The following is a 531,668-nucleotide window of genomic DNA, read 5'->3' as shown; positions in this document are numbered from 1 at the left end:
AGAAGAGAGGCTAAACAGTGCAAATCATGGAAGGGTCTGGATTGGAAGGGACATTAAAAATCATCTAATTCCACACCTTGCCACTGTCCCAGGGTGCTCCAAGCCCCAGTGTCCAGCTTGGGCACTGCCAGGGATCCAGGGGCAGCCACAGCTGCTCTGGCACCAGTGCCAGGGCCTCACCTCCCTCCCAGGGAAGGATTTTTCCCTAACTATTGCACTTTTATCTTCTTTTTCTGCTTTGGTCAGGGTCGGGATTAAATGCGTAGAGACGGTATTTCATGTTCAGACTCAGATGTTTATTAATTCTTATTTATATTGTAGTCTTATAAGTGATGAGATCTACAGCATTTCACCAACAAGTCACAAAATGGCCTCGTATTTATCTTTGTAAGGTCTTTTAAGGAAAAACTATCTAATTAAGAAATTAATTAGATAATTAATCTATCTAATTAAGAAATTAATTAGATAATTAAATTATTTTGACTTTTAACCTAATAACCAACCACCTGTGCTCCACAATGTAGATTTTTCTATCTAATTACAGAATACCACCCAAACCCATGGAGAAGGTGAAGGACCAGCCACCGCCATAAAACTTCCATCTTGCTTTAGATATATTACTATATTTTAAACCCTTAAACTCTAATTTTCCCACCCTGTGATGTTTCTATTCAAACTGCACACCCACAATCCCAGTTCTGTCATTCCATTTTGGGAGTTTTCTCCACGGCCTCAGGTCAGTGCAGTGTTCCCCTGGGGGTCAGAGCCTGTCAGCACAGAAAGTCTGAAATGCTCAGTTTCCTAAGATATGTATGGATGTACCATGGTTCCCAGGCCTGACCTCTTCTTGCTCCCTTTCCCTACTTTTTACCTGCAGGAGCTGCTTCCAACAACTCTCTTTCCTTTTCACCAGCCCTTTCCATGGCTTTGCCTTCATAAGGATAAAATAATTTTTCTTGGTGGGTTTTCATGCTGAAAACCACCCCAGATCTGCATTATTTATGCCTTACAGGCAGGGCTTCTTTCTCAGCACAGCAACTGATGCTGCAAAGGTTCTTAAATCCTGGAGCTGCTCAGCCCAGCCCAGCCGAGGTTGTGACCAAGGATTGCAGAAGTGGCTTAGCCTGGGGCTGCTCGTGGAGGAGAGCAGCTTTACCTCTCTTCCACCTAAACCCATGCCCAGAGCCCAGGACCACGTGGAGGAATGACCCAGGATCCCAAAGGCCATGTCCTGCAGCCAGAATTAAATTCACACACACCTCACCTTAAAAAAAAAGCAGGGGCTGAGCTGCTTTGGCACTTGGATTTCACTGAAATTGAATGTTCAGTCTCCCAGTCCTGTCTGCTATGTGAGCTTTTGCCTTCATTTCCTTGATTTTGGGACACTGCTGGTTGTTCTGTGACATGAAACTGGGATGAAATCAATGTGCTTCTAAAAATTCCTCCAAGAACTATGTTAATAACAGGGGGACATTTCCAACCTATACCCAAAATTGTCTGTGTTTACCACAACATTCCAGCCTATAGGAAGGATGCAATTTTGTATTAAAACTCTTAAAGTAGTTTTCTCTAAGGAATTAATCATCTGTAATTGTGGCTTTGTTTCTTGCTTAGAAGGAGAATAGGCTTGCAAAGAGCTGCAGAAAAGTAAATAAAGAAAAATAAACCTTTTTTTTCCCCTCTAAGTACCGGGGTGCAGTGACACATCTGAAGAATTATTTTGTATCTTACATCCTTTTTTATTTTGCAAATTCCAGGATGCACTGATATTTTCCACCAAAAAAATAAGAGGCAAAATACAGAAGATGAGATCTGACTGTCTTGGTATTTGTGGTTTAAAAATCAAACTAAATTCCAACAAATTTCCTCTTGTAGCCTTCTTTAAAGAAGAGAGAGGAATAGATGCATGGATTATCCTTTACTCATCCACTCTGCAGTTTGATTTCAAGCTTCACCTTTCCCTCTGAAATAGGTTAATTCTACATCACTTTAAACAGTTTAAATGTTTTAAAAGCTCTTTTTTTAAGTTGTATTTCAAGTTGCAGTGAGGGGCATACGGTAAAGTGCTTTAAGTCACTGATGGCATCAGCTTGGGATTGACAGAACTTTTATATAAAGATGATTTAACACTCTCTAAGTGGTTCCAGTTTGTCATTGATCTGTTCCTGGCGGTAACTCTGGGGCCTGGTTCTCCTCACTCGTATCAGCAAAATTCAGGAGGATGCAATGAAGTCAGAGATGAGTAAAAGGAGATGTAAAATTCCTTAACCTGTAGTAGGATTTGAAAGCATTCTGAGAACAACTCTGTGCCCTCGCACGCTTCTGCAGAGCGCTGTGGAAATTAGAAATCATTTCACGAATTATATTTTTGCTTCTCCCCGTGCTGGAGGATGGGGAGCAGCCAGAATGCAGGGCCAGGAGGAGCAGGAGGAGGGGATCACCCGACCAAACCCTGGGTGCTCCAAAGCAGCCCTTCAGCTGGGATTTTGGGTACCCCTGCACCCCATCCCCACGGAACACCTCCGAGCCCGTGGGGCCCCTGGCTGCTCGTGGAGTGTATAAATAGCCAAGTGCACAAGTTCTTTACATCTGATCTGTTGCTGAATTTATCTTCAGCTTCCTGTGCTCACAGAACATGCGTGAAACCCCGCCGGTGACACGGTTTTCAAAGAGCTCTGCTTGGAAAAGCAAGCAAAAGAATTTATTTTGAGACGCCGGGGAAGGTGTGAATTGCTTCCGAGTAATTAACTACTTCTAAACATGGTGCCCAAGCCTTTTTTTGAAAGCTAATAATCTCAGTTTGGGGAAGGAGAGCTACTTCATGTATGTGGTCCAAGGGTACTTGGCAAAACAGAGATTAGATTTTGTGCAGCCAGAGCAGCCCTGGTTCCCAGGGTGCCACAGCTGCAGGGGGATTTCCTGGGCAGGCTGCAGCGAGCTGCCAGAGCCGTGGGTGGGAGGTGGAACAGGAGCTCAAATTCCCAACTTTCCTGGCCAGGGGGATGAGTTCGCTCACTTTGCTCCAAGCTGGGGAGTGTGAAGGTGCTGCTGCCGTGTCCCAGCCCTGCAGCAGGCGTGTTCGTGTTGCTGCTTGCCTTCACTGTCTGCTTTTTCCCGTTGCCATCTCTCTGGTTCTTCATTGTTCTTACACCAAACCAACAGTTTTATTTTCATTTCCCCACCCCGGATTTCTCTGCTGAAAAATATCCCTTCTGCTGCCTTGCTGGGAAGCAGAAACTGGGTTTGTGTAGAGCTCTAGAGCAGTTGCAGTGGAGGAAGATGGTGATGGTGGCCAGCTCCAAACCCCACTTCTGGCTCCCCCTCCCCTGAACTCCAACTCCTTCCACCAGCACGTTTTTATTGTGCTTCAAGCAGATGAATAAAATACATCAAGACAAATCAATACTGCCCAGAAGCTCAAATGCATTTTCTTGAGCTCATCCACTTCCCAGCAGAGCCCTTTCCAGAAGGATGAGCTTGCTGCTGGCACAGCTCACAGGTACCCACTTGCTGCCTGGCTGCCTGCCAGCCACACCACTGGAGCTAGACGATGCTGACTCCCTGTCCACAGATATTTATGGATATATATGGATTTTTTTTTTCTGGGAGAGATATATATATATCCCAGAAAAAGCTTATGTGCAACAGCTGGGTTTCATAAGGGCAAGTTTAGCACTTACTGGAAGTGGAGTGTGCTGGTAAGGAGGCACAAAGCAGAGCAGTCACCTCAACCTGAGCAATAATTAAATATTTTCAGATTGGAAATGCCACGTTTGTCACCAAAATGATTCAATATTGATTATGTCCCTCTCTGTCCACACACCCCAGAGTTCGTGTAGCTGGTTGGGGCATTTCTCAGGTCATGCCCAGCACTGTCCAGGTTCCCTGTCCCATTCAGGGGGACACACGTGACACAGAACACGTAGCATTTCTAAAATCTTTAATGCCTGGACAAATTCCAAGGCTCACTCTGCTGCTGCTGTTTTCCTCATGTGCACTTTTGGAAATTACAATTCCTTACTCTGGGTTATAAAGCAGCAGTTTGAGGTGGGATTTACCATATTCCCCCTCCCTCTGCCATAAGGACATTGGCAATTAAGGTTGTGTTTCCAGGAAGGGTGTTGTTCATAATGGCACAGAGGGTTCAGAAATCCAGGCAGGATGGCAAAGAAGCTCCAAATCTGGAGGAAAGTGGAGTATTTTCCCATTAAGGATGAGCTGAGTGCCCCAGTTCAGCTGTGCTGGTTGAATGGAGTCAGCAGGACCACGTGGCTGCTGTGGGAAGGGAAAAAAGAAAGTGTCAGGGATCTTAGAGGAATGTGATGTTCTGGCTGGTCTCTGTCACCCTGGGTGGCCTTTAAATGGCCACATTAAGAGGAGAATTGTCACAGTGCACTTGAATATGGGTTTCAAACCTACTGAGAACATCCAGACTGCAACACAAAATCTGATGGAAATAGCTGAAGTTACTATTCCAGTCCACAAAACCTATGGAGGTGGGGAGCAGTGTAGGAATTTTCTCCCATCTCTCAGTTTTCCTCATTTCCTCTTATATTTCAGGCAGCTGTTTTAAAAGGCTGTGACATTTCCTTTAACTTAGCTGAGTTCAAGAGGTGAAGAAGGGAGAAATCCACAGTCAGAGAAGGAACTAAACAGACCCTGTTCCTCTGATAACTTTCAGATAAAACCACTGTGAGTTTTCCTTTAATGGGGCTGCACACAACTGCAGAAGCTTGGCACATTTACATCCAAAATTAATTAGGCTTCATTAGCAATAAACCTCTGGAAATTTGCATTTCCAGAGTCCCCGGGATCCATTTCAAACCAGGATGCAGCAAGGCTTTGGATGCAGGAGATGTGGATGTTCTGCACAGGGAGAAGATTTTGCTCAAGCAAACACATGACTTTTTTATCACTCTGGGAATGTGAGCACACGGAACACACCAAACCAGGAACAGCCTGTTGGAGCTTCTCACGTTGTCTCTGTGACTTGTGTCCATCTCATCCAGCACAGCCTGTGCTTCCATGGCAGAGGGATTGACTCCTCATCCACTTCCCTCTGGAAGAATCTGCTCCAACACTGTCACCTTTTTGTGTGTTATCATGCAGTCATGCTGTCCTTATTTTAAAAAAGACTCCCATCAAGGAAAACAGCTCTCCCTGTTCCAGTTAAACCACTGATGCTCACTGACCTCCCCTGCTCCTCTACCAGCCCTTTCCCTTTCTTTGCCACCACCAGACCAAACCTGCCTGTGCTGGTGCTGCCCTTGTTTGTGCAGCCCTCAACTCGTGGCCTTGAAGTTCCCACCACCCTCAGCCCCAGGCTGGTCCCAGCAGCAGGGATGAGACCCATGGATGGGGTCCTGGCTGCTGGGATGGGCTCCACAGCTCTGCTGGAATCAACACCTCGAACAGGAATCATTTGCTCTCTGCCAGTCTTATTTTCAGGCAGGAGGAATCTGAGGCTTGTGCAAATATTTAAACACGTGTCTGTCCTGAATTATCCCGTGTACTCTGCCTGCTCCTGGAGTTCATTCAAAGGGAGGGCAGTCGATAGAGCTCTGGCATTCACCATGGAGAGGAGGAGGCAGAGGGAGCACCAACAACACCCTGCCCTCTCCACCCCTCCTGCCCCACAGGCTGCAGCTCTGAGCTCCCTGGCACTGCTGTCCAGCACCTAATCTGAGCAAATTTGCCTTAATTTAAGGTGACCCTGTGTGGCACAGACTTGGGGACTGCTATGTCCTGAGCCATGGGTGAGGCTGCAGTGCCTGACTTCAGAAGATCCAGGGAAAACCCTGAGCAGCCTCGTATTTTTCTGCTCTAGTTGAAAGAGGCTTTTTCCAGTGGCAGATGCACATCCCTGTGCATCACAAACCCCAAAGTGCAGCTCTTGGCCCCTTGAAGTCAAAGGGGAACTTGAGATTTGAATTCTAACTTCGCCTATGAACTGAAGCACAGCTGGGAGCCAAAGCCCCTTGGAGCAGAGGGGTCTTTCCACTCCCAGAAAAATTAGAACATTTGCCCAAGATCAATTAAAGACCTTGTATAAGAGTATATTAATCCACATGTGGGTCTGTGCACCTCTCCTGCTTCTGTGAAATTTTATGAAGAGCAAATTATGTACCAAACTCTGCAATCTTGGCTTCCTCATCTGCCCAAATGCAGCAATTACAGCAGTAACTTTGATATCACAACACACTGGAACACTCAGCTCCTGCTGAGTACTTTTGTCCCTGATCAGCCATCAAATAAAGTCACAGTTTCCCTTGGTGAATCAAGCTAATGACAAAATGCAGGGTTTACATATAATCCAACAACTCAGCAAGCAGCTGTTTCCAATATGTGAGATAGAAGCAGAAATATCTTAAGGAGAAAGGAGAAGGGATTGTGTCACCCTCTGTTCACACACTGCTCCTGGGCACCGCTTTTCCCAATTCCAGGGAAAACCAGGACAGTACAGACAGACTTCAGCAGAGTTCATTCCACATTGTCCAACATCTCCAGGCTCACACTGAGGAATTAATCAGACATAAACACAAGCTGCTTTCTGGTATATCTAATATTTGCATGGGGACATTGCAAGTAGGCAGCTGGGTTTGTAAAGATGTTTAATCACGAAGGTCTGGGTTAAAGTTCAAGTGTCTGCACTAAGCTGGAGAAAATCTAAATAAGCAGCAATTAAAACAGTCTGACTCATACACGGCACTGCTGGACTTTGAAATGGCTGAGTGCTTGAAGCTCTGTTGGGAAGGATTCTTCTTATTTCAGTCCAACAGCAACAGAAGGTACATTTGGGGCGAAAAAAGGATATTTTGGGGAAAGGCAATATCTTCACCTGGTTCCAAGGGCTGCAGACAATGGATGCCTTTAATCCTGCTGCTGTCAGAAGGGCCAGATTGCTCCAAGCAGCAGCTCCCACCCTCAAAAGGCTGAGCTGAGGCTGGGAGCCAGGAGCAGAGCAGCCGTTCCAGTCTGCAGCCTCACAGCCCCAAGGAGACATCCCAGGAGCAGAAGTGCTCCTCTCCCCACGTGGAACGTGGGTGGGAAGGCAGCAGAGTCCAGATGGGAAAAGGGACTTTCTGATGCAAGAGCCTGAGAACCGCTGGGTAGGAACAGACCCGTCTGGAACGGCAGCTGAGACGCAGCACGAGAAACTGCCTTGCCTTGGGATCAATCCCAGGAATCACAGACAGCTTCAGCAGACAGAGGATGGATCTTGTTTCTGTACCACTGGAAGCAGGTTGTTTATGGCTTGCTTTAACACGCTGGTAGGAGGAAGTGCTCCAGTGGTAAAAGAGACTCTGAGAGTTGCATTTCTCATGTGCAGCAGTGTTTGGACAGCAAACCCACCAGTCTGTCCCATTCCCATATCAGTAGGAAGCTACAGGAAAAAGAGAGGGACTCTGCCACTGAGCTAGAGAGGGAGATAAATTCCAGTAAATCTGACTAGTGAGGTGCTGCCCCGAGGCACAGCCAGTGCTTCAGTTCCTGTGCCATGCCAGGCTGTGCTTGTTGTGACAGGAAATGAGGCACCAGTCACCAGGCGGGCTCCGTGCCCTGTTCAGCAGCCCCACACAAGTGTGCCATGCACAGCTCCACTGCACGACCCTACAAAGGGCACGGGTTGGTATTTAACCTCAAACCTGAGCCTTGGCTGGGCAGGTGAGCAACTGTACTCCTTGGATCCGATCCATAACAAACCTGGGATCTGCCTCTGAGCACTTATCTTGCTTCCGTGGGCAGGAAAGAACTTGATGGTTTCTGCAGGGAGTCACCACCACGCTATTTCCATCAGGAAGCACCTGAGCTGTCCCTGGGGCAGCACCATGAGCACCTGGCTGGATGCACCTGCCTTTCTCCCAGGAAAGGGGATGCACATTCCCTGAGCACCTGCTGCATTCTGAAATGGGTAAAAAGAGAGCCCTGGGCAGCTTTCAAACGCTCCCATGGCCAGGATCCCAGAGCTCCTCCTCTCTCCTGTCCATCCTGGAATGGGAGCATGGCACAGGAAGGAGGAGCACAGCAGTGCTGCTGTGGGACAGCCAGTACAGAGATGGCCACTGCTCCTTTTTGGGATAAGCACATTCCTGCCTGATGAAGAGACGCCTGTAACCTTTGGAAAGTGGAAGCTGAGGGTTGACTCTGCTCAGATTTTAACCCAGAATTTCAGCTCTTGGTAGCAGGATGGGTTTTTTTATTATTTGCAGTTTCTGGTGAGGCAGAGCCATCCTCCAGAAGCAGCCTCGAGCTTCTGTCACAGCACCAGTAAGAATTTCCCCCCTTTAAGTGACGCAGGCTGGCAAAATGTTCCATCAGGTCTGCACAGCCCTGACCCTGCCAGGCTGGCCCCAGAAACTTCCAGTGAGCAGCAAGGAAATGAAAAACCATCTTCTTACCGTCTCGGGGCTAATCCCTGTCCTCTCCCCTGAGCAACAGGGAAGCACAGGGCAAAGCCCTGCTGGACAAGAATTATCCAGCCCAGAAAGAAGAATTTCTAAACAGCACTGGGTCAATGACCACACTGAATGATAGGATGGAGAGTAAATAGTGACCTCTGGAAAGTGCTGCATCAGCCTCGGCAGCCTGAATGCCACCAGCTCCTCGGGGAAGGGCAGGAATCTGGAAAACGGGCACTGCACGGACATTTCTGCAGGGTTCCGGTTACTTTATGCAAAAATCTTGAGATTTCACACTCCCACCACAAGCCGGCCCGCGGGGCCCCTCTGCTGTCGTGTCCCAGCACTGCAGAGTTAACTCGGCACAAAGATCAGCACTGGCTCCCTGAAAACCACTTCATTTCCAGGGATTTTGATGACACTGCTGTAAAAATGACCCAGGAAATTCAGTCTCCCACTCACAGAGCAGAGAAGCTCCGAGGAAACCCTGTAAGGGATGTCCCCGATCCACCAGTAACTCACTGCCGGAAAGAACCCGTTTCCCAACACTAATTTCCACGTAGAGACCTCTGAGTTACTGTAACCAGCCAAGACTGTGGTATCCTAACAAAAAAATATTAAAAAGTATCTCAGAAGGGCTGCATTTTCTCCATTGCTACAGAATAATTTGTTCTGTTACCAAGTAACCCCACCGAGGGGCCTGTCTGTTATTTAATATCCACCAGGCTGCACAGGACCCTGCTTTGGGAACCATTTCTGAGCACTTCCAGAGCACAGCATTTCTGGAAGCCCCTCCCGAGACCAAACAGCCAATAACGAGGCAGAGTGTGTAATATTTTATTGAAACAAACCTTCATGCCGAGGGTTCCAGGTGAAACGAGCACACTCCAGCGGAGCAGTGGTGGCTCTGGTGGCCCCAGGGTGCCGTGAAGCTCAGATGGCTGCCATCCTTCAGTTATCACAGTACTGTACCTTTACAAGAGACAGCATCAGCACTGTGATAACTGAGCCAGGGCAGCCTGGCAGTCATTGGCCCCTCCGTGGCACCGCCGAGTCCTCGGTGTCCTCCTCCCTCAGTGTCCCAAAAACCCCGCCTCACCCCACGGGTGAAAGCCTCAGGAGGCCTTAACACAAGTGGCTTTGCAGCTGAGGTTCACTCCAGGAAATTATCCACATAATTAGCGTTAAATCTTAATGACCATGGTGGCTTCTGAGTGGTTTTAAGCAGCAGCTCCTTCTGGGCAAATCCACCCACGCTGGATTTAACGGAGAAAGAGTAACCACCCCTCCTAGAGGGGACAGCCCTTCCTCCCCCTTAAACCCAGCCAGCCAGCAGCACTTGGCTCATGCTGCCCGAGTGTTGGGTGTCAGGGAGCAGTGGGACAGTGGCAGCCAGCCAGGAAAGCTGCTGGAGCCACTCTGGGACAGCGGGATCACCGCGGGCACGGCCCCGACGGCGGCACCAACCCCAGGGGTGGCACCGGCACCGTGCCCTGAGCCCGCCGGGCTCCCGCTGCCTGGTTTTCCAGGAGCTGGGATTCCCCAGCCCATCCCACGCCTTCACTGGGCTCCTCTGGAGTTTGGCACGTGTGTCTCCAGAGCCAGCAGGGCTGATCCTTGCCGTGCCCTCCGAGGGGAGCAGCTCCCAGTGCCAGCTGTGCTCACAGGGAGCAGCCTCCAGGTGCCCCAGTTGGCATTTTTAGGTCATCAAATCCACCTAAAAACATTTGAAATACACAATCCCACTAATTAGTTGAATTACAAGCTTCCATCAACCTGTATTTACTCCCCACCGTTGTTTTTTTTTCTTCCTTAAAAACAGGCACTGCTGAAAAGATCATGGGACTATCTCCACCCCCCACACTTTGTTGTGTATTTCTACAACTTTACCCCCTCTTGGTTTTTTTCTTCCCTAAAACCAGGCATTCCTGAAAACATCCCAAAATTATTTCTACCACCCCCACGTTGCCTGAGGGAATTGGACACATCAAGTTCTGAAATGAGTTTAAAAAAAACACAACGGTTTCACGGTGCCAAAGTTAATGTGTTACTAAGTTTCCAATAAAAGTCCATTTATGACGCTGATGGAGCAGCACAGGAAGCAGGAATTCCAAAAATTGTTTTGTTTTTTTTTTTTTAAGACTCTAAATAACTCACCTGGCAAAGAGAAGGTGCTGAGATGTTCCAGAGGCTGTTTTTAAGAGAGAAACACAAAGCACTCGGCTGGATCCAGCCATGAAAACGCTGCCTTACAAGTCTGCAACTCCAGAGGGCAATGGAGAGGCAAACGTGGAATACCGGAGGAGCAGCACGCAGGGGAAAAAAAAAAAAAAAAAACATTTGCACATTTTCGAACAAACTCCAAACATACATTACATAAAAAGGGGACAGTCAACAGATTATGCAATGCTGACGTCAGGCAGCACAGATGACTTCAGCATGCATCCCCAAACTTGCAGATTTGCCACCGTTTGGGGATTAATCATTAAGGAATTGGCTGTTGCTAGGAAAGCACAACAAAAACTTGCTAAAAATATTAATGGATTCTGGCCGTGCAAGGGTGGGTTTTGAAAAGGAAAGGAGCTGCATGAGCAACGAGCCCTTGGCTCTCACTCCCAGGTGTTTTCACACCAGCATTGGTATTCCAGGTGAGGAATTCTACTGATTTCAGCATGGCTTAAGTGTGGGGTTGGGAATTCTACATCTCACAGGCTGAGGTGATGAGAGAAGAATCACTGCTTTGCAATTCAAGCATACTTTGATCACTCTATCAGGATTTTACTCGTGCTCCAGCAGTTCCTTATCAGGGTTTTAAAAGGAGAGGGTGAACAATTCCTCCCCAGCACCCTCTGGCACCGCAGAGTCACAGCCGTGTTCCAAGGGCTGATGCCATTTTCTCTGGAGGATCCAGCTCTTCCCCCAGTACAAATACAGTTTGTTGTCTTGCATCTCACACACACACACATACACTGATTTTTGCTTTGCTTCAGCCAGACTAAAGCTACACAGACCTAATGCAGAAATCTCAAGTAGGTTCTCCATTTATCTGGAAAAAAACACCTTTTTTATAGCAAAGTCCGCATTAGTTTTGGAGTCCAGCACACATTTTTGTTCTTGTTATTGCTAAGGTCCTGCAAATTTCCAAACACTTTTAAATAAAACCCTCCAGTTTCCAGTGTTTGCTGCCAGTTCTCACCTTCAAAACCCGTTTAAGTTGGCCTGGTCGGTTTTTAAACTCCAGTTCCACCTCCTGCCCCTTTGGGGCCGGTGGTATTTTTGCAGTTGTTTCATGGGAACCACAATTCCTTCAGCATCCCAGCGATGGCACTGGGGACGTTCCCTGCCCACAGCCCCGGGGCTTGTCCCTCCCCACCCCTGCACGGGCCGAGGATCCCGCGGCGCTGCGAGCTGCGCTCACCCCGCCCGGGCTCGTGAGGGGAACAAACCTCATCTCCATCTTCCCCAGCGCGCTTCGAACACAAATCCCGGCGAGCCTGAAGAGGGAAGAGCACAAACACCTGGTCACGGGCATGCAGCGGCGTGCCGGGCGGTGACACGGCCGCGCTGAGGGGCGGCGGAGCCCGGCGGGGCCCGGGCCGCCCCCGCCGCTCCCTCCCAACTTCGCTCCCAGGGCGCTCCCCGAGCTTACCTGGAACGGCGAGGGGGGAAAGCCGGGGAAGCACCCGCGGGATGGGACGGACGGGAGGGGACGGGACGGGACGGGCACCCCCCAATGCCCGCCGAGCGCCCCCCGCCCCGCTCGCCCCTCAGGAGCGCCGGGACCCGCCCGGGGCAGGGGGGGGGGGGGCGGCGGCCCCGCCCGCGCACCCCCCGAAAATGCGAGTGCGCCACGGGGTAGCGCCGCGCCCGGCGCCGCCGGCCCCGCGCCCCCCCGCCGCCCACCCCGCGGTGCCCGGGGCCGCGCCGGGCCGGACCCACCTGCGGGCGCGGCGGGGCCGGGGCGCGACATGACGCAGCACGGGCGGGCGGGCGGCGTGAGCGCCGCCATCTTGCCGTGTTTATGGCAGCGCCGCGCGCCCACGTGACCCGCGCCCGCTTCCGGGGGCGGCGCGGGGGCGCGCGCGCGGGCGGGCGGCGGGGGGGGCGGTTGGAAGAGCCGGGGAGCGGCGCGCGCCCCCGAGCGCGGGCACGGCGGCACCCGCGGGGGCGCGCGCCGGGCTCGGGCACGGGCACGGTGCGGAAACGGGGCCGTGACCGCCGGGACAGCGCGGGGAGTGACACGGACAGTGACACGGACAGTGACAGACGCGGTGGCACACGCACAGTGACAGACAGTGACACACAGTGACACACACAGTGACACACGCACAGTGACACACGCACAGTGACAGACAGTGACACACAGTGACAGACAGTGACACACAGTGACACACACAGTGACACACACACAGTGACAGACAGTGACACACAGTGACACACACAGTGACACACGCACAGTGACACACAGTGACACACAGTGACACACACAGTGACACACGCACAGTGACAGACAGTGACACACAGTGACACACACAGTGACACACGCACAGTGACACACAGTGACACACACAGTGACACACGCACAGTGACACACACAGAGTGGCAGACAGTGACACACAGTGACACACACAGTGATACACACACAGTGACACACAGTGACACACTCACAGTGACACACACACAGTGACACACGCACAGTGACACACACACAGTGACACAGTGACACAATGACACACGCACAGTGACAGTGACACACGCACAGTGACACAGACAGTGACACACACAGTGATACACGCACAGTGACACACGCACAGTGACAGACAGTGACACACAGTGACAGACAGTGACACACAGTGACACACACAGTGACACACACACAGTGACAGACAGTGACACACAGTGACACACACAGTGATACACACACAGTGACACACAGTGACACACTCACAGTGACACACACACAGTGATACACGCACAGTGACACACACACAGTGACACAGTGACACAATGACACACGCACAGTGACAGTGACACACGCACAGTGACACACACACAGTGACACACAGCGACACACGCACAGTGACACGCACAGTGACAGACAGTGACACACGCACAGTGACACACGCACAGTGACAGACAGTGACACACAGTGACACACGCACAGTGACACATGCACAGTGACAGTGACACACACACAGTGACACACGCACAGTGACACACGCACAGTGACACACACACAGTGACACAGTGACACAATGACACACGCACAGTGACAGTGACACACGCACAGTGACACTCACACACAGACAGAGAGGGAGTGACATATGCACCGAGGAAGGGACACACACACACACAGAACACACGCAGTGACACACGCACACACAAGGAGCGGCACCCGCAGAGCCACACACGCAGGGAGAGTCACACACAGACACACAGCGAGTGTCACGAACACACACGGTGACACAGACGCACAGCGAGTGACACAGACACCCGCCGCGGTGTCACCAGCGCCGAGCAGCCCCTGGGCACGGCGGGCTGAGCGGTGCCAGGCTGTTGGCAGGCTGTGCACACCTCCAGGCTCCGTGTGTGTGTGTGTGTGTGTGTGTGTGTGTGTGCCATCCACAGGCTGTACCTCCCCGGGCTGTGCTTTTCCAGCTGTGCATCCACAGGTTGTACATTCCCGGGCTGTGCTTTTCCAGCTGTGCATCCACAGCTCGCACCCTCGCGTTTTCCGCCCGTCCGCAGCGGGTTGTGCCCGCCGGCCGCAGCCGGTGGCCGCCCCGGTGGTCGCGGTGCCCCGCGGGTCCCCCCGGCTCCCAGCGGGCACGGCCGTGCGGGGCGTGCGGGACGTGCCCCGGGAGCCGCTTCCACGGGCGGCGCGGCTCGGGGAGCCGGGATGCAGCGAGCCGGGACGTGCCGGAGCGGGATGCGCCGGGCCGGGATGCAGCGAACCGGGACGCGCCGGGCCGGGGCGTGCGGAGCCGCGGGGGCCCCGTCGGGCCGGGGGGATGCGCGGGCGGCTCCGGGACTACAAATCCCAGGGTGCCGCGGCCCGAAGGGGCGGGCGGGCGGCGCGGGGGGAGCGGCCGCGGGGTCCCCCCGCCCTGCTGATGTGTCCGGGCGGTGCGGGGGGAGCGCGGCCGGGGCGGCTGACGCGTGTCCTGCCCCGCAGCGCTCCGGCGCCGGCAGCCGGCCATGGCCTCCAAGCTGCTGCGGGCCGTGGTGCTCGGCCCCCCCGGCTCGGGCAAGGGCACGGTGTGCGAGAGGATCGCCCGCAGCTTCGGGCTCCAGCACCTCTCCAGCGGGCAGTTCCTGCGGGAGAGCCTCGGCGGCGGCGGTGGTGAGTGCCCGCGGGGCCGCCCCGTCGGGACCGGGACCGGGAGCGGGAGCGGGAGCGGGGGGTCCCTGCCCGCGCATCTCCGGCGGGGCAGCGCCGGGACGGGGCGGGGAGGAGCACGGGGTGGGGATGCGGACGGAGATGGGGGTGGGATGGAGCTGGGGATGGATGGGGATCCGTCTCCGCGGCGGGTGCACCACAGGTTGTTTTCTTCGCGAGGATTTGGCACAGCTCATTCATCGCCTGCTCCTTCCTGCCGGAGCTCAGGGAGCCGCTGGGGAAAAGCGGGATCTGAAGCCGCGGGGTGCCGTGGATGTGCGGTGGGATTATTCTCGCTGTGCGGGGTGATCGCGGCTCCGGAGAGGGCGGTGTGAAGACCCCACCTGGCCCCGGCGCTGTCCGGGGGCTCGGGGCGTGCGCTGTCACCAATAACCGCATCCTGCCCCAGGGGGTGGCCGGGGATGGATGGCAGATGGCTGGAATGCTGCGGCATTCCCACGGCGGCAGGGATGGACTGGGAACGAGCATTTTTCCAGAGGGAAAACCTGCCGGGAATATCACCGGCTGCTCTGGCCGGGTCCCAGGAGCGGGGAGCGCGGCAGGGGATGGCTGTCAGCACCCACCTCGCACAGTCACCCCTGGAAACCCGGCTTTTAGGGCTGGCAGCCCCCAGGCAGGGCCGTGCTGCCTGTCCCGCGTCCGACATCCAAACCCAAACCCCTGGGAGCTGGGATGTGCCGTGCCTGTGTCCCTCGGCCGGCGAGGGGCTCCTGGTCCAGGCGAGGCTCGGCAGGATTGGGCAATCCCGGCGCGTTTCTTTTCCCAACACTTCCTTCTCTCCTCTGCTAATGTGTGAAAGACCGACCCGGGGGGGGGAAGCTGACTCACCGGGCAGGGGAACGGTGAAACGGCGTCGATGCAAAACAAGCCGAGAGGAATTGGAAGTGATTTCTATTTTAGAAGGATGGCAAAAATAGGGAGGAAAATTAGGGAAGGTAAAGTTTTGGAGAGGTGCGTGGTCCGACATGGGCGTTGCACATAGCTCTGCGCTGGTCACTCATGTGAAAATACCCAGATTTCCTTTTGTAAATAAAAAGGACAATAATGTTTTCTTTAGAGGGAGGCTGAAAATTCGGAAAATCTTGATGAGAGCTTTGGCTGAAGGACAGAAAGCAGGGCTGAAAAGCAAGCAGAGGTGCAGCGTGTGGAGAGGGGCAGCACAGTGCCCAGCCAGGAACTGCCACAGCCGAGCTCTGAACCACTGACTGTCCCAAACTTCACTTTTCAGTCCATGCTCTTGCCACAGAGCTCCTCTGGGGACACTGAGAAGCAAGAAGAGCTAGCTGAAGGTGTCTTGGGTACATTCAGAAGGAAACAACAAGGAGAAAGGCAGGGAAAATTACTCAGAAGGAAACCAGCCGTGGTTTGGTTCATCTGGCGTGACATTTGGGTCCCACCTTTGACTCAGCCTCTGTTAGAGCTCTCAGTGAACTCCAGTTATTTGGTTTTTTTGGTTTTTGTTTTTGCGGTTTGTTTTTGGTTTTTTTTTTTTTTTTTTTTTTGCTATTTGCCTTGGACAAGCTGTTACATGACTGTGCTCTGGGGGAAACGAGGTGGAAGCAGCTCCTCTTCCCAAGTTTATCGGCTGCGTCACCAGCTTTGTGCTTTAGGGGAGCTGGGGCTCTGCAGAACCAACAGACTCATTACAGACTCATCATCCCAAAGGCAACTCCGATCCCTGTGTTTTTACAGGGATCTTGGCCTGATGTGTCAGTGCTCCAGGGATTTTCCCGCTGGCCACTGCCAGGCATGAAGTGGCCACAGCTGAGGGTTCGGGCTCAGGGGCGTGGGGGGCTCCTGCTGCTGGAGGAAGGCTGAGTTCCCAGCATGGAGAGCATTCCAGGCCTCTGCTGGAGCTGGTAGTGGTGGTCTCAGGGAACAAAGACTCACTTTTGAGGCAGGTGAAGCAGCTGAATGCACGGCTGCTGCTGCAGGGCTTCGAGCTGTGCTCCAGCAACCCCCAAGCACATCCGCCCCCAGCCGTGTGCCTCCTAATTAGTGCCTGTCAACAAGTGGCTGCTCTGCTGTAGGGAAAGGCCTTTGTAACACCTTGGAAAACTTTACAGGCTGTGTTTTGGTGCCAGGCAGGGGTGCTGGAGGGTGGTGAGCCATTTTTTTGGCCAGCACTTGCCCCGGAGCCCAGGTGGTTGTCTCTGGTGTTGGCAGCAATCCCAGGTCTTAGCAGGACTCTGCAGTTCGTTTGTCAGACAAGTGAATTGCTTGTCCTGGCTTTGGCTGAGGGTCTGTGGGTCTTGTGTCTGTCCCACTGCTCCCTGTCAGGTGCTCTCTTGGAGCCAGAAGTGGCTCCTGTCCCCTCCTTGTGACGGGTTTCCTTTGTGAGCATCCACCGAAGCATGCACAAAACAAAGTTCCCATGGGGGTGTGGGCTGTGCACCTTTCCCACACCTTTCCCATGGACTGTGGCCTTTGCTGGCCACACTGGCTTGGTTGGTGGCCAAAGCTGAGCCCAGGGATGCAGCCAGACCCTCGCTTTTCCATAGGTCCCTGCTGTATCCCTGTGTGTCTACAGGGATCTCTCCCAGTCCTGGCTGCTGCCCTCCAGACATAATTCACAGAATCACAGAATTCACAGGATCACAGAATTCACAGAATCACAGAATTCACAGGATCCCTGGGTTGGAAGAGACCTTCAAGATCATGGAGTCCAGCCCAGCCCCAGCACCTCAGCTAAACCCTGGCACCCAGTGCCACATCCAGGCTGTTTAAACACACCCAGGGATGGTGACTGCACCACCTCCCCGGGCAGCCATTCCAGAACTTTATCACCTTTCTGGAAAAGCCTTTTCCTGATATCCAACCTGAATTTCCCTTGGCACAGCCTGAGCCTGTGTGCTCTGGCTCTGTCAGTGCTGCCTGGACATAGCACACCTGAGTGAGCACAGGCACCTTTCAGACCCCACTGTCCACCCTGCAAGCCTGACTTTGGGGCCACATCAGGCTCCTGCTCCCTAAAATGACCTCCTGGTGCTGAGGGCAGGGTGGATGCAGCACCTGTGTCGGGAAAAGGTCCCAGACCTGGGCTGACATCTGTTGTGGTTTCACTGTGGTGGTGCACTGGTGCCTTATTCACCCCCAGGGCTCCTCCTCTCTGTCAGCTCCAGATTGTGTTGCTGTAGCCTAAATAACGGGGAAAAAAAAACTCCTGGGAAAGGTTTTGGGTAGGGAGAAAGTCCAGGGTTGTGCTGCAGGCTCTGGAGGCTGCCCAGGGCTGTGTTTGGGAACAGCTTCTCCTCCAGCCTGGCCCTGCGTGGCTGCTGACTGGCCTTGGGGCTGGGACACGTCCCCTGGGGTTGGGACACGTCCCTTGGGGCTGGGACACGTCCCTTGGGGCTGGAACACGTCCCTTGGGGATGGAACACGTCCCTCAGGGCTGGGACATGTCCCTTACAAATACCTTACAAATACCACATCCCTTAAATACCCTTACAGATATAAAAAAATGCCACTCTATACCTACAAACCAAATCTATAATTACAATTAAAAAAACCTAAAAAAAACCCAGCAATGATGCATCCTTTTATTATTCAAAAACCCCATTACAATAAAAAAAAAAAAGAAACCTTATTATCTCAATAGAAAATAAAGCTAAAAATAAATTTTTAATAAAAACCACAAATACACTCACCGCTCTAAAACTAACTTAAAAAACAAACAATCCTATCTAAATAAACCAATAACCCCTAAAAAAAACCCTAAAAGATAATTTTTAAATTAATTAATTAACCCCTAAAATTAATTTTTATTAAAAATTAATTTTTATTATTTATTATTTATTATTAAAAATTAATTTTAAAATTAAAAAAACCCACCACATTAAACCAACAAATAATCCCTAAAATTCTCCAATATTTCTCATTCATTAAAAAAAACCCTCCAATTCTTAAAAATTACTTCAAAATCTTAAAAAAAAATTAATAAAATCATAAAAAAAAATATAACCACTACAACCTAAACCCCCTTCTCTTTCAATAATCCCAAAAAGATAACCTCTTCTCATCATCAGCTGTCCCTTGGGGCTGGGACGTGTCCCTTGGGGACAGCTCAAGGTCGCGTGGGGGGAGCCACAGGGAGCTGGGAGTGCCGTGAGTTCCAGGGCAGATTAAAGCCACAGATTCATGGGATTAAACCAGGAGTTGTACGGCTGGGTTTGAGCTCAGCACACTAAAAGCCCTTTGCTACCTGGAGTAACTGCAGAGTAAAGCCCGCAGCCCCGCTGTGACCCAGCCACAGCAACATTCGGTGCTACAGGGTGAGCCCCAGCTCCTCGTGGGGGGACCAGGATCTCCCTCCCTGCTCGGGAAGGACTCCCCACACTCCTTTGGAATGGAGGTTTTCCACGGGGCTGGGGGCTGGGAAGGGGACAGCAAATGTTAAATTTGGAGTTTAAACTGCCTGGAAGAAACCCCAAGGGCTGGGAGGTTGGGAGGGTGCTCTCAGCACATCCTGGGGGTCTGGAGAGCCCTGCGGGTCCTTCCTGCAAACCTCCTCGGAGAGAGGAGATGTGGCTCTGGAGGAGGGAGAAGCTCCAGGAGCTTCACACACGGAGGGGACAGGGAGCAGCAGGGATTGTCCGTGGCAGAGCCGTGGAGAGCTGTCCCTCTGTCCTGGGGCGTGGGAAAGCTGCAGCCCCGGGGCAGCAGGGCTGTGGGGCTCTGCTGTGTTCCCACACTCCGCTCCCAGCCCCGCCTGTGGCTCGGGGTGTTTCTGGCTTGCAGCTCCAGGCCTGGCTCCAGCAGCCCTGCTGAGCCACAGCTGCTCCCTGGGATGGCCATCTGTCCTCAGGTGACAGCCAGACCTTGTGTGGCCTCTCCAGGCTCCTGCGATGGCCATCTCTCCTTGGGGTGACAGCCAGGCCTTGTGTGGCAGCTCCTGGGATGGCCACGCCTGCTCAGGTGACAGCCAAATCTGGTGTGGCAACTCCTGGTCCCTTGAATGTCCATCCCTCCTTGGGGTAACAGCCAAATCTAGTGTGGCAGCTCTTGGTCCCCTGGATGTCCATCCCTCTTTGGGTGTCCATTCCTCCTCAGGTGACAGCTGGACCTTGTGTGGCTTCTCCCAGCTCCTGGGATGTCCATCCCTCCTCAGGTCCCCTGGATGTCCATCCCTCCTCGAGTCCCCTGGATGTCCATCCCTCTTTGGGTCCCCTAGATGTCCATCTCTCCTCAGATCCCCTGGATGTCTATCCCTCCTCGGGTGACAGCTGGACCTTGTGTGGCTTCTCCCAGCTCCTGGGATGTCCATCCCTCCTCAGGTCCCCTGGATGTCCATCCTTCCTCGGGTCCCCTGGGTGTCCATCCCTCCTCGGGGCCCCTGGGTGTCCCTCCCTCCTCGGGTGACAGCCAGACCTTGCCCAGCAGCTCCCGGCTCCTCCCCGGAGCAGCCCAGCCCTGCAGCGAGCTCCTTCCCTGTCAGCCTCTGGCACTGCACAGACCACGTCAATAAATATTAAAAAAACCCCAAAACCCCCCGGTTTTATCGTGCTGATGCCCTCAGGGCTCCGTGCTGTTTGCACAGTCCGCAGGGTGGTTTTTCCATGCCTGTGTCCTTGGCTTTTCCGGGCGGGAATGTGGTGACGCCTGGGCAGTGACAAAGAAGCTGTCATTGAGAAAAGGTGTTTTCTCTCGCTGCCAGCTGGAATTCCTGCCTGGATGGGAGGCGGTGGGATGCGATCCCGGTGACTCAGCCCTGAGTCAGCGCTGCCCCGCTCCCAGGCAGGTTGGATGCTGGATTCCAGCATCCTGCACTTCTGGCCCTGCTCCAAGGAGAAGGAGGCTGGACTTTTCTTCTGCTGTCAGGAGAAGGACTCCTCTCACACGGCAGGGAAAAATCTGAGCGTTTTCCAGGCAGATTCTTTGGATTCTGGGTTAAACCTGGGAGGGTGGCTGGTCTGGGAGCCCCACCTGCCCAGGTGCCCCATCCCCATGTTCCCAGGGGATGTGTTCACAGAATTCACAGAATCACAGAATCCCTGGGTTGGAAGAGACCTTCAAGATCATGGAGTCCAGCCCAGCCCCAGCACCTCAGCTAAACCCTGGCACCCAGTGCCACATGCAGGCTGTTTAAACACACCCAGGGATGGGGACTGCACCACCTCCCCGGGCAGCCATTCCAGAACTTTATCACCTTTCTGGAAAAGCTTTTTCCTGATATCCAACCTGTATTTCCCTTGGCACAGCCTGAGCCTGTGTGCTCTGGCTCTGTCAGTGCTGCCTGGAGACAGAGCCCAAGCCCAGCTGAGCACAGGCACCTTTCAGGAGCTGTGGAGAGAGCTGAGGTCAGCCTGAGTCTCCTTTTCTCCAGGCTGAGCACCCCCAGCTCCCTCAGTGATTCCTCACAGGGTTTGTGTCCCAGCCCCTCTCCAGCCTCGTTGTCCCTCTGGATGTGCTCCAGCATCTCAATGTCCTTCCCAAACTGAGGGACCAAGATCTGGACCCCTGCCCAGGCTGGTTCTTCCCTTAGAACAGATGAATCCTCTCCAAGAATTGTTTATCTTGCAAAAACCCCTCCTGCAGCTGAGGAATTCCTCCCCAGCCAGGTGCAGGTGCTGCCCACTTGGACACCTTGCTGCAGCCTGGAGAGCCGGAGCTGCCTCCAGTGCAGGATCCTGGGGGTTATTTTTAGAGAGGACTCACACTCGGAGAGGGCTGAAATGTGCTGTCCTCACCAGAAAGGGTGCAAAAAATAGATCAGGGAATTGTTCATTTCTGGTGACAAATGCTATTTCTGCTGCTGTGGGAAGACAGCAGAAGAGATGTCCATGGGGTCCAAGAAGAAAGGGGCTGGAGCTCTCCTGGGGCAGGAGCAGAACTTGTCCCACACAGGGATGAAGAATATTTCCATTTTCCAAATGTATTCTTTGTGTTTCTGAGGGGCTGAAAGAAAATCACAGCAAACATGCATCATGGAATGGTTTGGGTTGGAAAAGACCTTAAAGCTCATCCAGTTCCACCCCCTGGCATGTCAGGGACACCTCCCACTGTCCCAGTGTCCAGCCTGGCCTTGGGCACTGCCAGGGATCCAGGGGCAGCCACAGCTGCTCTGGGAATTCCATCCCAGCCCCTCCCCACATCCCAGGGAACAATTCCCAATGTCCCATCCATACCTGCCCTCTGGCACTGGGAGCCATTCCCTGTGTCCTGTCCCTCCCTGCCTTGTCCCCAGTCCCTCTGCAGCTTCCAGAAGCAGCTGAAGCTGAGGGCTGTGGGAGAGCCAGGCAGGAGCCCAGGAACGTGCACTCACCTTGCAATTACCACAGTTATGTTCTCAAGGATGTGATCTTGGGAATCATTTTCTTATCTGAGCTTATCTTACGTGGGGACTGTGAAATCTTCCAGCCCTGGGGATGGGAAGCAGGTGCAGGTGTTTGGGACAGTCCTCACCTGTGCCCACATGGGAGCCATCTCCTGAACCAAAGGAGCACGTCCAGGGCTTCTCTCTCTGTCAGCTGAGGGCTTGGCTGAGGCCCAGCATGTTCCTGCTCTCAGGTATCTCAGGAATTCCCACTCCTCCACCCCAAAATCACTGTGTGGCCTTTCCATCACGAGCAGAGCGACGCTGCCAAAAATCTCCCAGAGAGAGGAGGCCAGGCAGAATTTGAGGGGGAGTGATATTTTTCAAGTGGAAATGTCGTGATGTTATTTTTTTTTTTCTTTTCATCTATTTTTCTTTCTTGTCTTGAGCAGAAGCTGGAGCCTTGGCCCAGCAGTACCTCGAGAGAGGCCTCCTGGTGCCTGACCACGTCATCACGCGCGTGATGATGGCCGAGCTGGAGAAGCGGCGGGAGCAGCACTGGCTGCTCGATGGTGAGTCCAGAGGGGGAAATCCCAGCCCCTTTGGGACGTTCCCTTGCTCCCGGTGGTTTGGCAGCCCCAGGAGAGAGAAAAGGCAGGAGCTGGAGGTGGGAGGAGAGGCAGGAGCTGACCTGCTGGCAGGGACATTTCCCGCTGGCCTCGGCACGTGCGTGTCCAGCTGAGCCCTTGGCACGTGGCCGGGAAAGGGAAGGGCAGGGAGAGGAGCTGGGTGTTCCACAAAGCAGGGCAGGGCTGGAGACATGCCAGGAAAAACTTCTTCCCTCCTTCACGTGTGTGTGTGTGTGTGTGTGTGTGTGGAGCAGCTCCTCAATCTCAGCCCAAAAGCCACCTGAGGTGCAGGGATGGGAGATGCTGAGGGCAAACAGGCACGGCCTGGGGTCCCTGGCCATGGCTGGAAGGAGGATCAAAGAATCCCAGAGTGGTTTGGATTTGGTGAAACCTTAAAGGTCATCCAGTGCCACCCCTGCCATGGGCAGGGACACCTCCCACTGTCCCAGGCTGCTCCCACCTGGCCTTGGACACTTCCAGGAATGTGGCAGCCACAGCTGCTCTGGGCACCTGTGCCAGGGCCTGCCCACCCTCCCAGGGAACAATTCTTTCCCAAAATCCCATCCATCCCTGTCCTCTGGCAGTGGGAACCATTCCCTGTGTCCTGTCCCTCCATCCCTTGTAAAAGATCTCTCTCCATCTTTCTTGTGGGCTCCCCTGTGGTCTTTAAAGTCCCTTCCTATCCAAACCATCTGGGATTCTGGAATTCTCTGCTCCAGCTGCTCACTGGCTGTCCCAAGGAGGACAGGACCTTTTCACTGCAGTCTCCTTGATGCCCTCCACATCAACCAGCAGTTTGTCCCCAGTCTGTGCACAGCACTCTGTTCCCTTCACGTTTTCCCTGGTCATTCTGGCACTCGTCCCTGTTCTGCCATTGCCTGTGCCCTCCTGCCTGCCCCCAGCCCCCGTGCAGGGGCAGCAGCCACCACCCTGAGCCCCGGGTGTCACATTTCGGGAGCTGCTGCTGCTGCAGGAGCTATTTTTTTCTCGGAGCCATATGGTGGTGCCTGCCTTTCACACCGCTTGTGCCGCAGCGGGGCTGGGCCTGCAGCTCCGGAGCTGCCTGAGGGATGAGTTTGGCTCCATCCTCGCTGCTTGCCAGCCTCTCATGCCCATTCCTGTGCCCTGCCCGCCCAGGTTTCCCTCGGACGCTGGGGCAGGCCAAGGCTCTGGATGGGATCTGCGAGCTGGACCTGGTGATCAGCCTGAACATCCCCTTCGAGACGCTGAAGGATCGCCTGAGCGCCCGCTGGGTGCACCCCGCCAGCGGCAGGGTCTACAACATGGACTTCAACCCTCCCCACACCCAGGTGAGAGCCCCGGAGCCGCCTGGAGCCGCCCACAGAAGGGAAACTTGGGAAAAGTTTCTTTTCTCTGCAGGAGCTGGGAGCATGAAGGAGCTCTGGGCGTGCGATCCTGGGTGGAAGGGCTGAGCGCCGTGAGGAATTGCGCTAAATGTTCTGAGGGATTGTGCTGAACCTTCCTGAGGGACTGTGCTAAACCTTCTGAGGAATTGTGCTAAACTTTCTGAGGAACTGTGCTAAACTTTCCTGAGGGATTCTGCTAAACTTTCCTGAGGAATTGTGCTAAACTTTCCCAAGGAAAGCGGGATTGATGCAGACAGTGATGCCTTGTGTGGGCTGCCCTAGAGCAGAGGCTGGGCAGAGTCACAGAATAAAGCAGGGATTTATGGAAAGGATCTCCTCCATGGATCCACCTTGGGCAGCACCAGAGCCCAGCCAGGGCTGCAGCCAAGAGGAACCAAAATGGTCCCAAAATGCACGAGCGCTCCCGGGGGCTCTCACTGGGATCAGCTCTGCTCCATTTGCACCTTGCAGTTCATTGTCCCATTCCAGCTTTAGCCCAGGCACTCCCATCCTGCTTGTTTTTCTCTCTCCAGCCCACGCTGTTTGTGCTCCTGGGCCTGAGCTTTGGGTCATTTGTCCTTGGTGCCCAGCTGGAGCAGGAATTGTTTTGTGTCCCTGCTCTGTGCAGAGAGCTCAGCATCCCCTGATGTGAAGCCCAGACCCACACACTAAAGCAGCTCAGAATGGGAAAATATAAAAGCCAAAACCTGAGGCATCACCAGGTCGAGGCATTTGGCAGCTGCAGGGTGGGTGATGGGGTGGGTGACGTCCCTGTGTGCTTGGTGTCCCCTCAGGGTGTGGATGACCTGACGGGAGAGCCGCTGGTGCAGCGCGAGGACGACAGGCCCGAGGCCGTGGCTGCGCGCCTCAGGAAGTACAAAGACGCTGCCAAGCCCGTGATAGAGCTCTACAAGTGAGTTGGGCGTGAGCAGAAACCACAGCAGGGCTGTCAGAACAGCCACCAGGGCTCTTTGTCCCCTGCCCACATCCCAAAGAGCCCTGGCAGGTTTGTGGGGCCAAGCCCTGAGCCTGGATGGGGCCTCCCTTGGAGGAAGGAGGGTGATCCAGAGAAATTCCCAGCTCCTGTTGGTCCTGCTGGCATCATCACATGGGAGGGGTATTTTGGCCTAGATCCAGGGTGGGACATGCCATGAAAAATCCATCCAGGACCCGAGGGGTTTGGCTGAAGCACAGGGAGGTTGGCAAGGGGCAGGAGAAGGGAGCTCAGATGGATCTGCTGGGAGCCCAGGGGGGTTCCAGGGCTTGTTCCCCTTGTGGGGCTGCTCTTCCCTGAACTGTGGGGTGCTGTTCCTGGCCAATTTGGGAATGATGGATTGCTGCAGGGTGGTAAATCCACTGCTCAAAGGGAATAGAAGCCCAGGAGTGTTTTTAAGCACATGGGGGGGCCAAGGTTTCCCTTACAGGGGAAGGGGGAGAATTACAGAATCCCAAAACGGTTTGGGTTGGAAGGGACCTTAAAGCCCATCCCATTCCATCCCCTGCCATGGGCAGGGACACCTCCAGGGTGCTCCCAGCCCTGTCCAAGCTGCCTTGGTTGGGATGGGCTGCTCCTGACTTCTCCCACCTTTTTTTCCAGGAGCAGGGGCATCCTTCACTCCTTCTCTGGCACAGAGACCAACAAGATCTGGCCCTACGTGTACACCCTGCTGTCCAGCAGGATCCCACCCGTCCTCTCGGAGGAGGAGCACTAACCAGCTCGTGCCAAGCACCAGGATTTCATTCCATCCTGGATTTGGTTCCCAGTGCAGTGCCAGGGCTGTGCTGGGCTTGGGTGATCATGACTGGGTGACATTGGTGGGTACCAGTCACAGCCAGGATCAGATCTTTGTTTAGAAGGTCAAGTCTGCTGGAATTAGGGTTTTTTTTCCCCTCTTTTGGGGCTATGGAGTTTTCCTGCCTGTGGTCCATCCCGCACTGGTGATGCTGACCAGGGCATTGGTCATTCCAGGTTTACACAGCTTTGCCATGGTGTCCTTGCCATCCCTTTCCAGCCCCAACCCCTGGCTGAGCCCACATGTGCCATCCTGTTGCTCCACAGGACCATTTTCTGCTGAGGACTCTCTAGGCTGAGGCTTTTTTCTCTATAAATTATTTTCTATTAAATGTATTTCTCAGAGAAATAAAGCTCTAGAAAGCAACAACTTAGCCCAGTGGGAATTTTGGGAGCAACGTGGAAAACGTGTGTACTACAAAGCTGAGAGATGTGAGGATCACATTTCCAGCATGAATACACATAAAAGAGGCAAAAACTTGGAGAGGAACCTCTCCCTTGTACTCCTTCCATGGGGAGGGCTGAATTCCCTGTTGGAAAAAGCTGCTGTACAGGTTTTTATGGAGTGCTGTGACACTCAGCAGGACCCGGGCTGGGGATGAGTTGCACTCCTTTGTGCTTTCCTGGTTTATAGCTTTCAATACTACAAGATAGCAATGTCCTAAGAGTTTCTCCCAAAGATTTATCTCCACGTGTGCTTCAGTTTTGGGGAGAAATCAGCTCATTCCATCTTCTGTGCTGCCTTTGTCCCCGAGGTCCCCTGGCCAGGGGGTCCCTTCAGCTGCTCCTGCTGCGTCCCCCAGCAAAGTGACTCCCCCCCCATGAAATCCCAGAGATCTTTCCTTCCTTGGGATGCACCCAGGGCCATGGCCAGGTGTTTTCCCACAACTTACAGCATCCTTGGATTGTGTTGGGGCTGGGCTTTTCTCAACTGGAAGTGCTGTCACCCTCTTTTTGTAGGATGCAGTGCCCGAGCAATGGGGACAATTCTGGTCTCCTCGAGTTGCCTTATTTTATAGACTATATTTAAGGAAGAAATATAAAAGCAAGATGTGCTTTCGTAAAGGTTTAAAACAAACAAACAAAAAAAAAGGTGCTGAATTTTAGCATCACCTTTTGGGAACTGTGCATGGAGCTGCTGGATCTGCAGGGAATTCTGCTTCTGCCAGCAGGGCTCACAGGAGGGCAGGAACCTGGCACTGCTGGCACCTCTTGGATCAATCAGAGCACCTTTCTGCTGCTGGATGTCCCTGGGTTTATTTTTCCTTTCTTTTCCCTGTGGCCCACAGCAGGGAAAGAGGAATGACCAGATTTTTTAGGGATCTTTTCCACGTGTGAAACTTCAGCTCCTGCCTGGGTTTGTTCATCCCAGCTGAGCATGCTCGTGCTGACCAAGGATCCCCTAAAATTTGCTTCATCCTGGTGCTCTCCCCAGTGGAGCCAGAGCGGGATCACTGCCCACATCCCCCCTGCTCACCCCTGCCTGGGGAGAGGCCAAAGTGCTCCCACCCTGCTCCAGGTGGGAATTTCCCAGATGGGAGCAAAGGGATTGTCAGGTCTCACTGCTGTCCCAGGAGGCCTTTCCATGCCCTCGTGCTGGGAGGCTGCAAATCTTCCAGCTGGCAATGAAAGCCTATTTCAGAAAGATTTGGGATTTTCCCACAACCTTGGGATGAAGGTCTGGGCTGGTTTTAGACACAAATCCAGAAAGAGCCAAAACCTGTGTGCTGCTTTCTTTGGAACAGCTCTGGGCAGGAGGGGAGGAGGTTTTAGGGGTTTTTTTAAGGATATAAAAACAGCTGAGTGCCAGGCAGTGGGGCTGATCCCTGCTTTGCCTTGCCCTCTCCTTGTGTCCTCTCCCTCCCTCCTGCAAAATTCCTCCTGAAGAGAGAATTCCATGCAGCCCAGCACAGGACAGGCCTGCAGATGCCTTTTGCAGGCTTTGAGCCCTCTAATGGGTGTAGAAATCCCGTGGCTGTGCATGCATCCAGCCCTTGGGATTGAATTTTCTACCAGACCTGTTGCATTTTCCGAGACCAAATTCCAGCAGGGAATTTGTCCCTCGCTGTGCCCCTGCCGTGCTCCCCTTCGGTATTTTACTGTGAACCCCAAACCTTTTGTAAAGCCACAGCAATTTTGTACTGACCCGAGATACTGTGTGGAGGGAGGAGCCTCTCCCGCCTGGAATGTCACGCCGAGTTTTCTTCCCGGAGTTTTCTTCCCGGAGTTCCTTCCCGGTGAATCGCTGCAGCTGTGTTACTGCTCTCAAGATGTAAATAAAGATTTTCTCCTGCTGATCCCTGTGCTGGCAGAGTCTGTGTGGGTTACGCCTTGCCAAGGCAGCAGGGCAGTGTTGACCTGGAGTTCCTTTGTAGGAGCTGAGGAGGAGGAGGAGAGGGGAAGAAGAGGAATCAGAGCATCCCTGCCTGAAGGTGGGAAACCCCTCAGCCTTTGGGTTTGGACACGGTGCAGCTCTTTGGGTCCTTTATCTGATATAATCCAAAACATTGATTAAAAAGGCAGTTTAGATGCAGCCATTTGCTCCAGGCCCCCAATCCTTATCCTGGAATCCCAGAATTCCAGAATCACTGAATCCCAGAATCCCAGAATCCCAGAATCCCAGCCTGGGAGGGTCTTCAAAGCCCATCTCAGTCCACCCCCCTGCACATAATGTGGTTTAAATTTCCTTTTTAACTTCTCCCTGATAAAAATCCCGGGGAGCATTAGGACAGGGAGGCTCTGGCCGTGTCCTGTGCCCCGGCTAATCCATCACGAGTGCTTGGGATTGGGAATTGGGAACTGGGAATTGGGAACTGAGCTCCCGGAGCGGCAGTGCCTCCTCCCAGTGTCACCAGTTCGCTTGTTGCTGACATTCCCGAATAACAGCTCGGGGCACTCCCTGTTTGGAGTGAGCAGAGCCTCGGGAATGATGGGAGACTGGGAAAACAAGCTGATAAGCAGGGAAGCTGCAGCCGGGGAGGTGGGGGAGAGCCCCAGCCGGCGGGGGGAATGTCGCGATTCAGGGTCGTGACAATCCGGAGGCGGAGCAGGGATGTGCGGGCAGAGAAATCCGAGGAGGAAAAAATATCAACGTAAGCTGGAATATGAACTCAGTCTGAAAACAAAAGCTGGGAGGTCAAAAAGCAGAGGAATGTGAGCCAAAATCCAGCTGGGATCAAAGGCTTGGCTTTCCCCGAGTGCCACCCGGGGAGCTGGGAGGGCACAGGGGACACGTCCCCACCCTACAGCCTGACCTCAGCCCCGGCTGGAACGGAAAGCAAAAGGAAAAGGCCTCAAATTGCACCCGGGGAGGCTCAGGTTGGATATTTGGGAAAATTCCTTCATGGAAAGGGTTGTCCAGCCCTGGGTGGATGAGTCCCAGTCCCTGGAGGGATTTAAAATCCCTGTGGATGTGGCACTTGGGGACATGGGGCAGTGCTGGGCATGGCTGGGCTCGATGGTCATAGAGGACTTTTCCAGCCCAAATGATTCCATGATTCCAAATATTTGTTTACTGCATCACTGAACTGTTTGTCTGCCTGGTACCCGGGGAAGTGCCCCTGGTGTGCCTGGATCAGCCCCATTCCCGGGGCTGCAAATCTTGGACAAGTCACAGGCCCTGCTGAGTCCACCCAGCAACATTCAGCATTCTCCAGGGGGGAAAAAAAATCAAGGGGAAAAAAGCGAGGAAAAGAGGAAGAAATAAAAAAAGGGAAAAAAAAAAAAAAAAAAACCAAAACAACAAGGGGAAGAGAAAAAAAAAAAAAAGAGCAAGGGAAAGGAAAAAAAAAATATATAAAAAGAACTACCCAGTCAAGGGAAAGAAAAAAAATTAAGGAAAACAACAACAACAACAACAACAAAACCCTGCTGAGGTTTGCGCTGCAGACTCCAGATCCCACTCCAGGCCACATTTTAGACGGTGTGATATGTCTGCCTCCATCCCCATCCTTCCCTGAGTCTCTGTAATCCCAAAAATAACCCGGGAGCGGCACGCAGCTCGCAGGCAGCGGCGGCAGCAGCGCCCCAGCCGGGCCGGGAGCGGCCCCGCCGCCGATGCCGGGCGGAGAAGCGGCGTGCGGGACACGGCCGCGCTCGCCACCGCTCCCCGCAGCCCCCGGCAGCCGCAGGATGCACGGGCCCGAGCAGCAAGGTAAGGGAAAGCTCCCCGGAGCTCATGGAAAAGCGGGGAGAGGGAGAGCGAGAAAATTGGGGGGTGTTGTGTCGGGCCCGTTTGTGCTGAGTAATTGGGGAAGGCGCGCTCGCATCCCGGGATAAGGAGAGAATTCCCTGCTTTCCAGCCGGTTATGTAATAGGGCAGAGGGAAGGGATCGCACCCAAAACTGCTGGGCCGGGCAGGGAAGGCGAGGAGCTGGGATTTGGGGATGTGCACCTGGGCATGGAGTGTTGGATACCCCCGGGCTGCGCCGGCCCCGCGGTGCCCGACAGGAGCACGGACGCCTCTTCTCGCACCCCAAAATTGGGGGTTGCGCTTTTCGGGCTGCCTGGGAGCTCTGCGGCCGCATTGAATGAAATAAGGGGATTTTCCGGCTTAAAATAATAACTGTAGCTTCTCTGCGGCCGGAGCTGGACCTGCTGCGGGAGGGGGATTGGCGGCGATGTCAGCGCACAAGCGCTGCCATCCAATGCTGATCCCGGCCTTTCCCTGCCAATCCAGCGGGAAGCTGACCTTCAACCCCCCACTCTGCTGTGCCGAGGCAAACACAGGGCTGCATTCCCTTTAAAAAAAAAAACCTATTTCGGGCCAAAAAAAAATCTCAGATCTGTAGTTAAATGCGGACATCGCTGCCTCGGCTTCGGCGCTGCTGAGGCAGCCCCGGGCGGGCGCTCCGGGAGGGGACGGCGGTGCCGGGGTTCCCCACGGCTCCAGGTAGGTGTTTATCCCCCTCACGGCTGGAAAACAGCCCATAATTCCCGTCTGGCTGCTGTGTTTGTGCCCGTCATTATCATAGTCTTGTTTTGGATACTGCCAGGGAGAGGAGGAGGAAGGAGGAGAGGGAGAAAGAGGAGGAGGAGGAGGAGGAGGGTGAGGAATGTTTTGGGCAAACCCTCAGGTCTGCAAACTCCCGACTTTATTCTCCCTCCGCAGCTGGACTAGGGCCTCCATCTTCTGCTATCCCTCCAAATGTGGATTTCTCTTAGTCATAGCCTTCCCTGAGAGAAAAAAAAAAAAAAAAAAAAAATCCCATAAAGGCAGCGTACGGAGCGATTCCGGCGGCACAAGCGGCGTGACGGCAACACCGGTGCCTCTAAATTTAGCCAGCCGTGGCACAGCCGCCTTGTTTGCATCCCGGGAACGCTCCCGGCCGAGGGATGCAGCATTTTGGAGAGGCTGCAGCCCTTAAGGAGGCACCGGGTTTGTCCTTGAGCCGGGCTCTCGGCGGCAGCGGGAGCTCCAATGTTGAATTGCTGACCCGACTAATCCCCGGCGCAGCCTAATCCCGGAGCCTCCCGCCTCGGAGCCGCAGGTTTGGGGCAGGATCTGCTCCAATCCCTCCTGCTTCGCTGGGAAAAGGTGCTGGGCTGCGTGGGGAAGGGAGGTGATGGATTGTAGTGGGGAGAGCCTGGGAGCCGGAGGTTCAGGCAGGTTTTGGGGTGGGAGTTGGGATGTTGGGGCTCAGCCCCGCGGGGTTGTGTTTGGGCACATGCCCGGCCTCTCCTCAGGGGCTGGAATTCCCTTTGGGATGGGAATTGGGATTGTCAGCACAACAGGGATGTGGCAAAGGATGCAACTCATCCATGGCAAACATCCCGATCCAAAGGGGTGGCTGCTCCTCTCCCAGAATCCCAAAATCATCCAGGGGGGGAAAAGCCCTCTGAGATCATCGAGTCCAACCATTAATCCAGCTCTGCCCGAGCTCCAGGGATGTGAGGATGCTAAAAACCACTAGAGCTGCCCACAGCTCCCAGATTTTTGGGAACATGGCCTGGAAATTCCAGAATTCTGTGGATGTAGCAGGCAGAGATGCTGTAATTCCCATAAAAATCGGATTATAGATGCTTCTTCAGGGGTGCATAAAGCAGCCGTGGGAAACTCTCCAATTAAAATGCCATAAATAGGAATTTATTATTTATATGAAATTTTAAATAATTAATGGTTCCTACTAATAATTCTATGATGTTAATGTTTTTACAAGAGGTTTAGTATATGATTACAATTTTAAATAGTATTATACCAAACTGGAAACAGTATTTCATGAGCTCTTGCAGTCCCAAAAGTGGATGAGGCCCTGTTTGATGGACGCAAACAACATATGGATTTCTTTCTCTTGAATAACTCCTTGTCTTCAGCAGCCAGAAATCATAAGGATGGGAATTCTGATCCCTGAATTAAGGCTGGGAAAGGGAGAGATGGAGAAATTGGGGGTGCAGGGCAAAGTCAGGCAGGGAGACTGAGACCAGGGGCAGAATTTGCTCCAAATCCTCTGAAATGGGATTTCCGCCATGGAGGAAAATTTGAATTTATTCCCTTCGCCAGACCATGATTGGAAGCGAAAAAGAAATGATCCTAAAACCAATTTGAATTCCTTTTCCAAGCGAGAGTTTTCACGGAAAACTTTGCAGGAAGAGTAGGTTGCTCTCGGCCAGCTGAGGTTTCTCTGATGTCTGTGAAGGGTGGGGTGCACCAGGCTCTCCCTCCCATTCCCTGCTGGCATTCCTTCCCCAGCCTGCCAGCTTTGGGAGGGTTTTGAATCCCCACAGAGCTCCCGCTGAATGATTTCAGTGGCTCAGAGTTGAGTCTGCACTCTCCAGCTCTGTGCCCATGGGGTTTTCCATGGATCTGTGTCCTGGGGACATCCCAGGAGAGCATTCCCAGTGGAGTGACCCTGAGGAACCCACCCAGTGCTAAAGGGGGGTTTGTCACCTGTCCTGGTGGAAATGGACACCAAGAGAAGGGTGAGGGACAATCCCAGCCTGATCCCTGGGTGAGATGTCCCCAGGGATGTCCCCAAGCTCAATTTTCATCCAGAGCCAAGGAATTCTGGAATGGTTTGGGCTGGAAGGGCTCAAAGCCCACCCAGTGCAGCCCCTGCCACGGGCAGGGACACCTCCCCCTGTCCCAGGCTGCTCCAGCCTGGCCTTGGGCACTGCCAGGGATCCAGGGGCAGCCACAGCTGCTGCTCTGGGCACCTGTGCCAGCTGAAATCTATTCCCACACCAAACTGGGTGTTTGTGCCTTGAACAACATCCCAAAGCTCAGAGCAGCACATGGATTAAAACCAGGATGTGGGAGAGAGCAGCCCTGTGGGGTTTGTTGGAGGAACCCTTTGGAAATGATGCTCATTTATAACCCTGAACCCAAACTGCCTCATTCAGGACCTGTAAGTCACCACAAGCTGAGACAAATACAATTTTAGAATATTTTGTATCAGCCAGAGTAGTAAATCTTTAATAATATTTTTCCTGTTAATTTTAGGTAAAAACCTAAATTCTGGCAGAAGGTCCAACCACATCAATGGGGTTGTGTTGTTTCTGATCAACCTTCCTGTGCTACCAGACCCTTCTGTATCTTCCTGCCCTGGGCCTCTCTTAAATATCCACCCAGAAAAATCCATCCCAGTGAGGCCTGGAGTGAGAACACCTCATTCCCCCTCAGGAAACCCTCACCCCATCTATCCTGAGGGGAAGGGATGGCAGCCCCAGCTGTGATTTCCCTCTGTTTTCATGGAAAATCGGATTTCCCTGAGGGCTCAGAGCTACCTGAGAGCACGACCTGACCATTCCCATCGAGTTCTCTGCTGCTGGGGCCTGACCCTGAGCTCAGCAGCTGCAGCTGATGCAACCCCACAATGACACTTGGTTGTATAATTTTCCTCCCTGTTTTCCCCACCAGCCATTTTCCAGTGCAGACAACACCCAGTGCCCAGATTTTCCTCAGGATTTAACCACTTACCTCACAGTGAATGGGAAAATGATGAATAAACAGCAGTTAGGCCACAAAATATCTGATTTTTACCAAAATACCTGATGGTCAATGGCTGTGCAACCTCTGATTTTCCAACATTTTGCAGGCTGGGGACTTCCTGAGCCAGCATTTCCTATTTAATGGCCTCTTATAGATCCACTTCCCATCCCTTTCTCCTCTTCTTTGTGAACCATGGACATTTTTAGCAGCTACAACAGCCCTTGGCAGGCAGCTCTGCAGCTCAGTGTGGCTGAGGAGCCAGGCAAATCCTTGAACACTCCAAAACCAAGTCCTGGGCTGGGATGAGTAAATTGTGGATCATCCCTGGCAGCTTTTTAACAAGACTGAAAGGCAAGAAATAAAAGATGTGCTGACACAGCAGGGTAGTTAACGGGTGTGCTCTCAGAGGGATGAAAGGATGGGGAGAAAGATACGGAGAGTTGAATATTTGTCACAACCTGGGTCATCCTGAGTGTCCATCCTCAGAGGGAGCACTCCAGCTGCCAGCCAGGCCCTGAGAACTGGGCTGGCTTTCACTGCAGCAAAGGCTCAAGGCTTCCTCTGCTGAAGGTTAAATCGAGTTTAACACTTAAACCCAGCCCAAACAATCTCAGAACCTCGTTTGCTTTTTGTTAGAGATGAACGAAACAGGCAGAGCCACTTTGGAAGTTCCTGAACGTTGAGTGGGTTAAGAAGGGGTTGGATCATTTGATGCCCCTTTCTCCAGCTGGATCTCCACAAATATCCCAGATTTTCCCTGGAACATCACATTCCATCCTGGGAATGTGCTCTGCTGCCCAAGGAGCCGCTGCTCCAAGGCAGGTTGGGACAGCTCCTCGTTCAGGCAGGGACACCATTCCCTGATGCAGAGGGAGGACCCACGTGGCCATCCCTGACTCCAGGCCAAACCCCACTGATTTATCCCAGCACAAGTGTGGAAACTGCTTGGAGATGGAATTCCTGGCTCTGGAGCCACATCCTAGGGTTGTTCTGCTGCCACATTCCCAGAGCAGCGCAGGGGGATTGTCTTGGTTTGAACAGCCAGGTGTCTGCTAAGGAAGGCAGGAGCCTCCCCTGAAATGGAAAATTCAAACCCCCTCCCTCTGAATTGTTATAATTTTGAAATTAAGGGGCTCTCAGGCAAAGATGTGGGAATAGGAATAACAGTTCTTTACCAGGGAAATTAAAAATACAAACACAATAGTACAAAAAAGAAAACAAACCCTGCCAGAGTCAGAGATGCCCTGTCCCCCTGTGGGTCAGGGTGGTGGCAGCAGTGCCATTCCATGGGGGCTCAGCCCTCCTGCAGTGCCAGCTGTGCTTCTGCTGGAGCAGGGATCCTGGACAAGGCTGGAGTTTTCCTCTGGAGCTCCAGGGCTGGTGTGGATGGGCCTGGACTCCCTCTGGGAATGCAGTGGGGCAGAGAGCTGCTCCTCTGGGAATGCAGTGGGACAGAGAGCTGCTCCTCTGGGAATGCAGTGGGGCAGAAAGCTGCTCCTCTGGGAATGCAGTGGGGCAGAAAGCTGCTCCTCTGGGAATGCAGTGGGGCAGAAAGCTGCTCCTCTGGGAATGCAGTGGGGCAGAGAGCTGCTCCTCTGGGAATGCAGTGGGGCAGAAAGCTGCTCCTCTGGGAATGCAGTGGGGCAGAGAGCTGCTCCTCTGGGAATGCAGTGGGGCAGAAAGCTGCTCCTCTGGGGATGCAGTGGGGAAGAAAGCTGCTCCTCTGGGAATGCAGTGGGCAAAGGCTGCTGTGGTGTCCCAGAATCTCAGATTGTATCCAGGTAGGAATGCTTGGCTCCTCCCCCTGGAGCATCTCCCCATGGGATGATGGAATTTTCTCAGCAGTGCAGGGACACTCAGTGGCCACGAACAGGAGATAATTAATAATTAATGGCCCATGAACAGAAGAGATCTCCTGGAGGGAGGATGGGTTGTGGAAGAGATAAAGAAAACTGCCCCATGAACAGAAGATACCTGCCCCAGCTCTGACAGCCCCATTTCCAGCCTAAGACCGGGATGGATGCTCTGGGATGGATGGAGCCCAGGTGAGAGGACAGGGAAGGTGATCCCTGCTCTGCAGCTCACTGCTGGGGGTGTCCCTGCCCTGGGAGATGAACTCTGAGGGCCCTCCCAGCACAAGCCATTCCATGATCCTGTGATTCTGTGGCTCCACACCTGGGCCTGGCCACAACCCCCCTGTGTGCAGGAGTTCAGCATTCCCAGGTGAGAAACTCCAGAACAAATGTTTTGTACAGGGAGTTTTAAGGGTATTGCTCCAGGTATTCAATTAATTTTCAAAGTCTATTTGCAATTCTAACAGCACGTCTCAGTTTAATTGTGCTCCTGAAGAATTCAGGGTATAATATTTCACCTGAGCTGTTCAGCTGATGGGAGGAGAGGGGCAGAAAATGGAATTGCACCTCAGGACAGTTGGGGCTTGGTTACAGCTACAAAGAGAGACTTTACCCAGGAGAGGCTGCAAGCCAGACAGAGAAAAACAGCCAGAGGTTGGCAAATCAATTTTTCCCAAGGTCAGGAATGGGGAGAGTTTGTATCTTTTAAGGCTTGAGCAACACAAAATCCTCCTTAGTACGTCCTTAACACCTCCCCAGCCCTTGTGGCCCCTGCCAGCCTTGCCCCTCAGTCAGGGCACCTCAGATCTGTCACCAGCCACTGCTCAATAAATGAATATTCCTGAGGGGCTCGTTCCCTTCCTTTTCAGCTTTGAAAGTCATGTGCAATTCAAAGTTATTTGATTTTGGTTGGGTTTTTTTTTTTTTTGGTTGTTATAGCATTTTTTATACTGTAGTTCTCCAAAAACCAGAGAAACCACGTGGCCCTGCTTTAGCCCAACTTACAGGGAGAAGGGAAGGAGAGGGGAATATTATTTTATATATTCTTTTCAGCTAAACTTCTCACTGGAAGAGTGCAGCTTCACCTGAACCCCAAAGGATTTCTTAATCCTTCAATTCGTACAAGCAAGGGTGGGACTTTGAGGTTGTTTTCTTCTCCTCTTCTTCCCCAAGATCCCCTGGGGTGGCTGCTCTGTCCCTTTGTGCTCTGCAGAACCCCCTTCTTCCAGCTGGAGCTCCAGGCTGTGGTGGTGATTCCTCTGGGACCCCCCAAAACCTTGGACAAGGAAAGAAATTAATAGCAGATTCAACAAGGACAAGGAGGAGCAATTTTTGGTTTGTTTGTTTTTTTTTTTTTTTCCAAAAGAAAAAAGCTGAGGCAGACCGACCTTGGCTGCTCAGCAGTGAGGGAGGGGCTGCTGGATTATTGAGAATATGGAATTCTGTCCAAGCTGAGCCTCTGGAGCTGATGGGTGATGGTGGACACCTGCATGGTGATGGGTTTTAGGCTCTGCAGGGTTTGTGTCCTGCCAGGTTTCTCCTCCACCTGTTTTGATGTGTTTGGGCTTTACTTGAGCAAGCAAAACAAATGAAAATTCACCTCCACCCCCAGAAACTTCCCAGGAATTGTTTTATCCTAGACTGACCAGGAGAGGCTGACAGATGTGATTCCTAGTAAAGATCATGGAATTCTGGAATGGCTTGGGTTGGAAAGAACCTTCAAAACCACCTTGTTCAAACTCTGCCAAGGGCAGGGACACCTCCCACTAGCCCAGGTTGCTCAGAATACACAAAATGGCTCAGAAAATGTGTTTATTTTAGATTTTATTAACTTGCTGCTTGTGGGTGCCAAGAGGGAGGGGCCCTTCCCTGCTGGCCAGTGTTGCAATCCATGAATTGCTCCACACAGACCGAAGTATGGAGGGGGTGAAAAACACAACCCCAACCTTGAGTTCAAGTTGTTCCTGCTGCTGACAGGGAGCTGCTCATGTCAGGTCAGCTCATTTTTGGTTTGCTGCTTGTAAATCTGCCGGGGTTTTTCTGGGGAAATTCTGGGTCACAGATGTACCTTGTCTGCTCCGTGCCATGAAATCTCAGGGGTTGCATAAACAATAGCACATGACAAGGTAGGGCTGCACCAGATGTCTGCTGCCCCAGAGGAAATTTCAGCCAGGAAATTTCAGCCAGGTGCCAGTGATACCTCAAGGTTTGGGTGTTGCTACACAAGTGACTGGAATCAGAGAATCCCAGAATTATTTGGGTTGGGAGGGAACCTAAGGTTCATCCAGGCCCACCCCTTGCCATGGCAGGGACACCTTCCCCCATCCCAGGTGGCTCCAGGCCCTGTCCAGCCTGGCCTTGCTTATTGATGTCATTGCTTTAGAAACAAAGCTGGGCTAATTTCTGAGCAGAGAACTTCCCTTTCTGCCAGAGATCAAAGGCATGCTCATGCCTGTTTGCTAGGGCTTCCTTTTGCCTTTAGTTTTCCTTAAATTACAAAGAAATCCACTTAGAGTTTAATAGTGCTCATTTCCTTTGGAGCATCCCTGGGTTCCTCTGTTCTGTGCAAAATGAAATTACGATGTACAAGGCCTGGCTGAAAACTGCATCTGAGCAAGGCACAGCTCATCACTCGCTCAGGGCCACGCTCTGCTTGGTCCCGAGTCTGTTTTCATGGGAACAGCTAAAAATAGATGGGTGACAACAACTAAAATGGCTTTAGCAGTCGGTGGCCCTGCTGGGAGCCAGAGGCAGCGGTGGCACAAGCCAGAGTTTGGGATGCTGGTGCATCATCCCACCGGGATCAGCTGCTGGGGTCCCTCTGCTTCCCCGCCCACGCCCAGCTGTGCGTTCCTGCGGCCCAGGGGCGCTCCTCAGGATTTTGGGGCTCGCTGCAGAAGTGCTGTGCCACCCTTCCTCCTGCAGGCTGCAGAGCGGGCAGTGCCAGCCCCGAAGGCAGTGACCTTGCAAGGAACGCACCTTCCCGTGCCGTGCCACCGACACCTCGGCGTCACGGAGGCTGGCAGAGCCTCCCCGCGGCCGCGCACCCGGCCCTGCAGCGGCGGGATGAGGCGAGGGATCCCTGCCAGAAGGCAGGGCCAGCGGCCCGGAGGAGGAAGCGCTGTCGAGGCAGCGCTTTGGGCTCGCTGACGGCTAGCGGCAGCCGGCGCTGGGCGAGCGCGGAGCAGCGGCGGGACGCTCCCGCCGGCCGCCGCGTCCTCCCCGCCCGCTTCCGGCGGCTGCGGGGGGGGCGGCCGCGCTCCGGGCCCGCCCTTCCCCTCCCCTCGGGGCGGCCGGAGCGCTCGCCGTGCCCTCCCTCCGTCCCTCCATCCCTCCTCCATCCCTCCCTCCCTCCCGCCCGCGGCGCCGGAGCCGCTCGCCCGCCCGGCTCGCCCATGAGCCTGCTCGGGAGCTACCGGAAAAAGCCCGGCAGTGACGGCTATGAATCCTTGCAGCTCGTGGACAGCGGCGCTGAGCGCGGCGGGGCCGGCGCGGGGCCGGGCCGGAGCCCCGGGCGGCAGCAGCAGCAGCAGCAGCAGCCGCAGCCCCGCGCCGACGGCGGCGGCAGCACCATGGACAGCTCAGGTACGGCGGGGCGGGGGCCGGCGACTCGCCGGGAGGGCTCGGTGGCCGCGGGGACAATAGCGGCCCTTTGTCCGGGCGCGCTGGGATGGAGGGAGGCAGCGCCGCGGACTCCTCGGGGCTGGCTCCTGATCCCCCCCGCTCCGAGAGATGAAGCGTGTGAAGCATGAGGGAAAATGGATGGAGCGCTCTGGGATCTTCCCCCCCCCCGCCCTCCCCCGCGACGGACTGAATTCCCTGAAAATTTTCAGGACTGAAAATTGTCCTGAGTTTTTTTTTTTTTTTTTTCCCTCCCCCCACCCCTCTAAAAGGCACTCATCAAAGTGAGTTGGATTAATTCTGATAGATGATGTGCAGCGTGCACCATTTTTTTTTTTTAATCAGGGAGTAAGGGAGCAGATGGTCTTTATGGCTGGTAATGGGATAGAGAGCTCTTCACCTCGAAAGGTTCAAATTTGCCTGGCTAACCAGGAATGGGGAGAGTGGGCATGCTTTGAAGGGACCCCTCTGGTTCTGGTTCTTTACCTGTGCCCACCCCCAGGAGCATCCACAGCCTTTGCAGGAAGTTGTGGAGCTCAGAGTGGTGCAGGGAAACACCCCGGGTGTTTGGGAGGGACCCCCTTCATGGCCACCCGTAACAGGGTGATCTTGCAGCACAGAATCACAGAGTCATGGAATGGTTTGGGTTGGAAATCTCATCCCATTCCAAACCCCTGCCATGGGCAGGGACACCTCCCACCAGCCCAGGCTGCTCCCACCTGGCCTTGGGCACTGCCAGGGATCCAGGGGCAGCCACAGCTGCTCTGGGCACCTGTGCCAGGGCCTGCCCACCCTCCCAGGGAACAATTCCTTCTGCAAGTCTGACCCAAATTTCCCCTTTTTCAATCTGAACCCTTTATTCCTTGGCCCAGCACTGTAATTCCCAAGGAAAACACCTGCACTGTTCCATGAAGGACAGGGCTGGGCCAGAGGCACCCCACAAGCACTTCAGATACAGCATCTTTTCCTAACCTGGTAACCTCTTTTTGAGGGAAAAAAACCCTAATGAGCCATGGCTGGGCTTGGGCAGGGAGAGCCTTATCTTTGATTTTTCCCCCCCCATTTTTTCTGATGTAACAAGAATCATAAAATCCCAGAATGGTTTGGGTTAAAGGGACCTTAAAGTGCCACCCCTGCCATGGGCAGGGACACCTCCCACTGTCCCAGGTTGCTCCAGCCCTGTCCCACCTCCTTGAACACTTTCAGTCATGTTTTCCTCTTCCCCTTTGCCATCTGAATTTGATTCCAAGTCTTCTTTTAGGCTGGTGCTTGTTTTTCTATAACTTACTTTACTCCCAAACTTCAGAAACATCTCTGAATTTGCTGCTACAACATCTCTGCTGCAATTGCTCATAATCACAGGCTGTGCCAGCAGCTCCTTACTCACAGTGGGCTGCTGTGTTAGAGTGATTTGGGTCCTTGCAGCTGCTGGGATGGTGAGATGCTGCAGGCAGGTTAATATCTATCATCAAAGGCCATTACCTGGAAGAATTTCCTACCAGGGCAGGGACCAGAGGCAGAGGGGTAGTGGGAGGTGGTCGTGGCATCCAGGCAGGTGAGGGGCTCCTCTCCAGCCTCATCCTGGGCAGCTCATTTTGGTTCTCTGGTTTTGCTGAGCTAAAAAAAAAAAAAAAAAAAAAAAAAAGAAAAACAAAAACCTGCTCATGGACAGCCAAACAATGCCTTTATTTACAGGTTTTCTGCAATATTCAGCCATTTCCACTCTGCAGCTACTCTGATTCTAGCCTAGAGCATTGAATTGTATTAATGGCCTCTACCAGTTTCCAGGATGTTCTTCCCAAACACATGGGCTGGATCAAGGGCTGGCTCTGGGATTTGGGAGCTGAATTTTAAGGGATTTGTCTCAGCCAGAGTTTTCTTCTTTCAGTTCACTCTCACTGCCTCAATTTTGCAGGTGCTCTGAACAACACACCTGGCACTTGAGCAGCAAAAAACCTCACATCTTAATGTGGCCCTTGAATTCTATTTATAGGATAAATATTTTTTTAATAATCCTTTTATTTAATAAGGACTGTTTGGTGGTTGTTCCCAAACAAAATTTTAAAATTTCTGTGTTGAGTGTGATGCTCTGTTCCAAACCCAAACTCCACACTTGGATCTCTCTTGTTCATCTGAGCACTTCAGGCTGATAAATTCCTAATTTCTCCCAGCTCACTGCAAAGCCATTTTTCTTTGCCAACTATGAAATTGCAACAGCTTAAAGAACCAAATCCACCCCTCAGGTGTGCTTGTGATTCCGAGTGATTTGGTGATTGAAGCTGCTCCTGAATTGGGGGACATGATTTATCTTTCATGCAGGCTGCAGATGGAGAACTGGGGACAAGGATTAGGGACCAGTGTAAGACACAGACAGGAAAATGAGGTGCTTGGGATTTTGGCTTAACAGGAGCAAGAAAAAACCACCACCCACCTTCTGTACATGTTTTTTTTTTTTTTTTAGTAGAGAAAATATTGGTATTATAAATATTTCAGACTCCTCCCAGTGATGCCGAAGTTGAAATTCCCAAGGTGGGCAGTGGTTGAGAATAATTCAGTTGGGAAAAGAGACCTGGACTCCTCAGGAAGGAGAAGGGTGGGGTAAAATCCATCTCAGGGAAAAGAATGTGCTGCTGGGTTTTGGTGGCACAGGGGGATCTCTTGTCTGTGGAATTCAGTGTCAGACCCTGAAGAAATCCTTGAGGTGCCCTGGCCATATCCAAGCTCGTTATGTCCTTTTTTCTTTTTTTCCCCTGATTTTCAGTGATGGTTTCCTGTGGGGCAGAGCAGCTGCTGTTTGCAGTGGAGGAGGGGAACGGTCTGGGTGGAGAGCCCAGTGCCACCAGTGATGGGGGACACTGGGACACTGGTTTGTCTGTCTGGCAGGGTGATTGCAGCTGAACAGACAACCATGGAATCATTAGGTCTGGAAAAGTTCTCTCAGGTCATCGAGTCCAACCATGCCAAGGCCAGCACTGTCCCATGTCCCCAAGTGCCACATCCACAGGGATTTTAAATCCCTCCAGGAATGAGGACTCCAACCCTCCCTGGGCAGCTGTGCCAGGGATGGAAAACCCATTCTGGGAAGAAATTTTCCCAAAATGTCCAATCCAAACCTCTCCTGGCCCAGCCTGGGGCCGTTCCCTCTCCTCCTGTCCCTGTTCCCTGGAGCACAGCCCGACCCCCCCGGCTGTCCCCTCCTGTCAGGAGCTGTGCAGAGCCACAAGGGCCCCCTGAGCCTCCTTTTCTCCAGGCTGAGCCCCTTCCCAGCTCCCTCAGCCTCTCCTGGGGCTCCAGACCCTCTCTCACCCCTTTTCCCCACCCTGGACCTGCTCCAGCCCCTCCATGTCCTTGTCCTGAGAGGCCAAAAGTGACCCCAGGAGAGGGGGACTGGGACAGGCACTGCCCTGCTCCTGCTGCCACAGCTCTGGCTGCAGGTAAAGACCACTTCCAACGAAGTTAAAAAGGTGATCAATCAAACCTTTCTCTTCTTTCCCCTCATACTGGATTTCTTCTGCACCTGGGCATAGGAAAATGCCCTGTGCTCTGTGGAATATTTGTGTGTGGGTCACCAGTGAGCAATTCCACTTGTTGGATGGGTGAGGATTTGTGCTGAAGGCAAAGCACTGGCAGTTCTGGGGCCAGTTGCTGCTGGTTTCACTAACAGAGCTGTGTTTGCTGTCAACAACTCCCATGAGCTGAGGAACTGGGCTCCTGTTTGGTTTTTCTATTAATTTCCTTAGACTTATGCAAAGTATTAGATCTTCAGGCATCCTCTCTTAATGCAGATTTGCAGCCTCATAAACACCTTCTTGCAAGGAAAATAATCAGTGGCTGCAGCTTTGCTCCAACTCCCAAGTGCTTCTGATTATTGGCTTAATATTTTTTTTGGACTGGTGTTGCTCAGAGTGAAAAGAGAAAAGAAGCAAAAGCCAGGAAGCAGAAGTACAGGGTTGGTGCTGGAAGGCTCCTCATGGATGGCAGGGAGCTGGCACAGAGGGGTCAGCTGAGTCCTGAACAGAATCCTGGAATGGTTTGGGATGGAAAGGACCTTAAAGCTCATCCTGCCATGAGCAGGAACATCTCCCACCCTTCCAGGGTGCTCCAGCCTGGCCTTGGGCACTGCCAGGGATCCAGGGGCAGCCACAGCTGCTCTGGCAATTCCATCCCAGCCCCTGCCCATCCTCCCAGGGAACAATTCCCAATTCCCAATGTCCCATCCATCCCTGCCCTCTGGCACTGGGAGCCATTCCCTGTGTCCTGTCCCTCCCTGCCTTGTCCCCAGTCCCTCTGCAGCTCTCCTGGAGCCCCTTCAGGCACTGGAAAGGGCTCTGAGCTCTGCCTGGATCCTTCTCCTCTCCAGGTGAGCACCCCCAGCTCTCCCTGGATCCTTCTCCTCTCCAGGTGAGCACCCCCAGCTCTCCCTGGATCCTTCTCCTCTCCAGGTGAGCACCCCCAGCTCTCCCTGGATCCTTCTCCTCTCCAGGTGAGCACCCCCAGCTCTCCCAGCCTGGCTCCAGAGGGGCTCCAGCCCTGCAGCAGCCCTGGGACCTCCTTGGACCATCCCAAGCACAAGGATGGGAGATCTGTGTGCTGGGAAATTCTGTGGAATTATTTAGGATCACAGCACACAACTCCAGTGGGGTCTCTGTGCTCCTGTTGTTTCTCCAAATGCCCCAGACTTGGGATGGAGGTTTGGAAATGGATGAGGGGAGGTTTGGAGAGAGACCTGAGCTGAACCTCGCAGGACACAAAACACCACGAGTTCAAAAACCAGATTCCAAGAAAAGCATCTACCCAGGGCTGCTTCTGTCTCTCCCTTTTTAAGTTGCTGCAAGTGCTCTCAAGATGAGAACCAGGCAGAATTTTGAAGAAGCCAATTTATTTGGGTTTTTGCTGTGGCATTCAATTCTGCTTTCTTAGCAGCTGGCTGAGCATTGAAAGAAGAGCTTCTAGGAAATAAGATGCAAAAGTAACAGCAAGGATAGTTGTTATGAAAGGAAAAAAAAACCTTTCTGTGCTGTTCTGTGGTGTTTATAATTTAGATAAGATAGAAAAGAGCTTTTAAAGAGTTGGGGCATGGACTTGCTTGTGCTCTGTGCTGCATCAGGCAGAGTAACCATGAAGAAAAAGCCTCTGAAAGACACTGCAAGTGGTGAAATTGAGATTTCTTGAGCTGTTTTACACTTGCAAACATAATGTCTTGTGCTCTGGTGACTCCTTTTCTCTGAGTCAGAAGAGAGACATCTCCATGTCACTGGCACGGGGACAAAGGCCTGGCCTGACAATGTTGTCCTGTGTTCCCCGCTCGCTGCGTTTTCAAACAGGGAGGTTCTGTTTAATGGCTCCTTTGTTTGCTTGGTGTGTTTTGGACACTTGAACGATTGGGTGTTGGCAGGAGTCTTGTCTTTTTTCAGTTGTTTTGACAGGGGGGGAGAAGCAGAGAGAATGTCGATCAACTTCAAAGACAGATTTCATGCTCCGTGCTGGTGGCTCGCCGTCGAGCCTCGCTGAAGATGAATTTCATGAGGGGAAATTTTTAACAAATTAAGCAAATCTGGTGTGTACTGGGTGGTAATCCCCCCCTCCCCTCTCAATATTACTATTCTTTTAAAAAAACATGGAGTAAAACCCCCTCCTTGTGGAAATCCTTCATGTTTTTGGTGCAAGCTGCACTCCTCTGTTTCTATTTCTTGAGCAAAAGTGGAAATACCTCAATTCTTCAACTTTACATGAGCTTTACATTTAAGCAGCCTCAAATGAACCTTTGGATGAAAAGCTTTGGGCTCATGCAATGTTAGTTCTGGAATTTTATCCCAGCAAAGCACAAAAAGAGGTTCTTGAGTTCTTTACGCCAAAGTTTGCTGCCAGAGGCTCTGAGTGCTTCCCACAGGAGGTCTGGGACCCTTTGTTGTCCAACAGAAACACAGAATTATGGAATTTCTCAGGTTGGAAAAGCCCTCTCAGACCATCTTTTAAATGGTCTTTTAGCTCCTTCCAAGGATGTCTCCTGCCAGGGCTGGACAACACTTTTGGGGAAGAAATTTTCCCCAAATCCAACCTAAACCTCTCCTGTTTTGAGGCATTTTCCATCTCCTCCAGGCGAAAGGCCTGGATGGGGCAGTACCAGTAAACTGCTGGAAGGCTGCAGTAAAGAAACCCCAAACAACAACCTCATAAGCAACAACTCTCTGCTCAGCTGAATAAATTATTGGAGATATCTTGGTGCTGGGGATGCTTCTGTGCTTCATGGTTGTCTTAGGAGACAATTAGGATTGGCTTAGGAGAGAAATATTCTGGCTTTACCCTTTGGATGAAGGCCTGGAGTGACAGGAGAAGGGGGAATATCTGGAAAATCCCAGAGGGAAGGGTTGGATGGGATACTGGGAAGGAATTCCTGGCTGTGAGGGTGGGCAGGCCCTGGCACAGGGTGCCCAGAGCAGCTGTGGCTGCCCCTGGATCCCTGGAAATGTCCCAGGGTGGGGTTTGGAGCAGCCTGGCACAGTGGAAGTGTTAGGATGAGTGAAACCTGGGCTTGGGGGTCTCAGCACTGGTTTTATCAAATGAGCAGAGCCTCTTTGCTGCTGCAGTCCTGCAGTTCTGCTCTGCACATGCTTTGCTGCTTATTTTTATGGAATAACACACTAAGATATCTGTGCTCAGCCTCGTAGGGAACCTAACTCTACCAGGAATCTGGGACAGTGGAGGAGGAGGAGGGGACAGATAGGACTGGTAGCAAAAAATTAGATAAAAAAATAATCAGTGTTTAGGGTCTGTCTGAGTCCAAGGAACTTCCCAAGTAATTTCTACAGGTTTTCCCTGTGAATGCCCCTTTATCACTGTTTTAGTTGCTTCTGCTGGTGGTGATTTTTCTCCCAAACCATCAGCCAGTGACTGTTGAAAAGTTGATGCAATTCTGACACCTGGGCTGTGTCTGATCCAAGATAGGATGCAAGTGCCTATAACAGCATTGATGGTTTAGTCTTGGCTTAAATGTGGTAAAGCTCAGCTCTCCAGATGAAGAATATGTGCTGGAAGGAAGGTCTGGGTTTCAGGATGTGATTTTGTGCCCTTAAAACACAGTTAGAACCAGAGAAGCACAGGTGATTTGGGTTGGGAGGGAGTTTAAAGCCCATCTCAATCCAAGCCCACATTCCACCATCCCAGGTTGTTCCAAGCCCAGCTGGCAGGTGAAGCCCTCAGATCTCTGATATTGATTTTGATAATATCTCAGATATTGATTATCACTGGGTGCAGAGGAGCCACTGCCCAGAGATTTGCTTTTAGGAGCTCCTGCCACCCTTCCCCTGGTGAAAGGAAGGTGAAATTCCTCTTTGCAATCCTCTGGAAGATGGAATGTGGGGAACAGCAGGAGCTGGGAATGCTGAGGGTACCCAGGGATGTAGATTCTCTGCTCTGCACCCAACAGCCCTCCACCCATGAGAAACCCTTTAAAGGATGCTCCAACCCTGCTGTGGCAGGAATTTCTGCTCCAGGGCTGCTCCTCCTCCCCTGCAGACACTTCCAGGAGTGGAAAGCATGTCAGGGTGATGCTGGAGTTGTAGCAGCCTGGCTTTCCTCCTGCAGGCTGGTGGGAAAGCACGTCCCACACGAGGCAGGCTTTGCTGGGAGAGCTGGCTGGGGGAGGAACGTGAGCTCTTTTTTTTTTTGTTTTTTTTGCTGAGTGTTCCTTAAAAACAATCCAGGCTTTGTTGCTGAAGCCACAACAACAGTGGCTCGACTCCTTTCAGTGCAGGGAACTTTAAAAGGGCTGTTTCTGCCCAGGCACAGGGCAGCCTCCACCTTTATCTTAGGGGATAAAACAAGCAAAAACCCTTTCTTCCCCCCCCCCCCCCCCCAAAAAAAAATACTTTGTGGGGAGGAAGAAGGCTGCAACAAGCAGAAAAAAAAAAACATTTAGAAATGGGGAATTTGGGACACAAATACAGGAACAAACAAAATTTTCCCCATTGTAGTGCCAGGCTCTTGTACCATTGGAAGAGAATACAGAGGGGATTTAAAACTCCCAAACCTTTTTTTTTGGGAAGGTGGGAGATGAAGCTGTAATGGTTTCCTACGTGGAATGGGGAGATGGAATGAGATGGTCTTGCAGGTCCCAAACAATTCTGTGATTCCATGATGAGGAACAGGGAATATTTAGATCCTTCCTCACTCCATCCCTACCAAAATCACAGGCAGCAGCTCCCTGGGCAAAAAAAAAAAAAAAACCCTTCATTTGACATTGAAGATATTGTTACACAAAATCTGGGCAGACTGAGGGAAACCTGCTTCCTTTCCTATGGTTTCATGTCTGCTTTTTGTCTGTCCTTTCCAGGCAAAAAGGGTCTGTTCACTCCTGCTAAGTAACCTGGGAAAGGCAGCACTTCTCTGCTGAGCCTCAATTTCCAGGCGTCTTCCTTCCACCTCCCCTCTCTCAGGCTCAGAGTTGCTTCATCAGCATAAATACCCAGACTGACAGAGTCTGAAATGCCTGTTCAATGTCGGCTGCTTTCCCCCTGGGCTCTCAGGAGAGCTGGAATTCAGGCCTGTGCTTGGGAGGGCTCCTGCCTTGTCTGGGGGGGGCTGCTCAGGGACCTCCCCAGGCAGACAGGACTTCCAGCAGTGCAGATTTTGCAGGGAAAGATGCCAAATGTGGAATTCCAGCAGCGAGCACCTCCCTCAGCTGGTGGCAGGGTGTGACCCTCTGTTGCTGGTCACTTTGGGGCACCTCTGGCTGCAGGTGCCAAAATGTCCCCATCACTCGAGGTCACACCCCTTCCATTCCCCCATTTCTGCCTCCAAACCCCCACATTTAAAGCAGGATTGCTCTGAATGTGCTTTTTGAGAATAAGCACAAACACTGCTCCTGGCACTGCAGGGTACAGCAGGAGGGGATATTTCCTTTCTGGATTTGTGGTAGGAATGAGTTTCCTGGCCTGGCTAATCCAGACAATTATGGTTTTGCCACCCTCAGCTGCTCCAGTACTGAGCCCATCCCTCTGAGCTCCCCTGGATCACTGTTCTCTTCCCAAACTCTCTCTGCCCTGGGAGGAGAAGTTCTCCTGCACACCCCTCTCCTGATCCTCTGTAAAATTAGCACTTAAGTGCTTTAATTAGGATTTCCACACTCTCCATCTCCCATCCTGTCCATCACCATGCTGGTGCTGTCAGCAGGGGCTCCCTCAGCTGAACTCTCACTGCTGAGGGTGGACCCTGGCAGGAATGCTCCCACCTGACATATTTCAGTTTTGGAAGGAGGTTGTTGCTTTATTTGGTATTTCCTTATCACTCTGCACAGCTCCTGAAAGGTGGCTGTGCTCAGGTGGGGTTGGGCTCTGTCTCCAGGCAGCACTGACAGAAGCAGGGGACACAGTCGTAGCTGCACCGAGGGAAATTTAGGTTGGATGTTAGGAAGAAGTTTTTGACGGAAAGAGTGATAAAGTTCTGGAATGGTGTTTAAGAAAGCCTGGATGTGGCACTGGGTGGCAGGGTTTAGTTGAGGTGTTAGGGCTGGGTTGGACTCGTTATCTTGAAGGAAGAGACCTGAAGGTCTCTTCCAACCCAGTGATTCTGGGGTTCTGGGATTGGTGACTGCTGGAGGTTTATTCTCAACACAGAATGGTCCAGCCTGGCCCTGGACACTTCCAGGGATTCAGGGGCAGCCACAGCTGCTCTGAGAATTCTATTCCAGGGCCTTCCCACCCTCACAGGGAACAATTCCTTCCCAATATCCCATCCATCTCTGCCCTGTGGCAGTGGAAGCCATTTCTTGCTCAGCCATACTTTCTGATCCTCTGCTTTAGGGGACACAGGACACTTGGAATTGACTCCTGCTGCTTCTCTTAGAAATACAGTGAAAGCCTCCTTCTCTCTGTTTCTCCTCTTCTCTCCACTTTTTAAATCTTCACATTGATTTCTAAAGATTTTAAGTTTTCTATACTCTCAGAGCCCTTCTGTTGCTCTCCTACAGCATTTCCAGCTGTAAGAATTTTCCCAGTGCTGTTGAACCTCTGATCCTTTGTCCCCTTTTCCCTGTGCCAAGCTACCACTTTTCTGCCTTCCTTTCCTTTAAAAGCTGACCTGCAGAACTGAAAGCCCCTTTTGAACATCTCCTCCTTCCAGCCCTGGAGCCCTGGCTCTTCCAGCACAGAATAACATGAAAACAAACTTTTTGAGGGGAGATCAAACACAGATTCCATGCTTGGAAGCCAACAAGCTTCTTTGATTTTTTCCTTTCTCTTGTTTTTTTTTTTTTTTTTTTTTAGCGTACTCACAGGAAGTTTGGCAAAAGAAATATCCCTGTGCCTCGAGGAGCCATCCTCTGTTCTGAAGCCCAGTGTAGAGGAGAGGTGGCCTCTAATTTTACCAGTCCAGGACCTGGATCAGGTGCTGGGGATCAGAGTAGCATCACCTTCCCAATGGCATCTCCAGTTTCAGGATTTATGGATAGCTCACCATGGGTGAGGCTGCCTGAGAGTGGGGGGTGCTTTTGCAGTTAAATTATCATTTTATCACAGAATTGTAGAACAGTTTGGGTTGGACAGCCTTCAGTCAGCTGGGAGGGATGTCCCAGGGGATGGGAAGAGTCCTTTTCTCACTCCTGAGGAGGTGGCTCTTGGTTGTGGGGAGAAAATCAGTCAGGCTGGGTTGGGTTGGAGGTGAGGGAGCTTCAAACCATAGGATGGCTTTGGTTGGAAGGGACCTTGAAGATCACAGAATCCCAGAATAAATTAGGTTGGAAGAGCCCTCCCAGAGCATTGAGTCCAAGCTGTGCCCGATGCCCACCTTGTCACTCAGGAAGGCCTGGACACCTCCAGGGACAGGAACTCCAACCCTCCCTGGGCAGTTCCAAGGTCTGATCCCCTTTTCCATGGGGAAATTCCTGCTGATCTCCACCCTGAGCCTGTCCTGGCTCAGCCTGGGGCCGTTCCCTCTCCTCCTGTCCCTGTTCCCTGGAGCACAGCCCAACCCCCCCGGCTGTCCCCTCCTGTCAGGAGCTGTGCAGAGCCACAAGGGCTCCCTGAGCCTCCTTTTCTCCAGGCTGAGCCCCTTCCCAGCTCCCTCAGCCTCTCCTGGGGCTCCAGACCCTCTCCCAGCCCTTCTCCCTTCCCTGGACATGTTCCAGCCCTCAGGGTCAGTTTTGTTGTGAGGGGCCCAGAACTGGACACAGCCCTGGAGGTGTGCCCTCCCCAGAGCCCAGCACAGGGGGACAATCCCTGCCCTGCTCCTGCTGCCACCCAATTCCTGCCACAGCCCAGGTGCCATTGGCCTCTTGGCCACCTGGGTACACCTGGCTGATGCTCAGATCATCCAGTTCCAAGCCCCAGTTTAGATCTTTTACCCTGTTGTCCTCACTGTGCTGAGACTGAACGCTCAACCTACACGCAGTGCTGAGAGCTCTGAGCCCAGCTGGCAGGAAGGAGCCAGCTTGGAGCCAGCTTGGAGGAGGAAAACCACTTTTCCTCCTCATGCCCAACACACAGCAGCTCATGGGGACGTGTTTGGTGTGGACAGAGCAGAGGGGTTGCTGGGGTTTGTTCCAAACCAGTGACGTTGGCTTTGGTTTTGTTGTAATTGTTGGCTTTGTTGTGTGGTAATTGTTGGCTTTGTTGTGTTGTAATTGTTGGTTTTGTTGTGTGTTGAAGGTGCCTCGTCACCAGACATGGAGTCCAGCTATGGGGGAGGCTTGCTGGACATGGTGAAAGGAGGAGCAGGGAGGCTCTTCAGCAACCTGAAGGACAACCTGAAGGACACCCTGAAGGACACCTCCTCCAAGGTCATGCAGTCCGTGGCCAGGTACAGTGCACCTGAAGCAGGAAAAACCAGGAGCTGCTGGTCCCACTGAACGAGCACAGCTCGCAGGGATTGAGGAAGGAAGGGAAAATCCCAAATAATTTCTTTGGCTCTGTCTCCAATTGAGGTTTGGCCTCAAGAAAGTGGGGAAAACCCAAGTAAAACCATGTAAGCTTCATAGTGAGCATCAGCATCCTGAAATCTGGGAAATGCCTGTGAAAGTGGAGCACCTGGTCTCCAGTTCCTGGAGGATTCCCTGTGGGATCCTTCCAGTGAGCAACCACTTGAATATTTATTTTCTCGCTGGTGTTGATTGTTGATTTTATCTCTGCTGTGCTTGCTGATGTTCCCATCCCTAAATCCACCTTGGAATGGAAGAGAGGCTGAGGTGACTTTGCTTTGGGGACTCTCCTGGTGTTCTCCCATGTTGTCCCCCTCTAAGGGATCAGGGGCTACAAGAAATTAAGGAAATTTAATGCAAGACCTCGGAGGGTTTGAGGGATCTACAAAGTGCAAACTGCTGAAGATTTCTCCTGGAAACTGGCACTAAAAATTAATGACAAAAGGGAAAAGGGACCTTTCTTGCAGGTTTTGTATTCAGTTAATTGCATGTGGAGAGGGGGAGGCTGGGTCACTGTCTGCATCTCAAGCATTCATTTTAAGATGATTTTTCCTTGTGTGATAAGTAGCTTTTTCTGGGCAAACACTCCTAATGTGCAGCTGAAGTGCCTAAATTCTGTCCCTTGCTTTGTCTCTTAGTTACACCAAGGGAGAGCTGGATATTTCCTACATTACCTCAAGGATCATAGGTAAGCACTGCTCTGTGGAGAAACACAACCTGCAATACCCCAAACCCCAGAATTCCCTCCACCCCCACTGATCCTGGCCTCTCCTTGCTTTGCCAGTGATGTCTTTTCCTGCTGAGGGCGTGGAGCTGGGATTCAGGAACCACATTGAGGATGTCAGGACGTTCCTGGACTCCAGGCACCCCGACCACTACACCGTGTTCAACTTGTCACCCAAATATTATCGCAGTGCCAAGTTCCACAACAGGGTGAGTGCCTTCCACAGGGCCAAATTCCTCAGGGAAAGGGGCAGCAGCTTCTGTTGTATCCAGAATTTAAGGGGATTTAGGAATTAGAGGTGGTTTTAAGCTGCTGGGGTGGGTTTGGGAGTTTTAGCTGCGAGCACAGGGATGAAAGAGCTGGAAAGTTCAGGGATAATGTTCATGTGAGGAGCCTGGGGGAGTGAAAGGCATTGCATGGAGTGGCTGCAGAGAAATAAAGAATAAACCAGAGTTGTACAGCTGCTCCTACAGTGTTGGAGCTGCTGCAGGGAAAAAATAAAATGAAAAGCCTTTGGAAGAAATTACCAATAGAAGGAGGGAGATGATTTTCTTGCAGTTGGGCTTTAATCATGCAGGCAAAGCTCGGGATGGAAACGGGATCTGAGGGGCATTTTGGCTCTTGTGACTTTAAAAAGCCACCTGCACTGCCTGGCCCAGTTTCCCCCTCTAAAACCAGAGCAGCATCAGGGAGCACTGCGAGGCTCTGCTTCATTAATGGCTTTTAGAGGAAATCTCTATGAAATGCTGCTGCTGCAATGCAAGATTAGATTTAATCTTTCTGAAAACTTCCTGTTCTTTCCCTCTCCCACAAGGGAGTGCTGTGTTTTGGTGTTGGGGTTTTTTTTTAAATTTCTAACTTTTTGGTGCTATCAACCCAAAAGGCAGCAGCAGTTGCCAGGCTTAACTCTCAATCAGGGTAAATGAATCTAATCTAAGCCTAATTCAGTTTTAATTTGAGGTGTAGCTGAATTTATCTTCAGTAATTCTGATCACCAGAAACCACTCACTGACACTTGAAGCAAATTTCTCTGTGGCCATCAGTAACCAGACTTCAAATACGAGCAAATGAACAGGGAAGACTAATTAAGAGATATTAAGAGCTCAGAATCTTCACTCCTGATTGATTTTGGTGCATCACTGATGCTGTTTGTGGGTGGAGAAAAATTTATCTACTTCTGAAAGGCCAGCATTAAAGATCTATTGCTGTGTGAGCTGGCCATAATTCCTGAATCCCTGGAATTATCTGCCACCCTGCCCAACACCTCAACAAGTGACTTTTAATGTCACTCTCAAAGGACAGGTCGGTGCTTTGGAACCATTGCCTTGACACACACAGGAAGAAAATAAAATGATCTTTTAATAAAATATTGTGTTTTCAGTTTAGGGGCTTGAAAGTCCTGATTCCAAGTATTTTTCATGAAAAAGAAGTGTGAACAACACAATACATTAAATAATTACCAGACTGAGCTTCGTATATCTTGCAAAAAATATTAAAGGGCTCTCAAGGAGGTGAAACCCCAGTGAGTTTTCTGCTGGATATCAGCTGAGCTGCACTGAGATACACTTGTTCTTTGACAGGACAAGCTTTTCAGTTTTTAAAATTTTCTGCTCCTAAGATCAGAGTGGCTCACTGTGGCTGCGTGGTGGCACAGGAGGGAGGTGAATTCGTGTCCTGCTGGGCCATTTCCCTGCCTAGGAGTGGCTGAGTGGGTCAGCAAGCCCCAGGTGCCCAGCCTGCCGAGGAGGAGAGGGCACTGGGACAGTGGTGAGGCACTGGGAGAGGTTTTCCCCAAACCTGGAATTGTCCAAGGATAGAGCTGGGAGCACCCTGGGATAGTGGAAGGCAGCAGGGTGTGAACAAGATGATCTTTAAGGTCCCTTCCACCCCACCCGGAGCGAGGCTCTGAACAGAAACCTGGCTGTGCTCCATTGTCCCCTCTGTGTCCCCAAGAGGAGAGGAGAGGAGAGCAGTTTCAAACCACAGGACTCAAATCTAACGTGAAACAAGCCCAAACCTCAAAGCCCCTCGTGGGTCACATTCCTGGCAGTTGCTGCCCTGCTGCTAAAATCAAACAAGTGCTTATTCCCAGAGCTGGAGAATTCTAGCTGCTTTTCCCCAAGGTTGTCTGTGCTGAGTGCTGGTGAGGTTCTGTTTGATAGAAACACCAAGCACACATTTAATTTCCTAATTGCAAACTATCAGGCAGATGTGTAATTAGAGGCAATGTAAATATGTAATTATGGACTGGTGGGAGATGTGTATTATTTATTAGAGAAGTGATAATGGCTTTTCCAGATGCTTGGCAAGGAGGTCTGCTCTGAGGATTGTCAGTGGAAGGGTCACTGCAGGAATTCTAACAGGGAAAATCAAGGACATACAACAGAAGGAATGAAACAAACTCTGGAGACAGGAGAAGGTGAAGAGGATAAATTGGGAATGGTCACTCCCTGCTCTCCAAACTTTGAGCACTGCTTGACCTGTTCAGTGGCTTCTACAACACAAAGCCATATTTGCTCACAGCAGGATACTCTGGAGACCAAAACTTTCACAGATCTAAAAAGCAATCAGACAAATATCTAACTTGCTGTGAGACAAAAATGGAATTTGCCAGCTTGGTCTGGCCCTGCATCCCATGGGAGCCTTTGGGATCCTTGTTGGACATGGCACAGCCTGGCAGGGCTCTGGTTGGAATCTGGGTGCCTGTTTCTGCTCCAAGATGTTGTGCAGGTGTCAGACAGGACCCGAAGTGCAAGTTTTATAAAACCTGGAGCATTTCCTTCCTCTGAGAGATGAAACAGTTCTGAGGATCATGTGGCTGTTTAAGAACATCTGGGCAAATCATCTCCTTCCTTCCCTGTTCCCATTGAGCAGCAGCCAAATGTCAGCTGAGAGAGAGAGAACCAATTCTTCAGCTGAGGACAAGCCTCGGGACATTCCTCCTTTAAATTTCTTCTGGCCAGAAATGCCTTTTTAAAAAAAGATATTTCAATTAAAACCAGATAAAAGGGAGATGTCTGTCGAGGTCTATTTGATGTGCTGCTTGGGACTGCAAGGGCTGAGTCAGAACCAGCACAGAGGAGTAGGAACCAGACATACTTTAAGATTTGTGGGGTTTCAGTTCTAAGGAGCCATTCATTTTTCTGGCTCATATATTAACATACTCAGATAGGATTATTTTTTTTTTAACAGAACTTTCCCTTTCATCAGTTTAATATCTGTCACATAGGGCTTGGAAATGCTGTGCCAGAGAAGGATTCAGAACAACAGATGCTCAGTTCCCTGTGCAAATCAGAGCAGTTTTTAGGGACGCATTGTACAAAGGCTTTAGAAATCGAGGCGAGACTGGAGTGTTCTAAAAGAGCCCCTCCAGATAAGCTGGTGTGAAATGTAAATTTTGAAAAATGTGCAGTCAGGAACAACACATCAGCCCAATGTCATTTCATTGAGAAAGCTTTTTTGTCTGCCTCCTCATAACTCATGCGAGCCACGGCGCGGAGTTACGCACGAGGAGAGGTGGAGTAGGATTCCAGCACACAACTCGTGGTTGTAAAGGACAAGTAGGTGTCTTGGCAGGGAGAATTAGTAGAGCAGGGCTTGTTTGGTGCTCCCACAAAGCTGTTTTTGTGGTGGTGCCATCCCTGCAGGTGTCCGAGTGCAGCTGGCCCGTCCGGCAGGCGCCCAGCCTGCACAACCTCTACGCTGTCTGCAAGAACATGCACAACTGGCTGCAGCAGAACCCCAAAAACGTCTGTGTCATCCACTGCATGGTGAGTGCACCCCACAGCACCCTGCAACAGCTGCTCATGGAGTGTCTGGAGGCTGTGTGCCAGGATGGGGACAATTCCTGAAAGAGGAGGGATGGGATGGCATGGCATAGCATGGCATGGCATGGCATGGCATTGACCCAGAGGAAGGGACATCATCACCCAAAGCTCAGCTGGAAGAGGATCACTGAATGAGAAGCAGGAATGCAAAGCAAGAGAGGTCAAAATCATCCTCTAGGAGAAAGGTTTGAATTTCACCCAAGAGCTGTCAGCTTGCTGTGACTTACCCAGGTTGCCCAGAGAAGCTGTGGCTGCCCCTGGATCCCTGGAAGTGGCCAAGGCCAGGCTGAATGGGGCTTGGAGCAGCCTGGAACAGTGGAAGGTGTCCCTGCCTATAGCAGGGGGTGCACTGGATGGGCTTTAAGGTTCCTTCCAACACAGACCATTCTGTGATTCTGTGTTCTGGATTTTAATCTAAGTAGTCACAGGAGAAAATGCAGCCTTTGGATTAAAGGGGGCTGGAAATGGGGCAGAAAACACAGAGCTGGGAATTCTGTCGAGCTGTGAAAGGGGGACTGTTGAAGTCTCTTGCCAACAGGAGAGGTCAGGCCTTGCTGAAGGAAACCCCCAGAGGGATTATTCAGCACTGGGCAATGCTGTGCTGTGTAGAGTGGTGTGATCCTGGATCACTCCTAATTTACTCCATCCAACCTTTCCCATTGACAGCAATGCCCAAAAGCAGAGTTCTGCTTTGCTCCTGGAGCCTAAATTAAACCAGGAGGCTGTCAGCCCTGATCAGCAGAAACTGGGAGAAGTGGAGGAAATGACTGATCCCAAGTTGCACAGAGCTCCCATGTGAGCCTGGCATTTCTGCCTCTCACAGCACAGCCACAGCTCCAGGACGTAAATTCCCTTCAAACAGAGAAAAGGATGCACTTGATGCCTCCAATCCTGGAAATCCAACTCGAAAATCCAATTCCTTTTCTGTCCTTTGAGCAATGGATATCAGGATAATGTGATAAAGAACAGGGAGTCCTTTCCAACATTTTCTAACAAGGCTGCAGAAACCCACTTAGTTTATATGAACCTGAGAGATCTTGCCAGAAACAACTGACAGGGGCTGAACTTGAAAAAAGCAAACAGCCTGTTCATGTCAGCAGGTTCTTGGGGTCTGGATCGGCTCCAGTACAGAAAATCCTACAGAAAATGGCTGGAATGCCTAAAGGGGGCCTGAAAAAACCAATTGCAAGGAGCGAGAGTGGTGAGGCATTTGAGGAGTTGTGGATTCCCCATCCCTGGAAGTGTTCAAAGGGGTTTGGAGCAACTTGGGATAGTGGAAGGTGTATATCAGGAACCCAGGGCACTGGGAATACACTGATTTTCTCCTGCTCTTCCTACATTTTTGATCTATCAATGTGACTCAGCAAACTTTCCCCCAGAATCACCTTAAAAAATCCCATCAGGAGCAATCTGTAAGCTCAGAGCTGTGGAGGTGTTTGGGTGAGGGAGCCTGGGGCTGGATTTTTTGTTTGTTTATCCTTTTCCAGGATAAATTTCTATTAGAGGACTGCCTGCAGCTCTAGGATGGGTGCACTCTGACCCCTGTGGTCACTTCCAGGCCTATGTTTGAAATAATTATAGAATTACAGCTGGGGAGCAGCCACAAAACACCAACATTTGCAGCCAAAATGCTCTTGTGGGCTTTCCAAACATGTGTAAACCACCCTCAGCTTTGGCTGCTCCCTGGATTTTGTCTTAGCTTTGATTGTTCACTGAAGTCCTGGGTGTTGAACAAATGACACAGAACTCAAAATACCTCATCACCTTGTGGTCTCAACACTAGTCTTTCTGGATAAATTATATTTTGTGATTTCAGGAGGAGTGGAGAGCTGGAATTTAAGGGATCTCTCTGATACTCACAGTTTTTCTTCTCCGCCCCTTTCCTTTTCAGGACGGCCGTGCAGCCTCAGCAGTTCTGGTCAGTGCAATGTTCTGTTTCTGTCACCTCTTCTCCCATCCTGGCCCTGCTGTGCAGCTGCTGAACACAAAGAGACCTGGAATTATACTGTGGCCATCTCACAGGAGGTACAGTACCCTGGCTCAGCACTGTGAGCTCCATTCCTCCTGCTCAAAGCTGCCCAAAGACCTGGCACGTGTGCTTTGGCCCCTAGGCTCAGCCAGGGGTGAGATCCCACAGTGTTCCTCAGAACTGAGAGGGGATCAGGTGCTGGAAGAGCTTGCCCAGAGCAGCTGTGGGATTTCTTTCCTTGGAGATCCCTGGTGGGGTCTCACCCCCAGAACAAAACCAAGTTCTGAGATAGAGCTGTGAAGCTGCTCCTGCTCTGAGCAGAGAGCAGGTGACCTTCAGATCTTCCAACATGAATTATTCTGTTATTTGAGATGTCTCTGCTCATTGCAGAGGGTGGGATTAGATCACTGCTAAAGGTCCTTCCAACCCAACCACCCTATGCTGAACCTGTGGTTAACAGGGCCCTGGAGAATCCCTCTCCTGGGCCAGCTGCATCCTCACAGAAACAGCACTGCAAGTGCACGTTCTGTGCCAGCTGCATCCTCACAGAAACAGCACTGCAAGTGCACGTTCTGTGCCAGCTGCATCCTCACAGAAACAGCACTGCAAGTGCACGTTCTGTGCCAGCTGCATCCTCACAGAAACAGCACTGCAAGTGCACGTTCTGTGCCAGCTGCAGGGATGTTAGAGCATATGGAAACTCCAGTCCCAGGCCTCTGAAAAATGGCGCTGCCGCTGGATTTTGAGGCAGATTTTGAGCATGAAATGAAAGAAGTGGAGATTTCAGCCCTGATTTCTCTGCCTGCAGGTACATAGGGTACATTTGTGACCTAATAGCAGACAAACCTGTCATCCCCCACTGCAAACCACTCACGATCAAGTCAGTCACCCTCAGCCCCGTCCCCTGCTTCAACAAGCAGCGCAACGGCTGCCGGCCCTTCTGCGACATCCTCAGCGGAGAGACCAGGATCCTCACCACCTCCCAGGAGTATGAGAGGATGAAGTGAGTTCTGTGACCCCTGCCTCCCTCAGGAGCGGGATGCAGCCACTTCCACTTTGCTGGGGGAGATCTGAGCTGCAGTCATTGCCTGGCTGCTGCTAAATGAAGATATTCACTGAGAGTTAGTGCCTGGGGTTGAAATAAATGGCCAGAGGGAGTCTGGGGTTGGCAGGAATGGGATAACCACAGACATCAGGATCTGAGGTTGGCAGGAGTGGGATAACTGCACAGACATCGGGATCTGAGGTTGGCAGGGGTGGGATAACCACAGACATCAGGATCTGAGGTTGGCAGGAATGGGATAACCACAGACATCAGGATCTGGGGTTGGCAGGAGTGGGATAACTGCACAGACATCAGGATCTGAGGTTGGCAGGAAGTGGGATATCTTCCTAGAGATCATCCAGTGCTCTGTTGGTTTCCCCTGTGGAATATTTTTGTTCTAACCAAGCAGAACATTGAATGCTCCTCCTTGCTTGGCCTGAAGGAGGCGAGAGCTTTGATGTGGACACGTGGTGGAAGGGAGCTTAACCCTGGCTTTCCTCCTCTTCCCCTCCAAGAGAATACCGTGTGCAGGAAGGGAAGGTGCTGATCCCACTGGGAGCCACTGTCCATGGAGATGTTGTTGTCTCTGTCTACCACATGAGATCGACCATCGGGGGACGTCTCCAAGCCAAAGTAGGAGCTGGTTTCACTTCTCCTGTGTGGGAAACTAAGAGCTGGTTAAACATGGAATCAACATAGTTTCCTTGAGGACGTATTTAAAACTTGAATATTCAAGTTGCAGAGTGGGCAGTGAGTATTTTCCTCCTCTCCACTCATTGTTGGTGCCCTTTGCTGTGTAGATGATGTTTCCCTGAGGCCTCTACTCCAAGTGAAATGGTTTTATATTTTCTTGGGACACAAGCCTGTTGCTCCAATGTATTCAGTGGGAACAGCTTCATTTCACTGCAAAACTGAAAAGTAGACCCCAGAAATAAAGAGAAGCAGGGAAAGAAGACCTATTCCTGAAGGTTTTCTGCTGTATGGAGGCTGCAGCAGCAGGGTTGAAGGCAGATGGGAATACTGGGAATACTGAGAGGGAAATATTGCCTGTAGAACAAGCAGAATGAATTCAGTTATGCAGCAGCTAAGATTAGGGTAGACTTAACTAACTCCTGTATTTAGGCCCTTGTTCAATCTGGTTCTCTCTGTTTTTTTTTTTTTTTTTTTTCTTTTCAGATGACCAACACACAAATATTCCAAATTCAATTTCATACTGGATTCATAGCCCTGGGAACAACCACTCTCAAATTCACCAAGTGAGTGTTTGAAGCTGAACATTAATCAAACCTGATGCATAAAAGCCTGACGAAGGCTGAGGGAGAACAGAAGAAATGTGAAAAGTCTGAATGTACTGAAAGCCTTTTTATAGCTTTCCAGAAATATTCTTCCCTTTTCAACTGGACCATTCTTGTCCCCTTTAGGCCTGAGCTGGATGCCTGTGACTCTCCAGACAAATATCCTCAGCTCTTTCATGTTATACTGGACATAGAAATACAGTCTGCAGACAGACAAACTGAATTAACTCCCCCATGGGAGAACTTCACGACAAAAGACATCAATCCCTCCATTCTCTTCTCCTCCCACCAGGAGCACCAGGACACTCTTGCTTTGGCAGGTAAGGGCTGCATGGATGTGTTCCCTTCCCATGATTTCTTCATGCTGAGCTGGGTTTTGTTTCATTCCACCACTCTGGTGCTCTGTGCTGCAGGTAGAGGTGCCACGGATTCCCCCCAGGATAACATCAGGAACGTTGGGCAGAGTGCATTCTTCTCCTCCCTCAGCTGGCAAGGTAGGCAAGGCTTGGTCTTCAGAGTCAAATCAGCTCCAAAGAACACAAACAGCTCCTGTTCCCCTGGCTGGAGCTGGAGTGAGGCTGAGGGATCCCACTGTAGCATTGGATCACAGAGCTGGGCACACCCTGGTGTTGCCATGGAGTGGGAATTCCTTTCCTACAGCATCCTCTTCAAACTGTGCTCTGTGGGACCATTGCTGACACAGTTCTAGGGTGAACCTTCACCCGAGGCCTCCTTTGTGCTAAAACTTGAAATAAGCCTTGATGAGAAAATTTAGGTTAATCTTGGCAAAGGAATCATGGGATCGTTTAGGTTGGAAAAGACCTTTAAGGTCATCAAGTCCAACCATTTGCCAGCACTGCCAAGGCCACCATGTCCCCAAGTGCCACATCCTCCATGGATGGGGACCCCAGCTGTGCCAGGGCTGCAAAACCCTTTTGGGGAAGAAATTTGCCAGCTTTTATTTTAAAGAACAAAATTATTTTAGCCAAATGCTGCTGTGCTATTCTCAGCTTTCTGTTCTGCTTGTAAGCTGATTTTTACAGGACCTTTGTGATGACCAAACTAACAGCTGCCTAATTTTATTTTCAATCATCATTTAGATCAGAAATCTGACAAAAGTAGCTCTCACCCCACCTCAGAGGATCGAGCAGCGTTGGTGCATGAGGAAAGCGAACAGTCAGATGACGAACTCTTGTCCCTTTCCAGTCAGCACAGTAATGCCAGCGGTGACAAGCCCCACGGGACACCCAAACACAGCAAAAAGCAGCAAGAGCCTCCAGCAGCACCTCCCCCTGAAGACGTGGACCTGCTGGGCCTGGATGGCAGCCCCATGAGCAAGAGCTTTCCCTCGCAGCCCAGCGCTGCCCCCTCTAACTCTGACCTGCTGAATGATTTGTTTGGGGTCGGAGGGCCGAGCTCCCAGAGCCCTGCTGGAGCTGGAGCTGCTGCTGCTGCTGCTGAGGAGGTTTTCCACGTGGGGGCACCCGGATCTGTGCAGTCGACGCCGCGGCGCTCGGCAGCTTCGGCGTCCCCGTCCCCGTCCCCGAGGGTAGGAGAAGGTAATGGTGGCTTTACTAAAAAAATATAATAGCAATACTCTATCAATTATTCAGTAAATTCACATTATACAATCAATATATCAGCAATAAGTGTTTGAGGAAGTTAACACTTTTGAAACATTCATGTATCAAGGAAACAGAGCAAAAACTTTAAACGGTTTGATATTAATAACAATCATTATTTTTTGGTGTTACCTCTAGAAGACAAAAACAGCAGAGACTGTAATGAAGAACAGAACTTTTGATGAAATGGATGCTATAATGAACTGTATCCCCACCCAATTGAGGGGACTTGGAGGATCCCTCTGGGGGGTCTTGGCTACCTCCCTTTCATGTAGGGGATCCCAAGAGGCCCCAGCCAGCTCCTCTGCTCCAAGCTGGTCCTCACCAAACCAGTCCCTACTGGAGCACACCCTGGGGTTTGGAGGCTCCTCACACCAACAGCCACTGGAGAGCCTCAGTTTTGCTCTCATTATGCATCCAATAGTATTCATGAGTTTTACAAAAACTCCTCTGGGGGTTTGGGTAGACCTACAGCACTATGAATTGAATTTCTCTTTTAACTTAGGGAGTTTGGAGCTATGAGTGATCCTGGACTAGGAAATAGAGAATTTCTGTTTCTTCCAAGACCAGGCTTCAGGTGTGGTTGGGGAGAGGGATCTTTTGAAGGATGAAGCAGAGCAAGTGCAAAGAGAGAGGAGAAGAATCCAAGTTTCAGTGGAAGAAATTGGTCACTTGTACCTGGAGAAAGTTTCTCTTGCTGTGGCTGTTGCAGGCTCAGTCTGAGAGCTCTCACCCGTGCTGGTTTTGCAGACACATCACACAAGAGGTGCAGCAACAGATCAGGAAAAGATTTAGGGATTTAGGAGCTCTGCAGAGCCAGAATCACACAGCTCAATTGTCCCAAGCCAGGAAAACAAGGATAAGAGCTTGGGAAATTAGTGAAGAGTAGTGACTGAGTAACATAAGTAATGAGTAGCATCATTACCACAGTGCAGAACTTCTAAGGATTGTACCTTTCAGGATGCTTTTAACCTTAAATTTGTTGACAAGAATATGAGTGACTTCATAGGAGTTTCTTTTGGTTAAGTTTGTTGGGGTTTTACATGGAAGAGAGAAGACTGAACAAATTGATCAAAAATGGAGTTTGAGAAGAACTGGAGTTTTGTAATAAGTGATGTAGAAAAGATATCCATTATTTTCTAAAGCTGTTTCTAAAAGACCCTTTACCCCCAACATGGATAACTTTGCCAGCCTGGAATCATCTTGAGAGGAAGCAGGAATGGCAGGAATTGCACCAGGGCCATAACTCCAAGCTCCAGACTATCTTCCACCCTCCACTGGCAGTTAAAACTCCACCTGAAGTGCCTGAGTACTTTAACAGTCACTTTGCCTGGCTCTAAATTCAGCCCCTCTTAGGAAACGAGAAATGGGGTCAGTTTGTTGCCATGGCCAAGCTATGGGGCTCTTTAGGTGCCCAGAATTTGGGATATTGATGTTCTCCAGTTGCTCCCCCACAGTCCCAGGCTGTCTCCTCTTTGCTACCTGCAGGTATCAGATTTCCTCTCCCCACAGCTTTCCCTTACCCTGAAGCACATTCCTGCTGCAAGTTCATGATTTCGTTTCCTCAAATATGTTTTCGCAGCCACTGCCTTTGATCCTTTTGGAAGTAGCCCCAAACAAACTGGTCCAGACCTCCTGGGCTCCTTCCTTGGCTCATCAGCTGTCCCTGGGGATCCTTTCCTTCAAGCCACAAGAAGCCCTTCACCAACTGTGCACAGCGATCCCTTTCACATGGGTAAGAAAGGGGAGCCTCTTCCAGAGTGTTTAAAGAAATGTAAAATGTTGCTTTGAAGTAGAAATGGAACCATTAAGTACAAAGTGATGCTTCCCATAAAACCACTCTAAACCACAGAAACCCCACGAAACAGGAAAGAGCTTTTTGTCTCTGAACTTAAAGTATATTCAGCAGCTGAAGTGTGGTAGGATAAGCTGAGTTTTGCTCAGGTCTTAGACTTAATTAATAGGCTATTTATATAAATAAAAAAAGAGGCCATGAAGAATGTCTGCCCACATATTCCTGTGGTTATGAGGTCTCCTTTGAAGCAAACTACCATTAATTGCACTAAACACAGCCATATTTAGAGAAAACACACATCCTTTGGTGATTTTAGTTGCAGGCACCAGCTTTCTTTAGCTCCAGTACTAACCCTAACCAAATTCACAGCTGAATTTGACTGAAGAGAAGGAATTTTCTTCTCTTTGTTTAAAAGTTCCCTAATTTCCTCCTTCTCACCCCAAAATTTAATGCACAACCCTGTCTGAAACACATTCAGTGATGGATTTGTTTGTGCCTGATCATCTAACACGTGCTCCTTGGGAGCATCTCCCTGGAAAGTTGGAAGGGATCTTACAGATCCTCCAGTTCCAGCTCTGTGCCGTGGGCAGGGTCACCTCCCACGCGAGGTTCTGGGACTTTGTGGAGTCCCAGTGGCTCCTGGTGGGCACTGGGCTATGCTGGTTTTGCTGGACTGCTTTGGGATACTGATATCAGTCATTCTCTTTAGCTTCGAGCACTCCAACGGTTTCCATCCAGCCAGATGTTTCCAGTGGTTGGGACTGGCCCAACAAAGCAGGTATGTGTCATAAAATTCAGGGTGGTTAGCAAAGAAAAAAAAAACAAAACACCTTTAGGGAGCTCTGAGAGGGGAGAGGCAGAGGGAAAATGCTGCCAGTGACTGCAAAGAACAGATTCCCTCTAAAGATTTCCATATTAAAAGAAATCTGGGTTTGTTTCCTCAAGAGCCCAGAGCAGGACAGGTGAGGTGAGGCTGTCCAGGGGTTGTTTCATCCCGTGTAGAGCCATGGGAAAAACCTGGGGAGTGCTGTGCATTCCCAGAGTGCCACTAAATGATTGCATGGTTCTTTCTAATCTTGGGAGAGTGTGCATGGCCTCCCAAAGTTGCTTCCTGAAGGCTTCTAGTTCTTAAAATATATCTACATGTCACAATTCCTCTGGCAGACAGTCTGGGAACATTCCTGCTGCTGTTCCTAATTGGGAGTGGGAGTGCTACAAGTCTGAGGCTGCTGAGGAACCTGACAATGGTACACTCAATTTTAATAGCAGTCTTCTAATACGTGGCTGAGCACTGGGGAAGAGCTGCACTCATATCAAACAGGAGGAAAAATGTCAAACAGGAGGAAAAATGTTCTTTTAAAAATATATATATATATATTTCTTCTTCTTCTTTTTTTTTTTCCTTTCTTTTTAAGGTGGTCTAGGAATGGGAAGTAAGTCTGCTGCCACCAGTCCTACAGGATCCCTCCACAGCACTCCCACTCATCAGGCTAAACCCCAAACACTGGATCCATTTGCTGATCTGGGAAGTCTTGGAGCGAGTTTAGCAGGTTTGCATCCCATATTTAAAAAAGGAAAATAATAAATTACCAGCATTCTTTTAGAGAAATAGGCTGAGCAGCCTGGTATGTGTGGGGCCTCTCAACCCACCTGCATGCCAGTGCTGCTGCCAGGCTTTCCCTTCTGCCAGATTCTCTGTAAACTCTCACAAATCCGTGCTTTTCCTGATCCCTGGTCAAAAAATGTGCTGGCAACGTGCAGGGAGCTCAGCAGGCTCCATGGATTGCAAAGCACAACCTCTGATAAGTCCAAACATGCTCTGGCTGAGGATGCTCTGTGTTCAAGTGCTGCTACAGGCCTGGGAGGAGAATTTGGCTCTGCAAAGCTGCTGGGGTTCTTGAGGAATTGCTTCCTTGTAGATTTGACTTGTTTTTCTGCTTTGTGAGAAAAGCTGTGCAATTGATCTGCCTCTAATTTGCAGTATTATCTAAAGGTGGGGTATTTGCACCTTGCTACAAAGCTTGACTGCTTAGAAAAGCCTTTTCCCCTTGTTTTATGTCATAAAACAATCAGCAAACCCTCAATTCCAATGTTTAAAGGCAGTTCTGAGAAATTACTGAAGCTTTCCTTAAAGCCCAGCACTATCTGAGTGTGGTAAATAGATTTTTCTTGCCTTTGTTGCTGCCCTCAGCTCCTTGGAAGCCCTTGTGGTTTGGTGTGATGTTTGTTTTCCCCTTTGCGTCAGTCCCAGCATGGGTCTGGAATTCGGTTTCCCAGTTCCCTCTGCTGGATTTCAGGCTGCTCTGCAGGAGCAAAATAAAAAGGTTGCCAAGCCCCATGTCAGAGCCACCGAGGTCCTTTTAAAACACGCATTCTGTAGGAGAGTGGTGGGGTTTAAAAACAAATGGCTTGGCATCCCCAGGATATTTAAGCACATTTTTGGTGGTCCTGACTAAATCAAAAGCACTTCATCCAGTTTCCATGACACATTTCTGAGCTGGGAGCTGTGTGTGGATGTCAGTGTGAAAAATAAAACATTGACACTGGGTTCCTCCCACAAACACCACCAGAGCCAGAGCAGCATCCCCTAAAGCAATGAGGTGCTGGGACACATCTCTGTGGATGTTTTAATCAGCACAGCGTGAGGAGACACGATTCCAACAGCACCAGCTTGGTGTTGGCACTGGCACAGGCTGCCCAGAGAGCTTCTCCATCCCTGCAAGTGCTCCAGGCCAGGCTGGATGGGGCTCTGAGCAACCTGGGCTAGTGAAAAGTGCCATGGAACTGCATGAGCTTTAAGGTCCCTCCTCACTTTAATCATTCTGTCACTCTGTGTTGCCACCATCCCCACGGAGCTGTGGCTCCTTGTTAGTTGCCTCTAGCTTTCCCTGTTTCCTCAAGCCACCTCCAATTCCTCAGACCCCCAAAGCCAGCTGCTGTCCTATAAACAGTTCACAGAGCAATCTCAGCTAAAGTGATGCTGCAAACATTCATGGCTGAGCTGAAAACAGAAGCCTGGGGGACTTCGCTGGGATCAATTCTGCTTTGTGAGAAAAGCTGTGCAATTGATCTGCCTCTAATTTGCAGTATTATCTAAAGGTGGGGTATCTGCACCCGGCTACAAAGCTTGACTGCTTGGAAAAGCCTTTCCCCCTTGTTTTATCTCCTAAAACTACCAGCAGACTCTCGATTCCCATGTTGAAAAGGCAGCTCTGGTTTAATTCCCACCGTGACTCCCTCCCGTTGCTCTCCGCAGGTGGCCCCTCGTTCGCCAGCAAGCCGACCACGCCGACGGGCATGGGCGGGGGCTTCCCCCCGTCGCCGCAGAAGCCGCCGCCGCAGCCCATGGGTGGCAGCGGGTGGCAGCAGGGCACGGGCTACGGCTGGCAGGGGGCACAGCCCAAAGGCCAGCCCAGCGTGCCCCACGCCTCCCCCCAGAACAAGCCCAACTACAACGTGAGCTTCTCGGCCACGGGGGCGCAGGGCGAGCGGGGGAAAGGAGCTGCTAATGTTGGTAAGAGCCTTGGAATTCAGCGTCCAAAGGGTTGGCTCCCTTTGGGTATCCCTTGGTTTGTAGGTTAGGGCGAAGCAAGTCAGTCACGTGGATTATTTGGTGCTTTATCCTGTCCTGGATGCTGAACTGTGCTGTTTAGGAAGTCCTGCATTCCAAATGAGCTTCCAAAATAATCCTGGAAGTGTCCAAGGCCAGGCTGGATGGGGGTTGGAGCAACCTGGGATAGTGGAAGGCGTCCCTGCCCATAACAGGGATAAACTTTAAGGTCCCTTCCAAAACGAACCATTCTGGGATTCTATAACAATTACAACAACTTAAAAGTAACTTTAAGTAACATCTCTCATGAGAACCTGCATGTTCATTAGGAGATCGTTAACGTGATTAACTGAAGGATGTATCTTATGTAAAAAGCCAGGGTTAAATGCACCCATGTTATGATAGTAATTTCAAATCTTCTTGGTTTTCAAGATTCCAAGCCAAAAGTGTCTGCAGATTTCGAAGATTTATTATCTGGTCAAGGCTTTAATGCTCACAAGGACAAGAAGGGCCCCAAAACAATAGCTGAGATGAGAAAAGAAGAAATGGCAAAGGAGATGGACCCTGAAAAACTAAAAGTAAGCAAAATTCTTGGGGATGTCCTCCCAGTCATTCAATGTCCTCAACAGATTTAAAACTCCAAGGTTACATTTCTGTCCTCAACCAGACCACATCAACAATGGCTTGCTCAGTGTCACTGTCTGGGCTGCTGCTCTTCCACAGCACTCCAGCCCTGATTAGCAAGTGCAGCTAATTGAACTAATCCTCTGCCTCATTAATCCTGCTTGCTTTGGAATTCTCTCATCTCTCCTCAATAAACTGCCAAACTGCAGATCTCTTATGAAAGGGAAGGGAATTCAATCTGTCCTGTTCTGTATGTGAAATATGAGACCACAAATTGGAATTACAGAAGGAGAGAGAACTCAGAGGAAAAACTGCAGCAAAAGCCAAGCAAAGGTCTAGAAAACAGAACGATCCTCTTAAAATTTCCTGGGTTTAACCTTTGGGAAGTGACAGCAACCATGGTGAACACCACCATCAGCCACAACAGCTGGACAGAGGTCAGGCCATGGAGTGGGCAGGAGTTTTCCCAGCTCCCATTTTCATCCCCACAAAAGCTGTCGAGTCACTGAAGCTCCCAGCTGATTTAGCCTTCCCGATATGATTCTCTTTGCTCTGATGCCTTTTTATTTCATTGGGGCAGCTCAGCCTGGAACTGTAAAATCTATTTATGCTTTGGTTTTCACATTTACATTTTAACTTAGCTGACCTTAGTTTAGGTGTGCAATTAACCTTGCTAAAGACGGTTAAACACTTAATTTCTCTTTTGGCTATTCCATCAAGCATTACTAAGTCAGTGTTTTTAGCAGGGATGTTGCTCAAAGTCTATCTTAACTTTCAAGCAGTGATATAAAAATTAATGACAATTAGACAAAGGTTTGCTGAAGGTTTTCTAAAGCATGGAAAGAAATTTAAGATGCTTCTCAGGGTTACAGCTATTCAAATGAAGAAACTTTGTCCTGGTGGAATATCTAAAGCAAGGCATAAATAGAGACTTGCACTCCTTTCTGCAGGTCCTGGAGTGGATCGAAGGGAAGGAGAGGAATATCAGGGCTCTGCTGTCCACCATGCACACGGTGCTGTGGGCAGGGGAGACCAAGTGGAAGCCTGTGAGTATGGCAGACCTGGTGACTCCAGAGCAGGTGAAGAAGGTGTACAGGCGGGCTGTGCTCGTCGTTCACCCCGACAAGGTAAGGCTGGGCTGCCTCCACCTCGGGGGAAACCAAAATTGATTATAAAGTGTTGGATGGGATCGCCGATTCATTGCTGCTAACAGCTCTGTGGAAAGTGGGAGCTCAAGATTTCTGCTGGTTTCTGGAAGTTGAGAACTCTGAACTCATCCCTGGAAGTGTTCAAGGCCAGGCTGGAGCAACCTGGCATAGTGGAAGGTGTCCCTGCCCATGGAACCATTTAGGCTTTAAGGTCCCTCCCAGCCCAAAGCAGTCAGGGGTTTTGTGAAACCACTGCCAGCCCCAAGACTGTGCCTGGAACCTGCTGCTTCAAGCAGCAGAAATTCAGAGCTTTTGTCACCCCCACTTTGACTCTCAGCCGTTCTGCTGCTGGACAAGAGTTCCTGCTAAAGAGGATCCAAATCAATCTCCTGCAATGGAACCATCAGGTTGTTTGGCTGCCCAGCTTGTGGCTCGTGCTCTGGCTGCTGCCACTTGCTGACCAGGGAGCAACGAGTCCAGCTGGGACACCCCAGGGAGGAGGAAGCTTCCACTTGGCAGGGAATGGAGGTCCTGGGAGTCTCAAGGCTTGGGAGGATGTGGGCTGCCTGAGGCTTGCAGGAATTCTGATTCCATCCAGGAACTGTGTCAGGTGGCAGCTCTTCCCCTTCCATGCAGGTAAAATTCCTCTCCCAATGCCAAGGTTATATTTATTGTTTAGATGGTCACATTTATTATGCCCATGGGGCAGTGCTTTATCCCACTCTGGGGGGTGTCAGAGCTGAGGAGCAGCAAAGCCAAGAAATTCTTAAGGAAAGCAACCCTCCAGAGTAGCTGGTTTTTGTCAAGGAAAAAGTGAAAATTCATGGAACTGCTTGGTAATGCGCTCACGGGCCAGCTCTTGTGGTTGGGTTTGGGAGCTCTGATATCCCTCTTTTCTCCTTGTTTCTATTCCAGGCTACTGGGCAGCCATATGAACAATATGCAAAGATGATTTTTATGGAGCTGAACGATGCCTGGTCAGAATTTGAAAACCAAGGACAAAAACCCTTGTATTAGGTACTTTCTCAGCCTCCACTCCAGACCCGTGCTAGTGCTTATTTAGTCTCTTGTCACAAATGTCACAGATCAACCAAACTCTGGCTGGAAATTCAGAAGTTTCAGAAAACTAAGAGCCTAATACTTATCATGAAGAACATGAGAAAGGTTTCCTAACACTTGTCTCCAGAATCCTGAGCTCAGAGGAACTCTGGCCACCTGGCTCCCCCCACCAGAGCCACAGGGTTACAGTTTCTGGTAACTTTTCTATTTTATTTTGGGTTCCAGTGGGACAAGAGAGAACACATACTTGGAAAAGATGGAATTGGTCTGTCTCCAGCAAAGTGTCGCTGGTGAATTTCCTACCTTTTTTTTTGTGAGGTGTGATATGGCAGCACTTCAGTTGAGTTCAACAACTGCTGGTGAGGCCCAAAGTTCAATGTATGTTATTTTTTTTCCTGGGTTTGGATCGAATTATCCAATTGAAGTGCTCAGCTGTGGTTTAGGCACACTCCTAACAGTCACCATTTGCTGCTTAATTGCTCATCTAGTGTAGTCTGGCTGAACAGAGCCAAAGCTGAATCCTGGGCGGGGTCAGTGTGGCAGCTGCCCGCTGCTTTTGCATTAATGCTGTGCTCCACCCCACAGCCCCGCAGTGAAATGTGCAGGCAGAATTCCTCTAAATGCTTGAGCAACGAGTCCTTGGTTCAACAGCCCCTTGCTGGTTTGTTAAGCAGCAGTTCTGGGGGGAAGGGAGGGTGAATCCACCTCGTCCAAGTGAGGAATGAGCACGTGCTGCATTTCCCGTGGTTCTCATCAGCAGCTCGAAACCATCAAAGAAATGCCAACAGCTCCAAATTCTGCTGGAAAGGTTTAGAAATGTCCCAGTTTCCAGGTAGCACTTCCCCTCCTGAGGAGTCAGAACCTTTTCCAGCCCACTTGTATCACCTTTATGCCTTTATCAGCTCCAGAGCACTTGGCCAAGGCTCTTGGCAGGCTGAAACCTGTTGCAACTTCATTTTTCAGATCATGGTGTACGAGCTGTCCCACAGACATCCACAGACCAGGTCTGATCTCTGAGGTGACTCCAGTGCAAATTGATTAGCTTAAAAGTTTATATTGGACCAAAGCAATGACATCACAAGGGAATCTCTCTGTTGCTGAAGCAGCTTTCCTAGTCCAAAAGCGAGTTGAGATCCAAACTTCACCCCAAATTCTGGCGTTCTTTTGTAGAGTAACTAAAGCTAGCAGTTTATTTACCAACACCTATCCGTACTTGAGGGACACTCATTAGATGGGCAGGAATAATGTGTATTTACTGCCTCAGGAACAGGTTGCCATCGGATGTGAGTCCTTAAGGCTGGTGGTTTTTCAAGACAATCCACTACTTGTTGCACTTACATTTTCAAGTGGCAAAGCTATTACTGCAAAGAAGGTGTGTCAAGGTACATGGCTTTCTGTATAAAACTCATCCTTTTGTTGTACTGGTCCATTATTTACTGCCATTAACTGAAAATGTGAAACCAACACATAGGTCTCCTTTTATATAAAAGACCTTAAGATAATAGTAACAAACTGGATGTTATTTATTAATGTTTTGATCCAGTATGTGCTTGTCTTATTTAAAAGAGATAACTGGAATGTGAATCATGTTCCTGTGATTTGTTGGGTTTATTGTTTCTCATTCACATTTGTAGATATTGTGACCTATGCCTATATAATAAAAAGGATCTCATTACTATAACGTACTTTTTTTAATGATGAAAACCTCATTAGCTTTGTATCGAGTTTGTCACGGCACATAACTCTGGATACTCATCCATTCACGAAATACAAACCCACCATTAAACTTTACCAAAAAAAAACAAAACCCCTCTACCCCACTTAAGCTTTGATTACTTCCATCCCTAATGTTTTTATGGATGCATGAAAGTATTAGGACGTATGTATATCCAAATAGTTAACTGGAAAAAAAAATCCATTCTTGTCATATCTGGTAGTGACAGAGGTTATCAATGTTCAGGTTTACTGTTTGACTAAATTATTGTAATTTTTGTAAATACGGTATATACTCGATGAAATTGTGACTGGTCTAAAACATTTGTATATACATTAAAAAGCTCAAATTAACAAATTCAGCTATCTCTTGTGCTTGTGACCACGAGGTTCCAGTCCTGCATCTGCTCCTGTGTGAGGGCTGGCAAGCCCTGCCTGGGTCGGTTTTGTCACTGTCATTTTCCACAGGTTGGCATTCCAGGTGCTTTTCCTGTAGGCAATTTGGAATTATTATTTCCAAATAATTCCAAATTATTTGGAAACACCTTGGCTTTGCTGTTCTCAGGCTGCTGCCTTCAGAGACCCACAGCCAAACAAGCCAGCAAACCCAAATTTTTCAAGTGTTTTGGAAGCATTTAGTGGATTAAGCCTGTTTTAATATTTCTGGCTCAAAATAATTTAAAATAATGAAAAATGGGGAAAAAACATGGAGCAGGGTACATAAAAAGATAAGAGCTGAGGAGGGAGGTATCTGAAGAAAAGCTCCCTGGGGGCGTTATTGAAAAGGTTGTGCAAGATCTCCCTCTAAAAGGCTTTTCTTGGGACAAAAATGCTGTTATTGGGTCAAGAAGGTTGGTTTTGGGGCAAAAATGCTGTTCTTGGGGCAAAAAGGTTCCTCTTGGGACAAAAAGGCCATTGCTGAATTGAGAAGACTGTTCTTGGGTGAAAAGGCAATTGTTGGGGCAAAAGGCTTCTCCTGGGTCAAAAATGGGAGCTCAAAAGTGTCATCTCAAAAAATCCAAGGCTTGAAAAACACGGCTTTAAAAAAAAGCTGTGCCTTTCTTCGTGTGGCTTAGCAGAAGGGTGGGTGATGTAGGTCCTCAGATGGCCCTGCTTGAGGCAAACGGGCGCCCGGCTCCATTTTTTGGGGTGAAAACAGAAGTTTTCAGGAGCACCCACAAAGCGGCAGCGCCTGAGGGGCGGGGGCTCTTTAAAAGCGGTGTTTACGGATTCGAATCGCGGCTGCGCACAAACATACTTTTCTCACGCACAGCTACGGATTTAACGCACACCCATACGCACTTCTTACCCTCATACAGGGGCCATGTACGAAAACAAACCCGTTTTTTTTGCGAGGTTTACGCGCGTTAAACCCCACCGGGGTCGCCGTCCCCTCAGAGCGCCCCGCCCCCTAGCGCGAGCGCGGGCGCGGCGGGAAAAGGCGCGGCCGCCCGCCCTTTTGAAGGCTCGGTCACGTGACGCGCGGAGAAGGGGAGGGGCCAGAGGGCGGAAGTCGCGCGGTGCCAGCGGAGCCCGGACATGGCGGGCGTGAAAGGTACCGGGGGCTCCCTCATGAGGGAGCGCGCCCCGGGCAGCGCCTCAGCGCGGGGGCGGGCGGCCGGGAGTGGCGGGGAGGGATGCCCGGCACCGCGGGAGGTGGTGCCCGGCCCCCGGTGCGACCCGGGAGGGATGTCCGGTGCCTCAGCGCCCGCCCTGTGCCGTTGCAGCTCTCGTGGCCCTGTCCTTCAGCGGAGCCATCGGGCTGACGTTCCTCATGCTGGGCTGCGCCCTGGAGTACTACGGGTGAGCGGGCCGGCGCCCTTCCCAAAGCTTGTTTCAGAGCCATTAATTAAGTTTCTCTCGTTTAATGGGGCTCTTTGGCTCCTCCTGCGGCCCCCGCTCCCGGTGTCTTGGCTCGTGGCACTTTGTTGTGATTAAGCATCGCTTCCTAAGGCGGTATTTGCATTTGCGTTAAAATAAAACCGCTGCGAACAGCTCTGTGCTGCCTCAGGAAAAGCGGCGCCGCCGTGCTGATTGTTTTTAATCTCACAAGCATTTCCCCTAATTTCCTGTTTGTTTGAACAATCCTCCTGCCACAAGTTCCCACTCGCGATGGCCCCACCCGCGGCAGGGGCTGGAACTGGGTGAGCTTTGGGATCCCTTCCAGCCCGAGCTGCTCTGTAATTCGGTGATTCTGTGTCTGTAAGACACTTCAAAAACTCACAGGAGGCCCGTGAGAGCTCTGACGCGGAGATGGGATGTGAGGGTGGGCCTGCTTTATCCCTGTAATTTGGGAAAGCTGCTCCTCTCCTGCTCCAGTGCATTTCCTGCTTCCTCTGCGGTCAGAGCTGAATCAGCAAAATGATTCAAAACTAAAATAAATTAACCCTTGCTCGTGTGAGAGGCTGCATGCTGCTCTATCAGTGCAGGGCAAACGAGGTGCAGTTGCCCCATTTTGGGTGGAACCTTCTGATTAATCCACTTTTCAAGCCAAAAAGTAGCATTAGGAGTTTTTGCACCTGCTTTCTGATCCAAGTGTCTCTTTCAAGCGGTGACACATTTCTTTCCTCCCCCTCCCCAGTGTGTACTGGCCCCTGTTTGTGTTGATATTTTACTTCATCTGCCCCATTCCCCACTTCATTGCCAAGAGAGTGGGTGATGACAGCGATGCAGCCAGCAGTGCCTGCAGGGAGCTGGCCTATTTCTTCACCACAGGAATTGTTGTCTCTGCCTTTGGATTTCCTATCATCCTTGCACGGGTGGAAGCAGTAAGTCCTTGCTAATTTTTTCTCCTCAGACCTCCCTTACTGGGTGTCATCTTCAGCCCTGCTTTCATTTCATTGCTGTGCTGTCTCCAGGTGAAAATAATCCACTGAAATTTGCCTTTTTCATCTGGAAAAAAAAAACAAAAAAAACCTCACGTGACTGAAAAGTTTTTAGCTGGTTTTTTTTTTCCCCCTCCAGCCTTGTTTTGGCCCAACACAAGATAATATCTCCTCCTGCACCTCATGCCTCTCTGTCTCATGACCCTTTCCATCACTTCTTGCTCCAGCTTCCTTATTTTTCTCTTGGAATTTCTGCTTTCTTCATTTAGGATGCTGCAAACTTGGGGATTGGGCCGTGTTAGGAGTTAAAAGATAAAAGGCCAAGCTTCCAGAGCTGCCCTTGTGGCTCTCAAAGCATTTCCCAAGTTTGGCCCCTCAAACCTGAGGAAACTGTGCCTAAATTCTTTCCTTTTTCCTTTCTGAACTGCTCTGCAGTGGTGAGATTTTGATCACATTTGTGTGAAAGGCAAAGAATTCCCCCTGTCCCAGTGATGTTTAATGAGTCCTGCTGGTTTTCCCTTTCACTTTCACTCCTTCAAACTTTGTGTACTTGCTCTGAATTTATTTGCAATGCCCAAATCCCCTGATATTTTTATTTTGGAGCTGGGGCCTGGCAGCAGCAGAACGACCACGAGAGGGAACTCTCAGTCATGTGTTTTAAGAGTAAATGTTCCTTATTTAAGTAAATTACTTGTGCAGCTCATGAATTAAAAAAAAAAAAAAAAGCTGTTTACTTTTAAATCCACCTTTTCCATGCATGTTACTTATTTCAAAGGAGATCTTTGGGTTTTGTTGCTTGGCAATGAAAGGAGAGCACTAATTTCACCAGATTTTTCTCTGATTTAGGTGTGTTTTAATGATTTGGAAGGCAAGTCATCATTTTCTTCTAAATCCTAGCAGTAGCTTGGCTGAAGTGTCTGTTAGTGATACAAGTGGCTGCTAATTGAATAATTAGTCACACAAATGGAATTCTTTATTGTTTGCCTTTTCTGCTTTTAGCACCTTTCTGTAGTGTTTTGATTTTTTTTTAGTATTTTAGCTGATCTAATGCCCAGAAATGACTGCCCTGAGCATCTCTTCCAAGAACTGCTTTGATTGTTCCATTTCTTGCATTTCAGATCAAATGGGGAGCCTGTGGCCTGGTGCTGGCTGGCAATGCAGTCATTTTCCTTACAATTTTAGGCTTTTTCCTTGTGTTTGGCAGAGGAGATGACTTTAGCTGGGAGCAGTGGTAGGAGCTCGCTGTGGTGCTGGTAATTTTCAATATTTTACAGCTTTTCCCCTCCTGTTCTTGTGTGTATGCATAGATCATCTAAATTGTGTGGTATGTTATAACATTCATGTGGCTTTGCATTATCACTTGATACTTTGCTTTTTTAAATGCACTTCAGCCAAAGGGACAGTGCTGACAGTTGGCTTGAAGTAGTCACTAAAATGGGGAATTATTATGAATTTATCCTTGAAGAAGTTTACAAAAAAATAAGCAGTTTTACCCATTTCTCACTGTATTTGCATTAATTTTTGGTTTAATTGTTGTGTCATTGAGCCATTGGTCACTATTCCTGTTGGGGTTTTAACCATATAATCAAAGAATAATATGAAGATTATCCTAATTGGGATTGTTCAACTTGATCAATCTTCCTGCTTTAATTAGGATGAGTTATTTCATTTACATCTCATTAATTGTAATGTGAGAAAAATTGTAATTTTTCTTAATGGTAATAAAGCCAAACATAAGTGATGCCAACTCTTGCTGCCATACGAAAAGCAAAAGAAAATAACCCTGGTTAAAAACCCTTTCACTTATGTTTGTTTCAAGATCATTTTCTCCCCACAAAGATATTTTCTGTCCCTATTCAGTTTAAAAATTGTGGCTATATTTGGGGAATAACATATTTTAGTGCATCTTAAAGCTGACTCGACTTCTATGAAGGTTCACAAAAGGAGAAACTACCCTCAGGACACTTAAAATCACAGTTTAGTGTTCAACTGTATATTTTTATAGGTGTGAATTGCAAGGAATTGAGTGTTCTGCTGGGTAGGATTTCTTATTTCCTCCTTGCTTTTAAAACACCCTTCTTCAACTCCTGTTTTTTTTTTTTTTTGTCTGGAAGAAGGTTGTTATGACATTAAAACACTATATTTTAAAATAGCATTATCCTAGTAAGCATTCACATAATCACACTTAAGAAAATATAATTTTGTTACTTTATTTGTGTACGAATAGAGGGAATGGTCAGTAATTAATTACTGCTAAAAGAGGAATTAACATTAAAGGACAGCTTTTTTTCTGGATGTTAATGCTCCATCCAGGACATAGCAGGATAAACTTACAAAAATCCTGGGAATAACAAATTATCTGACTGTCTTCTTCCTGCTTTTGATGAAATCCGTTGGAACTGGGGAAATGACTTGTTTTAATGGTAAACCAAATTTTTCAGATGAAACATAATTTCCATGTTTAAATCCTGCTTTAATTTTTAAAGAAGATGCTTTTTTTTTCCCTATTCAGTGGCATTTTTTCACTCAATAATGGAGTAAAACAGTGAAATGAAACCCAGTCAGTGCCTGGTGATAAATTCTTAATGCCATTGCTAACAATTCCATTTAAGTCCTCTTGGATTGGGGCTGGGTTCTGGAAAGCTTTTACTTCATTTATGTACCAAAGGCTGAGATAGAAATCTACATAACTACTCAATTACTGATGGGGTTTTGGGGAGGAAAACCAGCTGAGATTGAATTTTTCCTGAAAAGAAATCATTCTGTAGTGTGTGGCAGGAGCAGTGAACAAGGACAATCTAAAGTGACCAGGAGGACCAGAAAATGCTGTTTTAAATTGCTTTTTGCCAAATTTTTCCATTGTACTGTATCCCCTTTGGGCTGTGGTTGGTGGGTACCTCATGGGTGGTGAGTGGAGAAGGTCAATGCTTTTTTTATTATTATTTTTATTATTTGTATTATTATTTGGAAGTACTTATGTGCACTAATCCCTAATGTGAATTTCATGCAGTTTTCACATTACATTTAATGTTTAAAAGTGTGTTGAAATCATGGAGATCTTCCTTAACCTCTGTAAATTTACTTTGTTATCAAATATGGTAAAAAATAATATTTCAGTGGGGTTTTTTTCTCCAGAGCTTCAGTCCCACTGAGCTCTGATGTCTGTACTGGGAATTCTGTCCCATCCCTCCGGTGGGAATTCATTGTGGTTTCTCTGGAATGGTTTTCCTGTGTGGAAGTGAATACTGTGTATCCAAAGTGCCTTAATTTCCACACAACGCTGATTTTTGTGACGGCACCTCCACGGCAAGATGAGTGTTCCATAATCAGCTGGAAATCTGTGGCTGCATTTTCCAAAGCTTCCTTGTCAGCCAATCCTGTTTCCTGTCATTGGGAATGCAGGGCAGCTTTTGTACCTTTTGTAAACAGTTTTTTTATGATTGCCACATCCCTGAGATCATCGAGTATTAAAACATTCAAATATATTCTACTTGTCTTTCCAAGTTGCCTACTAAAACTGACTTTTGGAATTGTCTAATAAACATATCTGATGCTTAAAGATTTGTGTGTCTTAAATTTCAAGAGGTGACAACAGACAGGTGTGAGGGGGAAGGTAAAACATGTCCAGTGCTCCTTACCTGATGTGGAATGGACAATTCCAGGAGCCATGGAAGTGGAATCAGTGTAGAACGTGTTGGAAAGGTAAAGGATCATCACCTATTTCTTGTACCTGGTGAAATTGGGAGGTTTTTAAAAGCATTCCATGAAAAAAGATGGGATGTAAGGTAGTGCTTGAGCTTTTCCCTTTCTTCCAGGAATGGATAAAATCCATTCTCTGTCAGCAGGGCAGGGATGCAGAGGGCATCAGAGCTCTCCTTCTCTTCCAGGTATTAAAGTGATGAAAATATTAAAGTGGGGAATCCTGACCTCCCCAGAGCTTGGGAAATTGGAGTTATTGAATCCCCCACGGTGAGGAGGGGTTTGTGGTGTCTCTTTGGAGCTTCATTTTCACAGCAGTGCCTTGAGTACAGGGCTTTGGAGAAGGTGACTGTGGATCAGAGAGCTGTGCACAGGGAGTGTTTGGGAATGCTGCTCACCTTTGGCAGAGTCCCTTCAGCTCCAGGCTTGGTCCTGAGCTCCCCAGAGCTTGGGAAAATGGAGTTTTTGAATCCATTTCTGACAGCCCCCACGGTGAGGAGGAGTTAGTGGTGTCTGTTTGGGAGAGCTTTCTGCTGACAGCAGTGCCCTGAGTGCAAGGCTTTGGAGGAGCTGAGCGTGGGTCAGAGAGCTGCTGGCTGTGCACAGGGAGTGTTTGGGAATGCTGCTCACCTTTGGGAGAGTCCCTTCAGCTCCAGGCTCGTCCTGAGCTCCTTTTTTTAACCTGCTGCTGGATTTGGGGGTGTTGTCTGTGTGGGGTAACTTAGATTTCCCATCCTTCCCACTCTTCTTCAGCTGTTTTTCTTCAGTTACTCCCTGTCACATCCACTGGGTTGGATTAAAAAAAAAACAGCCCAGGAGGTGCTGGTCCCCCTCTGGTTTTGTGGGTTCTTCAATCCTCTCAGAAGCTGCTAACCTTCCTGAGCAGTTGTTATGACTTGGGTAACTTCCTAAAACCTTTGAACAGCCTTTAATCCCATAAAATGAGTGTAAGCTCGTTAACACCGGGGTGATACCAGACAGAGTGTCCTGGTAAAACCCATTTCAAATTGTGGTGTCCAGCTGCAGGTGGTGGAAAGCTCTGAAATGAGTTTTATAACCCTGATCTCAATTCTTAGCGCAGCAGGACTTTTCAGATCCTCCACTGTTTGCTCTGCAGGGATTGTTTTGGGCTCTGATAAAGGATGGGCAGACTTTCTCATTAAGCTGGATGCTCACCAGGTACAATTGAGCCATTGATTTGTTTAAGTGGCCCCTGGAAGCACATGACCAGTTCCTACTGCAGGGCTTCCCAGGGAAAATCTGATAAAATGGGTGAGGAAGCACTGGCTGCTGAATTGGGATCAAATTTTAAAGATCAGCTGGAGATATTTTCTCAAAAGGCCTGTTCTGTATTTATCTTGTTTTATTGCTTTGCTTTTGCCCTTTATTTTGAGGTTTGGTTCAGCTGTTTCTGGGTTATATTAAAAATGGGTTATTACAGGTGTTTATTCCCCGTGACCAGTACTTTTTTTTTTTAATGGCATTATTACTTCCTTTAGTATAGTTCTAGATCGTAACAAATATTCTGGATATTCATCTTTCTAATGGACTCCTTGGTCCCTGTGACCTCTCCCACCCCTGCTCTGCCTGTGCAGGAGATTGCACACTTGGAGTTCCTGCTGGGGACACAACAGGGATTATAAAAACACCCCTCTTGTCCCTCAGGAAATTCCTAGGGAACAGATGGAAGATTGTTCTCCAAGTGAGACTCAACCCATGGCTCTCTTTAATACAGTAGTTTAGATGTAGTGAACATAACTGTGCAAAATGGCACATAATATTAATAATAAGTACACATTATACATGATAAAAAGCCTTCCTGTTGCAGTTTTGCATTCAGGGAAGACTTCTGTGAAATGAATATAAGAGGGATTTCAAATCAGCCCAGGTGTTGGGATCTGAACCCCCAATGTGTTTTTAGCTCTTTGCCTGCCCACAGCCAAACTGGTGGAAATTGCCTGTGTTGCATTGTTACATATTTTTAATTGCACATTTTCTTGGGGGATGCTGAGAAAAGGAATTTGCTCACTGTTGTGGAGGTAAGAAAACCAAAGCAGAAATCATTTTCAGGCTGGAGTTTTAAATTATTTGAAACCCTTAAAAGGAGAATAATTCTGAGGTACAAACAGCAATGTTGGTGTCTCTGCTAGGTCCAGGGGGTCCTTTCAGGTTACCAATACATTTGAATTTTGATTTATCCCTGCTTGGAACTTCATTTTCCAATGCCCAGACTGTGCTGCTTTCCTTTTCTTGGTCCATGGCAGTAAATGGCAGATGCTGCCTGGGTACTTTTGGTTTTTTGAGGATTTGGGGACAAGTTAAAGGGTGTTTAAAGTGCCTTTGAAAGCAGTACTTGGAATAAGAGGATTGAGGGTGACATTTGTATGTTTTGCTTACCCTCTGTTGGGACTGTTTGATCCGGGGTTGGGATTTTGCTGCTCTGCTATTTCCCAGTATAACAGGAGCCTTTGTTCCCAGTTCTCCATCTTTAAAGGGAAAAAAAAAAAAAAAATAAAACCCCAACCCTTTCCACCACCCAGAAACAAAAGCTGCAATATTGTCACTTTCTGGCTGCTGATCAAACTCTCCCTTGGGAAGTTGATGGGGATTTGGGATCAGGGAGGGATGAAAGCCTGACCCAGCTGGGTCGGTGACCCCTTTAATGTGGGTGGGAGTCACTGTCCTTTGGCTGAGGGGCTGGGATTTCTGGCTGTGCCTCACAGGAGCGGGGTGTTGGATCCACAAATCCCTGCCCTAAACACAGGGAGAGGATTTACCAGCTTGTCCTTGTTCCTAGGAACACAGCTGAGTGTCACCCAGTGTGGCAGGTTTTTTGGCACCAAATAAATGATGTCTTAAACAGCTCCAGGATGATAAATATAAAAAATCCCAAAAGAAAACTCTGTTCAATTTTAGTGGATTAAGAAATGCAGAATATTCCTCCTGCATACAGAAATAAATTTTATCTTTGAAATCAGATTATACAAACTAATGTAATTTAGCCAGTCCAGAGTATGCTGGGTTTTCTTCCCATTCTTTTAAAGACTGCATTCCTAACAAATATTTTGCTGCTTAATTAAAATCTACAGCAGAAAATAAATCGGTTTTCGTGGATCTCTTAAGAGCCAGGCAGTCCTTAGAAACAATTTCCAAATGCCCAGCCTTTGTTTGGGAGTCTCAGAAGTGAGGAATGTGGGAAGTTAATAGGATGCAGCCAATCTCCTCAATTAGGATTGGGATTATTCACCTCCCTCTGGACACCTGAAGGTGATCACGGGTATCTCTGTTTCTCTGCTCTTTTGCAGGGGTTGATTTGTCATATTTGGAAGGATTTAATGTCAGAACAATTTTTATGAAATATAAACCCCTCATCACTGCTACTGACTTTTGAAAAGAAATGTGTTTGTTTTACTGTGTGGTGGTTTGAGATGGTTGCTCGAGCCTCGTGGGCTGTGAGGTATTTTTAAAGTGTGGCCTTTGGTTTGGTGTGAAAAATTGCCCAATTAACTTAATTTTAGTCTCATCTTCTTGTTGATGCAGTGATGCTTCTGACAAGTGATGGAAGTCACAGTGAATGACAGCACTGCTCCCTTTTCCTTTAGTGATGGGAAGAATTAAAACAGAAATAAAGTCAGCTGGGGGGATCATTTCCAAATAGATCCCAAACTTTTGGATTCTTTGCAGAATTTTAAGTAAATCAAAGGGCAAAACCAATTTTCTGCCATCTGTTTGTCTGACACTGAAGTGTTTTTATTGCCCACAACTCTTCAGTTTTGTGTGAGGTGCTCCAAGTTCCTGCAGTAATTATATTTTCTGCTCTGTAATGGGCAGGTAATGAGGTAAACTCATTTTGAGGGTCAGTCAACACCTGATTTCCTGTAGCACTTTTAGTAATCTCATTAAATGAATAGTAGCTAACTTTTAAATGGCAGTAATAGGTCATTCCTTAGGGCTGTATTTTTATTTGGAGACTGAGTGTGGCAGCAGGATTTAGGCTGGTTTGGTCCCCTTTAAATCTCAAAACTCCTGCCCCAAAATGAAACCTTTTAAAATTAGTGTTATTAATCAAGTTTAATAGTCAATTTAATCTCTTATTAACTCATGTACAAAGAAATTGCAGTGGAGGGAAAGAGCTGATGTTGAACTGGGATGATTCAGGGGTGCTCAAACATCCTGCAGCCAGCTCCAGAATGGAATTAAATAAATAAATTAAATAAATGTGACCTTTCTGAAGGGAAAACCTGTCTGCACTGAATAATCAAATCAGATTTGTGTTTGACAGCCTTCAAGGGGAGACCTTTTGCCACAAATACCTGATCAATAAGGGAGAGATTGGAGATGTAGAGCATCTCTAAAAGTCCAAAAATGATTTAAATGTGCAGCGCCTGGGGTGTGAGTGGAGACTGGAGTGGGTTGTGGGTTTGGATGTTCTGCTCTTGCCTGGTGTGGTGTGAATGGCTCTGGGTGTGGAATTCCTGTCTGATTCCCTTGGAATTCTGCTTCTTGGGGAGCTCCTTGCCAAGTGTGGGAGAGCTGATCCCTGCCCTGCTCATTCCCACTCCTCTGGCCCCAGCAGTGCCTTGGCCTCTCCCTCCTCCTGCAGGAGCACCTGGCAAAGGCTGCTGGTGATGCCTCAGGTTTTGGCTTTTCTATTTTCACATTCTGAGCTGCTTTAGTGTGTGGGTCTGAGCTTCACATCAGGGGATGCTGAGCTCTCTGCACAGAGCAGGGACACAAAACAATTCCTGCTCCAGCTGGGCACCAAGGACAAATGACCCAAAGCTCAGGCCCAGGAGCACAAACAGCGTGGGCTGGAGAGAGAAAAACAAGCAGGATGGGAGTGCCTGGGCTAAAGCTGGAATGGGACAATGAACTGCAAGGTGCAAATGGAGCAGAGCTGATCCCAGTGAGAGCCCCCGGGAGCGCTCGTGCATTTTGGGACCATTTTGGTTCCTCTTGGCTGCAGCCCTGGCTGGGCTCTGCTGCTGCCCAAGGTGGATCCATGGAGGAGATCCTTGGAATGAATCCCTGCTTTATTCTGGGACTCTGCCCAGCCTCTGCTCTAGGGGAGACCCCACAAGGCATCAGCGATGCTGCCTGAGGGAACATTCCCGTGTGGAATTCCTGAGGGAAAGGCACACAGAGCACCCCTTTCCATGGGCCAGCTGCTCCCAGCCTGCTCCAGAGGCACCAAAAACTGGGAATGGCTGTCCTAGGCACTGCTGATCCCATTTTTCTCCCAAATAAAGAGATAACAACTTCAGAATCCAGCGTCCCAGTGTTCCCACCATCCCATAAATCTGAGGGGACAGCCCCCAGTGCCTCTCTCAGAGATTCCACCTCTTTTTGGTGGGACTCTGTGTCCCTGACCCTTTCCCTGCTGTCACAATTCCAGGATCAACCCTTCACTCACACTTTCTCTGTGCCAGCATTCTCTGGACACATCATTCCCACCCAGAAGGATCCATCTGCTTCTCGTTCTTGCCTCTTCCCATATCTTCCCTTTCTAGCCCAGTTTTTCCTGTTCTCCCACCACACACTCAATATCCCTGTATTTTTTTCCCCTCATGCAATTCCTTCTCACCTATTATTATCTAGAAAATAAGCAGAAAATCAACATCTCAGCAGATGGATCCAACCATTCCACACTCCAGCTGAACAGGGATGAAGTGCTGCCAGATTTTGGACACTGAAACCCAAATCTTCCAAGGATTTATCCAAAAATTAGTGCCCAAACCTTTGCTTTGTAGGAGCTGAAAACTGGACAGTATTCCAGCACTTCCCTTGATGTTTAGGTGAAATAATCTGATTTTTGAGAATAATGCAGGAAAAAAGAACCACGAAAGATGTGTGAGGTTGTCTCTTATTTAGGAATTTTTTCTCCCTTTTGGGGTGAAAGATGTGTGAGGTTGTCTTTTATTTAGGAATGTTTTTTTCCCTTTTGGGATGGTGGGACAAGGTGATGGAGGATCCTTGTACCCATTTTCAAACTTCCCTGCTCTAATGAAAATAATGGTGCCATTTTTAAAAAAAACTTTAAGGCCCCTTCCAACCCTTCCATGATTTTCATTTATTGTGGGCATGAGTAGATGGGGTTTCTATGTTGGATGAAACTCATCACTGAGATAAAAACTTTTAAGTAAAATCCTCTCTCCATAGCCAGAACCACAAAAGCGACCTCAATTTGGATTAAGCCACCCATTTGATACTTTTTCTGAGTCTGTGATTATCACAAACTGAATTTTTGACAGATTTAGAAACATTTAAATTGATAAAAAGCCTAGATTTTTTTTTTTTAAATGAAGGCATTTACTCAAAATACCTTCCCCTTTTCTGCGGCATTTCTCTCTCTCTGCCAGCTCCGTGCTGTGAATTCCTGGTCTCTGTGTGAGATCCCACTTGAGAACCCAGATTGGTGCCAGCTTTTCTGAAGTGCTGCTGGAAATAGATCCCCCCACCACCACCTCCTGAGGGAAAAAGTTGTGGTGTTTACTTTCTCCTCCCTGAGCTGGAGCTGAGTGTGTCACCCTGGCAGGGACTGTGGGGATAACAGACCAAACAACGCTTTGGAATCTGAAGTAAATCCTGGTTTTTTCATGGCTGTGGCATCAGCAAAGCTGGCTTTACACGGCCAGCAGTGTTTGGGTTCTTCCACAGTCCCATCCATGCACGTTTTTACTAAAATCTGATTTCAAATGATGCTCATCAGGAAGAAAAATAGAAGGAAAATCAAGTCAAGCTGTTGGAGAGGTGTCTGCTGGCCCTGAGTTTCCTTCACTCTTCCCGTTATCCCCTTTATTTTCCAGCTGCTAATTCCTGTTAAGGACACACATGACTAAAAAGTCTTTTTAGGGGAATTGTGAACCCTGGGTGGTTTCCTTTCCTCATCCAAAGAGGAAAACCCTGGGTGGTTTCATTTCCTCACCCAAAGAGGGTCACATTTTGTTCTGTAAATATTCTGGTGCTGTTGAGTGAAAGCAGAGTTGGACCAGGGAAACTTCATAGAAAAGCAAAATTTGTCCTATTTGATGGAAATTGTAGACTCCTGGAATGGTTTGGCTTGGAAAGGACCTTAAAGCCCATCTCATTCCCATGGCAGGGACACCTCCCATTATCCCAGGCTGCTCCAAGAGTCCAGCCTGGCCTTGGACCCTTCCAGGGATCCAGTGTGGATTTCCCCAGGCTGCAGTTTCCTTTTTATGCAATCCTTGTTCTCCCTGGCACCAGGAGTGCTGTTCCCACACACAGGGCTTAGTCACTGCAAAGCCAACCAGCTCAAATATATCCTCATTTCCAAGTTGAGAAGGAAAATACTCTGAAAAAAGGAAATTATTTATTAGGAAACACGTTTGCCATGTGAAATATCGGTGTGAAGCACAAAGGTGAGCAGAGCAGATTGGTTTTCTGTACCTCAGAGGCAGCATGAGCACAACCTCTGATGTAAATGTTACTATAGTAACAGTGGTTTTATTTAAAAGCCCATTAAATAGACATATCAAACACATCCAGCCTGTCAAAATGGAAGTTAAACTGCACAGTCTGCTGCTTCAAGGACCACTTTTTTTTTGGCCAGACTTGTATATTTTGCTGCAATTTCCCCCTTGAATGCACTCAGGATCCTCTTTTTGCCAAATGACTCCGTGGCTCTTGGGAAATAAGCTGCACTAATGGTGACAGCACTAATTACCTGGGACCTCTTGTGCAGCCGTGTGAAGGCTTAAAAAGGGATGGAAATTTGCTGTAGATCATTCCCTTCTGCCTCCCTCCAAAGCTTATTCCTAACAGAGCTTAACTATTAAAAAATAAAGAATATATTATGAAATATTATCTATTCATCCTTCCTGTTCCACAGGTTCAGCTGAACTTCCCTTGGGAAGCCAAAGGTGTTTGGTACCACTTGGTTTTCCTGCCTTTTTTCCTTCTTCCCTCTCCATGAGCAGCTGCTGTGGCTCTGCCCCTCCTGGCCTGGTGTCAGTTCTGCCTCTCAAACCAAGCTTTGATTATAAAGTAATTACAGATTTGCATAAATGAAGAGAATCTTGTGAATATCAAGGGTTCTATGGTTTTTGTGCTCGTATTTTTTATTTTGGAAACTTCCCTGTGCTTGATGTGGTGCAAACTCCTGGTGTTCTTTGCCTAAAAGATGAATAGTTTGGACAAGGGATGGAGGGACAGGAAAAGAGGGAATGGCTTCACCATGAAAGAAAGTAGGTTTGGGTTGGATATTGCAAAGGAATTCCTGGCTGTGAGGGCGGGGGGACACCCTGGAATAGAATTTCCAGGGAAGCTGTGGCTGCCCCTGGATCCCTGGCAGTGTCCCAGGCCAGGTTTGGAGCAGCCTGGCACAGTGGGAGGTGTCCCTGCCCATGGGATGGGATTTCAGGTCCCACCCAACCCAAAGCCAGCCTGGCATCTCTGCTCCTCCTCGGATAATCTATATAGATGGAAAACCAGGCAGGAGATTTTTGACTCAGGAGAGCTGAGCAGGGGATTAGGAATTTTTATTTGTAAGAGATCAGGGAATTATTATGATCTGCCACACAGGGCTCTGTGACTGTATCCAGCATAATTGGTGGAAGGAATTGCTTTAATGTCACATTTTTTAAATAAATAAACCCTCAAGGCTGAAGTTTTGTTCTGTTGGAGAACAGTTCTGTGTTTCTTGCTCACGCTTAGATTCAAAACATGCACATAGGTCACTGAAATCTTCTCATGTGCTTTGCAAAACCACTCGGGGCTTGGTATTTTATGGTATTTTGTTGTTTTTCAACATGAAACTCGTTGAAAGGCTTCTGGCCCCTTGTTATTTTTATAATGCTTTGAGGGAGAAAATCTGAGGTGAAACGTGGAGGCTGAGGGAAAAAAAAAACCAAACCAACATTTCCTTGTTTGTATTTATAATAAAAGCCTCTCCAAAAGTTGTTTTGGTTCCACAAATGAGGGAGGGGATGCTGTGCTGAGGCTGGAGAAGATCCTGGATTTCCATGCTTTATTTCCTGGTGAATAAAGCACAGAGAAACTGAAAATCCTGGAGTCAAAATGGCACTGGCAAAATAGAAACTCACGGAGGTAATTCAGACATGAAGAGAAGCAAAACAACAGGGATGAAAACATCTGAGCAGCAAGATGTTAAATAATATTATTATTTTTAATTATAATTATTAATAATATTAATAGTATTATTTAATATAATAATTATTTAATCAAATATGAATAATATTAATATTTGAATGTAATTAATAATATTAATATTTTAATTAATAATAATAATAAAGTAATAGAATTCCAGAATCATTTAAGTTGGAAAAGCCCACCAAGGCCAGCAAGAGCTGATCCCCAGCTTGTCCCCAGCCCAGAGCTCTGAATGCCATTTCCAGGAATTCCTGGGACACCCCCAGGGATGGGGACTCCAAACCTCCCTGGGCAGCCCCTGACAAGGCCTGACCTTATCTAAAAATACAATACAAAAACATTCAACAAAAAAAAAATAATGAACTTATACTTCTATATAAGTTATATATATATAAATATATATAAATATATATTTATAATATATAAATATATATAATATAAATATATATAAAAGTTTTAATATATAAATAATAAATATTTTTATTTATTTTTATAAATAAAAATATACCTTAAATAAATAAAAAACTTTATAAATAAAATAATAAAAATTATAACTAAAATTTTTAAAATTATAAAAAATATAAAAATATAAAATAATAAAATACAAATAAACCAAAAACCATTCAATAAAAATATCCACAATACAATAAAAGTAAATTTAAAAAAATTAAAAAACAAAAATAAATACTATAACAAATATCTATTAGTTAAAAAAATTATATATTACCTTATAACAAAAAAAACTTACGACTACTCTTAAACTATAACCAAATACTTACAGCTCTAAAATCTCCTAACCTCTAAAACTAATATTTATCTGAACAAATCTCCTTTCTATGGGGAAAGTCCTGCTGGTCCAGCCTGAGCCTCCTGTCCTGTCCCTGTTCCCTGATCCCACCTGGCTCCCAGATCCCATCAGGGATCAGCCTTCGAGGCCTCCAGGAAAGCTGGTCTGTAAAGAAGGACAGAATAAACTGGAATTGAACTTTACACAAAGGATGATCAGGATGAAGGCACAACGTAACACGTGTCAAAGAACTCTGACAGGAGGAATTACCTGTCTTCTCTCTTCCTCAAGAGGATTAAGCTCAAGGAAGTTTTAGTTTGGGTCTTATGGGAGGGGAAAAAACCTTCAAAAATAAATAAATTTGCACTAGTGGAGGCTTTGTAGGGGATTTTTTTTTCCTGGTTGGCTGAACTGCAGTGGCACATGGGGAAGTGAAAGAAAACTCTGTCAAATGTTTGTCTCAAGATAGTCTAAATAAAAGAATTTTCTGGTGGCAGCTTTTGACAGCTTTTGCTTATGCTGTGAAAGTCTGGGATATGAAAGCTTCAGTGGCTTCCTAACCTCAGACACGGGTTGTATTTAGTCAGATTTCCCAAACTGTCATACTAGAATCAGGAAATATTTTAAAATTAGAATTTATCAATTAAGAGAGGGTTATTTTAATAAGGAGCGAAATTGGCTGATGCTGCTTTGAGGAAATGGGTTGTGAATTACAGAAAGTCAATAAATAAATGAAAGCCAAATCAGTGGGTTTGCTCATGGGAGAAGTGTTTACATCACCCAAAAGACAATTCCAGTCTGGTTACTTGAGAAGAGCTTGCAAAAGGGAAACAAAAATATTTGTCTTCATACCTCATGAAGCGGAGATAGTGGGTTTGCATTTCTTTTAAAATAATATTGCTGAGAAGAAAAACCATTGTATAAAACCCTCAGTTGGGCCTGGCTGGGACTTTCCAGTCTCTAGTTCACCGGTTCTAAATTATTGCTGCCTTTTACAAGAAGATGAGCACAAGCAAAATTAAAGGTCCATCTTTCCTAGTAGGGCTCAGCCCTTGCTTGAAATTCCTTGAAATAATTTGTGCGTGTTGTTTTTAATTGCAAGCTCCTGTTAAATACATGGCATTGGTTTACATCTGTCAACTCCTCAAATGCTGAAGTGCAAAAGGGTCAAAAATGTGATTCAGTCCATTACTTGTGGAGTAAAAGGTAATTGATATAATCTGCTCTTAAATTAGAGCCAGCAGATAATGGATATGTGCATTACAGCACAACCAGGTCTTGAGATATTTGAATTAATTAGCATCATTAAGAGACACCAGGCCAGGTTGGATAAGCCTTGGACAACCTGGTCTAGTGAAAAGTGGCAAGGGTGGAATGAGATGGGCTTTAACTCTGCCAAGGTTCTCTCTCCTGCTGTGTCTGTAGGAATTTTATTTCCTGCTCCCTTGTTATCCTTCCTGCTCCCGGTCAGTATCATTGTTTTTATGCCAAAGAGGAGATTCTGATCCAGCATGGGCAGCACAGCCCGACCCCCCCGGCTGTCCCCTCCTGTCAGGAGCTGTGCAGAGCCACAGGGGCCCCCTGAGCCTCCTTTGCTCCAGGCTGAGCCCCTTCCCAGCTCCCTCAGGGATTCTCCAGCCCCTTCCCAGCTCCCTCAGGGATTCTCCAGCCCCTTCCCAGCTCCCTCAGGGATTCTTCAGCCCCTTCCCAGCTCCCTCAGCCTCTCCTGGGGCTCCAGACCCTGTCCCAGCCTCTTTCCGGCTATCCTGTGTGAGGGTCCCGGTGCTCCAAACCCTTCCCGGCTCTTTCCCCGCTATCCCGTGTGAGGGTCTCGGTGCTCCAAACCCTTCCCCGCTATCCCGTGTGAGGGTCCCGGTGCTCCAAACCCTTCCCGGCTATCTCGTGTGAGGGTCCCGGCGCTCCAAACCCTTCCCCGCTATCCCGTGTGAGGGTCCCGGTGTTTGAAACCCTTCCCGGCTATCTCGTGTGAGGGTCCCGGCGCTCCAAACCCTTCCCGGCTATCTCGTGTGAGGGTCCCGGCGCTCCAAACCCTTCCCCGCTATCCCGTGTGAGGGTCCCGGCGTTCCAAACCCTTCCCCGCTATCCCGTGTGAGGGGCCGCTGCTCCAAACCCTTCCCGGCTCTTTCCCGGCTATCCCGTGTGAGGGGCCGGGGCGGGCGGGGCGCTGGGCCGGGGCGGGGCGGCGGAAGGGTCGGGGCTGAGGGGAACCGAGGGAAGCTGAGGGGGACCGGGGGAAGCTGAGGCGAACCAGGCTGGGGACGGAGGGATCGGGGCTGAGGAGAACCGAGGGAGGCCAAGGGGAGCCGGGCTGAGGGGTCGGGGCTGAGGGGTCGGGGCTGAGGGGAGCCCGGCTGAGGGGTCGGGGCTGAGGGGAGCCCGGCTGAGGGAAGCGCCCGTCCGGGGCTCGCCGTCGGAGCAGCACCGTGACAGCGTCTCTTCAGCCGCCAGTCGGAGCCCCGAGAGCAAGGAGAGCAGGTTGGTGAATTTTCTTTTTATCCGCTTTTTTTATCCGCTTTTTTCCCCCCCTCTAAAATCCTGAACCAGCCCCCTGAACACAGCCCGCAGCCGGTTCCACATCCCGCTCGCAGATCCAGGCGGTTTCAGCCCTTTCCCTCCTTAATTCCCTGAGATTCAGTGTCAGAAGCAAAACAAAAATAAATCTCGGTGAATGTGGGCTGTGATGCTGCGGTAGCTGAGATAGAGGAGAACTTCGGAAAGTTAATGAGTGGTACAGCATTTATAAATGTATTTTATAATGAACACACTGAGAGCCCAAGCGTGCCTATAACGTGGATATAACCTTTAAGTGCCACGGAATCCCAGGAGCTCTGCTCGTAAGGAAGGACAGATCCACAGCATGAATGAGGAGCGGTTTCACTACAAACAAGAGGAATTCCACGGTCTGGAGAAACTCTGAAGAGTTCGGGACGTTTTGCTGTCGACTCTTGGGGGCGAGGCTCCACCAGCAGGCTTAGAGTTGGATTTGTGGCTGTGCTCCTGCTCAACTTGGGTTGCCTTTATTAAAGCTTTAATATTAGCAAAATTATTCTATATGGGTCATACTCATTTCTAATTTGTGTGTACCACTTACTCAGAACTCTTCATTAAGAATGGTTTTTAATATACTCAGTGGCAAATGGAATTCCATGCTCAGACCGACAGGACTGGAAAGCCCTTGGCACCTTAAAGAACAGGTCAGGAGATGCTGTGCATAGGCATTATTACTAAAATATTTTTATGCTTTCTAGAGGTTTTTAATATTTAAAACCAGCTGTAGTGCAGTGCTTGCAAAAATCAGGGATGGTTTATATGGTTTTCCATGCCCAGTGCAGGTGTTTGTGGATCCTGCTCATTTCAGGTTGTACTGAACCTGTTTCCCATGCTGATAAGCCAGGGAATTCTAGGATTTCTCACCTGTCCTGTAAATAAAAATTATCTTATTTCATTGCTCTCCTCCCTGCCTATCATATCTGTTGTGTTTTGGTTTTAATCCTAACTCTTGGTGCTGAGCTATTCTGTGATTCTGTGGTTGATATGGCGAGGAATATAGTATTTACATAAGAAATCAGAAAACTTCTTGTACACAGCAGCAGCAAACTCTGTGGTTCCAGAATAATTTAAGATATATTTGTTCAAAAGGACCCAAATTTCCTTCCTTTTGTACAGACACTCCCCCAGCCTCAAATAAACCAATTTGTCCTGGCTATGTTCATTTATTCTCTCCAGGATAGAGCTTACAAGTTGTAATAATTCTCTTTATTTAACTTCCTGTTCCCTGTCAGTGTTCCTGTAAAACTTGTATTCTTTCTTACAGTGGAGTAAGGAATTCTGGCAAGTTCAGTGTTCTCACTGGAAAAGATTTTGGGGAATCCTGTCTGCTCCAGCAGTGCATTTATCCTGTCCTGGGATTTATCTGTAGATATCTCTTTTTACCCAGTTCTGCAAAGTTTACACAAGGAAGGCTGAACTTTGAACAGAGAAGGGGCTGATTCTGTGGCCGTGCAGCTTTCAGGGCTTTTTGGTCATGTTCAGCACTGGGTTTGGTCAGGAATGTGTTTGGAAAAACACCTCTGTAAATCCAGCCTAGGTCGATGTGACAGGAGATCCCAAGCTGGCCTGAAAAGTGGTTTTGCCTTTTAAATTAGTGCTGACATCAGAATCTCTGACTGCTCTGTCTGGCCATTTTTATGTCAGAATCCCAAAATCACTGAGGTTGGAAAAGCCCTCCAAGACCATCAAGTCCAGCCTTGTCCCCAGCCCTGAGTGCCACTTCCAGGAGTTCCTTGGACACCTCCAGGAATGGGGACTCCGAATCTCCCTGGGCAGCCCCTTCCAATCCTGACCACCTTTTCCAGGGAGAAATTATCCCTTAAGTTTTTTTTCCTTCCATCAGGACATTAAAAAACCTTTATATAAATTATAATTTTCCTTCCGTATGGGGTTCTGGGGCTCTGTGGTTGTTTTCTTCTCAGTGTAAATGGGTATTTCATGGGGGAAACTCTAACACCCAGGGCCTATGGATAACTTTATACATTTTGGAAATGGATGTCCAGTTTTCTTGGAAGTGATCTCTGCCAGTTTCCTGCTGGGAAGTGGTTGAAGGATGGACAGGGATTTTTGTTGCACCTATGAAAGAGGAACATGGGCTGTTTCTCATTAAACCATTTAATAGTGTGCATAATGTACATTTATGTCCAATAAACTCTTTTAAAAGGTACTTATTTCTTCTGAAATTAGGGAAAATCTAACTAATTTCAGTTATTTGGAAATAATCCCTGCCTGTATCTTTGTGAAATGACCTGATAGCTCCATAATTCCTCTGGCCCTCATGGCTCTCTAGCAGAAATAAACTAATGGAAAAGGAACAGGTAAGGTGGGCCACCTACCAGCTGTGCTGAGAGCCAAATTGTCCCCTGAAACCAGGGCTGGGAAAAGCTGAGATTCCCTCTTTAATTGCTGAAAATGGAGCTGAAAAAGCAGAGTGGATGGGGAGAAAAGTGGATGGGATTGGCTGATCCTGCAGAGCACAGTGCTGGAGAAATTCAGCTCCAGCTGGATTGGTGGGAGAGCAGGCAGGAGACAGGGACCTGGGAATTGTGACTTCCCTGGGCAGCTGGCTGCTGCTTCAGGTAGATATGGAATGTAGAAATAAATATATTTTTCCAGGACATGCAGCCCCAAAGTACATTACATAACCTTGGCACTGCCTCTTTTGGCTCCAGGGATGTTCTCAAGGAAACTGTCCTCAGAAATATTTCAGGAATGGAACCCTTTGGAGGGATTCCCTAACTCGAATTTCTCACCATTTGCTGCCTGACTTGAGCTGTGGATTTTACTCAGCACTCAGTTCCTGACTACAACAGCAGCCAAAGTCTCCTCTGTGGAGCTTTAAGTATAAAAATATATTTCCATTTTAGCAGAATTTATGTAAGTGTTACATGAAAATAAAAAAAAAAACAAAGTATCTGAAATGAAGGAGCAATAATGAAATGTTGCTGTAAAGTTTAGTGAAGTCCTCACTGTTGGAATTTGTCACTGTTTCTATGTCTGCTGCACTTGGAAAATTCTGGTTTTTTCTCCCTTTCTGGCTTGTTCTTCCTTTCCTGGTGTAGAGAGCAGTGTCTCTCCTCATTAGATGTGTTGGAATGAGATGATTTTTAAGTTCCTTTCCGAACAATCCTGGTTTTCCATGATTCTGCTTACAAAGGTGTGAGCACCAAATGAACTGAAGTGCAAAATGAAATTATAGACTGATAATTATAAGTCCTTCATTAATTTTCTGTGTGTTTTTCAGGTCAGCTCTACAAAACAAGATGTGTTGGCAAATCATCCCAACCATGGTTGTGCTGATGGGTAAGTCACTAAAAAATACCCAAAACCCAGTTTGGGATAACTTTTCAGATCAGGAAACATCCAAATGAATGCCCTGGACAGATTTGATGAGATAAAAATTGGTGGGGAGTTTGTTTTGTTGCCCAGAAGTGCAAGGAGAACTCCTCTGCTCCTGGGGGATGCTGCCATTCCTGCTCCCAAGGGCACCACAGGGCTGCCAAAGGGTGCTCAGCTCACTCCAGATGCTGCATTAATAAACTGGGAAATGCCTCTGACAATATTGGCATCTGCTCTGCAAGGACAGCTGGTATTTGCCTTTCTTTTTTAATTCTTTTTATTAAAATAAGGACTATTTAAAGGATTTGATGATGGTGCTTAGGGAGAAAGCAGACCCTCTAACCCAGTGGAGTTATTCGGAAAATTTGTGTCATTACAAAATAAAAATCAAAAAGATTTGAATATCTTTTTGAAAATCAAAAAGATAATGAATAAATCATTAGATTTAAGTACCTTTTACATGCATAAACACCTTTCTATCTTGCTCTATATGTACTTTGATCCACTCAGTATAAAATATTGCATTGCTGAAATTCTTTTAAGTACCTTTTGTGATCTGAACATACTGAATAGCTTTAACTGGAAAACCTGGATGCTCTGGGGAGGTTTCCTGGGATTTCAGGGCAGTTTGTCACCATCTGAAATTCTTTTAAATTCATTCAAGTACCTTTTTTGATCTGAACATACTGAGTAGCTTTAACTGGAAAACCTGGATGCTCCAGGGAGGTTTTCTGGGATTTCAGGGCAGTTTGTCACCATCTGATGGCCCTGCTGCTCTGGGGACAGAGCTGCAAGTCAGGCCTTCCTCTGGGTCATTCTAACTTCATTTTTTCTGTTTCTGAAGAAAGGGGCTGAGCACATTTTTGACTTTATAATGTTTAATTAATCCCTTGAGATGATCTGTGATACACAAGGGGGATGTTCCTTTGAAAAAGAGATGAGCTGGGGACAGTGCTGCTTCTCTGTCCTGCTCTATGTCACTTTTTGGTCCCTTTTTTAATCATGGATTATGGCCTGAGAGTTTGTTTGCTCCACTCCTCCTGCTGGAGGCCTAATGAAGCTGGGATTTACAGAGGCACAAACTGTTTAGTGGGAGAGGAGGGAAGAGCAGAGCCCTGCAGGAGTCTGGCAGCACAAAATCTGTGTGGAGGGAAAGCAAAACCCTCTGCAGAATAACACTCTGCATCTTCTGGTTTTAACAGCTTTTTTTAGAACTCTCATTTCATATTTTGGTATTATTTAACTCATGCTCTGTGCTAGAGAATTATGAATTTCTATTAATCAAACAGTGCCAGAGATATTCTGGTATTTCTTATTTTGGCTGTGGCAAGGCATAGAGCATCAATTAATTTCTATTTAATGAACTGCTTAAAATTTTTTCCCTTCCTGAACAGAATGCAAAGTGCACCAATGCCCCTGTGCCTTGCTGCAAGTAGAGCTTTAATCTTTAAATTCAGAGTGTTTTACAGGAAGTTGTTCCCTGCTCATCCTTCTCTAAACCACTGTGAGCACAATTCAAGCTATGACATCAACAAATGTGCTCAGAATGCTTTTATTTTAAGTCTGATGGAATAAAATGATCATTTTCCTGCCTCTCATTTCCCAGATAATACCCTGGGGTTGTGCAGTTGCACCCACAGTCATATTGTCCTTTTTTATTTCAGAGTTACAGTGGGACTATGTTTCATATTTACAACAGGATTAAATTTTTTGTTGAAATGGAGCTGTTTTAAAAGAGCTGGAGGGGATCTGTTCCAGCACTGCATGGGCAGATGAGACTCACACCCAGCTTAGGATTCACTTCAGTTTAGGATTCATTGCAATTTTGATTAATAAAAGCCAATTTATCCCAAAGAGAAGCTTCACCTGCAATCTTGGCCTTGACTTTTTTCAAGAGATTGAGAAAACAAAAGTTTAAGTGCAGTGAGGTCGGGGTAAAATCTGGAATCTGTCACCTGTGACACCATTCAGAGAGGATGTTTTTAGTAATTTTGTCTTTACCTAGAGGGGATGTTTTTATTAATTTTGTCTTTACCTCAGGGAACAGCCCCTGGAAACAACCTGATTTTTACCTAATGAATGCATTTCTATATCACATCAACCACTCCCTTTTACTTGTTCAAAAATACGAATTTCCCCTTTTATTTCCAACACTTTTTCCCTTTATATTTACAGACTTCCTTCAGATGGCAGCTGCCCATTGCATGGTCCATCCAGTTCCTCCCAGGAATTTCACACTGCCCTGTGTGCTGCTGAATGAGACCTTTTTGAGCCCTTTCTCAGCTGGGAGCTGGTCTGGTTTGAGGAGAGAACTTGGAGCACCCAAAATCAAGCCTTTAATGAATGAAGAAAATTTTCTGTGTTGCCTTTGGAGTGCCAGCAGCATTGATTGTTCTTTGTACAGAGCAAGGATGCAGGCAAGGAAGTTTATTCCTTCAGAAATAAATCTCTCTGCTCCTCAGAAAATAGGTGGGTTTAGCACTCAAGGGCATAAGGAGTTAATTATTCCAAAAATATTTTGTTTTTTTGTTGTTTGGGAGGAGAGGAGTGGGTTGGATTGATGGGGATTCACTTTTATCCTAGGCAGGCAACACAGTGGGGTGAAATCCTTCCTCAGCGTGGTAAAATCCTTCCTCAGTTTGGTAAAATCCTTTCTCAGTGTGGTAAAATCTTTTCTCAATTTGGTAAAATCCTTTCTCGGTGTGGTAAAATCCTTCCTCAGTGTAAAATCCTATCTCAGAATGTAAAATAGGTAAAATCCTATCTCAGAATGTAGTGGAAGATGGAGGAATTGTACAGCACAGTTTCAAAAGGGAAAAAAAAAAGTTGGCTGTCTTTCCAGGGGAATTGTAAATAAAATATGGAGCACTGCATGAAAGGACATAAACCCAGATCTTCAAAGGAATTTAGACACTGTGAGGAATATTTTAAATATTTTTGGTGGATGTGGGCTTTAAACTCCATCCGCAGGCAGGGGAGATGGAGAGCAAATGGCATCATTTCTACATGAGTGATGAGGCTTTAAATAATAAATGTGCAGTAAATGTCTGTACATGGATTAGGATTTTTTTCCCAAGGAATTTTTCCTCCTCCTGTCTCTGAGGAACACGGAGCTGGCATCCTGCTGCCAGGAATCTCCTTGACCTCAGCAGGTAGAACTTCATTCCACAAATCCCCAGCTGAGGCTGTGCCACTTCCCAGGACACAGCAACCACCATCAGATTCATTTTTCTTCACCCTGCAGCCTTGTCCCTAAATCCAGGCAAAAAAAATATTCCTTTTTTAATCATGACAGTGCAGAACCACGTGGATTGTGAGCCTTGGAGGTGTTTAAGGTGCCCAACTCAGATTATTCATAGCTGTTTTCCCATTTGTGGTGCAGCCTCACTTTCAGGAATATCTGTTCCTTGTCCTCTCTTTGTGAGTGACTTCCGTCCAGGTATTTTTATTTTATTTTATTTAATGCAGTTCAGAAATGTGTGATCCCTTTCTTTTGTCCAGACTGGAGCTGGAACATGGAGTGTTGGATTAGAGGCAGGCTGGACCTGTTGGTTTGTAACCTGCAGCTTTTGAAGCTGGACCTGAGGGCTGACCTGAAGGTGAATCTTTTATACTCTGGGTAAGTACAGGATTTACTGTTAAATCTGTCTGGAAAATGGAAAGCATTTCCTAAAACATCAACATTGCAGCTTCCAGCCTGGTGGGAGCTTTAGCTCTGCAGATTTTACTTTGCCCTGTGTAAAAGAAATCCTGGATATTATGGAAAGTGTGTGGTTATTTGAATGAAAAATGGTTGGAATGGAGAGTCCCCCTTCTCTGTCCTTCTCATGTTTCTTAAAATACTTTAATGAAATCAGCATTGACTTCTTAAAGTATCTTTGTTGTTAGAACTTCTTAATTTTAATGTCTTGGTTCTGCCTTTTATTTGGTTTTTTTACCATAATATTGTCTCTCTTGAAGTAACTGGGGTACTTTACATGTGATCCAGTGGCAAATGCTGCTCTCATCTCATTGTCACTGTGGTGAATATTCCCTGGAATGCTGGGAGATGGAATCATCCAGCCTGTGGGATGGGCAGGTCTGGTATACATTGGCTACAAAAAGATCAAAAAGATGAAACCACCCTGTTTTTTGGGTTTTTTTTTCTGGGTTATTGATAGGTTTGAAGGATTGGTATAAAACCACCCAGACTTCATTTCCTTATGAAACAGATAAACTGAAATAGTTGAATTAGCTGAATTTATAGAGGAGGACTTCCTGAACAGCCAGATCTCATTTGGCAAAAATCATCCCTGTAGTCAGAGCAGAAACCAGATTTATTATTTAGGAATAAATATGGTTGTTTAGCTGACACAATATTTTAGTCCCATTTTGGTGAGGTGGGCTCCCATTTCCAGGGTTCCTCATGACTCTGACTCCTGAAATACCATTCCATGGGTGTTTGTGGGGGAGGCAGCTCTGCCTGTGCTCTGCTCCATCCAGGCTCAGCTGCACAGGAAAAGCTTTGCCAGTGATCCCAGTGCAGAAACTTCTATATTGAAATTTTTTGGGATGCCACCAGACTGGAGCCCCAGGTGGGCTGAAGAGGTTCCTTGTGTTAGGAAGGGAATTCAGTGAGTTCCATGCAATTTAGGAGAGCAGGCCCTGTGGACTCAGCAGAGTCTCTGTTTGATTCCTCTTTGCTGCAAAGATGAGAAACAAAGCAGAACCTTGGAGAACTCATTTCCCTCCCCACATTCCATATTAAATTTTCCTTTTAGGAAAAATCCCCCTGTGTTCTGGGGGAGCAGCAAGCACAAGCATTCCAGCCTTTGGGAAGGTGACAGCTTTCCCTGTTGGCTCTCTGATACCTTAGCATTTTATTCCTGAGCCAAAATACCTTGAAAACATTCCCAGTTTTAAAAATATGCATTCCTGGCATGTGTTTCTCCCTGGGAGTCTGAAGATCCAGCCAGGATTCTCACATACAGGGCAATGCACAAAAATAATGATACAGGAGAATCTACAACAGAAAAGCTTGGGTCTCTCACAGCATTTATATTTTTTTTTTTTCAGTATTAGAGAAGTCTCCTCTTATTTACCACATCCACAATTTTCCTGCTTGGAAATATCAGGAATGGGAATGTTCTGTTCTGCCCATGGCAGTGCTCTGTGAGAGGCTCAAGTGAGGGAGAGGATGGGGCTTTGAAATGGTTATTCCAAAAGGATAGAAAAGAAGAGAAAAGGTTATTCCAAAGCTTCATTAGACTGATGGGTTAATTGTATACCAAGCATCTTTCCAGCTGTCTGATCCCAGGAATGCTGTAAAGCCCAGGGTTAATTCCATGAGCTGGAGTCTTTAGCCTCAGGGATCCCCTTGGTGAGTGCTCCCAGTTCAATTTTGAGCACTGATTATCATTTGCCCTTTGAGCTCATGAGGCTGCATTCAGATTTTGACTTATTTGAAGTACCTGGGAGGCTCTCCTCCAGTTCTGGGCCTAAATTCCCGTGTTTTTTAAGGATAAATCATGCAATCAGTTGTACATGGAGCCTCTCCAGCCAGAGAAAATCAACCTCTCATTAGAGATTGATGAGCTCTGCAGCCCTCAGATCTGCTGCAGTTTAATGGGGCAGCATCTTCAAATAAGGATTTTTCTAGAGCTACCATTGGTCAAAAACATTGGGAAATATTGATGGGAAAAATCCTGGAAGCCTCAGACAGCTTTGCTCCATCCATTCCCAGTAAAGGCAGTGCTTGGAAAGGATGTGGGAATAATGTGACAGCAGAGTTACAATGGTGACCCTATTTCACAACCACCTGGTTGGGATGGACCTTTCCTGAAAATTCAGGTAATTTGCCCTAAAAGAAGTTTTACTTTTTTCTTTTCAATTGCAAGAACAGGATTGAAATCCAGCCAGGACATTTTGCAGCATCTAGTTGAAAGTCTCCAGGTTCCTCATGGGGCCACAGATGAATTTAGCAGGAGAAGCATCACCTTCTGAAGGGGGTTGAATATAAATATAAAACATTTAGGACTTCCTACATTTTTTTTTCTGAGGTTTTCCAAGGTGTTGGCTAAAAGAACTCTCTGTGACAGGATTTGGGTGGAGGAGCCACTGACCTCTCCTCAGCTTGTGAGGGTTAATAAGTCTTTAGCATTTTTCTCCCTTTACACTGCTTTTTTTTTTTTTTTTTTTTTGGTGGAAATAAGTTCATTTGGATGGTTAAAATACGAAATAATCACTAGGAATGATGAGGAGCCGGTGTGGTGGTAACCACTTTCCAGACAGATCAGATCAAAGACATGGTTTGAAGAAAAAAATATGTTTTCATGGATTGATTGTGGCTTTTGGAGACCAATAAAATCTGTGAGCAATGGGAGAAGGCAGAGAAGCTTCAAAGAAAATTCTGCAAAGTTTTTGAAAGGAAATTCAGGAGAAAACGGCAGAGCCACATCTAGAAAAACCAAATTATTCCAAGTAATTTCAGAGCTCTGTGTCTGCCAGATACCATCAGCATAATCCCTGTGTCCTAAAGTCTGCGAGTCCTGGTGAGAATTATTTTAGGAATGTCAGGATTGACTGTCTGGAGCATTAATAAATGTAAACCATACCTTGACATGGACCTGCTTGGGGTTGTTCCTGCAGAGCACAGGAGCTGGGAGGGCAGTGCTGCCCAAATTCCATGGTTTTCCAGCCTCAGAGTATCCCAAGATGCAGAAGGATCAGTGAGGGATGAGGGGAGTGGGGCTGGGATGATCCAGGAGTGGTTCCCTGCAGTCCCAGCCTGAGCTCTTCCCATCCTCCATAATTCTCCTCAGTTTTTTGACCTTTTCCTCTCTAAGCAGGGCAGGATATGGAAATGGAATTGGTGAATCATGGCCAGTTCTCTGTGCTCTGCTCTCAGATAAATGGAGCAGATAACAAATGGAATAAACCCAAAAAATAAAGCAGCAGATCTCGTCCTTCCCTCTCCTCCAATGCAGAGATCTCTGCCCTCCCTGAATCCAAGCATTCCAGTGACTCATGCCAGCTATAAAACCATTGGAAAAATGTACTGAAAGGCTCTTATTCCATGAATTTCCATTTCTTTCTCTGAATTAGTAAAACAAAACCTTTACTGGACAGAAATAATTCCAAAATCACTTCAGAACAATTCCAAACAGGAGCTTTTCTTTTTTTTTTTTTTGGGTAAGGATGAAACGTGAAAAGTAGGAAAGAATCCGAGGTGATTGAGCTGTCAGGGTTTGTCTTGGCTTTGCTGCCGGGAGAAATTTGGCCACAAATTCTTTGCACTATTAAATTCCCAACCCTGGGGAGGCTTTAGTCACTGGATACCTGCAGAATTCCATAAATGTGGGTTTCTGCAAGAGCCTGAAGAGTAGAGATGGGAATGAAGAATCCTTTGGGAACTGCTGGTTCTGAAGATTCAGATGGGATATTGGGAAGGAGCTGTTCCCTGGGAGAGTGGGGAGGCCCTGGAACGGATTTCCCAGAGAAGCTGTGGCTGCCCCTGGATCCCTGGAAATGTCCAAGGATGGGGCTTGGAGCAGCCTGGGATGGTGGAAAAGGTCCCTGTCCATGGCAGGGGGTGGAATGGGATGGGATTTAAGGTCCCTCCCAACCCAAACCATTCCATTGTTATAATATTCCCTGTAATGCTCAGTTGTAGCAGGAGCTGGGGGGAACATCAAAATTTTTTGGTGTTATTTCAGTGCCTCACGAATGGGAATTAGAAATTCATCTCTTTTGGGATGGCAGGGAGCTGCCATGGGAAGGTAAAACAACACTGTGTGCCCAAAAAACATCTGGGAATTCTCGAATGGAATTGTGTTCATTACTTGGAAACCATTCAAAAAGGGAGAAGCAGCAAAGTTAAAGCGGTTGGTTGCAATTATTATTATTTTTAATGAATTAATCTGGTTTTTTTTGATCAATAAACCATATCCAGATGGCCACACCTATTGAGATACAGAAGATTGTTTTGTTTCCTGGTTTGTTTTTCCGCCCTGCAGGTCAGAGCTGTCCCTGGGGGCTGCATCCACGAGCTCTCTGCAGGGGACAGTGAGGGTGGCTCCGTGTGACTGCGGGGACCAGGCCACCTGCCAGTGCCTGGTGGCCACCCCGAGCCTCAACCACACCTACCTGCTGTGGCTGGAGATGGTGGCAGGTGGCACAGCCCTGGGGTCACCGCCGGTGGCCCTGCAGCCCACGGACATCGGTGAGATGTGTGTCCATGGAAAACCGAGCCGGGGGGGAGCTGGGAGTGCAGCTAAGCTAGTGAAAACGATGCGTTTTAATTAAGGGCTTAAATGAATCAAGGGGTTAAGTTAGAAATGTAGTTAGCAAAGGGCATGCATTGTGATTAGAGCTCAACAGGAGAATTAATTGATACCAGGTGAGGATAACTGAAACAAGCTTAGGAATGACAGGTGTCACCAGATGACACAAGGAAAAACGACACACCACAGCTTTGGTCACGATGAAGAGACTAATTTATTTTCTCTGACTCCAATCTTTTATAGTTCTCCAAAGGTGCCAGTGGATTGGAGGGTGAACGTGCCACCTCTCCAACGACACTGGACAAACTACCTGTACATCAAATTTCTCCGCCTCTATGAAAGAATGCAAAACAATAGGTTGTTTACAGAAAGTTGTGTGGGAAAGTTCTCTACAAGAATGTAAACTCAGAAGGCTTTAGAAAACTCTTGATAATCAGGGTGACAGACAGGTGATACATGAAGTATTGAAAGAGTGCAGGAGCCATAAATACCACTGACTTCTAAGAATGAGAGGGGGTTTGGACTGTGACCAGCAGGCCAAGGAGCTCTGCCAGCTTGACATGGGTGAAGAGTTTACCAGGAAGGAGAGGTCTTACTTCCTCTTCAAGGGAAGCAAGTCAGAACATACTGTTCTGAAATGGGTCAGAACCCAAACATTCCTTGGGTCCTGACCCATTTCAGAGCCCACTGACCACGGTGGACTCTTCTGACCCACCTCAGAGCCCACTGACCCAGTTAAAGAGGACAATTGTGCTAAAGGACATTCAGCTAATTAGCATACAAAATGAGAGGGTTAATGATTATGTAATAGGCATCCTGGAAACCATCCTGGAAACCATCTGAATCTGCAAAACCTTTTTTGGATAAATAGAGAGCAGGAGTTTGGGACTCCTTGCACATGTCTTTGGGAGGTTACTCCCCATGTGCCCAGCTCTGTAATAAATGTATCCTCTTTTCAGCACTGTAATAAATGTACCCTCTTTTCAACTTAATAAGCTGAAGAGTCGTCTGTCCGTGCTTCAAAACAGCAGCAGGATGGCTCTGCTGGGAAAGGGGGCACAGACAGGGCAGGAAAAGCTCCCTAATCCCTGTCTGGGCTCCAGTGCAAACCACACTGAGCACAGCCCAAGCGCTCAAAAATGTGGTTATTTCTCAGTTTTTCCTTTCTAATCAGGACCTCTCTATGCACAAGACCGGCCCAGTGGTGGAGCTTGTTGCTGAGGACTTCAGTTAAATCCAAAAAGCTGTTCCCAAAGTTGCTTAGCAAGAAATCCCACCCATTTTCCCAAGCAGCCCTCTGATCCTGATGTTTTCTTCCTCACCCATGCAACCCCAAGCTGGAAAACGTTCCTGTGTGTTTGATCAAGCTCAAACTCTCCTGACATGATGAATTTGATATGTGTTGCTATCCAACGTGCCCAGTTATTGCAGATTTGGGCAGATTTCATAAAGGCAGGAGCTGTCAGCTGCAGGGAAAAAAATTAAAGTTTTATGAACATCTTATTAACTTAAAAACTTAGGAATTTTATGAACTTCCTCATAACTGATGTGCTCTGCAGACAGAACCAGTTAAAATCTCTGGGTGGGATTGTTTGGAAGATGAGAGGTGACATTTTTCATCCTGCTGGTTTGAAATGATGCTGCAGGAAGAAATTAAAAATTCAGGCTGGAGTCTGCCAGTATTCAAAAATGACACAATGACTTAGCTCTGCTTAGTGAAGCATGTTTTAAAAATGCACAATATTAATATATGTTCTGCCAAGATTTAGCTCAATTAAAACTAGTTTGAATGTAAAACTCTCGAGTGCTTGTGCCACGTGGATTTTATTTGCTGATAGTGGAGCAGGTGGCATCACAACCATCATTATCTGTGGGATCTGATTCAGGGAAATGTGATGGCAAAGCCACTGACTTTTATTTGCCTCCTCCCCAATCACTCCCTGCTGGCCTTCCTGAAGTTAATTGCTTTGAGATGGTCTGGAAGTAGAAATTAAATAAAATCTGGCTTGGTGTGATAGATCTATACTGAAAATAATAAGAGATTATTGATATAAATAGCTTAATAGAATCTGACTTGGTATGGTGGATTTATGCTGAAAATAATAAGAGATGTTTGATATAACTGAGTGAAATTCCAGTAATGCACTTAAATGGGACCCTTGGAGAGCTGGACCCCAGAGCAGATGGAATTTGAAGGGAACATTTGCCCCGTGCCCAGGATTTTTGGGAATGTTTTCCCTTCTGCACGTAGTGCTCACCCTGCAGTGGTTTGGAGCAGGGTTTTACTCTTCCATGGGCAAAACTTGGCTGTGAATGAGGACAGGGCCAGCCAAGGTCTCAGCAGGGCCTTGGTTCCTTGGCATTGTCCAAGGAATGGAATCCTGAGGATTTCCCATCCAGAGCTCCCATGGGAATATCCAAACTCTCCATTTTCACTCTCCTGGAGACCTCCTTTCACAGCCATAATCCCCATGGAAGGATGGGAATGTTTAGGAAATCCTTGTGTACACTCTAAGGAGCAAATTGATTTTCTCAGCATTCCCATCCCTCTCCTGCTCATTCCCTCTTTCCTGCAAGGCAGGTAAGCCAGGCCTTGGCTACTGGGAAAAGCTGTGGCCTGAGAGAAGAAATTCCTGCAGGTTTAAGGGAAATGGGAGGTCAAACAGCGTTTCTTGATGACTGCAACAGCACCAGGGTGACTTTTCCAGGGATATTACACAACACTGCCATGCAGTAGCGCAGCTCTTGAAAGCTGAGTTTAAGAGAGCTGAGTTTAAGGCCTGACTTGTGATTCAGTAAAACCCAGCAGCCCTGGGTGAAGCTGGGGCTAACTGGTGGATGACTTTGTGTGCAGTGAAGCCTGAGGCCCCCGTGAAGCTGCGCCTGGAGCTGGCTGAGAGGGGCCAGGTGAAGCTCTGCTGGTCCAGCCCTGCCCCGCTGCCCTTCCCTCTGCAGCACCAAGTGAGGATCTCTGCTCCTCCGGGACACGGGGACAGCCAGGTGAGGCAGCTCTGTGCCTTCCCGGGCTGGGGCATTCCCAAATCCCAGCATTCCCACCACTCTCCTTGCCATTGGATTGGGAGTGTGGCTCTTCTGGTGGAGCTGGGCTTAGCAGGCTGCTTTTTCCTGGAAAAGCTGGGCTTAGCTCGTTGATTTTTCTTGAAAAGCTGGATTTTACATCTGTCCCCACTGAGAGAAGCCCCATCTCCTGCTGGCTCTCACAAACAAACTCCCATTTTTCTCCTTGGGTGAAATCCTGGATTCTGTGAAGTCTAAGCCCATTTTCTTTCAGCATTCTATATGTTCCATAACTCATCTGTGTTTAATATTTATAAGTTTTAGTATAAATAGGGTTTTTTTTTCTGTTCCTACCACGCAAGTGGCTCTGGAATAACAAGCAGCTGTTAATTAGCAACCCATAATGAAACAACTCATTTTCCACAGAGTTATACAACTTCCAGCAGTCTCAAATTGACAGTAAATCTAAAGAAGAAAGATTTTTAACCCAGCTTGCTACCTAAGACCAGAAAATCCTTGTGTAGAATATGAGGACGTTATGTCCTGTCTCTTTAGGAACAAATTTATTTACTCAGCACTCCCATCCTTCTAAAAAACTGAGTTGAAAGAGAAAGCATGAAAGGGAATTCTGACTCCATACAATTTATTTATGTTCCTTCTGTGTTTTTCTGTTTCATTTTACAACAATAATGGATTTGGACAATCCAACAGATGCTTCAGGTTGCCCTGGAAAGCTCCGTGGCCATGGACAATTCCCTGCTGGATTCTCCATCCTCAGTGCAAGTGAGGAGCAGGAATCTCCATGGTCCAGGCTTCTGGAGTGACTGGAGCACACCCTACAACCTCACTTTGGGAGGTAGGACACCTGCAGGGTTTTGGGATAAAGCTGATTTTCCCGCTGGTTTTGTGGAGTTTGTGTTGGAAGTGGAGTTGGGGTGAAAAATCCTGTGGAAGCTTTTCCTGTCTGAGGCTCAGCCCTCTCCCTGTGCCAGGCTGGCACTGGGAATTCTGCAGAGCACAGCTCTGGGGCTGGCACTCCCTCAGCAGCACCTGCCCAGACCCACAGAAAGCTCTTTTCCTCAGAGCTTTTCCATTTCCAACTCCAGCTGGCAGCCCTGAACCTCCCCTCAGTTCAGGATTATTCTCCTGATGCTTTCTCTAACTTCTGGTTTTGGTTCTGTAGCTGGACCAAAGGCCCAGAGCAGAATCAAATGTTTAAATCAAATTTATAAATAAATCAAATTTATTCCAGCCTGGTTTGTAATGCTGAGCCCTGTGCAAAAACTGACTTTCTGATTCTTTTGTTGTATTTTTCCATGCTCTGCTCAGAATTCCCTGGGAATATTTTGGTCTGTGCTGCCACAGGAATTCTCTGAACTCTTTATATAGGTACCTGCACCAAAGAAAGATCTAAACCTAGGAAAAAGCTTTTTTTCCTAATAAAACCTGAAACAACAGATTCTAAATGTGCTTTACTGCCTGCGAAAGGGAAATCTGGGGGAAATCCTAAAATCCTTTGCCTGGTTCCTCAGCAGGGGAAGCAAACCTGACCTTTAAAGGATTTAATGCTGGTTTTGGGGTGTTCTTTGCAAACAGCTCCATTCCAGCTCCTCCTGTATCTTCCCTGAATTCCTCAGTGATGGGGGCTGAGTTAAAACTTCTTTAAATCCTTAGGAAATTCAGTGTATTTGAGCCTGCAATTTGCTGTTAATTGCAGTGTAAAACCAGTTTTTGGGACTTTAATCTCTTGCTGACTTCAGGAGAGGGAACAGCAACTCCTGGAAAGATGGGTTCATTTTATTTTGTTGCCCTTGTGTTGCTTGCACTGCACCCTCCAGGGGTTTTCTGCTCTTTTCATTCAGATTTGTCTCGGGATATTAAAGATTATTTAAATCAGAGTTTAGAAGCTTCAGATATGGAGGGAGACAGTCCAAGGCTCATGTCTGCTCCTGTTCATAGGGATTAAATAGGAAAGTTAGAAATACAACTGGTTAATAATAATAATAATAATAATAATAATAATAATAATAATAATAGTAGTAGTAGTAGTAGTAGTAGTAGTAGTAGTAATAACCTTTCTAATATTCTTTTGACAAGTGCTTTTCCTTTTTTTTGCTTCAATTTCTGGTCTCAATGGATGTTTTTCCCCATTTTTTCCTTTTGTGTAGCCTGGGGAATATTAAAGATTATTTTAATCAGAGCTTAGGAACTTGAGGTGTGGAGGAAGACAGTCCAAGGCTCATTTCTGCATCTGTAGTAGTAGTAGTAGTAATAAAAATAATAATAATAAAAATAATAACATCAATAATAATAATAATAATAATAGTAATAATAATAATAAGTTTATTATTGTTTTAATTATTATATACTTATTATATAATGATTATTGTCACAATATTATATATTATAATATATAATATTATAATAACAGTAGCATAATATATAATATAATATAATATAATATAATATAATATAATATAATATAATAGTAATATAACTATAATATAATATAATATAATATAATATAATATTATATTATATTATATTATATTATATTATATTATATTATATATCATGCAATAATATATACTATTATGATACTGTGTATTATATAATATTATATATTATATATTATATATTATATATTATATATTATATATTATATATTATATATTATATATTATATATTATATATTATATAATATTGCTGGTTTATTATGGTTGTGGTGATGATTATATCATTCTATCATTATTATAATTAAATTATTATTGTCAGTTCCTATTTTACTGACAAATGCTCTGACATTTTCTGGTTCAGTTCCAAGCCTGAATGGATTTTTCAGCCTTTCCCCCCCTTCCCCTGCAGCTCAGGTGCTGTACTTCCCTCCCCGGAGCCTGACCAGCGCTGGCTCCAACCTCTCATTCCTGTGCCTGTACACGAGCAGCACGCAGCCCGCGGAGGCCCAGGAGCTGGTCTGGTGGCTGAACCTAGCGGAGCAAATCCCAGCCAGGCAATATTCCCTTGTCAGCAGCCGTGTGAGCAAAGTCACTCTCTTCAACCTGAAAGCCACCCAGCCCAGAGGAGGCTTCCTCTATAACGCCCTGTACTGCTGTCACCAAAGCAGGGAGTGCCACCACAGATACGCTGAGTTCTACGTAGTAGGTGAGGCTCCAGGGGATTTTCCATTCTCCTCATCCTCCTTCTGGGGCATTTCCATAGCAAGGATGGAATATTTCCATTAAAATCCATTTATTGCCCTTTTTTTTGTTGTTTTGGGCTTTTTTTGGGGTTTTTTTGGGGGGTTTTGTTTGTTTGATTTTTTTTTTTTTTTTTTTTTTCTTTTGGTGCTTTTTTTTTTGTGTGGTTTTTTTTTGGATTTTTGGTTTTTTTTTTTTGTGGATTCTTTGTTGGTTTTTTTGGGTTTTTTGTTTGTTTGTTGTTTCGTTTCGTGTTGGAATTTGAAACGTAGGGAATTCTCAGAACTTCGGGTTTGTAAGTGAAAGCTCAGAATGAAACACAAGATTCGATTTGAGGCTTTGGGAAAAGCTTCTAAACTGAAGTGTTGGAAGCAAGATTGTGGATTTATAGTTTGAAGTAAAGACACGATAAGTAAAGGAAAGTTTAGAGTTTTAGAGTTCAAGGTATAAAAAAAATTAAAAGTTAAAAAGGTTAAAGCTTAGAATTAAACACAAAATCTGATTTAAGGCTTTGGAAAAAGCTTCTAAACATAAGTGTTGGAAGCAAGGATGTGGATTTATAGTTTGAAGTAAAGACATATTAAGTAAAGGAAAGCTTAGAGTTTTAGTGTTTAAGATACAGAAAAAATAAAAGTAGTTATAAAAGCAAACAAGAAATTTGGAGTGCAGTACTGTACTCTATATTGTGTGTTATAACATGATTGGTTATGAAAGCTTACACTGTAGCATGTCTATAAGACAAAATATTTAATGACTGAGTCATAAACATAAATATTTTTGTTAGTAGTGTTTTATTAGTCAATAACTCCTTAAAAAGTCTTGTAACTAAGAGACCTTTTTTGTGACTTTTTTGTGACTTTTTAAACTGTGCTGTAAAGATGTGAGCTGAACTCACTTTCCTTACTTACGTAGAACATAAAAAAACAAACCACATCAAAACCAATTCAAAAGTCCCATCTCAAATTACTTCCAAAATTCCTTACAGCTTTGTTTTGTTTTGTAGCAACCATTGCGTCTTATTAATTAAGCTTTTAATGTCTTTTAATTAGACATGGATTTTAATATCTCCTGTGAGACTGATGGCTACCTGACTAAAATGACTTGCAGGTGGTCTGCAAACCCAACCACCTTGCTCCTGGGGAGTCTGCAGTTAAGATATCACAGGTATGGATGGATTCTAATTCTCTTTTTACGTTTGGAAAGCATTGCTGAAAATATTTTTGTGCCAAAGAATTCTGGAGAAGTGTAGTTATAGAATTAACAGATTCTTTATTCTGTGTGCAGGAAGGGAACCAGAGATACCTGAGTATGTAACAGATCTTATTTGCAGGGTTTTCCAGCATTTTTCAACCTGTTTGGGAGCCAGTTCTCTTCAAGAAGATTCCTTGGATCAGTTAAAAAAAATAATCCAGTTGCTCCTTCCTACAAGTTGCAAGGAAATAAGGGAGAAGCCCATTCCAGGTGGGAATGTGTGGCCTGGGGGAGCTGTAGAATCCCTGTTCTTGGAGCCTCTGAGATCCTGACAGCTCCATCTGATCTGAATTTAACTCTGCTCTGAGTCTGAGGTGGGACTTGAGACCTCCTGAGGTCTCCACTCAGTCTTTGATTTTTCTATAATTCTGTATCTTTTTTTTTTTTTTTCTGTGTACACACAGGTAAAAATAGAGGATGAAACAAATTCATTCCAAGGTGGGAAAAAAGCCTTGCTTGGAGGGAATGTTGCTTTGTGAAGGCAGCAGCTTGGACTGTAGCAATTCCCAGAATCCCAGACTGGTTTGGGTTGGGAGGGACGTCAAAGCTCATCCCATTCCATCCCTGATATGTTGAGCTTGAGGGTTTCCACTCAGACAGACAGACAGACAGACAGCTCTTCCTGAGGCAAAAAAAATCCATAATTTTACTGCTCTGCTGGGCTGGAGATGCAGAAATTTTGGCAGACATCTCCCATCAGCTCTGAGGGCCTAATCCTTTGGAAAGCCAGCCTGTCTTCTCTGGTGGAGTCCTGAATGATCCTGGTGCCCAGGTGAATATTTCCCAGGGTTTTGTGGACTGAAGGAATAACTGGAATGCTGGAAAGGTCAAGTGGAGGCTTTTGGAGCAGGATTAATGCCTGGCTGAGTGCTGAGGTAGCTTTTGTTTACTCTGCCTTCACAAATATGAATCTAATGAGTGCACTGCTGGGCAGGGAGCTGGGAATAAACCCCATGCTGCTCATCGTGGCTTTTATTCCCTCTTCCTCACTGTTCAGGTTTAGCTAAAAATGTAATTTTCTAGTAGGAGGTGATAATGTGGAGATTTGTTCATGTTCCTGCAAGATCAAACAGTGACATTACCACTGCCTGCAAATCCTTCCCAGATGCTGCTGATCCTTCTTTTTGTTCTGATTTTTGTGGTTATTTGTTCAGAGTAAGACCTGAAAGAGGAAAATGCAATAAGATTCCTGCTGCTGTTCCCTTCAGGAGCTGGAGTGCAGCACTGCTGTGCTGATGCTCTGGCTGTGGGGTTTGGTTTTGCTTGGGTTGCTCCTACATCTTCCTCTGCAGGCAGTGCTGCCAGGAGAAACAGCTCCAGAGGGATCATCCTGTGGGAGCAGGGAATGCTCCAATCCCAACCTCCAAAGCACCAGGCACTGCTTTAATCCTGGGGACACGAGGAGGAAACTTCAACCCAGTGTAACTCTGCTGGTTCCTCTGAGTAACTCACACCCTTACGGCCCCTCTCCTCACAGGTCTGAGGAGAAAGCTGAAAAATTCCCACTCCAAGGATTTCTCCAGTTCCATTTCATCCAGAATCCAGGGCTCCTCTCTTCTGTTGCCAGCTGTGATAACTGGACATGGGGGTTTTAATCCAGAGTTGATGTTTTTATGGGATTTCCATCTCCTGGAGACCTCACTGGGTCTCTGTGGCAGCTTCCTCCTGGTTGCCAATTGGGATTTTGGAAGTCATTCCTGACTGGAATCAATTCTTGGCAGATTTGCCTTGCTGTGTTCATTGCCAATCCCTAAAATCCCACAACTGATGAGGATTTGGAGCTGCCTTCTCGTGTTGTACCTGCTGCTTTTGTTGTTTGTCCTGCTTTTTCCGGAGCCAAAGCTTTGAGGAGTGACACTGAAATGTTTTTTATCCCTTCAGTGCAGATCCAGGTTCAACATCCAGATAATCCTCAAAATGCCAGCACGTTTGCAGTGCCACCATTCCTTTTAATTCCCTCCAGATTTACACTTGCAATGAATCAACTGAATGTGGTTTGGGTTTGTTTTTTTTTTTTTTTCCCCTCTTTTAAGGAGTCAAATTTATTGCTCTGACTTTCCAAGCCCATCTCCAAACTCAGAGGTGAAAGAATGCCATTTGCAGAGGAACCACTCCTACGAGTGCACCTTCCAGCCCATTTTCCTGCTGTCTGGATATACCCTGTGGATAGAGTTTAAACACTTCCTGGGAACCCTGGAATCCTCCCCAACTTGTGTCATCCCAGCAGATGTGGGTAGGTCCAGAGCCATGAATCCTCTCTTCCCTTGTGCCCCTGGATTTTTAAATGCTGTAAGGAAGGAATTTCCCCACAGGTTTTCAATAGAAACATGAGAGTTTTGATATTACCTTAAAGAAAAATTGGTTTAAATGTTATTTCCATACAGGATTTTAAATGAAACATCCACTTCTGCCTGTTATTCCCTCTACAGAAAATGCAAGTGTTATACTGCAAAATGAAGCTCATTTTAAAAGTTTTGGTTATTTAATTTTTCTGATTGATTTGTCTTCAATTATTTAGTTGTTTGTTATTATTATTATTATTATTATTATTATTATTATTATTATTATTATTATTATTATTATTATTATTTACATAGTGTATTCTTTACACAGTTATAAATCCATTTAAAATCATGGGGACTGTCCCTGCTCTTCCATGCTGCTGCAACATTTTGTGACACACAGAGCACTGAAATTTGGGTAAAAACAAGAGGCAGGAGCAGTTTTTGAGTGTTTTAAAAACTCCAAAATGTGCAAATTACCTTTTCTTATCTGCTCTGTGACAGAGAATCCACTGGGTATTTTTTGGAAACAAATATGAACATGGGTGAGAGCAAACAAGGCAGCTGGACCCCAGAGGTGCTACATGAAATAAATTCCATTTATATAATTATGAAATTAATTAGAGTTATATAGTTATGAAATAAATTCATATTACATAATTATGAAATACATTTGAATTACATAGTTATGAAATAAATTTGGGTTGTATATTTCTAAAATATGTTTGTTATGTGGTGACAATGGATGGAATTATTTATCCCAGATGCAGGGTGCTCTATATTGTAGTAAAGCAAAGCAAACCCGTTCCAGCACCATCCAAAATGGAAAAAAATATTTATTTTTTTGTTGTTCTTTTCTCCTCATTCACATCAGATTATCCAAAGTAAGTTTAATTCAATTTGGCTTGATTAGCAAACAAGGGTTTTGGGAGATTCCTGTTGTGGAGCAGCTGGATTTGGGGGGAATTTCCAATTAATAAAATCAAAACATTTCCATCAGTCACTGCACAATGTCTGTCCCCAGCCTTTACAGGAGCTGCTGCTTTCTGCAGGGGTGACCCCACTGAAATAATGGAATCGTGGAATTGCTAAGGTTGGAAAAGCCCCTGGAGAGCATGGAATCCAACCATTCCCAGGTGCCAAGGCCACCACTGCCCCTGTCCCCAAGTGCCACATCCACAGGGCTTTTAAATCCCTGCAGGGATGGGGACCCAGCACTGCCCTGGCAGCTGTTCCCATGCCTGACCACCCTTCCCGTGGAGAAACTTTCCAAAATATCCAACCTAAACCTCAGAATTTATTGCCAGACTCTGTCTTTTGTTCTTGATCCCAGGGCACGTAGCAAGTGCCAGCACAAAATAATCTGTTGTGCTTTAAATGAAAGTGAAATACCTGGAAACATTCCCGTGGATTCTGTGTTTCCAGTCCTGCTTTCCCTGGAATAGCAGAGGCCGTGTGTTACCCACCACCCTCAGGACAAGGAGAAGCCATCCATGGTTTGATTTACTGGGAAGTGTCAGTGCAGACTTTGCAGTCGTTTTTTAATTTTTCCATTTTCCAGTGAAGCCTCTCCCCCCTTCCAACGTGGGAGCAGAGCTCACCAGGAACACGGGGCTGCTGAACGTGAGCTGGACCCAGCCTGTCTTTGCCAGCAGGGATCTGACATTCCAGATCCGCTGGAATTCAGGGAGCAGGGAGGACATTCCATGGCAGGTACTGTCTGTTCCATCTGGCCTGGAGCAGGGGTCATTGCACTGCTGCAGTGTGCAGCTGGTTTTCATGGGATTTATCCCCCCTTTTATGGGGGAAATCACAAAATGCAAAAGCATTTGCAGTGTCCACAGCGGAATATTCCTCATGATCCCGCTTCCTCACGGGATTCATTTTCAGGGATTTTGACTCCAAGAGCTGCCTAAACATCCCTGTTGTTGGAACCCAGGGCAGGGGGGATATCTCCTGTCTGCCCTCGGGTGCTCTGACTCCCAGGAAAGCCCTGACTTTGACGCTCCTTCATGGAGAAGGTTCCAAAGCTTCAAAGTAAACTAGAAACCACGAAAGTGTGAAATAGATTGTAGAGAGTAGTGTAGTGTGTCACATGGGTGAGAAATTTAGGTTTTAGGATTTTTATGATGTTATAGATGGATTCAAGATGGAGGGTACAGGGTGTTGTCTCGAGTTCCTTTCTTCTTTCTTCTTCTTCCTTCTTCTCCTTGGGTTTGGGTGGTATCTTGTAATTGGGTAGAAAAATCTGCTTTGTGGGTCTTTAGGGGTCAGTTATTGGGTTAGAAAGGGAAATAATCCAGGTGTCACTTCTTAATTGGGTAGCTTAGTTTTTGATTAGACTTAAAAGGCCTTGCGACACGAGGTCATTAGCCATTTTTGTGCTGTTTTTCCTGCATGCAAGGTCTGGGTGCAGACAGTCATGATAAGATAACAATAAAACAAGAACCTACTGCAGTCGTGATAAGATAACAATAAAACAAGAACCTGAAGACCGAAAAACTCCTGTGTTTGTCAGGAAACTCCTTTTCCTGACAAAGAACTGCTCCAGGAGCGTTTCCCCCCTGCCAGGGGAGCCCTCAGGGAGTTGCCCGGCGTGGGGCCCGCACACTCACACACGGTGACTTTTTTACTTTCTCCCCAGCTCTATGAAGTGCCAAAGCCTGCAGGCAGCTGGGCTGTGCTCCGAGTGCAGCAGCTCTGTGTGCAGTACGTGGTGCAGGTGCGCTGCAGGGAGCTGGATGGATCCGGCTACTGGAGTGACTGGAGCAGAGCAGCCCAAACCCTCGTTCAGGACATCAGAGGTCTGTGCTTCCAGGGACATCCTGGGGGCTGGGACTGACGCTGTTGAGCAGGACGGGAACAGAGAACTCCAGATCAGAAGGCAAAGAAAATGAGCTCTGATTTATTTCAAATGTACCACTCTATATAGAGAACATCACGCAGACTAATTTCTTTGGTCTTAGAGTAAAAACATAGAGAACATCGTGCAGACTGATTTCATTGGTCATAGAGTAAAAACATAGAGAACATCGTGCAGACTGATTTCATTGGTCATAGAGTAAAAACATAGAGAACATCGTGCAGACTGATTTCATTGGTCTTAGAGTAAAAACATAGAGAACATCGTGCAGACTGATTTCATTGGTCTTACAGTAAAAACATAGAGAACATCGTGCAGACTGATTTCATTGGTCTTACAGTAAAAACATAGAGAACATCGTGCAGACTGATTTCATTGGTCTTAGAGTAAAAACATAGAGAACATCGTGCAGACTAATTTCATTGGTCATAGAATAAAAACATAGAGAACATCGTGCAGACTGATTTCATTGGTCTTACAGTAAAAACATAGAGAACATCGTGCAGACTGATTTCATTGGTCTTACAGTAAAAACATAGAGAACATCGTGCAGACTGATTTCATTGGTCTTAGAGTAAAAACATCCCACACCATTGGTGTGCAGTGAATGATGCACAGAGGCAGAACATATCTATAAACAATGTGAATAACAAGGTAGATTAGAGAATTATTTACATTCTTTCCCAACTCTTTCCCAGGCTCTTGCCTGGTTAGAAAATCTTTCTCTTTCTCTCTGACTGAGCTGAGAATACCCACATGGGACTGCAAAATGAAGCTAATTTTAAAGGTTTTAGTTGTTTAAATTTTGTGATTTGTCTTCAATTATTTAGTTTATGCTCCATTATTATTATTATTATTATTACTACTATTATTAGGCCTTCCCAAATTGTTGTTTTGCAGCTCCCTTGCAAGGCCCGGAATTTTGGAGGATCGTTTCTGAGGATCCAGCAAGGAAGCAGAGGAATGTTACCCTCCTCTGGAAGGTGGGAGCAGCTGTATTTGGGGCTTTCCCTTTGATCCTAAAACCAGGTGGGATTGCCAGAAGGGGAGTCTGACAGGCACATGAGGCTTGTGGGAATTGGGATTTGCCTTTTTCTGTGCTCCTGACAATTGCTTGGCTCATCCTAGAGGCAAGAGGTGAATCCTGGTGGGAATTCTGGGGTAAAATGGGAGATGGTTTTGCCTTCTTTGCCTTAAAATGTTAATGCAGGACAGGAAAAAGTTCCTCAGTGCCCATTCCTGTTTGCTCATGTGCTGCTCTGGGGTTTGAACCCTGAAAAATGTGTAAAACAGGGAATTGCTGTGGAAATCTGAAAGTTTGGCTTTCCTTATCCTTCACTTCCCTTTGCTGGGAAGAGAGGGAATGAGAGTCAGCTCTCAGAGAGGGAAATGAAGCCTTTAAAAGGACTCCAGTCCTTGGCTAAAAAAACAGGAGCCAGGACCATTCTGGGTCCTGTTTTATTATTATTTATAGTTGATTATTGGGTCCTGTTTCCTTAAAATTGGAACTGCCCAATGTTTGCTCTGGGAATCAGGGACAGAATTCAGGAATTAATGCCCATGAATTAATTGCTGCAGCCCCTGGTGCAGAATCACTCGTTGTGCAGTGTGAGCAGATACATCATAAAGCACCAGACCCCAGGGAACACCTCCTGGGAGGAGTTTGTGGATCATGGCACCAGCTGGACTTTCCCATGGATGGAGCCAACCCACACCGTCACCATCTTAGCCATGAATTCAGTTGGAATTTCTGCAATTAATTCTAATTTAACTCTGTCCCAGCAAATGAGCACAGGTAAGAGCAGCAGTGAGGGGGATGTGGGAAATGCCAGGGATCCTGGTGATGTTCATGGGGAAAGCTTTCTTTGGGATAAAATTCCCTCTCTTGGAATAAGGAATGTTTTATGGGAATACATTCAGCACCAATAGAGCTGTTGGAAAACTGAGATTTCCTTCATGAAAATCCTTTGATGGGAAAAAAGTTGTCACTGGGCTGTCTTCATTAATAAAATATAAAGTAATTAATCAATGGAAAACAAAATCCTGCTGGAGAACTGATCTTTCATCTCCTTGGTTCTGGGAACACCCAACGTTCCTGCTGGGGAATGTTTTGTTGTCTCCAAAATGAAACGTGGTCGTGTTTTGGGCTGCCAGGGTACAGAGTCCTCAGACTTCCTGAGCAGCAATTCCTGCTCGACTTTCTGAGCAGAAATTCCTGGATTTGGCTGCACTCTGCTTAATTTATTCCCAAGAATTCAGGAGTATTTAATTTTTTTTGGTTAAGGAATTGCAGGTGAGAATTGGGATATTTGATGCCTGTAAGAAACTTCATCTGTTTGTGCTTGGGACTGGTTTAGTGTAACCCAAATTTTTGGTGGCTTGAAGAAGAAAATCTCTCTGCTGATGTGGGTTTCTTATCCAAAAGACAATTAAAAGTGATAAGGTGGTGACACTTCAGCAGTTTATGGGATGTGGATCCCAGGTGCTTTCCCTGTTTCCCCAGTGGATGCTGTGCAATCCCTGAGTGCTTACCTGGTGAACAGCACCTGTGTGGTTGTGGTTTGGAGTCTCTCCCCCCAAATCCCTGGGATAAAATCCTTTGTGATCGAGTGGAGGAACCTGAACAAAGAGGAGCAGATGAAATGGCTGCGAGTTCCTCCAAATCTCAGGAAATATTTCATTTATGGTGAGTGTGTGCTTGAAAATATAATTAATGCTGTTAATTGGTGTGGAACAGAAAAACGTGGAATTTCTGAGCTCTGAGCCCTTTTTCCCTTCCCTGTTTCTAATCACTTTTATTGGCCAATAAACCAAATTTTGATGCTCATTAGAGGATTGCCTGTTGCATTAATAATCAGTTTAAGCTCTGGAGTGAGTTCATTTTGTGGCAGCACAATAAAATTAGTTCTGGAATATTGAACACACCAGCCAATTATTCAAATGAATATCTGCATTTCCTTTGCATTTTGACTTTACTCCTGGAAATTATCACAAGAGCTCCATAAGGTGTTCATTCCATGACAAAATAATGCTGGATTAATAGCTTGAGTTTTGTGATTTTGCAGTAGGGATCTGTAAAGGATGGATCCATTATTGCCCTCTCTGGGCTGATCTGAGCTCTGATCTTTGCCCAGAGCCTCTGTGGAGGGAAGTGTTTAAAAACTGGATGACAGTGGATTCCAAAGGCTGATCTCCCCTTTGCAGATCACTTTATCCTGATTGAGAAGTACCAGTTCAGCCTCTACCCTGTGTTTGCTGGAGGAGTTGGCAAAGCCAGAGCCACGGATCAGTTTGCCAAAGGTGACTGACAGGAGCTTTTCCCCTGTTTTTTAATGAAGTAAAAGTGACTTTTAAGTGTAAAATCTCTGTCTTATCTGAAAAAAAAAAAAAAAAAGTGGTGATAAAGTCACTGTAATGAACCTACAAACAGTGAACAGCTTTAATTTGAAAACCCTCTGTGGGCTGAGCTGAGCGAGGGATTAAACTCCTATTTAAATAATTCCTTTTTGTCTGTTTATTCCCGAGGGAAAGGTTTGTCCATGTGCAATAAAACTCTTGCTCAAGGTTATTTCCCCATCTAAGCTGTTTCTACTGTTTGTTATTTCCCTGTTGCCAACTATTTGCTCCCAGACAAATCACTTTGCTGCATTAATAGCTGAACTCCTTTATTTCCAGGGGGATTTGAAACTGGGAATACTGGCAGCCTCCACGTGGTCCTGCCCATTGTTTTTTCCACCTCAGTTCTGCTGCTGGGAGCGTTGCTGGTTTCACACCAAAGGTACCTCGTTCCTTGTTATCCAAAATCCAGGTGCTGCAGCTGCACTGGTGCCACTCTGCTGAACTGGTGTCACAGAATCCCAGACTGGTTTGGGTTGGGAGGGACCTTAAATCCCATCCAGGGCCACCCCAGGGACACCTCCCACTGTCCCAGGCTGCTCCAGCCCCAGTGTCCAGCCTGGACAGGGATCCAGGGGCAGCCACAGCTGCTCTGGGAATTCTATTCCAGGCTCTCCCCACCCTCCCAGCCAGGAATTCCTTCCCAATATCCCATCTCAATCCACCTTTGCCAGCTTCCAGCCATTCCCTGTGTCCTGTCCCTCCCTGCCTTGTCCCCAGTCCCTCTGCAGCTCTCTTGGAGTTCCTTCAGGCCCTGTGGCTTGTGGTCATTCAGCACAGACTGTACCCTTTATGTTTTCCCAATATATTTTCCCAAACTGCCACCTGGAATGTCCCTTCTTTATGGTTTGGGTTCAATTTGGGCCATTTCTCATCTTTCTGATGATTATTTCATGGCCATAGTGCTGTGGATAAATGAAATGGCAGAGATTCCTTCCCTGCACAGTGGGAACAGCCCCAACTCCTGCATTTCCCTGACATTTCAGGATGAAGAAGCTGCTCTGGGAGGATGTTCCCAACCCCAAGAACTGCTCGTGGGCACAAGGAGTTAATTTCCAGCAGGTTTGTATTTCCGTGGGGCTGCTGCTCCCTCCACCTGGGCTGTTCCAGCTCTGTCTCCAGTGGAAATCCAGCCCTGTCCACCCCTCTGGCTCCATCCAGAGGTTCCCATTTCCCAGGCCTCTGGATTATGCATTGGACGTGATAAATACCTGCTTTTAATGATAAACTGTTAAATAATAAACTGAGAAATACCAGTTTTTAATAGGTGACAGATGGTGGCCTTTGCCAAAACAGCCCTGGCCTTGGCTGGGAGGGGTTCAATCTGTGTTTGCTGTGGTGTCCATGGAGAGGGAAAGGGACACAAACATCTCCTGTAGGGATAAACCACATGCATGAGGGAAAAAAAAATGTTATTTTCATTGTTTAAAAGCTCCCTGTTCATTTTGATGTTGGAAGGTGATGGATTTGTGTGGGAAAATCCCAAATTCAGGGCCCAGTTGTCACCAACAGCAAGTCTGGACTGAGTAGAGCCCAGGAGTTTTACTTTTTGCTCTAATTTCCCACTACTCCGAGTGTTTTGACATTTTCCTCATTATTTTGGCAGCTTCTCTGCTGTAAAACATGGTTTGTTAATCCACAGGAAACCTGGGTTTATCTGTTTTGTCCTGAATTCATTAGGAAATACAAGGGAATTTTCCTTTGGAGCTCTCGTGCTGCTGTCAGTTCATCCTGCTGGATAATTTACACGTGCATTTATTAGGAGTAGTAAATCCTGCATTTCTCCCCAGTAGAGGAGTTTCACTCAGTTCAAGCATGCAGCTGCTACTCAGGTGGGAATGTTCCAAAAATCCTCTGGAAAGGCTGAATTTGACCTGGATAATCCAATCCCAGCAGGGAAAGTTCCTTCAGCTGATGTATCAATGGTAAACCTGTCAAGGAAATTTTGTCATAGAGGATTTTCAACTATAAATTCGTAAAAAACAATGTGTGAACTCGATGTGGCAGAATTCCAGGCTCCTGGGAACGACCTTTGGTGCTGGATGCTGTGATCCATAAAACCTGGAGAGCGAAATGAAGCTGTTCCATAATAAATGAGGATTAAAATCCCTCTTTTCTTCCAGCCTGAAACTCTGGAGCATCTCTTTGCCAAGCACCCCGAGCCAATGTCATGTGAGCCACTTCTCCTGGAGGCAGAGATGGTGCTGGAAGACATCAGCATCACCAAAACCTTGGGAAAAGAAGAGCCAGGGGTTTTTTTAGGAATTGACTCCACGTTTCCAACCCCCCAGGACTCGGAATGGGACTCTGCGTGCTCCAGCAGCCACTTCCAGAGCAGCAGCTTCTGCAGGAGCTCTCAGGATGGAGAAGCCACGGCTCAGGGTGACCTCAGATACGCCACTGTCATCAGCAGCTGCGCTTCCAGCGGGCTCTGCCGGCGGAAAACCAGTCCGAGGAGGTGTTTGGATAGCTGCTTCCTCGGGGAACATCCCACAGTTCTGGGTGCCTTCTCCAGTGGTGCTTGGGAGGTTGGGAGTGGGGCGCTGCTGGTGTTCCCTGGCCCCCAGCCCAGCAGGGCTCTGTCCCTGCTCTCCTCGGAGGGCTTCTCGGAGCCTTTGGGTGAGGCTTTCCCAGGCAGCGCCGAGCGGAGCCTGTGGTACCTGGGGGTAACAGCCCTGGGAAAGGGACACAGGGACGTCCTCCTGACAGACAGCTCCAGGGGCACGGACCTGCTCACGGAGGGGGAGCTTCTCCAGCACATCCCAACCAGGGTCAAGGAGTTTGTCCCAAGCAGCCTCAGGCCTAAAGGCACCGTTCCCTATGCGCCGCAGTTCCGGATGGCTGCAGCCAAAGGGCAGGAGGCCACGGAGAAAAAGGGACAGAATCACCCCAAAATTTGATACTCCTCAAGTTTTTCCAGGTGTTGATGCATTCCCCCATTTTCCCTCTCTTGATTTACCAAGCTTGTTCTGGTTTTAGGCTTCACCTGGAGCCCCCAAGGGTGACAGAGCTGATCCATGGCCTGAAATATTTCTGAGGGGGAAAAGCTGGAATGTGCCTTTTCCCTGGGGATGATTTGTGACATTGAGTCAGCCTGGATGTGGCTGGAAGGAATGGATCAAGGAGTGAAAGGCTGAGGGTTCTGCAGGAAGAGGAAGAAAATCCAAATTCCTGTGCCTCCATTAATTGGATAAAATGATGTATTTAAAGTGAAGTATCCACATTTTGTTGTTGAATACAAGATTCCAAATGGTGCAGTTTTATACTGACATCTCTTCCCAAACTACTTCCTAAGATTCCATGGGAGAAAAGACAGGAATTGGATCCAGGGACCCTCAATTTTTGATTTTGGGGGATCCAACCTGTCTGTATGGCCTTGGAGAAGTCACTTTGCTTCTACAACCCTGCTGGGAAGCCTCAGGTGGGAGTAAAGCAGATCTGCATTTTCTGGGAGAAGCAGGGAAACAAACCCACACCTATTTGCAAGCCAAAGCTATTTTTTTTTTTGTTTTATTTCATAGTTCATAAATATTTTTGTACACCTGCCTTTTCAGAGAACTATTTTGAGCAGTGAAGGAGGATGAATTTATTGTGTATTCCAAAGAATATATTTCTGTCAAACTTCAGAGAGACAAAACCAAAAGAGTAAAAACAGCGTTAAAAACCAAAGGAGGGGTGAATTTAAGCCCAGCTTAACACAAAACCCCACTGCTGGTTTTTGTTAAGCTGCTGACCTGGCACTTACGGGGCTCTTTGATGCTGGATGTGACAGAGATCTGATGTTCTGGTTTCCAAAATCTTGTGTGGGGTGAGGAATTAATGTTTTGTGTTAGGAACCAAGACTTGTCACTGTGGTTGGAGATAAACCTGCAGGCTCGTGTGGCATTCCAGCCTAAAGCTGTGAGCTGGATGTAGGATTCACTTCCTGCTGTTGGGAAGGGACAGGAGAGCCCAGTCCTCTGGAGAATGGAATGATCCTTTCATGGAAGTGTCCAGAAAAATTATTTGGTTGTGTTTGAAGATCATCTTTCTCCAGAAATAAAAAGCTGATGTTGATTTGAGCCTGCCCAGTCCTTTCCCAGTAATTCCATATGAACGGGGGAGCTTAACCATGGGAATGATCAGCTGAGGGACCAGGGAAGGCTTTCCTGGGAACATGGAAAAATTCAGGAATTAGGAGATGTGCAGGAGGTCTCTCCTCAGCGGACACTGGCAGATTCCCAGGTTTCACCCCCTCTGGGAGCCCAGCCTGTCCTCCCACTGCCATCCCATGATCTTCCCAATGGTGCTCCTCAGGAAAACCAGTGGATCTCCTCTGCAAAACTCCTGCAGGAAATACAGCAAATCTGAGCTGCTTCTGCAAAAAGAGATTTTTGGGGTGTGATGAGTGTAGAACCAAGGGATTGGATCCGTTCCTGGGCTGTTCCTGTCCACATCTGCAATCCCAGTGCTCCTGAGGATGCTGCAAATCCAGGTCCTGCCCCACAGCACGGGGCAGGCCACGGCTCCATAAATAATTCCTGAAAGTGGCGTTTCCATCCTGATGGAAGGGACACTCGATCCTGCTCCTCACCTCTCCGTGCTCCCGCAGAAAGCCAAAATCTGCATATCCTGAATGCTCCATCTGCTGCCTCTGGCTCCGGTTACGGCTCCGGCCGCTCCCTCGGGCAGCAGCTGCCTCGGGGAGGGAACTGGGAGCTGGGGAGAACCAGGAGCTGGGTTATTTTCCATCATTATTTTCCCCCTCAGCTTCAGCTCAGGTTGTTTCCCCACAGCTGAGCCTTTCCCAAGCCCTGGGGGATTGCTGGGTTTGCAGCCACAGGAGCAAAATCTTCTTGGCTCATTCCTGGCTGAGCTGGAGATGGGAAATGTGCACTGCCTGGGGATTTTGGAAGGTAAGGAGGTTTTTGTTGGAGCCACAAGAAGCTCCCACTCGTTCCACAGCTGTCCCTGCAAGGGACACAGGTGTCACCCCGGGGAGGGCTGGAAGGGGCTTTGTTCCATGTGAAAATGTCTGGAGCAGGGAATCCGTGCTCGCTGCCTCTCCCACCTCCGGATCCTTGGCAGGAGAGCTGGGAAAGGAACCGGGAGCAGGGAGAAAGTAGGGAACAGGGTCATGCCAGGATCTGTGCTGGGGCAAAAATGGGTTTCAAGTGATGATCTTCACCTCCAGTTCTGCTCTGAGGGGGTTTTTCCTCTCCTGGCTCAGCGCCTGGCAGATCCAAAGGGATTCACCTGCCCCTGGGCATGGGGCAGGAGGAAAAACCTTTGGAATTGCATTTGGGAGCATCCCAAGAGCAGCCACAGGAGTGACCCAGCACAGTTCCTGTTTCCTTCCTAGGGAAAATGTTCCTGTGCCCCAAACAATCCAGAGCCAATTCCCAGGGATCTGAGCATTTTGCAGAGAAATGGGATTTTCTGGCCAGGGCCTCACACTCACCAGGAAAGGCTTTTTCAGTTTGAGCCAAGCAATTACGGGAACCATGTGCAGCTTCTGAAGTACAAATTAAGATCCTGCAGATTCATTTTGAAGAGCATTCAGGACTGCAGCTCTTTTATGTAAGAAAATGAATCAAATGTGTCATTTTCCCTTTTCCATGTCACTTGCAGCTACAGTTAAGTTCCCTTTTTTTCTTTTTTTTAAATCTGGGATTGATGTTTGAAGCAGCAAAAACTTCCAGTGCCAGGGATTTGGAACTCCATGATCTTTAAGCTCCCTTCCAACCCAGGCCATTCCATGATTCCCTGATTTAAAAGCACAGAAGGGATCAATACATCTTTCAAATCCTTACCCAGGCCATGATTTTGTCGTGGACGTTCCAGATATTGTGTTCCCTGTTGGAGAAAAGGGAATTAAAATGCATGTTCCTAGTGGGAATTTCTGCAAGAGGAAGGATCCCATTCCTCCAATCTTCCCTCTACTGGGAAGCAGCTTGTGTCGAAGTTTGAATTAAATTTTTTGGGATGTGCATCCAGGTTTTTCACTGGGATTTCGGCACCTGCCCCAGTGCCCAGATCCTGCTGTTGGCAAGGGCAGCCCCAGCAACACCAAAAGGACCCCAAAACCCCCAAATTCCTTTCAGGAAGAGCCAAACTGGGAAGCCCCAGCATCCCTGTGGCTGGCGGGCGGGTTTGGCAGGTGCCATTGTGCTCACTAATGATCCCAAACAAAAACCGGGAATTGTCTGTGGGGCCTCTCATTAATTAATGACTCCTCATCAGGAGCTGCTTGTGCCAGAGCTGTCAGCAGCAGAGCAGGGCCGGGCTCTGAGAACTCTCCCCAGGAAGCTGCAGAACAGCCCCGATGGCTCCTGGAATAACGCAGAGTCCTGCTGGGAGGGGATGAAGGGAAAACCAAGGGACGGAGGAAGGGACAGCTCGGGGGGTTGGGTGCTGATGAAAAGCCGCGGGCAGCGAGCTCTGGGCTCTGTGAGAGATAAAGGTCACGGCAGTGCCACCTCTGCAGTTCAGACTTAACTGAAGGGTCTCGTCTGGCCTTTTTAATTACCTTTTTTACACACAATTCCCCTTTTCCCATCGTCCTGGATGGGCCCTTTTGGGATGCAAATGAAGTTAATTTCCTATCCCTGAAAATTCATTCAAAAGCAGCCATTTATACCTTCAGATCCAAGAGGAGAGTTAGGGACAGGTGACAAGCACAAACCTGCCCGCTGCTACTTTCCCAGCAAAGAAAGCAATTTCCATATGGAACCAGCACTTGGCAAAGGAGGAGGAGCAACCTGGGCTGCTGGAAGGTGTCCCGAGCCTTGGGTGGAATGACATGGGCTTTAATCTCCATCCAAATCCAAACCATTGTGGGATTTTAGAATCCTCTGAATTCTGTGAATGGGATTTTATAATTCCGTGAATGGATGGGATGGGAAAGCCAAGGAACGGCTCTGTTAGATCCCCCAAATCCATCCAGGACACGCAGGTGGGCAGGAGACCCAGCTCAGGCTGCAAAGGAGCACTCAGAGCTGCATCTCGAGCTTCGAGCGATGATTAAAGATCTGGCAGGGAAAGAATTATTTAATCTTGTGCCTGCCTAATGTCAGGAGCTCGTCAGACACCGGCTGCTGTTTGCAGGAACAGCTTGGAATCCCTCTGCTCCAGCTGGGTGGTCAGGAAAACTCCAGCTGGATCATCAGGAAAACTCCAGCTGGGAGAGGACCACCTCCCTCCTCAGCACAGGGACCAGCAGGGACAGTGATGGACTCAGCCCTGCTCCCCATTTCTGCCCCCTGAACCATCCCACACACCCTGGAGACAACTTCTGGCTGGAGCAGGGATGGTTCCAGAGAGATTTCTTCCAACAGCTCCAGCTGAAGTGAAGGATGTTGGGTTCCTTTTTGTTTTCAGTTTACAGCGTTTTGAAAAGATCGCTTTAGGCTGCTTGTCTTGGAGCTGGGAAGGATCTGGAGCACTGGATGGAGCTGGGAAGGGTCTGGAGCCCCAGGAGGGGCTGAGGGAGCTGGGAAGGGGCTGAGCCTGGAGCAAAGGAGGCTCAGGGGGGACCTTGTGGCTCTGCACAGCTCCTGACAGGAGGGGACAGCCGGGGGGTTGGGCTGTGCTCCAGGGAACAGGGACAGGAGGAGGAAAAGGCTTCAAGTTACTCCAGGGAAGGTTCAGCTTGGAGATGATGGAAAATTTCTTCATGGAAAAGGTTCTCCAGCCCTGGCACAGCTGCCCAGGGTAGGGGTGGAGTCCCCATCCCTGCAGGGATTTAAAAGCCCTGTGGATGTGGCACGTGGGGACACAGGGCAGCAGTGGCCTTGGCAGTGCTGGGAAACAATTGGACTTGATGGTCTCAGAGGACTTTTCCAAGATTAATGATTCCAGGATTCTATGATTTTATAACTGTGGGAGCCTTTTTCTCTTTTTCCCATCAGCTGGATGTGGAAATAGATGCTGAAGCAGGAGCCCTGCCCTCACCCCTGTGAGGACTCCACTCCAATTCCCTGTCTGGAGCTGGGTCAGATTGCTCTGAGCCCCTCGGAGCTCTATGGCCTCTCTGGTTCAAACAGGGAGCTTAAAACTGCACAGGTGGAAATCCAGGAGATCTGAAGATTATTTCCCTGCAAGTCCTGCTTTGTGTCACCTGCCCAGACCCCTTCAGTGGTGACAGCACCCCGAAACACAAGCCAGGGTTGCCAGGCTAAAACACAGAAAGGTTACTTGTTGGTTTAAAAATCTGCTCTGGCTTTTTATTTTTGGGTTTGTTTTTTTTTTTTTTTTAATTTTTATTTTTGGGTTGTTGTGGGGGTTTTTTTTGTTTGTTTGTTTGTTTTGTTTTGTTTTTGTTTTTTTTTGTAAGCAGTGGAACATTTCCTGCCAGTTTGGGATCCTTTTTCCCACTCCAAAAAAACCAGTCCCAGGATTAGGGGCTAAAATCTTTATGGCCACTGCTTTGGTGTGGTTTCAGGGAGCTGACATGAATTAGCTGAGCTCTTTACGGTGAGGAAAATCCCTTCCCTGGGCACTTCCCAGACTGTCCGTGGGAGGGTGGGCAGGCCCTGGCACAGATTCCCTGTCCCTGGCAGTGTCCCAGGCCAGGTTGGAGCACCCTGGGGTAGTGGAAGGTGTCCCTGCCCATGGAGGGGGGACTGGATGATTCCTGAGGTCCCTCCCAACCCAAACCATTCCAGTCCTATTCCATGAGGAATCCTGACATCCTTTAATGTCAGGACTTTTCCTATCTTTTAGCTGTTTCCTTCATCAAATCCAAGGACCTTCCAGCCTTGGCTGTTTTGCAGGATGAATAATCTTGTCAGTGGCTATTTTTTTTCCCAGAATACATCAACACCCAGACACAAATCCTCCTCCAGCTGGATAAACTGGGCTGGGGACAAGCTCTGGGTTCAGGGCTGGCAGCAGAGAGGAGAACATTTCCCAGCACCTCTCAGCCCTAACCCACAGCTCCTCCTGGACCCTCTCAGGGGTTGGGATGCTCCCAAAGAGCTCGGTGGGATGAGTCAGCTCTGTGTCTGCCAGGCTGGTGCTGAGGGGGAGGAAGAGGAGTGAGGAGCTTGTGCTGATCCAGGGAAGCTGCAGCACAGGAGAAAAGTGACTGAATCTCCTTCTTTTCCCAATTCCTTGCCTGGAAAATCCACCTTTACCTGCTAAACCAACACCTGGTCCCTTGGTGGCACCTTTGGGGCTGCCAGGAAAGCTGAGGCAGCGGGAACATCCAGCTTTTCCAAAGCAGGCACAACATAATCCTAATGCACCTTCCTGCTGGTATTTTTTCTGCTCTGTTCCATGTTTTTTTTCCAGAGCATCTAGCACTTCCCAGCTCTGTCAGGGATGATGCCCATGGCTAAGGATTCAAGCCCATCCTCCCTCCTAAAGCCCAGGCTACGGAGAAAATTGGGAATCTGAGATCTCAGCCTCACATCCCAGGATGTGCTGCAATGTTCCTTGCTGTTGTCTTTAACCAAAATATTTGGGTTTCCAGGATTGTTTCAGAAGGAGAAATCATCCATGGAATTGCCCTCGTTTTTTTGAGACTATGACAAATCCTTCCCACTTCCCATCTCCTGCACCTGCCTGCTGCTTTATGGATGAGAAATTCCAGTGGTTCCATTCCAGCCCTGGCGTTGCTCCAGGGAAGTGTCTGCCTTTAAAAACTGCCCAGCATTTTCAAAGTAATAAAAAGCTTCAGTGGCTCCATGAGCTCCTGCCCTTTTCCTAGGAAAGCTGGTGGGTCTTTTTCAGGGAAGCCACCCTGCTGGAGGGGAGCTGCCTGGCCTGCTGGTTTATCCATTTCCATGCAGGCTTTGGGAATCCACAGCAGCCTCCTCAGCCACTCCTGAGGATGAAAAACCTCATCAACACCTCCCAAAGGGATTTTTGGAGGGGTGGGATGCACATCATTCACTGCACAGCTGGTGCTCCATGCACTTCTCCCAAATAAATCCCTAATAAAGCTGCAGGAGGGATGGAATGCCTGCCCTGCACCTCTTCCCTCCTTGCTCAGCTTCTCTCTCCCTCTTGATGTCAAACCCAACAATTCTTCTACTGCTGGTGTGAAATGGGGAGGGGAAATTCCATTGCCTGATCCCAGCATCTGTTATATCCCATTTAATTCCCATTTATTTGATATCCATGAGCTTCTTCAGCTCCGTCAGCTGGAAGGACAGATAAGGGAGCACAGACATTCATTAATTGTGCCCAACCAATTAATTAATTCACGGATCTCTTACAGTATCCGGGGTGTGTGTTTCCTTTCCCTGTTTCCATCCTGTCCTGTTCATCTCCCAACAATCCACAGCCTCCCTCAGTTTTCACCTGAATCCCTTTTCCTGGCACCAAGATCTTTATGGAAGAAGAGGGAGGATGACAAAGCCATTTGGGTTTGATAAGCTGAGGGCACAGAGGGGAAAAAAAATCCTGTGGGGAGTCTCTGTCTGGCTTTGCTTGGTGTGGGCAGTGCCAAGAATCTCCTGATCCTCCCTGAAAAGAGGGATTTTGGAGGGGGGAGGGCACCATGTCCAGAGTAAACCCAGAAATTTGTGTAAAATACCCCAAAATGGCCTTAGTGGAGGTTCTGAGGCTGCCTTGGGGGTGGGGGAGGGCATCAACTCCAGAGTAAACCCAGAAAATCATGGAAATCCCCCAAACGGTCTCAGTGGAGGTTCTGAGGCTGCCTTGGGGGTGCTGGAGGGCACAGGAACCAGGACCCCCTTCTGTTTATATCAGCCATTCTCATTCCAACTTCATTTCCTGCTGCTCCCTTCCTGTTTTAATGGGAAATGTTTCCTTTGACAGGACCTCACCGAATCCATTTATCCTGCTCTGTTCCAGCTCTCCTGCCACATTTATCACCCAAGGATCTGAGTGCATTCAACACAACCACAGACATCTGCCAGCTTATTTTTTCTCCCTCTCAGTCTCCTCAGGAGAAAAAAAAAAAGAAATGAGTGCAACAGTTTTCCTATTTTAGCAAGTTGGACTTTTCCCCCAGCCTCTCTCCCACAAACATTGCTTTAGGTTTTTTTTTTTCTAGTAGAGAAAACAAATCCCCACAGGATCCACATCCTCAGGTTTGATCCTGAGACAGTTTTAGTTTCCAGAAACAAAGCTGGGCCACCCCTCCACTGCCCAGCTCTAGGGAAGGAGTCAGGAATATCAGGAATACTCTTCCTCTCACCAGGCAGCCTTTTGGCTGGAGGATTGGGAATGTGGGAATCTTGCACCACAACGGGACAGAAATGGTCACAAGTCACAGGGAAATGAGGAAAAGCATCACCTGGACTGGTGAGAGCTCTGTGTCAACAATGAATCCCAAAAACCCTCCTGAGCTACTGCCTGAAGAGATGATCCCTGTGCATCATCTCCATGGTGTTGGCACTTAAAAAAACCCCATGGAATGGTTTGGATAGAGAGGGACCTTAAACCCATTTAATTCCAAGCTCTGCCGTGGCAGGGACACTCCCACTGTCCCAGGCTGCTCCAAACCCCATCCAGCCTGGCCTTGGGCACTGCCAGGGATCCAGGGGCAGCCACAGCTCCTCTGGGCACCCTGTGCCAGGGCCTGCCCACCCTGCCAGGGAACAATTCCTGCCCAAAATCCCATCCATCCCTGCCCTCTGGAAGCCATTCCCTGTGTCCTGGCACTGCAGAACTCTGGAACACGGGTGTTCACCCACAAATGTTCATCCCCTGCCTGGTTTTGGGAATTTGCCGGGGGAGGAACATGGAGAAAAGGATGTCCCCCTTCAGGGAGCAGCCTCAGCCTCGTTGTGCATTATCCTGGGAGTTCCTGTGTGGAAGGCAGCGGGATCCCAGCTAAAAATGGGGAAGAGAGGAGGTGCCTCCCTCCCGCCTGCTCCTGCTGAGGGAGCTGTCCAGTTCTGACTGCCCGGAGAATTCCTCATCCCCTTTGTGCTGCCACAGAGATGCTCCCGGAGGTGCCTTTGGGCAGCTTCCCTGAGGACTCTCCCAGAAATGGGGAGGTTTGGCCTGGAAGAGAAGCTGGATAACCAAAAACCTCCAGGATTTCACAGAATCACAGAAGGGTGTGGATTGAAAAGGACCTTGCAGATGACCTCAAACCTGATCTCAGAGCTGCTGTGTGTTACTGCTGCGTGTCTGAGAGCTCAGGCTGTGGGAAGGACAGAGGCAGTGAGTGCACAGGGCTGGTCGCTGGGAAGTGACCTTTTCCCAAGGCTGCCAGGATCCCAGCTGGGTTTATGGATATGAAGTCCTTTGGGATGGTCAGAGCTTCTCAGCAGTGAAAAATTGGTGCCTGTGAGGGGCACTTGGTAACTGCAGCAGGGCAGGGAGTGCTGCAGCTCTCAGGATTCACTTTGGCGTGGATCAGGAGTGCTCAGGGCCGCTGGAATGTCTCAGGAGTGACTTCTTGGAGCTGGCTTGGCAGGCTCAGTGGGGGCAGATGAGAGCAACGCGAGCCCACGATGCGATCGCAGCAGGAGCTCTGAGGAGCGCCTGCATTTCATCCTCCTGCTCTCAGCATTCCCTCCCAGCATCCAGGCTTCCAGGAGCATGGCAGGGAAGAGAGGAGGAACCCTGGGAGCTGCTGCTGCCAGCTGCAGACAGGAACAGCCCCGTCCTTCCCAGCAGGCTGAAGCACTGCTGCTGTTCTTCCCAGCCTCTGGAATTGCATCCGTGACTCTGCCCGGATCAGGATTGCTGCTCTCTGCTGTTGCCAGGGAGCTGCAAAGCTTGGATGTGCTGCCTGGAATGGGAATGACCAAGAGCAGGATTTGAATTTCCCTGGCCTTGTGGTCTGGAAGAGCAGAGTTTCTTTCAGCCATTTGGGAATTCTGTGTCCTGCCCTAGTTTGTGTTGTTCGGCGCTTACAGATAAGAGACAACTCCTAAATATTCCAAAGATTTGCCTGAGCCTAAACCACAGGGTTTACACCTAGAATCCAGGGGAGGATTGCAGAAGTGACTTCTCTGTGGAGTTTCACAGAGTTTAACAAGTTTAACAACTTTGCACACCAAACTCTGGATCAGATTCCTTGATCTGTGTCCAAGGCAGCAGAGAGGGACAAAAATTCCCCTTGGCTCTCCTCACTGCAGCCCAAATCTTGTAAAAGGTATTGGCATGTTGAAATTTGATTGATATAATCACTTTTATATTTTAAAAGAAACTCCTGTATGTTAGAGAAATCTCTCTATTAATTATTAACTCTTAATTTTACTGAGCTGGACAGACAATCTTTTCTCCTCTGTAGGATTACATGGCACAAAACTTTCATTCAATATTGTTCTTTTATTGCATAAAGAGTGGTTTATCAAAATCTGCTGTGGTCTGGCCTGTGGGCCTGTGGGATATTGGGCCATGGGATGGGACTTGAGCAAGAATCCCAACACAGCAGCCTTCTGTTCACTTTTTAGAGGCTACAGTCACAAATCGCTGGAAAAAATCAAGGGGCTGTGTGTCATCCACAAATAACCAGTTTAACTCTTCATTTAAAAGGTTTTATAATGAATAGATTTTATTTTTCCCTGCTGGACTCTGAGGTTTTGGGGAATCGGGGTGGGTTCTGTAAGCTTTTTAAATGCTGCTGCTCAGCCCTGAAGACCAGAAAATTCCTCTTTTACCACGTGAGCCAAGTCCTCATGTTATTACTCCAGAAACTTGGCCTTTGATGAGGACATCAAACACCCAAAGATCTCATGTTTACGATGAAACAGAACTGACAAACCATTATAAAGAGAATCACCCTTTATCTGCTGGGTGTTTGGGGTGGTGTGAGCAGGCAGCAGCTCCCACAGGTGTGACACGCGACATTAAATCTCCGAGGTGAGCAGCTCTTGTTTGCCAGGGCCTCACCTCCCTCGCAGGGAAGAATTCCTCCCCAAAATCCCACCCCAGCCTGGCCCAGCTGTGCCCGGGCTTTGTACCTGCGGCTTCCCCCGGGTGTGGCGTGTCCTCTGCTCCAGGCAACATTCCCCAGGGAGAGTTCTCCAACCACCACCAGCTGCTTCCTCTCTCCTGCTCTGCCCCTATGGATGTAGCGATATCGATGAATTTGTGGTTGATTCCTCGGAATCCCAGACCGGTTTGGGTTGGGAGGGACCTCAGCGCTCCCCTCATCCCACCCCGCCACGCACTAGCCCCGGCTGCTGCCAGCCCCATCCAGGCTGGAATTTGGCTGGATTTGCTGCAGGGCCGCTCCCGGAGCTCGCCTCGGCCCAAACCCGGCCGGGGAGGACCCGGGGCCGGGGCTGCGGCGGGGGAGGGACGGACGGAGCGGGGCGGGACGGACGGAACCGGGAGGGGAGAGCGGAGCCGAGCGCTGAGGGAAAGGGAAGGAAGGAGCAGAGCGGAGAGGAGCAGGCGGGGAAGGCGAGGGAAAGGAAGGGGCGGAAAGGCAAAGGAAGGGAAGGCGAAGGGAAGGAAGGGAAGGAGCGGGAAAGGAAGGGAAGGAGAGGAGCCGGGAGCGAAGGGAAGGCAGGCGAGCAGCCGAGGCGAGCCGAGCCGCCGGCGCTCCCCGCGGGGCCGGCCCCGCTCGCTCCGCAGCGCTGGGGAAGCGCGGCCGCCGCTCCGCCGCCAGCGCCGGGGCCATGGAGCGCTGAGGGCGGGAGCGTGAGGGGAGCGTGAGGAGAACCGGAGGAGAACCGGAGGAGAAGCGGAGGAGAACCTTCGGAAACCCCCCGGAGCCGCCGCCGCCGCCGAAGGTAAGCGCTGCCCGCCTGTGGGGCCGCGGCCGCCGCCCGGGGCCGGGGCTGAGGCGGCCCCGGGCTGTGAGGGGACCCTGCCCGGCCCGGCCCGGCCCTGCCCTCAGGGGCTCCCGGTGGGTCCCGCTCCGTGCCCGATGGAGCCCCGGGACCGAGTCACTTGTGGGGTGTTTGCGTGGCCCCAGTTAAGTTTTGTCGTGGGGAATCACATGGCCTTAAGAGAAAAAAAAAAAAAAACCCAAACAAGCAAGGGTTGCGGTTTGCCAGAGAGCGGATGTACACTTTAATTGTTTTTTTTTAAATTACTTTATTTCTGCGCCCTCTGCACCTTCTAGGTATTCTATGTATATGTTTATTTCCCTTCTCCCTATATATTCTTTCCGCCTCGAATTTCTGTTGGAATCGCTCATTTTATCCCGGCCATGGTGTTCCCTAGACCCGCATTCCCGGGATTTGCGCCTTCCCAGCGCCGTGGGATGGGGGCTGCCCTGCCGGGTTCCCCTTCCCAGCCAGCCCAGCCCCTTCCCAAAAGCCTCGCTCTGCAGCGATCTGCAGCCTGGATCCTCGGCACTCCGAGTGGGATGAGCCCTCCCGGTGCTCCTCTGCCGGAGACATTTCCTCTGCATCATTTCCCTGCCATGTGCTTTGAGTCAGTTTGTTTTTCCTGAGCCTCCTTTTCCCAGTTTGGAGCCCGGTGGGAGCTGCGAGTTCAGAGAGGGTCTCGGACTTGTTCCCTTGGTGTGGCTCCACAAAGAGGAGCTTTTTGCCCTCCTCAGGTGGAGGTTGGTGAGTTTTAAATCAATTCTGCTGAGGAGCGAGGTGTTTGCTGCGATCTCTGGGGCTGGGATGGAGCCATGAGGGCACTGAGTTGTCTTGTGTGATGCTCTGCCTCTGTTGCCACAGGAAACATCCCAAGAGATCCTCCACTGAAGAGAGAATTCCTGGTGGATCTCTCTCGTGTGCGACTCTTTCCAGCAGAATCCATACAATGCCTTTTGTTTTTCCCCTCTGGACTCCCGGTGTCCATAAGGAGCAGCAGTGAATAAGCCAAATAATTTCATTTGCAGGTCATAAATCCAGTGGAACAGTGGAACTTTTTTAGGCCACTATGAGAGAGATGCTCGTTTGTATTGTCCCTCATTACCAGCTCCAGAGAGGGAGCTGCTGGTTAAAAAGGTTCTGAACAAATCTGTGATCTATAAATCATCAGGAATAAGAGCTTGTTAGCACAACAAGTGCTTTTCCTGGCAGATTATTCATTGGAATTCTCTGTTTCTCTTCTCATCTCACCTATTTTAATGTTTCCTTGTGCCTGCTCAGGTGCTCCAGGTCCCTACTTCACCTGGTACCTACTGGTAGGATACCAGCTGTATCCTACTTTATTCTCATTTTTGGACACTTTATATTCCAGGAAATAATTTTTAGTGCAATGCTTTAACGTGAAGCTGGAGTAAAGGATGATATTGAGCCTTTTTGGCTGTTTTTTCCAAAAACATACTCAGGTTTTTTTCTCCACCGCTCCTGTATTTACTTCCCAGCTCTTCCCACGTCACATGGAAACCTCTCCTTATTCAGCATTCAAATCCTGATTTATCCATCAGGAAGCTTAACCCAGATTAGCTGAGTAATCGTCTCTGGTAACACAGGGCTCCTTTAAAGAGTCATTCCAATCAAATCCCTGGAATTTCCATATTTGAAATGGATAGCCACGGATGGAGCTGGAAAATCCTGCCTAAAATGGCAGCTTTTCATTGGAATGCTTTGTTTTATCCAGACATCCTTTCCTTGGAATGATCCACGTGGAGCTGTCCCTGGAGAAACGGGGGAAGTTTTAAACATTCGGGAAGAATAGTGACAAAAGAGTGCTTGGAAACACCTTTATTCCTTTAAATTAAGTGCCTGTCTTTCCAATTTTCAGTCTTTATATGGTTCCCTCAGCAAATAAAATCGGATAATTATGGCAGTGGGATAAATACAGCCTTGGCAGATGGAAAAAAAATAAAAAACAAACATTGGAAGGTGTGAAACAAATAATGAGGTGAAAAAACTCCCTTAAACTTGCCTGTTGCAAACAGATGAGTGGATATTTATATGAAATATTGCTTTGAAGGAAAAGGATTTTAACCTGATGTTATTACTCACGCTGTGGGGTTTTTTTTCCCCCTTTTCCCTCAGTTTAGAGAATGAAAATAATTTTTCAGCTTCACTTTGGGCTCCTTGCTGCTGCAGTGTTTTGGTTTCAGGCGATGCGGGGGGATGCTTGAGCTGGGATAGGTGAATTTCAGCAGAATTTCTTTAATTATGAAAGCAGCTGTCAGCTTCAAGCTCGTTTTTACAAAAAAAAAGAAAATTAAAATCAATTTTTACAAATGGATACCATCCTGTTGTGCTAAAACATGCAGGGAAAGCCTGGCTGTGCTTCCTGTTACATCTCTGAGTGTTCCATTCATCTGTGAGCCTTTCATATCCCACATAATTCAAGGATATATCCATTATTCAGGTTAAAATCTTAGAAAGAGTTTGATGAATGGTACAGAGAAAGTAAATGAAGAACCTTTCTCTTGGTTATGCAGCAAAATTGAAAAATCCAAACCATTGAATTTAATTTTTAACTTAATTTTTTATTAGATGTCTAATTAGACCAAGGGTCCGTTTGCCAGAGCGTTCTTGGAGCACAAAACTTGGCAAAATAATTCCTGCCAGTCACAGAAGCCTCCAGCAGTCTGAGAAACTTTGCAAACAGAAAAAGACGATTTTTAGAGAACAATAAGGAAACGATACAACGGTTTATCCTTTGTGTTTTGAACCAGGCTGAGAGATAAGAGGGACCTTCCTGGGAGAGCAGATTATTCCATGTCTGCCTCCAGTGGAATTCCTGCACTTTCTGCTGCAGCATCTGGCACTGCTGGCAGTGATGAGAAAATAGATTAGAGGATGAGGCTTGGGTTAAATCCGTGCTTATTCAGGTGCTTAAAAAACGTCATTTTGTGCACCCTGAGTTCGGCTTTTCCTCGTGTTTGGCCACTTAAGGATACACTTTGTTTATGAAGAGCTCAGGGGAGGAAAATCTAGAAAATTCCCTTTTTTTTTGATCTTTGTTTCTCCCTTTTCTCTCTGTCCATGTGGGGATTTGTGTGTGGATTGTGGGATTTTTTTCCTTTCCTCCATCCATTTTCTTTCCTGAATTTCTCTCCTCTCTGGAAGCAAAGAGGGTTGTGAGTATTTTTGCCGATGGGAATGAAGTGGAACCGAGGCAGATCCAGGGCCTGGGAGAAGTTAAGGACAGCCTCAGTGGTGCTGAAAATACAGGTTGGGAATTGGGGCAGCGTGGAGCAAAGATATTGCATAGAGTGAGATATTTCATAGAGCAAAAAAAAATTGCTTATTTGGGATAAAATTGTAAAACTTCAGGCCTGAACACTGGAAAAATGCTGAATTATGGTCTTTAAACTGTGGGGGCTGGAGCCAAGTGGGCAAAACCCCTTTGGACTGGAGATGAGCTGGAGTTCAGACCCAGTTTTCCATTAAAACCTGCTGTGGTTCCGGGATTCCCCGTTGGGATTTTCCCCTCAGCTTTCCCTGCTGGTTACCCAAGGAATATCACAGCATTCCCGTTGTCCTGTGGGCTGCAGGAGAAGTGAGGAAATGCCAGTATTTCAGTGGATAAATTAGGTTAATTCCTGGTGACAGAAAAGCAGCAGAAGCCCCAAGATCCTCTGTGTCAGAGCAGTTGAGGGCAGCGATGTCCCCTCATTTCTGGGAGTGTCCTGGAAGGGAATTGATTTGTGGAAAAAAAACCTCTATAACTTGTAGATTTTTCTGCCCCATGTCTCAGGATGGAAAACCTCCCCACTGGTTCTGTGTTCTGTGGGAGAGCTGGGCTCTCTTCCGATGGATGCAGACTGGGATGGCATTTCTGAGGAATATTTGGAATATTCCTTTGCAGGCAGCTGTTGAGAGCATTCCACTGAGCTGTTCAAGAGTTAACTCAGCCTCGTTTGCTCTCTAATTAATTTGCTGGGGGATAATACCCCAGGTTTGACCTGATTTTGGCAGCAGATTTGGTGGGAGCAGCTGCTGATCCTGGCACGGGCTTTGCCTCCCGTGCAGGGGGTGCTGGGGAGCAGCTCAGGACCAGGGGACCACAGTGAGCACACAAAACTCTTCTGCAGGTGCTGCTCCCTTCCTCATCCAAGCCCTCCCGGCCTGCAGGAAGTAGGACAAGGATTGTGGGCAATAAAATGATGATTTTTTTTTTTTTCACCGTTCAAGGCAGATCTTGTGGAACAACGGGCAGAGCTCGCTGTGCTGCAAGCGAAGGTGTGGGAAGAGAGAAGAGGGGAAAAAGAGGTCAGCTAAAATAAATCCAAGGAAACAATCCAGCCTTGGAGACTCCAGAGAGCCAGGGAAGCACAGCAGAGAGGGAACAGTGAATACACTGGTGCCAGGGGGTTTATAAGCCAGAGAATTCACCTGAGCTCTCCTAAACCCAGAGGGAATCTCTGCCTGCTGTAGGGACAACAGTCCCTGGGTGTTTTTGACACAGTGGAGCTGCCAGAGGATTTGCTCCTCAGGATTCTTTTGGATGCTGTGCTCTTATGTCAGCGGTTCTGAACCTGGAAACAAGAAGTTGACCCTTTGCTTGGGTAAATAAGCACCAGCTTTTCAGTTTTGTTTCTGCCTGGGCTCCTCTGTGAGCTCAGGTGCCTCTGGCACATCCAAGGAATTGTGTTTCTTCTGGGAGCTAAGGCAAATAAAGGCACTGCCTGGAGCTTAGAAGGAATCTGAGACTTGGAGTTTTCTCACCGATGTGCAGGAATGAGCTTTGGTGCCTAAAATCTGAAATGTAAAGAAAAAAAGAGAGAAATTTCCCTTGATGGAAGAGAACCTTCTCTAACCTTGCTGTTGCTAAACAAAGCTCAGCTTCTGAGTCACTTCCACGGATCTGGATTGAATATTTGCTGCCTGCAGGATGGGCACCGAGGGATAAATCCCTCCTGAGCTTTGGGGAAGGATTAGGATTGTGCTCAGATGGAAAAAATAAATTCTTGCCATTGATTTTTGTCCCATTCACGCCTTTGTAATTCAGCAATTGCTCGAGGAAGGCACAGACAGGATCCCACTGGAATAAACAGCACAGAAAATCTAGGATTGCCAGAGCTCTTGGGAAATGTGGGGGATAAATCTGGAGAGGAGCTCCTTGCAACAGGGACACTTCCAAGGGTGCTTATAAATAGTGGGAGCAGGAACTTGGGGAAGAGAGGAATCCAAAAGGAGGAATCCTTGGGAATCTCCGTTTCTGAAAGCAGCAGCTCAAATGAGAAGCAGAAAATGATCCAGCACCACGAGAGTTCTTGAGGAGAAAATCAGTGTGAGACATATGGAAACCTTCAGGGCCAGGCTGCTCTGTTTGCTGGGATTCTGCTCAGGGAACAGCAGATCCTTGGGCTGCCCAGCGTGCTCAGGAATACTGATCAGGCACCTCCCAGGGCCTGTGGTGCTGGGGCTAAACCCTCTGCTGCCTGGAAGGAAAAACATCCCATTTAACGTTGGAAAAGTGTCACTGGAACAGCACAGGATACTCCATGCTCCAGCTGGGAATGGCTGCTGGTGGTTGTGGGGGCTGGAGCCAAGTGGGCAAAACCCCTTTGGATTGGAGATGAGCTGGAGTTCAGACCCAGTTTTCCATTAAAACCTGCTGTGGTTCTGGGATTCCCTGTTGGGATTTTCCCCTCAGCTTTCCCTGCTGGTTACCCAAGGAATATCACAGCATTCCTGTGTTGTCCTGTGGGCTGCAGGAGCAGAGCAGGACGTGGCATGTTCTTTGCAGAGCTTGGATTCCCAGCACTGCTCCTTCCAGAGGTGCTGCTCTTCCCTCTGGAAAACTCTGTGTGGATCTTTTGGGATCCCAGGAAGAGCAGGAAGTTTGTTCCAGGTGATCCTTGGAGAGAGGCCTCTCCAGGACCTCAGTGATGAGGGACAGGGCAGGAAAAGCAGAGCAGGATGTGGGGTGTTCTTGGAGAGCTTGGATTCCCAGCACTGCTCCTTCCAGAGGTGCTGCTCTTCCCTCTGGAAAAGGCTCTGTGTGGATCTTTTGGGATCCTCAGAGGAAAGCAGGGAGCTTGTCCCAGATGATCCTTGGGGAGAGGCCTCTCCAGGAGGGGCTTCCAGGGCAGGATGAGCAGCTCTGGGGTTCCTGCATCCCACTGATCCCAAGGATTCCATGGCAGGCTCTGGTGTGAGAATTCCCAAAGAGGCTCCTCATGGCAAACTCCAGGAAAAGTGTCTCCCCTGCCATAACTGTTATTGTTCATCCAGAATAATTGCTGGGATGCCCTTTCCCACTGGTTCCTCCCAGGCTGGGAGAAGGGAATATTCCTCAGTTGCTTTTGTGTGGCTTTTTCTTTGCCTTCTTTCTTTCCTCTGCGTTCAGTTCTCAATTCTGCATTTCCTTTCTGGAATTCATCCCAAAATTCCTATTCCAAGCCCCTCTCCCTGCACTTTCCTGAGGAATCCATTAAATATCTGCCTGTTCTTCCATTGTTTGAGGTGTTGTTTGTGTGTGTCCACTTCTGGGGCAGAACTGGGGCCGTGGTTTTCCCGTTTTCCTTATTCCTGCAGGAGCCAGGGAACATCGGGGGTTTTTTCCTAGCTGCTTGTGGGTCACTGATGAATCATTTCCATTAAAAATGGAAAGTTTTCCATGCCTTTTCCCAGAAAAGCAAGAACAAGGCAGTGTTCAAATGAAGTCAGGCAGAAGAACTATAAAAATAAACATTTATTTCACCTCATTCTTCATTTCCTTCTGGAGCCATATTCCCAGAAATCCATAGTTTTAAAAAAGGGGGAAAAACAATCCAGTCACAGGCACTGAAAGGAAGTAGAAAAATACATTTTTTAAATCTTTCCTTGTTTTTTAATCACCCACTCTCAGCATAAAATATTTAGTGCAAGACTCTTGTCTTGTGAAATAATTGTAATTAATTCCTCGAGTCGGGGCTGTGTAGGAAAATTCAGGAAGAATTTCCTAAGCACAGGATAAGGGATTTATTTAGAGTTGTGAAAAACCAGAGAAGCTTTATGATTAAAAAATAATGATTTAGCTCTGAGCAGACTCTTCCTGACTTTTAAGAAGCTTCAGTGAGTTTTCCTGGATGAAATATTGGATTTTTTTCCATGACCTGAGATGTTCCTGGTATGGATTTTGCTGGAGAAATCGAGGCAGCATTTTTGGGGGTGTTTCTAAAACAGGAGCAAGCAGGAGAAATCTCCCCAAATCCTCTCATGGAATGGCAGCCAATTCCCCAGAATTCCCTTTTCCCTTCCCATAATTCACTGAATGATCAAGTTGGGATATTCTTGGCTATTCCTGGAGTATTCCTGGCTATTCCTTTTCCCATTTTACTCATCAGAGTTTCAGTATTCCTTTTTTAAGTCCATCCTGTGCTGTCTCATGGATCCAACACCAGTACAGCAATTCCTACATTTTTGGCTGGATAAACCAGATTTTCTTTAACTCTGCAGGAAACCAAAGCTATTTTTGGTTTTTATTATTGATATTGTGCCCTTGGGAGCAAGCCTGGATTGATGCTGGGAATCCTGCAGCTGCTTCGGTTTGGATTTCAGATCCACCCTTCCATTAATTTTTTTTTTTTTTTTGAATTGTGGTTGCACTGATGGGTTTTTAAAGGGTATTTGTAGGTGTGTAACAACTGCCCTTTAATCAGAGGGATGAAATTCATGGAAATTTGTCATTTGAGATGGAAAAAATTGAAGGCAGCACAAAAATGTTCCCCGTGTTTATCTGTGACTTGGTGACTAAAGCAGCGCGGGTTTTCATGCTGGAAATAGAATCAAGCCATCATTTCCATGATTTTTTAAAGTATAAAATATCTGGAGAGGGCTTCTTTCCCAGCTGGGCTCGGATCCTCTTCCCTTTTCCTGCAGAGGAGGGGAAAGGAGTGTTCTCCATCTGGCTGGGGGCTTAAAATGATCCCGTGTTTTGATGGCTCTGCAGAGGAGTTCAGTTCTGCATTCCACACCTGAGCCTGGGGCAGTCAGGGGGGAAAGGGGCAGGAATGCTTCACTCCTGAGCCATTCCAGCTGCACGAAGTGCAGGCTTCCACTGCACCCACTGCTTTCCACAGTTTTGGACTGCTGTTTGAAGTGGGACTTTTTTCTTTCGGCGAGCGGGAGACACATTCCTAAAAATAAACGGATCAAGTGATATTGGAATTTTCATTTATAAATTCCCTGGGGATCTGCCAAAACTTCCATCAGAGACCTGCAGTCATTTGGGAGGAGGCACAGGCTGTTCCCAAGCTGAGGGAATTCAGGTGGGAGGGACGTGGTGATGGGGGAAGAATTCCTCACTGAGGGTAAAGTTGGGGTTTTCCAGAGAATCTTTGGCTGCCCCTGGAACCCTGGAAATGTCCAAAGCCAGGCTGGACAGAGCTTGGAGCAGCCTGGGAGAGTGAAAGGTGTCCCTGCCATGGCAGGGGTGGGATGGGATGGGATTTAAGGTCCTTCCCAACCTAAACCAGTCTGGAATTCTGTCGTTCCGTGGGGTCAGTGCTGTTGGATCCCTGTGGGAATGGAGCAGGAAATGCCCTCTTTCCCTGCTCGCCTTCCCTGCTCTCCAGGCTGAGAAAATGTTTCCATTTTCCCCATCCCATGAGGAAGGAAAGGGGAAAGGGGAAAGGGGAAAGGGGAAAGGGGAAAGGGGAAAGGGGAAAGAAGGGAAGGGAAGGGAAGGGAAGGGAAGGGAAGGGAAGGGAAGGGAAGGGAAGGGAAGGGAAGGGAAGGGAAGGGAAGGGAAGGGAAGGGAAGGGAAGGGAAGGGAAGGGAAGGGAAGGGAAGGAAAGGAAAGGAAGGAAAGGAAAGGAAAGGAAAGGAAAGGAAAGGAAAGGAAAGGAAAGGAAAGGAAAGGAAAGGAAAGGAAAGGAAAGGAAAGGAAAGGAAAGGAAAGGAAAGGAAAGGAAAGGAAAGGAAAGGAAAGGAAAGGAAAGGAAAGGAAAGGAAAGGAAAGGAAAGGGGAAAGGAAAGGAAAGGGGAAAGGAAAGGGGAAAGGAAAGGAAATCACTGTTCTCTTGGGTAGAGGTGTCCCTTCAGCTCTCGAACTCCAAAGCTGATCCAGAGGAAAATGAAAAGGGCTCATTGTGCTCACTCCAACACCTCGGGACCTTGGGATTGGCCTGGAGTTTGTTGCCTTTTCCTGCCTTTTCCAGCAGCAGAGGTTTCCCGTTCAGACCCTGAAGATGTGAATTCAGCCCCAATAAATCAGATTGCAGCTGCTGCTGTGCTCTGGCTCCCAGCTTTGCTTCCAGAGGGCTCATTCCCTCCGTGCTGGGGTGGATTATATTCCAAGCTGTTCCGTGCTCCACATTTGCTGCAGGAAAACAGCTGAGGGCCCAGATTTTGCAGTTTTATTTTGGGCATCTTGTTTGTTTTGAGGAAAAAAACAATTTCCTTCTATTCTGAGTTTTCAAAGGGAGGAATATCAGCATTTCCTTATCTCAGTGGAAGCAGATTCATGAGGGGAGCACCTGAATGTGGGAGTGAGCTGGGAATGAAAAACCTTTGGAAGGGAGAGGGAAAAGGGAGAGGGGAAGCTCTCCTGGAGTGCCTGATCCTGGAGCAGCAGATTAGGGCTGAGTGTAATTAATAACGAGAAGAAATCCATGAAGTTGTTATAGTAACTGGGAAGTGAGGTTGGAATTTATGATCCAAGTGACTCAGCTCTGGGGGAAGGGATGTGGGAGCCCACAGAGGGAGAGCTGGAGCTTCCCTTTCCCTGCTCACCATTCCCAGGAAACTCTGGAATAGCCATGGACAAGGATCTTCCAAACCCTGAGCAGGAAAACCAGCTCACCCCATCCCTCTCCTCTCTCCACGTGCCTTGTGATCCTGGAAAAGTTGGGAAAACTCTCCCCAGATAATCCATGTAGCAAGTAAATCCTGCTGCTCTTTTTCCCCGGGAATACAAGAATGCCCTTCAGCTTTCCAGCAAAGCAATCTCAAAAAATGAGAGCTTTAAAACTCCCCTCCTGTTGCTCCTTTGGGAATTCGGGGAGCTGGGTGGGGATTTCAGGATTTGGGAGTTGCACATCCTCTTAATCTGCATTTTTTTGTCTGAGGAAAACACATCCTAAGAATAAAATGGGAAAACCTGTGGAGAAGTTGGGTCATTCCTGTGACTTGGAGAATTTTTGTGTTCTATTTTTATATTTGCAGCACTGGTTGCCCAAAAAGAAAATATTTGGGTGTTAGTGGGATATTATTCTTTCCAGGTAGCCTCAAGTTTGGGTGGAAAAATCTCCTGGATTAGATTGAAAAGGTTCTTTTATGCCTCAAGTCCTCAACCTCCAAAATCCCAGAATGCAGAACTGGTTTAGGTTGGAAGGGAAATTTAAAATCCTCAAATCCCCACTATCCCAAACTGCTCCAGCCTGGCCTTGGGCACTGCCAGGGATCCAGGAGCAGCCACAGCTGCTCTGGGAATTCTATTCCAGGCTCTCCCCACCCTCCCAGCCAAGAGTTCCTTCCCAATATCCCAGGGAATTCCATCCTTTGGCAGCTGTCTCCATTTTCAGGTGCTGTCGTTCCCCAGAACCGGGATTTTCCTGGTGAGGCTGGATGGTTCCAGGTTGGCATTCCTCTTGGAACACCCTGGCACACTCCTACATCCCAATATTTCGGAATTTCCACTTTTTCAATTCCCTCTGCAACCTCAGCATGGAATTATTTGAGCAGGAGAGGCACATTTCTCTATGGTGTCACACAAGGACCCTGACCCGGAGCTGATCCTTGGGAAATGAGAATTTCTTGCGGGAAGCGCTGAGATTTTGGGAGCAGGGGTTATTAAACGGGGTTAATTGCAGCCTTTGAAGTGATGGAATTGGATAAAAACTTCCCAAAATGTTCAGCAAGAGGCAGTGCAAGGATCACTCCTCGTAATTAAAGGGGTTTTTGATAACTGGGAAAGAAATTACTGGGAGAAGTTGGGGGAAAATGCTGGAATTGCCACTTTCACCTCACTTCAGAGCGCTTCATTCGGGAGGGAGTCGCAGAATGAGCGAAATCACTTTTTCATAAAAAAAACCACTCTGATCATTCTGCCTGGCATCGAAAATAATGTAAATATTTGCCCAAGAAGCAAAATACCAGCTCCATAAGGAAAGAAAACAACCACAGTCTGAGGAAACAGGAACATCTGCTTTGGCTCTGAGGAAAAATCCTGGAATAAGAAAACTGAAATGTCCCTCTAAATCAAGTTTTCCCCCTTTCATCTCCTGTTATAAATTGGTGCTGCCCAAGATGCCACTTCAAATATCTGAAATAAAATATGGAAGTGGCTGGTGGAAAACACGGGAGCATTTCCAGCATGCCAAATGCTTTTTCTTTCATCTTAATTTCCTTTTTTTTTTTTTTTTATTGCATGGGCAGACAGAAGTTTCAGTCTGGAAATTGCTAACACGGGAGAAAACCTGAGATAAATCAGATTTGGAGTTGACCACGGTGCTGTCATGTCCTGTTTAATATTCCCAGTGCCAGGCTTTGCAGTTTTGGATGAATATTGAGGAAAAAAGCAATTTCTCAGCTCCAGAATGGGAAGGAGAGGGCACAGATTTAAACAGCAGCAGGAATTTCTTGTGGCAGAAATCCTCATTTCCCCTTTTTATTTGGATTTTGCGCGTGCCTGTGGTCGGAAAAGCCGGATAATTCATTGGAGGTGTTTGTTCTGATTGGCCATGGAAGGTGTTTTTCCTCAGGGCCTGGAATTGGTTTTAGCTGCTGTTCCATGGCTGCGTTTGGGAATCTGGGATGTGAGAAAAGCAGGATTCTCTCCGACAGAAAACCAGGATGCTCCATCCTGGAGAGCCCTTGAGCATACAGTGAATTATGGGAAGGGAAAAGGGAATTTTGGGGGATTTGCTGCCATTCCTCAGCTCCCGTTTTCTGGGTGTGAATCCTGGAATGATTTGGGTGGGAAAAGACCTTAAATCTCATTTTTTCCAATTTACTCCAAGCCCCTTCCTTACAGGTCTCAGCTTTCCCTTGAGTCTCAACTTTCTCCTAAAAAAAGTGGATTTAAAAGCCTATAAAAGTGGGGATTTGGGGCAATTTTTGGCTCTGCAAAGATGGAATTTTGGGTTGAAGGACTTTGAGGTTTCAGCCGTGACGGAATTCTGATGTTCTTGTGGTGTTCCCACGAGGGGTTGAGCTTGGAAAGCCCATAAAAAGGGGGTTTAAAGGCCCAAAAAGTGAATTTTAGGGCAGTTTATGGCTCAGTAGACGTGGAATTTTGGGGTTGAGTTGCTTGGAGATTCAGTCTGGAATTCCTTCATGGAATTCTGGTGTTCTTGTGGAGTTCCCAAGGGGCTTTGAGCTTGGAAAAGCCCGAAAAAGTGGATTTAAAAGCCTAAAAATGAAGTTGCTGCTCTAATTTTGGATTTGATCTTTCCCCATTATCCTTAGTGGGTTTTCCAACAGGAAAAAGGGGCAAGGTTTGGAATATCCCTATTTTCCAAGACTTCTGAAGACGAGGTGTTCTCTTTGTAGGCTCAGCTCTGACCCCAGTGTTCTTGGGGTCATTTGCTGCTCGGCTCTGAAATAAAATTAAATAGAAAAAAGAGAAAAAATTCCTTCTTTTCAGGCAATTTGGCTTTTCCCAGAAAAAACTCTTGGGGAAGGAGATCTGAGGATTTTAAAACCTTTTCTTTTGGACAAAAGGTCCTAAAGCTCAACCTGTGGGAGAGTTTAGGAGAGGAAGAAGTGAATGAGGGACAGGAGCCAAGGGCTGCTTTAGTTCTGCAGTGTTTATCCCATAATAATCCCCATGGATCTGCAGCATTCCTGTTTTCTGGAGGCTCAGCAAAGCTTAGGGGTGACAATAAAAACACAGGGGGAGCATCAAGTGGAATTTAGGAAAAAATCAGCCAAAAAATGTACAGGGGGGAAATCTGCCTGGCTGAATTTTCTGGGGTTTGGTGTGTTTTAAAATTGATATAATAATAATAATAATAATAATAATAATAATAATAATAGTAATAATAATAATAATAATAATAATAATAATAATAATAATAGTGATAGTGATCAATTGTGATAATGATAAAATAAAATAAATAAGTGATAAAATAAAATAAAATAAATCGTGATAATGGTAAAAATTGTAATAATTGTGATAACAATAATAATAATAATGGTTCTGACTCTGAGAGCTGCTCAGCTGCCCTGAGGAGTGGGAGGCTCTGCAAATAATTTGCTCAAGGAACAAGAGGGAGAGAAATTGCATCTTTTAATAGTCTGCCTCATTTTCCCCTTAATTACCTTGGAAGTCCTGATGTGGGGAACACTTGAACTGAATCCTTTGGAGCTGTCAGAGCTGATTTTTAATTTCACTCCATTTTTGCACAATAGGAGATGAGCTTTTTAGAAAGATTAAAAATCCCAGACATAATCAGGAAAATAGAAAATTGTTTTCTGCTCAAGCTGTGAATATTTTCTGGAAGTTTCCTATGAAAAATGGGCTAGTGAAAATTCCAGGAAAAGAAATCCATGAAAATATCACCAGAAAATGGTGACAAATTGAGAATTGTGTTTCATGGGAATTCCACAGAGCACCTCAGGCCTAAGGACAGCAAAATATGGATTTTTTTTTTTTTTTTTAACTGAAAGAAATGAAGAGAAATGACAACCTGGTCATCTCTGCAGGAAATCTGGGGATTCCTGGAATTTCTGGGACAGACTGACTGGGGCATTCCCAGCTTTAATGCTTGGATTGACTCCAGAGAAGGAGGAGTCCTTGCAATCTTGCTGATACCCTGGGAAGGAACCTCCTAATTAAAGCTGAGGCACAGTTTTAATAGTAATTAATTATTTAAAGGTAATTTTTTGGCCATGCCCAACTTGGTTGGAGTTTTCTCAAGCCTCTACAAAGATCATCCTGCCTTTAACATTTTTTTTTCTAGTAAGAAAATTGGTTGGATTTATTCCTGGAGATAAAATTGTGACTTTATCCCGATGCCTGATGGCTTAAACCAGCAAATTTGGGTTTTGAACTCAGCCTGGCAATTAGGACTAAGCTCAGGGCAGCCTTGGGAGAGGCCAGAGGGGGAAAATCCTTTCTCCAGAACTTTGGGAGAAGCCAAACCAGAGGAATTCCTTCTCCAGAGCCTTGGGAGGAGCCAAACCAGAGGAATTCCTTCTCCAGAGCCTTGGGAGAGGCCAAACCAGAGGAATTCCTTCTCCAGAACCTTGGGAGAAATCAAACCAGAGGAATTCCTTCTCCAGAGCCTTGGGAGAAGCCAAAGTGGAGGAATTCCTTCTCCAGAGCCTTGGGAGAGGCCAAAGTGGGAAAATCCCTTCTCCAGAGCCTTGGGAGAAGCCAAACCAGAGGAATTCCTTGTCCAGAGCCTTGGGAGAGGCCAAAGTGGGAAAATCCCTTCTCCAGCTGCGTGGTACTGGTGGTCTCAGGTAGCAAAGCTAATGAGGATGAGAATGGCAGTGGTAGGAGATAAAGGCTGTGGCAGCTCTAAGGGAAAATCCAGCTCATGGAATTCAGCAGAGGAGGGATGTGGAGCTCTTGGAAGGAATCCAGAGGCTGGGAATCCCAAGCCTGCACATGAAGATGTGTTTTAGGGATTTCTGTAAATAGTGGAGTTCACACTGGATGAGCTGGCAGCTGTTCTTTAACCGCTGGGTAGGAAACTCAGGCTTCATCCCGTGCATCCGTGGGATTTTATTCTGCTTCTCCAGGATGGTCCCAGGGATGGAGCAGCTCTGCTGGCAGGAAAGGCTGGGAGAGCTGGGAATGTTCACCTGGAGAGGAGAAGCTTTGGGGTGAGCTCAGTGTGGCCTTGCAGAGCCTGAAGGAGCTGCAGGAGAGATGGAGAGATTTTGGACAGGGATGGAGGGACAGGACACAGGGAATGGCTCCCAGAAGGTAGGGGCAGGTGGGATGTTGGGAAGGAATTCCTCCCTGGGAGGGTGAGGAGAGGCTGGGATGGAATTCCCAGAGCAGCTGTGGCTGCTCCTGGATCCCTGGAAGTGTCCAAGGCCAGGCTGGACTCTGGGGCTTGGAGCCACCTGGGAGTGAGGAAGGTGTTCCATGGCAGGAGGTAGAGCTGGATGAGCTCTAAGGTTTCTCCCAACCTAAACCATTCCATGATTCCATGAAATCCCTCTTTTCTGAATCACTCTTCCCAAGTTCCAGCCATTAGTGCTAATAGGTGCCCTTGCTTATGTTTTACAGAGCTCTGTGAAATCTTCCCAGCTATTGCTGGGAATGAGAACAGCTTGGGTTTTCTGAGGAGGAGGGAATTTCTCGGAGCTGCCAGAAGCTCTGCAGAGCACTTGAGCTGTTGCTGCTCACAAGAAATGGGAAAAGGTCACAGAAAAGAACAACATTTTCCTCAGCAAATAAGTAATAAAGAGGGGAAATTCTTAGGGATGTGTCCAAGGAGGGCTGGAGCAGCTGAGGGAGCTGGGGAGGGTCTGGAGCCCCAGGAGGGGCTGAGGGAGCTGGGAAGGGGCTGGAGAATCCCTGAGGGAGCTGGGAAGGGGCTCAGCCTGGAGAAAAGGAGGCTCAGGGGGCCCCTGTGGCTCTGCACAGCTCCTGCCAGGAGGGGTTTGGGATTTGCTCCCAGGGAACAGGGATAGAGACAGCAGGAAAGGGAACGGCCCCACAGGAAGTTCAGCTTGGATGTTGGAAAACAAATTTTCGCTGGAAGGGTGCTGAGGCATTGGAATAAGTTGCCCAGGGAGGTGTTGGAGTGTCTCTGTCTGGAAGTGTTCCAGCCTTTCCCTCCTTCCTCCTTGCCCAGAGAAGCTGAGGCTGCCCCTGGATCCCTGGCAGTGTCCCAGGCCAGGTTGGAGCAGCCTGGGACAGTGGGAGGTGTCCCTGCCCAGGATGGGGTGGAATGGGATGAATTTAAATCTCCCTTCAGCACTCCATGATTTTGTGTGAAGCAGGAGCCCATCTGTTCCTCCTGCGAGAGCCAGACCTGAGATTGTCACTTTTTTTTTGGTGGCTGTCACCCTGTCTGAGTCAGTGCCTCTCCCTGTGAAGTTCTCTTGGATTTTAAGGAGAATCCATTTGAATCCCAGCTCCCAAGTGATGTAATTCCCTGTGGGATCAGGTGATCTCCTTCATCCCTTTCCTTAGAAAAGCTTCTGCAGTAATTCACAATTCAGCGTGCCTGGGGTTTATTATCTCTGAGCATTTTCAGGACCAGCATTTTCTTGGAAGAAAAAATCCTGCTCCGGTGCTGTGGTGGAAGTGAGGAAGAAGCAGGTGTGGGACTGCAGGATGTGCTGTTATCGGGGTTTCACGGGGATTTGTTTGGGGTTTCACTCTCTGTTTGTGTCCTGCCTCCCAGAAAAGTGGGAGGAACTGGATTTGGAGGCTGAGAGGATCTGGATCAACAGCTCTGCTTCCCAAAACTGCTGTTCATCCAGGGAGTGGGGAAATGGGATTGGGAGCCAGCCTTGGCTGTGTTTGTGGGACAGGGAGATCTTTAGGGCTGAGGGGATCAATCTGCTCCTCACATCCCCTGGAGCTTTAACCCTGCCCATGGAGAAGCCCAGATGTGTGGGAAAACACAGGATGGAACGTGGGTCTCATATTCCAAACCCTCCCAAACCTGCACGTGAGGATGGGTTTTAGGAATTGCTGTAAACAGTGGATTTCACACTGGATGAGCTGGGCAGCTCTTTTGTAACCAGTGTGTAGGAAAATCAGGAAACGCATCCATGGGATTTTATCCTCACTGTCAGCTGCTTCTTGGGAACCCTTTCATTCACACCCTGGCTGGATCCCTCTGGAATTGCTGGAGTGTTTTCCCACCAGTTTTGAAACACGTGGTCAAGGAACACAAAAATCTTCAGGTGGAAGCTTGGTGTAAAAAGAAAATTCATATTCCACTTGGGATATATTCCAGGAAAATGGATCAGACCCAACTGCAGCACTGATTTTTCTTCACAATTTATTTACAAGAGCAAAGCTTTGCTGCTGTTCAGCATTCCCTGATCCCAGACCCAAACAATCCTCTGGGATACAGGGGTTTTTTTGAGGATTTGGGTACTGGAACTGTAATAAAATCTGCATCAATGAGAAAGTGTTCGTGAGGAAAAAATTCCCAGGAAGCCTCTTTGGAATGTTTTCCTCTGGTTTATTCTCGCCTTAAATGTTCATCCCAGGTGTCAGATTTTTCTGGGAAGGCACAGGAAAGAATGAGTCAGATTTTAATGGGAATTTAGTCATGACTAAAGGAAGTGTTGGGTTTTCTTCAGGCCTCAGAGCTGCAATTCCCACAGAGCAAAAGCTGGATCTTATCATTATCCGTATTCTGCTTAAATTAACTTTGAAAAATCAATAAATACTTATAAAGCTGTGGTGTGAGAGGGGTCAGATTTTCACAGAAATGATCTTCCAGTCAGCCCGGCCCATCCCTCCATGTCCCATTTCCTGCTGTCCAGCCTGGTCCTGGAGTTCAGCAAAATTTGGGAAATATTCTTAAACTCTAATTCCTTTGGATTTTTTTTTTCCAAAGAATATGTGGATTGAGGTTTACTGGAGAATGTGGAGGTGGTGTTGGTTGGAATTGATGATCTTAAAGGTTTTTTCCTGGCCTTGATGGGTCCATGATTCTCAGGAGTTTCTCTGGATATTTATTTATGTGGGTGTTTCTTTATTTTGCTTTTCCTTGTGAAATTGCACATTTTCAGGAAGCAGCTCCAGTTTGTGTTGGGATCCCAGTCCCTGCAGACCAGGGCAGTGACAAACACCCCAAACTGGGCTTTGTTAAGCCCAAATGGGACTTTATTAAACACAAATCTGCTTCATTCTACTGCTTCCTTTTGGTTTTCCCATGAATTTTGTCTACATATAAAGGGAATTTTTATTTTTCCTGGCAGTGAGCAGTCATTCCATGTTATCCCTATCTGTGCATGTCGTGGCCATATTTAACATTGATATCTGGGGATTTATCATTTAATCCTTTAAATAACAGGGCTTTTAATTTCTCCTCATTGTTGAAGATGGATAAAATCCTTCCACTTAATCTGGAATTGGGTTCTGCTGCTTGAGCACAACGTTTGTGCTGCTCAAAGGGCAAAGGCTGTTGGAGGGGATTTTCCACAATGGATAAAAGGGACATTTGGAATCATTTCCCCCGGGGAGCAGAGGGTGCCCAGCGTGGAGAGGTTCAGCTGCAGAGGGAGCAGCCAAGGAGGGCTGGAGCAGGAGATCCTGGGGGCTCCTTCCAAGGTGGCATCCCATAATTCCTGCAGTTTCCTCACTCCTGGATGTGCTGTGGATGAGGAGCCAGCTGAGCTCTGTGGAGATGAGATTTTTCCACATTTTGGGTTTTTAACAATCCTTCCACTTCACTGGGGTATAACCCAACCTGGGTGCTGTACAGGTCATGCCCTAACCTTAATCTTAACCCTAAATCCAGTCCTAACCCTAAACCCACCCTGAGGTTCTGCAGGTCCTGCCCTTACACTAACCCCAAACCTACCCCTAATCCTTACCCTAAACCCTCTCTGAGGGTTCTGCAGGTCCTGGCCTTACACTAACCCCAAACCTACCCCTAATCCTAACCCTAAACCCACCCTAAGGGTTCTGTAGGTCCTGCCCTTACACTAACCCCAACCCCACCCCTAATCCTAACCCTAAACCCACCCTAAGGGTTCTGTAGGTCCTGCCCTTACACTAACCCCAAACCTACCCCTAATCCTAACCCTAAACCCACCCTGAGGTTCTGCAGGTCCTGCTCTTACACTAACCCCAAACCTACCCCTAATCCTAACCTTAAACCCACCCTGGGGCTGTACAGGTGCTCGAACCTTAATCTTAACCCTAACTCTGATCCTAAACCCATCCTGAGGCAGTGCAGATCCTGTCCTAACTGTAACCCTAAATCCACCCTGGGGGCTGTGCAGGTCCTGCCTTAATCCCAATCCTAACCTTAATCCTAACCCTAACCCCACCAGGGAATGGGATCTGGAGTTGAATTCTTAGGGAATGCTGATGATGATTAGGGTAATAATGAAATAAAGGTGCATCACCACAGCAGGTGCTGAGCTGCTGAAACACTGAGATATTTCCACGTAAAAAGGATGAGGTCCAGAGCAAATATTCCACAAATCCCAGCAGCATTCCCTGCTCCCTGCCCACACCACACTGCCCAAAGAGCACCAGAGAAAAAAAACCTGCACAAAACTCCTCCGAACCTTTCCAGGGCACGACTTGTTCAGTTTTAATGTGCCCAGCAGGGGTTTGTGCCTTCCCAGCAGGCTGGAGATGGTTTTCCATGAAAATCAGCGAGGATTGGGGAGATGCAGCCTGGTGCTCAGGAAAAGTGAATCCCTGGAGCCCTGCAAAACTTGGGATGAGAGTGGGAAGCAGCTGCAGGGAGGCAGCGCTGCTGTGGGGTGGCACCTGGGGACACAGTGGGGCTGCTTGAGGGATGCACTTGGTGAGCCTAAAAATCTTCCCCAGCCTTAAAAATTCCAGAATTTTCTCCTCATGGGCAGCCAGGAATAAACCAGCTGGGAATTTAGTGGTGTATTTGTTATCAAACCCCGTTTAGTGTCCAAAAATATCTAAACATTTATATACCAAAATTATAGATAGATTTCTAGAATAGTCCTAATTAGCATATAATTAATTAATACAATTAATATAGAATATATACATATATAATTATATATATAAATATATAAATTTACAGAAAGATATAGAAATATATATTGATATATATAAGAATTTGTTACATATTTATATACATAATTATACTATATATAATTATATAATCTATACACAATTATATAATATATAATATATAATTATATCTAATTCAATATATATTTGAATTTTAAAATATATAAGCAATACATAATAGATAATTTATATATTTGTGTGCATAATTATATATTATATATAATTATATCTAAATAACTCATACATATTCATAGACATTAATTTTAATATATAATTACATAATTATATCTATAATTATATACATATATTTTAAATTTTAATTATATAAATATATAATTTATGTGTGTTTATAAATAGAAATATATAACAATTTCTTTTCTTTCAGGTTGCCCCTCTGAAGAATTTCTGTTTACCTGAAGTTTTTTATCCTGGGCTGCATTTGCAACTTGATAATGAAGAAAAGCAGAAGTGTCATGACAGTGACTGCAGATGAGGTGAGTTCCTGCTGAAGGTTTATTTTTCCTTATTTTTCTTTCCTTTTCCTTTTTTTTACATTGTGAAATTGAGCTAAAAATTGATTTTGTCTTCTTTGGTAAATATAAACTGGTTTGGCTTTGATTGCTGATGGATAATCTTGGAGGGTTTTTAGATAGGAAGAAGAAAATAAAAGCAGCACATTAAAAATGAGCAGCTCAAGCCTGGGAAGGTTCGGAGGAGTTTTGTGCAGGTTTTTTTTGCTCTGGTGCTCTTTGGGCAGCGTGGTGTGGGCAGGGAGCAGGGAATGCTGCTGGGATTTGTGGAATATTTGCTCTGGACCTCACCTTTTTTATGTGGAAATATCTCAGTGTTTCAGCAGCTCAGCACCTGCTGTGGTGATGCACTTTTTATTTCATTATTACCCTAATCATCAGCAGCATTCCCTAAGAATTCAACTCCAGATCCCATTCCTGGGAAATTGTCTCTCTTTGGAGTGATGCCCTGAAGCCTTAATTGGCTGCTTTTGTCCTAGGGCTCCCAAAAAAATGGGAAATCACTTGGAATGTGTGAGAAAAGAGTGGAAAATGAGGGTTTGTGTATCCCGGAGCACTTCTCCAATAAATAAATAAATGTTGTTTCCCACTCTTCCCAAGTTTTGCACAGCTCCATGGGCTTAATGACCTTGGAGGTGTTTCCTGACCTTAATGACTCTGTGACTGTCTGATAATGAGACCCCTCTCACCAGAGTGTGAATTTCCAAGAGCACTGGTGGTGATAAAATAAAAAGCAGAGCAAGCAGGCTGTGCCAAGTCCTGGACTTGTGGAGTTCTCATCTCCTGGGATGGTTCTGGCTGGAGAATTGAGTTTTATCCTCGTGGAGGAAATCCTTTGTTTGTAAAATTTAGTTCTGGAGTTGTGGCATGGTTCTGGCTGGAGAACTGAGTGTGGTTTACCCTCGTGGAGGAAATAATTTGTGGAATTCAGTTCTGGAGTTGTGGGATAGTTCTGGTTGAAGAACCGAGTGTGGTTTATCCTTGTGGAGGAAGTAATTAATTTGCAGAATTTAATTCTGGACTTGTGGAGTTCTCAACTCCTGGGATAGTTCTGGCTGGAGAATTGAGTTTTACCTTCATGGAGGAAATGATTTGCTTGCAGAATTTAGTTCTGGACTTGTGAAGTTCTCATTTGGAATAGTTCTGGCTGGAGAATTGTATTTTACCCTCATGGAGGAAATCTTTTGTAGAATTCAGTTCTGGAGTTGTGGGATAGTTCTGGTTGGAGAATTGAGTGTGGTTTACCCTCGTGGAGGAAATAATTTGTAGAATTTAGTTCTGGAGTTGGGAAGTTCTCCTGATACTGTTCTGGCTGGAGAATTGTGTTTTATCCTCGTGGAAGTAATTGCTTGTAGAATTTAGTTCTGGAGTTGTGGGATAGTTCTGGTTGAAGAATTGAGTGTGGTTTACCCTCGTGGAGGAAATTATAGAATTTAGTTCTGGAGTTGTGGAGTTCTCATCTCCTGGGATAGTTCTGGCTGAAGAATTGAGTTTTTTCCATGTGGAGGAAATAATTTGTTTGTAAAATTTAGTTCTGGAGTTGTGGAGTTCTCATCTCCTGGGATAGTTCTGGCTGGAGAATCGAACGTGCTTCACCCTGGTGGAGGAATCCTTTGTTTCCAGAATTCAGGAATCTCAGAGGCCTCTCTGTTGCAGAACTCCCTGGATTACCTGGAATGTGGGCTCAGCAAATCCTACAGCACTTCCAGCCACGCCCTGGGCATTGACCTGTGGCGGGGCCGCCGGTGCTGCTCGGGCAACCTGCAGCTGCCCCCGCTGGCCCAGCGGCAGACGGAGAGGGCCAGGACACCTGACAGGGACATCAGGACACCTGACAGGGACATCGTGTGCAGACCCACCACCCTGCCCCTGCTGCCACCTCCCAGCATCGCCATCACCACCTACCACGACTGGTAAGTCTCATTTCATTCTGCTTTTAGTAATTCATTGATTCGTTTGCTCCTTTTCTGGTTCCAAATTGGCTTTTTCCTGTCTTTTTTATTACAAACTAACATCTGATTATCTCATATATATTAATCTGATTAATCAGTCTCTATCAGTTGTTGTATCATGGATATAAGTTTATAAAACAAATTGTTTTTTATGGTTTTTTTGAAATTCTACTTGGTTAAAAACCTCTCTCGAAACTTGATTCTGGTCTCAACCAGAGGATTTGTGTTCCTAACGTTGCACCCACACGAGTTCAGGATGGTGCTAAACTCTCCCACAAAGGGTTGAGGAAGAGGCTCTGACTCTCTGGATGTTTCCCATCCCTGTGTGAGGAAAAAGGCCTGGAAAAACCCCATTGGGATCTAAAGTTAAGCTGGAGATAAATCCCCAAGAAACCATCAGAGAGCTGATTACAAAGGGCTTGCTCCAAGGTGAATTCCAAAATTGGAACTGGGGTGAAGTGCCAAAACAAGGGAATTAATCCAGAGGGAGAGGAGAGTTTTCCTGTGCTGGAATTGGGTTTTATGGCAAAATAAGGATGTGTGTCCTGCTTGTCATGGCAATACTGAGGTGACGTTAGTGTGGCCTTAAATTCCATGCTCTCAATTTTGGGTTTAGAGTCAGTTTTAGGTTCTAGTTTATAAATGCTCCACTCTCAGCTCCATTTGCTGGCTCATGTTCCTAAGCTGGAGTCTGGGTGTCTGTTGAGCTCGGCTCTCTCTGCATTTGTACAACTGGAGAGGATCCCATAAGCTCGAGGTAAGTCCCAAGAAACCATCAGAGAGCTGATTACAAGGGGGTTGCTCCGAGGTGAGATCCAAAACTGGAACTGGTGTCAAGTGCCAAAACAAGGGAATTAATCCAGAGGGAGAGGAGGAAGGTAAAGCCTTGGGTGTTCCTGTGCTGGAACTGGATTTTATGGCAAAATAAGGATGTGTGTTGTGCTTTTCCTGGGAATATTGAGGTTGTACTAATTGCACCTTCAATTCTGTGCTCGCACTTGGGTTTAGGATTGGCTTAAATTCTAAACTTTCCTCTCTTGGCTCCGTTTGCTGCTTCATGTTCCCATCATTATTCCAAGTTGGAATCTGTGTTTTTGTCAAGCTCAGCACTTTCCATTTGAACAGCTCTAGAGGACATCCCAGATCCATTTGTTAAAGTCCTTTGGAAAGAGTTTTCCTGCTGAAAATAGGATTTCTAAACTGCCCTGGAATAGCTGAGATAGAGGAATTGCAGGAGCTTTTGTCCAGGTTTTGTGATTAATTGCTGGGATAAATGCAACCAAACGAGTTCCCTAATTTCAGATGGGTTGGGAATTTTGGCAATGAAAGGGTTGGCTCACCTTTGTGAGCATTGTGTGAATGTTCCCTTTTGTGGGCTGGAATTTGCACTCCTGACAGCGGGAGCCTTTCCACAGGGTGGGCTCGGAAGGATGGATTCACTCTGAGCTTGGAATGTGCCTCTGTCCATGGTTTGGGAGGGATTGCCAGGGATTTGTCATGGATTTATCCCTTGGAACACAAGAGGGCATCGCTGCTCCTCTGTTCCGCTCCAGCAGAATCCGTGCCTGTGGATTTTCCTGACAGCCCTGCTCGGGTTGTTGCTGTTTCTGTAGTGCTGAAAATTCCCGGTTTTCCACGGGAACTGGAATTGTTGGTGTGACTGGGATGCAGCTCTGTCCCAGCTCCTCTTTCTGCATCATCCTCAGCTTCCTGAGCACTTATATTGGCTGATCCTACAAAAACTGGGCTGAACATTCCCATTTATTATTGACATCCTAATCCTCACCTCCCTATCCATTTACATTGGCTGATCCTACAAGAACTGGGCTGAACATTCCCATTTTTTATTGACATCCTAATCCTCACCTCCCTGACCATTTACACTGGCTGATCCAACAAAAACTGAGCTTAAAATTCCCATTTATTATTTCAATTCTAATCCTCACCTCCCTATCCACTTACATTGGCTGATCCTACAAAAACTGGGCTGAACATTCCCATTTTTTATTGACATCCTAATCCTCACCTCCCTGACCATTTACACTGGCTGATCCAACAAAAACTGAGCTTAAAATTCCCATTTATTATTTCAGTTCTAATCCTCACCTCCCTATCCACTTACATTGGCTGATCCTACAAGAACTGGGTTGAACATTCCCATTTTTTATTGACATCCTAATCCTCATCTCCCTATCCAGTTACACTGGCTGATCCTATAAAAACTGGGTTTAAAAATCCCATTTTTTTATTTCAGTCCTAATCCTCACCTCCCTATCCACTTACATTGGCTGATCCTGCAAGAACTGGGCTGAACATTCCCATTTTTTATTGAAGTTTTAGGCATTGAGGGTTCTGGAGCAGGTTAGCACTGAGCTCTGCCCCATTCCAGGCAGTTCTTCCCTACAGAATTCCCAATGGCTCAGGGCCTGCCACCCTCTCAGGAGCACAGCCATGGAATCATGGAATGTTAAGGTTGGAGAAGATCATGGGTTTGGGATAGAAATCCAACAGAGCTGCAAGCTCAGTGCTTATTAGTGATACAAAACCCAAATTAATTGAAGATTTGAAGGAGAAAAATAGTGGCTAAAACATGGAAGATGTTTCTGGAGACAGCCAAAAAAAATAAGGGAAGCTAATCCCAAAGCAGAAATTCCAAACCAGGTGTGATGTAATAATTTTCTGTGGAAAAGGAAGGAAATATTCCCCCAAAACAGCCTTTATGGATCCTGCAAGGCAGGAGGGATATGGGATAGAGATCAGGTGACAGTCTGAGTGGAGAAGTCTTCCAAGCTTCTCCCCCACAATTTTTGTCCCTATTTTCATCCAAGTTGTTCAAATGTTTCCCCAGTCTTGCTCCATATTTTCTGACTCCATCTTTGTGATAGGCAGTCCAGGCAGGAGGGAAGAGTGAGGGTGTGAAGAATAAATTTGTAGCTGCACTTGGAGCATCCAGAAGAGTTTTCCCCCCATTTTTTTTGCTCCTTAGCATCTCCTGGGTTAGAATTGGCAGCTCATTCCCACCATTTCTCCATGTTTCCCTCAGGTGTGTGGGGGATATTTTGAAGGGTTTGCAGCAAATATTGATGTTGAAACAAAAATGGGATTTATGGTGAACCCCAAAGCGTGAGGAAATCAAGGATTTAAGAATTCCATGAGGAGTTGATCTGGTTTAATATTAAATATTGGAATGCACTTTTTTAGGGATTAAAGAGGCAGGTAAATATTTAGGATATGGCAATAAATACTTCATTAAAATATCTATTTGCTGCCTTATTATCCCTCATTTATGGCTCTTTTCTTCTGGAATCATTTTATTGTGAAGCCTGAAGATGAGAATCTGTAAGGAAAATATGAAGGGATTGGTCCTATTCCCCACATCTACCTGGAAACCTTCCTGGAACTGGGAAAAATCTACTCAGTCTCTACTCCTGTAGTACTCCCGTTGTTCTCCAGATGGTGGTGGTGGGCAGCAAATTAAAAACAGCGCTAAGAGCTAAATCAGCCCGAAATTCGGGATAATTTTGGGCACTGGGTTACTCCAAACCTTCCTCGGGAATTCTGCCTTCAGCCAGAGCCAGCTCGTCCTGCCTGGGAGGCTGCTGGGAATGAATGGGGAATTGATAAAATGGGAATTAAATGGGGGATTGATAAAATGGGAATTAAATGGGGATTGATAAAATGGGAATGAATTGGGGGATTGATAAAATGGGAATTAAACGGGGGATTGATAAAATGGGAATTAAACGGGGGATTGATAAAATGGGACTTAAATGGGGATTGATAAAATGGGAATTAAATGGGGGAATTGTTATTGGGGAATTGATAAAATGGGAATGAATTGGGTATTGATAAAATGGGAATTAAACGGGGGATTGATAAAATGGGAATTAAACAGGGGATTGATAAAATGGGAATGAATTGGGGGGTTGATAAAATGGGAATTAAATGGGGATTGATAAAATGGGAATTAAATGGGGGATTGATAAAATGGGAACGAATTGGGGGATTGATAAAATGGGAATGAATTGGGGGATTGATAAAATGGGAATTAAATGGGGATTGATAAAATGGGAACGAATTTGGGATTGATAAAATGGGACTTAAATGGGGATTGATAAAATGGGAATTAAATGGGGGAATTGTTATTGGGGGATTGATAAAATGGGAATGAATTGGGGGATTGATAAAATGGGAATGAATTGGGGGATTGATAAAATGGGAATTAATTGGGGATTGATAAAATGGGAACGAATTGGGGGATTGATAAAATGGGAATTAAATGGGGAATTGATAATATGGGGATTAATTGAGGGATAGAAAAGTGGGGATTAATCGGGGGATTGATTGATCAAATGGGAATTAATTGGGGGATTGATACAATGGGAATGAACTGAGGGATAGATAAGTGGGGATTAATTGAGGGGCAGATAAGGGAAGTTAGGATGATAAAGGGGATGAGATTTGCATGGAGAATTAAGGATAACAAAGCTGGAATCAGGCTGGGAAACCAAGCTGATGCTCCTTCCATATCCCATGGATGAAAAGAAGTATTTGGGAAGCTGCAACAGGAACTGCAGGATGAATCCTCGAAATTCAGAAGGAGACAATGTTTTGGAGAAATGTGGTTTTGGTGGTTTTTTAAATTTTCTTTTGTTTTTTTTTCAATGCTGTTCCCAACCTTGTTATAATACCCTGAAAAATTGGAGTTTTAATTCTTAGAAAATTTCAAATCCCAAGAGATAAGAATTGAAGGAATGTGCTGCAAGCTTGGAATAGGGAAAAAAAAAAAAAAAAAAAAAAAAGATGAGGTGGCTTCTCATGTGGTGTGAAAAACAAAAAACCTGGAGGAAAAATACTTAAAATCAGGGTTTTTATTTTTATACTGATATTTAAATCACAGAATGGACATCACCTGCTTCAAGATATGGATCATTTCCATAAATCCCATCAGTTTCTGTGCTAATGAGCAGGATCAATTATTCTGATTGAACATCCCTCCTGGATTTCAAAAGCCTGCTCTGCATTTCTGGGAGACTTTTCCTTACCTTGGAAAAGGAGCTCAGTGGTGTTCCTCAGAACATCCCATAATCTGCAGGGAAAAGAGGTTTTAATTATTCCTTGCTGTTTCTGGGAGTTGTCTGTGGAAACTCAGAATTCCTGGGGTTTTTCTGAAGTTCCCCAACAATATCAGAGATGTCTTGGAGAAATCTTGGAAAATCCATGAGGGATTTTCTGCTCTGGGATTTTGTTTTCAGTCCATGGAAATATTTCTGGGTCTGTTCAGGGTTTTTTCCTGGGAATGAACTTGGGATTTGGTGGCATCTCGGAGACCTGGGATCCCTCAAAACAGTGGGAGAAGCTGGGAATGTTGCTAGGAGATGAGAGCCCCTGAATTACCTGCAGGTGGATCATAAAAATTAGAGCTTAAATCCATTTGGAATCCCCAGAGTGGGAAGCAGGGCCTTGCTTGGTGTGGGAAGAGGAAATTCCTTGGATTTCGGCCTCGTTGCTGCCATTTGAACTCCTCAGAGACCAGAGGAGGAAATGGCCATGGGGAATTCAGGGAACAACTCCCATTAAATCTGCTGTTCCCTCATGTTGGGAGGTGTTCCCACAGGGAATAAATATCCCACATCCCTGCTGGGGTTGGGATGGGGTTATTCCCAAAGTTCTGTAGTGTTCCCACAGGAATATCCTTGGTTGGGATGGGTCATTCCCAGTGTTCTGTAGTGTTCCCACAGGAATATCCTTGGTTGGGTTGGGTCATTCCCAGTGTTCTGAGGTGTTCCTTTAGGGAATGTCCTTGGTTGGGTTGGGTCATTCCCAGTGTTCTGAGGTGCTCCCACAGGGAATGTCCTTGGTTGGGATGGGTTATTCCCAGTGTTCTGAGGTGTTCCCACAGGGAATGTCCTTGGTTGGGTTGGGTTATTCCCAGTGTTCTGAGGTGTTCCCACAGGGAATATCCTTGGTTGGGTTGGGTCATTCCCAGTGTTCTGATGTGTTCCCACAGGAATATCCTTGGTTGGGATCGGGTCATTCCCAATGTTCTGTAGTGTTCCCACAGGGAATGTCCTTGGTTGGGTTGGGTTATTCCCAGTGTTCTGAGGTGTTCCCACAGGGAATGTCCTTGGTTGGGTTGGGTCATTCCCAGTGTTCTGTAGTGTTCCTTTAGGGAATATCCTTGGTTGGGTTGGGTTATTCCCAGTGTTCTGAGGTGTTCCCACAGGAATATCCTTGGTTGGGATGGGGTCATTCCCAGTGTTCTGAGGTGTTCCTTTAGGGAATATCCTTGGTTGGGTTGGGTCATTCCCAGTGTTCTGATGTGTTCCCACAGGAATATCCTTGGTTGGGTTGGGTTATTCCCAGTGTTCTGAGGTGTTCCCACAGGGAATGTCCTTGGTTGGGATGGGGTCATTCCCATGTGGAATTGAGGCTCAGTCAGAGCCATAAACCCCAGCCACGGCCGTGTGTGGCACTCAGGGCTTTGAGGGGTCACATCTGACATCCCACCCCAAATCCCGCAGATCTTCTATCAAAATAAATCCCGAAAATCCTTTCTATCCAAAAAAACGGGGGCAGGCCAAATATCCCAAGGTCGCCGCTGCGGTGTCATTCCAGATGCCAAGCTATCCCATAAAAAAAACTGGGAAAAAAGGTGATTTTGCTCTCTCTGACTTAACTCTGCTGTTATTTCTCAGCTAAAAATACCCAGAGAAGTGTTTTGTCTGCCTACATTTGGATTTTGGCTGGTGCCATCAGTTTCTGAAGCTCTTGCAGCTTCAAAAAACTTTATTTTTATGTTTTCTTGGAGGCCTAAATAAAAGAACTATGATTAATATGAGGTGTAGTTACCCAGAGGAATTTTAAGATGGATTAATCATAGGTCAGGAATTAAAATTATGGTTATTTCAAAATCACTTGTTGTCCACAACTTTAATTTTGTTGTTGCCACCTAATCTTTTAATTCCTCACCATTTATTGAATTCATTGAATTTTACTCCAGATACTCCAAATAACATCCCCTTTTTGTGTGAATTGCAAAGTGATCCCAATAATTTTATTAAGGATGAGCCTGGAAGTTCGGAGCTGCAGGGTTTTGCCTGGAGATAAAAGTGGTTGAAAACAGAAGCACACAGAAAAAAAGGTTTTTAATGATTCAATGTTAATTATACACCTCAATCCTGAGTGCAGAAAGACAGCTTGGGATGTGTGTGGAAGGGGAAGAAATGAGTCACTGTTAATCAGCAGAAGACAACGCAGCTTCTGAAATATTTTCTTCAAACTTCACCCTCGCTGGCAGAGAAAATAAATGAAAATTATGGAAATAGGGTCGATGGAAAAGCTGAATCAGACACGAGGCTGACAGGAATTTCTGACTAATGATAACTCATCTCCAGGGAAAGGGCAAACCCCCTTTGTTCTCACCTGCAGAACCTGCTGGGGCTCAGCTGCTCCAGGGCACTCATCGCTGGGAATGGCCTAGGCTGGGCTTTGGGGTGAGCTGAGCTTTATGGGCCCTCCAACCCAATCCCTGGGAGCGTCCTAGGCTGGGCTTTGGGCTGAGCTGAGCTTTATGGGCCCTCAAAACCAATCCCTGGGAATGGCCTAGGCTGGGCTTTGGGGTGAGCTGAGCTTTATGGACCCTCAAAACCAATCCCTGGGAGCGTCCTAGGCTGGGCTTTGGGGTGAGCTGAGCTTTACAGGCCCTCCAAACCAATATCTGGGAATGTCCTAGGCTGGGCTTTGGGGTGAGCTGAGCTTTATGGACCCTCAAAACCAATCCCTGGGAATGTCCTAGGCTGGGCTTTGGGGTGAGCTGAGCTTTATGGACCCTCAAAACCAATCCCTGGGAATGTCCTAGGCTGGGCTTTGGGGTGAGCTGAGCTTTATGGACCCTCAAAACCAATCCCTGGGAATGTCCTAGGCTGGGCTTTGGGGTGAGCTGAGCTTTATGGGCCCTCCAACCCAATCCCTGGGAATGTCCTAGGCTGGGCTTTGGGGTGAGCTGAGCTTTATGGGCCCTCCAACTCAATCCCTGGGAGCATCCTAGGCTGGGCTTTGGGCTGAGCTGAGCTTTATGGGCCCTCTAAACCAATATCTGGGAGCGTCCTAGGCTGGGCTTTGGGCTGAGCTGAGCTTTATGGGCCCTCCAAACCAATCCCTGGGAGTGTCCTAGGCTGGGCTTTGGGATGAGCTGAGCTTTATGGACCCTCTAAACCAATATCTGGGAATGTCCTAGGCTGGGCTTTGGGGTGAGCTGAGCTTTATGGGCCCTCCAACCCAATATCTGGGAATGTCCTAGGCTGGGCTTTGGGCTGAGCTGAGCTTTATGGACCCTCAAAACCAATCCCTGGGAGCGTCCTAGGCTGGGCTTTGGGCTGAGCTGAGCTTTATGGGCCCTCCAAACCAATATCTGGGAGTGTCCTAGGCTGGGCTTTGGGGTGAGCTGAGCTTTACGGGCCCTCCAAACCAATATCTGGGAATGTCCTAGGCTGGGCTTTGGGGTGAGCTGAGCTTTATGGACCCTCAAAACCAATCCCTGGGAGCGTCCTAGGCTGGGCTTTGGGCTGAGCTGAGCTTTATGGGCCCTCTAAACCAATCCCTGGGAGTGTCCTAGGCTGGGCTTTGGGGTGAGCTGAGCTTTATGGGCCCTCCAAACCAATATCTGGGAGTGTCCTAGGCTGGGCTTTGGGGTGAGCTGAGCTTTATGGGCCCTCTAAACCAATTCCTGGGAGTGTCCTAGGCTGGGCTTTGGGCTGAGCTGAGCTTTATGGGCCCTCCAAACCAATATCTGGGAATGTCCTAGGCTGGGCTTTGGGGTGAGCTGAGCTTTATGGACCCTCAAAACCAATCCCTGGGAGCGTCCTAGGCTGGGCTTTGGGCTGAGCTGAGCTTTATGGGCCCTCCAAACCAATATCTGGGAGTGTCCTAGGCTGGGCTTTGGGGTGAGCTGAGCTTTATGGGCCCTCCAACCCAATATCTGGGAATGTCCTAGGCTGGGCTTTGGACTGAGCTGAGCTTTATGGGCCCTCCCACCCCAAACCCTTCCATGATTCCATCATTCCATTGGTTTTCTTCAGTTTTTGGCTCCTTTCGTTCAGTTTCTGCTCGGTTTTGTTCCGAATTTTAGTGGTTTCGTTTCATTTTGGTTGGTTTTCTTCAATTTTTGGTTTAGTTCAGTTTTTCGTTGGTTTCGTTTGGGATTTGGTTGGATCTGTACCATTTTTGGTTGGTTTTGTTCAATTTTTCGTTGTTTTTATTCAGAATTTGATTGATTTTGCTCAGGTTTAGATTGGTTTTGTTCAGGTTTTGGTTGCTTTTGTTCAGGATTTGGTTGGTTTCATACAGTTTTGGTTGTTTTATTCAATTTTTGATTGGTTTAGTTCAGTTTTTGGTTGCTTTTGTTCCGTTTTTGGTTGGTTTTGATCAGTTTTATGATTTTTTTCAATTTTTTTGTTGTTCTTGTTTAGAATTTGATTGGTTTTGTTTAGGTTTTGGTTGGTTTTCTTCAGTTTCTGGTTATTTTAGGTCAGGATTTGGCTGGTTTTGTGTAGTTTTTGTTCAGTTAGTTCCGCTTTTTGTTATTTTCATTCACTTTTTGGTTGGTTTAGTTCAGTTTTTGGCTATTCTAGTTCACTTTTTGGTTGGTTTAGTTTAATTTTTGCTTCACAGCACCTGGGGACATGGTCAGTGGTGGACTTGGAGGTGGTGCTGGCTCAGGGTTGGACTTGCTGATCCTAAAGGTCTTTTCCAACCTTAGTGATTGTCTGACTCCATGATTTTGTGGTTTCCCAAGCCAAACTCCCCAAAATCCACCTATAAATCCCATTTTTAAACACTTGTGGCCAGGTTGCTGCCTCAGTTTCCCGAATTCCTCTTGGTCCAGCTCCACCTGGCCCTGGGGGCTGCGATGCCTTTGGACCTTTCCTGATGTGTTTTCAGTACCTCCAGCTGGAATATTTCCAGATTTGCCTTTTGTGGTGATTCCCTGCTGGAATATTTGGAGCAGAGGCCTGGAGAACCCTGGGAACGTCCCTGGAATGAAGCAGAGGGTTGGGAATGCAGGATTGTCCCGTGCTGCTGCCTCCCCCCAGCTCCAGAGGCTTTTTTACCCAGCACTGGAGACCTTTTATCCCTTAAAAAATCATGGAATTTCTGTTTTGCTTGGACAAGCCCCAGCCACCTCCTCCCTGACCCTGTTTTTATTGGCAGTGGCACGGAGCTGCTCTCGAGGAGTTTTGGCTGTGGATTTATTCCTTTAATTAATGGACAAAGCTTTCTGGGAATTCTGACAGCCGAGCAAATCCTGCTCTTTCCCAGCTCCAAAACGTGAGGCACTGGCAAAGCTGGAAGTTGTTGAGCAGGGAATGTTGTGAGTTTTGCCTGGAATTCCTTCGGGAAAACTAGCTGTAAAAAAATCCACTTTGTAACCCTAATTCTGGTTAATCCGAGGGAGCTGATAAGGGGGAGGTGATCTGAGACACAAAGAAATAAAATAACTGGAATGAAACTGGGATTATTTCTGTAAAGGAACTGAAAGTCTGGAAAAGCGGGAGGAAAATACAAAACTGTGGATGAATGGTGGAATTTTCTGTTCCTCAGCCACTGTGGGACCCATATCAGTGAAATTTGTGGGCTGGTGAAGATGATTTCAGTCCTTTTATGGCAAGGAAGAGGAGGGTGCTCCAAAATTCCTTTTTTTTGTCCCTTTTTTGGGCAGTTTTCCACAGAAATGCATGGCAGGATGCAAAAATGGCTGGGCAAAGTGGGTGTCTGGATTAGATCCAGAGGATTATCTGGGAGCACCAAGAAATGACAGAGCAATATTTTGGATTTTTTTTTTTTTTTCGTATTTGTTGTTTACCAAATACGATTAAATACGATTAATTCCAGATTAAAAAATCCTGGAATTGTTTAGGTTGGAAAAGCTTCTGAGGTCATCAGATACATCTGTGTCCCCAAGTGCCACATCCACAGAGCTTTTAAATCCTGCCAGGAATGGAAAAGCCTTCCCAGGAAGGAATTTTCCCTCTCCATCTCTGTATTAACACAAAGCCTTTCTCATCAGGATATACGAAATTTTCAGATTTTTTCCATTGGCTTCTCCTTTCTCTGGAGTCACCTGGAGGTCTCTGCCTGTGAGGAATAAATTGATTTTTTTTTTTTTTTTGGTAATATATTGCAAATACCTTCTGTAATCTATAGCTGTGAAATGAGGAAATAATCACAATTAATACAGATTGCTCTGACATATGGGATTACTCACTCTGGATATATAGAAGGCATTTCAGTGTTCTCTGGGAATAAATCAGGCACAATCCCAAGTTGCTAAGCAAATTCCCTTCTTACATCACGCCCTGGTGGCTTATATAATTTGATAATAAAATCTAAATGAAATAAATTTCTAATGAATTTATAAATATCAGTTTATTCCCAGTTACTAGGAGGGAACAGCAGAAATACCTGTAAGACAAAAGGGCATCGCAGCGTGGTATAAAATTGTATTTTTTTGGCAGATAACTTGTGTTTTGTGGGGGATTTAATATGGGAAAAAAACTGTTCCAAATCCAGGTTAGGACAAACGGGAAGGCACCGGGTTTGCTGTTCTTCCCAAAGCCTTCATGCGTGTTCTGAATGCAAATCATTTTCCTGTGCCAGGGAACACCTCGTAAAGCTCAGCTCAGACAGAAGCAGGGCCTGCCTGACGTTGGGGATTAATTCAGGGTGAGCAGATTGAGCACCCAACCACTCCCTTTTCCCAGGGAATAGTTCCTAAAGATGGAATTGATTTTTTTGGGACTGATCTGGAAATTATTCTGCGCCTTCTTGGCCTTGTTGAGATTCTGGGTGTTTTAATACTGGAAAACTTAGGGTTTAATTCAGTTTTTGGTTGGTTTTGTTCAGTTTTTGGTTGGTTTCTCAACCAAAAATTCCCTTCCCAGAAATTCCAGGGTCCCCTAAATCTGTGGGAATGGAGATCCACAGTGGATAATTTTAAACCACTAGATATAAAACAACCTTATCTCTCAACAGGAATCTAAATAACAGTGGATTGTTATTAATTTTTTTTTTTTTTTTGCCTCTCAAACGTGGGGAATTTGTCATTTAAACCTGTAATTAGGGATGGATTCCTGCTTGTCTTGCTGCAGGAAACTTTCAGGGAAGGAGAAGGAAAATCCTTAAACATGTAATTTCCAGTTTTCTGTTGTGGAGCCATCTTTTAGCAGCTCAGCCTGTGAGGCAGCAGCTGCAAAGGCAGGTGGTTTTGGGGGATTTTTTTTTTTTTCCTTAAAAATTGACCAGCTGAACACCATGAAACCTTCTGCTTTTGGGCTGGAAAGATTTTCCTGGGATTTGTTCAGCCTTCTGTTAAAAAGGGATGGTTAAGGCGGGGTTGGAGATTTTTTTATTCTGCAGAATTCCAGACTGGCTTGGCTTGGAAGGGATTTTAAGGATCTTCTGGTCTCATGCCATGGGCAGGGACACCTGCCACTGTCCCAGGCTGCTCCAAGCCCTGTCCAGCCTGGCCTTGGGCACTGCCAGGGATCCAGGGACATCCCCTTCATCTCCGGGAAGCATCAGCAGCACCTCTTCACAGATGAGGGGATGATGCTCCCCAGCATTTCTTTGCTGTTCCATTTTTGTTCCTGCTAAACCCTGGCTTTGGTTTGGGTGCTGTGATGTGGCTGATCCAGTGCAGCTCAAATTCCAATGGCGAATTCCTGTTTTCCAGACAGAATCACCAGTTTAACCCCCCAGAGTTGGGTGGGATGATTAAAATGCCAGTGGGGTGTTTAGGTCAAGCCTAGAAGCAGATTTGCTGCAACTCTGAGGGAGCTAAAGTAAAACTGGGACTAGGGTGGAGTGGAATTAACTAGGAGTGGTCTGTCCCTGCTGGAATTAGTGGCAGTCACCTGGGATGGGCACAGGGCAGCCCTTGGATGTGATGGAAGGGAAATAAGGGGGAAAATAAATTCTATTTTGTATCATTTCCTCTCATGTCAGCCCCTTCCCTGCTCCTCTCCTTTCTTTTCCCTTTTTCTCCGCTCCTGTTGTGTCTCCAGAGCTGCTCCATCCCTGCAGAGGTCCCACAAACAAAGGGGTTTGTACACAAAGGGTTCTTTGTGGGTTCTTTGTGGGTTCCCACCCACAAAGGGTTCTGTACCACAAACACATCCTTCCCTGCAGCTCCTTGGATTTCCTGGGAATGTTCTCCAGCTTTTCGCAGAGCTGCTCCCAGCTCCCCTTCCCACATCCCTGCCTCCTTCCCCTCTCTTTGCTCACAGCCACTGCTCTCACTCCAAGCCTCGCCTGTCATTCCCTATCCTGACATTTCAATCCTCTTCCAGTTCCACATTCAAGGATTCTCTTCTCCTGGCTGCTTCCCTCCTCCAGCTCCCAGTTCCTTGATGTTTTCCTTGTCTTGCTCCAGACATTTCTCTCTCTGATCCTTTTTCTTCGTCTCTGCCTGTCTCCACTGCCGGGGTTGCTGTGATTTATTCCTGGTGCTGCCTCATCCTGGCAGCTCCAGCTGCTGCCTCAGGGGCTGAGCTGGGGATCACATCCCTGTCAGTGCTGTGACATTTCCACCACAGATTTATTCCGTGCTCTGCTGCTGGCTCTGTAACCCAGTTATTTCCCAGTACAAATGACAATTCCCGTATTCTCTGCTCTCTCATTCCTTCTTTTTTTTTTTCTCTCCAGTCTCTGTGTTGGTTTCATGCAAGAAAAAGTTATTGTTTTTATAGGGTTTTTTTCCTGCCTTAGCTCAGTTTGCTTTTCCTCAAAATCTCGTTTTCCCACCCTTCCCCAAACCCAGACATTCCTCTTTTCCTTTTATTTCCTACTGGGAATGAGCTTTGGCTGATTTCTCTGCTCTCTCTTCAGCCTCATGTTCATCTCTCCTAGAGCTAATGGAGCTGGTCGGCTCCTGGAATTTCTCTCCTGGAAATCCATCATGGATCCTTTCCCAACCCATTTGGCAGGAGTCCACGTTAAGTAGGGACAGTGCTGTGAAATCCCATCATGTCCTGTCCCAGTAATGGGGTTTTTGTCCATCAAATGTGGTCTAATTTTAGTCTAAAAGGGATTTGAAGGGGTTGAATCCTTCCCTTGTGCATCCCCAGCTTTTATAAATGTTTGGAATTGTCCATCTCTTCTGACCTTTCCAATCCTGGGCCTGATTTAAGCCAAGGAAACCTCACACCCTGCTGTGTGTGAGGGACCTTCCAAGTAATTCCAGAAGTAATGAAGGAACAGCCCCTGCTGCTCCGGGAGCACATGGATATTCCATGGATTAAATAAAAACTACTGAGCAGCAATTAAACCACACAGAGGGGATCTGTGATTTTTATTTTATAAAGAAAAATCTTAATTTTCAGATTGTTTGGAAGTTTAATAAAGATTTTATTTTTCCTGTTAAAGGGGGAATTCTGTCAGCCAGGATTTCTGGAAAAGGAGACTTCGTACTTTGTACTGATTAAAAATATGTTTTCCCCTGGGTTTCCTTGCTTGGAAAAAAGAAGTCCAAGTAGCACCAGCAAAGCACAGTCCCTTGAAATAATTTCTGTAATTAATTTGCTGTGTGGTTAGTGGAATCTTTTTGGGATGCCCTTGGGATGGATGGAACAGTGGCTGGAGTACAAGAGGAGAATTCCTGACTGGTTTTATCTCAATGTGCTCTGAGGAAGAATTTTCCAGTTGCTCTGCCCCTGGCTGAAAGCGCTGTGAAAAGTCAGCTAAAAGCTTTTCCTTGGCTACTGGAGCGTGTAGGACACTTCAGAATTCCCTTTTCCCTGGTGTTTTACTCCATCCTGGCTATCAGGACTCGGGAACAGGTAAATAAAATAATGGTGCTGCTGAAGAAGAATGATGTGTTCTTGTTGCTTAGCAATTGCTCTCAGCACACTCAAGATCAGCTTATGACGAGGAGTTGCAGGCTTGGAAATGTTGTTTCTCACCCTATCAGTTATTTTAACCAAATATATTGAAACTTGCAGCACTTCCAGGCTCTTCAGCGAGTTGGGAAGCGGGGATGGAATCTCACCCAAATGCATTTAAACTTCTGAAAGTTTCCTTAATTGTCCTTTTTCTTCCAAGTGGTCTCATTTTCCTGCCAGGCACTTTCCTTCAATCATCTTTTCCGCCTCCTCAACAATTCCTGCATTTCTGCCCCTTCTCTGAGGGAATTGTTATCTTGGGCTGCAGACAGTAGTCTGTGGGGATGGACAGATCAGTGCAGGGTGTTCCTGGGGTCTTCAGGGAATCATGTTCATTTGTAAGCCAGGGTCAATCCAGGTTTGAGATGAACGGATGGAAAACAGCCCTGGGAGAAGGGTTGGAAGTGATGATGGGTGAGACTGGGCTGGATGTGCCCCACTCAGGTGAGGCCCCACCTGCAGAGCTGCCCTGGAGCACAGGGATGTGGAGCTGCTGGAGAGAGCCCAGAGGAGGCCCCGGGGCTGCCCCAGGGCTGGAGCCCCTCTGGAGCCAGGCTGGGAGAGCTGGGGGTGCTCACCTGGAGAGGAGAAGGATCCAGGGAGAGCTGGGGGTGCTCCCCTGGAGAGGAGAAGGATCCAGGGAGAGCTCAGAGCCCCTGGCAGGGCCTGAAGGGGCTCCAGGAGAGCTGCAGAGGGACTGGGGACAAGGCAGGGAGGGACAGGACACAGGGAATGGCTGGAAGCTGAAAGAAGGTAGATTGAGATGGGATATTGGGAAGGAATTCCTGGCTGGGAGGGTGGGGAGGGGCTGGGATGGAATTCCCAGAGCAGCTGTGGCTGCCCCTGGATCCTTGGCAGTGCCCAAGGCCAGGCTGGAGCAGCCTGGGACAGTGGGAGGTGTCCCTGCCATGGCAGGGGTGGCTCTGTGTGGGATTTAAGTTCCCTTCCCACCCAAACCATTCCGTGATTCTGTAACCCCCCAGAAGCTCTGATGCCCTGGGTGCTCTCTATTCCCTGCAAACACAGGGAATTCCTGCCAGGATTTTCAGATCCCAGCTTTCCTGCCAGGTAGCTCCAGTGTCTGCTTCTCGCCTCCTCTTGGCTCGTCCTGGAGCGAAGCAGCGTGTCTGGCCAGAATTCCAAGCTGTAAACCCATGGAGAATTCAGAGATGTTGGCTGCAGGGTTCTGTGTGTGGGGAACACCAGGAGCTGGCAGCGAGAGGGGTGGGAGCTGCAACTCCAGGAGAGCTCTGCTGGGACCTTTCCCAGGGAGTTTTGTCAGGGAAGCGTGGATCCATTGCCACCAGGAGCTGGAAGGTGCTGGAAGAATCTCCTGTGCTCAGGATGAGCCTTCAAAGTGCTCCAGGCAAGCTGAGCTGGGAGAAGCTCTGGCATTCCAATGGGTGGCACTCTGTGTTCCCTCTCCCGCTTTCCCAAGGGAATGGAGCCTTTCTTCCTCCACCAGGCTCCTCTCCCTCCTCATCAGCTCCATTCTCTGGGATTTCTCTGCCCATCTCAGCACAGGACCTTGTCCAGGCTCTGGGCTGCCAGTTCATTACTGATTTATGGATGGCCAAATGATGGGAAGCCCTTCCTTAATGGACTCTTTGGAGAACAGTTTTATTGCTTTTAGAATGGGATTTCCCTCTGTTCTGCCTGCCTTTTGAAAAGCTTTAGGAAAAGGCATGGAAATCTCTCCAATAGCAGATGTATCCTCACAAACCCCTTCCAATGTCCTGTTAGAGTTCCAAAGTTCATTTTTATTTCTGTTTGGAATTCCATTGTTTATTTCTATCTGGAATTTCATTTTTATTTCTATTAGGAATTTCATTTTTGTTTCTGTTTGGAATTCCAGATTTTATTTCTGTTGGGAATTCCAGCTCCAAAGCATTTGTGTGGATTTGATTCCCCCTTCAGCTCCCGGGCCCCCCTTTGTCTCTCCCTGGCTGTCAGTGGAGTAACAGATCCCAGCCTACCACGTCAGAATTCCTAAATCATCCACTATTCCCATTGTGCTGCTGCCTGAACCTCTCAGGATTAAATCTCTCTGCAGTTCCAGTGCCTTTAGCGAGGCTTGGGCAGATATTTTGGTTTATTTTGGTTTTTAATAACTGGGAATAGGGCACAGGGCAGGCTGGGTGGGATGTCTGGGAACTCCTCTCTAAGGAAGTTCTCTACGATGAGGCTTTGCTGGAAGCTCAGGAAGGCACGCTGGTGTTCCTGGCAAGAGTTTTGGGATATTTGATGGAAAACCCACTGGAATGGACAGGGATTTGCTGTGTAATTGATGCCTGTCTGGTGCAACCAGAGCACTTCCCTCACGTGCTCTCCATGTCTCCTCCTCATTTAAAAACATTTCTTGTATTTGCATTTTTGGCAACCTTATTTTGATCAGTGTGAAAAGTGCCCCTCCCTCAGGGATTTATCGTGCTCTTACACTCCTTGTCTTTAACTTCTTTGCCTGGATGTTGCTTTTTATCCTTGGCAAAGTAGAATTTGCTTTCATGGTGTTTATATCCAGAGATAAAATCCCTGTGGGGCTTTTTCTGTTTTTAAATACATAAACTCTAAAAATTATTGGAATTAACTTGACAGGGAGCTGCCAGCTCCCCCATCCTTTGATTTGGCAGAGGTTTGACCCTTTGGCTCTGCATCCCAGGACGATGGAGCCTTTCCATGGAGCAGGAATTCCTGCGTGCTTTGTTCCTGCAGAATAGACTTCCTCGCCTTTGTTTTTGTTCCCTTTTAGCCTTTACCTCCACTCTTAGCGCTCTCCCATCCCTCCCAGAGCCGGGGAGCAACATCGGGATGTTGGACAGGTCCTTAAAATTTCCTGGGGATGTCCCACGCTCCCCGCAGGGCAGGACAGAGTCCGGCTGTCAAAATAACCCCGAGCCAATGAGCGCGGCTTGGGTGGAGCCACCGCGGTGCGGGCAAAACTAATTCTCAATGAAAGCCCGGCCTGAGAGCGCCGGGCGGAGCGGGGCGCGCAGGATGCGCCGTGCCCGGAGCTGATCCCTGAAATCCCAGCGCTGTTCCGCTCGGCAGGGCGGGATGCTGGAGCAGTGAGCGATTCCCGGAGCTGATCCCTGAAATCCCAGCGCTGTTCCGCTCGGCAGGGCGGGATGCTGGAGCAGTGAGCGATTCCCGGAGCTGATCCCTGAAATCCCAGCGCTGTTCCGCTCGGCAGGGCGGGATGCTGGAGCAGTGAGCGATTCCCGGAGCTGATCCCTGAAATCCCAGCGCTGTTCCGCTCGGCAGGGCGGGATGCTGGAGCAGTGAGCGATTCCCGGAGCTGATCCCTGAAATCCCAGCGCTGTTCCGCTCGGCAGGGCGGGATGCTGGAGCAGTGAGCGATTCCCGGAGCTGAATCCTGAAAACCCAGAACCCGCCGCTATTCCCGCTCGGGGAGGGCGGGATGCCGGAGCAGAGGCTGATTAATTTTTCATGAGCGTCCACAACAACACCGGGAGCATCTTCCCAGGAAAAACCGGGGCTTTGTGGCAGCGCTGCCGGCTCCTCCCGCCCTGGATGCTGCCCGGTGAATGAGCGGGGGCAGCTCCGCGTTGCCAGCGCCGGCGCTCGGGGGATGCGCGCCCGTGGCCATCCCTGAGCGCTCGCAGCTCGCCCAGCGCCGCAGCGATGACGGCCAGGGAGCCTTCCCGGGAACTCGCCACTCCCGAGGCCGAGGTTTACATCAGGACTTTCAAGGAGCAGATGCACCTGGAGCTGGAGCTGCCCAAGCTGCCCGGGAACAGACCCACGTCGCCAAAGATTTCTCCTCGCAGCTCGCCCAGGAACTCTCCCTGCTTTTTCAGAAAGTTGCTGGTGAACAAAAGCATCCGCCAGCGCCGTCGCTTCACGGTGGCACACACATGGTAAGCTCTGCCGGGTTTGAACTGGGTTTAAACCGGGTTTAAAACCAGTGGAGCTGTGGTTTGAGGTGGGGAGAACGAGCGCGGGTCGTTCGTGGGTTCTCCCGGCGGTGAATGGAGCGGAAAAGCAGGCGGGGGATGTTTAGTGCGGGGCCTCGGCCCTTGTTCAGCCGCCCTTCTCCGGGAGGAATCCAGCCCTTTATTCCCGGGAACAAAGGCAGCGGCCGGCAACTTTCCCAGGCGCCGTGTGCTTGTGTGGGAGAGCCCGGGGTTTCACTGCAGAGCCCAGGAATGCGGCTCGTGACCCGTGAGTTTATTTCGTAGCCCATTAGCTCATTTCAGAACCGATGGAATAATTTCAGAGCTCATGAATTCATGACAGAGCCCAGAAATTCATCTCAGGGCCCATGAATTCATTTCAGAACTCAGAAATTCATCTCAGGGCCCATGAATTCATTTCAGAACTCAGAAATTCATCTCAGAGCCCATGAATTAATCTTGGAACGCATTTCAGAACCCAGGAATTCATTTCAGAGGCTATCAATTAGTTTCAGGACCTGTGAATTCATTTCAGGCCCCATGAATTCATTTCAGAACCCAGGAATTCATTCCAGAGCCCATCAATTCATTTCAGGCCCCATGGACTGATTCCAGGACTCATTTCTGAGCCCATGGATTCATCTCAGAACACATTTCAGAGCCCAGGAATTCATCTCAGAGCTCAGGAACTCACCTCAGAGCCTTCGGGACACGTTTTTTTTTTTCACTCTCTCAGGGTGATTGGAGCAGGGCACTCTCAGAGCTAAATCCTGGAAAGGGCTTGGAGACAGTTTTTGCTGGCTACAAATCTCCCTCCTTTCCACCTTTTTTTCTGAGGGAATCCTGGCTGAGAGGCTTCTTTTCCCTCCCCACCAATCCCTAACCCCAAACAGTCGATTTGGGTGCCATTACAGCTGATTGGGGCTGCCTCTGAGGGTCACTTACCCTGCTTAAACCATAAACAGCCATCAAAAGATGAAATAAAATCCAGGAAAATCCGTCAGGATCTCACTGGTTCATTTCCTAAATTTCCTCTTGCAGGATCCACCTTTTAAATCCCAAAATATGCACCAGTTGAGTGTGAGAATTGAACCAGAAAACTTTGAGTAATGTGAATTTTTTAAATCCTTCCTCACACAGCCATGTATCCATTACTTTCCCATTCCTTTAGAATTCTGGAATCCTGCAGATTTCCTATTTTATTTGTTTGTTGGTTTTGGTTTGTTTTTTATTTAAATCCAAGCAGTAATAACAACAGCCCCAGAGTGTTCTTGGGGATTTTAATTGCTTGGAGTCACCGGTGTTTGGGGTTATTCACATTAATTCCCTGGAACATCTGTCATGGAGCTCATCTGATCCCAGCAGCCCATCCAGGGAAATGAGGGAAAGATGCTCCAGCTGGGAATTAGGGAGCAGAATGGGACCAGACTCAGCATCTGTGGTGTTCGGTGAAAAATGAATTCAAATATTTCGTTTGGAGATGGAACTTGAATCAACTTATAAAGGAGGTGGGATCCCTCTAAATGGAAAAAAAGGGAAGGTTTTCAGCTCAATTTTTAGGTGATTCAGAACAGTTTTAAGCTTAGAGATGGAAGAAATAAATGTAGAAATTAAGAAAATCAGCGTTAAAAGGTTCCAAGAACGTTTGAGTGTGAGCACACCCTCAACCCAAACCACACACCAAACCCAGCTTAAATTAAATTTAAATATTTAGATTCGTTTTCAATATTTCCCTGTGCTCCAGCATTTCCTTGGAGTGGCTGGAGGGGGTTCCATGTGGGCTGTGGGGTCCAGCTGAGCCCCTGGATGTGCTGAGGAATTTTGGGATTGGGATGCAGGGCGTGGGGCAGCCTCACCTGTGCCCAGCCAAATGCCACTTACGTAAGGTGCCCTTTGTGGGAGCTGGGAAGGGAGGGAAGGAATTACCTCAGGAATAAACGGGCAGGGCCAAGCCAGGGATTCATCCACGCTGGATTCTATGGAATCTGTAACTTCTCCAGCCTCCTAACCAGGGACCTTCCTCACTCTGAGGGGGGTAAATCAGCATTTTCACCACGTTGATGCCATTGTCTGAGGAATCTTCTGCTCCTTTTTCTTCTTGCCAGTTTTCTGCCTTCCCTCATTCCTCTTTCCCTTTCAAATAATGGCTTTTTCCAGGCTTTTCTGACAATACATGGCAGTTCCCTCCTCCTGCTGGTGCTGATGGAGTCTGTGTCACCACAGCCTGCTCCTGTATCCAGACAGATCTTGACCAGAAAAAAAAAAAAAAAAAGGAAAGCAAATATTGAGGGTTTTTTTTTAGAAAATAAGGCCATGATTCAAGTGTTTCCATGATCCAAATGATTCTTTTCCTCAGGGAAAGGCCGTTCCCACTGGCCACGATCCACATGTCACCACAGTGACCTCCAGAGCTGTGTCAGCCTCATCCCTGCCTGCTCCAAACCCTGGATCCCATCTCCAAATGCCTCATTCCCATAAAAGAACAGCACAAAACCTCTGTCAAACCCTCTGCTTTGGGATTTTCCTCCACCAGGATCCACCAGGCTCGTTCCTGTCTTGCATCTGGCGCTTCTGCCTCAGAGATCCCGGAATTCCAAATGCTCCTTCTTCCTTTGGTAGTTCCCATCGTATCCCTTGCTGCTTTCTGGGGGCATTTTGTGGGGAAAAAAAGGCAGGCAGAAGCCATGGAAATTTTGGACGTGGCGAGTTTCCTTTGGAGTGACTGGAGAGGGACCAGCATCTCCTGGAGGTGGCCCTCAGCTCTTTCTCCTGCCAGCCAAATCCCAGCACGTTCCCATTCCACATCCCACAGTCTGCTCTCCCTCACCCCATCCGTACCTTGAGGATTCCAAAGGAATAATTTTTTAAAATATCTTTGATTTTTACACCTCTTCCATCTTATTTTTGCCAAGCAAGAACTTCAAGTCATCCATTTTACCCCCCATAGCAAGGTCCTTGCCAGCAATGGCTCAGAAGATCCCAAAATTCAGTGTTTTCCAAGTGCACTCTGCGATTTATAACTTTATTTTGATTCCTTTGTTTTGCTGGATTTAGCCTCAAACTTACAAATAGTTCCTCAAGGCCAGGTTGGACAGGCTTGGAGCAACCTGGGAGAGTGGGAGGTGTCCCTGCCCATGGGAATGGGATGAGATTTAAAATCCCTTTGAACCCAAACCATCCTGGAATTCCGTGAATATTTCTCCAACCTAAATAATTTATTCCATTTTTATTTATTCAGTCTCTGCTGAGCTTTTAAAGAAGGGATGTCTACAATACGATGTTGATTGTCTTTTCTTAATGAAGATTTTTGTGGATTTTTTCCCAAATTAATTCACATTTATCTTCATTGATTTAATAATTACCTGTTACCTCGTGGATGAAGAAAGTACAGAACGGAAATTAAATCTTAGGAAATTTTGCTCTGCTTTTTCTCTTGGTTATCCCTAAGTGCAGCTAAAACACAGCCAGCAATTTGCTTTTCAAAATATAATATCAAATATAAATAATTTTATTTTAAATCCATCTTTTTTTTTTTTTTTTTGGAAAACATCCTCTTGTTTTCATGGCACAACAATCTCCCGTGGAGAAATTCAGGGAGTTAAATAAGATGGCACAATCCAGTTGAGATTTTTCCAAGCCTGGTGAGTAACAAGGGAGCTCTTGAATTCCTGGAAGCTGCAAAATCCCATGGAGGCGAAAGAAAATGATCAAATTATTGTGTTGGCTTTTGTTCCACGACCATGGAATGGTGCTTCAGAAAGATGGAATTTCGGAGAGTATTCACTTGGAATTGCTGAGGAGAACAGGAATTGATAAGATCCGTGAATTTTTCCAGTGGTTTGGTGCTGATGGAATTGATAAGATCCATGAATTTCTCTGGTGGTTTGGTGCTGGTGGAATTGATAAGATCCATGAATTTTTCCAGTGGTTTGGTGCTGATGGAATTGATAAGATCCATGAATTTCTCTGGTGGTTTGGTGCTGGTGGAATTGATAAGATCCATGAATTTCTCTGGAGTTTGGTGCTGGTGGTGGTGGAGGAGCTCAGGTGCTCCTGGTGGCTCCCACTCATGGATAAATCCATTAATTTCTCCGGAGGTTTTGGTGCTGGTGGAGGAGCTGAGGTGCTCCTGGTGGCTCCCATTCATGGATAAATCCATTAATTTCTCTGGAGGTTTGGTGTTTGTGGAGGAGCTGGTTTGGTGCTGGAGGTGCTCCTGGTGGCTCCAATTCATGGATAAATCCATTAATTTCTCTGGAGGTTTGGTGCTGATGGAATTGATAAGATCCATGAATTTCTCCAGAGGTTTGGTGCTGGTGGAGGAGCTCAGGTGCTCCTGGTGGCTCCCACTCATGGATAAATCCATGAATTTCTCCGGAGGTTTGGTGCTGGTGGAGGAGCTCAGGTGCTCCTGGTGGCTCCCACTCATGGATAAATCCATGAATTTCTCCGGAGGTTTGGTGGTGGTGGAGGAGCTCAGGTGCTCCTGGTGGCTCCTGGTGCCACCCCCTGCGTGTCCCGCTCCGCTGAGGTGGCCCTGCCCAGCGCTGGCATTCCAGCATCCCAAACCCAAGCTCTCCTGGCCACCTTCTCCCAGGATTTGGCCTGGAGGAGCTGATTCCTGCTTTTGAGACAGATCCGGTGTCTGTCAGTCGTGCTGGGTGATCTCAGAGATCTTTTCCACCCCCGGGGATTCCGGGGTTTTTCGGGATGTGCTGTTGGAGCCGTTCCCACTGCGCTCCATATTTAGCAGGATGCATTCCCGTATCCCAGTGTTGGAAACACCCTTGGCTGTGCTTTGATGAGCTGCTCTGCTTGTGTTTCTCACCCTCTGTTGATGTGATTTCGAGCTTCTTTTCCCAGTTTGGAAAAAAGCAGGATGATTCTCCTGCTTCCAGCAGTTCCTCTTCCAGGCTGGGGCTGGGATTGGATGCGCTGTGTTGCTCAGTTCTCCACTGAAAGTTCCAGGAGAAACAAACCGAAGGGAGTAGGGAAAAGGATGGGGGGAAACCAGAAGGTTCCTCACTTTTTGTCAGCTGAGTGTGTTCTCCCATCTGTCTCCATCTCCAAGGAGAATTCCTCAGCACTTGGAGGAGGGATTGCGAAGGACACGGAGGTGAGGAGGAGACACAAACAGGCCCACACAACAAGCACAGAACCAGCTGTGCCATCCCTGCAGCTGCTCTCTCCAGGGAAATTGGCTCCCAGCCCTGGCTGAATCCATGGAAAAGAGAAAGGAGCAACTTCCTTCATCCCCCGGCCACATATGGGGGAAAAGATGGTGTTAAATAGTGCCCAGCTGTCCAAAATTCCAGCAAAATACAACAGATCCTTGGATTAATAATTGGAGTTTGATGGATTCAGCCATTCCCTGGGAAGGGGAAAGAGGAACAGAGTGGATTCCTTCTCCGAGAAATTATTCCTGGAAATTTAATATCTTTAAATAGGTTTGAATGGCTTTAAATAAGTTTTAATCCCTTTAAACAAGTTTTTTAGTGTTTGCAGCGTCCAGACCTCTGAGGAATAAACATTCCCAGAGGATCTGTGCTGCCTGGAGAATCCCTGGGCTCCAATCCTCACGCGTGGGCTTAACTGAAGTGAAATTTTCTGTGGCAAAAGGGTTTCTCCAGGAGGTTTTCTTGCTGGGTTTGGCTTTGTTGGAAGTGTTGATGTGTGGAACTTCCCTCGTGGCAGCATCCCCACGTTCAGGCTGTGTTTTTGGGATGCTCACTTCCCACGGCTGGGCTGTGTTTTTTGGGATGTACACTTGGCTCCTCCCAGGCTCTGCTTGGTTGCCAGGACAGACTGTGGCAGACACATTCTTGGTTTATCATCATTTAGGCACCGTGGGTTGGCTTCACTGCAGATCTCGACATTCCTTGATCCCTTCTTTGGGTTTTGTTTTTGGTTTTTTTTTGGTCATTGTTCTTGTTGTTTTTTAGCTTTTTGGTTCTGAATAATTCCAGTGTTTTACTTGCATTATCCAGCATCACCTCAGGGGTTCCACAGGGATCAGGGAATCGTGGAATCATAAAACCAGGATGGTTTGGGATGAGAGGGACCTTAAAAATCATCCCATCCACCCCCTGCCATGGGCAGGGACACCTTCCACCATCCCAGGTTGCTCCAGGCCATCTCCACCACTGCCCTGGGCAGCCTTTTCCCGTGGATCCATGAAAAAACTACCCGGATATCCAGCCTAAACATCAACTCTCCTCCTGTCCCTGCTCCCTGGGAGCAGAGCCCGACCCCCCTGGCTGTCCCCTCCTGGCAGGGAGCTGTGCAGAGCCAGAAGATCCCACTGAGCCTCCTTTCCTCACATTGATTTTTTCCCTAGGATTTTCTGTATATTCTTAAAATTTTTTGTGCTGCAGCTCCATTTCCAAAAGCTTTAATGAGCCCTGCAGGTAAAAACTGCAGAATGATGGATGACTTCATTAGGTGGAAGTTGCCTTTCCTACCAATAACAGAAAATTAGCTTTTCTGTGTTATTGGATCTGTTATTCCTGAGCTAACTGGAGAAGCTGAGCCCGCTGTATTTTGGAGCCCGTTCCACAAAAATGAGGTTTAAGGGAACTCGGCAACATTCAAAGGCATCCAGGCCTTGTAGCTTCAAAGGTATTTTCAGATTTCTGTCCCTTAAAGCATCATAGAAGTCAAATCATGTGTTACTAATTAGAGTCGTTAATGCAGGAAACCTTGGGAACATGGACAATGCTCCCTGGGATTCCAGGCTGGAATTCTGGGGCCAGGATGATCCCTGTGGGTTCCTGTGGTATCCTATGATTTTATCCTGCTTGGATGAACAGTCCTCTTGCTTATCTAGGGATTCTTTTATTCTGTGTTTTTTTTCTGAGGAAGGTGAAGAAAGAATGGAAAAGCACCAATTATGAAAAATGGAATTTCGGGATGGGGTTGACAAGGAGCATGGGACAAGGCAAAGAGAGAAAGGGAGAAGGGCAAGTAAATCCAGGTCTGGAGCTGTTCATACATCCTAAAATTTTGGGAAGATAAGGAAAATTCACAGCATGAGAAACTTGTGTTCCTCATCCTTCCTTATCTCCCAAACCTGGGAATTTATCCTGGAATTGCTGGTGGATATTGGACAGCATTTTAAACTTGAGTCTTTCCTTAGTGGCTGACTGAGGGAGGAAAGTTTTGAAAGCAACTGGTAATTATAGAACTGGGATCTCTATAAATTAATGATGCAAGGGCTGAGTATCCGGCTGTTTTCCAAAGCTTTCTCTTGTCCTTAGGGAATGTGTCCTTTTGAATCTGGATTGTCAGACTGGCTCCTCGTAACAGGCTGTTCTGTGGAGCTGCAGAGGTCAGGCCTGGGACAGGAGCACAAATGGCCCTGGTGTCACTCCCCCATGGGCTGAGCTGCTTCCAGCTGCTGCTGGGCTCAGTGTTCCCCTTTTCCAGGAGTTTTCTGTTGGATTGAACCCCCGGATCCCTTTGTAAACAAACTCATGGAGAGGTCACAGCGCGTTCATAAATCATGACTTTGGGTTTGGTACCGCTTGATATCGATTTCATCTGGAGCCTCCTTCAGCTCCACAGGAGGTGGATAAAAGCAGCAAATGGATTTCTGAGGCAGAGCCAGGGACAGCATTTATGGATTTGGTTTTCCTCTCAAAGGCCGCTGGGAACAAAGGAGGAATTACGTCCTCACCACAAAAAAACCCACAAAACCCTCAGACAACTCCATGGTTGTGTAAGTGATATTTGGCAGGCAAACGTCCATGGATTTTGAGAGGAATCCATGAGGAGCAATCCTGCTGGCTCAGGAGATTTCTGTTGGTGCTGAGATCCAGGTGATCCCGTTGGGATATGGCAAAGAAGGAACAAGAGGGATGAGGTGGGACGGGATGGAGAAGATGCCCATGAATGAGAGCTGGGGTGATGAGCAGCCCCCACTCTGTACAAACCCAATCTGGAAGGGTTTCCCTGGAGTCCAAGGTCTTGGCAAGCTCCAGTCTGGGATCCAGACTCAGCTGCTGCCGTTTTTTCCGGCTTTTTCTTCCCTATAAACACAAGGTTCTCTTCTCCCACCCTGCCTCCAACAACAGCACCTTCCCCAGTCACCCAGACTTCAGCCTTTGGTTTTTCTAGCAGAGGTTGATGGAAATCTGCTCTGCTGCACTTCCAAGCTGCCTCCAGAAGGAAGGAGAAAAATCCTGAAATGCTGAAATGTCAGCCTTTGCTATTTTTACAGCCTTTCCCAGGAAGCAGCTCCAGCTTTGCCGTCTGCATCCCAGTCGGGATCCGCCGGAGCCGATTATCCCTGTTTGGCTTGGCCTTGTCAGTTGTTGTTTTACAGGGAAAAAAGCTGTTGTAGCAACTTGGAAATGCCTCAGTTGGTCAGCCTGGGGTGAGAGAAATGGGAATAATCCTCAGCCATGCTTGGAATGCCTCGGGAGCTTTGGGGACTAGCCTTGAACCTTTGGATTGGGATTTCGTGGGTTTGAATTCTGTGAGTCACAGAATCCTGGAATGGTTTGGGTTGGGAGGGACCTTAAAGTTCATTCCATGGGCAGGGACACCCCCAGTATCCCAGGACGCTCATCCAGCCTGTCCTTGAACAATTCCATGGGGAGCCCACACCACTGGGATTCCTTGGCAACAAGAACCAGGTCTCCAAGGAAGGTTAAGGAGAAAGCCTCAGGGCTCTGTGGGGTGGAAATCCCTCCTGAGAGGTTGTTTTGTGGGGTTTGTTTCTATTGTTGGGAACTCAGTTTTCCCCACTAACAACCTTTTAAAGGGAACTTGGAATCGCCTCCAGCTGGGCTTGAGGTGGGCTCAGATCAGCTAAAATTCACTAAAAGGACTTCAGTCGACGTTAATCACAAAGCAAAACTTGAAAAATATTGTGAATTAAGCTCGTGGACCTATTGTGTAATAACAGATGGAAAAATGAGGAATTCTCCTCGTGGGCTGGGCTGACAATCGGATTTGTCAGAGAATTCCTGTTGATCCCGATCTGGATCACTCATCCCCATCACTTCTGTCACTGGACATCATTCACACTCAAATACCATTCACACTCACATTTCAGACCAGTCTTTTTATTAATTTTGTTGTTAATTAACTTATTTTCGCTTATTATTTAAATCTCAAAAGCCCAATTAAATGGTAAACCAGGATTTTCTTCAGTGCTGGGAGGTGGGAGAGGAACATCAATGGTGAGACTTGATCTTAGAGGTCTTTTCCAACATTTCTGGTTCTGGGATTTTAAGGAGCAGGAAATAATCAAGCACAATAATTAGAGTTGCTTTATTAACAGTGTAAATAATGGGGATGGAAGCAAGCTCAGAAATATTTGGGGTTGATGTTTTAAATATTTAGACTTTTGTGTGCGGTAATATGAGGGAAATATCCACAAATCTCAAAGAGATGGAATTTATGAGTTAAAATTTACAGTCAAAACTGGTGTGAACTGGGGGTAACTGGAGAGGTCAAGCTGGAGATTCAAATCTCAGGCATTTCGTTGTCTGTTGGTTGTGTTTTATATTTATTTAGTACTTTCCACTGTATTTTATTGTTAAAAATCGAATTCTCCAGTTGTTCGGGATAAATTGCTCTCCTAAACCAGGTCTCGGCTTATTTCTGATTTCTCTTAACGAAGGCAAAGAGAAAGAAACTCGAATTATTTCAGTGCTTCAAAGCAAACATTCCCTGTGCAAGCAACACCCCGGGCTGGCTCCTCCCCGTGTCCCGCGGTGGGAAGCGATTCCTTGGGGAAGCAGCAATTTGGGGACGAGTGGCAGCAGCCATTGTCACATCCCAGTCCCCCGTGTGGGAAGGGAACGGCCCGGGGAGCAGTGACACAAACTGGGAATGGCACTGCCCGAGGCACATCAGCCCCTGTCGGCTGGATTTGATTTTGCAAAGATAACGAGCTGAGCTCCAATTTTGCTTTCACTTCCATTCATGGCTCAAGGAAAGGGAAGAAGCTGAAACAGATTATTAAATGTGCCTTTTAGCCCGGGATCACTCCAGGCAGAAGGCAGGATGCCTTAAGGAATCTCTGGGAAAAAAAAAAAAAAAAAGTGGTGTTTAGAGAGAAAAATAGAATATTTAATGTGGTTTTGTTCAGTTTAAAACGACTGGGGGCTTGGGGAGAGCATTTGGCTAAATAGCTGATGAATAATTCAGGGTCACTAATTTAGGAACTCTGTCACATAGACTGAAATCCAGCGGGTTTGGCTGTAAACAAAGAGAATAAACACCCAGCATTTAACTAAACAGCAAATTCAGGGGTTGGAGCCTGTGGACCTTTGAAGGGCACCAGCTCTTGGCTGAGAGAGGGACAATTTAATTAGCATGGATTTTTGTAGCAGTCAATATTAAAACCTCTCCCCAGAAGCTGTAACTCCAATTCCACAAGATTATATTCCTAAAGCACCAGGATTTATGGGGAGGAAAGTTTGGATCCAAGCACCCAGGGGGGATTTCGGGAGCTCCATCTTCACCCTGTAATTCCATGGAATGGTTTTGTTGATCCAAATATCTGCGGCATTTTTGAGGCTGTCCCTGTGCCAGGCCTGATCTGGAGCTGAAAAACAAAGGGGAGGATGCTCCCTGGTGAGCTCGCAGCCTTAATTAACACGATTAACAAATACAATTACCACAGAGAAAGGTTAAAAAGAGATAAGAGAGATAAAAGCAAATCTCCAAGAGGGACAAGAATGAAGGCAGGGATATTCATGTTCAATCCTGGGAGCAGCAGCCACGGATCCAGATGCTTTTCCCAGCTCCGAGTGCCCCATTTTCATCCTGGATCTCTTGATCTGCATTGGCAGGGGTTGAAATGCTGCATTTCAAAGGCAAGGGAAGAATTCCTGAGACGTGGAGAACAGAGGAGTGTTAGCTGTGTCACCTTTCCAGGCAGGCACTTCTGAGGCACTGGGGATTTACAGGAATGCAGAAATCTCCAGAAAATGTTCCTTGTACTTGGAAATAACCCTTTAGTTCCTATTCCAGTGTGATCCCAATGTAGGGAATTTCCTGATGTTCCTAATGGACAAATAACCCTTTATTTCCCATTCCAGTCTGATCCCACTGTAGGGAATTATCTGATATTCCCATTTGGGAATCCTGTAGCTTGTAAGAATTAAGTGGATGCTCCTGCTCCAAGAGAGAACTGCTCCAAAAATCCCAGTAGTTTTGCCTGAGACACAAAAAACCCAGTGATTACTTAGAATTTCAGAGCTGTCCCTTCAGTGGCTTTTTTTGGGACAGACATCACCTTCAAATCCCTTTTTCCTTGATTTTTGCTGCTCCAGCAGTGGCTTTGGGGTGTAATTTTATTGATTTGTTTATTTAGATGGGGTTGGGTTTGTTTTTTTTTTTCTGAGGATCTGCTCTTCCTAGGGCTTTCCTGTGGATCTGGGAGCTGGGCTGGGAGGATTTTGTGGTGCAGAATCGATCTGTGCAGCTCCAGGCTCTGAATTAAATTGATGTGAGAACTGTGACTGGTTTTGTAACCAATAATTCCTGCCTTGGGCAGGATATTAAAGAGGACAAATGAATTCAAAACAAAGCCACCACCAACCACACATTTTTTATTTGACTTCCTGAATGTTCAATTAATTGTTGACAGAGATTTTTTGGGTAGATTGGGTTGGGGCTGTACTTTAAATTAAGCTTTTGTGGTTTTGTTTTGCATGCAGGAAAGATCCTGCCCGATTTTGAAAAGGTCACCACCGTTAATCATTTCAGGAAGGCAAGAAAATATTCGAGTAATGACTCAACTGAAAGGAATAACCAAGATTAAAAGCTTCTTAGTGCTTAATAAGTGTGATCTTGATTAATTCATGTTTTTGTGACAAAGGCTGGATTGTCGAGCTGAAAAATATCTTTTTTTGGGGGGGGTGTTATTTGCTTTTAGAGTTTTTGGCTTGATTCCGCAATTAAAAAATTGGAGATGGATGAGAAGAAGGAATAACAGGTACCTGGTGCAGCCATTCCTGGTCTGGAATTGTCCCAGATTTCCAGGAGATCATTTGGGGATGGAAAAATTCTCCCAGGTCTCATAGGAACGAGATCTTGTTTTCATTCTCAGGCTGCTTTATTTGTCAGTGGTTTTAGTCATCCTTTCAGCACCACAAAGTGATTTTTGGAAATGATCCATCAGATTTCCATAGAGCTTGGGATTTATGTTAAATAGGATGTGTGGCTATAATACAAATAGAGAATTGATCATCTTTGAAGGAATTCACAGTTACTTGTTCTTGGTTTCCTTCCCCTCACCCCAAAATCTGGCATTCCTGGCTAAATACTGAAGGATTGATCATCATAATACTCATTTATTGTATTTTTTATTATCTACCTTGTGTTTAAATGTATTTTTTAATACACCAAATGATCAGGAATATTCATATTTAGTAAATACAGTGGTCTAGAAGATTTTTTTTTAATAACCTACACTTCTATTCTGCATTTCATTCCATTATTCCTGGTAATGCTTTCATCTTTTACCACTCTAAGATGATTTTTTTCCTTTTTTTTTTATTAATACCTGCAAACAAATGTTGACAATCAGCATAACTATTTTAGCTAAAAGAGGGCTGTTTTCTCATCTTAATCCTTCCATATTGTAATCCCATGGGGGTTTTGTGCTGGTTTTTTATTTCCTTTCAAACCCATGTAGTTCCTCACACACGTTTCAGGTGTGAGCAGTGAATTTCCATGCTTGGAGTGTCCCTATTGTGCTAATTTCTCCTGCTAAACAGGGGAATTTGGAATGCTTCAGACACATGATCCAAAGAATCCAATTTCATCCGCGTGTCCTGCTGCTCCTGCATCTCTCTAATGCATTTTCCTGTAGACAATTTGTTTAGCTGAGGATTTAATCAGCTGGAACATCTATTTTTGATCCTGCTTTTACCAGGCCGGGCCTCATAGGGAGTAGATGAATTTGCACTTAAGCTGAGGTGGAAAATGTTGCATTTCTAATCTTGTGTTTAGTTTTTAGAATTATGAGGTGCATCTTCATATTTTTCAATATTTTTAAGACCCTGGCTTGAGCTTTTAAAGCATTTTCCCTCGTGTCTCTGCTCTAATCCTTGGCTGAAGTGGTTTGGATTGGTGGGACACGTGTGGGGCTCCTGGGATTTTCGTTTCCTGCACCAGATTAATCTCCAGGTCATCAAGCTGAAGTCTCCTGAGGACAGAGCAGGAGGAATTTTCTCTGTGGATGTTTCTGGATTTCAGGGGCTCCCCCAGCATCCAGGTGGTGGCTGCTGTCCCTGTCCCCTTGTCCCTTTGGAGTCCCGGTGGGCTGAGAGTGCCCAGGGGAAGGGCCAGCGCTGTCCCAGTGATGCCTTGGGATTTGAGCTTTTCTGTTTTCCTGTGTTTGTGATCCTGCAGTTCTTTAGTGCGTAACTCTGAACTCCACACTCAGTGTGAGCTGCTGCTGCTGTCCCGTTTGGGGCAGACACAGCAATTCCTCTCCAGGCCTGGCAGTCAAGGACTCCTCACTGCCTCAGGCCCCAGAGATGGAAATGTTATGTGTATTTGGAACAAAAGTGAGTTGGGGGAGCAAACTTGGGGTCAATGACTTCATTAGCTGAAGCTGTAATTGGGAGATTAACCCCCATATGCAAATGGACCAAACTGATAAAAGTGTGAAACCTGTGACCTGTTAATTTTGGGTGCAGCCCCTTGGAGAGGCTTTGTCTGCCTGAAGGCCCTTCAATAAATAGAACTGCTTTTTATTCCCTTAATTTTGGCCTCTGTTTTTAGGTAAGCCCCAAAAAGGCACCACTGGTGTCCCTGTGGTGGCACTGCTGTGCTCTGGCAGGGGACAGCAGCTCCAGTGAGTGGTGCCGGGGATCCCTCAGCTGCAGGGTTTGGTATTTGGGGTTTGGGATGGTTCGGGGCCTGGGGGACCTGTGGGCACTCTGGGTGTAGGGGAGGAGCAGCTCCAGAGGAGTTTGTGTCCAGAGGGACAACGGGAGAGGAGATGGAGCAGGAGAGGGAGGCTGGTGGCAGAGGGAAGGAGCCACACGTTAAATGTGATTTAAGTGAAGGGAAAACTTTTAAACTGCCAGAGGGCAGGGTTAGATTGGGGATATTGGGAAGAAACTGTCCCCTGGGAGCGTGGGGAGGCCCTGGGATAGAATTCCCAGAGCAGCTGTGGCTGTCCCTGGATCCCTGCAGTGCCCAAGGCCAGGCTGGAGCCCCCTGGGATGGTGGGAGCTGTCCCTGCCATGGCACGGGTGGCACTGGAGGGGCTTTGAGGTCCCAGGTTGTGTTTGTGGGGTTTTTTTGGGTTTTCTTTTCCTGGCAAACCAAGATTCCAGGGCACCACGCTGTGTCTGAAGCAGGAGCAGACCCAATTCAGTAATTACACCCAAAAATGTTTAGGTTCATCTGCTGGTTTTAATAGGGTTTTGGTTCCTTAATAAACCCCCAGTGGATAAATCTGTGGAAAAGTACAGTGTGATCACTTTATTTCTTCATTCTCAAAATGTCTTTGTATGGAACTTGTGATTCCTGGCAGTGTTTTGGATTTTGGAGAGCTGGATTTTATGAGTTTGGGAAAACAATTTCCATTTTCCTTCAATTAATGCATTAAACTTTAATGGCTGAAAATACCCACAGAGTGTCCTGACAGGGTACAAGTGAAAATTGTTCCAGTTTTGGTGTTGAAATAATAATTGGGAATTTAGCCACCCCAAATTTTGAGTTGTTTTGTGGTTGAGGGCAGTTGATCTGATAAAAATGAGGCTGAAACCCAGGAATTTCCAACATAAATCCCAATTCTTTGTTTTGCTTGCAGCACATATTGGCCAAGGCTTCTTTTCCGTGCCTGTGGGTGAGTTCTGAACTCAGCAGAGCACGAGGGGAACCTGCAGTTTCCATGAAATGTTTCATTCTTAAGTTCTTTATCATGGATATTCACAGTCATCCCAATCATTCTTCTGGGATTTCAGTCGTTTTTCCCTAATGGAATCAGTAATATTGCAGATAGAAATTCTTTGTGTCTGTGGGACTTTGGTGAATGGTGTGGCCGGGATTTATGGGCACTGAGTGGATCTGGTTTGTTGTTTTCCTGTCAAAACCATGGAAAAAAGGTTTGTGGGAGCTCTCTTTGACCTGACCCAAACTACCAGGCTCTGGTGGAAATGATGATGGGAAAAAGGAGGGGAAGGATATGGAATTTGGAGATCTCTGCCTCCTCTTGGCTGCTGATCACACCCAGAGTGGGGAATTTCCTCTTCCTGGAGGAGTGACCATCCCGCTGCTTTCCAGAACTGTGGGATTTTGGCACTCTGTGCAGACACCTGCCAGGTGAAGCTGCTCTGTGCTGGATCCCAGGCAGCACCTGGAAGCTGTGGGCAGTTCTGGAAGCTGGCAGTCAGGAGAGATTGATTTCCCCCATTATTTCAGCACCTTCATGGCTGATGTTGCCCTTTGAGGAGCGTGACTGTTGGATGATTCACGGCTGCGTTCTCGGAGGCATTCCAGCAAGGAATCACAGCCACTCCGCTCCTGTTGCTGCTTGTTTACTGCAGCAAATATCCAGAACACAAATTGGAATTCATTAATCTGCCTGCATCTTCCCAATTAGAATTGTTCAATTAATTTTCGGGGGTTTTGAGCCAATTTCATGGGGATGATCTCCGTGTGCGCATCACGCTTCGCCACTGGCCTTGTAAAGCTGAGCTGCTTTAATACTGAAATCTTGATTTTAGGCCAGCAGAGAGGATTGATATTTTTGCCTCCAGCACTAAAAAAGAATTGTTTGTGCTTTGTAATCTGTTACAACAACAATTTGCTCCTTCTTGCAATACATCTTTTTATTTGGCTGGCTGAGCAGTATTTTCATTTGTAACCTCTGTGTCCAGAATGGAAAATGTAACATCAGAGCAGCCTAAGGAAACACCCTCAGAGCAAAAAATTTGCATTTTCACAGGTTAATTTTAGGAGATGCTACAGAATTTTGCTTGTGAAAAAAAAAGTGTGGCAGACAGGAAGAAGCACAGTAAGATTTTCACCAGAAAAGAAAAAAGGCAGAAATAGCAAAACATCAGGGGAGATTTAAAAATTGGTATTATTTACTCTCCAGGCAGTTGCTTTCTCTTAGTTCCATGAAAATTGCAGGAGAAGGAAACTTCTTCCCATTTAGGGCCAGGAATAATTCCAAAACTGCAGCAAGGGACACGATCAGGATCTGGGCACTTGGAAAAGCTTTGGAGGGAGGATGGAGAGGAGCTGAGCTCCATTCCCTGGGCAGGCTGCAAGGTCTTGAGCCTCAGTCCTTTGCTGAGTGAGGCTGCAAAGTTTTGGAGTAATTAGGACCAGCTTTGGAGGGTGGGAAGAGATCAGAACATTCTGGAAATGTTCCTCCCAGGGGTGGTTTTCTGCTCCCAGCAAAGGGACAGTGGAACTCCAGGGAACCTCTGTGGGGAGCTGAAGGAGTTCCTGGAGCAGGTTGGGTTGGGAGGGATCTCCGGGATTGTCCAGTCCCCCTGCCAGGGCAGGGACACCTCCCACTGTCCCAGGCTGCTCCAGCCTGGCCTTGGGCACTGCCAGGGATCCAGGGGCAGCCACAGCTGCTCTGGGAATTCCATCCCAGCCCCTCCCCACATCCCAGGGAACAATTCCCAATTCCCAATATCCCATCTCAATCTCCCCTTTTCCAGCTTACAGCCATTCCCTGTGTCCTGTCCCTCTATCCCCTGTCCCAAATCCCTCTCCAGCTTTTTTGGAGCCCCTTCAGGCCCTGGAAAGCTGCCCCATAACAACGTAGTACACATAGTAAAACAACAGCTCTGAACATAAAAGACCATTTATCTTAAAAACCATTACTCATTTATCTATTTAAAGACCTTTTTTTAATGCAGGTGAGTACAAATCTCATTGTACTCCATAAATCCAGGGAAAAGGAGCCTGTGGCAGCAGTGCCAGGGTGTTCTGTCAGAACTCCACCTCCCACCTCTGCCTCTCTGGGCTTTGTTGGCCCACACAACTCCAAAGGAATAAAAGCTGCATCTGCTCTAAAAAAGAGCTGGAGAGGGTTCGAGTGCAGTGGGAAAGGAGGGTTGGAGCACTCACATCCCCGCTTTGCCTGGAGGTTTTTTTGCTGTAAAAATCCGTGGTTTTGGTGAATTTGTTGTGTCAGAGATGCCCTGCACAGGCTGATTAGTCACTGTAATTAGAGCTTGAACCTCCCTGGGAAGGCAGAAGTCCCCTTATTTCTGTGTGTGCTGATTGAACTGCGGGTCAGGGAGGGAAGTAATTGCTGCCAAATTGCTGGCTGCAGTTCCCAAAGTCACAGGTCCACTTTGCTCACTCCTGCACTCCCAGGCTGTGAGGTTAAACGTGGCAGGAATGTCACCAAAAACAGCAGCAAAGGGGGGATTCTGCCCCTCTGCCCCTCTCAGGTGAGGCCCCACCTGCAGAGCTGCCCCAGCCCTGGGCTCCAACATCAGCAGCACCTGGAGCTGCTGGAGAGAGCCCAGAGGAGGCCCCGGGGCTGCCCCAGGGCTGGAGCCCCTCTGGAGCCAGGCTGGGAGAGCTGGGGGTGCTCACCTGGAGAGGAGAAGGATCCAGGGAGAGCTGGGGGTGCTCACCTGGAGAGGAGAAGGATCCAGGGAGAGCTGGGGGTGCTCACCTGGAGAGGAGAAGGATCCAGGGAGAGCTGGGGGTGCTCACCTGGAGAGGAGAAGGATCCAGGGAGAGCTCAGAGCCCCTGGCAGGGACTGAAGGGGCTCCAGGAGAGCTGCAGAGGGACTGGGGACAAGGCAGGAGGGACAGGACACAGGGAATGGCTCCCAGTGCCAGAGGGCAGGGATGGATGGGACATTGGGAATTGGGAATTGTTCCCTGGGAGGGTGGGGAGGGGCTGGGATGGAATTCCCAGAGCAGCTGTGGCTGCCCCTGGATCCCTGGCAGTGCCCAAGGCCAGGCTGGACACTGGGACAGTGGGAGGTGTCCCTGCCATGGGATGGGATTTAAGGTCCCACCCAACCCAAACCATTCCAGGATTCTTTGGTCCTGCAGCATTCCCATCCTCACTGGGACTGTTCCCAGCAGATTACTGACTTCCACGAAGACCCAGATCCTCCAGGTCTCTTCAGTGAACTCATTTTATTGACAAGATTTCCCCCTATTTTTTTTTTTTTTTCCTGGAGCAGCAGCTCTGTCTCCCCTGCCTCCCTTCTCCAAATATTGGTGTGTGGATTGTTGGGAAAGCTGGATTCCATTATCCCTGCTGTTGTGGGCATCCCCTCTCCCTGTGAGACCAAAGCCCTCCCTCCAGGTGGTGCTGCCACCTCTACATCCCCCCAGAGAGGAAATTGCCCTAAAAGTCTTGTCCCCCTAAATTTTATCCATGTTTTTATGGAACAGCAATGGATTTTTTTTTTTTTAATCCATCAGAATTGTATCTTGTCCAGCACTGTGGTGAGACTGGGTTTGCTTTATTCCAGTTATTGAAATGAATGCTCTGTGAAATCCAGGAAATTCTTATTTAATTCCATTTTTTTTTTATTGACTTGAGGAGCTGGCAAATGGTGCAGCTCTCCCAGAGGAATTTTCACCTGGTTTCAGTGCTGGGAAATGGTTCCAGTTACCGCCTGTATCCCCGAATTCTGTGTATCCAACTCTGTGATGCCAAAACCCAGCAGGGTTTTTCTGGGCAGGATTTAATTTCGTATTTCTTCCTTACTGAAGTATAAATCTTTGTGTTGTTAATCCAATTCTTTGCTCTCTGAATAGAATAAAAGCAGCCCTTTATGTTAGCCAGGACCTGGATCCGAGGTTAATTCGAATTTTATGGATAATCCCTCATTCTGTTCTGGACACAATTGGATAGACCTTCCCAGAATTTGAACATCACATCCTTAATAAGGTTTTATTTTGTTTATAAAGCATTTTAGTGACAATGGATGAATGTTCCCACTCAGGTATCACCTCAGGAGTGTACTCCTTGATTGTTTTATTTTTAATTTATTAGGACATTGCTTTGTCTTTACTCTTAGCTTAAAAGCTCCTTTGCTTCCTGGGACACTCTGTCCCTTCACCCAGGAGTTCATTCAGCGAGGTGAAGCCGTGAAATTCTCACTAAAAATACAGAAATCTGATTTTTATTTCTTCTGTTATACAAGTTACTGCCTGTTTTCAGGGATTCAGACAAAGATTATTTCTTTTTGCTGTCGACTTCTCTTCTTAAATCCCTCTAAATGTCATTTATATTGTAGGATATCATGGAATCGTAGAATGGGTTGGCTTGGGTAGAGCTGGATGAGCTTTAGGGCTCCTAAAGCTCCAAACCCCAAACCCGTCTGGAATTCCATGGCCATGGTGAGATCACAAAATGAATTTAGGGACGGAGTGAATTCTGTTCCTGGGAATTTCTGCTTTGTTCCACAGTGCTGTCCAGTTTCCAGCACTGGGGATCCTTCCTGCCGAGTTTGGGAATCTTTCCTGCTGGAATTTGGGAATCCTTCCTGCTGGGATTTGGGAATCTTTCCTGCAGGAATTTGGGAATCTTTCCTGCTGAATTTGGGGAACCTTCCTGCTGGGATTTGGGAATCTTTCCTGCAGGAATTTGGGGAACCTTCCTACTGAATTTGGGAATCCTTTCTGCTGGGATTTGGGAATCTTTCCTGCAGGAATTTGGGAATCTTTCCTGCTGGGATTTGGGGAACCTTCCTACTGAATTTGGGAATCCTTCCTGCTGGGATTTGGGGAACCTTCTTGCAGGAATTTGGGAATCCTTCCTGTTGGAATTTGGGGAACCTTCCTACTGAATTTGGGAATCCTTGCTGTCGGAATTTGGGAATCCTGCCTGTCGGAATTTGGGAATCTTTCCTGCTGGGATTTGGGAATCCTTCCTGCAGGAATTTGGGGAACCTTCCTACTGAATTTGGGAATGCTTTCTGCTGGGATCTGGGGAACCTTCCTGCTGGGATTTGGGAATCTTTCCTGCTGGGATTTGGGGAACCTTCCTGCTTGGATTTGGGAATCCTTCCTGCTGGGATTTGGGAATCTTTCCTGCAGGAATTTGGGGAACCTTCCTACTGAATTTGGGAATCCTTCCTGCAGGAATTTGGGGAACCTTCCTACTGAATTTGGGAATCCTTTCTGCTGGGATTTGGGGAACCTTCCTGCTGGGATTTGGGAATCTTTCCTGCAGGAATTTGGGGAACCTTCCTACTGAATTTGGGAATCCTTCCTGCAGGAATTTGGGGAACCTTCCTACTGAATTTGGGAATCCTTTCTGCTGGGATTTGGGAATCCTTCCTGCAGGAATTTGGGAATCTTTCCTGCTGGGATTTGGGGAACCTTCCTGCTTGGATTTGGGAATCCTTCCTGCTGGGATTTGGGAATCTTTCCTGCAGGAATTTGGGGAACCTTCCTGCAGGAATTTGGGAATCCTTCCTGCTGGGATTTGGGAATCTTTCCTGCAGGAATTTTGGGGAACCTTCCTCCTGAATTTGGGAATCCTGCCTGTCAGAATTTGGGAATCCTGCCTGTCGGAATTTGGGAATCCTTGCTGTGGGAATTTGGGAATCCTTCCTGCTGGAATTTGCCCTCCTCTGTGTGCTGCTGTGGATGCAGATCCGTATTTGTAAACCAGTTCCCTCCTTCCCAGGCTGGCAGGACTCTGTTGCTTGCACGTGGAGCAGAGTTCAGTGCCAGCAAATCCAGGACAAGAGGAAATGATTGGATAATTCCCTGGGTCAGCAGTAATGGGAACTAATTCAGGGTACTTTGGGAGATTGAATTAGGATTTGAAGTGGATCCTTTATTAAGAGCAATTTCTGAGGGTCCCCTTCTCCATCGAGCAACAATTCCTAGGGAAAAATGCTCCTGACACCTGAAACCAGCCACACAAAATGGGATTTTCAGTGCTGTTTTTAACAGGGAGCACTGGCAGTTTTGACCTTTAAATACACACTTTGAAATCAAACAGGATTTTTTTGTTTCCTGTGTTGGCTGTAACACTCATTAAAGGAGGTGCCAGCACCCAGGTCATGTTCAGTTGTAAATAAATAAGAAATAAATGCTAATTTGGGGTTGAATTACCCCAAAGAGGGTATTGAATGCAGAAAACATATCCTTATTTTAGGGGAATGGAACCAGCAGAGCCTGTTAAAGGAAATAAATGCCTACCCCTAAAATAATTCATTTTTTTAAGCATTTCCATGGGTGGAAATTTCCATTCTGTCCTGCAGTTGGATGTGTTTGAGTTTGACTTTGAGGTGACTTTGTGAAATGCTGGATGTTATTCCAGCCCTGGAAAAAGCAGGAGCTGCTCCTCTTGAATCATCAGGAATGAAGAGATTTTACTTCAAGACTGACAATATTCATTTCTGGCAGGGCTTTTCCACAGGATCTTCAGGTGGGAATTGCTCTCAGAGGTTTCTTCCAGTCGAAACAATTCTCCTGGAGTCTTAAAACCTGTTTTTGCAAGAATTTTAGAGGTTTAAATGGAGGAATGTGGATGTTGTAGCAGTGTTAGGATGCTTTTCCAAGGAATTTTCCTTGCTTTTATTTCAGTGGAAGCTTTGCCTCCCCTCATTTCCTGAGAATGCTTCTATCAGTGTGAGAGCTTGGGAATTCAATGAGATTTTACCAGAAATTGGGAGGTTTTAATTGAATTTAATTTAAATTTTTAATTTAATCATGCCAAAGACTGAACATCTTTGACTGCAGACACATCCCAGGCATTCAGCTGATGATTAAAACCCAAATAAAAGGTGAAAAGGGCAAAAAACCAGCTGAAAACAGGAAGATTTGGGGTTTGGCCTTTTCACATTTCTTTTAATTGGTTTGAACTCTGTGGATGCTGTGGCAGGGAGTGGTCTGGAGTGGGTTCAGTCCCAAATCCTTGGCTGTCACTGCCAGCTCCCTGTGACATTTAATGTCTGTCACTTGCTCATCACTTTAAAAACAGTGGTGGAGGGGGGGAAAAACTGGGAAATAATGGGAAAGCAACGCTTGTGTCAAGAAAATGCTTGAAATTCTGCACTTTAATTATTGCCTTCTGCCATGAAAGGCACAGGTGGGAGTCATTAACTCCAAAATAACCCCCAAAAAAACAACACACCCCAAAGCAGCCGCTTTGAAAACAGATAATGGGGAAATTACAGGTGAATTCAGCAATGAGAAAGATGAGAAAATTGCATAATAAGGAGAAGATTGACAGCAGTAAAATTTTTCTCGGGAAGGGCCAACAGGGAAGAGAAAAGGGGGAATGTTTGGAAATTCCAGTGAAGATTTCAAACTGCACACAAGGCCCAGGATACAAATATTGTGAGGGGAAAACCACTGCAAAGGCCAAATGTGGAAATTCCTGCCTGGAAAAGGGTCTCTTATCCACACTCCAGAGCTGTTACTGGGCTGTTAATCCAAGAAATATTTGGGAATTCTGATGGAGATTTCAAATTGTGCACAAAGCCAGATGTACAAGATAATATCATGAGGGAAAATCCACAGGAAAGCGCAGTTGTGGGGATTCCTACCTGGAAAAGGGTCTCTTATCTGCACTCCAGAGCTTTTATTGGGGTAGTAATCCAAGGAATGTTTGGGAATTCTGATGGAGATTTCAAATTATGAGCAAATATCGTGAGGGAAAAACATTGGAAAGCCCAACTGTGGAGATCCCTGCCTGGAAAAGGACCTTTTTTTCTGCACTCCAGGGCTTTTATTCAGGTATTAATCCAAGGAATGTTTGGGAATTCCAGTGGAAATTTAGAATTGCACATGAGGCCTGAGATACGAGCAAATATCATGAGGGAAAAACCCCTGCAGAACCCAGCAATGGAGATTCCTGCCTGGAAAAGGGGCTTTTATCTCCACTCCAGAGCTCTTATTGGGGTCTTAATCTCAGAAATGTTTTGGCAAAATGGAAAATGAGCGAGTTTGGAAATGAGGGAAAATAGGATGGAGAGCAGGCTGGAATTACACCTGGCAGGAAAAAAGGTTCAAAGACCCCTCCTGGAGCTCCCAGGGGTTGCTGAGTGTCCTTCCAGTCAGGAACATTGCTGGGCTGGGGACAGAACCACCAGGAGAGCTCGGAGCCAGCTCAGGAGCCTTTGGAAGTGCCGAGGAATTTCTTAATAATCAAAGCCATTAAAATATAATGAGAAAGTGGAGGGGGAGAGGGCTCATCCTGGCTCATCCTGGCTCATCCCGTTGTTTGCTGCTGTGTGGGGGCAAATTTCCCTTGGATTCTTCCCAGGATGTTAAAACACCCAGTGCCCCCTCCAAAACCTCCCTGGGTGGGGAAGGGAAATTTCCTTTGGATTCTTCCCAGAATATTAGAGCAGTGACTGTCCCCTCCAAAAACCTCCCTGGATGTGGGATCCAGGGTGGGGAAGGGAAAATTCCCTTGGATTCTTTCTGGAGTATTAAAGCACACAGTGTCCCCTCCAAAAACTCCCCTGGATGTGGGATGCAGGGTGGGGAAGGGAAATTCCCTTTGGATTCTTCCTGGGGTATTAGAACACACAGTGTCCCCTCCAAAACCCCCCCTAGTAGGGGATGCAGAATGGGGAAGGGAAATTTCCTTTGGATTCTTCCTGGGGTATTAAAACACTCAGTGCCCCCTCCAAAAATCTCCCTGGATGTGGGATGCAGGGTGGGGAAGGGAAATTCCCTTTGGATTCGTCCTGGGATATTAAAACACCCAGTACCCCCTCCAAAGACCCCCCTGGATGTGGGATGCAGGGTGGGGAAGGGAAATTTCCTTTGGATTCTTTCCGGGATATTAAAACACTCAGTGCCCCCTCCAAAGACCCCCCTGGATGTGGGATGCAGGGTGGGGAAGGGAAATTCCCTTTGGAATCTTCCCGGGGTATTAAAGCACCGAGTGCCCCCTCCAGCCCCCCTGGATGTGGGATGCAGGGCTCCGCGCCCGGCTCAGCTGTTCCCGAGCGGGAGAGGCGAGGGATGCTTCCTGCGGCATTGTTGTAACCATGACTCCACGGACGTCATCCCGGGAAAATAGCGCCGGGAACATTTGTGGAACAAAGCTGAGGGTCCTCGGCGGAGCGCTGCCATATGCACGCCGCTCATTTGCATATAGATTAACTCGCAGGAATTGAAACCCGAGCTGCTAACTGAGCCGCGGGAATGATTGCGGGATTCAGGAAGGTGATTCCAGGGGGATGTTGGGATGGGGACGGGGCAGGTTCACTCCCACTGATGCTTTGGCTCTGCTGATTCAGCAGCTTTGGTCCAGCCCTCTGGAATAACCCTGGTGGGAGCTGGGATGGCAAAGCATCAGAGCCCTGGGAGTGCTGTTAAAGTCGTTTCTGTGGCTCTGTTGGACCTCGAGCGACCCTGTCAATAAAAAAACTGGGAAAGGGGGAACAGATGGGAAACAGAGAGGGATGAAGGAATGCCAGTGGAGAGGGAATGGTGTGGAGGGAAGGGACCAGGGGCATGGAGGCTGGAGGAGGAGAGAGGAGGAATGGATGGATGATGGATGGATGGATGGATGGATGGATGATGGATGGATGGATGGATGGATGGATGGATGGATGGATGATGGATGGATGGATGATGGATGGATGGATGATGGATGGATGATGGATGGATGATGGATGGATGGATGGATGGATGATGGATGGATGGATGGATGGATGGATGATGGATGGATGATGGATGGATGATGGATGGATGATGGATGGATGGATGGATGATGGATGGATGGATGGATGATGGATGGATGGATGATGGATGGATGGATGGATGGATGGATGGATGGATGGATGGATGATGGATGGATGGATGGATGATGGATGGATGGATGATGGATGGATGATGGATGGATGGATGGATGGATGGATGATGGATGGATGGATGGATGGATGGATGATGGATGGATGGATGGATGGATGGATGGATGATGGATGGATGGATGGATGGATGGATGATGGATGGATGATGGATGGATGGATGATGGATGGATGGATGGATGGATGGATGATGGATGGATGATGGATGGATGGATGGATGGATGGATGGATGGATGGATGATGGATGGATGGATGGATGGATGGATGGATGGATGATGGATGGATGGATGGATGGATGGATGATGGATGGATGGATGGATGGATGGATGGATGATGGATGATGGATGGATGGATGGATGGATGATGGATGGATGGATGGATGGATGGATGATGGATGGATGGATGGATGGATGGATGATGGATGGATGGATGGATGGATGGATGATGGATGGATGGATGATGGATGGATGATGGATGGATGGATGGATGGATGGATGGATGGATGATGGATGGATGGATGGATGGATGGATGGATGGATGGATGGATGGATGATGGATGGATGGATGGATGATGGATGGATGGATGATGGATGGATGGATGGATGGATGGATGGATGGATGGATGATGGATGGATGGATGGATGGATGGAGGGATGATGGATGGATGGATGGATGGATGGATGGATGATGGATGGATGATGGATGGATGATGGATGGATGGATGGATGGATGATGGATGGATGGATGGATGATGGATGGATGGATGGATGATGGATGGATGATGGATGGATGGATGGATGGATGGATGATGGAAGGATGATGGATGGATGGATGGATGGATGGATGATGGATGGATGATGGATGGATGATGGATGGATGGATGATGGATGGATGGATGGATGGATGGATGGATGGATGGATGGATGGATGATGGATGATGGATGGATGGATGGATGGATGGATGATGGATGGATGGATGATGGATGGATGATGGATGGATGATGGATGGATGGATGGATGATGGATGGATGGATGGATGGATGGATGGATGGATGGATGGATGATGGATGGATGGATGGATGATGGATGGATGATGGATGGATGATGGATGGATGGATGATGGATGGATGGATGGATGATGGATGGATGGATGATGGATGGATGGATGGATGATGGATGGATGGATGGATGATGGATGGATGATGATGGATGGATGGATGGATGGATGGATGGATGATGGATGGATGGATGATGGATGGATGATGGATGGATGGATGGATGGATGGATGGATGGATGGATGATGGATGGATGGATGGATGGATGGATGGATGATGGATGGATGGATGGATGATGGATGGATGGATGATGGATGGATGATGGATGGATGGATGGATGGATGGATGGATGGATGGATGGATGGATGATGGATGGATGATGAATGGATGGATGGATGATGGATGGATGGATGGATGGATGATGGATGGATGATGGATGGATGATGGATGGATGGATGGATGGATGGATGGATGGATGGATGGATGATGGATGGATGATGGATGGATGATGGATGGATGGATGATGGATGGATGATGGATGGATGGATGGATGATGGATGATGGATGGATGATGGATGGATGATGGATGATGGATGGATGATGGATGGATGATGGATGATGGATGGATGATGGATGGATGATGGATGATGGATGGATGGATGGATGGATGATGGATGGATGGATGATGGATGGATGATGGATGGATGATGGATGGATGGATGGATGATGGATGATGGATGATGGATGGATGATGGATGATGAATGGATGATGGATGATGGATGGATGATGGATGGATGATGGATGGATGATGGATGATGGATGGATGGATGATGGATGGATGGATGATGGATGGATGATGGATGGATGATGGATGGATGATGGATGATGGATGGATGATGGATGGATGATGGATGATGGATGGATGGATGATGGATGGATGGATGATGGATGGATGATGGATGGATGATGGATGGATGGATGATGATGGATGGATGATGGATGATGGATGGATGATGGATGGATGATGGATGATGGATGGATGATGGATGGATGATGGATGGATGATGGATGGATGATGGATGGATGATGGATGATGGATGGATGGGTGTATGGAGGCAAAGTGGGCCAGTGGTCAGCAGAGCTCAGACACCACAGCCAGACCTCTCTCCTCTTCCCCATCCCACCAAGATTCAACTCTGCTGCTGGGAAGAGAGCAGGAGCACGGAGCTCTGGGAGCACCCACAGGCATGATCCTCTCTGGATCCACATGGATCCTCTGCTCCTGGGATTGTGGGGCATCCCTGGGCCCTGCTGCCCTGCTGGAGGTGCATTCCCTCTCCTTCCTGGCTGCTATCCCGTATCTGAGATATATTCCAAGATATTTCCCAGCTGCTCTGTGCAATATATCCCATGGTCGGGATATTTCCCACCTGGAAGAGCCTAACAAGGTACAGGGATTTTACCCACGGGCTTCTGTGTGCTGCTGCCTTAGGATTTATCCTAAAAACACTTAAAATTTAATTCTTGGGGTTTTTTCTTTATGCCAAGGCCTCCCAATTCTGCTCCAGTTTTTCCTGGAGTGGAATGGAAAAAAAATAATGGGATTATACAGGAATAATCCCATTGGAAATGCCCAGAAAGTGAATCCCTCCTTGTTTGCAGTGGAGTTGTTTGGCAGGAGGTCAGAGCAACAGGAAATCATTCCAAGGGAATTCCCAGGTGTCCTTCCCAGCTGACAGGGTCTTCCTGGAAATTTGAAACGCACCTCCAAGGAACAGATTTTTCTCCCCCCTTGAAAATTGTAAGTTTTCCAATAATTCTCAATTCTTTGTCCATGAAAACCGAAAGTTCACTGATAATTAACAAAATAAATCTGCAGGAAGATTAATTACTATTTTGAATATTTGACCTTTTAAAAAAGACAGAGTTATCCATGTTTGTGGATAAATATTATTATCAGAGATTTTTTGTGCATAAAATAAATGATCAGGAAATAAACTGATATTAAACATTTTTATCTCTTGATGGAGTGAGAGGAAAACGAAGCTTTGTATAAGTTCCCGGATTTTTTTTGTGCTGCTCAGAGAAGTCCAGGGAAAATTTACTTCAGAGAATAAATTCAGCAGAAATCCTGGAGAAACTAAGATTTCTTTTAATTCCTGTAGGCTTTTCCAGTCTAAAAAGTGGGCATCAGTCAGGAATATTCCTGTGCTCAGGTGACTTTCCTGCTCCCTTTTAAGCAAAAAGAGCATTTTTTCCCAGTAGAAAAATTCCAATAAATCCTAAAGCAGTTATCATCCATAACCATATTCCATGAGAGTGCTGCTGTTGGGATTCTCTGGGCTGGAGCATTTGGAAAGTCTTTCTCTTTTATTGAGGGCCTGGAGATCTTCTCCAATAGATCAAAGTCGCTCTTCATGGAGTGATGGGTCTGACTCATCTTCAGCTGAGTCATCCCTGATATTGAGCCATCCTTCAAAGGAAGGAAATCTTGGAAAACTTTTCACTCCTGGCAACCCCCACAAGAAAGGCTCGAGTCAATAAATCCAGCACGGAAGAGGTGACATCAAAGGATTCCAAGTTTTCCTTGGCAAAACACATCCCAGCGTGAGAAGGAAGGTAAATCCCTTCCCAGCTGTGCCAAAATCCTGGGATTTTAGGGGCTGTGTCCTGAGGGATCGAAGCTTCCCCTCTCCATCATTTATCCAAGCTGGGAATCGTTGGGTTTTCCAGAATTCCCTGGCGCTCTGCAAACCCCTGTGATGCCTTGTGCAGGCTGCCCTAGAGCAGGGGCTGGGCAGAGTCCCAGAATAAAGCAGGGATTTATGGAAAGGATCTCCTCCATGGATGCACCTTGGGCAGCACCAGAGCCCAGCCAGGGCTGCAGCCAAGAGGAACCAAAATGGTCCCAAAATGCACGAGCGCTCCCGGGGGCTCTCACTGGGATCAGCTCTGCTCCATTTGCACCTTGCAGTTCATTGTCCCATTCCAGCTTTAGCCCAGGCACTCCCATCCTGCTTGTTTTTCTCTCTCCAGCCCACGCTGTTTGTGCTCCTGGGCCTGAGCTTTGGGTCATTTGTCCTTGGTGCCCAGCTGGAGCAGGAATTGTTTTGTGTCCCTGCTCTGTGCAGAGAGCTCAGCATCCCCTGATGTGAAGCCCAGACCCACACACTAAAGCAGCTCAGAATGGGAAAATAGAAAAGCCAAAACCTGAGGCATCACCTGAAGGTGGAGTTTGGAGTGAGCCACAGGACAGCCACAGCCACCCTGGCCTGGGACACTTCCAGGGATCCAGGGGAGTCCATGACTCCCCTAGAATGGGATGGGGAAAATCCCCAAATTCACAAAGAACCCATCCTAACTGCCAGCCTGGAAATCCTTCCAGGCAGGAAGAGAGGATGGGTGGGATGAGTACACCCAGAAATGTGGGAGCAAAGGAAGTGGCTGCAGCAGTGATTCCCTGCTGGATGCATCCCGGGATTTGTGCTGGGTGTTGTTGTCCAGAGAGATTCCTGCCACCCTGTGCCAGCCTGGAAGGAGGCGTGGGGTGAGGAACATCCTGGGTGCAGCTCAGACGTGGAAATTGGGAATGGGTTGGTGGAAGGACCTTAAATCCCACCCCATTACACCCCTGCCATGGCAGGGACACCTCCCACTGTCCCAGGCTGCTCCAGCCTGGCCTTGGGCACTGCCAGGGATCCAGGGGCAGCCACAGCTGCTCTGGGAATTCCATCCCAGCCCCTCCCCACCCTGCCAGGGAACAATTCCCAATTCCCAATGTCCCATCCATCCCTGCCCTCTGGCACTGGGAGCCATTCCCTGTGTCCTGTCCCTCCCTGCCTTGTCCCCAGTCCCTCTGCAGCTCTCCTGGAGCCCCTTCAGGCCCTGCCAGGGGCTCTGAGCTCTCCTGGATCCTTCTCCTCTCCAGGGGAGCACCCCCAGCTCTCCCTGGATCCTTCTCCTCTCCAGGTGAGCACCCCCAGCTCTCCCTGGATCCTTCTCCTCTCCAGGTGAGCACCCCCAGCTCTCCCTGGATCCTTCTCCTCTCCAGGTGAGCACCCCCAGCTCTCCCAGCCTGGCTCCAGAGGGGCTCCAGCCCTGGGGCAGCCCTGGGGCCTCCTCTGGGCTCTCTCCAGCAGCTCCACATCCTCCTGATCCCATAGTCCTGGTGTCTACAGCTTTAAAACTGAGCTGGGTTGACTCAAATCCCTTCCCTGGGATGTGTGGAAGTGGGATTTGTACTACTCCATCTGCTACCTGAGGAGGAGGGCGAGAAACACGCTTTAACGAGGAGAACTTGGGGAAGACAAACATATGGACTTGGGAATTGGATGGATTCCTTTTTAATAGTTCAGAGCTCTCCAAGTGGGCCTGAAAGCATTATAATTCCCAGGGAAAAGGCACAGGAACAGCTCCTTAATTGGACCTGAACAGGAAGATGTGAATGGAAAACAGGGAGTACTGAAATAGCTTCCCGTGGTAGGTTCTCCGTCGGGGACGTGGAGTTTTGCAGTTCTTCCCTCCTAAATCAGCAGTTTAAGATAAAAACCCAGGGATTTCTCAGCTGGATTTTCAAGTGGAACAGGATTGTAGGAATTTGTGGGAAAATGGAACAACTGGGGACTTCCAGCATGGTTACAAAATTCACACTATTCAGCTATTTTTATTCCATATCCAAGTGGAGAGAGGTGGAGTTATAGGGAGGGAGTTTGGAAACAGAACAGATCCATTGGGAATATTGATTTGCCACTTGTAGTTTTTCCCTGCCTTCTACCTTTCCTAAAAAAAATTCCCTTTGGATGGGAGGTCGCACCCAGCAAAGCTGCATTCCCACCTCCTCATTCCTCTGCTTCCCACCTCAAATTTTCCAGGTTTTTCCTTCCCTTTTTCTGGCTTTCGAAATTTCTGAGCTTCTTTAAAGCCTCTAAACCAAAATTTCAATTAAATGGAAATAAAGCAGGGTTTGTTTTAATTTAGATTTTAAAAATTCATGGAGTATCCATTCCAAACTTAGGGAATACTGCAGTGGTGATGCCACAGAATTCCAGTGGTGCTCTTTATCTGTTTATCCTCTTCCAGACCTCTGTTTTGAAGGATTCTGATCCATAGGCACTAAAAGAGCTAAAATTTGATGGTTTGTTCTCTTAGAGGGTTTAAACAACTTTGGAAAAGAGCTTTACCATAAATTATTCAAGTAATAAATATATTTGGGAAGTGTTCAAGGTTGGATGGGACTTGGAGTAACCTGGGATAGTGGGAGGTATCCCTGTCCGTGGCAGGAGGAGGAATGGGATGGGATTTAAGCTCCTTTCCATCGCAAACCACTGCACAAAATACAGATTTTATCTTTCCATACTAGATGTGAAATCCGTGTTTTTATTGACTTGATATATTCAGCATTTCCCCCAAATTTCTGACATTTGTGGGAAGGTTCCTGACTGCCAGCCATGGGATTTGATGCTTTCCTTGAGTTTCTTCCCAAAGAAGTCTGGGAAAATATATGATAATAATTAGGTGCTATTTTCTTATATAGAGATATTAAAAAATACATACAAATATATAAATAGGGATCTAAAATCCTGGAATGACAAACATAAGCACAGCCAGGATGCAGCTGTTGGGGAAAAACATCCCTCAATCACGGGAACAATTGGGAAAACAAATCCTGTGCCATTTTTAGGCCGTCTCCGGAGAAGGGCTCATCAAATCTGCATGAATTCCATCCCAGAAAGGGCTCCCAGCTCTCCCCGGGCCCGTGTTTTCTCTGGAATGTCGTGTTCTGCACAGCCAGGCAGGGTTCAGGAGGGTCAGGCTCTGATGGATTGCACTTGGCAGCTCCGTGGCCTCAGAGCTTTCTCGGGAGCTTCTGTGGAAGGCAGGTGAGCTGCTGGAAGAGAGGAATTGGCCTCCTGTGTCTCTGCTGCAGTCTTCCCCTGGAATTCTCCCTATTTTTTTTTTTTTTAATTTTTATGGATTAGTTGGTGGTTTCAGACATCCATGGAAAAGGCAGAGGAGCAGCTGGAGCCCTGTGGGGGTTCCTCTGACACCTGGAGGTGGCACCAGGGCTCCTGTGGCTCATCCAGGTGTAGGATTGGATCTATTCCAATGGGATCCCACCAGAGAGAGCCAGGCTGGGAATTGTCACAGCTGCTGGTTCTGAGGGAATGGGAATGATGCTGAGAGCTGCTGTCACCAGAGATTCCACAGGGATTCAACCTCTGGACTGAAGAGGAGAAGGATCCAGGGAGAACTCAGAACCCCTGGCAGGGCCTGAAGGGGCTCCAGGAGAGCTGCAGAGGGACTGGGGACAAGGCAGGGAGGGACAGGACACAGGGAATGGCTGGAAGCTGAAAATGGGTAGATTTAGGTGGGATATTGGGAAGGAATTCCTGGCTGGGAGGGTGGGGAGGGGCTGGGATGGAATTGCCAGAGCAGCTGTGGCTGCCCCTGGATCCCTGGCAGTGCCCAAGGCCAGGCTGGAGCAGCCTGGGACAGTGGGAGGTGTCCCTGCCCATGGGGACTGGGATTTAAGGTCCCACCCAACCCAACCCATTCCCAGATTCCATGCTGCACAGCTGAAGCAGGGAGTGTCATATTCCATTTTTTTCTGGATTTTTAACCTGGAAAACAAACGTGAGTGTTCACAACAGCTGGGGATGGATCCTGGAGTTCCTGAGCTGCTGCCCTTTCCTGGCAGGGGTTTGCTGGGAGCTGCCATGGGATCAGCACTCCTGGAATGCTTTTTAATCTCCTGTAATCAAATCCATCATCAGCATAATGAATTCCCATCCTACTCCTCTCCTGCCTCTCATGGAAAACCATCCGAAACTGCTCAAACGCTCCCAGTGCAGGATTTTCCTGGAGTATTCCAAGTCATTCTCTTTTGATCCAGCTGTTAATTGCTAATTTTGATGGCATTTGTTTTACCTGGAGTTACCTTTTCCCAAAGTGTGGAAAAGCTTTGGTGGGGAGTTCTCCTGAGTAGGATTTTCCTGAACGTGAAACTTTTTTCATGGTTGTGTTGGAAGTTTTCCACAAACAAATGGGGCTGGAGTTTCATGTGAAGGGTGAACTTTCCATTCTCATTTGATTTTATGATTTTAGTTGAATGCTAATGAGCCTTTAATTATCATTTCTGAAAGTTAATGACTGAGATAATGGGCTCGGGGCCGTTCCCTGTGGTGCTCCATGGGGGATATCCAGATTCCTGCACATCCTCGGGATGAGCAGGTTGGATGCAGCTCCAGGCTGGGAACAAGCCCTGCTTTCCCCAGCTCTGGTTGGTGGAGGAGGAATGCAGGGGCAGGTGCCAATCTTTCCTCTCCCTGACCAGGGACAGGATCCAGGGAATGTCCTGTGCCAGGGACAGCTTAGGCTGGATGTTGGGAAAAGGGGGTGGAGGGGCACTGAAGAGATCCCCAGGGAATGGGCCCATTCCCAAGGCTGCCAGAGCTCCAGGAGTGTTTGGAAAACAGGCACAGGGTGGGATTGTTGGGGTGGCTGTGCAGGGCCGGGAGCTGGATCGGTGATCCCTGTGGGTCCCTTCCAGCTCAGCACATTCCATGATTTTCCACTTGTGACATTCCTTTGTCCCCCATGTTCTGTTCTGGCACCGCCTCGTTCCTGTGCCTCTCCACCCCTGCGTGGTTCTTCTGAACTTGGAAGCACAGGATGGATCCCAGTGCTGGACAAACCCAGCTTCCCATCCTCATCCTCACATTCCCTAGGAAACTTCCCAAAACTATTGAACCGGGTTAATCAAACCCAGGTTTTGAATTCTTCTCCCCAAGACCCCGGAGCTCGTTGTGCTGTCGCTGCTGCAGACCCACTCTGCCTTCCCCAAGTTGTTTTCTTGTTGCTTTTCTATGGAAAAAGAGGATTATTCTGGTTGCAATTTCCATGGAAACAATTACCATAAAGTATTGATTGCCCAGGATAGATTGGGAAGCATGAAAGGATAGAGGTTGTCTCCATGGAAACACGGACATTTCAAGCTTTTTATTCCTTAAGAAAAGAATTCTTATGGCTTTCCTTTAAACAAGTTTCTGGTCCAGTTGAAAATAATTGTGTCGTTTTAATTAAAATTCTTGGTGCAATCAAGAATCTGTTTTAATAGCATTCCTATATTGCAAGGAAAAGTCTGGAATAGCATTTGCCTAAGAAAAAAAAAAAAAGGATTTGCATCGTTTGCACAGCATTTTTCACATTGAAAAGTAGCTGAGCCACATCATTAATTGCCCATGAAAAAGAGGTCAAAAATTGGCCTTTTCCTTCTGGAATTTAGGGTTGTTTTGTTTTTTTTTGGTAGGATTTTAGTGGTTTTTAGGATTTTAATGGCTTGGTAGAGGAATCACCAAGCTGGGACAGCTCCGGGTGGCACAGGGAGTTCCTCAGGTTGGATTTGGTCCAGGAGGAGCTGAAGTTGGTCTTGAATTCTTCTGATTTCAAATCCTTTATTCCTCATCTGAGACCCTCCAAGGCTTCAGTTGCTGGGGATGTTCTGGGCACTTCAGAAATCCCTCCAGAGAAATGATGGGAGAACGGATCCTTTGTTGTTTCAGGAGTGGTTTGGATGCTCAAACCTCACATCCCAGAATCCCAGACTGGTTTGGGTTGGAGGGACCTTCAAGCCCATTTTGTTCCTCCCTGGACACCTTCCACTGACCTGGGACACTTCCAGGGATCCAGGGGAGTCCACAACCTCTATGGCTGAAAAATCCCCAAATTCCCAGAGAACCCATCCCAGCTGCCAGCCTGGAAACCATTCCAAGCTTTTCCCTGGATGGTTTGGGACCAGTGGAGGCTTCACAGGAGCCTTGAAATGGGTTTAGAAGTCTGGTGGAATAAATGGCCCAGAGGAAAACCCCTGGAACATCCAAATCCCTGTGGAGGAGTCTGGGTTTGGAATGGGATGGGCTTGAAGATCCCTTCCAATGTGGAATCGTGGAGCCATGGAATCAAGGAATCATGGAATGATTTGGGTGGGAGGGACCTTAAAGCCCATCCAGCCCCACCCCTGCCATGGAATGGATTTTTTCTGTTTCTAGCTAAATACTCTTAAAAGCTGATCTTTGCTTTTATGGCTTTCTGTCTGTTTTTCATAATTCCCTTTTTCAATCTGAAGGTTCAGAGCTGACCTCACTTCCAGATCCTGCTCTGCATCATTCCTTACATTGAGATCTCCGTTATTCCCAGCAAATCCAATATTTTTCCTGCTTTATCCCCACAGCCTTGGCTTTCTGTGCTCTGTTTTCCTGCTCTGGTTCCCTTCATCAGCATGAGAGCTGATAAATATTTAGTGTGATATAAATAAGTACCTCAATACCACATTAAACATTCCATCAATTAAAATTCCTGCTAATTGAAGGCAAAACTTGTCAGTCTGAAGGAAAACAAGTCCATTAAGGCAGGAAAAATGGCACTTAAGAAGGAATGGGATTGTTTTGGCAGCTACGAAACAATTGCTGCTTTTTCAGACTAGATATAATTATTTTCCACTCTTTTTAAGCTTTTTTTCCATGCAAATTGAGGGTGAGACCTTGCTGGGGATTTGGGAATTCCAGAAACAGGAATGTGCAAACTCCTCCTTTTCAGCAGGAAACAATCAGGCTGTGGAGACAAAACAAAGATTTTTTTATATTTTTTTTTTCATTCCAGGATATTACCCCCCCCTTTTTTTTAATGGCATCAGGCATGTCTGGGTTTTGTAACTTGGATTCAAACTGTTTCTCTTTGTACTTGGATTTATGGAGTTAATCCCTGGTTGGAATCACAGAACCTTGGAATGTTGTGGGTTGGGAAGACCTTGAGGATGATCCCATGGGCAGTGACACCTTCCCACTATCCCAGACTGCTCCAAGCCCCATCCAGCCTCAAAACCGGGAATACTCCACGTTTAATTTTGGAAATGAGGGGAAAATGGGAATTACTACATAGCAGATCTGCTGGAGCAAGAGGCAGGGGGAAGTGAGAGGATCCAGGAAAAGCTGAGGATGACTGAGCAGAGGAAAAGCAGGAGCTGGAGGATCCACGGGTGTGTGGGCTGGCAGAAAATGTGGATCAGCAGGAGATGGAGCAGTCTGGGATGTCAGCAGGGGTGGGGGGATGACAAGGCAGGTATTCAAAGCTGAAACCTGCCACTGGAACTGGGATTTGCTTCCCAAATTCCTGGTTTAGTCCAGAGTTGGCAGCTGCTGACGTGTGGCTGGGAGCAGAGTTTGTCCTGGAGGTCTGCAGGGAAAATCAGAGTTTGTGGTGGAGACCTGGAGTGAAGGACTTGGAGAGGCCGGGGAAAATCCTAACGAGTCGAACATTCCCCTTTTGTGTCCTTTTTCCTGGAAAAACACAAAATGGGTTGTGGGGAGGGCACAAAGGATTTCCTGTGCTGGGATATGAGGTGGGTTTGGGCTGCTGAGGTCAGGGAAGGGAGTTTGGGATGTTCCTGTTGCTCCTCGATGCTGAACCCACGGGCCTGAGTTGGTTTCCATCTGCTCCCAGAGCAGGGGCAGTGAGAGCTCAGCCTCTGCCCCAGAAAGGGGAGGAGCACTGGGAAAAGCTCAGCCTCTGCCCCAAAAACGGGAGGAGCACTGGGAAATCTCCAGCTGGGAATTCGTGCTTTGATCACGAGGTTGCCCTGTGGAAGCAGGAGCCGGTTGGGAAGGAGCCTGTTCAGAACCATTCCTTTATCCCTGATTTAGGCACAGTTTTCTGCCCAATGTTTCCCAATTTTTATGTAGTTCTTGGTGGCTTGGGAAGTTTTTTTCTCAGACTTCCCTCTGGCATTCGGTGCAGTTGGAGATTTTTCCATCCCGGACTGGTTTGGACTGGGAAGGACCTTAAATCCCATCCCATCCATCGGCAGGGACACCTCCCAGAGACCTGGTGGCTCCAGCCTGGCCTTGGGCACTGCCAGGGATCCAGGGACAGCCACAGCTGCTCTGGGAATTCCATCCCAGCCCCTCCCCACCCTCCCAGGGAACAATTCCCAATTCCCAATGTCCCATCCATCCCTGCCCTCTGGCACTGGGAGCCATTCCCTGTGTCCTGTCCCTCCCTGCCTTGTCCCCAGTCCCTCTGCAGCTCTCCTGGAGCCCCTTCAGGCCCTGGGAAGCTCCACAAAGCTGGAATTCCTGGAGCAGTGCCCATGGCACCATTGCTCCTGGTGGAAGGGGCTCTTTTCCACCTGCTCTTCCCTTGGGATCTGTGGAACCACGGGAACAAGTCGAGGTTTGGAGCTGAGTTGTCATTCCAGGGATCTCTCTGTGCTCCCAGACTCATTTTGGTGTTTTCTGAATCAAATCAGGGACAGCAGCCACTGTCACTGTCACTGCAGCCCCAGCAAATCCCATTTTTATGAAGTCAAACCTTTCCTGTTTGTTCGGAGGGCTCTGGGGTGAATATTGCAATATCCAGAGGAATAACCCATTTTCCCTTGGGAAGGGGAATGTGTCCCTTATCAGGCTCAGCAGAATTCCGGGATCAGAGATGTCAGGTGGAAAAGAAACTTTTTTTTTATTATTAACGAGGCCTTTGGTGATGTCTTTAATCTCCAGCTGAAACTCTTTCATCTTTTATGGGCAAGAAATGATTCAATATCCCTGCAAGGTGCACAGCAAACCTCTGCCTTGCTTCCCCATCATTCCATGGGGTCAGTCAGCTGGAATTGCAGCCCTTGCCCAGCCCTGCACTGCAGGAAGCCCATCTGGAATTTTATATTTTAAATTCCAAGTACACACTTTAATCTCCAGCTGTCCCAGCTGCTGCTTCCCCGGAAGTTGAGGGGTTATTTTTGTGTTAGTTTGGCAGAGATATTTGGAAAATTTTGGGATGCTTTCTGTCTGTGAATTCCAGAATCCCAGGACCACTGAGGCTGGAAAAGCCCTCCAAGACCATTGAGTCTCCTGACAGAATTCCAGAATGGTTTGGGTTGAAAGGGAATTTAATCCCACCCCATTCCACCCCTGCCCCACCTTCCACTATCCCAGGCTGCTCCAAACCCTTCCCAGTCTGGCCTTGGACACTGCCAGGGATGGGGACCCCAAACTCACAAATAACCCATCCTGGAAATCATCCCAATCATGGGAAGAAGCTGCCATTATTTCAAGGACCTTCCCAAACTGAAGTTGCCATCCAGGAGACCTTTATTCCTCTGGGAACTGATCCCCTCTTGGAAAAACACCGGGAGAAAAAAAAAAAAAAAAGCTCCTGCACTTCATCCCTGCTGTTATTTTCATTCCTTTGTGTTCTGTTTGCACAGAAGCTGCACAATTCCATTTGCTGCCTCCCACACGGAGCTGGTGCCTCCCAAATGCAGCAGGTTCCTGTGGGACCGGGAGCAAATCCACCTGGAACCCCCAAAATAATGAGGAATTTTGGTTTTGTGCTGTTCCCTGAGTGACCAGGCAGGGCATCAGGATGAATGTGGATTTGGGGATGGGATTTTGCCTCTGGAAAAGGCTCTAAATTCATTTTAGATGTTGGTTTTGGAATTGAATATTTGTGCTTTCCCATAAAATACAAAATCCATTAAAAGTATGGAAGTGTCGTTTAATCCTGGTTTTACCTCCCACTTCCCAGTTCACATCGAATTATTTGGTTCTAAATTCCCTTGGAAAAGAACTTTGTGACAAAAGAGCAGGGTTTGGGTTTTGGAAGTTGTTTAGATGCATTCCTTGTATGTGCTTTCCATCATTTTACCTGGAATTTCATTATTTGGAATAATTAAATTAATATAAAATACTCATTTAATGCCATGAAATTGTCACCAACAAAAAGTAGAAGAGGTTACGGTTTATTCTTGGCTTTGACTGAAGATTTTATTTAGATTTAACTGAAAATTCCTGCTCAAAGTGCAGCAGCTCATCCCAAACTTTGGGAAATGACAGATTCCATGGGATCCTGGAGCCCTCTGCCAGGCTGGAGAAGCCAGACTTGTGCATCCCACAAAACTGGGGTGGGAATTACATCCAGAGGTTTTGGATGGATGCAGAAACAGAACCTGGGGCAGGTGAACAGCATTCCTGGGAAAGGGAAGCTGCAGGTGGATGCGGATCAGTTTCTTGGGATGGAGATTCCTGGAATTCCATCCATTTTAGGAGCTGTTCCCAGGAATATTTTGAATATTCATGGCACATTTTATGTACTAAGAACAGCGTGTTATGGATGGATGTTATGGACATTGTAATTGTAAATTACAGCGTTTAGCTGGGTGAAATTCCTAATTAACTCCCTAACGAGCTGCCGGGGTAATTAGCAAAGCCAGGCCTTTAAAGGATGCGGGAAGAGCTGGATTTCATGGATGTGGCTCGGGAGATTTGGAATTAAATCTGGAAAAGTGGAATTTGTTAACCAGTGTTCCATTGCTCCAGTGCTGACTGGGAGACATGGATCCCATTCTGTGGGATTATTTTTTAGGAAAACAGGAATTTTCCTTAAAATCCCGGCAGTTGCCTTTGGCCACATCTCCAAGCATTCCTGATGGATCAATCCCTAATTTTCAGCCTTCCTGAGGCAGATTTCCGGGGATAGGCTTTAACCTGAAGAGTTAAATGGGATTTTGGGATGGAATTCCCAGAGCAGCTGTGGCTGCCCCTGGATCCCTGCAGTGCCCAAGGCCAGGCTGGAGCAGCCTGGGACAGTGGAAGTGTCCCTGGGGTGGGAATGGAGCTTTAGGGTCCTTCCAAGCCAACCCATTCCATGACATTCCAACAGGATTTAATTGGAGTCAAAGGTAATTAGATTAATTAGCTTCCCTCGGAGTTAAAATTGGGAGCAAACCAGCTGAAAACACAACAAATTCCCATTTTCGGTCTTCCACAGGGGGAGGACAAAATTCCTCATGAAAATTGGGACTAAAATCCATCTTAAGGCGGATGTGTCCGACAAACTGAATTATTCATGGCAGCTGCAATGGCAGGGAGGGGCTGCAGGGAGGTTAATTAATTAATTACCCCCCCCCAGCCTCGTTAGGGCCACTGGAAGCCCCCTGGGTGGAATTCCTGTCGTGTCCAATTAGCAGCTCATTAATCCAGAGGTGGCTCTTTCCTTGGGGAGGAGGGATCCCATCCCATTTGTTTGGTTCTGACTTCATTAATTGGGATCTGATTTTATTAATTGGAATCTGATTCTGACTAATTTGATTCTGATTTTAATAAGTTGATCCCATTTCCAGACAAAACAGTTTCCAGTTGCTGTCCAAATCCCCCCCCCCCCAAAAAAAAAACATTCCCTGGCCTAAAAACTGGGTTTTCCCAGTTTTCATGTCTAAACACACCAATATTGGGGTTTTCTAGGCAGGCTCCTCATGTGGAAAACTTGGGGAAAAAGAAAACCAGGCTCAAGCCATTTTTTTGTTCTCCTAAATTCAGGAATACTTTTGCAGCTGAGTGTGCTCCCCCCCTGGAATTGCTCCTTGGAGGTTTCAGAGCTTCCCACTGGAGGTTTTGGGGGAGTTGCTGGAAAAATTTGGATTTTTGTGTGGAATATGTGCGAGAGTCATGAAATAGTGGGATATCCTGAGCTGAAGGACATGCAGGGATCATTGACCCAACTCCTGCCCTACAGGACAATCCCAAAATCCCACCTTGAGATCCCTGAGAGCGTTCTCCAAACTCAGGAGTTCCAGCTCCTCTGGGGGAGGAATTTTTCCTGATATTTCAAAAGGAATCAACTCCAGTGGCTGAACTGAGCCAAACTGATCCTGGTTTTGTTCTTCCAGGATCCACATTTCCCTTCCCTGCATCTCCATGGTTTTATCTGACTTCCAGATGAGGTCATCCCTGGCACAACAGATCCCCTGGGAATTCCTGACATTCCAGCAGCTCAGCACCCCATCCTTCACCCAAAAAAAAAGAGAATTTCAGTCAAGTTTTATATCTTCAAATGGTCATTCCAGGTTTGACTCCTCTCAGTAGCTGGGATGCTTCCCAGGGCACTTCTTTGGTGATGAAGAGATTAAAACTCTGTTTTAACAAGAAATTTAAGCTCATTTTCAACATCAAGCGGAATAATCTTTATCCATAAAAGATGAAAATTCCCTGCCCTGTGCTTCACCTCAACTGCTTCGACTCAAAATGTCAGGATGCTTCCTTTGATTGAAAATTCTTCTATTTATGGTGGGGAAAAAAAAAAACCCTAAAATGCAATGTTTAATCCAAAAACGTGACGGGCAGAGGATAAATGTTCCTCATTTCCAAACATTTATACAAGGAAAAGGAAAATCCATCCAAATCCAAGGGAAGAATCTCCAGAGAACAAATAAAACTTGGGGGCTGTGGAAGAATTTCACTCCGGGTTCTTTTTTGCTGTGTGGAGCACAGATTTTGTAACTCTTGTTTTTCATCTGGTTTTTAATTTGATAAATTTGTTTTTAATGTTTTATTTCCCCGAGCAGCCCAACAGTCAAATTTAACAGAAATGTTTGATGAGCTGCTCAGTGCACAGCAAAAACACCCTGGATTTAGGAAAGTATCCAAGGATCAAACCCAACGGTGGAGCTGGAAAATGACTCAAAATTACAGATTTAGAGAAGAAATAATTCCATGATTTTTGATATTTCTTCTTTGGAGGAAAGAGCAACTTCACAGTAGAATTTCAGAGTGAATTCTTTTAAACTTCAGGGTGAATTCTTTTAAAATTCAGAGTGAATTCTTTTAAACTTCAGGGTGATTTCTTTTAAATTTCAGAGTGATTTCTTTTAAATTTCAGGGTGATTTATTTTAAATTTCAGGGTGAATTCTTTTAAATTTCAGAGTGATTTCTTTCATATTTCAGGGTAGATTCTTCCAAATTGGTATTTCCAGGTGATTTTTAAATAGAATTCCTTTGGCATCTCTTTAATTGTAATGCTACAGAGATTTTCTCCAGGAAAGCCACCAAGGTTTCATCAGCACAAAGGATTGGCCAATATATTTTCAATTAAACTCTCCAATTCTTTGATCTAATTCCGTTATCCCAGAATCATTAGGGTTGGAAAAGAGCTCCAGGATCAAGTCCAACCTGCAGGGAATTAATCCATTTTTCCTCCTGATGTTTCACCTGCAGCTTTCTCTCAGGTTTGTCACCTCAAGTTTACCTTTCGACCCTGGCTCAGAGCATCCCAAAATCCAAATATTCCCAATTATTTTGATTTCCAAAGGCCAAGCAGTTCTTTTCCTCGGCACAATTCCGTGGGTTTATTGTTTGGGTGGATACAGAGATTTCCTCCTCCAATAATCGAGATAAGTGTGTTTTCCTTGGGTTCCATTCCTAATAAAACAGTTGGGATTTCACATCTCGGGCGCTAAAAATAGCCAGGCCTCCGGTTTAATTGCAGAGTTTTCTTTTCCCGAGGATTGTGTGCGCTGCAGGTTGGAAGGGTTTTGTTTCCAAGGAAACAAACGCTCCGCGCTCGGCGTGCGCCGAGGGCTCCTGCAGGGAAATGCCATCGCCGTTCCCGGGGAGGGCAGGCACAGAGAGGGAGCCGGGCTGGGAGCCCGTGCCAGCAACCACCCCAAAGCTCTGCCAAGGCAGGACAGGGAGCTCCACCACGCCCTGGCCCAGCTGAGATGGACACAGTACAAATACACCCCATTTTCAGAAGGCTTCAAACTGTTTTTATTCTGGCATGCATGCTTTTTGTGCATTCTTACAAAACTCAGAAGTTTACACTTTACTCATTGGTCACAAGACAAACAAAGTGCTCATTGGAAAGGGCAGTTGCAGGTTTCTCTTATTTATCCTTCTTTCTTTTTGGTTTCTGTGTTAACAACCTTGGCAGGAAATCCTTTCAGGGGTGAACATGGATCCTCTTATCAAACATGGATCCTCTTATCAAACATGGACCCTCTTATCAAACATGGATCCTCTTATCAATCAGGGATCCTTATCAAACAGGGATCCTCTTATCAAACATGGACCCTCTTATCAAACATGGATCCTTATTGAACAGGGATCCTCTTATCAAACGTGGACCCTCTTATCAAACATGATCCTCTTATCAAACAGGGATCCTCTTATCAAACATGGACCCTCTTATCAAAAAGGGATCCTCTTATCAAACAGACACCCTCTTATCAAACATGGATCCTCATATCAAACATGGATCATCTTATCAAACATGGATCATCTTATCAAACAGGGATCCTTATCAAACAGGGATCCTCTTATCAAACGTGGACCCTCTTATCAAACATGATCCTCTTATCAAACAGGGATCCTCATGTCAAATATGGATCCTCGTATCAAATAAGGACCCTCTTATCAAACAGGTATCCTTATCAAACATGGATCCTCTTATCAAACAGGTATCCTCTTATCAAACATGGATCCTCTTATCAAACATGGATCCTCTTATCAAACAGGGACCCTCTTATCAAACAGGGATCCTTATCAAACATGGATCCTCTTATCAAAAGTGGACCCTCTTATCAAACATGATCCTCTTATCAAACATGGATCCTCGTATCAAACATGGATCCTCGTATCAAACAGGGATACTCTTATCAAACATGGACCCTCTTATCAAACAGGGATCCTCGTATCAAACAGGGATACTCTTATCAAACATGGACCCTCTTACCAAACATGGATCCTCTTATCAAACATGGATCCTCTTATCAAACATGGATCCTCTTATCAAACATGGACCCTCTTACCAAACATGGATCCTCTTATCAAACATGGATCTTCTTATCAAACATGGATCCTCTTACCAAACAGGGATCCTCGTATCAAACAGGGATCCTCTTATCAAACATGGACCCTCTTATCAAACAGGGATCCTTATCAAACATGGATCCTTATCAATCAGGGATCCTTATCAAACATGGATCCTTGTATCAAACATGGATCCTTATCAATCAGGGATCCTTATCAAACATGGATCCTTATCAATCAGGGATCCTTATCAAACATGGATCCTGGTATCAAACATGGATCCTTATCAAACATGGATCCTCTTATCAAACCTGGACCCTCTTATCAATCAGGGATCCTTATCAAACATGGATCCTCGTATCAATCAGGGATTCTTATCAAACATGGATCCTTGTATCAAACATGGATCCTTATCAAACATGGGTCCTTATCAAACAGGGATCCTTATCAATCAGGGATCCTTATCAAACATGGATCCTTATCAATCAGGGATCCTTATCAAACATGGATCCTTATCAATCAGGGATTCTTATCAAACATGGATCCTTGTATCAAACATGGATCCTTATCAAACATGGGTCCTTATCAAACAGGGATCCTTATCAAACAGGGATCCTTATCAAACATGGATCCTTATCAATCAGGGATCCTTATCAAACATGGATCCTTATCAAACATGGATCCTCTTATCAAACCTGGACCCTCTTATCAAGCAGGGATCCTGGTATCAAGCAGGGATCCTGGTTTCAAGCAGGGATCCTTATCAATCAGGGATCCTTATCAAGCAGGGATCCTTATCAATCAGGGATCCTGGTATCAAGCAGGGATCCTGGTATCAATCAGGGATCCTTATCAAGCAGGGATCCTGGTATCAAGCAGGGATCCTTATCAAGCAGGGATCCTGATCAAGCAGGGATCCTGGTATCAATCAGGGATCCTGGTATCAAGCAGGGATCCTGGTATCAATCAGGGATCCTTATCAATCAGGGGTCCTTATCAATCAGGGATCCTTATCAAGCAGGGATCCTTATCAAGCAGGGATCCTGATCAAGCAGGGATCCTTATCAAGCAGGGATCCTGATCAAGCAGGGATCCTTATCAAGCAGGGATCCTTATCAATCAGGGATCCTTATCAAGCAGGGATCCTGGTATCAAGCAGGGATCCTTATCAAGCAGGGATCCTTATCAAGCAGGGATCCTGGTATCAAGCAGGGATCCTGGTATCAATCAGGGATCCTGATCAAGCAGGGATCCTGGTATCAAGCAGGGATCCTGGTATCAAGCAGGGATCCTGGTATCAATCAGGGATCCTTATCAAGCAGGGATCCTGGTATCAATCAGGGATCCTGGTATCAAGCAGGGATCCTGATCAAGCAGGGATCCTGGTATCAATCAGGGATCCTTATCAAGCAGGGATCCTGGTATCAATCAGGGATCCTTATCAAGCAGGGATCCTTATCAAGCAGGGATCCTGGTGTCACACTCCTCTCTGGCTCGCAGGGGTCTCTGCAGGACTCTCCCCCAGGTCCCCTTTCCAGAATCATCAGCCGCTTCCCAGCGGTGCGGAGCTGCTCCCAGGGCCGCAGTGGGAGCTGGCAGCTTCCAAGCTGCCGTGCTGCCTGCAGGAGAGTCCTGCTGCAATTCCCACGGGAGTTACCGGAGCATCCACGTGGGAAAGACAAGAACTTTTGGTTCTAGGGAAAGACAGAAGCGGTGCTTTGGGGGTCTTAATTTATCCGTCCCTTTTTTGGCAAATTACAAGGAAGAATTAACGATTTTAGCTCAGCCTTTGTGCCCACCATTGGGATGGGGGCATCACCTCTGGGACAGCACCTGGATCCCCATTTTCCTGTGTGAGTGGAGGGGTTTTTTTGGGAAAACTTTGGGAAGAGCCTCCCTTCTCCCTGTTCTGAGGTAAGGCTGTTTAGAGGGTTGGGAGTGTAGGTGATGAGGAATTACAGTTAAATATTACAGTTAAATGCATTGCAGTGCATTCCAGTGAAATTCAGACACTCCCCGTGTGCGGATGTGTGACGTGGAATGTTCTGGGGATTGGGATGAAATCCCCCTGAACGCTGCTCTGGGAGCAGCACTTCCCACCAGATCCAAAGGGACTCCCCAAAGCCATTATTTTGTATTTTTGAAGTTTCTTGTTGAGCCTCCTTGGAGAAGAGGTGCACCCAGGTGGAATTGGAAGGAATATCCACTTTTCTTCCCAACGGAGCAGCTCCAAGGCTCTGTATTTCCCTACCAGGCTCTGCATAACAAAGCTCAGCTTAACTGTGTGCACTTAGCCCTGGGAAACGTCCTGGCACTTCCACTCTTCCCAAATTATTTAAAAATTGGTGCTGTTGTGAATGTTCACAGTTTCCAGCGTGCCAAAATCTCCTGGCTTGGCTGAGTGCACGGAGGAAGGAATATTAATGTGCTGCTGGGGGCTGGAATGGGAGTTGTTTTCCACGGAAAAATAACTGCTGTCTGTTCGAATCCAAAATGCAAAATACTCTCAAAGCTTTAAGCCTGTAAAACCAAAGCTTAAACACAACATTTAATCTGAAACTTCAGGGAAAAACTTCCAAACTGAAGTATAAAAAACAAAAATGTAAATCTGTAATTTAAAATGAAAACACGTTGAACTAAATAAAAAAAATTAAGTTTAAAATATAAAAAAATAGTTACAAAAATAAACAAAAAATTGAAATGCAATACTATAAGTTTGTATATCATAGCATAATTAACTAAAAAAACTTACACTGTAACATAAGCCCATAAAACAAAATATTTAAAAGTTAAGTAAAAAATATAAATACCCTTATTAACAGTATTTTATTAGTCAATAACTCCTTTAAAAATCTTGCAACTAAAAGTTTAAAAACCTTCTAAACCATACTATAACAATATAAACTGAACCCACCCTTCCTACCTGTATTAAAAAATACTAACATTTTAAAAAATAAATTAAATTAAATAACAGCAACAAAAAAATCAACACAAAAATCCCATCTCAAATTCCTTCCAAAATTCCTCACATAAATAAATTATCCCAGTGTCAAGAGGACAGTGGGATCATTTATTATCAATTATTTATTAAAATTCATTATTTATTATCAATTATCAAGTGGGATTATTTATTATCAATTTGGAATTGATAGGGGAGTGGGTCAAGGAGATGATCCCAGAATTCCAGCCAGGTTTGGGCTGGGAGGGACCTGACATTCCATGGGCAGGGACACCTTCCACCAGCCCAGGTGGCTCCAGCCAAAGGATCTGGGAAGCTGAAGATTCCCAACTTCTCAGGGTTTAGGAGCTGTTCTGGGGTGGAAATTTAGAGTTTGCTAAAGGGGGATGAAGAGCTTTGTCCTTAGCACTGCAGGTCTGTCCTGCCCCAAGGCTCCTCCTGTTCCCGGCTTTTCTTTGGATGGGACACCTGGAGACGGGACAGAGGTGACAGCAGGCAGCCTGCAGGGGATGCCGGTGGCCATCTGCAAAGATCTGGGATCTCCTCCTCCTGGGATTCCCCTGGGAATTCACCACGGCCATGGTGGCTGTGGAGCTTTCTTCGAGGAAACCTGCGGAAAAGGGGATTAAACTTCCCTGGCTGCCCCGGGGCTTCCTCCCTGCCATGAAACCTGGGAAACATTGTAAAACATTTCCATGCCGATGGATTTGTGCTCCAAGGAACTTGAGGGATGATGGGAATGAACATTAGGGGAGAGGAGAAAGGAGCAATCCGAGGAAAGTGCTGCTTTCCCTGGCTCCTGGCAGGAAATCGCTCCTTAAGTGGCGCTCCCGAATTGTCAGCTGCTTGTTTTAACACAAAATGTGTAAAAATTCCAGCCCTGCTTCTCCCCAGGAGATGGGAAAGCTCTGGAGAGCTGCAGCTTCAGGGCTTGGAGACAGGGAAAATAAAAAACTGTGGGGGTTATAAGTCATAATATTATGACCTATTCCAGAGGCAGGGATTTTATTCCCGGATAAATCAGCGCAGCGGAGGAGGTGCAGGGAAACCAGGAAGGTTTGGGGATGCTCAGGGCCTTCCCACCCCCATCCTGCTCCTGGAGATCCAGATCTTTGTGTCAGGGTCTGGATCCACGTCCAGCTTTGGATGCTGCAGGCTGGGAATGCCACGTGGGGGGTTCTTACTCGTCCAGGGGCTCAGCTTCCCTCCTGGCCTGGAAGAGGGAAGAGAATTCCAGCACTGGGCATTCCTTTGGCTTTTCCAGAGGGGTTCCCTGGTGGAGAGGGACCTGCAGTCAGAGCTTGGAGAGCTCGGGAAGCCTCAGGATGCTGGATAGGAGAGGTGGCTCATCCCGGATCATCAGCGTGCCCACAGGGGTCCTGATCCACAGATCCACAGGGAATTTGCAGCTGGAGCAAAGGAGGCTCAGGGGGCCCTTGTGGCTCTGCACAGCTCCTGACAGGAGGGGACAGCCGGGGGGTCGGGCTGTGCTCCAGGGAACAGGGACAGGAGGAGAGGGAACGGCCTGGAGGAAGGGTCAGGCTGGACATCAGCAGGAATTTCTCCATGGAAAGCGTGGTTAGACATTGGAAAGGGCTGGAGTCCCCATCCCAGAGGTGTCCAGGGAATTCCTGGAGGTGACACTCAGTGCTCTGGGCTGGGGACAAGGCAGGGGTTGGGCAGAGCTGGGACTCGATGGCCTTGAAGGGCTTTTCCAACCTCAGTGATTCCATGAATTCCAGGACTTTTCCCCTGTTGTTTCACTTCATTTCATCCAGGGAACAGCCAGCACTGCTGCTTCCCTGACTGAGGGAATATCTGCATTCCAAAGGTGTGGAGCACCAAAGAAAGTTCATCTGAGCCCCAAAGGCTGTGGTGGTTTCTGCTCCTGGAATCACTTCCATGCTGGGAACTCATCCCTGCAGCAGCTTCTCCTCAAACTGTGAAAGCTCCAGAGGCTGGAAGGAGCCAAAGTGGAACATAAAATCCCAGCTCCCTGAAGGTGCAATAAAACGGGAGGTCAGGATTGAATCCAGATGGGAACCTGGGAATCTGCTGGGAGCTGCTCATTCCCAGCCCCCGGGGTTCTCCGTGCTCCATCAGTGTGTGCTGGAAGGATGTCAGCAGAGCTGGTGTTGATGCAAAATAGATCCAAACATTCATTAATTGCCAGCTCAGCGAGCCCCAGACCCCTCTGCACGGAGCAGCTGCCGCTGTTGAGTCATTTTGTTGGAAACTCTTCAGGAACTTTGCAGGGATGAGATGATTTTCCTTCTTTTTATCCCGTGTTTTCCTCCCCTCTGCTCCTGGTACAGCTTTTCCTGCCTCTGTCCCTCTCCCCCCACTCCAGTCTGGTGGCTCTGGCTCTCAGTTTGGCCCCTTTGGGTGAAGGGTTTCCTTGGGATCTCCTCCTCTTCCACGCTGGATTCCTGGGATAGAGCGTTACTCGCCAGAAAATGGGATTTTGTTTCTGGGAAGCTGGGAAGGGAAGTGTTGCTGAGAAGGATGGAGGTGAGGTGTCTGCCTGGGCAAGGTGAAAGCTCCTGGGGGCACTTTGGGGTTGGATTTGTGGAGCACAGGTCGGGGTGGGATCAGAGCAGCGCTCCAGAAATGGCAAATTCCCGCTGGAAAATAACTTCCAGGGATCCCATTTTTGGAAAATGTCAAGTGCTTGTGCCACCTCCTGAGGGTTTTTATCCAGAGCTCTGGAAGCTGAGAGGAACTTTCTGGAATAAGTCCAGAGGAGGCCCCAGGGCTGGAGCCCCTCTGGAGCCAGGCTGGGAGAGCTGGGGGTGCTCACCTGGAGAGGAGAAGGATCCAGGGAGAGCTGGGGGTGCTCACCTGGAGAGGAGAAGGATCCAGGGAGAGCTGGGGGTGCTCACCTGGAGAGGAGAAGGATCCAGGGAGAGCTGGGGGTGCTCACCTGGAGAGGAGAAGGATCCAGGGAGAGCTGGGGGTGCTCACCTGGAGAGGAGAAGGATCCAGGGAGAGCTGGGGGTGCTCACCTGGAGAGGAGAAGGATCCAGGGAGAGCTGGGGGTGCTCACCTGGAGAGGAGAAGGATCCAGGGAGAGCTCAGAGCCCCTGGCAGGGCCTGAAGGGGCTCCAGGAGAGCTGCAGAGGGACTGGGGACAAGGCAGGGAGGGACAGGACATAGGGAATGGCTGGAAGCTGAAAGAAGGTAAATTTAGGTGGGATATTGGGAAGGAATTCCTGGCTGGGAGGGTGGGGAGGGGCTGGGCTGGAATTCCCAGAGCAGCTGTGGCTGCCCCTGGATCCCTGGCAGTGCCCAAGGCCAGGCTGGATGGGTTTGGAGCACCTGGGACAGTGGGAGGTGTCCCTGGAAGGTGGCACTGGATGGGCTTTCAGTTCCCTTCCCACCCAAACCATTCCAGGATTCCGTGATTTAGCGATGCAGCACCTGGCACACCGAATCTCCCGCAGGTTTCGAGGCACCCTGCTGTTGGTACAGCTCATTATTCGCTGGATAGAATTCCCAAATGCCTGGAAAAAACCAGCTTATCTGAAAATTCGGGTTTGTGAGCTAAATATTGTGAGCGTGTCTGTGTTTCGGGATCTGAAATAAGTGTATTGTTCAGGACTTCATGGAGAATGGTGTTTATTGTGAGGGTTGGTAAAATAATATTCCTGGAGCTCTTGGGCAGCCTGTTCAGGAAAAAGAAGGGAATTAGAATTGCAGATCAGGATTTCATCATCCTCAATCAGCGTGGCCAGCGAGGAGGGATGAATGAAAAGCTGCTCGGGAGCCCCGGCAGTCGCAGCCTTCCCAAACCCATAAATGGCTCTGTGCTCCCCAGAGTGGCAGAAACCCCAGGAATTCCAGTATTTGGGAAAGGGTCGGTGCTGCGGAGAAAAACAGACAATGAAATGCCAGGAGCAGCGTGGGGGAAGCTCCTTTTGGGGTGGTTTTTGGTGATCAGCTGGGGTGGTTGTGTGTTATCCTGATTATTCCATAATTAGCAACGAGGGGGAAGAAAAATATCCCTGCAAACATATTTAGGATTTCTTTATCTGGGGTGAAACCCCATTATCTGGGATGAAAACCCCAGTGATGAAAACATCAGTGTAGGTCTTTAATCTGGGAAGACAGAGCACGGAATAAACTTATTTTTATATTCCGTGCTTCTGGTTTGTCTCAAAATTCCCAAAATATCCGCTGGTGTTTTTCAGGCTGCTGTGAGGACAGGGAACATTCCTGAGCCTTCCCTGCTGCTGACTGGGGGAATGAAGGTGCCCGAGCACTGGGGGCCTGGAGAGTTTCAAGGCAGCAGGAGAGCAGGGGCTGCCTTATGTAACTTTGCTCAAAGATGTGGGAAAGAAAAGCCCATTCCGGGCTGGTTTTCCGGTTTCTGTGCGATTTTTCAGGAAATGTTTGAAGTTTCCCTGGAGAAGCATCAGTGTTGGGGCTGCCAGGATGGCCCGGTGGGAGGAGGCTCCTCGTTAGCACGGCTTGCAAAGGCTAATGAATAAATACATGGAATCTGGAGATCCAAATGAACAATTTGGGGATTTGGGAGTGGGAGGGAGGGAGACTCAGTGGGTTCTGATCCCAGCCCTGGGATTTTATTCATTTCTGTCCTGTTGATCCTGCAATTCCTGGGTTTTCGCTCGGGATAATTACTGAACTCTCTAAGAAACTCCAGGAGGAAAATCCCAGGGAATGATGATTGTCCTTCCCACCCAGCACCCTGTGATTACTGCCACACTCCCTGCAATTCCCCACGTCAAATTTGGGATGCTGGATGCTGGGAAAGGAGGACTGTGAGGGAGACACCTGAAAAATGGGAATGGGGAGGGAAAAGGCACAAACTCAGCGTGGTGGGGTCAGAAAAACCAACAGCTCATGGAAGTGGCTGCTCCAGAATTAGCAGAGAATTCATTCTGGCCTTTTCCCCAAGAACAATGAGGAGAACGTGGCAGATGTTCATTCCACAGGGTGGGGGTTTCCAGGCATGGAAGGTGGAGGGATAGGACACAGGGAATGGCTTCCCACTGCCAGAGAATGGAATGAAATGGGAGATTTTGGGAAGGAATTCCTGGCTGGGAGGGTGGGGAGGGGCTCGGATGGAATTCCCAGAGCAGCTGTGGCTGCCCCTGGATCCCTGGCAGTGCCCAAGGCCAGGCTGGAGCAGCCTGGGACAGTGGGAGGTGTCCCTGCCATGGAATGGGGTGGGATTGAAGGTCCCTTCCATCCCAAACCATTCCACGATTCCATGATTTGGACTTGTCTGTGTATCTGTGTATTTACCTCCACCCATGGATGCTGGACACCTTTTTCATGGATAAGAGGCAGAATTCCATGGTCTACACAAAATTCTTCACCCCTGAGAGTAAAACTGGCTCCTGCCAAACCAAAGTGGACATGGAGCAAAGCCAAGGAGAGGTGCAAACTTTTGGCATATTGATCAGCCATGCTCCATCCTCATCTTTCCCTTACACCTTTAATTTGCTCCTATTTTTATAAAAGTTTTGTATCTCTTTATCCATAACGTCAACAGAATAAAAATAAGGATTTATGTCTCATCTCCCAGTCAGGGGAGAGAACCACACAGTTTTTCCAGTCTGGAAAAGCTTTTCCTGGGCTTTGAATGTGTCAGAGCAGCTGGGGAGTCTGAGTGAGGATGGAATGACACTGCCACTCTCCCCCTTCCCTGGATTTTTAGATTGGATTTGGCGTCTTAATTGCTGAAACAGCTCCTCGTTCTGCCTTTCCAGCTCGGAGTTAACTGCAGGGAGGGGGGCTTGGGTTGTGGATCCTCTGAGATCCGTGGGGTGACCCCTGCTCTGTCCCCTGCTGTCCCCTCCTGCTGCTTTGGGAATAGGGAATGTTATGGATCACTGATGGCTGGTGAAATTTATCCATCACCTATAGAAATCCCATTTATCCATCACTATAAAATCCCATTTATCCATCCCCTATACAAATCCATCACCTATACAAATCCCCTTCATCCCCCTTTCCCGACACCTTCCATTCCAGCTGTTGGACAAAATCCCTTCCTTTGGTTGTCAAGGTGAAACGTCTGGAGACTTCAGGGGGGAAGCAAACAAACAAACAAACAAACAAACAAACCAACAAACCCGGCGAAGGGAAAACGTTCCGGTGCCTGCTGCGCGTCCGGTGCCGCCGAACTTTGTCCTTCCCGAGGGGAGGAGGCGCCACCGGGTCCCCTTTGTCACCCCCGCAAGGTGCGGGTGGGGCAGAGCCCTGCCAGCATTCCCGATCCAGCGCGGTTTCCTTCCCTTCCCTCCATCCATCCCTCCATCCTGGGCTCTCCCAGCTCTCCCTTTGTCCCCGGGTCCCCTCCCGGCTCCGGCGGGGGCGCGGGGGGGGGGGGGGGGGGGGGGGCCGGAATTTCGGGAGCCGCTCCCGGGCGGATGCGGCCCCATCTCCCACCCACCCCTGACGTCTCGCTGCACCAGGGAGCCGCGTCGGGTTTGATGTGGAGCGGCGGGATTTAGATCTTGTAAATCTTGTAAAATTCCATTTTATGCAGAGAGAGAGGCGCACACACGCACACACAGAGCCGCCGGCGCCGCGCGGGGCGAGGCTGCGGCTGGCGCGGTCCCGCTGCCGGGATTTTCCCGCAGGAGCGGCACCTGGATGGGGATGGACGGGGCTGGGCGGCACAGCCCCGCGCCCGGGTGACAGCGGTGACAGAGGGAGTGACAGGAGCGCGGAGCACTCCCCTCTCCGCTGGCAGTGACCCCCGGCAGGGAGCTGGAAGCGCTCCTGCTCGGGCGGGATGGACAATCCAGGCCTTTTCCCAGCAGAGCCCGCTCGCTGCTGCCCGTAACCCCGCACCTGGAGCCGCGTCCCTGCTGCAGCCCGGGATCTCATCCCTGTGGATGCTCCGCGGGAGGGACCCGCCAGCGGGGCTTCTGCAGCGTCACAAAACTTTGCCTCGGCTCCGGAGGAAGGAGGGATGTGACCTGGAAAGGAGGAACGGCAAAAAGGGGATGTTGCTGCAGCTTGGAAAAGGTTTATTTCCCCCTCTGTCTCAGGATCATTGGAAGGGATTTTACAAATGAGAGCAGGACGCTGCAGTCAAGGAGGGGGGGTGCCAGAAATAGATTTCTTTTTTTCTTTCCCCTGCTAGAAATGAAGAAATTTGGGAGTCCATAGAGGCTGTTCCACAGGCACCCCCACTTTTTGCTTGCCAAGGCATTTGCATTCCTCTGGAAAGTGGCATCCACCTGCAAGGGGAGTTGCCATGTAATCCCAAAGAATAAAAACTCCTGGAAGCATCTCCGTGCCACTGAGCCAGCTCCACAGGGACCCAAGTTGGGAATTAGCAGGACATGTCCTGACTCTTTTCGGATGATAGAGGAGAAGGATCAGCTGGGAAGATGTTAAATATTAATATTTTACCCAATCGCCGCCATTCGTGGATTTGGTGAGTATGCCATGGGTTTGTCCGGATCACAGCACTTCTGGTGGGCACAAAACTTGGAAATCAGGATTTTTCCCAGGCTGAGAAGCAGCTGCTGGATGGGAACATGGATAAGGGGGTTCCTGGAGCTGTGGGTTTGCTGAATATTTCCTTCTCTGATCTTCCCTGCTCGGAGTTTGGTCTGAGGCACCCTCGCGACGCCTCCGAGCGGGGACTGTGGGGACAGGGTGGGGAAGGGATGGAAAATTTCCCGTTGTCCTGGTTTATTTTCCTTCTCAGGTGTTTATGAACCTCCATTTTCCTTTAAAAATTAATGAGTCCCTAAAGCGTCCTTGGCTGGAGCGGTTCCACGGTGCCACCTCGGCACCTTCTCCCTGTTGCATTTTAATGAGCAGCTGGAGCAGCTGCTGCCTCTGCTTCGGCCAGGCCAGGGGGACAGCGAGAGCTCAGGGCAATTCCAGGGGCATTTCCCAGCTTGGGGCTGGGAGATGGCACCAAAACCTCATTTTCTAGGCAAAGATCCGCTGGTGGAGTTCAGGGCTGGAGTCTTTGGCTGGTGTGATCCATGTGGTCTTCCAGTGTGGATAATCTATGGAATCTGTGGGAATCTAGAGATAATTTTATATTCTGCTTCCTCAAATCCTGCATTCTGGGATCTCACCTACACACAAATATTCTGGTTTTACGCAGAATTTATTCTCTGTAATCTCATTATGGTTTTTAGTCGTTTAACCGTGGCTCTGGGATCAACCTACAGGTCAATATTTGTGCATAGGAATAAAAATATCCTCTGATGTATAAATATATAAATAAAATAGAAACAAATATATATAAATATCCAAGGTTCTGAGCCTTGGAATGGTGCTGGGGAGGGATTGGGTTCTCCAGAGCACGTCCTGCTCCTCTCGTGTGCAGTTCCAGGGATAAAAGAACGGGAAGGGGAATGCTTGGAGAAGAGGAAAAGTGCAGGGCCTGTATGAAAATTATGGAATCCTGGAATGGGTTGTGTTGGAGATCATCTCATTCCATCCAGGGACACCTCCCACCATCCCAGGCTGCTCCAAGCTGGCCTTGGACACTTCCAGGGATTCAGGGGCAGCCGCAGCTGCTCTGGGAAATCCATTCCAGGGCCTCACAGGGAAGAATTCCTTCCCAACATTTCTTACTAACACCCAATCTAACCCAACCTGTCTGGGGATTTTTCCCATGGCTTCCCCTTGAGGTTTAGCAGGGGCAGTTGTTGGTTTGGTTTGGGAAGTTCCTCCTGAGGAGGAGCCCCAATAAACCAAGAAAGAGGAATATTGGATGGGAAGTGCTAATTGATTTGTCAGATTTACAAATGAAGGGAAGGGGAGAGACCTTGTGCGTTAATTGTGGACAAAATCAATGCCCAAAGAGCCCAGGAAATTATTTCCAAAGAGCCCAGGAAATTATGGGGAAAAGCATTTCCTTTGGAGAAAGGAGAACCCCATTTCTGTGGCTGCAGGAGAACAGAAATCATTTTAGCTCTGGGAACTGAAATGAACCCTGAGCAGCCCCAGGTGCCACCAGGGGAGGTTGTCAGGGCTGGGGCTGGGACAGATCAGAGCCACGGGATCAGTCAGGGAAGTTTCAGGTGAGGGAAACTGTGCAGCTCAAAGGGAGCCTTGGCAGGGTGTGGATTTATGAAGGAATAAAGTTATCCCAAGAAAATTCACTTCACCTGTGCCCAGGTGAAAGCAAAGCCAGTTCTCCACCCTGTGCTGGCCTAGCTTGAGTCAGGCTGAGCCTTGCTAAGCCAGACCTGTGTAAGCTCCTGTTGCTGTTCAGAGCCCACACAGGGGCTCAGACTCATTAATTCCTGGCTGAAATGCCTTCAGGGATTCCTTTCCTCTGGAATAAATGTTTTGGGCTTCTTCAGAGCTTCTCCCTCCTGTGTCCCATCATCCAAAAGGAAATCTGGGACTGGATCTTCCCCCTGGCCCAGGGGAAGGAGTCCTGCCCGTGGCAGGGGTGGGATTAGGTGACCTCTCAGTCTCCCAAACCTTTCCATGATTCCGTGGATGACCTTTAGCTTCCATGTTCTCCCCCAGGTCCAGGAGAGGAGCTGCTGGCTTCCACGCCCTCGTGGCCAGTGTGGGCCCTCAGTCACTGCAGCTTTGGGCTGCAGAGGGGAGGGCTCTGCCCTGTGCTCAGGGGTGGGAATGGGGCCTGGAGCTCATCTGGGGAAACGGAAGCTGGGATTGCACCGGCACAGCGGTTCCTGCTGGAGCAGTGTGGGAATTCGTGGCTGTTCACGGGGATGGCCCCAAACTCAGGGCTGGCCCCTGGAGCTGCAGTGGTTGAACTTCGGCAGAGTGGGGAGCAGAAACTCTGTCCTGAGGTGAAGTGGTGGGACCTGATCCCAGGATTTCTGACAGCTCAGGAATCTTGGAGAGCTGCTGCACAGCTCGCAGAGAGCAGCTGGAGTGGCAGGAATATCTTTGTGTTGGAATACAAACAGATTCATCAGTGCAGCGATAACCAGGGGACCAGGAGTCACCCTGACCTTGGCTCCCTCTGCTGCCCTGGTTCAGGATGAGATGTGGCACTCGGATGTGAGGCTGGAGGGGTTTTCCATAATCGTGGAGTTACTGAGGTTGGAGAAGCCCTCTGAGACCACCGAGTCCCCCAGCACTGCCAAGGCCACCCGTGGCCCCAGGTGCCACATCCACAGGGCTTTTAAATCCCTCCAGGGGTGGGGACTCCACCCCTGCTCTGGGCAGCTGTGCCAGGAGAGGAAGAAGTTTTCCCAAGTATCCGATCTAAACCTCCTCTGGGACAACTTGAAGCTGTCTCCTGTTGTCCTGCCACCGTTCCCTGGGAGCAGAGCCCAATCCCCCCTCACTTCATGGACAAATTTCACTTTGATTTTTGTATTGACTTTCAAAATACTCAAGGTTTGCTCTGGGAATTAACACTCTGCTGATCTGTGGGTTAAACCTTCCAGTCACCTTATTTCCGTGGATTTCAGCTGGATCTTAAACCATTTTGGTTTTCCTGACGGATTAATTCCGCAGCCTCCTATAAATAGGCAGGATTTCCAACAAAGCGATGATTTATATGCAGCAGGTAGATTTGAGAGACAGAACTCTGAAGTCTGTAGGCACAGTTTAGAAAAGGAGAGGCCAAATATTTCTCCTGAGCTCACAAGTGCCTGGAGGAAGCACAAAGAGCTCGCTGTGTCTGCAGCAGAGACAGTGCCTGCCTGGAAGGGAGCTGGGAAGTGATGGGATTTAATTGGCAGCGTTTGGCTGGTGGGGAGCTGGATGTGGAGGGCTTCTGGTGGAGCAAGGGCTTGGTATTTAGTGACCTTTCCCTTCTCCTCAGGCTGGGTCTTTTCAAGTCCTTCCTGGCTGTGTTTTCCCGCTGCTTTTGAAAGGCAGAAGATAAAAGTTGGAGGCTGCTCCTGACGTGTTTACATTTCCATATTTCCATTCATTATCTTCACTTCCAGGGAAAGAGTCTGGGTAGTTTCACTGGGATGGGAAACTTTTCAGCCGTGTTCAGGGACATCTCTGCCTCTCATGCACACAGAGCTGGTTTTCCAGGCTGTTCCTCCTCCTCCTCCTGCTCCTTGCCTTGTCCAAGAGGCTCAGTCCAAGTCCCCCCCTGGCTGCAGAGACCCCTCAGGATGGAGGAGCTGCTCCCCAGCCTGCTTTGGTGCCTCCAGGGAGCATTCCTTGGGAAAGGTGACGGCCAGGGAGGAGCAGGAAGCCCCAGGATGACTTCCCTGGGTTCATGTGGCTCCAGGAGGAATTGGAGCTGCTGGAACAACTCCAGAGGAGGCCCCGGGGCTGCTGCAGGGCTGGAGCCCCTCTGGAGCCAGGCTGGGAGAGCTGGGGGTGCTCACCTGGAGAGGAGAAGGATCCAGGGAGAGCTGGGGGTGCTCCCCTGGAGAGGAGAAGGATCCAGGGAGAGCTGGGGGTGCTCACCTGGAGAGGAGAAGGATCCAGGGAGAGCTGGGGGTGCTCACCTGGAGAGGAGAAGGATCCAGGGAGAGCTGGGGGTGCTCACCTGGAGAGGAGAAGGATCCAGGGAGAGCTGGGGGTGCTCACCTGGAGAGGAGAAGGATCCAGGGAGAGCTGGGGGTGCTCACCTGGAGAGGAGAAGGATCCAGGGAGAGCTGGGGGTGCTCCTCTGGAGAGGAGAAGGATCCAGGGAGAGCTCAGAGCCCCTGGCAGGGCCTGAAGGGGCTCCAGGAGAGCTGCAGAGGGACTGGGGACAAGGCAGGGAGGGACAGGACACAGGGAATGGCTCCCAGTGCCAGAGGGCAGGGATGGATGGGACATTGGGAATTGGGAATTGTTCCCTGGGAGGGTGGGGAGGGGCTGGGCTGGAATTCCCAGAGCAGCTGTGGCTGCCCCTGGATCCCTGCAGTGCCCAAGGCCAGGCTGGAGGGGTTTGGAGCAGCCTGGGACAGTGGGAAGTGTCCCTGCCATGGCAGGGGTGGGATGAGATGATCCTTGAGGCCTTTTCCAGGCTGAACCATTCCAGGATCCTGTGATCCTAGAACTCAGCTCTCAGCATTTCTAAGAAGTTCTGGGGCTTTTTCCACTCTCACATCTTAGCAGGCTTAGGACTGAGATTCCTGTTCTGAAAGCCTGATCAGGATTTCTTTTCTAACCCTCTTCTCCTGGGGCTAATAACTGGATATGGATTTCTTTTGGCTCCAAGTCCCTGGCAGATTAGGCAATCTCAGGCACTCAGCGAGCACCACGATGGAAAAGGGGTTTCTTTTCTTCTTTCCAGCAGAAAGAAGAGAAATTTAATAAGGGAAATTTTGGCTTCCTGCTGACCTGGAGTTTGTCACACACAAAGAATCCCGAAGTTCAGTGAATTGTTCTGTTTAAACACGGCCTGCACGGCTTCTGGTTTCCAGCTCTGCCATCCTGAGAGCAGCTCCCCGCTCCCGCTGAGCCAGGCCCCTGCAATTTATCCCCTTGGAAGGTGGGAATAATGGAAGAGCTGTTCCAGGGGCTGGGCCACATTCCCAGGCACCTGCTGTTCTTCTGCACAGGAAAAATCCAGGTGCCCCCTTTGTCCGAGTTCCCTTCCCAACAGAGAGCAGGGCAGGTGGATGTCGGGAATTCCCTCTGCTCCCCAGGCCCCAAGCTCAGCCCAGGTTTAATCCTAAGAACTAAACAAAGGATTTTCTGGTGCTTTTCCCTGTCCTGACTTCCACAGGAGCATCCTCAGGACTTCTCAAAGGAACCCAGGGGTGATGAAAAACCTTTCCCTCCAAACTGCAATCCCAAACCCATCATCATCATCATCATCATCATCATCCCTCTGCTGTTCCACTGCCCTGGGAATTCCGGGCTCTGGCAGAGGGATTGAGCCCTGGGACCAGACAGGGAACGTCTTTGCTGCTCATGCTGAGGGCAGCCACTCCAGAAAGAAAGGGTCTGGAGCTTAGAATGGTGGAATGATGGAATAATAAAATCACAGACTCATGGAATGATGGAATAATAGAATCCTGGAATCACAGACTATCCTGAGCTGGAAGTGACCCAGCTTATATCACAGAACCTTCATTCCATGCACTACAGAATGTTTTTTTTAATGAGGGCTGGAAAATCATTCCCTAAACCGTGTGAACTCCAGTGCAAAGAGCCATTCCATCCCCTTAGGAAGCACACAAAGTGTCCTTCACAGCATTTGCATTGTCTTGGTTCACTTTATCACAGAATCCCAGCCTGGTGAGGGCTGGGAAGAGCCTTGAAAATCCTCTCATCCCAGCAGCTGAGGCTGAGGCAGCTGGGGCTGACCCTCGCTGCTGATTTTAATTTCCTTCTGACTGGTTGAAAAACTCGCTGAAGGGTGTGAAGGAAGGCAAACAAACCAGCAAAAGGTTCGGGAGAGAGAAAACCCCCTCGTTCCGCTGCTGCTGGAGGAGCCGCCAGGTTTTTCAGCCTTTCCTTGCCGAGTTCAGACGTGCGGGGCTGCTTTGAAAGCTCCCGCTGACGTCAATGGAGCGGCGGAATGGGAGCATCCGCACATCCCAGCCCTGCCCTGGCGCCGCTCCAGCCCCGGGCTGCTCCCAAAAAACCTCCCCGGCACCCAGGGAATCGCCTTTGTCCGGCACAATTAACAACAGCCCTATTAGGGATGCGTTAAAGTGCTAACGCTGCTCCTTAAATGCTGGAGTTTTCTTTTTTTTTTTTTTTTTTTTTTTTTTCCGAGGGGAAAAAAGCAAATTTCGAAGTGGAAAAATTATTGCTTGGCTTAAAGAGGGGTCTAATAATAATTTTATAGGGTCTATTCATCATTTTATAGGGTCTGCTTCTCACCAGCTCCAATTACTTGAGTGCTTTTGTTGTTTTTTTAATGTAAACTCTTATTTATAAGTCTCTTTTTTTTTTTTTATGTAACTCTAAATTCTAGGGCAGAAAATGCCTGCAAGCCTTTCAGAGCAGTTTCGCTTTTTTTAGCTTTTTGTTGGAAGGAAGAGCCTGGGAAAAACGTGTTAATTGTCTCCATGTGGGAATGCTGCAGAGGAGCTCCGCGGGAACCAGCCCGTGACACCGAGCTGATGGATTCCTGCCGGGAGGCCTCATCCCACAGATCCTGTGGCTTTTCAGGGATTGTCCCAGCTCATCCAACCTTTCTGAGCACAGGACAGCGTCTCCTCAGCCCCCACGGCGCTGGGAAATGCTGGGAAAAATGGGAATTAGTGGGGGGAAACGTGGCCGGGATGAGGTCTCAGGACACGGCAGGGAAGGGGAAAATCATGTAGGGATAAATCAAATTATCTTCAGTCTCTGTAGCACTATGGAAAATTAAACCCCCGAGTTTATTCACCCTGAGGGGGAATGAGGGGAAAAAACCTGGGATACAGAGCTTGGAGAGCAAGGAAGGGCACCAGGAGAGCTCTGCAAACCCACTGGGTGCCCCTGGTTGGGATGAATCCACCAGCAGGCATTCCAGAATCCGGGAATGGTCTGCCTTGGGAGTGACCTTAAAGCTCATCCTGTGGGCAGGGACACGTCCCAGAGCCCAGGGTGCTCCTGGTTCTCCCCGGGCCCCTCAGAGTCCCTTGGGAATGCTGGAGGGGCCCCCATCCACGCTTGGATTCCCTCCCAAAGGACCATCCCTGAGTCAGCCGCGGGTGCTTCCTCGGGAAGAGGCTGCTCCTGGCTAACCCTGGGCTCTCCTGCCGAGTGGAAAATGGAACCTTCACCGAGAGAAAACAAAATAAACCAGAGCCTGGAGGCTGCTGAGCTCGGAAAGAGCAGGTGGGGCTGGGGCACGGCGGCTTCGCTGCGGGTTTATCCCAAATCAGCTCCTGGGCTTATTCCTGGAACACCTCCTGGGTTTATCCCCAATCAGGTCCTGGGTTTATCCCAAAATCAGCTCCTGGGTTTATCCCAAATCACCTCCTGGGTTTATCCCAAAATCACCTCCTGGGTTTATCCCCAATCAGCTCCTGGGTTTATCCCAAATCACCTCCTGGGTTTATCCCCAATCACCTCCTGGGTTTATCCCAAATCACCTCCTGGGTTTATCCCAAAATCAGCTCCTGGGTTTATCCCCAATCAGCTCCTGGGTTTATCCCAAATCACCTCCTGGGTTTATCCCAAATCAGCTCCTGGGTTTATCCCAAATCACCTCCTGGGTTTATCCCCAATCAGCTCCTGGATTTATCCCAAATCATCTCCTGGGTTTATCCCAAAATCAGCTCCTGGGTTTATCCCAAAATCACCTCCTGGGTTTATTCCTGGAACAGCTCCTGGGTTTATTCCTGGAACACCTCCTGGGTTTATCCCCAATCAGGTCCTGGGTTTATCCCAAAATCAGCTCCTGGGTTTATCTTTATCCTGGAATCAGCTCCTGGGTTTATCCCAAACTCAGCTCCCAGGTTTATCCCAAAATCAGCTCCCAGGTTTATCCTGAATCAATTCCTCTGTTTCTCCAGGAATTTTCCAGGCAGATTCCATCCCGAGCAGGGGGATCTTGGTCCGGCTCTGGCATCATCTCTGGGATTGCAGTGGGAAGTTTTAAGGAATTTTTGCTGTGCTTCCTCAGGTGTTTGTATTTCCATGTTAATTCCATATAAACTTGAACAATTCCAGTAAGGAACAACATCAAGACTAAACCTCATTCTGTGGTGGTTGCCAGAGCTCTGAAACTTCATGAAAATTCCCACTTTTCTGATGGAACATTCCCACATTTCATTTTCTGGCTGTTTAGGTTTGCCTGGATTGGATATCAGCAGGAAATTTGGGGTTGTAATACAAATGGCACTTGTGGAATTTGGGATTAGGGCAATTCCCTTCCACATCCTTTGCTTCCCAGGAACCTGCTGGATCACAGGGATTGGGGGATTCGAGGAAACGTCCCAGGCTGTGCTCCCACTCACTGTGAGGGAATGAGGCTCTGTGTTCCTGCAAGCTCCAGGATATTCCAGCCTGATGTTTATCCCTGTTTTCTGAGATGGAGGCCATAGGTGTGGGTCTGCTGGTGGAATGGGACTGAAGTGAACTAATCCAAAGGGTTGGGTTCCTTTGTAAAATATCATTAAGAGCCATGGATGAAACACGATGGGTTGATGATATAAACTCCTGGAATTATTGCTTTATTTGATGATTTTTTGGGTAGGGATACAGAAAAACCAGAGGACTGGGAAAAGCAAATGTGGCTGGAAAAGGCGCCCAGGTAGTGGTGGGAGTTCTTGCTCCCACAGGATTAAACTTTGCCATGGATAGCTGCCAGAAAAGCAGATTTGCCCTGTTGGAAGCAGCAGATTCCAAGGGGAATCTGGAGCTTTTGGATTCCAGGGGTTTGGGCCACGCTGGGAAGCCCCAGCAGGAGCCAAGCACAGCAGCTGGGGTGGGTGGGATCCTTCCTGGGAGGCAGGGAATGGGACAGGAGCTGCCTTGGACTGACAGGATGTTGATGGCTTTTAGGAGAGCACGAAACACAACTTGGAGTTCTCAAGCTGGGGCTGGGAGCTGAGGGTGGGAGTGAGTGATCCATGAGGAGCATCCATGGGATCCCACCAGGACAGGAGCTCCAGGAGCCTGGGATCACCCAGCTGGGAGGGATTCCGATCTGCAGGGGGATGAGGAGAACTCTTGGGGTGGGAAGGATGGAGAAATGAGAAATAAACACTCGCTTTGCTGCGTGTTGGAGAAGGAGAGGCAGCTGGGAAGGGCTGGACGAGGGCAGCGGGAAAGGTGAAATGAGGATGAACCCAAAAATGCTGGGAATAACCTGAGAAATAAGGTGGAAGTCTGGGAAGGGCCGTGTGGAGCAGCAGCCTCGGTATCTAGGGCAGCACTGACGTCTTTCCTGGGAAGGCAGAGCAGCTCTCAGGAGCTCAGGGCTGGAAGCAGCAATCGAGGCAGATCCAGCACGAGGCAGGGCTGGGGGAACTGCAGGAGCCCTCCCAGGTGAGGCCCCACCTGCAGAGCTGCCCCAGCCCTGGGCTCCAACATCAGCAGCACCTGGAGCTGCTGGAGAGAGCCCAGAGGAGGCCCCGGGGCTGCCCCAGGGCTGGAGCCCCTCTGGAGCCAGGCTGGGAGAGCTGGGGGTGCTCACCTGGAGAGGAGAAGGATCCAGGGAGAGCTGGGGGTGCTCCCCTGGAGAGGAGAAGGATCCAGGGAGAGCTGGGGGTGCTCACCTGGAGAGGAGAAGGATCCAGGGAGAGCTGGGGGTGCTCCCCTGGAGAGGAGAAGGATCCAGGGAAAGCTGGGGGTGCTCACCTGGAGAGGAGAAGGATCCAGGGAGAGCTGGGGGTGCTCACCTGGAGAGGAGAAGGATCCAGGGAGAACTGGGGGTGCTCACCTGGAGAGGAGAAGGATCCAGGGAGAGCTGGGGGTGCTCACCTGGAGAGGAGAAGGATCCAGGGAGAGCTGGGGGTGCTCACCTGGAGAGGAGAAGGATCCAGGGAGAGCTCAGAGCCCCTGGCAGGGCCTGAAGGGGCTCCAGGAGAGCTGCAGAGGGACTGGGGACAAGGCAGGGAGGGACAGGACACAGGGAATGGCTCCCAGTGCCAGAGGGCAGGGCTGGATGGGACATTGGGAATTGGGAATTGTTCCCTGGGAGGGTGGGGAGGGGCTGGGCTGGAATTCCCAGAGCAGCTGTGGCTGCCCCTGGATCCCTGGCAGTGCCCAAGGCCAGGCTGGAGCAGCCTGGGACAGTGGGAGGTGTCCCTGCCATGGCAAGGCTGGGATGATTTTTAAGGTCCCTCCCAACCCAAATCAGTCTGGGATTCCACAATGCAATTAAAATCCCTATACCTGTGTAATTAGCTATTAGCTACCTGCATGTGTTCTCTGGCCTTCAGTGCCTCACCAGGATGTGTTTGCCACTCTCAGGGAATATCAGAATTCTTTGGGAATTGTAGGACAGATCCCCAAGTGGGGGAGACTGACAGAATGACAGGGCTTAGAAAGGCCTTTCCCCATCTGGCGTCACAACCTCATTTCCAAACAGGTTCTGCTCTTTAATCTCCTGGTGTTTTTGCACATCTCAAAGTGCAGCTGCTGCCTTCACCTTCCAACACACTCACTGCAAAAAGCACTGGGAACATCCCAAGTTTCCTTTTGGGATGAATAAAAACCCCTCTCCTTGTGCATTATCATAGAATCCCAAACTGGTTTGGGTTGGAAAAATCCCTTAAAAATCCCTTATTTGACCCCTGATGGAGGGACACCTTCCAGGGACACCTCCCCCTGTCCCAGGCTGCTCCAGCCTGGCCTTGGGCACTGCCAGGGATCCAGGGGCAGCCACAGCTGCTCTGGGAATTCCATCCCAGCCCCTCCCCTCATCCCAGCCAGGAATTCCTTCCCAATATCCCATCTCAATCTACCTTCTTCCAGCTTCCAGCCATTCCCTGTGTCCTGTCCCTCCCTGCCTTGTCCCCAGTCCCTCTGCAGCTCTCCTGGAGCCCCTTCAGGCCCTGCCAGGGGCTCTGAGCTCTCCCTGCATCCTTCTCCTCTCCAGGCTGGGCATTCCCAGCTTTCCCAGCCTCGACAGTCTCTTCCTGTTGGATTCCCTGTATCCCATCCCTGGACCTGTTCCCTTATGTTTTCCTGATTCCATGGCTACTTTTCTCTCTCCCGATGGTTTTACTGCAGGAGGATCTCCTCTGCTGCCAGGACAGACGTGTGGGATTGGGAATCATTCCCTGAAACCCCCTGGGGTCACTTTAGGCCGTGCCAATCCCGTGGGATGGCAGCAAAGCCCTCCAGGCTGGCCGTGCCCCATTCCCTGAACTCCAGTGAAATATTCCCATTCCCCACATCCAGTACAACATTGCAGCTCTGTTTTTCTGGCACGGCCACATCAGTGCTGACCCAGAGCTGTTCCCTTGAACAGCGAGCCCCTGCTGGCTGATTTTCCATGCAGCACACACAGGAGCAGGATATTCTGGGATCGCATCCCGGGAACAGCCGTGACTCATCAGCTGCAGCAGCAGCCAGGAGATGAGGAGCTATTTATTACAGCTCTTCCAGGCTGTGAATTCTTCTGAGCAGCCAGTTCAGCTAGGAATTATGTAATTATTCCTCCTGGATGATTTCTCTTATTGGTTTGTAATTAAAAAATCCTCGCAGCACACTCCTGGATTTTCAGATGAAATTCTGGGAATGACTTAATGTGAGGAGAAGGGAGAGATTCGATCTTCCCTTGTTTATGTTTGTTTTGTTTGGCTTTAGCAGGGATGACTTTGCACAGACTTCACCTTTTTCTTTTTTTTTTTCTTTGGTGAAACTCTTTTGCTCATCATTTACTGGTTTGGAAGTTTATAAACAAATGTTTGGGATGAAATCATCTGGCCTTGGAAGCTGGCAGGAGGGGAATCCCATGTGGGAGTTCCCGGCTCGTTGGGTGGGAGAAGGGCTGGGTCTGGAGCTTTGGAGCTGTCCTCACGCCTCCCCAACGCTGGCTCATCCCAGAGAGGGCTGAGGAGATGCAGGGTTTGTAGGGAGGGAGTGCTGCCCTCCCCCAGCTCTCCTTGTTCCCACAAACAGCCGGCACTGCCCGTGCCTGCTCATCCCACAAGTGAGAGAAGATTACTGGCAAACCCTTTTTCCTAAAAAAGAGAGGAAAGTGGGTGTGAAACCCTCTCTGAGGCTCCTGGAACAGGAGCTGGGGGCGTTCCTGGTGCCACCCCCAGCCCCTGGGGCTCTGGAGCAGCATTCCCAGCCCGTGTGTCCCTTTCCAGCCCTGTGGGAAGCAGATCCTCCACCCCCGTGCTCAGTGGAACCAGGACCAGGATCAGGATCCTGCTCCGTGGCATCCAGGAGAGCAAAGGCAGGGAACTGGGGATCTGGCTCCTGACAGGCTCCACTCCTGCTTTGCTGAAGGGTTGGATAAATATTTCTTAGTTTTAATCCCAAATAAAAGAGAAAAAAAGCCACATTCTTTGATTTATAATCTTGGAACTGTGCTATAAACTCATCACAGCCTGAGTATTCCAAAAGTCACACGGAGGGTGAGCTGGCAGAGCTCTTGGAAAGCTCTAAATCACATTTCAGTGTCCAGTTATCTTAGGGAAGTCTATTATTCTTACACTGATCGTGGATAATTTGGCTCTAATCTTTATCCTGTGCTCTGTTTTGACTTTGCTGGTCACTTTTTATCACTGCCTTAGGAAGAGACATTTAAAGATGGTTTAGCAATGAGTTTGGAAGGAGAGATTAATTCAAAATCTGAAGGTGGTGATGGAACGGGTCTGTCTCAGGTGCATCATTTGAGCTCCTATTGGCTGTTTCAAATAATCAGACTTTTTTTTTTTCCCAAGATCATGTAGGATCATGGAGTGGTTTAGGTTGGAAAAGCCCTCTCAGACCATCGAGTTCAACCTTGCCCCACGTCCCCAAATGCCACATCCACAGGGATTTTAAACCCCTCCAGGGATGGGGACTCCACCTGCAGCTGTGCTAGGGCTGCAGAACCTTTCCATGAAGAAATGTTCCCAATATCCCAGGTGGATAAGGAAGGAGCCATCCCATTCCCGATGGTCTCAGAGTCCCTGCTCTTGTTTTTTGGGAACAGTTCCCCCTGCAAGTCCCTTCTCCCAGCCGTGGGATCAGTGGCTCGGTGTCCCTGCCCGCCTGTGTCCTGCTCCAGAAAGCCCTGGAACATTCCTTGGCCCCGTTGGGCTGGGTGGGATTAGGGGGATGGGAACGGGGCAGGCTGAATCACAAACTTCACCGGGAAAACCCCCGGGGCAGCGGGAGGAAGTGCAGGCAGGAATTTCTTGCAGCTCACCCCTGTGTGAGCTAAAGGAGAATTCCCGGCACGTCAGCGCTTCCCTGAACTCCCCGAAGCCCGGGGGCGCTGGGCCGGTCACGTCACAAGGATCGGGAATGATTTCACGGCGAGGCTGACGCCAGGGGAAATTCCGGGCTTTGGCGGCTGAGCTGAGCCCTGCAGAGCCGGGCAGGGGAGGGCTGAGCGCAGAGAGGCTCCGGGAGCGACTCCGTTTGGTCTGACACTGGCTTTGGGACCGAGATCTTGTTCTCCTAAACAAACCTTCCCTGGTGGCCCCGAGCGAGGGGCAGATCCCGTGGTTCTGTGTGATCCCACCTCAGTCCTGGTGCTGGATAAATTCTCCAGTCCCCTGTGACCACCTCGGCAGGGCCACGGAGCCCCCGGGGCTGTGGGACACTGGGACCAGAGGGAGCAGCTCTGGTTGGCACTCAGGGACACTCACGAGGACAGAGATTTACTGGGGCAGAGTGGCACTGAGGGAGAGGCTCTGTCTGTATCTCTCCATTTAAGTGCATAAAAGAACTCTGGAAAATCCAGATAATAAATATTGGCTGAAGGAATCGAGGTGTGTGAGTGAAGTCTCGATGTGGGGCTGTATTGGATGTCCCAGTTTCCCTCAGATCACAAAAGGCTGCCGACATTTTTCATCCATAAAGACATTAAATTGTTTGGAGTGGAGGCTGGAAGAACAAGCTGACCCCCTTTTGCTTTGCTGCATCCAAATTGTGCAGTGTAAGAATTATTCCATTAAACTCTGCCCTCACTGCTGCTCTCCCAGACCAGGAGAGAGCAGGAATGAAACTCCAGGAATGAAAGCCCAGTTGATGACAGATGGAATATGATGGGTTTATTTCAGATTAAAAGTATTAAAAAGTGGATTCTGGCAGAAAAAAAAAAAAAAAACAACCATGTTTTCCTGAGGAAAGTTGTCAAAGCTCTCAGAAACTGTCACCTTCCATGAGATCTGACCAGGCAGCACAGCAGCTATGGAGGATGAATTGTGTGAGGCTGACAAAGGTCAGTTCTTCATCCAGGCTGGGAAGGGCTGGGGCTGCAGGGATCCACAGGCAGGGGGAACATTCCATGGAATGCAGGAATCATCCTGTCCCCCCCCTGCCATGGCAGAGACACCTCCCACTGTCCCAGGCTGCTCCAACCTGGCCTTGGGCACTGCCAGGGATCCAGGGGCAGCCACAGCTGCTCTGGGAATTCCATCCCAGCCCCTCCCCACATCCCAGGGAACAATTCCCAATTCCCAATGTCCCATCCATCCCTGCCCTCTGGCACTGGGAGCCACTCCCTGTGTCCTGTCCCTCCCTGCCTTGTCCCCAGTCCCTCTGCAGCTCTCCTGGAGCCCCTTCAGGCCCTGCCAGGGGCTCTGAGCTCTCCCTGGATCCTTCTCCTCTCCAGGTGAGCACCCCCAGCTCTCCCTGGATCCTTCTCCTCTCCAGGTGAGCACCCCCAGCTCTCCCTGGATCCTTCTCCTCTCCAGGTGAGCACCCCCAGCTCTCCCTGGATCCTTCTCCTCTCCAGGTGAGCACCCCCAGCTCTCCCTGGATCCTTCTCCTCTCCAGGTGAGCACCCCCAGCTCTCCCTGGATCCTTCTCCTCTCCAGGTGAGCACCCCCAGCTCTCCCTGGATCCTTCTCCTCTCCAGGTGAGCACCCCCAGCTCTCCCTGGATCCTTCTCCTCTCCAGGTGAGCACCCCCAGCTCTCCCTGGAGCCTTCTCCTCTCCAGGTGAGCACCCCCAGCTCTCCCAGCCTGGCTCCAGAGGGGCTCCAGCCCTGCAGCAGCTCCTTGGATTTTTACAGAATCAGAGATGGAGTTTCTGAGTATTGACCAGCCTCTCATGTGACTCTTCAATAAACCCAGGAATTCCTTCCTCCCTTCAGAAGAGGTGGAGTTTCTCGGGCTGGTGCTGCAGGGCTCCAGGCTCCCAGCTGGGGACAGTGGCAGCCAGGACTGCCAGCCCAAATCCTGTCTCTCTCTGCTTCTCCGAGTTTGTAAATTCGCCTGTCACCTATTTTTCTGCAATTTGATATCTTTCCCGTGGCTTCTTTTGCTCTCCTGCTATTAGAGAAGCAAAGGAAAAGCTCTCCTGGGCATGAATGAGGAGCTGTGTAATGGGTTGCAATGGCTCCATCCAAACCATTGTGCTCTGCCTTGTGAATATCTATTTAATCAGTGGTTTTAAAAGAGCCGATTTGTGCTAAGTGATTTTTCTTTTTCAGACTGCAGCAAGAGTCTCACCCTCTTGTGAGGATGCAGCACAGGCAGTCCAGCTATTCTGGGCTTCAATTGCCCCATTGAGCCAGGAAGAGGTTCAAGGAGCAGGGATCCATTGAGATGATTGTGAGGAAGGAGCTCTGCAGGCGCCTCTGCTGGGATGAAGCACCAGGGTTATTAACTCAGCCATTGCACACAGTCAGGAGCTGGGTTATGTTTTCTACTGCACAGATTTGCTGTGCTTTAGGAGTTAGGCCAGCTCTGGATGTCTTGGAGGCAGCCAGCTTTCAGGTCTTGCTGCTGGAGGGAGTTTGCTCCATCAGCCCGACAGGAGCTGCCCCTCAGCACGTGTGCCCGAGGTGGCCCTGCTGCCTCTCTGCCACCCCAGGACAGTCACAGGGGGACCAGAGCCACCAGTGTGGTCGTGGTTACGTCCTCAGGCTGTCTCAGTGGCTTTTTGCTTCCCCCTCGTGAAAAAGGATTGGGGTTCATCGTGCCTGTGCTCACTGCAGGTACAAATATAGCCAGAATCTGGGTTTGTGAGTGGCGAGTTAACAGCACACAGAGAGGTGCTGCTGGGTTTAGGTTAAATCCCAGAGAACATTCCTTGCAAGAGCACAGTAAAAAGCCATCGTGGATGTGTTGTGAGCAGCAAAGAATCTCTCACCTGGGCAGGGCGAGTCCTGCCCAGCTTCCCAGGCTGGCACACGCTGCTCCCCCTCACTCCTGTCACTGAGCCCTGCACAGCCTCCCTTGCCCAAACACGGCAGCACCTTGGCACAAGGCAAAGCCCATGTTCTGGCCCGAGTGCTCAGCACAGGAGGCTTTGACACGAGGGTTTCGTTGCCCTCTCCTTATCTTGTTTGCTCCTCACATGATGCCCAGCAGGCCCTGGCTATCTGCGTGGCATTTGCTGTCCCCTGGTCAGCTGTTCTGCGGGGTATTAATAGGCAGTGTCACGTTGGACTCTGGCTGAGGGCTATCAGGACAGTCCTGTTGTTTGCCTCTCACCCTGGCTCTGCACAGTGATGCTTCCCAGAGGCTGTCAGGGCTGGCACTGGCCAGCAGCCAGCCCCAGGAACATCCACACAGTGCCACAAACATCTCCTGACCTGAGAACCCAACAAGGACAAAGGGAGATGGATCCTGCTGGAGGCAGGGTCACCCCGAGCTGGGACACAGGGACACGTCCACGTGGGTTTGGAATATCTCCAGAGAGAAGCTCCGTGAGCTCCCAGGGCAGCTGCTCCAGTGCTCTGCCACCCTGAGTGTGAAGTTCTTCCCCACGTTCAGGTGGAATTTGTGTTTTACTGTATGGCCATTGCTGCTTGTTCTACAGCACCACTGAAAGGTCTGGCACCATCTATTCCAGCATCTCCTCATCATTTCAGGTGCTTTAATCAGCTCCTCACCAGTTGCAGGTGTTCCCAGCAGCTCCTCACTAATTTCAGGTGTTTTCATTAAATCCTCACTAATTTCAGGTGTTTTTTTATCAGCTCCTCACTAATTTCAGGTGTTTTCATTAAATCCTCACCAGTTTCAGGTGTTTTTTATCAGCTCCTCACTAATTTCAGGTGTTTTCACTAAATCCTCACCAATTTCAGGTGTTTTTTATCAGCTCCTCACTAATTTCAGGTGTTTTCACTAAATCCTCACCAGTTTCAGGTGTTTTCACTAAATCTTCAGTAATTTCAGGTGTTTTTGCCAGCTTCTCACTAAGTCCAGGTATTTTCTCTGCTGTGTTCCATCAGTGCACTCCAACATCTCTTCCCTCCCCATGGCAGTAACCCCTCAGTGCCTCCTCTCCCCAGGTCTCACCACACCAAATGTTTCCACACGCTGAGTCAATATTTTTAAATGGCTCCACTTTGGCCATCGATTACCTCTGCCTGCTCATTCTTCATTAGCTCAGGTCAAACCCTTTATCAATACCCCAAAACACCCAGGATGGCTCAATTCTCATTAGCTCAGGAATGAAGCTGTAACTGCAATCAGATACAACGATTTTGTGCCAGGCCCACACATTTGTGCTTACTCACACTGCAAACTTCACCTTCTGTGTAATTAAGCATTAATTGATCATAGCAAGTGCTCTGCTCGTATTTATCCCAAATTTCCAAGCGTCTGTGGCTGCTTTGTTGCGTTGTTCGATGCTCCTGGACTTGATGACTTGTTTCAGGTTTTAGTTTTGGGCTGATTTTGCTCAGTGCCCCCACATCTCTGATTTCTTTTGCAAAGCTTCATGGTTTGGAGGAAGTGACTCCAAAACAGTGATTCCAGCAAGTGATTTTCAACATGAAACAGAGCTTCTGAGGGATCATTAATTAAGGAAGATCAAAATGAGCCCTGGAGCAGGTCTGGAGAGGATTTGCAGGTCTAGGGAACATTAACAGTGTTATTAAATGATATTTTGGGTGCCAGCAGCACTCTATCTGTTTCCACATCAGCGAAATCATCCCAAGAGGGTTTGATTTGCTGCCTGACCCCACCATTTGGCACAAACCACATGAAATGTGCTGCAGGAGGTTTGCCCTGCCTGGATTTTTCCTCACAATCATTCCTTTAAAAGGTTTTGTTCTTGCTGCTCACCGCCTCTGACTCCTCTGAACGCTGGAGAAGCTTTTCCTTCTGCTAAATCCAGTTTGCTGTCCTGAGTGATTAAAGCTCATTGCAGCCCATGTGATTTAACAGCAGAAAATTAAAATCTGGCGTTTAACTTGACCCTCCTTTTCCCCCCTTTTGTTTTGCAGCTGCCCGAGGAGGAGGGGAGGCAGTGGGGGCAGGCAGAGCTGTCCCTGCCGCCTCCTGCTGAGGGGTCCCTTCCGCCTCACTGGCCTTGGGAAAAATGCAAATTTATGGAAATACTGTCTGGGCTGGCAGGCTTTGTATTCCCTGGCTCTGCCTGCGCCAGAGCTGGGCTGGGCTTTTCACAGAATTGTGGATTATGGAATGGTTTGCATTGGAAGGGATCTTAAAACTCATCTCGTTCCTGCCGTGGCAGGGACACCTCCCACTGTCCCAGGCTGCTCCAGCCTGGCCTTGGGCACTGCCAGGGATCCAGGGGCAGCCACAGCTGCTCTGGGCACCCTGTGCCAGGGCCTGCCCACCCTGCCAGGGAACAATTCCTTATCACAAGTCCCTCTCCAGCTCTCCTGGAGCCCCTTTAGGCCCTGGAAGGGCCTTTAGGATCTCCCTGGAGCAACGTTTCATGAGTTACACTATTAATCCCACCAGAAATAACATCAAGGTGGTGTTTACCCCCATCACTCCCACAGGAAAGCTGTTCAGTGCTCTGGCTGCTCTCGAGGCACAGATTTCCCTCTGATTTCCAACCTCAGTTTATTCCTGTCCATTTTATCCCCTCTTGTTTTTACACCAGCGTTCTCCTTCAGCACAAAGATCCCGTTTCCTTTGGTGGCCGTTGCCTCAGGCACTTGTGACACCCGTGTGTGGGGGAACAGCAGGTGCCATTGCCAGCCATGCTGTGATCCACGTGCCAAACCCCTCAGACAGAGCAAACACCTCCTGCTGAAGGGCCAGGACTTCCCATCTCTCCGATTTCCCCCTCAAACAGCAGCAGGTGGCAGATGCTGCCGATCTGGGTGACGCAGCTTTTGCATTGAGCTTCTGCTGGCCCTGAGATGATCAATGAGAGCTCTAAAAAAGATTGCCCTTGGAATCACATCCGTGGCTCTGACATTTGCTATCGCAGTGTCCGTTCCCGTGGATAGGAAAGATGGGGACTGCAGGCATTTGAGAGATGTGAAGCAAGGAAAATGTTGCTGAAATGTACCCAGCTGGATTAATTATTGTTAAAGGCCGAGTCTCCAAAGGATTTAAAGATCTGAATACCATCTTAGGCCATTTCACTGTCTTTTTACTGACAGGCTCCACGGATCCCAATTATGGAGATAAATCCAAAAACCAGGTCAGATAATTATTCCATGAATCAAGTGAAAAGGCTGGATGCATTTCCGAGCGCAGCAGCTTTCCACGTGCCCACTGCTGGACTTTTGGATACCGTGGAAGGGCTGGGGGAATGTAAAACATTAGTGCAGGAAATGTGTAAATCTTCCACCTCAAAGGCTGCCTGTTCAGCTCAGGTGAAATGGAAACTCTGTGGTGCCTGTAAGTTGTCACCACGGTTGTCACTTTGTTCCTGTCTCCAGTGCGGTTGACAGCAGATGAGAGGAGCTCTGTGAAGTGGGGCCGGAGGGAATGAAGCAGCTCAGAGCTTCCCCCCTGCTTGGAAAGGTAGAAGTGCCTCTGGAGCCGTGCCAGGATCTCTGTTTAAGGGCAGGATGGAATAAAGCCTGGCTCTGGCCAGCAGCCTCCCGAAGCTCCGGCTCCATGGGGATCCAGGAACGCTTTCCTGTGTGCTGGAAGCACGGGGTGTTTGTGGAAGGGACCCTGGAGACCCCTGCTGAAGGCTTGGCTCTGGGAAGGGAGTTAAGTGCAGGCTGCACTTTAGAGGGGTAGGAGATCCTTGAAGATGCATCAATAAAAGGTGGAATATAGGACTGGAATTCCCCTTCTGTTGCCAGTAATATCCCAGTGGGAGAAAGGCAGGGCTGGACCCCTTTTGCCTTCCCACTTGCTGGGTGGAATTATCCTCCCACGCTGGTTCTGGGCAGGGATCAAGGCTTGTTCAGAGGCAGAAGGGCTGGAAGGTGTCCTGGAGCCCCACCAGAAGAGACCAGTGTCCCTGTCACATGAGCCAGGCCGCCGCAGGCAGCCTCTGACATCCGTGTGCTGTGGATTGGGAGAGACAGTCTGAGAAATGCTACAGGGCTTGGCTGGAGCTGGGAAAGCTGGAAAAGCTGAAGTGACACTGAAGAGAGCAGAGCAGCCAGGCCAGGCTGGGGTAAACACTGCCCTGTGGCTCGAATGGAAGCATCTGTGCCATGGGACAGCAGCGTGTCACAGAGCAGGTGCTGCCAAAATCCCGGGTCTGGGGCACCCTGCTGTCCCTGTGCCACCTGTCCCCCGGCCACGAGCCATTCCAGAACTTCCCAGCAGGGAAAAGGGGCAGCTTTCCCCTGGGGAGACTCAGCTGGGTTCTTCCATGCAGCAAAAGCACAGCTGGTGCAGGAGATTCCGTGCTGGTGAGCTGTGGGTGGGTGGAGGTGCTGGGCACAAACACCTGGAGGGTGAGCAGAGCTGTCAGTGCTGCACAGGGAGAGGCACCACAGAATCCTGGGATAGGCTGGGATAGGTCCTGGGAGGGACCTTCAAGCTCATCTTGGGCATGGACACCTTCCACTGTCCCAGGCTGCTCCAAACCTGGCCTTGGGCCCTGCCAGGGATCCAGGGGCAGCCACAGCTGCTCTGGGCACCCTGTGCCACTCATACCTTGTTGCACCTTAGCTGGGTAGGAAGGGAAAGCAGCTGCTCCATCAGTTGTTAGCTGGAATATTTTCAGGAGGAAAAAGCCCTTAGGAAATGGCATTGCTGCCCATGTTGGGAATGATCACACATGCATATGTCTTTCCAAGCTCTGGAAGTAAAAACAGAGGTGGGGTGTCTGCTTTGTTTGACTGTGCCTTGCATTTTCCAGAGATTAATGGCAGAAAATCATTGGAAGAGCATAAAATAGCCCAGGATGTACATTTGGAAAAATAACAACTGGATTTTAGCACTCAGGATCTCTTCTCCAGGGGACTTAAAACAAGCCCATGATGTTCACTTGTTACAGGATAATGCCGAGCTGCTTATCTGTAGTAAACATTAAAAGGATTAAGTTTTTTGGAACCCTTTGTGCTAAGAGAGAATCCTAACTCATTTTTACCTCCCGCTGTACTTTTCCAGCCACCTCCTGGTGGCTGCTCCAGCCAGCATGGTGCTGAATACAATCCCTGACATTTGTGCAAGCCAGGAACCTCCCCGGGGTGCTGCTGGATGAGTTCTGAGAGCTGGGAGGGCTCTGGGTGTTCATTTTTACCTCGGGGCTCTGCTGAAGGTGGATTTGGGTTGCAGAGGGAGCAGCAGCAGCTCTCGGGTCTGTTTTGGGCTCTGGGTGTGAGCAGGGCAGGAGCTCTGGTTGTTCTGTTTCTGTTGTAGCCACTGAGCAGAACAGAAACAGAGAGTGAATTAAAGTCACAGAATGGTTTGGATTGAAAAGGACCTTAAAGATCATCCAGTGCCACCCCCTGCCAAGAACAGGACACCTCCCACCAGCCCAGTTTGCTCCAAGGCCTGTCCAACCTGGCCTTGAACTTCTTTATTCAGAGATTACTAAGTCAAGTAAACACATATTTTTGCTTTTGGATACATGCAGAGGCTTAATGATGTGTTTAGCAGCAGCTGACAGCTTCTGTTACAAACACTTCAGTCAGTGCTGCCGGGCTCCTGTGCCAGCAGCTGTGACAGCGCTGGGAGGGGCTGCAGGGGCTGCTGCCTTTGTGTGGGGACACTGAGCTCTGGAGGTTGTGGGATCACAGAACCACAGACCAGTTTGGCTTCAATGGCACTTCAAAAATCATCCCAGTGCCACCCCTGCCATGGCAGGGACACCTCCCACTGTCCCAGGCTGCTCCAGCCTGGCCTTGGGCACTGCCAGGGATCCAGGGGCAGCCACAGCTGCTCTGGGAATTCCATCCCAGCCCCTGCCCACCCTGCCAGGGAACAATTCCCAATTCCCAATGTCCCATCCATCCCTGCCCTCTGGCACTGGGAGCCACTCCCTGTGTCCTGTCCCTCCTGCCTTGTCCCCAGTCCCTCTGCAGCTCTCCTGGAGCCCCTTCAGGCCCTGCCAGGGGCTCTGAGCTCTCCCTGGATCCTTCTCCTCTCCAGGGGAGCACCCCCAGCTCTCCCTGGATCCTTCTCCTCTCCAGGTGAGCACCCCCAGCTCTCCCTGGATCCTTCTCCTCTCCAGGTGAGCACCCCCAGCTCTCCCTGGATCCTTCTCCTCTCCAGGTGAGCACCCCCAGCTCTCCCTGGATCCTTCTCCTCTCCAGGTGAGCACCCCCAGCTCTCCCTGGATCCTTCTCCTCTCCAGGTGAGCACCCCCAGCTCTCCCTGGATCCTTCTCCTCTCCAGGTGAGCACCCCCAGCTCTCCCAGCCTGGCTCCAGAGGGGCTCCAGCCCTGCAGCAACCCTGGGGCCTCCTCTGGGCTCTCTCCAGCAGCTCCAGGTCCTGCTGATGTTGGAGCCCAGGGCTGGGGCAGCTCTGCAGGTAGGGCCTCACCTGGATAAAAGTCAGGAGCCACAGGAGGGACAAACCCAGCAGAGGGATTTGAACTTTTAAGGGGTTCCTAAGAGTAGCAGTGTTTTCCCTAAGTGGGAGAAGGTCAGGAGGGGAAGAGGGTCAGTAGTGCCTGTGGAGCTGTGAGCTGTCACCCCGGGGAGCCCTGTGCCCCTGCCAGGGCTGTGCTCGGCTCCATGTGTCCCATCCTGGGCCATTAAGTGCTGATGGTTTCAAGCACAGCCCTTTCCCCATGGGAGATTATTTAGGAAAAGCAGCAAGCTGTTCGGATAATGGGGAACGGGTGCACTGTGTTAGAGAGCGGCCAGGCACTGGAAGGAACAGCATTTTTCCTTGTTTATGTTTTAAGAATCCTGAGGGATGTCTTGGTGAGACTCACGAATCTCAAAAAGGAGCTTCATAATTAACAAAGTCTGCCCAAACCTCTGGAAATATTTTGGAAACATTTGATATCATGAAGGTGGTACTGTAGTTGGGAGATGGGGAGCAATGTCCTCAGGAATGACTCTGGGAAAGCAAAGCAGATGGTGAACCTTCTTGGAGAGTCAGTGCTATCATCCTCGGGAAAAGTGTAAATTCCCAACATAAACAAAAATCCCTGAGCCTGCCTGGTCTGCAGGGCTGGAATGTGTTTGTGTTTCCTACTCCAGAGCAAACTGTGGGGCTGTGTGGCTCTCATGGAAACCACTTGACTGGCAATGACGACTCGAATGACTCTGAATTACACCCAAATCGTGGCGCATTCCTGTTTCTCAATCTTTTTGCCAAATTTTGCCACGTTCCAAGACTACCGGTGGGCAGTGCTAATCCAGGGACATCGGTTCCTGAAGCTGGTGAAGGGTCTGCAGTGGAAATATGAGGAACACCTGAGGGCACTGGGTTTGCTCCTCCTGGAGGAGACTGAGGGGAGCCTCACCAGGGTCTGCAGCTCCTCCCGAGGGGCAGTGGAGGGACAGCGCCAATTTATCCTCACTGTGACCAGCGACAGGATCCCAGGTAATGCTTGGAGCTGTGTCAGGGGAGGTTTAGCTTGGATTTTGGGAAAGATTCTTCCCCCAGAGGGTGCTGGCACTGCCCAGGCTCCCCGGGGAATGGGCACGGCCCCGAGGCTGCCGGAGCTCCAGGAGCGTTTGGACAGCGCTGCCAGGGGTGCACAGGGTGGGATTTGGGGTGTCTGTGCAGGGCAGGAGTTGGATCGATGGTCCCTGCGAGTCGCTTCCAGCTCGGGAGGTTCTCTGATCCTGTGGTTGTTACAGTAACACTGCAGCATTTGAGCAGCTGGGGGCTGCTGTTATGAATTCTCTTTGTTTGCAGAGTGACTCACGAAGCCTCGCTGTGTTTTACAATGCTTTCTCCTGGCTCGCCGTTGTCTGCTCATTACCGCGGCTCAGGCACAGCTCTGCACAGGTCCAGGGCCGGTGCCCGCTCGCAGCTAACTCCTGCCACCTGCTGTCTCCTTCCTTCTCGCTTCCCGGAGACGCTGGCTTCTTTCGGGATGCAGAGGGATCAGGGAGCGGAGCTGCAGCTGCCCCGCGGCTCGTGCTGAGCGGTGCTGTGCAGGAAACTCTGCTCCCGGCTCTGCCCTCCCTGCGCCCCCCGCTCCCCATCCCCGGGCATCCCGGAGAGCCGGCACGGGGAGTCTGGAGAGACATCCAGGGAAAGGCCACCTTCCTTCCCAGCTCCGCACTGCTGAGGGACTGCCTGGGCTAGGGCCCATCCCGCTGGGATGGTGGAGTCACCTGGGAAAGATCTCCGAGATTATCAAATCCATCCGTTCCCACCACTGACCGTGTCCCCAAGTGCCACATCTACACGGCTTTAAAGGAGCTGCTGCCACCTTTCCTCCTCTGGAGCCTGTCTGACTCTGGCAGGGCTCAATTCCCTGGAATCCCTTGGTGGAGAGAGTGTCCAGCACTGGGAGATCTGACAGCACAGGTTGGAGGCAGGCAGGGAATGCTGGCAGCTCCCACATGTCCTAGAGAGATCTCTTATGGAGACAGGGATTTCTGAAGGATTTATAGGGACCTTAGATACCAAATTTCTGGCTCATGTGTATAGATAACACAATTATATCACAAAATGGGGTGTCTTGCTGTGAGTGCTGTTACTTGAGGATAAACTGGAAAGAAAATTTTGGGGGTTTTTTGTGCTTTGTACTCTGCCATCCTTATTTTTAAGTTGGCAAATGCAGCTTTTTCCCCACTTGGACAAAGCCTGTGGGATGTGCAAACTTTGGAGAGGACCTCACAGTCTGTGCAATGTTCTGAACACAGTGATGAAGTTTTTCCAGCTAAGCTCAGCAGATAACTTCCAATAGAAAAAAAATAGTGGGAAATGGCAGCTCTGAGAGGGCAACTTTACAATCCCATTGCAGTTCTTACCAATTCCAGCAAATGTTTGTTTGGGGGATACTTTTGGCATCAGGACACAGTTCCAGGTGGCTGTTGTGCAAACCAGGAGCAACTAGTGACAAACACAAGGTTAAACTCTTGCTCTGTGTCTCTCGGGTCACATTTTCCTAACGTTGGCTCATCCAAGGGGAACATTTTCCCATATTCCAGTTCTTGTAACTATTAAAAAGCAGTGACAGCAGAGTTATTCCTGGGTTTTGAGGATCTTGCTTACAGCCTGTACCTCTGGAAGTGCCTGTTCACTCCTGGCAGAGATAACTCCAAACTCTGGGATCGGTCACTTTTTGGGGAATTTTCTGTTAACTTCTGGCTGAGCATATGGGTGGCTGAGTGCTGGATCAAGGCCAAGGAAAAGGAGCCTGAGGAACGCTGCTGTGGCTGCACATTGAACTTGAGGAAAGGAATAAAAGCCCTTTTCAGTTGGACTAACCATGTGATCCGTACGGCAGCATTCCAGGTGCTGGAACGGGGAACACGGGAAGCGGGCAGCAGGAGCTGGAGCAGCCATGGTGTTCCCAGCTGGGCATTGGCTGTGCCAGGCTTCTCACCAAGGCAGCCTGAATGTGTCCAGCTCATCCCAGTGATGTAGAAACCTGGAAAACTTGCAGGATTCAGGCAAGTTCAGGCATTAATACTTTATGTGCTCCTCCTGCTGCAGTTAAAGCTCTCTCTGCAGAGAGGAGGGAGAGCTGGGGTCTTCCCTGCCACTATGCTCAGGGAATCTTCTGGATTAAGGAGTGGAGGGATGGAGAAAGGTATGGCAGGAACCACAGCCCAGTGTCCTGGTAGGACAACATCCAGCATGGGATGAGGCGCTGGAGCAAGGACTTAGCTCCTACTGCAAGGGACAAAACCTGACTTCCAAAGGCAGGGAAATTCCTCCTGAGCACGGCCGTACCTCACTTGGCTTTCTGAGCCACAGTCACCCATCTGGTGTTTCTATCAGGCCCAAAGGCAAAGGAGGCCAACCTGCTCACTTTCAGCCTTTACGAGGGGTGTCACTTGCTGCAGTGGCCAGGGTGACTTCACCACGGGTTGCAGCAGCCAAGATACGAAACCACAAGAAAGTGGGTGTAAAATGGGAAAGGTGACAAAAATTTTACTGCTTTTTTTTAGTTTTTAAACAGCCCTTCATTTTACAGCACAGCTGTTTAAAATTCACTGAACTGATACCTTGAATGGCTAAAACACGGTTTGGGCATCCAGCTTCCATAACTGCCAAGTGCTTGCAAATCTTGCAGGGTTTCAAAGTTTGGCTCCGGAGCAGATGGGCACAGGGCTGGGCTGGAGAGTGTTGTCACGCGTTGGTGCCTTTAGTGCTGTAAGTGTGGTGCCTGTTGTGCTCGTAAGTGGAGTGAGGTTTGGCAAACCGAGCCCCAGGGCTTGTGCAAAAGGCATTGAGGGTGGAGTAGGGTGTTTATGAATAATGGAATCCTGGAATGGTTTGGGTTGGGAGGGACCTTAAAGCCCATCCCATTCCATCCCCTGCCATGGCAGGGACACCTCCCACTGTCCCAGGTACTCCAAGCTCCAGTGTCCAGCCTGGCCTTGGGCACTGCCAGGGATCCAGGGGCAGCCACAGCTGCTCTGGGCACCCTGTGCCAGGGCCTGCCCACCCTCCCAGGGATGGATTCTCCATCATCTCTAATCTGTCCCTGCCCTCTTCAGCTGCTGTGTGCTCATGCTGAGAGCCGTGCTGAGCTGCGAGACATCCATGCTGAAGGAAGCATGAGGCAGTCAGGACAGGAACCTCCGGGGTAAATGTTTATGGTCATGCAGGGTCTTCCCTGCACTCGAGAGAAACGTGCCAGCAAGTGGCTCTGGTGGCCACAGGCTGGTGACACGGTGAGCCGTGCTGAGGTGACATGGTGGGAGCCGTGCTGAGGTGACACGGTGGGAGCCGTGCTGAGGTGACACGGTGGGAGCCGTGCTGAGGTGACACGGTGGTAGAGGGCCGTGCTGAGGTGACACGGTGGTAGAGAGCCACACTGAGGTGACACGGTGGTAGAGAGCCGTGCTGAGGCGACATGGTGGTAGAGAGCCACACTGAGGTGACACGGTGGGAGCCACACTGAGGTGACACGGTGGGAGCCGTGCTGAGGTGACACGGTGGTAGAGGGCCGTGCTGAGGTGACACGGTGGTAGAGAGCCACACTGAGGTGACACGGTGGGAGCCACGCTGAGGTGACACGGTGGTAGAGAGCCGTGCTGAGGTGACACGGTGGTAGAGAGCCACGCTGAGGTGACACGGTGGTAGAGAGCCACACTGAGGTGACACGGTGGTAGAGAGCCGTGCTGAGGTGACACGGTGGTAGAGAGCCACGCTGAGGTGACACGGTGGTAGAGAGCCGTGCTGAGGTGACACGGTGGGAGCCATGCTGAGGTGACACGGTGGGAGCCACACTGAGGTGACACGGTGGTAGAGAGCCGTGCTGAGGTGACACGGTGGTAGAGAGCCACACTGAGGTGACACGGTGGTAGAGAGCCGTGCTGAGGTGACACGGTGGTAGAGAGCCACGCTGAGGTGACACGGTGGTAGAGAGCCGTGCTGAGGTGACACGGTGGGAGCCATGCTGAGGTGACACGGTGGGAGCCACGCTGAGGTGACACGGTGGTAGAGAGCCACACTGAGGCGACACGGTGGTAGAGAGCCGTGCTGAGGTGACACGGTGGTAGAGAGCCACGCTGAGGTGACACGGTGGGAGCCATGCTGAGGTGACACGGTGGTAGAGAGCCACGCTGAGGTGACACGGTGGGAGCCGTGCTGAGGTGACACGGTGGTAGAGAGCCACGCTGAGGTGACACGGTGGTAGAGAGCCGTGCTGAGGTGACACGGTGGTAGAGAGCCACGCTGAGGTGACACGGTGGTAGAGAGCTACACTGAGGTGACACGGTGGTAGAGAGCCGCGCTGAGGCGACACGTGCCCTGCAAGCCCTCTTGTGGCACAGTGTGACACGCGGTCTGTGTTTCCTTGGCAGCTTCGATGTGGAGAATGGCCCGTCCCCGGGGCGCAGCCCGCTGGACCCGCAGGCCAGCTCCTCGTCGGGACTCGTCCTGCACACGACGTTCCCGGGCCACAGCCAGCGCCGGGAGTCGTTCCTCTACAGATCCGACAGCGACTATGACCTCTCACCAAAGACCATGTCCAGGAACTCCTCCCTCCCGAGCGAACAGTAAGCACCAATTCAGCTCGTGTTTTACGCTCTCTAAGAGCTTTCTGTGCTGCTCTAATCCTCAGAGCTCTGTTTGAGGGGAGCTTATGGGTGGTACTGGCACATTTCATAGCTGGAATGCACAAAACAGGTGCTGATCCAACATCCTCTCCCATCCCATCCCTCAAATATTCCCAGAATTTTCTCCAGAATTTAGCAGAAGGGCTTTCAAAGCCGTATCCCGGGATAACAGAGAAGTTGTGCTGCACTTTTATTTACAGGATTGCTGTTCCCCATCCTGTTTTGGGGGCTGTTCCCTAGAACCGAGTGGAAAATGAGCCGAGGCAGATGGCTGAGCTCGAGAGGATCGATACCCACAGAGTGTCCTGGATTCCCAGCCCCTTATTTTGAAAGGCACATTTTAAAGTTTTCAAGTTTAAGTGGCCATTAAGCTATAAAAAAAGTGCTCGTTAAACAAAGTTGAGTTGTTGCGAAAGTTTAGTCACGGAATGGAAATCTGAGTATTAGCCAGATCCACGAGAATTCTGCGAAAAAATATCCCTGCTGTGAATTAAAACGGAGTAAATATTTATTGAAGGAATCACTCCAAATTATGCAAATAGTGTTTCGTGTAAGCGGTGGGTTGTAACAATTCCCAGCAGTGTGCTGGGGTGGGGGAATCCCATCATTTTCCCCGAGTTCACGGCTGTCTGTAGCTGAAGTGTCCATCCACCATGGCCATCGAGGCTCTGTTAGCACTTGGGACAGAGTCTCCATCAGGGTGGAGACAATTTTAATTCATTTAGACTTTTACACTAAATACATTTTATTAATTTATTTAATTAATTTAGACTTAATAGCACTGATACCCGAGTGAGGATGAGGGGATGACCTCTGGCAGCACGGCAGGGTGAATTCCTCTTTGGAGGGGTCCAGCACTGATGGAGAACTCTCCAGAGGGTCCTGTGGCAGCCTGGAGCTGACTCTGCTGCCCTTGCTTAGTACATCCTGTTGTTAATCATGGGATTCAGAATAGAATTGACCAAACGTTGCTTCTAAGAATGCCTAAAGGGGCTCCAAGAGAGCTGGAGAGGTACTTGGGACAAGGGATGGAGGGACAGGACAAGAGGGAATGGATTTAAGCTGGAAGTGGGGAGATTTAGATGGATATTGGGAAGGAATTCCTGGCTGGGAGGGTGGAGGGGCCCTGGAACAGGATGCGCTGAGCAGCTGTGGCTGCCCCTGGATTCCTGGAAATGTCCAAGGCCAGGCTGGATGGGGTTTGGATCCACCTGGGGTGCTGGAAGGTGTCCCTGCCCATGGCAGGGGTGAGATTGGATGGGCTTTAAGCCAAACCCAAACTTTTAAATGATCCTATACCCTGCCATGTCTCAGTTAGGTAAATCATATAGAATGTTCCATACATGCACAAGTACCATAACTAATACAAAAAAAAAAAGGGGGAAAAAATATCCCTCTTACTGCTGGCAGTGGTGTATTTTGCTCACAACTTCTGTTCAAATCTTCCATGATGAAAACAGCCGAACAAAACCCGGCGTCTGAACAAGGTTAGAGACTGCGACAGAGATCAACAAAAGCCAGGAAATTCAAAGGTGACCTTTCCCTGCACCACTACGGTTGGTTTTTTTCCACCGCGGTGCAAGCATGAGCCTTAACTTTTGAATTTCCTGGCTTTTATTGCCTGGCGTTCCCAGTCCGAATGCTCACTCCAGCCAGTTGTTTTGGATATACACGGTGACCTTTCCATTAGGAACAAGCTTTTATGTGGTGTTAACTAAATGCTGCGTGGGTACGTTCATGGGGAAACCCCCCTCAGGAAAACGCTCATTCCCTGAGGTGAATTTCACTCTGTTTGAAGGTAAATTTGTACAGAAATTTGTACATTTTTCTCCGTTTTTCCTTAGGCATGGCGATGACCTGATTGTCACACCTTTCGCCCAGGTGAGTTGGTGGCATATTGGCCTCTAAAATAGCTTTTCTAAAGCATTAAAGCAGAGAAGGTGACAGCTGCGGTTTTGTCTCCCTCAGGTGCTGGCCAGCCTAAGAAGCGTGAGGAACAACTTCACGCTTCTCACCAATTTACACGGCACCTCCAACAAGTAAGCCTGGCTTTTTAAGCTCCTTTCCTACACAAGAGGAGCCGGCGGGGCCCGGGGAGCGGCGGCGGGGCCCGGGGAGCGGCGGCCGCGGTGCCTCAGGCCCCGCCATGGCCTCACGGCTCGGCCGCGGTTTGCGCGGGACGCCAGGGGGCGCCATGTGCCCTCCCCTCATGGCGCCCGGCCCTCATGCCCTCATGGTCTCACCCCGTCATTCCCTCGCCGCCTCGTCCTCTCGTCCCCTCGTCCGTTCATCCCCTCGTGCTCTCTCGTCCTGTCATTACCTCACTGCCTCGTCCTCCTTTCCCCTCATTCGCTCATCCTCTCGTCCCCTCATCCCCTCATGCTCTCTCATCCTGTCATTCCCTCACCGCCTCGTCCTCTCGTCCCCTCGTCCGTTCATCCTCTCGTCTCTTCCTCCCCTCATGCTCTTATCCTTTCATCCCTTCATTCCCTCACCCCTCATTCCCTCACTGCCTCATCCTCTTGTCCCCTCATCTGTTCATCCCCTCATCCCCTCACCCTCTCATCCCCTCATCCTCTCATCTCTTCGTCACCTCGTTCCCTCATCCCCTCATCCTTTCATCCTCTCATCACCTCATCCTCTCATCCCCTCACCTCCTCATCTCCTCATCCCTTCATCCTCTCATCCCTCAGGTCCTCCCTGAGGAGCAAGCATTGTGTTTCATCTTGTGCGATGTCCACTATGAATCATGGGGGCAGTTTGGGGCCCCACACCGCCAAAAATACTATTGAGGGGTTGGAGAGTGAGAAAGAAATGGATCTGGGGCAGGGTCTGGAGCCCCAGGAGAGGCTGAGGGAGCTGGGGAGGGACTGGAGAATCCCTGAGGGAGCTGGGAAGGGGCTGGAGAATCCCTGAGGGAGCTGGGAAGGGGCTCAGCCTGGAGAAAAGGAGGTTCAGGGGGCCCTTGTGGCTCTGCACAGCTCCTGACAGGAGGGGACAGCCGGGGGGGTCGGGCTGGGAACAGGGAACAGGGACAGGAGGAGAGGGAACGGCCCCAGGCTGGGCCAGAGGTGGTTTATTTGAATATCAGGAAGAATTTCTTTGCAGAAAGGGTTCTCCAGCCCTGGCACAGCTGCCTGGGGCAGGGGTGGAGTCCCCATGCCTGGAGGGATTTAAAATCCCTGTGGCTGTGACACAGGGCAGTGGTGGCCTTGGCAGTGCTGGGTTGGACTTGGTGATCTCGGAGGTCTCTGTCAACCTAAACAATTCCATGATCTTCATCATGTGGCCACCTTGGCTATCCCAGGCAATCTCTAATGGTCCTGCCCTGCATTTCCACCACTGCTTCACAGAGCAATAGCAATCCCAGAATTGTCCGAGTTGGAAGCGATCCAGCAGAATCAAGTCCAACTCTTGATTGGCCCATAGAGGATCAAACCCCCAAATTTGGCGTTATCGAGGCTCTACCCAACAGAGCCAACCTCACGTGAGTTGTTCGTGGCCAAAGGGCAGATGTCAAGGGGGGCACCCCAAACCTGGGGCTCTGGGGACAGCAAGGATTTCCCAGCAGCAGCATCCTGGAGCTCAGCTGCGAGAGGGCTGCCCAGAGAGCTGAATCCCACATCACTTCCTTTGACACTGATTGCTCTGAAGGAGGAAGGTGATGCACTCAGGAGGAGGATGTTGTTTTTCCTACCTGCTGAACAGGAGAAACCAAACAAACTCCTTTTTACGCCTTTGCCCGGAACCACCGTTTCCCCTTGGCTATTTATACTGAGCCAGTCATCATCATCCTCTGGCCTGCTGGGCCCCAGGAGAGCTGTTCAGCCTCAAACCAACATCACTCATTCCTGCCGAGCTCTGCTGTGCACCCACCCGTCCCACGGATCCCACCTGGGACTGGCAGGCTCCACTGGCTCCAGAAGGGAAGGATGAGGTGCAGGGATGTCCCCAGTGGGACACCGCGGGCTCGCTCCACCCCAGGTGTGAGTGGCATCACCTGGTGCCCACCACGAGCTCACAGTATTTTACATAAAGCCCAGCATTTTATCCAGGCGTGAGGTTTTCCCTCCCGTTGATTCCTGTTGGCAAATTTTGATGGGAAGGAACCGCTGCGTTCCAAGGTGGAGGTTAATAAAAAAACAGATGGCTTAAATATTCCTTTTTTTTTAAGCTTTGCTTTTTTGGAAAGCTCGGGCATTTTGGCAGCTCCTGATGAGGAATCTGAAATTGGACAGGGCCGGAAGGAAGTGAGGGTGTAACCTGTAGGACACACAGGCATCTTACAGTGTCCTTTGGAAAGCATTCCCAGATTTGATTGACCTATAAAGTGTTTGCCCAGCCAAAGTAAAAGTCATTAAATTTTTAAACCATCCCATGCCAAACATCCCAGGCCATGGCGGAATGTGCTTCCAGGTGCCGTGGAGCTTCCTGCACAGTTTCCAAAGAACTCTGCTGGGTTGCAGCCAAGCTGCCAGCTCATGATTTTATCATCTGTCTCATGATATGTGATATTTTACTTAAACTTCTGCTCTGGGGATCATGAGAATCTCAGCTTATCTTTACCCCCTCTTCTCCTCTCCTCTCTTTTTTCCTCCTCCTCCACCACCCCTCCTGGCCCGAGCAAGGAAAAAGAGGATACTGTCCCACATATTTGCTGGAAAATATAAATGTTAAAAGTCCTGGAGGGGAAAAAAAAAAAAAAAAAAAAACAACTGGCAGTCATATTTTTTGGACTTTAACGTCAGGGTTCTTGAGGCAGTTTCCTGATTGGAAAAGAGGAGGGGATGATTAATGGCTTTGGAGTGCCGGAGCTTGGCAATTGCAGCCCAGGACGCGGTCGGGAAGCATCCGGAGCCTTGCTCCGTGCGATGCCCCGCGGCAGGAGGGAAGGAGCGGGCAGCGGGAGCCGCTGGAGCGCGGTGGTGGCTGAGGAAGGACCGTGCTGTCAAAGCTCACATCTCCCATCCCGCGCCCTGCCTGCCTGCCTGCCTGGAAAACAGGATGGGCACATGGATGTGAGGATGGCTCTGGAGCGGGGAATAGCGTACGGAAGAGCGGCTCACCCCTCCCCACCCCCCCAAAGGCATGCCTGTGCAGCTCCGGGCTTGGAGATCCCTGGAGCTCGGATCCCTCCGCTCTGGGAGTGCTGCAGCCGCGGCGTGCTGTCCCTGTCGGGGAGTTTCTGTTTTTTTAGAGATTTCGAGATTTGGCTTTTCAAAGGCTCAGCAGAGGCAGGTCGGGGCACATTTGCAGGGAATTGAGCGCCCAGCGTGTGTGCCCTGTGCTGAACCCTTCAGAGAGCCCGGGTCCTGCGCATCCTGCCAGAACAGCCTTTGCATGGCAGGGAGGCTCCTGCGGAGCCCGGCGGCTCGGAGGGCTGGAAGCGGGGCTGGAATTGCGCTCCAGACCTCACCTGGGCAGCGAGGCCTTCCCGGAGCACTTCTGAAGAACCCCCCGGAGCTACAATTGCAGCACAATTGAGCAGCTCTGCCTGCTTTGATTCGAGCTTCAAAGGAGAGCTGGCGAATAATGGATGTTGCAGTTCAGTGGCTGACTCCGAAATTTGGGGTTAGGAAGGAGGCTGGCGAAGGGAGAGTGTGGGGAAATCTGGCTTCAGTTAAAATGGATCTGAAACTTCTTTAGGGAAGCAGAAGCCCAAAGTTTCATTTTTGGTCAGCCTGAAGTATTGCAGTCAATCCAAACTGAAGTGTCTTGATTTTGGTGTCAACTCTTTTTAACTCCTTTTAAAAAACAAGTCTCTGGTGATAGTTTCAGCTTGAAAAATCAGTTTTGTTTGGCAAGTCTCACAGGGAGCTGTGTTGACGTTTGGAGAGAATCTGCACCTTTTTCCAGTCAGACCCTGTTGGCTTGACTTGAACCAATTTTTTTTTCAAATAGCTCTTGGCCCCTCCAAAATCCAGGAATTGCTGCTGAAATTGTTGCTTAGAGTCCTAGAAGTGTCCTTCAGTTGTTTCAGAGCTAAACAATAGTGACTGCAGCGTCCTCTTCCTTGCTTCAGGGTCCCAAACTGGAGGGTTTAAAGGCACGTTTCTGACCTTACTGTGGCATTGCCTTGGAGCAGTTTGACATCACTTCAGGGTCCATTCCTGACTCTGTAGGGAAAAGTTTTATGGGAAAAGGCCTTGGCTGAGGGGGAGCCACCAGAGCCCGGGCCTTGCTGCTTTCAGGCATATTTTGAGCACGAATTTGCAAAGGCAGCATGGCATGGTTCCATTTCTCCTCATTTCCAGCCCATGGACCAGGCAGGGAGCAGCCATCTCTGGCTTTTCCTAACAGATCTGTCAGTGCTGCTCAGCAAATCTTTGTGAAGTGTTTGGGGTTTTTGGGGAGAATGGAAAAGGATTTTTAACTGAGGGGGCTGGCAGGGTTTGGAAAGATAAAATCCCACCTCCTGACAGAGAATTTTTTTTTCCCTCTTAGGAGATCTCCAGCCACAAGTCAGCCACCTGTTTCCAGAGTGAACCTGCAAGGTACGTGTGGGATTTGGGGATGGGCTGCCAGGCCAAGTGCACACGACATTTATTGCCCAGTTCTGCTCACGGCTGCTTCCCTGCCCCCTCCCCGGTGCACTTCTGGGTTCCTGCTGCAAAACTCACAGGGGAGAACTATCAGGCTCCAAATATTGTTATTTTAATCGTTTGGTTTGGGGTTTCTGCTGGTGCATTAGCACAGGAGATGAACATGATTTTGGTTTGATAGTCATGGCCACAGTGGCTGCTGTTCTTGTGAGTCCCTGTGAGCACAGGCCTGGACAAGCCCCAGCCTACGAGCCTTGAACAGGCTCAGGCACAGCTGGCTCTTTTTTTATTCTGTTTATTTCAGTTTGTTTCCATGTGATCTGTGTACTCAAAACCTTTCCTGGGTGAGACCTCCTTGGCTTCCTGCTGGGAAGGGGGTGCCAGGGCAAGGTGGGGTGGGCAGCACCACGAGGGCTGCTCAGGCAGGGGGAAGGACGAGGATGAGCAGCAGAAGCTGATGACTTAGGACAGGTTTATTTGCTTTGACACCTGGGTTTAGCCAGGCTGAGGGTCTGTAGAACCCTGCTCAGGATCAGAGCTGGCCCTGCTTGCACTAATTCAAAGGTTGCTCCGGAGAGAAGGAGATAAGATTTGGATCAGTGCCCATTTGTGAGGTTTAATCTCAGCCTTTCCAATAATTACATGCTTGGAGGGACTAATAAAGCTTAATTTTCACAGCGTGTGAAGCCTGGATAACTATAATTTCCTCTCCTGCTGTGTGTTATTTATTCTCAGGGGACACACAGAGTCCTGGACACTTCCAGGTTAGGTTCCTCCAAACTTGTTAATGGGACATGGAAACCTCTGATACAAAACCAAAACTGGACAACACAATCTTAAACTCCTTCTCTTTCTGTCACAACCAGCAGGAATGCACCTCATCACCTGATTTAAAGCTGGGTCAAGCAAAGCTTTGAGTTTGTGCCTGCGTGGAAAAAAAAAAAAAAAAAAAACATGGAAAATTTCCTAGGCTTTCAATGGATCTGTTTATATAAGTTAGACAATCTAATAATGAGGAGAGAGTGCCCTTCCAGGAATTTTTCGGTTCATTTTCTTAACACTTTCCATGGAAAAAGTTGCTCTCAACTTTTTAACACTTTGGGGATATTTTTCTACACTATTTCCAACGAGAGCTGTAGGACACTTGGTACTTTTTAGCTGGTCCAAGCTTCTAATGCTGGGAATATATGAAAATTCCTTTAGTAATGAAGTGTTTGGCACACAGAGATGTAGGGCAAGTGTTGTGTTACCTTGTAAAGGTTGGATTTGTGGCCCCTCAAGTAAATAGGTTTTCAAGCACGAATCTTAACTGCTTTTAGGTGAAATCTTCAAATGAAAATTTTAAAAGGGAGTTGGATCATGACAGCTTTGGTAAATTGTGCCACTTTGTAGGTAAGAAGGAGATGGTTTCTGAGATTAGCAGGAAATTGTGTGATTTCCTACATAAAGCCAGCCAATATTGGCATTATTGGTAGAAAATCCTGGAGTTCTTGGTTAAATTCAGGTCGTTGCCTTCCTCTGCCTCTTCACAGCCACTGCCACACTCAATTCCTTTCCAGGCAGCAGAAAACAATCACAACCCTTGACTTTCTAAGGAAGTTTCCATTTAATTCAGCAAGAACAGAGATTTTTAAGACTTTTTTTTTCAGTGTTTGCACCTTTTTCCCCCCCTTGGTGGCTTCTGCTTTGGAAATGATGAAGTGAAGGAGAGATTTTCCTATCAGAACCCTTCCAGTTCTGTGCCAGCAGCTGAGAGGATGCAGAGTGTTTTTCCTGAAGGTTTTGCAGAAGGAAGCAGTCGTGTTTTGATTGGGACCAGGCTGCTTCACATCTCTCTAGATAAAAGACTGTGTTTGGAATGGACTGGGTTTAGATTCACGAGATCTGTTGAAGTTTGGGATTTGATTTTAACCCTCCAATGTCACTCGTTGATTCACGGCTTTACCACAACCCGCTGACATCACTGTGAGCATCTTGTGGATGTCTCCTTTGATTTGTCATTACTGGGGTGATTTATATCCTGTTCTGAGAAATACAGAACTCAGGGCTTAAAGCAAACGAGGCTGCATTAATAAAATTACCCTGGAGGGAGGCAAATTACATCCAGCATTTGTCCTGCAAGGAATACACGCCAGCTATTTACTCCAGCTGGAATATTCCAGGATTTTCCAAGCAACAACAGCCAAATCTGTTGCTGGTGTTGCATCACTGAGGACCCAGGCCCATGGTGGAAAAAATGAGCTGTGGTAAAATGAGGAAATTCTTTTTTGCTTTCATTTTCTTTAAGCAGAAAAACTTTTGGCCAGGTTTTTCCTGGGACAAAGGGCTTTGAAAGGCACTGCTGGTGTCACAGTGTATTTCAGAGCTTTCTTAACCTTGCAAGCACAGCCAGAGAAGGAAGGGGAATATGGATTGAACATCCTGTGTTTTGTCCTTGGTATCAGCTGAAGTAAATCTGGCAGATTTTTCCTGTTATTTTGTTATAACTGCAGCTCACAGGAACGCACAAAATCACTTTTATGAATTAACCGAGAAACCATAACATGGAAATACAAAGCCATAGCAAAAGTGCATCAGTCCTTAATTAGCTGGGCAGGATGATGGGAGTGCCGTGGGGTTCCTGCGTGGTGTGTGGCTGCATCCCCAGCAGCTGTGCAGGGCCAGGGCTCAGCCACCTCTGGGTGACAGGAACAATGAGAGACACGCTGTCACACAGTGTCCCTGAGGGCTCTTTCTCCTGAGGTTTCTTTCTCCTGTCGCCCTTTTCTGCTGAGTGTGGCCTCTGGCACAGTTCCTCTCAGTGACCTTTGTGCTACCTTGGGCTCCGGGATCCATCAGCGCCTTCCCTTCTCCCTCCAGCTCTCCCCTCCCCTGGCCCCAGTGAAAGGTCTGCAGGTCCTACCCAATGATTCAACCAATAACACCTTTAACCAGCAGCAAGTCTGGCTTTTCCTGCTTGGTTTTGTTCCTTCTTCCATATTTATTCCCTTCAGTGACCCTTATTCCCTCTGAATTAAATCACTTTTCACTGGCTGCCACCGTCAGTCCAAGCCTCTCAATCTCCCACAAACTTGGTACGAACTTTTCCCAACCTGTTTTGTTCCCACACCATCAATCCTGGGATGGGCAGTGCTTTCCCATTCCTGTTTGATCCACTGCCACATTTAATGTCACCAGTGGTGACAGGAGCAAAGCACAGGGCTGTGGGTCAAACAGCACCGAGCTTTTCCCAGACTGTGGGGGGTTTGCAGAGACTTTTCCAGTTCCCCTTGGATACTCTCAGCACTCACTAATGACAGTTCTCCTCACAATTAGTGACAGTTCTCACAATTAATGGCACAATATTGCTGATCTGCCGCAGCCCCAGGCCTGGGGAGTGCTGCCCTTTGGGATATGTCACCTGCAGCATTTCAGGGCTCAGGGGATTAAAGCTTTGTTCAAATTCCTCTCTGGGGATGGGAGGGAAGGGTCGGTGTTTTTCTTCCTTGTGCCTTAGCTCTGCTTTCCTGTACCTCGGCACGTTTGTCTGCACTTCTCACATGCCTTTACACGACCTCCAAACTCGTACTCTTTCATTTTTCCTGTGGGTGTAGGACGTACACAGACTCATGCACGAACCTTTGTGTAAAGCATAAACAAAGACTAGATAATGCTCGTGCTGCTGAGAGCCCCGAGTTTTTTGTAGGACCTAGGGAGCCTTGTGCATCCAAGTGAGCTCTGGGTTACAAATATCTCTGAATCCCGAGTAATTAGCACGGAGCTGCTGCTCTTGCACCATCCTCCTCTGCTTGGCACGTGCAGAATGGCTCTGGGCACACACGGAGCAGTGGATTCATTTTGAGATTCTGTTTCTTTGCTGTGACTTTGGCTGAAGATTTGACCTTTTGATTTGGAGAGCAGCTCTAAAAGTCAAATGGTTGTGGTGCTTTGGGCTTTTACAGGAGTGCAGAGGAACCACGGGTTCCTGAGCAGCTGAGCCACAGAGTCTCTGCCTGCGTGCACAAATGGAGGCTTGTGAGCACCTACAGATATTATTTTTAAAGGATGCGGCGCAGGCATGATGCAGATTTATTCAGAAACTAACCAAAACCGTGTAAGAAATCAGGTGGATAATGAGCTTAATGACGCGCCTAAACGAGGGCTGGTGAGCGCTGAAGCGATTCTTGCCGCTCGTCAGATTAAAAGAGCGTTTCAAGGCGAGTTTCCGAGCGGGGCTGAGGCAGCTCCGGCCAGCACGGGGCCATCCCGAGGCTCTTCCCGGCTCTCCGGGGGCAGTTCATTCCCGCCGGGAGTCCGTGCCGCGTGTTGCGCCCGCCTGCCTCGAACACACCCCCCGAAAGTTGGACTCATGCATCTTAGTAAGTATTTCAGTTATGCTATTGACGTCAATGCAGTCATTAAATAGATTGCCGGCCCTCCCAGCAGCAAACCTGTGCCAAAGAGCTAGAGGCAGACACATTTTAAAAGAGGAACATCGGGTTTGCTTTTAGCATTTGGAGAGAATAAGGGAAAAGTTTCTTCTGAAGTCACCCTTTGCAATAAGGGTGGTTTTTTTGCTTCGTTTTCTAAGGCTCATTTTCGGTGAGGATAATTGCTGTGTTTTATTGAACGCACGTTTGTTGTGTTGCTGTGTGCATAAACAGCTCCAAACGAGACTAAAAAGTCATTTTTGTGCCCGGCTCTGGCTGACAAGTGACACTTGTTTCAGGTCCCATGGCTAGATGTATTTGTGTATCAAGTGACGGGAGGCATTCAGGCAAACCTGCTTAGCCTTTGACTCCCGAAATTCTGCCGGGATTGATTTCATGACATCTATATAAGAAAATAGCCTTCATTTCTCCTCGGCAGGCTCTGAAGACACACAAGCTAATCATGACTCCATAGCAACGGATAAAAACTGTTTTCCCCCCCGCCCCACCTGTGGATGTCACATGAAGATGCTCCACGTGCTGCTGCCATCAGGAGCCTGTCACTCCCCGGGGCCAGCTGCCTCCTGCAGCCCTGGCTGTGCGGGACTCCCTGAGCATTCCCGCTGGCCTGCTGCATTCCCGAGGCTGCCCGGGACAGCCGCTCACCCCCTGGGACATACCCGGGGCTGGAGGCACCTCTGGCCCCTTTTTCCTACTCAGAAGTGGCGCTGGGCAGGCTCCCGAGGGGCTGGTGATGCCTTGGAGTGGCTACCTGAAACAGAGGCTAGAGAAAATAAAGGGAATAAAGGCAGGTATTTATTGAAGGCCTTCAACAGGCACACCTTGGGCGGTCAGAAGCCTCTGAGGGCTACACCCAAGATGGGCGATGGTCACGAGTTTTTCACACTTTTATAAGTTTGGTCCGTTTACATATCAGGGGTTAATCCTCCAATTACAGCTTCAGCTAATGGAGTAATTTACTCTCAGTTTGCCCCCCCCCAATTCACTGTTGTTTACATCTCTCAGGGCCTGAGACAGTGAGGTGTCCTCGAGTTTCAGGCCTAGAGAGAAATGGTGTGAATAAAATGGGAGAACAGTAGCTGACAGGCTATGGAGCTTTAGAGTGCCAAAGCAGCGCAGGATCTGAAAAATATTAAAAAAAAAAAAAAAAAAAGCTAAAAATATAAAAACCATAAAAGCTAAATCCTGAGGCATTAGTGGGAGCTGAGCCCTGAGGACACACGTAGCTGGCATCCTCAGGCAGCTGAGGGAGCAGCTTTGCCTGGCCGGGAGGAGCAGGGCTGCTCTAACAGCAGCAGCCGTGCCTTTTGGAGGGGTCACGGAGCCAGACCTCTGGGGTTTTGGTCAGGCTGGCGTGTCACTGGTGATGCAGGATAAGCCATCGATCCAGCCGGGTTATCAAAGGGCTTTATCTGATGGCTGGCTTCCTTCGGAGTGACCCAGGCAGCCGCAGCCCCGCGGTGGCGGGGAGGGACCTCTGGGGTGGCACAGTGCCACTGTGTCCCTGGCTCTCTCTGCTCTGCTGTTTAGGGCCAGATCAGGTCCTGTTCCCATCCCACTGCACTGGGGAGGGGACCTTTGGGGTGGCACCGTACCCTTGTGTCCCTGGCTCGCTCTGCTCTGCTCTTTAGGGCCAGGTCAAGTCCCGTTCCCGTCCCACTGCATTGGGGAAGGGACCTTTGGGGTGGCACAGTGCCATTGTGTCCCTGGCTCTCTCTGCTCTTTAGGGCCAGATCAGGTCTCGTTCCCATCCCACTGCACTGGGGAGGGGACCTTTGGGGTGGCACGGTCCCTTTGTGTCCCTGTCTCTCTCTGCTCTTTAGGGCCGGGCCTGGTCCTATTTTCAGCTTCCGTCCCACTGCACTGGGGAAGGGACCTTTGGGGTGGCACGGTCCCTTTGTGTCCCTGGCTTTCTCTGCTCTTTAGGGCCAGATCAGGTCCTGTTCCCATCCCACTGCACTGGGGAGGGGACCTTTGGGGTGGCACGGTCCCGTTGTGTCCCTGGCTCGCTCTCTCTGCTCTTTAGGGCCGGGTCAGGTCCCGTTCCCGGCTCCCGTCCCGCTGCATTGCGCAAGGGCCCTGCGGAGACAATTGGGCTCTGCCATCGCTGATATCAGCGCTGATAAAATCTGTGTCTCCTTTGTTTGCTGCACACAACCATCGGGGCTGCTGGGGGAGGTTTTGACAGCGCAGTCCTCGGCACCCTGAATCAGTTCCAGATGAGAATGAGAGATGTGTCCTGGATCAGAGGGAAAAACAGCCCAAACCAAACAAAACCACCCAAACCAAACCTCTGGCAGGCCGGGTTATTTTTTTTAGGTCGCGGGGCACAGTGCCTCGGGGATGACCATTGTCCCGCTGGTTGAGTCCTTTCTGCTTCCGTGTCACAGCATTTCCAGGCAGTGGGAATTGCAGTGACCTCCCCAAAGCCCCCCAAAACAGCTCAGCTCCACAGCTCTGGAGAAATTTCTCCTTCCTCCCTGAAGCTGAGCTCAGTGCAGAGCTTTTTCCTGCAGAGTTTTTCAGAGTTTTGTCCTGGACATGCCATGGGAGAAGCTGCATCCAAAATCCCTGTGGAGACATTCCCAGGGAAATGCACTGCTCGAATCCCACAGCCAGCCCCGAAGGCCAAACCTCGGTCCTCCTGCAGGACCTGATTCCCAGTGGAAGTTGCTTTCTTCTTGTGTTTTAAAAAGTTGTGTTCTCATTCTCAGCAGCCAAATCGTTTGGTTCGTAGGTGGGCAGGAATTCCCAAATATTTTTTTTATATTTATTAGTCTTGGTGGGAACAGGGGTTGGTTCCAGGTTGGAGAGGAATATAAAAAGGGGAAAGGGCTGTTCCTGAAGGGCAGAGCTGGAATTTGCTGTCCTCTGCAGGGACATTCTGCTCACCAAACTTAACTCTACAATTACAAAACAACAATTGCAAAGATCAAAAGTTTCAGAGCTTCAAAAACCAAGGTGGAATTAAAAGAGGGAGGAAAGGGTTGCTCTGGAACTTTTCCCTCTATTCCATATGGAATTGCCTCCATTCTGATTCACGCTCAGCAGTTGCCAAACAGTGACACTGAATAATGAACATATTGATCATTTCGATGTTCAAATCACCCAGAAATGTTCTGGTTTTATCGCCAGTCTCATCTCCTGATGAACTAAAAATGATTTCTGCAGCCAAGCAAGGTGTGCTAATTAATGTAACCATCATTGTGCAAGCGGGGAGGAATGTTACACTAAGAGTTAATGAAACATTTCATTGTAACATTTGCTCCAAGAAGTGCCTGTAAATGACAGCCTTAAGGATGCTATAATTGCAATACCTTTTTTGACAGAAAGGAAACAGCTGCTAATTATTTATGGTTATTAATCAAAGCTGTCAGTTTATTCAAAGTTCATTCAGTTCACTGTAAATATGTATGATTACCAACATTTAAATGTTTTAAGCAGTAGCCTTTAAAAACTATTTAAATACACCTCTCCCTGTGGGATATATTCTCACATCCAAAGGTAGCATTGATTGGCTTTGCTGTGCGTTGGAGCACAGAATCATTTTAGGAACTCAGAATCAAAAAAACCCCTCCAAAATCCTGCAGGGTGTTGATTTGACAATTAATATCTTTTGATTTTGTAATCAGGACTGTGCCTCTGGAAGTGACAAACATGAGCCAGGAGCAGGATCTGACCCAAGGTTTGCTGGGATCCCAGATCCATTATTCAGTGCTAAGGAACTCCATGGTTAAATTGAATTTTAAAGGGACTGAGCATTTTAATGTAGATATTCCAGTATAAATATCCTGCTGTCAGAAATCTCCCTTTCCAGGAGCAAATTAATCATCTGTGCATGCTAAACTCCTCCACCACACCTTCACACTCTTCAGAAGCTTTCTGAAACAGACTTTTTCCCTGGACCTCAAAGGCTCCAGGTTCCAAGCACTTGGAGAGAGGCTCTGGCTGCAGCTTGCCAGGTCCCCTGGAGCATATTCCAGACACCCCAGTGTTTCCATTCCAAGTGGGTCCAATCCAGTCAGACCTTTCGTGCCTCAAGCGTGTGTTTAGGGAGGTTTGTCAGGCTTAGCACTTCATACCAAAATGCTTCTGAAATGTCACTTTTTACAAGCAATGTCTTTTTCTTTAAATACCAGGTATTAGGCTGACAAAAGCAGGAGTTGATCAGAGCAACCTTTGTGTTCTCTGAAAAAAACAGGGAGTAATTCTGGGAAGTGGAAAAGCCAGCCTGTTTTCCTGAGCCTCTTCCCTCCCTCCCCACCTCATTCCCTGTACAAATTTTACAAGAAGTGACCCAAAATCGTGTCCCTGCTGTTGCTGACTCGAGAACAGGACGTTTGGATCCATGCTGGGAGCATTTGTGCTGGTCTGGGACAGCCCAAGAGGATGTGGGATAACGTCTGTTCTGTGGGGATTGTCACTGAGCACAGCGAGGGGCCAGCCCTGCTAAGAGAATTCCAAGAATAAACACACACGAGTGCAGGGTTTGTTGGAAATGGACTTTGCTGGCATTTGACAGCTGTGAAATGTTTTCCTCCCTTTTCTTCCCAAAGATCCTCTTGAAGAAGAGAACTCCAGGGAGAAGTTTGCAGTTGAACTGGAGTGTTTCTGGTTTAGACTTTATGGGACAGGATCCCCATCCGGCTCCTCCTCAAGTACTGCTGGGCCTCCACCTGAATTCCAGCTCTTTGGGGAGGGTTTTTCCCAAAATTCCTGTTGCAGCTTCCTGGGTTTCAACCCTAGTGCACAGAACTTTTCAACGTTTCCATCCCCTTCCAGTGGGAACATCCCGTGCAGGTGAAAGCCAAAAAGCTGCTCCTCACCCTCTCTAGGTCAGGAAGGAGGGACCCAGGCAGAGGTGCTGCTCACACCACATTTTCCTCTTTTGTAACACTTCCAAATGTGGCTCTGAGTGCTGCTAGAACAGCTCCTGGTGCACATTGCCTCGAGTGGGGACTCACGTGCTGAAATCAGCCTGAAATCCACCAAAACTCTGGGAATTGTGCTGAATTTCCTGTGCAGAATTCCTGACGGTGTGAGTGACAGCGCAGAGACCTTGGCCAAGGCTGACACCAGGTGCCTCTTATGCTGCTAAATGTAAGAAATTCTGGCAAATGTCTCAGATTATAAAACTTAGAGCAGGAAAGGTAAGCCCTGGAATAATCCCCAGCAGGCCGAGCCATAGCTGACCTTCAGTGGGGAACATTTCCATTTCCATGCCCGTTCAATCTGATATTTGAACTGGAATTGTTAATAGGAGGTGCTTTTAATGCTGACATTTTGATTTCTTTGAACTCAGATCGAGGTGCTTAAATCAATGTATCTTGAGGGCTTTAATCAAATGGTTTTTGAGAGTGAAGGGCTGCTCTCAGCTCTGCTGGCTGCAGCCATTTGGGGAGTGGTTACACTTTCAAGTCTGCCTGTCATTACGGGGTCACGTTTGTCCCCATCTGCCCCTTCCAGGCATCTCTGTGGTGTAAAAAACCTGATTTGGGTCAGGACTGACCCCAGGTTTAGGGAATGTTGTCATACAGGATTCAGAATCCCACATCTGGCTTAAATAGTCCAGATCTAGAAAAAAAAACTTACAAATAAATTAATATCTGGTGTTCTATAATATCAAATTCTGATTATGGATAACCAGGGAATGAATCTGATGTTGTTTCCCATGTAATTTCGGGGAAAATGTGCTCCCATGTCCCAAACACACCTTTTGAACAGCCAGGGTGTGCTGGCCTCAGCTCCCAGGTGGAGACCAGCACGTGCAGGGTTTAATATGGAACATGAAAAGCTGTCAAAACAAATGATGCTGCTCTGTAGGCTCCTGCCATCTCCCTCTTCCTCCCCACCCCGTTCCCCGTGGGACTCACTCCGTGATTTTCAGCAGATGATTCCAAAAGTTCTACGTGCACTTGGGGAAACAGAAAGGCCAGTGAGTCACGAGCTGTGCAGGAGGGAGAGATGAATACCCAGGATTAGCACGGGGAAGTTTCAGCTCTGCTGTCAGCCACTGAGGATTTTGAGTTTGGGGCTTGAGGCTCACCCCAAAATCAGAGTTATGCTGTGGGGGTGGACAAAACCTGTGTGTTTTGGGGAGCCACCACCCAGCTCACATGCAAAATATTCTGCGTTTTTAAAAGCTGGAGGATTGTGGATTAGGAAATTGAGGCTGTCCAAGCTCTCTGTGCTCCCCGAGCTCGCGCCGTGTCCCACGCTGCAGTCCCAGATCCGCCGATAGCGCTGACTCACGGCTTGCCCAGTCGCTCCAAACAGCCCATTCTTTGCAACATTCTGCATTCTTGGGTGACTCTGCTCCCTGCAGATATCCCTGGATTTCACCTGGGGGGTGACAGTCCCGGGCATTTCGGCGAGAGGCAAAGCAAGGGCACAAAGTTCAGCTGAGGTGAATCGGCGGGGTTGACGTTTCCCCTTGGGTGCATAAAATACCTGTTGGAGGAAAACAGATTAAAATTCCAAACTGAAGCAGGTTTTTAAGCTGCCATCCTAAGGGATAATGCTTTCAAGTAATTACATTTAGTCATGAAAAAACCACCATTTCGTTATATTTTGTAATTAATATAATTGAAATGCTCATTCAGAATGTAAGGGGTGACTTTGTGTCCTGCCTCTCTGTGGCTCGAGCAAGGCATGGGGACACAAAGGGTGCTATGGATTATAGCTGGGATGCTTCCTGAAACCACATTCTTAACTTTCATATTGAGAAACTTCAGGAAATTAAACTGAGAGGAAATAGAGGCAAATTTAGTGTTAAATTTTGACCTTTTAACCTTCCCAGGAGCCAAGGAACCTGATTTAAACAGGACTAACATTTTACCAGTGGCCTGTTCTACGTGGCTCAGGTGATGTGGGCAGCCTTGCTCTGCCCCTTGTTTAACATTTCCAAATAATTTTCCTCATGAAGAGCTAAGGATTATTAATAAGCTTTGTCTTTGCATCCAATGCCAGTGATCAAGTGGAGCTGTTCAGGTAGATCCAGGATTGTGCTTTGAACTTCCAGGATTCATCCCTGAGGTTCCTCCTCCATTTCCTACCCCAGCATTTATTTCACCACAAAGGACTTTCACTCTTGACGGACTCTTTAGACCAGAAGTTTTATTATCTCCAGGTTAAAACCTGATTTAATGGCTCCAGAGGGGTCTGGGGATGGAAGCAGCACCTGGATTTGGGGGCAGATCCAAGCGAGGACCTTTCTGGAGAAATTTGCCAAACTCTTGTGAAACGGTGTCACAGAGCACAGTTAATCCTGTGCATCTCCCAGCCTTTGGGGTTGTTTTTTTCCTCTGGTTGAGCTCAGATCGTTGCTGTGTGGTCTGGCTGGGGAGTTCCTTCCGTGCCGTGGGCCTCTTGTGAAAGTCATCTCGAGGTTTCAGAGGAGGAGGTTTTGGGGCGCCTGCAGGGGTGCAGGAGGTGTTTTTGCACAGATGGGAGCACGGAGGGAGCTCGGGATGGAGGAGTTTGGCATGGGGAGAGCCCCTGGGCTCGGCCTGGGGCTGGCACAAGCAGAGCCCCTCTCCAGCACAGCCAGCTCCAGGTAGGAATCCTCTGCCGGGCTGTGGCTGAGCCAGCTCCAGAACCGGAAGCCGTCCAGCCACAACAGCCCAGGATGGAGCCCCACCTAATTAAGGCTGTTGAAAGGCAGGGCTAATTAGTTTAGGTGGAGCACCTCGTTAGCACAAGGATGTTGCTTCCAGGATCCAAGTTGGTTTCCCCGCACGTGTGAGCTCCCCAAAGCTCTCCCACATGCAGCAAATGAGATAATGCAGTGCCCAGGTAAGTCCTAGGTGGGTACCGAGGTCGTTGCATCATCATATCCTGAGTTTTCCAGGGCTTTCTCACACTCCTGCACTCACGTGTGCTCGGGAAGAAAACACTTGTGCTCACACAGTAAAATGTGCTTGCTGTGACCCAGGCTGGCCTCCTTTAGTTAGGGGAACAAAAACACAACGTGGGCACAGTGTGATCTGCAGGAAGCTGGGACTGGGATTTGAATCCTCAGGCTCAGCTCTAGGAGGCTTCCCTCCCATCCTAACCAATGGGCATCTCCATCCCAGCCTGCAGCTCCCTGGGCTCTTCTCACTGCTCTTTGAGGACTGTGCGGAGTAAAGCTGTGATGGGGCTTCACTTAATGTAAAAATCCATCATGACCTTGGAAATTCTGTCTTCAGCAATGCGCTCAAAGTGTGTTAAAGTCCCTATGAAATCATTCCCAGTGTTCTCCTTGCAGCTCCCTCCCTTGGGTGCCCTGTCCATCTCCTGCACTCACTGTTAGACCCTGAGTAGGAGAATTCCTCTCTTGCTTCCCATTTTTCCTCCTGTCTTGTGATTAAGACAAGAATCCCCCAGGGCAGCGAGGAATCAGCGTGGTCAGTGAAAGGATAATGTGCCAAACCCTGAGATAAAGTTGGAACTGAGGAATCTTTCCCGTTCATTCCACAGGCCAAGATTAGATTCTGCCTCTCTTGCCATTTCTGCTTCTCCCTCTCGGTGGACCGAGGAATTCCTACTATGCAGGCAAATCCCGTTCCCAGATTCCCCGGTGATAGCGCTGCTAAGTGACATCTGACAGGATGCTTCCTGCATTTTGTTACTTCCATTTGGCACCATAAAAGCACTGTCACTTACCCCTCTGATTTGTGGCACCTCGGCTGCATTGTTCCCTGCAGGGGGAAGGACACTGGGAAACGGGATTGCCTTGTGGTGAAACCATCCCACCCTACAGGAGATGCTATCTCCTGAAATCCTTCCTCAGAATGTCTCCAGTTTTCCTTCCTCGTTAGCATTTCAGATTAAACCTTTAGGCTTATCTCCACATCAGAAATTAACCTCTCTGGGAAGCTTCATCAACTTCTATCAGCCACCTTTAGGTGTTCTTGGTGTTCACGCCTGGTTTTTGCTCCTCATTGTCATGTGAAAGGTGCAGTGGGGCTTGGCTTTGGTGATCTGGAGCTTTCATCTCTTCCTGTAGCATCTTCAAAGCTGAGCTTTGCGGGGCTGACGTACAGTCGGACACATTAAAACACACCAAATGGATATAAAAGTGCTTTTTGGCTTTAATTCAGGAGCAAGACTTTTTATTAGCTGCTCCTTTCCAAGAGTTCCCAATGCTCTGTTGGAGACGGGAGTGTTGTTTATTGTGCGGGAATGGAGATTCCTGGTGAAACATCTTCTGCAAGGCCCATCAAAGCTCAGGTCCTTCACTCCCAGCAACATTTGGGATCTTGGAAAGACAATACTTGGGTAGCCCCACCTCTGCATTTTTCAGTCTGTTTTTAAGGTGTCTGTGGGGTTATCCCAGGTCTCCCTGAAAAACAACAGCAATCAGTTCAGAGTTTCTGGTTTTGGATCCAGCTGCTGGGCTTATCCCAGTGCTTTTCCCGGCTCCTGTTGCCTGTTCCATGTCATCCTCCTCTCCCAGAAGTGGCATCCCCATCCTCTCCGGGAAGAGGTGATGCTGTGGGCACTGCCCTGCTGCCCACCCCAGGGCACCCTGGCTGATGCCAGTGAAGGTCTGGCTCCGATGGGAAGCGCCATTCCCACCAGGCCTGGCCAAACCCAGCGGCTTCTCCGGCTCTGGCGATAACGAGCCGCAATCACCGCGCTGTGCGCTAATTGCCGGGCAATTCTGGCTCCTCTAACAGTCAGTGGGCCGTGCTGGTGGCCCCGGTGACCCAATTCTCATGACCTGGGTGGTGATCCACCACCCCAACCAGTACTGGTGGGTACAGTCAGGACTCTGCAGGTTTGTCCAGTTCTGCCCTAACCAGCCTCCTCTGGCTTGGCTCCTGCTCCAGGCTGACCTCTGGGGATGAGCTCCCTGGAAATGCTTCATTTCTGCTCCCAGACTGCATGGGGGCCCCCGAGGCTGATGTCCTGCTGCTCACCCCGGGCTGGGATCAAACTGGGACTGGCCAGCACCAGGCTCTGCACAAACTCCTCTGTTTGCTGCCCAGGCCTTCCACTCCCGCTTGCGCTCAAGGCTGTCATTGTCATAAGATTAATTTCATCCCACTTCAGCCACCTAAAAATTATAGACCAGTCTTAAGTGATGGCTGCTTTTTGAAGAAAAGCTGAGGAGCGAACCATCCTGTTGTGCAGGAAGATCAGGAATTCCAGTGGAAGCCAACTCGGTGAAGCAAGGAGCTTCTCAGAGAGTCAAAATGCAAGAAAAGAGCAGGCAGAGAGTGAGAAAGACTGGGAACAAGGGAGGCATGGAAAACTTTGGGCATGTGGGGGGTGTTGGGCTGATGGAGCTGTGAGTGGTGAGGGAACTCCAGTGGGGATACGGAGCAGGGAAAGAAAAGACCAAAAAAAGTGTTGATCCATGGGTGAAACAACCTAATGATAATGGTACAGGAAAGACCAAAATAGTCAGCGGGTTTTTTGCCTCAGTGTTCATCCCCCAGCCTGCTTGGGAAGATAAGGGATGGAGGACAAGGAGGGAGCAGCCAGCTGGGGACAGCCTAGAGGAGGTGGAGGTGTCCAGGCCCACATTGTTGGACAAGGGTCAGGCTGGAAAAGCTGTGAGGTCAATGTGAGTCGCTCATGAAAATTGTGGTGCTTAGGAAGGTGACAACAGGAAAAAGGTACATCTTTGAGAAGGGTGGAGCAGATATGGGGAACTGTGGACTGGTCAGACTCTTCTCATCACCGAGAGGTCACTGAGGTTTTCCTCTGGAGTCTGTTTCCAAACGCATGAAAGACAAGAAAGAAAACTGGGAATGGTGGATGCAGACTTGCCAAAGCAAATTGTCTTGGAGAGGCCCCACCTCCTCCTCCAAGGGCTGGAGGGTGGCCTGGCCCTGGGGACGTGGAGGGCCGTGGGTGGGTGTGCAGGGAGCTCTTGGGCACCATTTCCCACAGCATTCCCACGTGGCAGCTGCTGGCAGGGCAGGGCATGGCTGGACACCAGGCTCCAGGCTGGGGGTGAAGGCTGCTGGTGGCTGGTGACAGGGGGGCTGTGGGGTGTCCAGCAGTGCCCTGCACCTACTGGTGCTGGTGCTCAGCCGGGATGGTCCCGCTGTGGGCGGCAGGTGACCTCTGGGAGTCCCTTCCTGAGGCTCCAGAGAGGAGCCTCCTGCAGCGAGCAGAGAGTGGCAGCTCCTCCGGAGGGTGATTCAGCCCACCCCGGGGTACTGAGAATAGACCAGGATCACCCCTTGGGGCTCCCAGCCGCTTTCCCTTGCGGTGCGGGGAGCTTAGGTGATTAACTCCGGGCTGGCTAAAGATAGCCCAGCTGGGCCCCCGCGGCAGTGACATTTCTGCAGGCTCCGAGTCCTGCTCGGGTTACCCCGCAGCTGGCCCGCGGCTCAGAGCTCGGGGCTGTTGACTCAGAAACATCACTGCTACTATGGCACTGAGGGACTGCCCGGCCTCTGCTGCTCTTCTGGCCCAGCCGAGTCACACTGCAGGAATTCCTCCCCTCGCTGGGAGCCTCTGCCTCCCAGCTGGGCCTTCTTCCTTCTTGGGATGCTGCAGCCCTTTGGTTTTGTGGCATTCCCTGCAGACAGGAGGTTTTTCCTTCTCCTTTTCATTCCCCGTGGCGACAGAAGCTGGAGCTTCTTCCATCTTGCAACCATTTTTGTGGCATTCCCTGCATCCAGGAGGTTTTTCCTTTTCCTTTTCATTCCCTGTGCCTTGTCTTGGTGAGACATCTCCTCCTGCTTCCCAGAATCTTCCAGTTTGAACCTGGATGTGTCCTGGATGTTCTTGGCGAGTGCTGTTTAATCACTGCCGTGACGTCTTCAGCAGCTCTGGAGCCGTTTTTCTGGGGGCTGAGTTTTCCCAGCAGCTGGAATGGTGTGTCCCAGAAAGGACCTGTCTTTAATTAGGGAGCTTAGAATGCCAGGCTGCTCAGCAATCCAACCAAAAAGTTCCTTTTTCCTGCTCCCTGGTGTTTGGAAAAGAGAAAAGAAAATAAAAATGCCCCCCAAAATCTTGGCTGTATTTTGCCAGAGGCTGTAGCTGATGTCAAACACTCTCATCCCCAATTTCAGTCTCCCACATTATTCCTGGCAGCTCCAGCTCACTCATTTCCTGGCATTTTTCACAATTAGCAGTGGAAAGCTTTCACTTCATTTTTTTGTCTCTATCTTCCCCTCTCATCTCTGAACCCAGCCTGAATACAGGCCCCATTGTTCCTGCTGCTCTGGAACCCCTGTTAGGATTTCATCCACGTTCCCCCACAGCTGGATCTCCTCCAGTGCCACCTCCTCAGTGACCCCCTGCCAGTGGCTTTGCCAGTCCATCCCATCCCTCTCTCCCCAGGGATTTCACTTCCCAGGCCTTTCTGCCCACATCTCATGTATTAATGCTGGCTAGCAGAGGAAAAAAAAAAAAAAAATCTACATTTCCAAAGTACTTTTTTGTTGGAAGAGTAACTGTGAGACAACGCTGTGCTCATTTGCATGCAGTGCCCATTCCCAGCTCCTGCCGAGCTCGGGCACCCGCTGGCCCCACTCCACAGCCAACAAAGAGCCCTTCCTCTCCCTGCCACCTCCCCTGCACGCCGCAGGGAGGCTGCAGGTGTGAGAAACCTGAGAGGGGACAGCTCGAGTGACTGGTCGGACTGGAGTCCCAAAAATACGACGAGGGGAGAAGGGCAGGCTCGTCCATTTGTTGGGGAGTTGCTCAAGAGCGTCGTGGCTCCACCTGTTCCGCAGGGGCTGGGGCTCTGAGCCTTCCTTAGCACATCTGCACTTATCTTTTGCAAAAGATATAATTAGGCTGCGTTGGGATGGTGGGGAGGAGGGGCAGTGCAGCTGAAGGCTCCGTGGTTCCCATGGATTTTGCTCGCTCCTCATGCCAGCCCCGCGCTCCGGCGGATGGGGAGCGCGAGTGTCCGTAGGAGCTGAGGGAGGGAGCACGCTGGGATCTGGCAGCGAGTGGGGCTGGGTGGAGCTGCTGGATGCAGCTTGCTTTCCAGTCACACCTTTGCAGTCACACCTGCTTTCCAATCACACCTTCCTCGGGTGCTCGTGTGGCTCTTGTGCTCAGGAAAAGAATCTGTTCCGTGGGTTCGCTGGGTATTGGAAGGTGCATGGGGGATCTGACGCCTCAGGTTTTGGCTTTTCTATTTTCACATTCTGAGCTGCTTTAGTGTGTGGGTCTGGGCTTCACATCAGGGGATGCTGAGCTCTGTGCACAGAGCAGGGACACAAAACAATTCCTTCTCCAGCTGGGCACCAAGGACAAATGATCCAAAGCTCAGGCCCAGGAGCACAAACAGCGTGGGCTGGGGAGAGAAAAACAAGCAGGATGGGAGTGCCTGGGCTAAAGCTGGAATGGGACAATGAACTGCAAGGTGCAAATGGAGCAGAGCTGATCCCAGTGAGAGCCCCCGGGAGTGCTCGTGCATTTTGGGACCATTTTGGTTCCTCTTGGCTGCAGCCCTGGCTGGGCTCTGGTGCTGCCCAAGGTGGATCCATGGAGGAGATCTTTTCCATAAATCCCTGCTTTATTCTGTGACTCTGCCCAGCCTCTGTTCTAGGGCAGCCTGCACAAGGCATCAGATCTATAAAAGAAACTTGTAATTACAGGATTTTTTCAGTGCTTGTAGTTTGGGAGGTGGTGCTGTAAGATTTGGACATTTCATTGCAGATTTGAAGTGAATCCTGGGGGTTGTGCTCTGTGCCTTTGATTGTTTTCCATGTGAATTTCCAAATCTGTCTAACAGAAGGATTTCCACAGGAATATTTTCTGGATCTGGTAGAACAATGCTTTAATTCAAGGAAATAGCTCTCAGAATCACTAACAGGATACATTAAACAAATAAATCACCCGGTGTCAGTTATTGCCTCGGCATTGTGAGGGATAAATATGTAAACATGTCCACACGATCCGTGAGCAACCACAGCTCCATTAGGGAAGGCAAAGGGTGAACGGCTCCCAGCCTGCACAGGGCCCTTTTCCATCAAGTTCTGGCATGTCCTTTGTTGATAAACCTGTTTTACACAATGTGCTTTGGGGTTTTAGAGTGATGCTAGGCACTGGGAGTAATTAACGTGGGGCAATATTCCCCACGCTAATGAACCTCGTGTTGTGGAGGTGAAATAGCCATTTTCTGACACTGGTTAGTAATTAATGTGGGGTGATATTCCTGCTAATGAACCTCGTGTCTGGGAGGTAAAAGAGCCATTTTCTTTTTGGGGAATGGGAGGGCCTTTGGTCATCTGGATCCGTGGGACTTTTATCTGAGCCGTGGCCATGTGGGTGCCTTGGTAAATCACTCTGAGCACCCTTCTCCTTCTCCTTCTCCTTCTCCTTCTCCTTCTCCTTCTCCTTCTCCTTCTCCTTCTCCTTCTCCTTCTCCTTCTCCTTCTCCTTCTCCTTCTCCTTCTCCTTCTCCTCATTTTCTCCTCTTTCTCCTTCTGCTCTTTCTCCTTCCTCTCCCCATCTCTTTTCCATTTCCTTCTCCTTCCCTTTCTCCTCTCCCTCTTCTCTCTCCTCCCTTTTCCTGCCCTGTCCCCTGCCCCAGGAGATAAGATCCCACAGTTCCCAGCTAAGCCCAGTGGGATGAGCTGCTGGATCAGCTGGGATGGACTCTCCCCCAGAGGGGCCCTCTCCCACCTTCCCCCCACACGAGCTCTTATTCGTGAGCAGCCAAGGAGTGAGGAATGCAAATGAGGCCTTCAGTGACATTAATGAGCTCTATCAGCTCCCAAATGATCTTCTGCCATCCATGTGATCTCCTCCAGCATCTGCCTGCTCTCCCCAATCTTCTGTGTCATCTGCAACAATGGCAACAATTGGGATAATCTTAATAAATAGAGAATGATTCAAATGACCTGGTTTAAGGTCCTCTGATGAATACAAACTCTGGGCTTGTGGCCTATGGCTTCACCTAGGAATTAGGGACATTTTAAAATTGTATCCTTAATGTGTTTTCCTGTTGGGAGTCTGGGACTGTGCTGTCAGACTTTTCCTAAAGCAGAGTTTTCATGCACCAGGATAAACATTTCCACCTGGCCATGCACATCCATGAGGACTCCAAAATCCTCATCTCACCCAAGAGCCAAGGAGGAGGAGCTCAGGTCCCCAAATCCACTCCCTCTTCACCCAATTCCCTGTCACTCCTGGAGGGAAGTAGCCATTTCCCCCTGTAACACCTGGATTTTAATCTTTGGGGGTTTATGAGTGTTTGTCTGCTCTCGCTTTTGTGGAATTTTATCAGCTTGTCCAGTGTTGGGGGAACATTTCAGTGCCACGTCGTACCCACTGGATTTGGGAATAAATCCAACATCAAAACTTCTCCAAGGCAAAAGGGAGCAACTGCTCTTGTTTTCCTTTTAGAGGAACAGATTTTATCCTGAGTCTAAGTTGTTGAGGTAAGGTTTAGATAGAGTGATAACATTTCATTAAATCAGTTGGAATCACTGGAAAATGACTTTGGTGACCTCGAGTCTCAGCTGTTGTTGCTTCAAAGGCAGCTGGAGCTTGGTCTGGGAAGGACGGCCCCAAACACTGAAGATCTTTATAAATAGTCCCAACTTATTGCAGCCAGGATGAAATGAAGAGTAAATAACTTAGAAGATGTCTTATGGCACTGTAAACATGTGGAACAGGATGGATAGACTGAGTGAAGTCGGGAAAACCGCTGGAAGCTGCTTTTAACCTTCCATGTGAAAGTTCCTCTTGGAATTTTTGGCAGAGTCTGTCAGAGTTTTTTGGTTTTTTTTTTTAAGTCTTAAGCTCCACATTCCCAAGGTTTACAAGGAAAGTTGTGATCCAATAGAAGGAATTCTTCTTTTTCCGTGCAGAAGTAGAAATGGAGACTTTTACCAGTACAGTGAGCCCACAATTTGATCTTTAACAGTTAAGGAGAGCTGAGTTTGAAAGGATGTTGGCAAATATTTGTCTTCAACATTTCTTGTCCACCAGATTGGACAATCTGTTCACAACTCAATCCCACTGGGAATATTCCTCCTGGATTCTGGAAAGCTGAGCTTTTTGGCAGCTGGAGAGGGAACTGCAACTGCTCCCCAAGTTTTTTAATTCACCTGGTTGGGATGTGGTGTTTTGGCCTTAAAACTCTTGTGGCTTTATGGCCTTTACACTTCCCTCCAGAAGAAGTCCTAATGCTTTTATTTATCAGGACTGGGGTGACGAGAGAGAATCATGAGGGACTCAGGAGAGACAAAATAAACCCCACTTGAAATTTTGGCATCTGGATCTCTTTTCAAAATGTTTCCTTACTCGGTTCACCTCCTGCGTCAGTGAGGGCAAAGCCACCAATCCCTCCTGCAGGCTGGGGACTCTGCCCACCCTCCTGCCTTGCTGTGGCACTTGGGGACATGATGGGGACAGTTTGTGGGTGAAGAGAGGAACTCTGCAGCTGCAGATAATGTTGGCCTCGTGCTCAGATCCCTGCAGGCCCTGAGGGGCCGGAGCTGTGCTGGGAGAAGGATGGCACAGATGGGGTTTGGGGGTTTTGGTGAGAGTTTGTCCCATTAACCCCCTTCCCATCTGTGACACTGCTGAAGTGTGTGCTTGTCCTTACACTGAACTACTCCCAGAAAAGAGGATGTTCCCCAAAACCTTTCACTTTCCAAGTATTCAAGAGTGAAAAAAAGGCCTCAAGTCCAGCTTGATGAGCAGCTCTCACTTTTCCCCCTGTACCCAGCCCTGGTGAGGCCACACCTCAAATCCTGGGGTCGCTTTTGGGCCCTTCATGACATAAAGGATTTTTAGGGGCTGGAGCATGTCCAGGCCAGGGAATGGAGCTGGGGAAGGGTCTGGAGCAACTGAGGGAGCTGGGAAGGGGCTCAGCCTGGAGAAAAGGAGGCTCAGGGGGCCCTTGTGGCTCTGCACAGCTCCTGACAGGAGGGGACAGCCAGGGGGGTCGGGCTGTGCTCCAGGGAACAGGGACAGGAGGAGAGGGAACGGCCCCAAGTTGTGTCAGGGGAGGCTCAGGTTGGATATTTGGAAAAATTCCTTCCTGGAAAAGGTTCTCCAGCCCTGGCAGCTGCTCAGGAGTCCCCATCCCTGGAGGGATTTAAAATCCACATGGGTGTAGCACCTGGGGACATGGGGCAGGGTGGCCTTGGCAGTGCTGGGAATGGTTGGTCTGGTGGTCTGAGAGGGCTTTTCCAACCTAAACAATTGTGTGAGAAAAAGAGAGCACAGAAATGTCAGTGAGTGGGAAAAAGCCTCTAAAAAGGGGCTGCTAAGTCACCTCTGCAGAGAGAGATTCCATGTGTTCCATCACCTTGCAGAGCTGGCAAAGGAACAGATGGCAAAAGCTACCAAAAATGCAGTTTTTGCAGAATCCTGGCACTGGAAAGGTGCTGCATTTCAGGACACTGGAGCATTCCGGGTGCCAGCAGAGAAACACGAGGCGAGGGCTGCCTGTGTCCTCGGAGGGACTGGCAGCAGCTCAGGCCTTGGGAGGAAATGTCACCTCAGTTCCTGCTGGAGTGCCACCAGCCCCAGCCCTCCTGCGCAAACACTGGGTAGGATTCAAAAACTGAAACTCCCGTTGTTCCTCACTTCCCTCTTCTGTGTCAGCAATGATTTCACCCGAGCAAACACGACCAAAGCACCGCTGTAATTTACGGGTTTGGCTTATGCAACCCCCAAATATAAACTGAAATGTGAGATGGTTGAAGATGCATCCTGAAGTGTTCCAGGAGGCCAGATCCCAAAATGGCAGGAGTGTTTCCAGAAGTGCCCATGTGCCTCGGCTGTACCAGGAAGGTGATGGAAGTCAGCCACTGGCCGGGGTTTGGGAGAGTTTCTGGCAGGGGGAGTTGCTGTGCTGATGTCAGTGGGACGCTCACGTTGGGTTCAGGGAAAGAACAACTCATGGAGCATCTAAACTTGTGTTTACTGTTTGTGGGAGTCGCTGTAGCAACAGCAGATACCACTCAGGGAGAGGATCCCAGGGCACTTCATCCCTGTCCTCTGCTCTGGAGCCAGGCTGGGAGAGCTGGGGGTGGCCAACCTGGACAAGAGAAGGCTCTTGAGAGCCCCTTCCAGGGCCTCGAGTGGCTCCAAGAGAGCTGGAGAGGCACTGGGGACAGGGCATGGAGGGACAGGACACAGGGAATGGCTTCCCACTGCCAGAGAATGGAATTAGGTGGGATATTGGGCGGGTGGGCAGGCCCTGGAATGGATTTCCCACAGAAGCTGTGGCTGTCCTGGATCCTTGGAAGCATCCAAGGCCAGGTTGGAGCAGCCTGGGACAGTGGGAGGTGTCCCTGCCCATGGGTGGAACTGGATGGGCTTTAAGGTCCCTCCCAACCCAAACCATTCTCTGGTATCCATGAAGATTAAATATGAAGAAAGTCAGAAAATATTTGTTATTTTAAGATCATTCCCACACAAAGTTTTTATATTGGTGGAAGAGCAACTCCTAATGGATTCTATATCTGGCTGTTATTCTGGGGTAGCTGTGGATCTCAAAATATTTCACGGGGGACTTGGAGGGTATATTTTAATTTCACATGCTGGTTTTAAAAGCAAATTTAGCCTTAGGAGTGGGACTGTAGCCTCTGCTTTCAAAATTTATTTGTAATTATCCCCAAGTTCATCAGAGGGCGTTCGTGCAGTTGCACACAGCCAAGGAGGGCTGGTTTGATAAGAGTTGGGGTTTCCGGGGTGATGGGCTCAGACTGCGTCACTCGGTGGCTTCAGGGACAGTTTTGAGTTTCTAAGAAGGGTTTGGTTGAACTGGGCTCTCTTCCTGCTGTGGGCCAGGACGGCGACTCTTCTTGGCTGGCCTGTGTGGTTCCGTGAAATGAGCAGGAATGTGGTGTCTGTGACGTCCCTCCTGCCCCGGCAAAGGCTTCAGAAATGACTGCCCGCTGACCACGGAGGGCAGGCAGGAGGAGCTGGAGGGCACACGCCCAGCAGGCATCGTTTCACCAGGCTGCTCACTTGAGAAAATGAGTGAAAAAGAAAAGATTGGGGTGAGTCAAAAGCCAAAACCACTGAGAGCTGCACAGGGATGCAGGTGCTGCATCTCGCTGGGAGCCAAGGCCATGTGGAGCTGTGGGCAGGCTGGCCAGTGTCAGGAAAAATGAAAATTCTGATAGAAAATGTGAACAATGCTTTTAAAAATCCACTTCTGCCCTGAGCAGAACTCACCGTTTTCCCCTTGAAATGATCCTTAGCAAGAGCTGTTTGCTCTCACTTTATTGTGTCTTTGCCATTGAAATGACTGGAGGTATCCTTAGTGGAAGTTTTCAAAATACAGAATTTAAATCGTGGATCCATTGTCCCCTCAATGGTCTCGGTGCAAAGGGTCAGGCAAGTGACAGTGCTGGTTTTTTACATGAGTAAACCATGGAGGATCCCTGCTGCTCCCAGGATTCCTTCAGGAAACCTCCCCAATGAAGCAGGCAGGCAGAAACTGAGGGAAGGAGGGTCCTGATGCACCCTGCTAAAAATTCCACAGAACATTGAGGACGTGTAAAATACTCTTTATTTAGCTCATCTTCTGAAACCCAAAAATAAATATAAATACTTATAGCCAAACCCTCTAAGCCCTCAAGTTTCCTAATTCACCTCGATATCCCTAATATGTAATAGCTTTGCCTGTTTTGTTGTTTTTTTGGTTTTTTTTTCCCTTTTATTACATAAAACTCAGATTACAGAGTGAAGGAATATCCTGACTATCAGCTCTGGGGAATGTGAGTCCTTCAATATCAAGAGCAGATTTCTGTTCTGGGTCCTGCATTCTCTTTCCGAGGTGAAGATTGGAAGTGAAGTGACAGTGGCAGCAGGTTCTGCAGACCTGGGCAAGGCTGGAAATCCCCCAAAAGGCTAAAATTAGGGTCTGGTGTCAGAGTCCCTGCGAACCTGTTCCTTCTCCTCCTCCAGGAATGCACACATGCCGTGGCTGTGCTTCCTGGGGAGCCTCGGAGCAGGAGAACACAGGGCAAGAACAGGATTTGATTTAAACACGTGGGGTTTAGTTTGTCTGAGATGGGGTTTTACCTATTCCTAAACTTATTTTACCCGTGCTGGTTTCATCAATCCCAGCATCTTATACAACAAGTGGTTTGAGCCCTTCTGGGTCAACTGATTTACAGGAAAAAATAGTTGAGGGGGAATGGGAGAAATTCCCTCAATGTGAATGGGAATTTCTCATGGGAGAAAGGAAAATACACTGAGCTTTGTGTGATTTTGTCTGTTTTCACCTGCTTTTGTGATTATGGAGGAATGAGAGAACTTCCAAAGTTTGGAGCTCTGTGAGCACAGAAAAAAAAACCCATTAACTTCCAATGCCACAAAGATTTGTATTCACCAAACCTTTCAAACGTGTCAGTGCCAGGTTTATTACTGAATTACCTTGGGCTGGGTTTATTTTCTGTTTATTCTCAATCATTTAATGGAAGGTCCCTCTCCAGTGCTGCTTTATTGATGGGGTGAATGACAGAGAGGATCTGTCCTTGGGAAGAGACGCCAGCACAGGGTGCAGCTCCTTTCCCTGGGGACACCGGGACACGAGGGACACGAGGGCAGGGGGGCACAGAGGGCAGGGGGGCACGGCTGGAGCTCCAGCTCAGCTCCTGAGTGTGTCTGAGCAATCCTGCCCCGTGATGTCACTGGTACCTGCCCGTAGAAACGCTGAATCCATTAGCTCTGACAGATTTATGGGATGAGCATATGTTACCGGGATTATGAGAAGCAGTTACATTCATGGGGAGATTCTATGATTCACTGTATCCGCTTGTGGAAACCTTAACTTTTACACCAGAGCTGCTCGGGAGTGTCCTGCTGGCAGGGCCAGGAGAGCTCGGTGGGAGCAGGGAGCAGGGACAGTGGGTTTGGGGTGCACAGCCTGCTGGGGAGCAGTGGGGCTGATGGGCACAAAGCCAACAAAGCTGGGGAGCCAGGAGTGGGGAATGGGACCAGGAGTGGGGAATGGGACCAGGAGTGGGGAGTGGGACCAGGAGTGGGGAATGGGACCAGGAGTGGGGAATGGGACCAGGAGTGGGGAATGGGGCCAGGAGTGGGGAATGGGACCAGGAGTGGGGAATGGGACCAGGAGTGGGGAATGGGACCAGGAGTGGGGAATGGGGCCAGGAGTGGGGAATGGGACCAGGAGTGGGAAATGGGACCAGGAGTGGGGAATGGGGCCAGGAGTGGGGAATGGGGCCAGGAGTGGGGAATGGGACCAGGAGTGGGGAATGGGACCAGGAGTGGGGAATGGGGCCAGGAGTGGGGAATGGGACCAGGAGTGGGGAATGGGGCCAGGAGTGGGGAATGGGGTCAGGAGTGGGGAATGGGACCAGGAGTGGGGATTGGACCAGGAGTGGGAAATGGGACCAGGAGTGGGGAGCAGGGCCAGGAGTGGGGAATGGGACCAGGAGTGGGGAGCAGGGCCAGGAGTGGGGAATGGGACCAGGCAGGGCTGGGGAGCAGAGCTGGTGGGGAGTGGGACTTGGTGGGGGTTAAGAAGCAGGGCTGGAGGGGTTGGGCAGCAGAGCTGGTGGATGTGGGGAGCAGAACTGCTGGGGAGCAGAAGCAGGCAGGGTTGGGGAGCAGGGCTGTCAGGGTTCAGGGCTCTCGGGGAGCAGGGCTGTTGGGGTTCAGGGCTGTCCAGGTTCAGGGCTCTCGGGGTTCAGGGCTGTCCGGGTTCAGGGCTCTCGGGGTTCAGGGCTCTCGGGGAGCCAGGCTGTCAGGGTTCAGGGCTGATGGGGTTCAGGGCTGTCGGGGTTCAGGGCTGATGGGGTTCAGGGCTGATGGGGTTCAGGGCTGTCCGGGTTCAGGGCTCTCGGGGTTCAGGGCTGTCGGGGAGCAGGGCTGTCGGGGTTCAGGGCTCTCGGGGAGCAGGGCTGTCCGGGTTCAGGGCTGTCCGGGTTCAGGGCTGTCCGGGTTCAGGGCTGTCGGGGTTCGGGGCTGTCCGGGTTCAGGGCTGTCCGGGTTCAGGGCTGTCGGGGTTCGGGGCTGTCCGGGTTCAGGGCTGTCCGGGTTCAGGGCTCTGGCTGCTGCGGGGAGCGGGGCTGGCGCAGCAGCAGGAGCAGCATCCCGCGAGCGGCGGGGGAGGCCGATCCCCGCAGCAGCCGGGGCGGGGGGGCCGCGATGACGCTCCCCGAGCCGCAGCCCTGCCCTGCCCGGGGGGCGCTCGGTTCCCCCGAGCGGCGGGGGCAGGGCCGGGGCGGGCCGGGGCGGGGGCCGGGGCCGGGGCCGGCGGCGGGCGGGGACTCGCTGGCGGCGGCCGGGGCAGCGCAGCGGCGGCCGCGTGATGAGGGAGCGGAGCGGCACCTCCGGCAGCGCTGGCGGCGGCTCGGCCGGCCCCGCCATGGAGAGGCGGCCGCAGCGCCAGCCCGACTACATGTCCGTGTGCCTCTTCGCAGAGGAGCCCTACCAGAAGCTGGCCATGGAGACGCTGGAGGAGCTCGACTGGTGCCTGGATCAGCTGGAGACCATCCAAACCTACCGCTCCGTCAGCGAGATGGCATCCAACAAGGTGAGCCCACGTGCGGCACCGGGATGCGGAGCGGGGATGCGGGACGGGGATGCGGGGAGGCGCTGAGCCTGGTCCCGACCCGTCCTGGCGTCTGTCCGGGACAGCAGCTCCCAGTTAGTTGCGGTGAGGGGGCTGCGCGTTTCCCCGCGGAGACGCGTCCAGGGAGAACTCGCGGCGGGTGGCGTGCGGAGCGATCCGGGATGGAGCGGGGAGAGAGAGCCGGGATGGATCGGGGAGAGAGAGCCGGGATGGAGCGGGGAGAGAGAGCCGGGATGGAGCGAGGAGAGATAGCCGGGATAGTCAGGGGGGCGCGATCCGGGGTATCGCGGAGAGCCCTATCGCTGCCGCAGGCTCATTTCCGAAAATTAAAGAGGTTTCAATTAGCGCCGGTCCCTTGGAGCCGATATGAGCAGGAACACTCTGCAAACGCCCGCATTTAGCAAATCACCACGCCAGAAGTCAATTAACTTCATTGCTTAATGATAATAACGGCGAACTGTAAACATTGTGGGTCCGGTATTTTACGGCTGTTTTGGCTTTCGGTGACGTTTTAATTTGATTTTTAATGCGTTGGGCTGGCATCGCTTGGCGGCACATGGTGAGGGTGGGCAGGCAGAGATGGTGACAGGGAATCAGCTCCGGGGGCTTCTGCTCTGCGGAGCTTTCCTGGGAGCGAAAGGCGAGTTCTGAGTTTCTCTGCACAGAATAAAGTGCTGAAATAAAGCAAGGAAAGTCCGTGGTGTTTAACGTCAGGGAAGCAGGGGGAGAGCAGAGTGCCTGGAGTATCCTGACAGGCAGCAGAGAGCGAAACGCGAGTTCTGAGCAACTTTTGGGAGCTGGTGCTCCAGCCCGCCTGAGCCCAGCTCGGCTCCAGCATCTCCCGGAGCCCGCCCGTCCCTCGCGGCTCTCCCCGCCCGCTGCCCGCGGCTGCAGGGAGCCGGGCACAGCCCCGGGCACAGCCCCGGGCACAGCCTGGCAGCTCCCAGCCCGCGCCTGCCCCTTCCAGGGCTCCCAGACGGCGCTTCCAGCCCCGCCGTGCCCGCTGGAGTTGTCACAGTCACAAATTCCCAACCCAGTGCCCGTCGCATCCGCGTCCTTGCCCAGTTGTGATGGTTTTAAACCCAGTTCTGCACCACCCCGATGTTGTTGGTTTTTTGGTTTTTTCAAATGACTGCAATCAGAAACTGAATTTATGGGGAAAAGTTAAGCAAAGAAATCCTGAAATCCCGTGTTGTTTCAGCTTCCTCTTCTGGTAGTGATTACCACGATGTGCAGGGGCAAAGGAAACAGTAAAAGTTTTATAGACCGAGCTTTCAAGAAAGAAATATTATTTTATTCGTTTGGGTTTGTGTTGAGGGAGCTCTGGATGGAAGTTGAGGAGGGTTCCGGCTGCACCTCCAGTGTGAACACGGCGCCCTTCAATTTGAGGTTACTTTTTTTTTTTTTTTTTTTTTGCTGAGTGACAAAGCTGGCCTCATGAAGGTGAAACTAAATTGCTTTTGTAGCACTTCAAAGTTGCGATTACTCGGGGTGCAGATGGCTTGCAGCTGGCTCGAGAAAAACTTCCTGAAACTTTGTTCTTTCATAACCCGTTTCTGAAATGTCTGCGCTTTTTTTGGTCAACTTCCAGTTTCACAGTTTTCAGCTGTGAAAAAGAAGCATAAAATGGCCTCACACCTCGCTTGCCTTTGCTGTGGAGCTGTAAATATTGTCACAAATCCCGGCACGGTTCGGGTTGGAAAGTTTGGTTGCAGTGCCTGATGATTTGGGGGATTCGTGGCTTTTGGGGGGTTTGGGGGCAGACAGCGTGCGGAGTCTGGCAGTGCTGGGTCGCTCCTGCATCTTCGGGAGGAGGCTGCAGCCGCCCTTCCCCGCTCCGAGCATCCCGTCCCAGCGCCAGCCCCGCTCCGAGGCATCTCCATTTGTCACCGGTAAATAGCGAAGCCGGCAGATGTTTTGAAAACAGGATGCTTGGGCTGCGCATTATTAAAGAAAAAACGGAAAGAGAAACAGTCTAGATAGGAAGAAAGCAAATCGGCTCGGCATGCTCCCAAGCGCAGCAGCAGAATAAACACTGACCTATCTTCCTGACCTCCGCTCTCGCCAGTTCCTGGCCCCGCGCCACCCCAGCCAAACTACGTCATTTGAGCCTGATAGTAGGCATGGCACAGCTGTTGCAAGTGTGACTCGAATTTCCTGTCTCCTTCCTGACAGACGTAGTTTAGAAAATCCAGAGTTGCAACAACAGCGCCGAGAGAGGCAGAGAGGGAGGCTCTCGGCATCCGTGCGCGCAGGGGGATTCTCAGGAGCGCTGCGGCAAAAAAAAAAAAAAAAAAAAAAAAAAAAAAAAAAAAAAAAAAAAAAAAAAAAAGAGGCAGCGGAGGGGGAAGAGCCATGCGGGACGGCAGCCGGGCTGTGAGCTGATGGGGTTCGGAAGGCAGCGCTCAAAACATGTGCGTATTCCTCGTTAAGCCGGGAGTTAACGCCAGGAGGAGCGAGGGGATGAGCGGCTCGGCTTGCGGGGCTGTGCTGGCAGCAGGGAGCCCGGGGACCCTGCAGTGCCACCCGCAGGGATCCCACGGAAAGCTGGCAAACAGGGAACTCTGCTCCCTCTGATGCTGGCACTGAGTCCTGATGCGTTTCCAGTGCAGACCAGCCCAGGCTTTCTGCAGAACTAACCCTGCACAGCGCTCTTATCTTTCTAATTTAGAGAAAAAAAAAAAAGACTTGCAAAAATACCTGTTTGCAGCTGCCATGAAGGGAGTTTATTTTCCTAACACTGAATTTCCTAACCTCCTTTGCTGGGAGCTGATAGGGCCCTGCAGCTTTGCACTGAAACAGAATAACCTGGAAGGGGCTCTGCGGGCACTCAGTGCTGCTTGAGAGACCCAACCACCCTTATTTACATTATTGCTACACGTATACTCAATTTTTCCTGCATTTATCACCCTGTCCAGCTTCCAGCTCAGGCAGCTGCTGTGTCAGAAGGGTTTGTGAGTCAGCGATGACAAAAAAGGGGCTGTTTTCTGTCCTGGCATCAGGCAGCTGTCCTTAGCCTCACTTTGCTGCAGATGGGAGCTGCTCGAGTCCCTAATTTGGGATCTGGGGCAGGACGTGCTCAGCGCATCCCCTGGATCGTCAGAAGGAGCAGGTCTTTCTCCCAGCTGAAATGCTGGCCTTGCCAGCTCCAGGTTTTTATGGGGCCATCACATCATGAAATGGGGGGATGGAGAGCATGGATTGTTTCTGCAGAGCTGCCTGTCCGTGCGGGGCAGCCCAAACAGAGATACCTCCATGGACCTGAGCTGCACCTCTGCCTCTCCTTAAATTAGACCAGGCTTGTTCAGAGTCCATCGAGTCCAGAGAACAGAATTCCTGCTCTCTGGGGATATTCTAAGTTTAAATAGACAGAGTGTGAGTGGTGTCCTCTCATGACTTTGCAAACTCCCTTGCCTCTACCCAAACTGTTACTTGGAGGGCTCTTCCTTGCAAATCCTTAAATCTCTCTTACTGCAGCTCTTAAAAGATGTTTCTGTTATTCCCGAGTGCTGGATACCTCAAGCTTTGTCCAGCTAGCGGCCCGGGACAGCGGCACAACTGCTGCGTGTTCCTCTCTCGCTTGTGAGCCGCAAGATAAACACAACCGATCTCATTTTGCTGGGATTTCAAAGGGCATTTCGGTCAGAAAAGCGGAGCAAGGCCGCACCTCGCTTTCGGGAGAGGGTGGCTAAATAAACATCTGGCCACGAATGTAAACTGCCGGGGCCGCGCTGGAGGTCGCGGCCAAGTGCCAGCGGTGGATGTGCCGGGCTGCACAGCGTCCCCTCCCTCCGGCCAGCCTGGCAGCCCCCAGCCCTGTCCCCTTCCTACGTGATGTTTCCCTTAAGTGGTGCCGAGCTGTTTAGTCTTCCCCTGGCTTTGCGCTGGAACTTCCTTTGTTTAATCGCCGCACAAAGAGAGGTTTGTTCGCTGCGGCAGCCGGCGGAACAAAAGACACTTCCACGTCCCCTGTTTTTCCAAGGCGGGATGAATCACTGAGCTCCGCACGGTGCCGGCATTCCCGGGGATCCGCGCTGGGGAAGCGGCGGTCGGAGCGCCCTGGCGGGGCTGGCGGAGCCGCGCTGGCCGCGCTCCCGCAGCGCCGCTCCCGCAGCGCCCCGCGCACATCGCGCCGCTTTGACGTCGCTCTTTAACCCTTCCCCGGCCGGGCAGCCGCCGCCGCCGAGCAGGACCCCGCGCCGTCGGCATGCTCCAGGAGGTAGGAGCTGTTTCTGGCTCGGTGTGGGGACGTTGCCCCCAGCCGGGTGTGATCTGGCGGGTTTGGTCCGTGTTGGGGATGTCCTTGTGCTAGAGGACAGGGCGCCGCGTTCCTCCGGCGCTGCGGGAGCGGGGTTTGCAACACAGGCGCTCGGGGGGGCTGAGCAGGAGCTGCCAGGGAAAGCTGCTGGGTCAGGAGGGAACAGCTCTGGGTGCTGGCTCTGACCCAGGCTGGAATCCCCTGGGGATTTGGGGAGCTTGGTGCCAGTCAGCTCGCGTGTGTGAGTCTCATCACCATCATAAATGGACTTTAGGGTGGCCGTCTCTGTGTCCTCCTCCCGTGCTTAATGCCCTCTAAAGTAAATCATTCTGGGAGTGTCAAACATGCCCTAAAAGCAGGGTGGAATACTGGGGCCATACATAATGAATAATGTGATATTTCGTCCTTGAGAGCCCTCTGGGCTGTCTATCCAGATATCTTGGTTAAACTGCTTCAGATATTTTAAAAATTGAAATATTGGACAGCTGCAGCATTGGCTGTGGGAGGTGTGGGGACAGGATTAGGAGGCAGTGTCACCGTCTGGGATGCCCTCCTGGAGCAAAGGGATTTTGAGAGCTGGACGCTTTCCCATCTTCTGGGACGTTGTGGAAAACGCGTGGGGAAAGCCCATCCAAGGGGGATCCCTTGGCCACTGCTGGTGCAGAGATCAAGGCTCTGGCAGTGGGATTTTGGTTCAAATCCTTCTCCCCAGGAGCATTTTGGGGAGCTGTCACCCATCCTCCGAGCCCCAGGGGTGCCCAGGACCTTCCGGTGTGTCCTTTACCCAATTCTGCTTTTCCTGGGACGTGATGGGGTTTTATAAGTTCAGCATTCTCAGACTTTTACGTTATAACACGTCAGGGTGGGGCTTAAATAAATAATAGCTCAAAGGCAGGTTCAAAATGAATCATGAGCTGAGGGCAGCCCTGGAGAGTGACTAAATGTGGGGAGCAGGGTCCTCTCTGGAGTGAAGGATGCTGGTGACATCCCAGAGGAGCAGCATCACTCGGGATGAAGGAGCTGAGAAGGATTTCAGGGCAATCCTAACCCTCACCCTGGTTTTGAGTGGTTTTGTGGACAGCCTGACTCCAAACTCCTCATTTTTTTCCCCCAGTTGTGTTCCACGGGGCTGATCCAAATATTTGCATGAAGTGAAATTAATTGAAAGATGTGGAGTTATCAAAGGCAGGACGAGTTGTGGAGATGGTTTGAGATGGAGATTCACCCTCAGAGGTCTGAGAGGGAGAGATTCCCCCGATTAAAGCAAACAAACCAGAAGTGCCTCACCTTGCTGCTGGTTTAGCACAGCTGGGCCAAGGGCAGCAAAAGGATTCTGAGGAGCATTTGCCTATCTCTGTGTGAGAAGGAGTTTTCATTTAATTTTATCTCCATTAATTAGTGCCTTCTGTATGGGTTTGATGCTTGCATTAGGCTCATTTTCATTTTGGCAGGACCCAGCTGCCACATTTTTGGGGGGATGCTGAGATACATGAACTTCTTCCCTGGATTTTCAGTGCCCCCTTCCCAGGACTCCCTCTTTATCCCGTGTTTTCTGAAGAAAACAAATTTCTGTTGATTCAAACTTGCCAGATTTTTTTTTTTTTTCAACACAGGCATCTTGGAAAAGTCTTCTCAGGGCACAAAGTTATTTGAATTTTCCAAAGCCTGTTCTCCTACTCAGGTAAAACCCCAGCTGGATTTGCCTAAATGATGACTGCAGAGCTTGATTCAGATTTAAATTAAATTTAAATTGCTGCTTCATACGATTAGCAAAACCCCGTGTTTAATTGCATTGCTCTCTTGTTAAATGACAGCTGCTCTGTTAGCTGTTATTTTGGGGGTATTTTCTCTGATCGAGGATACAATCCAGGCTATTCCACCCCAAATTCCCAGCATCTCCTGGCTCCCAGAGGAGCAGGGGAGGCTCTTTGGTTTGTGGCTCTCCTGACGCAGTCGCTCGGCTTCCTCTGGCACCGAGGCCCCGGCGCTGTGGTTTGCAGGGGTGTGACTGACACAAGATTTGGGGCTGAGATCTCTGCAGCTCCTGCAGCACTCTCTGCTCTCGGGGCCACAGATGTTGTCAGGGCTTCCTTCAGTCACCTTCGTGTCAACAAAGGAGCTGCTGGAGGTTTGCATTCTGTGCTGCTGGCTCTCAGCAGCTCCCCTTCCTCCTCACTCTCCTTTTGCTCTCAACACGTCCAACGTGCTCCCAGCTGGTAAAAGTCTAAAAATGACACTGCAGAGCAAGTGTTTTGGCCTGTTTCTGCTTTTGTTTACTCGCCTCTCCCTAGAGGGAAGAACAAAAGCAGTGCTGGGATGAGAAATCGGTGTGGGCATTGACCATGCAGCTCTGGGGAAGGTGGGACAGATCTGGGGAGTTATCCCTGGCCTGGGATGTGCCTTTTGTGTGCTTCTTCCTCCCAGCAGAGCAATTTGTGTTATAAAATGCACCTTTCAGTGGGGGAGAGAGAGGAAATCCATACAAAACCCAACCAGATGAGCTGTACACTCCAGATGTAGCTGCCAAAAGAGTTGGGTAGGAGAGGTCTGTTCTAGATATTGGAAATGCATTTTGGATGGAGCAGAAACCAACCTGAACTTCCCCCAAAGGATCCCAGAGCTTCAGACCGGGCCAAACCTCCCTGCTGGGGTTCTTCCACCCAAGGAGAGCAACAATCTGTCCTTTGTCCCATCACACAGCGAGAAATAACAGGCTGGACAGGGCTGGGAGCAGCCTGGGGTGGTGGAAGGGGTGGAAGGAGACGGTTTTCAAGGTCCCTTCCGACCCAAACCAGTGTGGGCTTCTCTGAAATCTTAAACTCTGCCAGTCCTGCTATTTCACATCCATCCAGACAAAGGGAAACCCAGCCCGAGGGTCTGGGCAGTGGTGTTGGACACTCCAGGATTGGGATCCAGGGCAGTGGTGTTGGATATTCCAGGATTGGGATCCATGGGTTGGGATCCAGGGCAGTGGTGTTGGACACTTCAGGACTGGGATCCAGGGCAGTGGTGTTGGACGCTCCAGGACTGGGATCCGTGGATTGGGATCCAGGGCAGTGGTGTTGGACGCTCCAGGACTGGGATCCAGGGGCTCCAGGAGCAGGCAGGAGCAGATCCGGCCCCGCAGGGCACTCGGGGATTTCTCCAGGTGCCAGCCCCATCCCACACCTTGCCCGCACATGACACACGGATTTTCAGGGAAGCGCAGCGCTGCTTTCTCCGTGACCCGAGCCCTTCCCGGCGGCGGCCGAGGGGGATTTCCTCCCTCAGCGCTGAGTAACACCCGGAATTCTCGGGAATGGAGCAATCCAGTCTCGCCGGGGAGCAGCACGAACCCCCGGCGCTTTCCTTGGGCAGGCTCCTGCCGGGAGTTTTTCCTTTCCGGCATTCGGAGCGATTTGCATATTTCGAGTCTCATTTGGCTGGAAACGAGCTGGAAATGCCCCAGTGCTGCAAACGCTCAGCTCCAGCTCCCAGTTCATCACTTTTTTTAAGCCCCGTGTTGCGTAAATCCTGTCCCACCCAAGGGAGGTTCTGCTGCTCTCAGAAATGCTAAACTTCACGGGGAGGAGGGGGGAAAATCTGAATATTGTTCTGTCTACATCAGATAGATGTTCTCGCTTTCATGAGCAGCCACATGCTGATTTATGGCAACCTGCTATTTATTTATCAACATTTACATTGTGGATTCCTAAATTATTCTAATTACATCAGGCCAACAAGTTGGTCATGATGCTGCTCCTTTAAAGTCTTCCTTTGAACATCTATATAAATCAAGGCTGCTTTGATGTGAAATTGGAGATTTCATAAGCCTGTGTTTACTTTTGGGTTTCCAAAATCAGCTGAAGGGAAAACAAAAAAAAGCCCAAAAAACAAATAGTACTTTGTATCTCATTAAAAAGAGTTTCTAGCGCATTAAACGTGATATTGTTTTAGGAAATAAGAACTAGAAAGAGCTGCAAAAGAAATTTGATTTTTTTAATGACTGATAGTTGACTGCAACCATTCCACTTTTCTCCAGGCACTGAAATGTGGCTGAAAACTTTCTCCTTTAGTGCTGTGTGAAACAGCCTCGTATTTTTTGTTTTTGATTTTTTTTTTCCTTGTTTAAGCATTAAATGCACTTCCCATCATTCTCCATGGAGTACCTAGGAAGGAAAATCGATGGGAATTATGAAGTAACAAGGACAGCTGCAAATCTGTTTGCCATGGTCCTTTCTGTAAGTGATGTAACAGCAGGAAAACACAGACAAGCAGGGTTACTGCTGCTCCAAACCCAGGAATTTTAACTCCTGACTTCCAAACTTCCGAAGAAATGCTCCACAATCCCGAAATCCAGGAGTTAGGCTCGGTGCAGCGCAGGAATGAGATGTCGGGAAGAGGGGGTCGGGCAAATAACGAATATTCCTTCAGCGGGGTGGCATTAATCCCATTTTTTTTTTGAACCTGGAGTGTCGCGTCCATCCCCACGCCAGACAAAAGCATTCCACACTCCCCGTCTGAGCCCGCTCGGGTGAGTGATTTCCCTCCCGTGTGTCAGTCACTTCTGACAGGTGAGGGGCGGCTCTTCCCGGCTCCCAGAGCCGCCCGTCCCGCCAATCCCAGGAAAAGAGCCGCTCCACGCGGTCCCACCGCGGTCTAATTGCGCCTCTGGACCTGCGCTAATTACCCGGGTAATTAAGCGGGGAGGATTCAGCCCGGCTGCCTCGGCGAAAGTAACCCTGGGCCCAAAAATCATTTTGTTCTGGGGATTTCTCGGAGCGCCGGGGTGGGAGCTCTGCGTCAGAAGGGTGGGTCGGGAACAGAGTTTATAAACACTGAGATCTGCAGCGAGATTCCTCCGTCAAAGTGTGGGGCAGGATCCCTCTCTGCAGAGCCTCCCCAGCATCCCAGCTGCTCTTTTATCTCCAAATCGCCCTCAGCTCCTGCGGATGACTCCGGCTGGGTTTAAGCAGCCTCTTTGCATAAGGACTCCTGGCCTCGGGGAGCCTCAGCTGGGCTAAATCGACTTCAAAGGATTTCCATCGCAGCAGATCCTGTCTTTATTCTTCTCCCTGAGATGGCAGGAGCACCTCTCCAAGCTCCGGAGGGAACGGGAACAGGAATAACAGCAGGATCCATCGCTGGAGTCAGTGTGGGACTGGGAAGGGCTGTGGGTGCTTCTTCACGGCCCTCCCCAGGAGAGGAACAGAGTTGCTCCTTCCATAAAGAGCCACAGAAGTGGGAATTTCCGCACTAAATCATCAGGGAGGTTTTTCCCAATCCCCCTCGGGGTCATATCATGGAATCCCAGACTGGTTTGGGTTGGGAGGGATCTTGAAGCCCATCTCATCCTTCCATCCCAGGCTGCTCCAAATCCCAGTGTCCAGCCTGGCCTTGGGCACTGCCAGGGATCCAGGGGCAGCCACAGCTGCTCTGGGAATTCCATCCCAGCCCCTCCCCACCCTCCCAGGGAACAATTCCCAATTCCCAATGTCCCATCCAGCCCTGCCCTCTGGCAGTGGGAGCCATTCCCTGTGTCCTGTCCCTCCCTGCCTTGTCCCCAGTCCCTCTGCAGCTCTCCTGGAGCCCCTGGAAGGTCGTGGTAGGGTCACCCTGGAGCCCCCAGCATGGTTGGGCTCCTAAATCTGTCAAATCAATAAATAGGCCAAATTTTCTTCCTCTGCATAAAAACGGAGCAGATTTGGTTAGGATGGGGAGACAGAGCAGCTGCCAAGTGGCTCCAGGAGCTGCCAAGCCCTTGGTGCCAGCGTCACCACCCTGCCAGAGCCCCTCTCCCAGGATTCCCGTGTCTGGAACCAGAGCTCAGCAAAGGGATAAAGGTGGGGAGAAGCCCTGAGCAGCGAGGGTTCGGTGTGGGCAGCAGGAGGGGAGCTGGGACAGAACTTTCCCACTGGTAATCAAGGAAATTCCCACCCGCACGCGCGGCTGGAAGGGAGCTGGGGAGGAGCTGTGATTCCATGGAGCAGGGGATGCATGGAACAGGGTCACTGCTGGTAACCCGAGAATGATTCAGTTCTGGGAGACTTAATTTGGTGCAGATGAGTTCTGCAGTTGCTTCAGAGCAGGGAAAACAGGAAAGCTCCACGCGATGCCAGGGCTGTTCCTCACACGAGGCTCCAGATGCTTCCAGACCAGCTGGGAATGTTGGCTGTGCCTTTGGATATGGAAAATGGCACCTGGGCTTGATCTTATTGGTGTTATCTGCACTCCTCCCATCAGTTAAAGGCGTTAATTGCATCGTCCTGTGGCCAGAGTTTGGGGTGGAGGGAAAGGAGTGCTGCTGAGCATTTCCTGATTTTCTCCTTTTTAAGGGAACCCCCCTGGATTTGGGGTGAGCATCCCCTCCTCATCCCTACACTTCTAATTCCCGTCTCTTGGCGAGTTCATCAGTGCTAACTTCCTTTGGAAAAGGCGCGGGGGAGATTATTAATTACGAAAATTAATGAAAATAACAGCACGGCCCGGTGCCGCAGATGGGCATTACCGTAATTACCGCGTGGCTGCCGGGCGTTACCGTAATTGCACGCGGCGCTCTCCAAAGCCCCGGTCGCTGGGTTTGCTCCAGTTGGAATTTTCTCCTCGCTCCCTGCAATCTGTTTGTTTTCGCCATCGCTGTCGCATGGATTTAAGGTCGGGATTGCTCCAGGAGGGTTGCACATGACATGAGCCACTGATCCCTGCAGAGGCAGCAGCCTGCTTGCTCCCTGCAGAGCAATTCCCGGGAAGCAGCGCCGCTCCAGAGCGTCCTGGCATCGAGGAAAAATCCCAAAAACCCGCCACGAGCAGTGGGAACATCCGGGGCGCCTCGGTGTTTTCGGAAGGGAGGTGTGTGATAAACTAAATCCTGCCTAGGTGCCAGCATCGTTGGGGTGACAAATCCCAATAAACTTTGCAAATCCTGTGGGAATTCCCGCAGCTCCGGGAAGCTCAGCTGGGTTTGACGCTCCCAGTCCTTTCAGCAGTGCTGTGGTTCTGCTGCCCTTGTTTATAAAAGGCTGCTGCTGAAAGGGCTGGAAAAGTGAGGGAGATGAAGGCTGCGGGGGGCAGACTCCCGCTTCCAGATGGGCTACGAGAATCCCGAGGATTTTTCCCTGCTGCAGATGCCTCGGGTGACCTTGTGGTGGCCACTTAATTGCTCTGTGCCTCTGTGGGACGGCAGTGGCCGCCCCCTGTGCTTTGTGAGGCCACTTGTGAGGTAAAGACATTTTTATCAGCCGTTTGTCCGCGGCGCTCGGGCTCACTGATCTGAAAGGGGCCTTTGTAAGGAAGCCCGGGTGATGAGAAGTGGTTCGTGTGATCGTCTGCTGACGGCGTTTTCCTGGTGCGGATGAAGGCCTGGCTGCAGGGAAATGTTGCAGCACATGCAGGGCTGCCGGGCTGTGGGAGGGCTCACGTGTCCCCGCTGCTGCTGCTGCTGCTGCTGCTGCTGCTGCACCGACGTCACTGGGAGGAGAGATGGGGTCAGGGCTCCCTCCCTGCCTCGGCTCCCACCCCTGCTGCCCCTCCTGCTCCTTCTCCGAGCCTTTCCCGGGCAGTCCCAAAAGGGTTTTGTCCCTCGTGGTTGGCAGGAGGTGGAGTGGGGACCCTGTGGGACAAAATCCATGGCCCAGTGCTGTGGGATGTGTTCCTGGGCAGCCAGAACCCTTCACATCCCAATCTTTCCTGTATCCCGTGAGATGCCAGCCTCCACATCCCTCTCCTGTCCATATCCCGAGGGATGCCAGCCTCCACGTCCCTCTCCTGTCCATATCCCGAGGGATGCCAGCCTCCACGTCCCTCTCCTGTCCATATCCCGAGGGATGCCAGCCTCCACGTCCCTCTCCTGTCCATATCCCGAGGGATGCCAACCTCCACATCCCTCTCCTGTCCATATCCCGAGGGATGCCAGCCTCCACGTCCCTCTCCTTGCTGTATCCCATGGGACAGGATTTAAGCTGCTTGACTTACCTGGAATGTGAGGTCTCACAGTGTGATGGTGTGAGTGGGGTTGGATGGGATATTGGGAAGGAATTCCTGGCTGGCAGGGTGGGCAGGCCCTGGCACAGGTGCCCAGAGCAGCTGTGGCTGCCCCTGGATCCCTGGCAGTGCCCAAGGCCAGGCTGGATGGGTTTGGAGCAGCCTGGGACAGTGGGAGGTGTCCCTGTCATGGCAGGGGTGGCACTGGGTGGGGTTTAAGGTTCTTTCCAACCCAAGCCGTTCCAGCATTCCCTGTTTCTGTGGCACTGGCAGGTTGCTGTGGGAGGGGACAGCAGGGACAGAGGTGGCATTGTCCCAGCAGGTCACACCCCACCTGTGTGCTGCACAGGTGAAAGGGAGGTGCCATCAGCTTCCCACCTCTGCCAGTCTTGAATTTCAGGAGAGGAGCAGATGGGTCACGACTTCCTTTGCTCCACGTGGCCACAGGTCGAGCTGGAATCCCATCTGGCCGTTCTGGAGCCGTGCCTCGTCCCGGCTGGGCTGTCAGGGGGAGCAGGACCAGGATTTGGGGCAGTGCCCACGCCGCACGTGTCCCTCAGCACGCGGGGCAGCCTCGTGCCACCACCCCGGGAGAGGCTGGGCAGGCAGCTGGAGACAGGAGAGGGTTTCACAGCAAAGATGGCCCTTTTATTTTGGGAATCCTGGCCTCTGGCAGGTGCTGTGTTCCCGGCACGATCACCAAGGACGTCCTGAGCAGCAGGAGAGCTGCACATCCCACTGATCCCGTGCTGGGAGCACGGCACAAGGGGATTTTCTTTGGGTTCCATGTCAAGGACAGCTCCAGCTTCCTCATAAAGGGATTGCTTGTCTGTTCGAAACAAAAACTGCAGAACTGATTAAATATTGAAATCTGGATTGTGAATCACAGAATGGTTGGGGTTGGGAAGGACCTTAAAGCTCATCTCGTTCCACCCCCTGCCTTGGGCAGGGACATGACAGATGCATTCTTTTAAGAATGAATGTATGAATTTATGAATTGCAGTTACAGATTTAAGGTGGTTATTTTTTATGCCTCTTATCTGAAGGGTATTTCAGTTTGTGAAGGGACATTTTGCTGCATTGCTGCATTTTGCCCTTTACCACAGAGGAGGAAAAACCCGATTGCGCTGAAAATGTGACAAACGCTTTTAAAAATCCAGCTGGGAATATTTTGAAAGTCTCTGTAAGGAACAGGATTAAAGCAAAGCAGGAGTGGAGAGGAGACTGCTGCTTGCTTTTCCCTTATTTAAATATTCCCGGAGCTTCCTCCATTTTAATTTCCCCATAAAACATGGCTGTGTTAGCGGAGCGGGCTAAGTCAGCATCGCTGCCCCGCTCAGCCGAGCCGGGCTCCTGCGGAGCGGGGACCCCCTTCAGGAGCTGATCCCAAATTCCCCCGCGCTTCCCGGCACGCGGCTGGATCCGTGCGGATCAATTCCCGTTCCTTTGTGCATTCCCGGATCTCATCGCTCGCTCCCGGGCGGGCGCATCCACCCACGGGCAGCCTGCAGGATGCGCCGCCAGCCTTGGCTTCGGCTGGGATTAGCAGCTGCCGGCTCCAGCGGGATCTCTGCCTCGGATGGACGCTGATTTTTTGGGATTGGGAAAGGGTCCTCTCCCGTCGGAGCGGCGATTTCTCCGGGAGGATTTGTGCTGGCTTGCCGGGAGCTTTCCAAAATGCCTGAAGCCAATTATTTGTTATCTGTGTCTTGGGGTTACATTAAGGTGGGTTTAATTCCTGAAGGATTATTAATTACCGAATTGTTAGCGGCTGCTTTTTTGGTGCTGCGTTGCTCGGAGAAAGCCTCAGTGAGGAAAAATATGCTTTAAAAACGCTGATTTCTGTGTGTTTTGGCTAATTATGTGTGCAGTGTGCATGCAGAGTCCATGGATGTCATTTTTTGGGGGGGGGGGGAATTCGGTGTTGCAGGTTAAAATGATGCAGCAGTGAAAATGTTGGATTATAAAATCAGCAGGATCACAGCATGAATATCTAAGGGAATCATGCCTGAATCCCACATTTTGCTGTACGGTCTTCAGATTTAGGGCATATTTCTCCTCTGGATGTGCAGCTATTTCATACAAAATGGAGCAAATTTAGAAAATCCAGAACAACAGAAGGTTTAGGGATGGGGAATCTCAACCTGAGATAAAAATCTGAGCTTTCGGAGAGATTTGTCTGAATCGTTCTCTCCTCGTTTGTGACAGTAACAATTAATGAGCATCTCTAGAGGAAATTAATTCCGTGGGCTGAAAAGAAATACCCAGTCACGGTGATGCCGAGCGGGGTGGAAATGAACCCATCTGTCGCCGGCTCCATCCCGAATATCCCCGGAATTTTGCGTGCTGGGGGAGTCTCCCGTGCTAACGCGGTGTGGATTTGGGAGAGGATTCCGTAAAAATGCCATTTTCCTGTGGTTTCTCCCTCGCAGTTCAAGAGGATGCTGAACCGGGAGCTCACCCACCTGTCCGAGATGAGCCGCTCCGGCAACCAAGTGTCCGAGTACATTTCCAACACTTTCCTGGGTAAGGAATGCATCCCGAGCTGCTCTCTGGGGCTCAGGGAAGGGTTAAGGGTTAATGATTGCCCCCGTTCACAGCTTCCCTCTTCGGGTTTTCACTTTCAAATGGCTGCGGGGAGGGGGAGAATGCTGTTTGGGTGAGTGTGGCCACAGAGGAATTCCTTCCCGAGCCTTGGGATGTTTCTGGGAGGATTCCGTGGGGCTGCTGCTGGTGGCTGCCTTATGCAATGCTGGGGTTTTTGCGGTGACCTTATGGGAAGGACAAAGTCACCCAGGGCCAGCTGCAGCCACTGCCTCCTTCAGCTGCACCTTCCCGTCGGAGATGGGCTTCAGATTGAATCATGCCCAACATTTTACCCACTGCTTTGTGTAAGCCTGCTCATTTTGCACCAGAAGTCAGGAAAAAAAACCGGAATATTTTGCATTTCATTCATTCTGTAGGAGCTCACAGCTCCACGGACATGAATGGATCCTCTGTGTCAACGTTTGTTAGAACAAATGGGATTTTCTCAGGAAGCAGCTTCAGGATTTGTGACCGTTTGCTTCTAAAATGAGGAGCCTCATATTTATGGACATCCCTGAACCCAACAGCTCCAAGGGCTGAGTGCCTGTGGATGCTGGGGACTCATGCCCCGAGGCTGGAAGGGCCGGAATGGTTCCCTGTGTGACACACAATTATTCCCATTAAGGGTTTTTAAGTGATTCCAATATCCAGCTGCAGCTGGAACTGCTGCCTGCATTTAGGACACTCGACAGCATTAATAATCCATGGAAGTTTGGAGCTGCTTTGTGGGGATGCATTGATTTTATTGCTCAGCTGAATCCAGAGCACGAATTCAAACAGGGACTAGGGCTGGACTGGGATGCACAGAGGGGCTAATCCAGGGATTTGGCTGGTGGTCAGCTCTGCCCAGCAGCCACCTGAGTGTGGAGCAGGAATTGCCCATGTGGCCACCAGAAATAAACCCCACAGACGCTCAGGTTAACGGAGCCTGAATCCCAGCAGGGGCTGATGAGCCAGAGCTGCTGCTGGGGTTGGAATTCACAGAATTCCAGACTGGTTTGGGCTGGGAGGGACCATAAGGATCATCCAGTGCCACCCCTGCCATGGCAGGGACACCTCCCACTGTCCCAGGTGCTCCAAGCCCTGTCCAGCCTGGCCTTGGGCACTGCCAGGGATCCAGGGCCAAATTCTATTCCAGGGCCTGCCCACCCTCCCAGCCAGGAATTCCTTCCCAATATCCACCTGAATCTACCCATTTTCAGCTTCCAGCCATTCCCTGTGTCCTGTCCCTCCCTGCCTCGTCCCTGGGCTCTCTCCAGCAGCTCCAGGTCTGAGTTCCTGCTGTTCCCATGCTCAGGCAGCTCCATGTGGCAGGGCTGGACAATGCTCTGTCCATCCCCGTGCCCGGTGACAGTGACACCCCCGTGTGAGGCCACTCAGGGCCTGGCACTGCTGAGGGGGTCGGGCTCTCCAGATTGGGCCAGACTGCAGCCTGATTGCTCATCCTCAGAAAAAATGAGGGAAGCTTTTAACAGGATCGTCAGTTGTTTCAGGAAGTCGTGCTGGAACGGGTTTTATGAATTCGTTTTTTCCTTCCTAAAATTTAATTAATTTAAATGAACGCCCAAAATAACAGGAGCCTGCACGTGAGAAGGTTGAACAAACAAACAGAAAGAGACCTGTGGGGAGGACACTCATTTATCTCCAAAGCTGGGGATAATTCAGAGATGTTAAACCCAGATCCTGTGACTTCATTCAGCCTTTTGATTTTATCAGGGCAGGGAGGGACAGGACACAGGGAATGGCTTCCACTGCCAGAGGGCAGGGATGGATGGGATCTCGGGCAGGAATTCCTCCCTGTGGAGGGGATGAGGCCCTGGCACAGGGTGCCCAACACCCCTGGCAGTGCCCAGGGCCAGGCTGGAGCACCCTGGGACAGTGGAAGTGTCCCTGCCGTGGCCGGGGGTGGAACCAGATGATCTTTAAGCTGCCTCCCATCCCAACTTATTCTGTAATTCCGTGATTTAATGGGCTGGGAAGGCTCCAAGAAGGAGCAGAGGGTCCAGCCCTGCATTCCCAGCAAGGACAGGGCTGGGAAGGTCAGAGAGGAGCACAGAGGTTCCACACCACGTCGGAGGGACCATCCCGCTGCCCCTGGGTCACACGCTGCTCCCAAGGGCTCAGCGGTGTCCCCGTGGGGACACTGATGCAACAAATCAGGGATTTCTGCTCCAGAATGGCCATTTGATGCTGCCTTAGTCACTGCTAAGGAGATTATGGAGAGGAAAGTCCTTCCGTGGTTCAGCAAAATCCAGGGAACACCCTCTGATGTCAGCCCGGCTGTGCTGTGAATAATGACTCCTTTCCTAATTGCTGCTGCTGCTGCTTGGGGTTTCAGAGGGGTTTAATTAAGCCCAGGCAAAAGCAACTCCTGCCTGGAAGCCTTGTCCCTCTGGAGGTCCTCAAGGTGTTCAGAAGTTGTGGTAAAATCCGTGAGCAATGGTTGGGATGGAAGTCATGAGCCACTGGGCCTGTGCTTTAATAAATCAGCTGTAGGGCATGAATACCACGGGGTTTTAAGATGTATTTATTTGCTAAACACATCTCCACTGGGCCCTCTTTATGGGCACTAAAACTGTGATTATCCCTGAGAATGGCAGCGGGAATTTAGCCTGTGCTTTGGTTGTTATTCCATACATATTTGTAAAGGAAAAATCTGTAATGGATCAGTGACACCCATTTGTTACTGGTTTTAAGAGCAGGGGGTATTCACCCTAAAAAGTGAAAATATGGAGAATAGATGTAGTTTTACCTTATTCAGGAAAAAATGTGTTGTTTGAACATAACTTTTATTTTCCTAAAAATAGGGAATAGAATTAATTGGGATTTATCCCTGAGGAGAACCTGGTGCCTTTCAGACATGGAAAATCACAGAATCATTTCGGTTGGAGATCATGGGGTCCAACCATTCCCAGCACTAATCCATGTCCCCAGGTGCCACATCCATGCCCAGAGAGACATTCCTGGACATGCCCAGTGTCCCCAAATCACACAGAGGCTGCAAGGGAGCAACCAGAGCTTTTGTAGCCGGGTGTTTTTTTTATTTTATTTTTGGATCCCAAAATCAGCAGAACCCCCTGGGCTTGAAGTGGGGAGCAGAGGCAGCAGCTGGAGGGCTGATTTTGGGGGATGTGTTGGAGCTCAGGCTGTGCTGACTCATTTCCCTCTGCTCTGTTCCAGACAAGCAGAACGATGTGGAGATTCCTTCTCCCACCCAGAAGGACAGGGAGAAGAAGAAAAAACAGCAGCTCATGACACAGATCAGTGGGGTGAAGAAACTAATGCACAGCTCGAGCTTAAACAACACCAGCATCTCACGGTTTGGGGTGAAGACAGAAAAGGAAGATCACCTGGCCAAGGTAGGAGAGATCCCTGCTCTTCTGGGAGAATCTGGAAGCTGGGAATGGATTGTTCCCCCTTGGAATTAGTTTCCCAGAAATGCTGTAATTAATGGTAGCCTTAAGAGGATATTTTACATTTAAAAATACATGAAAATAGCCCTAAAATAAAAGGAAAAAAGGCGATGAAGGCTGAGGAGAGCAATTATGAAACACAAAATCAGCCCTTCGCAGTTACGCTGCGTTCATTAAGCTCACACGTTCAGCACGTACATAATTGCAATAACCATGGCATTTGCATATTTGTGAACTTTTGGGGAAATGCAGAATTGCCTGGAAAACCATTGAAACCATTGTTTTTTGGTGCTCTCCAAAGGAGCTGGAAGACCTGAATAAGTGGGGCCTCAACATCTTCAACGTGGCCAGGTATTCCCACAACCGGCCGCTCACCTGCATCATGTACGCCATATTCCAGGTGTGTATTCCTGCAATGCGGGGCTCCCTGCTGCTTCCAGCATTATTCTCGTGCCTCATTCCCCCCTCTGCCTCCCTGCCTGGTGCAGCCTGAGCTGACCCTCAGCTGGGTGTTTGTGCTCTGCTCCCTCAGGAGCGGGATCTGCTGAAAACCTTCAAGATCTCGTCGGACACGTTCGTGACGTACATGATGACCCTGGAGGACCACTACCACTCAGATGTGGCCTACCACAACAGCCTGCACGCTGCTGACGTGGCCCAGTCCACCCATGTGCTGCTCTCCACCCCTGCCCTGGATGTGAGTGCCCTGCTTGCCTTGGCTTTCAACGCGGGGTGGGCACTGGTGGCTCTTCCGAGCGCTCCCTTCGCCTCCATCGTTAGGGAATCTCAGCATCTCTGTAGCTCCTTCACCCTCCTGCACTGCCTTGTCCCAGCAAACCAATTGAAGCAGCACAATTTGCTCCCCTCGATCAGCTTCCCCAGCTGCTGAGAGGTAGAACCCCTCTGACAGGCTCCTCTTGCTCCATCCTAGGCTGTCTTCACGGATCTGGAAATCCTCGCTGCCATTTTTGCAGCTGCAATCCATGATGTGGATCACCCCGGGGTCTCCAATCAATTCCTGATTAACACAAGTGAGTTTTGTTCTGAATCTCTCAGAATTTCACCCCGAAAGCAATGGGAATGCTTTTTACATGCCACCAATGACAGCTTGTGCTGCCCTCTCAAAATACAGTGCGGTAGAGGAGTGAGACATTTTGGACTCAAGCAGGAATTGAAATGCAGTCCCTGAGAAAGGGAACCATTGTAGCACAATTTGTAAAGTCAATATTTACTACTTGCTAACACATAATAACTCTGCCAGCCCTGAGTGCAAACTTTACCATTAAGATAAGAGAAATAATCCTATTGCTATTGACAACCAGAAAGCCAAATATTGGCCTTCGTGTTGTGTTCTGCCACGGGCTGAGCACAGATCTGGATTCCAAATTGTGGGGATTGTTGTGTTTCGGGAAGGATTTTTGCAGGATTCTGTTGCCAGTGACTTGTAACTGAGTCAACTGAGCATTATTTTGTCACTGGGACTCAGCAAAGGCTGTGGAGTGCTGGGGCTGGCACTCACGGAGCTAAAAAGAATCCCAGAATCCTAAAATCATCCAGTATCCCATGGGCAGCGACACCTTCCCCCAGACCAGAGTGCTCCAAACCCCATCCAGCCCGGCCCTGAACACTTCCAGGGATGGGAAAAGAAACTTTCCCCCACTGGAACCTTTCAGTGCCCAGAACAAGCTCCTGTTGGCTGTTGGAAACCCCAGATTTCCCAGCCTGGAGTCCCACTTTTGGTGTTCCTTGCCCAGATTCCGAGCTGGCCCTGATGTACAACGACGAATCCGTGCTGGAGAACCACCACCTGGCCGTGGGCTTCAAACTGCTCCAGGAGGAGCACTGTGACATCTTCCAGAACCTGACCAAGAAGCAGCGCCAGACCCTCAGGAAGATGGTGATTGACATGGTATGGCCACTCCCTCCTCCTCTTCTGAACCAAAAATGATCTTTTTTTTTTTTTGTGGCTTCCCCTCCTGAAATCCTGTTGTTTTTTTTTTTTTCCCCACTCTGGAAAGGTGTTGGCCACTGATATGTCCAAGCACATGAGTCTGTTGGCTGATCTGAAGACTATGGTGGAAACTAAGAAGGTGACCAGTTCAGGAGTTCTCCTTCTGGACAACTACACAGACAGAATACAGGTGAGGCAGCCAGGTTCCCTGGATTTGGGGTGTTTTGGCCAGGATGAAGAAGCCACACTCCTGGTTTTGCCGTGGCTTTGAAATTAATCATATAGAGAAGCTGAATTCTCAGCAGTCATTTCCTTCTGCACTAAAAAGAAGCACGAGGTGGTCCCATATTTTTTAGGTGTTATTTTTTTAGCTGTTAACCCAGAATTAGGGGGTTTTTAACACTTGGAGCTGCAAATATGGCACATTCTGAGGTCAATTTTTGAGGGCTCCTAAATTTCCTTGCTGCTTTCTCCCATTTGTTTCTCCTGTTACAACACTGCAAGAATTTCATTCGGAACTTCACATCTGAAGCACGTCAGAGTGAGCTGGAATTGCTGCTGGACAGTCTGTTCCCTCAGTAATTTAATCCTTGGTTTACAGAAGTGACCAGGAAGTGCTGGAACAGGGTTGTGCAGTGAGCAGGACAAGACACATCCTGCTCTGCTCTCCACTTTGATGAGCAACTCCTTAAGAGCAGGCTCCTGGGAAAACTCCATAAATTTTTTATATCAGACACTCTGGTGCTGCCTAAATCCTTGTGGCCACTTAGTCAGGCCCCTTCTGTGCCTGTGTGGAAGGGATATTACTCATTCCATAAAATGGGAGCATTTCACCTCTTTCCCTGAGAGCATGGAAGTGGATTTTGAATGGTGGGAAGCAGCTGGATCCCCAGACAAACCTGTGTGAAGTCATTGACACTTCCACAACTGCTCCAGGTGTGAGGCTTGGGCTGTGTGAGCACCAGAGAGCACATCTGGCTTCGGGGCAGCTGAGCTCAGCCATGGAGATGGAATCACAGAATTCCAGACTGGTTTGGGTTGGGAGTGACTTTAAATTCATTCCATCCCTTGCCAACACCTTCCACTGTCCCAGGCTGCTCCAAGCCCTGTCCAGCCTGGCTTTGGACATTCCAGGGATCCAGGGGCAGCCCCAGCTGCTCTGGGAATTCCATCCCAGCCCCTCCCCACCCTCCCAGGGAACAATTCCCAATTCCCAATGTCCCATCCATCCCTGCCCTCTGGCACTGGGAGCCATTCCCTGTGTCCTGTCCCTCCCTGCCTTGTCCCCAGTCCCTCTGCAGCTCTCCTGGAGCCCCTTCAGGCCCTGCCAGGGGCTCTGAGCTCTCCCTGGATCCTTCTCCTCTCCAGGTGAGCACCCCCAGCTCTCCCTGGATCCTTCTCCTCTCCAGGTGAGCACCCCCAGCTCTCCCTGGATCCTTCTCCTCTCCAGGTGAGCACCCCCAGCTCTCCCTGGATCCTTCTCCTCTCCAGGTGAGCACCCCCAGCTCTCCCTGGATCCTTCTCCTCTCCAGGTGAGCACCCCCAGCTCTCCCTGGATCCTTCTCCTCTCCAGGTGAGCATCCCCAGCTCTCCCAGCCTGGCTCCAGAGGGGCTCCAGCCCTGGGGCAGCCCCAGGGCCTCCTCTGGGCTCTCTCCACGGTTGAACGTGCTACCATGCGATGTTTCTGATGTCTTTATGATCTGTTTCATAATCAGAGAATCTTCTGGTGCAATGTTCTGCAGATCCATCTCGGATCCATCTGCTCTTTTCCCGGCTGATTTCATGAGTTTCCTGCCGGATGTAATTGCAGGTTCTCCGGAACATGGTGCATTGTGCCGACCTGAGCAATCCCACAAAGTCTCTGGAGCTCTACCGGCAGTGGACGGACAGGATCATGGAGGAGTTCTTCCAGCAGGGAGACAAGGAGAGGGAGAGAGGCATGGAAATCAGCCCCATGTGTGACAAGCACACGGCCTCCGTGGAAAAATCCCAGGTAACTGGCCCTGAGCTGCAGCTTTCCCTGCCTGAGCTTGGCATTTCAGAGCAGGGACAGAGCTCAGCTGCTTGTGCAGCGCGATTCGGAGAGGAGCCAGCGGTTCAGAGCGTGGCTTCTGATCCACCCTGACATCCAGCTCTGCCTGGGGCTCTCACAGGCTGGGGAGGCTCTTCCAGCTCCTCTCCATCCCCCTGGGCACCTCCTCGTTCCCTGCTCGTGCCCCACTTTCCAGAGGGAGTTGGTTCCTTTTGTTCCCCAGGCTGGAAAGGGCAGTTCTGCTCTGCCCACCCTCCCCAGCCCGTCCTGCCCTCACACCCTCCTCACCCCACTGGTGTTGTACCCACTGATCTGCAGGACTGGGAGCTTCTCCCTCCTGAGATCCCCCTCAGGACCCTGCAAAACTCTGGCTGTCACTGGTTATCCAGGACAGCCCTGCAGTGCACGTGTCCAGTTGAATCAGAGGCTTTTGGAGCTGCCCTGTGCAGGGTGAATCCCAGAAATATTCATTTATGTCCCTGCAAAACTTAAAAGAAACTGGATTTGCCTTTTTTTTTTTTTTTTTTTTTTTTTTTGGGATGAACTGGCTCATCCCTATTTCTGATTCATAAAATGGTTTCAAGGTCAGATTTTGTTCTGACCTGTGTAGCACAGGCCATAAAATTTCGCCTGAATAATCTGGAATGAAACCAGGAATTTATGTTTGTCCAAACAGATTCCAGCCTTTATATAATGCTGTCTTGGTTGTTGTTTTTGAATGACTCCAGCAAGTCATCATTGAGGTTTTTCAGCTTGAATAAGTAACAAAATTGATGATAATTATTTCCAAATGTCCTCTTGGGCTCGGCCAAGTGCTTTCAAAATTATTCACTCAACCGCGTGGTGATTTTGTTGGAAAAATCTGTCGGATTCCTTAACCTAACAAGAAATGAATCCTTCAGCCAGGCTTGCCCATGTGCTCCACATGTGAGCTCCAACTCATTCTTTGCTTCACATCTGCACTTCCCAGAGGCTTCAAAATGCCATTTTTGCCGTGCAGAAAAGACAGGAATTGCACAAAATGTCCATCACGAAATGGCAAAGGAGAAAGGGAGGCGGCGTGCCCGTGCTGGAGGTTTCCAAATGACATTTTTGCTGTGCAGAAGAGACAGGAATTGCACAAAATGGCCATCGTGGAATGGCAAAGGAGAAAGGGTAGTGGTGTGTCCGTGCTGGAGGGAAACGAGGAGTGGATTAGAAAATAATATGCAAATATTTCACAGCTTGAGATGCCCTGTCAATTTTTTAGGATCAGCACTGAGCCGCGTGGCCAATTATTCCATGAGCTGGGGTGATTTTAAAGGAGCAGTGACTTAAAACAATGATTTTAAAGAAACAATGATTAACGAGTGCTGATTTTAACCCATCGGCGCCGCGGAGCCCTGGAACATTTTGGGCTCCAACCACCCCAAACTCTCTTTTTCCCAGCGCAGCAGGAACTTTTCATCACCTTTCTGCCGGAGCTGCCTCCCCAGCCCGTTCCAATTGGATGCTCACGGTGCTATTGACATCCTGTTGTGTCTGGGGGAGCCGGCAGCGATTTCCAAAGCAAACATCTGCGCCTTGGGAGAGCCTTTTCCCTGCTCCACACAAAGCCGTGGAGCGGGACGGGCTCTGCCAAGACGGAAGAATTCCAATCCCCTTTATGGCCGTTCCGCCGGCTCCATCCTGGACGTGGTTCCTCCCTGAGTCAGAGCACCGCGGCAGGGCTGAGCTCAGCGGAAGGGCTGAGCGTCCCTCACTCTTTCCAGCCCTGGAACGTCGCCCCACGGGGGCCGGGCGGCATTCCCGGGATGAGCGGCTGCGCTCTTCCCGAGGGAATCTCTCGCGGGGCTGCTTGGGCAGGGGGCAGGAGGAAAACGGGAATGTGGGAAGTGCAGGATCGTGGAACGGTTTGGGAGAGGCACGAACTGCACCCCACTTTGGGAAAATACACCCAAAGTTGGAGCTCGAGCCCATAAAGGCTGCTCCCCCTTGGGAGCACTGGGGTATTCCCAGCTGTCGGTCGTGTGGGAATCCTGGCCATAAATGCACCAGCCCTGTCCCCAGTCACCTGGGAATTCTGTCTGAGAGGAGCAGAGTCTCAGTGCTGAGAGCCCCATCCAGTGCCAGCTCCATCCCAGGGACACCTCCCACTGTCCCAGGCTGCTCCAAACCCCTCCAGCCTAGCCTTGGGCACTGCCAGGGATCCAGGGACAGCCACAGCTGCTCTGGGAATTCCAGCCCAGCCCCTCCCCACCCTGCCAGGGAACAATTCCCAATTCCCAATGTCCCATCCATCCCTGCCCTCTGGCACTGGGAGCCATTCCCTGTGTCCTGTCCTTCCCTGCCTTGTCCCCAGTCCCTCTGCAGCTCTCCTGGAGCCCCTTCAGGCCCTGCCAGGGGCTCTGAGCTCTCCCTGGATCCTTCTCCTCTCCAGGTGAGCACCCCCAGCTCTCCCTGGATCCTTCTCCTCTCCAGGTGAGCACCCCCAGCTCTCCCTGGATCCTTCTCCTCTCCAGGTGAGCACCCCCAGCTCTCCCTGGATCCTTCTCCTCTCCAGGTGAGCACCCCCAGCTCTCCCTGGATCCTTCTCCTCTCCAGGGGAGCACCCCCAGCTCTCCCTGGATCCTTCTCCTCTCCAGGGGAGCACCCCCAGCTCTCCCTGGATCCTTCTCCTCTCCAGGGGAGCACCCCCAGCTCTCCCAGCCTGGCTCCAGAGGGGCTCCAGCCCTGCAGCAGCTCTTGGGGCTCGAGCAGGGCTCCACATCCCCCTGATCCACCCTGCAGGTGGGGCCTCACCTGAGCAGGATTCCCCCTCTCCTTTCCTGCTGCCCACACTGGGGGATCAGCCCAGGGCTCTGTCCCCTGAATTTCCTGCTGGCTCCTGCTTTTAGTGGAACTTCATCTGAGGTTTGATTTTGGACAAGACATCAGCCCACCCAACACCGTGCGTGGGTGCAGCTCTGGGTGTCAGATAATTGTGTCTGCATTAGGCTGTGCTGGTTTGGGGACTTGCTCCTGGTATTTTGCTTGTAAAACGAATATAATACGAACTTTTCAGACATCCACCTTTTGCAGGTTATTCCCTTGCCCTAAGTGTGTGTGTCCCTTTGTTTCCCAGGTGGGATTCATCGACTACATCGTCCATCCGCTCTGGGAGACGTGGGCTGACCTGGTGCAGCCCGACGCCCAGGACATCCTGGACACTCTGGAGGACAACAGGAACTGGTACCAGAGCATGATACCTCAGAGCCCATCCCCTCCCCTGGAGGAGCGGGGCCAGGACTGCCAGGGCCTGATGGAGAAGTTCCAGTTTGAACTGACGCTGGAGGAGGAGGATTCGGATGGGCCCGAGAAGGACGGCGAGAGCCTCGGCTACTTCAGCAATACAGAGACGCTCTGCGTGGCCCAGCCCGGGGAGGAGGAGCCCCAGAGGGAGGCCACCATCGAGATTGTGACAGAAGACACATCTCCTGTGGACACATAATGGCCTGGCCCCGCGGGAGTGGCTTTTAAACACTTGCGGAGCTTGCGAGCGGTCTCCGACGGCCTCTGCAGCCGGGGCTGAGCCTCTGCCACGGGGCTGGCAGATCCTCCAGCTACTTGAGATTGGAGTCAGGGTTACAGATGGGGTAGGGAATGATTGCTCAGGAAATGCACGGGTGATTTGCCTTGTGGTTTGAGCCTCGTCAGCCGAGAGCACCGCGTTGTCCTGGAGCTGGCTTGGGTCGGGCCGAGGCGGCGCTGACACACAACTGAGAGATTTTATACTGTTAGTTTTGGAGTTTATACCAGTTAGACTGATAGAAACTACTGATCAATAACTCATATCCAACCTGTCCACCTGTCTGCAGACCTGTGTGCCTTCTTTGTAAACACTTTCATGTCTTTTCAAGAGTCTCTTAATTCAACACACGGAGCTTGGTAGTTCAAAAGCGACACAAGGTGTTTCGGAATTGACGGCTACTTTTTGGATTCTTCCTGTTACCAGAAGCAGTCTTCCTTTTTTTTTCGTGGGCAATACCTGTCACTTTATTGCAGTTAATCACTTTGACAGACTAAACAGAAGGGGAAACCCTCTGCTTTGCATTGCTGCACCTTCAGTGTGTTCTAAATCCCCCCCCGGTGACCCGTTGGGAGTCACTCGGTGCCATCGTGCACCGTTCCCTCGCTGGCAACAGCGGGCATTTTCTCCTCCCCGGGGTTTGGGTTTGTGGTGAGCAGGACAGAGGGCAGTTTTTCTTTTCCCTGGCACAGCTCAGTCCATCCCTGAGTAAGCGTGGCAAGGCAGTGTGTGACACGCCTTCCCCCTCGGCAGCTCCCTGGAATTTGCACGCTCGGATATTTGTGTTTCTCTGGCCTCTCGTCCACGTTCCCTAGGTTTAGGTCCACCATCCTCCTCCTCCTCCTGCACTGCCTCGAGCTCTACCACCTCCATTACTGTTTATAACAGTGTATTTATTACCTACTGTACATACTGTAATGTTTTGTAAGTTATTAATTTATATGAATTAGCATCGCCTGTCGGCGGCGATGTTAATGGGGTAGAAAACTCGGAATAAGAGTTGCCTTTTTTTCTTGTAACCTTTTGTATTGCATAAAGTCCAAGAACCTGAACATAGCTGAAGAGACAGACACAACCCAGGAAGGGCATTCGGGTGGCAGCCGCCCGTGGGGAGGGGACACCGCATCCCAGGGCAGCGAATTTGGGAATTTGCCAGGAACGCAGAGAGAGGGAACCGAACAAAGAACTCCCCACGCCCGGGCCGGCTTTTCAATGTCACAGTGTTCCAATTTCTGAACGACCCAATGTGAATCTCTATGACAAAAAAAAAAAAAAAAAAAAAAAAAAAAAAAAAAAGAAAAAAGTGAACTGATGTAATAATTGTGCTGTGAAACTTCCTCTGACAAAGCTTGTCCGGCATCGTGAGCGGTGTCAATCTCAGTTTGTAAAATATGTTTCAAGCTTTTTGGTCCAACTCGTGACTGATTAGTTCATGACAATAGCACAGTTGTGCATGATCAATGGGTTTGTTTGTCTGTTGAACACTGCATTGTTCCAGGTGGTTATTTTATTGTTCCCCAAAGTTTCACACTATGTATGTTATAGTATTCTATATTGTGTTCAGACGCATTCTTAAGAGATTTTTATATGAAGTGAATAAATGAAAGCATGACCCAGCCTGCAGCTCTTCAGGGGGCTTTTGTCTACAAGACAGCGTGGGCTGTGTCACCACTGCTCGGGGGACAGAAAGTGGGACCCCCAAACCCAGAACCCTCCTCTGTCTCCATCCCAGAACCCTCCTAGGGCCAAAACCCAGAATTCTCCTGTGGCCCAAACCCAGAACCCTGATGTGGCCAAAACACAAACCCCTCTGATGGCTGAAATCCAGAACTTTTCTTCGGCCAAAATCCAAAACCTCCCACACCCAAAATCCAAGACCTCTCACAGCTGAGACCCAGAACCCTCCTGGAGCCAAAACCCCAAACCCTCCAATGGCTGAAACCCAAAACCTCCTATGTCCTTAAAAACAGAACCTCCCATGGCTCAATCCCAGAAAAAAATCCTCCTAAAGCCAAAACTCCAAACCCTTCTGTGGCCAAAATGCAAAATCCTCCTGTGGCTGAAACCCAGAACCTCCAACGTCCTAAACCCAGAATCTCCCATGTCCTAAACCCAGAACCTTCAATGTCCTAAACCCAGAACCTCCTGTGGCTGAAGTCCAGAACCTCCAATGTCCTAAACCCAGAATCTCCAGCGTCATAAACCCAGAATCTCCAATGTCCTAAACTCAGAATCTCCCGTGTCCCAAACCCAGAATTTCCATGGCAACCCCAGAACCTCCCGTGGCCAGCCCCAGAGCCTCCACTCCCAGTGGCCCCGGCGGGAGCCGTTCCTCAGGCACGGGCAGCGGAGCGTTCCCGGTGGCACGGCCACCATCCCTGGCACGCCTGGGGACCTCGTCCTTCCTGCGGGGCCGGTGGCAGCGGAGGCGACAGGAAGGCGAGCGCAGACAGGAAGCGGTGGCCGCGCACGGCCCGGCCCGGGGGAGCTTTCATGTCCCGGCCTGACCCAAAACAAGCGACTTTCCAGTAAAAAACATCCTGTGCCAGGGCAGGAGAGCGGGGCCGCGGGTGACACGGCCGTGTCCCCTGTGCGGCTCCACCGGCTTTCCCTGGATCCGCTGGCTCCGAGGGGAAGTCACGGGAAAACAAGCGTGGATCTCATGCTGCATTCCCACCCAGCACTCCGTGCAGCAGCCGCTGCCAGGCCACCTCCTGTCACATCCCTGCTGTCCCAGCAGAAGGGGCTTCAGCCCGTGGGTCCTGGGGGATTTTCCCAGCGTTTGAACCTCTGAAACTCCGTGGTGAAAATTCCTCGGTAGAAAATCCTTGAAGGGCCAGTAATGATTTCTCTTGCCCAGTGGATTAACAGAATCCCAGACTGGTTTGGGTTGGAAGGACCTTAAAGCCCACCCAGTGGGCAGGGACACCTCCCACTGTCCCAGGCTGCTCCAGCCCCATCCAGCCTGGCCTTGGACACTTCCAGGGATCCAGGGGCAGCCCCAGCTGCTCTGGGCACCTGTGTCAGGGCCTGCCCACCCTGCCAGGGAACAATTCCTTATCAATATCCCAATTAAATCCCTCCCGTTTTAATTTAAACCATCCCCCTTTCACCCCAGCTCATCCTTCCCACGTCCCTGGGCTGTGGCAGCCGCGTCCTGCCCGCGGCTCCCGGGGATGTGCAGGGGATGATCGGGCTGGAAAAGCATCGGCACTTCTGGGGGAAAAGCCCCGAGCCGGGAGGGAGCAGCAGCGCTGCGGCTGCAGATGAAACACCCACGCTGGCTCAGGGTGGTGCCCGGGCCGGGGGTGCTCTGCCCGTGCCCCCTCCCCTCTCTCTGCCCGTGCCCCCTCTCCCCCAGCCCTTGCTCTCTTCATTCCTGTCCCTTCCATGACCCAGTTCTGCCAGGCAGCTTCCTCGGGATCGCGGCAGCTCTGAGAGCCGCCTCTCCCTGCTCCTTCCCCGCAGCAGCAGCCGGGAAAATGTTCCAGCGGCCGCTGCCCCGCAAAACCGACCCGGACCCTTCTGCTTTCCCTCTGTTTTCAGGGTGGAAATCCCAGTTCAGGTGGTGAGAAATTCGCTGGCTCAGAATCCTCCGTTCCTCAGGGGATGCGGATTCCCCGTGGCCCTGCCTCGCCACCCTGACATCCAGAGCCGCCGTGGGACTCGCGCGGATTCCTTCGGCGTGGGAAGGTGGAGAGGGAAGCGGCGCTTCCTGCTCGCTGCTGGGGCCGCTCCCCCTCCCCCAGGTCACTTCCAGGGGCTCCCAGCAGCTCCTGGTGCGTGTGGGGTGGAAGGTGAGGGACACCGGCCCGGGGTCTGCACCTTCCTGGGACAGGGATGCGCAGGGATGCACACGGATCTGTCGCCTCCGTGCTGCCACCATTAGCCACGGATGTCACCCAGAGCCCCTGGGTGACAGCTGGCCTTGTCCCCAAGGACATAGTTTCCCACTGAGGCCATGGAGCTGGGATTTCAGGGGGATTTCCACCAGCCCTAAACCCACCCGGGGCAGCAATCCCAGGGATGAGCAGCGGGAGCAGATCCAGCCCTCCCCGGGGTGGGGGGACAAGGGTCCCACAAAGCCCCTGCCACTGCCAGGAAACTTCTGACCCGAGGTCACCGTTGTTCATAGAGACTGTGATGCAGAGAAATAAAATAATAAACCAGCCCTGCTGCTTGTTCCCAGCTCAGCCTGCTCTCCTGGGGGTGCAGCTGGATTTCCACGTCCTTTTTCCCCCGTTCCCTGCGAGTTCGGGATGAGCGCGGCTCACCAGTGATGTGTGACAGAGCCAGAACAAGGGACAGGACAAAATGGCCTCGGGGGCACCCGGGGAGGTTTAGGTTGGATATTTGGGAAAATTTCTTCATGGGAAGGGTGGCCATGGGAACAGCTGCCCAGGGCAGTGGTGAGACCCCATTCCTGGAGAGATTTAAAATCCATGAGGATGTGGCACTTGGGGACATGGTCAGCGGTGGCCTCAGAGGGCTTTTCCAGCCCCAGTGATTCCATATCTTCCTGTCCCTGGTGCACAGCCCCGTGTCCCTCTGCTTGGGACAGAGCATTCCCAGGTCCTGATCCAGCCGTGAGGATCTGCAGAGCGCCAGGAGCTCTTTGCCAGCCGAGGGGATCTGGGGGCCACTGGAGCAGAGTTCACCTGGAGCTGCTGCGGATGAGAAAAGAGAAGTGAAAATGTGAAGCTCTGACAGTCCTGCAGTCAAAAACAGGAAGGAGCCGGGGGCAGGCGCACAAAGCCCAGATTTTATCGGAGCTGGAACGGGGCCGAGGGCTCCTGGCAGCAGCAGCTTCCATGGGAAGGGGAGAGGGGACTGCCAGTCTGGCAGTGGGGACACTGTGGGGACACGGGGGCGGCCAGGAAGGACAGGCAGGCTGTGGCCCAGCTGATGGGGTTTAAGATGGGTTTGGGCGCTTTAGCTCGCCCAAATGTCCCTTTTGGGGTGACACAAGGAGCCCAAACCCAAGAATTCCCATTCCCAAGGTGTGTCCCTGTCCCCAGGCCCCGCTGCCCAATTTCCCGCTCTGCTGAGGGTGTTTCTGCCACCCTGGAGTGGCACCGTCCCCACCTCTGTCCCTGCACTGCTGGGGACACAGGGGACAGCAGAGCTCTGCCCGCGCGGGGGCAGGGTGGGCCCGGGGGGGGGGGGGGGGGACGGCGGGACCAGGGGAGCACGCGGTGCCGGCACATCTGTCCGGGCCCTGCACATCTGTCCGGCCCCGTCCCGTCCCTGCGCAGCTGCACAGCTCCATCTGCCGAGCTCCCGGCGCCGCACCGGCCGCGGGGCGCTCCAGAGCCGGGGAAGTGCCCCGGGAATGGGGAATGTCGGCTCTGGGGACACGGCGGGGACACGCGGAGCCGGGACGGGCCCTGCGGGGCTCGCACAGCGCGGGCGGCACGGCTGGAGCCGGGCACGGCTGGAATCCCGCACAGCTGGATCTCTTCACAGCTGGAATCCCGCACAGCTGGAGCCGGGCACAGCTGGAATCCCGCACAGCTGGATCCCCGCACAGCTGGATCTCTTCACAGCTGGAATCCCGCACAGCTGGAGCCGGGCACAGCTGGAATCCCGCACAGCTGGAGCCGGGCACAGCTGGAATCCCACACAGCTGGATCCCCGCATAGCTGGATCTCTTCACAGCTGGAATCCCGCACAGCTGGGTCCCCGCACAGCTGGAGCCGGGCACAGCTGGAATCCCCGCACAGCTGGAGCCGGGCACAGCTGGAATCCCGCACAGCTGGATCTCTTCACAGCTGGAATCCCGCACAGCTGGAGCCGGGCACAGCTGGAATCCCGCACAGCTGGATCTCTTCACAGCTGGAATCCCGCACAGCTGGAATCCCGCACAGCTGGAATCCCACACAGCTGGATCCCCGCATAGCTGGATCTCTTCACAGCTGGAATCCCGCACAGCTGGGTCCCCGCACAGCTGGATCCCCGCACAGCTGGATCTCTTCACAGCTGGAATCCCGCACAGCTGGAGCCGGGCACAGCTGGAATCCCCGCACAGCTGGAATCCCGCACAGCTGGAGCCGGGCACAGCTGGAATCCCCACACAGCTGGGTCTCTGCACAGCTGGAGCCGGGCACAGCTGGAATCCCCGCACAGCTGGATCTCTTCACAGCTGGAATCCCCGCACAGCTGGGTCCCCGCACAGCTGGATCCCCGCACAGCTGGAGGCAGACGCTCCAGGGCTGCCTCTGCCTTTGCTCCCCCAGATGTTTCCCAGCACCGCCCCCACCTCTGCCCCCTCCCCATCCTGTTTCTTTTCCGTGAGTAAGTTAATTTTAAGAAGAATTCAATGTTCTTTATTAGCCATGGTCCAAGCAGACCGACCCAAAGACACCTTAAATTTTAAATGAAAGACTCCACTGGCGTTTCTGAAGCTCTGGATTGTGCCAGGGCAGAATTTGTTTCTCTGCGTTTCTTTACACAGCTGCGAAATTTTACCTAAAGGAGGCAAAAGCTCCGTTCCAGTCCCAGGAGCCAAAGCCCTGGAATGGTGTGGGCAGGGGGATGAACTCCTGCAGCCCTGGTCCCGGGGGTGCAGGGCATGGATCCATCCCCATCCTAAAGCACATCCCCGGCTGATGCTGCCAGGGATCAACCCCAAAATGGGCTCAATATTTCGGGTGAGGCACGTGGTGTGAAACGGGGGCGCTGGCTGCAGCCCCCCCAGGCCTGCATGAGGGCTTTGCCAGCGCTCCTGAATGCCTTTTTTTTTTTTTTTTTTTTTTTTTTTTTTTTGCCCCGAAAAATAAAGATGAATCAATTATCAACATTCTGGGGCATCCCGGGGCAGCTGCGCCTGGTCCCATGGGGGTGGTGCTGATTGCCCTGATTAGTCGCTGGTTATCAGGGGCGAGGGTGGGGCCAGGGGCGATCCTGGAGGAAGAGCAGGAGCGGAGCGAGGTGGGGTCCTTTCCGGGGTGTTCCTTTGGGATTTTGGGGGATGGGTGTTCCTGGGCGCGGTGCAGTGGGATTTGTGGGGACGGGACCCTCTCCCTGGGGCACAGCTCGGTCGCCTCTGGCTCCAGGAAAACCCTCAAATGAGGCAGCGCCGGTTCCGGGGGTGTCAAATCCCTCCCGAGTGTCTCCCTTTGTGTCCCCAGCACCTCTGGGCCCTGAGGACACCCTGGCAGAGGGGCCCTGCTCGCCAAAATGTGAGGTTTGGTGGCCCTGAGCAGAGCTGCTGGCGCACGGGGGGTGCCACCCTCCCTGTCCTGTGTCCTGCCTGCTGTCTGGTCCCACAAATGCTCGGTTTTAGGGAATTCCTGCCCGGCCCAGCCCCTCTGTGGCAGCGCCATGGCTGTCACCAGGGGGCTGCTCATCCCAGGGATGGACTGGGATCTTCTGAGCTGGCTCCCAGCCCAGCCTGGGGGTTTGGGGGGTGCTCAGAGCACTTTCAGAGCCCCCCTGGGGGCTGGAGGGGTCAGGATGCAGCTGTGGAGCTCCTGGGGAGCTCCTTCCATGCTGGAATGTGGCTGTTCCCTGTGCTCTGAGCATCTCCATGAGAAGTTTCTTTCTCCCAGCGCTGTTCTCCAGCCCCATCCAGCTCTCCTCCTCTCCCTGCTGTGTCCTGGCAGGGAGCTGGCACATGTGGGAGGACATCCCGGTGATGGACGGGCACCTTCCGTGCCCAGATTCCTCCTGGGCACACCAAAATAACACAAATCCCCCCAAAAATTCATGGAGCAGCTGCAGGGCCCCAGAATTCCCATTCCTGGCAGTGGCCAAGGCCAGGCTGGAGGGTCTGGAGCAATCCTCGGGGAAGGTGTCCCTGAGCTCATTCCCACATCCCTCGTGTCCTCCTGGGAGCAGCTCCCAGCATAGCAGTGGCTCTGTGTGCCCGGGAAAACCCCGGGTCCATGGAGGGAAGGGTTCACTGTGGAGCTGGGAGCAGCTTTCCCTGGATCCCGGAGCTGCTGCAGCCCTGCCATGAGCTGGGGGCTGGCAGGGGCCGTTCCCGTGGATTTCCCACCCCTGGGGGCTGGCGGGGGCCGTTCCCGTGGATTTCCCACCCCTGGGGGCTGGCGGGGGCCGTTCCCGTGGATTTCCCACCCCTGGGGGCTGGCAGGGGCTGTTCCCGTGGGGTCTCCAGCCCTGCTCCTGCTGGGATTCTCGGGATGCTCATGAAGTGCTTTGGTTGCCCCCAGCACGAGGCGGGGCTGCCCCAGGAGCGTTTGGGGCGCTCCCTCTTTGGGGTTCAGCCTCCCGGGGGTGGCACGTGGGAGCCTCGGTGGTGCCACTGGGTTTTCAGGGCCTGGGGGATGGATTGATCCCCTCTGTGCCCTCCTGAGCTCCTGTGGGGTTGGGACAGCTGCTCCTGGGGGCTCTCCCCTCTCCCAGCCTCCTTCCTTTGAGGAAGGAATCCTGGAAATCGGCCCCAGGGAGAGCTCAGAGCCCCTGGCAGGGCCTGAAGGGGCTCCAGGAGAGCTGCAGAGGGACTGGGGACAAGGCAGGGAGGGACAGGACGCAGGGAATGGCTGGAAGCTGGAAGTGGGAAGATTTAGGTGGATATTGGGAAGGAATTTTGGCTGTGGGGATGGTGAGGCCCTGGAACAGAATTCCCAGAGCAGCTGTGGCTGCCCCTGGATCCCTGGCAGTGCCCAAGGCCAGGCTGGACACTGGGGCTGGGAGCTCCTGGGACAGTGGGAGGTGTCCCTGCCCTTGTCCCCTATAAACCCAGCGTTACAGGGGAGGAGGCAAGGGGCAGAACTTCCCGGGGAATCCACCCTGCAGCGCCGCAGCTCCGGCCCCTCCCGCCGTTCCCAGCCCGGTTTAATCCCGGCCCATCCGAAGGGGCGCTGCCAACAGCCCCTGGCTGCTCTTAACGCCGCGGATTTGCCAGGGCCACGTCCTGCCCGAGGCTGAGGATTGGGGTTTTATTTAGCAAATCCCGGCGCTGCTGCGGGGCCGGGCCGGGCTCCTCGGGCGCCGCTGTCACATGGAGCCGCGGCTGACTCCGCCGGCAGATGAGTAATGCATCCGTGACTCATTTTCTGCCGCTTTTATTTGGTTTTTATTTATTTTTTAATCTTCAGGCCCTTGACTTCATCTGTTGCCGGCAGCTCCTCGTTCCTCTCCTTCGGGAGCTGCCGGAGATTTCCAGGGCTTTTCGTGGGAATTGTCCTTGAGGCAGCTCGGTGGGGCTGGGGGGCGTTTGGAAGTCAAATTGCAAACCTCCAGCATTTGGGAATATCGGCTTTGCCTCGGAAAGAGGGGCTTGGTGGCAGCTGCCCTCCCCAGGGACGTGGGAATGCTGCAGGCTCTCCCTGTGCCAGCTGTTTTTTTGGGAAGAGCCCGTTCCAGGAGCAGCTTTGTGGGGTTAATTTTGGCCGCAGGAAGGGGAGTTTTGGCCTGGCCCCTGGCAGGAGGTGTTTCACAAGGCTCGGCTATCCCCCGGATCCAGGGAAAGCTGGAGCTGCCTGGGGGGAGCAGCAGCCAAAGGATTCCCAGTGCGATGGGGAGGCTGCCCCAACCCACTGCTGGAACGGGGAAATCTGGTGAAAAGGGGTTTTGTATCCATAGGCTGGCCTGGGAAGGGATTTGCAGGGAAATCCTGGCTCTCCTCGTTTGCCTAAGGAATGTCAACCCCCTGGAGCTGTGGGAGGGGGGCACTGGCTCTGTCCTGCTCGGCACAGGGTGTGGGATCACGGAATTCCCAGATTTAGGTTTGGAAGGACCCTAAAGCCCATCCCAGCCCTGCCATGGCAGGGACACCTTCCCCGAGGATTGCTCCAGACCCTCCAGCCTGGCCGTGGCCACTGCCAGGGATGGGAATTCTGGGGCCCTGCAGCTGCTCCATGAATTTTTGGGGGGATTTGTGTTATTTTGGTGTGCCCAGGAGGAATCTGGGCACGGAAGGTGCCCGTCCATCACCGGGATGTCCTCCCACGTGTGCCAGCCCGGCTCCTCGGGGTGTTTTAGGGCAGGGCCGAGGGGACAGTGGGACAACATTCCACGGGCTGTGCTCAGCCTGGGATTACAGCCACAATTCCCGAGGGCACTGGGCTCCTGTCCCTGCGCTGGCAGCGGGGCAGGGAGGTCACAGGAGCTCCTTGCAGGGATTAAAGGAACCATCTGTTCAATAATCCCGTCCCTGTGGCATTTCCCACCAGCCGGGATGGGACGGGGCTGGGCTGGATACAGAGACCCTGCCGAGGTCCTGTTCCCTCACTGCCTCCTCCAGACCCTTGGAGGTGCTTGGCTTTTGGATTAATATTTTAAATGGGAGGGGGAAAAGATTTTTTTTTTAATTTATTTTTTACTATTTTAACAGGGGAAAAAAAATTATTTTCATTAATGAAAAATGACTTTTATTTTTTCAATGAGAAAAACGATGTGGGCATTTCTCCCGAGCGGGGAGAAACCCTGACAAGCACGTGGGGCTGCCGGGGCTGATCCTAAAGACGCTGATGCAGGGCGAGCGGCAGGAGGGAAGTTTTCCATCCCCGCTCCGCGGTCACGTTGAAAAGCCACATTGGCGAGCGCCGGAGCGCGCGGGTTGTCCCCAGACCGCCGCTGCTGTCCCCTGCAGGGGACAGGAGGGGCAGAGGCGGCTCCTCCGCGCTGATGGTGCCGATCCCGGTTTTCCCGGGCGCTGGGAAGCGGCGGGGGCCGAGCCCGCGCTGGCCCCGCTGTCCCATCCAGCCGCGGGTGCTGTTCGGGATGAGCATCCCGGGAGGAGCCTGGGGCGGTTCGAGCACCTTTCCTGCCGGGGGAAAAAAAAAAAAAAATAACCGGACTTTCGGAGCTGGGTACAGCCGGTTTTGCCAGGGACGGTTTTAAATCCCGCATTTTCTTGGATAAACCGGGCGGGATCCCCATAATTTAGGCTGAGCTCCCCCCAGGCCCCAGGTTGGGAAAGGGGTGAGGGACCCAGGGGGAGCTGGTGCCGGGGGTGGCAGAGGAACGGGACACAGGGCAGGGGTGGCACTGTGGGGGGACACAGGGCAGGGGTGGCACTGTGGGGGGACACAGGGCAGGGGTGGCACTGTGTGGGGACACAGGGCAGGGGTGGCACTGTGTGGGGACACGGGCACGGCCCGGCCCCAGCGCTCGCAGCCCCCCCGCCCCGCTGCCTCCCCGGCCTCTTTTGTTCCCCGCTCCTCTTTCCCTTCATGCGAGATTAATTCCCGGGCGCTGCTGGAAGCAGTCGGGGAGGAATTTCTCCCGCATCCTCCTTTCGGGGCTAATTGCTGGCGCCGTGACGTCAGCGATGGATTTGTCCCTGGGATGGCAGCGGGAGCGGCTGCCAGGAGGGCCCGGCGCTGCCCGGCTCCGTCCCCGCGCTCCGCTGCCTTCTCCAGGCGGGATCGATCCCTTTTTCCCGATCCCAGCCCCGCACGCTCCCGCTCTGACAGCGGCCGGGAATTAATCGGGCTGGCCGCAATAGGATTAAGGGAGGGGAAGTGCGTCACGAGGTGCGGACAGGGCTTCTGCTTTTGGGGAAAACGGCGCTGGGGAGGCTGGAAAAGAGGGGGGGGGGGGGGGGAAAAAAAAAAATCTGGGAAATAGGTTGGAGCGTTCCCTGGGGGTGTGTCGGGAGCGAGCGCGCATGTGAGGAGTGCGGGGCGGGAGGCAGCGAGCCCGCCTCGTCCTCCCTTTCTGCGAGCATCCTCCGCGGTGCCATCCTGGAGGTGATACAGGCGCAGCAGCATCCATGGCCTGCCCGTAGCCGCGGCATTCCCGCTCCTTCCTCCTCCTCCTCGTCCTCCTCCTCCTCCTCCCCGCCGCCCGGGAAGCGCTGCTGACGGGGGATCGCGCTCTCCTGCGTTTTTTTCAGGCTCCTCGGAAATTGAGGAATGCAATTCTGCCACCATGATGGAAGGTAGGTGATGAGCCGGGCGCGTTCTTCCGCGGGGCTCGCCCGGCTCTGGAGGGGAGGAGGCGCCGAGCCCGTGCCCGGGGGGCTCCATCCTTTCCGAAATAAAATAATACCGTTAATCAGAACTCAATCAAACCCTCCCCTCCCCCTAATCCCGAGCGGCTGGAGGCTCAGCCGAGCGCCGCCGTGGTGATATAATACCGAGCCCATCAGGTTATTTGCAATTCCATCCCCAGCCCTGTGTAGGCAGCTCGGGCTGTGCGAATTCCCGGTTTTCCGCGGAGCTGCCGCTTCCTCCGTCGGGATTAGGATCCCGAAATCCCGATTTTTATCCTGGCGTGCTGCACGGAGGATGGAGCTGGGGGGTGTGCAGCTGCTGGAGGGGATTCGGTGGTTTTCCCTGGGTGGTGGATGAGCGTCATTTCGGTGGGAAACGAGGGAATCGGAACTCGAGATGATTTTTTTCCTTGCCGAGCCGTGGAGATGCAGGTCGGGGGAAGGAGGAGGAGATGCTGGATTGGGGTTTCTCGGCATAGAAAAGGGGATGAGGAGGGAATATGGGCTCCAGGCTCAGGATGCTTCAGGGCGCTGTGTCTGATCCTGTGTGGGAAAAGCCTCTGGGCACGACAGGAATTTTATCCTCTGTCGTCTGTCTCGGCCGTATGTAAAGCTCTCCTTTATTATTTGTAATTTTAATTCCTTCTGGAGCAGGATGCAGGGAAAGGATGTCTTGGATTTAATTGTATTTTAGCAGAATGGATACTCCAGGGCCAGCAAGAGCAAAATATGTTGGATTTTGGGGGATTTCTGGCCCGTTGGTGGCAGCAGCAGCAGGGCCTGGCTTGGTGGAGCCTCTTCCAACCCAGGGAGCTCCCCGGAATGACAGGCAGAAATTGGGAAATTGCTTCCCGGAGTATCCCCGGAATCTGGGGTTGCCCCCTGCCCAAATTCACCTGGAGAGGCCTCGGGGTCCGTGGAATTTCTGTGGGTTTGAGGTATTTCCCTGGCCTCGGGAATTGGGGTGTCGTCACGGCCGCGTGTGGGCACCGGGAACGGCCCCTCCTGGGATGGGTTTTGGAGGCTTGGCTGTGAAGGAAATGAGTTTTGTTGTCCTTTAGATCCCAGGAAAAGCCTTCCCTGCTCTCCCTGGTGCTGATGAGAGTCACAAGCAAAAGAGGTTTTAATTTTAGCCCATGACATCAAACCCATCCCACGACAGGAGCAGGTCATGGCAGGGAAAATGCCATTAAGAACCTGGCTGCTCCCAAAATTCCAACCTTCACGGAGGAATTCCTGTGGATAAAGTGAAGCTGTCCTGCTGTAGGCCTTGCCTTGAGTTACTTATTCAGTTTTGAGCCTGCTTGGGGGAAATAAATTGGGGTTTTGATGGTCTTTTGGGTTTTGGGGTTTTTGGTTTTGGGGTTTTTTTGTTTTTTGTTTTTTTTTTTTTTTTTTTTTGGGTTTAGTTTTATTTCTTGAGGGTTTTGGCCTGGCAGGAGCTTTGGTCACTGCCCAGCCCCACACTGGAGATGGATCCAGGGCTGGGGCATCGCGCTCGGGCAGAGGTGGAATCACCTTCCATGACCCAGTCGTGCATGGGGAAAAAATTAAATACTAATCATAAAAAGTGAATTATTAAACAGCTTGAAATGTTCCTCAAGTGGTTGATGCAAACCAAGAATGGAAGTTGGAAAATTAGAACTAATTCCTGGGGTTTTTTGAGTTTTGAAATAGTTGGAAATTGGCTGGATTTGTGGGAGAGTGGAACTTCAATCCAAGATGCCACTGAAACTCTGCCCCTTATTTAATTTTATTTTTAATCACATTTTATTCATTTTAATTTTATTTATTTATTAGGATTTAATTTTTATTTTAAATTTTATTTTATTTTAAAATAAAATCAGATGTATTTAATATTTAGGTTTATTTAATATTAATACAACTAATTCAATGGTTTTAACAAGCTTGGCTTAATTGGAGCTGAAACTTTTCAACCTGTGCAAAACGCCGAGAGCTCCTCGCAGCGAGCAGCTTAAAGGGGTTTAATTATTACTGTGATTAATTATTTAAATCATTTTTCCTGCTGGAGTGGTGGACACTGAGCTGGAAGTGGAGGGTGGGTGCAGGACCTGAGGCCACCCATGGCCAGCAGGGTGGGCCTGGCTCATGGATTCCCTTTGGATCCTTTTCCTGGGGAAAAAAAGGGAATTCACCTGGTTGGGAACGGTGCAGGATGAGCAACTTTTGCTGGATAGGGACATCACGCTCAATATATGGAATATTTTGTCATTCTTCTGTGAGATGCGCGAAAAATGTTTATTTTTCGTGGATGTCTAAAAAATCCCAATGATACCCCAAAAAAAAAAACCCACGCAAAAGAGGTTTTTGTTTCCCCAGACCCCAAACCCTCGCTGGAGGACACCGAAGGCGCCGCAGGCGTCTCCAGGAATGGAAATTCCTGCACCTCCACTGGGGCAGGAACATTCCAGCCGTGCTTGGCTTCGCTGGGTCGGGTGGGAAGCAGGGCTGGGGTGGGGATGAAACCCCCCGGAGGTCCCACCACGCGTGGAACGAGAGGGCTTTGGACGTTCCCGGGGATTGTGAACGGCTCGGAAGCGCCACGGGCGCGCGGCGGAGGTGAAGAGCCGGGCACGGAACGGGTTTGACTCCTTTTGGAACGCCCGGCTGCATCCGCAGGGCGTGGGGAGGCTTTGGTGAAGTTTGGGAATGGCTCCTCCTCGGGGAGGAGCTCGGGGGATCCTGGGGAGACGGGAGCAGGCGTGGTTCCTTTGGAGAAGGGCGTTCCTGCTTCTCCTGGGGTGCTCCTCCAGACCCCAAAGCGGGGGAGAAGCCTTCCCAGGGTGGGAATTTCTCGGAGTCTCTTCAGATCTGGGGAGTTTGGTCACCCAGGGAATTTCCACGGGGATGTTCTGTCCAGCTGGGGACAGTGGAAGGTGTCCCAGCCCATGTCAGGGGTGGGCTGAGAGAGGATTTAAGGTCCCTCCCAGCCTAAACCAGTCTGGGATTCTCCGGTCACATCCAAACTGGGAAAAATCTTTCTGGAATCATCTTTAGGAGCCCTGGTGGTCTCTGCTTTTGGAATGCTGGGCCCAGAGGCATCAATGGCACATCCAAAAAAATCCTTTTTGTTGGTTGAAAATTGACTTTATTTCAGTAATCTTGGTTTGAATCTGCTCAGCGCTGTCTGCAGGACTCGGCAAGGAAATTATCTGGGAAATTTCGGGGGGGGATTTGGATTTGAGGAGGAAAAACTGGGGGGGAGATGGATTCAAGGAGGCAAATCTGGGGTTTGGATTTGAGAAAGCCACCAGCAGGTTTGATGGAATATCATGGATTCAGGCATGGATGGAAAACCATCCCAGAAAATTCCCAGAACACTGAGCCAGGAGCTGGATTTTCCAGAGTTCGGTCAGAATTCCACGGCTGAGCTCGGATCCGAGGAGATCCAGGGCTTGGTGTAGGATATCTCCATCTTTACCCTCTGAGATGGAGTTTTCCAGACCTGCTGGAATTTTCTGCAGAACTGGGAAGGAAACCACTTTTTCAGGATGTGGGAGAAGATTTCCCCCCCCGCCCTCTTTTCCCAGGAAATGCTGAGCCTGATCCAGGGATTTGGCTGCTCTTGTATCCCAGGATGGGCTGGGGGTTGGGGACATCCCACCTTGCTCAAGACCAAAGATGCCCATGGAGAATTTTGGGATGTTTTTTGGGGGCTGATCCAGGTGGGCTTGAGCTGTCAAGGAGGAGTTTTGTGGGAATGAGGCCTTGGAAGTGAAAAGCTTGGAAGAGAAGCTTGGAAAAGCTCTGGAGCTCTCAGGGGTTCAAAAACAAACAAAAAAAGCCCCCAAAACAACAACAAAAAAAGAGGTAAAACCTAAAAAAAAAAATTAAAAAGGGAAAACCTGGGGAACAATGGCAAACCAAAAAAAAAAAAAAAGACAAAACCTAAAAAAAAACCAGGCAAAACTCCTCCTTGGGGTGAGCCCAGTTTAAAATGTGCCCGTGGGCATCTGGAACTGGTGCCCAAACGCAGGAATTTGGGATTTCCTGCCAAGGCAGGAATTTCCTGGGTGAGTCACCGGCCTCACTCCTGTTCTGGGGATTGCAGGAAAAAAAATTCCAGGTGAGGTTGGGGGCCGCACACCTTGGACCCCCCAGTGCGGGGTTTTATCCCTTAAAAACACGGATTTGGGGTGAAATCCTGCCCTAAATGTTGGTGTTGAGCGCCCAGAGCTGGTGGAGGTGGAAAATGGGATTTACCCAGAGTTTGTGGCAGCAATCCCAACCCAATATTGGGATTGGAGAGAAGGAATCTGAAGGAAAATAGGATTTATCCAGAGTTTGTGGCAGCAATCCCAACCCGGGTTTGGGTTTAGAGAGGAGGAATGTGAAGGAAAACGGGATTTATGCAGAGTTTGTGGCAGCAATCCCGGCCCAATTTTGGGATTGGAGAGAAGGAATCTGAAGGAGAGTGGGATTTATCCAGAATTTGTGGAATCTCAACCCAGTTTTGGGATTGGAGAGAAGGAATGTGAAGGAAAACGGGATTTATCCAGAATTTGTGGAATCTCAACACAATTTTGGGATTGGCAAGAAGGAATGTGAAGGAAAATGGGATTTATGCAGAGTTTGTGGCTGGGATCCCAACCCAAATTTGGGAGAGGAGGAACACGAAGGAAAACGGGATTTATCCAGAGTTTGTGGCAGGAATCCCAATCCCGTTTTGGGATTGGAGAGGAGGAACATGAGGGAAAAACTGGGAAGGAGGGGAAGGCAGAGCTGCTCCCCAGAGCAGGGCCTGGAAGTGCTGGGATGGCCCAGACCTGTCAGTGAGGATCCGTGTGCTCAGCAAGGGAGGGAATGGGAATTCTGCCCCTTTCCCATACACACATGGGGATTTATTTCCCTAAAGACATATATAGGGATTTATTTTCCCATATATATATAGGGATTCATTTTCCCCATATACATATATAGGGTTTTATTTTCCCATATATATACATATGTATATAGGGCTTGATTTTCCCCATATACATATGTGGGGATTTATTTCCCCATATATATACACATATGTATTTATTTTCCCGTATATATGTATATATTTTTATTTTCCCATATATGTTTATATAGGGATTTATTTTCCCATATATATATATTTACTATTTATATATATATATATATATGGATTTATTTCCCTATATATATATATATATAAAAATATGGGTTTATTTCCCTATATATATATATATATAAATAAATATGGGTTTATTTCCCTATATATATACATATATGGATTTATTTTCCCTTATATATGTATATATTTTTATTTTCCCATATATGTATATATAGGGATTTATTTTCCCATATATATATATATATATATGTATTTATTTTCCCATCTGTATATGGATTTATTTCCCTATATATATATGTATTTATTTTCCCATATATATGTATATGGATTTATTTCCCTATATATATATATATTAAAAAATATGGATCTATTTCCCTATATATATATATATCAATATGGATTTATTTCCCTATATATATATATATATATATATATATTTATATGTATATGGGTTTATTTCCCTGTATATATACATATATGGATTTATTTCCCTATACATATATGGATTTATTTTCCCGTATCTATGTACCTATTTTCCTTTTCCCATCTCTCTCTATGTGAGCTGTGCAGGTGGATTTGGGGCGGATCCCCAGCGTGGCCCTGTTTGCTGTGCCGCCCATGGCGGGGCTGAGTCGAGCCTGGCTGGGCACCAAACCCCGCTGCCAGTGCCCCCCGAGGGCTGGGGGCTCCCAGGCTGCTCCAGCTGGGAGCCCACATGGCACTTGGCTGGGGACGGGTTTAAATGGGTTTTCCCATTTTAATTCTCATTTTAATTCTCAATTTTTTTCCCATTTTAACTCTATTTTTTCCCGTTTTAATTATTCTTTCCCATTTTAATTCTCAATTTTTTTCCCCGTTTGAACTCTGTTTTTTTTCCCCGTTTGAACTCTGTTTTTTTTCCCCGTTTGAACTCTGGTTTTTTTCCCCCGTTTGAACTCTGGTTTTTTTTTTTTTTTTGCAGCTCTGCAGGGAGAGGGTGGGGAAATCTCCCCCAGCTCAGAAATTAAACCTGGCTTTAGGCCAGGCCTGCTGCTCTTTTTTAGTGCCAGCCTTAAAAACGCAGATTTGGGGTGAAATCCTGCCCTAAATGTTGATGTTGAGCACCCAGAGCTGTTGGAGGTGGAAAATGGGATTTACCCAGAGTTTGTGGCAGCAATCCCAACTCGGGTTTGGGTTTGGAGAGGAGGAATCTGAAGGAAAATGGGATTTACCCAGAGTTTGTGGCAGCAATCCCAACCCAAACTTGGGTTTGGAGAGGAGGAATGTGAAGGAAAATGGGATTTATGCAGAGTTTGTAGCAGGAATCCCAACCTAAATTTTGGGTTTTGGGTTTGGAGAGGGGGAATGTGAAGGAAAATGGGATTTATCCTGAGTTTGTGGAATCCCAACCCAATATTGGGATTGGAGAGAAGGAATGTGAAGGAAAATGGGATTTATCCAGAGTTTGTGGCAGGAATCTGGACCCAATTTTGGAAGAGGAGGAACATGAAGGAAAATGGGATTTATCCAGAATTTGTGGAATCCTGACCCAGTACTGGGACTGGAGAGAAGGAATGTGAAGGAAAATGGGATTTATCCAGAGTTTGTGGCAGGAATCTGGACCCAATTTTGGGAGAGAAGGACCATGAAGGAAAGTGGAATTTATCCCGATTTTGTGGAATCTCAACTCAATTTTGGGATTGGAGAGAAGGAATGTGAAGGAAAATGGGATTTATCCAGAGTTTGTGCAATCCCAACCCAAACTTGGGAGAGGAAGCATAAGAGGGAAAATGGGATCTTTCCAGAGTTTGTGGCTGGAATCCAAATCCACTATTGGGATTGCAGAGAAGGAATCTGAAGGAAAATGGGATTTATTCAGAGTTTGTAGCAGGAATCCCAACCTAAATTTTGGGTTTTGGGTTTGGAGAGGGGGAATGTGAAGGAAAATGGGATTTATCCAGAGTTTGTGGAATCCCAACCCAATATTGGGATTGGAGAGAAGGAATGTGAAGGAAAATGGGATTTATCCAGAATTTGTGGCAGGAATCTGGACCCAATTTTGGGAAAGGAGGAACCCGAAGGAAAGTGGGATTTATCCAGAATTTGTGAAATCCCAACCCAGTTTTGGGACTGGAGAGAAGGAATGTGAAGGAAAATGGGGTTTATGCAGAGTTTGTAGCGAATCCCAATCCAATTTTGGGTTTGGGGATGGGGGAATATGAAGGAAAATGGGATTTATGCAGAGTTTGTGGCTGGAATCCAAATCCACTATTGGGATTGGAGAGAAGGAATAAGAAGGAAAATGGGATTTATGCAGAGTTTGTGGCAGGAATCTGGACCCAATTTTGGGAGAGGAGGAACATGAAGGAAAATGGGATTTATCCAGAATTTGTGGAATGCTGACCCAGTACTGGGACTGGAGAGAAGGAATCTGAAGGAAAATGGGATTTATCCAGAGTTTGTAGCAGGAATCCCAGCCCAGTTTTGGGATTGGAGAGGAAGAATGTGAAGGAAAATGGGATTTATGCAGAGTTTGTGGCTGGGATCCCAACCCGAATTTGGGAGAGGAGGAGCAGAGCTCCCACGGCGGCTGGGACATCCCAGGTGTTCCCTCTCCCTCCTGGAAAACTGGGAATGGGAATTCTGGGCTGCAGGAAAAGCTCTTTGAGGCGAGGTTTGACAAATCTGCCCCAACATCGGTGTTTTTTCCACAAATATTGGCAGAGTTGGTGCTGGCAGTTCATGGATTTTGAGGAGATGCAGGAAAACGGGGCTGGGGCAGATGGAATGGCAGAGCCTCGAGGAGGAAAAATGCTTCCAGTGGGAATTTTGGGGGATTTGTTGTGGCTTTTTTTTTTTTTTTTGGTGGTTTTTTGGTTGGGGTTTTTGTTGGGTTTTTTGTTTTTGTTGGTTTTTTTTTTTTGTTTTTTGGGTTTTTTTTGGGTGGGGGTTTGTTTTTGTTTTTTTTTTTGTTGGTTGTTTGTTTTTTTGGTTGGGTTTTTTGGGTTTTTTTGTTTGTTTTTTTTTCTGTTTGTTTTTGTGTGTTTTTTTTGTTTTCTTTTTTTGGTTTTCTTTTTTTGTTTTTTTTTTTTGTTTTCTTTTTGGTTTTTGGCGTGTTTTTTTGTTTTGTTTTGTTGTTTTTGAGGGAAGGATACCCACACGGGGGTTTTACATTGATTTCTAGATAATAATTTATTATTTAATATAGCATATAATAATAAGTTTTATAATCTGTTTAATTAATAATAATAATCTGTTTAATCTGTTAATTAATAATAATAAGCTTTATAATGTGGGGTGAAGGGAAGCTCTGCCATCTCCTTCATCCCCCAAACCCCTGAAATTCCCTACCAGCCCCGCTCTGGGTGTGATTTTGGGGGCACATCTGGAGCTGCTGTGGCTGTGCCAGGTGGGATGAAGGGCACGGGCTGAGCTCCCTGGAACCCCAAACTCGGGTTTAAAGTGGGTTTTAACACACCCAGGAGGGTTTTTCCTCCTTTCATCAGTGCCCACGAACAGCAGGGAAAGGAGGGAGTCATTCAGGCAGAAATATTGGGAATAATAGCTGGGAAATATTGACTGGGAAACAAATATTAACTGGGAAATAATTACTGGGAAACAAATATTAACTGGGAAATAAATATTGACTGGGAAATCTTAACTGGGGGAAAAATTAGCTGGGAGAAAAATGTTAACTGGGAAATAATAACTGTGAAACAAATATTGAGTGAGGAAAAAATAACTGGGAAACAAATACCGAGTGACAAATATTAACTGGGAAACAAATATTGAGTGGGAAATAATGACTGGGGAACAAATATTGAGTGGGAAATAATGACTGGGGAACAAATATTGAGTGGGAAATCTTAACTGGGAAACAGATATTGAGTAGGAAATATTAACTGGGGGAAAAAATTAGCTGGGAGAAAAATGTTAACTGGGAAATATTGACTGGGAAACAAATATTGACTGGGAAACAAATATTGACTGGGAAACAAATATTGACTGGGAAACAAATATTGACTGGGAAACAAATATTGACTGGGAAACAAATATTGACTGGGAAACAAATATTAATTGGGAAATAATTACTGGGAAATAAATACTGAGTGAGAAATATTAACTGGGAAACAAATATTGAGTGACAAATAATGACTGGGAAATAAATATTGACTGGGAAATATTAACTGGGGGAAAAAATTAGCTGGGAGAAAAATGTTAACTGGGAAATAATAACTGTGAAACAAATGTTAACTGGGAAATATTAACTATGAAACAAATATTAGCTGGGAAATATTAACCGTGAAACAAATGTTAACTGGGAAATAAAAACTCTGAAACAAATATTGAGTGTGAAAAAATAATTGGGAAACAAATATTTCAATATTATTGAAATAATATTGGGAAATATTGACTGGGAAACAAATATTGACTGGGAAATAAATATTAACTGGGAAATAAATATTGACTGGGAAATATTAACTGGGAAACAAATATTGAGTGACAAATATTAACTGGGAAACAAAAACTCTGAAACAAATAATGACTGGGGAACAAATAATGACTGGGAAACATTGACTGGGAAATAAATATTGAGTGGGAAATCTTAACTGGGAAACAAATCTTAACTGTGAAACAAACATGGAGTGAGAAATATTAAGTGAGGAAAAAAATAGCTGGGAGAAAAAGATCAACCGGGAAATATGAACTGGGAAATAATAACTGTGAAACAAATATGAACTGGGAAATAATAGCTCTGAAACAAATATTGAGTTGGAAAAAATAACTGGGAAACAAATATTAACTGGGAAACGAATATTGAGTGGGAAATCTTAACTGGGGAAACAAAATTAGCTGGGAGAAAAATATCAACTGGGAAATAATAACTGTGAAATAAATATGATCTGGGAAATAATAACTGGGAGAAACAAATATTAACTGGGAAACAAATATGGAGTGAGAAATATTAAGTGGGGAAAAAATAGCTGGGAGAAAAATATCAACTGGGAAATAATAACTGTGAAACAAATATGAACTGGGAAATGATAGCTCTGAAACAAATATTGAGTGGGAAACAATAAGTGGGAGACAAATATTGAGTGGGCAAAATGAGCTGTGAAGTTTCTGATCAGGACCAAGGTCCGACTCGAATTCCTGGTCATTTTTTGCTGCTTGTGCTGTTGGTTAGAAGGTGCTTGTGTGTGACTCTGCCAGGCTTTTCTTTTAGAGGTGTTGACTTTTTTTATTTTTTTTTTGGTGGATGCTTATGGGCTGGAGTTGTTGTTTAGGATTATTCTTTATTTTGTTATTCCAGGTGTAACTCATCTTTCTTGACAAGAATGGGTTGTTCTGTGAACTGCTTCTCATTCTTTCGGTTCTTTCTTATGGGAATTAACTGCACTTAGCTGGAGCAGCAGGCCTAGGGAAGAGCCTGGAGGAACCCACTGTGCTCCTTCTGCTCCTGGGGGCTCTGGAATTCCAGGATTTCCCAGCTGGCTCTGCAGTGCTTGGTGCCAGGCATTGAGCAGATAAAACTCAGTGCTGAGCACAGCCAAACTCGGGTTTAAACTGGGTTTTAACGCCCAGGAGGGTTTTTCCTCCTTTCATCAGTGCCCACAAACAGCATGGGAAAGGAGGGAGTCATTCAGGCAGAAATATTGGGAATAATAGCTGGGAAACAAATATTGAGTGAGAAATATTAGCTGGGAAATACCAACTGTGAAACAATTAACTGTGAAAAAAATTACATGTGAAAAAGGATATTAACTGGGAAATAAATCCTAACTGGGAAGTAATAATTGTTAAACAAATATTAACTGGGAAATAATAACGGTGAAGCAATTAACTGGGAAAAAAAAATATCTGTGAGACAAATATTGAGTGGGAAGTAATAACTGAAACAAATATTGAGTGGGAAATATTAACTGGGAAATAATAACTGTGAAACAAATATTAAGTGGGAAATAACTCAGTCCCACACACTGGGAGGGAGTTAATAAGTGTTAAATGAACAAATAAATGGCAGAAACAAATGTCCCCACAACCTCCTGGCAGCCCCTTAATTCTGTGATCCCTTGGCTCTGGCTCTTCCCTTTTTTCACCTCGTTTATGGATTGCAGCCATGGGGAGCCTCGAGGAGGATTTATTAGGGGGAGGGTTACATTAATATTGCCTTCTGCTCTGTGTTCCTTCCCCCTCAGGATTGAAAAAACGCACCAGGAAGGCCTTTGGCATACGCAAGAAAGAAAAGGACACTGATTCCACGTAAGTTGATCAGAGCTCATGAGACTTTAATGTGCTTTGCAGCAGGAATTTGGGGCATCCCGGGCCCGTTGTTGTCTTTGGATGGGGTTTTATCTGCAAACGCATTCCAGCTGTGTCCCTGCACATGCAGCAAATGTGGGATTTCCTGGGAGCCCTTGGAGTGTGGGGGATTTTTGGGGACCGGTGGAAAAGGACTCGGAGTCAGAGCAGATTCCTCCCTGCCCTGTGGAGCTCGTTAGAGGTGCAAATTGGATTAACTCAGATGTTTGTGCAGGGTTTGGTGGCTGGGGAAGGTGCAGCACAGGGGTTTCACTTCCCGGAAAACATCTGGCAGGGGATTCTCCCCACATCTGGTGGGGGGTGTGTGGGGGCTGAGCCCAGCCCGGGGAGGGTCTGGAGCTCCAGGAGAGGCTGGGGGAGCTGGGAAGGGGCTGGAGAATCCCTGAGGGAGCTGGGAAGGGGCTCAGCCTGGAGAAAAGGAGGCTCAGGGGGCCCTTGTGGCTCTGCACAGCTCCTGACAGGAGGGGACAGCCGGGGGGGTCGGGCTGTGCTCCAGGGAACAGGGACAGGAGGAGAGGGAACGGCCCCAGGCTGGGCCAGGAGAGGTTTGGATTGGACATTTTGGGAAAATTTCTTCCCAGAATGGGTTTTCCATCCCTGGCACAGCTGCCCAGGGAGGGTTGGAGTCCCCATTCCTGGAGGGATTTAAAATCCCTGTGGATGTGGCACTTGGGGACATGGGGTGGCCTTGGCAGTGCTGGGAATGGTTGAGGTTTGATGATCCCAGAGGGGTTTTCCAACCCCAACAATTCCATGTGGAATTTGTGGCTGCTGTGGCTTTGGGGTGGATGTGCCCAAGTGCTGTGGCCGAGGAGCCTGTGCCACCATGTCCTGGGGACAGCAGGGGACAGGCAGCAGGGAGCCCCCTCCTGCAGCTCTGCTCGGGTGTTTTGTGTCTGTCAGCAGAAACTCCGAGGTTTTTCCTTTTATTCCGTTTGGATTTGTTCCCCTGAGCTGCTCCATGCCCTGGTGGGAGCTGCTTGGAGGTTTCTGCCTGGCCTGGCCAGGTGGCCCTGGTGGCACTGGCATCTCTGCCGGGCTTTTCCCGCTGCAGAGAACGGGGGACACGCGGGGCGCGCCCCAAAAGAGCGATGCGCAGCCCCGAGGTGCCATCCCGCTGCCCCCAGGGGTGGTGGCATCCCCCCAGCGAGCTGTGGGACAGCCGGGAGCTCCAGCTGGCTGTGAGCTCATCCATAATTTATCGCGACGGGCGGCAGCGAGGCTCCTTTGCATCCTGGAAATGGGCTGGAGCCGCGGCCGGGATCCGCACGGATCGTTCCCGCTGTTCCCGGCAGGTTGGGGAGCGGCTGCCGGGGCCGGGAGGGCTCCGGGCTGCTCGGGAGGTCGCGGAGAGGCCACCCCGGAGGACGCTGCAATTAGCGGCAGCGGTGATTAGCACGGCGGGGTCACGGCGCGGTCGCGGCCCCGGGGGCTTTGGGCGCTCTCCAAATCCCCGCCGGCAGCGGGGATGGAACGGGAGAGGAGGGAAAGGGATGGAGCTGGGAGAGGACGGAAAGGAGGGGATGGAGCCGGGAGAGGAGAGAGGTGATGGAGCCGGGAGAGGAGAGAGGGGATGGAACGGGAGAGGAGGGAAAGGAGGGGATGGAGCCGGGAGAGGGGGGAAAGGGATGGAGCCGGGAGAGGAGGGAAAGGAGGGGATGGAGCTGGGAGAGGAAGGAAAGGGATGGAACGGGAGAGGAGGGAAAGGAGGGGATGGAGCTGGGAGAGGAAGGAAAGAGATGGAGACGGGAGAGGAGAGAGGGGATGGAAGTGGGAGAGGAAGGAAGGGGATGGAACGGGAGAGGAGGAAGAGGATGGAGTAGCAGAAGGCAGGGATGCCACACCCTGCGGTCACCCCCGGCCGTGGCCGCCCCCCCAGGACACCGTGCTGGGGTCCTGGAGCTGCTGATGGGTCTGGAATGGTTCTGCTGGAGCTGCTGGGGAGGGTCTGCCCAGCAATTCCAGCCGGGATGGGGGCGGGAGGTGACACCCCCTGTGCTGGGGATCACGCAGTGAGGGGGAAACATAAAAGCAGAAGGGATTTTTGCCACTTCCAAAGGATTTCAGGGAGTTTTGCGCAGAGAGATGGAGCCTAAATGGGAGCGATGGGACACGGCATGGGTTGACTGGAAAACTTTCAGGGCTGGCGTTATTCCCTGTGAAACAAGGAGCTGCCAGCAGGGCTCCCGTGATGCCCGAGCCAGGCGTGGCACATCCCTGGCAGCGCAGGGAACCCGGGATGTGTTTGCATTCCCTAAATCCCTGCATGCCCTGCAGCCCGGATCCCAAATCCCATCAGCAGCTGGGGATTAGGGTCCCTGGGGAGCCTCAGCAGAGAAGGGTCTGTCCTTCTGGCAGAAGGAGGGCCTGGAAATTCCTCCAGATGGGATTTCTGTCCCCTGCAAAGGATGGACACGGGGCAGGGATGTGGCTGTGGGATGCTGCAGGAGCCAGCTGGGACAGTGCCAGCCCCAGCAGCAGCACTTTATCTCCTGATAAACCTAAAATTTATCAGCTGATAACACGAGGGGGGAAAAAATTCTGCGACCTTGCGTGGGTTCCACGCGGAGCAGGTAACTCAGACGTGCTGATAATTCCAGTTTGTGCTGCCATGAATTCATTTAAAAACCAATTTCCAGGAGTTAACTGGGTGTGGTGTGGGCACTAACACAGCTCCTTTTTCTGTTCTTTCCAGAGGGTCACCAGACAGGGATGGCATCGTGAGTATTGCCCAGTGTCACCTCCCCTTCCACCACCATCAGCATCCGTGAGCAGTGTTCTGTTTAATATAGAAAATAAACGTAAAAAAAAGAGGCAAATTCCAGGTTTCCTGTACAAATACCAACAGAGGGAGACCTGAGGAGCGCCAGGGGCAGAGGGAGCAGGTGTCCTGCTAAAGCCCAGCTCCTCATCCTCATTTCCACCCCTGCTAATTGGCTTGGGTCAGATTTGCTGCCTGAGGAGTTCATTGCCCGAGCAGCTGTTTCCAGCCTCTATTTTTATTTTCTATATTAACCTGAAAACAAGGAGATGTTTGTGGGTTGTTTTTTTTTTTCCCCTTTTAATTATTGCTGCTCTTTCCCCTGGTGTTAGACTGAAATGTCCCTGCTAGAGCTGGGTAGGAGATGGGCCCTGTCTCCTTTAGTGTTTGATATCAAAAATATTCTGGGTTCAGACTGGGATTTAAATCCAGATTTTAGAATTTCGCCTCAAAATAAAGATGAGCCCCTTGTGAGGCTCAGCAGGGAGAGCAGTGCTGGGGTATGTTTTTAAAAGATAAAAATCTAGGGGACCAAACTGCTCCATGCAAGAAATCACTTCAGTTTCCCCCCAGTCTGACCCAAAATCCTCGGCTTTGGGCACTCGCTGTGTTTTTAAGCTGCTTGTTAGGAAATAGAGATGGAAGTAAAGGTAGTGCCTTCAGCAGGGCTCTGTTCAGCAGAGATAAATTAACAAAGAGCAGGTTTAGGGTGGATAAATTAACAAAGAGCAGGTTTAGGGTGGATAAATTAACAAAGAGCAGGTTTAGGGTGGATAAATTAACAAAGAGCAGGTTTAGGGTGGACATCAGGAGGAATTTCTCCACAGAAAGGGTGTTCAGGGAGGTTTGCAGTCCCCACACCTGGAGGTGGCACTTGGTGACAAGGTGGGGATGGGGCACAGCTTGGGCTGGATGATCCTGGAGGATTTTCCCATCTTTAATTCTGTGAATATCCAGGGAACATGCCCAGGCTGTTCCCTCTTCCAGCAGAAATCCCATGGGCAGCTTTTCCTCGCCAGGTGTGGGCAGAGGGACCTCAGGTGTCCTCTCCAAGGATGCAGAAATGGGATTTTTAGGGACTAAAACGAAGCTCCTGGAGGTGTTTGAGGCAGAGGGATTGGTGATGGAGACATTTAATACCATTTTTCATCCTCCAGACCCTTTTCCACATAATTTTGGCAGCCACTGGAGTGGCCAGGAGGCAAAGCCTGACTGCTGAATAGAGCCCTCAGGAAAATCCACCTTCAGTCCTGGTGGAGCCACAGCTGAGCCTTCCCTTCCTGACAAATCCTCGTTCCCTAGTTCCTAAAGCTTAGCTTTGTGCATTTGAAAAGAAAACCCCCCAAAAAAAACCCAGCCAAGGAGCAGATATTTTAACCCTTTTTCTGCCACCCCCACCCTTGCAGCAGCCCAGCCCTCATCCCAATGATCCAACTTCCAATAGCAAACCCGAGGGCACGCGGGAAGGAGGAAATAAAAACGGGGTAAGGAAAACTGAGCTCGGCTCCCAGCTCCCACAGGGGTGTGGAAAACAGGGAGCCATCCTTGGTTTGGAATCCAGAGTGTAGGAAAAACCCTTTAGGGTCAGCCAGGCCGATGGAAATGGGATTAAATAAAAATGGATGGGGGAAAAGCAGGAATGCCCTGGAGCAGCACCCAGAATTCCCACGGGACAGAATCCAGAGGGGGTTTTCCCGTGGCTGAGCTTCCAAGGAAGCTGCTCCATGTGGAGGTGAGGGGCTGCATCCAGCCCTGGGTCAGGGAGTGCATCCTGCCAGACCCTGGGCAGGGAGCTGGGGTGGGAATGGTCCCTCTGGAAGCTCAAGGGAGCTATCCCATGGGATTATCCCGCTTAGGTGCCCAAAATCGTGGTGGCCATGGGACTTTGGATGGGTTTGGGTGCCCAGAGCCAGCCAGGAAAGGGTTCCAGAGGTGGTGGATGCCCGGATCCTCTTCCACACTGGAATTTGGGAATTCCCTGGATCCCAAGCAGCAGTTCCTGTGTGTGTTGGTGTTCCATGGCATGGACTCATCCCACTGCTCCATCCCGAATTCACAACGCCTGGCATGCGGGATAACGGGATCTGAAGCCTTCTTGGGATTGCCCTTTCTTGGGGAAGGGGTTTTATCTCCCAGGAAAGATCTCCTGAGAAGTTTCCCCGCTTGACTGGCACTGGGAGCTTCCCCAGGGCTGGAAGATCCCAGCACGGGGAGAAACGGCCCTTTCCTCACTTTCCCCTAAGGAATGTTGGATGTCCACCTAAGGAATATTCAAAAAAAAACCCCTCCTTTCATCTCTGTGGGATGGGAGAGTTCCGGAGATGGGGAATGCTGCTGGATTTCTGATGTGGGTGTGGAATAACAGCAGCAGCATCCGCTATGGGATGTGCTGTGCTCCTGCTTCCTCCGTTTAAACCATGGGAATTTTCCTTTCCAGAAGAAAACCAATGGAGCCCCAAATGGATTTTATGCGGAGATCGACTGGGACAGATACGTAAGTGTCCCCTGGAGCTTCCCTGCCTCCAGCTGCATCCCACGGGAATCCCAGGCTCTTCCCACACTCATTTTGGGCTTTTTGGGTGAAACCAGCTCGGTCCAGACCCCAGTTCCATCCCTTCCTGCCAGCCAGAATTCCCAGGAATGAGGTGGCTCGGGAGAGCTCTGTCCTGGCTCCTGGGATGTTGCAGTTTGGCCGGAGAAAACTTTGAATTCTAAACAGGGATTGAAACCTTTCCTTCTGCAGGATGAATCGTGGAATGGGGGTTGGGCTGTGCAGGACATCCTTTCCCTTCCCAGGAATTAACGTTCCTCATTTTCCTGGTTGTTTTTTTTGTTTGTTTGTTTGGTTTGGGTTTTTTTTTTTTTTGTTTTGTTTTGTTTTGGTTGGATTTTTTTGTTTTTTTTTTTTTTGTTTTTGGGGTTTTTGTTTTTGGTTTTTTTTGTGGGTTTTTTTTTTTGGTGGGTTTTTTTGGTTTTTTGGTTTTGGTTTTTTGTTTTTTTTTTTTTTTTTTTAATTTTTGGGGTTTGTTTTTTTTTTTTTTTTTTTTTCTGTTCCCTATCCAGAACTCACCTGAGCTGGATGAGGAGGGCTACAGCATCCGACCCGAGGAACCAGGATATATCCTTTGGTTTTGGCTTTGCCTCTTGGGTTAGAGCCTGCAGCAGGAGCTGGCCTTCACAGGCAGGCCACTGGCTCTTTGTATTTCATTGCTGTCATTATTTATTGTTAATTATAATTATTTATTTCCACCTCCTGGTCTTCATTTGGAGCTGGCTCTCCACAGATAAAGCCGAATTCCCGAGGGAATTACCTGGGGCATTTGTGAAATGAGGAGTGGGGGAACATCCCACGGGATGCTCCAAGGAGACCAAAACGTCCGGGATTATCCCGGAGAAAAGGAGGATCAGGGAGGAGCTGCTGGTTCTTGAGGAGGAGTGTGGAGCCAGGTGGGGCCGGGACAGGAGGAGGGGGAACGGCCTCAAATTCCAGGGGAGGTTTAGGTTGGATATTGGGGAAATTCCTTCATGGAAAAGGCTGGCCAGGCATTGGAGTCCCCGTCCCTGGAGGGATTTAAGATCCCTGTGGATGTGGCACTTGGGGACACGGGGCAGCAGCGGGGGATGGCTGGACCCGATTGTCCCACGGGGCTTTTCCAACCTGAGCGATTCCATGAAATCCAGACAGGGATACAGCCCCCGGGCTGGGCGTGTCCCTGAGAGCAGCAGCTGCACAGGGATGCAGCACAGGATTTTCCTGCCCAGCACAGGATTTTCCTGCCCAGCACAGGATTTTCCTGCCCAGCACAGGATTTTCCTGCCCAGCACAGGATTTTCCTGCCCCCTTTTTGGGGTCAGCATTTCGGGGACCGCCAGATCCCCAGATTCTCCGGCGAGACTCGGAGCACCGAGGCAGGGAAATTCCTTAACTGTGCTCTACCTACCAAAGGAAAGCACTTCTACTCCTCCAGCGAGTCGGAGGAGGAGGAGGAGGCGCACAAGAAATTCAACATCAAGATCAAGCCCCTGCAGGCCAAGGACGTCCTGCGCAGCGCGGCCACCGTGGACGAGCTCAAGGCCTCCGTGGGCAACATTGCACTTTCTCCATCCCCCGTGGTCAGTCCTTCCCCAGTTTTTTTATTCCCCAGTTTTTTATTCCCCAGTTTTTTTATTCCCCAGTTTTTTTATTCCCCAGTTTTTTTATTCCCCAGTTTTTTTATTCCCCAGTTTTTTTATTCCCCAGTTTTTTTATTCCCCAGTTTTTTTATTCCCCAGTTTTTTTATTCCCCAGTTTTTTTATTCCCCAGTTTTTTTATTCCCCAGTTTTTTTATTCCCCAGTTTTTTTATTCCCCAGTTTTTTTATTCCCCAGTTTTTTTATTCCCCAGTTTTTTTATTCCCCAGTTTTTTTATTCCCCAGTTTTTTTATTCCCCAGTTTTTTTATTCCCCAGTTTTTTTATTCCCCAGTTTTTTTATTCCCCAGTTTTTTTATTCCCCAGTTTTTTTATTCCCCAGTTTTTTTATTCCCCAGTTTTTTTATTCCCCAGTTTTTTTATTCCCCAGTTTTTTTATTCCCCAGTTTTTTTATTCCCCAGTTTTTTTATTCCCCAGTTTTTTTATTCCCCAGTTTTTTTATTCCCCAGTTTTTTTATTCCCCAGTTTTTTTATTCCCCAGTTTTTTTATTCCCCAGTTTTTTTATTCCCCAGTTTTTTTATTCCCCAGTTTTTTTATTCCCCAGTTTTTTTATTCCCCAGTTTTTTTATTCCCCAGTTTTTTTTTCCCCAGTTTTTTTATTCCCCAGTTTTTTTTTTCCCCAGTTTTTTTTTTCCCCAGTTTTTTTTTTCCCCAGTTTTTTTTTCCCCCAGTTTTTTTTTTCCCCAGCTTTTTTTTTTTCCCCCCAGCCTTTTTCCCCCCAGCTGCTGGTTTGCAGCTCCCACATGAATTTGGTCACTTTGGTGCCTTGTGCAGGCTGCCCTAGAGCAGGGGCTGGGCAGAGTCACAGAATAAAGCAGGGATTTATGGAAAGGATCTCCTCCATGGATCCACCTTGGGCAGCACCAGAGCCCAGCCAGGGCTGCAGCCAAGAGGAACCAAAATGGTCCCAAAATGCACGAGCGCTCCCGGGGGCTCTCACTGGGATCAGCTCTGCTCCATTTGCGTGTTGGGATTAATTATCCCGCCAAAAGTTTATTATGGCAGCCCCTTTCATAGGGGATTCAAAATCCCTATGGGTGTAGGGGATTCAATAATTCCTATTCCTGATGGGTCGGGATCTCTGTGCCCCCAGGCCCTTAGGCAGAGCTGTGTTTGCATTTAGGATCAGATGGGGCTGGCTCAGGGTCCCCTGGGTAGGTTTGAATCCAACCTATCCTTGCCTTGTCTGGGGATTTGTTTTACTTCGAAGCTGCTGGAGTTTGGGGTTCTGATCTGACCGAATTTGTCTGGCAGCTACAAACCAGCTGCCCTGCGGCGCCGGTGATCCACTGGGATCATCCCAAACTCGGCGGGAGCTGATGTTCCACTTGGCTTTGGTGTCCTTATTTCGGGCTGTGGCTGCAGCTGTTGCTCAGATGTATTGAAATGATGTTTCCAATTCAACACGTCTCAGAAATTCCCTTTCCTGCTCATAAAAGAGATCGGGATGTATTATTCCCTGATTTTTTTTTTTCCCCTCTTATCCTCATTTTTCACTGAGGAAAAAGAGGAATTTCAATCAAGGGGAATTTTCAACCATCATCATTCGGGGTTTTGCCCTGACTCGCAAGCCAAGGAAAGCATCTGTGGGATTTTCCATGGGGTTTTCGAGGGATGTTCCTCACCCTGGAGGTGAATCCCAGAAGGAAAGGTCATTTTTCCTTAGTCCATCCCCCTCTGCTTTTCCTAAGGCTTGTTAAGATTCCTGATGGCTCATCCCAAGCTGTTCAGCCATGAAAAGATTGGATTCTGGGCTTTCAGGAGCTTTTAGTGTGGGCTCAAGTGACTTCCCAGACAAAGCTTTCCATGATTTATAAATAACCTGGATGTGAGGTGTGAGTGACTCTCCAAGCCAAAGCCAAACAAAATCCGTGTGCTTTGTTTCTGCTTCCCAGCCAGGGAGTTTCTGTTTGTTGGCATTCCAGGATTACAAATGGCAGTTGGATGCTTTGGGAAGCACAAAAAAAAAAAGAAGGGGAAAACCCAACCTCAAAATGAACAACTTAATATTGATGATAATAACAACATTAGGAAAAACCAAATTCTCGTGGAAGGTGCATTTTACCAGATATGATTTTTGTCTCTTCTTTTTTCCGTGGTGTTTTTCCTGCTGAGGCTGGGGGCTTTGGGAAGGGCTGAGGAGGGGGCCCAGTGTGGGATGAGCTGAGGGATTGGGGTGCTGGGTTGGAGGGGATCCCTGGGGCTGGAGCCTCCCATGGCATGTGCTCAGGGAAAAGCCCCTGCCAGGCTGGGCAGGAGGATCCCAATCCCGGCGTGGGCAGCCAAAGGGAGCAGATGGGCTTGGGGGGGACGGAGCTGAATCCTGGCACGGGCCAGGAAAGCACCAGAGCCCCGGGCAGGAGCTGCCTGCAGGAATCTGGCATCCACAGGAACTCCAGGATTTGCTGCCAGGTCCCTGCCCTTGTCCTGGGCTCGTCTTCTCTCCCAAACCAGCCACACAGCCCTGCTCTGGCTCCACATCCCTGCTGCGAGGGAGATCATAAATCCCATGGATTGGGCTGGGAGGGACCTAAAATCCCATCCCATTCCATGGGCAGGGACATCTCCCACTGTGCCAGGCTGCTCCAGCCTGGCCTGGGGCACTGCCAGGGATGCAGGGGCAGCCTCAGCTGCGCTGGGCACCAGTGCCAGATGCTGTGTCCACAGTCACTGTCATTCCCAGCCCTCTGGACTGGGAGTTCTGGTGCCTTGACTGGGAATGAAGCTGGGAGCGGCCAGCAGAGCCTGTCATGATAAAACAATGGAATTCTTTCCATAAATGGCTCAGACACAACTTTTCTATTTCCAAATGCTCCCTCTCCTTCCCGTCTCCCACGTGAGGGGTGAAGCTGGAGCACTCCTGTCCCTCTGCCTTGCCTTTAACCCAACACCAATCTTTGATTCCTCTTTATAAAAAAAAATCCCTCACCTTCTCATTCCTTCTTTTTTTTTTTTTTTTTTTTTTTTTTCCTCTCTCTGCCTTCTTTTAGAGGAAAAGTCCGGTAAGAAATGCCATTTTTATCTCCTGGAGTATTTTAAGCCAGCTTTGTGTGTGCTCTTGTCCTGTCTCTAGAGCTGAAATGCCAGAAGCAAATAACAAATCCTGCCCTCCTAGAATGAAGTTTGATTTCCTTGATCGCTGACTTAGAGCATTTTAAAATAGAATGTGTAAAATTAGAGCTGGGCTTGGCTCTGAGCGTGCTTTGGGGGTGTAGTTTGGGTCCAAGAATTTGGACAAGGTGTGCAAGGCTTTACCTGGATTGTGGCACATCCAAAGGGAGGAGAAGGCAGGAAACCCAATTCTGGTGCCACTGGGGTTTCTCCAAGAGAGCTCAGCTTCCAGTGGGGAAATCCCCGCCATTTCCCAGGATTTGGGTGCCCCTGGGGGGGCTCTCCCAGGGTGACAGCTGGGGTCCTTGGAGTGCTGACGTGTCACTCTCTGACCAGGTGTCTCTTCTCTCCCCCTCTCGCTGACCGCAGCGGCGCAGCCCGGTAAGAACCTGGGAATGGGAATGGGGTCATGGAGGGGTCCTGGCCATGCTGGGCTCCGGGGAGGGCACAGGGCGTGGGGACAGCTGCCAGTGGTGCCACACAGCCCTGGTGTCCCCCCGGTGACGGCGGGACCTCGGTGGTGGCAATCCCTGGCGGTCCCGCTCTGCCCCTGGGATGTCCCCGCTCCCGTGGTGGGGAGGGTTTGGCTTTTGCCCCACGAGCCATTGGCACAGCTGCCCGTGGCAGGGGGCAGTCCCCGCTCCCAGAGGGATTTACAGCCCCTGGGCACGTGGCACTGGGGACAGCAGAGCGGCCAGCGGCGGCTCCGTGCCGCTCGGGGATTTTCTGTCGGGTTTTCTGCTCCCCGGAGCTCAGGCTCCTGCAGGAAATGTCCCCTCCTGCCACCTCTGCTGGGCTTTGCCCCTGGGGTGACAACTGCCACGCACCCATGTCCCTGTGCATCCCACTTATTCCTGTGTTTCTCCTTCCAGGGGACGATTAAAAGGAATTTATCCAGTAAGTATCCCCCGGAGTCTGTAAAAGCAGCACTCATTGCACCTGAGGGAGGGGGTTTGGGGAGCAGGGGTGGGAAAAGGAGTGACTTAAATCTGGTTTAAAGTGGTCCTGGCAGAGCTGGCAGCTCCCAAAAGTTTTCCCTGGAGAAGGTGAGGGGGGACATCCCTGGGACACCTGCAGCCGTGCACCTCCCTGATCGGGCTCTGTACGGAAATAAATCGGAATTAAAAGCAGGTTTTTCCTGCCAGGATCTCTGCACAGCAGGGTGGGTGGGACACCAGGTGTGACCCCCCCCGCTGCCAGCACGGGGTCTGGGGGACGCTCTGGAGTGGGGATGGCTCTCATCCACGTCTGTCCTGTCCCAGGTGAGGAGATCACGCGGCCCCGGCGCTCCACGCCCACGCCAGACCCCGGCAGGTCAGTGCAGAGCTGGGATTATCCCCGGCTCAGGCTCCTCATCCCAGCGTGGCTTTGGGACATTCCCACCTGCACTGTGCTTGATGGGGAGCTGGAGGGCTTCGATGGGATTTTGGGAAGGAATTGTCCCCTGGGAGGGGCTGGGATGGAATTCCCAGAGCAGCTGGATCCCTGGCAGTGCCCAAGGCCAGGCTGGACACTGGGATTTGGAGCAGCCTGGGACAGTGGGAGGTGTCCCTGCCATGGCAGGGGTGGCACTGGGTGGGATTTAAAGTTTTTCCACCCAAAACCATTCCGGGATTTTGGCAGGATTGAGCAGCTGGTGCTGGTTGGGATGCTCAGTGCCCACCCCTGCTCTCCAGCAAAATCTCCAAGGACATTCCCTGCTGGAAGCCACCTTGAGCCTGATCCGTAGGGAGCTGGCCGAGCTTTGGGGGGAATGTATTGATTTAGGACAGCAAACGTGCAAGTTTTTATGGAATAAAGCCAGATCTCACTGGGAATGTGCCCTGTGCAGCTCCAGGGGTCGACTCAAGGTGTGTTGCACCAGAGCATGGCCCAGGTGTCAAGTATTTATTTATTTTTTTTAATCCTTTTCCATGAAGTTTTGGCTAATCCTAAAATAACTCAGTGTCCCAGCAGCCACTCTGGCACCACAGGCTTGTGGTGCTGCTGCTCTCCTTCCCCTTTTTCCCACCTGGAACCCCGAGTTTGGCCAGCTCCTCGTTGGTCTGGGGTAAAAAAAAAAAAAAAAAAAAAGTCCTGGAAAATATTTGTGCTTGCCTCAAAGACGGGGTGGGAACACAAAGCTGCCCCTCACGGCTGCCCCGTGCTCCTCTCGCCCCGCAGCAAGAAGCCCGGGGAGGATCCGGCGGCGCTGGCCCCGCTCTTCGGGCCCCCGCTGGAGTCGGCCTTCGAGGAGCACAAGCTGGACGGTGAGTCTGGGGCACGGCGAGGGATTTTGGGGCATGGCGAGGGCTTTTGGGGCATGGCAAGTGACTTTGGGGCCAGGCCGAGGGCGTTTGGGGCCAGGCCAAGGGCGTTTGGGGCATGGCAAGTGACTTTGGGGCTGGGGTGAGGGCTTTTTGGGGCATGGCAAGTGACTTTGGGGCATGGTGAGGGCATTTGGGGCCGGGCCGAGGGCGTTTGGGGCATGGCAAGTGACTTTGGGGCCGGGCTGAGGGCGTGTAGGGACCTGGTGAGTTTGAGGCCGAGGCAAGGGAGTTTGGGGCCGTGGTGAGTTTGGGGACAGGGTACCCAGCCTGTCCCCAAATTTGGGGACCTGGTGAGGGAGTTTGGGGTCTGGGCAAGGGAGTTTGGGGCTGTGGTGAGTGGGTTTAGTGACAGAGGGAATTTGGGGCCGTGACAGTGGAGCTTTGGGGCCGTGACAGTGGAGCTTTGGGGCCACGGTGACTTTAGGGCCACGGTGGCACCTCCTGGCAGGGCCATGGGAAGGTTCTCCAGGCCTGGCAGGGGTGGAGTCCCCGTTCCTGGAGGGATTTCACACCCGTGTGGAGGTGGCACTTGGGGACAAGGTCAGGGGTGGAACTGGCAGGTCCATGGGCTCCGGGGGCTTTTCCAAGCGGGACAATTCCCTGATTCCCAGGCTCCCAGCCCTCCTGCTGGAGGAGGAAGGAGCCCAGCAGGGGTTGAAGGACGGGTGGCCACGTCCGGGGTTAATTCGGGCTGCGTGGAAACAGAGCGAGTGCTTAAGTCAATTAGTTAATTATGAGGTCTGGGAGAGATCCTGGCAGGGAAGGGCTCAGGAATATAAAAACTCAGGATTTTCCAGTCAGACCTTCCCCCTGGAGCAGGGGGGTTTAACTCCATCCAGGATTCTGGAGGCGGCTGCTGGACAAACCTTGCACCCCTCCATGCCCAGGAAATGCCATCTCAAAAATGTCATTTTTTCCCTTCCTTTAACACAGGGACACTCTGCTTCCTTCCAAAGCTGATTTTCCCCGATTTCCCAAAGCACAGGAACCTTGCAAGACTTGTTTTCCCCAAAACCAACCCCATCCATGCCCTGCAGCGGGTTCTTCCCAGAGATCATCTTCTCCTCCTCCTCTTCCTCCTCCTCCTGGAGGGCCACTGCCCTCGTAGCCTCGTTATGTCCTGTCATTAACGCCTCCAATTAATTCTTTTAATCAAAGCAATGTTTGCAAGCAGTTCTCCGCACAAAACCTCCAAGAAATCTAAATTAAATAAAAAAATATCTTTTTTTTTTCCTCCCCCTTTATTCCCTGGGAATACAATTATCTTTTCATTTTACTACCTGATGGGGTTTTTTTGTTGGCATATCCTAAAATTCCAGACCACTTTGGCCATCAATACAATGTTTTCCTCCCCATGATAAGTCTCCAAATCCATGCCTGGCATTGTTTTGTTTGTCAAGCAGCATAAGTGTCAAACTAATTGCACGTCCTGCTTCAAAATCAGACAGGATTTTAATTATCCACCATTACAGAACCCCCTGTCTTTAATTAATGAGGTTTCTGTCACTGTCTGGGCCCTCTTTTCCCAGAGCCCCAGTGTCTCGTCCGTGTGTTTGGGTGATGGGAAGAAAACACTTGGGTTTTTCATTGCTTTCAAATGTTTATTTTTGATTTTTTTCAGCTGCTCTGGACCAGCCTGAGATATGGGGGTCAGTCCAGCCCATCAACACAAACGTAGAGTCCCCAAAACTTCCAAGACCTTTTCCAACTGGAAGTAAGTGACCATGAAAATAAATTAATATATCCAGAAATCGGGTCAAAGATTTGAGCTGTCCTCACCCGGGCTGTGCAGCTCCACAATATTTTAAATTAAAGGGTTTTTTTTTTTTCCCCTTTGTTTGGCTTGGGTGACAGCAGTGTGGGGTGGAGGAGGGAGTGGGATTGACAAGGGATGCAGGGGTGGGATGGATCCTGATCCTGCATGTTCGTGCCGTGGTTACTAGGCTGGAAAAGCTGGAAGCACCGGCTTTTCCAGGATAACATCAGGGAGAGCAGCACAGCCCAAATCCGGGGTTTTTATTGCAGCTTTCCCTCTGCCCGGGGCAGCTGCGGAGCCATTTCCTCTGCAGAAATGCCCCTGTAAAGCACAGCTGGTTAATTAGCCGCTGTTAATTAGCCCCAGCATTCCCCATCCCGGATCCACGGGGGATGGGCACGGGAGGAAGGTGGAGGCAGCTCCGTGCCTCGGAGGATCCAGGGTTAATTAAAATGCCAATTTCGGGGGTTGAAACAGGAGCGAAGGCTGAGATGTTCAAAAAGGGGGGAAATTCCACCAAACCCAACAGAAACTGCCAGAGGGCAGGGATGGATGGGGTATGGGGAAGAATTCCTGGGCTGTTGGGGAGAATTCCTCCTTGTGAGGGTGGGGAGGGATGGGATGAATTCCCAGAGGAGCTGTGGCTGCTCCTGGATCCCTGGCAGTGCCCAAGGCCGGGGCGTGGAGCTCATCCCTGCCTTATCCCCTTCTCCCGGCGGTGATCCCACGCTTTGACATCCCACGGGATGTGCCGCGCCTCCTGCTGCTCTCCGGCTGAACTTTCCCCCTCTCTGTGCTCTGTTTCAGCCCCTCCGCCGCTCCCCCCGAAGAACATCCCGGCCACGCCGCCGCGCACCGGCTCCCCCCTGCCCCCGGGCATCGGTAACGGCTCCGGGAGGTGGCACCGGGGGTGGGACAGGGCCAGCCCCAGCCCGGGGAGGTGGCACTGGGGGTGGGACAGGGCCAGCCCCAGCCCTGGGAAGGGGACAGGGCCATCCCCAGCTCTGGGAGGTGGCACCGGGGGTGGGACAGCGCCAGCCCCAGCCCTGGGAGGTGGCACCGGGGGGACAGGGCCAGCCCCAGCCCTAGGAGGTGGCACCGGGGGTGGGACAGGGCCATCCCCAGCCCTGGGAAGGGACAGATCCCATCCCCAGCTCTGGGGAGACACGTCCCCATGGCTGCGTTCTGGGCACGGATTTGGTCCCCGTGCATCCTCTCCCCTTGGAATTCAGAGAATTCCGGACTGGGCTGGGTTGGGTTGGGAGGAATTTGTGCCCCATCCATTTCCCGTCTCCCGCTGTGCCAGGCTGCTCCAAGCCCCGTCCAGCCTGGCCTTGGGCACTGCCAGGGACGCAGGGGCAGCCCCAGCTCGGTGGTGTCGCAGTGGATGCTGCAGGAGAAGCAGCACAAAGATGGTTTTGCCTCCCAAGTCGGTCTCACCCCGGTGAAATTCATGTTCCTTACACCATCCCTGCCTTTGGAGCAGTCACTCTGGGAATGCAGTGCAGGACTAGCACTGCTGGAAGCTGGGATACATTCCCAGTTCCAGAGCCCTGCTCCTGCCTGGAGCAGCCCTGCACGGCCTGTGCTGAGGAAACCAGAGGTGTGCAGGGTCTGCCTGTGCCAGGGGAGCTGCTCCTGCATTCCCTGCCCCCAAATCCCTGCTGAGAGGTGGGAAAAGCCCCCCTGATCCCGCAGCTCAGGGCAGGGAAGGGAAACGGTGCTGGGAATGAGGGACAGCCCGAGGGCAGGGATGGAAAGGTGCTGGATGCAGGCAGAGGACATCAGGTGCTTCCAAGCATATAATTCATGGTGCTGGCTGGTGGAAAAGCAGGACCTGAGCAGGGGAGGCAGAACCTGGGAGAGAGCCCCTCGGGGTGAAACCCCTGTGCCACGAGGAGCCCCCTGCTCTGTCCATCACCACCTCATCTGTGCTCCCAGATCCCGATTTTCCTGCTGGTGGGAGCAGCCAGGCTGGCAGGGTGTCCGTGTCCATCCATCCATCCATCCCCAGCAGCAAATGCCCGATCATTTGCTGGGCTGTGCCTTGTGTATGTGTAAAGCAAGTGGCTGAGGTCTGGTTTTTTGTCTGGTTCAGCAATTTTATCCCCCCCCACCCTAAATGTAGAACCATGGATGGAGCCCCACAACAGAGGAGCGGGGATGGGGTGATGCTGCCACGAGGATCCCAGAGGGCATTTAGTGTTAGGCTCTCCCTTCCCTGGATGTGAAATGCTTGGTTTGTGGATCTGTGGTGGTTCTGGAGTCAGGTGGGAATGTTGGTGTGTGGTGGCTCAGTGAGCAGAGCCCTGAAATCCCCATCTGTGCCCGAAAATCCCGACCTGTTCGTGCTTGTGGCTGGACTGCATTCCCTGTGGCTGGAATACACTGCTCGTGTGCATCCTGTGCTGCATGCCCAGACTCCAGCAGTGTCCAACCAGCATGTCTAAATATATATATTTATACCTGAGTGTTTGTAAATATATATATAGAGAGAGTGGGGCGTGCCAGAGCGCTGAGTGCACACCTTTGGTACCTGCTGATAAATCAGAGTCGCTGATAAGGACGTGATGTGGTTTAGAGGACAAAAAAAGGCTGTAAATTCGGGGGGAATTTGGGGTTCTTGGCTGTGAGTGCTGGCTCGTGGTGCATGCTCCTTCCTCTAGCCTTTGGATCCCGCGGGATTCATTCCATGTCACACTTGGCTGTGGTGGAAACGTTCTTGCCCATGAATTATATAATGTAGATGGTTTTAGAGCCTCTCCCGTAGAAGTAGAGCCCGTAGAGAGTAGCGCGGCCCTCGCTTAACGCCCGGTGTAAAATAAACCTCCTCTGACCACAGGAGGGGACCAGGCAGCAGCAGAGCCCAAACGGGACAAACTCCCGTCCATCAATGACTTGGACAGCATTTTTGGCCCCGTGCCGTCCCCCAAATCTGCTGCTGCCACCGCAGAAGACAAGTGGGTCAATTTTTCCGATCAATCCCCGGAAAGCGCGCCTCCGGAATTGTCGCCCCGGGACAAAGCGCCGTCCCCGCCGGCGGCCGCGGGCAGCCCGGCCAGCGCTCCGGCCGAGCCTCCCCGCCCGCTGCCCTCGCCGCTGCAGCTGGAAGACGCTCCCAAGAAGCTTCCCGAGCAGCCCCACCTTAAGGATGATTCCTCCGAGCCGGTCGCCTCTCCCAAAGATTTTGGGCCGGGCCAAAGAGCCACCCCGCCGCCCCCTCCGCCGCCCACCTACCGCGCGGTGGTGTCGTCCCCCGGACCGGGCGCCAGCACGGGAAGCACCAGCGGTACGTGCTGTGAGCTCGGGTGTGCTGCCGTGTGGCCGTGGTGACCCTCCCGCCTGGCTGTGTCCCGCCCGGCCGTGCCCTGCTGCCAGCGTGTGTCCTGCGCCTCCCGTGTCCTTCCTTCCTTCCCTCTGCTGCCCTGGGGCTGGGAGCCTTTCCCAAAGCTCCCCGGAGCCCTCCCCAGCCCCAGCTGGGCGCGGGGTTGTTGTTGTTGTTGTTGCCGCGGTGGTGTCCTCTGTGGGGATAGAAGGGGTTCAGGTAAATCGTCTGAGCGAGCCTCAGATGCAGGGTTGGGTTTTTTGGTTTTTTTTTGCTCACATCCTCTCATCCCGGTAATTCCCAGGTGGAAATGGTGCTCGGTTCTTCCTGGCTCTGGGTGTGGATGGGGAGATGTGTTCAGAGTGAGCCTCTCCCCCGGGAGAAGCTGCTGGCTCTGCCTGCCTTCACCTGCTTAATTATAAATGTTCATTAAGGCAAACGAGCCGGGGGAGGCTCGGTTTACTCGCACTCCTTGCTTGAGGAGCTGCAGCCTGAGCCCAGCTCAGCCCCGTGCTCCCATCCTGCATCCACCAAAGGTGATTTTTGGGGAATCAGAGCCCTGAGGAACCTGCACTGGTGGTGGGGTGTGTGTGCAGCCCCCCAGCTCCGTGTCTGACCCCTGCCACCCTCCTCGTGGGAGCTCGGAATTCGTGTCACTGCCCGGGGGATTCGTCGCCTCCAGGAGGGTCCCCTGAGTGTGGCTGGTGCTGCAGGTGTGGCTTTGCTTCAGTGCTGGTGGCTTTTCTGTGCTGGCTCGGGGGGTGGGCGGGGTCCCTGTGGGGGCTGCGGTGTCCAGCTGGAGCTGGAACTTCTCCAGGAGCTTCCAGGAGCAGGAAACACCAGGATTCATCCTGCACCGCCCTCCAGCCCGTTCCCAGCTGAGCGCGGGATGGAGACGCGCCAGGGCTCCCCCCGTGGGGCTGCATGGATGGAGAAGCCTGTCCCTGAAGATCCACATCCCTGGCCCAGGAATTTCTCCTGTCTCAGTCTGGGCAGCAAGCTGGGGAATGAAAGTGTGGGCACAGCCGCACAAAAATGGTGCAAATCCTCCAAAAGCTCTGCAGCAGGGCGTGCGGCACAGATCCAGCACCTGTCCCAGCCCTCCCACCTTTCCAAGGCTGGTTTTTTGGGTGCTGTGGAGCAGAGCCACCCCAGGATCTCCTCCTGCCTTTGGAGCCCGTGGGTGGCACCAAGGCAGGGCTGGGGACCTGGGCAGGGTCACGGTGGAAGGGCTGGGTTGGAAGGGATCCCAAAGCTCGTCTTGTTCCAAGCCCCTTCCACCACCCCACGTTGCTCCAAGGCCAGCATTCCAGCAGATTTCTGATTCCATGCTGGTTTCCACACGCTGTCAGTTTCTGGTGTAGGAAATATCCATTCCCTGGATGGAAGCCACCATCCGGCCAGGCTTTGGCTACCTGGTGGCCACAGAACCCTCCCTACAAGGCTCCATCCTGTGGCACTCAGTCCTGCAAGGTTATTTTCCCTCAATATTTCCTATTTTGTCAAGCCTTTCTTGGGATAAGGAAGGAAAAAATCAAACTTTGGTTCCCAAATGAGGCTTTGAAATAAAAGTGGCTTGAAGTTTGGAGTTGTGCAGAGGAATGACTGGAATTTACTCCATTTATGCCAGGCCCTCTCTTGTCTGAGCCTGCTCTCCTTCACCTCTTCTTGTTTCTATAAATCCTGCTCTGATCTTTGCTTAATCTGAGCTATCACCCAAAGAACTCAGGAAATTATTCTCTTGTAAGTGGGAAAATTATTAAGTTGCCATCTCATCAGTCTGAGCCACGGAGCTGCTGAGCTCTGTGGAAGCTGGTGACAAACACTGACTCAGCTACCCTGGCCCTGAGCTCTGAGTTCCCTCCCATTCCTGCTGCCCTTCACGTCCTGGTGCCCGCTCTGTACAGCTCCAGCTCTTGCTGGGCTTCTCCTGGAAGGAATTCCTGTGTGTGGAGCAAAGCAGGCTCCTGGATCTCCTGCGAGGCACCTGTTGGAATTCCCATTTGGTCACAGAAATCCCCCTCTGCGGCAGGGCCAGGGTCTGTGTGAGCCCCGAGCTCAGCTCCCCTTCTTCGGGAGCCTCTTCCAGCAGGTTGGGAGCTGCGTTGTGCTCCCAGCAAATCCCAGAGCCTTCCTCTTCCACCCTTCCCCTCCTTCGCTGAGCCAAAGCTTTGCCCCATGACGAGGACCCCTAATTCCCAGTCGTGCCACCCCTGGAGCAGTGTTTCATCCATCATCCTATCCTTCCTGCCCGCATTTTTTGGGAAAGCTGTACGACTCCTCCGATGGCAATTTTGCGGAAGGGAACCGGGCGCCGAGCAGGTCCCACGGGCATCAGCCATCCTGGAATGTTCCACGCGCAGCTGCTGGGCAGTGCCACCACCACGGGGAGCTCCTGGGGCTCTGGGGTGGGCAGCAGCGGGGGGGCAGAGCCCGCGGGGCACTCACGGCTCCCGTTTCTTGCAGGTTCCTCGTCCCCGGCTCGCCCCGCAACGCCGCTGGCCACGTGTGGCACCCCCCCGCCGCCGCCGCCCCGGCCCCCGTCCCGGCCCAAGCTGCCCCCCGGCAAACCCCCCGTCAGCGACGTGGTACGTGGGGAGGGGCTGGGGGCACGGCAGGGCCGGGCCAGGGGGTGGCGGGGGGCATTCCCAGTCGGGAAAGGGACAGCGGAGCGGGGCGAGCGACCCGCGGTCACCGGGGCTGGCTGGGCTCCCCGAGGATTTGTGCATTCCCCCCGTGGGAAGGGCTGTGCCAGCTCCGCTCTGCCAGCCTGGGGATGCCAAGCACGGTCCTCAGTCGCGGCGAGGGCAGGGAATGGGCTGAGGTGGGAATGTGCCCCCGGGAAGGGTTTGGGGGCAGAGCAGAGCAGTTCCAGCCTCCCAGGAGCGGTGCCCGGCGCAGGGCTGTCCTGTGTGCCACCCCAGGCTGCTTCAGGTAAGGCGTGAGGGTTTGGGGGTTGATGCTGAGGGTATAAAACGACCCCCAAAGGATCCCTAAGGGTCTGGGGAGCTGGCACTTGGTGGGCACTGCTCCCTTCCCAATGCCCAGCCCATTCCATCCATCCCACGGCCCCTGGAGCTCCCACCCTCGCCGTGGATGGGTGGGAATCTCAACACCCACCCCCACAGTGGTGGGGAATAATCTGTTTTCCCAGCTCCAAGCTAAAATGCCATTGGTACTAAAACAACTCAAGTCATTCCAATTTTTCCTCTGGGGCACCAGCAGAGCAGTCAGGAGGGTCCAGGCAAAATTTTATTTGTTTGATGCAAATGTTTCTGCGTGGATTTTCTTTAACTTTGTGTTATTTTATGTTTCTCTCCAGTCCAGGCCTTTTAGCCCTCCCATCCACTCCTCCAGCCCTCCTCCGATAGCACCTTTAGCCCGTGCTGAAAGTACTTCTTCCATATCTTCCACCAATTCCCTGAGTGCAGCCACCACTCCCACCGTTGGTAAACAACACAGCACTGCTGTTCTTTCACCTTTCCTATTCCTGAGGCTTTTTCATTCGCTAGATCATTCCTTGGGGTCGGATTCGTTAGGATTTGAAATTCGGATTCATCAGGGTTTGAAATGCTAAAAGGGATTTGAGGGATGTGAACGGATCAGGAGGGTGATGCTGCGAGGGAAGTTTTTCCAGATGTTGTGGGAAATGGATGTTTGGTGAAAGTCAAGGGAATTGTAACAGTAAATGTGGTTCTGGGCTGTAAATTGGGGCAAAATATTTTTTTTTTTTTGCAGGGGATGCTTGTGCCTGGAGGGGAGTGGGGCTGGAAGCCAGACCTTGGGATCCAAGGATATTAAATCTCTTGGAATGTCTTAAATTCACACTTGCCCTTAAAGCAGTAACAGAAAAGGGGTCTTGGGAAAGGAAGTGGCTCTTCCCAGCCGCTTGGCACGTCCTAGGGCAGAACCAAACGCTGCAGTTTCCTTTCGGAGGGGCGTCCTGGGGAAAGTGGTGTTTGCCAAAACCCCGGGGCTGAGATGAGGATTGGGAATCGAGTCTGGCTGGCAGCTCCCAGCTCCAGGCGCTGGGTCCCCCCACGCCTCCCCCTCCATCCCCTCTGTCCCCTCCTGTCCCCTGTTCCTGCTGCCGGCGCTCCTCCTCCTCCATCCCTGGCTGCCAGCCCCTCGCCCCTCGCTTCCTGCTGCTCCATCACCTCCCTCCTTTGTCTTTTCTTCCCAACCCTCTGGAAAACCCGGCCTGGCGGGAGTTGCCGTGCGCTCGGCCACGGCGCTGGCTGCAGCGTTTGTCACCGCTGTCCCCGCGGGGAGCGGTGGCACTGCCACCAGCCCCGCCCGCCGTGGCCGGAAGGTGCCGGTGCCGGCCGAGCCCTCCCCGTGGCTTTGCTGGAGTCTCGACCGCGTCTCCGTCCCGTTGTCACTTCACTCTCAGGTGTTGTGGGTGCTCGTGCCCGTTCCGGCTGTCGGTCACTGTCACAGCACCTGGCTGGAAAAAATGTCACCAGGACGGCGAGCCCTGAGCGCGCCCTGTGCCACAGGCCGCCGCTGGTGGCACTGGCAGTGGCCTTAGCGGTGCCAGAGGGCACGGTGGCCACAGGGACACGGCGTTAGGGGAGGGGACAGCCAGGCTGAGGACAGGGACAGTCCCAGGGGCTGCGGGAGGCTGGGAAGGGCGATGGGAGCGAGCTGAGCTCTGCCAACCCAGCTCCCTCGGGCTCTCGTTTTGGGTTGCTTTTCTTCTCTCATATATTTTTGGGATCCAAAGCTGCTGTTTGATGATTTAGTGACCTCCCCGCGCTGAGCAGAGGGGATGAGGTCGCTGGGCTGGGGGGAGAAGCTGGGCTCCCACACCCTCCGTGGAGCTTTCCTTGGAGGAGATCCAAAATCGGGGCTCTGGGGTCACCCCTGACCAGGGAACTCCAAACAGGGCAGCCAGGAGGAGCATCCCAGATTTTGTAGGTGTTGCACTTCCAGCTCCATGCATAGATTATGCTGAGTGGGAAGGGACCCACAGGGATCATCGATCCAACTCCTGCCCTGCACAGGTACCCAGCATTCCCACCCTGAGCGTCCCTGGCAGCGCTGTCCAAACACTCCTGGAGCTGCTCCGGCAGCCTCGGGCCGTGCCCATTCCCTGGGGAGCCTGGGCAGTGCCAGCACCCTCTGGATGAGGAACCTTTTCTGCTGGCATCCAACCTAAACCTCGGGAAAAGCTGGATGGGGACAGGCAGAGACAGACAGGGTCTGGGGGCTGCAGTGGGAAAGCGTCTCCTTGTCCCCACCAAGGCAAGGGCAGCCACTGGTGCTGGGTGAGCATCCAGGAAAACCCACAGCAGAGGAGGGACAACTTCCAATTCCCAAAAGAGGAGAAGCTGGGCTGGGAGGTGTGCAGGGATGGGCAGGTCTGGGATCAGGGACCGCTGCAGGTCCCGGGGGGCTGGGACACCCCAATCCAGCTGGGGCTGGAGTCGGGCTCCCCCACATTCCCCGTCTCCCGTTCCCCGTGGCAAAGTCCCACGGCGTTTGTCCGGGAGCACGGGCAGGGCTGTTCCATCCCCGTGTCCTCCGTGCTGTTCTGGTGTGCTTTCCTCGTTGGCTGCATGTCAGTCTGGACAATTCCTGGCACAGCAAGGAGCTGTTTGCTTCCCGTGTCGGTGCCCCTCCGTCTGTCTCTGCGTTGATACAAGTGCGCTGCTTGGTTTCACTTGGGATCCGTGTTTTCATTCTTTTTGTGTTGTTTTTCTTTATTTCTTTCTTTCTTTCCTTTGCGTTTCTTCTGCTTGTGTTATCAGAGGATGATGCTTTTATTGACAAACTGCCCGCGTTTGAAAGGCGCAGTGAAACGCCGGCAGGTACTGTACTAGCAGGGAGTTTTCCAAGAATTCCGCCTTCGGAGCGGCACCCACCGCTCGCAGCACCTTGCATGACAGTTTCTCAGTGACTCAAAGGACTTGGAGGCGGAAGGTTGGCGCCTCCCGAATTCCAAAAGGTTCATTTAGCAGCTCTAAAAGCTGTTTGCCCCTCCCGCCCTCACATCCCGAGTTATTCCAGCGCGGCGCCTTTGGAGGCGGTGGGAGCGCAGGGAGCTGGCTGTGATGGGAAGGGGAAGGCTCCAGCTAGGATCCGCTGCTCTGTGTGCGTGTGTCCGGTTCTCCGCAAGTGTCGTGTCCTGAGATGCGAGAGCGAACAGCCACGTGTCACTGTCCCTGAGTGTCACTGCGGGGTGGCACGCGGAGCAGCATCCCGCCGGGAATGCTGAGCTCCGCGCAGGCAGAACCCGGAGCGCATGAGCCGACAAACCTCTTCTACGGTGGCCAAAAAAAAAAAAAAAAAAAAAAAAAAAAAAAAAGCGAGAGCACCCCTCCAAACCGCTCACCCAGCGGGCAGAACGACTCTTCCATCTGGGCTTCCATAGCTTTGCTTCCCGCTTTCTGTCCCCCGAGCCAGCGGCCGGGTGTCCCTGCACGTGTGCCCGCCCTGCAGCGCCTCGCCCCCTCCCCGTAGCGACATTAATGACCTGCTCTGTGACTCACACTGTGTCCTTCTCTCTCCCTCTCCTTAACCTTTCCATCCCGCTTCAACTCCTGGCCATACAGAGAATGAACAGCCTTCCCTCGTTTGGTTTGACAGAGGAAAGTTTTATTTGACTTTCGAAGGTAAGTAGTGCAAAGCACACCCGGTAACCACTCGCTCCCCTCGCTCTCTCGCTCCCGGGGTTCCCTTCCAAGGCTCCATCCAATCCAGCTTTCCAGGCTCCATCCAATCCAGCTTTCCAGGCTCCATCCAACCCAGCTTCCCGTGCGGAATGCTATGCCTAATTAGATGACATCGCCAGTCCGACCGGAATCGTTTTGATTTGATTTGTGCCATTTGTCCCGCTGATCTAATTTTTTTTTTTTCTCGTTGATTTCATTAAAAAAAAAAAAAAAAATCCGACCCAAGCAAACCAAAAGCCCAAAGGAACATTGTGAATATTCCCAGACGGAGGTGAAAACCAGGGAGCGGAGCCGCTTGCACTGCCGAGGAACCTGACTCTGCCAGCCAGGGCTTCTCCCGCTGTCCCCGCTCGCTCCCGGAGCGGGCTGGCTGTGCTGAGCTCAAACCCAAAGGGCGCCGCGTCCGCTCCTCATCCCCGCTTTCGGGCAGGAAGGGCTCCGGGAATGCGCTGGCACCGCCCCGAGCTGCGCCAGGTTGTGCTGCTGGGGTGCTCGGCTGGAGGTGCTGGAGGTTTTGGGGTCCCTCGTGGATCAGGGGCGCTGGGGAGGATGCAGGGAGGGGCCGATGGCGCCTTCTCCGAGCAGTGTCACATCCCAGAGAGGAGAACCCCCCGAGGCTTTGGGGGCAGCTTCAATCCGCGGGCACGGAGCCAACATTTTCCTTTTAACAGCAGGAGGGAAAGCAGGGGCTTGCCTGCCGCGGGGAGGCATTCCCGAGGATCCCAAGGAAGCGCCTGGGAGCTGCTGTGGTGCCTGCAGGCAGAGCTGGGGGATGGCTCCATGCGGGATTCCCAGTGCAAAGCCCCTGCTGCAAAGGACATGGCCGGGGTGGCACTGCCTGGCTGGGGAGTGGCCCGGGGTGGCACTGGCTGGCTGGGAATGGCCCGGGGTGGCACTGCCTGACTCGGGAGTGGCCCGGGGTGGCACTGGCTGGCTGGGGAATGGCCCAGGGTGGCACTGCCTGGCTGGGGAGTGGCCCAGGGTGGCACTGGCTGACTGGGGAGTGGCCCAGGGTGGCACTGCCTGGCTGGGGAATGGCCCAGGGTGGCACTGCCTGACTGGAAAATGGCCCAGGGTGGCACTGCCTGGCTGGAAAATGGCCCAGGGTGGCACTGCCTGGCTGGGGAATGGCCCAGGGTGGCACTGCCTGACTGGGGAGTGGCCCAGGGTGGCACTGCCTGACTCGGGAGTGGCCCGGGGTGGCACTGGCTGGCTGGGAATGGCCCAGGGTGGCACTGCCTGGCTGGGAGTGGCCCAGGGTGGCACTGCCTGGCTGGAGAATGGCCCAGGGTGGCACTGGCTGGCATGGGCTGCTTGGGATCATGGAGCAAACCCATCCTGGTGACAGTGATGGCTGAGCAGCAGCAGAAGGCAGGGATCAAGGTGGGGACTGGGGGGTTGGATCCTTCTTTTCCTCCTTTTTCCGAGGTCCCCACTCTGACAATTCCCACTTTGATGTCCCTGCTCCAATGGCATCTCCCAGTTTAGACCCAGGAGGGCTCGTGCAGGAGCTGCTTCCTCCTGGTGCTCAGGACAATTTTGCTGTTTCCAGCCAAAATCCCTGTTTGGGTTTCCTTTCTCAGGGGCTGGTTGGGAGCTCTGGGAAGAGCTGAGGACAGCAGGGACAGCCTTATCCCTCAGCATGAATATTCCAGCTCCACATTCCCCCTGCTCCGTGCTTCCTCCCTGCCCCTCACTCAGTCCACACCAGCTCTGCACATCTGGGGCTTTTCCTGTGCCTTGGAATCTTGACCTTGTATTGGAATTCTTGGGCTTGGTTCTGGTGGTGTGAATGGTCTGGAGCTGGGGTGGGATTATCCTGGGAATGCAGGAGTGTGGCACTGCCCCAGGATCACCCCACAGCCCAGCAGGGAGCTGTCTCACTTCCATACGCTGGATTTCCTGATTGATCTCTAAATATTTAAGCCTGACTTGAAAATAAAAAAAAAAGATAAACTTCATGTGCAGGGAAGTGAGAGGAGATCTGCTGAGTTTGGTGTCTGGAACTCAGGGCATGGAATGCCAGAAGGGAAATTATGGTTTCTTTCTGGATTTGGGTTTGTTTCTGGGTGTTTTTGTTGTTGTTGTTGGGTTTTTTTTTTTTTTTTTTTTTTTTTTTTTTTTTTTTTTTTGGTTTGGTTTTTTTTGTTTTTTTTCTAGTGGCAAGATCCACGTGCTTGATGAACGTGGGGCAGTTTGTCCCTGTGTGGAAGAAGGTGTGGTGATGCTCTCATGTTCTGGGATCCCTGGCTACTGCATAGCTGCATTTCCTACCTTTTGTAGGGAAAAATAAGGCAAATTAAGATGGTCTGCTGCTTATGGCTGGATCCATAGCTCCATAAAGTGGATTTATTTTTTTTTTTCTCTGTTATTATCAGCTCATTTGTGCAAATGAAATGTTTATAAAATGACTTTTGAAGCAGGAGCTGAAAAGGCAGGTTTGGGGTGGAGCTGTCCCACAGCAAGTGGATTTGTCTCTCAGGGTTCTGGACAACAATTGCAATGCTTATAATAGTTTATACTTTTTTTAGTGAAAACATGAGTGTAAAAATTAATTTATTCCCTGAAGCCATGAAGAGAAGGATCTATGGATTCATGAGGGAAGAGAGAAGGGAACCAAGAGCCCCAATTCCACCCACATGACCTTCAGACCATTAGAAATGAGGATGTTTTGTTGTTGTTGCTGCTCAGATGGACTCACATTCCCACATCCCAGCTGAGCCTGGGGATCCAGGACACCTCCCTGTTTATTCCTGATTTTTCATCCTGGAGAATCAAGGATACAGATGCAGAGGGACAGAGGGAAAAGGAGAGATGAAAAATGAGGAGGAAAGTGTGGTGCTGTGGCAGACCCCTGAGCCACATCCCCTGCTCTGGCGCGGGCTCCAGCTGGAATTTGTGCATTTGGGAAGTGGGGCTTTCCTTCTCCAAGGAATGATGATCCCAGTGCCAAGCTCTTTCTTGTGCCTTCCCTACGAGACTGGCCCGAGGCTCCTCTGCTGGTTGGCACCTCTGGTTCCCCCTGCACAGCCAGACTTTGTGGGGGTTTTTGGATCCCATCTGGTGAGGCCACACCTCGAGGGCTGTGTCCAGTCCTGACCCCTCAGTTTGGGAAGGACATTGAGACGCTGGAGCACATCCAGAGGGACAACGAGGCTGGAGAGGGGCTGGAACACAAACCCTGTGAGGAACCACTGAGGGAGCTGGGGGTGCTCAGCCTGGAGAAAAGGAGACTCAGGGCTGACCTCAGCTCTCTCCACAGCTCCTGAAAGGTGCCTGTGCTCAGCTGGGCTTGGGCTCTGTCTCCAGGCAGCACTGACAGAGCCAGAGCACACAGGCTCAGGCTGTGCCAAGGGAAATTCAGGTTGGATATCAGGAAAAAGCTTTTCCAGAAAGGTGATAAAGTTCTGGAATGGCTGCCCGGGGAGGTGGTGCAGTCACCATCCCTGGGTGTGTTTAAACAGCCTGGATGTGGCACTGGGTGCCAGGGTTTAGCTGAGGTGCTGGGGCTGGGTTGGACTCCATGATCTTGAAGGTCTCTTCCAACCCGGGGATTCTGTGAATTCTGTGAATTTCCAGGTGGATGCAGTGGGAATATCCCACTGCCGGGATATCGGCTGTGTTTGATGCTCTGAGGGGCTGTTGCTCGGGGTGGGGAGCAAGGATTTGCTCCCAGTGGTGCCTTTGGGAAGGATTTTTAGAAAATGTGTTGTCCTGCATGCCCCCTCAGTCATGGGCTTTTGGGGTGTGGTATCCCATGGTTTTGGGGAGCTGCCCGTGCCCTCATCTGGAACTGTGTCTGTTGTTCAGTGGGAATTCCACCAGGGAATCCCTGATGGATATCCTGGGCCTCAGGAGCAGGAGGCTCTGGGCTCGTTAGGATAATTACTGTGTGTGTGGCCGTGGGTGAGGTGTTCCAGCTGCCCATCCCGGAGCAGCGGGATCCACTCCCTGAGCACCCCCATCCCGGGCTGCAGCTGGAATCCCGGATTCCCCCGAGCCCCTTTGGGCGTGTGACCGACAGGGACACGTGTGGCTGCATCCATTCTTTACTCTTTTAGGCTGCATTAGGCATTGGAAGGGAAAATCCCTCGTCTGTGCCTCTAGGAAAGAGCACTTAGGATTTATCCATTAACGCCTGGGTGCCTTGGGGAGGTGTGAGGATTCCTCCTTGCTGGGGGAAAACCATCACTTCTCCCCCTGATGTACCCAAACTCAAAGTGTCATTGAAGTGACAGAAGTGCTTCCCCCGGGAGATGTTGCAAATCCCAATTTCCTGCTCCCAAACTCCTGTTTATTCCCAGGGGCAGCAGCAGCGAAAGAAGGGAAGGGATCATTCCTGCGGACGGCCCAAGCAGAAGGGCTCACCAGGAACGTGACACGTTTTGCTCAGCTTTGCTTCCCCCTTATCCTCTGCCTGTGGAAGTGCTGCCATTCCTGGAGCTGGCTTTGGAATTCCTGTGGCTTTGGAATTCCTACAGCTTTGGAATTCCTACAGCTCTGGCTGGAGCTGGCAGGTGCTCGTATGCTCCGAGCAAAGCCCGGGCTGGATCTGTCCCCCTTTCCACCTGCCTGGCAGGGATGGTGATGGACTGAGGGGGTCCTTGGATAAGCCGCCCCTCTGGAGTCCTTTGCTGTTCTTTTTTAGCTGGTTTGGGGCAAAATAATCCTCGTGCTTCACCCCGTGTACAGGATGTGGTATTTTAAAAAGGCTCCAAAATGTTTCATTGCAGGAAACAGACGAGGCTGAAGGGCGGTGCCAGGGCAGGGAGTGACCTCTGCAGGATTTTTTGGGTGTCTGTGGGATCAACACCTTGGACATCTGGGCTGATCTTTGGATACTTTCCATGGGGAAGAGCTGTGGGCTTGGCAGTGCCAACCCCTTGGTGGTGGGCACAGGACTTGTGGTCCCCTAGAGGGTTTCCAGCACACCTGGAGCTCCTGAGGAACACTTGCAGTGATGATTTCATCCTCAAATGTCCTTTGGAAACAACAATTCCTGGCCAGCAAAGGGAAACCTGTGTGTGATCCTGCAGGGCTGAGTTATTTTAGAGCCCGGCAAGTGTCCAAGGATACACAGCAACACTGAAGCACGCTTTTCCCCTTTTCCAAATCATGGAATCCTATAAGAGTTTGGTTTGGAAAGAACCTTAAATCTCAGCTTGTTCCAACTTCTGCTATCCCAGCTGGCTCCTGTCCAAGCTGGCCTTGGACACTTCCAGGGATGGGACCACAGCTTCTCTGGACAACCTGTGCCAGTGCCTCTGTTTTTCCAGGTTTATTTGCAGATTTCCTGTCGGGTACTGAAGGTTTCAGGAGAGAGTGGGGTGTGGAGGGTGCTCCGGGCATCCGCAGGGCAGGAGAGGAGAGCAGAGCAGAGCGTGCCGAGGATTGCAGGAGCCCCCTCAGCCTGGGGGGACATCAGGGGGACACAGCCAACACCCCGACCCCCAGGGGCAGCCCGAGCTCCCTGGGGGCGACACAATGAACCCGCCCAGCCCCTTTTTGCGGGGCCCAAAAAGCGACTGCAAAAACTGTCATGCAAAGCCTGCCGTGTGGCAGCCCCGCATGCTGCTCCCGCCTGGCCACCTCCATCCTTTTCTTTGCTTGCTTCTGGCAGCGGGGCGGGGCGGGGAAAGATCATTTCTTTGAAAGCCTCATCCGAAGCCTGGGGGTTTTTGGTGATCGTTCGCCCATCGAGTCAGGCTGGGGGCACGGCGAGCTGCCGCGGTGCCCGGCAGGTGCCAAGGGGAGCTGTTGGCTCTGTTGCAGGCTCGTCGCGGGGCCCCAGCCCCCTGACCATGGGGGCACAGGACACCCTGCCCGTGGCCGCCGCCTTCACCGAAACCGTCAACGCGTACTTCAAAGGGGCTGACCCCAACAAGTAGGTGCCGACCCCCGGGGGGGTCCCTGCGGTGGGGGCAGCTGGGGGGTGATGAGGGGTTTTGTCAGGGATGAGGAGGGGGGACCGAGGCCTTCCTCTGGCTCTGGTCCAGGGGGTTTTCCAGATGCCTTCTGTCCCATCTGGGTCGCCAGAAACTGATGCCTTGCGCAGGCTGCCCTGGAGCAGAGACTACACAGAGTCACAGAATAAAGCAGGGATTTATGGAAAGGATCTCCTCCATGGATCCACCTTGGGCAGCACCAGAGCCCAGCCAGGGCTGCAGCCAAGAGGAACCAAAATGGTCCCAAAATGCACGAGCGCTCCCGGGGGCTCTCACTGGGATCAGCTCTGCTCCATTTGCACCTTGCAGTTCATTGTCCCATTCCAGCTTTAGCCCAGGCACTCCCATCCTGCTTGTTTTTCTCTCTCCAGCCCACGCTGTTTGTGCTCCTGGGCCTGAGCTTTGGGTCATTTGTCCTTGGTGCCCAGCTGGAGCAGGAATTGTTTTGTGTCCCTGCTCTGTGCACAGAGCTCAGCATCCCCTGATGTGAAGCCCAGACCCACACACTAAAGCAGCTCAGAATGGGAAAATAGAAAAGCCAAAACCTGAGGCATGAGGACGGGAGGTGGTGTGGCCTGGGGTGTCCAGGGGCAGGACACTGCTGCAGTGCCCTGTTTCAAAATGTTTCTGCTGTGGGAAAGGGAGGTGAGGACTTTGTGTGAGGAATCTCAGAGAGCAGCACAAGAAGGGTGGCAGGGGGGCTGCAGCCTTCCCCTCCTGTGCCTGGCCTAAACGGGATGGCATTCCAACAGAAACTTGGAGGGTTTTCCCACCTTTGTTTTAAGACCCTCTAACAGATAAAACCCAAAAGGGCGGAGCAAAGACAAGTTAATTTCACTGAAATACTGAATTGCAATGCAACACTGAATGACAGCAAAAATAAGAAGCTCCAAACGGGGCTTATTTTAAAAAATCCCTGTCAGCCCTTGTGCTGTTTCTGCTCTCTCTGAGGCCACCAGAGGCTCAGATGTGTCGGGTGGGGAAGGGGGGAGTGTCCCCACACCGTCCATGGTGCCGGCCCTCCCTCGCTGCTGCATTTTGAGCTGCCTTTGCTCCCCCTGGCTCTCTGTGCTGGGCGCTGCAGGTGCATCGTGAAGATCACGGGGGAGATGGTGCTGTCCTTCCCGGCGGGCATCACCCGACACTTTGCCAACAACCCCGCTCCAGCCGTGCTCACCTTCCGCGTGCTCAACTTCAACAGGCTGGAGCACGTCCTGCCAAACCCCCAGCTGCTCTGCTGGTAAGCCCTTCCCCCCAGCAGCATCCCAGGGGAAGGCGGGATTCCGGGAAAACAGGGTGTTTGCAAAAATATATGGCCTGAAGCATCTTCCTTGGAAGCACGCGCTGATTTGGGGAATGAAAATCTCAAACCCTTAAACACCTGATGAAATGCCAGAATGGTTTGGGTTGATAGATCATCAGGATTATCCTGATATCAGGATTATCCCATGGGCAGGGACACCTCCCACTGTCCCAGGCTGCTCCAGCCTGGCCTGGGGCACTGCCAGGGATCCAGGGGCAGCCACAGCTGCTCTGGGAATTCCATCCCAGCCCCTCCCCACATCCCAGGGAACAATTCCCAATTCCCAATGTCCCATCCATCCCTGCCCTCTGGCACTGGGAGCCACTCCCTGTGTCCTGTCCCTCCCTGCCTTGTCCCCAGTCCCTCTGCAGCTCTCCTGGAGCCCCTTCAGGCCCTGCCAGGGGCTCTGAGCTCTCCCTGGATCCTTCTCCTCTCCAGGTGAGCACCCCCAGCTCTCCCTGGATCCTTCTCCTCTCCAGGTGAGCACCCCCAGCTCTCCCTGGATCCTTCTCCTCTCCAGGTGAGCACCCCCAGCTCTCCCTGGATCCTTCTCCTCTCCAGGTGAGCACCCCCAGCTCTCCCAGCCTGGCTCCAGAGGGGCTCCAGCCCTGGGGCAGCCCCGGGGCCTCCTCTGGGCTCTCTCCAGCAGCTCCAGGTGCTGCTGATGTTGGAACCCAGGGCTGGGGCAGCTCTGCAGGTGAGGCCTCACCTGGGAGGAGCAGAAGGGCAGAATCCCCCCTTTGCTGCTGCCCACACTGGGGGATCAGCCCAGGACTTGGGGGGTTCTGAATCCCAGTGCAGATGGATCAGGACAAGCTGGAGCAGTGTGGGAGGGAGCCAGTGTTCCTCTGGAGGTGGGATTGCGTGCAGCCCCTCTGCTGTGTAGAACAGCTCTCTCCTGCCCAGGCAGGTTATCCAAGGGTTCCTTCTCTCTGTGCAGTGACAACGGGCAGAGTGACTCCAACTCCAAGGAGTTCTGGGTCAACATGCCAAATCTGATGACTCACCTAAAGAAGGTATCGGAACAGAAACCTCAAGCCACCTATTACAATGTGGATATGCTCAAATACCAGGTAGGGTTTTTTTTTTTTTGTGAGATAAAACTGTGCCAAAAAAAAAAAAAAAAAAAAAAAAAAAAGGTGTGCTGATTATGGCTGTAAAAAAAAATGGTAAATGTAAAAAATGGTGTTTCCCTAGTGCAGAGTGGAGCTATTGTGAGGTGGGGGCTTCTTGTCCCACTGTCCCTTCTGTGTGGCACTGGGTTGTCTGGCTTTAAGCCCAGTACTAAATTCAGGGGGAATTCAAAGTCTTGCCTCCAAATGCGATGTCCGCGTCTGTAAAATGGGATTTCTCCCTTCAGCCCTACGGAAACTAAGTGTTTTTTCTGTCATTTTGGAAGGTATCTGCCCAGGGTATTCAGTCTACTCCATTAAACCTTGCAGTGAGCTGGCGGTGTGACCCTGCAAGCACTGACCTGCGCATCGACTACAAATACAATACAGAGGCAATGACCACGCCTGTAGCTCTAAACAACGTCCAGTTCCTCGTCCCCGTCGACGGAGGAGTAACCAAACTTCAAGCTGTGCTTCCTCCTGCTGTCTGGTAGGGCTTGCTCATCCCGTCCCTGCCTAGAACCCCCGTCCTGCTGCAGGAGGGTGGGTGGGAGCTGGGGACACGCTGGGGACCCAAACCTGCCCTCCTCTTGTAGGAGGAAAACTTTAACCCCACTCCGATTCCCTTTCTCTTGCCATTCCCACAAGGAAATGGGTCAGAGATGAAGGGAGATGTGCAGGCAGCAGAGCATCAGCCCTTATTTTGAGTTTTGGATGCTTCATGCAGGGTTGAGAGGGATGCACAGGCAGGTCCTGGCACGGGGTGCCCAGAGCAGCTGTGGCTGCCCCTGGATCCCTGGACAGGGCTTGGAGCAGCCTGGGACAGGGGAAGGTGTCCCTGCCACGGCAGGGGTGGCACAGGATAAATTTTAAGGTCCCTTCCAACCAAAGCAGTCTGGGATTCTGGGATGAAGGGAAGGACGTGTGGCTGTCGCTGCCCGAGGCACAGGCACATTTCCACGTCTCTTGCTCACCTGCAATCCTCATAACAATCATACAAATATTTCGTTTGGAAAAGCCTTCTAAGATTATCAAGTCCATCCATGAACCCAGCACTTGAACATTAACTTGCTTTGAAACCCAAATCCAAGCTCCCAGAATTGCTGCTCCAGAGGGAAGCACCAGAGTAGTTCCCCCTCCTCTCTACCCACCCCCAGCCTTCAGCAAAATTCAAATTACTCCTTGGCAATTTCTCGATTCCTACAGAAATGCTCTTCTCCATGTGTTTGCAGGAATGCTGAACAGCAAAGGATATTGTGGAAGATCCCTGATATCTCCCAGAAGTCAGAAAACGGAGGTAATCCTGCAAATATGCACATTATTATCTCAGAATCCTTCAGGCAGGCAGGGAGCCACTGAGGGTGCCAGCAGACGAGCCCAGACACTCCAGTTCCTGCTGGGGCTTGCTGGGGACAAAGCTATTTAATTTTGGAGCTGAAAAAGCAGGGCTATGTGCCACCAGCGCTGCTTTGCCAGCCACCTTGGCATCCCCAGGGGCGTTCACACACGGGCTGGGATGTGGTGGAGTGCCAAGTCCTTGGCTCCTCTCTACTCCGAGGCTGAGGCTCTGCTGGGAGGGCTGCTCTCTCCCACGAGAGGCTTTCCACGTGGAAAGCTGTTCGCAGCGCTGGGATGCGTGAAAAGCCGAGCCGTGCCGGGAGGACGAGGGCGTTTGGCTCTGCCCCCGCGGGGCCGGCCCCGGTGCCGCTGTGGCCGTGCCCTTGTCCGTGCCGGGATGCTCCGAGCGCCCCTCCGCGCTCACCTGGCTCTTTTTGGGGTTCCGATCGCAGGTGTGGGGTCGCTGCTGGCGCGGTTCCAGCTGTCCGAGGGGCCCAGCTCGCCGGCCCCGCTGGCCGTGCAGTTCACCAGCGAGGGCAGCACCTTGTCCAGCTGCGACATCGAGCTGGTGGGCGCCGGCTACCGCTTCTCCCTCATCAAGAAGAGGTTTGCGGCAGGTGGGTGCCTCAGCGGCGGCTCCTCTGCGGTGCAGGTCCCCTCTGGCCGTGCCGCGATGCCGGGAGTGCTGGTGCCGTGTGTTGGCACGCTGCAGCTCGGGCAGGGTGGGGACAGAGGGACAGCAGCTCCCCTGCGTGACATAAATCCCGCTGCCACCTGCCAGCCTTGCCTTTCCCGGCTCCTGCCTGCTCCTGCACCAAGGGCTGGGATCTCCAAGGCATCTCCAGGAAGAGCTTTTGTCCCATTGCTGCAGAGAATAACGAGGATTTTTCCTTATGGATTTTTCCTCATTGCTGCAGAAAATAACGAGCATTTTTTCCTCATTGCTGCAGAGTATAACGAGGATTTTTCCTTATGGATTTTTCCTCATTGCTGCAGTGAATAACAAGGATTTTTCCTTATGGATTTTTCCTCATTGCTGCAGTGAATAACAAGGATTTTTCCTCGTGCTCATGGCTGCAGAGAATAACGAGCATTTTTCCTCGTGCTCGTGGCTGCAGAGAATAATGAGGATTTTTCCTCATTGCTGCAGAGAATAACAAGGATTTTTCCTCGTGCTCATTGCTGCAGAGATTAACGAGGATTTTTCCTTATTCTGCAGAGAATAACGAGGATTTTTCCTCATTGCTGCAGAGAATAACGAGGATTTTTCCTCGTGCTCGTCGCTGCAGAGAATAACGAGGATTTTTCCTTATTCTGCAGAGAATAACGAGGATTTTTTCTTATGGATTTTTTCTCATTGCTGCAGAAAATAACGAGCATTTTTCCTCATTGCTGCAGAGTATAACGAGGATTTTTTTTTATGGATTTTTTCCTCATTGCTGCAGAGAATAACAAGGATTTTTCCTCATGGCTGCAGAGAATAACGAGGATTTTTCCTCATGGCTGCAGAGAATAACGAGGATTTTTCCTCGTGCTCATGGCTGCAGAGAACAATGAGGATTTTTCCTTATGGATTTTTCCTCATTGCTGCAGAGAATAACAAGGATTTTTCCTCGTGCTCATGGCTGCAGAGAATAACGAGGATTTTTCTTTATTCTGCAGAGAATAACGAGGATTTTTCCTTGTGCTCGTGGCTGCAGAGAATAACGAGGATTTTTCCTCATGGCTGCAGAGAGTAATGAGGATTTTTCCTTATTCTGCAGAGAATAACGAGGATTTTTCCTTATGGATTTTTCCTCATTGCTGCAGAAAATAACGAGCATTTTTCCTCATGCTCATGGCTGCAGAGAATAACAAGGATTTTTCCTCATTGCTGCAGAGTATAACGAGGATTTTTCCTTATGGATTTTTTCCTCATGGCTGCAGAGAGTAACGAGGATTTTTCCTTATTCTGCAGAGAATAATGAGGATTTTTCCTTATGGATTTTTTCCTCATAGCTGCAGAGAGTAATGAGGATTTTTCCTCATTGCTGCAGAGAATAACGAGGATCTTCCCGTGGGCAGGAAGGGCTGGTGGAGGTGGGCAAAAACTCCTGGGAATCAGGGCTGCTCCCTCCCCCCAGCTGATTTCTGATCCCGTTTCTAGGTAAATATTTGGCGGATAACTGATGGAAGCTTATGCAAGTCTATGGAAAATACTATGGAAAATACCCAAGGACTGCTGTGCGTGGAACGGGTTTTAATTACAGTTTAAGGAAAATGAACTAAATCCTGCACTCGGGACATTTCTGTTGGAAGTGTCGACAACTTTCAGCATTTATTTTTTCCTTGGAAAACACCGTCTTGACCAGTCCTCCAGTATTTACTTCTAGATGTAACATTGTTAATGGTTTTAAAATGTAATTATTGTATTTGTAAATTGTACTCATTCCAGTAAGGCTGTATTTTGGCAGTTAGACACTTGAGTTTTAGCATTTTACCATTCATGAAATGGATGTAATTTAAACTGTGGTATATAAATCTAATAGTAGTACTGTTGAATGGCACAATGCTTACAGAGGTAGATTGCATTTTGTCAATATATACAATTTAAATACGATACTGGTAGCTGTTATGAAGGGGGTGCCTCATCAAAAGAGAGTTCAGTAGGGCCCACAGGCTGATTTAATTTTCCTTCAGTCCTTAGTACGTCTCACAGCGATCAATAAAAAGCTCAACCTTCAGGTTTAGCTGGTTTAACTCCAGAAAAATATTCTTGGAAAGATGGAGGTCCCTAGGACAGTCTCCCAGGAAGGAAATCTCACTTCTGCAGGGAGTATTTACTCCAAATTTCCAGCCCCGTGTTCTCTTACAGCTGCAGATGCCCTGTTGGAATCCCAGCAGCGCTTCCCTGCCCCGTGCCCGGGTATTTTGTGGGGATGCAGATGAGGAAAGAGGCAGCAAAGAGGCTGGGTGGTCCCTCTGAGCTCCCAGCACTGGCACAAAATGTCAATGTTGGGTTTGAGGATGCGTTTTCCGAGCTGCCTCCGGACGTTTGGTTGCGTTTTTGCGTTGCTTTGCTGGCTTTTTTCTGCCTTTCTCCCCCATTTCTGAAAGCTCTACGGGTTTAGAAAATGCTTTATAGAATGGCAGCTGCACCTGCTGCTCTATTTTAGCACTCAGGCAGGAAAATGTGTATGGAAAAACACCGGGAAAGAATTCCCCAGGGAGCAGGAGCAGCATGGGGGCTGTTTGGTACCCACCAGGGCAGGAGCCCAGCTCGCCAGCATTGGGAGCAGCTGTCTTGTAGAGATGGGAAAACACATGGAAGTGCTAAACTGGAGAATGGGGGACAAAATATTGTCCCTCTGTGTTTTCCCCGTCCCACTGAGTGCTGCTCATTCCTGTGGATCTCATCCCACTCCTGGCAGCACGGGGAGAGCGTTGGTGGCATCCATGGTGCTGCAGCTGCTGAGCTGGGCTTGTTAAATGGGAGAACTTGGCAATTTTGGGAAGAAAAATGAAGGAATCTTTGTGAAATCAAACACAGATGCACAGAGGAGCATCCATGAATGGGGTGCTGGGACTTTGGGAATGTGTGAGGTGACAAAAAGTGCTGATTTTCCAAGTGTTGCCAGGATTGCAGTGGTGCACTTACACTGGAAAACAGCCTGGGCATGTTGGGAAGTGCTTGCTCACGGAGCAGTCTGATGAAGGAAAACACAGATCTGTGCCCATCTTAAGAGACAAGAAGGAAATGTGGGGGTATTTCAGGTGTGAGGTGGCTTCCAGGCTGAGATCTGGGGGGTGAGCTGTGTGTGAGTTGACAGAAGGCAGCAGCAGGAAAGGAGAAGCACAATTCACTCCTGCAGCTTCCCACACCCTCACAGATTTTGGGAGTGCAGTCCCCAGTGTTCCACTCCATGAATGATTTTCCCCCTGAACTGGAAATTTGTATAAAGTGTGGAGCTCAGCCCTTTCTGACACAGAAATATAGGGGCAAACCCTAAGAATCAGGTTTATGGTGTGTACAATTGCTCCAAACCCACCCTTCCAAAAGAGATCTATGGCACAGACCTGAAAAAAAAAAAAGATTTATAATGTAAATATTACCAGAACATAGAGATTTTACTTTATATTTCATTTGAAAGACAAGGTGTTTACATTAGCATTGGGTTTTTGAGTGCTTTTTAAACAGAAAAAAACCCATAACCCAAAGCTCCCAAGCTCATCCTGTTTGAGCTGGTGAACAAAACAGAGGTCACTTTTTTGGGACGCAGCCCTCATGGCCTGGAGAGAGAGATGGGAACAGCCTGGGACATTTTGTCCTTTTTCTGGGACGTGTGGGATGTGCCAGCACTCCCAGCCCCACAGGGACACAGTCCCAGCTCCGGGCACTGGCAGGTGACACCAACCCTGTGACACTGGGACCAAAAGCAGCGATTTGGGACAGGTTTTTCCATCCTGCTCTAGGCAGTTTTTGGAAGAGTGTTTTCTCAGAGTGCCCTGGGGTTTGTTGGGAGCTTGGTGAGAGCACCTGGCTCCAGAGAGGGACCTGTAGTGCTCAGGGCATTCAAGTTCTGCAGGCTTCACCTCAGCCCTTAGGAAGGAAAATCTGTGTATTTTCAGGGAATTCATCTGTTTGGGGTTGCCTGCCCCCTCACAGAGAGCAGGGAGGTGAAATGGCACTGATTTGGTTTCATGCACATCCCAGACTGGTTTGGGTGGGAAGAGTTCTTAAAAACCATCCTGTTCCACCCCCTGTTGTGGCAGAGACACTTTCCACCATCCCAGGCTGCTCCAGCCTGGCCTTGGGCACTGCCAGGGATCCAGGGGCAAATTCTATTCCAGGGTCTCCCCACCCTCCCAGCCAGGAATTCCTTCCCAATATCCATCTGAATCTACCCATTTTCAGCTTCCAGCCACTCCCTGTGTCCTGTCCCTCCCTGCCTTGTCCCCAGTCCCTCTGCAGCTCTCCTGGAGCCCCTTCAGGTCCTGCCAGGGGCTCTGAGCTCTCCCTGGATCCTTCTCCTCTCCAGGTGAGCGCCCCCAGCTCTCCCTGGATCCTTCTCCTCTCCAGGTGAGCACCCCCAGCTCTCCCTGGATCCTTCTCCTCTCCAGGTGAGCACCCCCAGCTCTCCCTGGATCCTTCTCCTCTCCAGGTGAGCACCCCCAGCTCTCCCTGGATCCTTCTCCTCTCCAGGGGAGCACCCCCAGCTCTCCCTGGATCCTTCTCCTCTCCAGGTGAGCACCCCCAGCTCTCCCTGGATCCTTCTCCTCTCCAGGTGAGCACCCCCAGCTCTCCCTGGATCCTTCTCCTCTCCAGGTGAGCACCCCCAGCTCTCCCAGCCTGGCTCCAGCCCTTGGAGCATTCCCAGAGGGAAGCACCACAGCTCTGTTTCCCAGCAGGGCTTTTCCCAAGCCAGGCTGAGGCTGGAGAGGGGGCTCATCCCTTTGGCACTGCCCAGCCCTGGCACCCCTGAGCTCAGCAGCACCAGGATCCATCTGGGTGAACAGAAGGATAAATAAAGGAGGCATTCAATCATAAAAATGTGAATGCATGCACAGTTTTAGCTGCTTTGCTTCCGTGGACATTTCCCTTTAGACTCTGTCCTCAGCAGCCTCTCCCAAAGGAATTTTCCCCTGGGAATTTGGCAGCCCACACCTGCAGAGTCAAGGTCCCACTGGCAGAGCAGGGGAGTTTTTCCCCATGGACACCTTCAGACGTGGAATCTTACATGGCAGGAGCAGGAAGTGGTTTTTTGCCACCTTTCTGCTGTTTGTTGCAAACAGTCACATTTCTCAGCCAGCTCATGGTGCTCCTCACAGGGGACCTTTCAGAGCAGTTTTCAACATTAACAATATTTCTTAATAACTCTAAAATCTCTCAATAGTAGGAAAAACCACCAAATAACGAGCTTTTCATTTGGTGTCTGCATTTGCTCTTAAATATCACTGCCCTGTTTTACATCTTCTTGGTTCTGTTGTCATTCACTGGAAAGTGAAATTAATTTGTCTTCACTTTGCCCTTTCAGGTTTTGCCTATCATTTTTTAAAACTTACGTGGGAAAACCCTGCCAGTTGCTGTTGGAATGCCCTGCCTTTGTAGCCAGGCAGAGCGGGGATGGGAAGGGAAGGTACAGCCCCCCTGCCATCCTTCCCGGGCTGCTCCCTGAGATCCCTCCAGCAGGAGCATCCGAAAAAAAGAGTCACCACCCCTTTCCCCCAGCAGAAGCATTTTCAAATGGCTGGAGTGCACTGAAAAGGTGACAGATTTTTAATTTACCTAAGAGAGAGTCAAACATTCTTTCCCTACCCTTTTGTGGTTTTTGTGTGAAAATATCTTCGTTAAAACCCCTAATTTTGAAGCTTGTCATGACCAAAATATGTAACGCCACCCTGCTGTACTTTCCAGGTTAGAAATTACTGTCTCAAAGATTTCACTTCGTAGCCAGAATTCTTCTGTTCCTCTTTCCCTCAAGATTTCCCAAGGAAATGAATCTGTGTAGAGCCAGGGAGGTTTTATGATAATCAGGATTATTCCAGCCAGGATTTTAATTCTTCTTTCACTGCAAGGCAAGGAAAAGATTTGCAGGAATACGCCCTGCTCCTGCCTGCCTTCCCCTGTCCCTTTAGGAGGGATGATGCTGCTGGCAGTGGCTCTTGGAACCACGAAATTGGTGGTGATGCTCTTCAAAGGCCTGGGGACAAGCAGGATGTGGTGGAACACACCAGACCCCAGTGAGGCTTTGGGGGTGCCTTGTGCATCCATTGGAAATCCCAGGTTTTCTGGGACAGCGGGAACGGCTGTGGATGTGCTGCCCCCACTTTGGGCTCCTCATCCGTGCAGGGAGGGGTTTTTCACTCCCGGACGTTCTAAGGTTGATGGAATCCCCCGGGTGCTCGGGTGACATGAAACAAAGGGAGATGTGGCGCGGTCTGAGCCAGGATTTGGGTCGGGATGTGCCGGGAAGCTCCCAGGGCTGGTGGGAGGAGGGCTCAGGATGCGGGACAACCCCACTGTGACACCCCAGCAGTGAATCAGATATCCCCAGGTATCACCCTGGACCACTTAATGAACCCCCTCGTGTATAAAATGTTTATAAATATTTGTGGATGAAGATACACAGGTCTATTTTTAAGATTTAAGTTAAATAAGTTAACGAATGGCCGGCCTTTTCTGCCTAAACGTGCAATGAGATATATTATACCTTTAGTCTACGATGGCCTAGGTACTGCTTAGTCTGTGATGAAAACTTTGCTGCTTTCCTACTGTTCTCAGAGAAAAAAAAAAAAAAAAAACAACAAAAAACCAACCTATAAAAGACGTACAGGTTTGTTGCACAGGGACTACTGCAGCGAAGCTTTGTATTTGACCACTGGTAATATGAATGTGTTGTATTGACTTGTTGAAGATAATCATGAAACAACATATTTTAAATGTTACTTGCCTTATAGATTAGAGTACGACTATGTGGATATCATTTTTGTAAATACTGTTTTTTATAAATGTCTCTCCTCCATCCTCCCCGTCACCAATTTCACCGACTCTCAAATATGCAATTATTTACCATGCAGAGCGTTGTGACAAAGAAATCCCCACATCAGAACAAAGTTTATTCATTCTATACATAAGAACCACATGAAATACCCAACTGAGTTGCAATTTAAATGTGATTATTATTATTATTTTTTTTTCCTTGAAAATAAACAACAAAACGTAAAACATTTCCTTTTCTGAGACAGTTTTGCTTCCATACCCAGAGGAGCGGGCAGAGGGATTGAAGGCTGGCCTAAAAAAGGGTCCCTGTCCCAAAACCCACCACTGCCGCTGGAGTCATGTGCAGTGTCCCAGCACGGGGACAAGCCGAGGGTGGCACGTGGGGACACAGCACAGGGACTGTGGGGATGGATGGAGCTTGAGGGAATGGACCTGAGGGATGCAGGATTTGGGGGACCCGCGGAGGCCATGGGGACACTTCAGGGCTGTGGGGACACGGGGAGTCTGTGAGGATCCACAGGGATCACGGGAATCTGTGTGGGCTATAGGGACCCACGGGTGCCATAGGGACCCACAGGGGACATTCCGGGGGGGCTGTGGGGAACCCGTGGGGACCTGAGGAGGTCACAGGGACCCTCAGGAGCCTTGAGAACATAAAGGAGCTGTGGGGACATGCTGGGGACATTTGGAGGCCATGGGGCCACGCGGAATCTTTAGGTTTATGTGGGGATATGTGGAAGTTGCAGGGACCTGTGGAAGCCGTGGAGACACAGAGGGACCCGTGGAAGCTGCAGGGATATGTGGGAGCCATGGGATCCTCTGGGGACTGTAAAACAATCCAGAGACCTGTGGGAAACATGGGGACATGCAGGAGTCATGGGAACCTGTGGGGACTGTAGGGGACACATACAGGGAGCTGTGGGGACACCAGGGACTGTAGGATTACGTGGAAGCCATGGGGACACACAGGGAGCTGTGGGGACACCAGGGACTGCAGGATTATGTGGAAGCCATGGGGACACACAGGGAGCTATGGGGACCCGTGGGGAGCCATGGGCACCTGTGAGGGCTGTGGGGACGCACAGGGGCCGGTGGAAACTGTGGGGAGCCGGGGGAGCCGCAGGAACTCACAGCCGTGAGCGTGGGAATGGCGGGAGCCGGGACTGTGAGGGGACGGAGGCGAGGAGCGGGAACACGGAGGGATGCAGGCCGGGAATACGGCGGGTGGAGGCGGGGAACGGGAATACGGAGGGATGCAGGCCGGGAATACGGCGGGTGGAGGCGGGGAACGGGAATACGGAGGGATGCAGGCCGGGAATACGGCGGGTGGAGGCGGGGAACGGGAATGCGGCGGGCGGGCCCCGCTCCCGGCACCGCCTCCCCTCCGCAGCTGAGGGCAATGGAGGGCGGCGAAACCCCCGCGGAGCCCGGCTCGAGTGGGTGTCGGTTGCCCCTCCAAAAACCCTCCAGCGCTGCGATTTTTCCTTCATAAGCTCGGGTTTTGCCTCGCAGGGCCTGGCAGGCGCTTCCCGGTGGCGGCGGTGGAGGAGATCCTGAGGGATGTGGTGGGGAGCGCCCTGAGGGAGCGGCGCTACGAGCCGGGGCCGTGCCGGGAGGCGGCCAAGGACATCGCTGAGGTGGGACGGGACGGGACATTTGTCCTGTGCCTCTGTGGAGTGCCCCAAATATCCCCCCGAAATGCCGGTAAAGTGTAAGATAAAGGCTGGAGGCGGCTGTGGAGGTGCCGGCAGGGGTTGCTCAGAGGAGGGTGCAGACTTAGACGAGTTAGTTAATGGATTTACAGGCTGCTTTGGATGGGAAGGGACCTCAAAGCTCAGCCAGCCTCGGGGACACCTCCCACTGTCCCAGATATTCCAAGCTCCAGTGTCCAGCCTGGCTTTGGGCACTGCCAGGGATCCAGGGGCAGCCACGGCTGCTCTGGGCACCTGTGCCAGGGCCTGCCCGCCCTGCCAGGGAACAATTCCTAATTCCCAATATCCCATCCAGCCCCGTCCTCTTGTCAGTTCAATACCCTTCCCCCTTGCCCTGCTGTCAATCCACGCCCGTTTTTGGGACACGTCTGGACTGAATCTGTTGTTCTCCGCAGGCTGTTAAGGCGCGGGTCAAAGCGCTGCTGGCGCCCCGCTACAAGATCGTGGTGGTGGCACACGTTGGGCAGCTGGGCGGGCAGAGCCTGCAGCTCAGCAGCAGGTGCCTCTGGGACCCCCAGAGCGACACGTTTTCCTCCTACGTGTTCAAGAACAGCTCGCTGTTTGCTGTGGCGAGTGTCTATGGCGTGTATTTTGAGTAGGGAGGCAGTCGCGTTTAGCAGCAGAAGTTAATATTCAGCCTGACTCTTCCTGGCTCTGTTGTTGAAAATATCTGTGAAGGACCGAGGTACTCTCACCTGCTTTGAAATGTGAGCCTTTGGGCGAGTGGAATAAGGGTCTCTCCCAGAGTTTTCTCTGGGAAGTGGCTTTCTGTGACGTAGTTTTGCAGCTGATTGCTGCTTTTAGAACTTGCTCTGTAGGGGAAATATTTTCAGAATAATGCCTGTAAGTAAAGTTTTCCCTGTTCTCCTCCAGGAAATATTACTGGAAGTATTTGGATTAGGGAATAAACCATGGGTTTTGCCTGCCCACTTTTGGGGCTGGTACTGATGGTCCTAAGTCTCTCCTGGTGCAGCCATTCCCCACCGAGGTGGGATCTGGCTCACCTTGCTCTGGATCTGAAACCAGACTTTTTGCTACCCCTATTTCCCTGGTAAAACCTGCTCTTAGGTTTTCTTGAGTCAGAGAACAAACCTATCACAAACTGCTTATTTTATTACATTTTAGGTGCAAAGCTCTAACCAGAACAGTAGTTAGTTGGGAAGAAATACTTCACGTACTCATGACTAAAAGTTTAACCCTCTAAACACTGTGAAATGCAGACAACCTGAAGCCACTTGCTGGCGTGCACCGTGACATTTAACCCCCAAAAGCTACAATTAAAGAACACAACTGAAAGAGCTGTGGTTTATGTCATGATTATTTTAATCCCTGGAGGCTGTGGCGCCGAGCTGCTGCATTTCAGCACAGGGAGCTGATCTCTCTCCTGCTGCAGCCCACGTTGCAGCAGGATGTGGCCAGCAGCTTGGCTGCCTCACGCTTGTTGAGCACAGAAACTTTGCTGCTGTTTTGTAATTCTTGCTGGGGTTTGACGTGCTGGGGTTCTTCTCTGCGGGTCCCCAGCCTCGGCTCTGGGTGTGAGGAGAAGTCAGCGTCACCCTCGTGCGGGAAATGCTGGGTGTTTTCACTCTCTGTGGCAGGAAAATGAGAAGCTTAAACGTTAAAAGTCATGGGAAGATGAGTCATTTATGCTTTTTATCTTTACTAGAAAGACACCGAGCTACAGCCAGGGAGGTGAGTGTTGCCCTCTGGCATGAGCACCACATCACAGGCTCCTCGCTGTGAGGAGCAATCCGTGATCAACGTGGTAAAACCGAGGAGTTCAGGGATTTGTACTGAAGAGTGTCCAGTGGTCTCACACTGATATATTTGCTTCTCCAGGAAAAACTGTGATTTGATGTGTCAGAGGCTCTTGGCCAGCACGTTAAGCTGGACCTGGGGGGTTCCTGAATTGCAGGTGTTGCATTAAGGCATCAGCTACCCCAGAGTTCTGGGTGTTCCCACAGAAATTTCAGTCCAGCTGCAGCTGAAGCACCTCAGTACAGCTGGGCCTTGTGCAGTCTGTAAAGGTGTAGCAGTTCTCACTTTTTAAAAGCAAGGTTCTTCAGCAGATTTTGGGGAGGGGGTTGCCCATGTTAGCACTTTTATTTGTTTACAGCTGCTCCTATAAGAGAATTTTCCAAAAATGCAGATGTAGGAAGTGCTGAAAGCCTCTGCTGCTGTCATCTGCCTCTGTTATTTTCTTGTTCCCTATTTATTTTAATCAGAGTACAGATGTCTAGCTGTGCATGTAACAGTTGAATTTTCTGACTATCGAATCAAAATTTTCTGGGTATCAAGAAATGTGCTAGTAAGTATAAATACACACAAAAGCATGTGAAGGTGCTTAAATTGCAGAGCAGGTATTCAACATGCTTTAAGGACAAAGTTTTATAAAGTTTCTGGTTTCTAGTCGGGAAAGCGAAAACCACAGGATGACACTTGCACTGACTTCAGCAAAACCTGTCACTGAAATGAGATGGCAGAGAGATTTCCAGTGACAGCCTTGCCTTGGATCCCGTTCCTCAGGTGAGCTTGGAAAATCTTGGTCTGAATTATTTTTTTCTTTAGCAAAATAGCCCGGGAAGCCAGAGAAGCTGCGAGGAGAGGGAACACGAGCACAGCCCGTGCTGGCGGGCTGGAGCTGCAGGGATTGAGGGGAGCAGGGGATGTGCTGCTTCCCGCTCCCCTGGGATCCCCTGGGATCCCCGGGATCCAGGTGCAGCGGGCAGGGAGGAGCCCGGGGCGCTGTGGCTGTACTCACCGCGCAGGTCGCGGTGCCTTTTCCAGCGCGAGCCGCCGCACGTGAACACCACGGCCCTGATGAAGTCTCTCCCGCAGAGCCTCACCTTGCTCCCTTCCCCTCTCCCTTCCCGTGCCAGGAGCAGGAGGGCAAGGCAGCCCAGTGCCAGCACCGTGCCCCTCATGCTGCCGGCCTGGCGCTTCCCAGCTGGGCGCGGGCAGGGCAGAAGGGATGAAGTGGGGAATTCTGCTGGAGCCTTCCCATTTATACCACCCACTCCGCTGGGTAACGGCTCACTCCGAGGGTGGCAGTGTTTGCTGAAAACAAATAAACTGCTTGTTTCTGGTCACGTTTGAAGTGCTTTGGGATCTCAGTCAGGTATGAAAGGTTTCGGAAGGCTACGTAGCTGCTTTACTGGGAACACCTGAGGTGTAACAGTTTATGGGGTGTGGCTTAGGTGGATGCACTTAATGTGTGTTCTGCCAGAACAAAAGGGAGTTTGTGATGGGATTTGTCCTCAGTGGGTTTGGTGTCTGTGTTCCCCACACAGCCTGATGCCTTTTTGTGTTGGTGATCCCAAAGAAAAATGGAGTGAGCTCCTTCCCGTGACGTCTGCATCGTGCACCTCTTCATTCCCCTGCCTTGGTCACTGCTAACTGTGGGGAAGCCCTGCCAGTGCCAAGCACTGCTGAGAAAATCCACTCCAGAGGGGGGTTGTGCCATATGCTGGTATCCCAGCCAGGATTCCCAGTGTGCCAATGGTCAGGACAGGATCCTGCAGCACATGGAGCTGAGTCTCTGCTCTGGGAGCAGAGGTTGATTCTGAGTTATTGGTTCCTAACGTTGGCTTCAATGTATTTACGTTTCTATAAAAAAATCCTTGCAATAAAATGCCTCTAGGAGGAAATGTCTCAATTATATGGTCAGAAATTACATGTTTAAGGACAAAATACATGAGGAACTTTGGAGATCTTGAGTCCTTCCTAGCACCACTAGGATTTTCCAGCACCATAAAGTTACAGGTAATTGATTTTCACTGTGTGCAGGGTGGGTTATGATGTGTTACAGAAAGCTTGTTTTTTAGCAGTAAGCAAACAGTCATGGGCATGAATGGAAAACATGAGGGTGTATTTTGGTTGGATTTACAATAATGATTAACAAATGATTCACCTTAACGAGTGTCTTTCCTTGAAACACACCAAGATGAATTTTATGTCGGGGAAGTTTGCGTGTGCCCTGTCAGATGTGCAGCACACAGAAGGAAGTGGATGTTAATGCAGCACAAATGATCCTTAATTCAGTGATGTGTTTGAGTGCTGGGTGTTTATTGTCAGGATAATGAGAGGCTGCATGTTCTGGATCTATAAAATACACGTTTCCATATGTAATGTGCTCAGCAGCTTGTGCTTAATCACTCCTCTGGAGATGCTCCTCGTTTCCTGTGGGCAGGAAGTGCCTGGAAATCCTCCAGCTGGGTATTTTTTTCTGTTTCTTCTGCTCTGCCCTCCAAAAAAGCCAGCTTGGGCAGCCAAACACTGCCTGCTTTCAACCCAAGGAGAAAAGTCCTTGGGGGGAAAGCAGAAAGGGATAAAGGCCCAAGGAGAAAACGCTGCAGAGACCTTTCCATGATCAGGGTTCCAGAGAAGGCCACCCATGCATGGTGCAACCAGGGGACTTCCAGGAGGAAATCGAGGCCTTTTGAAAGAAGGTTCTAAGCAGTGTGGCTTCAAAGAGAAACTTTATTGATTTAAAAGGATAACCAGTTTATGTTCATACTACAGTGAGTGTTTCCTGAAGGAGAAGGGGTATCAGCTGCTGTTAAACAGCTCCAGCAGGAGCAACGATGTCACGCAAGGAACCAACCTGGGAAACAAGAGGAAAATGAGCTGATTCTTCTGTAGAATTCTGTTAATGCTGGAAAATAGCACCTTTTGGCAGGCCAGGCTGGGTTGCATTTGTGCTGTCCTATTTGGCAGCATGCAAACATTTATCTTGTTTATAAAGGAAATTAATTCCCAGTGGTGTGGCAGCAGAAAAGCAGGAACCACCCCCTTTTAACCCGGTGCTGGAATGGTGATCCCACCTACTGCAGTATTCCCTAGCTGGGTGTTTCCCAGGACTGCCTTGCTGGGGAATGAGCACAGCCCTACCTGGTCGGTGCTGGGGACAGCCAGGCTGTGCAGCTGCCACACCCCCACCTGGCCACAGCTGTCCCCCAGGAGCAGGCACTCGGCGTTCCTGGCAAACAGGAGGGAGCTGAGGTTCCCTTCAGGGCTGGCAGCACAGGAGAGCACGGGGTGGAAGCTGCAACCCAAGAGTTAATGGGTACCATGCATTTATCAGCTGAAAGGCTGCACGTTTCACTTTCTGTGTTCTAGGTTACCTCAGAAACTGGGAAGTGAGGCAGTGTTTGGTTTGAGCTCTGCCAGGAGGAAAATCCCAGCTGCTGTTAACTAAGGTACCCTGCTTGCCTAAAATTTCTCCTGACCTGGAGAGTGGTGGTTAATGTTTCTATTAGGTGAATAATTTGCAGGATGTGGCAGGGCTCTGGATCCACCAGGGCTTCACACTGTCAGTAACACAAAACCCAGAGCAGCTGGACAAGGTCACAGGTAATTGTCATCTCAACTTCAGACCATCCAATCTTTACCAAAGTTGCTCAGGTTTGGGTTTTTTCCCCTTCTAACTCTGCCACAATTTCTGCAGAAAAAGGGCAGATTTACACTTTATCAGCTCCATGAGGCATGCAGCTCCTTCTCTTCTCACCCCGAATCTCTGGTAACCACCATCTGCTTTTACACAAGGAATATTTCAAAATGCAATGGTTTGAGCAAGCAAATGTGGAGCTGTAATGATCTGATAAAAACACTGATGAGGTAACAATGTGTGACAATTAAATTTCAGACTCTTCTTTGAGAAGAGTCATTACTCACATGCTGACACTCAGATCCCAAATCTCCACCCTCTTCTCATTCACTGCTGCAAAGACGAGGGCTGATTTTGGAGCCCACTTGATGTCATGAACAAAAGCTGTGACAGAAGTGAAGGTTAACAGGGGGGTGTGGCAATCCCGGTGCCACAAAAGGATGCTCCAGTCTGCAGAGCAGCTGAGGAACATCTCTGTGCTGGACGGATTCCAGGTGACTTTGTACACAGGGCCCTGTTTGGAGAGAAACAAAGCAGAACTTGGTGCTGCTGCAGAGCTACAGAATCTCTTCTAGAGCTACCCAGCCTTTCTCCCACAGGTAAGACTATTTAACTCTACAGGACAATCAGATTTCTGACTGCTGTCTTAAAATAAAGCCAGAGCTAAAGCTTTAATACAGTTTATAGTACCAGTTTTAATAAATTACTTGAAAAAATCCTGACAGCATAGAAAGTAATCCTGTAACACTGTGATGCTTTATGCTGTGGGAATTCATTCCCAGTATAAGAGTTTAGGTTTCTTTTGTTGCAGATGTTCACTAAATATAAGCAAAGATTACATTTTTGAGTTGAGCAGTTCCTGCTGTCCTTGTTTACAGTGTCACTCACCTTATGGCCTCTGTATGTCCCCAGAATCTGCTCCTTGCCTGAGCAAGAGCAGCAGTAGATGTGGCCCTCTTCTGTTCCAGCAAGAAAAACATCAGTATCCTGAAAGAAAGGGAAAAGTAGCCTAGGTTGGATGAATTTATCACTCTTGCAGAAATCATCCAGGGCTGGAAGGGTTCAGCTCCAGGGAGGAGCTCCTGTGAGTGGTGGGGAAAGTGGAACCACAGCGTTGCACATTTGCTGGGTGTGTTCTCCAACAATGCACAACGTGCTGGGGTTTGACTCCTGAAAATCTTGGATTTTCAGCAATCCATGTAGAAAATGCATGGATTCTTCGAGTGCTCTGTGGAGGAAGGACTCAGCTGGATGAAGAGAAGCTCAGCTGAGTGCTGGATGTGGGAGGTGTTGGACAAATCCTCCCAGCCTTGGCCATCATGCAGAGGGGAACTGCCCCGAGGCCTGCCCAAGGAAATGTGAGTAACGTGGCAGGGAGTGATGCCTGAAGTTTGAGCTTTCGTATTTCCCAGGCTCTGCACTGCATTGGTGTGTCACTCTGAACTCCACACTCAGTGCCAGCAGCTCTCCTCACAGCTCAGGCACACACAGCAATCCTTTTCCAGCCCAGAACCAAGGACACCGCTGCAGCTTCAGCCCAAAAAGTGCAAACAGCAGGGAATGGAGAAGAGCAGCCTGGGAGGGTGGGACTGCAGCACCTGGAGCTGGAATTGGACACTGAACCCCAATGTGGAAATGGAACAAAACTTATAAAAGTGTGAAAACTCGTGACTCAGAGTCCATCTTGGTGTAGAGCCTTGGCCAGGCTCTTGTACTGACCAAAGTGCATGAGGGCCCTTTAATAAACCCCTGCTTTGTTCCTTTAACACAGCCCCTGTTCCAGGCAGCCCCTCTGGGCATCAGGAGGACATCACTGTTTTACCATTTCACTCATTTGGGGTAAATCTTAGTAGCTAGAAAGCAATTTATTTCAAAACATATATGCTTTAAATGGCAGTGCCAAGTCCCTGGCTAGCTCCCACTAAAGCAGCTCCAGCTGAGCATCCCACCTCTGCTGCAGAGTTTTCCTGGCTAATGCTTCAGCCAGGATTCAGGGCTTTCTGAGCCTACCTCTGGATGGAAGTCGAAGCACATTCCAGCTGCCTGTTGTGATATGGGACCTTCACTTTTCCTTTCTCTCTCACCTGGTAAGTTTTTCTTCCCACTTTCTGTTCGCTTGAATTTCATCACATCTGTGCAAAGAGCAGGAGGTTTTGTCAAACAGGACTGAGGAACTCGTGCTGCTTTGGGATGCCCAGCAGCTCTGAAATGTTTTGTGGGATTGCTGGTGTAAGGAATGTCAGCTGGAGTCAGAGAGAGCAGTTTCAGGTGCTCACCAGAGCAATCCAGCCTTTGCTGAATGAACCACTGGGTCATTCGCCCATCTCCCGAGATGCACATCAGCCTCTCTTCTTTGTCTCCTGCTGTTGGACCTCTGTCCTGTTCCACCCACCTCAGCTGCCACACAGGACCTTTGTGTTTATTTAGGGATGCACTGGGACAACAAAGATACACGTGGTAAATCACAGATGAGCAAAGACAAGACAACATGTTTGAAAAATAATTAAGCTTCCACTTTGTAATGAGTGTTAAGTCTTACAACAGAAGTGTTTAGCTTTTCTTTTTAAAAAATGGTCTGAACGTTGGTTGTTTTCTCCAGGAGAATGTTTCCTTATTAAACATCTTTGATAATTAGTTTCAGGGCACTGTTTATGTGCTTGCACCATGAAATCAGTCTGCACCTTGTAGGAGAGACCTGGGGAGCTGCCCTTAGGGCAGGAGCTTTCCTCATCACCCACCCATCCCCTCTCTCATTTTCTTCTTAATTCCTGCTCTCCCCCCACTTTTGCTGATATTCTCTCCAGTCTCAGCAAGAGGGATCAGAGAGCAAGCACCAAAAGCTACCACTGGGGTCCCGTAAGGATTGATTTCCCAGGGCTGCAATGTCCCAGTTAGGACGTGGAATATGAATTACAGCTGGGGTTCCTTGGAGGGTGAGGGAAAGGCACTCCCTGGCTGGCCCTTTGCAAGAGCTGCAGGCTCAGAGGGTGGAGCAGCTGGAGCTCCAGCCTGACCTGCTGTCCAGCAGCGCGGCGTCCTCGCGGCTCCGGACGTCGTAGATGGCCACGCGTCCATTGGCCATCCCAACTGCCAGGAGGTTTGGGCTTGCCAGGGAAAAATCCACAGCAGTGACGCCGTGCTCACAGCGGAAGATGCGCTCTGGCCACTGCCCAGGAGAGAAGCACAGCAAAGTTCTGAGCTGGGTGATTTTTACCTCTCTTCTCTTAGCGCTGGGCACTCAGTGTCTGCTGGAAAGCTCGAGTGATGGTCCACAGGGACCAGAAATGATTCTCTGTTCTCACTGGCACCATGTATTTCTTGCTACAACTGATAAAATTAGGGAAAAGATAAAAATTGGGTGGAAAATGACACTGGAAAATAAGTTAGGTGAGGCTACTCCAAACCAAATACATAAAAATATCTATGGTGACAGCAGGGAATCATGGTGTGGTAATGATGCATCAAAGATTTGACTCTGCCTGGTTTAAATTAGTCTAATGCAGTTTTAGCCAAGAGAAGTTTGTAGTAGAAATCAAACTGGAATGTTGTAATTTATGGCAATCAGAATTTTTTTTTACTTTGTAACTGAGATTTCCAAATATTGTTTTTAATGGCTGCTTTTAAAAGGATCCCTTTTCAGATGGATCTGCAGAGGTGTAAATGTTACATCTATGAAAGCTCCTCTTTTATTGAGCGTTGTGAGAAGTCAGAGTAAATAACTGTAGCTAAAAGGGGAATAAAGCAGGAATTGTCCAGAGAAAAGCAGATTGCAGGAAAAGCAAACAAAAGTTACCATGGGGTTCTTCAGTGACCAACAGCAAGCCAGGCCTTTCTTCTGATCCCGAGAAACAAACTCCCTGTAGCCAACTGCCAAGAGATCCTGCAAGCACACAGCAGCAGCAAGCTCTCAGTTCCACCTGAAGCTCAGCAGGACATTTCCAAAGGCACCTTTGTGCCAAGGCAAAGTCTGGAATAACAAGGCTTCTTGTTATTCTCTTGCAAGGAGATACACTGTTCTAGAATCATATTTGAATGTGCATTATTTAATGGAGTACTTCTAATTTTCCCTCTCAGGGTTAGCTGCAAAAGGAGCTTCAGAGAGCACCTCAAACTCCTGGCTTTTAGCTTTCCACAGTCCAGTGAATTCCCTTCATTCCTTTCCACAGGCAGAAGTAAAAACCAGCAACCTTTAGCCTTCAGCTCCAGTAATTTTTCTTTTCTTGCACTCAACAAGTAGTTTGTGGAACTCCCATTTTAAAAGTAGCTGATTGTTTGTCCTGTATTCTAAGTCTCTAAATGTGTCTAACTGTTTAATATCTGGACATTTGGTGCACTAAAAACATGAAATGGTCTTTATCTCTTTTTTTCCCCTCACTGGGTTTCTGTTTCTCATCTTCAGCTGCTTTTTACCTCTCTTCCATTCATTATTTTTGTTTAATAACTGAATTCTGTTGGGAAACAAAGCTTTACATGACCAGATTTAGGAAGCTTTGCCTTCTGTGCTGTTATTGTGCATCTTATCCTTAAATTTTGAGGAATTCTGCTTTTTTTTTTGGAGGTTCCTGTTATAGAAAAAGACGTGGTGTCTAAACTACCACAAACAAACTCCATCAATGATAACAAAGTTTAGCAGCAGGGGTTACATTTCAATTTTGGAACAGACCAGGTCTATGAACATTGCTGCTCAGGGTAAACTGGAGCAATTCATGAAATTCTGGGCCAATTAAAGCTGTGATGACCCATGTGTAGGGAAAGCCTGTAAATTAAAGCAGCATCTTTGAGGTGCACCCCAGCATCAGGAGTTTATTGCCACCACCAGCTGCTTGTCCCAGTTTGTGGCCAGCTCAGGAATGGTTTGTGGACTCACAGGGTTCACTCTGTTCCAAGCCATGCTGCTCACGCTGTGAGCCCTGGTTAAATCACACCTGTATGACCACAGCTGCTCCAGCCTGGGGCCTGCCCCCTCTGCTGGGCTTTGATCTGGGTCTGCTGTTTCCTCCTGCTCCTCCTCATCCTTCTCCTCCTCATCCTCATCCTCTTCATCTTCTTCCACCTCGGTGTCTGAGGTAACAACAGGTTCTAAAATGTACAGATGCAGAATGTGAGTAGAAATATTTCACTTACCTAATTATAGGTATAATTATATATATATATAAAACCTATATTATATAACCTATATTATTATATATAACCTATATTATGTAACTTATTAGATATAACCTATATTATTATATACAATCTATATTATTATATATAACCTATACTACATAACCTATATTATTATATATACCCTATATTATTGTAGGTTATATCTCACTCTAATTATTCACACCAGAAGAAAAATTTCCCCATTCAGCAAATATTTTGCAGGAAAAAGAAAAGAAGTGAAGGTTTGAGGAATTAAGACATCCTAACTTCTAAAAACTGCGACTAAAATTGGCTGGGGACGGAGCAGACAGCTGGATTGGGCTGGAGTGAGCCAGGTCTGGTGCAGGTGGGTTTAGCTACCCAGCCAAAAGTGAGGAATTTCTGTGGAAAACGAGGAATTTCTGGCTGGGAAGAGGGTACTGAGCAAGGAACAAACCTATGAGGACAGGGATCTGCCGATAAACTGCGAGTTTGGGCTGAAAAATGTTCTCCATGAGAATCCTCTCCATGACAACCAAATCCTGCTGCAGCTTTGCTGAAGTTAAGATTGCTCTTGAATGGCATTCCTGCTCCTCGTGGCTCCTGGCAGGAGCAGCACTCTCTGCAATGGTCATGGAAGAAGTTGAATTACAGAAATTCCAAGCTGGAATGGATCCACAAGGATCATGGAGTCCAACGGGCCCATACTGCCTGATAAGAGATAAATGGCACAGAAATGCTTTGAACAGGATAAAAGTTCACACAGAAAGATCAAGGGGAAAGACTTTTCCTCCACCTGCAAAAAGCAGAGAATTCAAAACAAATACTTTCACTGTGAATTTTTTCTTCCTCTTATTTTTTTTCTTATAATTCTATCATCTTATATTTTCTTATTATAATTTCTTTATCTTTTTCAGATACTTCTGGAATTTTTCACAAATGGTGTTTTGCTTCTACTTCCCAAAGCGAGTACCAGCAAACCTTGTCCCTGAGTATTTATCTTTATTTAAGGTGATTTCTGATGGCAGTGGGCAGAGAAGTGCAGCCCTGTTCAAGATTCTTTAGCAAACTCCCTTGCAGGTTGCAGGCAGTGTTTTTCAGGAGGTTTTCCCCACAAATCCCAGGGATGTGCCTGGTTCAGGAGGATGAGAGCAGGGCAGAAATGGGGAATGTTACCTGTGGCAGAAGGGGCAGCCACAGCCTGACTGTGCTCTGCAGCTGTGGGAGATTTGCTGCTTTTCCCTGCTGGGGTTTTGGGTTCTTCTGTCTCTGCAGGTTCTGCTCCCGAGGCAGGCAGTGAATTGTCCAAATCCCAGGAAGTCACCATCATCCCTGGGAATGAATTTCCTGTCACACGGGGCTCTTCTTTTGGTACCTCATTGCAGGGAGCTCCCTGTACTCCAACTGCTGGGCTGGGCTTTGGAACCACCTCTGCTTCCAAAGGTCTTGATATTTGAACTGGTATTTTCCATTTAATATTTAGATTTCATCTTTTAATTGCCATCTTTTACACATTTACAGAAAAGGCTGCCTGTGCTTAATAAGAATCATTAAAGCAGATAAGAGAACTTTAAAGCTCCTCCTGTTGTGTGACTGCTGCAGCTCCATCAGGGTTTTTTTGGGGTGTGGCTCCCCTTGAGCAGGGCCAGCTCCCACCCAAAACTTGCCTTGATGTGCTCAGGGGTTGGAATGAGCCCTGCTGATGCCACAAAAAAAAAAAAGTGAAAAATAGCTTTTCAAAACAGATTATTATTTACTTTTGGGGTCAATTCCATCATTTTACATACACTAACACAAAGGAAAAGTGTGTGGAACAGCATTCCCCAGAATTTTTTTGGCCTCTTACACCCAACAGTAACATTCCCTGGGGGTGTTCATTGCAATTTCATTGCAATGGATTCAGTGTTCCAGCACTAAATTCAAGATTTAGGAGGGGCAGAAAAGGCCACCACAGCCCACACTGTCCTGTCTGCACTTAGAGCTCTGGAAGTGGAAATTGAGGCAACATCTCCTGCTCAGAAGTGAAAATGGAAGTAAAAAAAAAAAAAAAAAAAGTGGAAGTAAAAGATCCCTTTTGTCAGTCCCCTGGCCAGGTTTACCTTTCTCTGCCATGGTGATGCTCTCACACTGCACTTCCTTGGTTTTGGCAGCTCCACAGAAGGTTTGCACCATCTTTTCTTCAAAGTACTCACTGCCAATTTTAGCCTTGCAAATCTCTTCGTAAATCCTATTCCTCTCCCTGGAAAACAAAGGAAACACTGGCTGGTGACTCCCTGGGAAATTCTGCCTGGAATTCTCAGTGTCTTTAACAAGGAGCTGATCAGGAGAGGCTTTTCCATGGCTTCAGTGTCCTGCTTCTTGGATATTTTATAGAGATAGATATACTATAGATAGATAGATAGTATAATATATATCACATAATATATAATACATAATAATATGCAATATGTAATATAATATAGTATAGTATAATATAGTATAATATATATAGTAGAATATAATATAATATAGTAGAATATAATATAATATAGTAGAATATAATATAATATAGTAGAATAGAATATAGTAGAATATAATATAGTATAGTATAATATAGTAGAATATAATATAATATAGTAGAATATAGTATAGTACAGTAGAATATAGTATAGTATAATATAGTATGATATGATATAATATAGTATGATATGATATAATATAGTATGATATAATATAATATAGTATGATATGATATAATATAGTATGATATAATATAATATAATATATAATATAGTAGAATATAGTAGAATATAGTAGAATATAATATAGTAGAATATAGTATGATATAATATAATGTAATGTAATATAATGTAATGTAATATAATGTAATGTAATATAATGTAATGTAATGTAGTATCATGTAATGTAATGTAGTATAATATAATATAGTATAGTATTGTATAATATAGTATAGTATAGCATAGCATAGTATAACATATAATACAACATAATTTAATACAACGTGTATAATGTCATGTCCAATATATAATATATATATAAACATATAAACAATGCATTTCTATCAAAGTTATGTTAACAGCACACGTATCAGGTCGGTTTCCACACTTGCAGAGAGCAGGTGCCTTACAGGAGCCTGTGAGCCTGCTCTGCCTCCGTGGACAGCAGGGCACTTGGCAGGTCCAGCATCCGGAGCGTGGCCGTCTCCGACAGCACAATCTCCACCCTCTGCTCCAGCTCTGCCTCTGTCAGCGCTGCCTCCCCCTCCTGCTGCACAGCTGGGGAGCCAACAAACAACACCTTTGCTGCTCCGAATCAACGGGAAAAATTAATTCTGGAAAGCCCTGAGCTGGCTCAGGGTCTCACAAATCCCAGCATATAGAATTGGAGATATTGAATTTCGAATTATTTGGGTGAGTTCTTTACCAGACAAGCTCAAAGCTGGGTCTTGTTGAGGTTCTGTCTCATCTAAGCCAGACTTGGTTGTTGAGATGCTGCTTCCATGTGTCCTTCAGGGGCAAGAAACAAGCAGAAATTGGCTCAAAAAACTAAAAAAGTGTTCATTTTCTAGAGGCACTTTGTATTTTAAAGTCATTTTTTATGTGTATTTGCTCCTGGTTGACATCCCAAGCCCTGGGATTGTCCTTTGGGACAGCCAGCCTGGGAAACATGGCAAAAAGAGCAATCTTCATCTCAGAAATCAGTGTTTACAGTTGTAACTATAAATTGTAAATCATTACAATTATTCCTTGCATTTTGATAAAGCTGTGGCTCAGGATTTTTCATTTCAAACACCAATAATTATTTCTCTTCTCTGCGTGACTTAATTGAGTTTGTCAGCCCAAAGTTTTTGGCTTTGTTTTTCCCTCTGTGCTGGATGTTTGTAAATGAAAGTGCAGAGAAACATAACTTAGGAGTTTTAACTCCAAATTCCTTGTTTAAGAGCATTTTTGGAGATGGATGCACATAATCACAGACAGGTAACTTGCTTAAATATTATTAAAGCAGAGAATTTTTATTATGTTAAGCATATTTTGATAGTTGAACGGATATTTTTAATATTTTAATTTGATATTTTAATGTCTATATTTTATTACTTTGCGTAAAAGGTTGTCTACACTTACTAAACACTACTAAAAAAGATAAAATACTTTAAAATACATACTTTACTTTTTATAAAGAACTGATAATGCTTTTTTTTTTTTTTTTTTTTTTAATAAAACTTCTCTTGCCTGGGTACAGCAGCGTTTGGGTCTGGCTGGAAGAGGGGCAGGGGTGTCACATTCTTCCCTTCATCATCAAAAACCTGGAGAAAAATTGAAATAATCAGGATCATTCCCCTGTGTGCCCAGCCAGGAATAGGGAGGGCACCTGGAAGGGGTTTGCTTTCCTGCAGGGTCAGCCCCAGCTTTTTGGGATTTCTTTGGGAAAAGCCACGTTCCTGTCACTGTCACACCCAGCTGTGCTCCTCCCTGTGCCTTCTGCAGCTCATTCATTCCGTAAGCAGCTCCAAGGTTATTGATTCTGGATCAATAATTCAAGGAGTTATTGATTCTGATCCATCCCCTCCACTGACAAATCACAGCAGCCAAAGAAATCAGGTGAGCAATTACAACAGCTTTTTAATGCCGGGAATATTTTGGTGCAGGAAGGGCGCTGAGGTGCTCCTGTGATTCCCAGGTTACCTTTGGGGAATATTCTGGATTTTGGGTGAAGACAGGAGCTGCTCCAGCAACAAATCTGAGGTTAGAAATGTTAATTATTGTCAGGCTGGGGCTGCCCCGTCCCTGCAAGTGCCCAAGGCCAGCCTGGAGCGCCCTGGGATGCTGGGAGCTGCCTGCTTTGGGAATGGGATGGGCTTGGAGGTGCAACCCAACCATTCCGGGCTCCAAGGTTCTTCCTGCAGGTGGATTTGGGGCTTTTCCCACTTTTCCCAACCCAACCATTCCAGGCTCCAAGGTTCTTCCCTCAGGTGGATTTGGGGCTTTTCCCACTTTTCCCAACCCAACCATTCCAGGTTCCAAGGTTCTTCCCTCAGGTGGATTTGGGGCTTTTCCCACTTTTCCCAACCCAACCATTCCAGGCTCCAAGGTTCTTCCTGCAGGTGGATTTGAGGCTTTTCCCACTTTTCCCAACCCAACCATTCCGGGCTCCAAGGTTCTTCCTGCAGGTGAATTTGGGGCTTTTCCCACTTTTCCCAACCCAACCATTCCAGGCTCCAAGGTTCTTCCTGCAGGTGGATTTGAGGCTTTTCCCACTTTTCCCAACCCAACCACTCCAGGCTCCAAGGTTCTTCCTGCAGGTGGATTTGAGGCTTTTCCCACTTTTCCCAACCCAACCACTCCAGGCTCCAAGGTTCTTCCTGCAGGTGCATTTGGGGCTCTTCCCACTTTTCCCAACCCAACCATTCCAGGCTCCAAGGTTCTTCCTGCAGGTGGATTTGGGGCTTTTCCCACTTTTCCCAAGGCTTTTTGCATCTTCCTGCAGGTGGATTTTGGGCTTTTCCCACCTTTCCCAAGGGTGCCCAACCCAACCATTCCAAGGCTTTTTGGTTCTTCCCACAGGTGGATTTGGGGCTCTTCCCACCTTTCCCAAATGTGCCAAATCCAACCATTTCAGGGCTTTTTGGTTCTTCCTGCAGGTGGATGTGGAGCTTTTCCCACCTTTCCCAAGGGTGCCCAACCCAACCATTCCAGGCCTTCCTTCAGGTGGATTTGGAGCTCTTCCCACTTTTCCCAACCCAACCATTCCAGGCCTTCCCACGGGTGGATTTGGGGCTCCTCCCACCTTTCCCAAATGTGCCAAATCCAACCATTCCAGGGCTCTCCAGTTCTTTCCACAGGTGGATCTGGGGCTCTTTCAACTTTTCCCAACCCAACCATTCCAAGGCTCTTTGCATCTTCCTGCAGGTGGATGTGGAGCTTTTCCCACCTTTCCCAAGGGTGCCCAACCCAACTATTCCAAGCTTCCCACCTTTCCCAGCCCAACCATTCCAGGCCTTCCCTCAGGTGGATTTGGGTTTTTCCCACTTTTCCCAAGGGTGCCCAACCCAACCATTCCAGGCCTTCCCTCAGGTGGATTTGGGGCTCTTCCCACCTTTCCCAGCCCAACCATTCCATCCTTCCCTCAGGTGGATTTTGGGGTTTTCCTAGGGGTGTCCAACCCAACCATTCCAGGGCTCCATGATTCTTCCCACAGGTGCAATTTGGGCTTTTCCCACTTTTCCTATGGGTGTCCAACCCAACCATTCCATCCTTCCCTCAGGTGGATTTGGGTTTTTCCCACCTTTCCCAACCCAACCATTCCATCCTTCCCTCAGGTGGATTTTGGGTTCTTCCCACCTTTCCCAGCCCAACCATTCCATCCTTCTCACAGGTGGATTTGGAGCTCTTCCAACTTTTCCCAACCCAACCATTCCAGGCCTTCCCACAGGTGGATTTGGGTTTTTCCCACTTTTCCCAAGGGTGGCCAACCCAAACATTCCAGGGCTCCATAGTTCTTCCCTCAGGTGGATTTGGGTTTTTCCCACCTTTCCCAGCCCAGCCATTCCATCCTTCCCTCAGGTGGATTTGGGTTTTTCCCACCTTTCCCAGCCCAACCATTCCATCCTTCCCTCAGGTGGATTTGGGTTTTTCCCACCTTTCCCAGCCCAACCATTCCATCCTTCCCTCAGGTGGATTTTGGGGTTTTCCTAGGGGTGTCCAACCCAACCATTCCAGGGCTCCATGATTCTTCCCACAGGTGCAATTTGGGCTTTTCCCACTTTTCCTATGGGTGTCCAACCCAACCATTCCATCCTTCCCTCAGGTGGATTTGGGTTTTTCCCACCTTTCCCAACCCAACCATTCCATCCTCCCCTCAGGTGGATTTTGGGCTCTTCCCACTTTTCCCAACCCAACCATTCCAGGCCTTCCCACAGGTGGATTTGGGTTTTTCCCACTTTTCCCAAGGGTGGCCAACCCAAACATTCCAGGGCTCCATAGTTCTTCCCTCAGGTGGATTTGGGTTTTTCCCACCTTTCCCAGCCCAACCATTCCATCCTTCCCTCAGGTGGATTTTGGGTCCTTCCCACCTTTCCCAACCCAACCATTCCATCCTTCCCTCAGGTGGATTTGGGTTTTTCCCACCTTTCCCAGCCCAACCATTCCATCCTTGCCTCAGGTGGATTTGGGTTTTTCCCACTTTTCCCAACCCAACCATTCCATCCTTCCCTCAGGTGGATTTTGGGTTTTTCCCACCTTTCCCAGCCCAACCATTCCATCCTTCCCTCAGGTGGATTTGGGTTTTTCCCACCTTTCCCAGCCCAGCCATGCCAGGGCTGCTCCTGGGCCTCCTCACCTGCACAGCTCCCGGGCTGCCCGGCAGGGCCCCGCTCCGCGTGGCTTTTCCCTGGGAAGCCGAGGAAGCCGTGGAAGTTCTCCGGGAATTCGGGGCTCTGCTGGCCCTGGAATCACCAGCAAATGTTTAGAAACATTTCTATTTATAAATATCAAATTGTTACCAGCTATTAGAAAGGATCAAACCCATTTATAATAGAGCATTTCTACCATTTTTTATATGTTGTTATACATTATGTATTGCCAAATATTTTAAAGGGTGTAAGCCATTTATAATAAAGGATTTTTACCATTTCTTATATTTTTTAAATAATTACTCATAATTACTTATATTTACCAATTTATAATTACTTATAATTACCAATGTTATATATATATATATATATATATAAATTATATAAAAGAAATAGTAAAATCCTGTATTTTAAGAGGCTGAAATCCCTTAAAATAATTGGTAATATATAATCAATTATAAGAATGCCTTATTATAAATGGTTAAAAGTTGTTCAAATCCTTTAAAATAATTGGTATATTATATATATATATATTTATTATATATTTATTTATTATATATTTATTTTATATTTGTTTATTATATATTTTATATATATATATATATATATATATATATATATATATATATAATCAATTATAAGAATGCCTTATTATAAATGGTTAAAAATTGTTCAAATCCTTTAAAATAATTGGTATATTTTATATATATATATATATATATATATATATATAAAAATAAATAAAATAAATATATATATACACCAATTATTTTAAAGGTTTTGAACAATTTTAAACCATTTATAATAGGGCATTCTTATAATTGATTATGTATTACCAATTATTTTAAGGGATTTCAGCCTCTTCAAATACAGGATTTTACTATTTCTTTTATCATTCATTACACATTACCAGTTATTATAAAGAATTTAAACAATTTATAATAAAGGATTTTTACCGTTTCTTATATAACTTAATATAGTAATAATATAATTATAAAATATTAATATTAATATATTATATTAATATTAATAATCGTAATGTTAATATAATAGTAACAATGTTGATATTATTTCTATTAATATATTAATATTAGCATTATTTTTATATATATTAATATATGACCAATTATTTTAAAGGATTTTAACAATTTATTTCCATTTATAAGAAAGGATTCTTACCTTTTTAAATGTATTATAATTTATTATAAAATACCAATTGTTTTTAACCATTTCTAATACAAGATTCTTATAATTTATTATAAATTGCCCATTGTTTAAAGGGATTTCAGCCTCTTACAAGAAAGGATTTTTAGCATTTCTTATCTATTATAATTGATGATCTATTAGCAAATATTTTAAAGTATGTGAAGCATTTATAAGAAAGGATTTTTTACCATTTCTTACATAACTTAGTATTTATTAGCAATTATTTTAAAGGATTTTAAGAATTTTTAACCCTTTATAATATAGGATTCTTACAATTTCTAATATATTATAATTTATTATAAAAGACCAATTATTATAAAGGATTTTAACCATTTATAATAAAGGATTTTTACCATTTCTTATATAATATAACTTCTTATTTATTACAATTATTTTAAAGGATTTTATCCATTTATAATAAAGGATTTTTTACCATTTCTTATATAATATAACTTCTTATTTATTACAATTATTTTAAAGGATTTTATCCATTTATAATAAAGGATTTTTTACCATTTCTTATATAATATAACTTCTTATTTATTACAATTATTTTAAGGGATTTTAACCATTTATAATAAAGGATTTTTACCATTTCTTATATAATATAACTTCTTATTTATTACAATTATTTTAAAGGATTTTAACCATTTATAATAAAGGATTTTTACCATTTCAACTGTATTAAAATTGATTATAAAATATCAATTATTTTAAAGGATTGTAACTATTTATAATAAAGAATTCCTATAATTGATTATATATTACCAATTATTTCAAGGGATTTCAACCTCTTACAACAAAGGGTTCTACTATTTCTTTTATCATTTATCACAATTATAATAATTATTATTACAATTTACAACATTACCAGTTATTTCAAAGGATTTAAACCATTTATAATTAAGGATTATTATAATTTATTGGCAATTATTTTAAGGGATGCCAACCATTTCTAATACAAGATTATGGGACTGCAGCCATTTATTGATTATAATTTATTCTAAATCATAATTCTTGCTACATAAATAATCATTACAAAGGATTTTAACCATTTATAAGAAAGGAGTGCAGCCATTTATTACAATTTATTGTGTATAATAATTAATATTGTAAAGGATTTCGACCATTTATAGATAGGGCTTTTGATTATTTATTTGTTATAACTTCTTATGCTTTGTAATTTATTATAAAATGCAATTTATTATAGGATGCAATTTATTATAGAATATCATTTATTATAGAATATAATTTCTTTTATATTACAGTTCATTATCTATTGCCCATTAATTTAAATATGTAAACCATTTATAATAAAGGACTTTTACCACTGATTTATTAGGGCTTATTGTAGAATATAATGTATCACATGTTATAATTCATTTATTTATGTATTTTAAGGGATGCAAACAGTTTATAATTAAGAATTTTGACCACCTATGTAATTTATTAAATATCATTTCATACTACAGAATACAATTTATTATATATTACAACTTATTTTGCATTCCTAAGTCCTCAAGGGATGTAATCCATTTATACAAAATGAACATTTTCCCACTCATTAACTACAATTAATTCTATTATAGTTGCTTTTGTACTATAATTTGTCATTAGGCATTTATATATATATATTTGTTATATATTACCACTTATATTTATTATATATTACAACAATTTATTATATATTACAACTTATTTTGCATTACTAAGTCTTTAAGGGATGTAATCCATTTATACAAAATGAACATTTTCCCACTCATTAACTACAATTAATGCTCTATTATAATTGCTTCTGTACTATAATTTCTCATTAGGCATTTTTTATATATTATATATATATTTATTATATATTACCACTTATATTTATTATATATTACAACTTATTTTGCATTACTAAGTCCTTAAGGGATGTAATCCATTTATACAAAATGAACATTTTCCCATTCATTAACTACAATTAACGCTCTATTATAGTTGCTCTCATACTATAATTAGTCATTAGGCGTTTTTATATATTATATATATATATTTATTATATATTACCACTTATATAATAAATGGTTGTAATATATAATAAATATATTACAACTTATTATGCATTCCTAAGTCTTTAAGGGATGTAACCCATTTATACGAACGGAACATTTTCCCCCTCATTAACTGTAATTAACGCTCTATTATAATTGCTCCCGTGCTATAATTTATCATGCATTCCCAGGCATTTTTTAGGGATTTAAAGCCCTTTAATTTCCACAACGTTTCAGCTTTAGGCCCGACCCGCTCCCACTCACGGCGGAGGCCGCGGGCCCGGCATGGCGTCGCGCCGTCGCCACGACAACGCCGCCCAAGACGCGGCGCGGGGATTGGCCGCCAGCAAGGGCGCCGCCGATTGGCCGCTGCGCGGCGCGCGGGCCGCGCTGTGCTGGCGGCCGCAGCCCCGGGCCGGTTCGGGTCCCGCCCCCGGCCCGTGTCACCGAACCGGCGCTGCCCGCGACCCCGCCCCGCCGCCGGAGCCGCCTTCCCGCGGGGCTGCGGCGCCGCGCTCGCGGGGGGTTCACCCCTGAGTCAGCAAAGTCGCGCCCGCCGGTTCTTTCGGCGCCGCCCCGCGGGCACGGTGTGAGGGTTGGGGATGCGGCTGCTCGGCGGAGGCGCCGGGCGTGCGTGAGCCGCTGCAGGGGCACGGCCGAGGCGTCCCGCCCGAGCCGGGGCCGCGCTGTCCTCGCTGTGACACAGCCGCGATGCCCGACGGGCGCGCCGGGCGCTGCCCCGCGCCGGCCCGGGGACGGCGCTGAGGCGGGCAGGTGAGGCACCGGGGCTGCAGGGAGGACACGGTCAGTTCCCGCTGCTCCCGGACCTTTGTTCTGGTTTCGCGGGGCGGTGTTTCGGGTGTTATGCGTAACCTAGAGCTGTTGTCGTGTCACCCAAGAGCCTCACGCCCAGCAAGAGCCCCCGTTCCCCGAGGAGCCCCCGTTCGCCTCACGGCCGATGAGACACCCCCCCGCGCCTCTGCGGCTCCCCGCGTGAGTACGGCGGCCGCGGCCGGGCCGGAGGGTGGGGAGCGGCAGCGCGGAGCGGGGCGATGGTGCGGGGCCGGGGGCGCTCGGGGGCCGTGAGGGGCCGCGGCGAGCGGGAGCCCCGGCACCGGCCGGGGCGCGGCCCGGGCAGGGAATGAGCTCCGAGGGGGCGTGGCCTCCGCCTGATTGCCAGGTGAGGGGCGCGGTTTGCTCGTTGAGTGACGCGGGGGGGCGTGGCTTGTGCAGAATGACATATATGGGCATGAGGGGGGCCGCGGCGGGGTGGGGGCGTGGCCATGCGTTCTGAGTGACAGGCGGGGCTGGTGGCGTCGGTGACAGGCGAGGGGGCGTGGCCTGTGCGCTGAGTGGCAGGCGGCGGGGAGCGGTGTGCGCTTTGATTGACGTGTAAGGAGGTGGCCTTAGACTTTGATTGACAGATGGGGCCTTGCCTGTGCGTTGAGTGACAGGCGAGGGCGTGGCCAGTCCCCGAGTGACAGGAGGGGGGCGTGACCTCCACCCTGACTGACAGGTTGAGCCGGCGCAGTACGGCATGCGAGGGGGCGTGCCGTCGCGTTGACTGACAGGCGCGGCGGGCGTGGCCTCCCCTGACTGACAGCCGCCGCGCGCGCCCTGCCCGCTTCCCGCGGTGCGCGGTGACGTCGTGCGTAACGTGGCCACGCCCCTCCCGCCCCGCCGCCGCTCCCGGTCCCGTCCCCGCTGCTCCCGCCGCTCCCACCGGGACCCGGCGGCGCTTCCCGGCGATGTGACCCTTTCCCGGGAATACCAGCGATCATGGCTGAGGTGAGAGCGGCGGGGGCCTGCCCGGGAACTTGTTGCGCGGGGCCCGCAAGTTTGTTGCGGGGAGCGGAGGCCCGCGGGCACCGGCGGTCCCGCCCGCTCCCCTCAGGGGCCGTTCGGGGCCGTCCCGGGGGCTGAAGGCCCCTGAGGGGAGCGGGCGGGACCGAGCGCGGCGCCTCCCGGTTTTTCTAGGACCGCGTATGCTAAAGCATCGCTTTATTTCCTTTAAATATCTTTTTTTGTGATCGTTAAAACAAAGGGGAATTGCTTAAAAGGTAGCCCGGGAGAGCTCCCTGGAATTCCCAGGGAGTGGGGGGGGGGGTTATTTGGGGATAATGGGAGTTACGTTGTGGGATGTAATATGATAATGATAGGGAAATAATGGGGAAATGGAAAAAAAAAAAAGCTTCTTTATCGCAGGGTTGGGTTGGTGGGGGCTGGATTTGCCCGTCCCAATAGGATCGGCTCTGTCCCTTCCAGGAGGGGAATGGGGACTGATGAATGGATATTCCGTGAAGTTTTCCTCGAATCATCCCCACATCCCGCTCTCGAGGCTGTTTGCTGCTCCAGCAGCATTGACAGACGTGTTGGAAATGAAAATTTGAAAAGCGTGCTTTGGGAAAGTAAAATCTGTGGGACAGGTGTTGCTCCCAGGGCAAGCTGGAAGTGCCACGATCAGATTTTACAGATGAAGCTTCTCCCCTTGAAATTCCTGAATGGATGGGGGTTTTTCCCTTAAATTATTTTCACTTTTCCTTCCAACCCAAACCTTTAATGGAGCAGTCTTCCTGTTGTTGGGACAACACGTCCTGAGCTAATCTTAGAAGTTCTAAGAACCTGCCTGGGTGGTTTTGTGTCTCCAGAGGGAATCACAGGTCTGATCCCAAAAAAATGTGGGTTTTAAGCCCACGTCTACAAAGCTGGAGGCACAGTGGGGCCTTTGCTGCGGGCCTCAGGGCATTCGGGGCATTTGGTGGAGTTTTTGTCCATTTTTTGGTGAATTAACCCCGATATCCGTGCCGATCCCAGTGTCCCGCGGGGCTGGGCTGGGGTCGCTTCCTACTCGGGGTCACGGCAGTGCCACCTTTGGCTTTTCCCTTCTGGATGCTGTTGCTGTGGCTGAGGCCTCTGCTGGGTGGCAGTCTGGGTGTCACGCTCATGAATCCCGGCTTTTTTTGGAGGTGAATTCCTTGTCCTGTTCGGGGTGAAGGGGCCGGGGGGAGCGTTTGATCCACCTGTGGATGAGTTCAGGAGCAGCAGCGCCTCGAGTTCATCCCCAGGCAACTCTTGTGTCTGCATGGAGAAACAGTAATAATTTAAAAAAATTGATACTCTGAGCGATTTAAGGTCCTGGTTACAGTTCCCAGCTCAGTTTGTGTCCCTGCCTCTGGCAAAGAGTTGGAACTGGATGGACTTAGGGGTTCCTTCCAGCCCAGACCAGCCCAGGATTTCATGAATTTAGGAAATACATAGGGAACAGAGTGGGAATTCTCCTTGCCATGGCATTTCCTCGTAGCTCTGGTGTCAGCCACCAGCCTGGAGGAACTGCAGATGACCAAAATTTGGATGGGAAGGTGGCAAAGTGATGCCTGTTTCCCCTCCTCCTGTCCCGGTGGAAAACCTCGTGCTGACTGTTCTGAAGGGGTGCCCAGGAGCTCATCCTGCCCTCAGGAGCAATCCTAGAACGTTGTGCTGCAGAGGATCAGCAGCAGGCACAGCCCTCCAAGCCCAGTGTAGCTCTGAAACTTGTTGGGTTGCACAGGAAGGCTCTTCAGAAGGCAGGGCTGGAGGCCAGAAAGTGAAACTAAATTCACCAAAAGTGCTGCTTCACTTTTGCAGAAGCTATTTGAATACAGGACAGACAAAGGGAAAAAAAAAAAAGAGAGATTTTGAATATATATTAAAATTGGGATTAATAACCTGTGTTAGGGATCTTTTTACTTTTCCCTGATTCCTTATATTCCAACATGTCAGAAGTTTGTTCCAGACATAAACTGGAAAGAAAATATCTCTTAACTTAAGATCAGCTGAAGCTTTGTAACTGTTACAGTGTCCTGCATCAAGCTGCTTAGGGGTGGTGTTGGTGGAGGGAATGCTGATACGCAGAGATTTTCCTCCAAAATAAGTATTTTAATGCCTCCTGAGAAGAAAAGGTTGGGGCTGAAAAGCTTGATTAGCAGCTGAAAGAGAATGGGTTTTGTTAATTCAGCCTTTATAATGTTGGAGTGAAATGTAAGTGAGAGAATGAGATCTTCTGATCCCAAAACTGGAAGAGCTGGGGTCAGACTTTTGTGTTGAACAGAGGCAGCTCAGTACCTGCTGTAATTTCCAGAAGTGCCCAATTCCTGCTGTTCCTTTTGTTCCATGCACCAGTCCGGTTGCTGCAGGATATCACTTGCCAGGATACTGAGCATGCAGAACTAAAGGGAACAAGATGAGGATTTGGGGTTTTTTGTTGTTCTTCAGTGAATTAGGAGGAGTACCAGGGCTGCTGTGTGGGCAAGAGGCTGGGCATGTGTGGTCAGAGGTGAGGTGGGAGCACTGGGGGCTAAATATCCCTGATTTTGGGTTGGCATAGCTTGGAATTAACTGCAGGCTGCTTTAGTTCTGGGTTGAGGGGGTCTGATGGGTCCTGAAAGGGGAGATCCTGCTCCTCCTGCTGCGTTTGTGTCATGTCCCTGAGCTTCCACGAGCTGATCCATCTCTGGCTGAGAACCTAAAAGCTTCCTGCAGGGCAAGCAGGGAAAGATCCCACAGGAGCTGGAACGGGGCAGCAGGACCAGGCTGGGGACCAGCAGATCCCCAGGAGGCTCAGGGGGCCCCTGTGGCTCTGCACAGCTCCTGACAGGAGGGGACATCCAGGGGGGTCGGGCTCTGCTCCAGGGAACAGGGACAGGAGGAGAGGGAACGGCCCCAGGCTGGGCCAGGGCAGGATCAGGGTGGATATTGGGAATATTCCTTCATGGAAAAGGTTCTCCAGCCCTGGAACAGCTACCCGGGGCAGGGGTGGAGTCCCCATGCCTGGAGGGATTTAAAATCCCTGTGGATGTGGCACTTGGGGACGTGGGACAGTGGTTGGAATGGGTGGTCCTGGAGATGTTTTCCAACCTAAAGGATTCTATGATTCCCTTCCCCGTGACTGATGCTGGAACATAATTCCTGGTTCTCCCAAACCTCTAGCAGGCAACTGAGCAGCTCCCTGTGGTTCTCACCCAGAACCTCTGAGCTTCCTCAATTTTCTGACTTGCTGAAATAAGAACTTAAAAGTTTTGCTTCCTCAGAGTGAATTTCTGAGGGGGTTAAAAGTCTGGACTGACATTTTATGGTGCTGGGAAAGTATGGGAAGAAGCAGGAACTGTCTTGGAGCAGGACCTCTCCTGTGGTGTCAGTGGACAAAAAAAAGTCTCAATCTAATTTCTTTGAGTGCACTTTTAATGTTTTTAGGTTTCTGAAAGTTCAGTTGTTTTTAACCAAAAAATCAGTTTATTAACATGGTGTGCTTTAAGAAGTCATCTATAAATTCCTATTGTCTGGGAAAATTTCCATTTTCCTCAATGTTCTGCTTCTTTCAGCTGAAGCATTTTAAACTTTGGGAATATCACTGAATTCTGTTTTCATCTTTTGAACATTACTTTCTGATTTCTGTTTTGGAGCAGCTTCAGGACGGAATGCTGAAGGAATACGTGACCTGATAACTGTTCTTAGTAACCTTTTTACTTTCTTAGTGTTTTTATTGAGCTGAGGTGCAGTAGGAAGCAGCAGTAAAGTTCACACAGTCACTGATGTGTTTGCTAATTGAGCTGTTTGAACAGTCAGGGTTTTTGAGGCGCTCCTGGATACAGAACAAGGTCAAAATAGATTAAATCCGGGTTTCCTGCTGATCTAAATCACCATTAAAATCAGGGATTGACAGCAGTCAATCATATTTTCCCAGGTTTGATCTTAGCTGTAACTAACTGGGGGGTTTAGTGTCATTTTGAGCAGTGTTTGTAGAATACTGCACTGAGGTGTCAGTGAACCTAAAGGAGAGCTGGGAATTCTGGTTTTTCCCTTCCTTGGTGAGGGAATAAACCCCGAGGTGGTTGGTTATAGGCACTGCTTGGATTCCCTCTAGGGAATTGCAGGGAGTACAGTGGCACTCTGCCTTTCTGATCTTTAAAAGAGGGTGGCCCTTGAGTTCTTTTGTCATAATAAAAGAGTTTTGAGGGTATTTTTTACATGTGATAAAACATTGATGTTTGTGGGCTTCCAGTCAGGACTTCAAGTCCTTGCTGACGCAGCAGAGGGATTTGGGCAGACGCTGGAATTGTTGCAAAGTTGTGTCTTTTTGAGCCTTTTCCTGGCCACAAGCCCCAGGCTGCATTAATATTTCCCTCCTAATCCACTCACATCACAAATTGTCTATAGGAATGTTTCCTTGTGCTGCTGGTTGCTTCTGGAATTCTGCAGCAGGATCCAATCACTCCATAAAATCCCAGTTTTCTTAGCACGATATTTTAGATTATTACAGGAAGTTAAGGAAGATGCTGGAGTGAAAATAAATAGGAAATGGGGAAGTGTGGAACTGTGTCCTTCAGGTGGGGCAGGTGGAGTTCTGATTGCCTGTGGTGTGGTGCTCCAGAATTCTCTTGGAATGGGATGTTCTCCTGGGGAAGCTGCAGGGAGCATCATCTCCTGTCCCTCCAGCAGCTTCCTCAGCCTGGAGCACCAGCACTTCCCTGAGGGCCCAATCCCTTGGGAAGTGCCTGCCTGGTGGTTCTGCAGTGGCAGCGTGGACAGAAGCCGTTGTCCGCGTCCCGGAGTTCCCTGGCCCTTGCTGTGAGCTGCAGAGCTCTGAGCTCCCCCGGGAGGGATTTCACTGCTGTCACTGTCACCTGTCTGTCCTGCCCTGTCCCCCTGGACACCTCAGAGCCCCTGGCAGGGCCTGAAGGGGCTCCGGGAGAGCTGCAGAGGGACTGGGGACAAGGCAGGGAGGGACAGGACACAGGGAATGGCTGGAAGCTGGAAGAAGGTAGATTGAGATGGGATATTGGGAATTGTTCCCTGGGATGGAATTGCCAGAGCAGCTGTGGCTGCCCCTGGATCCCTGGAATGCCCAAGGCCAGGCTGGAGCAGCCTGGGACAGCAGGAGGTGTCCCTGCCATGGCAGGGTGGGATTTAAGGTCTCTTCTCCAGGCTGAACACCCACAGCTCTCTCAGAAATCTCAAAGCTCAGCACTGTGGGATGATTTGGGGTGGAAGGCAGCTCAGGAGGTCTCTGGTGTGACCTTCTCTGCTCTCAGGTCTCCCAGGCTTGCTCAGGGCTGTCTCCAGCCTGGTCTTGAAGACTTCCAAAGAAAAACACTGGGAACAAGTCCTCTGGATACAGGGATCAAAGCTCAGAAGGGAATGGCCAAGCCAGGGCAGCTTTGCTGAGGTAGAGGCTACAAGGCTTTGATGCTCACATTTGGGATCTGTGGGTTCAAACATTGCACTTGATCCTTGTCTGCTGGAAGGACAGGAATTTTCTCATGTAGCCCCCAAAGTAAAAAAGTAAAAACCCTTCCATTTGAGGGATGTCACTGCACTTTGGGCATGGCAAGTGGTCACATGTAGGACTGGAAAAGAGGACCCAAAGTGTTTTTTCTTTTTTCCTTGCTTCATTATGTTGCTGTTTTCTCCCCAAGATAAAAATGTGGCTTTTAAGAATATTATTTAACACAAAATAATTTGTAACACAACACACAGAGAGGGACAGGCTGGGACTGTAGCCTTCCTCTTATGGAAAGGGACACATTCCCTCTGGAATATGAGATGTTATTCCTTCCTTTAGCCAGTTCTTTTCTCCAGGCCCAACTCACAGGAGAGTTTATTAACTTTGGGATATTTTCCTGTTGCAGAGTTCAAGACTTGAACAAATCAATGGGCTTGTCAGGCATGTTGCTATCAATATAAAGAGAATTTAATTCTAGTTTTTAATTGTTTTATGTAACACGACAAGAGCTATTAAAGATAAGTGAATCAATTTGGACAGGATGTGTATTTGTCTTGTAGACACTGCAAATTTGAAGATGTTTCATTATTCATCAGTTGTGTTAAACAGTGTGAAAGGTGTCAGCAAAGACAACAGTTTTGTGGGTAGGAGTGAAACTGCGGTGTCCTGTTGCTTCTGTTTAGGTGGTTGTGCTGTAGGGGAAAGAGAGACAGCTCAGTGCATCCCACCTGGAGTATCCCAGTCCATTCCACTGCTGGAATCAGACCTGGCCATCTCCTGCCAGCGTGCAGCGCTGGGAATTGCCTGGAATAAACTGGGCAAGGCTGCTGCCTCCTGAACTAAATAAACAGTCACAGTGCCAGCTCAGTGGGGTTGTGTCACTGCCATCCCAAATGATGGGGTGAGACAGATGCCAGAGTCCAGGCAGATGTTTTAGGGGAGCGCTGGGGATGTTTCCAAGTCTGACACATCTCTGCTGCTGTCGCCTCTTGGCAGTCACGGGTGTCTGAGGGAGACTGGCCAGCTTCAGTCCATCTATTCCATATCCACTTACTGCACACCTGGGGAATGGATGGGATGGGATCTGTCCTATCTGTGCCATGTCCACACCTGGGGAATGGCCTGGGTGGGATCTGTCCTATTGGATGGGATCTGTCCCACTGTCCCATCTATCCCATATCCACACCTGGGGAATGGATGGGATGGGATCTGTCCCATCTGTTCCTTTTTCATACCTGGGGAATGGATGGGGTGGGATGTGTCCCATCTATCCCGTACCTGGGGAATGGATGGGATGGGATCTGTCCCATCTATCCCATGTCCACACCTGGGGAATGGATTGGATGGGATCTGTCCCACTGTCCCATCTATCCTATATCCACACCTGGGGAATGGATGGGATCTGTCCCATCTATCCCATACCTGGGGAGTGGATGGGATGGGATCTGTCCTATCTGTGCCATATCCACACCTGGGGAATGGCCTGGGTGGGATCTGTCCTATTGGATGGGATCTGTCCCATCTATTCCATATCCACACCTGGGGAATGGATGGGATGGGATCTGTCTTATCTATCCCATGTCCACACCTGGGGAATGGATGGGATGGGATCTGTCTTATCTATCCCATGTCCACACCTGGGGAATGGATTGGATGGGATCTGTCCCACTGTCCCATCTATCCCACACCTGGGGAATGGATGGGATCTGTCCCATCTATCCCACACCTGGGGATGGACTGGATGGGATCAGTCCCATCTATCCCATGTCCTATTGGATACATACTGGAAATACACTGGGTGTGATCTCATGGCTGGTTGTTGCTGCCAGTGTCCCCGGCCTTGGGAAGTCCTGGCTATCCTGAGATCCCTGAAAATGCCCCTGGAATCAAGCAGTGCCATTGCAGCAGTGCTGGTGGTTTGGGGCTCAGTGTCTCTCCTTTCTCCCTACACGAGGTTTGTTTCCTGCACCCCTCAGAGCTGGGCTCCCTTCAGGCTGCTCTGGAGCATTAACAGATGTGCTCCTCAGCGTGTCCGGTGAGCAAGGACTCCTGCTGCATGGAGTTTTTCCTGTGTCCATGAGTTAGGAGTTCCTGGATGATTTTCATTCCTTTGAGCTCACCACAGGCTGTTCACCGTTACCTTTGCTGATGGTGCAGTTCCAGGACAATTGCAGTGTGCATTGCCTGTGGATTGTCACTAACCCCTATTTTTCTCTTGTGTTTTTCTCTCCGGGGCCTTGGATCCCATTATCCTTTGATAGGTGGCAGCTCTTTGTTCCCACGAGTGCCCTTGAGGCCAAAAGTGCTCTGTGCTTCCCTGGGAATGGCTGAGCAGGAAATGAAGAACAGTGGATCCTTTTCCCAGGAATTCCTCTTCCATGGCTGTGCCATCCTTAGGAATGTGGATCTGCCATGTGACCCTTAGCCAGTGCCAGGAAATTGTCATCATTAAATGCCCCCAAAGCCATCTGTTGTCCCCTGGCCAGACCCACCATCCCTTGGAGGCACGGAATGGGAGTGACCAAGCCTTGCAGGCGTTGTCTTGGAGCAGCTCTTTCAACCAGAGGATGCTCCTTCACCCTCTGTGCTGCCAGCCTGGCACTGGAGGGTTTTCCAGCTCTCCCTTTCCACAGCCTGTCCCTGCCTAACCTCAAACTGGTGTTTGCAGCACAGCTGGCACTCGCAGAGGCCTGGGATAAAGTCAGGGAGAGGCTGGAAAAGTGGTGCTGGTCACCGTGGGGATGGGGCTGCTGGGGCAGCACGCCCCCAGGGCTGGCACAGCTGGCACAGCTGGCACTGGAGTGGTGGCAAGAGGTCAGGGCTGCTTTGGGCAGCAGCTGGGCATTCATAAAGATGAGCTGGAGTGTGACACTGCTCGGAGCTGGAGATGGAAGCAGGGAATGACTGGCAGCTCATCCCAGACTGGAAAGCCAGGAAATGCAGACAGGAGAATGCACAGGCAGGGCCGAGGTCCCTGGCAAAGCCTGGGAGAAGGGGCAGAGAGGCAGAGGCTGCTTTTGGGGCTGGGTTTTGGAGCCATGGCTCCCTGAACTCCCCTTAGCCCTGCTTTATGTCCTGTTTTTCCTTCTGCATCGAGGCCTGTCCCCAGAGCTTCCCTTGCCAGGCTGGAGCTGAGGTGGGTCAGCCAGAATTCCCCATGGATCACCACCAAATCAAGACTGGCACTACTGATTGATAAATCCATCAACTGCTTTGCAAGTGAGACCTCCTCAAAACTCCTCTGTTGCAGCAAAAATTATCCAGGGAAGCAGGGAACGTTTTGGAAAGAGTTTTTTATGGCAAAGTGAATGCTAATTTGTGTAAGAGGCTCCCAATAACAACACATTGTAATGGCTTTGATAATGGCTTTTCCTTCATTCCATGAGGAGTTTTCATTGTGGTTTGGGATTCCTTTAAGAAGTGTGTCCCTGAATTGAAGGAGAGCAGGGAATTTGTGCTCAGCTTCAAATGGGAATAATTTCTCTTGGACTGGGACTCACTGGCAGTGGAATCTGGGATATCCCTGGGTTGTGGAAAGGGGGATTTATACCTGGAGTTACATCAGAGCTAAGGCTTTAATAATTTTAATTTAAGAGGAGTTCTAAAATGACATTTGCAGAATTTATTGTTAACTAAGGAAAATATTGTATCCCTCAGAATAAATTCTCCTCAGGCCACTCCAGGCTTTTGAATCCAGCTCTGTTCCTTGGAGGGCAGAGCCATTGCTGGAATCATTTTTCATCCTGGTTAAGGTTGGAAAAGATTTTTTTTAAGATCTTGGAGTCCCTCCATGTCCCCAAGGGCCACCTGCACCTGGTTTGGGGCACTTCCAATGGGTCACAGCCATGAGGAGAAGGGGAGGCTCTCCATGGCTTTTTCCCTGGCCTGGGAAGGTTGAATCCATTTGGTTTCCTGTGGGAATTGAGTTTGTAGAGAAATAAATGTTAAAGTTTGATACAAGGTTCACATAGTGTGTGTTTGTATGTAAATCTTGGGATAAGAAATGCTGATTTAGGAATGGAATTGGACAGACACTGTTGAGAGAGAGACAGAATTAGAAAAAAAAGTTTTAAAGGGTGGTTTTGTACAAAAGATGAGATATTTTTTGAGAAATAGAATTATGAAAGATGGATTATAGTAAAATTTACAAGGGGTAATTTGAGATGATTGGTTTTAAGGTATTTTTAATATAGTGTGGTTAAAGTTGATAGGTTAAGAAATGTTTATAGTGTATTGCAATTAAGAAATAGTTGGGTCACACTTTAAGATTTCTCTACAAATTCATTTCCTACAGTTCCCAACCAGTGATTGCTGCAATAATCACATTAAGGCTTCGTTAATTTGTGTTAATGATCATGTATTGCATTCTATTAATGATCCAGGTGCATCAGACAAACAAAACACCAAATAAAGCCCAGGCCAGGCTGGCTGATCCTGATATTCAGCTCCAGCTCAGGAGTACTGGACTCTGGAATTTGTTGAGATAATCTTTGCAAATAATGACTTTTTTTTTTTGGGTCTAGTGATTAGCAAAACTCCCCCTGGTGTTGTGCAACCAGCTGCAAAAACGTTTGTGGTGTTTCCCCATTAATGTGAATTTCTGTGGGAATGCTGAGGGGCCCCAGGAGAGCTGGGGACGCAGGGAATGGCTCCCCACTGGCAGAGGGCAGGGATGGAGGGGATGCTGGCAGGGAATTCAGTGTTTCTCTTCTGGATTTTCCTTGTTCTGGGCACTTTTGGAGTTCATTTATGCGCTGGAGACGCCCACAAAAGTGAGGCAGACGTGTAAGGGAAATTATTCCCTAAGAAGGTCTCTTTCTTCTCACTTTGAGGAGCTTTTGATAGAAAAGAACTTCAAATCAGACAGAATTTTTCCAGTTTTAGCTTTTGCTTTGCTGCAACACTAGGCTGAGTTGAGGAGGAGGCAAGGAGAAGGAAAATCCTTCAGAAAATCCAAGTTTTTCCTCGAGGACAGCATTGTACATTAATTAATACAACAAAATCCACGGAGCCAAACAATATCTGAGTTTGCAGGAGGTGACAGGAGCACCATGGGGAAAATTCCGTTTTCCTGCCTTGGAAATAAACATTTCATTACTGTGTGCCTGAAAAGAGTGGCAACATTTGCTTGAATTATCCAAACAAATGAGCTTTGAATGGCTGACATGCAAATTGCCCCCGGGAGGTTCAAGACTGGCACAGGGAAAGGATTTTATGGGAGAATTTGTTTGTGGAGGTTATAAAGACCAGGTTGCCAAATTTTGGGCCAAAGAGGGGCTTGGGTACCTGGATTATTAGGGAATCATTTTCTTTCTCTGGCTCAAAAATAGTATTTTCTGGTGGTGTTTTTTGTCTTTTTCCTTGCTGCTGGGTTGGAGATTAAGATTAAATTGATTTTTCCTTTATTCTGTAAGGAATTCTCATTATGATTTGGGATTAATTTTAAAAGTGTGTCCCTTAATTTGATTTTTCCTTTATTCTGTAAGGAATTCTCATTATGATTTGGGATTAATTTTAAAAGTGTGTCCCTTAATTTGATTTTTCCTTTATTCTGTAAGGAATTCTCATTATGATTTGGGATTAATTTTAAAAGTGTGTCCCTTAATTTGATTTTTCCTTTATTCTGTAAGGAATTCTCATTATGATCTGGGATTAATTTTAAAAGTGTGTCCCTGAATTGAAGGAGAACAGGGAATTTGTGCTCAGCTTCCTCTGAAATAATTCCTTAATAATTCCTCTTAAACCAGGACTCATTGCAGTGGAATCTGGGATATCCCTGGTTTGTGGAAAGGGGGATTTATACCTGCAGTTAGATCACAGCTAAAGTCTTATTTTATTTATAAATTTAATTATTATTTATAAATATATTTTTCTGAAGTGAGTTGGTCTGTATCAGCTAAATCATTTGATTTATGCAGGTTCAACACAGCAAAAATAATTTTCCTTTTTTCTCTTTTTTTCAGCCTTCTGTTGAGTCTTCAAGCCCAGGTAAATATTTTTAATAATTTCCAAGGGTTTTGGCATCCTTTGAGTGGAAAAACTTTCCAGGAGTTCCTTCAGCTGGATTGTTGTTGCCTCTTGAGGTTTTATTTCTTTCAGAGAAATAATTAAGTGCTTTATAATTAAACCTTAGAGTCACTCCTCCCTGCCACACCCTCAGTGTGGGGGCAAGGTTTGGAAAATGGAATTTAAATTATCCAGGGAAAAAAGGGGAAAATATGAGCGGGGTTGGGGTCAAAAATCAGAAAAGGGGGGGAAAAAAGAGCAGAGCTGGGATTAAAACTCAGGAGGAAAGGGAAAATATGAGCAGGATTGGGATTAAAAATCAGGAGAAAAGGGAAAATATGAGCAGGGCTGGGATTAAAACTCAGGAGAAAAGGGAAAATACGAGCAGGGCTGGGATTAAAACTGAGGAGAAAAGGGAAAATATGAGCAGGATTGGGATTAAAACTCAGGAGAAAAGGGAAAATATGAGCAGGATTGGGATTAAAACTCAGGAGAAAAGGGAAAATATGAGCAGGATTGGGATTAAAACTCAGGAGAAAAGGGAAAATATGAGCAGGATTGGGATTAAAAATCAGGAGAAAAGGGAAAATATGAGAAGGGTCAGGATTAAAACTCAGGAGAAAAGGGAAAAGATGAGCAGGGTCAGGATTAAAACTCCTCAGAAATAAAATCTGCATGGCTGGCAGACGTGGGCAATGGAAATTGTGCAGAAGGAATTTTTGTGAGGAAGGTGCCCACAAATAAAGGAGTTTTGATTTGCTGGGTGTTTCTTTGGGAGGTTTTGATTTTTGGTTTTATTTGCTGAGTTTTGATTTGGTTTTATTTGCTGAGTTTCTAGAAGTTTTTGTTTGCTGGTTTTTTAGAAGTTTTTGTTTGCTGAGTTTTTATTTGCTGAATTTTTGTTTGTTGAGTTTTTATTTGTTGAGTTTTTGTTTGCTGAGTTTTTATGAGGTTTTTTGTTAGTTTTTTGTTTGTGAGTTTTTTGTTTTATTTGTTTTTTTGTTTTATTGGTGAGTTTTTATTGGTGAGTTTTTATTTGTGAGTTTTTATTTGCTGAGTTTTTATTTCTGAGTTTTTATTTCTGAGTTTTTATTTCTGAGTTTTTATTTCTGAGTTTTTATTTCTGAGTTTTTATTTCTGAGTTTTTATTTCTGAGTTTTTATTGCTGAGTTTTTATTGCTGAGTTTTTATTGCTGAGTTTTTATTTGCTGAGTTTTTATTTGTGAGTTTTTATTTGTGAGTTTTTATTTGTGAGTTTTTATTTGTGAGTTTTTATTTGTGAGTTTTTATTTGTGAGTTTTTATTTGTGAGTTTTTATTTGTGAGTTTTTATTTGCTGAGTTTTTTATGTATGAGTTTTTGTTTTATTTGTGAGTTGTTTTCTTTGTTTTATTTGTGGGTTTTTATTTGATGAGGTTTTTTTACGAGTTTTAATTTGGTTTTTTTGCGAGTTTTTGTTTTATTTGTGAGCTTTTTGTTTTATTTTTTATTGGATGAGTTTTTATTGGATGAGTTTTTATTTTTTATTTCTGAGGTTTTTTGTTTTATTTGTGAGTTGTTTTCTTTGTGGGTTTTTATTTGATGAGGGTATTTTTGCGAGTTTTAATTTGGTTTTTTATTTGTGAGTTTTTGTTTTATTTGTGAGCTTTTTGTTTTATTTTTTTATTGGATGAGTTCTATTGGATGAGTTTTTATTTTTTATTTCTGAGTTTTTTTGTTTTATTTGCTGAGTTTTTATTTGCTGAGTTTTTATTTGCTGAGTTTTTATTTGCTGAGTTTTTAATGTGAGTTTTTGTTTTATTTGTGAGTTGTTTTCTTTGTTTTATTTGTGGGTTTTTATTTGATGAGGGTTGTTTTGCGAGTTTTAATTTGGGTTTTTTTGCGAGTTTTTCTTTTATTTGTGAGCTTTTTGTCTTATTTTTTTTATTGGATGAGTTTTATTGGATGAGTTTTTATTTTTTATTTCTGAGGTTTTTTGTTTTATTTGTGAGTTTTTATTTGCTGAGTTTTTATTTGTGAGTTTTTATTTGTGAGTTTTTATTTGTGAGTTTTTATTTGTGAGTTTTTATTTGCTGTTTTTATTTGTGAGTTTTTATTTGCTGGTGTTTTTTATGTGTGAGTTTTTGTTTTATTTGTGAGTTGTTTTCTTTGTTTTATTTGTGAGTTTTTATTTGCTGAGGTTTTATTTGATGAGGGTTTTTTTGCGAGTTTTAATTTGGTTTTTTTTGCGAGTTTTTGTTTTATTTGTGAGCTTTTTGTTTTATTTTTTTATTGGGTGAGTTTTTATTGGGTGAGTTTTTATTGGATGAGTTTTTATTGTGAGTTTTGACTCTGTAGAGCTCGACGGAGGCAGTGTGTGATTATTTAAGGGTGAAATGCTCAGATAGAATTTTCCAGACGTGCTGTGCAGGAGGAGGGACGTGCTCCTTCCTGCCAGGATCTCCCACAGAGGGAACCCCTGGACAGCGCGGCAGAGACAGAGGAGCAGGGGACAATAATTGGAATTTTTACTCACAGTTCTGCCTCCAGCCTCACCTAAAGAAACAACTTTAACAATCCAGCTGTGTGAGGCCTGGTGGAAGTAAAGGTGTTGCTGGGAATGTTTCCCACCAGGAGGTTCCGCAGCATCTGATGACCAGGAGTTCGACCCCTCGGCTGATATGCTGGTGCACGACTTCGATGATGAGCGGACGCTAGAGGAGGAGGAAATGATGGAAGGGGAAACAAACTTCAGGTCTGAAATAGAGGATCTTAACAGGGTAGGTGGCCTGAAGGGATTCCCCAACCACACCCACAAAACATGCTGGCTTTTTACAATTTTTAAATTTTATTCATTTAAAATAAATTTTAATTTTTTTAAAATTTTTTTTTTTAATTGCCATCAAGCCGTTAATAAATAAATAATAAAGAGAAGGGGGGGAGGCTGAATGAATTTACCAGGAATTTGGGAGAATAAATGGTACATAAATCTTAATAATGTCCTTGGTTAGTGGCTTTTTGCATCTGTAGGGTGTGAATTTTAGAACTAATATGAATTAAAATATCATCTGACTAAACTTGTGTATTCCAGCTGCACCTGAGTAGTGCTTGTAGATTCTTACTTTAAAACAAAAACCCCTCATAATTCACATTTCCTGTGCATTTTATATGTGTCTACTAGTGGAGCACTCAGGAGTAGCTTGTAGATTCTTACTTTATAACAAAAAAACCCCTCATAATTCACATTTCCTGTGCATTTTATATGTGTCTACTAGTGGAGCACTCAGGAGTAGCTTGTAGATTCTTACTTTATAACAAAAAAAACCCTCATAATTCACATTTCCTGTGCATTTTATATGTGTCTACTAGTGGAGCACTCAGGAGTAGCTTGTAGATTCTTACTTTATAACAAAAAAACCCTCATAATTCACATTTCTTGTGCATTTTATATCTGTCTACTAGTGGAGCACTCAGGAGTAGCTTGTAGATTCTTATTTTGAAACTTAGTAGATTTTTTAAAGCTTAGTAGATTCTTATTTTAAAACAAAAACCCCTCATAATTCACATTTCTTGTGCATTTTATATCTGTCTACTAGTGGAGCACTCAGGAGTAGCCTCATTTAAAGGAAGATGCAGAGGAAATGATGTCCAAACCCTATTTAGCACGAATGATTATGCCAATAGCACTTTAAATTAATTTGCTGCATTTAATCAATATTTCCAGTGTAAATGCTAATTTCTTCCTGGTTCTGCTGTCACTTCTGCATTGCCTTCAATTGTTTCTCAGGCAGGAATAATATTCTTAAATTACCAAGCAGGTTCATTATAAATGCAGAGTAATTTAGATCCTGTCTGTGGCCTCGTTGGCCTCCAGAACAGATCATTAATGATTCACAGATGAATATTTGATGTACAAATCCTGTTTAGCTTAAGTGATTCTGCCAATAGGACTTGAAATGAATTTGCTCCAGTTAATCTGTATTTCCAGTGGAAATGATCTTTTTTTCTTTTAATCTGCTAATTTCCAGGTTGATACTCAATGGAAAACATAAAGATAAATAAATAGTTGGTGAATCTAAATGTGCTTCATGTAGGTTAAATGAGGAATGGAGCTCCACATGTGGGGTTTAAAATGAAAATTGGCTTTTTTCCCTTCATATTTCATGTAACTCTCTCACCACATTGCAACCCTTCAGTTTATCCCCTCATATCCAGTGGTTGCCTCTAGCTGTGGGTAAATAACAAATAAATATATTCATTTTTTCACCTTTTCCATTTTTGCAATACCTTGAAGCAATGAAGAAATCCCAATTTTTGTTTTCCCTTGGGGAGTTGCTGGTCCCTGGAGCCCTTGGAATTGCAGTGGACTATTGGAAGTTAAGAGGCTTAACCTGAGAAAAATATTATAAATACAAACCCTCTTTGCTGGGTAACACAGGGTCAGTGATATTCCTGTTCCATAATTCCTTAAAAACGACAAATTCCAGTCCAATTCTTCATTCTTAATTCTCAGCTCTATGGGATGGGAGTGCTTACAGACAGGATATTCCTTTCCAAAATGTCCTGGAGGACATTTGGCTGAATCAAATATGATTTTTCTGCTAGCTCCACTGCCAGGTTTAATTAAGAGCACAGGCCTTTCATGTTGTCTGTGTCAGTAAAATATTAATTCCCCACCAAGTGACACGATGGGGACCAGGGGCTCAACGTTTAATTCCATGGTTTTTGTATGACTGGGTGTACAGCTTAACAAAGAGGAGGGGAACAAGAGGTAGAATGGCTTCGTTCTTTGAAGTAAAATAAAATAAAATTAAATAAAGTAAAATAAAATAAAATAAATAAAATAGAATAAAATTAAATTAAATTAAATAGAATAAATAAAATAAAATAAAATAAATAAAATAGAATAGAATAAAATAGAATAGAATAAAATAGAATAGAATAAAATAAAATAGAATAAAATAGAATAGAATAAAATAGAATAGAATAAAATAGAATAGAATAAAATAGAATAGAATAAAATAAAATAAAGTAAAATAAAATAAAGTAAAATAGAATAAAATAAAATAGAATAAAATAAATAAAATAAAATAAAATAAAACCACAGATAAGAAGTGCTGATAAACCCTGTCACTCTTGTTTTTACAGAGCACAACCAACTCCACTTTTGTCATTGGGATTATTGGGATGTTTCCAGAAATTAGATCAGTGCAGGCCCTTAGGATAGGAAGTCTAAGGTCAGCCAATAACTAAAAATATCTGATTATCAGCCAACATGTGCATTAGGTACTAAGAAAAAACTATTTAGAGCAAGCACACAACTCCAAATAATAAACAAAGGAGTTGATGCTTTGAGAGAGAATTTTTAAATGATCCCTGAGAATTTCTGCTCTGAAAAATCTTAGGGATGATTGTCCTGAAGGCTGGACACTGAGGATTAAAAGTAAAAAAGGAATTAATTAGCAGAGCCAGCAGTGTTATTAATAGTATTTATTAAAAAATTTAATAGTATGTGTTACTAATTTTTTATTAATAAAGGTGAGAGGTGGGAGCCTTTGTTGGACTTGAATTAATTTGAGAACTGACAGTACAAATTGAAATGTCTCCTCAGAGTGGCCCAGCTTTTTAATGATTTTTTAATACATTTTTTTAAGGTTTAGCAGATTTGTTTCCAGCTGGGGGTGGGTTTGGAGCTAAGCAGCTTCAAATAACTGGGAAATAAAAATTCCTGCTGTCCTCCCTGGGTATCAGGGATCCCTCACCCCATCCAGACTCTCAGAAAAAGGAGAGGTCAGGGACTCAGAGAGGAGCATTTTGGGTGGAGTTTTATATTCCACAACTGTGGAACTCTGTGCAATTGTCCCTGGAGCACAACTTCCCCTAAGAGGTGGAATTCCATGTGTTTGATAAAACCAAACCCTTTTAATGAGCTTGATGGGCCCTTGGAGATCCTGTTGGGGTGGGAGTTCTGCTGGAAATAAATCAAGGATTGGGAAAGAAATTATCCAGCATTAAAAAAAAAACCCACATTTTCCTTAGGAGCCCAAACTTCCAGTTTTGCCAGTCCAACCCTTTTGGATTCTTGGTGTGGGTGCCCTGATCCCTGTGGTTTGTGGGGAAGTGCTCACCTTGATGCTGTGGAAGAATTCCTGTGGAATTATTCTTGTTAAACCCCAGTTTTTGTTTGGATTTGGCTCAGGAAAGCAACATGCCCATCCAGGAGATCCTGTTGGGGTGGGAGTTCTGCTGGAAATAAATCAAGGATTGGGAAAGAAATTATCCAGCAGAAGAAAACCCCCACATTTTCCTTAAGAGCTCAAACTTCCCATTTTGCCAGTCCAACCCTTTTGGGATGGCCATTCTTGGTGTGAGTGCCCTGATCCCTGTGGTTTGGTGAGAACCTCGATGCTGTGGAAGAATTCCTGTGGAAATATCCCTGTGAAATCCCAGGTTTTTTGCCCAGGAAAGCAACATGCCCATCCAGGAGATCCTGTTGGGTGGGAGTTCTGCTGGAAATAAATCAATGATTGGGAAAGAAATGATCCTGAAGAAAAAAAAAACCCACATTTTTCTCAGGAGCCCCAACTTCCCATTTTGCCAATCCATCCCTTTTGGATTCTTGGTGTGGGTGCCCTGATCCCTGTGGTTTGTGGGGAAGGGCTCACCTTCCTGCTGCAGATTAATTCCTGTGAAATATCCCTCTTAATTCCCAATTTTTGTTTGGATTTGGCTCAGGAAAGCGGCATGCTCATCCAGGAGATCCTGTTGGGGTGGGAGTTCTGCTGGAAATAAGTCAAGGACTGGGAAAGAAATTATCCAGCAGAAAAAAAAAAAACCTCATTTTTCTCAGGAACCTCAACTTCCCATTTTGCCAGTCCATCCCTTTTGGATTCTTGGTGTGGGTGCCCTGATCCCTGTGGTTTGTGGGGAAGGGCTCACCTTCCTGCTGTGGAAGAATTCCTGTGGAATTATTCCTATTAAATCCCAATTTTTGTTTGGATTTGGCTCAGGAAAGCGATGTGCTCATCCAGGAGATCCTGTTGGATGGGAGTTCTGCTGGAAATAAATCAGGGATTGGGAAACAAATGATCCTGCTCAAAAAAACCCCACATTTTCCTTAGGAGCCCGAATTTCCCATTTTGCCAGTCCATAGTGGCCATTCTTGGGGGGGTGCCCTGGTCCCTGTGGTTTGGTGAGAGCCGTGGTGCTGCGGAGCAGTTCCTGGGGAATATCCCAGTTAATTGGCAGTTTTTGTTGGGATTTGCCCAGGAAAGTGACATGCCCATCCAGGAGCTGCTGAGCCGCTACGGCTACGATGGCACCGTGCCCCTGCAGGAGGAGGAGGAGGAGGAGGAGGAAGAGGAGGAGGAGGAGGAGGGAGAAGATGATGATGATGTCGATAACGATGACAACAGCGGCTGCAGTGGGGAAAACAAGGTAAATGTGTGCTCGTTTGCATATGTAAATTCGTGATTTGCATACCCACACTACTCAGTGGCCCGGGTCGTGGCAGAGCTAATTTGTAAGAGAGTTGATTTCATAAACCTTGCTTTATTACTGAGGCTTATTCTTAATTACCAATCTGTATTTCTCTTAATTGCTCTTAATTCCGTCTCTCTCATCCCAAACAGAGGCAATTGAAAATCCCTGGATGCAGCATCATGTGAGGGATGGGAATTGCCCTTCAGAACCTCAGCACTGACATTTTAAATGCCTGCAGACACCTCTAGAGATACAGCTGAACACTTACTTGGAGTAGCAAAGCTGATTATTGAAACTGCACAAGTGTGGAGTTGGGTTAAGTGTGGCTCTGGGTCTTGGAAATCCTGCAAGTTTTCCAGCCTGAGCCTTTTAAATTGTATTTTTCCAGCCTGGTTGTACTTGAATTAACTGAACTTAATGCTTCAAGTATCTTTGCCAAATGTTTAGTTTTGAGCTTAGCATCTTCAGACTCCTTTTCTGTGTTCTCTTCAAATAGTTTTCTGATTTTAAAAAAGAGATTTTTCTACTTGGAATGTGGAGTCCTGTCATGGGCACAGCTGCTGCATCCTGAGTTCCATTAAGATACAAACCCCTAGGAATTGTCAGTGACACAAAAGCTGAGGCATTAGAGGAGGTTTCATTTCCTAATGTGGCTTTAAAAGAGATCCATTCTGGGCTTTTGGTACCTTTACCTATTTGAGAATCCCTGGAATGGCACCCAGGGGTGAGGAATGGTACATCTGAGTCAGGAGCTGAAGTTCCAGGGGTTTACGAGCTGCCTTGGCAGGTGCTGGAGAAGATTGCTCTTTGTGGGGGTTGAACAGTTCAAAAGGAAGATCCAGGGTGAGATTGGATCAGGAAAGGTTCAGGGGAGGGGGAGAAACTTATGTAACATGAAGGCTACAGGGAGAATTCTTTCAGGGAGAATTCTTTCAGGAGAATTCCCTCATGGAAAGGGTGGTCAGGCTCTGCACGGGGCTGGAGTGTCCAGGGAACCCCTGGGTGTGACACTCGGTGCTCTGGGCAGGTGACAGGGTGGGGATGGGTCCCAGCTTGGACTGGGTGATCCTGGAGGGCTTTTCCAACCTCAGTAATCCTGTGCAGAACCAAACTGAGGCCCGGGTGTTCATTCTGTTGAGCTTGCTGCTGCTCCTGAAGTGCCACTCCCTCCCGTGTCCTCACTGCTCGGTCCCCTCCTGGCACAAATGCCATCCTGGGTGTCCTCAGGGCTCTCAGCAGCTGATTGCAGGCCCTGCCTCTGCTGTCCCTGTGTCCCCTGCAGGGCACAGTGCAGGGCTGCCACCTCCTGCCCCTCCGCAGCGCTGGTCCAGTCCACACCAGTTCAGCCCTGCACTGGGAGCAGCCCTTCCCAGTCCATCCCAGTTCAGCCCTGCACTGGGAGCAGCCCTTCCCAGTCCATCCCAGTTCAGCCCTGCACTGGGAGCAGCCCTTCCCAGTCCATCCCAGTCCATCCCAGTTCAGCCCTGCACTGGGAGCAGCCCTTCCCAGTCCATCCCAGTCCATCCCAGTTCAGCCCTGCACTGGGAGCAGCCCTTCCCAGTCCATCCCAGTTCACACCAGTTCAGCCCAGCACTGGGAGCAGGCACCCCCCAGTCCATCCCAGTTCTCACCAGTTCAGCCCTGCACTGGGAGCAGGCACCCCCCAGTCCATCCCAGTCCATCCCAGTTCAGCCCAGCACTGGGAGCAGGCACCCCCCAGTCCATCCCAGTTCTCACCAGTTCAGCCCTGCACTGGGAGCAGGCACCCCCCAGTCCATCCCAGTCCATCCCAGTTCAGCCCAGCCCTGGGAGCAGGCCCCCCCAGTCCTCCCCAGCCCCTCCCCAGTCCATCCCAGCCCCTCCCAGTCCATCCCAGTTGTGTTTTGCCCCCGGGCTGGGAGCTGGGGGTGCTGCAGGCCGTGGGGGTGGATCAGTGTGGAATCCCTGAGCTCTGCTGCTCCATCCCTGCTCAGCCCATCCCGCTCCCTGCTCTTTGCTGGTTCCTGTTTTTAACCTGCTCCGAGCTGCACGTGTGACAGTGCTCAGCCACGTGTGCTGGGCCTGATGCTCCAAACAGCCACTGTGTGTCCAGCACAAAACACCAACTGTGCAAACAGCAGGCTTGGGAGCGCAAAAAACCCGTTTAAAATTTAAAAAAAATGTGTAATTTTCATTTTCTCTGCGCCGTCGTCGTGGTGGTTTGTCTGCAAATAAAGGAATTTATTTGGATTTTTGGCTCAGTGTACTGAGCCGACCCCGTTCTTCCTGTGGGGTTGAACCACTCCAGTCACATGGATTTTTATGGCAGGTGCCATTTCCATCTAAATCCCATCTAAATCCCTCCCCTTTTCATTGAAAATTCCTAAGAAAGGGCTTTTTCTACCAAAGTAAAATTTCATTGAAATGAAATTCAATAAAAACCACGAGGATTAAAATAAGCAAAGTTTAAGATTTCATTTGGGTTCATATTTCTGATTTGTTACAGTCAGGCTGTTCTATTGATCTGCTTAAAAACCACCTCAGAGTATGTTTACACATTAAAATGTTACTAATAAAGGAATTTATTCTAATAAAGGAATTTATTCCTATTTTTGGTCTTGGCTCAATGTACTGAGCCAGGCCTGCTGTTCCTGTGGGGTTGAACCACTCAATTCATATGGATTTTTATGGCAGGTGCCATTTCCATCTAAATCCCTCCCCTCTTTATTGAAAATTCCTAAGAAAGGATTTTAAGACCAAAGTAAAATTTCATTGAAATGAAATTCAATAAAAACCATGAGGATTAAAATAAGCAAAGTTTAAGATTTCATTTGGGTTCATATTTCTGATTTGTTACAGTCAGGCTGTTCTATTGATCTGCTTAAAAACAACCTCAGAGTATGTTTATACATTAAAATGTTACTAATAAAGGAATTTATTCCTATTTTTGGTCTTGGCTCAATGTACTGAGCCAGGCCTGCTGTTCCTGTGGGGTTGAACCACTCAATTCATATGGATTTTTATGGCAGGTGCCATTTCCATCTAAATTCCTCCCCTCTTTATTGAAAATTCCTAAGAAAGGATTTTAAGACCAAAGTAAAATTTCATTTAAATGAAATTCAATAAAAACCACGAGAATTTTAAAAAGCAAAGATATAATTCCTCTCTACATCAAAAAACAACCTCAAAACGTGTTCACACATCAAAAAGTTACATTTGTGGTGGCTCAGCCTGGACAAACCACAAATAAAAAGAGATCTGGGGTTAATCTCTTGCTATAATATTGCCAAAATCAGATTTTTCACTGCCAGGGATAATTGATTTTTTCCCTAATTGGTTTTGATTTGCTGCTGTGGCAGGAGGAGACCATCAAGGATTCCTCAGGGCAGGAAGATGAGACCCAATCCTCCAACGATGAGCCAGCCCCATCTGTTGCTTCTCAAGACCCCCAGGAGATCATTCGCCCTCGGCGCTGTAAATATTTTGATACCAGTAAGTCCAGCCCCAAAATCCTAGTGTTGTGTGCCAGAAATGCATTTTGAGCCCTAAAAATATTGGTTTGCTTTTCATGGCGCTGCTGTTGATGAGAATTATGCTGAAAACAAAGAAGAAGTCCTGGTTTTAGCTGAGGGCTGAAGCTGGCTCGGTGGAAGGCCGGGAGATAATCTCTGATTTTACAAGAAAAGAGGAGATCTGGGGGGGAAATTGAAACATTGAAATTGAGAATTGAAATTTTACAGGTTAAAATTAATTGGTGTGCTCTGGTTATTTGCCAAAGCCTGGGCTCTGTCCTCATCCAAAGGAGCTCAGAGTCCACCTGAAGGGAAAAATCAACTGAAATTCCCAACAAATAAAACACAGATTTCCTCAGAAACAGAAAAGCAATAAAACCTGGGAAAGGCCAAGAATTGTTAAGCCTGGAATAGTGGAAGGGGGGGCTCACAAAGAAGAAAATCTGCTTCAAGAATTCCAGTTTTGATCCTGTTGCCAGCACTGAACTGATCATTTTCATTCTTATTTTGTTTACAAATTGGTTCTGCATCCACTGAACTCTGATTTCCCTGAAGGGATCTGACCCTTTTGGGCTGCTTGGGACAGCAGATCTTTTATCTTTCTTCAATAGAAGTTGCTATTTGAATTCCTTCTGTTCTGTGTTTGAACAAATTAAAGGTTCCTCACCATACCTTACACTTGATAATTATTAGTTATGAAGTTGTAAATACTCAATTTTTAATTTGTGGTTTATTTAAATCCAAAATTGCCAAGGAACCTTTACATTTAAATGAACAATTGCCAAGTGTGTAGCTGTGCAGGGGATTGCAAATATCTTCAATAAATTCCTATTTTTAAGCACAGAATTAACTTAATTAGAGCGCATTGCATTAGATTTGGGTTTTTTTTTACAGCTTTCAGCTGTGTATAAAATGTCATTTAATGTATAAATAACTTTAATGCTGCTGTATCACATCCTGTACAGCAACCAGCACCTTGTGAAAGGCAGCTGGCCTATACCATAAAGAGCTTAACATTCCTGCCACTCCTTATCCCAAATAATCTCCTGGAAGTGCTGCTGGGCATCCCAGGCTCCTAAATCCCAGGAGGAAACACTCCCAGATTTCTCCCACCTTCTGCTGTGATCTACCTGAAATTCCTTGGAAAAGAACAGCAGCAACTAAGCCAGGAGCTGATGGAAAAGGGGTTGAAACCCACAAAAATATTCCCACAAATTTAGAATAAACTGGGATGGGGATCCTTCAAAGCCGAGGGGAAAGAAATTTGAATTTAGTAACAAAATTTCGGGATGTTTTTATTTATGTCTTAATTTCTCAGAGCCTGGCTTGTATCTTAATCCAAATGTGGGTGGGTCATTTTTTAATCTTGTCACTGCTGAGCCATGAGTGTTGTCCCCAAAAGTGTCCCTGAGATAAGGAAAGGAGGGAGGGAGGGAGCAGGGCTGAGGCTGCTGGGCTCTGCCAGCCCTGCTCCTCTGGGCTCAAATGTCTGCAAAATTCCTTGCAGATAGTGAAATAGAGGAGGAATCTGAAGAAGATGAAGATTATATTCCCTCAGAAGACTGGAAAAAGGTAAATATTCCAGCCCACATTTCATGAATAATTAATTAATCTGTTACTGGGTAACTCTGAGCTCTGTGGAGCACCTAAATCCTCTGCAGTTTTTCCTCATAAATAGGAGAGTTTTGGTAATGAGAAGACTTTAAATCCTCCCCAAACAGTCAAAAACCCATTCCCATGTAGCTGCCTTCAATTTGAGCCTGTTAATTGCATTTTTAGATTTTAAACACTGAAATTTTTAAGAGGGGAGGAAAAAAGATGTGGTTGTGCTCCTGTTTGCTAACAAAAAAAAAATCTCAGGGTGGCTTCACTTCTTTTTATTCCAATCAGGAAATCATGGTGGGCTCTATGTTCCAAGCTGAAATTCCAGCTGGCACCTGCAAATACAAAGAGAATGAAAAAGGTGAGATTTGACCATTTGTTGCTGTTTGGGATTAATGTCTGATTAGGAGAAAGAAAAGACTGGATTGATGTCACGTGTCTTAATAAATGAGTGACAATTAGAGCCACCATCATCAAATTAGAGCTCATCCTGTGCTTCAGCAGGGCTGGAGGAAGAGGAGAAGAAGGATTTTATTCTTGGCCTGGTGCCTCTGGAACCCTTGGATTCTGATTTAGTGATCCACACAAGCTGCAGCCTCTTCACTTATGGATTTCTTTCATGTAAAATGAAACAGCTAATGGAGAAATTGTGCTGCTGCAACTGGATTATCACATTAAAAAGGGCAAAATGGTACCAGCAGCTTTGGTTTTCACGTTTTGTGCCTCTTCAGTCAGGAGGAAGAAGTTCTGCTTTTCTGGATTTTTTTTTCCCCAGCAATTTTTCCCCTCATCCCAAGCAGAAACTTTGGCTGGATGCTGTCAGAAAAGGCAGATCCAGTTTAAACCAGCTGGGAGCAGAAAAAGGAAATTTTCCTACTCATTCCGCCCATTCCTAAGGATTTGCTCACACTGCACGTCAATGAGAATGGATTTCCTTGTAGTTTGGTAGAATTTAATTTTTAAATAACCACCACAAAGCCTGGAACCCTCCTAGAACCCAAGTTTATGCTGAAATATCTCATTGTCCAGGGAGGTGGTGGATTCATTCCCTGGAAGCTCCCAGGCCAGCCTGGACAGGGCTTGGAGCACCCTGGGACAGTGGAACTCCCTCCTCCCAGTGGAATCCATGGAATTGGATGATTTTTAAGGTCCCTTCCAACCCAAACCATTCCAGGATTCTCTGAGGGTTCCTAGGACTCTTTTTTTTTTTTTTTTTTTTCTTGAGTGAGCAGCTGAGCTGGAACCTCTGAAACAAAAACCCAGAAAACTCCTGGGAGCTGTTCCCAAAGCGTGTCCTGAGTGAAGCAAAGCTGCTCTCTTTGCAACACATTTAATCATTTCTTTACCACTTTTGGGGGTTTATTTGTATTTATTTCCATGATAAATTACTTTTTCCAAGTAGGCATTGATCCCTGAACCCCCTGAGCTTCCCCCACACCTCCCTCCCTGGGCTGGCTGTGCTTTCCCAAGCGTTCCTCTTGGGATGAGTGTTCAAATTCCTTCCTTGCTGCTCTTCCTCAGGTTGTTGGAGCCCACAAACAAGGTCTGGATATTTTCCTACTTTAATAGCCAGAATTTCACTTTATTTTGCTGCAGTCCAAAGCTTGGCTCTTCCAAAATAAAACTCTTCCAAAATAATCAGGGGATATCTCACTTGGCCCACATTTGTCCATTAATTTCAGTTTACTGTGGCTTCCCTGCCCTCAGACTCCTGTGAAAGCTCTGGAAAAGGTGGGGATTAGAATTCTGGAGTTGCAGGATGAGTTCTATAATCCAGAACCCAGATCAGGCCAGGATTTGAAGGCAAAGTCCCAAACCCAAGTCATGTGGATCTCTGCATCCGTGAGGTTTTACCTGGTTCCCAGATTAACGGTGCTCCCATGATCTCCCAAGGTTGATCAGGGACAATAATTACCTTTATAATACTTTCCTTTTATTATAATGATTTCATTTTCTTGTGCTCTCGCTGGGGTTTATGCAGTGTATGAAAATGATGACCAGCTGCTCTGGAATCCTGACTTTTTACCAGAGGATAAAGTCATAGAATTCCTCAACGAAGCCTCGAGGCGCACGGGAGAGGAGAAGGGCCTGGATGCAATTCCTGAGGGCTCCCACATTAAAGACAATGAGCAGGTATAAAAAAATAACCACAATATGCAGTTTATTTTCTAGAATTAATCTTTTTTTTTTTTTTTTCATTTTACTCCCAAGAGGTAAAATTGGGTTTGAAGTTTTATTGTTCCTTGTGGAAGTAGAAATTTGGTGAGGATTTTACCTTTCAGAGAATATTAAACTGTTAACTTGGACTTAATGTTGCTTTATAGAAAAGAAATATATCATAGAAAATAAGTAAGATCTTTATATATATATGTATATAAATCTGTATGAATTCATTCTCTCAGGGACAGAATTTTTCAATGATAAAATTCTTTATGAACGCACGCTTAATTTTTTCTTCATACCTAAAAAAAAAACCCTACACATCATTTTTACAAATGTGTGCAGTGGATGAAAAAGCTTCAAAAAAAAAAAATCCCCATTAATTTTACAAGTTGCAGTGGATGAAAAAGCTTCAAAAAAACAAAAATCCCCCATTAATTTTACAAGTTGCAGTGGATGAAAAAGCTTCAAAAACAAAAAATCCCCCATTAATTTTACAAGTTGCAGTGGATGAAAAAGCTTCCAAAAAACAAAAAATCCCCATTAATTTTACAGATGTGTGCAGTGGATGAAAAAGCTTAAAAAAAAAAAATAATCCCCCATTAATTTTACAAGTTGCAGTGGATGAAAAAGCTTCAAAAACAAAAATCCCCATTAATTTTACAAGTTGCAGTGGATGAAAAAACTTAAAAACAAAAATCCCCCATTAATTTTACAAGTTGCAGTGGATGAAAAAACTTAAAACCAAAAATCCCCCATTAATTTTACAAGTTGCAGTGGATGAAAAAGTTTCAAAAAACAAAAATCCCCCATTAATTTTACAAGTTGCAGTGGATGAAAAAGTTTCAAAATAAAAATCCCCCATTAATTTTACAAGTTGCAGTGGATGAAAAAGCTTCCAAAAAAAATCCCCTATTAATTTTACAAGTTGCAGTGGATGAAAAAACTTAAAAAAAAAAATCCCCATTAATTTTACAAGTTGCAGTGGATGAAAAAGTTTCAAAAAACAAAATCCCCATTAATTTTACAAGTTGCAGTGGATGAAAAAGTTTCAAAAAAAAAATCCCCCATTAATTTTACAAGTTGCAGTGGATGAAAAAGTTTCAAAATAAAAATCCCCCATTAATTTTACAAGTTGCAGTGGATGAAAAAGCTTCAAAAACAAAAATCCCCCATTAATTTTACAAGTTGCAGTGGATGAAAAAGTTTCAAAATAAAAATCCCCCATTAATTTTACAAGTTGCAGTGGATGAAAAAGCTTCAAAATAAAAATCCCCCATTAATTTTACAAGTTGCAGTGGATGAAAAAGCTTCAAAAACAAAAATCCCCATTAATTTTACAAGTTGCAGTGGATGAAAAAACTTAAAAACAAAAATCCCCCATTAATTTTACAAGTTGCAGTGGATGAAAAAACTTAAAACCAAAAATCCCCCATTAATTTTACAAGTTGCAGTGGATGAAAAAGTTTCAAAAAACAAAAATCCCCCATTAATTTTACAAGTTGCAGTGGATGAAAAAGTTTCAAAATAAAAATCCCCCATTAATTTTACAAGTTGCAGTGGATGAAAAAGCTTCCAAAAAAAATCCCCCATTAATTTTACAAGTTGCAGTGGATGAAAAAACTTAAAAACAAAAATCCCCCATTAATTTTACAAGTTGCAGTGGATGAAAAAGCTTCAAAAACAAAAATCCCCATTAATTTTACAGATGTGTGCAGTGGATGAAAAAGGTTCAAAAAACAAAAATCCCCATTAATTTTACAAGTTGCAGTGGATGAAAAAGGTTCAAAAAACCAAAAATCCCCATTAATTTTACAAGTTGCAGTGGATGAAAAACCTTAAAAAAAAAAATCCCCATTAATTTTACAAGTTGCAGTGGATGAAAAAGTTTCAAAATAAAAATCCCCCATTAATTTTACAAGTTGCAGTGGATGAAAAAGCTTCAAAACCAAAAATCCCCATTAATTTTACAAGTTGCAGTGCTCTGCCTGGGTATTTCCTTGGTCTGTAAATAGAGATTTGGAAATGTCAACACCTCTCAAATTGCACGGCGTTCATTCCCAGGGTTTCTCTGTGAGCTGGCAGGCTTTGGGTGGTTCTGGAGTGGGAATTGTGTGCCTTTTCCTCCCTGCAGGCACTCTACGAGCTGGTGAAGTGCAATTTTGACGCCGAGGAATCCTTACGGAGGCTGAGATTTAATGTCAAAGCAGCCAGAGGTGAGCGAAAAGCAGCTTTTATTCCCAAATTCCCCTTTTGTCTCTCAGCCAGGCGTTGGGATTTGCTGGCAGCAGGCTCAGGCTGGGTTAAGCTTCACTCAGAGGCAGCCTCAGGGAATCCTTGATCTCCGGGAGAATGGAATTAGCAGGTGTGGGAATTCCCTTCCTGGCCAGACTTGATACAAATAGCTGGGACTTCAGCTGCAGCTTCAAATTGGGAATCACTTCCCAACAACTCAACCGGGCGTTTTTTAGGAATTTTATTGTGCTCCTCTAGGCCTTTCAGTCATCAAAGTGAATATAACAAACATGAGGCGTGAAATAATTCCAATTAAAGGAGCAAATAAAAAATTATTTTACAAAAATAACATTAGAAACCCTGATTCAATTCAATTCAAAATGAATTAATTCTAAATAAAGGAGAAAATTCATTTTTTTTTAACAGAGTGTATAGCATTAAAAACCCTGATACATAAAATGAAATAATCCTAAATAAAGGAGCAAATGAATTTTTTATTTTACTGAGTGTAGCATTAAAAACCCTGATACATAAAATGAATTAATCCTAAATAAAGGAGCAAATAAACCCTTTATTTTACAAAGCATAACATTACAAACCCTGCTACATAAAATGAATTAATTTTAAATAAAGGAGCAAATAAACCCTTTATTTTACAAAGCATAACATTACAAACCCTGCTACATAAAATGAATTAATTCTAAATAAAGGAGCAAATGAATTTTTTTATTTTACTGAGTGTAGCATTAAAAACCCTGATACATAAAATGAAATAATCCTAAATAAAGGAGCAAATAAACCCTTTATTTTACAAAGCATAACATTGCAAACCCTGATATGTAAAATGAAATAATCCTAAATAAAGGAGCAAATTAACTTTTATTTTACAAAATATAATATTTAAAACCCTGATGCATAAAATGAATTAATTCTAAATAAAGGAGCAAATTAACCTTCTGTTTTACAAAATATAACATTAAAAACCCTGATACAGAAAATGAAATAATTCTCAATAAAGGAGCAAATAAACCTTTTAATTTACAGAGTGTAAAGTTACAAACCTGTTACATAAAATGAATTAATACTAAATAAAGGAGAAAATTAAAATAAAATGCAAATAAAAGAGATTTTTTTTTACAGAGTGTAGCATTTAAAACCCTGATATATAAAATGTAATAATCCTAAATAAAGGAGCAAATTAAGCTTTTAATTTACAGAGTATAAAGTTACACACCTGCTGCATAAAATGAATTCATTCTAAATAAAGGAGAAAATTAAAATAAAATCTAAATAAAGGGGAATTTTTTCTTTATTTTACAGAGTGTAGCATTAAAAACCCTGATCCATAAAGTGAAATAATCCTAAATAAAGGAGCAAGTTAACCTTTTAATTTACAGAGTATAAAGTTACAAATCCCGCTACGTTAAATGAATTAATCCTCAATAAAGGAGAAAATTAAAATAAAATCTAAATAAAGGAGAATTTTTTTTTAGAGTGTAGCATTTAAAACCCTGATATATAAAATGTAAAAATTCTCAATTAACCTTTTAATTTACAGAGTATAAAGTTACAAACCCTGATACATAAAATGAATTAATTCTAAATAAAGGAGCAAATTAACCTTCTATTTTACAAAATATAATTAAAAACCCTGATACAGAAAATGAAATAATTCTCAATAAAGGAGCAAATAAACCTTTTAATTTACAGATTATAAAGTTACAAACCTGTTACATAAAATGAATTAATTCTAAATAAAGGATAATTTTTTTTATTTTAAAGTGTAGCATTTAAAACCCTGATACATAAAATGAAGTAATCCTAAATAAAGGAGCAAATTAACCTTTTAATTTACAGAGTATAAAGTTACAAACCTGTTACATAAAATGAATTAATTCTAAATAAAGGAGAATTTTTTTTATTTTAGAGTGTAGCATTTTAAACCCTGATACATAAAATGAAATAATCCTAAATAAAGGAGCTATTTAACCTTTCATTTTACACATACAGTGCAATAATTCTCAATAAAGGAGCGAATAAACCTTTTCTTTTACAAAATAAATTTTCTTTTACAAAGGAGCCGTGGGAGGCTGGAGCAGTTCCTGTGCCGGTGTTGATCCCTGCATGGGGAACAGCGAATTGGGCAGCTCAGGAATTCCTGGATCTGCTGGTGCTGCTCCCAAACCTCTGCCAGCCCCTGGGCTCACCACAGAGCCAATAAATGAGATTATTTTGCTCCTGGTGACCTGAGAGAGGCCAGGTCAGATTTGATTTACAGCAGTCCCTACAAAGCAGCTCCTCCTGCTTCCCAGACTTGTCCTTCAAAGGGAGAATTCCCATTTTTACACCAAAAAGTGAAATTCCTGGGGCTGCTTCCTGTGGAATCAGCAGCTGGAGAAAGGACCCAGATCTTTTCTCTCCTTTCAGCTTTTAGTGGCTTTTTTAATTAACTGTTTTCTTTATTGCTTTTATTTTTGGTTTTCCTGCAGAAGAATTATCTGTCTGGACAGAAGAGGAATGCAGGAACTTTGAACAAGGGCTGAAAGTCTATGGCAAGGATTTCCACGTGATTCAGGCAAATAAGGTGAACTTTAATTGCAATTCCTACTTATTCCATTTTAAAACAAAGTAATTACAAATAAATGTTGTCCTTCATAAAGAAATGCACAAAATTATTCCAGGATTTCCACGTGATTCAGGCAAATAAGGTAAACTTTAATTGCAATTCCTACTTGTTCCATTTTAAAACAAAGTAATTACAAATAAATATTGTCCTTGGTAAAGAAATGGACAAAATTATTCCAGGATTTCCACGTGATTCAGGCAAATAAGGTGAACTTTAATTGCAATTCCTACTTGTTCCATTTTAAAACAAAGTAATTACAAATAAATGTTGTCCTTCATAAAGAAATGCACAAAATTATTCCAGGATTTCCACGTGATTCAGGCAAATAAGGTGAACTTTAAATGCAATTCCTATTTATTCTATTTTAAAACAAAGTAATTACAAATAAATGTTGTCCTTCATAAAGAAATGGACAAAATTATTTCATTTTTGCTGTAGAATCACAGAATCCTGGAATGGTTTGGGTTGGAAGGGACAGTTCCACTCTCCCAGCTTGCTCCAGCCTGGCCTTGGACCCTTCCAGGGATGGATCCAGGGAGGAATTTTTTTTTCCTCCTCAATTTTTTTTTTCCCCAATATTTACATCCAAATTGGTTTCTCAAAGCCCAGAATTTGTAACTGGAAGTGCAAAAATCCTGTGGGAAGAGCTGCTTCCCTGCACACCCTTGGAATTTTCCTTCCTTCCATAAGATCTCCAATATTTTTACAAGCACCCTTAACTTCCCTCTCCATTTTGAAATTTTACACCAAGAATTTCCACTCTTCCAAGAGGCTCTGACTTGGAACTTCACGCTTTTTGCTACAAATGCTGGATATTTTTTTTTTTTTTGGAGCAGAAATGCCTTGAAATTGACCCAGAGTTGCTCTGCTCTGCTGCCAGGTGCGGACCCGCTCCGTGGGGGAATGTGTGGCTTTTTATTACATGTGGAAAAAGTCGGAACGTTACGATTTCTTCGCTCAGCAGACCCGGTTTGGGAAGAAAAAATACAACCTGCACCCTGGGGTCACGTAAGATGTGCCTGATTTCATCATTTTGGGGTTCAGTCTTTATTTTACCCTGCTCTCAGCTGAAAGATCAGGGATTCACAGCTTAATTTGCAGCAGGAAAACAGCCAAAGTGGAAAAAAAAAGGGTGTATAAATAATGTGTAAAATACATTTATTTGGGGTAATGCCAACACTTTGCACTGAGGGGCAGTTTGAGTTTTTGTTAGAATTTACTTGGTTTACTTTCTAATTGTTAATAGGTTTTTTCTTTTAAATGCCTGTTTTAATTAAATATATTTTCTACGGAAGCATGAATCCCAAGTTCCAGGTGGAATTTGCGGTGCACTGTTTGTCCCTCATTCTGGCCAGCACAATCCCAGGGGATTCTGGGCTCTCCAAAGCTCTTTTCCCATCCCATCCTTGCTGAGGAAAGAGGGAATGTGTGAGCAGAGCTGTTCTGCTGCCCTTCATTCCAAAGCTCTGATTTGCCAGTCCCACTCTTTCCACTGCCTCCTGCCAAGCTTTTTTACTACAATTTGCATTCCTCATCTCTTCTTGGCTCCTCTCTTCATCCTTCTTTGGAATATTATTGTTTCTCCAAACATTTCAGGGCTCTGGGACACCCAGAGTTGCCATCAGGGACTTGGTGAGTGTTACAGAGAGTTTCTTACGTGGCAAGGACTGCCTGGCTCCCCCTTTCCTTCCATCTCTTGGTGGGTTTTTCCCCCCCATATTTTTCATTTTTCCCCCTATTTTCCATTTTTCCCCTCTATTTTCCATTTCCCCCTCTCTTTTCCATTTTCCCTCCTGTTTTCCATTTCCCCCTGTTTTCCATTTTCCCTTTATTTTCCATTTCCTCCTGTTTTCCATTTCCCCCTGCTTTCCAGTTTCCCCTGTTTTCCATTTTCCCCTGTTTTCCATTTCCTCCTATTTTCCATTTTCCCCTATTTTCCATTTCCCCCTCTTTCCATTTTCCTCTGTGTTCCATTTTTCCTCTATTTTCCATTTTCCCCTATTTTCCATTTCCCCCCCCATTTTCCCTTTCCTCCTATTTTCCATTTCCCCGTTTTCCATTTTCCTCTGTTTTCCATTTTCCTCTGTTTTCCATTTTCCCCCCTATTTTCCATTTCCTCCTATTTTCCATTTCCCCCTATTTTCCATTTTCCTCTGTTTTCCATTTTCCCATTTTCCAGTTTTCCCCCTATTTTCCATTTCCTCCTATTTTCCATTTCCCCCTGTTTTCCATTTTCCTCTGTTTCCATTTCCCCCTGTTTTCCATTTTCCTCTGTTTTCCATTTCCCCCTGTTTTCCATTTTTCCTCTGTTTTCCATTTTTCCTCTATTTTCCATTTCCCTCCTCTTCTCCAGTTTTCCCCCTATTTTCCATTTCCTTCTATTTTCCATTTCCCCCTATTTTCCATTTCCCCCTGTTTTCCATTTTCCTCTGTTTTCCATTTTCCCCTATTTTCCATTTCCTCCTATTTTCCATTTCCCCCCCATTTTCCATTTTTCCCTAAATTAGACATCTTTGGGTCTCTTCCTGCTGTTGGGTGCAGCAGCAGTGTCATTAAGGATTGGACTTGTCTGTTCTTGAATGATTTTGCAGGGAATTCAGGGTGGAATTCCAGGATAATTACGTATCAGGAGAAGTTTCTGGAGTTATTCCAGCCTTCCCACCACATCCAAGGGTTTCATCCACCAGCTCCCTTTGTTTCCATCTTCCATTCCTGCCCTAAACTGGAGCTCTGGAATAAATGGCACAGATGGGAATGTCTTGAGCTCTGGAGTTTTTCACTTGGTTTTAGCTTGACCCCTGTGGGGTTTTTGTGCACAAGTGGGATTTATATTTAGTGGAATGGTTTTGGTGGCTCAGTAAATTCCAAGGGTTTAGTGCCTGAAGGGATCACCTTGGAAGCACAGGGCAGGCATAAAGGGTTTGGAATCATGGAATGGTTTGGGCTGGGAGGGAACTCAAAGCCCATCCAGTGGGCAGGGATGGGGACAGAGGGCACTGCCAGGCTGCTCCCAGCCCCTCCAGCCTGGCCTTGGGCACTGCCAGGGATCAGGGGCAGCCACAGCTGCTCTGGGAATTCCAGCCCAGGGAGCAATTCCTAATTCCCAAAATCCCATCCATCCCTGCCCTCTGCAGTGTGTGCAGGAGCATCTCCAGCCCAGCCCAGCCCTGTCCCACGTGGGGGTGGGTGGCTGTGTCCTGCAGGATCCCATGGATGTGTCCCAGCTCTGTGTCTGTGTGTCCTACAGGATCCCATGGATGTGTCCCAGCTCTGTGTCTGTGTGTCCTGCAGGATCCCATGGATGTGTCCCAGCTCTGTGTCTGTGTGTCCTGCAGGATCCCATGGATGTGTCCCAGCTCTGTGTCTGTGTGTCCTACAGGATCCCATGGATCCTCTGTGTCTGTGTGTCCTGCAGGATCCCATGGATGTGTCCCAGCTCTGTGTCTGTGTGTCCTACAGGATCCCATGGATCCTCTGTGTCTGTGTGTCCTGCAGGATCCCATGGATGTGTCCCAGCTCTGTGTCTGTGTGTCCTACAGGATCCCATGGATCCTCTGTGTCTGTGTGTCCTGCAGGATCCCATGGATGTGTCCCAGCTCTGTGTCTGTGTGTCCTACAGGATCCCATGGATCCTCTGTGTCTGTGTGTCCTGCAGGATCCCATGGATGTGTCCCAGCTCTGTGTCTGTGTGTCCTACAGGATCCCATGGATCCTCTGTGTCTGTGTGTCCTGCAGGATCCCATGGATGTGTCCCAGCTCTGTGTCTGTCTGTCCTGCAGGATCCCATGGGTGTGTCTGTCTGTCTGTCCCGCAGGGATTACATGGATCCTGTGTGTGTCTGTGTGTCCTGCAGGATCCCATGGGTGTGTCTGTCTGTCTGTCCCGCAGGGATTACATGGATCCTGTCCCAGCTGGGTGTGTCTGTCTGTCTGTCCCGCAGGGATTACATGGATCCTGTCCCAGCTGGGTCTGTCTGTCTGTCTGTCCCGCAGGGATTACATGGATCCTGTCCCAGCTGGGTCTGTCTGTCTGTCTGTCTGTCCCGCAGGGATTACATGGATCCTGTCCCAGCTGGGTCTGTCTGTCTGTCTGTCTGTCCCGCAGGGATTACATGGATCCTGTGTGTGTGTGTGTGCTGCAGGATCCCATGGGTGTGTCTGTCTGTCTGTCTGTCCCGCAGGGATTACATGGACCGCCTCCTGGACGAGAGCGAGAGCGCCGCCTCCAGCCGGGCGCCGTCGCCGCCGCCCACGGCGTCCAGCAGCAGCGCCAGCCAGTCCGAGCGGGACGAGTGCCCCTCCGGCAGCGCCCAGAACGGTGAGAGCGCCGGGCACGCCTTCCCAGCCGGGGAGAGCCCCTCCTGGCCGTGCCAGGGACGCCTCCCACCATCCCGGGCTGCTCCCAGCCAGCCTGGGGCACCGCAGGCATGGGGCAGCCACAGCTTCTCTGGGAATTCCATCCCAGCCCCTCCCAGGCTGGTCCTGTTCCTCTTTGCCCGTATCCCATCTGTCCCTGGCCTTTTACCAGTTTAATGCCATGCTCTGTGTCCTGTCCCTCCCTGCCTTGTCTCCTGGAGCCCCTTTAGGCCCTGGAAGTGGCTCTGAGCTCTCCCAAAGCCTCCTCTTCTCCAGGTGAGCACCCCCAGAGACAAGCGGCCTATTTCAAGTTAAAACTGGTTTTTGAAAGCCCCTCCGTGTTTGCATTTAGGCCGGGGCCTTGTCTGGAAGATAAATCCCCCCTGGAATTCCCTGTTAAAACTGAGGTGTGTGAGTTCCCGTGTGCCCTGTGCCATGCAGAGATGGAATTCCAGTGCTGTGGGGAGTCCTGAGCAGGGCACTGAGCCCCTGGGCTGGGAGCTGGGCTCAGGGGAGCTCCTGCTGCCCCTCAGGAGCTGTTCCTGAGGGCTGGGAAGGGAGCTGGGAATGGGAGAGGAGCCAGGAAGGAAAGCGAGGAGAGCCGAGCTGAGGGAGGAGCTGGGGACTCTCTCAGAGCCTGGAAATCACCTGGAAGCTGCACAAAGTGCCCAGGTGAGGAGAGCCCACCTGCAGCCCCTGCATCCTGGGATTCCAGGGCATCCTCTGCTCCTTTTAAGCATTCCATGAATTCCCTGTGTCAGTTGTGTGCACATCAATCACACAGTGAGGAGGAGGAGGAGGAAAACACTGGATTTTTAAGGGATTTTGAGTTCAAACTCTGCTTCCCTGAGGCAGCCCAGGTGAGGAGAGCCCACCTGCAGCCCCTGCATCCTGGGATTCCAGGACATCCTCTGCTCCCTTTAATCATTCCATGCACTCCCTGTGCCTTCAGTATGCACATCAATCACACAGTGAGGAGGAGGAGGAGGAAAACACTGGATTTTTAATGGATTTTGAGTTCAAACTCTGCTTCCCTGAGGCAGCCCAGGCTGTTGTGCTGCTGCTGAGCTTTGCTGATGGGGTTTCTCTCCAACCCAGGTGTCTCTGCCAACGGCCCAGGGGAGGTGCCAGGGAAGGAGGAGGCAAAGCTGGAGGGACTGCACGTCAATGGACCTTGCAGTGGGAAGAAAACACCTCACACAGAGCTGGATTCAAATGGCTATGAACCCGAAAACCTCTCCAGTGACCCCAAAGTTGCTCATTCAGCCTCACGGAGCGAGCCTGAGCTGGAAGAAAAGAGTGAGAGACCTCTGAAAAGAAGAAGAATGAACAGCAATGGGAAGGAGAGCCCCGGTGCTTCAGAGTTCTTCCAGGAAACCAACTCCCACGGGAAGCTGGAGGAGCTGGAAACTTTGGATGACTGAGTGCTGGGAGCTGATTTTGTTCCTTGGAGTAAATTCTGGGTGTCTAGAATTTTCAGGGTTGATGGGTTACCTTCCAAAGTCCAGTTCCATAAACAATCTGAGATTTTTTTTTTTTGTATCCTGAGACCTTCTAGTTGGCTCTAAAGATCCGATGATTTGGTTTTCTTCAGTGCTGAAAAGCAGCAGGAGAATATTGAATTTCTCAGAGCTGGCAGCTGCAGTTCTGGGATAAAAGGCTCTTAAATATTTAAGGAACAAAGCAGTGAGTTGCTGCAAAAATATTCCCAGCTTAATACATGAAAGAATGTGTTAATACAACATTTAATGTATAAAACAGCATTTAATCAGTGTGCAAGTGAACAAAGCATTTGGGGCTTTGCAGGAAGTTAAAATAAAACAGGAAAAGCCAAGACAGAGCAGGCACAGAGACTTCCACTCCTGCTGGAGAGAGGAAAATGTCATCCCATCATTAAGGAACCCTCATGAATCCTGAAAGTTATGAGCACAACTATTTTTATATATAGAAGTTTTAAAAGGTGAATAAATAAACCAGGTCAGGTTTGTCTATGTAAAATTGTTGACATCAATGATGTCTTTCCATATTCTTTATCTGGGCTAAAGAAATACATTCTGTATTTTTCCAGATTTCTTTGTAGCCTTTGAAAGATTTTTACAGTACTTATGTCTTGATTGAACTGTCCTTTCTTAAAACAAAAGCTTGTATAATTTTCTTACCTTGTACAGTTGGTAAACTTTTATGAGAGAGTTGATACCCTGAGTCTAATGTCAGCTTCCTTTTATTTTGCTGAAGTCTTTTCTAAAAAAAAAACCAACAAAAAAATCCCCCAAACCAAACCAAACCAAACCAAACCAATGGAGTTAAAAATTAATCACCAACGTGTTAATTTTCTTCCCAGAAGCTGGTAAATAATTAACATAAGAATGGTTAGGAGGCATTTGATTTTGGAAACGTGTTGCTGTTTTATTTTTTTTTTTTTCTTGTTTGATGGCAAATAATGATGTTTAAATTTTCGTTAAGCATGCTGCTTGCATTGCACACATTTCCTTGCTTTCTTTCTCCCTTTGTTTGGAACTCAGAGAAATGTCACAGCAGTCAAATTCTCGAGTTTACTGAACCTTCTTTGGGTTCAGCAGCTCCACCATGCCCTGGTTTCTCTTCAGTCCGTGCCCTGCCAGGGAGCAGAGCAGGGGCTGGAAGTGCAGCTGGGAGCTGCTGCTGCATGGAATTCCTGAGCAGCACACACAGGGCACAGCTTGCACCTGAACATCTCAGAGGTCTTTTCCAACCTGCAGGATCCTGGGATTCTGTGTTGGTGCACAGGGACACGCTCAGCTGGAGAAGGGAGAGCAGGAATTGCAGGTTGAGCTGGGGAGAACTAATTCCAGTGTGAAAACCAAAAATTCCTCGTAAGTAAACGGGGATGGGGTGATGCTCACCCTGCCAGCAGCACCTCGGAGAAGCTGTGGGTGTAGGATTTACATCCAGCAATCAGGAACGTTTGAAATCCCCATTCATTTTGGTTTTGTTTGGTTGTTTTCTTCAGCCCAGCTCCACTTCTGCTCTGTTAAAGTCCGGGATAATTGTTAATTTGTACCACTGCTAACCCTGGGTCCTCCTCCTCCTCCTCACAGGTGTGCTCTTCATCCTTCATGGGTTATTTTCTCTGCAGGTTTATGCTCTTGATGGTTCCACTTGAACTGAATGGTTTGCAATGGATGTTTCAACCCCAGCCCCACTGCTGAGGGCTTGGGCTGACTCGGTTTCTTCTCCACTCAACTTTCCTTGGACTTTGGGATCAGGAATGAGCCAAGCCTCGGGATGAGGATGGGTTATGGATGCAGGAACCCTGGGGAATGATCAGCTCTGCCTGCCAGCCCTGCTCCTGGAGAGCCTCTGGGTGAGGTTCATTAATTAAGGCCTGTGTTAATTAAGGAATGCAGTGATTAATGCCTGAGGCAGAGGTTGCTGTTAACTCTCCCCTCTGGTTACGAGCAGAACCTCAAAGAGGGTTCCACACAAGCAGAATCCTATTTGCAGTTTTATTTTGATGCTCTTTGTTTTCGGTTGCAAGTTGGAAATACTTCCAACAATCCATAGGAAAGTTTCCAAATGAATTGTCTCAGGCTAGTGTGTGAAATCCAGCACTGTGTATATTTTCAGGAATGTTGCTTTGTTTTTTATCTTTCCTTTTTTTTTTTTTTTTTTTTTTTTTTTGGTGATACTTAGAAGAGACCTGACATTCCATAATCCACTATGTAATGCTCAGCTAGACTTTAAGAATATTTAATTCTAATTTACCTTTTGTTTATGCTGGTGTTTTATACAATACTTTGTTCATGTTTCAAACTGCAGCCACTGTAACTCAGTAAGTCATTGCACTACTAAAGCTATTGAAAATCCTGGAAATCTCCTAACTTTGCTTTCATTTTCCAAGCCTTCTGTACAGTTGGGAATCCAGTCCAACAGGAAATCCTTGGGCTTCCCAGAGGGTTCAGTGTGCTATAAAATCCACCCCCCCCCACAAACCCTACAGATCAGTTTGATACATTTTTTCCACACAGTATTTTGCACTGTCAGTAATTCCCTCCTCTTACTCCCCTTCCCCGTCTGCAATTCTGGAAAAGCTTATTAAAGTATTTTTAAACTTCCTGTCTGCATCCAAAATTCCTGACTTTCTTTGCTCCAGAGGGGTGGGACATTCCCTCTCAGAGGATGGGAGAGCAATGACTGTTGCTCTGCAGTGAAACCCATGGAAACAAAACCCATTTTTCTGGATCAACTTCCAGCTGTTTCCTTCATTCCCCATCATGTTTCCCAAATCCCTTCTCAAGGAATATTCAAAGCTGGAAACCCAGAATCCCCCCCCCACCCTCACCCTGCTGGGACTGGGGGCTGTGAAGAGCCCCCTAAATCCCTGATTTATCCACGGCAGCATTCCCATCCTCTGCAGCCAGGGAAGAGAGGGGTGAGGCAGGAGCAGCTTTGGTTCATTGGTTTATTGGAAGCAAATACAAAAATACAGAGGCACATAAATCCCTTCTGCTCTCATTCCTCACATCCACAGCCTGCCATACATTCACATTTTCATCACTGAAATGCTCATTTTGTAAATAGATTCTCTATAGAAAACATTTTCTTTTTTTTAGTCAATTAATAGCATAGAAAATACTGTTAGAGGAATTCTTGGCTTTCCCAGTGTTGAGGATCCAGCAGGATCCCAGCATGGGCAAAATAAGCTTTAAAAATCCTTCCCCTGTCAGGACTGCAAATCTAACCAGTAGATTCAAAACCAAACAGAAAATCATAAAAACCCCTCTGGCAGAATCACCCTCCTGGCTGTGACCTCAGCACGGCAGAGTCGGAGCACACGGGGGACAAAAAAGGGATTTGGGATTTGGGAATGCTGCAGCAAGGGCCAGGAGCTGGGTACTGGGAACCAGTACAGGGAGCAGGACAGAACCAGTACAAAACAGGGCTGGGACTGGGGGGCTTCTGCACGCCAGGAAGGGTTTGTGACCCTCCCTCCCCTGGACAAAGCCGAGGTTTTGCTGGAATTTTGGGAGACAAAATAATCAGGGGTTTCTTTTTTACTGTGCTCAGAGGGGGAATGTGCTGAGGGGCTGCTCCAGGACGCCCCAACTGCCCCTTGTCACTACAGAGACCACAAAATCCCACAGAGGAAGGGGGAGTTGTGGCTCTGGAATTGCTCCAGGAGCGGGATGTTGGAGCAGGCAGCAGCTGATTCGCTCCACACCTTCCCCAGCACACCAGGCCGGAGCTGCACCCTCACAGAAAATCTCCTTCCCCTCCCAAAACTTCCAGTAAACTCCAACAAATGCAGCTTTGCCCAACAGCAGTTCCAGTTTAAGCAAGTATCTCCTAAAAAAAACCCACTGTTGGTGTCTAGAGGAGCTGTTAGGGTACAAAAATCTCTAAATACATTGCTTTACTAAAAGTTTTTTTTAACCAAGCTTAAAAACAATTCTTTTAAAACCAAAAGTCAATCCAAGGAGACCTGGAAAGAGGTGCTGGGTAAGACAACCTTTAAAAATCACTGAACACTGCCCCATGTTCTACACTTCCCATTCTTCTAGTGGGTCACAAACCCAGGGTGATTCATTCCATGGAAAACAAGAATTACGGGGCGCCCTGTACTTGCCCAAAAGAGAAGATTTAAGTCCTTGTGCCTCCTCCAGGGCTGGGAGCTGCAGCCCCTGCAGATTCCCTGGATGTGCTGTGCCAGGTGGGACAACCTCGGCTCCCCTGTGATCCCAGCAGCTTCTCCCTGGTGGATCTCCCCAGGAAGGGCAGCAGCTTTCCCAAAGCCAAGGCTGGATCCAAGGGGGGCTGCAGAGCTCAGCAGGGGCAGGAAATCCCTTCCTGCCGGGAACGTCGCCGAGCCTCAAAGACAGAGATGGGTGCAGGGCTCTGATAAACCCAGGAGGGCAAACCCAGCTTGAACAGTGGGTCAATGGACCAAACAAACAGAAAATAAACAGAAAACAGCCAAAAATTGAGTGCAGAGAGCAGTGAACATTCACCCAGGAGGTCTTGGCCCAGCCCAGGAGCAGCTCCCGGGGAACCCCTCGGCATTCCCACGTTCCAGAGGGAGCAGGCTGGGCACGGAGCCGGCCCCAGCCCCCCACCCCTGGCAGATCCAGGGACCCCAGGGAGCAGATCCAGCCAGGGCCACCCCTGGCACACCCCTGGGGGGCAGAACTGCCAGCCCTCGCCCTGCCCGTGCCCCGTCTTCCGCTGCCAACTCCCAGCTCGATTAGAAACCCGTTAATTCCTCCCTTTAATTAGGCTTAATTAGGCTCATCCTTCCCCGTGCAGGCTGGGTGGATGTCCCCGAGGATTTGTGAAGGCAGCAATCTCAGCTGTGCAAATCAAGAGCACCCCCGGTGGCTCCCGGGGCCCTTCCCTCAGGCGAGCAGAAGAGGTCGGCTCCCAAAAAAAGCCTCTCCCTGCTCACACCGAGCTCTTCCCTTTCATGTCCACCTTGCCGGCGTCCGACTCCTTGCTCATCTGCTCCTCGCTGAAGGTGATGTAGGAGTACACCAGGCTTCCAGCAATACTGCAAGAGGTTCAGGGAGCTCGTGGGCCACGAGCTCCAGCCACGCACCCGGCAAAAGGCAGAGCCGCGGCACGAGGATCTGCTGGCAGCATCCATCCCATTCCCGTGAGAATTCCCAGCTCCCCTCCTAAAGCCGGGTGTTTTAATTCCCCATCTGTTCCAGCCCCACAAGGGGTCCTGCAGGAGGAGAGGAGCGACCCCCCCACAACACAGCCCAGAAAGGAGACTTTTCCAAAAGCTCAATAGTAAGAAAGGCCAGGTGAAATAATCCCCAATATTCTTCTTTTGCTGCCTTAATTCCGTGACTCTGCTTGGTAACTCAGGGAAAACTCAATTTTCCTGCTAAAATACTCCTGTGCTAAAATTCTCCTGGCTTTAAAACAAACCAAGTTTGGGAACATCCCACAAAACCCAAGCACAAGCACAAAACAACCAAGGACAAAATCCCAAATCCATGGGGTTTTTTTTGGGGGAGGGGGAAAAATCCACCAAATCTGTCAAATTGTTTCAGTTTCACCCCAGTTTTCACTACAAGTCATAAATAAACCTCTGCTCTTACCTGATATTTAGACCAATGAAGTTCATCCATGTAAAAATATAATCTCCTCCAAAAAACATCCCAATATAGGTTATTAAAATATTCTGCAAAGGAACAAGATGGGAGGAACAAACAGCCTGAGACAAGGGAATTGTCTGGAAAACGGAATTTATGGAAAAGGAAATGCAGGGGGTGGAACAGGAGGGGTTAATGCAATTCCCAAGGGATAACTGAGGGTTGTTTTTTTTTTTTTTTTGGGAGCAGGGAATGCCACTCACCTTAATGCAGCCAACTATTGTAGTTGTAAGAGCAGAGTTGTACTGAGTGCAAAGAACCGTGGAATACATCAAAATAAACCTATGGGAAAGAGCCAGCATCAGGGACAACACCTTGGGAACCACCTCATCCCACCACCCTGGCCTTGGAAGGGGTCCCTGCCCTGCAGGGAATGAGGTGAGCCTGAGGTGGCTCCCAAGCCAAAGCACTCCAGGATCCCAGGATCCATTCCCATCCTTGTTTTCCCACGTTTAAACCTGCGCTGGAGGAGGGTGGGAGGTAATTCCACCCAGCAGAGCTCTCAGGAATGGTCTCCCTAGCAGGACTGAGGATTTATGATGGCTTTTAAATAACACCAGGGCACCACAATTCCCAGCTTATGGGACGGAGATGCCTTCCCTGCTCCCAGCCCAGCAGCCCTGTCCTTACCCCATCACACAGGACAGCGTGAACTGCACGAGGAAGAACGTGTCTGCCCAGCCCTGGTACTCCACTGCCTGCAGGAACAGCAGCTTTAGAGCCTTGGGAAGCACAGAATTCCCAGCAAGACAAGGAACAACCCCCCCCAGCACCGGCTGGCACCTCCCAGCAGGAAAAACCAACCCAATTCCAAGCCTGGAATGACATCCCAAGGCTGGGGATCCCCGCTGGCAGCACCTCCAGCCTCAGCACTCGGCTCAGCCCTTCTGGAAAAGGCAGGGAATGAGTGTCACAAGCCTGAGGGCTCAGGAGAGGCATCTCCCAGCTGGCTGCTCCCCAGAATTGGATCGTTTTGGAATTCGCTCCCTGCAAACCACAACACTCATCCCAAGGGAGCCGTGACCTCTGGAGATGCTGCTGAGAGTGGCTTGAGGCAGCCTGGATTTCAGGGAAGGGCTTTGTCCCTGGGCTTTGGGGAGCATCTGGAGGGCTGGATCCAGTGCCCCAGAGAGTCCACAGGGACCACCAAGATCCTGCAGGGACTGGAGCATCCCTGAGGAGAGCTCAGGGGTCTCGCCCAGGAGCCAGGCTCTGCCGGAGGTGCCCAGGGACAGGACCACGGAGCCAGGGGCACACAGGGACGCACAGGAAGGTCCCTCTGGATGTCTGCAGCCACTTGGAGAGGGGAAAAGGTTGCCCAGGGAAGTCTCCACCCTTGGAGACACCCAGAATCCAGGTGGAATCCTCACCTGCTCCAGAGGGAGCAGAGGAGCCTCAGCCACGGGGCAAGAGCTGCTTGCCTCAGTGCCCTCCCGGCTGGGCAGGGAATGCCAGAGCAGCCAGGGCTCCTGCCAGGCAGCTGGGAATGCCCTTCCCCAGGGACACCCACCTCCAGCCCTGGAGGGGCCCCTCCTGCAGCTCCTGCATCCCCTCTTCCCCCAGGAATTCTGCACAGAGCAGGATGTGTTACCTGGGGTGCCTCCGGAGGAACGGCAGGAATTCCCAGATCCACAGGCACAGGAAAGGCCCCCAGCCCCCCCCCCCCAAGCCCTTCCCAGGGGGGTTTTCCCGGAGCTGCCAAGGCGGAGTTTCCTGGCAGCAGCCCCGGGCACACAGCACAGCTTTGTGCAGCCCAGAAAGGAGTTTATTCAGGGGAAAAGCAAATTAAAAAAAAAAAAAAAAAAAAAAAAGCCATTTCTCTCTCCAGGCTGAACAGAGGCTGCTCACAGCCACGTTTTCCTGCCCAGGCCGGGCTCCTGATCCTAAATGAGCACTTTTATCCCAAACCCAGCCCCTGGAGCTGCTCTGCAGGGCGGGGCTGAGCCACCTCCAGCCCCTCCTGCCATCCCTGCTAAGCCCAGCTCATTATCCCGGGCTTTGAGCTCCTAAGGAGGACAAAGCCACCAGGCTGGGGGACACAGGGGCTGCCCCAAGGCGGGCGACACCTCCAGCCTTTGGAGGAGAGAATTCATCTGAATTCCCTGCACATGGAGAGGATGTCCAAAAAACAGGCAGGAAAAAGGAATCTGTTGCTCAGGAGAGCCAGCTGCACATCAATGAGTGCAACAGCAACAACAACAGCAAAAAATAATAATATTAATAATAATAATATTAATAATATTCGTAATAATATTAACAGTGTTAATATTAGTAATAATAATTAACAATTTCATGTATACAGGACCACAGGCAAATAATCATTATTTGCCCCAGTAGTAATAATAAAGAAAAATTCCATGTATGCAGAACCATAGGTAAATTCTTATTGTTACTATTATTATAATTATTATTATTATTGTTGCTGTTGTTGTTATTATTAATATTATTCTATTATTATTACAACTATATTTATTTTTAAATTAATATTATTTCATCTCCAGGACCACAGCCCCAGTGGGGCACCACAAGCAAAGGGAACCCGCACAGCAACTCCACAAAACTGCCCCAGCAAGAGGGGAAGGACATTAAAAAAGAGTTTGAAGAAACTCATTGATTCTAAAGTTACTCAGCTTCTTTAAATAATGTTTGGTTCAAATAATTCTTCTTTAAATAAAATTTGGGTTTTCTTCTTGCTCTCCACTTCCCCGTTCCTCGGGCATTACAAAAATGCTCCTGAATGGAGCAGCTCTGTGGGTTTAAATTCAACGTCAAAGTTGCAGCTGCCTTCTGCTGAGGTGGTTTTGGGGTGCCACCCCCTCCCCAGGCGATGGTGTGCCACGGATCCCACGGATTTTGGGGTGCTCTCCTACCTTCTGTGCATCTCCAGTGACGTAGGCAATGGCCAGGGTGGGGAGGATCATGAACAGGGCGTTGTAATAGAGCAGCCCGTACTTCCCCAGCTCCTGGAACGGGAAACAGCCAAGGGCTCGAGTGGGAACAGAAATTCCTGCTCACACTGCTGCTGGGACTGCGCCTGGAGCTGAATCCAGGCGGGATTCTTCCAGACAGAGGAGCTGCAGGGTGGAGGTTCTGCCATCTCATGGAATTCCAGGCTGGTTTGGGTTGGGAAGGGCCTTAAATCCCATCCAGTCCCACGGGCAGGGACCTTCCACCGTCCCAGGCTGCTCCAGGGACTGCCAGGGATCCAGGGGCAGCCTCAGCTGCTCTGGGAATTCCATCCCAGCCAGGAACATCCATCCCTGCCCTCTGGAAGCCCTTCCCTGTGTCCTGTCCCTCCGTGCCTTGTCCCCAGCTCCTCTCCAGCTCTGGACAGATTTTGGGAATGGGATGGCTGAGCCTCCCCGCTCTGACCTCACAGGAACCAATCCCAAAATCCCAACATCCCAAAGGAAGCCAAAGCCCAGCCCACCTTGGAATCCAGCTTCTGTTTCACGTAGGCACCGTTTGCAGCTGTTAAGGCGTCGTTAATGAGGATAAAAATATATCCCTCCAGGTCGAATGCCAAGTCAGCACTGGGAAGGGGAAAAGCAGGAGTTAAAGCTCTGGGCTGTGCAGGGACAACGCTTGGAAGGGTCCTTCCACCTTCTGTGGAGCCAGCAAGTTGTCAGGAAAAGTTAATCACGGGAGGAGGGGTTGGGATTTGGGTCAGGAAAACATTCTTTCCTACTAGAGAGCACGTCGGGGGGGGGGGGAAGTCAGCGTTTAATCCCTCTGCTCTTGGGACACGCCAGGGAACCCCATTCCCTCTGGCACGGACCCTCTGGGATATGGGAATGGGGACAGCTCACCTGGCAGCCACAAATGCACCGAAGATCATGGCAAATACTGTCATCTGAATGCTCCAGGAAAACTTCTTCCTGGGAAGGAGAGGCAGCGGGACACGGCGTCAGCCCTCGGGAACGCTCGGAGCAGGGAGACGCTTTTCCTCCTGAGGAAAGGGGGAAAACCCCAACCCCAACCCCAACCCAAGCGAGCCGTGCAGGAGCCGGGAGCAGAGACGTTTCTGGACAATTATCTCTGTGGTTTTTTCAGAAGATAACTCAGCCTTGGGGAGCTGGGAGCTCACAGGGAGCTGCAGCTCCGCCTGGGGCAGGGCAGGACGGGCTCAGCCGGGCACGGAGCAGCTCCAGCCATGGGGAAGGGGCTGCGGGCACACCGGGAATGCGGGAATTGGGGCCGGCACAGCACCCTGCACCTCCCCGGGGCCAGAGCAGCACATCCCTCTCTCTCGCAGCTCAGGCGGGAAGGGATCGGGGCCGGCAGCTCCCGCACCCGCCCCTCGTCCCGCCCTCCTCCCGTCCCCGCCCGGCCGAAGCCAAACCCGGCCCCCGGAGCACTCACTTGAGCAGGAACCCCTCGGCAAACATCGTAAAGAGGATGGAAAACCTCCTTAGGACCGTGAACATGGGCAGGCTGCGGGAGAAGGGGCAGCGGCGTGAGAGGCTGCGCCACCCCCATCCCAAACGGAGCCGGGATAGGGGATCAGAGCAGGGATATGGGATCGGAGCATGGATATGGGACTGGAGCAGGGATATGGGATTGGAGCACGGATATGGGATCAGAGCAGGGATATGGGATTGGAGCAGGGATATGGGATTGGAGCAGGGATATGGGATCAGAACAGGGATATGGGATCGGAGCAGGGATATGGGACTGGAGCAGGGATATGGGATTGGAGCAGGGATATGGGATCGGAGGACGGATATGGGATTGGAGCACGGATATGGGACCAGAACAGGGATATGGGACCAGAACAGGGATATGGGATCGGAGCAGGGATATGGGATTGGAGCAGGGATATGGGATTGGGGATATGGGATCAGAACACGGATATGGGACTGGAGCAGGGATATGGGACCAGAGCATGGATATGGGATCAGAACAGGGATATGGGATCAGGGATATGGGATCAGAGCAGGGATATGGGATCAGAGCAGGGATATGGGATCAGAGCAGGGATATGGGAGCGGGGATGTGGGATTGGAGCAGGGATATGGGATCGGAGCACAGATATGGGATCAGAACAGGGATATGGGACTGGGGATATGGGATCGGAGCAGGGATATGGGACTGGAGCAGGGATAGGGGACTGGAGCAGGGATATGGGATTGGCCTGCCCCTGCCCTGAGGGGGGAATTCCCTTCTGGGAATGGCACTGCTCCCACAGCCCCTTGGATCCGAGCCTGCCGGGCTGGGGGACCCCCAGGGACACCCCCAGACCTCACCCCATGGTTAAGGGCCAGCCCCGAGTCCCTCCCTGCCCGCGGGGAGCATTCGGGAACTCGCACGTGGCACATCCCGGCGTGGGCAGGCAGGGAAGGAAGGAAGGGAAGTGCCGGGCCCCGAGCGGCTCCTGCCCCATCACCCAGAGCCCCGGGGCCCGGCAGGGCTCCCCGGCAACCCTGGAGAGCCCCGAGGAACGGTGAAAGCAGGAAACCCATCCCTACTTCAGTTTCTTTGTGCTGAACAGTCCTGTGATCTGGTTCCCAAAGTACAGGAGAGGTAGAGGAAACGTCTGCAGAGAAGAGGGATAAGGCTGAGGGAGCGAGCCGAGAGCTCCCCGAGCAGCCTCGGGGGATCAAAATAGAGTGGAATTATTCCCACCCGCCTTGGAAACACACACACACACACACACACACACACACACAACACACACACACACACGTGGCCCGGAGCTGCAGGATCCCGGGAACGGGCACGGGCATCCCAAAGAGTGGGGCAGGGACCCCGGGGCTGGGGAAAGGAGCCTGGGAAGGGGAGCTGGGAGCTGGGGAGGGGATTTGGGTGCTTGGGAAGGGGAGTCGGGTGCCCGAGGAGGGGATTTGGGTGTCCGAGGAGGGGATTTGGGTGCTTGGGAAGGGGATTTGGGTGTCCAAGGAGGGAAGCCAGGTGCTGGGGAGAGGATTTGGGTGCCCGAGGAGGGGATTTGGGTGCCCGAGGAGGGGATTTGGGTGCCCGAGGAGGGGATTTGGGTGCCCGAGGAGGGGATCTGGGTGCCGAGGAGGGGATCTGGGTGCCGAGGAGGGGATTTGGGTGCCCGAGGAGGGGATTTGGGTGCCCGAGGAGGGGATTTGGGTGCCCGAGGAGGGGATTTGGGTGCCCGAGGAGGGGATTTGGGTGCCCGGGAGGGGATTTGGGTGCCCGAGGAGGGGATCTGGGTGCCCAGGAGGGGATCTGGGTGCCCAGGAGGGGATCTGGGTGCCCAGGAGGGGTCTCACCCGCCGGGGGATGTGTCTGTCCAGGTCGGGGAACTTGACCACCCGCAGCGCCTTCCCCGCCCCGAGCACGGCCACCGTGGCCACCATCTGCAAGAGAGCAGGGGGTCACCCCACGGCCCCCCGAACGGCGGCGTGCGGGGACTCGGCGGGGTCCCACTCACCTGGCCCAGCCCCACGCACAGCGAGGACGGGAACCTGCGGGAGCAGAGCGCAGATCAGGGGGGGCACCCACAGCACCCCACGGCCGTGGGGACACCCGGGGGACACCCGGGGCCGGGCAGCGGAGAGGATGGGGCGGGGGCGGCAGCGGGGGGGGGGCAGGGGCTGGCAAGGACCCGGGGCAGGGGGGGCGACACAGGGGGGGTACCCGAGCCCAGGGACGGGAGCGAATGGCGGGGTCCCCATCCCGGGGGGGTATCCCGATCCCAGGGGGGGTATCCCGATCCCAGAGGGGATATCCCTGATCCCAGGGGGGGGTATCCCGATCCCGGGGGGGATATCCCCGATCCCGGGGGCGGGTAGCCCGATCCCGGGGGGGGGGTATCCCGATCCCGGGGGTGGGTATCCCGATCCAAGGGGTGGGTACACCGATCCCGGGGGGGGGTATCCCGATCCCGAGGGGGGGGATATCCCGATCCCAGGGGGATATCCCGATCCCAGGGGGGGTTACCCCAATCCCGGGAGGATTCCCGATCCCGGGGGGGTATCCCGATCCCGGGGGTGGGTACCCCGATCCAAGGGGGATATCCCGATCCCAGGGGTGGGTACCCCGATCCCAGGGGGGGGGGTCCCGCCGGCGCGGCCGTACCCGTAGGCGGTGAGGACGCTCTTGTTGACGACGACGATGAGGAAGGAGCTGAGGCCGTAGAAGGCGGCGGCCAGCAGGCGCAGGCAGAGCGGCGGGGCCGCCATGCCCCGCTCCGCATCGCCGGGCGCGGGGGCTCCGGCGGGGGCTCCCCCCTCAGCCGCCCCCTCGGGCCCCCCCCCCGGCCGCGGCCGCGGGGCGTCTGCGCGGGGCCGACATGGCTGGGGCGGGGCCGCGCACCGCGCACCGCGCATGCGCCGCGCCGCGGGGCGGGGCCGCGCAACGCGGGACGGGAACGGGGAGGGGGAGAGGGAGAGGGATGGGGATGGGAACGGGGAGAGGGATTGGGATAGGGATGGGAACGGGGATGGGAACGGGGATGGGAACGGGATAGGGATGGGAACGGGGATGGGAACGGGGATGGGGAACGGGGATGGGAACGGGGATGGGGAACGGGGATGGGGAACGGGGATGGGGAGAGGGATTGGGATGGGGATGGGAACGGGGAGAGGGACAGGGATGGGGATGGGGATTGGGATGGGAACGGGGATAGGGACAGGGATGGGGATTGGGATTGGGATTGGGACAGAGATGGGGATTGGGATGGGAACGGGGATGGGGATTGGGAGAGGGACAGGGATGGGGATTGGGATGGGGACAGGGATAGGAACGGGGATAGGGACAGGGATGGGGATTGGGATGGGGACAGGGATAGGAACGGGGATAGGGACAGGGATGGGGATTGGGATGGGGACAGGGATGGGAACGGGGATAGGGACAGGGATGGGGATTGGGATGGGGACAGGGATGGGAACGGGGATGGGGACAGGGATGGGGATTGGGAGAGGGACAGGGATGGGGACGGGGATGGAGACAGGGATAGGGACAAGGATAGGGACAGGGATGGGGACAAGGATAGGGACAGGGATGGGGACAGAGATGGACACAGGGATTGGGGACAGGGATGGAGACAGGGATAGGGATGGGGACAGGGATGGACATAGGGACATAGGGACTGGGGATGGGGCGGGGATAGGGACGGGGATGGGGTCATGGTACTGGGGACAGGGATGGGGACAGGGATGGACACGGGGATTGGGGACAGGGATGGGGACAGGGATGGACACGGGGATTGGGGACAGGGATGGGGACAGGGATGGACACGGGGATTGGGGACAGGGATGGGGACAGGGATGGACACGGGGATTGGGGACAGGGATGGGGATGGGGACACGGCACTGGGGACAGGAATAGGGACAGGGATGGAGACACGGCTCGGGGGGGACAGGGATAGGGACACGGCATGGGGGACAGGGATAGGGACAGGGATGAGACATGGTACAGGGGACAGGGATGGGGACGCGGCACAGGGGCTGGGATGGGGGACAGCACACAGGGGATTGGGATGGGGACATCGCACGGGGGGGCCGGGATGGGGACAGTGATGGGGTGGGGCGGTGGCACAGGGGGCACCGCTGGGGTGGTGGCATTGATAGGGGGAGGATGTGATGGGGGCTGGGACGGGGGAAACTGCCGGGGGGGGGCATCTCACGGGGGACGGGTTGGGGACACTGCGGGGAGGGGTGGGCACGGCACGGGGACCGGTGGGGGGGCACTGGTGGGGCTGTGGGGGCACAGCAAGGGGGGCATCGCACGGGGGTTTGGGATGGGCAGCAGTGACGAGGGGAACCCCCCGGGGGGGGGCACGGGGGTCACGAGGAGGGGAAGGGGGGCGTAGGTGAGGTCACACACGGGGTGGCACCGGGCACTGAGGGACAAGGGGACACCAAACGCGTGTCCCCTGTGTGGGCAGGGGGACAGGGCTCCCTCCGCCCCTCCCCACGGCAGAATTGGGGGGGGGGGGGTCAGGGCCGTGCTGGCACCGCTGTCCCTGGCACGGTGGCCCCCGGGGGCCCAGCACCCTGCCGGGTGACCCCGCACGCAGGATTTTGGCACCAGCCCTTCCCTTTCAGAGATTAAATCTTCCCCTCCGGGCTATGCTCCGCCAAGTGGAAAAATCCCAAAACAAGGCGGCTGGGAGCACAAAGGCGCCTCCGCCCTACGGGACGCGGTGAGAGCTGGGGGACGAGGGTGACGCGCACGCCTCGGTGTCACCGCTGGGAATCCGCTCCCATCGGCCCGGTCCCACCTGGGCACAGCTCAGTCCCCACAGTGTCCCGGAGCCCCCGAGGGGACGGGGCGCGGGTGGAGGGACAAAGCTGCGGCCACGGGAAAGCTGCACCGGTGGTGTGGGGGGAATAGGGGGTGCCGCAGGGGGATGAGGGATCAGCTCAGCTTGGAAACAGCAGCGCTTCCATAAAACCTTGGATCACTTAGGTCGGAAAAGCCCTCAAAGACCATCCAGTCCAACCATTCCGGCGCTGCCAAGGCCACTCCCATCCCATGTGCATCCACACGGCTTTTAAACCGCTGCAGGGCTGATTTGGGGATCACTGGCGAAGTGAGGAGGGAAGGCAGCAGCGGGACATTCATTGCCCGTGGCTGTGTTTACGGCCCCTTTTGGGAAGGGTTATTCCCGATTTTCTCGCTGCCATGACCTGCCCGGGCAGAGCCAGGGCCTGCAGCCTCCGGAGGGAAGCGGGGCATGGTGGCCCCGCGGGCAGGAGCCGCCGCTCGCCCCGGCACGCTCGGCTCGCCCCGGCACTCTCCCCTCGCGGGGAAAACAGCGAGCCCTGCCCGAACTTTCCTTTTCCCGGCTGATTCATGTCCGTGCTGCTGCCCTGCTCGCAGGGAAGGAGCCGGGGCTGCTCCCTGGCACGGCTCACGGGAAGGACAAACTGACTTGAAAGTCCGGGAGCAGCTTCCCCGTATCTCGGGTGCCCTTTTACCCCAGCCAAAAATCACAGTCAAATCCCCTTTGGCACTGGCATCACCTTCCTTGTTCCTGCAGCGAGCCCCGGGCTGTCCGAGCCCGCAGCGGAGCTGCGACTTGGGAACATTTACTGCTCCAGCGGCACAGAGCAACCCAATCCTGCCTGGAGCGCCGTGCCAGCGGCACTTGACGCAAGCAGCGCTGATTCCCTGTCCCTCTGGCGTGTCCCTGTCCCCCGGGAACCCCACCGTGGGGACAGGGAAGCCCCCGTGGGGACAGTGTCGCCAGCCACGGCTCAGGCGCCACCGCGGCGGTTCTAAGATGAAACACCCGGTGTCCCCTCGCAGCGCTGCCAGCAGGGCGACAAGGGGACGAGCCTGTGCCACGCCTGTGTCCCCCGCGGCGGGCGCGGCTCCGGGGGTGACACAGCAGCTCCGCTCTCTCAGCAGAGCCGCGTCCGTCCCGACCTCCCCTTCCCTGCCCGAGCGTGGCCACCAAAGATAACAAACGTGCCGTTCACCCGCTCTCATGCCCCTGCCAGACCTGGCCCAGGCTGGGGAAGGGCTCCGGAGCCCGGCACGGGGCACAGCGGAGCGGGCACGGAGGTGGTGGCAGCAGCCGGTGGCGGTGGCGGTGGCGGTGGGGGCGGGCAGGGCAGGGAAGTGCCGCGGAGATGCCATCGCTGCCGCGGGGGCGCTGGGGAAGCACGGCACAGCCCCGGAGCGGTGCCCCCAAAACCGGGGCGCTGCCGGGGGGCGACTGAGCCCAAGCCCGTGCCAGGCTGGGATGCCAAGGCACCATCCCGGCTGTGCTGGGAGGAGCTGCGGGGCCGTGCCAGCCTCGGCAGGGGCTCTCTGCAGGGCACCGGAGTGCTGGGAAGGCGTTTCCACCTCCGGACACAGGATCACAGAATCCTGGCATGGTTTGGGCTGGAGGGGAGCACAAACCTCGCCTTGTTCCACCTCCCACCGTCCCAGGCTGCTCCAAGCCCTGTCCAGCCTGGCCCTGGACACTGCAGGGATCCAGGGGCAGCCACAGCTGCTCTGGGCCTCCCCACCCTCACAGGGAGGAATTTCTCCCTAAACCCAGCCTAACGTGCCTCAGTTTCCATCGGGCTCTGAGGAATATCTGAGCAAAGCACAGAGAGCCCCGAACACGAGGCGGGGTGGAAAGTCGGGGCAGTGCAGCTGCCTCAGAGGAAGGCGACAGCAGCTGAGGTTCCTGAGCAGGGGAAAGAGAAATCTGTGGGAAGGAGCCGGGTGTGAGCCCCGCCTCTGCTGCCCTGCTGCCCCCGGAGCTCTGAGCTGCAGCTCCGGGTGCTCAGGAAGAGATAAGAGATAAGGACACAGCAGTCAAACGGCAGCGGGAGCGCGGGGGCCTGAGAAACGCGGGAGCCCGCAGCTCCGAGGGGCTCTGACAGCTGTCCTGGGAAGGCCGCAGAGCCCACCGCACCGTGCCAGCTCCAGGTGCGCTGCCCTGGCTCCAGGTGTGCCACCTGGGCCCACATGTGCTTGTCTTCGGTGCTGGCCCAGCCCCAGATGAGGTGGGCTGGCTCCAGACGTGCACGCCGGCCATGCAGCCCCAGCAGTGTGAACATTCCCAGAACATCCCAAAGCTGAAATTCCCACTGAACGCCCCCGGTCCTGCTCGGGGTGTGCGTAACCACACAAACCCAGACGTTCCTACCACCACGCAGGCACGTTACACACATTACACACATTACATACATTACATAACCACACACCCGGCGAGGCTTCACCCCGCCGTGCCGGCAGGCTCCTGCTCTCCCTTCCACAAAAATTCCCCCTGGATCAGCCAAAACGCGGAGCAGCCAGGGCTTGCTGGCAGCGGGAGGCTCTGCCTTTCCCCGGGGTGAGGGGGGGTAAATTCTGTTCCCCGACATTTCCTCCTGCGAGGCAGAGGCGGGAGCAGTGCGGGGTTTCCTGTGGTTGCAGTGTCTAATGAGGTTAACACAGTTTTTGAGGTTTAACTCTTCAAGCGACACGAGGAAGGAAGCGCCGGGCTCTGCAGAGGGAGCGGCGGGGTGGAGCGCGCCGGAGCATCCCTGGAGCATCCCTTGGATGTCCCAGCGCTGGGAATGCGCTGCCTGTGACATCCCTCGGTGAGCTGGGGTCCAGCAGGAGCACAGAGGGGGTGACAGAGGGCGCCTCGGAAGGGGTGACACTCAGCGCTGGTGAAAACAACCCCGTCCCTTGGGGACCTTTCATTGCGCGCCTCTGGGATGGGCAGGAAATGTTCTTTCCCTGACAGCAGCCGGGACCCTGCTGCGCCCCCAAGGAGATCGTAACAACCCCCCGGGGATGGGCTCAGCTCCACCAGGGTGAGCCCAAATCCTGCCAGAACTTTGAGGCGCCCCTTCCCCCGAGGCTGCTGCTCGACGGGATGCTGGGATTTCCCATGGACTGACTCAGACTGGGAGGGAAACTCGGGTGCTCTATGTAGGTCAGCCCCTCGCTGCTGCTGCTGCTGCAGCTCCGGCCACGGCGGCTGCAGGAGGCTCCCATGGAGGTGCCACACGTCCTGAGCACTGCCGAGGTAAGGAATCCCTGCTTTCCCCAGCTCCCAGCCCCCTGCATTTAACCCCAAAATGTCCCAGCTGCTGCTCCTCACCCGCTGCTCCTGCGCTTATCCTCCCTGGCACAGCCACTGGGGAAGGCTCCGCGGGATTTGGGTTGGCACCGTGGAGCAGCTTCTCCCTTCTTCGTGGAATTCCCGTTTCCTTAGCCCCAATGAACGAAGAGGCTTCACCAGAGACGAGCTCAAAGCCCAGCATCTCCAAATGGCCTCTCTCCTTTGGCTTTGGAGTCTGCAGACGCCTCTAAATTGGAATAAAACCACGAATGTAATTCCAGAGGAGGCAGAGCCTCGCAGAGCTGGGCAGATTTAGAGTTTTCAGCTCTTCTCCTAGGACCCCAAGTGCATTTTTTTCATCTGCTCTGGCTTGCAGAAGGCTCGTGAGCACTTGGGAACCGACAGCTTCTCTTTGTAGGTCAGGTAATAGAGAGGCACTCGAAGTTTGACTCACCCGTGATGAATACTTGATCAGCCCTAAAAGCAAACCAGGTCACCTCACCCCGCACGAGAAGCACCGAAGCACTCGCTGCTGCTGCTGCTGCTGCTGCTGGTGGCCTGGTTTGGGTTGAAAATCAGCATTTTGAAGCTTTTACTGAGGACTCTGCCCCCCCTCCAGGGAAAACTGCCATTCCTGCCAGCAGGTATTGCATGGGGAAGGGAACTGAGGGAGGGTGGGCTTGGCTGGGGGTGCAGCCCCGGGCAGGAGAAGGGGGGTGGCAGGGCTGGTTCAGGGTCTGCTCTGTGACCCCAGAGGGGCCTGTGGGGGATGCTGGAGCCACCCCAGCTCCAGGGGGATGCTTCCAAGGGGAGTGCTTTTCTTGGAAAAGAGCAATTTCCCCCCGGGAGCTGCATTTCCCTGTTCCTCAGCAATCTGTGCCGTGGTTGCTGGTTCCAGCCCCACATCCAAGCCCCACAAGGCTGGTGAGGATGGGCTTTCTTTCCTGGGTTGTGGGAATCCTCCCGAAGAGGCTGTGGAGAGAGGCAAAGGGAGCAGGGAAGAATTTAAGCAGCTGTGGGATGCAGGCACAAGGGTGACTCCCTGGGGACGGGTGGGAAGGCCTGGCCTGGGATTTTGGGGCTGTCTCAAGGGCTTCACCGCTGGGAAGAGCCTGGCTCAGCCTGGGCAGGACCTGTGGGAATGATGTTATGGAAACAGGGAGTTTCTATCCCATAAAACCATGTCTGAGCATCCCCAGGCATGGAGACTGCAGGACAAGCCCTCAGGGCAGCAGCCCCACTCTGGGCACCTTTAAAGATCTTTTTTTTTTTTCACGTTTAGCTAGATTTTCCTGATTTCCTGGCCCCATTGCCTCCTGTCCTGTTTTTTGGAGCAGTTTTGCTCCCTCACCTTTGCTCCCCCACCAGACATCCATCCTCCCCAAGGATCTGCCCCCCTTGAGCCCCCTCCTCTCCAGGCTGAGCAGCTCCCCCAGCCTTCCCACTCCTCCCAGGTGCTCCTGAGCCTCAGGCACCTCTGGTGGGCTCATTCCAGAGTCTCCACATCTCTCCTGCCCCCGTGGGGGCCCAGCCCTGCAGCCAGCACTCGGGGTGGCTCTGGGCAGAGGGGCAGCACCCCCTGCCCCCCAATCCCACCTTCTCCAAGGCAGGGCTGCTCAGATTCCCCTGCCACAAACCCGCATTGCCTCCCCCGCTCCTGCTCCTCCCGGCAGGATTTGCTCCGTGGCTTTTTAGCCCTCAGACTATGCCGCAGTCCAGCCCATGGCGGGGCCCGGCCAGGCTTTGGTGCTGCCCGTCCTGCTCTGCTGCCTGTGCCCAGGTGAGTGACGGTGACAGGGCCACCACGCTGGTGGCAGCCGAGCAACGCCCTGGACCTGCGGGGATTTGGGGTGGGAATAGGACAGGGAATAGGACAGGGAATAGGATTACAGAGCTGTGGGGTTTGAGGGGAGCATTGCAGGGGGGGTCCCGTGCCCTGCAGCTCCTTCTCCTTCCCTCTCCCCTCCTTGGAGCGGGGCCATTCCCAGGCTCCCGGGGCCATTTCCCAAGCTCCCGGGGCCATTCCCAGGCTCCCGGGGCCATTCCCAGGCTCCCGGGGCCATTCCCAGGCGCCTGCAGCCCCCGTGCCGAGCTCTGCCCCTGCAGCCCCGCAGCCGGGGCACAGCCCTGCCCTTTCCAGGAAGGGCAGATGGAGCCGATAGCGCCCGAGAGCCGGGGCTGCTGCAGAGCTTCATCTGATAGGGAAGGGCAGCGCCCCCGCCGCCCTAATCTTGGGGATCAGAGCTCTCGAGAGCGCGGGTTATTTCCCTGCAGTCATTTAAACATTAGAGCAAAAGCTGAAATCGGTGAAACTGGCTGTTTCTGATGGGCCGGGATGAGTCAGCGGGGCCGGGGCGCTGCTGCGGGCGGGGGGCTCATCCCAGCCCCGGCCTGGTGTGGGCTGGGAGGCACCTCGGAGCTCACCCAGTCCCAGACAGGGACAGAGTGCTCCCAGTCCTATCCAGCCTGCCTTTGGACACTTCCAAAGTGTCCAGGGGCAGCCACAGGGACACCCTGTGCCAGGGCCTGCCCACCCTCGAGGGGGGGACAATTTCCCCCTGGCATCACTCGTGCCCCCCGGTTTACCCGCGGCCCACGGGGGTGAAGGTGAGCAGGGCGGGCTGTAATGCCCTCGCTGCAGGATCCAGGCGCGCTGCTGCGGCATGGCAGGGAGCGGAGCAGCTCCCTGCCGAGCCCTGCAGCCCCGGGACAGCCCCGGGACAGCCCCGGGACAGCCCCGGAGCCCACCCGCTTTGGCGCAGGTGCTGCGAGCATCGAGTGCAAGGGGCGCGTCTGGATCGAGCCCGCGCCGGTGGTGCGGATGGGCTCCGACATCTCCATCGGCTGCCAGTCCTGGCTGGGCTGCCCCTCGGCGCAGCTCCTCATCCTCCTCAACTACAGCCTCGCCGAGGGGACCCCGCTGGCCCTGCCCGGCGGCGCCGTGCGGCTCCGGCTGCGCCGTTTCCAGATGCCCTTCGCCACCGTCACCTGCTTCTCCCGCTGCGCCCGGAGGGACCGCCTGGTGTGCGGCGCGGAGCTCCGGGCGGGCTGTGAGTGCCCCCGGGCCCCTCGGCCGTGCCGAGCCCCGCGGAGCTGGGGCTGGCTCCTGCCGGGCTGGCCGCGCCCTCACCCGGCCTCGCCCCCGCAGACCCTCCGGACCCCCCCGGCAACCTGAGCTGCGCCATCGCCGAGGGCTCGGAGCGCCTGGAGTGCGGCTGGGATGGGGGACGGCTCACACACCTGCCCACGCGGAACAGCCTCCACCTGCGCAGGTGAGGCCTCGGCGGGTGGCAGCCCCGGTGACAGCGGGGCTGCCGTGCCCCAGTTCCACTTCCTACCGCTCACGTTTTGTCACCTCCTGCCCCGGAGCCGCGCGCTCACCGCAGGGCGCGCTCTGCAGGACGGAGCCCTGGCAGTGCCCCGGCTCACGTCCCACCGTGCCCCGTCACGGGGAAGTGACAGCTTCCAGCTGCTGGGGCTCCCTCCGGGATAGAGAGAGGGTGAACCTCACGCTGCCCAAACCCCAAAACCCAAAGCCCAGCTTGAAGCTGAAGCAGAGGTGCTGGCTGCTGCACGGTGTCCCACCCCGGGATGCTCCGTGTCACCAAGGTCCCCACGGCACCACCTGGCACGTCACACCCCATCCCAGGATGCCGTGGCTGGTCCCCGTGGCACCAGCCTGGCAAGCTTTCAGTTCTCCTGACTCAGTTTTAAGGACATTGAATCCCATCATATGGAAGCTTTGTGAGGAGAAGGGACAAAGCTCCTGCCTAAATTTGCTTGGGATCAAATTGAACCATGCAGCCAGAAAGGAATGAAATAATTCCCTTCCCACTGTGAAAATATAAATCCCCAGCAGCAGTGCCAGGGAAGGGAATGAGTTTCCAGCTTGCTTTAGGGGTGACAAATGCCAGGTTTGGGGGTGGCCATGCCCTGGTCACAAGCTGTGACACCTCAGGAGCCGTGGTGGCCGTGCTAGCAGGGGTTTGGTGCTGGGACGGGCACTGACAGGGCTGCCTTCTGCTTCCAGGGTGCTGGCACAGGATGAGGAGGATGAGGAAGAAAAGGTCTTCCCTGCAGACTCACCTGTGCTGCTGAGAGAGCTGCACAATGACAGCCACTACTCGGCGTGGGTGCAGGCCAGCAACGCGCTGGGCACTGCCCGCTCGGCCCCTCGGCATCTCAGCCTGCAGGAGCTCGGTATGGCCATCCATCCGTCTGTCCATCCATCTGTCCATCCATCTGTCCATCCATCTGTCCATCCATTGATCCATCCATCTGTCCACCCATCATCCATCTGTCCATCCATCTGTCCATCCCTCCATCCATCCATCTGTCCATCCATCCATCTGTCCATCCCTCCTTCATCCATCCATCCATCTGTCCATCCATCCCTCCATCATCCATCCATTGATCCATCATCCATCCATCATCCATCTATTGATCCCTCCATCCATCCATCTGTCCATCCATCTGTCCATCATCCATCCATCCATCATCCATTGATCCATCCATCCATCCATCTGTCCATCCCTCCATCCATCCATCCATTATCCATCTATTGATCCCTCCATCCATCCATCTGTCCATCCATCTGTCTATCCATCATCCATCTGCCCATCCCTCCATCCATCCACTGATCCTTCAATCCATCCTCCATCTATTGATCTCTCCATCCATCTATCCATCCATCATCCATCCCTCCATCATCCCTCCATCATCCATCCATCATCCATCCATCATCCATCCATCCATCATCCATCATCCATCCATCCATCATCCATCATCCATCCATCCATCATCCATCCATCCGTCCATCCATCATCCATCCATCCATCATCCATCATCCATCATCCATCCATCATCCATCCATCATCCATCCATCATCCATCCATCCATCATCCATCATCCATCCATCCATCATCCATCCATCCATCCATCCATCATCCATCCATCATCCATCCCTCCATCATCCATCCACTGATCCTTCCATCCATCATCCATCCCTCCATCATCCATCCACTGATCCTTCCATCCATCATCCATCCCTCCATCATCCATCCACTGATCCTTCCATCCATCCATCACCCATCCATTGATACTTCCGTCCATCCAGCCATCATCCATCTATTGATCCCTCCATCCATCCATTTGTCCATCCATCTGTCCATCCCTCCATCCGTTGATCCATCCATCCATCCATCTGTCCATCCCTCCATCATCCATCCATTGATCCCTCCATCCATCCATCCATCCATCCATCCATCCATCCATCCATCCATCATCCATCATCCATCCATCCATCCCTCCTTCATCCCTCCCTCTGTCCCCCCACGAGCAGCACAGCGTGCCGGGGCTGCGCGTGGCCACCCTGCCCTGCAGCGTCACTTTAGGGACACCCCTGGGCACAAGGACGGCCCCCACCCCACCCCTTCCCTCCTGTCCCCACAGTGGTCCCCGCTCTGCCCGAGGTCATCGGCGCCGAGACGACGGAGACGTCGCCTGCCAGCACCACCACGCGCTGGAGGAGCCGGAGCCGGCTGAGGAACGTGCACTGCGAGGAGAGGCACAGAGCCACGGGCACCCCGACGTGGCACGTGAGACCCCCGGCACCCCCAAACCTCCCCTTGCCTGCCCCTGGTAAAGAGAGGCCAGTCCCGTTCCTGCTGGAGACCCCGTGGGCAATGGGAATATTTGGGGTCACTCCAAACCCACCCCTTTGCTCCGCTGCTCCTGGGGAATGGGCACCCCCGGCCACAGGCAGCTCCCACCCCGGGGGGCAGCAGAGCTGATGCCATCTGGGGCAGCAGACGGCCTCGTGGCCAGGGTTATCTCAGCTTTTTGAGCAGAAAGACCGAATTCCAAATATTTCCGAACGCTCCGCTCTGCAAGGACAAGGCACAAAATCCTGGGGGATGCTCAGCGCACACCCCACACAAAACCACACAGGGCAGGGATGGAAACACCCCTGGAAACACCCCTGGGTGCTGCCAGGGCTGAGCCTGGACCCCAGCTGCCACAGGAGCCCCAAAATCTCCCCCGAGCGCGGCTGGGGGCTCTGGCTGCGCCCCGCAGGGTGGCACTGGAGGGGACAGGGCGGGTCCTGCCCGTCCCGGGGGTGGCGGTGGGGACCCGCTGGGTCCCGCTCCCCCAGCGCCCCGCTTCCCTTGCAGGTGGAGCCGTGCGACACGGTGGCACTGGAGGGTCCCAGCTGGCGGCACGAGCTGCAGAGCGACACCGAGTTCGTGTTCCAGGCCAGGTGCCGGCTCGGCACCGCCCACAGCCCCTGGAGCGCCTGGAGCCCCCCCTTCCTGTACCGCACCCCCGAGGCAGGTGGGCTCAGCGCCGGCGACACCCGCGTGTGGCATTTGTCAGCCCTGGCACAGCTGTCCCCACCCTGGAGGGGTTTCAAAGTGCCTGTAGTTGTGGCACTTGGGGACATGGGGCCGCGGCAGCGCTGGGGGTGGTTGGGCTGGATGTTCTCAGAGGGCTTTTCCGACCGAACAGATTCCACGGTCCTTAGTGGCTTGCTTTGCCGCTCCTGGGTGGAAAAATCACATCAGCCCAGGTGTGGCGACAAATCCCGGTCACCCTGAGCCAGCTCCGCCCATCCATGCCAGCTGCTGGCCTCGGCATGAGCCCGGCTCGGCCATCCCGGGCTGCCCGGGGAGCGCCGCCCTCCCTTCCCGCTGCTAGCGGGGAAAACCGGGGGCGGTCTCACCCCAAAAAGCAGCGCCCGCCGGTGCTCTCCGTCTGCGCCCTTTCCTCTGCCAGCCGCAGGGCCCCGGTCGGGAGGGGCTTCTGGGGGGCTGCGGGTGCGTGGGAGCCCCGGGTGCCCTCCGCTGTGTCACGGTGTCACCCCCGGTGTGTCCCGGTGTCCCCTCGGGCTGCTCTCCGCTGTGTCACGGTGCCACTCCCGGTGTGTCCCGGTGTCCCCTCGGGCTGCCCTCTGCTGTGTCACGATGTCACCCCCGCTGTGTCCCGGTGTCCTCCCGCGGTGTCCTCCGCTGTGTCACGGTGTCCCTCCGGTGTGTCCCTCCGCTGTGTCCCGGTGTCCCCTCGGGCTGCCCTCCGCTGTGTCCCGGTGTCCCCTCGGGCTGCTCTCCGCTGTGTCCCGGTGTCCCCTCGGGCTGCCCTCCGCTGTGTCCCGGTGCCACCCCCGGTGTGTCACGGTGTCCCCGCTCCTCCCGCAGCCCCCGCCGCCGCTCCCGCCGTGTGGCGGCGCCTGGGCCCGGCCCTGCCCAACGGCAGCCACGAGGTGACGGTCTTGATCAAGGTAAGGAGGTTCTGGGCCGCCTCCGCGAGGTTTCGGCTCCGCTGCTCCTCCCCGAGCAGGAAAACGCCCGCCCGGCTCGGAGCCCAATCCCTCCATCCTTGTCAAACGTGTCACCGGCCGGGGTGACAGCTGTCCCGGCCGGGGGTCTCGGTGTCACGCCGCTCACATCTCCGCCGCTGTCGCCCCTCGCAGCCGCTGGCAGCCCGGGATGCCCGCGGGAGGATCCTGGGCTACGCCGTGAGCGCCGAGAGCCCCGCGGGAGCGCGGCTGCTGTGCCGCACCGCCGGCACCGAGTGCACGGTGCTGGTGCCGCCGGGAGCCCGCCGCCTCCTCGTCACCGCCCGCAATTCCAAAGGGGCTTCCAGCCCTGCCAGCATCCCCCTAAGCCGGGCTGCGGCTCAGGAAGGTAGGGTGGCACCACAGGGTTTTGTGAGAAAAGGCACCGGGGCAGGCAGAGCTCATGAACAGGAAAAAGTCACAGAATCCCAGAATTTGGGTTTGGGATTGAAGGACCTTAAAGCCCATCCCGTGCCACCCCTGCCATGGCAGGGACACCTCCCACTGTCCCAGGCTGCTCCAGCCTGGCCTTGGGCACTGCCAGGGATCCAGGGGCAGCCACAGCTGCTCTGGGAATTCCATCCCAGCCCCTGCCCACCCTGCCGGGGAACAATTCCCAATTCCCAATGTCCCATCCATCCCTGCCCTCTGGCACTGGGAGCCATTCCCTGTGTCCTGTCCCTCCCTGCCTTGTCCCCAGTCCCTCTCCAGCTCTCCTGGAGTTCCTTTAGGCTCTGGAATCTCAGTCCTTCACCTCCTAAGGCTGCAGCAACAAACTTTAAAATAAGTTTGCCCTGCCACTGTTGTCTGGCAAAGCAAAAGGTGCCAGGCTGCTCCTCTGCTCCAGAACAGCTCCTGCAGCCTCTGCCAAGCCCCCCTGGGAGCTGGGTCCTTTCAAAATCAAAAAGAAGGGGGGAAAAAATCCTTTCTAAATCCTTTTGGGACCACCTTACGGTCCCTGTGCCCTGGGCTGTGGTTTTCCCCACTAGCCATGCTAGTTCTGAAAAATGTCTCTGAATGAGCAATGGGAGGGGAAAGCCCCATTCAAGCAGAGGACAAACACATGACTAAAAAGAAACTGAATAGAAATAAGGTGGAAAAACCTCTCTAAGCCCTGATGCTTATCAGAACCGTGCACGTTTCTGGTAAGCAGTGACAGGTGACGTGACAGAGCCGATGGTTTTGGGATTCGCAGGCACAGAGCTCCACATCTGGCTGGGGATGAGCACAGCTGGCCAGGAGGGCCACGGGCACCTGGGCTGTGCCAGCCACAGCGTGGGCACAGCCCCAGGGCAGTGCCCGTCCCCTGTGCTGGCACTGCTGGGGACAGCTCTGGGGTCACCACGCCAGGAAGGACACTGAGGGGCTGGGAGTGTGTCCAGGGCAGGGAACGGAGCTGGGAAGGGGCTGCAGAATCCCTGAGGGAGCTGGGAAGGGGCTCAGCCTGGAGCAAAGGAGGCTCAGGGGGCCCCTGTGGCTCTGCACAGCTCCTGACAGGAGGGGACAGCCGGGGGGTCGGGCTGGGAACAGGGAACAGGGACAGGAGGAGAGGGAACGGCCCCAGGCTGGGCCAGGGCAGGCTCAGGGTGGATATTTGGGAAAATTCCTTCATGGAAAAGGTTCTCCAGCCCTGGCACAGCTGCCTGGGGCAGGGGTGGAGTCCCCATGCCTGGAGGGATTTAAAAGCCCCATGAATGTGGCACTTGGGGACAGGGGGCAGTGGTGGCCTTGATCTTTAAGGTCCTTTCCAACCTAAATGATTCTATGAAACACAGATCAATACATAAATATAGATTTTTGTATATATAGTGTGTGTTTATATACAAACCCACCATATTCTATAATTCCCTGCTCACCCTTCAGTTTTCAAACCCCTCCAGGAAAGCCACGTTTGTGCTGGGCTGGGCTGACCCTTCCCAGTCTCCAAGGATGAGCTCGGGGCGACAGCCCCCTGCCCTCTTTTTCCACAGAATTCCCAGCCCCAGAGGCCGTGGAGGTGAAGGCTGAGCAGCAGAGCAGGTTCCTGGTCCAGTGGCGGCCCCCGCGGCAGAGCCGGAGCCCCCTGCTCTGGTTCATCCTGGAGTGGGGCTCCAGCTCCCAGCACGGCCAGCAGGAGCAGTACAGCTGGGAGAGAGTGCCACACCAGGAAACACACACCTACATCCAAGGTAGGGCAGCCAGGAATCCCCTTTGTGCGTGGCACAGCTCATCGGGACCTTATCAACCCAAATCGGGACCTTATCAACCCAAATCGGGACCTTGTCCACCCAAATCGGGACCTTGTCCACCCAAATCGGGACCTTGTCCACCCAAATCGGGACCTTGTCCATCCAAATCGGGACCTTATCAACCCAAATCGGGACCTTGTCCACCCAAATCGGGACCTTCTCCATCCAAATCGGGACCTTATCAACCCAAATCGGGACCTTCTCCATCCAAATCGGGACCTTCTCCATCCAAATCGGGACCTTCTCCATCCAAATCGGGACCTTATCAACCCAAATCGGGACCTTCTCCATCCAAATCGGGACCTTGTCCACCCAAATCGGGACCTTGTCCATCCAAATCGGGACCTTATCAACCCAAATCGGGACCTTTTCCATCCAAATCGGGACCTTATCAACCCAAATCGGGACCTTGTCCACCCAAATCGGGACCTTATCAACCCAAATCGGGCTGTCAGGGCAGCTTCGTTTGAATTCGAGCCCCTGCCCACTTGTTTTTGCGGGGAGTGGGGCCATGAAGAGCCCTTAGGGAAGGAGGAGGAGGGAAGCAGTTGGAGCTTTGAGCGCAGACAGTGGGATTTGGGTGCCTGGGTGAAGATCACAGGGGAAGGAGGGGATGGGGAGGGAGAGAAAATGAATTTAAATTCAGCCAGCAGGCCCACAGAGCTCTCAGCACTCCGTAAAGCAGCCCCTGGCCGAGCCTCGAGCCGTGCCAGCAGCCAAACCCGCCGTGCTGAAGGCAGACGCGGCTTTCCCCGGCAGGGCCGGCGGCGGGGGCCCCCCCGCGCGTGTGGCTGTTCGCGGTGTACCCCGGCGGGATCAGCGCGCCCGGCTCCAGCCCAGGTGAGCCCGCCCGGGCCGAGGCTGCTGCTCCTCCCCAGCGCCTCAGCCGCGGGGCATTCCCGGCGTCAGGAGCAGGGCAAACCCTCCCCACCGAGCAGGGCAGGAAAAGTGAGGCTTTAGTCGATGCATTGGTGTAAAACCCATCTCTAGCTGGTCCTCGAACAGCCCAAAGCCTCATTTTTCCTTCAGCGGATGCCCCAGTGGAGTGGTTGTCCCTTCCTGCGGCAAGAAAAGCGAGGCTGCAAATGCGGAACTCCCAATAAGATGTTACAGATAAACCAAAACAGAGCAAAGAGCTTTTCCAGAGGGCAGCTGGGCAGACCCAGCCCGCCCTTCCTACCTGCAGTGGCAGTCACAGAACGCCTTGGGAGGGACATCTCCAGCTGGATCAGGCAGCTTCGGCGCTGGAAGGGGTTTGGGGAAGGGCACGAGCCAGCCCGCAAAGGAACAGCATCATCGGCGTCACTGGGGGGGGTTTTGGGTGCCCTCCAGAGCTGGGCAGGTCCTCGGGAGGGTGAGGCCAGGGTGCGACACCAGAGCAGGGTGTGACACCAGAGCAGGGCGCGACACCAGAGCTGCCCCAGCCCAGCCCAGGCGGGGCTGAGGGCCAGGGCTGGGCTTAAATAGAGCCCGCCCTGGGCAGGGGTGGGTGGAGGGGCCAGGTGGGGCTGGGCAGGGCCATTAAGGGCTGTCAGAGCCAGAGGGACCTGCAGGTGACGCCTGAGGTGACATCCTCAGCTCCTGGCTCCCGTGGCACCTGAGATGGGTCCTCTGCAGCTGCTCGGGGACTTCTCCTGGGCCAGAGCAGCTCCGCGGCTCTGGAGAAGCCCTTGGAGAAGGGCAGCTGTTCCCAAGAAACGGAAGCAGACGTTCCTGGCTGGGGATCCCGTGGTCAGCCCTGGCTGCTGGGTGTTGTCCTCGGGGCAGGGCCCTCCTCTGTGGCACCAAATCAAGCACAAGGGATCCCGAGGGAATTGCTGAACCCGGCCAGGATCAAAGCTGGCTGCTGGCTTCAGCAGAAGGAGGCTTCTTGCCGTGGCAGCGCCTTCAGCTGCAGACCTTCCCTCACTGCAGGGAAATAATCAGGAAATTCATTCCCAAGGGGTTCAGGCACTTTGGGAATCACAGAATCCCAGACTGGGCTGGGTTGGGAGGGACTCAAAGCCCACCCAGTGCCACCCCTGCCATGGCAGGGACGCCTCCCACTGTCCCAGGCTGCTCCCAGCCCAGTGTCCTGCCTGGCCTTGGGCACTGCCACAACTTCTCTGGAAAAGCTGTTAAACAACCTGGCAGTGCTGGTGGGAAATGGTGGAGTTCCCCAGGGGCACTGAATCCTTGTTTTGGGGTGCTGAGGGGAGGGAGGGACGCGCAGGGAAGCTGTTCTGTGGGTGGGGACAGGAGCTGATCCACATCTCATTTACTCGTGGGGACGTTGTGGAGAGCCCAGGCAGAGCTGGGGTTACTCATTCCTTCAGGGAGCTGGATCGTTCTCCTCGCACCGCTGTTTATTTTTCTAAAAAGAAAGAGCCAAGCCAGGTTTTGTGTCACCCCCAGCCCTCTAAATGAACCACAGACGCCTGTTCTCCCTCTCTGTTCCAGCCCCGGCAGAGGAGCCGCTCCTGGGCAGCGCCTACAGCGAGATGCCTCAGGGTAAGGAGGGCAGCTCGGCCTTGCCAAGCCAGGCTTTCTCCCCAGGTTTAACCCCAGCAGCTCCTGGCAGCGGGAACTGAGAGCTCCCGGATGCTTTGGGGAGGTCAGGGCCAATAAAGGAGATTTTTTTCCCCACGTGCAGGGAAGGCCGTGGTGCTCTCAGGGGTGAGCAGCACCCGCAGGATGCAAGCTTTGAGTTTTGCTTTCTAATGAGGTTAAAACACCACGTCCAGTCCAAGGGGGAGGTGCCAAAACCAGGAAAAGAGCAAATTCACCCATGCAAGAGGCTGATTCCATCCTACAGTCCAGCCAGGGCCTCGTTTCAGCATTTCCCACCCATCTGGGGATGCTCTGCTTGCACATCCTCCGGTAAAGGTCACGATCTGTTACAGCTCTTGAACCAAAAGCAAAACCAGCCCGGGCTGAGGAATTCACGTCAGCATTTCTGGCAGCTGGGGTAGGAAATGGTGAGTGACTGAACCGCTGAGGCCATGACCCCCTCCCTCTCCATCCTCCTGCAGATGGTGACATCAGAGTTTTCCTGGGACTGAGCCTCAGCGTGGTCGGATTATCGGTTCTTTTTGCAATTGTGATGTTTAAAAAATCAGTCAGGAAAAGGTATTCCTTTCTCCTCCATGTCTTCTTTCCTTATTTCTAATTCATAATTTTTTACCCTTTTTTGGGGGCTTTTCTGGGGATTTTTTTTTTTTTTGTGGTTTTTGTTTTTTTTTGTTTTTGTCTGGGTGTTTTTTTTTTTTGTTTTTTTTTTTTTTGTTTTGTTTTTTTTTTTATATAGACAAAATATAAAATTTCTTCTGGGATGTTTTAAAATCAGCTACAGAGTCCTTTTCACCTCAGCCTGAGGGCGGTGTCACACATTTATCACGGTGTCATATGAAAAGACTTTTGGTGCTTTACAGTAAGGCAGAGACCAACAAAAAAAAAAGTCAAATAAACGTGAAATTGGTGAAATTAAAGAATGGGGAACCCGGAGTTTCCAAGCCCTGCTCCAAGGCTGGATGTTCTTCCCGTGTCCTTCCTACCCAGGCAGTTTCACGCTGCGTGAGGAATATCTGAATAATACCTTGGAGTAACATTTGGGGTTTGTTTTTTCCCTTTTGGTGAAGGATCAAAGCCACCCTTGTGTCCCTCTTGCCAAAGTGGCTGTTTGAAGACTTTCCCCACATGGAGAACAGCAGCGTGGTGAAGTCACTCCAGGTGAGGGCAGAGTTATCTCCTGCCTTTGCTTCCCCTCAGATTAAAGCTCGGCTTTACAGAATTATTCAGGTTGGAAAATCCCTCTGAGACCACCGAGTCCAACCATCCCCCAGCAGTGCCACGGCCACCTCTAGTGCCACATCCACAGGGCTTTTAAATCCCTGCAGGGATGGGGACTCCAGCCCTGTGCCAGGGCCAGACAGCCCTTTCCACGAAGAAAATTTCCCTAAAAATCCAACCTAAAGCTCCCCTGGCACGGCTTGAGGCCATCTCCTCTGGTAATATTCCCCGTTAGCTGGGAGAAGGCAGCTTGTGTGAGGAACAGGGATGGGGAGAGGTTTCAGCTCTGAGGTGCTGGGAACTGCCCAGGAATCCTTTCCCAGGGGTGTGGGAGCCTGGACTGGCTGAGGCTTCACACCTGAATTCCACATTCTCTGTGTTCCGTGGCCACAGCCGCCGCGGGCTGGGAGGGACCTGACAGCTCATCCCACCCCACCCCCTGGGCCAGGCTGCTCCAGGCCCTCACGCCAGCTCTCCTGTTAACAAAATCTGCCCTCGCTTTTCCCCAGGACAAGGCTGATTTCCCCGGTGACAGCCTCCAGGAGCCGTTCCTGGCCCCCGCTGACCCCGCGGTCACGCAGGTCGAGGAGGTGCCGGCGCAGGAGCGGCACCAGAGCCTGGACACCAAGGCCAGGGCAGAGGTGCCCGGGCCCAGGGAGCTCCCGAGGACCCCCAGCACCCCGGCCCCGGGGCAGCTGGGTGCCTACAAACCCCAGCTCTCCGACGGGAACGCTTTGGGATACGTCGCTGCTGGAATCTACCGGGCGCAGCCGCCCGTGGCAGTCCCGCAGCCAGGGGTGGGAATCTTTTCCCGGGACTACACCAGCCCCGTCCCCCAGCTGTGGGAGCAGCAGGGAGGGACGCCCCAGGTGTGCCTGCTGGAGAAGATCAACCTCGTGCTCAACAGCAGCCTGGAATTCCCAGGGCAGGCGGGACACGGCTCCGTCCCGGAGCAGCGCTGGGAGCCGCCCGGCGATGGCCCCCAGCAGATGCTGGTCCCCGAGGAGCTGCTGTCCTGCCTGAGAGCCACCAACAGGGAGTCTGTGGATGCAAATCCCCACAGAGCATGGGAGGGCTGTCCTGAGAGGAGCTGGAATTGGGGATAAAGCCCTGGAGCAGCGACCGAGGCGGCGCCAGCACCGGCATTGCCAATGGAAGAGCCAGAGCAAAACTCCCCATTGGAATTTTGCCCTCTTACTCCACTGCAGGTTCTTGTGGCTGCCTGGGAATCCTGAGCCAGCAAATCCCAATTTTAACCTTACCTCACACTGGCAGAAGCAAAAAAGCCCATAAAGCTTGGATTCCTGGAATGCCAAGCAGGAGATTCCTGCGGGGTGCAATAACTTCAGTTACTGCTCAGCATCGTCCTCTTGTTAAAGGTTTGGAGCACTTCATTCCCAAAGGTTTGGAGCACTTCATTCCCAAAGGTTTGAAGCATTTCATTCCCAAATGTTTGAAGCATTTCATTCCCAAATGTTTGGAGCACTTCATTCCCAAATGTTTGGAGCACTTCATTCCCAAAGGTTTGAAGCATTTCATTCCCAAATGTTTGAAGCATTTCATTCCCAATGTTTGGAGCATTTCATTCCCAAATGTTTGGAGCACTTCATTCCCAAAGGTTTGAAGCATTTCATTCCCAAAGGTTTGGACCACTTCATTCCCAATGTTTGGAGAACTTCATTCCCAAAGGTTTGAAGCATTTCATTCCCAAAGGTTTGGAGCACTTCATTCCCAATGTTTGGAGCATTTCATTCCCAAATGTTTGGAGCACTTCATTTCTGGAGCTACTTGCAGTTCAAATGGATAAAAAAAATCCCTCAGACATCCTGGCAGAGAAGTGGAAAATATTTTGGGATTGCTCCTGATGAACAGACCAAGGAGGATTTATGAGTCACACGGAATCTTTTCTGTATTTCATTTTCCTCCCATTCCCAATAAAAACCCACTCGGGTAAGAACAAACCTCCACCTCCTGCCAGGCTGATTTAAAATCCCTCTGAACTGGGTGAGGGATTTATCATGTCACAGTGCTTTGTCACACTCAGCCTCGCTGTGGAAGGGCAGTGTGGCACAGGAAAATGGGATTTATCAGGCACATGAGCATGGATTTGGATCTTTGGGCACCCAGAAGGTGAAACACAGCAGCCCTGAAACCATTTCCAGGTGTTCTGAGACTTACAAACTATTCCCAAATATTATTTTTTTTTTTAATTTTTCCTAGGCAATGTGAGCATTTCTCCATCGGCTGTTGCACAAATGGATTAATTTTGTGGTTTGTCCTCAAAACTTCCAAACCTCCCCCGTGTGTGCCGTGCTTGCTCCTTCCGTGCCCCCAGGAACCTGTCGCTGTTCCCAGAGGAGCAGTGGCCTGGCAAGGAGGGGAGGATTCTTCTTGAGAGGCAGAAAAAACCACAGAAATGTGAGTGTGGCACGGCAGGGAGCCTAAAATGAAATTAGAGAGTGCTGCCTGAGCAGGAAGGAAGTTGTACAAGAGCACCACACGACCTCGAGCAGCCCGGGCGTGAGGCGGGGAAGGTTTTTTTCCTTTTATTTCAGCGTCCACATCCTGAGACTTTGTGCTGCTCTTTCACCTGAGCTGCCAAACCTCCAGGTGGCAGATGCTCCTCTGGCCAGCACACAGGGAGCTGCTGGGTGGATTTCCAGCCCCGGGAGGGATCCCTGCTGGCAGAGCAGTGGGCAGAGGGGCACAGCTCCAGCTCTGCCAGCAGCGGGGCAGGGAGGGAGAATTCCCAGCTCCCACCGTGGATGCACAGCAGAGAGCCACCAGTGCCACGCTCCCACTGATCCCTGGGGAAAAAGGGAGTATCTCTGCTAGTAAAGGGAATATTTCTGCTAAAGGGAATATCTCACAGGTGCCCAGAGATACTTCCACATCCCTGGAAGTGTCCCAGGCCAGGCTGGACAGGGCTGGGAACAGCCTGGGACAGTGGGAGGTGTCCCTGCCACGGCAGGGGTGGGATTGGATGGGATTTAAGGTCAAACCCGAACCATTCTGGGATTCTGTGATCCCAAACACCACCCCAGGCTGCTCCAAGCCCCATCCAGCCTGGCCTGGAACACTTCCAGTGATGGGGCATCCCATGAATCCGATCACAAAGTCACTCCCAGCTGATTTATTTTAACTTCTCAGGGATCCCTCCTTCCCTCAAATATTACAAACCCCCTCATTTTCAACACCAGGATTTTCTATCCCCTGTTTTAAGCTTGGTTTTACCGTTGGCAGTTGGATCCAGTGCCAGAGATCCTCACTTCTTGTTTATCAGCTCAGGAATGAATTCCATGATTTTCACTCCCCACAGAGATGCACCACGGTGCTGTCTCATCACTACCAAAGTTCTCACCAAAAAAAAGTTGTTTTTTTTTTTATATAAGGGGAAGGAGGGAACAAGTTAAAAGAAACAAGAAGTTGGGTGCAGGCAGTTCAGGGGGGCTGGAGAACAGAAGGTGCCACCCACCCCTGCTCTGAGCTCCAGCCCATCAGAGCAGGGGGCTGAAGGAGCAAGGAGCTCCCACCACCACCAGAGACCAGCCAGAGACTCCCCCGTGGGACTTGTTTACCTCTTCAAAGTCAGCCCGGGGATTTAACCTGAATTTAACAGGGATTTAACCTGAAACGAGACCAAAGAAACAATAAATAAATGTAACACGTAACGAATGATGTTTTAAATGTGCATCTGCGTTGTGGTTTTAAACCCTTCACGCCACTGCCGTGCAGGAGGACGTGGAATTCATTCTGGCTTGAGGTTGGCAGCACAGAGAGCTGGGTTTAGGCTCAGCTTAGTCACCAACTGATGGCGTGACCTTTATTTGCTTCTTATCTGCACAGTCTGGGTTACTGCAGCTGGTAAAGCCCCAGGATCAAAGGCCAAAAGCACCTTAAACCCTTCGGGAAGAGCAGCAGGACCAGGAGATGGTAGAAACCTGCTCTGAGTAACCTCGTGCTGCTGGTTTTACTCGGTGTTTGCACCCACCAGCACACCCCGTGCTGGAAGCCCTGCCAGGGTTTGGTTGTCAGTAAATTGTGGAGAGATTGGGTGGCAGATAAAGGCACTGCAGGGGCTAAAATTGGATTTCAGGCTGGGAGGTTTCACAGAGCTCAGTAACACCCCAGCCCTTGGGGGATTTCTGAGCACACAGAGCAGAGATCAAAGCCCAGATTGTGACCAAGGCTCGTGCAAAGCTGCAGAGAAGTGCCTGGCTCAGCAGAACCCTTCTGAAAACGTGGCAGGGCAAAACCAGCAGCAGCTGGGGCGGCCTCACAACAAAACTGGGGATAATCACTAAAAATGATGGGATCTGGGGGAGCCTCTCCCATCCCTGAGCCTTTGTGGGGTTTTGGGAGGAGGCTGAGGAGTCCTGCCCAGGGCTGAGCTCAGCGGCACAGACTGAAACCAGGCTGGCATTTCAGAGCAGAGGATGTGAGAGCTGAGGCTGTGGTTGGGTCTCACCAGGCTCCCCATCAGTGCCAGCCCCCGGTGCCACCTTCCCAGGGCAAATCCCACGAGAATGGCACCGGGAAAGCCTTGGGAGCAGGGCTGGGATGAAGGAGCAGAGCTGGACACAGTGAATAGAAAATGAATTTACAGAGGTGAATTAATTAATAGGGGAGATTCTGTCATTGCTGCTCCCCAAAGCAGCCCAGCCTCCCCTCAGCAGAGAGGAGTTAATCTTGCCACAAGAACAGAGAAAAGCCCACGGGCCGAGCCTCTGGAGGATACAGCCCTCGATGTGTTTTGTGCACCATCCGATTTCCCAGAGCAGCCCTGCTGGACCCAAACTCTGCCGTGGGACCTCTCTCGGCGCCGGGGGAAGCAGAACAAAGGGATTTTCCAGGCTGAGTGACTCATTCCATCCTGCTGGGGACAGCAGAGCCACGGAGAGGCAGCGGCACACAAAGGGGTGGGAAACAGCGAGCGGCTGCAGAGGGGAGCCGAAAGCAGCCACCGGCAGGGAGGGACGGCTCGTTCTGCTGCCGCAGCCGCGCTTCGGCTCTGCCCGCCCGCACCGCCCGATCCGGGCGCCAAGGAAGCACAGATGGACACCAGAAAGGAAATTATGGAGCTGCTGGAGCTGCTGCAGGGCTGGAGCCCCTCTGGAGCCTGGCTGGGAGAGCTGGGGGTGCTCACCTGGAGAGGAGAAGGATCCAGGGAGAGCTGGGGGCGCTCACCTGGAGAGGAGAAGGATCCAGGGAGAGCTGGGGGTGCTCACCTGGAGAGGAGAAGGATCCAGGGAGAGCTGGGGGTGCTCACCTGGAGAGGAGAAGCTCCAGGGAGAGCTCAGAGCCCCCGGCAGGGCCTGAAGGGGCTCCAGGAGAGCTGCAGAGGGGCTGGGGACAAGGCAGGGAGGGACAGGACACAGAGAATGGCTCCCAGTGCCAGAGGGCAGGGATGGATGGGACATTGGGAATTGGGAATTGTTCCCTGGCAGGGTGGGGAGGGGCTGGGCTGGAATTCCCAGAGCAGCTGTGGCTGCCCCTGGATCCCTGGCAATGCCCAAGGCCAGGCTGGAGCAGCCTGGGACAGTGGGAGGTGTCCCTGCCATGGCAGGGGTGGCACTGGGTGGGCTTTAAGGTCCTTTCCATCCCAAACCATTCCGGAATTCGGGATTCTGTCACTCCCACCCCTCCCCTGCTGTCCCGCACATCCCGGGCTGTGCTCACTGCCCCCGGCTCCGCTGCGGCTCCGCTTCCCCCGAGCGCCCGGAGGCGACACCGGGAGCCCCTGGCGGTGTCCCCAGCCTCGGTGTCCCCAGCCTCGGTGTCCCCAGCCTCGGTGTCCCCAGCCTCGGTGTCCCGCGCGGCGCTGCCGCCCCCAGACCCGACGCCTTCGAGCTGCCGGGGCTTTCCCAGCGCCACCCCCGGGGGACAAGCGGGGACTCCGGACTTCCCCCGGCGCTGCCCGGGCACCGGAGCCGGCACCGGCAGCTCTGCCTCTCCTCCCGCGGCCCAGAGCATCAGGAGGCACCTGAGCGGGGGGAACACGAGATTCTCTGTCCGTGCCACCGGCTCCGTCCTGGTTTTTCGGGAGTTCTGTGGTCGGCAGGAGTCAGCGAAGAGGGAATCGCAGGAAAAAGCAGAGCACGGTGCTTAAAGTTACGGGAGAGGGGAAAGCAGGAGAGGAAAAAGGAGGAAAAAGATAAAAAAAGAAAGGGAAAAAGAGAAAAAAAAAAAGAAGATAAAAAAGAAAGGGAAAAAGAGAAAAAAAAAAAGAAGATAAAAAAGAAAGGGAAAAAGAGAAAAAAAAAAGAAGATAAAAAAGAAAGGGAAAAAAGAGGAAAAAAAGAAGATAAAAAATAAAAAGTATTATTAAAAAGATAAAAAGGATGATAAAAAGGTAAAGTATTATAAAAAGATAAAGGGGAAAAGAAAAAAGGAAAAAGAAAAAGGGGAAAAAATGAAAAGCGGGGAAAAAAGGAAAATAAAAAGGACAAGAATAAAAAGAAGAAAGAAAAAGTAATAGAAAAAAGAAAGAAGAAAAATGAAAAAAAGACAAAGGCAAAGAAAAAATACGAAAGAAGAAAAGAGAATGGGGGGAAAGAAAAAAAGAAAAGTGGAAAACAAATATATAAAGGAAAGAAAATAACATTTTTGAAAAACCTTTTTAAAGGAGAAGAAAAAGGAAATAAGAAAAAAAAAAATAGAAGTAAAAAGGAAGCAACTGGTGGACTGGCGATTTCCTCCTGCCTGTCACTGAACACAGAACTGATCACCTGGGCCATCCATCCGCACCTTCCCTCCCCCGGGTGAGCGGAGCGGCCCCGGCCCCGCTCCGGGTCCGCTGATGCCGGCGGAGCCCCGGGACTGAACATTCCCGGGAAACCAGCGGGGCAGGGCTGGGGACGGGCAGGAAGGACGGGCCTGGATTCCACGGAACTCCCCGCGGCGCCCGGCTTTGAACCCGTCCGAGTCCCCGCGGAGCTGGAGCCGAGCTGGGAGGGCTCTGGAAAAGGGGAAGTGCCACGGGAACTGATGAAGACAGAGGGGAAACAACAGGTAAAAAGGAGCTTTTGATACTCGGAATTTTGTGGGGTATCGACACCCCCAGCTTCCCCCACCAGCAAATTAATGATAATTATTGGCAGCTCTGGAAAGGAGCCCAAATGTTGCTCCTGGCTTTGGGAGGGAGGGAAAGCAGCTGGAGGCTCAAAGGCAAAATTTGGGATTCCTGGAGGCTGCAAATGTTGTGTCCCCCCATTTCTAGAGCTGCCCCTGACATACCTGGGGTGTCCGAGGTAAGAAAAGCTGATCACAGTCAGGCAGAAAAAATGAGTTTATGTCGTTGACGGCCTGAAAAGAGAAGGAACAACAACAGCAAGATATTCATTCGTCTCAAACTCCGTTAAATGTGGCAGTGGGTCGTGGGGGTGCTGAAAAAAAAATGAGAGAAAGCAAAAATCATCTTATAGAGAAGCTAAAATGAGAGTGGACGTGCCTCTGACGAGCCCCTCGCTCTGAGCAAGGTGGGCTGGGCTGCATTTTTATTTTATATTTCCTCTTCCTCTCCTCTCCCTCCCCTTTTTTCCCTTTCTCTTCTTCTCCCTTCCTTTCCCGTCCCGAGCATCCCCCGGGCCGGGCCGGGCTGCGGCACTCGCGGGGCTCGGGGTGAGTAACCCCGGCCGGGACCCCGGGGGGTGCCGGGGGAGCCCCCCGAGCCTCGCGGGGCCGGGGATCCCCCGGTGCCGAGGGGCGAGTCCCGACCGCGGGCAGCGGGACACGGCGGCACCGCGCGGATGCCGCTGCTCTGGGATTTTCATTGCCCTGGGATTCGCCCTCCGCTGGGATTTTCATGGCTTTGTGATGCTCCTGCCCTGCGATGTTCCTGCTCTGGGATTTTCTTTGCCTCGGGATGCTGCTGTCCTGGGATTTTCGTTGCTTTGGGATGCTGCTGTTCTGGGACGTTCAATGTTTTGGGATGATCCTGCCCCGGGATGCTTCTAACTCGAGATTTTCTCTGCCGTGAGATGCTCTTGTCCTGGGACTTTCCTGCCCTGGGATGCTGCTGCCCCGGGATTTTCTTGGTCCTGGGATGTTCCTTATCTGGGATTTTCTTTGCCCTGGGATGTTCCTTACCTGGGATTTTCTTTGCCCCGGGATTTTCTTTGCCCTGGGATGTTCCTTACCTGGGATTTTCTTTGCCCCGGGATTTTCTTTGTCCTGGGATGTTCCTTATCTGGGATTTTCTTTGCCCCGGGATTTTCTTTGTCCTGGGATGTTCCTTATCTGGAATTTTCTTTGCCCCAGGATTTTCTTTGTCCTGGGATGTTCCTTATCTGGGATTTTCTTTGCCCCGGGATGTTCCTTACCTGGGATTTTCTTTGCCCCAGGATTTTCTTTGTCCTGGGATGTTCCTTATCTGGGATTTTCTTTGCCCTGGGATGTTCCTTACCTGGGATTTTCTTTGCCCCGGGATTTTCTTTGTCCTGGGATGTTCCTTATCTGGGATTTTCCTTGCCCTGGGATTTTCTTTGCCCCGGGGTGCTTCTGTCCCGGGATTTTCCTGCCCTGGGATCCGCGTTTTCCCGGCGATGCTGCTGCCCTGGAATGACGATTTCCCGGGAGATGCCTGCCCTGGGATGCTGCTGCCCAGGAATCCTTACAATCCCAGGTATTCCCTGCACGCTGGGATGGAGCAGCCCAAGCAGAGCAGTGCCCAAGGCCCATCCTGAACAGCGCTGTCCCCTGAGCTCTGATTCAATCCCCCACTCCTGGCAGCTTTGGGGCAGAGCCCCCGGCTCGGGTGGGACAGTCCCGAGGTTTGGGATGACCTGGGGTGCCACCGTCCTCACAGAGCTTCCCTAAAAACTCAGCCAGGGTCAGTAAGTGGGGATGTGTGAGATTCAGGGCACAAATAGCCGGGTTTTTTTCTGCCTGAAATGACTGAGATGTTCCTCTTTCCTCTGCTGACCAGTTTGCTGTTCCTGCCAGTTTTCGGAAAGCACAACAGAGAGTTTTTAGGGAGAACTGGGGTTGAAAGCCAGCTCTGAGCTGTGGTGCTTCACAGCTGCTTTCATTTCAGAGCTCGAGGGACAGCCAGAGCCCCGGGGCGGCAGAGAGGGTGGCCCGTGGCCCTGATGAGATTTTGGGGGTAAGAGCGTGAACAGGCCCGGGCTGGTACCCCACAGACACCTCCTGTGTACTTCAGTACAACGTCCTGTGGGGCATTTCAGCGCCCTCCAACCAGCCATGCTGCTTTCCCTCCCTGCTGTGCAACCTGGGGGGGGGGGGGGGGTTCCCATTAATTTCCCCCATTAATTCCCCTTAATTTCCTCTTTTTCTCAGCTCCGAGCTGGAGTTGTTCCTCATCCTTTACTCCCATCACAGTTCACGTCCTCTGACCGAAGGCTTTGAAGCAGGCTGCTTTTGGGGCTGCTTTTTGGGGCTGCTTTTTGGGGCTGCTTTTTGGGGCTGCTTTTTGGGGCTGCTTTTGGGGCTGCTTTTTGGGGCTGCTTTTGCCCGTTGTCTCGGGTATTTCGGGCACTCTGCCGTCAGCAGCAGCTGTTTGCAGGCTGTTGACACAGCCCCCAGGCTTAGTGGAAGGCAGAGCATTTCCCTGAAGAAGCTGCTGAGATTGCTCATCCTGGCACTTACGAATCACCTACAGAAGGCACCGCACGAGGAGGTCCTGGCCGAGCTGAGGCACTGCTGCAAGGCTGGAGGCCACAGACCCTGGATTTAAACAAAACCAGGGAATGCTCATTAGAAAGGTCTCGCAAAATGAGCATTTGGGATTTTCTGAAAAAAAACTTTTCTACTTTACAGTAAAATAGAAAGTAGTAAAGAGGGGGAGAAGTAGAAACCCCAAAGATCTGTACATACTATCCCCACTTTTTAGGAGCTGGTAACAGGAACTCCTCTCTCTGCAGGCACCAAAATGCCATTTCCATGGATCGTGCCCTCAGCACTTTGGTTGGTGCTGCAGCTCACGGCAGGTAAGAGAGGTTTCTTCCTACGCAGCGATTATCTCAGATGAAGCACTCAGCCTAATTAGGGTGGGGTTTTTCCAGCTTCTACTCCAGGTGCCAGTGAACATCTCCCTTTCCGGAGTTAATAAGTGATGCAGGGAGTTTGTTTGGTTTTCAGTTCGAGGTAGAGCCGTTGGTTTTGTGAGAAAAGGCACCGGGACAGGCAGAGCTCATGAACAGGAAAAAGTCACAGAATCCCAGAATTTGGGTTTGGGTTGGAAGGACCTTAAACCCCATCCAGTGCCACCCCTGCCCTGGCAGGGACACCTCCCACTGTCCCAGGCTGCTCCAGCCTGGCCTTGGGCACTGCCAGGGATCCAGGGGCAGCCACAGCTGCTCTGGGAATTCCATCCCAGCCCCTCCCCACCCTCCCAGGGAACAATTCCCAATTCCCAATGTCCCATCCATCGCTGCCCTCGGGCACTGGGAGCCATTCCCTGTGTCCTGTCCCTCCCTGCCTTGTCCCCAGTCCCTCTGCAGCTCTCCTGGAGCCCCTTCAGGCCCTGCCAGGGGCTCTGAGCTCTCCCTGGATCCTTCTCCTCTCCAGGTGAGCATTCCCTGCTCTCCCAGCCTGGCTCCAGCCCTGCAGCAGCTCCAGGTCCTTCCTGCACCTCCTGCCACAGCTCTGCTGACACAGGCACTCCCAATCCCCAGCAACAGGAGGCTTCTGGTAGTTTTTACCTGGGGTTTTCTGGGATTTTGGGGACTGGGAGCGATCCCGTGGCTGCTGATCCCAGACAGGTCCCCACGAGTTCCTGTGCAGAGCCCGGAATTTCTCCCCCAGACATCCGGGGAGGCTCTTGCTCCTGTCCTGCAGCAGGTGAGGGCTCCTGCCTGAGGCTGTTTCTCCCTTCCCCTTGCAGGATGCTGCAGGAAGGGGGCGGTGAGCGCCAGCAGAGCCGCCCGTGGCGCCGCAGAGGTCTGCGACAAGGGCAAAGTGACAGCCAGCCCCTGCTGCGCCATCCCCGGTGGCACCAGCGTCACCCTGTCGTGCCAGCTGACAGCCCCGTGGGGCTGGTGCTGGGCAGCGATTTTCCTCAACAGCTCTGAGCAAACCCGAGCCCAGGGAGGCTCAGTGAGCAAAACCTTCCTGGTCACTGCCTACGGCAGACACAACTTCATCTGCAAATGTATCTGTGGAGACAAGAAAAGCATCGTCTGCGGAATCGATATCCACTGTGGAAGTAAGGAAAATCCCTTCTTAATCGCTGCTCCGAGTGCTTCATTACTTGGCACAGCTCCCCTGCGGGAGAGGGAAGCCGGTTAGGCACTGCCGGGGGGTGGCTTTGTCCAGGACTGCTGCTGCCCCTTCCCACTGGGAATATTCCTGGCTGGAATTGTGCAGCTCTGTTATTCCTGAAGGGAGAGAGGCCCAACAAATCTGCCTGCCCAGAGCAAACAACACCCTCCCTGCCAGCATCCCCTAAAATGTCTCCTACCCGCATCTTTGGGGAAGAGCCGCCGGAGCCACGGGGCAGCCTGCTCTGGCTGGAGATGTTGGACTGAAGGACCCTGAAAGGTCCAACCCAAACCAGGCTGGGATGTCAGGACTGACAGGAATTTCTGTTTCAGATCCTCCAGACGAGCCCAGGAACGTGTCCTGTATCCAGAAGGGGACGCGGGGACATGCCACCTGCACCTGGCACAAAGGCAGGCTCACCTACCTCCACACTGCCTACAGGATAGAGTAAGTGAGGGCGTGAAAATACAATTAGTGCCTAATTATCCCCTGCAGCAGCTCTCTCATCATGCCCTGCAGCTCCCTCGGGGTTCACTAAAGAGGCTGTGCCAATCCATCCCTTTGGAAAGGGAACCCTGTCCCCACAGGGCTCACCCTGCCCCACGTCCTGGGGGGACTCCCCAAACCCCCAGGGTCCCTCCAGGACTGGCCCTGTCCCCAACCCCCAGGGCTCACCTTTCTTCCTCAGAAAACCCAACCAAACCTTTCCTCCTGCTCCAGGCTCTCCAACGGGACCGATGCCTTTTCCTTTCCAGAAGAAACTCCCAGTCAGGATTTTGGCTCTGGGGCTCTGAGCAAGCTGGATTTTGACTCCAGCTACACCGTGGTGGTTTCTGCCTCCAATCAACTGGGAAATGCCTCCTCCCAGCCACTCACCTTCATGCTGATAGACATAGGTAAAGCACCACTCCTCACCTCTCAGCCAGCCCCGGACCTCGGGGACACATGGAAATATTCAGGACCTCTTGGAAAAAAACAAACATCCATCCATCCAGCCTAAAGCAGTATTCCTATTTTCCACCTAACCCCCCTTCCGAGCTGTGCTGCCTCTCCGAGCCCTCTCTGTTTCTCTGTTTTGGTGCCAGTGAAGCCACACCCTCCCGACTTCTCGGTGGAATTTGATGATTCCTCCGCCACCAACTGCACCATTTCGTGGCACGACGAAGCACGAGCGCAGCACTACAGGCTGAGGTATCGTCCCCTCGGCAGGCAGAGCTGGAGCACGGTAATCCCTCTGGGATTCAGGGAATTATGGAGCTGCTGGGGAGGAAAAAGCTCCGGGGAGAGCTCAGAGCCCCTGGCAGGGCCTGAAGGGGCTCCAGGAGAGCTGCAGAGGGGCTGGGGACAAGGCAGGGAGGGACAGGACACAGGGAATGGCTGGAAGCTGGAAGAAGGTGAATTTAGGTGGGATATTGGGAAGGAATTCCAGGCTGGGAGGGTGGGGAGGGGCTGGAATGGAATTCTCAGAGCAGCTGTGGCTGCCCCTGGATCCCTGGCAGTGCCCAAGGCCAGGCTGGAGGGGTTTGGAGCAGCCTGGGACAGTGGGAGGTGTCCCTGCCAGGGCAGGGATGGCACTGGGAGGGATTTAAGTTCCCTCCCAACCCAAACATTTGATGTTCCATGAAGTTTTTAGTGTTAAGTGGCAAAAAAGAACATTTTCCTGGGAGCTGAGCCTCGTAAACAGAGATTTCCCTATTGGCACGTAAGAAATGAGGGATTTTCCAGATGAAGCCCTGCAGGCCTGATGATTCCTTGGAGTTTCTGGGGCTGCCTCAGCTCAGGGTTTGCTCTGCTGTTTTTAAATCTGTGTCTGAGTTTGTAACTCAGCCTCTCGCTGCCTGCAGCCCTTGTTTCCTCGGGAGTGTAATACCAATTTCTTCATCCCCACTGAAGGTCGAGAGCTTCAGCAGGGAGAAATATCATCTCCAGGGGCTGGAGCCCGACACAGCCTACGAGTTCCAGGTGAGCTGCAGGATCCTGCCCGGCCGAGGGCTCTGGAGCGACTGGAGCAGCAGCCAGGGCAGCACCCCAGCAGCAGGTAAAGAACTGCTCTGCCCTAAACCCAGCTCAGGGCTCTGCAGCCACGGCAAAGTCCAGCTCAGGAGGCCAAACTGCTGCTGGGCTGCTCTGGGCAAACTCCAGGTCCAGACCTGGAGCCAAGAGGGAGAAGTTTCTGTAAGAAAATTGCTTTTTTAATGAGCAAACGGTGAAGCTGTTCCAAAACAGGAATTTCCAGAGCTCCCTGAGAACAGCGGGAGGATTTGGGGGATGGAGTGAGATGATCTTTGAGGTGCCATGCAAACCCTGTAATTCTGTGCTTCTCTGCTCTCCTGCTTGGCTTTGGCTGCTCTTTTTTTGTGAATTACTGCCAGCCCATGGGGCTGCTGCTGTTCTGACTCACCCATTTCCCCTTTCCCCTGTGACAGCAGCAGTTTCTATAAGAGGCATTGATTGATTCGGGAGGTGTGAACTTTTCCCTGCCTCCCCCACCTTCCTCTCAACAGTTTTCTCCCCTTTTCGTTGCACCCTGAGTTTGTGGCCGTCACCCCCACCCTGCCCGTGGGGTTTTTAGCTGATCTTTGTGCCCTCGGAGCAGGTGACAGCAAGGGGAGGCTGCAGACAAGCAGCTCTGGGTGCATCCTCACCGCTCTGTGTTGCAGGAGCTGAAGTTCTCCACAAGTTGTCTCCTTGCAAGCCCAAAATTAAACCTTTCCAAGGAGAAATTCCTGTTCCTGCTCCTTTGCTGTGTGAACTGCCAAAAGCCTCGCTCACGTGGTTCGCAGGCTTTTCAAATCCAGGCTGGAGGGCAGCAGGTGCAACCCCATATTCAGATTTTTCTGCTCTGAGCAGCCAATGCTCTGGTTTTATTTCTGCTGCTGCTCCTGCAGAGACAACAGAAACAGAGTTTCTGTTCCAGCCACTCTCTGCAGTCACTGCAGGACAAACGTGCTGACCTGGACGGGTTTGTGTCCGTGCTGCAGCCCTGGCTGTTCATCAGCTGCCCCCTGCTCCAGCTAGTAACGACTGGCACTAGAATTGATGGGTTTGTGCTGCTCGGGGTGCTTGAGGAGCAAAGCTCTGTCATCCTCTGTCACCTCAGCTTTCCTTACCCACTCATCTCTGAGTCTGGGTTTCAGGAGCTCATCCACTGACCAGATCTTCCTGTTAAATGTCATTCTGGGAGGTTTCTTCAAAATACCAAGAGTTTCCAGTCAGAACTGTGGAAGGAACAGGGGTTTAAGCTGCCTCAGACGAGCTGTTAAAGGCATTTATTAGACAGGAAAATCCCACACATCCCCCACACGCCCTGATCCGAGGCTTCCTGTTGTTCTTGGATTGATGGAGCCAAGCCCAAGGACCTTCATAAGCCTCAAATTTATGCAAAGACAGGAGCTAATGCTGTGCTTTGATGTGTGGGTTCCCTTGGGAGCCATCCAGATTACTGAGGTCAGGACAAAGCCACCAGCAGATCCAAACTCCTCTGCTTGGGTTTATGGCTTGTTCTCCTCCTGATCCCCACCCTCAAAGCAGCCAAACAACAGCAAACCTGGGTTATCACAGCCTGCAGCACTTCAGGGGCATTTAAAAGATTAAATCTGAATTTTCTCAGGGGTTTTTACCTCCAAACCCCAACCATTCCCACTGCTCCCCTTTTCCTTCCCACCAGTGCCAAGAGTGACCCTGGACGTCTGGTACCGGCAGCAGGAGCTGGACTCTGGGCACCAGAACCTCTCCTTTTTCTGGAAGGTGAGTTCAGTGAAAGCCCATGCCTTGGTTTGGACAGCCAGGTGTCTGCTAAGGAGGGCAGGAGCCTCCCTGAAATGGAAAATGCAAACCCCCTCCCTCTGAATTGTTGTAATTTTGAAATTAAGGGGCTCTCAGGCAAAGATATGGGAGCAGGGATAACAGTTCTTTACCAGGGAAATTAAAAATACAAACGCAATAGTACAAAAAGGAAAACAAACCCCTGCCAGAGTCAGAGATGCCCTGACCCCCTGTGGGTCAGGGTGTGGCAGCAGTGCCAGCAGCAGTGGCATTCCATGGGGACAGCAGTGCCATTCCATGGGGGCTCAGCCCTCCTGCAGTGCCAGCTGTGCTTCTGCTGGAGCAGGATCCTGGACAAGGCTGGAGTTTTCCTCTGGAGCTCCAGGGCTGCTGGAGATGGGCCTGGGCTCCCTCTGGGAATGCAGTGGGGCAGAAAGCTGCTCCTCTGGGAATGCAGTGGGGCAGAAAGCTGCTCCTCTGGGAATGCAGTGGGGCAGAAAGCTGCTCCTCTGGGAATGCAGTGGGGCAGAAAGCTGCTCCTCTGGGAATGCAGTGGGGCAGAAAGCTGCTCCTCTGGGAATGCAGTGGGGCAGAGAGCTGCTCCTCTGGGAATGCAGTGGGACAGAGAGCTGCTCCTCTGGGAATGCAGTGGGGCAGAAAGCTGCTCCTCTGGGAATGCAGTGGGGCAGAAAGCTGCTCCTCTGGGAATGCAGTGGGCAGAAAGCTGCTCCTCTGGGAATGCAGTGGGGCAGAAAGCTGCTCCTCTGGGAATGCAGTGGGGCAGAAAGCTGCTCCTCTGGGAATGCAGGGGGCAAAGGCTGCTGTGGTGTCCCAAAATCTCAGATTGTATCCAGGTAGGAATGCTTGGCTCCTCCCCCTGGAGCATCTCCCATGGGATGATGGAATTTTCTCAGCCGTGCAGGGACACTCAGTGGCCATGGACAGGAGATAATTAATAATTAATGGCCCATGAACAGAAGAGATCTCCTGGAGGGAGGATGGGCTGTGGCAGAGATAAAGAAAACTGCCCCATGAACAGCAGAGAACTGCCCCAGCTCTGACAGGAGGGGATGGAACACACAGCCCAGGCTCATCTTGTAACCCAGGACAGCCCAGCAGAGGCAGCAAAACCCAGCCAGGTGAGAGGGGAAACGAAACCAGAGCCGGGTGAGAGGAGAAATGACGATTTTTAGGATGGCAGGGAAGGACTGAACCCTGGCAGAGCACAAAGGTTTCACCAGTTCCCAGGACCAAGGGTCCCCTCCCTATTCCTCCTCTTACTCATCAGCATTTTTCTACCTGCAGTTTCATGGAATGCCAGAATTATTTGGATTGGGAGGGATCCTGAATGTCATCCTGTTCCATGGGCAGGGACACCTCCCACTGTCCCAGGCTGCTCCAGCCTGGCCTTGGGCACTGCCAGGGATCCAGGGGCAGCCACAGCTGCTCTGGGAATTCCATCCCAGCCCCTGTCCACATCCCAGGGAACAATTCCCAATTCCCAATGTCCCATCCATCCCTGCCCTCTGGCACTGGGAGCCATTCCCCGTGTCCTGTCCCTCCCTGCCTTTATCCCCTGCCCCTCTCCAGCTCCCCCAGCTGACAGCATTTTTGGGGTCTGCTGGGCAGAGCTGGGGGCCGGGACCCCACAGGGAGCATTCCACACAGAATTTGGTTTAAAACCCACCAGAGTTGGGTAAAAAAATTCCCTGTGTTCCCCCTCCCCCATATACCAACAAGCACCACGCTGCAAGTGAAAGCAGAAATTCTCATGAGATTCTGTGACCCCAGAGGTTGTGGCTTCAGCTTTCAGACCTTTATCTTGCAGCACTTTCTTTATCAGGAGTGACTTCCTGCAGCATCATTCATAAGACGGGGTAATAAACTGCCTTTAGAAGTTTCACAGCAGCTCCCAAGCCAGGCTGACACTCAGGACCACTTCCTACCAAGGGTGTGCTCTTGTTCTGAGACAAACACCCAGAAAAGGGGCTGAAATTTTAATTTCAGCAGGTTTCCAGTGCCGCCTCAGTCCCGAGCTGCTGCCAAAGCACTGCAAACATTTTGGTTTGTGCTTTGTTTCGCTATGACAAAAATCAGCCAAACAAATGAATTAATCTCACAGAAACATCAGGAAACTGAGAGTACAACTGCAGGCACCCAGACCAGGGTGTGGTGCTCCACAGACTGTCAGAGATGTGTGTTCTGACTGGTTCAATTGAAAGAATTCTTTATGGTGCCTTTAAGTAAAGTCCAAGGTTTTCCTTCCAAGCAACACCTGCTCATTTTGACAAATCCAGCTGAGCAGTTGATAATATTTTTTTTTCCTCCCTTGTGAAAAGTGTAGCTTTCAGTGGGAAAAAAAAAAAAAGTTTGAATTCAGCCTCAGGGCAGGAAAGGTTTCAGTTCCCCAGCTGTGCTGCTGCTGCTGGAGCAGTCAGTATCTCACAGCAAAACTGGAATTGGGTGGGAAAAATAAATCCTGGAATGGTTTGGGTTGGGATGGAGCTTAAAGCCCATCCCATCCCACCCCTGCCGTGGCAGGGACACCTCCCACTGTCCCAGGCTGCTCCAGCCCCAGTGTCCAACCTGGCCTTGGGCACTGCCAGGGATCCAGGGGCAGCCACAGCTGCTCTGGGCACCCTGTGCCAGGGCCTGCCCACCCTGCCAGCCTGGAATTCCTTCCCAGGATCCCATCTAACCCTGCCCCGTGTCCAGGAAAAGCCATTCCCCGTGTCCTGTCCCTCCATCCCTCATCCCCAGTCCCTCCCCAGCATTCCCAGCTGGCAGCACCTTGCTCAAAGCCGGTGACAGACGCGCTTTCCCCGCAGGCTCTGAGCAGGTCGGAGGCAGGAGGGAGAATCCTGGGGTACACCGTGACCCTGGAAGCCCTGGAGCAAGGGAAGCTCCCGGCACAATCCCACCGGACCACCCAGACCAGCTTCTCCAGGGTCACCCCCAGGGCGGGCCACAGGGTGACGGTGACCGCCCACAACCCGCGGGGCAGCTCCGTCCCCGCGGCCGTCCTGACCCACCTGGGCAGCCCAGGTAAGGCTCCTGCGGGCTCGGGATCCCCGCGAGCACGGCTCTGCTCCGCGCCACCCCCTGTACGTGCTGCGCTCCCTCCACCTTGTGCTCACCTGGGTGAACTTCAGGCGTCTGCAGATCCGCTTTTCCCTGTGGTTCCTGCAGGTGAGCAGCCCCAGAGGGGCTCCAGTCCCTGGGATAGCCCCGTTCCTCCCCTGGAATCACGGCAGCAGCTCCACGTGCTCGTGCTTCCATCGGGGCGTGCTGTGCCAGCACCTGCCAGGGCCGAGCTGCGCGTGTCCCACCCATGGGAAAAGGCAGGAATGTCACTGTTCCTGCCAGCAAGCCCTCACCCTCCCCTCAGCGCCCCCTCTTCAATTACAATTCACTTTCATCCTTCCCACGGCGCCGAAGTGGAGGAGACCCTGCAAACCCCACGCACCGAAGGCCCCGGGTTGATTGAGGCTGCGAGAACCCCGTGCTGACAGCGGGTTTTTTGTTCTCCCCTGCAAGATCTGCCCCCTCCCCAGCGGGTCTCTGCCCTGGGCCTGGGGAACGGCAGCATCCTGGTGAGCTGGAGCCCCCCTGCCCGAGCCTCCCTGCCCGTCGGGGGATACCTGGTGGAGTGGGCAGAGCCCTGGAGGGAGCCACGCCTGCAGCCCCAGCACGGCTGGGTGAAGCTGCCCCCGTCCCACCTGTCCACTGTGATTGCAGGTAAATGCCACCCCCGGGCGGCCACGGCACCCAGCTTGGTTGGGAAATATTCTTAGCAACGAGTCAGGTGGGAATCTGGGCTCCAAGGCCAGGCTGGATGGGGCTGGGAGCAGCCTGGGATGGTGGGAGGTGTCCCTGCCATGGCAGGGGTGGCATGGGATGGCTTTAAGGTCCCTCCCAGTCTGGGATTCTATATTTCTATATATTCTATATATTTTCTGTCTATTTCTATATTTTTTACTAAAATCACTTACAGGGATCCAGGGGCAACCACAGCATCTCTGGGCACCCTGTGCCAGGGCCTGCCCACCCTCCCAGGGAACAATTCCTTCCCAATATCCCATTTCTCCCTTTCCTCTGGCAGTGGGAAGCCATCAATTTTCAGTTTAAAGCCCAGTAAGGCTCTGCCGGGCTCAGTAGATCAGAGAAAATTTCTCTCCCTTCTCTATGAAGGATCTATCAATAATCACAAGATTTATCTCAGATTTAAGCAGCTGCTGCAGTATTTCTGCCCTGACTGCAAATCCTTGAACAAGCAACTCTGCAGCTGTGATTTCTCCCTCCAGAGCACATCAGAGATAACGTCTGCTATCAGATCCACGTCTCTGCACTTTATCAGGACAGAGCTGGGCAGGCAGCTTCAGTCAGGGGAAACTCCACAGCACAAGGTGAACCCCGGGAACGTTGTCCAGGTGTTTGCAAGGCATTTTAAGCTCAGCTCTAACACCAGTCCTGTGTCTTGCAGCCCCAGCTGCTGGGCCCCAGATGTTCGCAACCCCCTGGGCCAGCGGCGTCCTGGTTTCCTGGGAGGAGATCCCAGCCCCCCAGCAGAGGGGCTGCATCACTGGGTACCACATCTACGTGCACAGGAGGGATGGGCAGGGCCAGCCCGAGGTCCATGGTGGGTGCCTGGGGCTGGAAATGCTTCCCTGCTCCCCTGTCATTGCTGAGGGTCTCCAGTGGGATCACTCTAAGTCACTTTCAGTCAGAAACTGTCAGATTTATCCCTGCTTCTTCTCCCTCCTCCTCTTATTCTTCTTCCTTCTCTTCTTATTCCTCTTTATCTTTTTCTTCCTTATCTTCCTCTTCTTCTCTTATTTTTCTTCCTCCTTCTCTTATTCCTTTTCTTATTCTTCTTTCTTCCTCTTCTTATTCTTCTCTCTTCCTCTTCTTCCTATCCCTCCTTTTTTTATTCTTCATTTTCTTTTTCCTTTTTCCTCCTCCTCTTCTTCTTCCTATTCCTCCTCTTACTTGTCTTTCTCTTCCTCTTTTTTCTCTTATTCTTCTTCCTTTTCTTTTTCCCTAATCCTCTTCCTCCTCCTTTTCCCTCTTATTCTTCTTCCTTTTCTTTTTCCCTAATCCTCTTCCTCCTCCTTTTCCCTCTTATTCTTCTTCCTTTTCTTTTTCCCTAATCCTCTTCCACCTCCTTTTCCCTCTTATTCTTCTTCCTTTCCTTATTCCTTCCTCCTCTTCCTGCTCCTCCCCTTCCTACCGTTACTCAGAGCCCCGTTCCAGCTGCAGGCAGTAAGATCCCGTGCCGGGCTCTCCAGCTCCATCCCCGTTTTCCCCGCAGCCGTTCCCGCCGGGAAGGCTCCTCTCTCCCTGCACCTCCCTCACCTGGAGCCCGGCGAGCGCCACGACCTCTGGATGACAGCGGCGACAGCGGCCGGGGAGGGGCCCCGGGGCAACAGCGACAGCGTCTGCCTGGAGAGTAAGGAAGAGGTGCCAGGGCTTTCCTTGCCCTTGGATCCCCTTTCCCACACTCTGGGAATGCTTTTCCTGCTCCCCTGCAGTCGCTGGAGCTCTCCAAGCGTTCTGAAGATCTCTTGGTGCCGAAGATTTGCAGTTTCAGCTGGGTTTAGGATGTGGAATCTTTTTCTTTGCCTTCAAGCTCCCTTGAAGCTGTGCCGAGATGTTTCCTCAGTGGTGAAGGGTGGTTTATTCACGGAGCACAGAAAGATTTGTGGGTTTTTTTTTCATCTTTTTGATGGAGCTGAATGGTGGCTGCTCTGCATTCCAGGTGCTGGGGGCTGGGTGACTCTGGTGCTCATCTGCAGCTTCTTCATCCTCTCAGCCTGCCTTTGTTCTGTGCCTCCAGCAAGGAGAGTGTGAGTGGATCCATCAGCTGTGTCCCAATAAAACCAGGATGGTTATCAGGAGGGATTAAATCCCACAATGGTTTGGGTTGAAAGAGATCTTAAATCCCACCCAGTGCCACCCCTGCCACGGCAGGGACACCTCCCACTGTCCCAGGCTGCTCCAAGCCTCATCCAGCCTGGCCTTGGGCACTGCCAGGGATCCACAGCTGCTCTGGGCACCCTGTGCCAGTGCATTTTAAAAATCTTCACTCCCATCTAATCTAAATCAACCCTCTTTTAGTTTAAAACCATTTCCCTTGTCCTACAGGATGGTCATGCCCCTTCATGAGCATGGAACAGTGAGGATTGCTCAAAATGAAGGTTTCAGAGTACATGAATGATAATAAAAACATGATGAGCTTAAAGGCTCTGAGCTTAAAATACACCTGCAGTCCGTAGATACTGTGAATTTCTAACCAGATCTTGAAACCAAACTGAAGGGGAGCAATCCCTGGGAATTATCCCCATCCAGCCAAGAGCTCTGCAGGTCCCTCTGAGGGCGGATCCACGATCACACCTGGGTTAATTCCACACCCAAGGAGCACAAGGGTGCTGCAGGTACCACCCGGGTGCTGCAGGTCTCACCATTCATGTTTTGAATTGCATTTATCCCCCCTGCAGGTTCCAGGGGCTCCTGTCCCTCCTCCTGCCGCAGTGGCAGAGCAAAGCCATTCCCGACCCTGCCAACGCCACGTGGGCCAAGAGCTTAGCAGCTACCAAGGTAAATTAGAGGGGTTTTTCCTTCTAATCCCACAACTTCATTAAAAAGAAGCAATTGGAGCCATGCAAGCCAGTAATCTCCCAAAGCAGCAAATCCAGCAATCTCTGGCAGCAGATAATCTCCGCTGGAGGAGACTGGAGGATGCGCTGGGCGAATTGAAGTCCAGAAGAGCGCCGAGATCTCCCGTTTCCAGCGGGAGGAGCGGCTGTGGGGAGCGAGTCCCGGGAGATCCGTGCCGGGATTCATTCCGTGTCCCCCCCGCAGGCGGAGCTGAGCGCTCCCTCCAGCCCCTTCCTGCCCTGCGGCTTCGAGGAGCCCGAAACGAGCCCGGTGGAGGAAACCTCGGCTCACCCTGAGCCCCCCATGCCCGGGGACAAGCTGGTGGTGGGCAGCGCTGGCAGCAGGGGCCACGGCGACTGGGCACCGGAGAGCCCGGCGGAGGAGCAGCAGCTCCCGGAGCTGTACCAGAGGCTGGTGGTGGAGGCGATGGAGCCCCCGGAGCCCGTGGCCGAGTACATCTCCAACCCCGGCACCCTGTCCCCGGAGCCGGAGCCTGCCCCCGAGCCCGACCCCAGCCCCTTCTCCGCCTTCCCAACCGCATTCCTGCCTCCTGCCCCCTGCTGCCAAGGGAATCTGACTTTGGATCGAGTGAAGCTCAGCGGCAGCTCCTTCCCGAGGTAGGCAGGGGGCGATGTGAGCCCGGCAAGAATTTTGGCACTTTACAGAGTATTTCGGTGTTTCGAGGTGAGCCCGGTAGGAATTTCGGCACTTTACAAAGGTGTTTCAGTGTGAGCTCAGCCTGGATTTTGGCACCTTCCAGAGTATTTTGGTGTTTCAATGCGAGCTCAGCCTGGATTTTGGCGGTTTACAAGGTATTTCAGTGTTTCAATGCGAGCTCAGCCTGGATTTTGGCACTTAGGAAATATGTCAGTGTGTTTTGATGTGAGCCCAGCCTGGATTTTGGCATTTAGGAAATATTTCAGTGTTTCAGCACAGCCAGTCCAGTCCCTCACTGGGACTATTATGAAATTATGAAAACATGCGACACCTCCGAGTGACAAAACCCTTCCCCAGTCACACCTCACCGTAGGACACGGCTGCTCCTCTGCACACTCTGCAGTCAGAGGCACAGCTGGGATGCCAGAGCTGGATTTTGGGGATTTTGGGAGCCCTTCCTGCAGCCTGGGCTGCCTCAAGCCCTGTCCTACAGCCCAGCCCAGGATCAGAGCTGGAAATCATCACTGGAAATCAAGATCTGCAAAAGGGAAGGATGGTCCAGCTCAGCACCTCTCGTTCCTCCCCTGGCACCAAGTCAGAGTCCCCAGTGCCACCACGAGGGACACAGCACCAGAGCCAGGGCCCCTTCCTTGCTTTGGTTCAGGGCAGGAAAATTCCTCACCAGAACTAAAAGCAGCAGGCAGCATCTGTACTCAGTCAAATGGATTGTCAAGAGGAATTTAAGTGATTTATTGGAGTGTTCTAATTACAGGCTGCAAGGGTGTTACACATTTAATGACTTTGTTTACCAGATGTGTGTATATAAATAAAATGTTGGAAATCTGAATTTGGCTTCCTGTTGTTTTCTCTGGTCAAGCTCCAGCTTTACACAGAACAATTAAATATTAAAAATAAAGCTGAAACATTGCAGTTAGAGATGGAATAGTCCAGGTACGGACTTACCTGGAGCATCCTCTGCATCCCCAAGCAGGGGCACGAGCTGCTGCTGCCACCATTCAAGTGCAGATTTGGGTATTGCCAAATACCAGCTCAGCCACTGCACTTTGGGCTTCTGAGGTCTGGTCCCACCTGTGTCACCTGGCTGGGTGACACCAAAGGAAAACATCTCCCTCAGAACTGGGTCAGACACCCAAAAAACCAGAACTTGCTGCCTGCTCTCCACGCCCTGCCTGGGAGCCACAACTCAGCCCCTCCAGTCAGCTCTGCAAACCAAACTGAACCAGAAAGGCAGATTAGGTGCCAAAAAAGGGTTTTTCTCATAAAGCACTAATTTGCCATTCATCTTTTTCTGCATGCTGATTTTCTAGCTCAACCTAAGGATAAGGGAACACTGGAATTCATTTTGTCCTCACTCCACAAATCTCCAAATCCATCAAAATGTGGGGATTCATGTCCAGCCTAACTCCAAGAGACAAGGATCAGACTCCTGTAACTCCAGCCTGGAAGTCTCCCAGTGATGTCCCTGAGCATCCCAGGAGGTGATTCCCCCCTCAGGACACCCTTTCCAGCAGGAATACCAGGCTTGGCTGTCCTGGGGACAGCCCGAGTGTGGAACCTGGCCAAGGCAGAGCAGCCCAGAGTGCCCAAGGCAGGGAGTTTGGTCCTTGGAATGACTCTGGGAAAGCAGCAGGCTGGCACAGCTGGAAGAGGCACAGCTGGAAGAGGCACAGCTGGCTGTCAGCGCTGGGTTTATTAAACCAGAGCTCTGTCTTTGCAAAGCCATCCCTGTGGGCACAGTTACGGGTGAGGGTGGGCTCAGCTCCTCCAACTGCTGCCACCACACATTCCCACTGATTCCTGACATTCCAGGAGAATCCATGGCCTTTCCCACACAGCTAACTCTTGGAACTGATCGATCAATCTCTCCCACCATTCCAGCTCTGAGGTAACTCTCCTGCTCAAGCCTTGTCCTTGCTCATTCCAAAGCCATTCTGCTCCACGCCTCCAACTTTCTCTGCTCTTTTTCCAAAGGATCAGAATTTAAAAGTTGCAGTCCCCCAGATCTGACAGCAGGAGCAAGCGAGAGGACAGAAAATATTACTGAAAGCAAGTTCATTAATTATAAATAACCTACTTGGGAGATGCTTTGCCAAGGCAAAATCCATCCTGAGAGTGGGAATGCATGCTGGACTTCTGGGACAGACCCTAGATGAGCCACTGTGAACCTCAGTGGTTTCATTTCCATGTGGTTTTCAGGACATTGTTTTTAAAAGAGCATGAAAATAAACCTTTATTTCAGTTAACACCCACCAATATTAAAGATAAATGTTCACAGTTTTAGTTCTTGACACAAATGGATTGAAAGAGGTGAATTTACATCTGGCAGAACGGCAGAAGGACCAATTTTAAGTTACAAGCTGTGTTGAAAATCACTCTAGGCGCCATTTGGGAATGCTCTAGAGCAGGAAAAGGGAAAACCCAGCCAGCAAAATCACCTGGGTGGCAACTGGAACAGCAGTTTGGATCAAGGAAGGGCTGTGCTCCAGGGAAAGCTTTGCTCCACCTGTTTGTGTGTTACCCAGGCTGTCCCTAAGGCTGGAAGGGCAGCACATCCCACCAGACAATGGGAGAGGGAAAAGGAACAACAGCCCCACGCTGAGAGCAGACTCAGGAGAGGAGAACCAAGGGATTTTCCCACCCTCTGATGGGAAATCTGCCCCCTCCTCCTGCCTGGGGCTGGAAATCCAGGTGAGGGAACTGATCCATGATACTCACAGTGGGTCACAACAGGAGCTCTCGTGGAAAACAGCTCAGGAAAAGCAAAGGCAGCTGCTAACACCCCAGCTGAGCAGGCTGGTGTTCCACACTCCAAGATCTCCAACACTTCCTGCCTGTCCTGTACAGTTTTTATAAAAATAGGGTGTTACCTTTAGTTTTCTACCTACCTACGAAACTACAAATATGTTCTAAGCCGGCCAAAGAGGAAAACATGAAATAAAATGAGAGATTTGTTCCTATTCTCCTAACAAATGCTGCTAAAACCCCTAGGAAATCCTCTTTATTAGCCATTCACTCAGCTCCTTTAGTCTATTGAAGGGATACACAGGGATGAAATTGAACCCATGGTGGGATTTTGAGGGTGGAGAAAGAATTTCTTACAATCATTTTCTGGAAAAAGCATTCCTTGGTGATGTCCCAGGCAGATCCTGAGCACTGCACTGAGCCAGAGCTGCATTTGGATGGAGAGGTGAAGTGTGGAGGTTCTGGGGTGAATTTCTGGTGTCCCATGCACAGATTGCCATTGTCCCAGACGGAAGCCACGAGCCACAACTCCCTCCTGAGCCAGCCCAGCTCCCTCCTGGGAACACCTGGAGCAGTGCTGGGAATGCCTCAGGTACTGCTGCACCTCTGTGGCAATCCCACATCCCACCTGGAATCCACCTGGGCTTCCAGAGCCACAGCTGCCACCTTCCCCCCACTCCCAGCTCCAACAATTCCCCCAAACCCATGGAATTCCAGCTCCAAGGACAGGAATTGCCCCAAATTCATGGAATCCCAGCTACAAGGACAGGAATTGCCCCAAATTCATGGAATCCCAGCTACAAGGACAGGAATTCCCTGTATTTCAGGGTATCCCAGCTCCAAGGACAGGAATTGCCCCAAATTCATGGAATCCCAGCTCCAAGGACAGGAATTCCCTGTGTTTCAGGGTATCCCAGCTCCAAGGACAGGAATTCCCTCTATTTCAGGGCATTCCAGCTCCAACAACAGGAATTCCCTCAGTCTCAGGGTATCCTCTCAAACAAAAAGCAAAGGTAATTAAAAAACTTTTTTTTTTTTTGCCAAAAAAGCAACTTGTTCTGTTGAAGGAAGAGGAAATAAAGGTCCAAAGGGGGAGTGCAAGGTGGGATACAGGGATTTTAAAAACCTGGTTTTCAGACCAGTTACCCATTGCTGGATCCACATGCAGGTATTGAATCATAAACCAATGTGCTTTGAATCTTGATTTCAAGTATCTGCTTTCAATTCTCTAGAAAGATTTTGTGTAAACAAACTACCCAACAGAGATGGAAAAAAAATTCTGGTTTTCCATGTTGGAAGTGAAGCATTAAAACTTAAGTACTCCAGGAGTTCATTCCATACAGCACTAACAGTCCACAGATTCCATGGGCTGAGAAAAAACTGCCAAAGAGGAATTAAAGAAACTGAAGTAGTGTGCAGTAACTAAAACCTAATTTGGAGTTTGGGGGGAGGAAGGGGGAAAGTCTAAAATCCTGACTTTAAATGAAAAAAAAAAAAAAAAAGAACACAAATGAAGGGAAAGCTTTTAACTGGTACACACTGTTCACACCTATATTTCAAGTTTGGAAACGCATATTTTCAAGCAGCAATACAAAAAAGTATCCATGAAGAATGCATAATCTCTGAAAAAATTATGAAAACATCCCTGCTACCATTACATTTCTAGATACAAAACTTGACTACCATATTGTTGCTTCTGTGTAGCGAGAGAAGTTCATTTTCAAAACAGATAAAATTCAGTCTTTAGGTGTGAATGGTATGAATGACAGTCTCTTTTTTTTTTTGTTTTTTTTTTTTGTTTTGTTTTTTTTTCAATTTCTTAGTTGTTTTAGGATCCTTAAGCATGCAAGCCTCGGAGAGGAAGGCCCGACCAGGGCAGGGTTGGCTTTATGACATCCAGTTTAGGACAGAGCTGGGAAAGCCTCTGGGTCATCTACGTCAGGAGCAGAAGCACTTGACTGAAAGAGAAACATCACACAGTTACTGCCTTGGGGCAGAGGTGGCATCACGCTGGGGCTGGTGGAATCACTACAAAAACAACCCTTTTTTTATTTATTCCAAAGCATTACAAAGCCTCCTATACTGTTTTTTGAACCCAAGATACCTGGAGAGGAATTGTAGGCAAATTGATGTTTGCACAACATTGCTGCACAATTCTCTTTTTAAAAAGATCTCAGAATGGTCTGGGTTGGAGGGGACCATGGAATTCCAACCTCCTGCCATGGGCTGATCTCTCCCTGTGGACCAATCCTTACTGAGGGACACAACTGAAATGTTACAGAAAAGGCCCTTTCTGGAGCACAAATTAAAAAGTCTTTCATGTTTAATTTTTCCCACTCAGAAACCAGACGTTGATGAAAGTAAAGTTTGTGCCAAATTTTTAGCCCTAAAAATTCATGCATTAACCAAGGATCTCCTCCTCAGTAGTTTTCTGAAAGGCTCTGCACCACACCTAAAAACCAGTGCAGAAATTAAGAATTTCATACTCTTCACTTGGTCTTTGGAGAAGAATGGGAGGAGCCAAGACAGTGGAACTTCCTGTCATGGCATTAATTTATCAACAATTATATATTATATTTAAAATTAGAGTTGCATCAACACCTCTAGCTGCAGAGTCTCTGCCCTGCCTAAGACTCCACAGGCCACAAACCAGAATTAAAAAGTAACAGCAGGGCTTAAGCTACAGGCTCAGCATCTCCAGCTGCTCAGCACACAAGGGCAGTAACAGCCAAAAAAAGGAAGGAAGTTTTGGTCCCTGATCCCAGGGAATGCTCATGCAGAGCTCACCCACCTGGTTGGGCGTGTGGATCACATCAAACTCCTTGACCAACTGCAAGGAAACAAAAGCAACACAAAGTCAGGCACAGGAAAGCTTGGAATTACTTTATGGCAGCATTCTTGAAGAGTATTAGTGAAACAACTCAGACCAAACCACCACAGTTGCATTTCAATTCCTTAAAATATTCTGATACTGCTGTCAGGAGAGAGCTTCCCAACTAATAAACTAAAATTTGTGAAGTCTGTGTCGGCTAGAAGGGACAAAACCAAGCAAATCTGTGTGAAGAAAACCACAGCACACAGACTGAGCTCGTTTTCCAACCAGTAAGAATCTCATTGATGCCTTTAAGGCAAGTAAGTGATTCATAATAAATCAAATCTTCACTGTAGCTACACTGCAGTGCTTGAACTTCACATATTCTCTCCCAAACCCCATTCAGTATTTTTTCAGGATATTCCCCTGGTGCCTTAGCACCAAAGAAGGGAAAAACATTACTGGAGGTTAGAGAAAAACCAGTAAAAGCCCTGTTTCCAACTGGAAAATCTGAATTCCTCAGGTTCAAGATGTGACATGCAGCTGTACAACCAGTCCTTCACCCCCAGCAGGTCACAATGCACACAGAGTGTCCTGGCTGAAAATAACCAGCCCAGCACTTGTGGTTCTGCTCTGGCACCACCTCAGGCAGCTCATGGTACATTCAGATCTGTCCACACTGCAAAGCCATTCTTCAGGTTCAGACATAAAGACAGGTGTGGTAAGTACATTTCTCTCTTTTTCAGGATTTTTTTATTGAAGTACACAGAGAGAAATGAAAGAGAAAACAATTTCTATTTCTACTCCTTGTTTTTCTCTTGTAGGATGTGTTTAAAAAAATTATTTACCTAGAGCAAATGCTTAGTTAGATCATGGTGGATTGTTTGGGCCTGATGGCCAATCAAACCCACCTGTATCTAAACCCTGGAGAGAGGGTCACAAGTTGTGGGTTAGATAAGATAGAGAAAGTAACATGTAGTTTTTAATATCCTCTTTTTTATAGTATATTAATGTATTGTAACATAATTATAATAAAGAAATCATTCAGCCTTCTAAACTAATGTTACCCATCATCATTATTCCCATTAAGTTCACCAACCTCTACAACAGACAGGCACTTTTAAAAGGTTTTACGTGTTTGGTGACAGCACTGCTCAAACATTCATCCTTTTGTCCTTGCAAGGCGGTTTCAAGGCAACTTTGCACAGCAGGATTTTCACCACACTGGGTTTAAACCACACTGTTTGCTGCCGGAGCATCTCCCCCGGGGGACAAGGAAGATGCCAGCAGGATGGAAGTGGGTCTGGGCCGGGGGTGCTGCTCACCTTGTCGGTCCTGCCTCCACGGCTGGCCCTGCCCCCGCGGCCCCGGCCCCCCCGGCCCCCTCTGCCGCCGCGCCCGGGGCGGCCCAGGTCTCCAAAGTTGATCTCCAGCTGGGACGTGATGTCGTTGGCGGGCTTGCGGAAGTGGTGATCCATGACCGAGTCCTCAGCGTGAGCCTGCAACCAGCAGTTCCTCCATCAGCAAGGGGAGAGCACCAAAATCCCCCCGCTCACACGGCCCCACCATCCACTGCCGGTTTTCCCCTCGGGAAACTTGGAATTTCTTAGGAACCAATGTATTTTGCCTTTCCAAGAGAATTTATGAGCTCACGCAATCACTGAGGTTGGAAAAGTCCTCCAGGATCGAGTCCAAGCTGTGCCCAATCCCCTCCTTGTCACCAGCCCGTGTCCAGTCCTTCCCTGGACACCCCCAGGGATGGGCACTCCAAACCTCCCTGGACAGCTCCTTCCAGTGCCTGAACACCCTTTCCATGGAGAAATGCTTCCCAAAATTCCATCAGAGCAACCAGACTGACTATTACCAAGCCAGTGGAGAATCTCACGTTGTAGCAATTCTCATTTTGTGTCCTGGTTCCACCAATTCCCTCCATTCTTTTTCCACTCTTGGTCACCCATCCTGATTTTGCTCCCTGAGGATTGACACTTTCTTTGCTTTAGCCCTTGATAAATACCGAGAATCCCTCACTGCTCTGCATTCACTGTAACAGCAAATGAGGCCAAAAAGCTCAAACACAAGGAGCTGAAGGAGCTAAAACACAACCAGTCTCACCAGTGACACTGGAAAATGTGGATTTCAGCACCTTTGCCATGATATTCCCTTACTGGTTTGTTCCCAGTGCATTTGGTGAAATCCAAGCCTGGAGGAGCAAGGGATGCTCCCAGGAGTTATCAACACCAGCAACCTTGGAAAATTTCAGTTACACACTGAACCCCAGCAGGTGTTTTTAAAGCAGCTATTTCTCCTATTTTACACAATTTTTTTTTTTCCACGTGCAAGCCAGTTTTTGGCATCCAGGATAATATAAAGAATGTAAAAACCTGCCTGCTACAGCTCAACCATGGTGTTTTGTAAACATGACAACATCCAACACTTTCCTTCCCTCCAAGCCCCCAACTCCTGGCACAGCACTCATCAATTTCCTGGTTTTCCTACACAAATGCCATGTGCAGGTTCAAGCTTCCCAACTCCAACTGACTTTTCTGCTGTAGTTACACAACATTTGGACTTTCAAAGGCAACACATTGTGCAATTAAGCCCTGTGATCTTTAATTACCATTTGTGGAGCCTTCAGAAGGCTGCCAGGGGATGGAGAGGTCTGGAGCCAAAGCTGCTGCCAGGGATTCCATGGGTCCTTCCCAATATCCCATCTATCCCTGCCATTCCCCTTTGTCCTCTCCCTCCATCCCCAATTTGGTTCAAAATACCCCTTGCATGCTGCTTTAATTCCAACACATTCCACTGGGATGTATCCCACAGAACAGCTGGTCCCCACTTCACTCCTGATTTTATTTTTCCTTCCCTTGGAAATCTCTTTGCCAAACTTAGGAAGTTTGTCTCAACAAAGAAAAGTATTCCATGCCTCAGCCTGACATGGCACTACTCAAACCTAACACTCACAATCTGTAAAACATCTCTTAGAAAGGTTTTAAATTCCTTTCTTATTATTTAGTTTTTTATCACTGCAGGGTACTGAGATTGATTCTATTTCCAACTACTGGTAGCCATGTGGTAATTTCCTTTTCTGAGTGGTGGGATCAGTGGATTTGTACAGTATTTCTGTGCGTTTCTGTCCCTACGCTGTTTTTATTTAAAAAGAAATCACTACTGTTTACCAAAAGTCATTGTATTTCCACAATTTGTTTTTGGTATAACCAGTGAACCGACAAATTGCAAATTCCCTACATAACCTGATGATTCCTCTATCCAAAGTAATTAAAGGTCATTTAAAACTCCAACAAAAGACTTGGCACATTCTCCTCAGCCTCTTCCATCATTGGGGTGACAAGTCAGACATACTGAACAAGTTGCTTATCCTGAAAAACCCTGGGAAACATTAGATTTCTATGTATTGGTGACTCAACAGTGCTCTGGTTTAATAACTGATCACTTCCTGAAGGCAGTGCTGCACTTAAGGGTCTTGGGGAAGGCTGTCAAAAATGAAGAACAAACTACCAAGAGAGCCAAAGCAGACAGGGAGAGATGGAAAAACAGCAGCAACAAAAAAATAGAGACTCATGACAGAAGCTCTTATGATAAGGTTTGAAATAAGCAGGATGAGGAGCAAGAGGACTAAAACCATGCTGGGTGCTGGATGGTGCACAGTGAGACAACAGGCATGGACAGAAAAGCTCCATGTTCAATAAAACTCTTTCTTTTGGTGAGTTTTTAATATCCAAACGTTCCCTGCTGAAGGGGCTGATGTGAACACCAGGTATCACCACTGACAGAGAAAGGATCAGTACCTCATTTGAATCCAGCAGACTCCCCTGCATTTCTGTCATCGCCTTTGTCTGGTGACAGTTGTGTGTCCACGCCAAAGAGACAAAAGGAACAGAGGGAGAAAACAAAAGGAAGAAATGAGACTCAACTACATACAGGAACAACAGGTAATCAGGTCACAGGAGCTGCTGGGTACAGATGGCACTGAGCAATGGCAGGAGGGAGCAGCTGTGCAAGCAGCCAGAGACAGCACAGGATGGATGTGCCAAGTGTGGAGACAAGAGAAAGCTCAGATGGACACCAGAACACAGCTGAGATGGACACCAAAACACAGCTGAGATGGACACCAAAACACAGCTGAGATGGACACCAAAACACAGCTGAGATGGACACCAAAACACAGCTGAGATGGACACCAAAACACAGCTGAGATGGACACCAAAACACAGCTGAGATGGACAGACACCAAGAAAAAGCTCAGGTGGACAGACACCAAGAAAAAGCTCAGGTGGACAGACACCAAGAAAAAGCTCAGGTGGACAGACACCAACCAAAAAGCTCAGGTGGACAGACACCAAGAAAAAGCTCAGGTGGACAGACACCAACCAAAAAGCTCAGGTGGACAGACACCAACCAAAAAGCTCAGGTGGACAGACACCAACCAAAAAGCTCAGGTGGACAGACACCAACCAAAAAGCTCAGGTGGACAGACACCAACCAAAAAGCTCAGGTGGACAGACACCAGAAGTTGCCCAGAAGCTGCTGGAAGCCCTGGCAGAGACCACACATGCAGGCTGGTCTCCAGCATGGCCACACGTCAGGCACGGAGATGGGAAGAGCTGGGATGTTTGAATCACTGTTCATGGAAATCTTCCTGCAAGAGCCTTCATTCAAGAGTCATTCCTCCCAACTTTGAGGGGATGAATCATTCTTTTCCAAAATACATTTCCTCATCTCCCAGTGCAACCTCCTCTGAGGAAGGGATTGGATTAGTGAGGAGGTTTGAAGAGGCACAGCAGGGACAGAGTTATCAATTTTTCCAGGAGTCCTGGATTCCACTTTTGGGATGAATTTTAGGATCTGTCCACAATATAACTCCTTCCTGTTTTTTGTAGGAACTGCAGACTCAAGCCACTAAAGCAGCTGCAGAGAAAAAGAGGAACTCTGTTTCATGGCATAAGCCTGTGTCCTGGGAAGAGGCTCCTTGGACCGGGGCTGCTGATGGCCCTGGATGTCAGACTAAAGCAGCAAGAACCTGAGACAGAACTGAGTTCATTCTATCAGCACCTGCACAGTGAATGGGAACAAGAGCACAGAGCTCAGGCAGGGCCAGGCATTTCAGCCCCCAGCCAGGAGGACAAGCAGGAGGAAAAGGAGGACAGCTCTTTCCCAAGACTGAGCAGCATCAGATCCTCATTCTCCCTTTTCCCAGACTCCTGGGGCATTCTCCAAGAAGTTCCCAAGCTACAGGAACGTAGGTGCTCATCACAACACTTCAGATTTCTGAGAGATCTATTGGGGCACACACAGTTTTTCAGCCGTAAGAGTACAGAAGATCTGGGGTTAAAACCCAAAATTTACCTATAAACCAAATCATTTCCACACATCATCTCCTTCTTACCAATAAGAATCAGAGAATTTCTTGACTCCTAAGTAGACCCAAGAGGACAAAGAGAGGAAACAGCAGGTGATTGGTGCTTTTTTAAAATATGTTGCCTTCTAAAGCTGCTCACAAAGGAGCTGCAGTGGAAGCTTTCCTAAGGCCTGTATTATAGAGCTATTCTCCTATAATCCTGAGAGAAAATCCCCACACTGCTTCCCATGGGATCAGGGAACAATGAAGAAGGGAGATGGGGAGACACATCTGCTGGATGGACAATAAAGCAGGCTAAAAGCAGCTCAATTTGAAGGCAGATTTGTTAATACCTCACTTTCATGCTTACGCAGCAAGAGGCTGTTACCTTCGTATGTGATGGTGCTAAAAATATCCAACTTGTTTATTTGAGAAGTTCACCTCTTAAACAGAACAATCTACTAATTATGTCAGGTCTTCCATGGGAGTAATTTGATTATTCACAGTTTTTGTTCAGATATTTTGTTATTGTTTTTCGCTTGGTTGTTTTGTTAGGTTTTTTTTTTTTTTTTTTTGAGTTAACTGATTCAGTTTTCAAATGGAAAATAGAGTCTGGATCTTACAGATTTAGCCTCTAAATTTCTCACAAGCAGCATCACCTTTACTATCATACATGCTCATATGTTAGAAAAGAGTGCCCTCAGATGAGCAAATGTCAAATAAATGTGATTCAGAGAGACTGAGGGAATTTGAAGAACTACAGGTTTAGTAAATCTCGGTAAAGTACATAAATACTTCTGTTTAATACAATCTTTGAGCACACAGCAACATTAAATGTAACTCAAATTCCCTTTTCTACACAAGCCAGAGAAAGAAGAGAAATTTAATGAACACTTCAGTGACCAGCCCAAAGGAGACACAGCCATGCAATCACTCCAAGAACTGAACTAGCCCACACAGCAAGAACACAGCCTGATCTGTGACCAAGTCAACCTCACAGGGAGCTCCATCATGGAGCCTCCACTGGAACGCTGAGCAGTGCCCCCCACCCACTACCCACCCATGGATGACATCCCAGCTCCCAGGATAAAAACTGGCAAGGTGTGAAAAAGCAGGAATACATTTCAGGAGAGCAAACAGAGTATTTACACACTATCCAGTCACTTCAAAGGGCTCAGCACCATCAGTATACAAAGTTGCTGCCACCAACCTCTACTTAACATATTACAGAGTGTTAAAAACAAAGATTAGAACTAAAGAATAGCACAGCCCTGCATTACAAAACAAGAGCTCTCAGCACTTCCCTCCCCTGTGCATCTCCCCTTGCCACCCTTGGAACAGAATGATGAACATTATGCAACGCCTGAAATGAGAAACTACAAATGTAAAACAATTCCACAGCAGCTAAGCTGAGTTGTCACTGGAGCACATAAATCATTCCAACTGCCTTCCCAAGAGCTCGTCTGTGTCACAGCACTAAGTGAGGAGACACCCACACCCCAAATTTCAGATGCACAGTTTGGGTTTAAGGTCTCTGAGGCATGACCAGTCTTCCTTCAAGCTGACATCACTTAGCAAGCACCATGAACCTGTGTACTGCAGAACAGATGCTAAATAACACAAGCTGCCTTTTTTAGAAAGCAAACTTGACAACATTCCCCTAAAACTCTCACCAAGAGGCAGTTCTTACAAACCTAAGGGCACAGCTCAGCTCCTGAACCCAACCACAGTCAGAATGGCCACTTGTGCTACTGCAGAAGTTCCATTCTGCTGAAATGAACAATTCTGTTCAAATGAACAAGAATGAAATTTGGGAAAGCATTTTAAAAAATGCTGCTCCCACTTTCTAAACTTCCTACTAAAAGGTCTCCCAGAATGGAGCTTCCACTCCAAAAAGTGCTCACCAACAACAAAACCTTTACAAAGTGGACGCACTGAGAATGGAAAGGCACTTTACCTCCTCACTCTTTGACTTGTGGAGCACAAATCCTTTTTTCCACTGCCCATCAGCTCCCTCGTTTGGTTTGCGGATGTTGAACTCGACTTTTGCACGATCCTTGCTTTGAATGGCTTTCCACTCATCCAGGGTCATCTCCTTGGGGCCTTCTTCCTTAACTTCTTCAACCTCATTCTCTCTGTGGTGAATTCATGCAGATTATGACCACAACTAGGGATTTACGCTCCGGATACAATTTCAAAGTCATTTGCTGGCTGGTACCATGTTATAAATTGAATTTTGTCAAGGATTTAGCAGTTAAGGGGTGAAAATATGAACACTCGCTTTCACCACAGGAAAATTCATCTCCTTTAGAGGGAGTGCCAAAAAAATTACACCCAGCCACCTCTGAGCACAGCAAAATGTTTAAATTAAAACTGAACCATGCCATCAAATCTCCACATTACTGTCAATTTTATTTCCAAATCTGAAAGCCCAGCTTCTGGCATGACTTATTTGAAGCTCCTTCCCCCCTTTTTGAAATACATCTCTCATAAACAATCAAGTCAAGGCAGTGAGAACTCGTTCATCCCACAGTTTTCAAGCTTTTTAGTATTTTAAAAACCAGAATTTAAGCAGCTTCGGATAATTTGCTTCCTTTGTTGAACCAAAGACAATTATTCAAAGAAGTTTTACTTCCAGCTAATTTGAAAAAGTAACAGCAAACACCTTATTTGTGAGATACAGCACATCTACCTTGTGCCAAAGGCTATTTTTAAGTAAAACACACAACCACTGTGGTCAATAACAGATCATATTCCAGCTACTGGAAGCCTCTGGTCATTGTTCAGTGTGTTTATGCAACTAAATTTCTGATTCATAGGAAACCAATGCTGTGCATGTGCAGCAAAAAGATCATGAAAGCCTCAATTTCAAAGGTTTTCATTTGGCAGCCATTAATTTTGAACAATAATGCAAAGGTTTTATGTCAAAATAACTGTATTTCAGCTTTTTCTCACTGTGTAGGAGAGAATGATTTTTGACATGGGATGTAATCAGAATTTGTTTTGTTCAAGGCAAAGGTTTTACTGCAGTAAAACATCCTACAGCTCTGCTGAAGCACTGAGAGCAAAGATCCACGTAAAACCAGACAATTAAAAAGTTACCCATGTGGAGATGCTTTTCTATAGAGAAGCTTTTCAGTGAGGCAACCAGGCCATGGCAAACACATTAGGAATCATCAGGAACAAGTACTTCAAAATTCTGTTTGCCATTTATTGAGTCCTCTACAAAGCCCACTCCTCATTAAAACACAACATTAGTCACACTAGGCTACCATAAAAATTTGTATTGTATTTTTACATCAACTCAGTAGCATTAAGGCCTCCCTCTGCTTCTCTGGTTACTCTTTCATTCAACCAGTCCCTGCTTCCTTCTGTAACTGTGTCCAAGTGAGATGGGAAGAGACCCAGGTAACTTCAAAAACTGCCTGGAGAATGAAAGATACAACCTTTCTCCTACAGCTCAGGCACACAGTCTCCAAGGCTGTTCTGGAAAATTAACTTTAAAAAGTTGCCTTCCACTGGCACTTCTGTCCCATTTGCTCCGTGCTTCTACCTAGTCTGAGCCCAGATGCTTTTGGGTTTGGAATATGGAGTTGCAATCCCAAGACCCAAAGTGTACTAGAAATGATCATTAAAAAATAAATCTTAAAGAGCCTGCAGGACACCAAGGAATGGTTTCAAGCCAACAATTTCCAGACACGAGGTTCTTAAGGAGACTCATTCAGCAGCACTGTGGATCATCTACTGATAATCTGAGTTTGGCCAAACAGGTGTGGGAATAAACAGCAGAGGTTAAAGGGAATGCAACAGCACCTCTGAAGCAACCCAGGAGCACGGAGAGGGGTGGTACTCACTTATTTTCAGAATCAGCAGGCGGATGCTCCTCTCCCTCCGGCGTTTCCTCAGTTACAGCTGACTGATCCAATTCACTGCAATTACATAATGTTGGGAGTTGGGGCTTTTGTACAACTTCATCTCTCTTTAAAGCTATGTAAGATTAACAATCAAGATCTACGGTGGATTTACTGTTTCAGTAAGGACTGGTGCTCTCTGTGCCTTTTAAACTCTATGCTTTTCACTTAACTAATGGTTTTCCCCAATGCTTCCTACTACACCTCCTGAAAGGTTCCCACTGTCCCTTCCAACACAAAATGGATTTGGGCATTAAAAATAGATTTCAATGGGAGCTGAATTTTTGTAATACAAAATGCATGCTTATAAAAAATTACTAAAAATAGAACAGTTTAATTTTAACAAAGAATTACCAAACCAGCACAAGACCTCCCAAACTTCCCCAAAACTCTGGTTGAACAATGAAGCTATTCTTATGCAACAAGAAATCGCTGGGGTTTTAAACTCTGCAGAAGCGTGGCAAAAATCATGGAGATCAAAGGCAAAAAGGCAGCTAAATCTGGGTGTTCTGCAAGCCATAATTAGGGCTGATTAACATAGTGCTAATGGTTTTCTGAGCAATGGCAGGTTACTAACGTTAGCTCGTCTTTGACGGTTCCCCAGTTGTGTGATCCGCTGCCACCGCGCTTGTCCTCGTGCTTTAGGCCGCTGAAATGTGAATGTGAAACAGAACTAACAAAACTGAGTTAACATTATAGTGTCCAGACACAGAAATTCAAAAGGTCAATTTTAAACGGGGGTTGGGGGGCAGAGTGGTAAAGGAGAGCCACAGGGGATAGGAAAAGGTAAAGACTCACGATCTATCGCTGCCACTGTGTCTGTCAAATTCCCGTTTGCCACGAGAGTCAAACCCATCTCCTCGGCCCATCCCGCGCCCGCGGCCACGGCCCCGGCCCAGGCCTCCACGTCCACGCATGGGTCGGTCCAGGATGGGTCTGGCATGGAACAGCCACAGGTCAGGGAGCCACTCCAGAAAACAGACAGCATTTCATCCTCTTTGAGGATTGTATTTACTTGGTTTTGCTTTGATAATTCCTGTTTGTAAGCTGGGTCAAGCGATTCGCTTTCAAAAATGTACAGCGTGTTTCATGGTTCTTTTCCTCTTTGAGAACTTTATTTACTTGTTTTTCCTTTGATAATTAGTTTGTAGCTGGGTTCAGGCTCTAATTTCAAGAAAGTCACTCCCCCATTCCTGGAAGTGTCCAAGGCCAGGTTGGAAGGGCTTGGAATAACCTGGGATAGTGGAAGGTCCCTGCCCATGCTATAGGTTGGAACCAGACCACCCTCAAGGTCCCTTCCAACCCAAACCATTCGGTGGTTCCATGATTTTACAATCTGGAAACAAATGCTCAGGATTGTTGTTTGCTTGCACCTTTTGGCATTAATTCCAAAATTTAATCTTTGTATTGTGTTACACAATTATCTGATGCTAAAACTTCAACTAAACTCACTTTCATACAACTTACTTTTAAAAGCATTTTAACTTTGGCAACTAAAACTCTAATATTTGAACATTACTCGAATTCTGGCTGCCTCACAATGCTCAAGACAGTTTAAATTTCATGTAGATCTAAGATGGCTTCACCACTTCCAGGTCTGAAGCCATTGCAACCAGGGTGCAAACATCTCCGAGGACAAGCTTTTGCTGGCTTTACATCAGCTGTGGAAATTAAAGCCACAGCTGTAACAGCAAACAAATCTCATCTGCAGGAAACAGCTATGCTTGGGCTCCCCTCCTGAGCTATTTGCTACAGATGTAGAGAAATATGGTGAGTATCTTGATTTAAACCATAATTCAGCTACACCCATGAACCTGTTCATGCACATCACTCCCAGCCTAAAACCCGAGTAAAGTTTGCAAACAAAACCATGGGAAAAGGGAAGCGTTATCGTCTGCATGACAGGAATTCAACCTCGATTCAATCAGCTTTTTTACCTGAGCAGCAGAAGGCAGGGCAGCCCTGCCTGTCAAAGCTGGGAAAGCTGTTTATCAGCAAGACAAAACTCTTACTTATCCACAGAGAACTCTCCTCCCTCGCCCTTCTCCTCGGCGGGTTTCTCGAAGCGGCGCTCGCGGGGAGGTCGTCGCTCGGGTCTCCTGTCGATGGGTTTGCCTTCGCCCTGCTGCTGTTGCTGCTGCTGCTGATCAGGCCTCCTGCCAATCCTCCTTATCCCTGAAACATCAGGCCAGACACATCAACGGAATGTGGAGTGCTCCGGGACAGATACCACCCCCCCGGCAAGCCAGCGGGAAGAGAAGTTTTATTGCTGCATAAGCTGAGCAGCCCCACTTCCACCTGACTCTTCTCAGTCCCTTTTTTACCCAGGAGTTCAAATTGGGTTTTGACTGAAAACTTCAGTAATCCCTGCTGAAACGACAGGGTCAACTTTCAAACACAGATCACGGTAAGCAGGATTTTATTGCTATTTTTTTTTTTCTCTGAAAAGTGCTTTTCAGGTAAAACAATGGGTTTTATTTGAAGAACACCCAAACCAAGTGAGCATCACCTCAGTGGCCCTAAGGCAGTAAATCCTGTGCTCCCTAAGAGAGTCACTCCTGTGCTGTTCTAACAGCTGGACCCCATGATCTTGGAGGTGTTTTCCAACCTAAATGATCCTGGGATTCTGTTCTTGGAAACTCTTCTGGGCAGCAGTGCCACCACCTGTACTGGACAGGTGTCACCTGCAGGTACTGGTCAGTGACTAACTGGGGTCCTCACCCACATGGATCCTCCCAGTCCAACATTCCCTGACAAAGATCCTCCTTCTGGTGCACTTCTCAAAATAGCTTCAGAATCCACAGTGCCACCGAGCTGCCCAGCATTCTTCCTCCCTGCCTAGGCCTCCTGAAAGGGTTTTTATTGCAAATAAAAACCTCCCGTGGGCATTCTCTTCTTCACCAAGCTCTCTCAAAGACCTAACACAGTTTTCTTTTCCACTCATGTGAAAGGCCTTGTTTACTCTTCTTTAAAAGATGAGCAAAAACACATTTCTTATACCATTTTCTTGCCAAAACACTGGCTCCAAAATTAACAAACCAGCTTTTAAATTCGAAGCTGATTTTTAATTATTTTTTAAAGAACCGAGTTCCTGCCTAGCAAGCAATGTCAAATTTGGGTGGGGCTACAGAAGTTGCAGTTGTAATGATATCCAAGCCAACACACCCAGATGAACAATGTCTCCCTCACCTTCCAAGCTGTGTTTAACATGAAGTTTGCATGGCACACATAGCTCCCTAAGCATTCCCGACTCCCTGAGGAAACAAGGGGTTAAACCCAGCAGCCTGCACTGGGAGAAGGGCTCTCCAGTGGGGACAGGCATTCCATGTGAGCAGGGGAAGCAGGGAAAGGAGCAGGCATGCTGCAGAACTGGAATGGAACAGCCACGGCTTTTGAATTTCGAGTTCAACGCCCTGCACTCAGAAAAACCCGGTTCCTGCTGAAGCCTAACCCAAAATACGAGTTATTTCTCAGCATCACCAAGCTTTGAACTGCTAATTCAGCAGGCAAATCACCTGCAGCCTTATGGAATACTGGAATAGCTTAAAATACATTCACACAGGAAACAAACCCTGGCATCGAGCACCTTTATGATGCCAGAACTGCAAAACCAGCCACGCACAAAAATAGACATTTTCAAACTGGAAATTGACTTTGTTTACCACACTGCTACAACAGCAGCCCCGACTTTCTCTGTTTCACTACCACAACAAACCACGAGGACAGTTATTTTTCACACTGCTCTTGAAAACACGATGTGAAAATCGGAAGGTGAAGAAGAGGGGCTGCCCAAAGCCCTCCTGCGGTGCCAAAGGCTCTGCCATGTCCCAGGTGGATCTCGTGGGAGAATCCTGCACCTCACTGAGGCTTCCAGAGGACACTGGTTTGGCGAACTGGGACTCCCGACACATCACTGCATCCCTCACGCAGGAAACACTCCTAACGTTAATGAGCACGAGACCCACAAGCAGAGAGTATTTCTACCGTCGTTCCTAAATCTGTCTTCTCACAAGGTGCTTTCGAATGACATTTGCAACACCCACTTTCCAAAACAAATAACACACTAAAATTACTCCTTTCTTTAACAGCATAAACCAGTGGAGAATCAGCATCACTTTGTAACATAAATGCAGAAGCATTAAGATGCTCTCGCGAAAAGCTTGTTGAAATTGCAGTTAACCTGCTGTTCCCTTGCTCCCACGTCACCTGCTGTCACCACTGATGTTTTGTTTTGTTTTTTTTCCCCAAGGATTCCTTTGAACCCGAGTTGTGACCCACCTGCCGAGCGCTGAAGTTTGGGCGCGGTGGAGCTGCTGCCCGCACGGGACGCCATGCGCCCACATCCCTCCCTCTCCATGTGCGGCCCCGGCCTCCTAATTCCCAAAGCATGTTCTTCAGCCTGTTTATACTTCAGTTTCTTTTTTTCTCCAGAATCTCTCCATGTAGGATGTCTCAGACATTTAGGGAAACTAAGAATTCGTGCAAGTTATTATTTAAATATATATGAAAGGAAGAAGATGGCTATCAACGCTGTTCCCCTAGAAAATTACCCAAACAGATTTTGGAAAGCACAGGAACTTCCAGATATCCTGTCAAATCCATCGGACCCGCCTGAAACACGAGTCAAGTTCAGGATACAAGGCCGGACGGGGCTTGGAGCAACATGGTCTAGTGGAAGGTGTCCCTGCCCATGGCAGGGGGTGAACGAGAAGGGCCTTTCCAACCCGAACCATTCCAGGATTCCATGTGCCGGTTTAGATGGGATACTGGGCAGGAATCGCTCCCTCTGAGGGTGAGCAGCCCCCGGCACAGCGTGCCCAGAGAAACCGTGGCTGCCCCTGGATGCCTGGAAGCGTCCAAGGCCAGGCTGGACGGGGCTGGGAGCAGCCTGGGACAGCGTAAGGTGCCCTGTGGCAGGGACGGAACGGGGATGGCCTTTCAGGTCCCTTCCGACACCAGCCACTCCACGATTATTCTCTTCACTGCCGGCATTTCCCTTTTCGCGTTACTCCTCTCCCTCCCGCCGGCACCGAGGCAGCTCCGGCCGCCCCGCACGCCCGACTCCATTTTGCGCGGGCCGAGCCGCGGGACACGTGGGGCCGGGCGAGCCCGGCGCCGCCGCCGCCGGCCCCGCGGCCGCCCCGGGCGGGCTCCGCCATGCGCGGCCCCACGTGCGGCTCGGCCCGGCCCTGCCCTGCCCGGGACCCCCTCCGTGCGGCCCGGCCCGACCCTCCCCCGCCGAGCCCCCGGCCCGCTCACCCTCCTTCCGCAGCGGCGCTCCGGGCTGGCCCCCGCCATCCTCCCGGCGGTCTCCGCCGGCGAAGGGCGGCAGCGGGTTCTTGCGCTCCTTCTGCGACTCCCTGCGCAGCTGCTTGGCCGCGCTGCCCGCGCCGCCGCCCGCCTGGCCTGCTCCGCCGGCGCCGCCCGAGGAGCCGCTCTGGGCGCCCGCCGGGCCGCGGGCCCCGCCGCCCGCTTGGCTCCCGCCGCCGCCGCCGCCGCTCTCCTTCCTCCGGCTCTCCGCCGCGCGCAGCACCTCGAAGGGGTCGGACTCGTCATCGAAGAGCTGATCGAAGCGGTTGGTGACGACGCACCCGAAGCCCTCCTGCAGGTGTCCGGGCATGATGGGCCCCCGTCGGCGGGATCCTGCGCGGATGCTACCGGGCCCCCCGCGCCCTGCTCGCTGCCGCACAAGATGGCGGGCCCTGAGGAGACGCGCTTCTCTTCCGGCGCGGCCACATCCGGGCACCCCCCCCCCCCCCACCGCCCGCCACCCGCGGGCGCTGCAGCGCCGCCAGCGGCCGCGGCGGGAACTGCGCGCGCATTGTGTGAGGCGGGCGCCGGGTTTCCCGCCGTGGGCTCTACCATCGGGGAGAGCGGGGGGGAAACGGGTCGACGGGGGAGGCGGGGGGGGGCGCGGGGCGGGGCGGAGCCCCGCCCCGCGCCCCCCCGCCTCCCCCGTCGCCCCCCGCGCCTCGCTCGCCGGTGGTACCTCCCGCGTGAGGGCTCCCCCAGCAATAAAACCTAAATAACTCGGGATCGAGAGGTTTGGCGCTATTAACTGGTAAAAAGTTGATTTCCAGGCCTTGATCTGAAAAGGTGATAGGAGGATTTCCCGCTTTCTTGGGCATTTCTGCTCGTCTAATTATCGGGCAGGCGTGTCAAGTGGAGGTGGGAGATGTTTGCGGTATTCATACGTGTTAACATGTTGTTAATATTGCAACATACCGTAGAAATAAATACTGTATGTTTCTATCTCTAATAATATGTAATGTATAGTATAATATCTGTGGTAATGTGTAATATGTAATAACAATGCATAATACACGCAATACACACTTAATGTTAACATTAATATAATAAATACTGTATATTAATCATAACATATTGATGTAATTATATGTCAGCATACCACTATTACAATATTGATATATTATAATATATATATAAACTAGTATCAGATTATAACCAAAAGGCATTAAAGAGATAAAACATAATATATATAAAGAGATAAAACATAATATATATAAAAAGCATAATAAACAGGCACAGATTTGACATGTCCTTCAAAACACAATTTGATTGCTCGTAGTTTATATCTCTTAAGTCATCAGAGCATTTTGGCACCTGTTACACAACAAACTTCGTGCTCAGCAAGGATGTTATTTCCAATATTTGCTTTGCCTGCTCCCAGAAGCTTGAAATAATTGCCTTAAAAATTAATTTAATTACATTTGTGCGGCTCTCGAATGCGCGTTGCTCACAAATTCAAGGCTGGTTTGGAGAACTCCGTAGTTTGGTTTCTTCGAGTGAATGAAAAATTTTTGGTTTCGTGGATTGTTCTTCATTATATATTATATATATATATTATATATTATATATTATTATATATTATATTTCCCTGCAGTCCCACAGCTCTCTGTGCTCGCTTTTGGGGGAGGTTTTTGAGGCAGCCCCTCCTGCAGTGACTCTGAGGGGGATTGCAGCACCTCCTTGGGGTATGAATAATCACCCTAAATGACACCCTGAGAACTGAACACATCCTCTCAAAGCCTTTTAGGGATGAATCAAACGGCACCAAGCAACACCCAATTAAGTCGACGTTCCCAGGAAAAGCCCGGGCGCCCCGTCACGCGCATTTTATGGACCAAACCCAAACCGTCCCCGCTCGGATCCCTGACGGGCTTTTGCCAGATGGCACCGGCGGCTTTACGGGAGGGGATTTGCTCGCGGAAACGGGCTGCGAGGGCTGGGATCTGCAGCTCCGAGGGAAGGCAGAGCCTCTGCCTCTCGCTGCTTTCCAAGGGGCTCGGCACGCCCGGGCTCCCCGGTGCTGCCGGTGTCCGCCCAGGGCTCCACAATTTTCCAACGGCAAAAGGTTTTGGGGCGGCACTTTGGATTAAACAGACGCCAAGCACGGGACACGGGGAATGGCTTCCCACTGCCAGGTGGGATGCTGGGGAGGAATTCCTGGCTGTGAGCGCGGGTGCCCAGAGCAGCTGCGGCTGCCCCTGGATCCCTGGAATTTCCAAGACCAGGTCGGAGCAGCCTGGGACAGTGGAAGGCTGTCTGGTTCTACCCATGGCAGAGGGTAGAACCAGACGGTCTGTAAGGTCCTTTCCAACCCAAACCATTCCATTCCCTGATGAAAGCAGGCTGGAAGTATTTAGTGCACAGAGGGAGATGGATCACCGCGTGAGCGCAATCAGTGCAGTTGTGCATTCTGTGCAGCAGGAAGCAGGAATTGCAGCCTGCAGGAAGCTCCAGCTCCGCTCTGGAGTCTCACACGCCGTGCTTGCACGCTGCTGCTCACATTAAAACAGCCCCATGATCAGCCACATGGGTCAAAAGTCCAAGAGACAACGTTGTCCCTGAGTATAATTCACGGTTTTCAGGCACTTCCGGCCTCAAGACAATATTACCATTTCTGGCATTAAAAAAAAGAGTGTTTAAAATATTTAAACTGAAAGGAAGCCTTTACACCAAGGGGAGATCCTAGTGCTGCACCCACACAAGAGTCGTTGCTCACGTGAAGGACCAGGACAGGACAGAAGTCACCTGTGTTTAGGCCTAATCTGAAAACCCACTCATTAACCGGCACATTGATGAGTTTTCCCCAGGGGACAGGCACAGCCTTGCAGGAATCCCAGCCCACACGGGATCAGGACACAGATCCCACTGCAGCCAGCCGAGGGGTGGATGGGAGGCAGGGGCTGCACTCCGACAGTGAGGGAGTGATTAAAAAACCACCCAGAGATCCTCCAGGAGCTGCCACCAAAAGCTGGGCTGGTGTCTTCCTGCACGACAGCCGCGTGTGTTCTCCTTTCCCACCGAGCAAACCGGCGTTCCCAGTGGCCAGAGGAGCAGATTCCCAGTGCTATTTCTGGCTGGGACACGCGGAGCTCCGTGGCCCATGGATATCCCACCTAAGGAGCTGCTCCCGAGCTGCTGCCCAAAAGAGGCCCGGAGAGCCTTCGGACACGCCGCACTCCTCTGCTATTCCCAAGCTTTGCCAGCAGCTGTCAGCTGCCTGCTTAATAAGCAGGAATAGGAAATGCAGCAGGTTCACAGCAGGGGGAAAAGTATTCAGCCAGGTCCTCGCTCCATTCCAAAACCACGGTTTTCCTAGTTTTGGACTCTATGAGTCTGGTTTGTAGGGTTTTCAGTTATTTCAGCATAGGCAATATGTGGACAAGGAGGATGTTGCTTGGAGGTTTTTTTGACAGGAATCTTCCCTTAGGTTGGACTCCATGGTCTTGGATGTCTTTTCCAGCTTTAATGGTTCTGTGATTCTAGGCCACAGGAAATGCAGGGATTACTTCCAAATAAAGTCGAGTACAGCCATGACTTCTGAGCATGAAAAAAATTCACGTACATCACAGAGAAATGTAGCAACTTCTCAGCTTGCATCCACACGTGGATCCCTTCCGAGAAGAGCTCCCAGAATTAACCAGCACTGCCCAGCTGGACAGCAGGAATGAGCAGGAGAAGGCAGGGCTCACGAGGAGATCCACGATCTGCAACGCACCTCTTTATCCCCCCACATATTCTGCTCATTTCAGCACACCGCTAATTGCTTTTTTTTTTTTTTTTTTTTTTTTTTTTTTTTTTTTTTTTTTAATATGGCAGAAAAAGCAGCAGTTTCATGATGAGGAGGGCTGCAAACGTGCGAATAACAGCAGAATTTCTACCCTAAGTACGTGCAGTGAAAAACGCCCTCCCACAGCATTGCTCTGTGCTTTAAAATGTGCACAGACAAGCGAAGCAAATCATGCAGACACAGAACTTGGCTTGTAAATTAAGGCAGACTAATTGAGCTCTGCCTGAACTTTCTTCCCCTGAATCCTAAACAACCTGCCAAGCAAGTGTTCTTCCTTGGAGCAGTCAAGGTAAGAGGTATTTTTAGTTTGGAAAAGCAGCACTGGAGCTGTACAAAGCAGAAGGTCGGGCACACCGAACACTCCTTCTGTCGCTGCTATTTCTGTGAGCTGGGCTGATTCCTCTGAGCTGTGCTCCAGCCACCCCTTCCCTGGCTCTCAAAGCTGTGGAATGGTGGTGCCAGGAGGGGCTGGGGGATGGAATCATGGAATCACAGGAGGGGTTGGGTTGGAAAGAACTAAAAGCTCATTCCATTCCACCCCCTGCCTGCCGTGGGCATGGACACCTTCCACAAGACCACAACGCCACAACCTGGCCTTGAACGCTTCCAGGGATGGGCACACGGGAGCCTCCTTGTCTGCAGTGGTCAGACACCTCCTTTGGAAACTGCCCTGGAGGAGAGAGGCTTTGCCTTCCTAATCTGAAAAGATGAAGAGGAGAAAATTTTGTCTCCCTTCTAGGAAGTTCAGGAGAGCTCAGGCACACGGGGATCACAGCGCTGTGGGACCAAGGGGAGCCCCCACATCACAGCACCCACCACTGCTGGGCTCAGCTCCTGCTGGGCACCAAGCCCTCCCGCCCGAGCCCCTCCGGCTGCCACCCCCAGCACCCACAGCAGCTCTTCCCAGGGTCATTACCGGGGGAAATTAGGGGGAAAAATGAGGAGGTGCCTCCACGAAACAGCCAAGGGCCGAGAACAGCAGCGCTGAGAGGACTGGGACGTGCCCAGGTGGAACCCGCTGGGCAGGCTGGTAACTGTGAGAGCAGAAATCTGCTCCTCCCTGCCCGCTCGAGCTGCCCCTGCTGCCACACGGCCACGGCCACGCACGGCGGCTGCAGCAGGGCCTGCTCTGCCTGGCAAAAGCCAAGCTGCCGTGGTTTTCCCCCCGTGCCGCTTGATTTCGGGCTGGCTGTGCTGGTGCCGCAGCCCCGTGGGCGGCGGGAAGGGGAACACGTTAAACCGCGGAGCGTGGGGCAGCCCGCGGCCGCGTGTGCCGTGCGCCTCGGGAGCTGGGCTTCCCCCACTCCTGCCCCACTGCCCGGCCCCAGCAGCTCAGCCTCCTGCTGACCCCGACCCACAGCCACAGGCCTTGCTGCTGAGAGGGATACGGGGGTGCCAGCGGTGACGGGGACGCTCTCGCACGTGGAATGTGCCAGGAGCTCCAGGGCCTGCAACTGCCATCTTGCAGCGGGCTGACTCACTGCCCTGTGTCCTGAACAGCCAGCCAGCCGAAATCTGGGCTGCCGCTGTCCCTGGGGCACTGAAAACCTCTGGGGCACAAGCGTCAACGTGCCCCACGGTGACACGGCCACCAAGACCGTCCAGGAGACCCTCACCAGTCCCGGTCCCCTGGGGAAGCGATGGTGGGGCCGGAGCTGGGCTCGGCACTGCTCGGAGCCCTGCCAGCGCCGAGCCCGGCTCCTTCTCTGCCTGCTGAGAACCAGCCCGTCCTGTCGGTGCGCCCAGCTCCGAGCGGGACGGCCCCGGGGTGTGGAGGGTGGCCAAGGAGCTGGGCCGGGCTGCTGAGCCGGCAGCTCCGCCGGATCCGCGGGAATCGCTGCGGAGCTGGAGCGGGGAGAGCGCCCTGACTCACCCCACGTCAACCCTGCCCGGCGTGGGGCTGCGGAGGGGCAGTGCCCCTCTTCATCTTCCTCAGCCTGCCTGCTCACCTTCATCATCCTCAGCCTGCCTGTTCACCCTTTTAGCTCGATAACTAATCGCTTGAAGTCCACAATGCGGATTTTCTGCCCAATTACAAAATACTACTTAAACCTTCAAAGAAGCTGAAGAAGAACAACTAGTTACTGTTCCAAAACTTCTGTCTTGCTCCACATATATTGTTGTATTTTAAAACTTTAAACTCTAAGTCTTCTTATTAGTGATTTTACACACTTCTAATCAAACTACACATTCGTAATCCCAGTGTTATCAATTAATTTTGAAAGCTTTTTTCACGGCCTCAGGTCAAATATAGTATTTTTTTTTTGTGGGTCTGTGCCCTTCAGCACAGAAAGTTTAAAATTTTCAGCATATAGAATTCCAACAACCATCCTCATCCTTCCTACTCACCCTCACCACGCTCAGCCTGCCCCTCCAGCGGCTGCGTGGAGCACAGAGTTCATCTGCCACACAAATAAAAAAAGGCCCTTTTGTTTTATGGAGCACAACGCAGGGCAGGAACGAGTGTGGGTTTATTTTGGGGCACGGCCAAGGCAGGGCTGAGTTAAAGAAGACACAGTTCCCCACCTGGCAGCTGCAGGAGAGCGAGGAGCAGGAGCTTGGCCGAGCTCTTCGCGGCACCAGCTGAACCCTGAGCCTCGTGGCGCTGGGAAAACGCTCCCGGAGCAGGGATCAGTGCAACCCATGCCAGGCCCTCTGGCACCCAGAGCCCTTCTCACTGGAGGGACCTGTCCCAAACACCATCCAGCTCCGGTGCTTGGTTTTTCTTGTCCCTGCAGCTGCATTTGGCACAAAACTGACCCGAGCCAAGCCCTCCGTGCCAGCTGGGAACACCCAGCCGCTGCTGTTTGCACACGGGGCAGGGCCCCCAGCTCTCCTCATCCAGCCTGATCCTCCTGCCTGCCTCTCCTGCCTGTTTGGGCTCTGGGAGGAGCCAGCCCTGCAGGACCCCTGGGGAAGAGGGGAGATACCCTTGAGGGGTGTGCAGCACACGGACTGACCCCGTCATCAGCTCCCCAGCGCTCAGCTGAGCGTCCCTTTTCCCTGCCGGGCTTGACTGAAACAGGCTTGGCACAAACTCCGGGATCTCGGTGGGATTCTGGGCAGAGCAGGACGTGCAGGAGCAGCAGCTCCGCTGCAGAAACCCTGCATGTTCCGGGGCGGGGGTGGCACCGCCTCTGCCACAGCGCGGGGGTGGCACCGCCTCTGCCACCAGCGCCCGGTTTCAGCCGTGAGCCGGAGCCGTTCCTGCCGGTGCCGGCAGTCACGGACCAGGCTGCTATTCCCAGGCTGCTTATCCCAGGCTGGTTATCCAGGCTCCTATTCCTAGGCTGCTATTCCCAGGCTGGTATTCCCAGTCTGCTATTCCCAGGCTGGTATTCCCAGGCTGGTGCTCTCAGTCTGCTATTCCCAAGCTGGTTATCCCAGGCTGCTATTCCCAGGCTGGTTATCCCAGGCTGGTTATCCCAGTCTGCTATTCCCAGGCTGCTATTCCCAAGCTGGTTATCCCAGGCTGCTATTCCCAGGCTGGTTATCCCAGGCTGGTTATCCCAGTCTGCTATTCCCAGGCTGCTATTCCCAAGCTGGTTATCCCAGGCTGCTATTCCCAGGCTGGTTAAACCAGGCTGGTATTCCCAGGCTGCTGTTCCCAGGCTGGTTAAACCAGGCTGGTATTCCCAGGCTGCTGTTCCCAGACTGGTGCTCCCAGGCTGGTATTCCCAGGCTGGTGCTCCCAGGCTGCTATTCCCAATCTGCTATTCCCAGGCTGCTATTCCCAGGCTGGTTATCCCAGGCTGCTGCTCCCAGCCTGCTATTCCCAGGCTGCTATTCCCAGGCTGCTATTCCCAGACTGGTTATCCCAGGCTGCTGCTCCCAGTCTGCTATTCCCAGTCTGCTATTCCCAGGCTGGTTATCCCAGGCTGCTATTCCCAGGCTGGCAATCCCAGGCTGGCAATCCCAGGCTGGCAATCCCAGGCTGCTGTTCCCAGGCAGGTGCTCCCAGGAGCCGAGCAGGGCACCGGCTGAGCCCACGTGCGGCTCCCGGAGCCCTCGGACCACGCGTGCCCGGCCGGAGCTGCTGCGGCAGCAGCCGGCCCGCGTGAGGAAATGCAGGAACAGGCGGATCAAACACGCCGAAAGGAGGTCACGGAACTGCCTCTGCTGCTGCTCGCCGAGGCACCCGCTCATTAGGGTGATTACAGGCACCCAGCTCTGCTAACGAGCGGCGTGCCCGGCCCGCACGTCTCGAACAAGCCCCGGGGCTGTTGTGGCACGTTCGGCTCGGCTGCGGCTCGGGTGGCAGCTGGGGAGATGTCCCCACTGCTCCAGCCCGTCCCAGTGCCCCGCCCTGCACAGCACATCCCAAATCCCGTAGGTGCAGCGCACCCCGGGCAGGCTCTCTGTGCGTCCTTGGGGTGCAGAGCGGGGTCGGGGCGCTCCCTCAGCCCGGAGCTGAGGAGCAGGAATATTGAGGAGCAGAAAGCACCCAGAGCACCCTTTTCCTTAGATGTTGCGGGGGGATGAAGGGGCTGGAGCTCGGGGCGGCGCGCAGGAGGCTGCTCACAGGCTGAGCATCGCGGCACACGCGCTCCCTAAGGCACCGGCCCCAAAATGCCTGAGGAGGAGCTGCAAAGGCTCGGGACGCGTTCGGGAGAGCTCCTGCCCAGGGAGTGAACCTTGCCCTGGATCCCACCCGCATCCCACCCATCCCGCCCGGCCCCTGGGCTGCAGGCACAGCAGACACGTGAAAGATGCTCAGCCTGCAGCCCAGGACCTGCAGCAGGACCCCCAACCCCTCCCCGTGCTGCGGATTCATCCCGGAGGGCTCCAGCCTCTGCCTTGTGTGGCTCACGGACTGTCCCAGTGCTGATGTCCCCGCGGCTGCTCCCTTGGATAAGGACTCAAACGAGCCGGGAGCTGCAGGGCTGACAGCTCTGATAAGGCACGGCAGGGAGGGCAGTCCCCAGGCTGGTGGCACGATGGACATCGTCCCCAGCCCGGTGGCATTGCAGGCATCCCGTCCTGTCCATGGCACGAGTTCGTGGTCAAGGTCATTGGATCATGGAATGGATTGGGCTGGAAGGGACCTTAAAGACCATCTTGTTCTGACTAATCTTAATTCTAATTAGAAAATTCTGCGTATTGGGAAAGAAAAAAAAAAGTGTATTTTCCCAAGAAAAATTGTTGTTACAGGATCACGTTAAAGGATTGGCCTGACGGGTGCTGCTCCAGAAAGTGGGGCAGGTCCTCATCCCCCCGTGGCAGGTGGAAAGCGGTGCCACCACATCCCAGTGACGCGGTGACATGCAGGGAGCCCCCAGCCCTGCTCCTGCCCCACGGGACATTGCTGCTCCATGAGGCCAGGCAGGAAGCAGCTCCCTGCAGGTGCTCTGGGGCACGTGCTGCTGCATTTTTCTGCTTCTTTCATCACCTCTAATTCCTCCTAAAGAGCTTCTGGGCCTGGGGCACAACCCCCACATTCCCCCAGGGCTGCCCCACTCTCTGCACCGCTGGACAGGTTTGGTGTGGAGATGCCATCAGGATGGCATGTCCTGAGCTCCATCCCACCCTGCTCCTTCCGCCGCCTCCATCCTCTCCATGGGATGGTTTCTCAGCCTTTTTCCTCCGGTTTTGCAGCCCTGGGATGTCGGTGGCCCCCAGCCTGCAGCCCCACAGTGGAGCAGGGGGTTCAGCACAAGCGGACCCCAACCCCACTGCTCCAGGATCCCGTGACTAAAGGCTGGGCTCGCCGTTCTCCTTTTCCTCACTGCAAAGCCACATTTAAATTAAAAAGAAGCGCGTTTTTCCTGCCGCGCGAGAGCCGCGATGTCCGGCGGGGCTCCCGGTGCTGCTCCCGCTGCGGCCGCCAGAGGGCACCGGAGCGACGGCGACGTCCCCGCCGTGTCCCCGCCGTGTCCCTGTCCTGTCCCCGTCCTGTCCCCTGTCCCCTGTCCCTGTCCTGGCCTGTCCCTGTACTGTCCCCGTCTTCGTCCTGTCCCTTTCCCTGTCCCCTGTCCCTGTCCTGTCCCTGTCCCCTTCCCAGTCCCTGTGCCTATCCCCTTCCCTGCCGTGTCCCCGCCCTGTCCCTATCCCTGTCCCTGTCCTGGCCTCTCCCTTTCCCCTTCCCTGTTCCCTTCCCTGTCCCTGTCCCTATCCTGTCCCCATCTTTGTCCCGTCCCTTTCCCTGTCCCAGTCCCTGTCCCTGAGCAGGGACCGAACCCGGGCAGGGATGCTCCAAGCCCCAGTGCCCAACCTGGCCTTGGGCACTGCCAGGGATCCAGGGGCAGCCACAGCTGCTCTGGCAATTCCATCCTAGCCCCTTCCCACATCCCAGGGAACAATTCCCAATTCCCAATGTCCCATCCATCCCTGCCCTCTGGCACTGGGAGCCATTCCCTGTGTCCTGTCCCTCCCTGCCTTGTCCCCAGTCCCTCTGCAGCTCTCCTGGAGCCCCTTCAGGCCCTGCCAGGGCTCTGAGCTCTCCCTGGATCCTTCTCCTCTCCAGGTGAGCACCCCCAGCTCTCCCTGGATCCTTCTCCTCTCCAGGTGAGCACCCCCAGCTCTCCCAGCCTGGCTCCAGAGGGGCTCCAGCCCTGGGGCAGCCCCGGGGCCTCCTCTGGGCTCTCTCCAGCAGCTCCAGGTGCTGCTGATGTTGGAGCCCAGGGCTGGGGCAGCTCTGAAATAGGGCCTCATAACAATTATATACATTTTATATTATTCATTTGAATTTATATTTTTAAATCTGTTCCCAAATAAACACCTCGGTTTCATTATCTCTACTGCAATGACCATCAAACCCTGGGCTTCACTCCACGCTCCCTCCTCTTTGCTTTCCAAACACTCTTCCCGCTCCAAGCATTTATAGGAGACCAAATGAATCCAGATTAATGATTTAATGTCCCCCCTGAGCTCACAGGAGCACCAGTGAAGGTCACCGTGCCTGGAGGCTGAACCACCCCAGCTCCCCGATTCCACGTGCATGGCTGGGGGCTGCTTTGGGGAGGGTCCAGCCCTCGCTCTGCTCACACCGGAGCTCTCCTGCATGCCCGGGGAAAGCCGAGCGCCTGGGAAACAGGGAACTTCCCTGCGGGAGGCAGCACGGGGGCTGCTGGCTGCCTCCAGCACGGCACAGGAAGGTGATTCATTGTGATGTAGGACAGCGTTCCCTCGTGGAAGTGCCACTGGTGCGCTGCTTTATGGCCCCGCGCTGCCAGTAAATGGACAAAGTTTGTTTTCATTTTAGCGCAGCTCTCTCTGTCCCCAGGCTGGACTTTGCCCGGCGCTGCCCGGCCGGGTGATTCCCACCCGGGCTGCCACGTGTGCCCGGCGTGGGCAGGGTGGGACACACGCCTGTCCCTGCAGGGAGAAGGGATGGAGGGTGCATGCAGGGCACAGGGAATGTCCCTGCCAGGAGCAGCGCAGCAGCGTTCTGCTGCCCTGAACCCACAGGCACGAGGAGCTGCTGGGAGCCGAGCAGGGACTTGCTGGGGAGCACCTCATGGGCTGGGGAAGGAAAGGGTATTCCAGCAGGAGATATCCTTCAGCAGAAGGAAAAGACATTTCAGATATTTACCCAGGGTGGTGGGACATGGGTGATCCGTGAAATCACAGAATCCTCGAGTGGTTTGGGCTGGAAGGGACCTTCCACCTCAGGCAGTCCCACTCCCCTGGGGAGCAGGCAGGGACACCTTCCCCTATCCCAGGCTGCTCCAAACCCCGTCCAAGCTGGCTTTGAGCACTTCCAGGAATGGAGCAGCCACAGCTGCCAGGGTCTCACGGGCCTCACAGCCAAGAATTTCCTCCTAATCTCTAATCTCCATCTCCCCTCCTTCAGTTTAAAGCCACGGAAGCACTCCCAGGCTCCCACTCGTGCTCCCTGTTTGCAGAGCTCCTGCTGCGAGCCCGGAGTGCTGCAGCCAGGGAGAGCCGGCTCCCTCTCGGCGGTGTTCCAGCACCACGGAGGGCTGCAGGAATGTGCTGAGCGCGGGCAAACCGGCTGGGATAAACACATCCCAGATCCCCAGCCCCCCGGCCCCCTGCCCTCCCACCTCTGGGGGAGCTGACCCTGCACTCAGGAGCCTGCAAGGGAGCTTGGGCCAGGCAGGAGGAGAACACCCGTGCCAGGGAAGTGCCAGCCCTGCTCCGTGCCGCCGAGCCGGGCTCTCGGCTGCACTGCCGTGACCCGGGCGGTTGAGAAAGCTGCGGGCACCGTGCCCAGCTCCAGAGCCAAACCCAGGCGGGCCCAGGCTGTGCCCTGCGCTCCCGGGCTGGCCAAAGCCAAACCCCGAACAGCAGCAGGGGTGGCTGCAGCTGAACCCCGCTTTTAGCCCCAGCAGGGCTGGAGGGACTCCAAGGAAAAGGGGGAAAATGTCCTCTTGCTCTTGTGCTGCCCGTGCTGGAGGGGACGCGGCAGCGATGGTGCCAGGGCGGGCGGATCCTGGGGCAATCCCAGGCTCCTGCCCTGCTCCACGGGGAGGCCAAGCCGAAGTTCCCTGGGTGCCAGAGGCCGGGGGATCTGCTCCGGGGCAGGCGGATGTGCCTGGACACTGCGGGAGCCGGGGCGCGGGGTCAGCTCGGTGACACGGAACGGGCGGCACCGGGGGCACGGCGGCTCTTGGACCTGGCACAGCAGCGCGGGGTGCCCAGGGGACGGCTGGGGCGTCCCAGCAAACGGACACGGCGGGATTTTCCGCAGCAGCGGGACGGGCCAAGGCAGGGAAACGAGGGAGGGGATCGGGGACACCCCAACGAGGGACAGCAGGAGCCAAGGGAAAGGGAGCAGCAGCCCCTGGCACTGCTGCGGGGGCCCAGGGGCCGGGACCACCCCGAGGCACCCCCGGGAAGGGCCCCGGGCGGCTGCCGGGGGCTCCGGAGGGATGGGGCTTTGTCACCTCTCACTGACGCTGTTTGATGGTTGGTCTCCTTCCCAAAAACTGAAATTAAACAAGCTGATGATGCTCTTACGTGCAGGAAGCACCTCTGCAGCTGGCCCAGACGTCCTCCCCCACCGAGGGCTCCAGCGGGCATCTCCCACATCCCTGGGGGTTAACCCATTGCTCTCCAAGCTGCCTCCGACCACGGGCAGCTCAGCCCCGCAGCCCAGAGAACATTTGGGGGTGAGGATCTGCCAAGTGGGGGGAAGAGCTGAGCCCCCTCTGAGCCCGACACAGCCCCTGAGCCCCGACCCTGCGATGCCAAACACGGAGGGGAGGGCAGGCCCGGCCTAGAGAATGATGAAAGTCAGGATTAAAGGGCGGGGGGGGGGGGGGGAAGCCAAACACCCCGGCCGCTTTTGGCAGGCGATGAAAGGAAGGTTTAGCAGCAGCTGCCAGCTGGGAGCTGACGGAGGGACAACTGCGGGTCCGGCTCCATCCCGGGCTGCCCAGGCCGGCGGCCACGGCACATCCCCGGCACGGCCACCACTGTCCCCGCGGCGGGGCCGAGGCACCCGGCATCCCCGCCGCCCCTCGGGAAAAGGGAGACACGGGAAAAACTGCGCCCAGCCGGGAAAGCCGCCGGGACAGCGCAGTTTCAGAGCGCTGCCCGCCGGCTCCGGGAGCTGCCGCCGCCCAGGAGGGGGAAAAGAGGCTTCAGCTGCTTCCCAGCTGCCTCCGAGACAGATTTAGCTCTGGGGCCGGCACAGATGGGGCTGCGGAGCCACAGGCAGAGCCCTCGCCGCGGAGCGGAGGCCGCAGTTGCTAATAGAGATAGAGCAAATTAAGCGAACTTAATTCGGAGGGTCACCACACAATGCTCCCACCTGTTTTGCTGCGGTCCGGCCATCTGCCGCCCCTCCACCTGATGCAAAAAGGGCTTTTCTCCCTTTCCCCCGGCGCCGTGGGCTTCGTTAAGTCGTGTCGGGTCTCACCAGGCTGCAGCAGCAGGACAGGACAGAGCCGGGCCGGGGGGGCAGAACAAAGCCCTGCGAGGTTTCCTCCCGGAGCCAACACAGCCGGGGGGCACAGAAATCACCCTCTTTACTCTGCCGCAGAAACGCTTTGATATGCCCCTGAAGTGGTCCAGGCTGGACTTGGAGCAACCTGGGGCGGTGGGAGGCGTCCCTGCCCATGGCAGGGGGTTGGAACAAAACCATCCCCGGGGTCCCTTCCAACCCAAACCATTCCAGGATTCTGTGATATCCCATCTCCCAAGCGGGGATTCTGTGATATCCCATTTCCCCCAGGGGTTCTGCAGGAGCTGCATGGAGCTGGCATCACTGTGCACATTGTGCTGTGCAAAACGGCCCCTGCAGTTCAGGAGCTGCAGGAAAACACTGACACAAGCCAAGCTTTAAAGCACACGCTGCCAAACCTCCGTGAGGGACCACCAAGGGTCCTGACTGCAGCCCGTGGAGCCGGTGGGAACGTGCCAGCCCACAGCCAGGTTGGGAAAGAGCTCTGGCAGCGGCTGTGGGAGGGTGGAGGGGTTTGGGTGCAACAGCTGAGGAAGCTTTGACACAGCAGCCATCAGGAGAAATCCTGCCCGGAGGTCTCGGGGCTGACACGGGACATCTGGAGCAGCAGCAGCTCCCCGGAGGAGCACCAAGTTCTTGGAGAGCTGCAAAGGGAGAGATCACAGAACCACAGACTGGGTTGGGCTGGGAGGGACCTTAAGGATCACCCAGTGGCGCCCCTGCCGTGGCAGGGACACCTTCCACTGCCCCAGGCTGCTCCAGCCTGGCCTTGGGCACTGCTGGGGATGGGGCAGTGGCAAACACTGGCCCTGTGTTTGAAGTTGGTGAGGCTGAGTCTGAGCACAGGGGAGCACTGCAAGAGTGCAACCCCTGCGGGGGCAGGGAAGGCAGAGAACGGCATCCATGCAAGGAGGGATTCTGCCCCTCTGCTCCTCCCAGGTGAAGCCCCACCTGCAGAGCTGCCCCAGCCCTGGGCTCCAACATCAGCAGCACCTGGAGCTGCTGGAGAGAGCCCAGAGGAGGCCCCGGGGCTGCCCCAGGGCTGGAGCCCCTCTGGAGCCAGGCTGGGAGAGCTGGGGGTGCTCACCTGGAGAGGAGAAGGATCCAGGGAGAGCTGGGGGTGCTCACCTGGAGAGGAGAAGGATCCAGGGAGAGCTGGGGGTGCTCACCTGGAGAGGAGAAGGATCCAGGGAGAGCTGGGGGTGCTCACCTGGAGAGGAGAAGGATCCAGGGAGAGCTCAGAGCCCCTGGCAGGGCCTGAAGGGGCTCCAGGAGAGCTGCAGAGGGACTGAGGACAAGGCAGGGAGGGACAGGACACAGGGAATGGCTCCCAGTGCCAGAGGGCAGGGATGGATGGGATATTGGGAATTGGGAATTGTTCCCTGGGATGTGGGGAGGGGCTGGGCTGGAATTGCCAGAGCAGCTGTGGCTGCCCCTGGATCCCTGGCAGTGCCCAAGGCCAGGCTGGCCCCTGGGGCTGGGAGCAGGCTGTTCCATGGCAGGGTCACTGTCCCATTCCCGGTCACTGTCCCGGTGCCATTCCCGGTCCCGGCCGGACTCGGCATGCCGTGGGCGTGGTCTCATTTGCATCAGCCAATGGGAGCGGGGCTATGCAAACGAGGCGGCGCGGGTTGGCCGGGGCGGGCGGGGCAGCGCGCGCGGGGCGCCTTTGTCCGGCGCGGGCGGCGGGGCCGGAGCGGCCGGAGCGCGGTGTCCGCCCCTGCCCGTGTCCACCCCAGCGCGGTGTCCGCCCCTGCCCGTGTCCCTGTCCGGCCTTGGCCCCGTGATGACTCTGGAGGAGCTGCCCGGGGAGCGCCGCGCCGCCGGGAGGTGAGGCCGGGGGGGCGGCGGGGGCCGGGCGGGGAGCGGCGCGGGGCGGCCGGTGACGGCCGGTGCCGCGTGTCCCGGCGCAGGATGGAGCAGGCGGGGGACGCGCTCGAGGAGGTGCTGAGCAAGGCGCTGAGCCAGCGGAGCCTCACCCTCGGCGTCTACGAGGCGGCCAAGCTGCTCAACGTGTGAGTGCCACCCCCCCCCCCCCCCCACCGCACCTCCCCGTGCGTCCCCCCCCAACCCCCGGCGCGCCCGCGGTGACGGCGGTGTCCCGCAGGGACCCCGATAACGTGGTGCTGTGCCTGCTGGCGGCCGAGGAGGAGGAGGCGGGGGACGCGGCGCTGCAGATCCACTTCACGCTGCTGCGGGCCTTCTGCTGCGAGAACGACATCAACATCCTGCGCGTCAGCAACCCGGCGCGCCTGGCCGAGCTGCTGCTGCCCGCCGCGGGGCCCGACCCGCCCGCCGACCTGCACTGCGTGCTCGTCACGGTGAGCCCGGGCTGCCGCCGCCGGGGGGGAACACCCGCGGCTCTCCCCGGTGCCGCTCGGGACCGCCCCCCCCCCGAACCGCCGCGCCCGGGGCTCGAACCCGCGGCCAGGGCACCGGCTGCGTGCGCCCCTCGTTTGCTGTGTGCTCCCCATCCTCCTCCTTTGTTCCTCCGCTCTTTCTCCTGTTCCGTCTTTTCTTTCCTTAGCTTCCCTCTTTATTTTCCCCCATTCCCTCTTTATTTTCCCCCATTCCCTCTTTATTTTCCCCCATTCCCTCTTTATTTTCCCCCATTCCCTCTTTATTTTCCTCCATTTCCTCTTTATTTTCCTCCATTCCCTCTTTATTTTTCCCTTTTTCCCTCCCTCTATTTTTCCCTCCCTCCCCCCACTTTTATCTCTCCCTCCTGGTTTTTTTTTTTTTTTTTCCCCCTTCCCTACTCTGCCCCAGAGTCCAAAGCTAAACTCCTCACATGCTCCCAGGCCTGA

At 49.9% G+C, this 531,668-nt stretch overlaps 15 protein-coding genes and 5 long non-coding RNA genes across 45 annotated transcripts in view; 11 read left to right on the top strand and 9 right to left on the bottom strand.

Moving 5' to 3' along the window:
• Positions 1–3,923: 3,923 nt before the first annotated feature.
• Positions 3,924–12,432, bottom strand: LOC128792305 (uncharacterized). Of its 4 annotated transcripts, none has more exons than XR_008432358.1 (4): positions 12,339–12,432; positions 11,846–11,893; positions 10,557–10,662; positions 3,924–4,275 (listed from the first exon to the last, which is right to left on the bottom strand). It is a non-coding gene; the product is annotated as an uncharacterized LOC128792305 (long non-coding RNA). The 4 variants fall into 4 exon arrangements; XR_008432359.1 differs by having other exon boundaries at positions 10,557–10,656; XR_008432361.1 differs by lacking the exon at positions 12,339–12,432 and adding an exon at positions 12,049–12,158.
• A 2,104-nt stretch (positions 12,433–14,536) lies between these two features.
• Positions 14,537–28,136, top strand: AK4 (adenylate kinase 4). The gene is made up of 5 exons (XM_053951012.1): positions 14,537–14,742; positions 22,504–22,623; positions 23,818–23,990; positions 24,842–24,960; positions 25,645–28,136. The coding sequence occupies exons 1-5, from the start codon at positions 14,598–14,600 to the stop codon at positions 25,757–25,759; spliced, it is 672 nt and encodes a 223-aa protein (XP_053806987.1). The 5' UTR covers positions 14,537–14,597; the 3' UTR covers positions 25,760–28,136.
• Positions 28,137–29,914: 1,778 nt separating this feature from the next.
• On the top strand, positions 29,915–71,884 carry DNAJC6 (DnaJ heat shock protein family (Hsp40) member C6). 4 transcript variants are annotated; one of them, XM_053949872.1, is made up of 20 exons: positions 29,915–29,992; positions 39,075–39,204; positions 50,883–51,033; positions 51,790–51,839; positions 51,936–52,084; positions 55,523–55,645; positions 57,594–57,727; positions 58,480–58,674; positions 59,232–59,349; positions 59,893–59,972; positions 60,138–60,331; positions 60,425–60,505; positions 61,112–61,570; positions 63,216–63,368; positions 64,138–64,206; positions 64,844–64,978; positions 66,685–66,942; positions 67,411–67,556; positions 68,553–68,729; positions 69,666–71,884. In XM_053949872.1, the coding sequence occupies exons 2-20, from the start codon at positions 39,192–39,194 to the stop codon at positions 69,765–69,767; spliced, it is 2,787 nt and encodes a 928-aa protein (XP_053805847.1). In that variant the 5' UTR covers positions 29,915–29,992; positions 39,075–39,191; the 3' UTR covers positions 69,768–71,884. The 4 variants fall into 4 exon arrangements, with proteins under 4 accessions (XP_053805847.1, XP_053805844.1, XP_053805845.1 ...); XM_053949869.1 differs by lacking the exon at positions 29,915–29,992 and having other exon boundaries at positions 38,999–39,204; XM_053949871.1 differs by lacking the exons at positions 29,915–29,992; positions 39,075–39,204 and adding an exon at positions 49,544–49,623.
• LOC128791930 (uncharacterized) lies at positions 40,510–59,325 on the bottom strand. Its single transcript, XR_008432229.1, has 3 exons — positions 59,239–59,325; positions 57,563–57,680; positions 40,510–40,857 (listed from the first exon to the last, which is right to left on the bottom strand). It is a non-coding gene; the product is annotated as an uncharacterized LOC128791930 (long non-coding RNA).
• Positions 71,885–72,996: 1,112 nt separating the features above from the next.
• Positions 72,997–77,906, top strand: LEPROT (leptin receptor overlapping transcript). The gene is made up of 4 exons (XM_053949873.1): positions 72,997–73,077; positions 73,250–73,325; positions 74,104–74,290; positions 75,466–77,906. Exons 1-4 carry the CDS (start codon positions 73,062–73,064, stop codon positions 75,580–75,582), a joined length of 396 nt encoding a protein of 131 aa, XP_053805848.1. The 5' UTR covers positions 72,997–73,061; the 3' UTR covers positions 75,583–77,906.
• An 8,616-nt stretch (positions 77,907–86,522) lies between these two features.
• Positions 86,523–90,174, bottom strand: LOC128792523 (uncharacterized). 3 transcript variants are annotated; one of them, XR_008432436.1, is made up of 3 exons: positions 88,818–90,174; positions 87,958–88,308; positions 86,523–87,042 (listed from the first exon to the last, which is right to left on the bottom strand). It is a non-coding gene; the product is annotated as an uncharacterized LOC128792523 (long non-coding RNA). The 3 variants fall into 3 exon arrangements; XR_008432435.1 differs by having other exon boundaries at positions 87,958–88,130; positions 88,236–90,171; XR_008432434.1 differs by having other exon boundaries at positions 87,958–90,092.
• A 196-nt stretch (positions 90,175–90,370) lies between these two features.
• Positions 90,371–130,839, top strand: LEPR (leptin receptor). Of its 5 annotated transcripts, XR_008432433.1 has the most exons (20): positions 90,384–90,461; positions 93,781–93,839; positions 96,051–96,344; positions 97,377–97,494; positions 101,870–102,075; positions 104,991–105,136; positions 105,866–106,010; positions 108,021–108,317; positions 109,402–109,516; positions 111,637–111,836; positions 113,447–113,598; positions 114,530–114,689; positions 115,649–115,731; positions 116,327–116,543; positions 117,252–117,434; positions 117,953–118,048; positions 118,424–118,526; positions 119,131–119,206; positions 127,599–128,687; positions 128,778–130,839. XR_008432433.1 is itself a non-coding variant. In XM_053950996.1 (19 exons), the coding sequence occupies exons 2-19, from the start codon at positions 93,800–93,802 to the stop codon at positions 121,042–121,044; spliced, it is 3,408 nt and encodes a 1,135-aa protein (XP_053806971.1). In that variant the 5' UTR covers positions 90,371–90,461; positions 93,781–93,799; the 3' UTR covers positions 121,045–122,205. The 5 variants fall into 5 exon arrangements, 4 of the variants coding, with proteins under 4 accessions (XP_053806971.1, XP_053806972.1, XP_053806970.1 ...); XM_053950996.1 differs by lacking the exons at positions 127,599–128,687; positions 128,778–130,839 and adding an exon at positions 120,268–122,205 and having other exon boundaries at positions 90,371–90,461; XM_053950997.1 differs by lacking the exon at positions 128,778–130,839 and having other exon boundaries at positions 127,599–128,700.
• Positions 130,840–131,368: 529 nt separating this feature from the next.
• LOC128792524 (uncharacterized) lies at positions 131,369–132,816 on the bottom strand. Of its 2 annotated transcripts, none has more exons than XR_008432438.1 (3): positions 132,759–132,816; positions 132,019–132,120; positions 131,369–131,527 (listed from the first exon to the last, which is right to left on the bottom strand). It is a non-coding gene; the product is annotated as an uncharacterized LOC128792524 (long non-coding RNA). The 2 variants fall into 2 exon arrangements; XR_008432437.1 differs by lacking the exon at positions 132,759–132,816 and adding an exon at positions 132,229–132,307.
• PDE4B (phosphodiesterase 4B) lies at positions 132,705–316,818 on the top strand. Of its 5 annotated transcripts, XM_053950999.1 has the most exons (17): positions 132,705–132,795; positions 152,910–153,018; positions 154,711–154,967; positions 255,751–255,945; positions 257,850–257,886; positions 257,974–258,044; positions 262,450–262,499; positions 289,303–289,415; positions 304,104–304,197; positions 307,438–307,616; positions 307,972–308,070; positions 308,203–308,367; positions 308,602–308,701; positions 309,425–309,579; positions 309,689–309,811; positions 311,433–311,615; positions 314,758–316,818. In XM_053950999.1, exons 2-17 carry the CDS (start codon positions 152,977–152,979, stop codon positions 315,121–315,123), a joined length of 2,229 nt encoding a protein of 742 aa, XP_053806974.1. In that variant the 5' UTR covers positions 132,705–132,795; positions 152,910–152,976; the 3' UTR covers positions 315,124–316,818. The 5 variants fall into 5 exon arrangements, with proteins under 5 accessions (XP_053806974.1, XP_053806975.1, XP_053806977.1 ...); XM_053951000.1 differs by lacking the exons at positions 132,705–132,795; positions 152,910–153,018; positions 154,711–154,967; ... (2 more) ...; positions 257,974–258,044; positions 262,450–262,499 and adding an exon at positions 285,695–285,906; XM_053951002.1 differs by lacking the exons at positions 132,705–132,795; positions 152,910–153,018; positions 154,711–154,967; ... (3 more) ...; positions 262,450–262,499; positions 289,303–289,415 and adding an exon at positions 291,786–291,868.
• Positions 316,819–326,849: 10,031 nt separating this feature from the next.
• SGIP1 (SH3GL interacting endocytic adaptor 1) lies at positions 326,850–380,043 on the top strand. Its single transcript, XM_053950568.1, has 24 exons — positions 326,850–327,052; positions 338,384–338,447; positions 341,203–341,227; positions 343,706–343,762; positions 344,332–344,386; positions 345,206–345,381; positions 348,451–348,462; positions 348,941–348,952; positions 349,444–349,468; positions 349,834–349,885; positions 350,735–350,820; positions 352,502–352,594; positions 353,444–353,518; positions 355,479–355,925; positions 358,428–358,549; positions 359,284–359,410; positions 362,519–362,578; positions 368,411–368,522; positions 369,668–369,823; positions 370,827–370,959; positions 371,286–371,488; positions 372,231–372,295; positions 372,789–372,953; positions 374,483–380,043. The coding sequence occupies exons 1-24, from the start codon at positions 327,043–327,045 to the stop codon at positions 374,503–374,505; spliced, it is 2,355 nt and encodes a 784-aa protein (XP_053806543.1). The 5' UTR covers positions 326,850–327,042; the 3' UTR covers positions 374,506–380,043.
• An 84-nt stretch (positions 380,044–380,127) lies between these two features.
• DYNLT5 (dynein light chain Tctex-type family member 5) lies at positions 380,128–382,828 on the top strand. Of its 2 annotated transcripts, none has more exons than XM_053950564.1 (3): positions 380,128–380,957; positions 381,329–381,453; positions 381,924–382,828. In XM_053950564.1, exons 1-3 carry the CDS (start codon positions 380,615–380,617, stop codon positions 382,125–382,127), a joined length of 672 nt encoding a protein of 223 aa, XP_053806539.1. In that variant the 5' UTR covers positions 380,128–380,614; the 3' UTR covers positions 382,128–382,828. The 2 variants fall into 2 exon arrangements, with proteins under 2 accessions (XP_053806539.1, XP_053806540.1); XM_053950565.1 differs by lacking the exon at positions 380,128–380,957 and adding an exon at positions 381,157–381,252.
• Positions 382,829–382,862: 34 nt separating this feature from the next.
• On the bottom strand, positions 382,863–384,776 carry INSL5 (insulin like 5). The gene is made up of 2 exons (XM_053950566.1): positions 384,290–384,776; positions 382,863–383,117 (listed from the first exon to the last, which is right to left on the bottom strand). The coding sequence occupies exons 1-2, from the start codon at positions 384,450–384,452 to the stop codon at positions 382,888–382,890; spliced, it is 393 nt and encodes a 130-aa protein (XP_053806541.1). The 5' UTR covers positions 384,453–384,776; the 3' UTR covers positions 382,863–382,887.
• Positions 384,777–385,987: 1,211 nt separating this feature from the next.
• On the bottom strand, positions 385,988–402,992 carry DNAI4 (dynein axonemal intermediate chain 4). The gene is made up of 17 exons (XM_053950559.1): positions 402,890–402,992; positions 399,377–399,482; positions 396,271–396,344; positions 395,465–395,547; positions 395,169–395,316; positions 394,141–394,280; positions 393,218–393,373; positions 392,499–392,663; positions 391,782–391,993; positions 390,708–390,794; positions 389,929–390,080; positions 389,191–389,348; positions 388,925–389,046; positions 387,803–387,901; positions 387,202–387,428; positions 386,419–386,572; positions 385,988–386,131 (listed from the first exon to the last, which is right to left on the bottom strand). The coding sequence occupies exons 1-17, from the start codon at positions 402,910–402,912 to the stop codon at positions 386,087–386,089; spliced, it is 2,151 nt and encodes a 716-aa protein (XP_053806534.1). The 5' UTR covers positions 402,913–402,992; the 3' UTR covers positions 385,988–386,086.
• Positions 396,636–397,793, bottom strand: LOC128792292 (uncharacterized). The gene is made up of 2 exons (XR_008432355.1): positions 397,625–397,793; positions 396,636–396,778 (listed from the first exon to the last, which is right to left on the bottom strand). It is a non-coding gene; the product is annotated as an uncharacterized LOC128792292 (long non-coding RNA).
• Positions 402,993–403,046: 54 nt separating the features above from the next.
• On the top strand, positions 403,047–443,913 carry MIER1 (MIER1 transcriptional regulator). Of its 4 annotated transcripts, XM_053950563.1 has the most exons (14): positions 403,047–403,399; positions 403,525–403,618; positions 415,847–415,871; positions 418,502–418,647; positions 423,137–423,304; positions 426,688–426,820; positions 428,348–428,412; positions 428,731–428,803; positions 430,424–430,575; positions 432,737–432,818; positions 435,327–435,421; positions 436,344–436,471; positions 439,644–439,780; positions 440,917–443,913. In XM_053950563.1, the coding sequence occupies exons 4-14, from the start codon at positions 418,549–418,551 to the stop codon at positions 441,240–441,242; spliced, it is 1,458 nt and encodes a 485-aa protein (XP_053806538.1). In that variant the 5' UTR covers positions 403,047–403,399; positions 403,525–403,618; positions 415,847–415,871; positions 418,502–418,548; the 3' UTR covers positions 441,243–443,913. The 4 variants fall into 4 exon arrangements, with proteins under 4 accessions (XP_053806538.1, XP_053806535.1, XP_053806537.1 ...); XM_053950560.1 differs by lacking the exon at positions 403,047–403,399 and having other exon boundaries at positions 403,453–403,618; XM_053950562.1 differs by lacking the exons at positions 403,047–403,399; positions 403,525–403,618 and adding an exon at positions 404,303–404,413.
• Positions 443,914–444,241: 328 nt separating this feature from the next.
• Positions 444,242–454,217, bottom strand: SLC35D1 (solute carrier family 35 member D1). Its single transcript, XM_053950694.1, is given in 13 exon segments — positions 444,242–446,341; positions 446,901–446,983; positions 447,158–447,236; positions 447,585–447,652; positions 449,825–449,917; positions 450,385–450,487; positions 450,764–450,832; positions 451,317–451,388; positions 452,423–452,490; positions 453,194–453,280; positions 453,355–453,388; positions 454,002–454,180; positions 454,182–454,217. Coding segments are annotated over 13 exon segments (1,077 nt in total). The 3' UTR covers positions 444,242–446,235.
• Positions 454,218–458,869: 4,652 nt separating this feature from the next.
• IL23R (interleukin 23 receptor) lies at positions 458,870–476,415 on the top strand. Of its 2 annotated transcripts, XR_008432391.1 has the most exons (18): positions 458,870–458,953; positions 459,106–459,387; positions 459,842–460,067; positions 461,097–461,203; positions 462,186–462,473; positions 462,572–462,695; positions 463,454–463,623; positions 464,875–465,020; positions 465,597–465,756; positions 466,617–466,699; positions 466,892–467,105; positions 468,727–468,924; positions 469,744–469,824; positions 471,424–471,474; positions 471,996–472,092; positions 472,602–472,692; positions 473,262–474,394; positions 474,442–476,415. XR_008432391.1 is itself a non-coding variant. In XM_053950733.1 (17 exons), exons 4-17 carry the CDS (start codon positions 461,146–461,148, stop codon positions 473,856–473,858), a joined length of 2,358 nt encoding a protein of 785 aa, XP_053806708.1. In that variant the 5' UTR covers positions 458,870–458,953; positions 459,106–459,387; positions 459,842–460,067; positions 461,097–461,145; the 3' UTR covers positions 473,859–476,415. The 2 variants fall into 2 exon arrangements, 1 of the variants encoding a protein (XP_053806708.1); XM_053950733.1 differs by having other exon boundaries at positions 473,262–476,415.
• A 5,368-nt stretch (positions 476,416–481,783) lies between these two features.
• On the top strand, positions 481,784–495,571 carry IL12RB2 (interleukin 12 receptor subunit beta 2). The gene is made up of 15 exons (XM_053950734.1): positions 481,784–481,855; positions 482,634–482,699; positions 483,596–483,916; positions 484,305–484,419; positions 484,693–484,868; positions 485,058–485,197; positions 485,866–486,010; positions 487,640–487,719; positions 490,566–490,782; positions 491,275–491,475; positions 492,042–492,143; positions 492,221–492,376; positions 493,496–493,583; positions 494,235–494,334; positions 494,599–495,571. The coding sequence occupies exons 2-15, from the start codon at positions 482,642–482,644 to the stop codon at positions 495,013–495,015; spliced, it is 2,316 nt and encodes a 771-aa protein (XP_053806709.1). The 5' UTR covers positions 481,784–481,855; positions 482,634–482,641; the 3' UTR covers positions 495,016–495,571.
• Positions 495,572–499,325: 3,754 nt separating this feature from the next.
• Positions 499,326–515,597, bottom strand: SERBP1 (SERPINE1 mRNA binding protein 1). 4 transcript variants are annotated; one of them, XM_053950735.1, is made up of 10 exons: positions 515,153–515,597; positions 511,906–512,068; positions 510,692–510,829; positions 510,471–510,566; positions 509,837–509,911; positions 507,940–508,117; positions 504,433–504,480; positions 501,952–502,125; positions 500,606–500,644; positions 499,326–499,772 (listed from the first exon to the last, which is right to left on the bottom strand). In XM_053950735.1, the coding sequence occupies exons 1-10, from the start codon at positions 515,511–515,513 to the stop codon at positions 499,716–499,718; spliced, it is 1,329 nt and encodes a 442-aa protein (XP_053806710.1). In that variant the 5' UTR covers positions 515,514–515,597; the 3' UTR covers positions 499,326–499,715. The 4 variants fall into 4 exon arrangements, with proteins under 4 accessions (XP_053806710.1, XP_053806711.1, XP_053806712.1 ...); XM_053950736.1 differs by having other exon boundaries at positions 510,471–510,542; XM_053950737.1 differs by lacking the exon at positions 504,433–504,480.
• Positions 515,598–530,577: 14,980 nt separating this feature from the next.
• GADD45A (growth arrest and DNA damage inducible alpha) overlaps positions 530,578–531,668 on the top strand; it is a 1,955-nt gene continuing 864 nt past the window's right edge. Inside the window, exons 1-3 of the mRNA XM_053950739.1 lie at positions 530,578–530,691; positions 530,775–530,876; positions 530,969–531,182. Of these exons, the coding sequence (XP_053806714.1) occupies positions 530,648–530,691; positions 530,775–530,876; positions 530,969–531,182 (360 nt within the window). The 5' untranslated portion in view covers positions 530,578–530,647. The remainder of the gene's footprint in view (positions 530,692–530,774; positions 530,877–530,968; positions 531,183–531,668) is intronic.

This window comes from Vidua chalybeata, chromosome 9 (assembly GCF_026979565.1).
Source record: "Vidua chalybeata isolate OUT-0048 chromosome 9, bVidCha1 merged haplotype, whole genome shotgun sequence".
Classification (NCBI taxonomy): Eukaryota; Metazoa; Chordata; class Aves; order Passeriformes; family Viduidae; genus Vidua; species Vidua chalybeata.
This window is presented reverse-complemented; position numbering and strand designations above follow the sequence as displayed.

What these genes read in the sequence shown, in the direction of transcription:
- AK4 (XM_053951012.1), top strand. Translation starts at nt 14,598, where the DNA reads ATGGCCTCCAAGCTGCTGCGGGCCGTGGTGCTCGGCCCCCCCGGCTCG. An exon ending in GCAGCACTGGCTGCTCGATG is followed by an intron (nt 22,624 to 23,817) that starts GTGAGTCCAGAG and finishes CTGCCCGCCCAG; the next exon opens with GTTTCCCTCGGACGCTGGGG. An exon ending in CCCGTGATAGAGCTCTACAA is followed by an intron (nt 24,961 to 25,644) that starts GTGAGTTGGGCG and finishes CTTTTTTTCCAG; the next exon opens with GAGCAGGGGCATCCTTCACT.
- DNAJC6 (XM_053949869.1), top strand. Translation starts at nt 39,015, where the DNA reads ATGAGCCTGCTCGGGAGCTACCGGAAAAAGCCCGGCAGTGACGGCTAT. An exon ending in GTGCCAAGTTCCACAACAGG is followed by an intron (nt 52,085 to 55,522) that starts GTGAGTGCCTTC and finishes CCATCCCTGCAG; the next exon opens with GTGTCCGAGTGCAGCTGGCC. An exon ending in GGACACTCTTGCTTTGGCAG is followed by an intron (nt 60,332 to 60,424) that starts GTAAGGGCTGCA and finishes TCTGTGCTGCAG; the next exon opens with GTAGAGGTGCCACGGATTCC.
- LEPROT (XM_053949873.1), top strand. An exon ending in TGCGCCCTGGAGTACTACGG is followed by an intron (nt 73,326 to 74,103) that starts GTGAGCGGGCCG and finishes CCCCCTCCCCAG; the next exon opens with TGTGTACTGGCCCCTGTTTG. An exon ending in TCCTTGCACGGGTGGAAGCA is followed by an intron (nt 74,291 to 75,465) that starts GTAAGTCCTTGC and finishes CTTGCATTTCAG; the next exon opens with ATCAAATGGGGAGCCTGTGG.
- LEPR (XM_053950996.1), top strand. Translation starts at nt 93,800, where the DNA reads ATGTGTTGGCAAATCATCCCAACCATGGTTGTGCTGATGG. An exon ending in CTACAACCTCACTTTGGGAG is followed by an intron (nt 106,011 to 108,020) that starts GTAGGACACCTG and finishes CTTCCCCTGCAG; the next exon opens with CTCAGGTGCTGTACTTCCCT. An exon ending in GGGAGGACATTCCATGGCAG is followed by an intron (nt 113,599 to 114,529) that starts GTACTGTCTGTT and finishes CTTTCTCCCCAG; the next exon opens with CTCTATGAAGTGCCAAAGCC.
- PDE4B (XM_053950999.1), top strand. Translation starts at nt 152,977, where the DNA reads ATGAAGAAAAGCAGAAGTGTCATGACAGTGACTGCAGATGAG. An exon ending in TTGTCACACCTTTCGCCCAG is followed by an intron (nt 257,887 to 257,973) that starts GTGAGTTGGTGG and finishes TGTCTCCCTCAG; the next exon opens with GTGCTGGCCAGCCTAAGAAG. An exon ending in GGAAGATGGTGATTGACATG is followed by an intron (nt 309,580 to 309,688) that starts GTATGGCCACTC and finishes CACTCTGGAAAG; the next exon opens with GTGTTGGCCACTGATATGTC.
- SGIP1 (XM_053950568.1), top strand. An exon ending in TGGATATGCTCAAATACCAG is followed by an intron (nt 370,960 to 371,285) that starts GTAGGGTTTTTT and finishes TCATTTTGGAAG; the next exon opens with GTATCTGCCCAGGGTATTCA. An exon ending in CCAGAAGTCAGAAAACGGAG is followed by an intron (nt 372,296 to 372,788) that starts GTAATCCTGCAA and finishes TTCCGATCGCAG; the next exon opens with GTGTGGGGTCGCTGCTGGCG.
- DYNLT5 (XM_053950564.1), top strand. Translation starts at nt 380,615, where the DNA reads ATGTGGGAGCCATGGGATCCTCTGGGGACTGTAAAACAATCCAGAGAC. An exon ending in AGGAACTCACAGCCGTGAGC is followed by an intron (nt 380,958 to 381,328) that starts GTGGGAATGGCG and finishes TTTGCCTCGCAG; the next exon opens with GGCCTGGCAGGCGCTTCCCG. An exon ending in CGGCCAAGGACATCGCTGAG is followed by an intron (nt 381,454 to 381,923) that starts GTGGGACGGGAC and finishes TGTTCTCCGCAG; the next exon opens with GCTGTTAAGGCGCGGGTCAA.
- INSL5 (XM_053950566.1), bottom strand. Translation starts at nt 384,452, where the DNA reads ATGAGGGGCACGGTGCTGGCACTGGGCTGCCTTGCCCTCCTGCTCCTG. An exon ending in AAGGCACCGCGACCTGCGCG is followed by an intron (nt 383,118 to 384,289) that starts GTGAGTACAGCC and finishes TTCCTGCCACAG; the next exon opens with AGAGTGAAAACACCCAGCAT.
- DNAI4 (XM_053950559.1), bottom strand. Translation starts at nt 402,912, where the DNA reads ATGCCGGGCCCGCGGCCTCCGCC. An exon ending in GGCTGCCCCTTCTGCCACAG is followed by an intron (nt 392,664 to 393,217) that starts GTAACATTCCCC and finishes TGACCATTGCAG; the next exon opens with AGAGTGCTGCTCCTGCCAGG. An exon ending in GCCGCGCTGCTGGACAGCAG is followed by an intron (nt 389,349 to 389,928) that starts GTCAGGCTGGAG and finishes TTGTTGTCCCAG; the next exon opens with TGCATCCCTAAATAAACACA.
- MIER1 (XM_053950560.1), top strand. Translation starts at nt 403,490, where the DNA reads ATGCGTAACCTAGAGCTGTTGTCGTGTCACCCAAGAGCCTCACGCCCA. An exon ending in ATACAAAGAGAATGAAAAAG is followed by an intron (nt 428,804 to 430,423) that starts GTGAGATTTGAC and finishes GGGTTTATGCAG; the next exon opens with TGTATGAAAATGATGACCAG. An exon ending in AACCTGCACCCTGGGGTCAC is followed by an intron (nt 436,472 to 439,643) that starts GTAAGATGTGCC and finishes TCTGTCCCGCAG; the next exon opens with GGATTACATGGACCGCCTCC.
- IL23R (XM_053950733.1), top strand. Translation starts at nt 461,146, where the DNA reads ATGGCGGGGCCCGGCCAGGCTTTGGTGCTGCCCGTCCTGCTCTGCTGC. An exon ending in CCGGGCTGCGGCTCAGGAAG is followed by an intron (nt 467,106 to 468,726) that starts GTAGGGTGGCAC and finishes CTTTTTCCACAG; the next exon opens with AATTCCCAGCCCCAGAGGCC. An exon ending in AACACACACCTACATCCAAG is followed by an intron (nt 468,925 to 469,743) that starts GTAGGGCAGCCA and finishes TTTCCCCGGCAG; the next exon opens with GGCCGGCGGCGGGGGCCCCC.
- IL12RB2 (XM_053950734.1), top strand. Translation starts at nt 482,642, where the DNA reads ATGCCATTTCCATGGATCGTGCCCTCAGCACTTTGGTTGGTGCTGCAG. An exon ending in GGTGCTGCAGCTCACGGCAG is followed by an intron (nt 482,700 to 483,595) that starts GTAAGAGAGGTT and finishes TTCCCCTTGCAG; the next exon opens with GATGCTGCAGGAAGGGGGCG. An exon ending in GCAGGCAGAGCTGGAGCACG is followed by an intron (nt 485,198 to 485,865) that starts GTAATCCCTCTG and finishes TCCCCACTGAAG; the next exon opens with GTCGAGAGCTTCAGCAGGGA.
- SERBP1 (XM_053950735.1), bottom strand. Translation starts at nt 515,513, where the DNA reads ATGCCCGGACACCTGCAGGAGGGCTTCGGGTGCGTCGTCACCAACCGC. An exon ending in ACAAGTCAAAGAGTGAGGAG is followed by an intron (nt 504,481 to 507,939) that starts GTAAAGTGCCTT and finishes AACTGTCACCAG; the next exon opens with ACAAAGGCGATGACAGAAAT. An exon ending in GTGGAGGCAGGACCGACAAG is followed by an intron (nt 500,645 to 501,951) that starts GTGAGCAGCACC and finishes GTTTCCTTGCAG; the next exon opens with TTGGTCAAGGAGTTTGATGT.